The 485,869-nt window shown below is 46.2% G+C and overlaps 18 protein-coding genes and 1 long non-coding RNA gene across 51 annotated transcripts; 8 read left to right on the top strand and 11 right to left on the bottom strand.

Annotated features, from left to right (window-relative positions):
• Positions 1–17,010: 17,010 nt before the first annotated feature.
• Positions 17,011–17,607, bottom strand: RPS29 (ribosomal protein S29). The gene is made up of 3 exons (XM_054201366.1): positions 17,453–17,607; positions 17,200–17,299; positions 17,011–17,121 (listed from the first exon to the last, which is right to left on the bottom strand). Exons 1-3 carry the CDS (start codon positions 17,512–17,514, stop codon positions 17,113–17,115), a joined length of 171 nt encoding a protein of 56 aa, XP_054057341.1. The 5' UTR covers positions 17,515–17,607; the 3' UTR covers positions 17,011–17,112.
• A 2,710-nt stretch (positions 17,608–20,317) lies between these two features.
• LRR1 (leucine rich repeat protein 1) lies at positions 20,318–29,010 on the top strand. The gene is made up of 4 exons (XM_054200452.1): positions 20,318–20,553; positions 20,651–20,749; positions 24,614–25,341; positions 28,046–29,010. Exons 1-4 carry the CDS (start codon positions 20,374–20,376, stop codon positions 28,296–28,298), a joined length of 1,260 nt encoding a protein of 419 aa, XP_054056427.1. The 5' UTR covers positions 20,318–20,373; the 3' UTR covers positions 28,299–29,010.
• A 4,025-nt stretch (positions 29,011–33,035) lies between these two features.
• On the top strand, positions 33,036–35,031 carry MGAT2 (alpha-1,6-mannosyl-glycoprotein 2-beta-N-acetylglucosaminyltransferase). The gene has a single exon (XM_054200079.1). It carries the CDS (start codon positions 33,092–33,094, stop codon positions 34,424–34,426), a length of 1,335 nt encoding a protein of 444 aa, XP_054056054.1. The 5' UTR covers positions 33,036–33,091; the 3' UTR covers positions 34,427–35,031.
• Positions 35,032–36,047: 1,016 nt separating this feature from the next.
• Positions 36,048–51,591, bottom strand: DNAAF2 (dynein axonemal assembly factor 2). Its single transcript, XM_054200070.1, has 3 exons — positions 49,943–51,591; positions 39,637–39,783; positions 36,048–37,457 (listed from the first exon to the last, which is right to left on the bottom strand). Exons 1-3 carry the CDS (start codon positions 51,512–51,514, stop codon positions 36,891–36,893), a joined length of 2,286 nt encoding a protein of 761 aa, XP_054056045.1. The 5' UTR covers positions 51,515–51,591; the 3' UTR covers positions 36,048–36,890.
• Positions 50,665–59,842, top strand: LOC128908997 (uncharacterized). 4 transcript variants are annotated; one of them, XR_008466174.1, is made up of 4 exons: positions 50,665–50,801; positions 54,341–54,609; positions 55,936–56,090; positions 57,676–58,512. It is a non-coding gene; the product is annotated as an uncharacterized LOC128908997 (long non-coding RNA). The 4 variants fall into 4 exon arrangements; XR_008466175.1 differs by lacking the exon at positions 50,665–50,801 and adding an exon at positions 58,621–59,842 and having other exon boundaries at positions 53,375–54,609; positions 57,676–57,745; XR_008466176.1 differs by lacking the exon at positions 50,665–50,801 and having other exon boundaries at positions 53,375–54,609; positions 57,676–57,745; positions 58,341–58,512.
• Positions 52,217–73,714, bottom strand: POLE2 (DNA polymerase epsilon 2, accessory subunit). Of its 2 annotated transcripts, none has more exons than XM_054200071.1 (19): positions 73,600–73,714; positions 71,666–71,766; positions 69,274–69,349; positions 67,844–67,921; positions 66,526–66,619; positions 64,046–64,120; positions 62,764–62,847; positions 62,099–62,155; positions 61,654–61,702; positions 60,579–60,651; positions 59,838–60,010; positions 57,637–57,726; positions 57,368–57,422; positions 55,791–55,850; positions 55,628–55,705; positions 55,155–55,263; positions 53,205–53,381; positions 53,018–53,085; positions 52,217–52,352 (listed from the first exon to the last, which is right to left on the bottom strand). In XM_054200071.1, exons 1-19 carry the CDS (start codon positions 73,665–73,667, stop codon positions 52,334–52,336), a joined length of 1,584 nt encoding a protein of 527 aa, XP_054056046.1. In that variant the 5' UTR covers positions 73,668–73,714; the 3' UTR covers positions 52,217–52,333. The 2 variants fall into 2 exon arrangements, with proteins under 2 accessions (XP_054056046.1, XP_054056047.1); XM_054200072.1 differs by lacking the exon at positions 73,600–73,714 and adding an exon at positions 73,094–73,584.
• Positions 73,715–76,840: 3,126 nt separating this feature from the next.
• Positions 76,841–102,882, top strand: KLHDC1 (kelch domain containing 1). Its single transcript, XM_054200080.1, has 13 exons — positions 76,841–77,144; positions 80,369–80,439; positions 82,344–82,461; positions 83,447–83,565; positions 85,290–85,368; positions 86,286–86,369; positions 87,839–87,922; positions 93,987–94,045; positions 96,687–96,799; positions 97,546–97,618; positions 101,322–101,406; positions 101,727–101,779; positions 101,921–102,882. The coding sequence occupies exons 1-13, from the start codon at positions 77,043–77,045 to the stop codon at positions 102,093–102,095; spliced, it is 1,215 nt and encodes a 404-aa protein (XP_054056055.1). The 5' UTR covers positions 76,841–77,042; the 3' UTR covers positions 102,096–102,882.
• Positions 102,883–103,295: 413 nt separating this feature from the next.
• On the top strand, positions 103,296–118,163 carry KLHDC2 (kelch domain containing 2). 5 transcript variants are annotated; one of them, XR_008466172.1, is made up of 15 exons: positions 103,315–103,394; positions 105,008–105,175; positions 106,006–106,085; positions 107,075–107,192; positions 108,568–108,683; positions 111,155–111,236; positions 111,325–111,408; positions 113,417–113,497; positions 113,576–113,634; positions 113,978–114,087; positions 114,556–114,628; positions 115,697–115,784; positions 116,764–116,816; positions 117,108–117,289; positions 117,905–118,163. XR_008466172.1 is itself a non-coding variant. In XM_054200077.1 (14 exons), exons 2-14 carry the CDS (start codon positions 105,020–105,022, stop codon positions 117,229–117,231), a joined length of 1,224 nt encoding a protein of 407 aa, XP_054056052.1. In that variant the 5' UTR covers positions 103,296–103,394; positions 104,977–105,019; the 3' UTR covers positions 117,232–117,446. The 5 variants fall into 5 exon arrangements, 4 of the variants coding, with proteins under 4 accessions (XP_054056052.1, XP_054056048.1, XP_054056049.1 ...); XM_054200077.1 differs by lacking the exon at positions 117,905–118,163 and having other exon boundaries at positions 103,296–103,394; positions 104,977–105,175; positions 117,108–117,446; XM_054200073.1 differs by lacking the exon at positions 117,905–118,163 and having other exon boundaries at positions 117,108–117,446.
• A 639-nt stretch (positions 118,164–118,802) lies between these two features.
• NEMF (nuclear export mediator factor) lies at positions 118,803–143,187 on the bottom strand. 3 transcript variants are annotated; one of them, XM_054200069.1, is made up of 33 exons: positions 143,059–143,187; positions 142,045–142,113; positions 141,261–141,363; positions 140,223–140,348; positions 139,989–140,137; positions 139,708–139,775; positions 135,512–135,598; positions 134,477–134,553; positions 133,888–133,958; positions 133,722–133,797; positions 132,597–132,659; positions 132,195–132,272; positions 131,607–131,815; positions 129,956–130,141; positions 129,390–129,453; positions 128,794–128,882; positions 128,031–128,134; positions 127,536–127,598; positions 126,425–126,537; positions 125,721–125,778; positions 125,295–125,353; positions 124,679–124,799; positions 124,275–124,548; positions 123,354–123,396; positions 123,219–123,268; positions 122,699–122,846; positions 122,298–122,375; positions 122,028–122,216; positions 121,365–121,397; positions 120,424–120,530; positions 120,283–120,326; positions 120,094–120,173; positions 118,803–119,104 (listed from the first exon to the last, which is right to left on the bottom strand). In XM_054200069.1, exons 1-33 carry the CDS (start codon positions 143,115–143,117, stop codon positions 119,027–119,029), a joined length of 3,216 nt encoding a protein of 1,071 aa, XP_054056044.1. In that variant the 5' UTR covers positions 143,118–143,187; the 3' UTR covers positions 118,803–119,026. The 3 variants fall into 3 exon arrangements, 1 of the variants encoding a protein (XP_054056044.1); XR_008466170.1 differs by lacking the exon at positions 120,283–120,326; XR_008466171.1 differs by lacking the exons at positions 118,803–119,104; positions 120,094–120,173; positions 120,283–120,326 and having other exon boundaries at positions 120,423–120,530; positions 121,250–121,397.
• A 9,935-nt stretch (positions 143,188–153,122) lies between these two features.
• On the top strand, positions 153,123–157,237 carry ARF6 (ADP ribosylation factor 6). Its single transcript, XM_054200672.1, has 2 exons — positions 153,123–153,280; positions 153,371–157,237. Exon 2 carries the CDS (start codon positions 153,743–153,745, stop codon positions 154,268–154,270), a length of 528 nt encoding a protein of 175 aa, XP_054056647.1. The 5' UTR covers positions 153,123–153,280; positions 153,371–153,742; the 3' UTR covers positions 154,271–157,237.
• A 22,244-nt stretch (positions 157,238–179,481) lies between these two features.
• On the bottom strand, positions 179,482–183,717 carry VCPKMT (valosin containing protein lysine methyltransferase). Its single transcript, XM_054201208.1, has 7 exons — positions 183,469–183,717; positions 183,169–183,279; positions 182,884–182,956; positions 181,804–181,923; positions 180,545–180,649; positions 179,932–179,981; positions 179,482–179,848 (listed from the first exon to the last, which is right to left on the bottom strand). Exons 1-6 carry the CDS (start codon positions 183,678–183,680, stop codon positions 179,967–179,969), a joined length of 636 nt encoding a protein of 211 aa, XP_054057183.1. The 5' UTR covers positions 183,681–183,717; the 3' UTR covers positions 179,482–179,848; positions 179,932–179,966.
• A 3,619-nt stretch (positions 183,718–187,336) lies between these two features.
• Positions 187,337–242,839, bottom strand: SOS2 (SOS Ras/Rho guanine nucleotide exchange factor 2). The gene is made up of 23 exons (XM_054199275.1): positions 242,456–242,839; positions 229,538–229,663; positions 226,331–226,462; positions 224,326–224,490; positions 223,444–223,647; positions 221,781–221,924; positions 216,830–216,940; positions 214,829–214,927; positions 208,738–208,865; positions 207,695–208,350; positions 204,190–204,271; positions 203,377–203,499; positions 199,837–199,940; positions 198,378–198,597; positions 197,279–197,398; positions 196,368–196,530; positions 195,213–195,330; positions 194,517–194,689; positions 193,495–193,611; positions 191,702–191,963; positions 190,735–190,776; positions 189,515–189,624; positions 187,337–189,136 (listed from the first exon to the last, which is right to left on the bottom strand). The coding sequence occupies exons 1-23, from the start codon at positions 242,540–242,542 to the stop codon at positions 188,627–188,629; spliced, it is 3,996 nt and encodes a 1,331-aa protein (XP_054055250.1). The 5' UTR covers positions 242,543–242,839; the 3' UTR covers positions 187,337–188,626.
• Positions 242,840–243,621: 782 nt separating this feature from the next.
• L2HGDH (L-2-hydroxyglutarate dehydrogenase) lies at positions 243,622–260,029 on the bottom strand. Its single transcript, XM_054199954.1, has 10 exons — positions 259,899–260,029; positions 259,620–259,735; positions 257,294–257,445; positions 254,488–254,619; positions 252,145–252,307; positions 251,565–251,599; positions 250,718–250,885; positions 248,683–248,840; positions 247,322–247,453; positions 243,622–246,359 (listed from the first exon to the last, which is right to left on the bottom strand). The coding sequence occupies exons 1-10, from the start codon at positions 259,979–259,981 to the stop codon at positions 246,164–246,166; spliced, it is 1,335 nt and encodes a 444-aa protein (XP_054055929.1). The 5' UTR covers positions 259,982–260,029; the 3' UTR covers positions 243,622–246,163.
• Positions 260,030–260,292: 263 nt separating this feature from the next.
• On the top strand, positions 260,293–264,339 carry DMAC2L (distal membrane arm assembly component 2 like). The gene is made up of 4 exons (XM_054199958.1): positions 260,293–260,419; positions 261,532–261,740; positions 262,751–262,922; positions 263,752–264,339. The coding sequence occupies exons 1-4, from the start codon at positions 260,313–260,315 to the stop codon at positions 263,864–263,866; spliced, it is 603 nt and encodes a 200-aa protein (XP_054055933.1). The 5' UTR covers positions 260,293–260,312; the 3' UTR covers positions 263,867–264,339.
• Positions 264,340–264,576: 237 nt separating this feature from the next.
• Positions 264,577–278,990, bottom strand: CDKL1 (cyclin dependent kinase like 1). Of its 2 annotated transcripts, XM_054199955.1 has the most exons (9): positions 278,715–278,990; positions 275,045–275,166; positions 273,021–273,093; positions 270,607–270,697; positions 269,645–269,845; positions 267,858–267,940; positions 267,263–267,319; positions 266,471–266,626; positions 264,577–265,587 (listed from the first exon to the last, which is right to left on the bottom strand). In XM_054199955.1, the coding sequence occupies exons 1-9, from the start codon at positions 278,880–278,882 to the stop codon at positions 265,480–265,482; spliced, it is 1,059 nt and encodes a 352-aa protein (XP_054055930.1). In that variant the 5' UTR covers positions 278,883–278,990; the 3' UTR covers positions 264,577–265,479. The 2 variants fall into 2 exon arrangements, with proteins under 2 accessions (XP_054055930.1, XP_054055931.1); XM_054199956.1 differs by lacking the exon at positions 264,577–265,587 and having other exon boundaries at positions 266,558–266,626; positions 267,189–267,319.
• Positions 278,991–281,257: 2,267 nt separating this feature from the next.
• Positions 281,258–351,933, bottom strand: MAP4K5 (mitogen-activated protein kinase kinase kinase kinase 5). Of its 7 annotated transcripts, none has more exons than XM_054198426.1 (33): positions 351,734–351,932; positions 351,228–351,431; positions 329,654–329,711; positions 316,369–316,459; positions 315,161–315,225; positions 314,262–314,317; positions 312,977–313,024; positions 312,840–312,882; positions 310,990–311,062; positions 309,924–310,055; positions 309,378–309,440; positions 307,989–308,070; positions 307,232–307,345; positions 306,817–306,895; positions 305,720–305,778; positions 304,623–304,687; positions 302,001–302,045; positions 301,061–301,103; positions 300,395–300,605; positions 299,423–299,520; positions 299,280–299,321; positions 298,568–298,652; positions 298,398–298,477; positions 294,968–295,028; positions 293,820–293,934; positions 293,626–293,684; positions 292,132–292,235; positions 291,557–291,734; positions 290,519–290,587; positions 289,760–289,852; positions 287,851–288,011; positions 287,056–287,111; positions 281,258–284,584 (listed from the first exon to the last, which is right to left on the bottom strand). In XM_054198426.1, the coding sequence occupies exons 2-33, from the start codon at positions 351,333–351,335 to the stop codon at positions 284,497–284,499; spliced, it is 2,724 nt and encodes a 907-aa protein (XP_054054401.1). In that variant the 5' UTR covers positions 351,336–351,431; positions 351,734–351,932; the 3' UTR covers positions 281,258–284,496. The 7 variants fall into 7 exon arrangements, with proteins under 7 accessions (XP_054054401.1, XP_054054403.1, XP_054054402.1 ...); XM_054198428.1 differs by having other exon boundaries at positions 287,851–287,921; positions 351,734–351,931; XM_054198427.1 differs by lacking the exon at positions 302,001–302,045 and having other exon boundaries at positions 351,734–351,933.
• A 9,625-nt stretch (positions 351,934–361,558) lies between these two features.
• On the top strand, positions 361,559–393,089 carry ATL1 (atlastin GTPase 1). 9 transcript variants are annotated; one of them, XM_054197986.1, is made up of 14 exons: positions 368,558–368,757; positions 372,838–373,085; positions 373,432–373,566; positions 374,413–374,517; positions 375,246–375,296; positions 377,161–377,217; positions 381,308–381,400; positions 382,334–382,472; positions 384,424–384,551; positions 385,232–385,288; positions 386,072–386,143; positions 387,179–387,610; positions 389,981–389,995; positions 392,068–393,089. In XM_054197986.1, exons 1-14 carry the CDS (start codon positions 368,685–368,687, stop codon positions 392,176–392,178), a joined length of 1,716 nt encoding a protein of 571 aa, XP_054053961.1. In that variant the 5' UTR covers positions 368,558–368,684; the 3' UTR covers positions 392,179–393,089. The 9 variants fall into 9 exon arrangements, 8 of the variants coding, with proteins under 8 accessions (XP_054053959.1, XP_054053958.1, XP_054053961.1 ...); XR_008465886.1 differs by having other exon boundaries at positions 368,559–368,757; positions 388,515–389,995; positions 392,068–392,199; XM_054197989.1 differs by lacking the exon at positions 392,068–393,089 and adding an exon at positions 388,515–388,570 and having other exon boundaries at positions 368,559–368,757; positions 388,723–390,121.
• Positions 393,090–393,098: 9 nt separating this feature from the next.
• Positions 393,099–415,036, bottom strand: SAV1 (salvador family WW domain containing protein 1). Of its 2 annotated transcripts, XM_054197993.1 has the most exons (6): positions 414,885–415,036; positions 412,413–412,859; positions 402,616–402,886; positions 401,507–401,650; positions 399,638–399,694; positions 394,208–394,334 (listed from the first exon to the last, which is right to left on the bottom strand). In XM_054197993.1, the coding sequence occupies exons 1-5, from the start codon at positions 414,976–414,978 to the stop codon at positions 399,682–399,684; spliced, it is 969 nt and encodes a 322-aa protein (XP_054053968.1). In that variant the 5' UTR covers positions 414,979–415,036; the 3' UTR covers positions 394,208–394,334; positions 399,638–399,681. The 2 variants fall into 2 exon arrangements, with proteins under 2 accessions (XP_054053967.1, XP_054053968.1); XM_054197992.1 differs by lacking the exon at positions 399,638–399,694 and having other exon boundaries at positions 393,099–394,334.
• An 889-nt stretch (positions 415,037–415,925) lies between these two features.
• Positions 415,926–482,849, bottom strand: NIN (ninein). 7 transcript variants are annotated; one of them, XM_054200770.1, is made up of 30 exons: positions 482,766–482,849; positions 475,562–475,765; positions 469,180–469,261; positions 461,322–461,491; positions 455,564–455,603; positions 453,889–454,079; positions 452,540–452,686; positions 451,206–451,373; positions 449,745–449,881; positions 448,173–448,313; positions 447,823–447,997; positions 446,724–446,834; positions 445,848–445,937; positions 444,316–444,469; positions 443,888–444,009; positions 442,058–442,584; positions 439,268–441,316; positions 437,932–438,057; positions 437,225–437,294; positions 436,043–436,258; positions 435,540–435,653; positions 434,333–434,455; positions 433,634–433,747; positions 432,751–432,897; positions 431,279–431,458; positions 430,584–430,733; positions 429,950–430,048; positions 426,309–426,500; positions 420,907–421,020; positions 415,926–419,919 (listed from the first exon to the last, which is right to left on the bottom strand). In XM_054200770.1, the coding sequence occupies exons 2-30, from the start codon at positions 475,742–475,744 to the stop codon at positions 419,710–419,712; spliced, it is 6,342 nt and encodes a 2,113-aa protein (XP_054056745.1). In that variant the 5' UTR covers positions 475,745–475,765; positions 482,766–482,849; the 3' UTR covers positions 415,926–419,709. The 7 variants fall into 7 exon arrangements, 6 of the variants coding, with proteins under 6 accessions (XP_054056745.1, XP_054056744.1, XP_054056746.1 ...); XM_054200769.1 differs by lacking the exon at positions 482,766–482,849 and adding an exon at positions 482,553–482,629; XM_054200771.1 differs by lacking the exon at positions 482,766–482,849 and adding an exon at positions 479,281–479,394.
• Positions 482,850–485,869: the final 3,020 nt, after the last annotated feature.

Below are 485,869 nucleotides of genomic sequence, written 5' to 3' on the forward strand. Positions count from 1 at the left end.
CATCCCTTGCACAGCTTCAAATTGCAAAACATTAAAAAACTGCTATTTTCTCTGTTTGTGGTGGCCCTTGCTCTTCTGTGCAGTTTCTCTGTCTAATAAGGGCTTTGCACACACTTCATCCTTTGCCGTGGAGGAGTGTTATTAAAAGGTCTCTCTCCTCTGCTCAGCCAGCTGTCCTCATAAAATGTCGAAATTTAATGCCTCTGATGAGCTCCGCTCTTCTGTCAAATAGGGGAGGAATCGGCCAGGAAGTTAGAGAATTAAGTAAAAACTCAGCAATTGCATTTGTTTCATTTCCTTAGGAATCCAAGCTAGAAAACACTGTCCAACTTACTAAAGAGAGAGTGAATGTCTGTCCTCGCAGTCAGCTCCTGGAGCTGGGAGGACAAGAAGACAGACCGAAGTGCCGTCCCATGCATACATATTTTGTGGGTGACCATGTCAAATGAGGCTGAGACACCCAAAAGCACCACGGACCCCTGTGCATGTGTTTGCAAAGAGCTTGTGCCTTTGAGCTTACAAATTTTCATGTCCTTTTTGGTTTTGCATGGAAATCGCTGGTCTTGCAAAACGAGCGTAGATCCCATGTGGCTTTAATCCACCGGCCAAAGCTCTGCTCTGACATTCAGAGTTTTACACAATTTGCACTAGAAAATAAAATTATTCCCATCCTAAACCAGTTGAAAAGAAAGGCATGATCACTGGCAAAGCCCCTCCTGGTCTCTGGTGGTTGATAGCACAAGTGCTAAGCCAGCCAAAAGCATATCCATATGAAATCCATCACCCAATTCCTAATTTTGAGGGTTCAGCTCCAAAGCCAACCCCAAACTGTGGCAAGTTTAATGCCAGCTCACAGCCACACTTGGAAGCAGCCCCAATACATCAGCTGTGAAGGAAAGGCATGATTTTCCCTCTGCCAAAGAACTTTGAACAGAAATAGAGGTAAACGAGTCCTCAGTGAGCACTGAAAACGACTTTGGTTCCAGAAGCATCCAGCTCACAGATGGACCACCTTAAAAAAAGAGCATTACCACCGAGGTATAATGAAAAACGGTGCCGTTTTATTTGGTATATCATGAGCCGCATCTCCCCGCTGTACCCGCTGTAAGTGGAGTGCCGGCTGTAGCAGGTACAGCCGTATCTGTAAAATCTTCAAACGTTGCCTCCAGGCAAGCAGTTAATCTTCTTTCCCTTTGTTGATAATATTTTTTCTGTAGGTTATATCTGTTAAAATGCAATTTGCACTCCCCAAATCGGAGGACAGGCTTCGTGACAAGGAAAAGCCTCGCGCCGAGATGCTGATGGGCTTTTTCCATCTCCCAGCCCAGCGACAGCGGCCGCCAGTACCACGTATTACATCTCTAAACACAATAAAGTTTCATTGTTCATTAGGACGGCTGCAACGAGGCGTTGGCAGAGCAATCAAATAATTGTTTCTAAAACATAACGTCGTTATGATGCCTTAACGTGATGCTTTAAAGCATTGTTGGGAAATGAATTGAGTGCAGGGAGCAGGGGATTTCAGCCTTGCGAACAGCATTATGCTATAAATGTTGGAAAAACACTAGAGAGATCCATAGGGCTGAAGGTGATCAACAAGTTACTGAGCTCATCCACTTCCCCGGCCACAAACAACTTCATCGAGTCATTCCCACGAGATCTTTGTCTGACCTGTCTTAAAAACCTTCTGTGACAAAGAGGTCACCATCTCCCTGGCCATCTACCCCGGGCGCTTCTTTCTTTCTCTCTTTCTTTCATTAGTACAAATGCATAAATAAAACCAGTACTGCTGAGCAAACTCAAAGACTTAATTTCTGTTTCTACAACCAGCACCACGTGTGGGTCTTCCACAGGAGCCTGGCAGAGGTGACCCACACCCACTAGGGGACTCCCCCCAAGCCCTCTGCTTGTTCAGAAAGAAGAAAAAAATGGCATGTGATTTGTCACAGGTGATCAGCAATGCATGTTCGTGGCCACTGCTGTAGAACAAGTGCTAGTTACCTTGGCCAAAAGATCACAGCACCGGGGCCATCTTGGTTTGGTTTAGAAGGCACCACTGTCTGCTCAAGGAGTCTGAGCAGTAAACCCTCTCAGACACAGCTGTCCTGGGAGCAGCTCAAAGCAGAGGTATGTCAGGGAAGGGGCGGATCTCGTAGCCTGTCATCCACAACCAAGAAGAGTTTTCAATACCACCCCCACGGAAGAGCTCCATTTTAAAACCAACCACCAGGCTTTAAATCCAAGGCATGTTCTTTTGGATTATTATCAGTCTCCAAATACTGCCAGGGAATCTGTGTGTTGCACATACCCAACTTCAACATTTAGCTTGGAAGATGGCTTCTGCTCAGCTTGGGTTATTTTGGACGCCGCATTTTGGGCAACAAGCTTCGCTGCGTTCTCTTTGCTCACGACGGGGATGAGATCACCCAACCATGCAGCCAACACAGACATACACCAGCATCACACATGAGCAAGCCTTGACATCTCCCTGCAAGGGACAGTGTCCTATTGTCATGAGTTCTCGTTTTGGTATTCACAGAAGCGTCCATCTCAGGTCTGTGTGTGCTTCCCACAGCAGGAGATAGGAAGACTTAACATCTTTTCTCCGAGAGCCTGCCACCTGAGAGCATGGGAAAAGGAAAAAGCAGCCAGCTCAAGGTCCAACAAAATAACCAGCTAGAGAGACAATTCAGCGGACAACTTTAAGATGTATAAATTAACATCGCTTGCCTCAGTATATTTAAAAAAAAAATCAATCTTTATAGCTGGAAAATGACAGTAGCTTATTTAATTTATGACAAAAGCAAAGACAAGAGGAGAACAGCATCGAAGATTACACTTGCCGAGTGCGATGCTCTCCTGTAATGTAATGAAATGAGTTAAGAGCAAAGTGAATTAGTGCTACAGGCTGACCTCATCCCACTAATCCCGGAGAGCAATAAGAAATGGAAGGTTGCATTCGCCAGCTTGGTTTTCAAGGTCAGTGAGGACCAAAGTGGCCAGTCTCCTCTCCCTGTGATTTTAGCATTAACTGAGTAGCTGGCTGTGGTCCTCATAATTTATTCCAGCAAGGAGAATGGAATTTGTGCCTTTGGCAGGTGGGTAACTCCTTTGTGAGCAAGGAGAGCATGAGAATGGGGGCTGCAGGTATCAAACCAGCTCCCATGCTCAGGTACCTGGTCCTCTCTTGGTATTTGGTATTTTGCAGCAAGAAGATTGATAGAACTGCAGCAAGTGGTGGCTCACACCAGCACATCCTGGCTGCGTTGCTCCGGGACTGATCCTGAGGTGGTCACCATCCACCCCTGCTCTTGGCTCCTAAACAATTCCTATCTCCCTCTTGTGCCTTTGCTCAAAAAAGTTATGGATGCTTTAAAATGAGTTTTGTTTCAAAACTGCATTTCTCATTCCCTGACAAGAACTTACCCTGAGCAAACTGCATATAAAACTTTGATGGTGGTTATTAGCCACCTGCCGAGCTGGATGTTTCCACAGGTAAGATCATCCTCCGCAGGGAGAAATGGCTCGAGACCCTGGTACGAGACACCGGCCGCTGAAGTATTTTGCAGATTTATGTACTCCAGCTGCAGCTCCTGCTCTGGCTGGGGGCTGAATTTCACGGTGTGCAGATGGCTGTACGCCAGCGATCCACCACCCTGCCTGGGGACGAGCAGGGAGAGGTTACACCGGGAGAGCTGCTCCTCCCGCACATGGCACCATGACATTGCCCCGTAATCGGGAGCTAAAGGCAGACAGAGATGGGGGTCGGGCAGGAGGGTTTGTTCAGGGAAGGTCCTGCTGGACCATGCCTAGTCTTCTGCCTTACCCAACAGACAGAGAAGAAAGGTGCATGAGGATGGGCACTGCAGCTCGTTTGGGAACCAATAAATTTACTGGAGCAGACTGCCATCGGGTTTGATGGAGCCGGTGTCAGAGCAGCTTTCTTGCCGAGAAAGGCTGAAGTACGCGGCGTTATCTCTTTGGGAAGATGGACACCTGGGCTGGAAGCTGAGCTGCAGGAAATAGAGCAAATACAGCATTTCTCTCTGTGATGCACACAGAGGATCCATCCTTCTCTCATTTTCATGACCGTAACTATTGATCTCATTGAGTTATGCCTGAGTTGTGATTGAAGAGGAAGGGAAAAAGGGGGAGGTCATTTCAAAGTCAGTGAGAACACCGCTTTTGAGAGGCAAAATCACCAGACCCACCAAGCAGAGCTGTGTCTCTGTATGCAATAGGCTGAGGTCCAAAATAGGAAAAGGCAGGATAAATCACGGATAGATGTTTTCCCGTTTACAGCTGGGACGGATCAGGCACAGATGACTCTATGCAGCACTGTATGAGGAGCAAAACCATTGCAAACAACCAGGGAAGCTGCAAATATACCTGCAGGAGCTCAGAGCCTGCAAAGCAAGTCTCATCATGCTGGTGTTTAAGCACACAAGTTTTCACTTGTACTCATGCTTCCTTTGCTGGCATGTCCAAAAGCAGTGGTGACCCACCTCAAGGGGCACCCATATCACCTTGTACATGTGACATTGTCAGAAACAGCAGAAAGCAAGCATTTCTGGCTGTCCTCAAACCCCGGCTTCTGAGCACTCTCCATTCAACCCATAGATTCAAAGTAAGGTCCACCATTCGGCTGGTATCACTGCAAAAACCCGATGGGAGCAGAGTCCAGGACAAGCATTCTTGCAAGACAAGAGCATCTCACTCTCAGAGCCTGCATCCGAGAGACTTTTACACAGCACACAGGGTCAGATTTGGGCAGGAGCCTTGTCACAGCTGCCAGCACGCTGGCCCGAAGGAAGGCCACCAAAGTCCTCAGACACAGGTGCAGGCACTGGGTTTGGGGGCCCTTGAGGAAGGCCATGGGTGGCGGGCCAAATTCCGAGTAGGAAACATGGCTTCAGTGCAGCTAAGATTTAATTTAATTGCAAAACTGATTATGTGCAGGAGCCTAGAGTCTTGGGTAGCCATCATATTAAATATGAAGTGCAAATAAATTTTACCACCAGGGGTTTGGCTTGGTTTGGGTGAACACTCAAGCCCATATACCTTTTGGAAACTCCTTAAATGCCCAGATCACCACAGCTAATCCTGTGAGATCACCAGCATGACTCTTCCAAGCCTGAGGCAACGGGAACAATTAATGCCTGAGCATCCCTGGAGAAATCTGGAGGCTTCACTGGGAGGCCTCACACAGAGCTCAACCAGTCTGTACCCATCTCCCTTCAGTGGGTCCAAAAGATGTGGAGATTTGCACTCGGACTTCCTGGCATATTTGCACCATTGCAAGAGTTCAGGCCATGGAAGGAGGTTAATTTGGCATCGCTGCTTTGTGTGTGCACCTCCCAGGCCACAGGGAAACATCCAGAGATGCCTTGTATCGTGAAGAGCAAGGGCAATGCAATGTCAAACCACACTGGGCAAAGCATGGTTTTCATTCCAGCTGGAGACAAGGCAGAGAAGTGCAGATGCAATTTTCCCCTAAAATAAAAGGTTTTGAGCTTGATCTTCACCATACAATAGACAAGCAGGAAGCAGGTTTTGGAAAACACCTGGGGGGGCATCAACAGGGTGGGAAGCAGCCCCATCAACATCACCCCGCAGAGCCGTTTTAAGGCATTTTCCACCAGAATGACAATTAATGCAGCAGTAAGGCAGGGAAGCAGCCTGGTGGGACGACACGGCTGCCAACACGGCTTTTAACACATTCGGCCCTGACTGGGCTAGTCCTGGAGGAACACGGACAGGCTTTTGCGCCCAAAACACTGCTTTTCTGGTGCCGCTGTTCACTACCTGCCCAGGCGTCTCCGACCTGTGATTTCGCGCTGCAGCACTAGAAATGTCACTGCTGCTTCTCATTTATGTGTTTCTATTAATCATTTTCTCCTTTCACACGCAGCCTAATCAATGGGGACAAGCACACAGTCCCTCTAACTGATTCCTATTATTCCTCATTACACCCTTTGTTCCAACCCTCTGCTTCCCCATCTGGCATTAAACCCTGAGACCCCCCATCGAAGCTGTCCTTTGACTGTCTCTATAGGGACAACTATGCTTTAGTTGTGTAATCAATTAGCCGGGAACCGGACCACTGGCTCGGATACCTTCTTAGAGCAGCCTTAATTTTGATTAATATCTCTTCATGACTTTAAAACCATATAGGCATGATTCCCTACCCAGCCATGCTTGTTAAATTCATAAATCAATCTATTCCATTCCCAGTAGACGCACCGAGACCTTTCCAGTTGCAGACATCCAGCTACCGCTGCTGTGGAGCATTATTTACTGGGTTTGCTTCATCCCTCTGCAGAGAAGAAATCCGCTCACTGAAGCCAAAAAAGCCAGAAATACATGTTTATTTTAAAGTAATTAAAAGTTACCTCCTGCAAACAGTACGCTTTTGAACAGCTCTATCCATGCCAAAGAGGCTGGGAGCAACCACAAAGCCCCGCTGAATTTCTCCGCTTTGCTGCTCACCCAAAGGGTCACCCCGGCCACTGTCACCTGAAGATTTTGCCCATCATCACGTCCTTAGCACCTGCCTAGACGGGAGATGGAGGAAAAATACACACATATGCATGTGCTCACATACCTATATACAAAAAACATGTCTCAGCTTTAGACACCAGCCAGTTTAGGTCCTCAAAAGCCACCTGTCACAGTTCAAGGTCCCATTTCAGAGCCCCATACCAGCACATTTTATGCCTTCTTGATGCTCAAGGCCCTTCCCATCCCAATTACAGCCCATCCACTCAGCCCTCTGGGAGGAAAACATCAGAGAAATAATGTTTCCTTTCACATTTTCTGCGTCTTATTCCCTTTTCTGTCCCAGGCATAGGGTTTGGGATCTGGTCCTCACAGGGCGACCCCAGGCAGGGGAAAGCAAATGGGGGACCCCGCATGCGGCCATGCTACAGAAGTGTTCTGCCAGGCTTTCAGATCCACAGTCCCCCAGAAGGAGAGGGGACACCCATTGAGGCGGAAAACTGCAAGTGGGAGAGACACGTCATCTTTTTGATATATATTTTGAAATATGGCACTGGCAGGGATAAGATAAAACGATGCTGCTCCGCAATAAAAGATTCAAGGGTTATTTTTCAGTTCTCCATTCTTTATGCCAGAAACTGAGGTTTCAGCCAACCCTTTGATCAGTTCTCAAGCCTGAAAAGGTAATTTTTTTGTGTTGCAGCAGGACGGAATTACACAGCCTGAGCCAGCCCTCCAGGGAGGGAGGCATTGCTCCGTCCCTTCCACCCACCCCCCTGGTACTTTTGGGACAGCCTCTCTGCCAACCTACTGCTCACTTAAAGTATCTTTTCCCCTTGGTGGCAAAGATATAACTGGCAAAGATATAAATATCAAATTGCAAAGACACTTCAGGGCTGGTGTGGGTGCAGCAGAGACCATGACTGAGTTCTGGGGCTAGCATGGGTGGATGGAGGACCTCAGCTGGGGTTGGTCCCAAAATATCCCAAGGAGGACAGAGGACAGAGCAAGGTGCTAATTTCAGTTTTTAAGCCCATATCCATCCAGTAATCTGATTTATAGCCTGGCTGCAGCAACTGTGCCAGGGGCCAGTGAAATGCAATGTGCCCCTGAGGAACCCTGAGGCAAACTGAGACAGGAGCTTTCTCTGAAGCACCTGGACCACGATGCTGGAGCTGGTGTCTGCAGGTGGAAAAACACCCAAAGCACCAGCAAAACTATTGCATCTTCCAGTTGTCCTCCAGGGAGGGGAAGTCTCTGCAGCATAGGGATGGCAAAAGGCAGCACCAGCGGGAAAGTCTGCTGAGGCTCCTCCAGAGAGGACTACATCTGGGTAGCTGAAAGAAAAAACACTGCAAACCCACCTGGCTTTGCAGAAATACAAGGGGTTAACCATCAACTGAGAACAAGGTCTGAGCCTCTTGCCAGGGACAAGTGACCCAGCAGAAAGTGCCTTAAGGTTCCTATGAGAAATGGTCCATTTTTGCACCATCCTCTTGAGGATCCCACATCCCAAGTCTGCTTAAAACAAATCCCTGTGGTTTTTGCCACGGCAGAAGGGACACATGGGACCAGCCGCCTGGCAGCGCAAGATGGGACTTTGTGAGCCACATAAAACTGTGTGCTAAGACTCCTCTGCAGTCATTTGTTTTAAATGCCAGAATATGCTTCAGGAGCTCTGACATTTGGGGAATAAAAGCAAGCGGTGACCAACTCCCCTCTCTTCATTAGCTCCTGTAATTGGCGTTACCAGCAGAAGGAAGCATGGCTGTCGTGCAGGGATCAGACCCTGCAAGCGCTGTGTGAGACGAGGTCCACTGGGGATCGGTTCAGTCGCTGATGGGTGCAGCACCTCACCCCGCTCTCCATCCCCTCCAGCAACAGCAACCCCTTGCTTCTCCCATGGGAGGCCCTGCCTGCGGTGTGCCAACGTATTTATTACAAACCTCCCCTTTCAGCCGTCAGATAGTAATACATGAATGTGCTTTACCGCTTTCAAATACGGCTTTACGCCTAGTAATCAAAGGAGAGGAACCATTTGACATGACCTGCACCATTTTAGCTGGTGTCTCAACAAGCGCCACGTCGCTACGGAGGGATAACTGATCTTCAACCAAATTTTCAACCACCTGTTTGCACTAATTGGCCAAGGTGGGCTTCAAACCCCACCTGGAGGTGTTCAAGGCCAGGTTGGACAGGGCTTGGAGCAACCTGGTCTGGTGGGAGGTGTCCCTGCCCGGGGCAGGGGGGTTGGAACGAGATGATCTTTAAAGGTCCCTTCCAGCCCAAACCATTCTGTGATTCTATGCTGGGATGAATGCCTGGGAGAACCGAGCTGGGCATCGATTTTGTGCCACCAGCTGCTGTGACACCTTACATCAAACACTGGGAAAAAGCAGGGGAAACGTAACGGAGTTTTACAGCTCGTGTGAGCACACTGGTGTCACAGACGAGATGCCATAAACTCGGGGCATAACTCTGGAGGATTTTCTGCTCTTCTAAGCCACAGACCATTTATTTGCCAGGGTTTGTATAGTGCTTACCCAGGATATATGCAATCAAAATGGTGATAAACTATGCCTGCACACACACCAAAAAGTATATCTTCAAGAAAATCAGCTAAACACAAAGTGGTCCTGAGCAAAGCTAAGCCCCCGGGCAGGGGCTGGCTGCTGGGTTTCATCGGCTGTTCTGAGCAAGGTAATGTTTTTCCCATCGTTGCAGGGGAGTTAACGGAGAAGCAAAAAGTAATTAAGCCATCAGAAGGCACTGCAGACATGTTAGGATCCCAGGTGTTTGGTTAGGAGGGGATTTCTACAGCATATGTGAAATCCTAGTTAGAATTCTCACATTTTCTGTACAAAATCCCAATTCCGCAGTTACTGCAGGCACAGGAGGATGGAGAAGAGCACAGCAAGGAGACCATGATGAACAAGCAAAGCCCCCACTGCAAAGCGTGAAGCTTTAACCGGAGGCAGGACTTCAGCTACGCTCTTTGTCAGATCACATCCAAAAATCCCTGGCTTTGGCACCGATTTCCCCTTGCAGAGCTTCCCCGGGAGCCCCTCCTGGTAGAGCGCCTGGGGGAAGCATCACACCACTGGGTTTGGAGCTGTTTTATTCACCAATGCAAGTACGAGCTCTCGGTGCAGCAAAAAGGGCCCCTCACTCCCATGTGCCTTTACTCTGATGAAATATTAACTTTAAGCCACCATCGCCACCCGACAAGCCTCTTCCAATCTGGCGCCAGAAGAAAATGATAAAAATCCAGAGGCTGCGAAGGCAGCGACTTGACACGGCAGTGGGATAAAGCCAGGCAGGGGAAACTGCACAGAGGGAGAGGACGAGCAGCTTCAGCCTCTCAAGTGATGCAAAATAAGGAATAGCTCATTTTGTATCCCGGTGGCCGCTGCCTCCATCCCAGGAGGACACAGCTCTGAGTGAGCAACCACCTCTTTCTCCCCTGTCCCTGCAGGACCCCTCATCACAGCAGGGAAGTGGCCCAAGTTATTTTTCCCCATGAGAGAGCCCCAGGTGGTCACCCCTGCACCCCTCAGTATTTCAGCTCCCCTTTCTGCCCCCCACAGAGCCTTTTTTCGGGTTTAATTTGCTTTTTTTCCCAAAAAAATCACAGGCTTGAGATGGGTGCAATTCGTCTGCAAACGCAGCAGACCCAATTTCATACAATTATAGAATGGTCTAGGTTGGAAGGGACCTTTAAAGTCCATCTAGTCCAACTCCCTGCCATGAGCAGGGACGTCTTCAGTTAGATCAGGTTGCTCCAAGCCCCTTCCAGCCTGACCTGGAATGCTTCCAGGGATGGGGCATCTCCCACCTCTCTGGGCAACCTGGGCCAGGGGCTCACCACCCTCACAGCAAAGAATTTCTTCCTCACATCTCACCCAAATCTCCCCTCTTTCAGTTTATAACCATTCCGCCTTATCCTATGGTTCCACTCCCTGATCCAGAGTCCCTCCCCAGCTTTCCTGGAGCCCCTTTAGGGACTGGAAGGGGCTGGAAGGTCTCTGCGGAGCCTTCTCTTCTCCAGGCTGAACCCCCCCAACTCTCTCAGCCTGTCCTCACAGCAGAGGTACACTTCTTGAGCCTGTCCAGGTCCCTCTGGATGGCATCCCATCCCTTAGGAGTGTCAACCGCACCACTCAGCTTGGTATCATCTGCAAACTTGCTGAGGGTGCCCTTGATACCGCTGTCCGCGTCATTGATGAAGATACTGAGCAGTACTGGTCCCAGTACGGACCCCCTGAGGGTCACCAATCTCCATCTGGACATTTCTATCCCTGCCACCACCTACCTCCCCTGCTGCTCAAAAAAGCAAGGAGAAACACGATGCGCATCCCAAAACAGCCCCAGCAGGTCCCAACAAGGGTTTCGCAGCCTGCCAAGAGCTTGCCTGGAAAGTCACAGGTGGGGATACACAGATAGATGCAAGTGCAGGGCGACACTCTGCCTCTGGCCAATTTTCAGCCACCGTGTGATGAACTGCATGACGTGCCACAGTGGCTGTAGTTCATCAACTGACCCCAGTGACACCTGTCCCATGGGAAGTACACACGGAAAACATACAGGTTTCCCTTCAACGCATATAAAATCGTCTGCTTCACAAGCTGCAAATACAACGTGCTTGCTCAAAGTATAAATACATTTTCCAAACTCCCACCTTTCCAGCCTCCTCCTAATTACAAGAGTCTCCTGGCCTCCACTATCAACAACGAGGCAGCAACCTGGAGTTCACTCAACACAATATTATTTAAAACTTAATGATGAACATTTGGTGCAATAAAGTGCTGTTCTAACCGATCTGACCTGATAAGACCAAGATGTTTGGGAAGGACAGCAGCTCTGTTGCAAGTCTAGTCAGCATTCTGAGCATCAGTGCCATTACAGGGTATAAATACACAGAGGCTATTGGAGCTGAAATTAGAATAAAATATTATACATTGCCCAGCAAGCTGATGTCTAGAATACAGTGGAAATCCTGCAAATGGGGAAGACATCAATTTGATTTTTAAGTTTGTTTAAAGCAGTTTTAACATTAAACAAGTAAACATTTATAACTGAATAAATAGTTTTCAGTTTAGTCAAGGAGCATTCAGTGGATGTTGGCATAAATATTCAGTTATGGAAATTATTTGATTGAAATAGATTTTTACATGCCATAAATAAACATTGTCTGCGATGAACACACACTCCCAACAAGCGGCGCGAATTAGAGAGCCACTGATGCCTAATGCCAGCCTTTGAAAATGTTTTATTTAGAAGCACTTCTGCTCACCGTGCAGCCAGCCAAATCCCATCTGCCTGGGGTTTTCTAAACCTTCATCTCACCACGGTATTAAATGCCCGGAGCAGAAGCCCGGCTGCAGGGGCAGCGCGGTGGGTGCTGCATCCCTGTGCCCAGGGATGGGGCAGGTTTAACAGAGGACTGTGCCAAGGGAGCAAATAAAATGATAAACCAGGAGCCCGCGGTATGTCAGCATCGCTGCGGAGCCAGTCTGTTTGGCCTTGGTGGAAATCAGGGGCAAGAAATCTGTGTGTTTTACCAAAATCCGTTGTGGCTTCGGGGCTAGCAGAACTATGGCTGGATGCGGGCACAGGAGCGATGCTCTCCCCAGGCAGAGAGCATCGTCCTAGCACTCAGGGTAGCTTTTAGCCACATGAAGTGACACATAGGTGACAAGTTAGGCTTTTTCTAAATATATTTATGAATAAATGCCCTCAAGTTCAGGAGTATTTGTGGTGCCGGCCTGGATGGGGGTGGCTCTGCACAACCTTGTAAAGAAGCAGATGAGCTCAGCATCAAGCTGGAGAAAGTCAGGGATGACCTGAGCAGGGATAAAATTAAAAATAAAAAAAAAAAATTAAAAAAACACCAAAAAAAAAGGAAAGGCGAGAATTGGAATTTCGATTCTGCTGTCACACCTGTGACATCACCACGGTCACACAGGACCTGAGCGGTAGCAAGGAAAGGGGCAGAGCTGTGGGCTGGGCCCCGACCCCGCCATCCAGCGCCGGTGCAGTAGCAAGGATCCAAAACACAGAGATTTCTCGAAAGAAAGCAAGCACAGGGCACCTGCAGGATAAAATCCCTGAGAGCTACAGCTTACCAAGAAAAAGCCACATATTTCTGGACACTGCAGCCTGAGCCCTCACGACGGCAGCGAAATCGCGGGCGGACTGTGCCATCTAGCTTCTACACTCAGACACAGATTGCTACACTGTGTTTTCAGCCCTACACACTGAAGCCACCCGTGTCCAAGGACAGCAAAAACCCTCGCAGCCTTGGAGCTGGAAGTGTGTGCCATGCTGCCAACTGGCACAGGGATTGGGGGAGGATGGGTGGATGGAGAGTCTGTGTCAGAACCTGCCCAGAGTCACTCTTGGAGAAAGGCTGCCCAGCACTACACCTGGGCATCGCTGTTATGGTTTGAGGAACCCCTAACAGTTTATTTTGGTTTAGACAATTATTCTCTCACCTGATGACCCCTCCCCTCCCCAGCTTGGGTCAAGCGCCCAGGTCTCGCTCCTCCTCATCCCTGCACCTGGTGAGCTCGAAAACACTGAGACCTTGAAACCCACATCCAATAGCTGGGTATAAAAGTAAATATTTTCACCATTCAGTCTTCTAAAAGTACAGTTTTCCCAAGTATTAGAATAGGCTTTACCAAAAAGTAAAATTACTGAAAGAGAAATCAGTCCTGTCTCACTCAAAGCAGGACAACCACCAAGTGCCATTGTCGGTGATCTCCAGAGCCAGCGTGGGTGACCCACCAGCATAGCACAGAGGAACACATCCACAGCACCCTCACATAGGCAGTAAGTGGACTTCGTCTCACACCTGGACCAGCCACCCTGCACCTCTTCTGGCTGACCCTCGTGCCACCCCAGCGATGTCTGGCAGACACGAGAGCCCAGGGCACTCAAATCCGCACTTGGAGCAGCAGCTCCCACCCTGCACCTGCTCAAAGCAACCAGGGACAAACTCCCTGTTTCTTCCCAAAACTCCTAGGTCCCTTTCTCTCGGCTCAGAGCTGGAGTAATGAACAGCTTTAAGCTCAGCAAACTCCGTTCCAAGCATCGCCTGCAGCTGACACGCGTTGGAGCAGCCTCCAAGCCAGCCCAGGTGGAGCTTGCTCCTTGCAGGAATTCAGTAATGTCAATATTGGGAATATCTGCATCCCTGGACAAGCTGCTATCCCTGTCCCAGCACACTTCACGGTACAGACTGTTATCCCAGTTTCCCAGCTGCAGAACTGAACCCCGTGGCAGAGGAGCAGCTTGCAGAAGGACAAGGAACTCTATTCTGACCCAGGTGATGGGATTCCACCTTGCTGGGCCTGGCACTCACCCTGAGAGTGGGGAAAGCAGCCTGAAGATCCGCCCCAGCCTGCTCCCACAAAGACGCCCCCCTCCAATAAAGCAGACCTTAGAGCGTCAGAGACCAGCTCTGCATGCAAGGGGTCACACACGGCACAGGATTTCACCACAGCCTTCCTGCCACAGCTCACCAGGAGGTATTACACTGTTTTTCCTACCTAAGCATGTCAGACAGCTTCAGTTTTATAGCATAAGGATGAGTTTAAAAGCCAGTGTTTTACCCAAAGCCTTGCAAATTCCTCCTGGAGCCTCTGACAGTCGTAGATGTTATCTGGTGCATAATCCAATGCAATTTAGCATTTTTTTCAACAGTCCAAATCCCCTATAAACTCTATTCCAGCAATTAGAGGTTCATCTCTCTGAAAGCTAAGGCATCACTACCTTTTACTTGGTTCCAAGGAGGCAATGTTATTTCCCTACAGGAAAACATGTATTAGTTGTTTGCCATCAGTGCAAAGTCCTTGAAGAATATTTTGATTTTACCTGTTCTTTGGGGGAATCAGCAGCTCTTTATAAATCACTTCGCTTCCAAATAAGTTTGAGCTTCACATCTGTGCCTCTTCAGAGTCTGTAACCGTCAGCTTTAGGAAGAAACAAAAATGCAATTTTCACTGTGAGCTCAGGAAATTCAAGGTCTTGGCACCTAGTCTTTGGTGTATATTGGGCAATAAATACCTAGTTAGGGCAGCAATTAGGTAAAAAGGCACTACAGTTTGTACTACACCACCTTCCCGCTAGACTTAAAAGATGGGAGCAATAGAATAGGGAAAAGGCAAGGACATTTAAAGCATTTGCAAAATTGCAAGGTGGCAATTCAGGTACTGTAATGTGTGCGAAGTAATTCAAAAACATATTTTAGTTTTGTTGTCAAGTCAGCTTTTGTTGTCAGCTGCTTTTCAATGGCTATCCCTAGCTATTTGGTACAGAGGGTGTTTTTTTATTTGTCAGTTCTTAAGAGGTATATGAAAAGAGCGTGGAATAAAAACCACATCCACTCCATACATTTCACTCCTCTACCCAGTTATCCTTGTCCATGGGGTCCAATCCCAGGCTGGCAGGGGTTGGAAGGGACCTCTGGAGATCATCTCGTCCAACCCCCTGCCAAAGCAGGGTCACCCAGAGCAGATTGGACAGGAACGAGTCCAGGCGGGTTTGGAATGTCTCCAGAGCAGGATACTCCACAGCCTCTCTGGGCAGCCTCTTCCAGGGCTCTGCCACCCCCAAAGGAAAGTTTTTCCTCATGTTGAGATGGAATTTCCCGTGTTCCAGTCTGTGCCCATTGCCCCTTGTCCTGTCACTGGGCACCACTGAGAAGAGTCTGACCCCATCCTCTTGCCACCCACCCTGTAGATATTGCTCAGCATTGATGGGATCCCCTCTCATCTTCTCTTCTCCAGGCTGAACAGCCCCAGGGCTCTCAGCCTGTCCTCAGCACAGAGATGCTCCAGTCCCTGACCATCTTTGTAGCCTCCACTGGACTCTCTCCAGTAGTTCCCTGTCCTTGACCTGGGGAGCCCACCACTGGCACCAGCACTGCAGATGTGGCCTCCCCAGGGCAGAGCAGACAGGGAAGATAACCTCCCTCCACCTGCTGGCCACGCTCTTTTTAGTGTGCCCCAGGAGACCATTGGCCTTGGCCACAAGGGCACATGGCCGGCTCAAGGAACAAGCAACAGCTTAACCAAGTGCCACCAGCTCCTCTGTGGCTCCCCAGCAGCGCTCACAGGGACTCACACCAGCTGCTGAGACCAGCTTGGCGCTGAAGCTCCCCGCTCTCTGCTGGGGGTCAGGAACAGATTGTAACACAGGTTAAAATAATGCTTAAGAACAAATGACTTACTCTTCCCCAGTGAGAACCATAGAAACGTAAGAAATTGAGTAATTGGTTAGAAAAGCAATTTGTGTTTCTGGTTTTTCAGAATCGCACTGAAACAAAAAGCACACACCCCATAGGATTCAACTCTGTAGATCAGCAGATATTGGAAAACAAATAATCAATCACCAAACAATTTTTTTTTTTTCATTTATTTAGCATAGTTCACCTTTACACTGCAGTTTCCGCCTGGGAACCAGGGGTTTGGCCATTTCTCATTCAGAGACTGACAGGCCCAACAGTGCCTCCACCTGCAGCAAGGCTGACCCTTCCCCAGCCCAGCACCGAACCTGGACCAGCACCAGCCAGAGCTTCCCAGGTGCCCCCAAACCCACACCCCTGCGTGCCACACGGGGCTGCCTCTGGGGGCAGCCAGGGGAGCTGCTCGCTCCCCGCCATCCTCCTGGGCTGCGGCAGGCACACCACAGCAGCTCAGCATCATCACACACACCAGTCCACGTGGGACTTTGAGAACTGGTGCATGGTAAGAACATAGAAACCCTTCCAGAAACCTGCTCAGTCTGATGTCACCACCTCCAGGCAAAGGGAAGATCCTAGGATGACAGCATTTTCCCACAGATGATGAAATGGTTTGGGTAGGAATGGACCTTTAAAGGCCATCTAGTCTAACCCCCTGCCATGAGCAGGGACATCTTCAACTAGATCAGGTTACTCAGAGGCCTGTCCAGCCTGGCCTGAAACACTTCCAGGGATGGGGCATCACCCACCTCTGGGCAACCTGGGCCAGCATCTCACCACCCTCAGTGTAGAACATTTCTTCCTTGTATCTAGTCTGAATACACCCTCTCTTTGTTTAAAAAAATCCTCCTTTTCTGGCCCACATACCTGTAAAGGTAAAGTTTGAGGTACAGCTCCGCACCACAGATATGCTCTAACACCCCCATTTTCTACCTCAGCAAGAGCAGAGTTTGCCAGTACCTAACCCAAGCCAGCCTGGCATTACTGGCAGCAGCACTCCAGCAAACTGCCCAGCCATTCACCTACCCGCCATCTTAAGCAAGCCATTCCACTGCTCCACTTGCAAACCTGAGGGCTCTGAGGCATCACGCCAGCATCAGCACTCCCAGGCCCACATGGTTTTTGGGCAGAAAGCTAACGACTTCAAGGCAGACTCTCTGCCTGCCCCCAGTGCAGCACCCACCCCTCTCAGAGGACTACTGTTGAGAGGATGAAAGTCCTGCAGCCACTGGAACCTTTACAAAAGGCAAATGCACACACATCAGTAGGGCAGGGAGACTATTTATTGAGTATAGCTGTGCCGAGATGTTGTCGATGTGTCAGGGAACCCCCGGGAGCTTCTGGCGACAGCCTCATCCTCCCGGCGCTCAGTCCAGCTGCAAGAGAGCGAGAAAAGCGAGAGGCGTCAGCGGGAAGCGGCACACCCACCCCTCCCGCACGGCCCCGGCCCTCACCTTAATGAAGCCGATGTCCTTGGCGTACTGCCGGAAGCACTGCCGGCACATGTTCAGGCCGTACTTGCGGATGAGGCCGTGGCGGTTAGAGCACACGCGGCTACAAGTGAGAGAAGTGAGAGAGCAAGGCCGGTGAGGGGGGGTAATGGCGGCGCGGGGCAGAGGGATGGGCAGAGAAGGGACAGAGCGAGGCGGCTGCTACAGCTGGGAGAACCCAGCAGCCAGCAGGGGAGCCCCCGGGGCGCGTACTGACCAGGAGCGGGAGCCCTGGCCGAACTTCCTGGGGTGGCTCCAGTAGAGCTGCTGGTGGCCCATGCTGCCTGCTTGCCCGCCGAGCTGCAAGAGAAAGATGGCGGCCGGTGCGTGCGCTGATCACCCCCTGCGTGCTCCCGCCCTGCGGCGCGGCCCCGCCCCCCGCCGTGACGTCAGCGGCGGCAGGGCAGTAGAGGCGGCGGCGCGAGCAATGTAAACGCCGGGCGTGGTGGCGCGTGCCTGTAGTCCCAGCTACTCGGGAGGCTGAGCCCGCCGGATCGCTTGAGCCCAGGAGTTCTGGGCTGCAGTGCGCTATGCCGAGCGGGCGTCCGCGCTAAGGCCGGCATCAATATGGTGAGCCCCGGGGAGCCGGGGGACACCAGGTTGACTAAGGAGGGGTGAACCGGCCCAGGTCGGAGACGGAGCAGGTCAAAGCTCCCGTGCCGGTCAGTAGCGGGATCGCGCCTGTGAATAGCCACTGCAGCGTAGCCTGGGCAACACAGAGAGACGCGGGCTCCTTTTGCGGCCGCGCGCCGCTCCCGCCTTTTTCTCCTGCCCTCCTCGCGTGCATACCGCCTCCTGCCGGCCGCCCGCCGCCGCGGGGGCAGTGCGCGCCGCGGCGCCCCCTGCTGGCCTGAAGCTGACACTGCGGGCCGAGCCGCCGCAGGGCAGCCATGTCTGCCGGCCCGGCCTGAGCCACGCAGGACCCATTTCTCTTCCAGTAATCTCACTTTTTGGTAAAGTCTCTTCTAATACTTAGGAAAACTGCACTTTTAGAAAACTCTAGCGTCCAAATTGGTGAAAATATTTACTTTATGGTCAGCTGTGGGATGTGGGTCTCAAGGTTTCAGTGTTTTCAAGTTTAGCCAGGTGCAGGGATGAGGAGGAGCGAGACCCGGGCGCTTGACCCAAGCTGACAATAAGGTTATTTCATACCAAAAACGGCACATTCAATAGGAATTACAAAGTTTGCTGTGGAGTTTTTTTTCCCTCCCTTGATGTCTGGGATCCTGAGCACTCCTCTCCCCGGTGCCGGAGCCCTGAGCCCTTCCCTTCCTCCCGAAGCCGCAGCGCTCGCAGTGTCCCACATTGGCTGTCCCTGCTGGGTGTGCACAGCGTCCTGTGATAGAATGGGCTGGGTATAGTCCTTGTCTATTTTACAATGGTATTGGGATCAATATGGGTTCTTTAAGTGTTATTAATGTTAATTATTTGGTCTTATCCTATTAAATCTGTTTGTATTTCAACCCTCGAGTTTCCTTGTTTTTCCCAATTCCCCTTCCCAGGAGGGGAGGGTTCATCGGGTGAGAGAATAATTGTCTAAATGAGAATAAATTATTGTGGGTTGCTCCAACCATAACGCCTGCATCCCCGCAGCGAGCAGCCCGGGCTCACACAGTGCTGGCTTCACCCATCTTCCACCCCCAAGCCAGGAATTCTGTTAAATTCAGTGGTATTATTTCAATTTCTAAGTGGTATTATTCCAATATCTACTGCAGCCAGGTTTTTGTGATTCTGCAATTAAAGCGACTCTTCCCAGGTGCTGAAATTTCACTGTAGAATGGAGATTCCCAACCTGCCCTATCTCTACCATCATGAATTCTTTAATTTTTCAAATTTTTCACTTTATGTAATTTCTCCCGGTTATTTTGGGAATGAGTCTTTCATGAGGCCTCACGTTCTCCTGTCGTTTAGACAGTCTGAGCCACCTCTGCCTCCAGAGCAGATAACGTGTGATGCTGGCAGCTAAATCAACCAAATGGCGACTGCACAGACAAACACGACTTTTCCCCAAGCTCGGTTTCTGAACATTTCTCTTATTTCTGGTGGTGTTACACCCAAACCCACCCTTCAGCGAGCCAGCCCCACCAGGGACAGGCAGCCACCCCTGAGGTGATGTTCTATCACTTACTGGTAGTGGTTTCTGTTGTCGCTGCGCTGGGCAGAACATCAGTGCTGGTATTTGCTGGTACCTTTGCAAATGAACACACAGAAGGATTTACTGTAAACCCTGTATTCCTCCATTACACGCTGCAATCGTAGAAATTGCCCTAAAAATTTGCCTGTGGTGTTGGACCTGTGGCAGACCCACTCGCCCCCATAAGTGGCCGCATCCCAGGGGCCATCAGGGACCAGCAAGCCCAGAGGGGTCCTCACACCCCCCGACCCCTCAGCTCCTCCATAGACCCTCACACCCACCCCCCCCTCAGCTCCTCCATGGCTGCTCAGCTCCCCCATGGACCCTCACACCCGCCACCCCCTCAGCTCTTCCATGGACCCTCACACCCGCCACCCCCTCAGCTCTTCCATGGAACCTCACACCCACCGCCCCCTCAGCTCTTCCATGGAACCTCACACCCACCGCCCCCTCAGCTCCTCCATGGCCGCTCAGCTCCCCCATGGACCCTCACACCCTCCACCCCCTCAGCTCTTCCATGGACCCTCACACCCGCCACCCCCTCAGCTCCTCCATGGACCCTCACATCCCCCATCCCTTTAGCTCCCCTGTGTCCCCTCACACCTTCAGTCCCCTCAGCTCCTCCACGGCCCCTCACGCCCGCCGTTCCCTCAGCTTCTCCGAGGCGCCTCGCACGTGCTACCGTCTCTTCCCGCCCAGCCCAGCCCAGCCAACCGCCTCCTGCAGGGGGCGCCGGCGCGCAGACCTGCGCTGAGGGGCCCTCGCTCGGGCTGCCCGGAGCTGCCGGTAGTGTCGGTACCGCCCGCACCGCCGCCGTCCCCGCCCGCCCTGAGAGCCCTTCCACTGGGCGGCCCCGCGGCCCCTGCCCGGCGGTGGCGGCGGTCGGCCGGGCCCACGGCAGCCCGGCATCGCGGCGGGCGCCTGCGCGCGGGGAGCGCGGGAGGCCCCCGGGCGGTGCCGCCCGCCCCGGATCGGACGGTTGTCCGGCGGCGGGGCGGGCGGCGATGCGGCTGCAGTGCGAGGTGGAGGTGATCAGCCGGCTCCTGCCCACCTGCGGGCTGCGGGGCCGCGGCCGCGGCACCAGGGCCCTCCTCTCGCTGGGCCGCCCGCCCGGACGGGCCTGGGGCGGCGGGGTTTACCTCATGGTGTGCACGGCGAGGGACCGGGTCGGTACGCGCTACAAGGTGGGGACCGGAGCGGGGCGAGGGTGGGGGAGCCGGGCCCGGCTGGGGGGGTCCCCTCGTCCCGCCGCGGCTGATGATGTCCCGCTGTGCCCCGCAGGTGCAGGAGAACATCGAGCGGTTCTTCACCCGGTTCGTGGAGGAGGGCAAGGCCACCGTGCGCCTCCGGGAGCCCGCCGTGGACGTCTGCCTCAGCAAGGTGGGTGCCGGGCCGGGGCACCCCTGAGGAATCGGTGCTCCCACTCGAAAGCCAGCGGCCTGCGGGGGCGGCAGGGCGGCTCGCCGGGGTGCTGGACGGGCCCCAGTGGTCCCCGGGCTTGGGGTCCATCCAGCAAATGCCACACAGCGACTAAGTCCTGTCTTAACAGTCTCTTTTGGCCTCCTACAACTTTGGCATAGGAGGTGTAAGGGAGGCGGCGTGGAGGAGCTTGGCTTTGTATGTGCTCAGCAGGCTACAGCAAAAAGGGAGGTATAAAGAAACCCGCTCATTTTGTGCCAGGAAGGCTGAGTCCAGCTTCTTTGTTGGGCTGCGTTCTGGTTCTCCCTCCTTCTGCTCCCTCCGGAGAGACAGCAGGAGCAGAAAAGTCCATTTCACCTATAGTTCTTTGTCTTCTATTTAGAAAGCAACAACTCTTTTCATCTCTGTGATGCAACGTCTTGCCCTTTGGCCATGAGTTCTATCAAACAGGTCATTGCTTATAGTTTTTCTAACTAAAAACTGAGAAATATTCATGTCCAAGTGGGTAAGCAGCGTGCCCACTGTGGTTTTCAGAGCTCGAAACGCACGGTATGGATCAGCAGTAGAGGCACCATCTCACCTTAATGCTTAGCTGACAGTAGGACTCACCAATGTATTTGTTTACAGTGCATAGGATATTTGGAAGCTGTTAAAATGCTTTTAATAATGCTAAATTCACCAAAAAAATTTACACATTAACGGTCAGTTTTTACACCGTTCATTTTTTTTTCTGTGCCTGTTCTAGTAATCTTTTGTAGCCTTGTAGAAAAGGACAGCAGGATGGCTTTTCTAACTTAGAGTTAGGATGTGTTAATAAAAGCAACTAACAGTGATTTTTTGTTTGGAAAATCACTTTGACTTCCCATTGCAACTGTGATTCTTTGGCCCAAAGGAGATCCTTTAATAATTTCAGTGATGTCAGACCGAGCAGCTGTAATCATGAGTGCTGAAGTTTACTCCTTCAGAAGCAAAATGTTTTCTCAAAGGGCCTGGCTAAGGAGAAATGCACGAGGTGTGTTTAAACTCCAGCTGCAACAGGCACCAACAACAATTTTGCCAGAGCACAGTGGGGCTCAGGGCAGGCTGCGAGGTCTGCTTAAGAAACAATGTGAATTAATCTGTACTCAGGATGGTCACATACTGAAAAGAAAACAAATACGACCCAGCAAGAAAGAAAAAGTGATTATTTTATTGGGAGTAAGGCCAATAACTGAATATAAGCCTGAATATAGTTGTGGTAGCCTAAGGTTTTGCAGAATATGGTGCAGGACTACGGTGATTAGGAAGTACCTTGTCTGTGCAAGAGTGAAGACTATGGTGGTAAGGAAGGCAGCCTTAATTTGATGAAGAGAGCAGTTCGCCTTAGCAGGGTTAAACAGAAAAGAAGCAGTGTGTGTCCAAATCCAATTGAATTGTTTTTCTTGTCGTAAGCAAATGTGCTCTTATGCAAAAAAGAAAACTCATTCATGTTGCGTTAGATCCAGAATAACTTCTTGTTCTACATCCTTTACTCTGAGTATTTCTGCTGAAGTGTGAGAAGTCAAAAAGCTTTATCGTGGAACAAAGGTGCAAAAGCAGGCCTGTTGTGATAATACATATTCCTCTTAAATGCTCCAAATCCAGAAAACCAATTTAAGATTATTGATAATTTTTCCATAGTGTTTCTGCTATTTCATAATTTCATTACAGAAAGGCTTTTTAACTCTCAAAGATGGACAAAAGCTTTGTAGAAAAGAGATTTCCAGGTATGTCTATGCTCATTGCGTGCAGCGACCATGCAAAACTCCACTCTTTGTACTCTGCCAGGCGGTGCCATTTGCTGCATTCAGCCACATCAGAAATTAAGCTGAGAAACATCCGTCCAGAGCATTCAACCCTGGAGCAAAAATCATAAAATCACTGTGGTTTGGTTTGGTTTTTTCCTTCAGCAAGCCTGTGCCTGCTACATCGCACGCAAAGTCTGAAATCCATGTAATCTCTGATTGCCCTGTCATCATTCATTTAGTTCTGAAACAAGGGACTCGTAAGGCATTAACGCATATTAACCTCTTTTCCCAACATCTTTTCTGTGGTGCAGACTTCAGACTTGTGGCAGAAAACTGTATCCTGAGCGCTTCCAACTAATTCTTTGCCTTTTTCCTTAGATGTATCTTATTATTTTTCTCAAGATATTCAAGGTTTCTCAACAACAAGGTTTACAGGTACTACACTACCTTTACGAAGGTATTGTGGAGGAAATTATGTGTCTCAAAGATTCAGAATACAAAGTACTCTTACTTTCAATTCACATGAACAGTGCAAACTTACTCTTAATATCCTAGAGCTTTTGGCTACAAGAAACTGGTATCTGTTGTGTCTCATGCTTTGAGATCAAAGAAATATTGCCTGTAATTCAAGTCTAATGTATAGTTAGTTATTTTACTTGGTGTTTACAGATATGAAGGACTTTTTTCTTCTTGCTTCCAAGTTTAGTTAGCTAATTATTGCCCTTGGAAACATGACGAATCTGCCTGTAGTTAGGGAGAGTCCCATAGCTAGATGTTTTTGTTAAATTCGTTGAGATAATGAACACTGGTGGTCTTGGATAACAAAGGTATTTGATGTGCAACTTGCTTATCTCTGGAGGATACCGCATCAGGACATAAGAGAACAGATGTGCACAGGGTGATTGAGGAGATCGGTCATTAGGTTAGCAATGCAGTCAAATATGTTTGACCATTATTGTCTTTATATCACAGTAGCATCCAGAAGTTTCCAAGATCATTGCTCTGTTGTGCTCAGTACTTGTAGCGTATTATGTAAGCTAGTTCTGGACACTCTAGAATCTGGTATAAACAAATACATTTAGGAGCAAAATTGTCTTTTGGGTGCAGAAATGGGTGTCACTAGGCTTGGGGAAGTTACAGCTGGGAACAGTGCAAACCTCTCAACTCCACGCCATCCCAAAACTCCAAGTTTGTTCTTTCCTGCAATGAGAGGTGACTTTTCCTTGTATGGATGCATCGTGCTTTTTGTTTTAGAATTCACTTTATAGGTTAGTGTCTGTCAGCTGCACTTCAGGTTGAGTAGAGACGTGCTAGAAAATGTAGAAGAGAAATAGTTGGTCACCTTCTTATTCATAAAAGTTGATTATATCAGTACAACAAATGTATCACGGCTTTCTTGACCTTTATTTAAAATACAGGTCATTAATTTCATGCTCTGTCCTTACTGCCATTGTATTATATCCCATCTAAAGCAAAATTGGTCAGTTGTTTGCAGGACTGCAAATAATTATCCTCTTGTTTGAGGCTGGCACAACCAAAAAGAGCTGTGTGTGACCAGAAGCACCTATTTAACCTGCCTTGAAGCTTTCCACCTTCCTTTGTGTTTAGATTTAACCTGAGTTTCCACGCTTATTGTTCCCAGCAACTTTCAGAAATGATTGTGTCAAGTTTTAGATTTCCGATTTGCGCGTGTGTGTTTTTATAAACTGTCCCTTTATCATGCTGGAGGTTAGGAAGATCACAGTGCATCAGGTGGTTTTTTTCCTGTACTTTATTTTCAGCTGTGAATTCAGTGCTTTGTTCTTTTTCTGAGTAATGCCATGCAGTTTGTTTGATCTAGATTATTCAGAGAGGTTGTAACTTCTCATTGAAATTGCATGCTATTTGTTCTTAAATACTCTAAACAGCACATCAACCTGGTAGACCCGAGTTGTTTCCCATTTCATTGCCCTGCTGAGTTGGTAGCTCCTGATACATGTACAAAATAGTTCAGAAAGTGTTAGCACAAATGAGCACAAGGATAATGAACTTTTAATTCCACATTTGTGTTTTTCTGTAGGCAAATGCCAGCAATTTAAAGAATTTCCTTTCAGCTGTGAGACTGGCTCACCAAGGGACTGACATAGGAGCTCTCCCGCTCTCTGCTTTGGTACCAGCAAAGACGTCAGAAGTTGAAAAACCTAAGACCAAAATGATCATAACTTCCAGAAGGGACTACCCTCTCACCAAAAACTTTCCTTACTCCCTTGAACATCTCCAAGCCTCATACTGCAAACTTGCTCGGATCGACATGCGTGTCCTTTGTTTGAAGAAACTCCAAAAACTAGACCTAAGTCATAATCATATCAAGCAGCTGCCAGCTACTATTGGTGACCTGATCTGTCTTCAGGAGCTTAATTTGCACGACAATCACCTGGAGTCCTTCAGTGGGGCTCTGTGCAACTCCACCCTGCAGAAGTCTCTTCAGTTCTTGGACCTCAGCCAAAATAAAATTAAAGCACTTCCAATTCAGTTTTGCCAGCTGCGTGAACTCGTTAACCTAAAGCTCGATGACAATGAGTTGATTAGGTTGCCATTCAAGATTGGCCAGTTAGATCATCTGCGCTTTCTGTCGGCAGCTCGAAACAAACTTCCGTTCTTGCCCAGTGATTTTAGGAAACTCTGTCTTGAGAACTTGGATCTCTTTGGAAATCCTTTTGAACAGCCTAATCCGCTTGTTCCCAACATACAACTGAAAATACCATTGACTTTATTAGAGTGCGCAGCAAGAGCAACTATAAATTACAGGTAAGAGTAGCAGGATGGGTAGACATTACACCTAATCCCTTTCAAATTTGTCAAGTCTAAACTTTCCTGACTTGATTTTTTTTTTTCCTGTCAGTGGCAATTGCTCTTCACCTACTAAAATCATGAGGTTAAAGTTGCTTCTAATTCCACTTGTAAAATTATCCCTTTGTTATACAGGATAACACCGTAATCAGTGACTTGGAAGCATTTAGAGAAAGCCATAGGTTGAAATGTTTTTATCCACAAAATGGGGGCACCGTAACAGAATATTCTTTCCCAAGCAAGAATCAGTTCTACAACCCTGAACCAATTCTGGTATTTTGTGTTGAGGAGCTTACATTGCAGTGGATTGTGTGGCACAGATCATATTTTATGTTGGGCTCTAGCTTGGAAAATGCTTTCAGACCTGGTTGCCCTTCATCCTGTGCTCACATTAAAGTACGCTAAAACCGTGTGTAATACCCGTGAGCCCATCACTGTCCTTTCCTGTGTGAGAACAGCGTGTTGGCAAAAGGTTACCTTCACGGTTACAGACATGGATCTGTCTGCTTCTGCTCGAAGTGGGACCTTGCACAAGCCGAGTAGTGTTAGAAAGGTAGCGCAAGGTCGCCTCTCAGAGGGCGAATGTGACACCGGAGTTGGCATTGCCCACTGTGGGCTTCTCCCTACCTTAGGTATTCCTTCAGCTGTTAATTTCCTTTGGTGGTGCAGTGAGGGTTTTCCGTCTTAGGCGGAGAAGCCCAGTTCTAAGGTAATTTAAAAATTATTATTTCACCAAGTACACACGAGCCTGGCCAGGCTGCTGTTTGTTACCAGTTTTCTCTCCTTCCTTCACACTGCTGACATAGCTCTGCCTGCGTGCCGCTGCCTGTGATCCTTCCAGCACCAGGTGCTGCTACTCCCACCCCGTTCTGGGTGGAAAGGGAGCAAGAAGATGCAAAAGAGTCACGGGTACAGAAAGGGGGTGAGAGACAGACTGGAAATGTTCCTAATCTCCATTCTGTGCCCGTTCCTGCCTTGGGGGTGGGGAGCGCCCCATAAACGTGGGTTAATTGCTCAGAAGTCTGTGCTAAAGGTGTCCACAGGCACGCAGGGCACACCCTGGAAATGAGCAGAGCAGCCAAATGTTCTGCTTCAAAACCCACTTCTGACCTTGCTGATTTTATTACAGCAGTTAAACTCCACGTGTCTCCTTTCCCAACTTTATAGAAATTGCAGTGGTTTTGATACAACTATTATTAGGGCTTGGGTTTTTTTCCCAGAAAATGTAATCCCTCAACACTGGTGAGATTTTGGTGCTCAGTTACCGGAGTACCTAAGGATACCTGGTTGTTAGCGCAGCCCCTGGCCCCCATGCAGCAGGCTTTAAGAAAATGGCACCACGCAGAACAAAAAAGGCTCTTCTGTTCCAGGAGCCTCAGTGAGACGAGGGTGCCCACGGGTCTGTAATTATTAGGAGACAGCATTGGTCAGAGTGCTGATTATCCAATTATTATTATTGGGCCTTTGAGCAACCTGGTCTAGTGGGAGGTGTCCCTGCTCAGGGCAGGGGGTTGGAACGAGATGGTCTTTAAGGTCTCTTCCAACCTAAACCCTTCTATGAAATGGAAAAGAAAAAGAAAAAAAAGTCTAACAAGTGGGCAGCAGACATCCTGTCTGCCATTCATTGGATGTGAGAATTAACAAAGAATGAGAAACAGAGTGATGATGGGCTGTAAAAACCTCGAGAAAGGAAGAAAACAGAAGGAGGGAAGATGCGAAAGAAAATGTTTGGAAATCAATCTTCATAGTGACATTCTGAGCAAGTGCCAGAGCTGTGAAGATGCTCTTCCTGACCGGAAAAAAAAAAAGATGTCCTGAAATTGAGGTGGTGGAAAAAAAACCCACAGGAGTCTTAGCTATGTGAATGATGGTATGTAGAAAGAATTGGGAATATGTAGGTGTAGTCGGGCTGTGAGTCAGTGAGACCCAGTCTGTGAGTGTCGAGTGACAGCTGGCACTGGCGATACCCACGCTTTGAAGTTAACTCGAGAGAGTACTTCAGGGAAACTATTTATTTTGTACCCCAAACACAATGCCCCCCTGCTGCGAATTTAAAAGAAGCAATTCTTTTTCCTGTCTCTGGATGTCATCATTGACACGATGGACAAAAAGAGCAGTATATTAAGAGAACCTTAATTTATTGCCCACAATGTAGTACTACTGGGAAAAATCTCATTTTATCTCTTGTTTCCTCTGGATGCAGCGTTTTTACGCTCCTACCACTTCTTCATATTAGAGAGTGAGGAGTAAATTATGGGTGCTTTGTCAGGCCAGGATGAAATACAGTGATTTTCCTGGCTAATGTGAGGGAAGAGCAGGTGTGCGCCCAGTTCTCTCATTCTTAATCTTCTTTTTAATTCTCTAATTCTCTGTGGCTGTGGTACAGGTTATGATTTATGTGAAACCCCTGGTTCCCATTGCAGTGTCTTCGAGAGTTCAGGTCCTTGGTACTTAGGGGTCAGTAACATGGTTGTATGTTTTCAGGGACTGTCTTGGAGAGTGGCATTTAATTCCAATATTGCAAGTGGCAAAATTTAAAATTTGCCTTGTCTATGATCCTGGAAAGGTGTTTTTTCCAACTGGTGCATATGGCATGTCACTGTGTTTGAGTGACGTTGGTTAATTTTGTAGTGAATTCACACTTGCTCCTCTTGTTCAACAGAATCCCTTATGGTTGTCATCTCCTTCCTTCTCACCTCTGCGAAGATCTGGAAGTGGCTAAAACATGCCAGTGCGGCAGGGCCTGTCTGAGCAGCTTCATTCAGATCACAGTGACCATGAATCTCCATCATGTAGCTCACACCGTGGTCCTCGTGGATAACATGGGAGGTACGGAAGCACCCATCATCTGCTACTTCTGTTCTCTAGACTGCTATTCCCAGTTCCTGGACAGGTACCTGCAGAGTAACGGGTGACCATTATCGGGCGCAAGAGCTCTGCCTGAAGTTCTGTCCAGTGATGGAGGAGCCTGAAATTGTTTTCTGCTTGTTAATGTCAGTCTTGCAGTGAGGGGGCACTGTCAGCCTGATCCTGTGGCCTGACTGTTCCTCCACCACTAGAGTCTCTCTTCGGTTGGAATAAAGAGCGATGCTTAGCTTGAATGAATCTTTCTTAGAACATATTTTGCTTTCTTTTTCCTATTACTGTGACTTTGTTCGGAGTATCATGGCAGTTGTCTTTGCTTTGTGGCGTAAGTGGTTTCTTCTTGCTAGGAGAAGGGAGGTGAACGTGTATCAAACTGCTTTGCTTACACTTAAGGCTCTGAACTCTGCCGACAGAAGATGACTGCGTCGGCTTTATCCCTGGACTGGGCTCTTCCCGACTTGTTTACTTGTAGAGCAACTTGTTAGGCTGCTACGAGAAGAAATTACGGTGTGAGCAGTGTAAAACTGGTCATGCAATTCCAGGTGCTTTTTAAAAAGTTCTGTTCAAGCGTTCTCGCTTCAAGCAGGGACCAGCGTTGCTGGTTTTTTTACCCGAGCAGATGTTTATGGGTTTATCTCTTTGTGATACAAGAAGTGTCTTTTTCTAAATATGTGACCTAAACTTTGTTTCTTAACTCTCATGTTTTTAAGGTTCTTGAATTGTTCACTGTGTCACAGCTTATTAAATTTTGAAACCCTTCTATGTATATGTGAATTGTGTTTTCTCTAATGAGTTTTTCATCCAGTGTATTCTAGGGATTAGCTCCTGCCCTTTTTCCTGGTGAAGGTACCAAAATACTGGAGAGTATCCACACACCCTTACTTCATTTCTTGTCAGCTGGTCCGTGGCTGGGGTATTGAAACGGCACAGAACAAGAGTCCCTTGAAATGTCTGGAGGCATCCCATGCCCCGGGACACGTGATGGCTTGGAGGGAGGATGTTACGCTGTTATTTTTGAAGCGGTATTGACTGCCCAGGAGTGACTTGCGCATTCTGCATCTCTTTGGGTCGTAGGTAAATGCGCCGCTGTGTAGTTTCAATAGGAAAACAAGACATTTGTAGTTAGCAAGTGCAGAACCAATCTAGACGGGGCTTCAGAAGACAGCCTGATGCAATGTGTATCGGGAGGAGCGGCCTGAAAGGTGGCAGCGGGCTTTGGAAGAAGGTACTGGCTTCATCCACATTTTCAAAATCATCAGTTTCAAACCATTGAAATCCAATGGCTAATCCAAGCCATTGACAGCAGAAGCAAGTATTGAAGCACGCCTACTGAAGGGCTTTGCTCTGACAAGGCTAGGGGATGCGTTTCCCTGAGGAAGAGGAACCTTTATTCTAGAAATATTGAGCGTCATTAAAACTTTCTGCAAATGTCAAAGTACCGTGGACTGTGATGTCTTTATACAGTATTTGTAAAACAGTAACTTTTAAGCAAATACAGGAAGATTTGGATGAATCGTCTCTTATGTTGCTCTTCAGCTACAGAGAACTTGTGAAGGAGGAGGCCAAGTGTGCCTGTTTACCTCAACAACCATCTCCGAAAAGCACCGCAGAGGTAACCCTGGGAGCTTTTAAATAGTCATATGCTAATGCTGCTGTAAAGGGAGCCAGAGCTCGTCCTGATTGCAGCAGCCTGGAGATTACTCATTTGCAAAAATACCTTTTAGGTGGAGTGCGTGATTAAGAGGAGGGAAGTGGAGGAGACAGAGAAATTGGGCCTCCTGTGGGACTCCAGGAATTTTTGATGCAGCTGCAGATGTGTGGGTGGCCGCAGCCTCCCGGAAAGCCAGATGTGCAGGGTGGTGGAGGAGCCCCACCTGCCTGGCCTGGAGGCGAGCAGCTGGCTGGTGTGGGCTCAGCTGGGAAGTCCTTTCCAAGCCCTGCTGCACTGGGAGAAGGGACCAGCTGGGGGTTAAAGGCTGATGTGAAAAGGAGCGTGGCCTCTCTTGGCATGAGAGGCAGGCAGTGAACTGTGGGAAAAGGCTTTTTCTCTGGGAATATCTTGCTGTACTGATGGTTTTTAAATCCTCTGTGTGTACGCTGGCGTGCCGTTAACTCTGAAGCGAATGAATGTCATCCCCAAAATTGACTTGGCTTCCCTTAATCCTCTGAAACTACAGTAGCTGACACTGTTCGAGGAGGGCGGCAGGGTGCTGGAGCCCCTTTCTGGAGAGGTTCCTCCCCATCCATCCCTGCATTAGTACTAGAGCACCTTCTAGCAACGCAGCGACATCCCCAGCATGCTGTGATCTCGTTCTCTCCATGGAAGTCAAACACGCGGAGGAGACTTCTAAACTCCCTGCTTTCCCACCTTCCAACAAAAGATGAAGAAAAGGGAAATATAGGAAGGAAGCCTTTCAGGAGCATCCTCTCCAGTGGTTTGCCTTGCCCGCCAGTAGGACAGCTGTGGTGTCTGGTAGATCCACTCCAGCTCGCTTCTCATCATTGCGCTGGGCTCGTTTGCGGGGGAAAGGCCGACGAGCAGGTGCGGACTCTGGTGTAGATGACAAAAGACGGGCACGGTTCTGTTGTCTGATATTGCAAAGGCAGGAGAGTGCGTGACCCAACTGTTGTATCTGGGGCTTTTCGTAGAGAAAATGGGACCGACCGGGCAAAAATTATTCTCAAAAGAAACTATTCTGCCTCATTTATTGTGCTTGTGGGGAGCTCTGTAGGGCCATTTATGTGGCGTTTCCTATTTGTAGCAACACAATCTGATTGAATCAAACCGACTGTCGCAGAGCCCAGCCCCTCTCTTTTTTAATGCCTCGCTTGAAAACCACCTGTTGTGCCCAGGCGATGAGGAGAAACTTGCTGAGTTACGCAAAGCTCAGTTTTGGTCAGCAAGGGTCAAGCCGTGAAACTCATTAAAAACGTGTCCTAAACAGAGGAGCATCGCTCTGGTCCCTTCTGTTAAATGTTGTGCCCAAGAAGTTTGGTGTTTGCCTTGGAAGGTGTAGAGCCGGGGACTATGGGGCTCGGTCTCATCGGATTAAAGCAGCCGGAGGCTCTCGCCCACAGTTTAAGGATGCTGCCTAATGTGAGACGCTTTGAAATGCAACTGAAACCTGCACTTAGGCATCTCGTCTGGGGGAAAGAGCCCTGATGGCAGATTCGCTTTGATACTCCTGAGCGCTGCTGCAAGCTGGGCTAGCGGCAGATTGGATCGTTTGTTAATTGGCCTGATTTTGCTGTGCTGAAGCCACTTTGCATTATCCAAGCACTTTGTGATCTGTAGGGTGTTTATCTGTATGCTGCCCATGTGATGGGGAAACTCCATTACCCCAACTGGATGGCGTTTCAGTTGCCAGTTTTACCCGCGGCTGTGCAAGATGTTAAATCTGGCTCTGTGGAGGCTGCCTTCTTGGGGCAGGAAATACTTAAAATTATGGAAATGAGTAGTAAAGTTAACCCAGACTGAAAAATAAACCCTCAAACCTGCGTGTATCAGTGCCGCCCTGCGCAGGAGGAGGAAGTGGCAGCAGCCTTCTGGAAACAGCATTTTAGCGCTGAAAGGGATGAGGTGCAGTGGAGACCCTCATAAATGTAGCAAAACCCGGGGCAAGGCACGCGTCAAACATGGGACCACAGATGGCGACAGAAATTCCTGTTGGATACAGCTGGAATGTGCCCCCTCGCACTAGGGAACAAATCCTCTGAGGAGCGGCTGAGGGAGCTGGGGGCGTTCATCCTGGAGAAGAGGAGGCTGAGGGGAGACCTTCTCGCTCTCTACAGCTCCCTGAAAGGAGGGGGTAGCCGGGGGGGGTCGGTCTCTTCTCCCAAGGAACAGGCAATGGGACAAGAGGAAACGGCCTCAAGCTGCACCAGGGGAGGTGTAGATTGGATATTAGGGAAAGTTCCTTCACCAAAATATTTTTGTTATTTTGCAGTTATTTTTTTATGTATTATTCCTGCAATTCCAGAATTATTTTCTTACCTCATTCTTGCAATTCTAGAGTGATTCTCTTCTCATGTATTATTCTTGCAATTCTAGAATGAATTTGTTCTTGTGGTTCTAGAATGACTTTATTTTATAAATCTAGAATGATTTTATCACGTATCATTCTGGCAATCCTGTATCTTATTCTTGCAAATCTAGGACGGTTTTATCTTCTTCTTGCCATTCCATAATGAATTCCTTATTCTTGCCATTCTAGAATGATTTTATCTCATTCTTGCCATCCTGTGAGTATTTTCTTATATTATTCTTGCACATCTAGAATTATTTTATTGTATATCATCCCTGCAAACCTAGAATTATTTTATTGTATATCACTCTTGCAGAGCTAGGCTGATTTATCTTATTTTTGCAATTCCACTATTATTTTACGCAATTCTTGCAAAGCTAGAAGGATTTCATTTCCGTATCTTACTCCCCCATCTCCAGAAGGATTTTCCTCTGCCGTCCTTGCGGTTCCGCAGCGATTTGCCCCATTACAGCCGCCTCCCCCCGCTCTGCCTAATCACCGACCCCCAATTACCGCTGTCCAATCAGGCTGCCGCTTTCCCGGCCGTCCGGCGGGGAGCGGGCCCGGGGCCGCGCGCCCTCCCCTCAGCGCCTCCCGCCTCGGGCCCCGGCGGAAGCGGGAAGCGGCCCTGAGTGACGGCGCGGGCGGCCAATAGGATGGCGGGGGCGGGGCGGGCGGCGCCCTATGAGGTACGGCGACGTGTGCGCGTGGGGCGGAGGCGGCGCGCGCGCGCTGCCTGCGGGAGCGGCGGCGGCGGCGGCGGCGGCGGCGGCGGCGGGAGGGCGGCGGGCGAGCGGCGGCCGCCGCCGCCGGGAAGGATGCGGCTGCGGATCTACAAGCGGAAGGTGTTGCTGCTGGCGCTGGCGCTGGCCCTCTGCGCGCTGGCGCTGTGGGGAAGCGGCGGCGGAGGAGGCGGCGGCGGGCGGAGGCGGCAGCAGCAGCAGCGGGGCGGTACCGGTACCACCGGGGAGACGCCGAGGGTCAGCGAGCCGCCGCCGCCGCGCCGCCCCGCTGCCAACGCCTCGGCCGCATCGCCGGCACCGCCGCTTCTCAGCGAGAACGGGACGCTGAGTTACCGCTCGCTCGTTTACCGGCTGAACTTCGACCAGCCGGTGCGGAACGCCGGGCGCTTCCCGGCGCGGGCCGCCGCCGCCGACGTGGTGCTGGTGGTGCAGGTGCACGACCGAGCCGAGCACCTGCGGCTGCTGCTGGAGTCGCTGCGGCGGGCGGCGGGAGTGGAGAACGTGCTGCTGGTGCTGAGCCACGACCTGTGGGCCGAGGAGCTCAACCGGCTGGCGGCGGGCGTGGACTTCTGCCCCGTCCTGCAGGTCTTCTTCCCCTTCAGCATCCAGCTCTACCCCCGCGAGTTCCCCGGCCACGACCCCCGCGACTGCCCCCGCGACGTGGGCAAGGCGGCGGCCCTGCGCATGGGCTGCATCAACGCCGAGTACCCCGACTCCTTCGGGCACTACCGGGAAGCTCGTTTCTCCCAGACCAAGCACCACTGGTGGTGGAAGCTGCATTTCGTCTGGGAGCGGGTGCGGGCGTTGCGGGAACACACTGGGCCCGTCCTCTTCCTGGAGGAGGACCACTACCTGGCACCCGACTTCTACCACGTCCTCAAAAAGCTCTGGGCCCTGCGCGAGCAGGAGTGCCCCGAGTGCCAGATCGTCTCCTTGGGCACCTACAGCCCCGTCCGCGGCGGCTTCGCCGGCCGCGCCGATAAGGTGGAGATGAAGACGTGGAAGTCCACGGAGCACAACATGGGCATGGCCTTCAGCAGAGACACCTACCAGAAGCTCATCGAGTGCACGGATGCCTTCTGCACCTACGACGACTACAACTGGGACTGGACTCTGCAGCACTTGACTGTCTCTTGTCTTCCAAAGTTCTGGAAAGTGCTGGTTCCCGAAATCCCCAGGATTTTTCACACGGGGGACTGTGGCATGCACCACAAGAAATCCTGCAGACCGTCCACCCAGAGTGCCAAAATTGACTCTCTCTTGAACAGCAACCATCAGTACCTGTTTCCCGAAACGATGAGTGTCAGTAAAAGGTACTCCATGGCACCCCTGTCCCCTCATGTGAAAAATGGAGGGTGGGGAGATATTAGGGACCATGAACTCTGTAAAAGTTACCGCAGACTTCAGTGAGGATCGGTCTCGCAGCCTTTTTTTTTTTTTTTTGAGTTGTTCCGTACTGTCTTTTACAGGCACACGTGTATAAAAAGCATTTATGAGTTGGTTTCTGCTTTAATATGAATAAACATTCTTGTAAAAGGTGTCCCAAAATAGTAATCTTTCGTGTTCGGCAACCACGTTTTGGAAACGGGTCACTTGCTGCTGCCAGGCCGCTCAGAGCATCGCCGCGGCCCGTGCGCAAAAAGTGCTGTTTCCTCAGAGGAGGAGAAAATGTGTTGAAGTGCATCTTTTCTGGTGCTCGTGGCGCTCTGGTGCGGGGTTTTCCCCGTTGGGGGCAGAGCAGTGCTGCCCGCGGCGGGGGGTGGCGAAAAGCGAGCGATGGGACCGAGCCCCGTGGGAGCCAGGCTTTGCATGTCAACTCCGCCAGCGCCGTCCCACCATCCGTCCCGCCCGCGGTCACCTCATGCCCCGTACCCATGTCCCGGTTTGGTTGCGATGTGTTGATGAATATATGAAGGAAAAAAAAAAAAATCTTAAAAAAGCATTGTTTTTACTACAATGTAGATAAATATACGATTTTTTTAGTTCTGCCGAAATAAAATTCAGTTGTTTTGTAATACCAGAGAAGTTCTTGATTCTCACAAAACAGATGATGTCATCTTGTGTTACTAGAAAGTCAGGGCCGGGGCGGGTGGGGGGTGTCTTTTCTTTAATCCAGAGGGCTGAACACATGCCATCACTCGTTCTAGTAGTGTGCATTTAACTTCATTAAATTTTTAATGACGCTCGCTAATTGAGGCAGAATAGAGTAACAAACGCGTGGCATGACACCTCTTTTGTTTGGATCCAAAAAAAAAAAGTTCGCTTTCAAATTAGTTGGCGGTATAAAGCGACCAGTAAAAAAATACTGCTGTGTAATGGGAACACACTGAGCTGGAGCGGGGAGAGCAGAGCCGTTCGTTAACATCCAACACTTCCTTGCCCATTTTAAGTCTAGTGGTTCGGCTGCTTTAATGGCACGGCACTTTGAAGCGCCACTGATAGGACATAAGAAGCTTTTTGTAGAACAGAGAAGGAAAATGCTGCACTAAGGTGACAGACGTGAAATATTTAGAGGTAGATTTTATGCTGTGAGATTTGGAGGGAAAAAACGCTTCAGTTATTTAATTAGAAAAAGTGGGGTTGGTGCTCTTAGGACTCCGGCTACAGCAATGACTTTGCCTGGAAGGGCGTGTAGCAGGGTTTTCCTTCTATCACCATTTGTCACCTGCTTTATGGGTTGCGAATCCAGCCGTTAAACCTTCGCTTGAGAGCGTGCCAAGTTTTGTGAAGTCCCCCAAGTACCGTGCAGATGTTCATTTTGACCGCAATGCTCTTCTGTTTTCCAGGGGTAATTGAACGGCTGTGATTTTGTACCAGCTTTGGTCCGAGCTCCATGTTCACAGTTGCAGAGAGTCAGGGCTGAGGCTGAAGCGCTGCCTCCCCCCAGGGTGGGAAACGTAACCCAGCAAACACCCACCTCCTCCAGCTGGGGCTTCCACTACCTACCCCCACTGCCAGCCCTCCCCTTTAACAGACGACTGCAACGTTTCAGCTGTGAAACAAGTCAAATTCCTCTAAAGCACATTTGTGTCCTGTACAACCCGAAAGAAAACAGAAGTTATTTCAGAAACAGCAAGAAAAGGAACTGAAAGTTTATTATTGTTAGATACGTTCTTTTGGTTATCGCACTTTAGGGAGATGAGCCGGCAACCAGGGTGCTGAAGCTCCTGGGGAACTGTTTGTGAAAAGTAAATCTGATCTGGATAAAGTGAATCCATTTTACAAATGGTAAATACTTAGTAGCAGACACGCAACAAGAGAGGATGTTTTTTATTGTGCAATTGAATTTGTTCAGTTGACAGATTGGGGTATGGTTGGGCACTGTGTTCTGAAGTGATGTACTAGGATGGAATACATGGTATACATGTTGATTATTTCTAGGAAACTAATTAGAACTTCTCCCTGTAATTAGAAATTTCGTTTGATTGCTGAAAATCAGCGCAAGCCTAATCCTGCAGTTATCACAAAATGAAAGGTTTGAAAAATGATGAATGCTGCTCATTTCTAGGTGGACTAAACACAGCAATTCCTGAAGGAGCCATTGGAAAAAGGATATATACAAATACTCCCTTTAATGGAGCAAGAGACTAACAAAGTTATGGAAACAGTGAAGATGCATTTTCTTCCACCAGCTCAGATTCACCTTCAACTGCATCTTCCTTGTAAGTAAAACTGCTTGAGCCCACACATGGGATCAGAAAACTCAGACCTGCTAACTTCAAAAATTAATTAACAACGTAAGTATTCTAAGTTGGCGTGTAAACAAAATAGTTTCAGTAGGAACCCGTGTCCTACTCTTAGCCCTGAACCACAAACCAGCATGTGGAAGTCACAGTAACCATCAAAAACAGAAGGAAATCCTAAAATAATTAAACTAGTCCAATTCATACAGCAAAGAATTCTGAAACGTGACCGGGCAGTGTGTTATGTGATCCCTGACGATCCGCACGCTCCCGTCCTGGCTGTTGACTTCTTGGAGAAGCGGGGAGGCTGGTCTGCTGTGCCGGCCACCCTGGCTCCCCAGTGCCGGCCCTGCGAGCGCAGCCGCTTCCCCCGCTCCCGCCTGCCCCTCCGGCAGAAGGGCTGCTCCCTTTTCAGAGTCTGCGGCCGCGGCCCTCTTGCCTACTGTGACAGCGCTTTCTAAATCCGGTTCCTTTCTCCTACATTCACCAGGAATCGCTGAAGTGGTGTCAGAAGGTTCATGCTGCAAACAATGGTGTGAACTACAACCTACTTTTCCTATTGTTTCAGCCGTTGCAAAATATGTGGAAGTTTTGTTGGTTTCTGTAGCACGTTCTCCTTCAGCTGTGTCAGCCACAGTACCGTTAGTTTCGGCCTTCGTTTGGGGGTAGTCGCCATTTGTCTTTTCAGTGAGATCTCCTCCTGAGCTGCTAAGCGTTTCTTCTTTTCCGTCACGTTCTAAATGGGCCGCTTCCTGCGACTGTTGAGAAAATAAATGTATTGTTTTACAGTTGGAATGGACTGGGCATACAAAACTGCTGTAAAGACACTTGTTTCTCCAACCTATGCTTCAGAAAGCCGCGTCAGTCCAGCACTGAGGTTTTCCTGCCCCCGGAGTGCGCGTGGGAATGAGTGGCAGGAGGCTGTTGGCCTTCCCGGGGTTTCCTCTGCAATAGGAAACGCTCCTGGGCAGCTGCCAAACGGCCACAGCCTCTGTCACAATTAACAGCGGGAAAGACCGGGCAATTCACCACACCCAGGCTCTTGTTTTCCAGAAACTCAGGGGCCACAAAAATCAGCCAAGGCGTCTAAATTCTCACTGCAAGGAGTTTGTTTTAACCTTGCAATTAGGGAAATTACCCTCCTGTTGGATGTGGAAGGTGTAACTGGTGAGTGAGCCATCTTTCTCAATCGGCCTACATGAGTTAATCCAGGAATTGCTGCGGTTGGCCCCAGGAGAGTATGAACTGTGAGACCCAGTGAATCTAAACAGCCGTTACCCAGTGTCACCGTTAGCTATTGACTGCTTTAGTGAAAAACGGCTGGAAACTCCCATGTCCCTGTCAGTGGGCAGTCGGGATCAGGCGGCATCTGCACCCATGGACTCGGAGACTGAGTCGCTCTCACGCACCCAGCCCTCTCTGACCCCAAAGCCACTGCTCGCTCCAGAAAGATGTGGAAGAAACGCCTGTAAGTCCTTCTCAGCACTGGATGATTCTCCCCCATGAACACAGGAGTGATTTAAGGATCTTAGCTTTCCTGTCTCAGGTACCAAAACATCCACGTTTGCTCTCCAACAACCTGAATTTTAAACGTTTATGTGCAATCCCCACTAGTGCCAGCAGTTAAGCCAAGTAATGCTGGAGCCACTATCTTTAGGGTAACTCCTCAGTCCTCCAGCACGGTTCCAGAGGTCACATGCTTCATCTGAACTTGCTTTCCAAGAGGCTGTCTATATATTAACTACATCTGCCGTCTCCAGTTTACAGAAGTAGCCTGATTGTCCCTGCATATTACCTTCCCGTGCTTCCTTTAAGAAAAATTTTAAATAAATTTCTGATGCAGTGTCTACCAAGAAATCCCAGTTGATTTGGGGGTTTTTACCTCACATTTTCCCCTTTACAAAACAAAAGTTTTGTTTTCTTTGTCTGTCCCTCTCCTATTTTGCAAAGGGAGGATATTTTAACCCTGTGGCAGACCTCAGACACAGACCACCTTGCATCCCGAGACAGACAGGGGGACGGAGGAAGAAGGGGAGCCTGAATGAGGCCTTAAACATGACAAACAGTGAACCTGGGACCAATGGTTAAGATGAATAGTCCCATGTTTAATTATCTAAACAACAGGAAACCACCAAGTATTCAAATGCTTGAACCAAATAAATATGACGAGACCCGAATCTTCAACAAGTCCTCAAGGTTTTCTCTGGCTGCGCGACAAGGCAGAGAGTGGAGCAGTGGCCGTGACTGAGCACCCTCTGGCCACCTTCGGGAGCCCTTTTGGCTCCCCGCTGCCAGGTTCTTTGCCTCTCCACTCCTTCCTGACCCCACGGCCCTCCGGGTAAGGTCACTTCTGGTGACCAGACACCCAGAAAGGCGTCCACGCAAAAGACAGCGTGCTTTAACCGTGAGCTCCATACATGAGCCCAAACTCTTGGGTATTTGAAGGACGCGGATTATTCACTTCTTTAGTCCCATTTTAAGAACATTCTGGTTTTTATTCTAATGACATTTGCCGTGATTTGTTTGCAGCACGTTGTCATCAGCTCTGACCTGGAAGCATTTGGGGTCTATCTGGATGAGGGATACTGGGTAGTTACTTAGTATTTTTTTCATTTTAATACCAGTGAGAGATTTAGCATGTGTGTGCCATGCCATATTCCCGTAAGGAGAAAGCACTGTCTGTAATGATTGTATTACAGTTGTTCTTCCCAATGAAATACAGGAGGTTTCAATCCCTTGGTCACAATAAATGGCACAAAAGGGAATCTCTGCTTCTAAAAACTGACATTTGTACTTGGCAAATACACCCTACTCCACGGTCTTCCCTGCTATATCAAGACAAAACAGGAACAAAGCTGCTTCAGTCAGGTTTGATACGATCTTGCTGAAGTACATAAATCAGTCAGCAATACATACTACTGCCAGAGAGATCCTTACCTTCAACCTGATTTGAATTCTGTCCTCAGTAACATCGAGCACTTCAATTAATGGCTGACTTTCCAGTGCTGATTGGGAGCAAAAGGAAGGGCATAAAACAGTGCCTAGAAATCCATCAACGTTTTCTTCACTGACAAACAATCTTTCCTAAAGAAAAGAAAAGAGCGAGCAGGTTAGGTTCTTTTCGTACTATACTCCAGCGATATTGGAGCAAGAAACCCACTCCAAACAAAGCCAGGACACGGATTCACAACATGTCTTTCGCCGCATGCTCACATCTCAACAGATTCTACATCAGACATTCAGAAGTAACGAGGTGAAATGAATTGAAGACCAGTGCTTAGCTCATTTCGATTTAAAGTACGGATCTGCATCATACGCAAAGGTAAAAGAAACATGTTTTCTTCTTTTGATACATGACTAATAGATAGAACTGGATTGAGCAATTTAAAAGTATGACCTAAAGTAGAAGGTTTGCAACTTTTCCCTGCTATTTCCAGTTAAACAGTTCATTGTTAAACAGAGTTAGATTCCCGCTGAGGAATGATTCGCGTCATCCACCATCCTCACCTGTCTTTACATCAGGAAGGCGTTACGCTTTTATGGATTTGTTTCAGCATCTTACTTTAGGAAACGCAAACACCTCCTTGGACTGTCACTGCAGGATCTTTGAGCCCTCAGGCTTCAAGATCAGACCTTCTAAAGCAAAAGCTATGAAACGTGCATGACTAGATCCATTTCACATCCATCCACGGAGCCTTCTCAGATCTCCATTTAGGCAAGCGTAAACACTGGTTGGAAGAAACGGAGAGGCATCCACCGTTAAAGATGACAGTCTGGGACGTGTTTTGAGGCTGTTAATATGCTGCTCACAAACAATGTCAAACCTGTAGCAACATGTTTCAAGATTTAAATCAGTTACAGGTAATTAAAGGTCCTAAAGTATATCCTGGAGGGACTGTTTCATAAGAACTACAGAGCTTTCCCTGTCCTCATAGTCTTCCTAAATCATCTGCTGTAGGCTGCAGGTAAGGACACACATTGGCACCATAAAAATGGTCTAACCTAGAGGACTATTCTTATGTTCTGTGAATTACCTTTCCTGTTTAACAATGAACTGTTTGCTTGGAAATGGCAGGGGAAAGTTGCAAACCTTCTACTTTAAGTCATACTTTTAAATTTCTCGACCCAGTCCTACCCTCTTGTCAACCCAAGGAAAGTTAGATTCAATTATCACTGACATCTTGCGGACTGAGAAGCAAAAAGGCAATTCTGCACATTTTTGGCCCCCTGTGGATGTAGCCTTATGCACAGCCAGATGCCGTGCTGTGCCTAAGGTATGAAATTTAATTGCCATCCTAAAAAAATAATTCTGTATGGGAAAAATAAACCAGCGTCCTATTTTTTCACTATTTAAATTAGAAATCACAATATGGAAAGTCATAACATACGTATTGCTGGTTTTCAAAAAGAGAGGATTGAATTAATTTTCTATCCAGAAAGATTACAATCCAGGCAAACATCCAACATCGGATGCTGAGACAGTCTGTGAAAAGATTAAACTACAGCAGGGCTGCTCTGACAGAAACCCCTGCAGGAACACACCTACTTCTTGCAGTTTTGTATACAAACCCTGAAGTACTTATTGCCTCGTATTGCATCCTTTCTTGCCTGCCAGAGAGGGACCCTGATAGTGCTTTGGGCTTGTAGAAACATTCTGCGGAGTTCAAGAGAAAGTGTCGGAGTAAAGAAAAAAGGCAGAGAGTACACGCGCAAAATCTGTGCAGCACCGAAACTCCCACAAGCTCATGAACTAGATCCCTGGCCTTGGGCAGTACAGGAGATACATTTCCACCTCCGCCGGTATCGCTTTGCCCACGCATCACAGACAGAACAGCTCAGCTTCCCTTCCGCGGGGTTTTCAGCACGCTGCCGAGCACGATGCCGGTTCAGCCAGCATTTGCTTCCAAGGGCAAGTGCAGCAAAGCACCCTCTGCTCCAGCACCACGACTCTCCTCACCCAGCTGAGAAATCTAGAGTCACCTGCCAGTAATTCACCTTTAGCTGACACCTCCACTCCTTTGCACCCCACATTTTCGTCTTAAAGCAAGAAAATTTTCCTAAAAGCTGGAGAAAGACCAGTGTTCGTTACTATTTTTCCTCCAAAACAACTGCTACAAGATTTCCACATCTAAACACCCCTTTGGGAAAAGAACCACCATGGGGTTTGGGTCTCAGCAATCTTCCTTTGATTCTCTGCTTTCTCCCAGAGTGCTGTGACTCTCTGCCTCCATTTTTTCCTATATAAAATGGGGAAAACAATGTTTTTTTCCCTCTGAACCTGCATTTATTTTGTCTAGTTAGAGCCTAAACCCTTTGTGAAAGGCTCGCTTACTGCGTGTTTGTGCTCTTAACAAAGTTGGTACCTGACCTTGCTCGTGTCCATAAACAGCATAACAATACGAACCAAGCACGGGTATGGGAACCGGAAGAGGAGATGCTTGAAAAATCAACAGGTAACGCAAAGCTCTCTTTAGATCTAAATATTGCAAATCGCATCCTTAGATCACTTTGTCTGAAACAACTTCAACCCCAGGTCACTTGCAGACACTGCAGAGCCATCGCCTCCGAAATTGGCACCGTGGAGAAGGAGCAGCAGTGGCCACGGGAGCACTCTGCGGCCCAGGAAATGCAGGAACGTCTTCGTGGCAGCACTTCCGAAATAGCAGGAGACGGTTTACACGCACCAAAGCGGAGTGAAGAAAACTGGGAGGATCCTTAGGAGCTCCATATAGAAACTGCCTCCCCTGGTCAGGGGTGCAGGTGCCAGCACTGCCCATGAACCACAATTCCCAGCAGAGAGCGACAGCCGTTCATCCTCAATGCAAATACCACTTTGCGTTTTGGCAACAAATCCAATAGATCTTTTTGAAGTTGTTTTTTTTCCCCTAATTAAAAGCAAAATAATTTCTTTTCTTCACAGAAAATACTGTTAAAAAAGAAAAACTGAATGGAAGGTCTATTGATCCGTACTTTACATGAGGATAAAAAATAACTGCTCGCGATGATGTTCCTATCATTCTGATTAATTACTATAAACCAATTTTGCCAGGTTTCATACCAGTTCGACGCCATATTCCCAGAGCACTACACTTACATTTCAAGTAAGTATTTAAAATTTTACCACAGCACTACCCAGTGGCCTGCCATAAATCACGGTACCTTGTGCTGTACGCACAAGCAAAGCTGTTATCAATATAATCATTATCATTAGCCTGTTCAGACAGCCAGCGACTGTAATTCAGACTTTGCATTCACGGTGAGTATAAGCCGAGGCGTTTATATTACTGCAGATGTTATCAAAGCACAGACCTTGAAAAAATGATTCAGGAATTTATTTTAAAGCCTGTTTGCTCTGGCTTGGAAGAGCAGTGGAGGACAACCATCTGCAGATGATTTCAATGACCCTGTAAAATAATTCTTCACTTTGAACAGTTTATTTTCTGATATTTATGATACTCTTAGCAACTTAAATTTGTTTTTCTCTGCACATACTGTCATCTGCTGTTTGGTACACATTCGTTTTTCCCTGTGACTAAACTGAGACCAAATTAACATAAATGTTAGCAGGAATGACTTTGATTTCTAGAACACTTCATCATTCGAAACCGTCCCCGCATCGCACGGTACTGACAGCACACAGCAGCAGCGATACTGGCAGAGCCAGCGCAGAGCCAGTCCCCCACGGCTGCCCTTAGCACTCAAATAGTTCGTTCTGCATTATTTTATCCAAAACTCGGAGCCAGTTACCAGCAAGTTACCTCCCACACAGGCTGCAACTGCTTTAAAAGCAGGACAGATTTCAGGCTTAAATTATTTGCATGTCTTCTGTAATGGGAAGCTGATGCCGATACGCAAAGGGGTTTGGATCTAGGGATCTCCTGGCCTCTCGGTGTGTAGGGTCCCGTTGCAAACCAACTCGACATGAGAATTTTAAGCTTAAAGTTTTGATGAATTAAAGTATCCAGACAGGGGGTGAAAAACTTTTATAAGGCATTCATGACTGCAAAGATTAAACAGCTCAAAAGAAGCTTTCATGAGTTTACTCAGTAGGTTAATAATGTTTCCAGACATAAATGTTTTGTGTATGTACGTTATTCCCACAATGCACCTAGCAATTAAAGGCTATTCAGAAATTAGTTTGTTTTATAGCAGAAGCAAACTAATTACGTTTCTTAATGTAGTTTGGGAAAGAGATTGCTTTGAAAAAAATCAAACAATAAGTTTGTTCTGTTCTCCTTTTCTGTCCTCCTCTGACCTCCCAAAAAACTTGCCAAGAGTCCTGAAACACTGAGCACAGAATTAACTGCATCAAAAATAAACCGTTGTAGGATTAAGTACAACAGTCCTAGTTTCTAGCATTGTCTTCTAAGAAGTGACTCCTAAATATTATATTAACTCTTTATAGTAGCTTGGAAGTTGAAAAATATAACCCTGACTTTCAAAGAAAGCATGTAACACACCTCAAAATAGCTTGGAAATAAGGGCAAAACCCAGATGCAGCAGTAGAGCAGGCCGGGCTGCCCCAAGCCAGCTGAGACCCAGCTCCTCTGGTTGGATTTCTGAGCTTATCACAGCCTCCGTCCAGCGCTCTGGTACAGATTTCTCTCTGAAAAGTGGCATAGGCTTAAAACACCAATGTATCTTACAGCTCGCTCCAGGTTTCACGCTTGGTTGACTCTTATACCGAAATACATTTATCCACAAGAGCCCTAATTCTGAGATCCCTGAGCAGAAGGACAGCCCCAGCACGGCCCCAGGCAGCGCGCCCAGAGGAGCACATCTAGCCCACGGGCTTTTCCACCCACTCTCAGTGGCGGGAGTGTGGTAGCTCTGCCACCCACAGATTACTTCTTTTCCGGGGAATCTGTGGCCTCTCGGCAGCCCCACGCCAGGCACATGTCCAGCGTGGCTGGAGAGCACAGGATCTGCCTGGGCGCAACAGACCCGAAGCACATAACAAAACAAATACTGTGTTCAATGAAAGAACGAGAGGGCTAATTAAAAAGACTGACAGTCCCTCTGTTGTAAAGAGAACTAAAAATAACACTGTTCCCATGGGGGGTTTTGTGCAAACAGGTCCTAGCGGGTGTTTGTCCTGGAGCTGCCCCCCAGCGTACCTGTTGCCAAAGCAGAAGACAGAAGTCCAGGGGTTAGAAAACAACGCATGACAGTCAGTGCGTGCAGCGAGCAGAGGTCACAGGGCTTCAGCGGTATTTACCGGCAGCTTTCTGAAGGAAAAAGCAACCAGAGCTTCGAAAGGATCTCCTTCACAAGGCGCTGGTGGCTGTGCCAAGCAGCAAAATCACACCTCTTTTTTTTTTATGCTCAGCAATGCACCTGTCTAAACCATTCGCCATGAAGGCATCAACATTCACATAGAAGTAAAAGCTTTCCTATCGCTATGGAATTCCCTTTTAGATACCTATGTCAACTAATCCTCACAAACAGCGTAACTCAAGCTTAGTTCAAACCATGAACTAACCAGGAATGTTTAGGATATTATTTTTCATACTGTAAATGTTAAAAAAAAAAACATAATCTCAATGCATAGTAAAGCAGAGGAAACTGCTCCCTGCTGTTCTCTGGAGCCCCGTGGGGGTTTACGCGAGTTAAATCTTGATATTCTCCATAAGAGAACATGGGGTTTTATTACAAAAGGGATGAGCTGACTGCAGCAATTCCCTCCCTGGCAAGGGAGACCCCAGGAGGGAAGCACTGACCAGGAGAGCGAGCACACCTCCTCTGCACAAACGCATTTCAGTCCACGGAGAAGGGCAGAAAGGGTGTGCAGCAGCATGAAAGGGAATTATTACTTTCACCAATCTTTTTCAGATCACATGAAAATGAGCACACACGACCCAAAAACTGCAGGCAGAATTAATTATCTCCCAAACAGGTTTCACATGCTAGTATAGCTGAGCCTCCAAGTCTCAGTAGTTCAGATACACCCACCAGAAAACTGGGGTTTATTTCTGTTAAGAATTGAGCATTCAACCCCAGGAGACCAAACATTTAAAGACGGTGCTTTACGAAGGCATCATTTCAGTAATTGCCCAACTCCAGCTCTGCTGTAAACCAGGACATTCTGGGACATGCTGTTCTCGGAAACCTTGCCTGGCAGGCTTACAAATTTTATTAATGGGTATTTAACTCTCAACCATTCGTTTTTCATCATTTACTCCCCAGGCTCTGTTGTCTTAAAATCAAAGGGCACTCTCCAATGCAGGAGTTTCCTAGGCCTGAGCTCCCAGGATTTAAACAAATGGAAGGAAACAATGTCAAAGGCATCAGTGGATGAACTGCGATAAAGAGTAACGGAGGGAGCACGGCCCACAGCTGGTCCTTCAGGGCAAAGAACAAATGGTGAAGGCAACTTCCTCAGGTCACACGTCTCTATTCCCCTGGAAAAACAGGGCCTGGAGTGAGCCCTGCAAGAAGATCAAAGCTGTGTGGTCTCCAGTACAGTGACTGAGCACAAGGGCAGTGACAAAAGATAACTCTAAAACCCCTGAGGTATGTGACCCTGTTCCACGAAGTCCAAAGTTACAGGATCTTTATTTTTGTAGGATTTCTGCTCACCTGAAATTTCTGCTCACTCAGCCAAGGAGCAAAACTATTCAGGGAGAAAGAGAAGCAATGGCTGCAACTGCTGATTAGAAGTTAGAGCTCAGAGTCAGCAGAGAGCTGACTATCTATTGTACAGGAAAGCGGCAAAATCAAAGCAACACCAAGAGCTACCAAACAAAGCAATACTCGCAATGACACAGTCAAAGTCCGGGGAGGGCTGTTGCACTGTAAAGATGTGCTGAAAATAAGCACTCGCTGGGGTGGGAATTCAGACTGCTAAGCATCTATGGAAACTGAGCTCTAAATATATCGTCTTTCAGCACAGGGATTCAAAGTATCTGACTTTACAAAAGAAAAACCAGTCCTTGAAATTCTGTTTCAAGAACAGTGTCCCACAGACAAGCTCAACTCATTCTTCTACCAATATCCGTATCAGACCAATTTCCAACAAGAAAAGAGGGCAGTGCGATAACAGGAACATCACAGGCACGCAAGGCAGGGCCGTGCAATTACCGGCAGCGATATCGTACATGTTGATCTGGGCAGAAGCGCACAGGCAATCAAAATGAAATGATACGCACTGCACTACATCATAGCGCAGGGAGGAGGCTGCCGATGAGATGCATTCTGCTCATGCGGTGAACAATTATTGTAACACATTTTCCTGGCTGTTTGGCAAGTTAATGGGAGACAATTACACAGGCAGCCTAACAGGGAACTGTGCACAAGCCATCAACAAGTTGGGCAGATTTCTCAAGTAACTAAACCAGCGAGGTATCTGGAATAGCGGTCTTACAGTCCCTAAAAGGGGCTCCAGGAGAGCTGGGGAGGGACTCTGGATCAGGGAGGGGAGCAATAGGACGAGGGGGAACGGTTTTACACTGTCAGAGGGCAGATTTGGATGAGATCTGAGGAAGAAATTCTTGGCTGTGAGGGTGGTGAGCCCCTGGCCCAGGTTGCCCAGAGAAGCTGTGGCTGCCCCATCCCTGGAGGGGTTCAAGGCCAGGTTGGACGGGGCTTGAAGCAACCTGGTCTGGTGGGAGGTGTCCCTGCCCCGGGCAGGGGGTGGCACTGGGTGGTCTTTAAGGTCCCTTTCCACACAAACCATTCTGTTTTTCTATGTCTGCTCCCTGAAACAACACAGAAACCCTCAGTCTCCAGTAAGAAACAACTTCCCAGGAGACAGTGGAATAGGAATTTCATATCTGTAAAAAAACGCCAGCCTCATCTTTCGCCGGGCAGTATCCTCTGGCAATGCTACTGCGGGGGGAACAGACTACAAACAAGCAGACATCAACGTGCCTGGGAGGTGCAGGATAAAATTCCTGCTCGTCTTGGCCACCGAAAGCTCCCTGAAGTGATTAAACAAGGCACTGCTATCGCGTGTGTTCCTAAAACACTCTTCTGTGACTGATGTAACTCCTTGCAGATCTCAACGCAAGAACCAAAGCTCTGATTTATAGAAAGAGATTCAAAGCAGAAAACCACCAGAGATGACAGCAGACAAGTTGAGGAAATCAACGAAAGTAGAAGAGAAGCTACCACGAGCAAATAGTTAATGGACAGAAGACAGCATATAATAGTAACTCTAATTAAATATTAATTTTTCTCACTTCACTCTGAGCGAATGCAGTTATCAGCGCTGGCACAGGCACTTTGGGGAAATAGCACAGTTAAAAAAAAGTAAACAGAACAAATTACTTCAGAGTGTTTCAGCTGCTTCAATTTGCAGGTCCGGTACCCAAAAGTACCCCAGCAGAAATCAATCTTTTTTAGCCTGCTACATGAATGAATGGCTGGGAGGCCTATGACTAATGCCAAATCTCCTACTACTACTACTCCACACAAAACATTTTGCAATATATAATAAATTCAGCACATTCAAAGATTTTTTAACTCACAAAAATGTGATATTGACCAAAACCCCATTGCTGCACGCCCTTTTAACAACTTACAATCAAAAAATGTTCCCCCAATCATAATAAGGAATGCACATACCAAACACTTTCAATCATTAGACTGAGATCAAGGAATGCAGAAATGTCCAGTCACAGTAGTAAAGAGATACTGCAGCAAAATTTCCTGTTCCCAAACTGAATTTCCAGCTATATCCCCACGTAGAGTCACAGAAAGCTGTTGTTTTCCCTTAAAACCTGCATTTAGGCCTGCACACCATAAAACAAGCAAGCACACAAACACACACCACAGTGCATAATGAAAGAGGTGGATATTCAGACTATCTGAAAAAGCGGATAAAATGCCCGTAGTCCCTACCCCGTGCCTATACAGAACATAAGCAGTAGGCTGCATGATGGCTTATTTGATGTCTCATTAGCACCCAGTACTTGATCACCCCAATTAACAGTAGTGCTAAATGTTTCCTGTCCCCACTTGCACAGACTTGCAGGCTTCTGATCCAGTAAAAGTGAAGGAAATGCACCACAAACAGTCCATTGTAGGTGGTTCTCAATAAATCCATCATCTTCAATACTTACCCAAAATGATCAGCTCCTCCTTCAGAGGAGTTGCTGTCACAGAGAAGTCATGCAGCCTGCTAAATGGAAAATAAAACATGTGCAGCTGCACAAATACTACTTGGATAAATACCTTTCAGAATCCTGCAGTATTTTCTAATTGTAGGGATGGAGCAATTAAGATATCCCAAGCCACCATCCCAGTGGATATACTTTAAACCTGCCAGTTTTATGGACTTGCAGTCCCATGGTACATGATCCAACCTGCAAAGGATTTTATTGTTCTAAAATAAAAACAAACTCCATATCACATGGCTGAAAGATTACACAAGAATTGTGCAGCCTTAATCCCTGCTCATGATAAATTTGAAACTCTGAGCTTACAGAATAACGTAGTTCTCGACAAATCTGGTGTGAGTGCTTCTTGACAGCAAGGGTGCCACAAGGTGAGCACTCCTTTGCAGGGACACTGCCAGTTCTCAGCAGGCATGCCAACCTCCTCCAGCCACAGGGAGCATCGCTGCCTAACCCATAAAATAATAAAATATCTCAATTGGAATCACATTCAGGCCAGTAAGAAGAGATGAAGAACAAGCCCAGCAAAATGGCAACAGTTCACAGCTGCTGTTTCCTGTACTACTCTGGTTGAACTAAAAGGGCATTCCTGAGGCTGTAAATGGGAGTTTGGTCCTGAAATACAGACACAGGTACACGCTACTCACACATCTGCGTTTCATGACACTGTATGCATGTGTGTGTATGTCTGCTGTATTATAAACATATCCTTTCTTCACATGAATAGGCTGCATGAGCAATTTACATGGCCATAAATGCTAATGCTAAGGGCATAGAGCAGGCTCTGTTCTCACTTATCATCAGAACTGCCCTTAGATAAAAGTCAGCACAGGAGGCAAAAGTCATTTCAATTCCAAGGACGAAGGTGTCAGCTCAGTGACGTGACCTTCGTACTGCTCATACAAGCCTAGCGCTAATTAGGTCATTCCACTTACATCCGGTAACAGCCCTCTGAGGGAAGGAGTTTCCGTCACTACTGACTTCCTCTGAACTCAGGCCGATAACCTAACACCCTCCCTGAGACATCACTCATAAACGAATCCAAACAGCAGAAGTCACACACCACGGCGAAGCGGTGGCACTCTGGGGAGCGTGACACTGCAACCCTGCCATGTTGAAGCTGTTACCTGCAGAGCGGAGGCATCAAGGCCGAAGCAGAACTTCTCCCAGGGCCCGGTGCAGCCGGGGGCCTTGGCAAGCCCAACGGCAGCGTTGTGGGCAGACACGCTAACGCTGGTCTCAGGGGACGCCAGCCTGTTGGCAGGAGGAAACTGTAAGAAGAGGGCATAGGCGCCAGTGTCACTGGAGAAGCGGAGGCTGTAGTGGTTCGTGCCCACGGCCCCGCTCAGGCTCTGGGGCAGGATGCCGGGCACATGGAGGAGCAGGGTGAGAGAGGCCTCATCCTGCCGGCACTGGAAGGGAGGGCACACGGCGGCCTCGGGGCTGCCGGAGCCCCGGGGAACCGCCATCTCGCCGGGGCTGCTGTCTGCCACCCGCGGGGGAGGGCACGGAGGGGCGGCCCCGCCGAGGCCGCCGGGCACGGAGGGCTCGGGGCCGGCGCTCGGAGCGGGGGAAGCGGCCCCACCGCCCGCCTCAGCCGCCGGCGGCTGGTCCAGCCCCTCCGTGCCGGGCTCGGCCTCCTCCAGCTGCTCCCCGGCCGGGCCCGGCGGTTCCCGCGGGGCGGGCGGCGGCACCACGGGCAGCGTGACCAGGAGCTGCCGCTGGGCCTTGTTGAAGGCGGCCCGCCCGCCGTTCTCGTCCACGTCGTAGGGGAGGCGGAGGCGCAGGCGGTAGGCGGGGCGCTGCGAGTCCAGGCGCAGCTCCCGGCCGCGGACCTCCAGCGCGGCCTGGGCGGCGGAGCTCAGCAGCGGCAGTTCCACCGTCACCACCAGCTCCCGCGGCACCGGGCTGGGCGCCGAGTCGCGGCAGCACCGGTAGTCCTGCAGGTCCACGTAGGAGCGGTGGCGGATGCTCCAGCGCGGAATGGTGGGGCCGGCGGGTCGGGCCGCCGGGGGGGCGGCGGGAGGCGGCGGCGGGGCGGCGGGCGGGAAGGGGAAGGGCGGCAGCGGGGAGTCGCCGTCGTCGTCGGGCGGCGGCGGGGGACCGCCGGGCAGCGGGGTGCGGATAACGGGGGCCTGCGGGACGCCCTTGTACTTGGTGCCGCGGAGGACGGTGGCGTTGGCGCGGTCGAGCTGGACGGCGCAATGGCGCTCCACCGCCTCCAGCGCCGTGTCGCTGAGCAGGCGGCGGAAGCGGGCGCTGCGGGCGGCCAGGCGGAGGGCCGCCGGGTGGAAAACCACATCGTAGACCAGGCGGCGGCGGCCGCCACGGCCCAGCTCTTCCCGGCCCGGCGCCAGGCTGTAAGGCAGGGCCCAGCGGTGGCCGCCGGGCTCCGGGCGGGCCTGCGGGGCCCCGACCTGCGGGTTGCTGCAGACGTTGAGGTAGCAGCGGCGGGAGCCGGCCTGGCTGGTGCGCAGGACGTAGCCCGCCTCGGGGTGGACGAAGCGCACCTCCACGCCGCGTTCCCGCTCCAGGGCCGCCACCTCCTCCTCGTACAACTTTCGCTGCTCCGGGTCGGCCAGCTCCGCCGCGTATTCGGCGAACAGCGCCCGGAATTGCTCGTCACGGAAGGCGCGTTGGAGCCGCTCCGCCTCCTCGGCGCTGAGCTCCAGCTCCTCCAGCCGCCCCGCGCCCGCCATGGCTCCGGCCCGGCAGCTCTCGTTGCTGTGGAGACGCCAAACAAGATGGCGGCTGCGGCTCGGCCGTGCTAGTTGCTATGGTGCTCGTAAACAAGATGGCGGCGGCGGACCCCTCCGGCCAGTTGCTATGGAGACGCCAAACAAGATGGCGGGTCCTCCCCTGGTTGTTCTTCCTCAGAGTGGATTCCTCTCCACTTGTGAGCGCCCCCCGTCCCCTCATTCCGCCTCAGTGGCTTCGTGCTCCCGCCTTGTCCCACATCTCTGAGCTGGCACTGCCTTCCTCTCCTGGCCGAGGGTCTTCTGGCGCAGTCTCTCCTGCGGTTTGGGTTTAGACCCTCGGCACCTCAGCTCCCACCTCATACCCGGCTTCCATCCACACCCCGAGGGCCCCGCTGTCCTCCTGCCCCTGAGCCATGCTGGTGTCCATGCCAGCGCAGCGGGCAGGGGGCTGTGAAACAAAATAAGTGGTGCATTTCCAGTATCTCCTGTAGATAATGAGCTATGGTGAAAGCCGAGGTTCTCCCTATCTTAAACTTCTTTTTTTAAAAGATACATATTTCCTGTTTGATGTAAGCGCATCTGGTTTCTCCAGCTCCCTTCTTTCATTATGCTTTGCCGGTTAATCTTCACTGTGGCTCTACACGTTATCTAAACCAGTATCTTTTCCTGTAAAAGTTTCTTTGTGAACAAAACGCACCATTTTTGGCTTTGACGTTTATTATAAACAGTCTGTAATACATCATAAAATCAATCCGTCTAAAATGAGTGGTACAGTGGGCTTTCCAACAGCTCGCTCCCTTTTTGCGGTCTCGCAGGAATTCAGAGACCCTGAAGCTTGCTGAAAATATCAAGCAAAAACGGTATTTAGGTGGGGTTTTTTTTAAAGATACTTCACAATACTATTCTATTTCTTGATTTATGATCAGACAAGGTAACTTTGCCCTTTCCCCGCTGGGTTATACCCTCGTTATTTCAAACAGGGACATTTTCATCACAGCTGTAAGGCCTTCAATATTTTTTAATACTTTTTGGTGTCGCAGCTGGCCTTTTTTCCAGTTATTGGAAGACCGCAGTTGGAAAGAGTAAGTACAGATTCAAAATACAGGAAATCAATGGATGAAAGTGGTTTCTGAGCTTAACGATCACAAAATTAATTGTTCTTAAGTGTAATTAACCTATGTAACAAGCATCATCTCCAGAAATGAATCTGTTTCCCAACTGTGTGTCAATTATTGAAAATCATATAGTACAGTCTGTCTTTCCTTTTACTTTTGTATCATGCTTCTTGTCCTTGTTATTTGACTAATTTCTGAATTTATTATTTTAGTTCTAGGCATTTGGGTTTCTTACGCTGCCTAAGTACGAGGCGTAAGTTAACGTTAACTGCTGTGACATTGACATTCACTCTGTTGATATAATCGACTTTCTGTGTTCCTCCTGAGAACTGGAAAATCAGCAAGTAGGAAGATGCTTCCTTTTAAATGAGAAACTGAATATATTTACCTGTCTTCAACTGTCTTGTTGGAGGGGTAGAATACCTTGAATGAAAATCCACTTCTTGGAAATGAACCCTGTAAAGAAAAATGTATATAGCTCACTGTGTAAGTCAAATATTGTACAAACTGTAAGAGACACACGTGAATGTGACTGCACCCCCTTCTGATTTTGTTAAAGCATAAGGACACCTTACGGGATTTATGCAAAGGCAGTCGGTGTTGGTGATGGTGAATGGGTCGTATTTATCAGCAACGACGAGCACATCTGGCAGGGGATATACCCTCAGGGCATAGTCGTAGGCCCAGTACACAGGGCTGACGTACAGCGGAAGTGGCGTCAGATGCCCTTGGGATAATATAGTCTTTACAAACTGCAAGATAAACACAAATAGTCACCATTTTTGACAGGTCAAACTCACTCCTGCAGATGCTAAAGCCATTAATAAAGAAGCTTTGAACCTGGAAATGTTGTTTTGTGTATCTCGCTCCCCCTGATAATTAACCATTTCTAGAGAAAAGCAGCAACTCCCCTAAAACAGTCAGCTGCTGTTTAGTTTGTTGCGTTGTGGGGTTTTTTTAATATGCAAAGTCCTTTCTAAAGCATATCAGCTAATACTTGAGGATGTCAAAGCTATTTCGTTGACCATTCTCCAACAGAGAGAATCCACTTACCTGTTCCTCTAACCCAGGAAGTGCCAACACTGCCATAACTTTCCTTTTGTGTTTTTTTTTTTTCCTCCTGGCTTTCCTTGTGGTACCAGTTAACCACAAGACCCACGCTTAAACACAGTCTTTTCCCTGAACTGAGGAAATAATTCGATTCCCAAATTATTTTGATTCCTTTGGCTGTTCTGGGAATTTCCCTGTTCCAGACACAAGTTGCCCCCTGAAATTCCCTTTTTCACCTGGCAGATTCCAGCCAGGATATTTCAGTTCCTGAAACTCTCTCCTCAAGCCCCTTGAAAGCTTTTATTAGCACTTATCAATCACGTAGCTGCCACTAGGCTCCATTTTCCCCACAGGGACAAAATCATTACAGTGTCTTGGTGGAAGGGTCTGCTGTTGGAAGAAAATAATATACCAAGCATCGGCCCAGTTATTCCACTAATACTGTACAAAGCTAAAAGTCACTATTCATTCAATCTCATGTTAGTAACAAAATTTCCCTCTCTCATTTATCTTTTTACACTGATGGCTGAACTAAAAAACTAACGACAGGCAGAAAAGGCAGAGAAAAACCGAAGTACGCAAAAGCAACCCAATACTCTTATCTGCAGGAAGTGTTGCAATACATAATTCTACGTTTTCTTCATGATTCCTTCCTTTCCAGGCATCAGAAAATCCTGCAGGAGTACAGGAAAGCGATGGTTTGCGGCGTACACATACACGCGTGCAAATGTGCACACCAAAAACAAGGTGCATCAGTGCCGGCAGTGGGTTCCCTGTGTTCACAAAGAAACCGAGCACTGTCATGACCAAGTGAAAGAAGATTCTAAGTCAATCGAACAAACCAACCCCCCACAAAATAAATAGAAATAGACTCCATCCATCACTGCCCTGAGCCAGTGCTGCCTGGATCGTTCTCATTCAATTCTATCAGTAAGTCCCATCAACTCCTGCTGCGCATTCATTAACTGGAATCATAACTCAGTGCTGTGGCGATGTATCAGAAACAGGATTAAGGCTTCAACCGAGAAGGCAGAAAACGCAGATGACCTTTTGGAAAAGCGACATGCTGCTTTATTGCAAATGTCACAGTTAATTGATCAAATCTTAAAAAAAAAAAAAAGGTAATTTGTATTAAACTTTGCCTTTAGGAATCAATGTTTCTTGGTACGACACCCATCGCTGGTGCACATACACCAAGGGTCAGCTGCTACCGAGTTCTGCATTCAGGGGCACCTGCAGTGGGACAATGAGAATGACTCAATGCCGTCAATCACTATCATGGTTTCCGTTATTTTACTGTCAAAATGGAAATTAAAGTTAGTAATACTAAATGTACAGATCCTTCCTACAATCCCTCTTGGTTACTCTTGCAACGTGTCGTGAGAATGCAGATCAGATCGCCCTAAACACAGACCTGCCGATAAAAAAGAAATCGAGGAGAGCTCAGCAAGACGTGCCGACCTCAACTCACTCACATGGTTGGGAATGTCCATGTTGCTGCTCGGGAAGCGGACACAGTTTCTGCACATTTTGTTTACCAAATCTTCACGAAAGATAATTATTTCTTGGGTGCAATATTGAACCCTAAATGGAAAACATTAATGAAATGAAATCAATTGAGATAAAACTAAAAAATAGGGAGAAAAACCATATTTGAATTAAAACAATACTTTCCCATTTTCCCTTCATTCCCTCCAGATTCAGAAAAAAAATGATGCTTTCGAGCAGGATTTTTATACTCGCTATCAAACTTTTAGCACTACTTTCTTTCATCACTAATTTGTTCATGTCTTAATGTATTTAAAACTAGTTACAATTAATGTGATTAATTCAAAAAATTACGACTAATTTTTCCACAATTTCCGAAATTTTTGAAAATTAGATCTGCACATAAATTAGTCATTCAGTAAAAAACCCCATGAAAAATAGCTATAAATTACACAGTTACCTGCAAGGATTTGTGGTGAAAACGGAAAATGGTACCAGCTGTCTGAATTCCTCAGTAATATTTTCAGCCAGAGGAGGTCTAAAATAGCAACAGATGTATCAACAAAGACTTCTTTAACTATTTAACTCTACATTCCAAAATTTGAAAAAGGCAGCAAACTGACCTTGGTAAAATAGAACCAGGACCAGGGTCTTCAGGGCCAGGGACAAACACAAATCGGCTACTGTAAAAAGTTCAACGTATCACTTTTATACAAAATGATCCTAGAAACATCTGAACATTGGTTATATACTGCCCTTACTCCACAGATGCACAGAAATAACCTATTCTGGGGTGGAGATGACAGCTCTTCCTGGCCTTATGGACCACAGAAGTCACAGCTAAGGCACAAGATATGCATCCACTGCTCACCTAAGCGGAAGAAACCTGAAGAACTGTTCACCGTAACAGGGGGACAGACCAGGTGTGTAGCCTGGCTCGGAACATGGTGGTAATCATAGAATCATGGAATGGTTTGGGTGGAGAGGGACCTTTAAAGGCCATCTAGTCCAACACCCTGCCATGAGCAGGGACATCTTCCACTAGATCAGGTTGCTCAAAGCCCCGTCCAGCCTGACCTGGAATGTTTCCAGGGATGGGGCATCTCCCACCTCTCTGGGCAACCTGGGCCAGTGTCTCACCACCCTCGGCATAAAACATTCTTCCTTAAATCTAGTATAAATCTTCCCTCTTTTAGTTTAAAGTCATTATCCCTTGTCCTATCGCAACAGGCCCTGCTGAAGTCTGCCCACATCTTTCCCGCAGCCCCTTTAGGTACTGGAAGGGGCTATAAGGTTTCCCCAGGGTAATGGGCTCCAGGATCTCACACAGGGACCCCAGCTAACCCAGCAGCAGCACACCAGAACCCCACCATGACACAGCAGGGAGGACCATCCCAGGAGATAACGCTTACAGCTCACACCAACCTCAAGAACCACAGGCTGTGGCAGTTCCTGCCTTTGGGGCCCATCCTAGGAACTAGCTTTACTTTGTGGCTACTGCTACAAATTCAAAGATCAGAAGCCAGAAAGAATAAGCTTGTCTGTCTCCCTGTTTTATTTTCTGTTGTATATTCCAATCTCTGTAGAAGGGATTTAGTTCTCCAGTCCTGGAATGGGGCTCCCACAGAACACGGACACAAGGGATAAATAAAATATTCCTTTGTGGGATTGCATTGCTTTGGTCAGTTCTCAAACTAACAGCTGTGGAGAACTGGGTATGCAAGAATGGAAAAGACAGAAATGAGCTGCCTCCATGTAGGCAGCAGTCAGTGTTTCAGAGGACACTTTCTGGGGCCTGTAGGTGCTCGTAGAGCACCAAGGCTTCAACATCAGTTTATAAAGCAGCACTGCTCGGGCAGAACCATGCTGATTTCAAGGGAATTGCAGAGAAAAAATGGGCTCACCAAAACAGCACTTGTGGGGAAAATCATGGGCCATGTTTAGTCCATGTGGACGATGTTCCAGGGTGAGGCAGTTTCACCTCCGCTCACTCAACAGCACCTTCCACGACCAAGCTATTTTAGATAAACTCAAAACCTTACACCACTCCCAAAACAAAACTTCCAGGCCTGTTACAAGACCAACTTGCTATCTGGTCATAGCTGGCGCACAATAACGAGAAAACAGTTTCTTAAAGCAATTAAAGCAAAGGTTTCACAAAATAAACAGATTTCCATTTTCATAGCACTTAGCTGTGTACCTTTTATGAATGCTGGGATATTCACATATAATATCTGCAAGAGCCTTCAAAGAACCTAGAGTAAGGAAAAAAAAATCTATGATACAACACCTGGTTAGACTAAATAAACACTCATTATATGAATCACCACTATACTTCAGTACATTAAAAAATGTGTCACTTACTTAGAAAATAAGGGGGTTTTTTCTGCTCTCTTAATTTGTTTTGTCATCATTAATTTAATTTTTAATTTAATGTACATGTCTGACTGTATACAAAGACTTCCCCACCTTTCAGTGACTGAATTTGATTTTTTCCATATGGTGCAGATGAAAAATTTCCACAAAAGAAAAAGCAGGTTGGAGGTGCTGGGGAATAACCTGGGAAAACAGAGTGTCTGTGAGTATAAGATCCATTCACTTCAGCATCTGTCAGCATTCAGCCTCCAGCCCATCCTATCAGAGGCAGAAACTGAAACAGCACTTCAAGCTCTGCTGCTGTTAATACACCTGAACTATTTTCTTGATACAGGCTTTTGTTAGTTTAAAAAGAACGATGGCAGTGTACAAACATCACTTCAAGGGAGCCCTCTGTTATTTAGAGGCCCAGTTCCAACAACATTGTTTGTGTGCATCCAAAAACTACTGGCCCAGTCATATAATTATGCAAAGTACAATTATAATAAATAATATAATTTAAAAACGCACTCTTCTTAAAGAGAAAAATAGCGAGTAGGTAGCAATAGATTACTATTAACCTTCATGCATCATTCCAATTCAAGGGCTCCACCAACATTTAATTCACTCTTTGGCATTATAAAGCAACAATAACTGGAACTGCCTGAGCATTTTAAGAATCTGATGAATTCTTACAATATCTATCACTAATCACCCAGAAACGCATGCTTTATAGCAAAGAGTGAAAAAAGAAACATGATTCCCCTCCCTAAAAGAAAAATACAAACATCTACTCAGGCATTCATCTCACGTTCCAGGTTACTCTCCATTTCCTAACATGCGGCACCAGACTTGGATTTACTTCACTATTTTTCAATCCAGTTGGTAAATGGGACAGAATTGTTTATACCAGAGAAATGGCTCATCTGTGTTTTTTCCTTGCTGTTCCACTCAGCTATTATTTTTAGTCTATAATTATGAAGCTTATTACTTGCCTATTAATAAAAAAGTCTCAAAATAGTAAACGCAATGTATACATCTTTGCCAGCTGACTTCAGTACATTAACCTCACTGACCAAAGTCCCTTTATTACTTCAGCACGCGCAGTCTTAGGTCACGTTCAGTTCGCTTCAAGGATCTTGCCAACTTTGATCAAGATAGCAAACTGGTTTTGTAACTTCTGGATGACTGTGGTAATTTGTGCCCAATTTTCTTTAGGTGAGTAGCAGTTTCCCACCCTTAATTTTATGTTGCTTATTTTTAAAGCAGCCACCCTCTCACACTTCCATTCTACCTAAGACAGATGGGACAAGCTGTTCCAAAGCTGCTCTGGAATACAAAGAAGCAATTCACAGATCTCGCAGATGCTTGCTATCCAAATGTTGTCAACATTACTAATGTAATGATGAGTGGAAGAAACAGATCATATTTTAAAAGCAAGTGATATTTTTTCATGGGTAGAAGCAGAAAGCATTCGAGGGACTGCTGACCTCCGATGAAGTAAGAAGTTTTCTTTAAAGTAAGCCTAGGAAGAACTTTCACGAGCAAGGGAAACATTCTTGTCACAGCACATGAAATGGCTACTGTCCAAAACAATATTAGTACTAAGTGATTTATGAAATGGAAGTATCAGCTTGCAAACACATAATACAATCCAATTTTTAAAACTGTTAGAGAAAGATCCAAAAGAAATGCAATCGCAACCATGAAATGCAAATAGCTGCCACTAAAATTAGAGGGAGACTTTGCTAGCTTTGGGCTTGGGTTCAGTGTGATCATACCAAAAAAATGCAACAGTTGTGCTTATTCTAGCTTTCTCAAAATGGAAGTTCACCAAAAAATCACAATGCAGCAATAACAGGACTCTTGAAAATCGTTGCCTGACTTTCTCAATTAAAAGTATATATTTAAAAAAAAGGCACACAAACCACTATTTCACAAAAGAGCACACTTAGCTCACAGTTTGACAATAAAGTTGGCCCAACACTTGGCAGATCAGTTGGACGCCGTCTAGCTTCCCCTGCCTGGACAGGGATGCTCATGTGAGCGACCACACAGTGAGGAGCTCACAAAACTAAACCAGCATAAAACTAATTCCCCAACAAAGGCAATTAGTTTTCTGCTGGGGTATTCCCTGAATGAGCTCACCATGGGGTCAGACTTCCCAGCCCACGCCGAGGAGGGGACACGGCAGGGGACCAAGGACTAGTTAGCCATCAGACCACCTTGCTGCACTCGTCAGCGCTGCTAAGGACGAAGGAAAATGGTAAAAATTCTCTAAAACAAGGCTCAGAGTCAAAGCACCTCTCACCTACCCGAAAACATTGTGTGAAGCTTTTCCAGTACTTCTGCTTGGTCCAGCCATACATCAGAAAGAAACACAAACATAGCATCTTCATTTTCATCCTCCAGCTGCTTTAGTTTTGCAGAAGCCTTTACTGAAGCTGAAGAGGGCCCTCCAAAGAAGTTTATGTTCCCATAGAAGGCTCTACATCATTAAAATATTCAAGTTAGTTCTGTTTTCTTCCCAAATCGTTAGTAGTTTTGATTATGACTCAATTAAACCATTTTAATTATTATGATGGGTAGCTCAGATGGTATCAATAATAATCTAGTACTTCATGGAGAAACCATAGAAGAGAAATGGCAGTCACCTGGATATAATGCAGGCGTGCTGCCCTGCCATAATTTAACAGGTCATTTCAGGGTAATATTTATCCTCGCTTCTCTCCCCCACCCATTCCTTGAGCAACAAGAAATTTCTTATTCCCATGTAATAGTTATCTAGTCTTGCAATAGAGAAGGGCTTAGATCACAGTTGTTACTAATATGCAGAACCCAACAGCCTTTGGAAGGGAATTTTTGCTAACTCTACAGGCTTTAGTAGACTTAGCAAGTCGCAGAATTGCTTCCTTAAAATTGTATTTATTTTGAAGCATTTGGGGAGGGGGAAGAATAGCACACTTTAATGTCACAGAAATTATAAAATAATAATGCTCTTACTTAGAAACCCATAACAAAATACGGAGTGAGGCTGCCGAAAGTCAGTTTTATACCTAGTAGTAGCAGAAGGCTCAGTAGGCGGAAATCCAAAAGCGTTCACATGAAAAACTTCATCTTCATACCAACCTAAGAGATTTTTGAACAACAAAATAACCTTTAGTTTTTCTAACAACATCATGTCCTAGACATTAGTCAGAGAGCTGGCAGCTGTGCTGCATAGCTAGTCCCAGCCTCCATCAATCCCTCTCTTGTGATAGTACCAGTCCCTGTGCTGTGTAGCGGTGAACCAGACCAGGCAACTATCTGGCTGAGAAACAGGCTGAGCAAGAAACCAACTACTTTTTTACCCCAGACACTTCTCGGAATGGGTTTTGCTGTACAGCCACGTAAACAACCTTCTCAACCCAACCGAGTAAGAATGTCGGGGAACAGGAATCACTTTTGCTGGCCCTGCCCCAGAAGGGTCTCCATCAAACCGCACCTTTTCTTGAGAACTGTCCCACCTGTTAGAGGAACAGAAGTAACAGGGTGATACTTGTCCCCACTATCATTCTCGCTCTTGACTGCTATTTAGTTTATTTTACAAATTTTAAACATAAAATGCATTATTAGAAAATAGACTGGTATCATGTATATTGCACAGAGTAATACCCTACAAACAGAAATGTCTATCATTTTGCTAAAACACTTCCAAGGCTTCAAAACTGTAAGTGCTTCCATCATCTTGATGAGAAGGTTCACCAAAGCCTCTGAAGGACCAAAGCTTTGCCAACAGAAAGAAGCATTTTCAGATTTTTAGATCATACCGTTTCACTATTCTAGTCCGTCTTCCTAATCTAGTCATATCTCCTCCAAGCACGTTGGAGCCAGGCTAACTAAGGCCAATCCTCAAAGCTGCTACAGATGCTCATACACCGACATGGCTGAAAACCACAAATTTCACAGAGCTCTGTTCTCTGCCTCCAGAGCCCACAGGGTGACAGGAAAGGCTTATGGCCAAAAATCTCAGTCACAGACTCAGCTTATGGTCAAGCCTCCTCACCATGAGACTTGTCTGTTCAGCCGCATCTGGCAGACAGCCGTTAACAGAACAACTTATTACAAGCTAAGAAAAACAGTCTGCTTTACCTTCTGCCAAAACAAAGGATGATTCAGTGTATAAACCACTGTGGAACTGGTGCAAAAAGGTTAAGAAATATATTTTTCTTAGATCAGGACTCTTAAACTAGTTCTTTAAGCCAAAGTTCGCTTTCCAGCTGGTGTAATCCATTTGGACGCTATTGAAAGTTCATAGGCTGCCTTAAGAGCCCGTCAATCACGCGGAAGGCTCATAAACAGCCTGCAAACAGGAACGCGCTCTGCTTCCACTAGGAGGAATGCTAACCTTGTCCTAACAGCCCCTGAGAAAGGGCGCTGAGCTGCAGCAGCCAGGGAATTTAAAAAGAAGGAAAAAGACAGAGCTGCAGTTCTCAACAGGTAATTTTTAATGGTCAGCGTTGATTTATTGTTCAGTTGAAAATTCTCCAGGTCTACAGGAAATTTCTTCAACTCTTACATCACAGAAAAAGGATATGGCTTTACTAAGGTCTAGCTGGACAACACCTGTAGGGTCTTCTAGGAAAAATTTCCCCTAAAAAACAGGATTAGTATATAATATTTTATATATATATCATATATATACACCAATATACCCAAAATATACCCAAACACGTAAATGTTTCAATCGGATGAGTCTATCAGTCAGCATTCAGAAATAATTTATCAGTTTTTAATATTGTAAGCTTAGAATACGCTGGCAGAACTGAAAACAATGTAGTTTACAGTAAGTGTATCTTAGCACCTTCCCTCTGAGCAGCTGCAGCTTGGATTGCGGGCACATCCCTCCCCTACCATCCCAGTCCAATGCAATGGCAAGTCCAAACACAGTCATCGGAAGCCCCAGCATTTCAAGAAGAGGCATGTCTAGAAAACGTAACTGGTTCTGGTTGCTGACATAAAGCATTACAAAATTCTGTAGTGAGAAGAGAAAGACATTTTCCCTCACACACTAGCATCGACTGCTTGTGGAAAAGTCTCTTCTTAGGGCGTGGAACTTGCACCACCAATATTGATGGGAGTTCTGCCACTAACTTAGAGGATGGGATAAAGTGGTGAAATATTTAAGCGTTCCCATTTTCTAATATATTGTAACGCTGAATGAATGGTGACCTAGATATTCCACAATAAAAAGCAACCTACCTCCTTGAGCTGAGTTATCATCCCAAGCACAATCACTTCTCCCACTTTAGTTGTATTTCCCAATAGAGTTTCTATTGTTTTAAGCTGGAACCAAAGACAAAGAATCAAATAAGAATTAAATAAAACTCTCCACATATCTATTCTTAAGCATGCAAGACAAAGCACCACACAGCACATGTTTTTACATAAATACACAAATGGGCTATGAGAGAATACAGGCTCATTAGAAAAATCAGGAACACATTTCTGAATGTCAAATGTAGCACAGTTTAGGGAAAGATTTCCAATAATGGCTGCTAGTGTAAAGAACTGCTTAGTGAGTAAATATTTATTGTGATTATTTTGCTTACAACCAGATTAAAACTGAAAAGAACAAGTTGCCATTTCTGCTCTTGCCTGAGAATGTCAATTGTAATATCTGGATCCTCAGCAGGACCCAATCTGAACCACAGAGCCAGCCTGCACCCCTACAGTAACACTAATTGCTTTTATCGAGGAACCTTAGATGGATGACAGAGAACACTCCAGAGTGATGCAGGTGACATCGCATAGCACGCTGTTGGCAGCGTCTGGACAAACTTATTTTGGTCAGTCAAGCTGCAGTTAGGAGAGACAATCCCCCTCCAATGCCAGCACAAGCAATGCATTTGCTACGGCTGACAGGGAGGACAGGAAGCAGTCAGGGAAGAAAGATGCCGATACAGCCTGGATGGAGGCGCAGACTCAACTCAGCTAAGCTCACCTGCGTTTTTCTATGTGATGCATGCTCAAAACAAGGAAAAACAGGGAAGCTGAGCAAAGCAAAAGCTGTTCTTTGGTGCACAGTGATACACACACATGTTCATCTTTTTAAAAAAATACGTAATAACTATGTAAGTTAGGGAGAGCATTTAATATGAGAAAGCTGAGATGGGAACAGAATAGGCTAAAGTTATGACTTTATTCAATTTTAGGTTTGTGAATTTAGTGCTCATGAAAGAAAGAAGCAGGGAAAATATCCCCAAGCAGAGGGAAGCAAAGTGTAGTAAGCTGAACAGCTAATGCCCTTCCACCTCAGGAAGCCACGTTCTCTTGCGCTTCATAGTTGCTTTCGAGTGGCTTGGTCATCATGCTGATCTGAGCCAAATAACTGTGTGTTTGATACACAGGCTAAAAAACCTCATTTCCATTGAGTACCCATGTGGGATGTAAAACTAAGATATCACTGGACAACTATTACAGCTTTAAAGTGTAACACAAGCACAGTTCCCTTTGCAACAAAAAAATAAATTATTTTTTTTACCTGGAATTTGCTCCCGCTGTCATCAGGATGAGCAACGACTGGTGAAGGAGAAAACAACTCATGTCTGTGAGTCCTCTGCAGAAGCCAAAATTGAAGTAATCCAGTTTAAAAACAAATGAGGACTGTCAAAAAGCCAGTTCATTACAACCTTTATACAAAATACTTCTTAAAGTTTATCCAGCAACGTTTAATTTGTTCAGCGTCATCCATTCTTTTGAAATGAATTTGTTTCTAAGAAACGGACAATCTATAGAAATAGATGATCTGTGATACTGGGCAGTAAATCTTAGCCCAAAAACTAAGAGCAAATCTGTAATGCCTTTTAAAAGAAGTTATTTTTGACTACCTGGAAGGAAGCGGTGAGAGAGCAAGGGAAGGTAAACTGTATTAAATGCTAAATATGTGGAAAAGAGCAGGTTTCTCTTCAGGGCAGGGCCTATTGAAAGTAAGCACTTTTTTTTTTTTTTTTTTAATAACAGGAGAAAGCCACAGATCAACTGCAGAGAGCATGAAGAAAACACATTGTAGAAATTTTCACTTCTTTCACTATTTTTCATGCAGTTTGAAAGCTTCCCCTTGGAACAAACACACTGCTACCAGCCCACATAACACATACAGTAATTCCTATCAGCAGCCCTCACCCATATAGTGCCCCAACCTGCACTTTTCTGGGCGTGGGAAAGGAGCCATACACCAACCAAACACAAACCCTGTACAACAGAGGGTCTATGGGAAGCCCTCAGGCAGAGAGGTGCAATAGCACAATGGAGTCTAGGATGAGGAGGCTTCAGGATGTACCCTACGGACACCCCTGCTGCTGTTTTGTGCGTGTGCATGCCAGTTCCAGCAGATTTCACTAATCCTGATCGCTTCTTCAGCTAATGCTTAACTGGTTTTCCAGGGCAGAGGTTCCCAAATTGCAGTATGCATTCTCCTAGTGGCAGCAAATCCCTGGTAGACAGATAGTCGTTGCTGCTTCAGGATATCCAAACCTGTGCATGCAACCACCACGGAGTCCGGAGGACAAGCAGCTCAGGCAGGCAGTGGGGCGCTTCCCAGCTCGCTGTTGGCTTGTGTCCAGGCAGCTGGACACGAGGGGCTGAGGCCAAGCACTGGGTCTTGCACTTGGGTGACAACAAGCCCATGCAGCGCTAGAGGCTTGGGGAAGAGTGGCTGGAGAGCTGCCCAGAAGAAAAGAACCTGGGAGTGTTGAGCTGAATATGAGCCAGCAGTGTGCACAGGTGGCCAAGGAGGACAACAGCATCCTTGCCTGCATCAGCAATAGCGTGGCCAGCAGGACTAGGGAAGTGATTGTCCCCCTGTGCTTGGCACTGGTGAGGCCCCACCTCGAGCGCTGTGTCCAGTTTTGGGCCCTTCACTACAGGAAAGACATTGAGGTGCTGGAGCGCATCCAGAGAAGGGCAACAGAGCTGGTGAGGGGTCTGGAGCACAAGTCTTGTGAGGAGCGGCTGAGGGAGCTGGGGGTGTTCAGCCTGGAGAAAAGGAGGCTGAGGGGAGACCTTCTTGCTCTCTACAGCTCCCTGAAAGGAGGAGGTAGCCAGGGGGCGTCAGTCTCTTCTCCCAAGGAACAGGCGACAGGACAAGAGGAAGAAGCCTGAAGTTGTGCCAGGGGAGGTTTAGGATGGATATTAGGAAAAATTTCTCCACAGAAAGGGTTATCAAACAATGGAACGGGCTGCCCAGGGAAGCGGTGGAGTCACCATCCCTGGAGGTATTTAAAAGCCAGGCAGACATGGTGCTGACGGACGTGGGTCAGTGGTGGTTTTGGCAGTGTTAGGTTGATGGTTGGACTCAATGATTTAAAGGTCCCTCCCAACCTAGACTATTCTACGATTCTATGATTCTTTCTGGCTGCGTGCACAGCCTGGTCCAGAGTCATGACCTCCAGCTGCTGTCAGCACCTGCAGCTACTGTCACGGTGGTGCAGAGCAAGTCACGTCGGCAGATCCTGTTCTGAAGTTGCTCCCAATACAAGATGCCTGTGCCGCCACCAAGAGATGACAAGGGGTGGCTGGCTCTCACCGGGCATTTTGTAAACTGGAAAAAGAATGAGTGAACTAAACCAGGAGAGAATTTCAATGCTTCAAGGACGGCCTGAATGAGAGCATCCTGGGGCTTAGGGTTTGCATTACCTCAACAAGCACTACCTACAATGACATGTTAATCAAACCTAGCACAGAGCCAGACCACAGGAGGGAAAAGAGCAAGACACATGTAAAAATACATAATCCCCTCTTACGACATGATGCTAAAATGCAGAAACACATGAATCCATCATGCTGTATGGTGACAGTTGAGAAGACTGCTAAACCTCAGTATAGATCCTGTCCTTATTCATCTTTATTTAAACTGTGCCTCACAAAAGCACCTCAACACAAAACACTGTTGTATATGTAAGAATATAAAACCCAGCACTTTGTTTGTGTATTTTGTTAAACAAAGCAAAACTCTTTTCTGACCTGTTGTAAGATGGAGTAGCGTTCACGGAACAGCTCCGCTTTGTCTCTGGCAGTTCCAAATAAATTCGGTACAGGAAAGTTGGTCATTGACAGACTGCAAGAAGTTTAACACAATCAAGATTAAAACACGTACATTCCACATTCAAAAATGACTTATTGATCTAAAAGTTGCAGAAGGCTGCAAAAACTTTAACACTACTCCAAAATTTATTTACTCATTGAGGAAGATTTCTGCTAGAGATCCTGTGTTTCTGCATTTTGAAGGTTACATCCATTTAATTTCCCTCTAACTCACAGGCCTTGAGATTTATCTTTTAACCTGAGTGGGATTCTGCAGAACTCAATTTTTTAAAAAGCAGTTATGTCTTTTACATGGCCATGAACAAGAGTATTTTCTTCCTCTTGGTTAGCAGATTGTCTTCAATGAGTTCTCTGCTTCCAATAGCCCGGAAAGCTAGAAAGTGGCACTGGAAAAAAACTCCTACTGCAAACACACCGATTGCTTTTGCTGGACCGGCAGAATCATGGACCAACGCTAGAAAATGAATTGTACATCACATGAAGGTTGCTGCAAGCCCTCGCAATGAACACCACTATCCATTCCTCAGCTAACACCGCTTCAAGCTTTTTAAAAGCTCATCTTCTTTTTGACTCAGCAGTCTGGCTGCTTGCTGTTAAAGGTAAATTCTTTAGCTAGCAAAACATTTACAACCAATTCCTACAATTACTATGTCCTTTCTCCAACCTCCTAATTTTTTTTTTAGGCTTTGTAGCTCTCCTTAGAAATCCTACAGGGCTTCAGGGAGTTGCAAGCTACAGTCTAAGAAACAAATACATGCAACAGACAGACCAAATTTATTAAAAAAAAATATTAAACAGCCAAATGTGAAAAAAACCACCAAACCAACAAACTATATTTAGTGATGTATGCCCTTAGCCTTACTGTCTCTTCTATTCATTAGATGGCATAAATATGGTTGGAAATTTTACTATCTGATAAACACCAAAGTTTCAGAGCCAGTAACATCATTGGCAGCACAGAATCCACTGTCACAGGAGATACGGGTCCCCACTTTAGCTTCATTTTACTGGACCAGGAAGAAGCCAATGGCCCATGTATTTATGAGCCAGCATTTATCATAGAGTCTGACTGGCTCTTTAGAGACTACGAAACAAAATTGTCTCACTTTCTCACTCAAGCTTGAAATGAGCAGACTCAAGAGGGAAAGATTAGAAAACAGAATTTTAACTATATAGAAATAGAGGATTTTTTTCTTAAAACAAGAAGTGTTTGAAACTTAAAATATGAAAGACTTACGGTAGAAACTTCTTTCTTTCTGAATTATAAATATAACGTGGAATATCGAAGGCTCCAATAATGTTGAAAACATTTTCTCTGAAATAAGAATACATTTACAACATTATCTGAAGAGGATGAAACAAACAGTAACAAAACATGTTGAGTAAAATTATATTCATTTTGTTCACTCTCATCCTGCATTATCAGTATTTCTCCCACATCACTTTACCTATTGGATACTACTGCACCTTCTAATTCAAAAAAAGGAAACTCTTCAGAAGTTCATTTAGAAATGAGAGAGGGATACATCTCATCTCCTTCCCTTGCCATCCTCTGCTACCTTTTTTGACAACAGAACTTGGCATGGTTAACGTGAATAGGTTTAAACAATGGGCATGCGCAACTCTTCAGACTATTAATCGAGCTGATACATCCTATTATATTTACTGGTTCAGCTCTCTGATGTCTCACATTTCCCTCTTGCTGTAAATGGATCGAATTTATCAGAGTAGATAAAATTATCCCATGAACCTTCACTAACACTTACAAGCACAGGACAACCATCATTGCCTTATCAGACACTGACGTCTTAGGCTTCAGAGTGCATTCCTTACAGAACTTTGCCTTCACGCTCTCTGTGACACAATGCAAGAGAGTTGTACAGGCTGGCCCTGGAATCTGCAGAGCTTTCTCCCTTCAGAGAATCTGTGCATACAGATTTCTCTTCACTTCTGGAGTGAAAAACACATGAAGTATATAAAGCAAGACAAAGAAAAGTCAGATTCAAACCATCTGCATCATAAAGGTTCCAATGACAAGGAGAAAAGTAAAAAGTAAATTTGCTTTATATTGAGAAACTGTGGGATCACAGTATCTAACTGATATGCTCAGCAAAGCATTTATTTTCATGCTTTGCATTACGATGTCAATACACAACGTAAAGACTAAAGGAAACACATTCATCACAATCACAAACAAACTTCTCAGAAAGTCAAGTAATTGCTCTCCGCTTTGTTATCAGAGAGTGAAAAATCAATCACAGTTTTCGAAAAATAGCCCTGCTATACAAAAAAGCAGAAACAAGCACTGCGAAGAAAAACTTTTTCAAGAAATGAACAGAAGTAACAAGTTCTCTCTGCCTTGTAACTACTGGTTTATTTTATTGGTTAATATTCAACCTGTATCACATGTAACACATAACCATAGCATTTTAATTCCAGAATGTCAGCATTATATTTAGAATCCCCTGGAGGCCTACCCATGAGAACAAATTTTCTAAGAAGGAACATTACTAACCTTCAAAGACAGTACCAGGAAGACAAAAGCACAACGCAATTACTGCATGTGTAGCACTGCAGAAAATGCCTGACATTTATTTCCCAAGAAGAAATAAGGGAACGCATACCAACTCCCAAAAACCTCAAATAAAAAAAATAATGTCACCGTACATAGTTTCATCTGATGCCTGGCTACACTCTTGAACGGCTGTTTCCACTGTGGATTGTTCAACCATATTAGATGACACTGAAAAGAAAATTTCGAAGGATTAAAACTGCAGCCTATGGAAAGTACTAAGTAAGAAAGTAGGTCTCAAATACTTTACAAAAAATGGTTCAGTCTTCTCAGAGGAATATATTATACAAATAAGCATATTTTCAGTAAGCTACTGACACATGCTGTTTTCTCTTTACAAATGGATCACTTAATATTCTTACCAGAAGGATACATCTCTAACGAAAAAATAACCCACACACTTACTGTGCCCACCATTAATTCACTAAACATGGAGAACAAGACAATTATAGTTTATGCAAAGCTGCCAAATATACTACGAATGTGTTAGATCTGAGCTTTCACATTCTGGAAGTTAATTTTGTTCCAGAACATTATCACACAGATTGCTGTCATAAATAAGTATTCAAACAGTTTAACACAGTTTTAGAGATAGGCACATTGTTGTCTTCATGGATTTAAGCTGATAATTGAAATGAAAAAATATTTCTAAACACTAATGTTTTGCTGAATTTGAAGGGATGACCAATCAATGCAGATTCACAAAAGCATTTGGTCAGCATTGCCAAGCTCCTGGAACAGAAGAAGTTGGGCTCCTGAAACAGAAATCAGTACATGAAAAGCTGCCCTTGAGCTCCCTGTTCGGGTCATGGGACTTAAAATCACAATTCCTGTAGACAGTGATGAATAGCAGAGCAAAAGGGGCACTAAGGGAGCTAGCAGGAATCACAGCAGAGACCAGTGTGTCTGAATTGCATCTCTACCCCAACCTCAAACAACCCAGGGATGTTAACTGGACAATACGGGAATTCATAGCACAAAATTCTGCCCTGGACAAAGCCCAGTGTTGCCGAGTACACTGACTGCACATACATTGGTCCTAGCATGTCTTGCACGGACTCAAATTTGTTCAAAAATGCGTATGCATTAATTTGTACCAGTAGGCTTTATGCTAGATCAGGACTGGTCCTTCAAACTGCTTTTACTCCCTGTTTGATCAGCTATGACCTGTTAGGCCATGGCTAGGGTAAGAATATAAAACCATAACTTCTGTAGTCTGTGCTCTAGTAAAACTACAACGCAAGCATGTGCCCACTCTTGATTTAATTCAGTTTAAATAGGATAGGCCGGGAAGGTTTCCTGAACTCATCCAAGGCCTAATATTTATTTTAGATTACATTTATATGGATTTGAATCTCCTCAGCCAAAAACTGGAATTGAGCCCAAGTTTCCTAGTTCTCATGAGCTCTGATAATTAAACACACATATATGCCAGGCATCAGTGCCACCTCAGTCACATTCTTTAACTAAAGGTGTCACAACTCCTATGTTTTGTGCTGTCAAGCCACTACCCCATGCCTTTCATGGCACTTAGGAGCAGGCACACTGGATCAGTGTACCTCAGGACATAGTGTCCCAATGAAGCAGGAGGTAGTCCCCAGACAAAATGCCCCTGCCAAGATGATGGGAGTTTCAGGCATGCTCAGAACCAAAAGTCACAAGAACTTTACCATCAAAAGCTCAGCTCTTTGAGTGTCTCATATTTTCATGGGATTTTCCAGGAGTTTTCTGGATTGCACTTCTGGACTTCATAATTTATGGAATTTGATGTACTTTCACAGGCCAAGCAGGTACAGCTTCTCCAGCGCTACAGTGCTCCCAGCTCTTATCAGCACCTTCTGCCCATTGTTACTATCACGAGATCAGGTTGGCATAACAGAACATCAGCATCTGCCTTGCTGCTTCAGAGAGCATCCAGGTGATGGTTAAACTCCATCCACAGCTCGTTTAAGTCAATATGCTGGACCATTACACTGGTACACTTGCATCTCCCACCCCGCTTGGATGCGAGGGCAGTGATCTCTGAGGGCAACTGCTCCCTTCCTGTGGTCACAGCTGGGCTCCTATGATTATAGCCCTCAACAACCCTAACACTTTGCTGGACCTGGACTAACAAATAACAAGTGAATTCATTTCTCATTATTTCTTTGGTTTATTTTAATATTTAAAATGATAGTTTCAGATGCAAAGATGTCCATACAAACTCAGCCAGGTGCTTTTGGCAACTGACGTTGAAAAATTTCACTACTCTTGGAAAAGTCAGGAGGTACCAGGCTGCCAACTTTTTAAATGGCAAAATTTTGCTGACTTTATAAACTTCAGTATTTAGCAAAACAAAACGTCAACAAATACATTTATCTTGATTAGCCCGCTAGACTAGAATGACACCTTAGTGCATATGCTGACACTAACTCTGTCTTTGTCTAAATAACATTATAAGCGCAAGATAAACATAGCAAGCTTAAGAAAAATAAATTGTTTACTTACAAGGCTGCTTTTCAACGGCATCAATGACATTTTCAATTACATTGTCAAGTTCTACTTCATTGATGGACTGAAGAGTTTCAGTAAGATACTTTAGAGCATCCCTAATTCCAATGAAGAAAGTCAGCTCAAAAAGCAATTAATATTCAATACAGTTTATATTAAATATGCACATAATCACTAAACGGCTTATGATTAAAAAAGTAAAAGTAATTAGTACTGCATAATACTGCACTAATTTAAGTCAAAGAAAAAAAAAAACATCAGGACTGAAAACACTGAGGATAAGAAGGACATACAGAGAACATCATCTTCATACAGCCATAGAAAGACTCATGTCAGAAGGGACCTCTGAGGTCTCCCGGTCCAGTTTTCTGCTCTAACAGGCCAGTCACGTTGCTCACAGCGCTGTTCAGTCAAATTCTGAGCATCTCCAAGGATGGAGATCTCACAACCTCTGTCGGCCCTGTCCTGATGTTTAAGTACTCTCCCTGTGAAAAACTTTTCATACAATTATGGAAAAGTCCACATTAGAGGGGACCTCTGGAGACCATCTGGTCCAACCGTCTACTCCCTAAAGCAGGGTACCTCTGTCTTCTCTATAACCATCTTTTATGAAGGCTGGGATTAGATCCTCCTGAGCGTTCCCTTCCTGAGGCTGAATAAACCCAAAACCTTCGTATTTTTTCCACGTCAAGTTCTCCAACGCTCTAACCATCTTGGTGGCCCTCTGCTAGACCCTCTCCATTTCTTTAATGTCTCTCTTGAACTGAGGGGACTAGAACTAGACAAGTGGGATTTCTTCTGTTGCAATACATTCGTGCTGCCTCTCACCTCTCTCTCTGCACTGGCTCCTTCTAGCTAAGTCCCCGTTTGGATCATCTTCACCCTCTTTTCCACAGACTGAGCAAACCCAGCTCTCCCTGCTTCCCTTACACTTCATAAGCTCCAGCCCATGACCAACTTAACAGCCCCCTGCAGGAACAGCTCCAGTTATCAGTGTCTCTGAGATTGGAATTATTTTCATTCCAAATAACATAGAATTAGACATGCACTTCTCCCCTCACCCTTAGACTACAGTCTTGCAGTTAAAGATAGCAATTTCCTTATTAATGTCATTTGTCGGCAAATCAAAACTGGCATTGTGGTTAACAGCCTGGCCTTCAAAACATCTCAGTCCATTTAACTATGGGAGTCAGGAGCTCTGAACTTGGCCTCCACGCTAATAAAACTGCCAGGACATTGACCAAAGTAATCACATCCCATCCACGCCAGAAACAAAATGGAACTAATATTAACACACAATCTTGAAAGGGAAAATATGACCACCAGAGCCCCAGGCACTCGTATAAATCATGACACCTTCCACTGCAAGCAGAAATCACTTTTTCTTGACCTTGCAATCTATAACTACTACACGTTATTATTCACCTTTGGAAAGACCATTTCTTCCTCTAGGAAGAGATGCTGAAGACAGAACTGTCAAGCACAACTCGGGAATGAGATCACGGAGTTGTCAGGGTCACCAGCAGACACAAAAAAAACCAAGAAACCACCCCACACCACCATCGGGAGGACACCAAGGGGAGACCCAGGGCAGCCTTTGCTGCCACCCAAACCCAGGGCGGGTGCGGCAGCGGGCCGGGTCGTGGGTGGAGGCGGATGGCAAAGGCCCAGAGCTGCAGGAGAGGGCTTCGGAGGAGGGCAGTGGGTGAGGAAGAGGCGGGAAAGGCGTTACCACATCCCCGAGGAGGCGATGCGGGGGGTGTCCCTGACGGAGTCCCACGAGGCGAGACCCGAGAGCAGGAGCTGGGATTGAGGGAAGGATGAGAAGCGCCCCGCCCCCCCGGCGCAGCGGGTACCGAACCGGGTACCGGATCGGGTAGCTCGTCCCGGCGGCCTGATCCGCCGCTCGCCCCCGCCCCGGCGCTACTCACGCCCGCAGCAGGAGCCCGCGCAGCCGGAACGCGGAGCCCAGGCGGCGCCGCAGCCGCTCCGGCTCCATGGCAGGAGTTTGGCGCCAAACGCCGCCGCGCCGCCCCCGATGGTCCGGGCCTGGCCCTGCCCCGGGGCGGGCAGAAGCTGCGGGACGGCCCCGCCGGGCTCCGCCTGCGGAGTGGGGAACCGTGGCGATGAGGGAACCCCACTCGGGAGGGCGCCCGCGGGAGGCAGGGGGATCTGGCGGTGTCGGTGCCTCCCGTTTTCCGACGTGCTGGAGGAAGGGATGGCAGCCGCAACATAGAGTCGTGGGATGGTTTGGGCTGGAAGGGACCTTAACGACCATTCAGTTCCACGCCCCCTGCCCTGGGCAGGGACACCTCCCACTAGACCAGGTCACTCAAAGCCCCGTCCAACCTGGCCTTGAACACCTCCAGGGATGGGGCAGCCACAGCTGGATCCCTTCCAGCTGGTTCCATCTTGGCCAACAAGTACACGACGGTCTCCATGGCTGTTTTTACACATAACCAGCGAACCACTGTTGTACGCAATTTTTCCTTTGGCCCTGAGTAGCTGAAGTCTGTTGCAACATACAGAGTCCCAGTGTACAGCATGATAAATAAATACCCTGCGCCTCATACTGCTCCAGTCTTGTGGGGCAGCTGCCTTCCCTCCAGGTGTAAAGTGATGGATATTTCATGCAAACGCTGAACCCTGTCACTCAAGTACAGCTTTACTCCACAGAAGGCTCACAAAGCAACTCTGAAAGAAAGTTCCTTGATCAAAAGACTTGCAGGGATATAGAGACAGATAAAAAATGTCAGCCTATTTTCTATATTCCATTCTCAACTGCATAATTTATAATCACTCCTCCTCATCTGGGAGCAGGCTCATGGGTGAAGCTGCATCTACTCTCTTCTTTACACGAAAAGCTACCATCTGACAGGTCTCAGCTATTTTGGCAGGAAATGTGATCCATTTTTCATGTCAGGCAAGCAGCTAGGTGCAAATTATGAACCCAATCCTTACATAAGTTCTTCTATTTGCTAAGATTACCACTTATTCTCCTTTAAAGAAAATCTGATTTTGATGTTCAGCTTATGTCTCACCTGAAAAAGGAAGGTACATCTGGAAAAGGAACGTAGCCCTCACCTAAAAAGAAACTAATTTTCTTTTAAGATATGACCAAACCGGGAGTATAAAACACATCCCTGCAGCATCCTGCTGTATTTGGGGTTCTGTTAGGTTGCCCGGAGCCTCCCACCAGAGATATAAAAGTATTCCAGCATGAGCTGTAGACTTCTGTGTCACTGAGCCATCTGTCTGGAGCTCTGGAAGCCATGCCCAGCTCTTCATCTCTGCCGCCCGCCATGGCTTTGCTGGACACCACAGCGCTGCAGTCTCCACATGTGTGGCTTGAGAGAGGGAGCCAGCTGAGAGACAGCCGAATGGCTCGTGATCAGACAGCACATCTACCTCATGCCAAAGGGGAATCGATGGAATTGTTTTGTTACACCAAACACGACCAATATCTCATTGTCATGTCTGTCACAGCTCCACTGGCAAAACCACGAGCTGCTGACACTGCACTGTTCCTAAACTTCTGAGACATCACATTGTAGCTCTACCTGACCTATAGACCTATAGATAGTTTGCCTGTTACCCATTTTTTTCTTAACTCTTACAAGTGCTTATTCCTGCGTTTTAACCATCATCCCAATGCATCACCGTTACAGTTCTTCATTTTAATATTAGCAGTTATCGACAGGAATAGTTAACGTCCTCCCTCCTAGATCCAACAGAGGAAGCGCATGTCCCACTTTCACAAGAAAATCTTTACAATTACTTTTTGGTGTCCTTTTACAAGATGCTGAAGTGCTTGTTTCTCAAAAGCTCTATTCTACTACTCTTTTGGAAGAGCTGTACCTGTTTTATTTTGAATTCCACTCATACTGGCTGGATCCAGAGTTCAGCTGGAACTCACCATTATTGATCTAACAGTATGAGAGCTGGAAGGGCAGCATAAGAGGCTACTGCTTTTCCCAGCCTGCTGTTTAAGGGCAGGACAGCATATAGGAAAGACTATATAGTGGTGGGGATAATAGGGATATTATTCTCAAATGAGAAGTGTGTAGTTTAGGATATGATGGGGGATGACCCACTGAAATCCCAACATCAGCTTTATTCTGTTAGTTACCCCTAGCTCAGCACTGTCCCCAACACACAGGTCCTGTGCAGCACCTCTGGTGATCTCCTCACATACTCCACCATACCACAGCATGTAGCTTCTTGCTTCATCTGCTTCTAGGCTGCAGGTTAGAGGACAACATTCACTGGATGTTCCTCTCTGCGGTCAACAGTTTGAACTCCTATACAATTGTGTAGGAGCGTGTCCAGAGAAGGGCAATGGAGCTGGTGAGGGGTCTGGAGCACAAGTCTTGTGAGGAGCGGCTGAGGGACCTGGGGGTGTTCATCCTGGAGAAGAGGAGGCTGAGGGGAGACCTTCTTGCTCTCTACAATTCCCTGAAAGGAGGGGGTAGCCAGGGGGGGTCGGTCTCTTCTCCCAAGGAACAGGCAACAGGACAAGAGGAAAAAGCCTGAAGTTGTGTCAGGGGCGGTTTAGATTGGATATTAGGAAAAATTTCTCCACAGAAAGGGTTATCGAGCATTGGAAGAGGCTGCCCAGGGAAGTGGTGGAGTCACCGTCCCTGGAGGTATTTAAAAGCCGGGCAGACGTGGTGCTGAGGGACACGGGGTAGTGGTGGGTTTGGCGGTGTTGGGTTGATGGTTGGACTCGATGCTCTTAAAGGTCCCTTCCAACCCAGACGAGTCTATGATTGTTTTAATTAATATCAGCTAGTATTTCATAGCTGCTATTACTGGCAGGAGTCTAACTTGTCTCACATTCAGAGAGACAGCAAGTTCTGCTGTGGTTGTCTTAAACCACCTCCCATGTTGAGACCCAGCTCTTCCTTTCATTCTTGTGCTGGGTTTGTGTTTAGGTGTCCTGTTCTCGGGGCTTTTTTCCTCCTCTCATACTCTTTATTCACAGGCTTCTGCAGAGTTTATTAGGCCTTAAATCTCACACTGTAACATTCAGCATGCCCCGCTGGGCAGGAGCCTATACCCGCACTGACAAGGAACCTTCCCGGAGCAGGGCAAAGACCAATCCAGCCAACTGCCTCCACACGGCCACCTCCGTGCCCACCCCCGGCCGCAGCGGGACGCCGGCGGGCACCGCGCCCGCCTCAACCCCCGGCCCCGCACGGGGTGGCGGGACTGAGGGGAGGGTGACGCCCCACACTTTGGACCCTCCTCGCTTCCTGTCCGCCTGAGGGGAGCGACCGGCGGAGAGCCAGCCGCAGCCTCTCCCGGAGGAGGCGGTGGCGGGACGCAGAATACCGAGGCAGGCAAACTGCTTCCTCCTCCTCCTCCTCCTAAGATGGCGGCAGACTCCGCGGAGCAGTTCTGCGTGGCCGAGGAGCGGAGCGGCCACTGCGCCGTGGTGGACGGGAACTTTCTCTACGTGTGGGGGGGATACGTGGTAAGGCGGGAGGAGGCGGCCGGAGGGCGCTGGGGGCGAGGACGAGCGGGGGAGGCAGGCCGGGGGGGAGCGCGGGAAGGCGGGCGGCGGGCCGCGCGGTGGGGAGCCGGGCTGAGGAGCCCTGGGGTGGGGTGGAGCGGAACGAGGGGGGGCGCGCGCCCCCTGCGCCCCGCGTCCCCCCACAACCGCCCCTCTCGGCGGGCCGGACCCCGGCGCTGTTTACCTCAGCGCCGGCGCTGATTGGTTGGCGGGACCGCGCGCCGCGCGGGGGCGGGCGTTTTAAATGGCGGCGGCTCCTCTGAGGAGAAAGGCGAGGAGGATCCACTTTCCTCCTTGTTTTTCTCATCTGTTTGCCCCCTTCTTGAAGCGCGGGCGTACATGGCTGCCTTATGCTCCCTTTTCGGCTGCCTGCGTCGCGGAGCGCGTGTCGGGGAAGGGATGGTGGAGCCGTTTTGCTTCCCCTGCGCTCTGGGAGCGCTTCTCTCGTCTCCCTTTCTCTGTGGGGTGATGGCTGTAATTTGTAGCCGTGTTTTTTTCCAGTGCGTAATTCGCGTTCTTGTTCCTGAGTCCCTGCATTTTTTACTTATTAGTAGCTGTGTGTTACCTACAGAGTGTTTTCCTCCCTCAGAAAGCAGTTCCATCACTTCAAAAACAAGCTGGTGGCAGACTAAAGCCACATCTGCTTTTTTTCCATTGAAAGATTAGTACCAGTTCTGGCGTAAATAAATCCTCGTAACTCTTAGCTCTGGATGAATTAAGTCCAAAGGAGAGCTATGAATGATACTGTGTTATACATAGCCAGTTCATTTTATCCAGAGCATCTGTGCACATTGGCCCTAAAATGTGAAAGTAGCTGTACTTGGTATTATTCCTGGCCTTCATCAGGTTGAAAATATGTTTCTGTTAGCATATTCCATATTCTTCTACCTTTATTTTTCACGGGCTAAGGTAAACTTTCAAATATGAAAAGCTTGTCCTGTACTCAAGCAAAGAATTCTAGTTGGGGGCTTTTGTAGTGTCAAGAAGTTGGCCATCTTTAGAATAAGCATATATTTAAATAATGTGAGTCATCTGTGATGTACAGGAAGATTTAATGGCATTTTCTGGCCTTAAACTCCATAATACTCTGTATAACTATGCAACACCTAAATCACTAGTAATACCTGGTAATACTCTGCAACACCTAAATTGCTGCTAATACTCTATGCTTTGGTCTCTAGAAACTGAGGTAGGACTGGCTAGTGCAGTGTTTTCAAAGGTTTTCGAATAAGGATTCCGAGTTCATGGCACAGTCAAAACAGACAAAGTGTGTTAAGTTTACCAGATAAACTTTGTTAACGTAGTTTTATATATTTATTTGTGGAGAGTACTATGAAAATCATTGTTGCTCTTTAAGCAGCACTTAAAGAGGTAAATCATTTTACATTTTCACATTTTACATGTTGATGGTGAACAACTGCCCAGCTAACTTATTTTTGGCATGAGTGTTTTTGCTCAGAGCTGGTTCTGTAGCAGATGCTCAGCCTCTGACCACTGACGTGTCTAGATTAAATTGGGTAGATTTCGGCCCTCTGTGAAAGCTGCAAGCTGCGTGTAACAGCAGAGCCTACCTTATGAAAGGTACCTGGCAGGATAAACTGTACCAAATGTAGTGCATAATGCCTGATTGGCACCTTTCAAATTGAGAGGGTAATAATAAAGTATTATTTAAAGGCAAGTAATCAATATCAGTAACTGAATAATTAAATTTCAGTTTTGTATTTAACAGCTTCTCACATTCATTTAATTTTTAGCTACTTTTAAAATATTTTTATTTACTGACTCTTACTGTTTATTCCCTCCCAGTCTTTCATTTTTTCCTAAAGCTGAAACAATAATTAATGGTGTAATTGTGACCCAGCCTAAGTGCTGCAATTGCATTCTTTTGGGCTTCCTTCTCCGGTTTGTTATTCTTCCTCATCATTATTTCCCAAATTATTTTTCTTTCTTACATGGCCTCTGTTTGTGAGTCTTCATAGATCTGTTTTCCACAGAGGAATTAATTCTCTCCTTCATCTTATGGCATAGGTTAAGCTCTTTTATATTTAACATTTTGCTCTTTCAAGTTCCTTCCTTCAGTCACTGCAAGTAACTGCTCTTTTTGTGCTTTTCAGTTACACTTTTCACTGTATTTTTCCATTATGCCAAGAATTGCCTCCTAATTAAAAGTATCTCCCAAAACAAAAGATAATGAGTTTTACTACAGGAGTTTCAAATCTGGTCTGGTTTATGTTGTTACACATCTTTCTTGGCAAAACGCTAAGTTGGTGCATCTGTGCCTTTAATAAGTGGGCCCAAGGAATTAAGTTCCTTATTTTTAAAATGAGTACTTTTTTCTAACTTCCTGCTTGGTTGTTGAGTTCTTTGCCCGTCTACACAACCTGTCAAAGTCTCAGCTTCTGGCAAAGATAAAAGGGATCGTGGGAAAAAAAAATCCTTCAGGTGAAGGAGAACTCTTTTTTTCCTTAAAGAGGCAAAAAGCCCTAAAGAACAGCATTAATATACTTTGATGTATTTAGAGGTATGAAGGCTAACAGTACAGCAAAATTTGCTCAGTGATCACACACAAAACATACTTCCTTTTGTAACAGCATTTTAATAGAGGAGGGAAGCATCTTTGACAGTCTCTTAAGATTTTTGGTTTTTTTTTAAATCCACGGTTATGTTATGGGATTGTTGTGCTACTTTTTAGCAGCAGTTGTGTATGTTTCCTAATGACTAACTGTTCGCCTGTGCTATTTTCTTATTTTCACAAATTGGCTATTGTATTATATTCATATTGCTTTTTGAGTATTAAAGCACTTCTCTCCCTAGCTCTGATGCACCAAACTTATTTTTTTATAATCTTCACACCTTAAAATGAGTGATTAAAGATGCTATTAACAATCAACAAAGCTCAATGACATCAGGAAACACCTAGCACAGTATTTTTAATAGCTTCAAAAAATGAAAGACATCTTTTTTTGAACTTCTAGTATAAAATGTAAAATATTAGCATTATTGAGCTGCCTGTTTAAAATTGTAGTGATCAGCGCAATAATGCTGGGGTATGACTTAAGCTCCAGTTGATTATCTCCTTAAGATTATTCTGTGTTGCTAAGTAACATGATTTGGTATTTCATTTTAAAACGTATGGTGTGTAATGCATAATTGATTTAACATTTGCAAATTCTTTTTTGTTTTAGTCAATTGAAGAAAATGAAGTTTATCTGCCTAATGATGAGCTCTGGATCTATGAAATAGATAGCGGATTATGGTAAGTTGCATAATTTATATTTAATTAAAATATAATCTTTGCATAGATTACCGTTAGCTGCGGTGAAAAGACTTCAGTTACATGAGTTATTGGTCACGTTCCCTGGAGTTTAAATAGATGTTTCATATAAAGACTGAAGAACAGACCTGTCTACTTGCAAATTGACTTTAGGAAACACATTAATTCCTTAAATATAATTGTTTTTTTCAAGAGAATGTTTGAAATGGTTGGCTTAACGCTCCGTTGTTAAAACAGGGGCATTTTATTTTGCTATTTATTTTGGCTTACTTCTCCGTATATTAACTTTTTGTTAAAAGGAATATTTAAACACTGAATCTTCGGGGTTTTGATCTCATTATATATTTTTTGTTATTGCTTAATTGTGTTCTGAGTGTATTTGCATAAATAACTCATAACTAACCAGATCTTGCACATCACTAGCAATTTAATCATTACATTTTATATTTATTGTGTTTATATATCATATGAGGGGAGAGATAACAATGCCTCTTTTTAAAGTTTTCCAGCGGTTTCTATTACAATGATTGCATTTGGTCTGGTAAAGTAGTATCTGTTTGGGCTCATATGTGTTTTCTGCCAGCTGTCTTTCTAGTCTCCCACCTGTTTATATATTTCACTGTATTTCACTATTCAAGAGATTCATTGCATACCCATATTCAAAGCAACGATTTGGAGGGAAAAGGGGAGGAGGGCGAGATCAGGAAGGTATCTTAGAGTGTGTATGAAATTCCACAGCTGTGCGGTCAAGTCACTGACTTTGAAAACAACAGTTCGCATGCAGTTACCTGTGAAGTTCTAGCAAGCCTTTCTGCCTTTTTTTTTTTGTTGTTTTTGTTTTTTAAGCTTGTACCCTCACTGAGAGCGTGGTTTGCTGTCTGTTTCATTTGCTGAAAGGGTTGGCTAAAGCATCCTCCTACTCCCCCTTGGTTTTCACCCCTGATGTCACTTTATCAGTTGTACCAGTACAGCTGTTTATATGGTCACATGGGAAATTGAATCAGGAAAGTGATCTGCGTTAAATATAACTTCTTTTTTCGGGGTTATTTTTAACCTGGATCTGTTGTTGTTCTCGTTGAGTTTACAGCACAAACAGTTATAAGCAGTTGTGAGTGGGTGCCATTTTCCGTAGGGACGGGTTACACACGTGTCATTCACATCTGGTGATTTAGTGCCTAAAAAGTTTTTCCTTTTAATGGCTGCCCCCAATTCTTCTGGGGTTGAGGTGAGGTCAAGCATCAGAACTCAAAGCTGTAAGAATCCTTTTCTTCTGTATAGCCACCAGTGACAGAAGATGAAGGCGTCTGGTCTAGACATGGATGTTACTGGTTTCTGAGTGAGAATAGCACGGAAAAGGCTAGGAACTTGTGCTGAAGAACAGAGAACTCATTGCTAAAATTGGCATTACTGAAGATTTTTTATGATGCTATATACAGTGCAAAATGCACTTTTAGGAGTGGCATACTGGATAATAAAATTAGTGAGTACTTCTGACCTTTATTTCTGATTCTGCCTCAGTTTTTCCTTGGTAAAATAACAGCAATACCATGTTCTCATGTCAGGAGTTTTTGGAGTTAATAGTATTTACAGGTTTTGAATAATTAATATCTTGGCTCTACTAATGCTCTTTTAATATGGGCTTCACCTTCAGAAAAAAGGAAATACTTCGTAAACATATACACAATATTCACAGGAAAATCCTCCTACCCCACAGGAGCCTGACTTCCTGCGTCAGCTACAGTTCCTAGTGCTAGTTATGGCCAAAACATTGCAGCTGTATTTTTAGGTTTAAGTACAAAAATTATTAATACATCTGTTTTGGGTTTGTTAACTTTAGCAGATTTGAAAGCAGCATTATAAGACATAATGTATGTGCTAAATTGCAGGACAATGCACCTAATGGAAGGAGAGTTACCCACCTCCATGTCAGGAAGCTGTGGAGCAAGCATTAATGGGAAGCTGTACATTTTTGGTGGATTTGATGATAAAGGATACAGTAATCGGGTATTGTATTTTTTTTTCATAACATACTGTATTTGAATGAATAATAATGCTGACCTTACTGTTTTATCTGCTGTACTTTGCATTTGGATTAAGGAGAAATTTGAGGAAAAGCTTAATTTTGGTAGGAAAAGTATACTTTTAAACTGACAAAAAATTGTTTTTGTTGTAATATTCAACTCCATACGTTTTTCTGGGATTTTTCACTGAGTCGTAGCTTCGGAATGAGAAACTTTACGCGAAACTTTCTGTATTTATTTCTGAAAACTGACAGTGCTTTCCCAATTGCTTTTTTTTTTTGTTTTTAAATATGTTGGCAGCCATAATTGAAACTGATCTCAGAATATCACTTTTAATTTTGCTTTTTGATAGTGATTGCCCTTCTTATATAATCAGGTAGTAATTAAAGTTAAAATATAGCTGCCAGTTTTCCTTGTAACTGAAGGCTGGAGTAGCAAAGTAGAGGAAATGAGCTGGTTTATCATTTAGTGTAAATGAGTTCAGTCCTCACTAGAAAATAGCTGAAATGGAGACTGTAATCAGATGTCAGTTTAGCACTCACTTCACAAACCATGTTGATTTTTGTGCAGTTACCTAGTTAGGTTAGGCAGAACTAGTGACAGTTCTGCCAGGAGAATTGAACCAAGAGCTGTTTGTCTTGCAGAAGCTTTTTGCAAGGCTTCAGTTGACTCTGGAAGGAGCCAGGTATTGTTGTTCTGGTCTGGGTGAGCGAAGGCAAGGAAATGCGCTGCCGATTGTCACGCTTTTTGTATTCTCCTTGTGTATCACATTCTTCCTATATTCCTATATGTTGCTACATATTGTAAATTTCACTGTCAGTTCCTTTTTTTTTTTTTTTTTTTTTTTTAAAAAAAAAAAAAAGGAAGTAGTGTATTCCTGGGTGGTGGGATGTTCTTTTTGCTGGTGATTTGTGCTGGATTTTTCGACATCATTTATACTGAAAATGTTGTAATTTTTTTCTTTTAAGCTGTATTATGTTAATTTGCGAACAAAAAACGGAACCTATAGGTGGAAAAAAATTACAAATTTTAAAGGTCAACCTCCTACACCACGTGACAAGCTTTCCTGCTGGGTGTATAAGGACAGGTAACACATTAAGAATATTTAATACGTGTTAATTGCAGAGAGGAAGTACTATAAAGTGAAGAGAACACAGGTTTGGGATTCATGAAACGCTAATTCTTAGCTTGACTTGCTATGGGATTTTGTGTAACTCTTCTAACAACTACCAGAGTTTTCTCACATGTGAGCTGAATTGATGGTAAGTATAAACCTGCTTTAGGAGAGGGTTGGGAAATTTAGTGAAAGTTTCTAGAATGCTTTGAGACTTCAGATAAAGATCATTATGCGTCTATTACTTATGGGTTTAATTTTAACACAAGTTTAAAAATCAGTATAAAAATAATATTGGTTTTTTATTACATTATGTAAGCATTGAATTATTGCCTGCAAAAAATATATTTAGTATACTTTCATGGGTTTTAATAACGTACAATGCTGACAGTTGCAAAGGCATTTCAGTGAGTATCTTTATTTTCTAAGAACTAAGTCGGCCTAGATATCTGTGTTGTAAAAGTTACTGACTGTATATAGAAAAAATATTTAGCTAAAGATAAATACTTCAGATTTTGTGTTTATTATGGAAAGCCTCTGGATATTGTGACATATGTGGTCAGAAGAAAGTGACCTGTCAGTGATTTGTTATAAAAGTTACTGTAAACAAGTAAGAATACCATATACAGTGAACACTAACAAATGTAGATGATTTATCTGTTTCTGGATTCCACATCTAAAGATAAACTGTATAATGCCTCTCAGTACTATATCTTGGTTTTGTAATTCTAATTTAACTGCGAGACACGTGAAATTACATAGATTTGAACAAAAACTAAATTAATCTATTCAGAGTATCATGTAATCCGAAAGAAAAATTACCTGTTTTAGGTGGCAGAGTGTAACCGTTTCATTTACCAAAAGTATTTGGGGACAAGCTATGCACCTTGTCAGAAGTTTACCTTAAAATTTCACAGGATGTGAATTTGCAGGTCAGGATGTATGGTGTATTGCACAATGCTTTCAGTAACTCTGTTTCCCTAGGAATGTCAGTCTGGAATGACCTTCACCATCCCATCATTTCCTAAATTGCCTTCTCCCAAGATCACTAACAACTATACCAAATATCCTCAAATGTTGAAGTTAAACAAAACTTTAGGAACCATTACTTATGGATGGCCATTTCATGGGTGGAATATTAGGCTGGGAGGTGTGTAATACTTGCGGTATGTTCAGTAGTGCTTAGTTGAAATAATCTCTTTTTAAGCTAGAGAAAGACTTTGTGGGTCACAGGCAGCGTGTGGGCTGAACCTTGGGAACATTTGTTGTGACAAGATGTATAAGGAAGGCTCACAAATATAGCATAGGGATTTCAGTAGAAAAGGGTAGGAATTCTAGCAGAAGCACAGGCATTTTCCTGTCTCCTGTGTCATGTGTCATTTTGAGACTCGTGTCTGAAAATGTGACTGTGATAAATAAGCTTGTGGATGGAGGAGTAGTGAATAGAGACTTTGAGGTATCTTGAACCTCCTTCCTTGCTTATGTGGATTTCTGTCAGGCTTGTTGATGAGTGTAACTATTAACCTTCATCTCGGTTAAGGTTCGCTGTGTAATTAGATGCAATATGAAATATTTTAAATGGTTTATATTATTAATAGTACAGTAGGTAAACCAAAATTTGAAATTAATTATTGCAGCTTGTTTGTTTGAATGTTATTTACAAAACAGCTAAGCAAGCATATTTTTTGTTGTTCTAGGCTAATATATTTTGGTGGCTATGGCTGTAGGAAGCATAATGAACTGAGTGATTGCTTTGATGTCCATGATGCATTTTGGGTAAGAGATTTGTCACAATTCTGAGTGATTTGTCCTTCCTGACTGTCAAAACGTTTCTTTTATACTATCTCAGCAAGAATGAAAATCTGTCTGATTTTTCTTTTATTTGTAGCATCAGCAGAAATGCAAATTAGAATCTTCTACTTAGATTTGAAATTTCAGATATTGCACATTGGGAGTGGTGGGTGTTCAGCGTATTGCAAGTACGCAGTGCTAGGCTTTGAGTGCAATGAAACAAAATGCTGTCAAAGCAGGAACAAAGGCAGTAGTTTAAATCTGAAGACATATTTTAAATGTGAAACTCACAGAAAATTTTATAATTTATTTCCTTCAAGTAACGGTAGGGAATTTATAGCTTCACAAGTCTAACCGACAAATACTTTCAGTTAATTTCTTTAATTTGTTATCTGGAGTAAATGCCATTACTTTAAAATGCCTGGATTAGCTAGTTTCCTGTAATGATTTCTTACAGTTAATAGAAAGGAGACTGATTAAAGTATTTAGTGACAGGAATTAGTAAGAAATAGATATGCGTTCAAGGGAGTATAGATCCTTACATCAAATAGTATATATTGACTTACAGAAACTTATTACTTTGTACAATCTATTTATTTCTCAGTATATTACACTAAAAATTAGAAGGTAGAATTTGTCTACTGCAGTGACTGATGTGGAGCCCAAAGCCCATTTTCAAAAGTGTCATCAGCCCTAACATTTCTGGATGCTGTTGACCTTCAACTAGACCTTAGCTGCTGCATCATTATTGAAAATGTTAACATATGTTTCTTTTAATAAAATGCTGTATTTTAGTTTATTTTCTGTTTTGATAGATCACTTCTGGGTTTGTATCCTTTAATAAGCACAAATATTTTGAAATGGAATAAACTTGTTTTTAATTTTTTAACTTCTTTTTTTAGGAAGGACAAATATTCTGGGGATGGCATAATGATGTTCATGTTTTTGATACAACCACACAAACTTGGTCTCAACCAGCAATTAGAGTGAGTGTTTTTTCAGTCTTGTCTTTTGCCACAATTGTGATTTTACTGCATTTTGAATAGTTACTGTGCTCTAGAAACTGATGTTGGGAAAAGTAATTTTAATGTGCTTGGTATTGCTCAGGCTTATAACATGGAACAGGAGGCCACTCCATGCCTCTGAAATGTGGAAAATTCAGAACTGATAGGAATTTTTTTTCCCACAGGATGCTATTAGACTGGTGTTTTTTTATAATGTGTCTCTGATGCAAAAAATATCATAAGCTACAGAGAAGTACTGGAAATCTGAATACATTAGAAGATGATACGGTATTCTGTATCTAGGGGATAGTTTTGAGATAAAGCTTTGTATTCAAGCTTTAAACAACTGTTGGGAATATAAAATTACTGTCAGCGCCCCGTTGCTGTAAAGACAAGGCACTGGAATACTCCAGAAAAGCATTTAGTAGGGTTACCAGAGTGGGACTGAGGAACAGGGTATGGAGGTGTTTCAGCCCACAAGATTGGGTCTCTCTTGGTTCACCACTCAGCTTTCACAGACTTAGAGAAGGCAAGGGGAGAGATAATAAACCCACTGTACTGCTAGTTTAAGCCTTCAGTTCTTCTTTGTGAAGTAAAGATACATGTTTAGTATGCGAGGGTTATACGCTCATTATTTTGAGTGCTGTAATTCCCTTCAAGAGTTAATGGTAGAATAAACAGATCAGTTATTCTTCAGCAAATACGCTATTTTAATAGTCTTCCAAAGGAACATATATACTCACTTTCCCGGTAAAATAGTAATGCGCACATTGCTATTTATTGATATTAATATGATAGTGTACTATAAAGGTTCATAAAATCCTGGTGAGTTTACGTAAGGACTCAGTAGAAGAAATGTAATGAGTGTCTGACACTATTTTATGGTTTTTATAGGATGTTCTAAAATTCCTATAAAACTAAATGCAAAAAATGAAATTACCATTGGAAAGTAAAAGCCAATTTTGCTATCTTTATTTCTGATTTACACAGGGAATACTTTTTGGCATGTAGCTATTGGATGTAGCATCAGATTTTAAAATCTGATTTCCAGAGATTTTTTTTGTACCAGTTCCTGATGGTTTGCACTTTGAAAAAATAAAGCTGCACAGGACATATCAGCAATAACTGATGTGTTGCTGTAATTTTATACTTAGGAATTAAAGTAAATTAATTGAATTTCATTTAAGCAATGATAAATCAGACCAAGAGGGAATATATTAAACATTAGCTACTGAGTGAGCTCAATTAACACTGTCCTTGGCAAATACGTATATCTTCTAATGTCTGTGGAGTCTTGGACTTGACTACAAGTAATTTCCTTTTAAAGTTGCAGTTCTGTCAGCATATTGATGCATGTTGGCCTTACTTTTGCAGTCTGTTATGCTGACTTGCCACTGTCCTTGGCTGGCACTTTGGTCATGTTCTGAAGGATCTTGTTTTGGTTCTTTCAGGGTGGAGACCCACCTCAGCCTCGAGCAGCTCATACATGCGCTGTGCTGGGAAATAAAGGTTACATCTTTGGAGGACGAGTGCTGGTTAGTGTTTAATTAAAACATTTTAGTTGCAGTAATATTATTTGCTTGGCAGCTGGTTTTTTTTATAACAAATTATTTTTGTAGTAGAAAAAAATACAAAATGTCTTCAGCCTAACCTGTATGTTAGGGGTATTGAATCCAGGATGCTTCTTTTCATCCCCCTCTACCTTGCAAAAAGAAGAGTCTGTCTTTCTGTCTGTAGAAATGCAAATGTTTATAAATCAACAAAAAATGGTTGATGTGTGTGTAACCTCTGTAGGAGATGGTTCTCTGAGAGTGGAGCAAAGGCAAGCCTGATGATAGACCGGCTTTAAATAAATTATGAGATGCAGCATTCTGTGCTTGCTACAGCCTAACAAATTTATACATCAAACCTGCTGGCTTTTTTCCCCCATTTCACTTAATGAAACGCCAGCAAGTAGTAAATATAACTGGGATTTTAGCTTGTGCTTCCCCCTCCTCCCCCCCCGCTAAAGAAAGAGGAAATGTGTAAAAACAGTCAGTTATTCACGCACACATCTTGCATACCCTGATGTTTACCCTCTGGGAAAGTGAAGTTCAGAATAGCTGTTGGGATGCAGGATTTTATATTTAGAATTGCAACATGTGGTTCTGAAAGGTAGGAAATAACACATTTCAGTTGGCTTTATAATTTAAACTTGTTCTTTTTTGCACATAAGTGACTGAAATACAGGTGTCTGCAAAGGGCAGCTTGTGATTACAATGGCTGGGTACAAAGCTATTAGTCTTCGTATGTTCAAGCCGGTACAGGATGCTGCAGTGTGTTCTCTTGTAGCACATGCTGCTGCAGGCACAGGTCATTCCAGTCTTGTGAAGCCTGTCCTCTGCCCTCTGAATGTCAATCTTAGTCTCAGTCTTTACCTTTAGCATGCTCAGTGCCCCGGCACAGAATATGTGCAGCATACCATAGAGATTGCTGTTAACAGCTTTATTCTGTGCATCCAATATAAGCTCTTCACCACAAGAGTAAGGCTTGTATTTGTTTTATTGATAGTTGATCCAAGACAGTACCGCTTAATACACTGTGGGAGGATCTTAAATCTGTTGTCCCTGAGGTAATAGTCAAAGCCAGCGTAGGAGCTGTCTGTATAGGATGCAATCAGTGCATTTCTAAATCAAGGCGAGATTCTTGCTATATAATCTTAACTCTTCCTAGCTCTTTTTAACTTAAAAGGCATCATGTCCCTGGTTGTCTGTACCTGTACAAGCAAACTGGAAGCCACTGGGAAGCAAGGAGATACTAAAACCTCTCAGCAACGCACTTAATTTTTCTAGTACTAGTCAAAGGAGGTTTTCTTTTAAGTTGTTCTTTGCTGAAGCATTAATATAAGTATTTAAGCCTGAGGCAGCAATCCAGTACAAAAAACATATTCCTGTCTTATGTCTGAAAATAAGGATGGCAGTAGGTAATCTTAACTAATGCAGGCTGCCCTATCGTTTTTAAACTTTTTGCAAAGATAGTTTCTTTACAGGATGGGAAGTGTACCACCTCTTTTTAGAACTGTTGCAAAAGCATAGGGAAGGTAGTATTTTTAAAGGTCTGTGTATGAGCTGGAGTTTATCAGGAATGTGAGAAACAGATTCTAAGGCAAGTAAAAAAACCTCCTAATTTAAGTTACTGTGTATTCTTCCATATTTTTTTTTAATTTAAATTTTTAGCTCTTTTTAACAACAGCTAATTTAGAGTCTTTAATCATATTCAACTAGAGGGTAAGACTTGGTGCTTTCTATTTCTACTACTATGAAAAGTAACACTGAAGAAGCTTTTGAAAGCCCTCAGTGCTGTGTTTCTATGGTTTCATTATATGAAAGAGACGGAATTAACTGTTGGTTGGAAATGCCCTACGATGAATGTATGCCAACTTCATCTTGGAAAGCTGCCATAACCGAAACCCTGTATTCTCAAGTACTTAAACATGAAACTGTAAAATTGCACTTTGTTCCCTATCCCCTGTTTTTCATGCTGTAAAAGCTGTACTGTAAAGCAGTGTTCTTCTCAGGGAAAGTCTACAGCTCTGTTACAAAATGGCTTACTCCTGCTCGCTCAGACAGAAACCAGACATACAGATCAAGGCAGGTTCAGAATGGCCACACAGTGTCCAGACAGCTTTTCAGTTTAAATCACCTCCCACACCTGCAGGAAAAGTTTTTACCTAAGTCCCTCTTCCAGGCAATCAGAAAAGAAAGTAACCACAATTGATCCTGTTTATTCTTATCGTTCTGCATTACGTGTCATGTGGCCTTTCATACAGGCTCACAATCTCTGGAATTGTAGGTAAAGGCCCACCTCTGCCTAAGAGAGGTGCACGCAGTAGCTTCCAGAGCTATAGGTTTGGACAAACTTGATTTGCAAATAACTAAGGGAATAAAGGGATATTAGAAGAGACTGAAAAAATATCTAGTCTTACTTGAATCTTGTGTGTCAGGGTCAGCCATGCCGGGCTAAGTGAGCCCTGGGCCTCTGCTATGGACTTGCTTTGTTATGTCTGCTGTATAAATGAACTCTTGCTAACCACAGCTGAACTGAATCCTGCTCCTCGTATAGCAAGCCTGCAGATATAAGAGGGAAAGAAACCTAGATGTGAAGAAGTAAACATGCAGCTCAGGACCTTCTGGCCTCCCGTTTATTTCTGAACATTTCCTCAGCCTTCGAAGCCTTGCTCCCTCTGGCTTTTTGTGAGCAAGAGCTTTCCCTGTGTGGCGCAGAGATCTTCACACCAGGAACAGAATAGCACAGAGTGTCATGTCCAGGCTAGTTAGGGTTGCTGCACTGTGCCTGTTGCAACTGAACTGCTTTGTAACTCAAGCTAGGATTCTCATGCAGCCTCTGCAAGTGAAGTTATTGGTAAACTGGAGCTCACCTGTCATTTGTCCACTGTGCTGGTGCGTGATTAGATATGCCCTTAGAGGCTTCTATTTAACTCTGACTATTTGACTACAGGATTCAGAAATACAAGAAGGCTCTGATCTGAAAAGGTTTTTCTCTTCCTTAATAACCATTTGCTAAATTTCAGTGAAACCGCTTGGGAGCAATGTCAGAGAAGAGTGAAATTTTTGAAAGCTATATTTAATTTTATAGGAGAGGAGCAACAACTGTAATTTTCGCCTGAGTGATACTCTGTTATTGATTGACTTTCTATCCTAGAAATAAATGGAAGGAACTTTACAAAGGTTAGGGAACATTTCAGTGGGACTTGAGGAATTAATGTAAGTCATGAAACAGGAAAGGAAAGCTAAAGACGTCAGAAAAACTCTATGTTTCCTGACAACAGGATTAACTCCTCCCCAAAGGATGAAATCTTGCTTATCTCCATAAATTAAGGAGCAAATACGGGGTTGCTCTGCTCCTCCTTCTCCTTCTAGTTCACCATAATACAAATCTTCCCAGGGAAAAGGCTCTACAAGGAACCAGAAAGGGCCAGGAAGTGTCATGAGGCTTCTCCTATTCATCTTTCTGGGAGGAAAGGGCACCTTTTTCCAAACTTGGAGCTAGAACTGGTAAAAGAAGATGGTGATGATCAAAATCAATTGTACCAGGAATCATTTGAAAACAGGCTCAGAAGTATTATGTGGACTCTGTTCGTCCAGGTAAGCCCCTGCAAAAACAGAAATGGGAGAAAGTGGGAAGGAAGGAGAGTTAGTCCAAAAGTTGATGCAAGTCTCGTGTTTGATTTAAGTGGAAAGTTTTTGTGTAAAGAATGATGAAGTAATAAATCCAAGTCTTGCCAGCAGCTCTTCGCACATCTGGTGCCTTAATGCATGCATGTTGATATTTCCTGTTATCCTTTCTGTCCCTGAAGATCAGAAGAGACATTGAATTGCAGTCCTTTTCTCGCAAAGATTTCAGCTGTAATAGCTGTTTGATTGTAAATCTCAGAATGGAGAGCTGCACAGAATTTACTGTGACAGCAGTGAGATGTGAATATGCCACCCTTAATGCCTTTCATCGTGCCAGAAAGCTAATCCTGAGACAAAGCAGATCCTGGTTAATGTTTACTGTGCTGCAAATAAATGAGCATGCCATAGATAAGTAGGATGTCTAAGGAGTCCTTGTAGCTCAAAGGGAAACGCAAACCCTCTTATGAGGCTTGATGCTTTTAAGCTAATTAAGAATCATTTTAGGATTATCAGCTAAATGATTAAATATAGTAGGCAGCATTTAGAAATACATGAAAAACTGCAAGAAAACTTTGCATATAGCAAGTGATGGTACTAGAACCTGACTGTGCTTTAGAGTTTCCCAAATAAGGGTGGGGTAGAAAGGCATTTTCATTTGTTAAAGCTATGTTAAAGGACTGAATCTTAGACATAAATGTCCAACTGATGCGGTGTTTTGCATTCAAAATTAGGTTGATGTAATTATGCATCTGTCAATCTGTTGAATCATGAGAATGTAAAGATTATAATACATTGATTTCCCAGGGACCAAGAAACTGAAAACTACTTCATCTTCTGCCTAATGCCTAGGAAAGGAAAGTCAGTGAGGAGGTCTTGAACAGCATCTTCTTGAAACCTTCATTTCCAACATAACAGCAACTTTCTTTCTTCCCTTTCTTTAATAGATGTCCTCCATATCGAGCTGTGTTATTCCAAGATGATTAAATATTTTTAGTTCTAGAGGCCAGCATGTTGCTTTTTCCCCACCCTACCCCCAAGTGGCTAGCTGTGTACAGGTACAGCAGAAGATGCTCAGTAATTGTGTTTTGCTTTCTGCTTGTATAATTTGTTCCTCATTGCCTTCAAAGCCATCTGCAGGAGCAGGAAACCGAATAGACTTGTCAAGGAAGACAGATCTGTTCCACTAGCTGTCAGTTGGACCACACTTTATTGTTATATTCGCCCTCTTGCAGGGATAAAGTTTCTCAGGCAATGCACAAAAGCCCTCACATTCTGCTTTTCTTTAGCCTTTTGGCCTCTCTGAAGGCACTTCCAAAATGCTAGTTAAGAGTCTCTTCCCTTGCACAGAAAAGGGCTAGCACATAGTTGATCAGAGGAGCCCATAGCTATCCTGAAAACCTTGCTGTTTCCTGAAATACCCTGAGAGACTTCCCGTAACTCTGATGGACAGCTTTGGAAGTCTCTCAAACTCCCTAACTGGCTGAGTTCTCAGGGGTAAAACTACTCCTGTTCTGACTTAAATGACAAGTCTAGTTTCTGCCTCAAAGGATCTGCAAGCTGGAGAAAGGCTTATTCTAATAGATCTATGGACTACCCTAGGAGAAAAGAAATTGTAAGGTAAGGCAAGATACATTTCCCTACTTCTCAGATACTGTTTTGTAGTACCTAGGAGAATCACAAATAGCAGTCAGGTGTATTGGGAGCCATTGAAAATAGCAAAGAAATTTTTCTTATATTCCCCCCACCTTTATGTTTCTAAGACAATTAGTTTCTTCATCTCAAAACAGAGGCAGATATGCAAGTGTATTGTTTTCCCATTGTTTTATTGACACATTTTCGTATTTTTATAGCAAATGCTAAAGGGTCATAAAACCTTATTGTTGCTAGTAGTAACTTTGTGAAAGGGCTCACCTTCCGGAAAAGAGACAAAAACATAGATGTGATGAACTTTTTCCGGGATGTCATGTACCGAGTACAGTAGCAACCAGAATATTTCAAGGAATAAGTGACCAGGCAGGAGGATGCATAGTTCTGATCAGAACACAAAGAAAAATAATGAGAGGAAACTATATGTAGATCATTACCCCTTTTGCAGTTATCTACCATGAATTCTACGGATGACAATTGAATACGTTTGCAGGAACTGAGTATCACATAGTTCTTCACTATTAAACTGCTATTAAAAACTAAAATTGGCCCCATGCTGCCATTGTATTACTGTAAATATTCCTGACAAGTAGTTTCCTGAGAGTTGCATGGGCTTTTTGAGAAGAACTGCTTTTCATCTGGCACATTATACAGAGTTGTTTTAAGCCACATGGGTACGGTTCTCTTGGAATATTCTGTCCTGAGATGGCCTCGCTGAAATATTTTGCTCATTGTTTGCTGAATATAACACAACTGGGATTTTATTTATTTGTTTTAGCAAACTAGAATGAATGATTTGCACTGCCTGAATTTAGACACTTGGACTTGGTCTGGAAGGTAGGTTTTTCTCTATGACACTTAAAGTAGAATGCAGCAGATTGAAACATATTGTTAAATAGTTCCAGTGCTAATTTTGTGGCTTTTCTAAGAGGAGAATGGGAGTTTGGGGACTATTTTAACAGCTGTTATATTGTGATTTCAATTTAGTTTAATTTGATAGTGGTTACGAAGCTTTTTCTGTTCTGCACCAAAGCATTGATGATGCTATTTTAAGCACAGCATGTAGTGATTTAACATCATCATTTTCAAGATGAGTACATTTATCCATATAGAATTTTATTTTTCTTGTCTTTTTGAATACTGTTTTTACTAGCTATATTTGTCTCATTATGGTACAGAATGAGGAAAGATCTTCCCTCCCCCCCCCAAGATAAGCATCTTAACCATTTTTTAAAAAATCAAGTAAAAAGCATCACATAAATATTTAAATTTTAAACTAAATCCAGTATTATTATACTTCCTAAGACTTGTTTGTTTGCAGGCAGCATTTATGATAGTGCTTACTGCACGTGTAGAATCAGTGAATCAGTGGGTATACTGTTAGCTGACAGACAAACCAGGAGATAAGCAGTAACTGGTGGGTGATAACCACTGTTCTGTTCCTATTCTGGAGGTAACCTAATAGTAATTTCATAAAAGACCCTGAAACACCCCTTTCCTGAGTATGTGTCAGTACTGATCCCGCTCCAGGGCTTTATGTGCTTCATGCACCTGTGATGGGCATCGCCAATCACCTGTGACTGCTGACCTGATCCTGCACCCAGTGTGTTCCTCTGAGCTGAGAGCAAAACAAGGGAGTAGACACCATCCTCCATAAAGATTAAAAACTTTGGCTGGCTGAATACTGCTAACCAAGCCAAGTTGAATGCAGGTGTTTGAAGTTCTTCTGTAAAGTACAGATCCTCCCAGTGAGGAGGACTTGGTTTGTACAGTCCTACCTTCAAACTCACTTATTGGACGTCCTCTCCTGAAAGAAAAATTCCAAATGTAATGGTGATTTTGTATTATTTTTTATCAGTAGCGTGAAATATTGAAATGTTATCACCCATCAGTATCTGGTATATATTTTTCTGAACATCAAAGCCTGTTGTATCTCAGCACAGTTTGCCTTTTTTGCCAATTTTAGAAGCATCTTATACAAGAGTTGTGCAAAGCAGGCACTCAGACATTGTGACTTGGCTCCAACTTCGGTGCCAAATTTAGTAGGACAGTTTTGCAATCACTGTTTAATTAGCTATGATTCTTCAGCCTTTGCTTCCAGATGGAGAACTGCTTAGCAGTCACCAGTATTGAAATTCCTCTAACTGAGCTGCAGATGCCTCTATTACTCACCCCTAGGCTTCCTCTGGGCTCAGTTAAGAGAAACAGGGTATGCTTGGGCATGAAACAACTGCTACTAAGGTAGACATCTAAAATAAATCACCAGTTATGCTTTTCAAGGTCCTGTTTCTCTTCATTGGTTATAAAGGAAATGTAGATGACTTGTCACTATCTGCACTGTTCATATGGTAGATTGAGGACACACCTGTGTATATTACACTCACCTCACTTTAGCAAAGTGGAGGGAAAAAATAAAAGTAAACTGCTTATTTAAGATACAGTCTACCTGGATTGAACGTTGCCTTCCTACCCACTCTGGACAGTGTCCGACTAAGATTCTGATCCCTCAAGAGAGCTTATAGGTGTTGGCATCTGCTTTTTCCATCACCTTTCCAAAATGAGGACACACTGAGTGTGCAGTGGCCTAGATTCTTTGTGTCTAACTTTAGGTACTTTACAACAGAAGTTGCCTCTCTGCTTAGTATGGAGATAGTAGGTGGGCTGATGCCCTCTGGAGGTCCTTACTCTTCTCTGCTGTCTCTGTTGGGATCCTCCTGAGACAACTGTACACCTAAGTGCCTAAACTAAGGTGATGTGAATCCAGGCCACCCACTGTAGGGAATCCCTTATGTTCAGGTTCTTTACTGTTCAGATTCTCACCTCGAGTGTAGATAACCCTGCAGCTAAAAAAAGATCAGCATCAAATCTGTATTTTTATAACATCAGCAGATTTTTGAAATACTAAGCATACATCTGTTTCGTACTTTGGAATTCCACTTTTTCAGTTTGGGTGACCCACCATTGTGTTAAAAGGCACAATGGTTGAAGAGTAGTAGCTTTTGGATAAAAAGTAAAGCCATAATCCTTATATCATTTATAAGATCATTTTCCTAGGAGTAGAAAGACTGTAGCCACTCAGGATTCATTAAAGTTTATCTCAAATAATTGAGTCTGTTTACCTACAGTTTATTTGAATATATAGTCCTTTCTTGGCTGTCCAAAGTGCCTTCAGTTGTACATTAAGTAGTGGCTCTAGTGATCTTAAGAAAACAAACAAAATAACAATCAATGCTTTTGTCCTTACATTTGATATTTATATAACTGATTGTTCAGAGAACAGTCGCTACAAAAAATTACTTAGTTTAGTTTTTAACACCACCCTTCTGAAGAGTATATTCAGATTGCATAAGTGCAGCTTTTTCACTGGGAAAATATCCAAGCTTGTTCTAGGACAAACTAAATTAACTTTTAAATCTTCTAGCAGGTTTATTTTCAGCATTTTTTTGAAAATTTGATTTTGTTCATTTGTTTCACCAAGAATTAATATCAGTGGAGAGAAACCAAAAGATCGATCCTGGCACACACTGACGCCAATAGGAGATGACAGACTTTTTCTTTTTGGTGGACTAAGTTCTGATAACGTTCCTTTAAGTAAGTAATTTAGAGATTATAATTCTATTGTACACTTTTAGTACTAACCTCATGTGGTGTGCACATTTGTTGTGTTTCTCAAACTACTAAGACCTAAATCTTGTTACAGAATTTTTGTGGCGCTTAAGTATTTCTCTAGCTGTCCTATTATTTTTATAGCAATATAGAAGCACATTGTGTAGGACAAAGAGAACGTATGATAATAAATCTTTCATCAAACTGTCTGTCATCTAAAAGAATAAAGGCAAGAGTCTCACATGGTTTGATATGAACAAGGGCTAACTTTTTGGTATCAATAGCAATTGCAGGAAGACAATACAAATAATGTTAACATAATGTGGATTTTTTTGATGAATAACAAATCACAGCTACACAATGTTAAATAGGAGTAGGATAGTCTTATACTGAGTTCCTTTTCTAGAAAGTGCAACTTATTTTCAGAAAAATGTGAAATTAGTTAAAACAGTTTTGAGTGTCATGGATATATTCCATTGGGAGGGGGTGATTTTCTCAATATATACAGAAGAAAAAAGTAATTGTATTTTAATTCCAGCTTTCAGTGCAGTGAGCTTTTTGTGACTGAACAGTTAAGTTAAATTACAAAGACTGAAAAGATGCAAGTTAATGTGATGATGTTACTGTTATCTTAATATAATGTGCTCTTAGAACAGAGAGCTTTTTGTATAAAGAAAAAAGGTAATACTTTGTCCCAAGAAAAAGTACTAATATATGTTCTTATATTGTAGGTGATGGCTGGATTCACAGCATTACAACAAATGGATGGAAACAACTCACCCATTTGCCTAAGAGTAGGCCTAGGTATATAAAAATAAATAATGCTTGCTGAAATGTAGGTGTTTTAAAAAATTAAGTAATTTTAAATTAGTGAACAGTATTTTTAAACTACATTATAAGAATATTTTAGAAAATTAATACAGTATGATTGAATATTTGCTTTACTAACTTATGTTCCTTCATACCTGATACAGCATTATTATTTTCTGTATTTGTTGATGCTTATTTGCATTATGATGTTTACTTTTGCATTAAAAGATTTTTTTGTGATGAAGGATCTGGGTGTCCAACTAACCTGGTGTCCTATAGCCAAATTACTTTTATTTAAAAAAACATGTATCACATAACTTTTGAGGAATTAATAACCTATGAGAATAATAGAAGTTGATTAATGTTGATACATTATTAGAAACACAGGGGAGACGGCCATGGAAATGTTGATGCACCTTTCAGGGTTCAAAAGTATTATAAAATAACCTGGTTTGTTTGGGGTATTTTCCCTGAGCAGAAGCAGCTAATTATGATTACAGTTTTGCAAAACTGAATTTAGTACTAAACAGCACGCTAAATGACTGGAGTTTCGTTCTTTCAAGGACTTAACTGCCAACCAAAAAGGGTCTAGTTCCAGAAAGTGCATTGTTCATACTGGCAACAGCACTGTCTCTTCCACACCACGTTCCCCTTCTCTCTCTAGTTTAAGACTACAGAAAAAAACAGATTCTTTCTGACTAAAAGCAAGTTTCATGTTCTGACCCAGAAGCTGCCATTGAAAACAGGTGCTTGCTGTATCAGAGCACAACCTTTTTTGTTTTTTTAACGCAGTGTTTGAAGCATTTTCTATATTTATAATGTAAATACTATTGAATTGGCTTGCTGTAAACAGTAAATACTCAGTTTTTCATGGAATTCATTCTGTACATTCACCCAGGTACTCTCAGCACAATTTTAGATCATTCTTTTAGCATAGTGTATGATTCGGGTCTGGCATTTGCATGCTTCCTGCCTTACGTTCTGTTTCTATTACTGAAATACCTTTACCTCAATTAATTTTGTTCCTGTTTTATCTTATTCTAGGGTGTCTTTTAAATACAACAGCACTGTTAGACCAAGTTTTCTGCTCTCTTATACTTCAAACTCTTTCAAGCCCAAATAAATGGATACCTTAGCCTCATAGAGTATTTTTTTCTGTCTTTTTACAATTAGTGACCTAACACATGAAGGGACTGATGACTGCCTTAAATAACGAAGCACATCGTTAGCAGTCAGGGATCTTGTCTGTCTTTGTGTTCAGTTCTTTACGTGGATGGTCTCATAAAAGTTAATTGCTGATGTGCAATTCATAATTAAACTTCATTAAAAAAAAAAAAAACCAACAAAACCAATAAACTTCAATAACCTTTTTCAGGAATTCCTGAAAATATGGATAAAAGGAGCCATAGCAAAACCTCTCTATATGTTGAACTAGTTTGTGTGTGAAGTACTTACTTGTACCATAATTGTATCCCTGTTTTTACACAGGATTACTGCAGCAGGATCTCCGCAGCTGAAAAAGGTTTAAGTCTATTGGTCGTATGATTTTATAGCAGGACTTAAAATGCACCAGCAATAATACATATATGTGTACTTCTTTTATCGATTTTTATTATTTTATATTAATACACCATATATCACACATGCATTAGTGTATTTTAGTGATGCTTCTGCAAAATTAATTGCCTCCTTAAATTCTGTAAAAATCATTTCCTTCAACCTTCCTTTTTAGTAATTTCTAAAAAATGGTCTTTCAGGTTCTAGATCTGTCATTTTGTATTGGTAGAAAATACTTTTCTTCTTTCTGTCCATCACTTGTACTTCAGTTAACATTCTGCGTGCCAGGTTAAAACAGAGAACAAATTGTATGTTTAATGTAGATTCCCAGTGTTTTCCTTACAATGTAATTCTGTTATTCTGGATAGAAGAGCTGTGTAAAAAGGTTACATCGATGCAGCATCTGTGTAATTTAAGTAACGTGCTTTATTAGAATGTTTAGGTGATAAGTTAGAGCAGCTGTGAGAGAACATAAACTCTGTCAGTCTGTAGAAAAAGCCTCAGGTTGCGAGCTAGGATGTCAACAGAGTCCAGGCAGGAAAGGCTTCCCAGTCTTCTTCGGTGACGAAGTCCAGGCCCGAGTTTTCGTAATGCAGATTAAGGCAGAGACAGATCTATCTACAGGTATGAGGAAGAGAAAAGGTGGGATACAGTTTAGCCGAAGGAGAACGGTGAATAATTACTGATATGAATGGAGTAAGAAAGTGAGAACGTTTACTTGCGTGTGAAAGTTCTAGCGGTTAAATAGACTTAAAGGGCCAGAGCTCTGTGGTGATAATCATCTTGTGGTATTTACTTCAGTGGTGGTACACCAATAGAAAAATCATAGATTTTGATCTGCTAATAATAAAAAATAAATCTAGCAAGGTGTAGCTACTGAAGTAGCAGAATCGTTGTTAAAGCAAGATTGTACAAGTCAGGGTTTGGTTTAGTTTTTTATTTTATACCTTGTGCTTTTACATGCACAACATGAAACTTGCTTGTGGGCGTGATGTAACTGACACACAGAAGATGATCCCCAGGAATCTTTGGGGGAAGCGTAAAACTGAAAGAGGATAACTTGTGTTCTGAAGCTCTCATCCTGGCGTGCAGGGATAAGAGTCAGGACTGAAAACCCCACAATCTCAAAGCCGTTAAGAGTTGTAGTTACGAATTAAAGAAATAGTGGAAAATTTAAGAAGAAAGGAAAAAAAAGAAGGAAAAGAAAAGCTGTTCTTGGCAAAAGCTTGTTTCGTATAGTTACTTTGCTTTCTGGAAATTTTCCACTGTAATGTTTTGTTGAAGTAGTGATAAATAAGAGAATGTATATGTAACTAGAGTGCAGAAAAGTCAAATAATGACAAAAATAGATTGGTCTGTATGAAATTCAGCAAAATTCTCATGAGATGGATAGTCACATTGCTCTCTCCTTTTATATTGTTAAAGATATGAGTAATACCGTATTTTAAGGGATTATTTTTCCCTCTGAAGACTTTTGAAAGAATGTCTTTCTCTTGGTTTTCTAAGGAGCACGAGTTCCATTACCACGCTCTGTGCGTGCGTCTCCTGGCTGCCTCTCCCTCCCGTATATGTTACAGATCAATTGACACAGTTCAGTAATATTTGAGAAAAAAATAGGAAGCTCAGAGACACTAAGTCCCAACATACTCTGTGCTGAGAAATGGCCAAACAGAAAAGAGAGATGCTGGTCATCGCTTCGCTCCGGTGCTTATTCTCCATTCTTCCAGACGAAAGGGCTGCCGTGAGACACGGGCTGATAAAGAACAGGCTTTATATTGTTTGTGTTTCCGGCTCACAGAGCAAACGTGTAAAATACTTTATTTAAAATGGTAAAATTCTTCTGTGTAAGTAATGAGGCCAGTAAGGCTCTGTGCATGAGTAGAATCACAGGATTAGAAAAGTGACCTTTCCACTTTTAATTGAAAGGAATTTATATCCTTATAGCAAAAAAGTCTTCTGAAAAGAAACTTGGATATGAAGAATGGAGGAGAGTCGAGTGAGGTGAAGAGGTTAATGTGCCAGTAAGCTTACTGCTTCTCTGAAACCCTTAAAAACATTTAGTTTTTAGATTTGTTTTTGCTGATAACACAACTGCTTGTTGTTACTCGGTCACTAATTCTATTTATAATTTTATGTCTAGATTGTGGCATACGGCCTGCCTCGGAAAAGAAGGAGAAGTGATGGTATTTGGTGGAAGCAAAGATGACTTGCATTTCATGGACACAGTCAGTAAATTGCATAATGAAATCCTAACACTATAGGAATTAAAACTGATATAAAATAAATATACTTGGGTTCATTTATCATGTGACGTTGTGAGATGTGACCTTAGCTGTTCTTGGAAAGTAATTTATGAGGGATTTTTCCTGCCCTTGTTAGGTGATAAAAAGGAATTTGTTATTCAGATTCTTTAAAAATAATTATTTAAGTATCCTCAGTTTTAAATTATGCATGTGGTAATAAATGTTACGTTAATCTAGAAAGCAGCAGTATTTCTGAGAAAAGATGTTTGTCATTTTAATGGTTCTTTGTTTCTCTTGATCAGGGTCACTGCAGCGACTTGTTGATATTTCAGACTCAACCTTATTCACTCCTCAGGTGAGTTGAGGTTATGTGGCACAGAGCCTGGTGTAAACCCTTATGGCACAGTGCTTTTATACACAGCTCTTCAGATTATAGACCATTTACTTAAATCTTTCTCTTTTTTCTTTATTTTTTTTTCCTCTTCTCCTTTTTCAGGTTGTGTCTTGACTGCATTGGTAAAAACGCAGCTCTCTTGAAGACTCAGATTCCGTGTTTGCCATCCAAACTTCTGCAGCAGGTGCTGAAAAAAATCACCTTCTGGGCTGCAGTTAGCCACCGGCAGGAGAAAAAAGCTGAAACCGAAAGACAAAGTCAACTAAATACCACATGAGCAACGGCAACCAAACCAGCGAACGCTTTGGTTTATTTCCAGCCTACAAGCAAAGTCTTTTGTTAGTGAACTTGACTAATGCTACGGAACAACTGTTATGTTAAGCTGAGTTTCTAAGTGAAGTTTGAGAACAAAGAAAGCCTTTTTATGGAAGTCTCTTTTGTTTTCTGCATTCTAGAAAACTGATAAAAACTTAATTTGTATATATTGTTAACTTCTGCTGTTGTGGTCTTAATGAGACAGTCCATACAACTTGTTCTTTTTGAAGGTGAGAGATGATACGAAATGTTCTCAGTTGGATAAAATACAGCTTAAGTCTAAAATCTTCCTCCAGCCTTATCCCATTGGCCTTTCTGGAAAGAGAAAAGTAGTTCAACATGGTATTTTTGGAAGATTGACACTTCAAGAAAGGTAACTGATTTGCTACCACCACCGAATCCAATTGATTCCACCATCTCACCATCCCGTTGAACGACTCCGAGTGGGAAAGTCGATGTGATTCCGGTGGGAATTGGGGAAATCCTGCCAGGAGCAGTGTTACCGTTTGTATAGGAAGAGCTTACACCCTGTTCATAAGATGGTTTTACTATGGTTCTGTTATCAATGAGTCCTTTTTGAAATAGGTTGTATATTGTATTTTGGACGTGTAAAGTTTATATTTAATTCTTGTTTAAAGAAAATGCTTATTTATTGTTTAAAAAGAGCATATGTAGTACTTGCTATTTTTCTGTTTCAAAAATTTAGTTAACAGGAGCACAGTCATTAAAATTTTATAGAGTTGAATTGAGACCAATTTTGACTGGTTCTTGATGTTTTTACAGTCTGCGAAACTAACTTCATTGGGGGAAGGAGTGAAATTATATTGTAAAGGGAAGTTTTCTGATGGGGTATTGCAGCAGAGCCCTAATTTTATATTCAAGGAAACATTTAGTATGTTTTGTGGCTCTTTTTAACCAAGAAGTTGTCTGTCGGTTAACACGGGCTTCTCGAGGAGGAAACACCCCCACTCCGCCGGCCCCTACCGTTTTTGTCGGGGGCGGGAGGTTGCGGTACCGGCCCGCAGACGGGCCTCTCTCCCGGGGGGAAGCTGCCGGCGAGGCGCTGCGGCTCCGTCGGCAACCGGAGCGGGCGGCCCCGCTCCTCCCACGAGGCCGCGGCACTGGCATGGGGCCCGGCCCGCGGCGGGACGCGCCTGCGCCGCGCTGCCGGAAGCGGCCGCCCGCGGCGGATGTTGACGCCGCGCGTCCCGCTGAGGAGAGGAGGGAGGGAAGGAGCGGGCGGCCCGCAGCCCCCGCCGCGGTAGGGCCCCGGGGAGGCGACGCGGGGGGGGGACGAAGCCGGGAGCGGGCGGTGAGGGGGGATTAGGCCTTGGCGGGGGGCCGGTCGGCGCGGGGACGGCGCGTCGCTCGGCGGAGTGCGGCTGGTGCGTTGCGGGCCCGTGTTACGGTATGTCGCGACAGGTAACACCTATCGCGGGGGTCCTAGCGCGGCAGAGCCCATGGCTGGGCAGTCAGGGCGGCCTGAGGGGCACAGCCACCGGGAGCCGGGGATTGCAGTGACTTGTCAGAAGTGTTTCAGTACGGGGCCAAAACACTGCTGAAGGGGGAGAGAATTTGTGCAGCGTGCCTTAATTTGTTAAAAAAAAATAATAATGCAGATCCCTGAGGAGAGCTCTGTAAAAATCTGGTTAACTTGGATTCGTTGAGATGTGGGTAAGGCTTATCTAATTTAAAGCATAATTAAAGCTCAAAAATAAACTGCGGAGGGTGGTGTAGTGTCTCCATCATTGGAGCCATTCAGATCGAACACGCATCTGACAGGAGTGCGGTGTATGGTGTAGGCGTCGGGGATTCTGTGCGAGTGCAGGGCTTGGTGGTCTCAGCGAGGTCTTTCTCACCTTTGCCTGGTTGCCCAAAGCCATTGCTGGGACTGTCCACCTTCTCCCGCCGTTGGATCTGTGTCTGTTTTGTGGAGGTTTTTTTTAGTGTGAGTAACATACCCGGCATTTAACAGCTGTGGGACAGTTTCTTGGAATTATAGAATGGTTTGGGCTGTAGATGGAAAGACCATCCAGTGCCACCCGCTGCCCTGGGCAGGGACACCTCCCACCAGACCAGGTTGCTCCAAGCCCCGTCCAACCTGGCCTTGAACACCTCCAGGGATGGGGCAGCCACAGCTTCTCTGGGCAACCCGGGCCAGGGGCTCACCACCCTCACAGCCAAGGATTTCTTCCTCAGATCTCATCTAAATCTCCCCTCTTTCAGTTTAAAACCGTTCCCCCTCTTCCCATGGCTCCCCTCCCTGATCCAGAGTCCCTCCCCAGCTTTCCTGGAGCCCCTTTAGGGACTGGAAGGGGCTCCAAGGTCTCCCGGGAGCCTTCTCTTCTCCAGGCTGAACCCCCCCAGCTCTCTCAGCCTGTCCTCCCAGCAGAGGGGCTCCAGCCCTCCCAGCATCTCCGGGGCCTCCCCTGGCCCTGCTCCAACAGCTCCGTGTCCTGCTGTTGGTGCACCAGATCCAGAAGCAGCGGTTTGTGTGGGGAGACTTGTCTTAGGCAGCCCAAAGGGACTTTGCCTGAAAAGCTGCAGGAGTTTTCACTTCTGTGACAACCATATTGTAGGAAGAGCTTTCAAATTTATTCCATAGTGGGTTGGTTTTTCGGTCATCCATTAACGTATTTATAGATAAGTGTGATTTTATTACAAAAGATAGAGACCTTGGCTTAAATTGGCAACTGAAACCATTACAAATTGCTCACAGCTGAGGAATCCCCATCTGAAACTTTCTTGACTGACGAGATAACTCTTCCACTGAAACATTGTCGTCAAAGAAACACCAGTGTGTGGTTTCTCTGTTTTTTTTTCCCCTCTGCTGGTTTTCAAAGCTTCGTGCTCTGCGTTGCTCTGTGCACATAGCACTGTACCGAAATGGCCGATGATAACGAAGACCTGCAGGCAGATGAAGAGCTCCCGGCTCCGGCTGAGGACAGCTTTGAGCAGCTGGAGAACGACAGCCCTGCCGAGCGCAGCGGGCACGTGGCAGTCACTGACGGACGCTGCATGTATGTCTGGGGAGGATATAAGGTACGCCGCGCTCCTTGTTAAGTAAGCCCTTCTGCCACCCATGGTGCTGGTAATTAGGTCCCATTAGTTTGTGAGCGACTCTGTAAAATTATCCCTCCCCTGGAAAAGAAAAGCTCCAGTTAACAAATTCGAATGTGACATTTCAGAGTTTGGAAATATTGAAATAAATCGTGAGCGTGGAACGCAGATCTTGGCAAACAGTAACTTTTGTGGGACACAGGGTGTATTTGCCTTTGTCAGCTCCTGTGTCTGTTGGAAGAGAAGGAAGCAGCATCTGATTGGAAACGCACAGCGTGTGCTTTTATTTATGGCGCTATCAGCACAGCTATCTGTTGCGTGTTAATGATCACAGGTTGGTTATTTATCACGCTGGGGTGTGTGTGCAGTGCAGGCAGAACCAGGTCATTTTACAACTTTGACAGGAATGAAGACGAATTCTCAGTGAACTTGGTAAATAAGTTGGGAGTTCAAGACAAAGCTTTGACGTATTGTTCTGGTGGTGTCATGCAGGTGGTGGGGGAATTAGAAAGGACATTTTGGCTCATTTATGCACCCTAATTACCCTGCTTGGGCTATGAAAAGGAGGTTTAACTACTGTTTTCCCCAGTCTCTGGCTCTGCTGGGAGCTTGTCTGGTCTCCAGCAAAAGCTAAAATAGGTTAATACCTGCTCTCCAAGGGCTGCTGAGCAGGGGAGAGGCTCTCCCAAGGGCTGCTGCCTTCTGCTCCGCGATTCGATCTCTGACGGGGTGCAAACATTCACCAGAGTCTGTAGTTCAATATGTCAAGCATCCTTCTGATGTTGCTTTTTCTTTTCTGACCTGTTGTGCAGAATGCCCAAGTTCGGGGATTTTACGACTTCTATCTGCCCAGGGATGAAATATGGATCTACAACATGGAAACTGGAAGATGGTACAGTAAATAATTAACTTAATTGTTGGTTTAGGTGAAAAAAAGGATAAATTCTTAAACTGGTATAGAAAGCATGTTCGGGGGCTGTAAACAGAGAGAGAGTTCCCTGATCTCTGTATTCCCACTTATCAAACTGTTGTGTAAATGTATAAAATTATTTCCAGAATGTAGGGGTTTTTTTTCTGTGAAAACAGCAAATACATTTTCACCGGGTGAAGTAGAAAGGGCAGCCCGTACAGGGAGTATGTGATCAACGGTGTGAAGTGTTTTGGGATGCCTGGCATAGAATACAGCATCTAAAAATTCTCATTACAGTGGTACTGAGTTTTTTTATTTGTTGTCTTTTTAAGAAGTTGTTTTTAAATGTTGATACAGCCAAAGAAGCTACTGTGTCATCTTAGACCATTGGGAGCCTGGAAGTTGTGTTAAAACCTGTATGCCTGAATTCCCAGTAGGGAATCTGGTGCTCTGGCTCTGTAGCTGGCTCAGGCCTTGTGCTGCAAAGCCAAATCCCCTCAACGCTCTGCAGAAATTGCAATTTCAGCAGTGCTTCCAGTTGTCATGGTGGTTAGGGAGAGCCTGGGCCACGGGCTGGAAGCTCATCTTTGTGATTATAATGTTTACAAACACTAAAAAATCCAGTGGCAGAATAGAAACCTCCAGTTTAGACAGGTGCGTCCTCTTTGCCCGAGGATCGTTCTGGGGATTTTGAACGTGAAAGGTGAACCAAACTCCTGAACTGGGCAGACGGGATTCCTCCCCGACAAAACATGTATTAATTAAATTGGCTTTTCCCCATCCCCCTCCGTTGTCCCAGGTTAGCGTTGTAAATTGTTAACCCTGCAAGGGTGTGAGGAACGCATTACTGAATGGTCCACGGTGACCTGTCGGAATTAAAGACATACTGGTAACGTTAATAAAATTCCTCTCCGGGTAAAATCATTATTGTTAATTTTTAGCAGCTAAAATATTTTACACCGTGCTTCTAGGAAGAAGAGTAAAACAGAGGGAGACGTTCCACCTTCCATGTCTGGAAGTTGTGCTGTGTGTGTAGACAGAGTGGTGTACCTCTTCGGAGGACACCATGCGCGTGGCAATACAAACAAGGTTAGTAATTTAAAGGTAAAACCCTTCTCACAAATAAGTTTCTCCTCGTTAGCTTTTGTTCCCGTTTTTTATAAACTTGAGGCGGCCTTTTCAGTTAATTAAAATCCATCCAAAGCAAGAAATGTATAATCTTAACAAATCACGGACACATTTTCTTCTGAATGACGGGACAGGTTGGATCTTGTTTCAGAGATTAAGCATTAGTGCCAGGGAACGCTGAACGTGCATCCAGTCACCGTGTCCTCCGTGGCTGCTGCAGCACCTATCTTCATCCGCTGGCTCTATCTCCGGTTCTTGGAAGCAGATAACCAGCGTTCTCATCCCGTCAGCAGCTTCCCCAGATGCAAACTAATTGGGGCCGCGTTCTTTTTGCACTTGCCTGAGAGGTTTTTAACTAACAAAACACAGATCTTTTTTTCCATGCAGGTGTTTAGCTGGCCGACTTTTCCCAGTTCGCTGTATTAATTTCTCTGCAGCGGGTCAGATAACGTGACGTTTTTAAAGGGGGTCAGCCTTCAGCTTGGCATCGTTTCACGTGGCGATTGTACTCTGGTATCTTTACACTGCTGAAGAAACACCATGACCTGTTAACTTGTTTTGGTCGCAGTTGTTCTTGAGCAATTCACCCTATAAATTATTATTGCATTGGTGCTTTTGTGTTTGCTTCTTTTGAAAGACGGGAATTTCCCGAGGTTGCTGAAATAATACCAGGAGGTGATTTGTAACTGCTTTGTGGTTGTTTGAAATGTTATTCTTCTCTGAAGTCTCTGATAATATTTTCTGATGTTCTCGAAGCGTGGTTTTAAATTAAGTAATTTTTTTTGGCCTCAATCTTAATATAAAGGGAAAGTAGCTTGATGCAATGCTTCGAACGGTCTGAAGCAAACTACATTTGTAAAGTGTGACTTGCTTCCTTCCTGCTGTGGTATTTGTACCTTTCAGCTAGTTTATGTATGTATATCTCTGTAATCTGTATATATTTCTATCTGTGTAAATAAGAAACACAGAGAAAGGATGATACTGTAAAAAACACTTTTTTTTTTTTTCTTAAACCAGATTTTTTTTTTTATTGTAAGGCAATTGCTACTTTGTACGCACCTTCATTGTATCCTGTTTCAGCTTTTGGATGGTAAAACTCAATGTCCATAGTCCTGTTAATTTTGTAAAAAAGCGTTTGGGGCTTGTGTCTGCAATAAGATAAGGATCTTTGGATCCGTATTTTGTTCCAAACATTGTCAGCTCTGTGCAGCTGGGAAAAGAACTTTTAAAGTATTTCTGTACCAATACACGCTAACCTGTTAATATTTTAACATTAGTCAGACTTAAGCTTTAAGCTAACTGTGTGGGTAAAAAGAAATCTTTTTATTTTCTACAGTTCTACATGTTAAATTCCAGATCCACGGACAAAGTGCTGCAGTGGGTCAGAGTAGAGTGTCAGGGGGTGCCCCCTTCATCAAAGGACAAACTTGGCGTTTGGGTTTACAAGAACAAGTAAGACTCCAGCAACCAAGTCAGCACAGTTGTCCTTGCGCGTGTGTTTGCTTTTAATCTTGCCATTGTTGTGTCTTTTTGTTTGAACAAGAGCCACAGGAGGACTTCTTGCCTGCAGCACCTACGTGCTTCGGGGAGATGCTGGATGTGTTCCCCAGCCAGCCTTTTAAAACCGCTCCCTCCTTTAACCATTGATAAGCCAAAAACCACACTCCCAGTTTGGGTCTATGCAAGCTGCAAAGTAATTTCTGTGAGTCACAATCCAAAGTGTAGGCTCGTGACAGGCCAGTCTTCCACCGTGTGTTCTCAGTACATTGCTCTAAGGGCACCGCATCGTGGTTGTTTGTATCAGCATCGTTCCTCTTGGCAGTTGCCTTGGGAATGATTCTTCACAGAACAATCCTGTGAAAGGTTCCTGGTGTCACGCAAAATGCAATCTTTTGGTCACGTCTTGTGGGACAGTTTGCATTTCTTTGGTAGTTGAAGAGCAGGAAGACAATCTTAAAATTGCGTGTGGCTTTTTCAGTCATGCACGTGCTTAATTTGGTATGTTTCGTGCTGGTTGCAGAAAACAAGGAATGTGTTAGTTGAACTGCCATTGATGTTATCTGATTTCATGTGTTGGGATAGTGTCCCAGAGGTGCCATTAGGCTTTTTGGCACTGCAAACCTTGGAAAAGATGAGGAAGACAAGGAGAAGGTGTTGAAGCCAGATGAGCTGGTGTGCCAAACATTGCTGTTGCCTTGCTCCCTGCTCCCCCGTTCAGTTCGTGTAGTGCTAGTCCCTTAAGCTGTGTGACGAGATCGTTTCAGCCTTGTGGCACTGGAGGATAGACGAGGAAAGCCCCTGTTGTCAGTAGATAGTCTCCTGCTTCCACAAGCTTGCTGTATCCCAGCTGCTTGGGAGGTTGGGGGTGGAAGTGTCTTATCTCAGGGGAGGGCAGGGACTTTTGGCTCTGTTCTTGGAGCTCTGCCCAGGGCTGGTTTCTCAGAAGGTTCCTGGCTTCCAGAGAACAGGACTCCAAAATGCTCTGGCACAGGTGACAGCTCAGATGGCCAGGATTGTCCCCTTGCAGGAGAAGCTGGAAGGGCTGATCCCCGCAGAGCAGGGCTCTCTCCGCAGGCTGTGGGCCAGGCGTTGGCGTGGGCAGTGCTGCTGGGGTACGTGATGCTGAGGGGAGTATCAGTGCCACCTCCTCAGGGGCTGAGGAGGTCCCATGCGAACGTGAGCTAATGGTCAGGGGCCTCTGGTTCTTCTTTGGTCACAACTGGCAAGGTTTACAGGTCCTTACTGTCTTGTCATGGCAGGGTTGGGGTTTACGCTGTGCCCTACAAAACCTTCCCTGGGGAGCACAGGCATCTCCTGCCCGTCAGCACAGCTGGTCTTGGCTGTATCTGCGGCCCTACTGAGGCCCAGGAAATCAGGGATGCCCTATGTCCCTGTGTTTGAGCTGCGTATGGTGGTTTTGGTGTATAATAATACTAGAGATGGCTGCTGCTTTGTCTGTTACATGGAGAGAAAGCTCACTGTTACGATATTTGCTGCAGAGACTCATGAAAGATAGGAAATCGCCCGTGGTGCTAGTTTTCAGGCTCTTGATGTGGAGAGAAAGCTTATTGCTATGACACTTGATGTGGTCAGTTTAGATGTAAATCTGTGTGAGGCTGGAGTTGTGGCTGGTTAGTTAGGTGGTGTACGTTGTTTTCTGTTACTTCATAATTAAATAAGGATTTCTGGCAAAACCGTGCCATTAGTTTCTAATATGTGCTTAAAAACCCAGACATAAAGGTAAATGACATTTTAGAAACCAAAAGGAACAGTAAAACCAGATGAGATAGTAACTGTTCTTCAGGCTTTGAAACAAAATGCAGCAAGTACAAAGGAAAATGTCCTTCTCCCCCTAAAAAAACCTAAAAACTGGGGAAAAACTTCCCAGGCGGCTTCATTGGTAGCAGGTCTGCTGCATGTAGGGTCCCTTGGGCCCCTCTTGCCCTGCCCTGCCCTGCCCTGCCAAGCACACAGCCCCACGGCGGCTGTGCCCAGCTTGTAATGCTTTGCTTTTGCTTCTTACAAACATTTTGGGCTCAGGGAAAACAGGCAGAGGGATTGGAAAGGGTGGAGTTGGGAAACCTCAGGAATAAGCGCCTGTAGCTGCTGTGCGGGAGCCCTGGGTAGCAAAGGAGGCAGGAGGCCTGGCAGCCTCACGTGTTTGGAACCAGAGCAAAGCTGGGAAGCCTGAGGCCTGGGAAACAGCGACAGAGGGATTTCACGTGGGTGGTGGGGTCGATTAGGCAAGAAATGGGGCCCCACACCTGGAAAATTTGCGTTGTAGACATATTGGAAGTAATGAAGCCAAAGGAGCTTCCCTGGTTTTCCTGTCTTCTGTTTGAGCACAGCCTTTGCAGAACTTTAATTTGTAGCAACAGATGCGATAGCATTTCTAACAGATCTTGATGCGTGTTTTCTTTCAGGCTAATATTTTTTGGAGGCTATGGTTATTTTCCCGAAGGGAAGCAACGGGGAACTTTTGAATTTGATGAAACCTCTTTTTGGGTAAGTAAACCTGGAAGTAATTTCTATTTAAACTTTAGTATTTAATTAGTGCTTGTTAAAACTTGTTGCTTGTTTAATATTTTTAAAGAATTCAGGTCTTCCTAGAGGGTGGAATGACCATGTGCACGTTCTGGACACTGAAACTTTTACTTGGAGCCAGCCTATAACTACGGTAATTATGTGTTTTATGTCAGTTAATTAAGTTAGAGCTCTTAAGGAATATGTGCACTGTGTGCCATATCTCCTGTAGCATCCTATGAAAATCAGCGTGACTCTTGCTAGGCCCGGGTTCACTGCTTTAATTGGTGTCGAGTTCGAGGCGGGTGCTGATGAAACGGCCTCCCTGTGTAGCTGTGTGGGGACAGCGGTGGCCTGTCCCAGCAGCGGTGGCTTTGGGCCCCAGATATTTGGAGGGCTGGGACAACTTGCAGTGTGAAGCTGTCTGAGCCTGTTTGTGTCTCATACGGGGCCCTGTCTCTAGTCTGTATCTCCCCGGCATTATTTTAGAAGATGCGGTTAACCATTTGCGAGCAAGGAGCATGGAAATTCACCCAAAATACATTTTCCTGCTTTCCTGCTCCATCCTTGCTTACACGTCACCAGTCTTTAACTGCTGTTTAGTTGTCAGGTGCTCTGTGGTCCTGCCTTTTTCAGGGTATAAATCAGTCCCTAAATGCCAGGAGTTAGAAAAGAGCTCTCTGAAACACCTCGTGCTCGCTAGCAGGAGGACATCAGAAATGCCCATCAGGGTCGTGGGACTGAGACTCCCCAAATGGACCTGTGGAGTGGTGGGGGTCATGTCTTCTTGTCTCAGTGGTGCTCGCCCAGTGTGTTGTCTCCACGGGGTGAATCCCAGGCCGCTGGCTCTCGCTGTGGCTGGCGGGAAGCACCGTGTCTGCAACTCTGCTGGTTCCTGCTCTTCTGGCTTCCTCCTGGGACATGCTGGGTCTGTCTGGTCCCGCCAGGGACCAGAAGCTCAAGGACGCTGTGCCAGGGCTCTCCTCCCTCTTGGAGCTGTCCTCATTCCCTCTACCCTGCTCTCTTGCCACCAAAGTGTGACTGTTAATTTCTCTCCTGTATCCGGACTGTGTGAGGTCTCATTAGTGCGTGTGTTTGCAGTCTTACCTACAACATGCTTGTAGGGGAAGGACTGTTGGTAGAACAAGCCTTGGAAACATCCCCTCAAAATAATTACCTGATGCCTCTTCAGTAGCATTCTTGAGGCCACTTAAACTGAATTTAAACCATTCATTTGCCTAAGTCCTCTCTGCTCTCCAAAAATGGGAAACTTGCCTTTTATTTTGCTGTCTTTTTCTCTTAATCTCTTTTTTTTTTTTCCCGTTGACTTGCTTGCTTTCATGCTTCAGTGGCGTTGTGCTCACGGGGAGCTCAGGGAAATGCAATGTAGGGTTTCCTGTCATTCTCGCTGTAGCGTGGCAGTTTGGTACGTTCCGCTTGGGTGCTGAATTGCGCTCAAAACAAAACGCTCAGTAATAGCAAATGTACACCATTTGAAGTGTCACAGAAGTATTCAGGAACAGGGAAATGGAGGGATACTGCCACAGAATTGGAGGAAATTAAATTTGAGATAAGTAATTCCTTAGTCAGATTACCAAAGAATTGCTTTGTCTTGCTACATACAGATCCCAAATATTTCAGAAGCAACTCAAGAAAAATACTGTTTAATGATTTCTTATGTCACCATCTCATTTATAGTCTGAGGTCTTCTGTGACTGTCTGAACCCTCTTCTAAAAGCAAAATTTATACCTTGGTATTTAAAGAGGGGAAAAAAATATATCCCATTTTTAATGAGTTTTCTGATCTCCCATCCATCAAAAAAAGGAAGTTTCTGCACACAGAATGACTTACTGGATGTTTTTTCACTCTCTGTTCCTTGTTGGCCTTAAATCTGACTGTAGTTCAACCTTTCGTCTCCTCGGGTGCCTGGTTTGTGGCAGTTGCTTTGCCTTGAGTGCCGTGTCGGGGTGAGCTCTCCCGGGAGGAGCCCGGTCCCTGCTGTTGCCTCCCGGGGTCCCTGGCGTGGCCGCAGCTGCGTGTGCGTGATGGGCATCTTCAGCCCAGCTCCACTTCACCTGCTGCAGGTTTCTGGCAAAGCAGCATTGTCTTGTTAATGTAACAAATAAACTTACCACCTTATTTCACGTTTTCTTTTTCCCAGGGTAAAACTCCGTCACCGCGAGCAGCTCACGCCTGTGCTACGGTTGGGAACAGAGGCTACGTGTTTGGTGGCAGATACAGAGTAAGCCCCAGCCCACTTTAACGAGGTGTTACCAAAACCTAAACAAAACCATTTCAACCATGGTCTGCTTTATTGTAGGAGTCCAGAATGAATGATCTTTACTATCTGAATCTGGATACGTGGGAGTGGAATGAAATGTAAGTACCAAAATTCGAGTTCTTTTGTTTGTAAAGCAATATGAAGATTTATTCACTTCTAATAATTCTAGCGAAAATTGGTAAACTCCAGCAAGTACGTACGCTCAAGTAGAACTGATCCTCCTGAGCAGTTGCTGACTCTTGCCGTCTGGCTTTTTAAAATATTGGTAGGAGTAAAATTCTTTTGCTGTGTCTAAAGAAATTAAACTTGCTGTTGGCTCATGAGCTATGTGCAGTGTGAATCTGCGTGCTTCAAATATCTGAAAAATAATCCGAGCGGAAAAGAGCAGCAGTGTTTTATTGTTGCGCACGTGTAATTTGCGGTGCTTTTATTGAAATACAGAATCACGCAAGGCATGTGCCCAGTTGGCCGATCGTGGCATTCTTTAACACCAATTTCCTCTGATCACCTCTTTCTCTTCGGAGGATTCACCACCGACAAGCAGCCATTAAGTAAGTCATTCCAAAAGGATTTCGTGTAGTCTTTGTGTTCTTAAAACAGCTGTGCACGGAAGCTTGAATTACTGCCTCGTCACCTCAAATTCTTTCTAAATTCCTTCCATGCACTTGTGATCCAGCTCCTCATGGTCAACGTCTCATTTCACAGAGCAGGAGTCACTGAGTGTGTTGAGACACTATTATTTATATAAATTAATCTGCTCTAAAAATGTTTCTAATGCAAATTGCAATTAGTAAGAGCTTTGCAATTCTCCATCTTTCCCTTCTGACTTCGCTCCCATAAACTATTATGAAACGCCTGTTTTCAAATAGGCAGCCCAAAGTTTTGTAGAGTATTCCCTAAAAAAATTGATTTTTTGAAGAACAAAAACGGACTTGGTGAACCGGAGTAGCTGGGTATTGCAGCAAACGTGAAAAAACTAAGAGAATACTGTTTGTATTTGGGGTTTTGCTTGTTTTCAGGTGATGCTTGGATTTATTGTATCAGCAAGAACGAGTGGATACAGTTTGAGCACAACTATTCGGAAAAACCAAGGTAGGGCAGACGCTTTCCTGGGAACTTATCAAAAAGAGTGAGGAAGCTTTTCGTGTTGGCACTCAGAGAGGGGACACGTGCTCCCCTTCACAGCACTCGTTTTTCTTAACAATACAGAACTAATGCTTGCTCCTGCCCCAGAAACACAGGTGTACGGAATGTACGCACAAAATGGGAGATGAATACAAACCGCGGTGGGACCGGGCTGGAGGCAGCGTGTAGCTCAGGGGTGGTGAAACAGGAGGAAAGGCAGGGGTTTGGGGTTTGCTCTGAGCTGCGAGTGCCAGCGCCAGCGCTAACTGGAACCTGTGCGTTCTTGCTCTGCCGGCAAACTGGATGCAGGCAGGTGTCACCGTTTGGCGCGTCCTCGCGGGTGGCTAATCCTGTGCACACCCAGCATAGTTTTGTCTTCCTGCCGAGTAAATTGGAGATGATGACCTGCAATTTAAAAGCATCAAAACTGCTTTGATGCATGTATATGGCATTGAAAACACTCATGTCATGTGAGTTACCGTGATCCATCTTGTCTGGGGAAGTGTTCTGGGCCGAGGGTAAATGAGTTAAAGCAGCGATGCTTCATGGCCTGCCCTTTGGTGGGGGTGAGCAGGGGTCTGTATCCTGGGGCAGTAACAGGCTGCGTTGCTGCCCCCCACCCACTTTTCCCCCCCTTTGGAGCAGCAGGACGGTGCCGTGTTGTTGCTGAACGCACGCGTGACATCCGTTGTTTCCCCAAGTCTTAGGAGAGCAATACCAAATCCAACTGACAGTGTTCCTTCAAGTCTTTTGACTCAAGTGGGACATGAAAATAAAGTTTGCGGGTTTCACAGATGCCTGCACTCACAGGCAGCGTGCGCTCAGCCCCGCTCCAACTGGGACACCATACACAGCCCATGGGTTTGGTGACCCGTTTTCCTTCTCTGGACACAAACTCCTGTTGAATTAGTCACGTCTACAGCATACTGGTGGAAGGGCAAACTTCCATGTGTTAACTTTAAATACAAATCCTAAACGTACATTATTGGGCGGGGTGGTTTTTTGCTTTAACGCAGTGCTGACTTCTGTTTCTAGGCTGTGGCATACTGCTTGTGCAAGCGAAGAGGGAGAGGTGATCGTCTTTGGGGGCTGTGCCAACAACTTACTTGCCCATTCTAAAGCTGTAAGTTTATTTCAAGCTTTCCCTTCCTGCGCAGCCCGGCCCTTCCTGCAGGGGCCGTGGTGCCTCATCACTCTGACGGGTGTGAAACGCTTGTGTGATCTCGTGAGGGCCGGCAAAGGTGCATAAACAAAGCTTGGAGGGGAAATACCTTGCTGCTTTTCTGGAAACCAGGTCATTATTCATTATTTAAACAAACAAACTCCCTCACACACATGTTTCACTTGAAGCCTGTTTGTATCTCCCAACTATTTCTTTAGCTTTGCCCTGTGCCTTCTCATCAGTGTTTTTTGGGGAGCCTCTCCCAGAGTAATTTCTTCACTGCGCTGCCTGCAGGGCGTCCCGGTGAGAACAGGCTGAGCTGAGAGGGGCTCTTCAGCCGGGACGGGGGTAAAAACACCAGTTGGCTGGAAAGGGAGACCGGGAACAAGCACCTTCTAGTGTAAGAACCAGTGGGCGTCAGCTGGAGCGAGTATTGGCAAACAAGAGTGGTGTAACGCTGCTTCATGCACCGGCAGCTCGGCTCGAGCAGATAATACGTTCACGTGCATTCAAGGAGCAGGCATAACCATTTAAAAATACATAAGAAACATTGATTGCTGTTAAATACCTCCAGGGATGGTGACTCCACCCCTTCCCTGGGCAGCCTGTTCCAATGTTTGACAACCCTTTTAGCGATCTTTTTTCCTAATATCCATCCTAAACCTCCCCTGGCGCAACTCGAGGCCATTCCCCGGTGGCTGTCTGAACAGTAGTTCCCTGAGTGCCCGTAACTTCCCCTGTTGTAGGATTGCGTGAGCGATTCTGCATTCGGCTTGTCTGCTGCCTTTGTGATGAAGTTCATTTTGCTCCCCTCCAGAGCTGTGCCGATGGCCTTCCTTTCCAGGGGCTGTTTGCGTGACCGTGGCTAGTTTGGCTTCTGCTGTAATAATGTGAATCCATGTAACCAAACTGCTTTTCTCTCTCTCTCCCTCCCCACCAGGCTCACAGCAACGAAATACTTGTGTTTTCTCTACAACCAAGGTCTCTCGTAAGGTAAGAAAGCAAGACTTTGCCATTAAATTCTCGTGGCTCCATCTAAGGTAGTACAGGGTTACCGCCAGATCTGTTTCTTATGTTCTTAAAACACTTGAAACCATCTCTTCCCCTAAAGACTGTTGAAAGAACAGCAGCCAATTTTGAGAGGACAGAGTGAGATTCCTTTCAGAAATGCATTTGGCACTGACAATGAGAACAAGCCCTCACTGAAGAGCTGTAAAGAATGAGCTTACCTTGCAAGCCCTCCTTCATCCTCGTGCTAATTCCGGCCGTTTCCCTCTCCCCAAGGCTGTGCCTGGAAGCCGTCATTTGCTTTAAGGAGATGTTGGCCAGTTCCTGGAATTGTCTCCCCAAGCACTTGCTGCACAGCGTCAATCAGCGCTTCGGAAGCAACAACACCTCGGGCTCCTGAGCCCTGCCCTCCGCAGCCATCTCCCACCGAGCCGTGCGTGGATGAGCAGTTCCAAGATGTAATAATCTTACCAAGTGTGGCAAACATCCAACTTGTATAGGTTAAATATCTGTATCGTCGTAGGTAGTTGCTTCTTGCCTTTAAGTTGCATGTGAATGGCCTAGAGAGAACCTATTTTTGTGTAAAGATGTTTGCAATAAATGTATTTAATGCAAGTGGAGATGTATCCTCTGCTTAAGCTAAAACTAGGTCTGGGGTTTGTCCACCTTGAGGTAGGCGTGCGGGCCGGCTCCAAGCGGGCGGTTGGGGGCGGGGGACGCGTGGAAATCCTTGTGGAGGCCCCAGGCAAGAACCTGAGGACTCCAGTGGCTGTACAGGAAAACAGAGGCACACCGTGACTGTTGAAGAGGAGAGTGCTTTAGCCTAGGCTGAAGACTGCTGCGAGGGGTGAGCAGTCCTGTGTTAAGTCTACAGCGTTAGGAAATCGCTTAATGTTTTGCCACAAATGCTTAAGGGCAGAGAAACGGGATTTGGAAAAAAACTGTACGTTGTCAGAGTTGATAAAACTGTCGTAAAATTCGTCAGCCGTTAAAGCACCACTGCTCTCTGCTTGGTTGTAGTTTTGTTTTTTTGGAACTCTTCTATGTTGTGTAACTTCAATTGTGAACCTTAGGTAGCAGATATTCTGCCCTGAGAAGTGTAAGTGAAAGTGCTTGAGCCTGTTACCAGCCCTGTCGGTAACCTGCGGAGCTACAGCTGGAGCAGCCCGAAGGACTTCGGCGTGGTGGAGGTACAGCAGAGGGGCGGTGGGATGGGGCAGTGCCTGCCTTCGCTGACTCGGCTCCATCCGTCAGCAGCCCCAGCAGGTGACATCGGGGACAAGGAACAAGCTGTGCTGCTTGGGGGGGGGGAAAGGGGTGAAATCATGTTTAAGCTGTCCTCAAAAAAAAAAAAAATTAAAAACTTTGACTTCTAGAAGAAAATAATTCCTGTATTGTAATTCCTGCGTGAGCTTTAGCTACAGGTTTAGTAAGTGCTCGGGGCGGCGCAGACAGTCAGAGCGGAACTGTGGTTTCACACGGAACGGTTCGGGTTGGAAGGGACCTTAGAGATCATCTAGTTCCAAGCCCCTGCCCTGGGCAGGGACACCTCCCACTAGACAAGGTGCTGATACAGCACATGGGGGCTTATTCTGACCCTCCAGCACCTTCCTTGCCTGTTCCTCGCCTCCGCAGGGCTAATAATTCCACGGCACAGTGTGACCGCGCTGGTGGGAGCGGGCGCTCTGGAGTGCTGGGACTGCACCTTCCAGCTCCTGGCAGCCCATGGCACAGTTTGGGAAAGATCAAATTCTACTTTTTCTCAAATGAAGCGTTTTCCACTGAAACTCCCCTACCAGAAACTCCAGTCCCCTTCAGAGGAAAGCGGCAGAAACCAACACCACAGAGTTTTGCTGCAGCAAATGCAGGCAGGCCCTGGCCCAGCAGCGCGGGGACAGAGCGCTCGGCTCCGGCATTCAAAGCATTAGAGACGGAACAGCCAGAGATCACAGCACTGACAAACGCCAGCGATTTACTTGCATGTTTTCATGTTATTTGTATCAAGTTGTTAAGAGTCCATCTAAGCCATGATGCAGGAACTGGTCCTGGTCTGCCAGCTACCACGGAAGCTAAATTCAGTCACGTCAAGGGCTGTCAGGGTAGGTCCGTCCATCCGTCTGTCTGCCCGCCCCGGCTGCAGGTGCTGGACTCTGTGCAGCAGCGGCAGTTCGGTGGTGAGAAACCCAAGTACGGAATCACTTCTTTTTCCTGTTCAGGAGATGAGGTGCAGACACTTTCACTTTACCGGGAATATTTCTTGACAAATCGGTGTCCTACGAAACATTAAAGATGAGAAATTGAATGCAGCAGAAAAGTATTTAGGACTATTTTCCTCACACCCCCCCACTACTGCCGCTGCGTCTGCTGGCAGGAGCTGATGTGCCTGTCTTTGCCAGCTTTCCCCCAAAGTAAGTAAGGCTGATGTCAGGCTCTCGCGCCATGTTTTATTAACGAAAGACTTAATGGTTTTCTGTGTAGCTTCCACACATCAGCTCCATTCAGCTGGGCCAGCAATTCCCTGGGCGCTACCTGTTCCTTTCAAGTTTATTAACCATTAATTGCACTTTCCTAGCAGTGCCACGAAAAGTCAACGTTAAGTCTGTTGCTGTTCAGTGTTTCTGATCAAGGAACTATTACAGGCCAAGCGAGCAGCTGTCCCAGCAGCCTGGGCTGCCCGATAAACTGACCTGAAATGGGAAATACCACCTGAGGACTGAAAGTCACAGCGGGCAGGGCGGGAGGAGCGAGGGGACTGCGGTGCAAACGGCCGAGCCAGCCACGAGCACAGCACGGAACCAGCCCCTCTCCCTGGAGGCAGGTCTGGGACTGCACAGACTGACGGTGCCGATTTGAGGAGGAAAGGGCAAGAAAAGTAGAAGAAAACTGCACGGGGTGGGCTAAGTCCTGCCTGAGCAGAAAGATTACACATTTACCCAGTGCGAATTTCCCCTCCCAAAAGCAGAGGACTTTTTGGGAGATGTTATTTTTGCCTGATATGCTATTTTAGATCAAGAGCAACACCATACAGAAACCTAAGGCCCAATGCTACAGGTGAGGCTCCATTTCTAATGATTCTTCCCAGCCTAAGCAGTGCATCTTCCCCAGCTGTACGGAGAAACACAACACTGCTAAAAAAAAGAAAAAAAAAAAAAGCGATAGCACACTTAGTTTTGGACGTATTTACCCCCAAAATGGCATTAGTGGGCATTTTGCCACTGCTGTTTTGTTTACACAAGAGAAGTTATATAGAAAAACTAGTCACCTTTACACTGCGGAACAGGTCTTTTTCTCTTGCACTAGCTTCTTTGGATTGCATAAAATTATGCAAGGCAATCTTTGCAGCTGTAAAAAAAAAAACCAACAAACAGGAAAAGCGTAAACAATATGTAAAAACATGCTGGCTTCAATTAAGTAGAGCATTGAAAAGGATTCAGGTGCTTTAACACAGTACCTTTTCCCTTCTTTTGGGTGCCTGGGGTAAGCTTGACTTTATACCTTGCAAAAGAAAAGGTTTCTGTAAGTAATACGCAGGCTCCCCTCAGCCGGCACGGGCGGCAGCCGAACCCTTCCCACTGACAGTGCTGCGACTTACTTATAGTTGGTCATGGCCGTGTAGGGAGCGCAGATGGGAACGGCAAAGAGCAGAATGTCCTCGGGGTGGGGCTGGCCCGTCAGGGAGTCCAGCAACGCTTCGCCTTCCTGAGGGGGCAACGGAGCTCCGCTGTGAAACCAGGCAGCCTCTCCCCAAGCCCCTTCCGCCCGGGTTCCCTGGGGCAGCGGCCGGAGGGTCTCCCCTTCCAGCTGAACTGACACAGGAGCCGCAATCCCACACAGGTACCCTGCGTCACATCTCGCGGCGGGGTTACCGAAACATAGGGAATTCAGCTTTATCACTCACTTCACTGGCACTGAATTAACCAAGCCATGGCTCATTACTGTCCATCTTTGATTACTAACATCACGTTATTCAAAACAGGATGGATTTAGTTTTGAATGACCCAAACAGGACACCCCCAAATGCAGTTCCGACTTCCCAGGCTCACCAAAAGCTTCCCCCGCTCCAGCCAACCGTTACCCTCCTTCATTAAATTTAAAGAAATCTACCTATACCAGCCTTGGGCAACACCCACAGCCTGTAATTACAGAAAACTTTGAAGCAATTTTATATGTAAATAAACTTGTAGACTAAAGAGCAATTTGCACTGCGTTGCGCCATCCTCCAGCCCAGCGCCACCGTTACCGGGGGGTGCAAAGGCAAGGGACAAACTTCAGTGTAGCCACCCCTAGTTTCTACAGGGGATGTACGGAATAAGTGGGGCAAGAAGATAAAAGAGGTTATGGTTTTTTAAAAAAATACAAGAAAGTTGGGTTTTAATAGTCATGGGCAAGAAGGGGACTGTAAAAGCAGAGCCGAACACCTGGGCATCTGGTCCTGCTCCCAGGGAGCTGCTGCTGCAGCAGGGCCTGCCAGCCTCCAGCAGGAATAAAGCCGCCTCCTCAGCACTTATCAGAGCTTCAAAGATGAGCATTTACCTCAACTCCCGGCGGATCTTGGTCTTGTTCCTCCTGTACACACAAACAAAGGAGACATCAGAGCTGAAATGAGCACACAACTGCTTTTTTTCTCCCCCAGCCCCTGGAGAAAATAAGTTCTTTTATCAGCGGCACTCAGAAAGCCACATTCTAACTGCAAAGCGAATTTAACTTATTTTAAAGCAAAGGTAAAAAGAGCACTTTCATGTGGGTGAGGGGAGGAATATTTCTCTCAAAACTCTCATTCGCCTGGCAGATGCCAAGCTGGGAGGAGAGAGACGGGCTGTGGTTCAGTGATACTGCCTCACAACAAGAGACCTGCAGAGCGCTCGCTTACGTTTCGGCTGCACCGAGTGGGAGGTACTGACTTCACTGGATCCTCGGCAGCCCGGCGAGGCTCAGTGCTCCACCGAGCTCTCATTCCAGCGGTGCTGGGAATGCAGCGTGCAGAGATTGCTGCAGGGTTTTTTGGCTGCTTCTTGAAACCAACGGACTCCCAGAGTCACGACATTAGGCATGGCGTTCTCCACAGTGCCCCAAAACCAGGAAGAGCCGCTCAGCCTCCCTGGCGGAACAGAGCTACGCAGTGCCAGGAGAGCCAGGGTGGAGGGTGAGCAGGGACAGACACGTGGACAGGAGAGGAGAGGCAGGGGTGCTGCTCACCTTCTCATCCTGCTGCTCATCCAGGGCTGCGTCCTGCGACTCGTGCAGCAGGACTCCTGCTGGGAACGTCTCCTTGCCCCCTCCATGACGCACAGCCTTGGGTTTCTGCTGTTGCTTCTTTGCTGGCTCTTCTTTCGCCTTACCCTTCTTCCCTTTTTTCCCTTTCTCCTCCTTGTTCGACCCTGCAGACTGTGGTTACGCACAGAGGTGGTCAGAGCCAGTGACCCAAGCGACCGCACCACAGGGGAAGGCAGAACTCCTCTCACTCACCCCCAGCAGCTTCATGATGAGCTCTCGGTCCTCCTCGTCCTGGTCCTTGTACTTCTCCTTCATCTTCTTCATTTTACTCTGCAGAAGAAAACACACAACGGCTTCATAAACGACGACTTTGGTAGAGTTTTGCATCCACAAGCGAACACCTAGATGCTGACCCCACGTGCATTTTCTCTCCAGGTCTCCTGAACCTCTTTCAGAGCAATTTAGCAGTAACCAAGAGACTGGTTTCAGTGAGGAAAGCACAGCGTGCTCAATGCTAACAGACCGGAACCATCACCCTGACGCCATCAAGAGCGGCACCAAGAGTTTTAAAACTACCAGGCAGCCACAGACATCTGACAGAAACGTGGTATTTCTGTCCACACTTCCCATGGGTAAACCTGGTCCCTGCCTACCTTCTGGCCCCGCTTGATGGGCTGAGGGGCCGGCACACCCTTATTGGTGTTGGGAGCAGGGGGAGGCTGCGTCCCTGTCTCTCTCTGCTTCTCTTCAGGCAGCTCCAAGTTCTCAGAGTCATTTTGCTGCTTCTTTTTCTTCATTTCTCTAAGGAAAATGATCACATGATACACTGCCTCCTGCTGCAACAAGAGAGGCTGCTGCTCTCCTGCCAGCGTTACCACCCTGATTCCCTGCCACAAGGCTACAGGGAAACCTGAGGCACTCACAATGGAAATAACCCCTCCTCAGTAAAACCTCTCGAGCCCACCAGTACACCAGAAACTGTTCACAACCAGCACTCCTGAGGGACAGGAGCAGCTGCCAACCCACAGGCAGGACCCACACTGGAAATGCAGGATGGGCAATGGGCATGGACCAGCCCAGACCGGGAGGTGCAAGACATTCCCTGCGCCCAGGTCCTGGAGGGGGACTGGGGAGGAGGCGTTCACCTCACAGCAAACACAAAGAGGCTCTCACCTCCGCTCCTTGGCAGACAGATGCCTTCGCCCCTGGGACTTGCTGTCACTCTAAGAAGTGAAACGCAGTTAGAGCACACCATGTCCAGCAGCAGTTCACACTGCTCTTTGCCAAACATCTGAGCTGGAACCTTACCAGGTTGGGTTCTTCCTCTCTGGGGATGATTTTCTGCAAGGATCTGTAGGGAGATCAAAATGGAGCTCATCAACAGATGTTGAGCAACTCCACCATGGACCCATCACCACAGGCCAGACACTGGCTAACTTGGTTGCACCGTGTTCAGCTTTCTAGTTCTTGAAAACCCCAGCTTTGGTGAAAGGAAAAGGCCAGCAATACCAGGATTCAGTTTACAAAACAAGTCCGCGGATCTCTGCCAGCCTGTCTCATGCAGACACACAAAAGAGCAACAAAGGCTGGGTACAGCATGCACTAAAGGAACCCCTGATGTTCAGCTTCCCATGCACACAGCCCCGCTCAGCCGTGGTATTCCCTGCAGAGCCGTCTCTTTCCACCCACTCCATCCCGTCTCCTTGCACCCTGCAAGGAGTGCCATTTCCAGGGACAGCAGGGAGATGAGCTCATCTCACAGCCAAACACGGAGTAGTAGCTCAGCACCAGCTTGGCAGAGCAGAAACAACTCATGACTCTAGTTCCTCAAGTCTGAACAGCTCTGAAAAGAAAATGAGGGCAGCCATCTCCTGAGGAGCAAAACCAGGGCGTGGTGCTCAAGGGAAGCTTAGGTCCAAACAGGGAACAGCAGCAATGAAAGAGCCAGCTGCCCCTCTGGACACGTGTGTGTGTACTTCAGGAGGGGAGGCCAAAGCAAGCGGCCCACAAGGAAGAGCCACGCAGGGAAGCGGCAGGGAATGGTATGCAGCATGGCAGTACTTCCCCAGTACACGCTTGCTGCCTGCACTCTGCCAGCCTGCAGAGACAAGCACTGAAAGAAGTGATGGCAACTCATCACAGCCCTTGTCGTGGCAGCGTTTTAACAGAATGGAGATCCTCAGAAGTGCCCACATCATTGCTGATAAGCGCAGCTGCTTCTTCACTTACCTTTGAGACTGAAGATGCGACAGGTCGATTGTTGTATCTGGGTAATTTACCTCTTCCTCCTTCACTTCACTCTTTGACTCCGGATGTTCCACTTCATCTTCAGATTCTCCATCATCCTCTTCGGAGTCACCCTCTGGTGCAGGAGATGTGTTTACTCTGCCCTGGTCAAGATCAGCAACGCCCTTGTCACGATTACTCTCAGACGTGGCTTCCACATCCTCCGGTGCTTCCTGACGCTCCGCTTTTTCCTCTTCGCTGCTGCTGTCTCCTCCTTCTGGAGCACACAGGTGGGGAAAATACAGTTCACATGAGAAACACCAAACTGACCCATAACACAGCACAGGGAACTAAATGCCAAACCCCGAACAGTCCTGTCTGTCAGCACCCAGCCACATCCGCTGTACCTAATAGCTCCACTTCTTCAGCCACCAGTTCACTGGCACTGCTGGAAACCGTTTCCAGATCCTCATCCTGTATTTTGATCTTCCTTTCTTCTCGGTGTCTCCAAACACAGCTTTCATCCACCTAACAACAGAGGCACCTTTATGTCAGGCCAGTACCAGCTCCAGTGATGTTCGCTGGCCTATTCAGAGAACACCTGACTCAGCTTTATTCTTTCCCTTTGAACACTTTTTGCCATTCAAAAGGCAAGAAAACTAAACCAGCGCATTTAATCACAAGTCTGACAAAGCAGAAAGTACAGCTAGTGAGGAGACACACGTAACTGCACAACCAGCAGACTCCCCAAACACGCGTATGCTTCAAACAGAGCTGGTGTAAAAATCTAGCAGGGGTAGTAATGTTCACACGGTCTGTTTGTTTGAAATGAAGACAGTGCAAGCTGGGGAAAAATGGAAATGAAAGCAGAGTAATTTTCAGCGAGTAGCATTTTATGGAATTCATCCCAGTGGGAAAAGAAGTAATTGGGAATATACTGATAAGCGAGAACCAGAAAATAAGCCTCCTACGGCTCAAACCAAATTACAAAAGCCAGCAGGAGCTGCACAGAGAAAGCAGTACCTTAAACAAGAAGCTGAAGCCCATCATCAGATATGAAGGTGGAAGAAAATTCTTCTTCCCTGAAAAACAAAGGCAGATTCTCAGAGGAGGATTAACAGCTATGTTACACGATGTATTTTCAAAATTCATTTTTATTAGAGGCTTTAGGCTACCGACAAATTACAGTGGAGCTTGTTCTGTCTCTTGGATGACAACAGGAGAAACTCAAAAGCGGTTTAGCTAACGATCTTCTGCCCAGCGCCTCAGCTAGAAATGCTGTTGCAGCTGCCTGAGTCTAAACAGCTCAGAACAGATTTTCGGGAGAAGAAGGGTATCTGTCGGCTGTCACGGTGAGGGGGCAGCTCAGGTGGCTGCCACTGCAGGACAGCACAGCGTCTTCGGGAAAAATGCCTAACATCAAATTCACACTATTCCTTTGTGTCTCACCTCGGATCATGAAGCTTCCAGTAGTGAGGTATTCTCCTGTAGGCGCAGTTTTAGAAACCTAAAGAAATGATGATACACTATAAAGAGTACCCATACAGAAGGCCTGTAGTGTGTAATAACAGCACAAACAAAAGCAACATTCAAACAAGATGCATTTTTAACTTATGGGAACAGTTTGTGGAAGGACTCCGTTTGCGAGGGGTTCTTCCTGTCCTTCGTGAAGTATTTTCCTAAATGTTTCAATTCAGTCACACACTACTGGCACGACATTTTAGAAGTCCTGGGAAGTAACTGGGTTGTTCAGGAAATAAGAACACTAAAGGCACCGCGACCTTCAGTTTCATGTAATCTCTCCACCTTTACACTTGAGTTGATGGGAAGCACAGCAAGACTGCCGTTAATACACAAGCTAGAAGCCCAACTGAAAAAAATGAAACTTCATTTTCAGTAAAACTTCTTCCGCTCTGTTAATAAGAAGCCAAGCCTGCAGCACTTCCTCTGTCATGTGAATGTCATGTGAGAGGTTGCCCCTCCACGCTTGGCCCTAAATGCAGCAGAGCCAGGGAGAACCCATGAGGAACGGTATCAGAGAGCAAAAGTTTCACCCGCATCCATCAGTTCCCACACAGAGACGCTTCGTCTGCAGTCGCACACCAGCTCCTTCAGATGTTCTGTCTGCAAAGCTCACGCACGAGTGTCCTTACCTGGTTGTGGGAGACCCACCAAGCACTGGTGACCACACGGGCATCCCAGGCAGCGCTGTAACACAAGGCCATCGTGCCTGCCTCAGTCAGGGTTCGTGGAGGGATCGGTTCACCTACAAAGTAACACCCAACACATTGTGCACAACAGACGAAATTCTCCAACTTTCACACGCGCCCTAATCGTGTCTCAGCTTTTCGGGGCCCCTGGGCAGAGACAACATGGCCTGGCTAAGCTGGAAGGCAAGGCAGACAGAGCAGAAGCAGCAGCTGTTCTTCACAGCCCCCGAACAGAGGCAGAAGCTGTGCTGCTGCTCCTTCCTCAGCTCAGCTCCTCAAGGGAGCAGTAACTGTGCTCCTCACGACACAAGGCCAACTTCCACCACCTCCCAGGAACAGGAGGTCTCCCATGAGATCCGTCCCGTTGCATTAACACTTCTCTGATGAGATCAGCACCCTCCCTCAGCACCCAAACTGCTCACAGAAGCTTAGAATCGTTGAGGTTGGAACGGACCTTTAAGATCACCGAGTCCAACCATCAACATAACACTGCCAAGTCCCACTAATCCATGTCCCTCAGCATCACGTCTGCCCAGCTTTTAAATACCTCCAGGGATGGCGACTCCACCACTTCCCTGGGCAGCCTGTTCCAATGCTTGACAACCCTTTCAGTGAAGAAATTTTCCTAATATCCATCCTAAACCTCCCCTGGCACAACTTGAGGCCACTTCCTCTTGTCCTGTATTTTTTGTGTATGCCACCGCTCAAAGTCTCAGAACTCCAGTCCTTGTGGCCAGCAGCAAGCACTTGTCCCACCGCCTCTGCCAGTGACTAACACTTGTCTCTGTGAGCACATCTGCATTGCTCCTTCCCACCGGGAGCTGAACTGAGCAATTGCGAGCAGCCAGTCACGGCTGGGAAGTGGCAGCAGTAGGTGACAATGTGATCTTGGGAGGTCTCTTGCATCCTAAGGGAAATGTCTGCTGGAGCTGGGTATCACTGCAAAGGGGGAAAGCAGCTCGCCAGGGTGGGCTCAGACAAGCAATGCAGAGACTGCCAGTTCGCAGTGCCCCCAGGCTTCTACACGTCCCTGCATCAGCCCCACACAAGGTACCTGATGGGTTCTTGATCACACAGCTTGTGGCTCCGTGGAGATCAGCATGCACGTATATGTCGCCTGGAAAAGAGGAGACTTGGATCAGTCACATGTGTGGTAACTACACAGATCACTCAAGCTAAGGTGAAGGTTTCTAACATTAGCTGGAAACAGCTGTTTTGGCAGCAAGGAGCAGGATGGGAAGAGGATACAGAAGCCTTTTAGGCCATCACAGTTGCCCCAGGGAGAACCATCTCTTTTGCTCGTGACAGGAGCCCATCCAACCTACTCTTACCCCACAGTGCTGGAAGGTCCAGTCTCCCACAGCAGACCCACCAGCAATCCATGGACAACATACATGCAGTCATGTGTGTGTGGTGGACTCACCAAAGTCCCCTTTTACCCAAGACCTAACTTAAGAACAAACCAGACAGACCTTCCCACGTCATTCTTCTACATTTACAAAACCGGGAAATAGAGAAACCAACATACTCCACTTAATCAGACTCTCACCTGGTTTAAGATACCGCTTTACAATCAGCTCATTCTGCTGCTGATCTCTTCCAGCAATAATAAGGTAATTCTCAGAACTAATGAACCACAGGAACTTCTCAAACCTGCCAAATTACATCAATCCATTGTGTGAAAAACACCTGGAACTAACAGAACATTACAAAGGTATTTTTTTATACCAAACTCTAAGAATATCAACCTTAGCATCTACTCCTTACGAAAGACACTGCGAACGGTTTCACATCCAACCATACTCCTGGGGCACAAAAAGAAGGCATGGTACAAATATAACATCACTGCCAACGATATTTTGAGATGAAATGACAAGTACCACCACCACAAAGTCCAGCCGCCTCCTAATTTTAATAATTCAGTTATTAGACTGTAAAAAACTTTGGGGTTTTGTTTGGTTTTTTTTGTTCTTGCTTCATTTTTTTTTAAACCTACTGTTACTATTTCACAGAGCTGCCAGAAAGTAACAGTAAAGTTCCCTATTTTTATTAAGCCCATATTCCTAGTCATGTTAAAAGCAAAAAACTTCAAGTCCATGTCCACCGAAAGGAACTTTCCCAGGCAAAGGCACTACCAGGATCGGGCCAGCACCTTCAAGGAGCAACTGTAAGAAGACTCAATACAAAGTGTACTGCTTAGAAAACATAATTAGCTCCATTTCGAAGCTAGTGAAAACTCAGCCTGACACAGTCATTCTAAATTTGTGCACATTCACAATGCATTAGGGTAACAACAGTGAAACTGTACTTGCCAATAGACCTTTCTCGCTTTCTGGATGGTGGTAACTGTCTGAACTTCCCTCAATGTCTGCTTCGTCTTCTTCTCAGCCGATTTAAATGCCTATTTAGACAGAAAGCACGATCGCAATCCACCAGCACAGGAATTGCAAAGCTGGTAACTGAACAGTAGGAAAGTTGGCTGGAAACGTCTCTGAAGTTTTTGATGGTGCAAGTTCCACATATTGCCATTCAGAGGCCTGCATTCCCCTCAGGCACATATAAAACACCCATCCTAAAATCTTCATAAATCTCTGCCCTGGATTGCTGCTCTTTGATCATAAGGATTTCCACCAGTTTTCCCTTCCTGCCTCCATAAGCAGTGGTCTGTCAATATCTCCACCAAGCACCTGCCTTACGTGTTCACAATGCTACTGGTAGAAACCAGATGACACAGCACGGATCTCCAATCCGCTGTTCAGTCAGCTTAAAAGCTCAAAAATAAAACAATCCTGGTTGGTTTTTACCTTTCATGTCTCATTAGAACTACCTAGATCAAGTTAGGAATTTCCACTGATCAGCAACAAGGACTTTGCTTTTAAATATCATCCAAAAACAAAGAAAAAAATACCTTTTCTGCAGCTTCTACCGTCTTCTGAGTTTTCTTAGCTGCATGTCTTTTGTGATCGTAATACCTGTGGAACACAAGCTTGTTTGTATCTGAAATCCCAGCAGATTCACTCATTTTTAGAATGTACTTATCACAGTCCTCTACATTTGCCATTAGCATTCAGTTTTGAGTAGATTTTTTTTTTTAGCCCAAATCTTCGGCTTGGTCATTACCTAAGAAGAGCAGCCAAATGAAGCAAGTCCCTGCACAGAGCGAACACCGTGTTTGGGTTCATGCGTGGCAAAAGTAGCCATTTTGTTCCATGTGTCACTGTGCAGAATTGTACTCCAAATTAAATTAATGTGATAGCTAGAGATTAGCTGCTACACAACAGCGAGATACCGCTTCTGGACCAAGAAAATGCACGTCCTAGAGCTCAGGGCAAGCTGTCCATTTCAATTTTTAACTTTTATTTTTACAAAGATATACACAGAACCCTTCTTACCGTTAGGAATAGCGTTATCATTAACAACTGCAAGCATACAGAAACTTCTACTACCAAAGCACACATTTACTGCAAACCTTACTTTTTGGCATTGGCATATGCAGACAAACTGAGATCAACGTCAACTAATGACGGTTTGTTTTTCTGAGGTTTCTTCAACTGTTTGTTTTTATTCTTTTTCTTTTTTCCCTTTGGTTCTTCTGTTTCTTCTTTCTCTAAATCAGCATCCTCCTCCTCCTCTTCCTCTTCAGATAACACATATGGGTTCCTAAAAACACATGACATCATATGATTGAGATAAGAGAACTGGTTATTTTTTACCGAGTGCAATGCACTCTTACTTCTACTCTCTCATGAAGACTGGAAATAGCCTGAGGAACCCTTAAACCCCTTTCACTGTGCAGCCGCAGCAAGGCCCCACGATGCCTTACACACAAGCCCATTTATGTCCTGAAGTCGGCCAAAGTTTGGGGGAAAAAGAAAACAAAAGCAGAAGATAAAGAGCTCAAATTTTCCAATACAAGGAAGTGACATTTTCCAAGGTAATTTCTTCTATCAAGAGACACATATCCATACTATCAACCTAGAGGAAAATCTAGACTTAAAATGAAGAACGGTTCCGAAGATGTACTTTCATCAAGGAAAAGAAACACAAGACGTTCTATGTGTGATCTCCGCATGAAAAGAGAACAGCTACATCATTATACTGACTCATTGAAGATGACAGCAATGTGCCAATTTAAAGCCTCAAAAAATATCTGCTCCACTGTCTTCAAAGAGGTATGCTGAGCACACACTAGCTAGACTTGTATTTGCTTCTCTCCAGGACATTAAATCCTGCTTGATACAGCTGGACTGTGCAGTGAAAGGTGGTGGAGCAGCATAAAATAAAGTTCTTCATAAAGCAAAATATTTCTCCACAGTCCTCTGCACTAAGGATGCATGCTTCAGCACGTGGTGGACTGATTGAGTGTCTTTGATGAGCGAAGTGATCACTACTCACTACTAAAACAGACAGAGAGCCTGATGACACAGTTGCCAACACAGAACTCATTACTGAAAATAAGTTTATTCTATACACTAATATTTCTGAAAATTAGGTAACTAAAAATTCATAGATTAACTTTGCCACATTACAGCTTTCATAGCAAAAGTTCGAGCTATATAAAATAAATTCTCACTTTTTCACCTCTAGCATCCCAATACAGTGTCAGATAAGGTTTTTAAAGACGCTCCAAAGACTGCCTCACTGCCAGTTCTCTCATCACAACTTCTACAGGAACCAGCATCAAACTTGCAGCTCAACAGCTGCAATCTGGAACCATCAGCCTCTCACTGCAACTGCCGTTAGCTGTCAACAGTATCGGAAGAGGCAGGATCTCATGTGAATTTTAGATCAAAGCAGCATAAACCAGAGAGTTAACTGCTGACTAACAGACTGGAGCTTTGGATCTATACTGCTTTAGGACACCTTCCAGTGGTTCAGAATATAGTCTGACAGGCTCTAAAAACACTAAACCAAAAGCTATTACAGTAACCAAATTCCTATTATTTTTGAAAGCAAAAAAGAAGGCATCCCTCTTTGCTCATAGAACTATGTTCTCTCCACGCTGCTGTAAGAAAAACTGAACAGTTTAAATACTAATGCACAAGCTAAAAAGATATCTGTCTCCTATGCAGCTTGCTCAGTCAGTCCTACTTGCATTTGGCACGGTGATCTGCAATGTACTTACCTCAGCAGCATTGTGATATGATTTGTCTGAAGCTTTAATTCTTTGATTGCACTTGCAACGGGGTCTCCCTGCGCTTGAGCTTCTTTAACAATCACTCCGATCTCTGTCCAGTCTATCTGGTTGGCTAACGCACTACGGACCACCTGGATGGCTCGGTCCACAATCTCCAAGTTCATTTCTATAAGTTCTCCTTTTATCTTATCAGCTTCCTTAAGGAAAGAAGAAAAGTTTATACCCATTGAAGCTAAACATACACACTCAGCAATAATTAAAAAAAAATAAAAGTAGTAATTAATACTGAGAAGAAATCCAAGAATAGCATTGAAGTGATCCAAGGATAACGGCCAACTTGACTCCTCCAAGCGGAGCAGCACAAGCAAATTTTGGCAAGAGAGGTCAAAGCGCTTGTAAGGCAGCAGAGCCCCACAGGGCAGGTCCAGGCTCCCCGAGGAGCTGCAGGGTGCTCAGTGACAACGGAAGGCTTCATTTTGGGATCTTACGCTGACCGTGGCAATGCACGTCAGCAGGTACAACTCTTCAAGAAACACGATGCATATTCTTAGTTAAAAAAAATAATCGCAGTCTTACCTGAGCTTGCTGAAGAGCTTCTAGTCTGTGCTCATGATCCCTACGGACATTTTCCAGTTTCTTCAATGCTTGTTTTTCCTTTCAAAAATAAGAAAGATGGAAAAATATATATATATATAATCACCTAATCACTGCAAGACATTCAATAAGAGTTGCAGCACAGAAAAATACAGCAGTGTAAGATGCGGAGTCTCCAAAATATTGTTGTTAATGCAGAACTTGTATTCCAAGCAGAACCAACTGCTACATTATACACCTCGAAATCTTGATCACCACCAACTGAGTGTTTCCACAGCAAAAATAAGGAATGACGCCTCCCTCACCCCAGGCTACAAGAACTAAATGAAGCATTTGAAGGTCAGAGAGCCACCTCAGCTGCGCCACTCTTGCATAAGAGCATACCTGCTGCAATGCTTTCAGATCAATTTTCTGTCCCTCTAGCTTGGAGTAGAACTCGTCTGCCGCCTGCAAGAGAAAACCAGTTTTAAGAATCTCCAGGTCGCACTAACTTAGACCAGCAACAAGCAGGCAGAGGAGGTTCCGCTCAAGAGAGGTGGCTGCAAAGCACTAAAAGAGGAGACAGATGCTAAAACAGGGTTCAGTAAATTCCTCCACTTTGCCTTTGCCTGAGATAAGTTCAGCAACACACTCAAGGGCATGTACCACTGCAAACCAGGGGCTGTGCACAAGTAAGGGGCCAAACTGTGGCCCACATTTCTTGCTAAGAAATGATGAAAAGGAAGCTGCTGTTTGACACAGTGTGCTCGTCAGATTAAATGACTGCAATGATAGGCCTGTCTGCCCTAAATTCCTGCTACTTCAGTACGACAGTTAAAAAAACCCACCAAAATACAAAAAACCTAGAAAGCATGCCTAAGAACTGCTGCTGGTGTTCCAGTTGCCAGACATTCCACTTAAAACAAAAGAAGAGGAAGATTTTAGGCTGCTTAGATCATCAGAGCTGTGAAGGAGATGACACAAATTCAGTCAGGAAGCAGGGCAGGAAAGTGAAATAGGAATTCTGGAGATCAAGGTCAGGAACAACACGCAGTTAATGATTTCAGATGTTAATGACTCAAGGACCAGGAAGGACAACACTCAAGGAAATACTAAATCAGGTGCCCGAAGCTTTCAAAGTAGTAACCGGAAAAATATAAATGTGATGAGTGTGACGACTGTTTGCCTCCAGCGATAACTCAGCATCTGAACTCTCCACTAACAAATGTTTGACCAGGACTGATAACAGCCACCCTCCTCGCAGTCCAATACACACACACCTCTGCTCAGTGCCACATGCCGCATCTCCGTTACAGGATCTAACTGAGTTAACAAAGACAACACTGCTCTGCAGTAGCCTAAAGGCCCTGGTTTAGTTGGCCTTTTCTGCATAAAACATTTTTCTATAAAATTAATCCTGTCTTCCAAGGTTTATGGTTTCATTAACAACTTCTGCACTATATTTTAATTACTTTTTTTAGCATCAGTCAATTAAAGCACTTAAGTACAGTATCAGCAAAAGCACTGTACCTTATTGAATGAGTCAAATTCCAAGTACGGACATTTTGAATGTTGAGAAAACAAGAAAGGATGAAATTCCTCATATCTGTAAAATACACATTTGATATTATCACCTGAAAACTAATTTACGTTATGCAGACTAGTAGAAAAAGAAATAAATACTTCGAATATTTACGTGTAGATATCTTCTGCTGGTTTATCTGGTTCCAGACTTGGCTTTTTCTCCCTTTTTTGGATAATATAACCCTAAAAGAATATATAAATACATCATCAGCATTTGTCTTGGAAAAGGATCCCCCTTATCTTGGCAAGGCACCAACTTTTGGGTGCTAACCTACTGACCAGCATGAGACAGTAAATCATTCTAGCAGGGAGACTTTGTGGCAGAAGCAATGTGAGAAAAGCCCTGACCGCCTGCTTGTCTTAACTCCAACTTCTTTCAGAAAAAACAGTGAACTTCTCTCACAAAGCTCAGGACTATCCTACAGCTTATCACACAAATGCACAGTTTACATGCAGAACAGCGTTACCTGCTATTAAAGCACAAGCACAATTCTCATAGGACCTACAGAATCTACTTGTAAATTATTTAATTGCTGCACATCCAGTGCAAGGAAGAGATTTTTACCTGGAGCCCAAGCTCATGGAATAAAATCTGCAGCTGCTTACACCAGGAACAAGCACGTGCTGAACAATACCTGCCTACCAGTTTAATTCTGCAATTCCTGCATAACCGATAACCACGTCGCCCAGCTGAGACCCACCTTTCCACTGAAGTTGTCAGTTAGTGTCATATATTCTTCTGCTTTCTCTAAAGCAGCAAGCACTTTTTCAATATTTTCTAAAGAGAGAGGGGAGAGGAGAGGAATACTTGAAAACACCTATAACAGAACGATATGTTTATATAAACATAGCACAACAGCAAATCAACAAAAGGCCCCGGGCAATGCTCTTCCAATTTAGTGCCTGAAGCAACCTGTCCAACCTAACCACATTAAGTAGGATTCTGGCGTGTCTCAAAAATAAAAGAGCAGATATCCTTTACCCCTGGTGCTTCACTACAGCAAATACTGTTCGTTTTAAACAGGAGCCTCAGTACGCATTCGATATTTGGAGAATTTTTAATAAAACATCTTTATAGGTACTTCTAAGACATAATTATTCAAGCTTCATGAAAAAAAAGAGACCGCACAAATTACAGCACTTTATAAAAATAAATCTGCAGAGGCAAAGCATAAACCTGTAGCTGTGAGAAGTTATTTGTTTGTTACAGAGTTGATTTATTAGAGTACCGTAACGCAGCAGGAAGCAAAAAATCCTTTTGATTTATGGAAAATATAAAGCACAAAAGAAAAAAAAAAGACTACGGAAACATCTATTCTTACTTTACTACACAAATCTGTAATTTTCTAATAAATGTAAAGCTGCTACATTATCAAATCCCCACTGTGTTTGCTATAGATAAAGGAAGACTTTGATGCCGATTTTTCTACACAGGATTCTTGTAAAACATCCCTTTACATAGCCAGAATTCACCTGATGTGTAAAATGGTATCTCATTATAAAAAACATTTAGACTATAGGAGGAGTCTCATGTTTTATCCAAAATATATGCCCAATTCAAGAGTTTTAATGTGAACAAGGTTGGTCCCCAACCTATAAACATTAAAACATATAACCATGTGGTGAGAACTACAGGTTTATGGATTAGTCAGATCTCTCTGGAAAAAAACACTACATAAACATAAGAGTTACCATATACATACAGTACAGTCTTTAAAATGTTATTTCCTACTTACCTTTACTTTCCATATGCTGATCTATTTTGACATAGCCAGAAAATCCAGCTTCTATAAGGCAATGCTCAATGAGAGTGGCTCCATAAGCTGGAAAAAAAAAAAAAAAAAAAAAAAAATCATCTGTAGAAAACATTCACAATGAAATTTGTATTCACACTGAAATTATGAGAAGCGTTTAAACAAACCAGGGCTATGAAACCACAGCCAGTCCTCAGAGAGGCTGGGGAGAGGGACGGAGCTGTAGTCCCAAATTCAGGAGGCAGAGCCCAGGGAGGGCAGAGGACCAGGACTCCTGCAGTGGCCCTCTCCAAAATGCTCACTGGCTGGGCAGAGCAGCTGGGTCTCAGCTCACGGCTGATGTGTTCTTACAAACTTCAGGATGCTTAGGTTCATCTAGAACTGGGAAAGGTCGAGGACGGAGTGAGGATATACAGGAAGGATGGGCTTCATGTTGGCCAAAATGGAATGAAACCTTTATATTTAAAAGGCGGTAGGAAAGTTTCTGGAGAGCGTAGGAAACCCAACAACGGTGGCAAACTGCCTGGCTTGGGATAAGGTATGATCATGGGTGAAGCCATACAAATTCTGTAGCTTCATATAAAGAACTAGGAAAAAGCTGGCAAAGCCAAGTGTGAAACATGAGTGACAAAAGAAACAGATGCAGCCCCATTTAAAGAAGGTGCAGAGAAGGAGCAAATTAATACAGATATATAAGCTCCTACAAAGATTCTTAAAGACTAAGAAGCAAGATGGGGCCGTGGAACACCAGATTTAACTTAGAACACTGACAACAAGCAAAGCAGGAACATGAAGGAAGGAAGACAACCACTGGGACAGCGCAGCATCAAGCTTAGAATTATGTAGGTGACCACAGAGTAGGCGAACGGAATGTTAGGGTCCAAACAAATTAATAAAATAACCACTTGAAAATAAACCAGCACAATCCCATGGGAATGAAAACCCAGGCCTACATCTGGGACATGAGGGATGAACCTACAGTCTGAACTGCCTGAGCAGAGCTGCTGATCACCCCAATGCGCAGAGGGACAGCCATGAGATTGTGAAAGCAGGACACAGAACAGCTAAATCAGGTTTTAATCATCCCAGCCTGGCTGGGTAGATGTCATGTCACGGTACAAGGCTGACACTAAAATTTACCTGGATCCATGCTAGCGCAACAGAAGCCCAAGAAGACTCCTACAGGCATTCACAGCTCCAAAGGGAAGATTACATAAAGCAAGGAAGCTTCTTAGAAGGAAAGAAGTTGAGACAATCGATAAATGGCAATGTCTGCAAACAGCCTGCGGGCTATTTCAAGGTGCTATTTCGGTGGTTCAGAACAAATGCTTATCACTTATTGAACAGTGTTTCAGAAAAATCCAAGGAAGGCTGGCATGACTAAATATCGGGTTAACAGAAACTGTTGAAAGCAAAGAGTTATCTGAAGTTGTGTTCCTTGTGGAAAATGGGAGACCAAACTCTGTCAGGTGAATGTAACACAGCAACACTGGTCAAAATTAATGCTGAGAAAATCTGTGAAAAAAATCCCATCGAGACAAGATTAATCATAAAGCCTTTTCCAGACATATCGTAAGCAGGAAGCCTGCTAGAATCAGTAGGTTCAAGAAATGATCAAGGTGCAAAAGGAACACTCGGATATGACAAGAGCAGAAAAATTAAATTAATGTTTTGAGTTTCATTCATAGCATAGGGGCACCGGGAAGCTCTAGCTGGAACGTTTCTCTGCAGGCAGTACATCAGACAATCTGCCTCAAATCCAGTTGTCAGAAGAGGTGATGGATCCAACAGACCAAACAAGTAGCGGTAAATCCTCAGGATCATGTGGTTCTCAGCCAGGCATTTAAAAGAACTCAAGGGTGGGGATGCCAAACTCTTAACTGCAGCTTGCAATGTCTCTCTTGCCTTAACAGCAGAGGCACAAGGACGTTTATGCGCCGGCAATGTTAAAAAGGAACTAGAAAACTATCAACTCTTTTTAGGTGTTGTGATTTAACCCCAAGCGGTAACTAGGACCACGCAACCATTTGTTCACTCCCCCGGCCCCAGTGGCACAGGGGAGGAGAATGGAAAAGAAAGGAAACCTCGTGGGTTGAGATAAAGACAGTTTAGTTGTTATTATCTTCTCTTCCATTAGTGTTCAACAATAATGGTAAAAGAATATACAAAATGAGTGATGCTATACAATTGCTCACCACCTGATGATCGATTGCCCAGCCCAGCCCGAGCAGCGATCAGAGATTCCTGCTCCCCCTGGTCAATCCCCACTTATATACTGAGCATCACGCCTATGGTATGGAATGTTCCTTGGTCCAGCTTGTCCTGTCTATGCTCCCTCTCAGCTTCTATGGGAAGCTGAAAAAAATCCGTGACTTAATGTAAGCATCACCGAGCAACAACTACAACAACGTGTGTTATCAACATTATTCTCACACTAAATCCAAAACACAAGAAGCAATAGCAAGTGATTAAAGAACTGAAACAAACTCACTGCAAAACAATATAAAATGATCTACACGAGGAAAGACTATCCTACTTATGCATATGCCCAACTGATGATTTCTATTTGGGAACAAGACCTAATAACAGATGGTCCTGTGGAAAGATAAGTCAGTGAACACAAAAGAGTCAAGTTGTGTCTTGGGAATTATTAAGGAAGGAATAGTGAACAGAAGAAGGGAAATCATGCCACAGTATAAATACATGGTGCACTTCCACTGTGAATGTTATGTACACCTTTACTTCCCCCATTTCAAAACACATAGAGCTAGAAAAGGCACAGAGAAGGGCAACAAAGATCATCACAGGCTTGGAATAGATTCTGTACAAGGAAAGACCACGCAGGCTATGCAGTAGGCTAGGGCAATCCAGTACTAGGGCACCAAGTAAAACTGGTGAGATGAGTTTCAGAACAAAAAAAAAGGAGGTAACTTTTCTTGTGACATGGAAGCAAGTGGAGCTCACCACCATAAAAACACTACGGATGCCAGAGGTTCATGCAGGTTCAAAAAGAGATTTGGTAACTACATGGAAAAAAATCCAATCCAAGCTACTAAACACAAAGATGCCTACCAATCCTCCACGGGAAGGCTCTAAAACATAAAACTGCTGGGACTGAGACTCTTCTTGGAAAATATCAGTGTGCCTGTTCAGGCTGCAGGCTCGTGACAGGGCTGGTGAGCAGGTGCTGGCCTGAGGTTAAGCCATCTGAACAGGATGTGAGGAACTACAGGACGCAACGTGAGAAACTGCTGGACACAACGGTTACCAGCGCGAGAAGTGGCAAAAACCAGAGAAGCGGCAGGAGGGATGGCCAGGTTTCACAGGTGGTTAAGGAGGAGTGGGATGAGAAACAGCCAAACTCTCACGGTAACTGAAGGGAAGAATTGTGGACCTTTTAAGAAAGTGGAGCTTTGCCAGGCCAGCTGTGCCTGGGCAATCACATCAGTAACACTATATAAGGCCAAGGTTACCCAGATAACGATATCAGAAATACCAAATTTGGGTATGGATATAGCAAAACCAGGACCGATGAAGGAAAGTAATTAGCAGCGGGTTGTTTATTTAGGAGGAGATTGGAGTGGAGAAAGAGAGGGACAAGAGTGGTGAAAAAGAGAATCAAGAAATGGGGAAAGTAATACTTAAGTTTGTGATCTGAGCTGTTCAGGGGTCAAATTTGCTTCTGTGGTCAGGAAAAATGAGGCACAGAGTGCTTTGCCCAGCAACGAGAGAACACACAGATGGACACATCAAGCATCCTGTTATTACCACATTGGTACTTGTTCCAGGACTGGCAGCACTGGCATACTCCAACCACTTCCTAACAACATCCTTGCCCTAACTGTACACTTACATCTCCTATTTGGTAGCACCAAAGACAAGACATTGAATAAAATACATCAAGCCGGAGCTCCCGCAGAGCTACTCTCAGGCCCTCATCACTGCAGGATCACAGCAAGGCTCATCTCTTTGTGCAGTTGGCTTGGAATCAAAAAAATCTACTCTGTTTTCAAGGGCTTAAGGTTTCTGTTGTTTTTCAAACATACATAATAGCAGACTGTCATGAACAACATCCAAAAAAAAAAAATGACTGCTTGAGGTTGTTCGGATTTTCAGCATCATCTGAACACAACGTGTATTGACCCCATTTCATTTTCTAATGAAACACAATTACTTACGAAGATGCGGGTTAAGAACCCTCTTCAGTTGTTCCCCTTTGGGTGCATTTGATATTATTTCAGTTAACCTACAAAAGATAAGGGAGAGTTGTCATTCCAAAGAACACTGGGTTTCAAGATGACACTGTAGTGCTTAGAAGCTACAAAATATTCTCAGTTTTAAAAAAAGAAGTGCCAAATGGCCTGTAATATGTGAAAAGATTACCCAAAGACATGCTGCCTTTCATAGTTCCAAGTAATTTGGGTTTATTCCAACACATATGCCATCCAAAAGCAATTACCTTTCCAAGGTTGGCAGAGGTGCAGGCGCTTTCGCACTGTCGACTGGGTATCGCTCCCGAACCGCGAATCTGACATCATCCGCTTCATCCGTGCGAAACCTCAGAATGTTTAAAATGACGTATTCATAGTCTGTCAGGACAACATTACCCTGCAAGCACATGACAGAGGACGATCAGCAAAGGCCGTGCTCATGTGCTTGCTGACAGAGGACACGCTCGGAGCTTTGCACTCACCCTGTCATACAGCTCAATGATCAGGTGATAAGCAGCTTCATCGCTTCCAAACTGGAAGTCCACAATTCTGTCTATACCCAGCTGTTTTACACTGACAAGTCTTCTGGTCTTTAAATGCTTACGGCACTGCAAACAATAGAGAAGATATCTGTGAGATGATGCAAACAGACCTGCTCGTGACATTTTATAATGAAATACATTCTTAGCTATAGATCCCTCCTGTGACACTGACCACCTCTTACTTAATACAAATATCATAAGGATAAAAATGCCGATCTTGGTAATACAGAGACAAGACAGCTCTTAGCAAAATAATACCTTGATGTTTATAGTTAATACAATTGTTCCAGCTTCTTCACGTTGAGCCATTTTTGCCATTAAAAACTGCTATTTGTTTAGCTAAACAAGTGAGAAGCTGGTTAAAATTAAAAGGGTTTGTTTTACAAAGACAACCAGGATTACGCCTGCATCCATATATGACTTGGAAAGCCACCCTGGAGAATCTCTGCTGAGTTACTTTGATGAGGCCGCGTCCAGAGATGGTGGGCTAAGCAGATCCATGTGATTCATCACTCAGGTTGCATCCCTGCAGACCTACCTGCAGGAACACAACCTAACAGCTTGCAGCAAGATCTGCACCCTTGAAGTCCAGCAGACCGAACAGCGGGACTCTATTAACATAGGGTGCTGTGTCCAGGGCCTAAAAATTTGGACAATCCAACTGGAATGACAAGGACTTTGCTGGAGTAAAATTCCAAAAAGTCTGTGTGTCCCGTCAAATGTCCAGCAGATCAATACTAGTCTTCATAAATTTGAATTTTCATTATTTCAGGCACTGAACATCAAAAATGTCGCTGCACATTTGCTCTTCCCTTGTCTTCAATCACTCTTTGATCAAGATCCACCAGGCAAATCCTTCCACTATTTTCCTCTGTCTCAAATCATTCCACTATTTTCTTGTGACTCCAAGGACAGAACAGTAACATTGCTTTTTAATATCCAGCCACCTTATTAAAAAGAAATTGTACGTTACTTTACCTTCATTGCAAAGCTAGATGGCATCATGTTTTTCGGCCACTCGAACTCCGTCGTGTGAATGCGTATACCAGATTCAAGCAGCAGCGTGGCCTTGCAGTCTGGTCTGTGAACAAAATAAAGACTCAGAACTTGGCATGTGCGCAGCCACCCCTCGTCTCACGCCAGTTTGCACTGGAATGAGACCAAAGCACGGCAAAACAGCAGCACGCTTATCTACAAAAAAAAGACTGTTGCTAAAACTAAGTAAAGTCCCTAGTGCCACGGCCAGGCTGACAGCAAAAAGGACATCCACGTTTTAAGTCTATGGATAACTTGGCCAAGCAAAATGCTTGGCAAGTGATGGAGTTAAAAATTCTCCAACACAACTGGAGGCACGTAGATGAGTAAGAGTCCATCTTGGACACCACAGGAGTGGACAGGGTAGTGACATGACACGAGCCCTACCTCCCATTTGGTCTGGGCACCACGATCACTTACTGAGTGTTGCTCTTCATTCCTCCCAACTCCTCTCTTCCCCCGCCACAAAAAAAACCAACAATGATAATTGTGTGGTTTTACACTAAGACTTTTGGCCTTTTGTATATTTTCTGCAGTATTTCACGCTTCATGTGCTATATCCCAAGAACTTCCTGTGTAAAAATTACTGCATTTTATCAAAGAACAATAGAATTTCACTGAAAACTAGCCATAAAAGCCACAAACCTGACAACAGAAACTACATACATACAAAAAAATCTAGTTTGCATATGTACAGTAATGGCATAAAGAAATTTAAAGTTCTTACTTTTGAAGGCGAATAAGATACGTCTTATTATCCACATCATAAACATTGTTTACTCTCATTCCCAATAAGCTGTCAAAAAAAAAATACATGCTTTGGAAAATATGGTACACAAACCACGAGGGAAGAAATCTCAGTGACAATGGAAATATACCGAAGTGAAAGTTACGATAAATTACCAAGCAGTAACCTAAGAGGCTGCAAAGGAAGATTAATGCAATGAGCTGGAAACTGAGCAACCAAAAGATAGAGAAATTGCTGTTAACGGACTAAGTGCAAAAAGCTAAGCAAGTCAAAGCAAGGGCAGCCGCTGCAGACACCCCAGGTGCAACCAAACAGCTTGTGGATCTCCTCTTTATGGCAAGGGTGCAAAATTTACTGGTTATACTGGAGCACTTCACTCCTCTAGGCTAACTTCTGCATCATCTGGGGAGCCCTTTGCCAGCATGGGGCACCAGTATTCCCAGTACGAGCACAGAAATGGCCTGGGTGGTCAGTCTCACCATCATTTCATTCAGCGTGGGGCTGAATACACCCATTGCCCTGGACATCCAGGAGAGCATCAGAGCTCCAGGGGGCACGGATGTGAGGAGCATTAGAGCTTCTCGGGTGGGAGAGTAGATAACAGGCCACAGCACCCTCCCCGTGCAAAGAGGAAAGGAAGAGCACTCAACTGCTCCCCAGGAAAAGGCTGGGGGACAGGAGCAGGACAGAAGGACCAGGCCTTCCCTGACGGTGTGACAGGGCAGGCAGAGAAGACTCTGCGGGGGCAGGTGCGCTGGGGGCCGCTCAGGCAGCCCCAGACAAGCCCTACGCTGCCCCAGCACAGGCCCGAGAGGCTCCTCACAGCCGGGCCGCCGGCGGGAGGCACAGCCATCCCTCACGGCCCCGGTGCCACGGCAGGGCCACGGCAGGGCCACGGCAGGGCCGGGGCCCGCCGGGCGGCGAGAGGCGCTACCGAGCGGGCCGGGCCCCGCTCCTCAGGGGTGGCAGCGGGCAGGGGAGGGAGAGCGGTACCTCAGCCGCAGCTCGGCGAGCACCGCGCGGATATCGACGGTGCTGAAGCGGGACTTCATGGCGCCGCCGCCGCCATGAACCAACCGAGCGCCTGCGCCGGGCTCGCTCCGCCTCCCGCTCCGCTCCGCGCATGCGCCAGCGGGTCGGGAAGAGGTGGTAGCGTTGGGGGCAAAAAGAGTGCGGTCTCACCGCCCCGAGAAAAGAGGAGCCCGCGTCTCGCTGGGTCACCCTGACTGAGGCTGCAGCCGCCACTAGCAGGCGCTATCCCGCCAGCCACCGGCACGGGAGCCGCGACCCTCTCCGACTGCTTATGGAGTAATCGCGAATTCCATGGGGGACCAATTCCACACACCTCTTAAACCTACTCCGCATCGGGGGTCTGCCCGGCTACCCCTTAGCACATCCCGCGGCTTGCCCTTCATCTGCCGAAGGCGCCCACTGCCGCCGTGATGCCGGCTGTAGCAGGGACACCCGCTTAGTATGACTGACTGCAGCTCAGAACCCGGGGCCCAGCGATCCGGCGGGCTCAGCCTCCCAACGTACTGGGACTACAGGCGTGCGCCACCACGCCCGGCGGCTATAGGAGTCGTCTGCGGCCTCCACATCCCTCACACCACCTGGAGGCTGGGCCCCTCCTTCTACATCATCACTTTCCTTTCTGTCCCTCGCTCCTCCCCTGGAGAAACCCCGCTGCGAGGTGGGGCCGCTGCTCCTCGGCCCTGGCTGGGACCCCTCGCTGTGCCACCGCTGACCAGGCGTTCACAGATCCCCACAAAAGGAAAACTGGGTTCGGCTCTCTCGCCCAGGCTGTGCTACAGGGACTGTTCACAGGCGCCATCCCGCTACTGACCAGCACGGGAGTTTTGACCTGCTCCGTCTCCGACCTGGGCCGGTTCACCCCTCCTTAGGCGACCTGGTGGCCCTCGGCTACCCCAAGACCACCATATCGATGCTGGCCTCAGCACGGACGCCCGCTCAGCGCAGCTTGCTGCAGCCCAGAACCCCCAGGCTCAAGCCATCCACCAGTTTCAGCCTCCCTGGCGCTTGGATTACAGGCACAAGCCACTGTGCCCGGCTGTTTTTTTCAGGCTTTCTGCAGATTCCTCCACATCCACCTTGTGCGAGCTCTGCCTGCCCATGCAGTGGCAGTGGGGAACTGGAAGACCTTCCTTGGGCTGCCTGTAAAAATGTTTAAAAATGGGTGGATGGAGAAACAGGAAAGACAAATGTCTGAGCAGAAGGTGGTTTTAAGCAGCTGAGAAAGCCCAGACTTCTCATTTTGAGCCAAAACAGACATATCATGATGCTCTGTTTTCATTTTAAGCCCAGTGAGGCACATCAGGGAGCTCTATCTCCAGGATAGCTCAGTACGCTTCACTTACTGAACAGCAGACAAGAGATGTCCGGCTCCCCGCTTTGAAATACTCCTTGTAAGAAGGGCTTCTTGATTCACCAGTGTTTTCCTAAGGGTGTAAAGCTCAGAGCTGAGGACACAAATGAGCGGTGACAGTAAATACCCGATGGAGCAGACTAATGAGGCACTCCTGAGAGCCGGAGCCCCAGCTCACGCTGCCGAAGCCGGCAGTGTGTGAGGGATGCTCAAGTGACTCGTGGGTGCGCAGGGTCTCTGAGCCAGAAACACAATGGGAAATTCCACTGCCCGTGATTTCCCATTCCAGCCATTACATCTCTTGGGATCCCAAAGGTCTGGCTGGGTCCTGCCCTGTGGCCTTTCACCACTGCAAGAAATCACAACACCAAAACATGAGCACAACCGTAGCGAGTGAGGCTGGGGCAGCATCTTCAGGTCGAACACCTGCGGGAGACACTTTTCCCTTTCCCCAGTATTACATGACCCTTTTGTGATTGCTCCCCGGCCCAGACTGTTGATGTGGGGGGAAAGATGCCAAAAGAGACTGGGTCCCGCTCTCTTGCCCGGGCTGTGCTACAGGGACTGTTCACAGGCGCCATCCCGCTACTGACCAGCACGGGAGCTTTGACCTGCTCCGTCTCCGACCTGGGCCGGTTCACCCCTCCTTAAGCGACCTGGTAGCCCCAGGCTCCCGAGGGACCACCATATCGATGCCGGCCTTAGCGCGGACACCCGCTCGGCACAGCTCGCTGCAGCCCAGAACCCCCAGGCTCAAGCCGTCCGCCAGCCTCAGCCTCCCCGGCGCTTGGATTACAGGCACAAGCCACTGTGCCCGGCTGGACGCAGCTCCCGCTGCCTCCGCTCTCCAGCGCTCAGGGACCAGCTCCTGCCTCCAGCCTTGCCGTGGCAGCCGGGAGCTCAGGCAGCAGGATGCATTAACACTTCAAGCAACACAGTGGGAACACAGAGGGGAAGGAGCATCAAATACAGGAAGGAAAATTTAGCTCCTCAAGTGAGGATTCAACACAATACCTTGCTTTAGAAAGGCCAGGTTAAGCTGTTGTAGGCCAAAAAATTAAATTCATAGTCCAGCTCTAGGATGTACCCAGGAAGAGCTCAGAAGAGAGTCTGAGAAAACCTACTTGCCTCAGTGAATACTTGCAGATGTAATGAACCATTTCAATTCTCAGAGAAGGATATAAAAGTAACAAAAATGCAATGCAAGGAATAAAATACAGGAGCTTTACCCATTAGCTGCTGCAATAGACGGCTGTCTAGAAATACTTTTCACAGAGTACTTGAGATCTTCACTGTGTGTTTTGCGTCTCTCGGAGGTCTGTCCAAGAGATCTCCCCCAGACTTCCCCTGAGAGTGACTCTGCAGCTGGCTGGGGCTGGAGATACTGCAGGACCCTCACCTCTCTCTGGCTCCTCGGAGACCTGAGGCTGTGAGGAAAGCTTGAAGCCAAGGTGCTCAGAGCCCAGAGGCGGCCTTTGGTCTAACCCAGAGGCGTAGGCTGCACTGCCCCTTTCCTAGCAGAGCGAGCCAAAGCTGAACCCAAACCATGCACTGCCATTGCCAAAATGGCCTTTTTATTTCTTTTTTACCCTCTCCAGATACATGTTATTTCTTCAGACACACTGAGCACTATCCTGGGGGATCTCTGGTGGCTGCAAACATGCACAGCAGGAGCAGGGGTGCTCAGACAGTCATGTCTATCCACGAAACCCATGCAGACCACCTCCAAGGGCAGCAACCATCCCTGACTCCATGCCAGCCAGGAGGAGAGCGGAACCAGCTGCCGAGATCGCAAACACTGCTGAAGAGCAGCAGCAGCCCAGCCAGAGCATCTTGCTGCTGCCTCCACCTCCACGGACCCCCTCCAGACTCCCCCCATCAATGATGCTGTACATGGAGCCAGCCTGCAGCTGCCTTAGCCCCAACCAAAGGGCTAAAGACACCAAAGGACAGTCTCTTTTCATTGCATTTCTTAAGTGCAGAGGTCAAGGCACGGGTGTACCTCCTGTCCAAGCACAGACCTGCCTCAGCTCCAGGCATGGACATACCTCCTCCTCAAGGCACACTTGCACTGCCTGCCCAAGGCCAGACCCACCGGCAGCCACTCAGGAGGTATCTCAGCATTTCTTCCAGGCTGCCTGACCCAAGTTAGTGGAGCAAAGTCGAGGGCTAAAGTACACACACGGCAATCCCACCTCAGAAAAGACAAACAAGATCTTCCCCAGCGCCGCACAAGCCTTAAGGGTGTCAGGGCTGCATGGGAGAGAGAGACATCTTGCTCTGGGCTCCTATTATCTACTTAAGGAAGAGCTGTCAGTGACAGCTGGAGTTTTGGTTAAAGGCATTAGGATAATGACTTTGGGGTCATGGGCATGAGGAGATGTAGGCCTGACATCCACAAATGGGGGAGAAAGGCAAGCCATCTACTGAGAAATAACAGCGCAGAGCTGGGCATCCCAATCCCGTCCCCTCCTCCTACCAGTAACATGGTGACTGTTTCTTCCTGCCACAAATATGCAAATTTTTCATCACATGAAAATAACGTAGCAGGAGTGAATCAAGAGTGTGAAACAACCTGTCTTGTTTGAGAAAATCTGATGGGAATGAGCTTAGCAGACAGAGGAGAGACATGGCGCAGCCAGGACACAGATAAGAGTCCTGAGAGCAGTGCCAGCCCGCTAGCAGGGAAGTGTGCCCTGGTGTGGCTCCTGACCACCAAAGCAACGCCTGAAATAAGAAAATGAGGCCACACAGAGCTGGGGAAACCTTAGCTCTGAGCTCAGGGGGAGCATCCGACAGCTGGTTGCTGCATCTTGCCCAGCAGGACCAGCTGCTCGAGGCTCCTGCTGAGCTTGGCTTTGTGCAAAGCGTTACGGGTAAGCTGGGCTCCAGCCGCCCAAAGAACCAGCTTTGGGGTCTCACTGAGCTCCAAACCTCCACCCATTGCAATGCTTGGACGCTGTCTGGAACCAGAGGCCCTTTGAATGACAACTAAAACACATCTTACAGGAAAAAAGCCCTTGGGAACTGCCTGCAAAATCCCTTCTGCATTAAGAGCGTGGATGCAGAATACAGCAGATTTCTGCTGGCCCGCAGCGCTGACTGCAAAGCATCCCCACCCTGAGCTTCTCAGGCATCCCCGTGTCACTGCCATGCTTTGCAAGACACCACGATGTCTCAGAACACCTGGGCATCAGCAATGGCCTGGCTTGGGGTCCAAAAACCTCGGGGTACAGGTCTCCATGGGGTAAGCCACCACATCCAGCTGAGTCCTGGAGGCCACTGGTGTATCTCCTGCTTTGTTGCTGCTGGGAAATATCGGCTGTGAAAACGGAAAAAATCAGAGAGGGAAGGAAAAGCCTCACAAATTATTTTTGCTCTTGTTAAGGCTTCATGGTTCTTCAGGCTGACACTGTCATGGTGGTGATTCAGGATTTTGGCATATGGAAATTTGGTCCAGCAGCATCCCCCACCTACGTTTCCTCTATCTGGTCCTGAAAATAACCTGTGAAAGGAGAAGCCAGCTTGTTTGCCAATAGCAACTGCAAAGGGATTTCGATGTAGTCTGAGATACAAAACAAACCCAAACAGCCTGGAGGGCAAGCTGTTTTTCCTGCTGGGAGGCCACTTTGGAAGAACCCTTCTCCACTCCCACAGGAGGCTGGAGGAGTTCCAGGGGGACCAGGACAGGGCTTTCTCCTGAGGAGAAATGTGGAATTTCCAGCGATTCTTCAGTGTCCTCATTACACCATTTCAGCACACACAGAGGCTACCAGAAATCTGCTGCAGTCAGAATACTCTACAACACCCCCTTCCCATGTCCACTCCTTCCCTACCGCTGTTAACCTCATGGGAAGAGCCCAAGGATCTGTTTAATGCCACGCTGCCGGTGTTTAAAGCACACACCGCTGGAGACTGCAGGTTTAGTTTCCTGGCCAAGCCCAGCTGCGGTTGCACAGACACAGGCATCGCAGAATCACAGGAAATAGGGCTGAGACGCCCATGGGGGACCATCTCCGCCACTCCCCGCCTCCAGGCAGGAGTGACCACAGCTCATGGAAAGTGCTTTGCTAACCTGGCTCACCCCACCAAAGGACGCTTGGCCCATTGTATCAGATATCTCACTGATAAGAAACCTACCAGTGGAATGCAATTGTAATATCAAGGATATAATTTGTTTTCACAAGAGAAGAATTTATCTAACATAGATACTAAACCCAAAGCATTATTATATTCCCCTTTCCTTCCTTGGAAAGCCACAAAGGATCACTGCAACAGAGTTTTTTCCCATCTCCCTCTGCTTTGGCAGGAGAAAAGTAAGCAAGATGAGCTACAGCATATTAAAACAGGTTTGGCCTGATAATCCAAACTGATTGGGAAGGTAGTTATAGTCAAAGAGATAAAAACAAAAGGGGGTATCAATCCATTTCCTTGAGGTTTGCTTATTACGATGTCATGGCTATCACGTAAAGTTGAAGGTGTATCATTTTTGATCACCACTTCATTGTGACAGCGCGTGAATTGCTGGTGGAGAACAAACCATGCAAACACAGCCTCACAAAACCGTGAAAATCAATAGATGCAAACTTTGGTACCTGCACCACCCCTGAGTTCCTTACGGAGAAAGAAAAGATAAGGAACGGGCTGCCCTGCAGCCAGGCCAGGGTGAGTTATCAAAAGGTCTTACAGATACTTGCTATCTTTCTCCCCAGGCTGTAACCCCTAATCACTTTATAACCATAATTGCTTTTTACTCCCTGGGCTGTAAATCCATACTGGCACGCATCAGGCTCTCCATCCAGTGACACATTCTCAGTCAGTGCTCACTTTTAAAATATTTAACTTCTGCAGGCTACCCAGTAACCCGCTGGGTGTTGCCAAGGACCTGAGAAGGTTTTTAATTCTTAAGCAGGTATGTGAAACTGAACCTGTTGTAGGAGGTCATGTTTTTCAGGTAATCTAGAACACGTTCAGGTATTGTAAATGTTTTTCTTGGGTATTTGACCTTGAAAATCAACCAGCAACATAAGAACCTAGGCTATATTGAGTATATATAGTGCCTAACCTGTACTTCTTTCCCTAGGGGTGGTTACAGGGTGAAGATTTGTTGCAACTCTCTGCAGGCTGAGTGCTGAGATTGAGTCTGTTTTGCTCAGACCATCACACTTCATCTTCGATGACACATCTCCATCCCACAGTTACTTAAGTCGCTATCTTAAAAATAAGAACCCGCCTTTCAAAAACATCTCACATTGGGACAAATTCACATTTTAAAGGCTCGTAAGACAGGCTGTGCTATCTCCTGGCTCTCCAAGGTAAGGTGCAGTAACTCTGCAGGGACACGGCAGTGGGGTTCCTCAGACAATGAAGCCTTTATTTGCTTTACTGAGTTATGCCATTTATATTCTGCTTCCTGTTTACCGCCCTTTCTGTTCGTTTACGGAAACTAATATGACTGTACATAAAAATGTTTCAAAAGTAGGTGGTGCTCTCTCACCAGCTTCTCACCCATTCTCTGCGGGATTGGTAAACGTGAGCTACAAGGACTGACGTGCACAGAGTTTATTAGTCACTAATTTGAGATCTTAACTATTGAAAGTGCTGAGTTCTCAAATGTCTTTTTGCTATATATCATCCTAAAGAGCAGTAATGATTACTTTAAAAACACATGCCAAACCATGTAAAATCTTGTTCTGGTGCACAGACCATATGGACAGAAAGCTTTCCTGAAGGGCAGGGAGGATCCTCACAAATAAAGCCCGAGCAGGTGAAAAAGCATTTGCCTGAGTGGATCCTGTTTCTCTTCTACAGCACGTGGCCATGTCCCCAGACCTCAATTAAGTTTTGGATTTCCTGTGTGAAGTAGTGCAGCATATTGCTTTTCTTTGTCAGGTTTTTTAAATTTGGATGATGGCAAGATCAACTTCGGATGCTTTCAGCAGGTCACACAGTGGCAGCTGAGGAATACAGCACCAGCTCAGGGCTGGTCCAGGCTGAAAAGCGCTGATCAGCAGCAGAGGGAGAGCTCAGGGAGCTGTCGGGATGCCCAGCCTGTCCCTGTTCCAGTTGCTAAAGGACAGGACACACAGCTGCTAAAGGCTGAGGGTGTTGGTTGATGAGAAGCTCAACACGAGCTGGCAACGTGCACTGGCAGCCCAGAAAGCCCCCCGCACCCTGGGCTGCATCCCCAGCAGCGTGGGCAGCAGGGCCAGGGGGGGATTCTGCCCCTCTGGGGAGACCCCCCTGCAGTGCTGCATCCAGCGCTGGGCCACCAACAGCAGAAGGACACGGAGCTGTTGGAGCGGGGCCAGAGGAGGCCCCGGAGATGCTGGGAGGGCTGGAGCCCCTCTGCTGTGAGGACAGGCTGAGAGAGCTGGGGGGGTTCAGCCTGGAGAAGAGGAGGCTCCGGGGAGACCTTCCAGCCCCTTCCAGTCCCTAAAGGGGCTCCAGGAAAGCTGGGGAGGGGCTTTTTACACATGTATGTAGTGATAGGACAAGGGGTAATGGCTTCAAACTGGAAGAGGGCAGATTTAGATGAGATCTGAGGAACAAATTGTTTGCTGTGAGGGTGGTGAGCCCCTGGCCCAGGTTGCCCAGAGAAGCTGTGGCTGCCCCATCCCTGGAGGGGTTCAAGGCCAGGCTGGACGGGGCTTGGAGCAACCTGGTCTGGTGGGAGGTGTCCCTGCCCAGGGCAGGGGGTGGCACTAGATGATCTTTAAGGTGCCTTCCAACCCAAACCATTCTATGATTCTATGATGCGTGGGGAAAAGCCAGGTGAGCAGAAGCTGCCAATCACAGCCTGGAGCAGCATGGCTCATCTCAGCCACAGGCCCACCCAGGGCAGGCAGGACACGCACCAGGAAAGGAGTGGGCCGATGCTGGCAAAGGGATAATACAAAGTGGAGCACCTTCTTGTTTGCCGATATCAAGCAGGGGCAGGCAGGAACCCTGCGGGGAGAGGAGCAGCTCAGGAAGCGGCACTGCCGCTGAGTCAGCGGAAGGCCCCATTGCGTGGAGATCGGCTCCTCAACGGCTCCAGTGCAAGAGCAGCTGCCACCACCCCAAAAGCAACTCCCCGCCTTGGCATGCACGCAAGTATTTCCCAGGTCCTATCACTTCCAGCTTACCAGGAGGGAAAGGAGAGAAGGAGCTCAGGAAAAACAGAAGAGCCCAGCTATTTGCCAGGTGAAATGGGCAAAGCCGAAGCTGGCCAAGCCCCATCTGCAGGCAGTCTCCAAGGATGAGGGACAACACAGTCACCAACAAACCTAAAAACCCCGTGATTCAAGAGGAGAGACCCAAGGAACAGTATGTCTGGGTCCAAAACAGAGGGAGAATGTGACAGAAAAGGCACTTCCCCACTCTGCAGTGACTCATTTCAGTTTGTGCCTGGTGGTACCCACCAGTGGGTGACACAGTGCTACAGCAGAGCCATCCCCTCTGGCAGCCCAGACAGCCCAGCATCCCAGATACTGTTTGGTGTTGCACTGTCTGTGCCGCTGCCGGGCGCCACGTGGAATCATAGAACCACGGTAACGTTTGGATTGGAAGGAAACTTAAAGATCACACAGTGACACCCCCTGCCCTGGGCAGGGACACCTCCCACCAGCCCAGGTTGCTCCAAGCCCCGTCCAGCCTGGCCTTGAACCCCTCCAGGGATGGGGCAGCCACAGCTTCTCTGGGCAACCTGGGCCAGGGGCTCACCGCCCTCACAGCCAAGAATTTCTTCCTCAGATCTCGTCTAAATCTCCCCTCTTCCAGTTTAGTACTATTCCCCCTCGTCCCATGGCTCCCCTCCCTGATCCAGAGTCCCTCCCCAGCTTTCCTGGAGCCCCTTTAGGGACTGGAAGGGGCTGGAAGGTCTCCCCGGAGCCTTCTCTTCTCCAGGCTGAACCCCCCCAGCTCTCTCAGCCTGTCCTCACGGCAGAGGGGCTCCAGCCCTCCCAGCATCTCCGGGGCCTCCTCTGGCCCCGCTCCAACAGCTCCGTGTCCTTCTGCTGTTGGTGCCCCAGCGCTGGATGCAGAACTGCAGGGGGGTCTCCCCAGAGGGGCAGAACCCCCCCCCTCGCCCTGCTGGCGGTGATGCTTAATGCTTGAGATACTTCACGCTAGAGATCCACCCGTCCCCAGCGGCGGATGCCAGGAGAAAGCCCCTAACTCTCAACTATTTAAGAGAAACCTCGTGCACCGGCTCCTGCTCCCCAACACAGACACCGGTGCCAAGACGAAACCCACCACCGCCCACCTCCTGCCGGTTAATTTTAGCCCTGCTCGTCAAAAAAAACCCAAAAACAAACTCCCCCCAAAAAAACTGGACTTTTGATAAATTTCCCGCGCTCCTGAGAGGGAACTAGCCGCGACATCACCGGGGCGGCGCCTGCCCCTTTAAGGCGCGCCCCTCGCGCCCTCCCGCGTCTTTCCGCTGACGTCCGATGGCGCGGCGCCTCTCCCCACCCTTGCCCCGCCCACGCGCCCCCCCCGCCCCCGTCGGCGCACGCGCTCCTTGACAGGCGGGAGGGGCGGGGCGGGGCTCGGGGGGGGCCGCGCAGGCGCACTACTGCGCCTGCGCGGCCCCCGAGCCCCGCCCCGCCCCTCCCGCGGGAAGCGGGCGGGCGCGCACACCACACCCCACACACTTCCCCCCCGGCGCCGCTCATGCGCAGGAGGCGGGCGGCGCCGCCGAGCGGGGCGGGGCGGTTGCGCGCATGCGCGCTGGCGGCGGAGGGGGAAGTGAGGCGGGCTCGCGCGGGCGCCTTTTCCGGCGGTGCTTGGCTGAGGGAGCGGCGCGGAGCGGAGCCGGCCCCCTCCGACCCTCCGCGGGCGGCCCTTGAGGTAAATCCCGGCCCTGAGGTAAATCCCGCCGTGCTCCTTTTCCCTTGCAGCCGCCCCCGTCTCACGCGCTCTCTCTCCGTCCCTTTACAGGCAGGACGCGGGAGCCGCCGCCCCTCCTGAGCCGGCATCCATGAGCTGAGGCGCCGGGGCGGGAGCCAAGGCAGGAGCCGGGCGGAGCCGCCGCCTCAAGGCCCGGCGGAGCGCGGCGCGGCCCCTCTTCCCGCCCCGCCAGGCCTCACCTCACCACCTCCCCCCCCCTCCCCCGCCACCACACACTCCGCTTCTTCCGCAGCCGCCCCATGCGCGGCCGGCGCTGAGCCCCGCCTGCCCTTGCCCTGACACCCGGCCCCGCTCCGGCCTTCCCCCCCCCCTTCCCCCTTTCCCCCGCCCCGCGTGGGCCGCTCGCCCTCCGCTCCCCCTCACCCCACCCCGGAGGCGCCGGGCCCCTTGGATGCCGCCGAGATGGGCAAGGTGCTGTCCAAGATCTTCGGCAACAAGGAGATGCGGATCCTGATGCTGGGTCTGGACGCGGCTGGTAAAACCACCATCCTGTACAAACTGAAGCTGGGCCAGTCCGTCACCACCATCCCCACCGTGGGCTTCAACGTGGAGACGGTTACTTACAAAAACGTCAAGTTCAACGTGTGGGATGTCGGGGGCCAGGACAAGATCCGTCCCCTCTGGAGGCACTACTACACGGGCACGCAAGGGTTGATCTTTGTGGTGGACTGCGCCGATCGCGACCGCATCGACGAGGCCCGCCAGGAGCTCCACCGCATCATCAACGACAGGGAGATGCGGGACGCCATCATCCTCATCTTCGCCAACAAGCAGGACCTGCCTGATGCCATGAAACCCCATGAAATCCAGGAGAAACTGGGCCTGACCCGAATTAGGGATAGGAATTGGTACGTGCAGCCCTCCTGTGCTACTACAGGGGATGGACTCTATGAAGGGCTGACATGGTTAACATCCAATTATAAATCCTAATGAGAGAATAACTATTTAGTCTACAAAGAATTAAAGAAAAAAAAAAATAACCCACATGGCTTTCCGGAAGAATGATTCTCTACTGAAAAGTAAAACAAAAGCATCCATAGGATTATGATCACCTTTCTCCAGTTACCACCCTTTCCTTCTGCACACTTGACTGGATTCCTGTTTTAACTCTTCTTGCTTGGCGTTAGGATGCTCTAATCTCCGAATGTGACACGAACACAAGCACTAGATGCTATGGCAGACTTCCAGCAAACAGGGGAAAGACACATTGTAGACTTGCTAAGTAACTTCTTTTTTTTTTTTTTCTTCTCTTGATAGCCCTTAAGATGGTTTGATTATTTTGGGGGATGGTTGGGGGAGGGTTACCATTTTCAGTGTATGCTTTCTGGTTCTACTTTTTTGATTATATATATATATTTTTTTTCTTCTATCACTTGCTGTAGATTGCTACTTTTTTGCATTCATGCAGAATATGTTGATAGGTCTACTTCATCTAGTAAACTGAAAATTATTGCTTAAAATCAAACTGCAGTCTGTCTTTTTATATTAAGGACTTTTTTTAAAGTTCTGTTAATCTGTAACTAAATAGTGACTCTCAGTCTGTCTTCATATCTCAGACTAATAGTGAAACGAATTCTTGCCTACAGTGGCAGATAGTGAGAATACCATTGTAACATGTTCAAAGTGCATATCAGGCATAATGTTAACTAGGTAATGTAAGAACTGCTTTGAAATGTCAGCTGTGAAGTTCTGAACCATACATCATGCATGAGAAGGGATGCAAATGAGTTCCCCATACTACATAGCAACCATATAGCAAATAAAGACATGAATGATGTAATAGTTCCAGGGTAGATGCTGTTCAGTTTTTGTCTTGCATTGCAAACTTAAATGATGTTTAGCTGCAGTTTTTACTACTCATGTCAGTCTCCGATTCAATGCAAGATAGGTTCCTTCCAGAAAATGCAGCAATAACGTGTAAGCATTGCAACAAGTCTTATTTTCAATCACAGAGGTTTCTCAAAAATCTAGCACCGACTTGCCTGTCTTGCAATCGAGACAAATTGCTTTCATCTCAAGGCAGTTGCAGACATCTAAATCTTAAAAGGATTTCTGATTCTTTCCAACATGCGTGTAGTGGAGAAAGAAAAAAATTTATTTTTTTCCATTTTGTAGACTTCTGAAGTGGCAAGTTCCGTGCTAACCTGTAGTTGAGCTCGGTAATTCTGACATCTGAATAATAGCCATTTTGAGGAAATCACTCATTGCTTTAGTTTTCCAAGACTGACTGAACTCAAGCAAGTAGTTGCAGTCCTCGCCATCCGTCTCGGTAGCTGGTTGTTGCTGTAGTCCTGTAGGAAGGGAACTATGTTGGATGTCTGAAGCCCATTGAGTAACTACTAATGAGAGCGGGGAGGAGAGAGAGAGAATACGACTATGAATGTAAACTTCCATAATTAGTTCTTAAAGGGCAAGCAGCTCATTTGCCATATCACAGCTTGCAGATGTGACTGGCAAAATAAAAAACCCCACCCAGAACAAGTATTAGTATAAAAACTCAATCAAGTATTAATGCTGGGTGCAAAAAAACGTTAAAGCAGCTGGTTCTTATTCAGCCTTAAGGATTAACTTCAGATTTCCTCAAGGAGTTAAACTCAATTGGGGAATTCTAGGAATGTATGCTACAAAACCAGAAGAAAATGGGTAAATGGTTTTTTTTTCTTTTTTCTTTTTTTTTTTTTTTTTTAAGGATATGACTTTTACATAAAATTGGGGGCATTACACTACATTTCTGCAGTGTTGACTCTGCATGCTAAGTACATTGTATATGGAGCTCTTACCAAAGATGTATGGGAAGATAAAAATACCGAATTCACTTCTGAAATTGAATGCTTTGGACAACTTAAAAGTTCCTTTAGAATATGGTTCCAAAAGACTTGATCTCGCTGTGGGTTGCAAATGGGACTGAATGGGATCTTGATGCCAGAAGATAGAGCATTGATTGACTGTACGCCTTCCTAAGTTAAAGAGAGTCTGCAAAATGTAGGATAACTCTTAAATCTCAGCTCTAAAGAAGAGGAGGTGAGTTTTCTTTTCCACTCAAGGCTTTTTGCCATTGGAATATCACTGCTCTATTTTCTAGCTTTTTTTTTTTTTCCTCTGTTGATGTAACTTAACAAATAGTGTGGTGGTATAAAGACTAAAAATACAAGAATATGGTTACTGTTTTCTTCTGGAGCATAAATAAAATAGCCAAGCACAAAGTAAATGCCTAAACTGGAAAACTTGAAGCTCTATTAATGGTTCTTGAACTTTCTTAAATCTATTCTCAGTCAACATGAAAACTTCAATAACTTCATTTTTCGTCTAAGTTGATTTACTGTGTTTTCTCTTCAAGTGCTGGGGCAGACTTCTTTGCTAGACTTTGCATTAAGTTGAATTCACAATTTTGTATTTCCTTAGTAACTTTGTTATTCTGTTTTTGTAGGTGAAAGGAAACTGATTATGCTTCTGAATTTTTTTTAATGTCTTTTGGGGGCGGGGGAGGGGGGGGGGGAGAAAAAGTTACCGAAACATGTGGCAGAGACTTCAAAAATAAATGGCCATTGCTACTGAACAAAATACAAAGGTTTCACTTTCAACATGTCCTTTATAGGTTGTAGCTGAACCTCACCACGAACTAGTGGCTATCAGGCAGTAAACATAGCCTGTAGGACAAAGTGGCAATCTGTAAGAAATCCTATGATTTAAAAACTAATCTGGAGTTTAAGTGCATCAATTTGTGTTCATGTGAATTTATGGAGTAAGTTTTGAATGGCGTTAATCGTGTCTGATAAGTGAATGAGTTTGTAGACTGTGATCTCCCTGACTAAAGTAAACAGGAATTTTGTGTTCTCAATATGGCTGTAGTGTTGGTAAAGAACTAATAAGCAGAAAATAAAGCAATTATACAGCGGAGCTCTCCTGGTATGTTACTTATATTTAATTATGAGAGAAACAGAAAGGGGCAATATGGTGCTGGAGTAGAGCGTTCTGCCGACTTAAAGAGGTCTCTGTTCTGCATTTCACAGTTTTGAAAGCCTGTCTGTAATTCCTTTGAGACTTAGATTAGCGACTATTTTTATAAGTGGAAAGGATGATACGTCTTTAATACTCCCGCTTGCAGTTAACAATCTTTAGCGAACTTTAGTGTCAAATTTATACTGCCTTGGTGCCGGTTCCCTGTAACTTGGGAAGGTGACCAGGTCTGTGAGAGGCCACAGAGGGACCGTCGCTGGGCCGGGTGGTGCCGTGTTTCATGGAAGAGATGACTTGGTCGGAAAGGGACGATGTTTGGCCGGTGTAGAAGGTGCAGTTGTGGCCGAAAAGGTGGATGAGTGGCTAGGGGGTGCTTGTGGAGTGACAGACATGAAGCTGGGATGTCTTTGGTGCCTGAGTAGGATGCGAGCGAGCGGATGAAAGGACTTGGGCAGGTGCAGCGTGGGGGGGGCTGGGGCAGGCTGTGGTGCCCGCAGCCCCTGCTGTTCCTGTGGGCCCGCAGAGGGGCAGTCATGGCACAGGAGCCCCCCACGCACCCCAGCCTGAGCCGGGCTATTGGGCAGGGGCTGCGCTGAGAGACGGCGCAGGTTTTGATGTTTTGAGGCAGCTTCCAGCAGCTGCAGGTGTGAGGCCCGGCGTCAACTGTTCAGAACCGTCTCCTTGTGGCAAAGCTTCCGGGAATCGCCAGGAAAGATGACTCAGGCAGGCGGGAATAAGTGGGTGCGGGGGGCGGTGGGCCCCGCCACAGCTGCAATCCTCCCAGAGTCTTTTTCTTCCAGGGTGTCGAGGCCGGGCTCTGTCTTACCTGAATGTCAGTTCAGGGTGTGGCTGTGTAAATGAACTTACCCTGACTTAATTAAGCTCCTCGGAGTTTGGAGACAAGGCTCCAGAAGAGTAAACTCATGTCTCTTTCATTGTAGTAGTTAGTCATTTTTCAGAATGTCAGCGCTTATCGTTACAAATCGGACTTTTGTTACAGCAGCAGTTAGCGTGACTCCCAAGAGCACCCTTCCCAAGCCGCGCCGTGACTCACGCTTCGGCAGGGCGCTTTTCCCAGTCACAGGGCTGCGGTCCTCATGGACAGGGCTCGGAAAAAATGGGCCTGCCATCCCTAATTGGAAATTAACCCTGCCCATACGATAGTCCTCCCAAAGGAACCTGCCTCAGTTTAAAAAAATTAGTTGCATCGTCAAAACAGCTGCCCGCGAGATTTGCGATGGCCAGTCGCTTCGCTGGTGGACCTGGGTGTTATTTCCCTCGTCACTGGGAACCGTGAATGGGAGAAGCAACCTCCGGGAGTGCAGAACTCGCTCTGGAGCGTGGAAGCAACCATGGTGTGGGCACCGTGACTCAGGCTTCCCACTACCGCATGGTTGTGCTTTTTATCTTGGATTTGTTTCTAATATTTGTTTCTAATATCTGTCCAGCCTGAAGGGCTCCGTATGCGTAATCTGAAATCGCTTTGGTGCTTTCTAGCGGGGGGGAAAAGCTTTCCCCTCATCTTGGGGTGGACCATCAGCTTTCCAGGATGAGTTAGTGGCATCTCCACTTACAAACTTGGTCCCTCTTCTGGCGTCCTTGGCACGACTCTGGCACCGACGCTGCTGGAGCCTGTAAGTTTCAGGATGATGCCCAAGCAGGCGCTTGGGGGACTTCAGGCCGAGGTGGATGACTTGAGCACCGCAAGTCCTCTCACTTTCAAAATGTGGAGCACAGGCAAGAGCAGGGTAATTTTAGTCCCGCCGTCAGTTCCGAAGGGGTGACGCGGGTGAGTCACAGCCCCGTGGTGCTGGCAGCGAGGGCCGCGTCCCCGCAAAGTGCCCGGAGCTTCTGCAAAAGGTGGCTTTTTATAGGCGGCAAACTGGGTATGCGGCGTATCGTCCAGGAAGTCGCTCGTCTCTTGCTTCAGAACAGGTATCTCTGGCCTCCTTAAAAAAAAAAAAGAGAGGAGGGGAAAAAAGAAAAAACAAACCTAAAGATATGAGTCATCTGCAGAGTTCTCACAGCAGTTTAACAGGCTCAGGCCCTTGCTTCGCCTCAAGAGAAATGTTTTGCCTTCCAGAGGATGCACTTCACTCCGCTGGTGCTGGTTTCTCTAGCTGCATCTGTTAGCGTTACTGGTTTCTTTAGCTGTATCTTTTAGGACGGCATTAGTTAGAAAAAAAATACTTAAGCAGGATTTAACGGGTGTCTGTTTTGTGAGAGGTGGACATTGATAACGCTTGAAAATTGATAACGTTTGAAACGTGGGGTTTTTTTTTTTTCCATAGGAGTATTGAGATGAGCGCAGCCCCGAGGGGAACCACCAGCGGCTCCTGGCTCCGCGTAGGTGCCCCTGGTGCCCTTCAGACCTGGGGAAAACTCAGGCAGTGGTCACAAAGAGGAGGAAGGCGAGGTGTAGATAACAAGCTGCACTCCTGAACCTGTTCCCATGCCTGCGCCTAGAATGGATTCCTTGTTTGAAATATAATGGGGGTAACGCTGCCATTTGGCTGTTTTATGGGAATGCGCTCTTGTTTCACGTTTTTTTGGGTGGGGGTGAAGTGAAAGACCTGGAGACAGGTCACGCTGCACAGCCACAGCCTCTGCAGTCGCGGGGGAGCAGGACGGAGGGGGCGGGCGGGCTCACAGACCTCAGTAGCGAGGGAAGCATTTTCCCCAGGCTTAATGAGGAACATTTGAGAAGAATCTATTGCTCTTCGTGCACCTGAGCTGCAGCGATGCTTGTCCCCAAGCCTGCGAGGGTCCTTCAGAGGAAGGTACATCATGGGGAAAGGGGCAGGAGGCCCCAACCTGCCTGGATCGTTGCTGCTGGGGACATGGACGAGTGGAGGAAAGCATCCAGGGCCGACACCAGCCCCGAAATACCTCTGGCCTTCATCTGAAGCTGGTATTCGAAGAACAAACTCATTTGATGAAGGGCAGGAGTTATCTGGGTTTGCTGCGCTGGGGCAAGGCTGCGGGGTGGAACTGACACCGGTCCCGGCGCCTGGTGCTGACAGCTTCTACCTTGGAAGTCACGTTTGCTTGGCATACTTTCTCAGAAGGAGACTTTGCACTTTGTGCGACAGGAACCTGGGATTGCGTAGTCCTCATGCTGTTAATATTTGCTGTTTTTGCCCTGAGGAGCTTTCTACATTTTCCTTTCGAAAACGGGGGGGCTGCTGCGGAGCAGGCGCTGACCCCCTGGCTCTTAACTTTCAGCTGCCGCCCGTCGGCGGACGGAGGTGCGCTCGTGCAGTTATCCCATTAGCTTAACATCTGCCAGAACGCCCTTTCCCCACGGGGGCTGGATTAGTCTGGAACTGACCCAGCTCTCTGGGAAGCTTTTTCCTATCACGTACTTGCGGCTTTCAATCTGCTGCCTTAACTGTAACCAAACCCGCTGCCCGTCTCGCGCCGCGGAGCAGGAAGATTTGCAAGCAAAGCAGTGATTTGGCTCTCACTTTCCCTCCAAAGCAAGCCTGTCTGCTTAAGTGTTCGAATTGCATCGTGTTTAAATGTTCAAGTTACATCCCGTATATCGCATAGATACTCGTCTTTCCGATCTAAAGGGTTGTTTCGGCTGTGATGAACTGCACTGGTCTGGTTTTCACATCAGCGCTGAAAACAAAAGCATTTCACGGGGGCTGGGGGGGGCGAGGGACAGCAGCAGGGCAGACGCTGCTGGATGTACTTGGTTTCATCTTGCTGCCCCTTACAAAGGTTCGGGACCAACTTCCCCAGCACCTGCTCGCTGGAAGACGAGCCAAGCCCAGCAAGGGCCGAATTGAAAGTTGCTGGCGTCCGGCGCTGCATTGTGGAAGGCGTTGAATCGCTGCCAATGAACCGTCCCTGGATCTCACTCCGGCTCATCTTACAACCTTGGACTAGTTAATGAATTCCAAGTCCTCCAGCCCTTGCCTCCAAGCATCTTGAGCATGTGGCATTGTGTGAGCCAGGGTCAGCGTCGGCCGGACTGGGATGCTGCTGCCTGGGCCCTGGAGATGCTCCTGGGCTGCTCCTGCCGGTCTCCTGCAGGCGCAAAGGCACCTTCCTGCCTCGCATCCGCTTCTGGCCACGTTACCTGCAGCTTTCTGGCCCTCTTTTAGGGAGGGATGGGAATATTTCAGACCAGGGCAGTGATACGTTCTCCCTTAAGTAATGCTGCCTGCGGCCTTGCAGCTGCAATCTCAGGATCTCAGCTCCTGCCTCACCTGTTTGCCGGATACCTAATGAAGAAAAGATCATCTGCATTTTCCCCTCAATATGAGGTTGGACTCTCAAACACAGCGCCAAAGCTTCCTGGCTTTCGTTTCCGTCGTGAACCTTATTAATGATTTGTGAAAGGGGAAGCTTTTCACCTTGTTTGAAGTTGCACACGGGTTTCCTTCAACCAACACCTCCAGGCCATGGCCCGAAACCCCTTGCTCCAACGCTACGCTTGCTCTGGCTCATGGTTACCTCTTCACTGTGCCAGTGTCCCCCCAGCCCCGCTATGCCGTGGCCATGCCGTGGAGGAGAAGGGGCCGTACAGCTTCTCCTTCCCCTCTTCCAGGCTCTCCTGTGGCTCCCAGTCCTCCCGGAAATGCTCTGAGTAGTGAAACTGGTTAATCACGTTGATGCTGGAGGAGTGCTGGCATCTGAGTGGGATCTGTGGATTAACTTGTTCCGCCCGGTGTTTGCCAACTTCTCGGCAGCTTGATGCATTATTCAGTGGCCGGGCTGCTTTCGGGCCTTTGGAAAAACTGGAGCTTCCCATCACTTGAGGGTTTTATGATTTGACGTCTCTCCTCCGAAGCTCGCAGCTTCCTCCTCTCTTGGATTGCTAATGAACCGCAGGCTGCTTAATGCCGAGACCTGGAATATTTCGCTGCCGGTTCCCGTAGTCTGGAGAGGAGGCTTATGGCAAGCAGGCTTAGACCTGAGCTCTGACCCACCTCCCCGCGCCTGCCTTTAAAAGAGAAGGTGCTATTTAAGGCATCAGATCTGCGGACGTGTTTAACACCTGCCGACTCCCCAGCATCCCCAGGTTGCCAAAAATATGCGGCGCGGCAGCGGGGAAGGCTCCGGGACAGCCGTGCTGTGGATGCGTGGGTATGAGCCAGCCCGCTCGCAAACCTGCAGTTCAAGCCGGGGCGCCTGCACATGACAGATAGGGAGGGGTGAGGTGACTAACGAAGAATAAATATCCTGTTGCGCCCTCCTCGTAGGCAGCGATGTCTCAACGCACCGATGGCAGATATGGGGAGGAGGCAGGGAGGCGCAGCCGACTCCATCAGCCCCGGTTTTTCTTTCGCCTCCAGGTGTAGGGGAAAACGGGGAAAGGCGGAAGCTGTCATGGCTGGGATGCTCCTGGGGGAGACAGGGGTTGGGGGAGAGGATGGGGGCTGCGGGAGGGTGAGAGGTACCAGGCAGAGTGGCAGAGCAGTGCCCGGGGGGAGGCTCGCTCTAAATAAACGCATTTATTTCCATTGGTTTCAACAGCAAAACCTGGATTGCTGCATCCTTTCCCATACTGCATGGAGACCTTTGAGTTAATGCCAGCGGAAAGCATTTTGCAGGGCCGTCAGGTCCGAGATGACGATTTTCCATCTTCTCTGATGTTTCAAGGTACTGCAGAGTTGTTGTTGTCAAAGCCTGTTCCCCGTTTTGGAAACATAATTGAAATTATGCAAATGCCGGTGCAGCACTGGTTGAGTGAGTGATGCGCTCCCGGCCCCGGCGCGGCACCGCTGCGAGGTGAAGCTGTTGTAGCAGGAAAGCCGGGTGCCAGATGGGGGGAGGCTGGGGGGCTCAGCCCCGCTCCTGCTGCCACTCCTGGTCCCCCCGGCACCCTGCGGCTGGTCCTGCTTCGATGATGCTCAGAGCGAAGCGTGGAGCTTGCCGCATTCATGCCGAAACACCCAGTGCTTGGAGCAGCGACGCTGTTGCTCGGCCACCCTGGTGCTGCCAAAAGCTGTGTCGGCTGCAGTCCGGGGCTGTGCTGGGGACACAGGGTGGCCATGCTGACCTGGGGTGGGGGGAGGCTGCTTGGTGGGACCAGAGAGTGGAAGCTGGAGCAGGACGCTTGAGGGAGCAGAGCAAAACTCTCCCCATGGGGCTTCTCTTTGGGTTGTATCCGTGCCACCCTCTGAAACACCCCTCTGCCCCAGCACGTGGTGGGGTACGAGTGCGGGGACAGTGCTTGGAGCCGGTTACGGTTCAGGTTCAGACCCGGGATGAGGTTTGGGCATTGCCCAGCTAACCTGGCCCCAGGAGGGAGCGAGTGCTGGTGGGGTGAGATGCTCTCAGCCACCCTGGGTGGCACCGAAGCTGCACCGGACAGGAGAAGTGAGTAATAAAATCTGGATTCATGGGAGAAACTGGCTCGGTGGCATCTTGACAGTGGTCTCAGAGCGGGATCCTGGGAGGGGCTGTGAGGCAAAGGCGAAAAGCGAGGAGCTCCGCGTGGAGCACAAAGTCCTTCTGCTGAGATTTGCGAGAGGGAGGCGGGTTTTGCCAAAATAAAAGAGCTTCCCCCACCCCACCCACCCATCGAGGTCTTTCCAACCCTGTGTCCCTCAGAGGTTCCTCTTTTAGCACTGCGTCTCCTAAAAAAAAAGAAAAAAAAAAAAAAAGAAGTGCTGCCTGCAGCTTTTCTGGAGGCTGCAGCGCTCTCGCGTCGGAGAATGCACAGCTTTTCCCTGTCCTCCTTCCCGCCGCGGTTCCTCGGCTGAACGCAATCTTTTCCGGTCTGATCGCATGGCCGAGGAATGTATGTGCACATACAGCGTGTGTCTGGAGCCGGTTAAGTGCCAACAGCGAGGCTTTGGCGAGCAGCAGGGAGGAAAAAGTGATGCCCGAGTTGCTGCTTCCCCAGTTCCCTTTGGGGTCGGGACATGGCTCCGACGGGCTGCTCCGGCCCCACCTCGCCGTCCCCGCGGGTGTGCAGCAGCGATTTCTCCCTCTCCACGGTCAATAAATTCTTTGCCAACTGGAACAAAAATATTAAATCCGGTTGGCTTGGAAGGTAATGCCGGCTAATAAATAAACGGGGTTGGAAAAAAACCCCAAAAACCCGGGTGATCCAGCCTCGCAAACAAGCGTGTGATTCAGTGCTCCCTGTGAGACACGGCGGGAGGGTGACGATAGTAATTAAGAAAGCAATTAATGCTAGACATGAAGCTGCCGCCCAAAGACACAAGGAAATCCAGACTACAGCTGTGCTGGCATCGCTTGTCCTGGCAAAGACCCTGCCCGTGCTGGAAGGGGGGTGGCACGTGGCGCCTTCGTTTGTGGGCTCCTGCTCCGTATTCCGGGAGCAGCACCAGGCTGGGGGCTTGGCATCCCCCAGTGGGTCCAAAACATCCATCGGCTTTGGTGGAAGCTCCCTCCCACCAAAATGTGGTTGGAAAATGCCAGCCGGGGCGGAGGAGGGGGAGGACCAACAGCTCTTCCCTGCTGGCAGAGCTGGGTGATCCAGCACAGCGGTGCGAGCTCCCGGAGCATCTTTCCAGGCCAGCTGCTTTGTCAGCTTGGAGCTCTTGGGGGGAAAAAAAAAAAAAAAAAAAATAAGAGAGCGGGATGATGTTTCTGTAGCAGAGCCAACAGCTAACGCACTCAGCTTGGCTGCGGGCCGGGCGTGGGGCCGTGGTCAGGCATGGGGATGGATGCGAAATGCCTTTAAACATGGATGTAAATTAGATCTAAATGTAACTCTGGGGGTGAGCTCACGCTCCTCCTGCTCCGCACGGCCGGCGGCGAAGCATCACGCTGCTGGAGACAGCCGCTGGAGCCTGGCGCAGCAGCACCAGCACTGCTTTTGCCAAGCTTGGAGGATCTCTGTGCACCCCCAACCCATCCCAGTCCCAAACTGGGGGAGAGCAGCTGGGAAAGCCCGCGACAGGGTGGCCGAGAAGGGGGGACGTGGTGGCGGAGGGACCCTTTCTGCACCCACTTCTGCCTGTGGGCATCCGTCTGGTTTTTATAGTCACATCTCCCAACCTAATGTCCCGCTGGCAGCGACACGCAAACAGGAAAGCTGCCCAAATGCTGCTTTCTGCCTTTGCACGCTGCAAGTGAAAGCGGAAAAAGCCCCAGTGACTGCTGCTAGCTTAAAGGGTTTATATATATATAAAAAGTTTATTGAAAAGGTTTATCGATGGATCCCCAGCTAAAAGCATCCCCTTCTTGTGCCGCTTAACCACTGCCGGTGTCTGCAGGGAGGCTGGTGCTGGCTGAAACCCCGGAGGAGATGGGGACGGTCGTGAGCCGAGGCTGCGGAGCCCGACCTGGTCCCTCATGGACTTCCCAATCCTGAGGCCAGTGACGCCTGTTCGGAGCCGGTGTTTTACTCTGGGGCAAAACCTTCATGCTCAAGCCACAGCATCCCCTTCTTTGCTTAAGCTGAAGGTCCTTTATGCTGCTTTATGGCTGCTGGGGGCGGGGGGTCACGTCAAGGAAAAAATGTCTCTGCCGTGGCTCCTGGGGCTGTGGGGTGTTTTTTTGGGCACCATCCTCTCTTGGTTTGTGGGAGACTCAAGGGCTGGATCTGGGCGCTTCTGCCCTCTCTTTACAGGAGTGTGAAGCCTTGGGAGCAACCCCCTCCGTCTCAGCAGCCCTGTCTTCCTGGCACCAGCCCCCATCTTCCCAAAATATCCCCTCCACAAAGCTCTCACAGCTCCGACTGCCCCGGCAGCGTTTGCAGGGCGTTGCCTGCAGGCCTTTCCACTGAATTATATATAACACTTGGGTTGGGGTTGGGTTGGGTGGTGTTTTTTTATTTTTTTTCGGAAGGAAATCTGTTGCCAAGCAATATAGCTGTGGCCCTGCTGTCTCCTCCCAAACCAAGACCTAAAAGCACGTGTACGTCTGCAAATAGCTGAGGCGTTTGAAGTGGGGGTCGCAGGAGGCTGGATCACAGGTATCTGGTGGAAAAAGCCGCTGGTGGGGTTGGGAGAAGGTTTTCCTTTCGTTTTTCCAGAGGCTGCAGAGTTGGAAGTGGAGAGTTTGATCCCAGAGGCTGCAAGAAGTTTGGGGGATCCTGAGAAATCCAAAAGGGTCGCGCGGGGACGGCAGCAGCAAGCCCTCCCCGTGGTTTTACGCAGTCTCCTGGACAGCACATCGTGTAAAAACACTGTGTTTTTTTTTCCCCAAAAGAAGGGTGCTGCGACATGTGGACCAGCCCCTGCACAGAGCCATTGCCAGGGGCGGGGGGGTGTCAAATCTCAGTGCTGCAAAGCCGGAGAGCAAACACCGGCGCCGGCAATCACATCACTCCTCAATCAATGGCGTCACTATTGACCCAAGTCCCACACCCGGGAGGCTGACCGTGCCCGGTCGCCTCCTTGGAAACCTCCAGTGGGAGTGACGGCACCGACCCCGGGATTGATTTTGTCCCTGGTGCCGATGAGCATCGTCCCCACCGCAGTCCGGGGACGGGGGGGGACACGGTCTCGCCTCAGGCCCAGCCAGGCTGACACCCCACAACAGAACCGCAGGAGGGTTCCTCCTTCCAGCAAGCCGGAGGGACACCAAGTTTTCCTGAGTTTTTCCCCAGCTGTTTGGTGTCGGAGGGAAATCACACGGGCGTGCTTTCCTCATTAACCGCCTTCATATTTTCCAGAGAGCGCCTCAGTGTGCAAAGCTGTAAATTAGAGCGATTCTCCTTCCTCGGCTGAGGTTGCTTAAGGAGCTTTGGTTTAACGGGGTGCCAGCAAGCCCCCATTTCCCACCCTGACACTGGGATGCCTCGTCCCCCAGTGCCACCTGTGTGTGTGTCCCCCCATCTTCCCTTCTTTTATCTCTTGAATGTGTCTTACACGTAACGTGCAGCTAAAACGAAAGCAGGAAGGTCGGCAGAGCCGGCAGCGCCCGCAGGACGCGGCTCTGCAAAGTCCCCGTAGCTGGGACAGGATGCCGTCGGAGGCAGAAAGACGTTGAATCCAGGAGCAAACCTCAATTTCAGCAGAAGGACGGGCCGAGGGTTTCGCCAGGCCGGGGGTGTGCGCGACGGCAGGCTGCGATTTGCATCGCCGGATCACAAGTTCCTCTTAAAGGATGTGACCTAATTAAGTTTCAGCTCTTCTCAAGATGATTTTCATACTCACACGGCTTTTTTTGACCTGTGGAACCAGCCATCCCGGCGGGGATGTTTCGGGCTTGGAAGGAGGAGAAAACATCTAAATTCCTCCTGGGAGCGGCTGCGGAGGCGAAACCCAGGCTCTCTTCAAAGCCCCTCTCTGCTCCCAAATTTCACTGCCAGTCGTGAAGCCGATGGGCTCACGGGGGTCTCCCCATCCCTGCAAAACAGCTGGCAAGGGAGCTGGCAGCAAGTGCTTTATTTCCCAAAACCTGCTAATTTGTGCAGAAGTTTGCTTTGCAATAGGGATTTTTAATTATTATTTATTATTCCACTATTCTTAGGGCCAAAAAAAGGGGGTTCTTGCCACACTGTGCTCCCTCCCCATCCCAAATACCACCTGACCTTTGGTGTCAGCCCAGTGAGGGGCTCGGTCCAAAGCTGGTTGACCAGAGGCTGCGAGAGCTGGAAAAATAAATCACATTTTGTCTCTGGGGCACCAACAGCAGAAGGGCACGGAGCTGTTGGAGCGGGGCCAGAGGAGGCCCCGGAGATGCTGGGAGGGCTGGAGCCCCTCTGCTGTGAGGACAGGCTGAGAGAGCTGGGGGGGTTCAGCCTGGAGAAGAGAAGGCTCCGCGGAGACCTTGGAGCCCCTTCCAGTCCCTAAAGGGGCTCCAGGAAAGCTGGGGAGGGACTCTGGATCAGGGAGGGGAGCCATGGGATGAGAGGGAACCGTTTTAAACTGAGAGAGGGAAGATTTAGATGGGATCTGAGGAAGAAATTCTTGGCTGTGAGGGTGGTGAGCCCCTGGCCCAGGTTGCCCAGAGAAGCTGTGGCTGCCCCATCCCTGGAGGTGTTCAAGGCCAGGCTGGATGGGGCTTGGAGCAACCTGGTCTGGTGGGAGGTGTCCCTGCCCAGGGCAGGGGGGTGGAACAGGATGGTCTTTAAGGTCCCCTCCCACTCAACCATTTGATGATTCTATGATTCTGCGCCTCCAGCCAAGACGGATCCCATGAGACCCCATGACCCCATCAGGGTTCCTAGGCACGAGGCAAAGCCAACCATCCTTGCAACCTCCCCAGAGCCTTTTAAACACCGGCAAATATTGCTTTGAGTCTTAATTTTCCCTGTAGGAATGTCCGGGGAGGGCCCGTCCGTTGGTGAAGATAATGCATGTCCCCGGGGAGGGCATCCTGGGTGTTTTTTTGGCTGGATGAGCAATATATCCTGCATTTCCCTGTTGCTATGGCAAGGGTGAGAGCTGGGATTTTTGTGCATGGGTTGGTAAATTGAGCCTGTTCTGCACGGCTGATTTGCCCTCCAATTAAGGGCATTCTTCACTTCCCCTTGCAATTAACATAAAGAAAACCAATTAACTCCTGCACGGTTGATGCCGAGCGCCGCTTTCCGTGGCGTAAAACTGTGCCGCTCGCTCTCCCGCATTTCGATACAGTCAAAAACCTGTTGACAAAAGGCGTTTGTTGGGCTGGGAGCAGACCCCGCGCTGGTACCCGCTGCACACCGGCGTGCGGCACCACAGCTGCCTGTTGCATCCCGGTCCCTATGGCAGCACCCGGCTTTGCCCCTCGGTGAATCACCCTCTTGGCTTTGCCCAACCCCGCTGCCATTGGGGTTCGGCTGCGAACTGGGGATTTGGGTGGAAAAGGAGATATCTTGAAGCTTCCCGGCCAGCCTCAGGCATCAAATGCTGCGGCGTTTGCTTTGCCGACAACCCGGAGCAAACCGACGGTGGGTACGAAGGGCTTCCCCCTGACCCCCTCTGCTGCTCAGCCTCCTGGTTTTTTATGGCTGAAACCGGCTGGGAGCTCGGCCGTGGGGTTTTACCGGTCCCGCGTTGGTGCACGCCCCGTCGGCAGCACCCGTGATCCCCGCCATGAGGTGCAGCAGGTATTACCTGTTCCCGGACCGCTCCAACCCGCCCAGCACGGCTCAGGCTGTCCCCAGTGGCTCCATGGGCCACCCCCCCCAGCCCAACATGGGGCTTGCATGGCCAGCGTGCCGGCTACTGCTTCCCCTCCTGGCTGTGCCACCCCGGGCAGTGGGACGGTGGCAGGAGGGATGAGCCATGCTCTATCTCCAGTCTCCCAAAATAAATACAGGAGGGCCTGCCTGGTGGGCTCCCAAAGGTGCCCCGCAGAGATAAGGGGTGACCAGCAACACAGTCTGACCTGGCTCCCCCGGGTTTTCTCCTGGGACTCCCCGTTGCTGCCACAACATGTGGAATTTTCCTGACGTTTCATCTCAGGGGGTGCCCCAGGTGGCCCCAGCCGGCCTCGGAGCAGGGAGGAGACTTGGTGACTTCCAGCTACCATATTACATCCCGCTCTTGGCTCCACCAGCTTCTCCTGAATTTCAGCTTTCCAGAGAAGCGGCCGTGCTCCAGCTGGTTTATCAGCTCCCGGCTCACCTGGAGCGGAGCCGGTGTCCTCCCCAAGCCCAGCATCGCCCAAAATCCCAAGTGCCGGCACCGCCATGATCCTGCTGAGGGATGTGCCCTGGGTGGGTCCAGGGTGCTGTGTGGCCCCCTGGGTTGGGTTGTCCTGACGGGCTCCCAGCAAGCTCAGCAGCAGGATGGCCAATGCCTGGAGGATTTGAGGAGCTGCCCATTCGTTTCCCACTCATTTCCATGGAAATGAGGTGTTTCAGCTGCTCTGGCAGAGCAGGAGCCCCATGGCAGGGCAGGGGCGTCAGAGGAGCCCCCCTGTGATGCCCTAGTCCCCACATGGGGCTGGAGCTGGCACCCACAGTCCCTTTAAGGGACATTTTTGGTGTTTCCCACCCCACTGGGAACCTCCGAGCTGCTCTTTGTCAGCAAGAAATGGGAGCAAAAAGCACAGCCCCTTCCCCAGAGCTGCTCACGCCTCCGCCTCGCCACGGGGTCCCCGTCTGCTTTAGAGACCCTGGGTCCCAGGAGGGGCAGGATCTGACCCTGTGGTTACGGTCAAAACCAACAGCCAAACAGGCTCAAAAAGGGCTGCGCAGAGGATATGTCCGGCTGCTACTACATACTGCAGGACATCACCGAGAAAGGATGACTCCATCGGTTGCTAGTGGCCACGGGGTGGGTTTCGGGAGCTGCTAATCCATTTGGGAGTGCATGGCAGGGGACACATCCCCTTCTCATCGCTTTGTGGCGGATGGAGCAGCCTCCTTCGTGCAAAGGTGCCCAGAGCATCACACAGTCATAGAAATATAGAATCATGGAATGGTTTGGGTTGGAAGGGACCTTTAAAGACTACCCAGTGCCACCCCCTGCCCTGGGCAGGGACACCTCCCACCAGACCAGGTTGCTCCAAGCCCCGTCCAGCCTGGCCTTGAACACCTCCAGGGATGGGGCAGCCACAGCTTCCCTGGGCAACCTGGGCCAGGGGCTCACCACCCTCACAGCCAAGAATTTCTTCCTCAGATCTCATCTCAATCTCCCCTCTGTCAGCTTAAAACCGTTCCCCCTCGTCCCATGGCTCCCCTCCCTGATCCAGAGTCCCTCCCCAGCTTTCCTGGAGCCCCTTTAGGGACTGGAAGGGGCTGGAAGGTCTCCCCGGAGCCTTCTCTTCTCCAGGCTGAACCCCCCCAGCTCTCTCAGCCTGTCCTCACAGCAGAGGGGCTCCAGCCCTCCCAGTATCTCCGGGGCCTCCTCTGGCCCCGCTCCAACAGCTCCGTGTCCTTCTGCTGTTGGTGCCCCCAAAGCTGGATGCAGTGCTCCAGGTGGGGAGTACATCCTTCATCCCCAGCACCGAGCTCTCAGCCTGAGCAGATCCCAGAGGTATGTCCATGGGGGTGGGGACCCCCTGTCCCCAGGGGCCACCCACAATGCTGCAACAAGCGATTACACCAACCGTCCTGAACCCGACATCAAACCCCGTCCGTCAACCCCCACCAATAATCCCCCGGGACAAAAGACCCCGAGAGCGGCTCCCGCCCCCGCTGGTAATTCCTCCCCTGCACCCTAATCCCCAGCCCTTCTGTCGCAGCAGCCAAATCCAATTAACCGTGCAACGATCACGCTCCACCCTCCCACCCCGGCGGGTGTTCAAACAGCGCTGGCAACGCGGCCGCCACGCGTGGGGACCCTCCGCAGGGTCCCTCGGGGACGGGTGCTGGGGGTGGCACCGCTGGGGCTGGAAAGGAGCCAGCCCTGCCCTTTTGTGGGGTTTATTCCCCTAAAAAAAGGACCTTCTGATAGCCAGGAGGTGGGTCTGGGCAAGGTGGGTGAGGGAGAGGAGGTGGTCTGGGACTTGTGGCTGTTGCTCTGCGTGGGGTGACACTTTTTTCCCATTTTCACAGTTGACTTGGCTGTGGCACCAGCTTCCAAGGTGCCACTCCAAATGTCAGCCATACAACAGCCATCACACCCACACGCGTCCAATTCAGCCTCCGAGACCCAATATGTGTTTGCCACGAGCCTCCGGTTCACATGTCTGGTGGCAGAGGAAGATGCTGTGGTCCTCCATGGAGCCAGCACAGGGGACAGCTGGGGGTAAGAAGGATGCTCTCTCACCCAGCCGCGCTCCCAAAGCCGCCGATGGCTTTTCCCACAATCTGGTTTGATAACAAAATAAAAGGCTCGTGATGGAGGTACCGCAAATGCAGGATGGCTCCAATGAACACCCACCAGGAACGGGGTGCAGCCAAATAAGCATCCGAAATGTTTGTATTTGCAGTCTTTGCTGGGGCAGTGATGCAGATGAACTCGAGCTGCAAGATCAGGAGGTAAAAATGAGATATTTTTGGGATGGATGAAGCTCATGGGGCAGAAAGAGGGAGCGGTGCAAGGGGAACTGCAGGGTGTAAAGGCAGTGCGGCGCTGGGAAAGGGGATTTGGTGGGGACCACCAGGGGTGTGCCACTGGGGAGATGTTGCCTTTCTGGGCAGAGACTGGGGGGAAAAGGTGCATAAATGATGGTTGGGCCCACAGGAGTGCCAGGCAGCACCTTAAAACAGGTGGAGAAATGGGTGGAGGTGGAGGCTGAGTCCAAGGGGACGAGGTTCAACCTGGCCAGGGGACGGCTGAGGGCGGCCGTCGGCAGCTGCTCCAAGACCTGAGCTAATGTTTAGCTTTGGACTTTGCCAAGTTGTCCAAGGGGCAAAGGAGGACGAAGGCAGGAGACCGGCGCAGGGTGGAGGGCGGCCACGGGGCCCAGGGCTCTGCCTGCCCAGCCACGTCTCTTGCACCGGCTCTGCCTCGGAGGGCTGTGATTTATGGGTGCAATTTCTACTGGTTTGGTCCTGGTTCAGCAGGACATTTGCTGACAGGGCCTTGCTGAGCTCCCCAGCTTAGCTCAGTTCTTCATATAATGCTCGGCCCTTCCTGATTTATTTTATGCCCAGCGCGCCGGGCTCCAGAAGGATTTTTGTAAGGGCTGCTCTATGGGGACATCATCATGGAAAGGGCGAGGAGCCTGGTGGCATCGCTGACAAGGCTGCAAAAGTGTCCCCAGTGCTGGCACAGGGCTGAGCACGTCCCACTAGCCTGGATAACCCGCCTCGTCTCTATTTAAACCCCCCTCCCCTGGGATGCTATTAAGGACGTGTCTATTAAATTGCTCTGTGTCACTTCGGAGCGGCTCGTCCCCATCGTCACCCACTGGGCAGCTCTCATTTGGCCGTGGCCACGTTTCCTCTCCATCCCCACCACTTTTACCCTGCAGCATCCCAGACCTTTACATTTTGAGTTTTGCCTTGACGGGCAGTTTTGCACAAGTAACATTTTCCAATCCCAGATTATTCTAATGACACCACCGGAGAGCTAAAAATAGGAGAAAGGCATTTTCTGCTTCTCCCCCACCAGCCGCTGACGGGAGCATGGGGACGGTGCCGGCAGCGGGAGCCTCCGAGGTGTTTGCGGAGAGCGTTTGGAGAGTATCACACCTCCCCTTTCCTTTCCCAGCCGTGGATCTTTAAATATCTGGCCCAAATCCACACGAGCCTGTAGCTGCTTAACTCCTTCTTTGCATTCAAACCAAAAGGAAATTGGGCACCAAAACGGGACTGGCCGAGGAAACCAAGACCTCCTGGCTCCCGTGGGGCTCATGGTGCCCACCTGCCCCATCCCACCTGGCTGCTTCTCATGCCACGACCCTCGGAGGTCCCCAGGTCCTGCCTGCGGTGGAAAAGGCCACGAGCCAAGGCAGGAGAGCAACCCCTGAACCCACACTGCTCTCCCAAAAATGGTGCAATTCCCCCAAAATCACGCACATCCCAAACAGTGATGCACAATCCAAAAACCAGCCATGTTGGGTTTAGCACCTGAACATGCTTGGCAGAGCGAAGCAGCACCCAGGGATGGCTAAGACGGGCTCTCCACTGTGGATGTCACCCTGGGGAGGGTTTCGGGGGCACATGGAAGGGGATGGGTGTGCAGGGACGTGCCACTTCCCCAAATATGGCTTTTTGGAGGTTCTTCCTCCCTGCCGCACGCCCAGCTGCCAGATTTACCTCTGCCTGATGGCGTCTCACTCGTGAGCTCGTACTCTGCCACGGTCCGGGAGCGGTGGGTGAGACAGTGTCAGTGGGAGGCAGAGCCCGAAGCCCCCAGGACATCCCACCGGGCACAAAGCCTTTCCTTCCACCTACGATTGTCTTACCAGAGCGATGCTCAGCACAGCATATGCCAAGTTATTTTTCTGTTTTATTTCTCTTTAAGGAATTTTATGAGATCCTGTGCTCACCAAGGGTGGCTGGAGCTCAGGAATCTGCAGGGACATTTGGACATCATGCCTCTGCACGGCTTTGCTGGCCCTTGGAGGCCACCCCATGGTGGCCAGGTCGAGCCTGCGCTGCCAGCCTGTGCAGAGGGAGCGAAACGCGCGGCTGCTGCCAAATCACACGCTGAAAACGGTCACTAACGACTTCAAACCGGATTCCTGGAGCCCTGCACTGGAAAAAAGTCTGTGCATCACCCTATAGGCATGAAAACAGGTCTCGGGATGCAGGCAAGGCTGTGCGCGGTGGGCTGGGGAGCAGCCAGCCTGGGGACATCTCCGACCCCACCAGGGGCGACACCGCCGGGCAGGGCAGGGCAGGTCCGGACCGGAGGCAGATTAAATCCTGCACCGAGGCCGGGAGTCAGCTGGAGGAGAGCCAGAGGAGCACCGGGCCGCGGGGGCCGGTCAGAGTGGGAGGAGTAGTGGCCGATTCCAGAGGCTGTGGAGGGGAACGGAAAGGCCAAAAGGCCAGGGAGGCAGCAGCTGCCCCTGCCACACGCCGGGGATTGCTCTGGGATTGCTCCGGAGCGGAGCAGCTCGGCCCCGGCCACGAGACGGATGAGTCAGAGATTTCAGGCACAATGGGAAGCGCGGGCTCAGCAGGGATGGGGATGTGCTGGGATGGGGACATGCCGGGATGGGGCCTTGAGTCTGCCAGGCGTCACATCACCATGAGCAAAACCTCCTGCAGGGCACAGAAGCAGCGCAGAAACATGGATTCTGCCCTCCTGGTTGCAGCGAGAGGAAGGAAATGGGTGAAGTCACGGCGGCGTGAGGAGAGGGCTGTGCCACACGTCCTCCCGACAGCCTGACCGGCCACCAGCACTCCCCAGCCGGTGCTGGCAGGGTACGGGGACCACAACGGGGACCACAGCCCAGCTCGGCAAGAGCCATCGCCGGCCCGGCTGCTTCCCCAAGGCGTCCCCACCTTCTGCCCGCCCGCTGCTGTCTTCTCCCTCACGCAGCCTTTGTCTTTTTTCTAAAAAAAAAAAAAAAAAAAGAAAAAAAAGAAGAAGCAAAGCAAACCAAAGCCAGAAGTGCAAGAGGAATAAAAACACAACCAAGCCGAAGCAGGAGCCCTGTCTCGCCACCCACTCTGAGTCACCCCGACAAGCCCTCGGCTGCCCCCACACCCGACATGGGCAGAAATAATCGGCATGCACTAATTACAGGCACAAAGATGGAGGTGATGCTCACAGGCCACGCAGCACATGGGTCCCACAGCACGCAGCGATGGGGGAAACCTCCCATGGCAAACCCGGGCTGGACTCAGCCATCCGTCCCAAGGGACTGCAGGAAGCATTCTCCAGAAGCGTCCCTGAAAGCCAAAAAACATCTGCCAGAATTGCATTCCGGCACTTTCTGCACTCATCGGCATCTTCCTTTCCCCTTCCCAGGAGATGGTGGCTGGGAGGAGAAGGGGATCCTCAGAAGAGGCCCCCAGACTTGGCCGCCAGCCTGGACCATCTGCACCGTCACCCTGCCAAGGCGCTGGGTGACTCTGCAGGGCTGGGAGCACCCTAACACTCGTACGCAGGGCTGAAAACCACGGCTGCGGTTGCCCTCCAGCGTAGGAGCAGGCACTTGGTTGGGTTTTTTTTTGTTTGTTTGTTTTTTGCAAAAAACCTCACTGTTTGCTCAGCAGCAGAAAATAAACTTTTTTTGTTTGTTTCAGGATGTGAACAGAGATAACCGCTGGCAACTGTGAGACGGCAGTCTGAGAACCACCTGCTGCATGGATAACAGGGCACTGCATTGGAGCGAGGGCCTAACGAGGCCGGCAGTCGGTCTCCGCATCCTCCCTGCAGTCATCGCCGTCACCCACTGGTGACACACCAGCCCTGCCCAGCCCTTTTGCAGAAAACAGACAAAATTGCTCAAAATTGCTAAAGTTCGGGGATTTTTTTCTTTCCAGGCAGGGCATGTGCAAAGTGGGACCTTGTGCTGATCATCTCTCCTCCAGCTGGGGACAGCCCACCTCTCTCGGGGACCTACGAGGCAGAAGGCAAGCGCGGCTGGGGACGGGACCCCCCTGTACATAACGTCCCTGTGCTGGGAGGGCGCGTCACGGCGTTGCTGCGCTGTTTGCGGCAGCGTCTCGGCTGCGGCTCAGGAAATGGCACAACGGCAGCGATCAGCCGCAGGCTCGGGGGCATCTGCTCCCTCTACATGAACCAGAAACACCGTTTAACTGAGCCATTTACCCGTTTATGAGGACCCACTGCAGTCGGTGGGAGCAGGAGCAGATCCGCCGTAATAAAGCGCCTTTTCTAACACTATCTCTTAATGCCGCAGGCAAGAAGTATCATTCTCTAAGAGGAAAATCCATTTGTCCAGGATTACACACCACAGAAAATGACTATACAGCTGCGGAGGACAGACTTTCCCAGGCGAAGCCACCAGCTCCGTGGGACGCGTGGGCTGGGTCCTGGTCGGATGCAGTCCCGGGGGATGCACAGGAATCGCTCACGGACAGCTGGATCCGGACGCCAGCGCACTCCACAACAGCTGCCCCGTGTCCCATGCTCTTCCTAGCAAGGAAAAAAAAAAAAATAATCACAGAACATCAAGGGTGGATCTTCCGAGGTCCCGCAGGTTTCTGAACTGTGTCGTGACTCGTATTGTAACAAGAAGCGATCAGCGATTTCTGCGGCTGGTGCCAAGCAGATGTGAAATGCTGTGCTCCATCCCTGACCGCATCCAGGCACCCTCGCCGTCGCTCTACGTGGAAGTGAAAAGCTACACCAGCTGCCACAGCAAAGAGTAAGGAGACCGGCAAAGCCCCAGCGGGACCACAGACCAGTGACATCGCCATCAGTGTCACTGAGCCGGGGGGACCAAGGCTGCGGTCTGACGCAAGCACAAGGCGATGCTGCCCCGGCACAGGACCATCACGGCTCTCCCATGGAAATCGCCCGTGACCTCCATACCCGCGACCCACGCAGCGCGCTTCCCCATCGTTTGGGCTGGTGTTGAAATTATTCCAGAAAATTACCCATTATTTAAGCACGACATCCAGCAAACACCCTCGTCTCCCAAACATCTCCACCTGTGACCGGCAGCACTGAACCAGCTCGGCAAGGAGGTTCGCTGCTCTCTCCTGCGAGGGTGTAAATCAAATTTTGGCAAGATGATGGGGAGGATGCGTACCCAGCTCAGGCACCACAGCTTCGGTGCCACCAGATCCCATGGCAGCCAGCTCAGAGATGGCCGTGCACCCATCGGAGCCAAGGGAGGGATGAGCTCTCCTGTGCGGAGAGCACTGGGGCAGATTTGGGCCGGTACAGTGCTGGCAGGGATGGGAGTTGTTCTCAGGAGCGGCTCCTCTGCCCCAGGGGCTGGGCAGAGCCCACACCGGCAAAGCCATGCCCGGGCACTGCCGGGCACTTTGCCATGGCCAAACCTTGCCAAAGAGACTCCGCATTTGTGGGAGCGGCACTGACACACACTCTCCCCGAGGGGACAGAATGGGGACAAAAAGCCAATGGGGATAAACGGGACAAGTGAGGGAGGGGTGAGGCTGGCAAGAAGCAGGACCAGACTCTCCCTCGCACCCCATTTTCCATGAGGGCCCCACACCTGCCCCTGGTTAAGAGCAGTAATTCCTGTGCCATGGCAGCCACCAGCCCTACGGCCACCACCCAAGGATCCTGATCCCCTTTCTAACAGCTTTCCCCCCCCCACCCCCACCCCAAAAAAAAGCAGCCTTTTCATCTGGTGGCCCCAGGGACACGGCACAGAGAGGTGGCAGCCATGGCGCACGTGACCCCGTCTCCCCGCCGCCCTGGTTAGCGGCGGTTTCCTCTTCACAACGAGCAGCGGTTGGGTTAGACATCCCCCCTCACGGCGGGTGCGGCTGGTGACGGGGAGACGGCATGGACGGTGACGGGACCCAGTGTCCCTCCCCCCAGGGCCCCCCTCGACAACGTTCACGACTTGAGCATTACACACATGAAGTTGAGGGCACGGAGGGGCAGCCGGCGGCTGCGCACAGGGAAGAGAAAAGCACAACTTCCTCCCTTTTTTCTTCTGAAAGGGAGATCTGAGCCTGTATATAAAAGGAAGTGCCGAAATCACACACCCTGTAGATAAAATACAATTATTCCCTCAGCACCAAACCCCTGAGAAACGCTGCTCCCCCCTCCTGGGGGTCTGCAGTCAGCAAAGAGGCTGCATCTGTGGGGAGACGGCACCAGAAAACAGCATGGGGCTCACACTGTCCTTACAGCACACCTTTGGACAGATCCTCCAAACAAGAGTTTCCACCGGAGAAGTCACTCTGGCACAAACACACCAGTAAATATCTTCCTGCGGGCCACCGGTTAATTAAGGAGCTCTTTTCATAACAAGCTAACAAATAATGCATGCGGTTACGACAAATTACCTTTCTCGCTTTGCCGTGCATTCGCTAATCATCGCTGCTGTGCTTTTGCAAGCCAGGGCAGTGTTTTATGGAGTGTGAAGTCTGCAAGGAACGCTCTCACTGGAGATAAAGGCAGCCCGAGCTCAGGGCAGGTCCCAGAAGCTCGCTGGTATCTGTGAACAAAGCTCTCCCAAAACCAGCAGCTGAGGTTTTGAGAAAACTCAGCAGATTTAGCTTAAATATTCAGGTTTCTGTAGTAGGGACCACTCGTGCTGGGCGCAGCGTGAGCGGGGACGCTCAGGGAACAGGCTGTTACAGTTTGTGTCGAGCAGCACCGCTGTCGCAGCAGACCTGCTGCCACAGCGCGCTCAGGGCTGCAGCACGGCGCAGGCAGCCACGGCCACTTCCACTACAGAGCGGAAGCGATTTCCTTTGAAATTAAATCTCAAAGCCATCGCTGCGCAACAGCAAGAGACAGCTTGGTGAGGAACACCAACAGCAACGAACCTGCTCAGCAGAATTGTCTGAAGGTGTCAAACTTTAGATCCTTACACCAGAAAAGCACAGGTGGAATTAAAAGAATAATTTTCACAGAATGGTTTGGGTTGGAAGGGACCTTAAAGATGACCTAGTTCCAACCCCCCTGCCCCGGGCAGGGACATCTCCCACCAGACCAGGCTGCTCAGAGCCCCGTCCAGCCTGGCCTTGAACACCTCCAGGGATGGGGCTTCCACCACCTCTCTGGGCAACTTGTTCCAGTGTCTCACCACCCTCATGGTGAAGAACTCCTTCCTAACGTCCAGTCTGAATCGACGCATCTCTAGTTTTGATCCATTCCCTCTAGTCCTACCATTACCCGACATCCCAAAAAGTCCCTCACCAGCTTTCTTGTAGGCCCCCCCCTTTTTTTTTTTGCGCAGGCGCAGGACCACCTGTGTGCTATATTTGTGCACCCACCACCACAGCAGTCCCCGCTCCGGGAACGAGACTCCCAGGACCTCTGCAACACAGGAGTGACACAGAAACCACAGGCTGAAAAGAACCCCACCATCCGAGACCCATCTCAAGTGGAGAAGTTTTATTGCCTGGCTAGCTGGGGCTGTGTGACTGAGCCCGCTCGCAGAGTTTTCTCCTCGCAGAGCCTTCTGCGGGGTGTCCTCAGATCTGCTCTGAGCGCTCAGCGAGCCGTCTGCTGCACCCAACAAGCAGAGGTAACCAGAACACGCACCCAGCACCACTCTGGGTGAAGCTCTGGTTCCGTTTTCTGCCTTCCTCCGCCTCAGCCCGTGGACATCGCCAGCTCACTTCTGTCCTCCAGGAAGGCGCTATCGGCGGATCGAGTCTGACAAGCCCACTTCTTCTGGTGCCTCATGCCAAGTCCACCACCCAGAAGCCGTTTTCTGTAGATGAGTCACAAACCACACTGGAGACAGTCCCTTTGTGGTGTTATTTTATACCCTCTCCCTCTTCTCCAGAGCCCTACCAGCTGCCAGAGGACAGTTAATGTGGTCAGAGATCTCACGATGGAAAATTCTGCAAAGAGATATAAAGAAAAAAAAAGTAAATTTTTAAGTGGCCTGGTTTTGTTTAAGCACTGGACCCGCATGTTGTGTCAGCACAATATGCAGAAGACTTTCTACACGCGTAACTGTCTGCTCTACCAATTAACCAAAAAATGATCCAGCCAACCCTGACAGGCGCTAAGTACCACCTCCAGAGACTGGTTTTGGGGAGAGGCTGTACAGCAGAGCACACAGTACTCACGGTAGCAGTGGGCGTATTATTTTTATTACTTTGGTGCCTCAAAACTCCAGTTTTGAGATCCCACTGCACTCCAGAGGGGGAAGCAGAAGAGAAAGTCAGCGTGCAGCTCAAAGATGGCCCTGCTGAAGACAAAGGCTGGCACCTGGCAGAGCGCCGGGTTTCAGGACAAAGCAGCTCCTTTGTACAACATGGTTCTGGTCTGCAGTTTCACAAGGTCCCTAATGGTATTTCACAGTCTAGAGCTTCACCCCTGGAACGCTCCCACTTTGCCAAGTTAACTGCAGCTCTGTGAATTCCTGGCAGCCTTCGCTGTGCCAGTTAAATTAACCTACCGTGCGTTTCCTGTGGATATTCACAATATGGATGTCTTCGCTGCGATACTCCTCATCGTGCTTATCCAGGGGAATTTTTTCCAGCTCAAAGTCCATCTGAAGCAGCTGGTTATCAGAGAACACACAAAACAATTCGCATGACACTGCCTGCCCTTTGAAATAAGCACGTTCTGTTAAAAAGGTCCCGCAACATTCTGCACGAGGGCAAGAAGCCTTAGGAGGCTGGAACCACCACGCTCAGACCACTAAAGGCCTCTACATATGTGCAAGCCCTCATCCCCTCCCCATGCAGCACATTTACACTCATTTTAACTCTCCAGCACCACTTCCAAGCTACAGACATCTTGCAACATTTAAGAACAATCTAAAAGCTTGTGAGAAAACATTTTGCTTCCTCCAATCTCCAAAGCGCTAAGCCAAAGCACAGCGCCTGCCTCTGTCTGCCAGCCTACTCAACTGGAGAGGAGCGGGGAGGAAAGAAAGGCTAAAAAAAACCCCCAGCATCGACTCTGCAATGTGCTCAGAAGATTAACTTGGCTGAACCCTGTCAAAGGAAGGAAATAAATTACAAGAAAGCAGAAATCATCCAGAAACACCTACACCTATTATGTTTATTGTGGGAGCGGCACCTCACCAGAGCTGATCTCAACTACAGCAACCCTCCTCACAGTCAGGTCCCCACAAGAGTTTGAGGCAAGGCTAATTATCAAAGAGGTGCTTTTATTAACACATACAGATCGCCCTGGAATTCTTGCCCTTCCCCTTTTTTGTAGAACTATTATTACGTATAATCCAGTATTCCTGCACAAGGGCTGCTTTTCAGCAGACTTCACAGGTGCAGCGTCAAATCCTGCGCTGACCACCACTCCCCCATCTAATGGAAGAGGTTACTTGCTCCTACAAAAATGATTGTTTTGACAGATACTGCCTCATGTACGGTGGCCCTTTTGCAAATCTGGAAGGTATCACGAGCCAGAGAGGCTTTTAACAAGAAAGGTTAGTCCGACCTTTTGAGGGAAGGAAAGCTCAGTAAGTATCCAGAGTGTCTCTACTGCTAAATTGGACAAGAAGCTCAAGTCACCATCCAAATTTTCTGCCCCATCTAAAGGCAAACATGCTTCTCCTGCTACAAACTCTACTTTGTGCAATCAACCTGAATTTGTATGTGTAGCACCTGCCATTGATATTCATCTGATGCAACAGAAAGACTTCCTGTATCCACCTATAGTGTTCAAAAAGCACACATTAAAAACACTTACCTCAAAGTATTTTCTCTCAATTTCAGGATTCTTTCCCATAGTCCTCTGTTCGTAACAGCACAAGACGCATGTATCAGGGCCAGTAAGGTCTTTCAGTGTCTTCAGTAGCGGTTCTAATGACTGCCCAAAAGAGGTTAAGTATTTCCCACTTAGATTTTAAGTTCATTTTATTGGTACGATACCCTCTAACTAGAGAAAATCTTCACCCAAGAGAGAAGTTTCCAGTTTTGCTTTTCAGGGAGTTATTTTTAGTACTTTATCTAGGACAAAAAGAACATGGGGGCAAGCTGGAAAGCAGAGGAGAAAGGGAGACTGCAGAGAAGGGTTTCACAGACCGGCCAAGAAAACTGAACTAGCATTAAAGCCCAAAACATCCCACACTGCTGAGTGGGCACTTCCTTGAGGCACACAACAATGACTATTTCTTGACGTGCTTCAAAAGCGAGAGTTTTCTCAGCCCGTCTTGGAACATGGCTCGGATCCAGGCCACTATGTATGGGAACTGGACCAACACGCAGGGTGCCAAGGCAAGGGGCCGGTAAGACCACTGAAAGGGCACTGGGACATGGGGTTCTTCAGGTCATTTCCCTTCTCTTGCAACTTCTTTTAGCTCCCTGCGCGCATCCTACAGAGCTCCAGCTGAGGAAGTGGGGCAGACTACAGCACCCACTTGGCTGGAGCAGGATTTCTCCTTTTGCCTTCCCAAGGGAAACTGATGAGAACCCAAACAGTGGTAAATTTCATTGCCAGGTGCATTAAACAGTTCACAACTATCAGTCAGGACGTTTTGCTACAAACTTCATGCCCAACTTAACAAAAAAAAAAAAGAAAAAGAAAAAGAAAACAGGGGGGGAACAGGCACAAATGTTGTGGGGCTTTTTAAGCATAAAAGAAGTCTCTGTCTGTATCTCAAATAGCCTCCAATCTGTTAAAAATGCCTTTTCTAGTCTTGTTCTACGTAATCCTCTAAACCCTGGGGACTTAGATACAAGCACAGCGCTTATTTGAACACTTCTCACACTGAACGCATGCTCTTCCCAAGGAAACTTTCTACTGGGGTTTTGCAAAGTCCTCATTTACCTCCTCATAGTAAATGCAATCAGCCATCAGTATATAATCGGGGGGAGGCTGAAATTCTGTTACATCTTCACCCCTAAAAAGAAGCAAAAAAAAAAAAAAAAAGGTGAAAACAAGCTTTAGTAACAGCACAACACGACTAAAGGACCGAGCATAAAGTTAACACTATGTTCTTCTATTGAGGTTGCCTTTTACAGCAGCGTTTCCAAGTTTATCTGGCAACCGAACAAAGCAAGAGCAGGAGCCCCGTTAAAGCTGAACAGAAAAACATTAAAGGCTCATACAAACCATTTCAGTACCTTGGCTCGGACTGACCCTGTCACCAGATGTTTGTTGTTCTCGATGTTGACCAGCAGCAGCTCCTGCAGCTCCTCCAGGTCGGTCACCGTCACGTTTGCCCTGAAACACACAGCGGGTTACGGCCCGGGCCCTCGCCGCGGCGCGCACGCACAAAAGACTCGTTTTTGAGAGAATTTTAAAAGATTTCATGAAGAGAAACAGGTAGCGGGGGGGCTGTCCCTTGTCGGGCGGGCGGGGACCGGAGCGGAGCGGTCCCGACCGCCCGCAGCCCCCGGCGGCATGGCTCACCCCAGCGTGGCCGCCATGATGCCGACGGCGCCGGTGCCGGCTCCCAGCTCCAGGACGTGGCGGCGGGCGAGGGGACAAGCGCCGGTGTCCAGGAACTTGGCGAGCACCAAGGCGGCATCCCACACCACGCAGCCCACGCCGCCGGCCACCCGCTGCTCCAGCCGCAGCGCCGGCCCGCCCCGCCGCTCCAGCTCCCGCACGAAGCCCGCCATGGCAGCGGCACTGAGGCGGCGCGGCCCCTCCTCCCGGCGCCGCCCCGGCCAGGGGGAAATGTCGGCTGTCGGCGGGTCCCTCGCCTCAGCGGGGCTCGGGGCTGGCCGGCCCCGCTCGGTACCGGTGCCCCTGACCCTCCAGCCGCGCGGCGGCTGCGCCCCAGCCCCAGCCGCTCCCCTAAGGTAGCGCGAATCCCCTCAGACTCCACGTTAACCGCTCCTCAACCCTTCCTGGCCAACCCTCCTGTAAGTTGGCTGTGAGTTATGTGGAGGTGTATTCTGGGCTACATTTGCGTGACAGAAAAATGTACTTTTACTTGGTTTTAGTGCTTGCTGGCAGCATAGGGGCGAATGTAAAGGTGCCACGTTGGCTGGCCGGGTTGCTCTAGGGGAGAACGTGGGCAGCCATCGCTCACCGGGGTAATGGGGCCCAGCGAGGCTTCCGTCAGAGCTGAGAAACCTCCGTTGGGAGGCCACACGCGGGAGCTGGCCTGGCACTAAGTCACACCTCCTTGATTTAGCCCATCGGACTAAAGAAGGCATTAAAAACCAGCCAGAGGAAAGGCAGCTGGGAAGAAAAGTTTTCCACGCGTGAACTGGCTGAAAATTAACACACAGGGATTCAAAACCCACTTCACAAGTTGCTCAGTGCAGCCTGTAATTGCTGTGGACGCCCAGTCCTGCTTAAAGCCACGAGATACTGCTGGAAATCACGCGTGTTGTATGCCCTCATCCAACGTTTAAACTTACAAAAAGGTTTTAAAAAAGCAGATTAATATCATAGATATTATAACCCCATATCCATTAGGTTGGAAAGGACCTTAAAGATCATCTTGTTCCAAGACCCCTGCCATGAATATGAGTTGACCGTGCATCCGCATTTTTAAGTGCAAAGACTTGATTTTTCCTCTGACATACAAAATAAAGGTTTTATTACTTTATTTCCTAGCGTTTCTTTCTGATGCTCGCTCCCTTCCCCAGGGAGGAGTTACTGCATTTGCTAGGGACTCTGGTATATTCAGACTTGTGGTGTATTTTTGAAAATTGGAGTTAATCTGGGGAAAAAAAATCACCCAAAAGATGGTTCCCATTGTCCCTTCTTGTTTTTGATCTGCTATAGCAAGATCACAGCACCCACAGAAGTTATTCCAGCTCCAGAGCAGGGGGAAATGCTAAAACTCAGGAACTCAAAATGGGATCACTGAAAACAACTAGAAAGATGTTTCTTTTGCTATTAACTGCCTTCACATTCCGTCTATTTATCTGCACTTTTCTGAGGGAACTGTCTTTTCCCACACAAGCCAACTTCAAACCCAGCAATTTCACATTTTTCCCCTCTAGCATTTTTTTTTTTGGCTCTTTTTATCTATCCCTCTAATTATGAAGTAACCGAAATGCTAATTTATTGCTATCTTGGCATTCCCTCAGACCGCACTGGTGGGAATCCGAGTGCCATCGACCACTTCCATGGCCAGACAGTTGCTTTGGGAACGTGTGTTGCTGTACCCACCATACTCGATGCTCCTGGCATCGCTGCTGCCGCCCTGCCTCGGAATGGCTCTTTGTTTTTCGTATATTTTACAGCTCCTGTTATGCGCGGAGGCCAGTTTAATTGTGTGGCAAGTTATCCATAAGCAAGGCCCCTTTTCTGAATCACACTGTGATTTATGTACTTCAGGTTAACTCCAGAACTGGCCCTGCAAAGGTGAGAGTCACGTTTCATGCATGGGAGATGCAAATAGGAACATTGTTTAGCTGCTGCCTTCGAGTATCCCGTGTTCTGACGTTATTACCCCTGTTGGGGGATCTAATGGAAGAGGTTCCTGCTCCCCTCATCCCCCCGGAGCTTTGCTGTCAATCAGTTGTGGGTGGTGATGCTTTAAGCCCAACCTGCAAAAAAACCCACAGGATTTTTTCCATCACCAGTTTAGAGCACAACCCCACACAGGTGAAGGGGCACCAGGGGAGAAGAGGGGAGTGGCTGAGGGTCGGGGATGTGCTGAACAGGACCTGCCACGGGCAAAACAGCACCATGGACTCACAGGCTCATGTCTGTCCCATTGGTCCCTGGCAGAAGACAGGTCCTGAGGGCTCCACCAGGATCCACAGTCACCTTTGCTGCCCAGAACATCCCCAGATAGCAGGAGAGGCTCTTGCAGGAATGCCTACCTCTGTCCATGTTAATCTAACAGAGAACAATAACCTTGAGACTTTTTTAACCGCATCACTGTTTTTCCTAATCAAACCATTCTGGGGCCCCACTCAAAGTTAAGCATTTCTTTTTCTCTGGCTTTCAGTGTGGAATTCAGAACTCATTCCCAATCAGGTTTAAAAGAAGGAAGATTTTGCAGCCCCCCAAGTATTTTTGTAGGCTGTCAACAGAACGTGTAAGTTGGCACCAAAGAAAGGCTGTTTGGAGAATGGGTCCCCTGCGCAGCATCATTTCAAGGTGAACTCTAATAAACCTACACTCGTGCTTCCACAAGTTTAAACTCTCCTCAAAGTCCATCACAAAGCAGAACCTTACAAAGCCCTTGATGGAGGGAAGTACTTTGATACGTATGGAAGCCATTACTAATCACCAGGTGCTCAACTTAAAATGAGTTTTGCTGAGTCAGGACCAAAATATAAAGCTATGCTGTATTTTAATATGGGATATTGACAAGGGTTCTGGGCTAAGCACTTGTACAGGAAGGTATAAAGCTGACATCTATATACTCTAAAATTTGGGGGAGTTCCCCCTGCCCCTGCAGCAAGAAGCAAAATGTAGAAGTCTGAAAAAATATTACTGATCATTTAGCTAAAGCTGCTGGTGAGGGAGGGCTTCGAAAGAGTTAATACAAGGAACTAAATACAAAATTTCACTTGTTCAGCTTATTCCACAGATCACTGGAATGGTGAAACCTGACAGCCTGCCTTTTCTATCTAGACAGCATGAGGGAAGAACTCCCGCTAAGCAGAGTTTTACCACCAGACACCCACAGAAGAGTCCTTCCCAAACCTAGAGAAAAGAGGTACAAGATGGTTTTTTTACTGCAGAAGAAAAACTGGAATCAAGGCATCGACCATTTCCTGCCTGCACTCCCAGTTCACGTATGTCAAATTTGGCCCTTCTTGAATGTTATTTTTGCAAAATGAAGCAGCTTTCCTTTATAAAGGGTGTTCTGCCCCTTGCACGAATGGCCCGCAGGGTGACACCTCGGGCAGATTCTACCCTTCTTCCTTCTTGGGAGCATCAAGGGGACAGGCAGTAGGAGACTATCCAAGAGCCAGATGGCAAGATGCATCTTCCCAGAAGAAAATCAGCACCCCTCAGCAGGCATATCACATCTCCTTTTCCAGAGGGAATGCCTGAGCCAGTGGGAGCAATACAGGCAGGCTGATGACAAGTGACTCAGAAGCCCGAGCTGCTGCAAGTCCCAGCACAGCGCTCTTCCTCCATCCAGGAGCCAGGCCGAGGCATCTGATGGGTTTGGAGGTGGAGGGGGGGGTTGCAATCCCAGGGAGCTGTTGCGTATGGGGCCCAACTGCAGACCAAAGGACGACCAAAGCTGAGAACAGCAGCATGGAAAATGTGGGGTGTTTTGCATTGCCAAAGACTTACTAAATGCAATTCGCAACCTTGTCCTTACAAGGAACACGCACTGCTCAAGCTCTTAAAAATTAAGACTGGGGTGATTTATTAATCTTGTTAAGAACTCTGATACAAAGCACAGTAAAAGGCCACAGACCAGTAAATAAAATGTGGCTTCTGGCCACTTTATAAATGCTGCTACAGTACTACCAGTAAAACAGACTCACTCTCACACCAGTTCAAACAAGTAGTTCAACTGGCAAATAAAAGTTCCATTCACTTATCAGTTTAAAAAGTTTAATAAAGCTTTAAGTGTTTGCTGGTTTAAATGCTACCAATTTCCAAAATGGATTCACGATTAAGTTAAGTGAGATCTAAAGAAAGTTATTAGGTTTGGAAGGCAAGACGGCTCCTAAGCCAGAGGAAACACTTCTGACCGTAGAAGATTGCGAGAGTAGCAGACTGTAGTATAGGCCTCAAGTCACTTAAATTTATACAGGTTATTAGCATTATCTGTAAATATACAATATAAACAATTGTACATACACGGCATATAGCTTTGTTCTCCAGAACAGTAGACAACTCTTTAGCTTAAGACATCTTCGCCCACCAAAACAAAAAGGCACATCCGAACAAGATGCATGCTAAGTACTAGGGATCCTTTCCAACACCCGAGACAGGTAGTCCTTGTTCACCCTTTCTCAAAATAGTCAAGACCAACCAAGTATTTTGGTGTTTAGATTTCAACCTATTTTTCTTTTTTTTTTTCTTTTTTTTTTTTTTTTGTCCTCAGCAGCAAATCAATGGCAATTAAGACATGGCATTAAAATACTCGAGAACAGTAGCTGTCACTCACGGACCTCCAAGCTTACACAAAGTGAGAAGGCAAGTGGCTAGAGGTTTAAAATCAGTAACAGTGTATGTCCTCGTGTTGTGTAGTCATCCCATTGTTCTTTTGTTTTTAATAAAAAAAAAAAAAAGAAAAGGCCACTAGTGCTCAAATTTGAAAAAAATTCCACAGACGCACCTTTTTTGGCTCAGTGCAATTAAATGATGTCAGTTTAAATTCATTTAGTGTAGTTTACAGTGCAAAAAGATACGTTTTTGTATACTGGCATAACTGTCGGCACTGAGGATGTGAAACAAGGCAATGCTGCTGACCACCTGAGGGTAATGCTGTCGAACAGACACAGGCCAGAGTGTGTGGAGTCTTACTTTCCAATTTAAACTTTTTTTTTTTTCTGATCAGCAGCACTTTAAGAGCATAATTTGTGAAAGTACTAAAATACACTGCCTTTTTTGAATAAATAAAAAAAAAAAAAAAGGAACTTTACAAATACTATTCCAGTGTCAATGACTACTATGGCTACGGTCATTGAGGAGTTTCTGCGTTTTCTAGCAAAGACAGTCTGTGCAAAGGAGGGTGGGAGAGCTCCCTTTTGTAAGTCTTTGGTGGCAGTTTTGGTAACTGAGGGCTCGAATTGTGCCGGGGGGGAACGGGGGGTGCAGGCGGGTGGACCAGGCTGTTGTGACTGGTGCTGATCACGCAGCAGCGACGCAGTACCCGGGGCGAGGGGGTGCTGGGAGGAGTGCCGGGAGAGCTGGGGCCTGTGCTCGCCTCCCTCAACCAGTCGGGATCTCGGTGCAAGCGTCCCACTGGTGGCGGCTGGAGGTTTAGAGGGCAGTTGATAAAGTGTTCGGGCGGCCGCAGCGGTACCGGGGGTGGAGTATCGGGAAGAGGGTCCCTGGGGGGCGGAGGAGGAGGGCTGTGCAGCGGCTGGTCGAAGGGGCTGGTGTAAGCGGGAGCGCGAGGCTGTATCTTTGGAGGGGGCGGCTGCCGGGGTGGAATCGCTGGAGGATCATCATCCGACTTTAAACTTCCCTGCAACAGTATAGAGGAGACGACATTGTAAGAAACATAGATATCTAGCTAAAGAGCCCATCTTCTGACAGATGCAGAGTTCTTTTGACGTCTGCTGTCAGAAACATGATACTGGCTCAGCCGGATCTTTGGTCTGAACACAACCACCGTGTTCCTAAAGTAGCCAGCAGAGTTTGGACACTGAGGGAACCTGAAACTTCAAAAGGGCAACAAGAGCACTGCATTTGGAAGTTTTTTGGATTAACAAAGTCCTCCTTGGCTAAGTGGTTGGACTTTATGATCTTAAAGGTCGTTTCCAACCTAAACGATTCTACCATTCTATGATTCTAGATGTTCCCTGACTTGCTATCAAAGCTATTCAATGTAGGACAGAAATACCTTAGCATTAGAAGCATCCTGATCCATCTTTTTTCGCGGAGGAAGTGGAGGAGGGTTTTGAGGCTCATCACTCAGTTTAGGAAAGCTACCCCACGAACTGAAGAAAGTCTCTGGAGAAAGAAAAAACAGGCATTTTACTGCTCGTGCAATATCTGAAGAACATATGCTAGAATATGAAACCAAACTAGAAGCAACTCAAATAAGCAGATCTTTGTGCTCAAACAGCAACATGAACCATTAACTTCGGTGGTATGAAACTCTCATTCATTTCTTTAATCAGATATGCTCCTCACAAAGTGCTCTTCTATTTCCACTACCAAAGATACGCATCAACAGTTAACAGGCAACGCTAGAGGACAGAAAAAAACAAATAAAGTGAACTCGAGCGAGGACTTAAAAAATAACCTTCTCTGTAATCCTCTCTGTGTGGCAGAAGGTACCCCCTGTTTACCACAGCGCCTGCAGTGCCTCAGTTACACTTTGGAGTGGAAGTCTGCACTCAGCCACATGGGTACACAGTCAAATTTGGAAATTTAGAGGCTTTTAACAGGTCTCCAGCACTTCTAAAGATGTTAACTCTTACAACATTTTAGGACGTTTGTAGTCCTTCCTTTTTACAGAGGGTGAGAAAACATCCTCAAAGTTAAGAAACAGCCCCCCTGTATTTGTGACTTGTGCCACACCTTTGCCTTTTCTCTCAGAAGAGCACAGAGCTCTCTATCAATCCATTAGGCACCTGTGCGCTCCAGACTGAAATTTTCATCATAGTATGAGAAAGTACATGTGTCTGTAATACGGGAGTAAAAAGAGAAGCTGAAAACACAGATGAATACAGGATATCCCTCACAGCTATGCTACAAAAAGTACCTTTTCTTTCCCAGCAACAGAACAATTATTTTCACTGAGTGGTAACACCAAATTATCAAGTTGCTTCACTTGTAGCATTATTCAAACAAAATAATAATCAAGGACATTCAAAATAGAAGTAAAATCATACCTGGGGAAAAAAACCAAACGAAACACAAACCAGAGTGTTTAAACTTTTCATTCTTTACTGGACGTTTGATCTACAACCTGTACAAAAAATCCTCCCAAGACCCATGAAAATGCAGCCCACATTTTCACCCCAGACTTCAGATTTTAATTCCTACTCAGCTCTCCTGAAACTGGGAAAAAAAGCGGGAGTTAAATGAAACATTTAATAGTGTTATGGTACTCACTCGACTGTGGCAAACTGACAGGAGCGAAGATGCTATTGTTACCTGTTAAATGAAAAAAAAGAAAAAAAAAATTGATTAAAGACTTTCCAGACAGAACAACTGCACTACAGCACATAATGTACGCTTGTGAATGACCTCAGAGATCACCACAATCTCCAAGTTATCTACTGCTAAGAATTAATTAACCTTTCCTGTGTAAAATATTCCTGAACTAGAGATTTTAAGTTATGCTGGGAATGAAACTTCCTTACTCTACTCTCTTCTGACACTACCATGTTGTTGTTCACTTCCCCTGCAGCCCAAACACCCTCAGCGTTTGCCGTATAAAAACTGTTTGTCATTTATGCCCCCCCATCAGGCCTAACCCGCCTGCCAAGTCCGCACCCCCTCAGAGCAGAGCCAAGACTTGCCACATGCTGCTTTCAAGCCTAAGGAGCTGCTCACAACTAGAAGCAAAGCTCGGGAGTGTTATCAGTGCACCCGAACTAATAGCATAATTTTTTTAATTAAGACTGTGTTTTGGAGCGAGTGCCCTGACCATCCCCACTTCTGGCACCTCGGTTCACACCTGAAAGCACACAGACTGGATTCCCTTTAATGGAAATCAAACTAGAATCACTAGAGTGTGCTCAGACCACAGGACCACTCCAGAAACACGTGCTGGTGTGGGTGGCAGGTCCTCAGCACCTCTTCCCTCTGCAGACGTGCCATACGTGGTGGATAACGTTCACCCGTAACAGATTGCCTCAGCTCCAGTAGGCAAAAAGACTGGAAATGTCACTCGTTATTTAACTACTAACAGCAGCGATTTCCAAACCACAGTACACAGAACACTGACACAAGAACTTCAGAGCCCACAACTAAATTTTGCAACTTTTAGTCTTTTAAAAGGCTGGCATACACGCCAATATGTTTTGGAAGCCTGAGGGACAGTAACGACAATTATCGAAACACATTGCACATTTACCGTAAGAACTGTTGAGATCGATGTCTAAAAACACGCTGAACTCTGAAGAAGCAGACACCGGCGGCGTAGACGGTGTGTTCGGCGAAGTTGGTGCCGATACTGTTGATTCATGCTCTGCCTCAGTGATTCTACTGAAACTTATCTTACTTGGTTCCTTTTCAAGTGGCAATGGATGACTTCTCAAGGTGCCAGAGGTGGAGCCGTGTCGGCCAGTATTGGGTCTAATCCCGGGAGATTTCAGGGGGTATGTTGTTTTTCTAGGCTGGAGAAAGTTAAGCTGGTTAGTACTGCAAACATTTCAGACAGCAAAACTGACAAGTCTCTATGAGAAATTTTTAAAAGTACTTATGAAATACACTTTAAATGGTGTTAACAGCCTTTCTACAATCGACTTGAGGTACAGCCTCATGTTATCTATACAGCCGGAGTTGACTGAAAAGTTACGGATGCAGCTTAATAAATCTTTTTCCCCAGCTTAATAATTTTAAGAATTTTTTTCACAGCTACGAAGAACGAAGAGCCAAGTTTCAGATGCACGCCGATCAGGGGCAAACACAGGGAGGAGCAAGTCACAACCCTGGGACAGAGAGAGTTATTTCAAGTGCCCCCACAGGGCTGCAGAAGAGCCTCACAACAGCACCCTCAGACATGCTCTGTGCTTATACCACCCGACGGTCCCTACACGCGTCCAAGATCAAGGACACGCTCAGACGCACGTTGTCTGCGTTCTCTGGGTTAGTCTGTACGAAATTCTTAGGCACACGCATCACTGGTGTGAATGAAACAAGCCTCGTTAGACTCAGGTGTAACACAGCACAGATCAAAGCCCATTCTCTGAAGATGAATTTTGTTCCCATCCTACGGTGGTATGCACGGCTCCACCACATTACAGTACCCAGAACTGGACTTTCCGGAAATTCCAATAAGAATGTCTAGTTTGGAAATCACAAACTGTAAAGAATTCATGCCTGGCTGACTGAGAGTGGCAGCATGGGGATCTATTTTTAGAAAGTATTTTACAGAAATTACCATAAGCAGCATTTTTGCAACAGTAATTTGTCATTTTCTTGCCATATTTGTAATATCATCTTACTCATTCCTCTAGCAGGAGATTGCTAAAATGATTTATAGCTTTCTCAAAAATTAAGAGATGTCTCCAGCTACTCAGAAGTACAATTACAACATACAAAAAACCAAGCGGTCTAGAGAGCAATCTTTCTGCTTAAAAAAGAGCTCTGGGCTCCAGTAACTATTTTCTTAAAAATAAATAAATAAATAAATAAATAAATAAATAAATAAATTTGCTACTCCTTTAAATAGAACTGTATTTTGTTCAGCAAGAAGGTTGCACCTTATTAATTCTGTGGTGTACTGCAATTTTTGGCACAACACAAAACATTTAGACAAAAGAAAAACAGAAATTAACTTCCACTTAAAGAAAACTTACAAACATCAATTATGCATAAAATCCATATTTCAAATACTTAATACTTTATAAGATCTTTGATACTGTGAAATGAAAAATGTTATCACATATTCTATCAATGACTATATGGCTAAGAAACCTAAATTTAAACTGTACTATTTTAGGTTTTGGGAAAAAAAAGTTTATTCTAAAATAAGCAAAGGTAGTATGTTTTAGTAGCAACAAATGCCTGAAATAAAAGCATTTTAAAATCATCTCATGATACAGAATTCTGAAGGAAATATATACGGCTTATTGAGTTAACTACGTATTCCTTTCCATAGTGGCTAGCAGATTTTAGCTATTTAATTTGCAGGACAAGACTTACAAATCTCGGTGGTTGCTTGCAGTTTCGAGGCTCAATTTCTAATGACTTGTTGAACAGATAATCTGTAAACTCTTTTTCTGGTATCTTCCCCATAGGATTGAGATTTTCAAAGAATTTCTAAACGAAACAAGCATCAATAATATTTAAAAACCAAGCATATACACAGAATTTTAATGAAATGCTTGTAATTCACCCATTAAAAATCCAGCTTTTCACTATTGTGAAGCTTATTTCCAGGAAAAGCAGAGCAAAACATTCCCTGAAATAAATACAGAACATTCCAATGCAAGAAATAATGCTTTGGATGTGATCAGTTAAGTAGGAAGAACAGGAAGGGCTGGAGGACAAAAGCAGGGAGGTCAGAGGTGGGGACAGAGTAGGGCACAAGGACCGGAGGGAAGGCACAGCTGGGACAGGGCTGGCATCGAGGACGTGGGGCAGGACGAAGGTCCTTGAATGTGACAGTCCTGCCTGCATTAGCTGCTCCTGCCGCAGCTGGAGCCTCTTGATGCTGAGCTACAGCATCTTCCATTCGTTCTTTTTTTTTTTTTCAGCAAAAATACTGCCACCTCTTCAACTTAATGTACTTGTTGGCTTAAGAATACTTTAAATCTCCTAAACCCTTCTCAGAGATGTCCATCAGCAATTAAACACACAACGCAAATAACATTTTAAACAGCAGTATTATTGCCCATTTAATTCTTCACGTAACCAGCTTCTTTCTTGCTTCCTGCCTGCTGCTGTTCTCTAGCTGAGACTGAGAGCGCTGGCCACACTGCTGGTGTTTGGAAAGCTTACAATTCTGCGTAATCAGGAAAACCCAGAACATGGAATCCAAGCAAGTAAATCCCATCTTCTGGCTAGTCCTTTGCTCTGGTACTTTTGTTGTCTACCAGCCACTATTCCCCCTCTTCTGTTCAGGCAAGATTATGTCTAGCATTAGAAGATTATTTGGCAGTTTTTTGTTGTGTACATTCTTTTCCCTCTCCTGTCCCCCAAACCAATGTTTAGCGTTTAATTACCCGAATTTCTGGCTCTATCCGTAAACAGTAAGGCTGGTTTTGGTACTGCTGAATTTCTCCCGTAATTTCAGCCACTTTTCTCCTCTTACTGAAGTTAATTAATTCTTTCCCTTGTCTTTTAAGGAAGTCAGGATTCCCTTCTTCTGTCTTCAAAATATTTGTTAGGTATATTCCTGATAAAAAGATAAATGTTTTTTAAAGTTCATTTTCATTCCAAGAGCTGATTTCATTTTTTCTAATGAATGATGAAGAAGTCTGAGCATAGGTAGACTTCTCGTTTTAATCCTCCACCAGTTCATTAGCTGACAAAAATTAATCAAGTCTGCATTTTTACATAGGAACAATATATTATTGAAATAAGATGTTTTATCTGCTTGATAAAACACGAGATCTTGAGTTTAGGAATGACCAGAATCAGATCACCAATATGCAGGCAGCGTTAAACCAAGTAAGGTAATATTCATACCAATATAATACCAGCAATCTGTATACTAAGCTAGAAAAATAAATTTATATAAAAGACACTAAGTCTAAAAACATTACAAACCTAGGAAGTCAAAAGTCACACGCTACATTAAAAAAATTTTAAAGCTAAACACAACACCGAATGCTCTAAGCAATATTAACACATCTGCATCAAACTCAAGTTAAGGCTGGCCAATACACACAGTATCACCCTGCCCCGCTGTTACGTACCAAAGAAAGGCACACAGGGTGGATTAATTGACTTGAGCTTAGCCAGATATTTTTTAAAATGATCTTGACTTAATTCTACTGCTTCATCCAAAACTTTTTTTTTTCTTTCTTGTAGTGCCTAAATTATCCAAAAAAAAAAAAAAAAAAAAAAAAAAGATTAGGGATGCAAATCTTCTCAATAGCACAGTTAACAAAAAACAAGGCAACTCCCTAGCTCTCTTAGCACAACTTAGAGACTGAAATTCAGACTTGAAGGAACCTCTTGTGTAAATGGTTTGCTCTGGACCACAACACTATCAGTCCGACACTTTAGCCATGTGAATCATGAGGCTACTGTAAACAGGTTTATTCTTTTGTCTGTCAACTTAAAAGCATAATCCTGGTCTTTAAATTTAGTAACAATTCATTCAACACTTAATTTTGAATTTAACTTAAAGGCCCTCTACTACCTTTTACAGACATACGAAACTCAAACCATTTTATTCATGCTGCTTCTTCTATTTTGGTCCAGGGAGGCTTTGCTGCCAAATCCTAGGCATTTCTTTTCCTTGGCAAGTGAAAAAAGAAATCAATACTTGTGTAGCAGCCTCCCTTCCTACCGTCCATGTAAACCATTTCAGCAGGTATTTGTTTCTGCCTCCGACAATCTGAATTTTCTGAGATGTTCTCATCCAAGAGAAATTCTTGTGATCAACTGAAATCCGAGTTTTAGCTATTCCCTCCCCCGCAGGCCCTTCTATCCCCATGTTTATGTTTCTTGCAAAGGTAGGAATTGCTGCTGTTGAAGTATTCCGGAGTCCAGGGTTCTCAGCCCTGGATCCTCCTCTTTCATACCCGTAAAATGCTGGACTGAAGCAACAGGTTCATTTCAGACAGGTTAATGAACAACAATCGAATGGCCACAGCATTTCCCCTTTTTGGGCTGAATACACATGAGAAAACATCTGCTGAAGAGCTCCACTTCCCATTACAGACCCTGTGAGATGCCCAGCCCATCTCCTATGTTTGCTCATAAATAACTTTGCATATTTCACGCTTGTTTCCTTCCATGAATGCAAGTGTGTTATGGCTACTACGGATTTCACTTCAGAAGTGTGTGAGATACATTTCTGGATTCTGATTAGTTTCTTCCCAACAGCAATGCCCAAGATTTACCTCAAATGTGTGATCTAGCCTGTACACTGACACAGAGTTCATTGCACTGACGATCTCCAAAACACCATTGAAATTATTCAGATCTTGAAAAACCTGCAGGATTTCTATAATCCTACTCAACACAGCCACTCGCTCTTCAAAGTTCTCGGTTTCCACTATGCACCTAATCAAAGACATAATTTGAGAAACACTGGTAAATAAAACCTGACATTTTGCTAGCTACTAAATCAAAAATTTCCAAGCAAAAACTGTACAGTACATCCAGTATGCAGAGTTTGGCTCTCCCTCAAGAATCTCAAGTACAAATTTATGTAATCACATCTTACATATGTTCAAGTTGAAAAGCCAAGAAAGGTTTTGGCATGTCCTGTAAAATAATAAAGCAAAGCCCAAGCAAGATCCAGGATAAGCTGGGTGACTCTCATGCCACTGTGTATGTGCATTGGCATTCTAAACCTGCTGGGTTAGGTACAGACACACGCTGCTACACCCTCCTGCCTGCAGTGTTGGCCGTGTCTTTAGAAGTACTTCATCATCTCTCAGGAGAAGGAGAGAGGCTAAGATAAGGGGACAGACACAAGAGCGCATTCATCGGAGATGTAGAAAAGTGTTGCTGAGTCCTGTGCTGCCTTCAACGCCTTCTGACGTACTGCAGAAATGCAAGCAGGAGCCATGCTGACCAAGCGGAAACTGGTCAAAAACTGGAAAACTGGAAAAAAGTCTTCCAGCCTCAGGAAGGAGGAGTGTATGCAACTGGCACGGCATGTGCCCTTGAACCAAAACCTGAAATTCCTGTAATACCCTGCGGCCATCTCGAGATTCAAGGCAAGAGCATTCAAATAGCAGAAAAATGTTTCTCTCTGAACTTCAGGAGGAGTTAATGCCACTACGCTGTTACCCCCCATACTTACTTTTCAAACCAAAGAGTTAGATTTGTAGTATGACGAATCATTTTCAAGAGATTTGGGGAGTTAATTTCCTTATCTTCTTTAGTCCACACACTACCGACAAGTTCAGAAGGCTGTACTGCCCTGATAATGACAAAGCAAGATGCAGAAGAACGCTCAATACAAATAATAATTGTATGTTCTGTGTTTGCATTAAAAGATTATTTCTTCCCTTAATCACGACTTGCTATTTCACAAATACAATCCAATCGAATCTACTGCAAAACAGTTACTTTAAGTAACTTTTTGACGGGTATTTGACTACAGAGGGAAATACATTTTTATCTTAATTGAAATTGGCATTTTTGAATAAGCCTTTTCAGATAAGAAAATTACAAAGGAGTAAGTTTAATTTCCTGAAAGCATAAGAAAGCATCTTAAAGACAACTACAATTTTTTTAAAAAGAGGAAGCTGACATACTTTGAGCAACCCGCTGGAAAAGTGGCTGATTTCAATAGAAAACCTGCTGTCACTGAAGCACAAAATGATGCCTCGTTTTTGAGTTCCGTAAGACCTTACAGAATTTCTACCCAGCAAAACCCAGCTCTCACATCAAGGCTAGCTCTACTTATCACAGGTAACAACAGAGCTAGCAAACAGGAGAGTACTTATGGTACCAGACCAAAAAAAAAAAACCTCTTCAGAATTAGATTAGAGGACCTTGACGAACTAGTGCTATGATTATATGCATGTAACACCTGGGCCTCTGCTATGCAGCAATATAGAAAAGGAGCAGAGACAATCATGTTCTCTTTTCATGATGCAACAAGCATTTCTTATTAATGTAACACTAGTTTGCTTTTAACGAGGAGACAATACAAGTTGGTATTATCTACTCGTAATATTTTGGTGGCCTTCCTGTACTTATGTTGTCAGAAGTCTGATACGGAGATAAAATTATTTTTGTTTCCTTGCATATTTTGATATCGAACAGATGGCAAGAAAGCCTCTTTCCATAAACTCTGAAAGTTAAGGCGATGTACTTTTGACCGATTCTACGAATTAGGCCTCTTTCTTGCTCTCAAATAATCTATAAAAGACGTGTGTTAGTTCAGTCCCTACCTATAAAGGTCAGACTCGAGAAGTGTCAGCTGTCGAGCGATTTCTATGGGATGCAGAGTCATGAGGTCCAGCGTCTCGCTGTGCCCAACGCGCCAGATGTGCCACTCGATTGGGGGAGGCGGGCTCTCAAAAGTGATGTTGTGACTAATTCCATTTGCTTGAGCTTTCTTTCTCTTGATGATTTTAGCAATCGATTCCACCCACTTCTTCATGGATTTTCCTGCAAAACAGAAACCATTAAAAAACCCATCCCTTTTTTAATACCATCTTAACTGACTTTTGATAATTTAATAAAACCGACCCCCAACAAATTTGTACATGTACTCAAAATTCTGCATTTCTGCATGCAAATCAATTAGGTTTGTAGTTCCCTATTTTTTTTTTCTTATGGGCTCTTGCACCTGTATTGGTTGGCAAATACAGACACATGTGAACAAATTTTTGGGTGCCCAGTTGCATTTAACCACATTTGCTGACAGTTTTGGAGTGGAAAAAAGTGACCCTGTATACAATTGTATTTTACTTTTTCCCCTCAGCTGCAACCATCTCCACTTTGACTGCTCGCTTCATCTACTTAGAGAAGAACTACAATAATAAACAACAAGCTTCAAGTGAGATCTTTGCAACATGCTGTACTAGTGCAGTGCAGAACAAAAAAAAAATTAAGAGAAATACGTGTTTACAGTATCAGTCCAACATTTACAGTACACAAAATAGTGGACAAGATGGGAAGCACCTTCAGCAGTTGAAGAAAAATATCTTTTAAGAGACTAACCAAAACTGAATTATTCCTCTCTGCTCAGCAATAGTTAGCATGGAGACCTCCGCAAAAGATACATTACTCTTCTCTAAATTTGTCTCAGAATCATACCGCCCAATGTATGGTCTGGCAATCTGAAAAGTAAAGTCTGGAATTGCCAGGATAATGATTACAATTGACATGCCAACACTGTTGCCCTCCACATAGGCTGACAAAAAAAAAATCTGCTAGTTCATAAGGGATTGCTTCAGAGGAAGCGATATCAAACGGGTCAAGTATCCTCTCCTAAAAGGATAATGATTTTCAGCTGCAATTTCAATAGGTGGGAGAAGAACAAGATGGAAAAACTAGATTCAGTCACCAATGTGGAAGGAATTCTCTACGAATACAACAAAGGGAGGAGGAAGGTGACAGTCTGAATTCCAGCAAGTCTACTGTAGAGTCGGGCAAGGATGAACATTACTGTCCAGAAGTAAACACACTTAATTAAATATCATAATGCTTGAAGTAATTTTTGGTAGCTGTTTAGGCTCCAGGCCAAAGCTTGCTCATGTAAAGGAGAGTCTCGTAAACAGCTCAATTAAAGGCATTAAAATTACTCATGTGTGTAAAGATATTCTCATGCCTAAAACCTGTCAGGATTAGACCAGCAGGTTGTACCAAAATGTGGAAAAACAACAGGACCACCAATTACCATACCTCGTACACTGGAAATAAATGTCTCCAATCTCTCTAGTAACTCCAGATCTCTTTCAAAATCGTAAAAATGGTGCTCTACCCAGTGGCGAAAAACATTTAATATTCTGAGGAAGGAGAGAAAAAAAAAAATATTATGTTTTAAGGACTTCCAAGACTCATCCCATGTAAACACTTAATGAAACACAAGTCTACAAAAGCTGAGTTACAGATTCATGTAGTTGACGGCTAAGAAAATACACGTGGACAAAGGGGCAGAACAAGGACTAAGGATGGCACCAATGACCACAGAAGTCCCCAGGTATTTAAAACCTAATTTTCCAGTCTTAGCATATATATAGTTTGGTGGGTTTTTCAAATCTTATATAAAGAATGCTAGTGTTGAGGCAGTTTCAGAAGAGGAAAAAAAACTTATCAAAATCAGATAAAACTGGTATTTCTAATGTAATTTTTTAATTATTTTTTTTTCCTAAAAAAGCTAATCAGGAACTCCCATTTGGTAAGAAATAAATTTGTAATTTTTTCTTTCCTATATACTTTCAGCTCATAAGTTGTTGCAAGTGTACTGCCCTACTTTTACAGCTTTTTAATTACACAAATGGCCGTATTAGATCCAGTACTTCCTTTAAGGATAACACTAAACTTTCTCTCGATTTTTCTCTATACTTTCTTAAACAGACCACTAATAAACAAGCCTCTAAAAGTGAACTACAACTGCCCTTCTGCCTTCTACTCTTAGGATGTATCAAATAAAAGTCTGTTTTGCTTCTTCTTCAGGTAAACAAGTTGAGCTCGTAACTCAAAAATCTGATTTATCAGGGTACACGATATCACCTTCCCTGAAGAACAAACAAAATTCTCCTACATCAACCAGTAGAATGGATTTTCCCTGTGCCATTCAACAGGTGGGACAGGATGACGGGGTTAACAGAGAGCCCATGGCCTCAGACTGGGAGGAGGAGGTGGTTATGGTGAGATGTGGTTATTCCTGCCCCATCGCCTTTGCAGAAGTGGCTCAGCTGCATGCAGAGTGCTGCTCAACTCCCCCCGCTCCTCGCAGCTCAGGATATTAAGGCAAACCAGCGCTAACTGTGTTATCAGACCACTGTTTGTGGTGGCTCGGCCCTGTAGATCGAGGGCAAGAATATCCAAAAGGGACTGGGCAGGCAACTGACTGTAATCTGCCAGTGTGTTGTGAGTCAGAGACCTAGAGAAGCTGGCTGGTTTAGCTTAGTCAATGAAGGCTCTGCATGAATACACAGAGAATTAAATAGTTCTCTTCCCAGTGTATAAGTTAAAGAATAAGGTTTATCACATGAAAGAACAGTTAGTCAAACAGATCATTTAGGCTGAAAAATAATGACAGCTTTTAACTGTCAAAGGAGTGATGTTTTGAAACAATTTCCCAATAACAGCAATACAGGATCTTATCTAATCAGTCTTTGCCTTTGAGATACCGTGATAGGAATACTGAAAAAGCAAGAAAGATTGCCTGGTTCTGCTGACTGCGTTTCCAGCTTTGCGCCTCCCTCTTTCTCATGAACTCACACGCCTTTAATCCAGTCAAAGGCATTACCGTTTCCATACCTGTGCATTGCACAGCATCTCTACAGCATTTTCTACGAGATGGGGAGAAAGGGCTGGGGAGGGAGGGATGAGCACCTTCACATTCTCCACCTTCTTCCCGAATCTCAGACCTTTCTGAGGTAGTGGTCAATGCTATTAACAATACTGGAATTTATAAAGTACTGGGCATATCAACCTAACAGCTCACATTCAGACACTGATTTTCAACTGTAACACAGTTAAGAGTTTCAAGCTGCTAGAAACATGTAGCGTCTCCTGAATTCAAAGATTAACTATAAGCCACAGAAGGGTGTGTATTAAATAGCAGCTTTAAACCGCATCTCTCATCGAGCAGGCACCTGTAAACGAACTCAGCTCACCAACCATAGCAGAAATTAGGCAGCAAAGAGTAGCTGTCACGATAAGAGGTATCCTAATGTCTCAAACAAGGAAAGAAACCAAAGACCCTGGAAACTTTAGAACAGGACAGAGGTTTCATATAGCTCAAACATAACATATGAAGGCAAAAGTGCTAAATTGATTTTGGAAATTAATAGCAAGAAACATGGTTAATTGCTGCCTCAAGCTTTTCGACAGGTTCCAGTTCATTGGTAACCACTTGTCCTGCTCAGCTCTGGCTGTCAGCAGTGCTGCAGGAAGATGTATTTCTACCATGCCAAGGGGGACTGCGAGGAGGTCCCCAAGGCTAGTCCGGAGGGGAGGCTATACAAAATAGCAACAAAAGCAATACAACAATATTTAAACTCTTGAGCCAGTTATGTCACCAAAGCCCATTCTGCGTGAGTTTCTATGAAGGGGCTCTATGCAGATGGATGCAGAAACAGTTACCAGGAAAGAGCAAGCTGAAATGAGGAAAAGTATGCGCTGAGAGGCAGTGCGTGAAGCTCTCCCCAGCACTGATAACTGTGGAGACCAGTAGTCCTGCTGAACCCACAGGAGCTGATAAACTGAGAACACCAAGAGCCTGATAAATCTGTACAATGCCACGGACACACACAAGTATGAAGGTCACACTGAGGCTGTTTAATTTGGACTACACCCAAGAAGGTGGCGGCGGCTATATATCCATGAACAGTTCAGCATTACATACAGACTTGGGGTTTTTTATATATATGCACACAGGTATCTGATGAAAACGGGACCTCGAAGTGACTTTCTGAACACCTACCTTGAAGGTACTGACTGGCATGTCAGATGAGCCTTCACTTTCAGTAAACTGCTGTTGCTCCAAACAAGTAACTAGGAATGACTGTGTGTGGTAAGGCAATAACTGGGTGTACTGTGCGTACAGTGATCTGCCATTAATAGTAACATCTTGATGCTACTAATAAAAACAGTTTAATGAATAAAAGTCATTCGAGAAAATATTGGTTGTGATCTGTGTCTCCTCCCGACTGTCTCCCCTATCAGGGAAACAATTAGCCTCATTCATGCTAGAAACGCTTAATTGTTTCCCAAGTTAGCTTGGTCAGCACGACCTTGAAGATTCACTGCAGCCTGCTGCAATGTGCGGTACAGACAAGAGTCTCCCTGTCTGTGTGCAAATGCATCAACGGGGCTGGGAAAGGGAGTAAAACACCAGCGGGACTGAAAAAAATGGGAACAGAGAAACTATCTTCATAGGGCCTCTTAACAAGGAATCCATTCAAAAGGCAGGCAGAAACACTTGCAGTTGTACATCTCTCACCCACACCCGCTTTACATAGCAGCCATACAGCGTTCTTGTGGGTGGCGATCACAGCTGTGAGCGGCAGAGAACCAAAGTACAGTTGCAACAACAGAAGTCAGTATGACTAATCAGAACATGGTTTGGGATATTAGTCTGGTTGCAGACAGCAGTAAGTCCCTATTTGACAGCACAGCAGTCTCCAAAAGAGATTACTGTCTCCAGGATCACCATATAATCAGTGAACTAAAACTCTGGCTTTAAGAGAACCAATTTAAAAGCAAATAAACCTGAGTTGTACTGGCTGGACATATTCCTTGCGAAATCGCTTGAGGTCTGCACTGATCGGCTGCTCCCCTTTCTCGATTGCCAGCCTGTCTGCTTCCGTAGGCTCCGGCTCTGGGATTTCAAACCTATGAATAAAAGTACCAAAAAACTGATGGCAATTAAGATAAAACACAAACCTTTTATGTAGGACACGAAGAGCAATTGCATTCAAAAAAAAAAAACAAACTCAGCGCGGTGAAACTCAAGCACTCATCTAATATCCAGTTTGCCTGGAATTCCCTCCTCCCCTGGCTATGTGCTAACACACCCAGCTCTCGCCCTGATAATTCGCTGCTTCTCCGGTCATCACAAGATGTCTAGACTAGGATATAAGGTTTTTAACTACCTGCTAGCTCGATTAAGTGAAGATTAGAAGAAAGCTTAAGAGCGGCTTTATCACACTGTATTAAAATGCTGTTTACATTAAGAGTCTGCACCTTTCAAACAAACTGCTTAGAACATTTCTTACGCGCATCGAGACTCAGCCACACTCAGATACACTCTCATCATCAAGTTAAGCAGTTAAAACATTACCAGCCCACAGCTGAGGCACACCAAGACTCCAGCTAATACTTAATTCAGGTAGTTAATTTAACAAACCGGGAAAAGGAAGCTTGTATTAAAAACTTGTATCGCTGAATCCTGTTTTAAAAGTTACTGTTTTATGAGCTTCGCTAAAACACGTGCCACACGGCACTATGAACCTGAGCAGAAAAGGAGCAGGTGAATGAATGCGAAGCCTTTCAATGCCCTCAGCAATGATGATCACTTCTTACCTTTCAATCAGTAAACTCAGCAATTCCTGGGGCTTGCAAAAGGAGCGGTACGTGGTAAGGAAGGTACGTACAAAATTAGGATCTGTAAAGATAGAATAAGAAAACGATGAAGAGGTTTTTTTATCCAACTGCAAAATATCAGAAATAAAATACATGTATACTCACAGAAAAAGTTTAACGGGCGGAAAAGACAGTGTTAAGTTAAGCACTGTAATTTGAAAAATACCAGAAATGATACTGCTTGTGAAATTTTCATGTAGTTCTTTGATGCATTTCTCCTGTAAAAGTATTCAGCTGCACATGTTATGTCACCTCGAATACTCTGTCTCAGTCTTGGCACACAGAACAGCTTACACTCCCTGAATATGCAGCTATTCCATGGTTTCATACAGACAAAGAAAACATGGTAGAACTAGGCTGCCTACTCTCTTGACATCAAAAATACCTATACCACCCTGAAAAACGTTTGTCTTACCTGTTCTTAAAAAATCTCCAGCAGTGGGGACGGCACCCCTTCCCCAGCCACCCCACTACAGCACCCGACTGCCCTCGGCAGAGCAGCCAGCAGGGACAACAGGACAAGCAGCAAAGGCCTTACAAAGCAAATACCTGCAGCAGTTACAGACGCTGCATCTCCACAAGCCAGCACACCTCCCTCCTGCTGCTCCTCACCCCTGCGGTAGGTGTGTTACCATGAGACGTGTCTATCCACAAGCTCCCACATGTTTTATTAGGCCCACTCTGTTTATTGGAAGTATTAAAGGAAAAATATTGTTCCCTTCATCTCTTAATTCCACTCTCTTGTACGGAGTTTCTTAGACCATGAATAAGCAAGCTGGTAACAAATCACTTTACTGTAAGCCATGAAGGGTCACCATCTGGTCCCAATCGCTCACAGCCCAGAAAGCCCCCCTGCATCCTGGGCTGCATCCCCAGCAGTGCTGCCTCCAGCTCTGGGGCCACCAACAGCAGAAGGACACGGAGCTGTTGGAGTGGGGCCAGAGGAGGCCCCGGAGATGCTGGGAGGGCTGGAGCCCCTCTGCTGTGAGGACAGGCTGAAAGAGCTGGGGGGGTTCAGCCTGGAGAAGAGAAAGCTCCAGGGAGACCTTCCAGCCCCTTCCAGTCCCCAAAGGGGCTCCAGGAAAGCTGGGGTGGGCCTTTTTACACATGTATGTAGTGATAGGACAAAGGGTAATGGCTTCAAACTGGAAGAGCGGAGATTTAGGTGAGATCTGAGGAAGAAATTCTTGGCTGTGAGGGTGGTGAGCCCCTGGCCCAGGTTGCCCAGAGAAGCTGTGGCTGCCCCATCCCTGGAGGGGTTCAAGGCCAGGCTGGACGGGGCTTGGAGCAACCTGGGCTGGTGGGAGGTGTCCCTGCCCAGGGCAGGGGGGTGGCACTGGATGAGCTTTAAGGTCCCTTACAACCCAAACCATTCTGTGATTCTGTGATCCCTTGTAGCAGACCCCCTCTCAAGGGTAACAGAGGCACTATGCTGCTATTGTGTGATACACAGCAGCTTCCAGAGCTGCCTGGGAGCAAATGGATGCTGAAATACAGGAAAGCCTAGAGAAGCACATGTGCATACGCTCACTCAGAAGGGTGGACTTGGGGTTGTTGGGAGCTTCTTTTTTCTTGCTGCTTTCAAAATAGTCTTGAGTCTGTCAGCATTAGGTGCAGGTAGCTCACACCAGCAGTCTCCAACATGTGGGCAGCGAGTATCTTCCAATAAGCCCAGAAAAGATTAAGACAAACACTGCTTTTAAGAAGGCTTAAATTCCCTGCAGAGCACTGCTCAACATTTTTAAGGGATCCATATATAGGAACATGCTTGCAAGCTAAGAGTAATAGCGCACTCATTCTGTGATAATGCTGCTGAGTTTGCACCCTAGTCCCGCGCTGGCCTCTTCTGCTTCCACGTCACATCTACATTCACTCTCCCGTAGTATTTATGACATTTTAAAAGTAAATTTCCCTCTTAGCACCGAACAGGCAGGTAGCATTTCTGCTCTGCAAACAAGATCTGCAATTCTCTTAAAATGGGGGCTGCTACTCTGCTCTCTAACCTCTGTAGGTTCTTTTACATTATTTTAAAAATTATTCATTTTTGTAAATGACATTCTCAATAAAATAGAAAATGCAAGCAATGTGTTACTAATAGTGGCTTGCAATTAAATTCAAGAGTTTATGAACTCTGCATCTACTACCTCCCATGGTATCCTGGTATCAACTGGGAACTCCTTTTCCATGGCAGAGCTCATTCTGGGAATGCAGAGCCTGTGTGCTGGAGCAAAGCCTGCTTCCAACCAATCCAAAATGAATGCAAGCATACAATAAACTGACAGTTTAAAAAATCGTGACCTAAATACAAAAAAAAGCACCACCGAGATCTGGTGAGAGTCCCTCCACGTGCTGTTAGTCATCAAAATGCCCTTGTGGAGGTTGAGGGAGTGGATTTTGTTAGTCTTGGCTCCAAAAACTGTTTGGGAAAAACACATGGAAACCCAAGAGGCAATGCTTTCATCCAAGATTCCCAAAGCCAAAGTGGCAAGTACCTGCGCTATAAAAACTGAAGTTACGCTGGCTACGCTGGCAAACTAATACCCAAAACCCCCAGTTCATTCAGGAAAAGAGCTACGTTTACAAGCCAACAAAACCCATCACATTTTAGAAAGGGATGACTTGGGGCTCACAGACAACACAACTACAGATTACCTGCGTACCAACTAGTTGCATCAATACTTCCATATGGGAAATAACATTTTTTTAACTTTTTTTCCTTAAAAAAGAACATAATACACAGCTCCACACTATCTAGCCTTAGTTTTACAAAAAAGGCTCACTTAAATACCAGGTGGTTTTGTAAAAAGCACAAAGGAGACCATTACCATCTGAGAAGGTTTACAAAAACCACACACTACTTCCACCAGCATCCTTCTGTCAGCTTCACTGCATCCCCTTTCAGTGCATCCTTTTCACCCCAAACCTAAGATCTAACACATCTTCGCCAACGTTAGCACTTCATGTAACTGCTCCAAGGTTTCATTTCTGCGGCTTTAAGATAGCATTTCACAGGAAAGTCTGAAGAATGCCAATTGTGATTTGCATCCTTTCCTACTGTGGGACTTCACAAAGCGGCAGGTTCAAGTATAATAAATACAACCTCCAACCCTTTTCTTCCTCCACAGTCACACAGTCTCTAACAGCACCACTGTTTCAACCATGGTAGCCTCAGGAAACACACCAGTGGCTCCTATTAGGCCACTGATACCTTTTTTTGGGGGCGGGGGGGGAAGGATTTGCATACCCAAAATTCTCTTACAGCTTTGCCAGCAAAGCCAGTTGATTTAATAACAGACACTGTTTTGGGTTTTTATCCTGCAAATCTTGCTTTACATTTAACTGTATGCAGAAAAAAACCCAACTGAACAAAAAATAAAAGGATTACTTTCATCACCCATACAAGCATGACCTTAAAAACCATATATATAAGAAATGTACAGGGTACCTGCATACATATGGTATGTTAACCTTTCGATTAATTTCACAACTGTTCCTCCTTTGATGATAGGAATGCCATTCCTGCTTTGCAAGTTGTCCTCAAAAACGATGTTATCCTCCGAGTCTTCTACTACAAAACGGTACACGTTTGGGCTGGGCAATCTCAGTGGCTGTTCATTTTCTTCCTGTAGTAACACCGAATCGAGCATCCTATCCAGAGTACTGCGGTACTGAAGGGAAATCAGAGCGGCCATCCAATTACTCTTCTCTTCAGCAGACTTGGCAGCAAACACTATACTGTTCTCATCTTTAGACACCAGTTCAAAAGCATGCTTATATTCCGATGTGTCATCTTTATCAATAATCTGTATTTTCCTCATGATTATTTTTTCCTTCAGCCTATACTCCGCATTGCTGTAACCGGGAAGCCGTGATTGACCGTGATTGGTTTTACAGCTGATCATTAGACCATCAAAGAGAAAGATGTGGCGTTCATGTTTGGCTCCTATTTTCGTCAAGCCACCTTCCATTATGAATTCATTACAGCACTGCCCGATATCTTTGCCTTCCCAGCCATCAATATTTTTCTGGATTTCATTCATTTTCTTGATGGCCAAGTGCTTGCTTCTTATTTGTCGGTTATAGAAGCGATAGACCGGCTCCCTTGAATGGATAAAAGAAAAAGTCACAACGGGCACATTGCACATTTGCTATCCCAAGAGATCAAAAAAAAAAAAATCAACTAAATTAATTGTTTGTATCATTATTTCTTTGCCATAAACATGCCCTAACCAAATTTATTGTTCCAAATAAACCACATGCACTGCTTTAGCTAGGGAAACTGTAAGATATTGACGTTATTCATAGACGTGGACCGTGAAGGTTTTGGGCTGCTACTCCATTTACAATGAAAACTGGCATAAAGACATGCCTTGAAAAGGAAAATATGCACATTATCTAAAAAGAAAAAAAAATTACAATTCCTTCCACATCATTTATGTCCCTCTCTGCCACCTTTGGGAAACCAGGGGTAGTTCTGTGGATTATTACCCAGGCCGACGTCTCGGGGAGTGTTTGCTGTAAATGCGCTCCATGCTGCACTGCAGGTTCAGAAGGGCAGTAATAGCTTGTTTTAAGCACTCCCGATCCTCTTCGTCTTCACTGCATTCCTGCAATTGCTGTGACATAACAAACATTTTTCTTTCAGATTTGTCTAATTTATAGAAGGGGAGGAAGACTGACAAATGCTCTCACACACTTACCTACAGTACTTGGGGAAGTCAGTGACTTCAAGTCAATGAAAGAGTTATTACTAGAAGCACGCTCAAAATTCGCTATGCATATAAAACCACTCACTGAAGACATTTGTCAGATATTCAGGAAAGTCAGTAGATACTCAACAGGAGAGAGCAGGAGGGAGTTTAGAAAGATAACCTTCTACCCTTTTACGGAGAGCCAATGCTAATTGTCAGACACTGTTTTTCCTGTTACCTTTTCAACAACGTCCTGTTTCACAACTGATTTTATTAAATAGTTTGGAGGTTTGAAATAGCTGAGAATTAAATGCTGCTTTATGTAACTACGTGTAGTATTCCTTCAATGAGTCAATTAATCTCAACATTTCAGAGCCAATTTGAAAGACAGAATGACCAAGATTCTCTCTTTCCTTCTTACCTAAATTCTGCCATCTTCAGCAAACTCATCTATTTCATAAAGAAATGTCAATTTTGCACAGTGCAAAAAAAAATAAAAATCTGAAATTCAAGATTTGCTACTAATAGCAAAATGTAAAGACAGTGAGAAACAGCGTATTTTCTTTTTATAAAGACTTGATCCGTCTCTACCACTAGGCAGAAACTTATTGAATTAGGAAATTCCACAGGCTTTCAGATCATCTCCTTACACTTGGCAGCAATACGCCTAGAGCAAAACCTATTCACAGAGTTCCTCTTTTTGGTTCTTGAAGATGATCCCTCCTAAAATACCCCTGATATAAATAAGAGATTTTTCTTTTTAACCCCTTCCGTGTTCAAGATCATATGAATTTTTTAAAAGAAAATTCAAGCAAATAGACTGCTGGGCAAAATCAAGACAATACGCCATGCAGTTTTGCATAAACTCTGTTTTACCTACATACTTTAAGAGAAATCTTACTTACAATCACTCAGCATGGCAGAAGCCTTCTTTTCCTTTCCCCACTACGTTCCCTCAGCAAGGATATGTAGCTTCCTCTAAAAGTAATTGAGAGAACAGGATTTGACCAGATTGGTCCACTCTCTTCATGGAATTTAAGTTACTAAAATTTTTCTTTTTCAGTGTCCAAACAACCTCCATCTTGTATATTAGAGAAACGAAAGTTTTATGGCCAAAAATTTCTGGGAAGTTTATGAGCTGAGGAACAGTACAGGGAAGGGAAAAATCTCTACCTCTCCGTAAACCCTTCTTTTCCTTACTATTGGCCACAGAAATGCACGGAACATAAAAATGGTGTGAAAAGATGACAAATGCAAAATCCTAAAGGTGGGAAAAGCTACTGAGTCTGATAAAATACTCTTTCTCTTCACATGTCCTGAGCAGAATTTCTTCCATCCCCTTTCCAAAGGGAGCTGCATTTGGCAATTAACACATCAAATGGCATGTTTTGCTTTTTTTTTTGTATTAAAAAAGAAAAAAACCCCACATTTGGACGTAATCCAATCCATTTCTACCCCTTAGTGAATAGATTCCTGAAGATCAGGTAGATTACCTGAAGCATATCTCATTCTCTGTAATCACTGGACTAACACCTGCTTTCCCAAAGGCCAGTTCTTAACAAGCATCTTTCTGATTAAGCAGCAGATGCAAAAGCATAACACGCCAGACAGAAAAAATACGTAAACCTTTAGGAAATGGGGTCCCGCTTATGCCAGATGTATTTAAAATACCACTGATTATAAACTGAGAATATTAACTATTCAACTTATTGTACAGAAAACTGTCAGAAAAGAGTAATGAAGAACGCTGTTCACTTAAAAAAATTATATTGTGGTGATCCCGTAGAATACTGACCGGGGATTCTCTGTCAGTCAATGATTCGGTAACAGCGGAAAAGATCAAAAGGCAGAATTTCATGCGTTTCGGATTGCTTGATAACAACACAGCAAGTCACATACAAGAATTAGGAATAATCTTCTGCCTGCAAGTCACATGAGAGGAGGGATACACTCTATAGTCAGCAGAGGAAAGCCTTCTCGGGCTTGAACATGGACTTGATCAGACCTCTGCTTACGTTCCGGATTTTAATGACCTCCCTAACAGGCACCTTGCTCCGGATTTGGATGACTCCTTGGGTTCTTTGCACTGGCTTCAATGAATAATGTTTTCCTGGAATGCTGGTATCAACAGACACATTTATGAAAGCATACCTGGAGCTTGAACATCTGATGAAACATTAAACTCTCCTCCACACTGCCTGCATTAAGGTGTTCATGCTTGGAAATGTCAAGCATAGTGTTTTAAACCCAAATACACTGATCATCAATTAAGGATGTCACAATCAGAATGTATTTAGGTTACCTGACTGCAAGATCTAACAACTTCTTATTGCTACCACTGTTTTGTCCTTCAAGATAGTTTCATTTCTTTAGCATGGCTTCCTTCAACCTTTGCTACCGTCATTCATTCTGACTCAAGGTACGGCAGGTCCATTTTCTGTCAGTGCTTGAACAAGCAAGCAACATTAAAGTGACATGGGGCCTGCCTCTGACTCAAGGTGTTCAAAAGCAGTTTCCTGGTGATCAACGAAAAGCTGCCAAACTGAAGAAATTCAACACGGGAGTCTCCAAACAACATCCAACCCTTTTGCCTCTTGCTGAGGCAGAGAGTCTCTGATGCAGATCCTGCATCAGGTTTTTGCACCAAGAAGAAAAATTCTGCAGCTTGGTTCTGTAAATCGTTATTTTATTTATCTCCCAATTGAATAGGAAGGGCTTAGTAACTTTATTTGGGAGTAACAGTCTCAATCGTAGCTTCTCTCCCTACTGAAGCCACGAAAATAATGAGTATTCTGTTGCTTTTCTGCTTCCATTTTCGCTAGGTCTTTTTCAACAAAGGTTCCTAGAGACAAACACAATGGTAACAGAGAAGCAGTACAACAGTTTATAATATATCAATATTGTTGAATAAATAGTTTCTTTATCCCTAAAAATACTCTGCTTTTTAAAAATCAGTGCATAAATTTAGCATGTTTTCTAAGTACAACATAAAATTAAAATTTTAAACCTGCAACTAAAGCGATCACAACAGAAGATTCTGTATTTACCATTATTCACTATAGAGTGCTATTTAAGATTTCATTTTACCATTTCTCACTATAGAGTGCTATTTAACATTTCTGCTCTGCTCAATCCTCACAAGGTTAGAAAGATTCAAGACAGCCAAGCATCAGCCTCTGCACCTGAATTCTAATTCTACTCAGAAATCTTGTATACTGTGGATAAAGGTCAAATTTAATCATTTTCACTGCTAAAATTCCCTAGTTAAAAAAGGCATTACCTAATATTATCTTTCATGCAGCAGCCTGCTGTGTTATCCAAGTTAAAAACAAATAAAAGAAACAACAAAGTGTTTCTGCACTATCTGCCAGACTTCATTCTTCAAAGATATGAGGAAATTTAAGACTGTGCATGTATAACCCGATCCTATCAATATTAACGGGAGTCAGGAGCAGACTCAGAGCCCCAAGAGACAGAAAACTCTTGCAGCATTACAGATTTAAGACAGGCCATCAAAACCAAATTGTCTTCTCTGTGCCATGGGTTAAAACATAAATAGTAACCGTCCTTTCCTGTCACTGAAGAAAAAACTACCAAGTTTGCATGCAAAGCATTTAATCTGAAGTTTTGAAAAAGCACAAAACCCTGCTCAATAAGGCATACATTTTAATGTTTCCCTAAAAAGCGGACAAACGCTACGCAGCTTGTAAAATCAGTTAAATGTTTAGATTCTCCCAAAGCTGCGGCATGTGATTTCAGTCTTTAATTTCACACTGATGCACTCCATTTCCCAGCTTTAAGACACAATGGGTCATTAATTAGCCTGACCTTCAGCATAATACAGGTCACTAATCCAATTATGTCTTCTAAACGTGAAAGAAGAACATTTTAAGAAGTTCCAGGGAATTATTGTATGCAACTGACCCTTACAGAAAGGGAATTTACACTATTTTGAGAGAGATGTATCCATGAAGCTATCAGTGCTCACTTCACAGCAAGGCTGGCAGAACCGCGCCGTATTTCTGCTGTCACCCTTCAGCTCTTTGACCAGTTTATTTTTTTTTGGAAAATGTCCTTATAGAAACGTAAGCTTTATGAAGGCAAATATTGAGACTACGGCAATGTAGTTTCTCTTCTCAATAGAGACAGTGCAGTAATCTAGAGAAAAGTTCACCGACCGTCAGGGTTGCTTTAGGTTGTTGGGTTTTTTTTAAGCTTTGTTAACTGTTTACTAAACTGAATGCTTAAATATTTGAAATTTATTGAGACCACTTGGATTTAAACCTTTCTACAAAATATTGGTAATCCATATATTGGAGATGTGTGGTTCACGAGTCAAAATTAATCATCCTTATTTTTACTTATCAAAATGAGGATATGCAAAAAATCACAGTAGACATAATGAAACCAACTTAAAAAAAAAGAAAAAAAAGGAGTATGTGTGTCAGATATTAACTACAGACCTTGTCTTAAAACAATTGCTATTTTTGGGCCTGAAAGTCTTTTGAGAAAATTTTAGATTGTATTATACATAATTTCTATGTTGCAAAGTCTCCTTTTCTTCCTTCATATAAGTAAATCCTTTGAAATACAAAGCAAGACCATATAACAGACCTGTACCACAGCGCTAGTATCACTCTTTACATTGAGAACTCAAACCCGTCATTTGTGTTGGTATTTCAAAATGTCAGCTATAGCCACAGGATATTTCACCTGTTTAATTTACATATATCCCAGTTAGTTAATAATTCACTTACCCTCATAAGCATTACAAACTCTCCCAACACTGTGGGGCAAATAGAAGCCTTTTTTTACATTATCCCCAGCTACTGAAAAAAAGCTCTGATCTAAGTATTTTTCAAGACACTGCGCCTTCTACAGCAACGTTATTTTTTCTTTTTCAAGAATGATGATTATAGATCTCAGATGTTAAATTTCTGCTGACTGCTGGCCTCTCTTCTCATAACTCACAGCAAAAACATTTGCTTGTAAGCAAATAGATACAGGCTTAGTTACTTTTTGGCTTTTAGCTTTTATACCCAAGGGAAATATCTACTGATGTGAACCACCTTCCTAGTGCACGTCAGAATAAAATATGTGCGAGCGATCTGTGGTCAAACCAATAGAGGCTGTTCTAAAATAAGTAATGCCTCAACAGGCAGAACTGCTCATGAATACAGACTAGATGCCAACCTAAACAACTTGTATGGTAAGACCCCTGAAATACGTCCTACAGTAATAAATTTTTATCATCTGAATCAGAATTCCATAAAGCCTGACATTTCATCAATGTCATTTCTTAGACAGTAGAAAATAAGGAAATAATAGTGCTTATTTTCATTCCTCAATATGGAGAAAGTGTGGTATTCTATGAAAAATGGTATTTTTTTACCATATCTCTTCCATTTAGGATTCGGGACAAACGGTTGAACATTAAGAACATTCTGACTCTGCTGAAAAGGAGATGCCTGCCCAAGCCCCAAAATAAGATCAGTTGAGCTGCAACTGGAGTGTGACTTCAGACAGGGAATACTGATCTGAATTATGCTTAGATTTTTCTGAACGGACCAAAAAATTCAGAACTGGAAGAAAGAAGAAATTAGATTTGCATATTACATTTTAAACTATATTAGAACTCAAGTTCACTAAGGGTGTGTTTAATCGAATATAGTTACTTCAAGTGTTCGTATCAGAGCAACAGAGGCTTTCGAAGATTTTCTTTTTTTACAGAATTTTACTTTTCAGACATACTAACCAGTGTCAAATTAACGTTTTCCTACCTTTTAATTCTCAGAAGCAGTAAGTAAAATCAAATCGCCTATGTAAAGCTCAGATTCTCCACATTAAGAAATGTTTTTGGCAGGAAAGAAGAATGTGGTTTCATTTACCTGTAGTAACTCAAAGTAGTGCAAACAATGATAGACTGGGATAAGCATGAGTCGTGGGAGGACGTATCGTACAGCTTCTTTAAACCCTTCAGCAGTAGACTGAAAAGGAAAAATAAACAGGATTATTTACACTGAAATACTCAAAATGGGACTGGCCAAGGCCCAAGGCCTTGAATTTAGACTGCTTTGAGCAAGATGGCTGTGCCAGACACATCCAGGGTGTCCCCTGCTGATCTACATTACTCTATGCTTACATCTAGTAGTAAGGAAGACAACAGTTTGCAAAAACATTTTTGTCTAATGAGACTCTCTATAAGACTCAGAGACGCATAAATGCTCTGACATAAAGCAAACAAAACCTGTGAACACCCTCTCCCAGGCACTGCAAGCATCCTTTTCCATCACCAGCTTCGGGTGGATTTTGATCCATACTCACCAGTGAACCCACAGCTCTGAAGACACCCCTAACCCCACAACAAATGTTGGCACAAATAGCCTCCTTAAAATGGTAACCAGTTGGACAGTCCATATTTTTGCCAGGAATAGCAAATCAAATGTAAGAAGCTAGAGGACCAGGTTACCCACAAGCCATTTTATAAACATCCTTAAATTCACGCAGAGGCACTCATATCGCAATCCCTAGCACCTTTATATTTCAGTGCTGCCTGCAGAACTCAATTAATAACATTAGTTCAAGGTGACAACACCTAAAAATAGTGCACTGTCCGTAGCTAAGCTGCACACCTTGTTCCCCAGTCAACAGCCACATCCCAGAATGCAGAAAATGCTTGAATATATTTTGAAAAAATCTCATACCCTTTTCCAAAATAACACGTTTCACCCTGGGCCACAGTTTGCTGCAGAATTTAAAGGAAACACCGGAATGTTAAAGATCAGCCAGGACTCTCATAAAACCCATTAAACTTGTCACCAGCTTCCCTCTAACGTCCTCTCGTCCCAATTATGTATTCTGTGCTTCAATTTACACCCAATACACCACAGAAATATGGAGGACTCATCAAGTACTGAAGAAGTTTGTATCTGTGTCTCCTCTCCCTCAGAAACTGAGAATCACAAGTTTGTGACATAAAGAATGAGTTAGAAATCTTTTTCCATTCCTGGCAGTTAATTAACACAATAATTCAGGTTGTAAGAGGTTTTCCAAAGGATGGTGAAATCCCTGCCATCTTCCGTATCAAGATAACTATTGAACACAAACTGAATTACCTGATCTGCCTTTCGGAAATGATCTCTCCCTCCCATGCAAGATTTCTGGCTGCATCTCTCTGCAATTGCCAGAAACAGGTCATGGCCCAGAGCTTGGACCTCCGCCTTCGCTCCATAGCTTGGAGAAGAAGCGTGAAGGAACATCCCTAGGAAAGCCCAAACCTCCCTATGGTGAGGAGAGCCAGAAAAGAGGCCAGATTCACTGTCAAATGACTCAATTATCAATTTAATCCGCAACAGGGCTTTGGGCTTTAAATTTTCTAGGGTGGCAGGTAAAGGGCCTTACTTCATTCACCAAGTAGTATTTAAGAGTGAGATGATCCAGCTTATGAAGTGCTCAGAACAGCAGTCTAATAGGTCTGCCACGCTGGCAGAAGGAAGCAATAAGAAATGGAAAAAAAACAAATCACAGATGGTCTTGCTGGATGGTCCTATTAAGAAATGACTCGAGAAAAACTGCCAGTCCCAGCCTCAATGCTGAACAAGGGGGCCTGGGATCTGTATGAAAGAAATTTAAAATATTATGCCTGGGTGCCTGTGTTTGGCATTAAAAGGCAAAACAGAAATAGCAGCAGCAAGTATGAGAAGTCACCCTCTATTCTCAAGCAAGAGAGCCTGATGTGAGGACAAAAAAAACACCGCAAAAGACTTATGGATGGGTCAGAGAGAATCTAGTGGATTTCTTCCTCAGTAGGAAGTAAAGAATTACTGACAAAATTCAAACCTTTGAAATATGAGAACTAAAGAATTCAGTTATTTCTCATTTGCACTCACCTGAAAGTGGAGAGCAACAGCAGGTTTTGCCATTAAGTTATTAAAATGCTCGTGAAATTGTGGAGAGAGAATGTCCTGGGACAAGGTTTCATATGGATCAAAGGCTTGCTCCTGAATAAAAACAGAGAATGATATACCTACATGAAGAATGCAAGACATTTCTGTCCCAGCTGGTACAATTAATTCCTTTAATAAGCTGATAGATACACAAGTGTAACTTTTCAAGAAAAGATCGATTTTGCAAAACAAATATTCAGTAAACCACAACCCGTTTTCACATCCAGATTTTAAACGCACACAGCATTTTCTCAGCGTTCCTCAGATCTCACCACACTTGTCACTAACACAAGCTTTATTTCACTGAAGTAGTGGGAAGGAAGAGAAATTCTTGCTTTCAGTCAACTGAATGGCAATTTACCTCCTTTCTGCCAATAAAAAATGGCACTTTGGAAAGAAGCGCAGGTAGAGATGAACTTCGGAGATTGTCACAAGGAGGCATTGTTGTACCACTACTATTGCAGGGTACATCACGTAAGAACGGTCGGTCATAAGCACTGGACTTCTGCACACTTTACTGGCCGTGTTGGAAAGTTGGGGAGATATCTCACACCGGGACAAAACAGCGAGTCTGAAAGTCTTGGAGGAAACTCCTCTAAGGGCTTCAGGTGCAAAAATTACTACTCTAGATGGAGTATCTGGCTGTGATTCTCTATTATAAACTACAGCAGGATGGGATGAAAACCTGACTGTACATGAATCTCTGCAGGAATAATTTATTCCTGCTCATAGATTACCTGCTCCAGAGCCCGTCAGGCTGTTCCCCAGTCTCTGCAGATTCACTGGGCTGAATCACTCATGAATCACAGGGTTATCCGGTGCTGATGGCACCATGCCCAGAAAAAGCGCATACCTCTTTTCACCTTAACCCAGTCGTGCTTGTCAGAATACAGGCTGCAGAATTCCGGAGAACCAACCACCACAAGGGCTCGCTTGAACATTCAGGGTAAAAATTTCAAGTTTTCCATCTGCAGAGGGTCCAGGGGATTTCCTACCTTACTCACGGGGCAGATGCAATTAAAGTCTTTGTGGGGAGGAGAGGCACAGAATGCACTCGCTTTTCACACGCAAATTGTAATCATCACTCTCAACTCTCCTCATCAAGTTCTAATCATCGCTGTCCATTCGAATTAGATTGTATCTGGGAGGGGGGACCAGAGGAGGGGGAAGGTTTGGCAAGTCAGGAGCAGCAGCAGCTGAATAGAAAATGATCAGAGGCTCTCACTGAACAGGATGGTTTTAAGCAGAATCTGAATCCAGTTTACAGCCTGTTTGGTTTTTTTTTTTTGTTTACTCCATGCCTGCCCACTACCTGCAAGAATACAATAAGGGGTCTTATTTTACAACATCCAAATTAAAGACAGGGAACAATAACACTGCATATACAATTTCTCTTTGCCGTAACAGCCAAGCAAAACCGAACATAAACCTCTGCAGAAGCAGTAGGTCAGCCATGGGGTGTGGGTTCAGCTCACCCAGAGATAGTAGGGACGAAGGGAGAGATGGCAGCATCCTCCACATCACGGGACACGAGCTCTCAAAACTTCACCTTGCATACAAATCTACTGGGGGAGCCAGACCAATACATATTTATTCTGTAACGTCTTTTTAAACTTTTAAGTGCATTTTAGAAGTGCTTTCAGTTTCTTCCATTCTGATTTGATCAGTATGGAGCTTTTGGTTTTGTTTTTTGAAGACAAGATTGAAACAAACCGCGTTAGCTATCTTCCCCAAGAGACTAATATAAAAAAAAGGTATTTTACACTTCATACAATGGCTAGAGTTGGAAAGGACCTTAAAGATCATCCAGTTCCAACCCCCCTGCCCTGGGCAGGGACACCTCCCACCAGACCAGGTTGCTCCAAGCCCCGTCCAACCTGGCCTTGAACACCTCCAGGGATGGGGCAGCCACAGCTTCTCTGGGCAACCTGGGCCAGGGGCTCACCACCCTCATCATAAAGAATTTCCTCCTTATATACAGTCTAAATCCACCTTCTTTTAGTTTAAAGCCACTACAACTTGTCCTATGGCTCCCCTCCCTGATCCAGAGTCCCTCCCCAGCTTTCCTGGAGCCCCTTTAGGGACTGGAAGGTCTCCCCGGAGCCTCCTCTTCTCCAGGCTGAACCCCCCCAGCTCTCTCAGCCTGTCCTCACAGCAGAGGGGCTCCAGCCCTCCCAGCATCTCCGGGGCCTCCTCTGGCCCCACTCCAACAGCTCCGTGCCCTTCTGCTGTTGGTGCCCCAGTGCTGGAGGCAGCACTGCAGGGGGGTCTCCCCAGAGCGGAGCAGAAACCCCCCCTCGCCCTGCTGCCCACGCTGCTGGGGATGCAGCCCAGGCTGTGGGGGGCTTTCTGGGCCAGCACGCATTGCAAAAGTTACTGAAATATACAGACATTAACTTGATGCCCATGTAAGTTATCTTAATGCAGTGTATAGTTCTGGATTGGTGTTTGCATGTTTCAGCCCCTTTTGCTGTAGCGCTGGTTTCCACTTTTTGCCTTGTGGATACCTAAACCTTCTCCTATGGAAACACAAATACCAGCATAACAAATTTACGATCTACTGATAATAACCTTGTTTTATTAGCTGCCTCCTGAAGGTCACTTCCAAATAGGCACAAAGACCCTCTGCCCTCGGTCCTGAGGCTCTCCCACCACTAGCTAAAGAGATTATTTAAGGCAATCAGTAAAACACACTGTAGTAGTTAAAACTGTATAAGTTACCACCAAGTAAAATTTTTTTTACCCGTGTATTAACAAATATCCATCTCCCACTCATCAAGTCTTTTAATTTCCTCCACACCAGGAAAAACAATGCTTTATTTTCCCCCTATATACTTCCTCATCTCAAAAACACTGCAATATTTATGTTAAAACCTTCCCAAGATCTGATGCAGAAAAACAGACAAAGCAGGAAGACTCCAGCTTGCAAGGGTTGTTTGTTTCTAATTATCCTTCCAAATAAGTCGAAGGACCTTTGTAATGGAAACACTAAGTGAACAAGCCTGGCAGTAAGATAGGCAGAGCAAATAAACACTTCACTTTCATATCTCTCTTTAATGATCCCTTTCGCAAATATACACAGAAAGATGATCTCAACATGCGAGATGATCAAATGAACAGCCTAGTTATTAAGCAGGTCTTGCTCCGTATTAACGGAAATATTAAATTCAAATTTACTACCTGCATAAAAAGAAGGTTTGAAGAATGATCTGCTCTTCGTCTCCTACTTGAGTTTTTCAGTTAATGAAAATCAAGTGAGATTTTTACTCATTGAAAAGGATTTGGTTCCCTTAAAGCACAGGATGTCTAAAAGTAGCTTTTTCAATAAACTGAGATACGTATGTTTTCCAGGATAGTGCTGTACTATTTCAAATTTCAAGTCTTGTTTCAGTTTTAATATAATAGCTACTTACTTTAATTAATTGTTCAAATGCTTCTCCTTATCATTATATAAGCTACTACGCTTTAACAACTCATGAGCTAAGACCTAGTCAACTGGACTTTCCTACGGATATGTCACGTGAGCGGTTTATTGAAGTAGCTCCAGGAAAACTTTATCTTTACGGTACGTTCATAAGTGAGTGGCTCATGGGCTGAAGAACCCGTATTCCTCACACCCACAAAAATGTAATCATTTTCCAAATGGTACTGGTGTGGTCATGCAATCCTCAGATTTTAAAAATTGAACATACGTAAAAGTGAAATGCAAGTTTTATTGGTTGTCATTTTCTTTACATAGAACATAATTTTAAGATAGAAACCATAAACTTCGCGTTCACCATGTGGTTCATCTGAGATATTCTCTCTCTCTGTCAATCCAAAACATCTCATTTGATACAGTCCATGTGGTTTATATGATCACCCTTACATTTTGGTTCAAAAAACTGGGCTCAATACACCTCTCAAGAAAAAGCAGACTCTATTTAAACATGTCCAAACTCAGCAAAAACTCCATGTCTACCATAGTACTTTGTTCCAAGAATTAGCTCCTCCAACAAAGGTGTGCTGTATTTCTAAGCTGAACTGTCCTGTTGCCTTTCAGATACTGCTTTTTTGCTGTGCACCTCTCTGCTGAATTCCAGAGTCATTTTGTACTCTATTTTCAGGTGTGAAGGTACCTATATACCGATCCTATTTTGACTAGACTGAGCTCTATCTCACTGTAAAGCACTTTCTCAAAAACTTTACTTTTATGACTCTCTTCTGTAGTTCTTCCTCTACTTCGATGCCCATTAAAAGAAAAAACAAACAAAAAACAAATGACAAAATAACTGTTAATAATGTTCCAGTATGAGCCACACCAAATTCATATGCAGTGTCTTCCCGTATTCCTACTCTTTAATATTGATTTTATAGGTCAATGGGTATCAATAGCACTTTTGCTACAATACTGAAGAGCTTCTGTTCAGTTGCACGTCTGTTTTGATACTTCATTCCTTCCCAGACTCACTGCTTTGCAGAAACATTTCCCATTCCAGATGTGTAACAATGCATTTGGCTGAATTAAAGAACACATTTTGACTGAATTACCTCACTGTCCAGCGTAATGCAAGTCACTCATCTTGCAGATCTACGACCAACTGCTATGAATTTTGGGTAGCCCTGAGCTTGTTACCAACGTCTACAAAAACTAAGGCACCACTTTCTTTCAGTAAGCAATCCCAGGTAGTTACTTTTCAAATCCCCATCCCTACAGGGTAGAAAACACGCTTTAGTTTACCTACTGAAGAATGGGTAGGGAAGATCTGCGTTCAGAGCTTGTTAAAAGGACATTTTACAACTGCAGATTTATCGGAGATATCAGAGTCGTGACCAAAAGTATACTAAGAAAACAAAACAATCAGTGATTTAAAAAAACCCAAAACAATCTAACAAAAAAGACAAAACACCGTACCTCTGCAAGATCTTCAAAGCAGCTGCCAGCCAGAGGATGAGGACTACTTTCATCAGTCATTTCAACAGTATCCTCAATCAATCCTAAAAGCTTCACTGTCAGCTCATGAATATCTGAAATGTTGCTGAATATGACATCGATATCCTGCAAACATAAAACGTATCTTAGTAGTGTTCAGAATAATTGATTTTGCTTATGTAAATATGGGAGCATTTTTCGTGAAGTTTGAACCAAGAGGTAAATGGAGAGGAGCCAACAAAAAGCTAGGAAGAAAGTTAAATTACGTGGTCTTCCCAGCCCTGCGGGCTTGCCTGGGCACATCCAGCCTTGCACAATTCTCACCCCAGCGAAAGCAGACACACCATCCTTCCCAGGCCGGAGCAGCGGCAGCCCTGGTACAGGCTGTTCAGGGCTTTGGAAAGAAACGCCTGGCCTTTTCAGCCACAACTCACAGCTGTTATTTTCCCCTCTGCTGATTCTTGTCTCTCAGGACGCAACAGGAAGGAGGCAATCTAAAGCAGCTCCAAGGTCAGATCCTCTAAACCACAGGTAAAACTCAAGCAGCTACTTGGCTACTTTAGCAGAATACTACCTGGGTACAGAGGAATAATCGGTAGCTTCCTTTTCCAAATGCTACTTTTAGATTTTTCAAATTCACACACCACAAACACACCCAACTAGGCAGCCCCTTCCAACGACCTGCATTCTTCTTCTGACCTCTCTGAAACACACTTCTTGGAAGCCTTCTCTGCCCCAACCTAGCACTGCGAGCTTGCTTGACCTCCTGCCAGCCCCGAGACCATGGCAGTCTCTTCGTGGGAACAAGCAATCTCAAAATTTCTCATACCCGTTCCCATACAACAAAAGAATATTCCTCAGCTCCAAACTACCGCTCCCTTCTCCTCCCATCATCTTCATGTGAATTCTGTCCTCACATTTCCACAGTTCTCCGATATCCTATCAGCTACTGAGGGGATCCTATCAGCTGTAATGGGAATGTCTCCTGCTGCCTCTCTTTTTAACCTGCTGGTATCACCTAAAAATCACAGCTCAGGTTCTGCTGCCCTGGTCCCCTTTCTCCTTCCTCCCACAGGATTCACTAATTTCTCATTATTACTTCTCTTACAAGAACTGTTTCCTTTTTAGACTCCAGCATCCTGAAAACGGAATCTGCCAGACATACAATTTCAATCGAATATTTCAATCATTTATCAAAGCATGATGCCCTTCACAGTCAGTCACGTATGCCAGAGAAACCAGAGCCAAGGGCTGTTGTACTTGTAGTTTCTGCAGACAGGGGTGCCCCAACTTCAAACATCAATTCAAGCATTCGTCTGCATTCACTGTACATGCAGGTAGATAAATGTTAATTTTTACACTAAGCAAAAGCATAACTATTACCTACACGAGAAAAGGACTCCAGCTATTGCTGGCATCCGACAGGGAATAGTGCTGCTCTCAGAGTAAAGCTTAGTGGACACGATTCATACTATTAATGGCAATTCCTCCATTGTATTTCATATACAGTCAACACTCATTATGCACTGACATACAATAAATCAAATTTAATTCTATCTCCAACGCAGTGAATGTAATATTGATATGTTATGGCTGCTAATGGAGCAACTAGCGTTACACATCAATAACCTATTAAAGGACTTACATTAGGTGTGAACAGTTTTCTGTTTGATAGGAAAGCTTCCCGAAATACTTTTATTATCAGATTCAGCTCCCGCAGATATTGCCTTTCTTCTGCAATTTCGTTTCTCACTAGGTCATAGTAGTTGAGTTCCCCAGAAGAAGAGGGCTCGTCTTCACAGAGAGAAACCAAACCAATGTCATCCTGATCAAACATATCCATCAAAACCTAGCAAAGAAATTTTAAAAATTACATGCAAGCCTGATTTACACTTGGCTCAAGCTCAGCTATTTCAATGTGTTCAGAGAAATCCTTTGAGTTTTTAATACAATACTTTCTGTGATCACTTTCACAAAGGAGTAATATTTAAACTTTGGCAGCAGAAGGCTGGATCAGTTGCCAAAGCCATTTTCCCCTTTATAAGTTAGTACGACCTAGAAAACAAGTTACAATTCATGCAGAACCAACTTTGAAAACAAGGCATCTTGCATAAGACTTTGACAAAACCCTCCTGATAAAGAGAAAATTCAACAAAAATGTTTCCCGTATTTATGAGGATGAAAACTAAATGTCTTTTCCGTATAATAAAGAAGGAAAGAGCTGTCGTGACGAAGTGACATTGGGACAACAGTAACACAGCTGAGAAATAAAGGACAACATCATTTTCTGGCCTTCCATTGTTTTGTAAGTACTACCACTGTTCCAAAACTTAACAGGCTTAACTTAAGTCTTTACTGTGACAGGTCTGGCATGAAGAAGGAGAGAAGCTTCTGCATTTCAGTAATACCAGTGTCTTTCTCTCTCTCCTATCCTACTTTGGATATATCTTCTAAAAAACCCCCCCCCGCATTTCTAGTATCTACCTTTGTAACTGTCCAAATGAGTATTTTAATCCCAACTCCTTACCTTATCAGCACACATTGATACTTTAATGTCCTGCTGGGAGATCTCAAAGTGTCGTATATTGAAAACATAGTTTCCAGCCAGCTTTAAAATATCAGCTGAGATGTATTCCAAGACAGCCACAATATACAGAGAGACATGGTAATCTACCTTATAACCTAGGACCTCCTGCAAATTGAAAACAAGGGGGAAAAAGAATGCTATTTATTCCAGCAATTCATTCAGAATGACAACTAACACATTTAGTTTTCTACTGAAATTGATCTTGTCTGTGATGATAATTCACAGTAATGTAACAGGCCAGGCAAAGGACATCAAATGGAAATTTGACCAGCTGCCTTAAAGGAAATGCTTGCAAATACTTCCTTGTGCTATTTTGTCATATACTGACAGATGAAAAGCTACAGAACTTTCAATAATCCTTCCTCTAAAAATGACGGTCCTAAAAATAGGGTTCCTTCAACGAAGGGACTTCACTGGAACCACTCTTGTACTTAAACTTTAGTCTATATTTATGCTTATTGCAGGACTCTGTCCCTAACCTGGACTCTTCAGAAAAGAGAATGCTTCATTTTGAATTGTACTTAATGGAAAAAGTTGTCTTTCGTGAAACTTCAGACTGTGTGTTCAACCTGTTATCTACTGCGATCCATTTTAGTTCATCCTTCACGGTTGGCTGAACAACTAAGCTATCTGCATCCTTGCATTACATAAAATAATTACACTTTAATAATTAAAGAAAAATAAGAAAAAAAAACCAACGAGGATAAGTGTTGCAAGTTCTTCTCGTGATACATGCTCCATGTTGTGCAGAGCATGCACCACATGGCCTCTTGTTTGTGACAGGACCATCAGGAATAAGTACAGGTTAAGTTTCTGCATTTGAATAAGGTAGTTTGTTCTTGTCATATTTTGATGCATCTTCTAAAAATCAGACTGTGTGCCTACGTGCACACACTTCTAAACCAGACTTCATAAAAGAAAGCCAGCGTTGCCTAGGAAGGTCTTATTTAATGCTGTTTTCTTTCCTAAGATCTCTTCCCCTCTCACTAACTGTCACAAGCTGAGACATTGTATAAAAGAACAGAGTTACTACACCTGAAAAAGTGCTTTAATTTCTGCTTATGCTTGAATAATGTTTTCTCAATGCAGCTGGAAACTCTGGTGCAACAATGCCACCACTGGAGAAAAGCATTTTTTAAGTCATGAATGAAAAGCAATAGAAAAAAGAAACACCATAAAAGTGCAGTGTTCGAATCAGCCGCAACCTACTGATTCAGCACTGATCTAAAAGTGATTAAACACTGATCTAAAAATGAGAGTACTGTTTTATCATTAATAAAACCAACTCTACAGGGGCAGGGTATGAATACATGCTTTCTGTGTGACACTAAAACCTGACTGCAAGCAAGGAGCTCTACACCTGTTATAAGGGACATGACATGTAAGAACTGAGATGGCCACTCTCCTCCTCAAAACCCACCCACCATAAACTCTGTATTTGGTCTCTTCTTACACCTTTGCAGATCTATTGATTTTAAAACCAAGGCATCGGTGACATTCAACAGTAACTGAGAGGACATCGATACACATCTTAGTTGACAGTATACAAGGAACAGGATCTACTTGTTCTCTCTTCTTCTATTTTGGCTTCTGCAGCATTTTGAAACAAATAAAGGCATCAAAACAGTGCTACTGAAGTAGGTAAGGTATTTGGGTTTGTTTGGGTTTTATTTATGTTAAAAACTAACTAGTCATATCTCAAAGTAGAGTGATACATTAACACACTACTGTCTAGAACGTGATGAATTTTGGTATCTACGTTTATTTACATACTACAATATATTCATCCTGTTCTATGGTGACTTTACTCTTTCAGCCAATATGAGAAACTTACCTCATTTCACACGAATTAAATTAAATAAATAAATACTTTAAAGGTTATGTTGGAGGGCTGGGGGCACGTGGTGGGCAGAAGCAGCAGTCATCAGGTTGTCAGTTTAAGTACCTTTAATAAAGGATGTATTTTGTCCACAGGTAGCAGGAGAGGGTTTCTTCTTTTTCGTTTCTCTATAGCAGACTGCGCATCAGCAATCGCCCACTTGTCTATTGGATGAGGAAATGTTTTTTGAACGCGATCCTGTCCAAACATAAAGAGTGCACTTAGATTAACCGCAGTAATCAAAGAGAAGTTTAAAGAAAATAAAACGGCAAATTACTTCCCCTGCAGTATAGACAATTATCCTCCTCCTCAGTGTTTGCAACATATTTTCCTAACTGTTCTCTCCTTTTTACCCAACTCAGCTTCACTCTTTTCAATAATCCCAAACAACCTCCCTTCCCTAAGCACGAAAAACTCCTTCAAATCTCCTAAAACAACTCCCGCTTTATGATCTTTGCATCACAAGAGCAGCAAGAAACCTCAGCTGTGGTATAAACAACATCAGGAAGTACTAAACAGTTTACAGTCTAAATGAAAAAAACAAGTCGGTATTGTTCCTAGTTCATAAATGTCCAGAGTGTAACTTGTCCTGTATGAGATCAAGTTTATGGCAGAAATGAAAAAACAAGCGCAGGATTTTCTAACTAGGAGGAGGGCTGTGATTCACGAAAAAGGCTGGCTATAACACTTTGGACTCCACAAGCCCCCACAGGAGCATCCTCCCCGCGCACCCAGTCACAGTGGCTGCAGTTTACAGCGCCCCAGTTTGTATGGTAATGCCATTTCAGGTCACTTTCATATAGATTCACATTTCGAGCGCTGCTATAGGAACAGGCGAGATGACCCCCACCACAGAATGAACTGCTCTGGGCAACAGCCCCCAGCTAAACAAGTGCAAGACCCCAGTCCTGCTTTCCATGAAGTTCTCCAGGCTGCAGCCCCTGTGAGGTGGGAATTAAAACGCTGAAAGAACGAGTCTAAACTGAACTCTGATGACTGCTTCTTAAAGTGACTTTGGAAAAACAGTTTTTTTAAGTCAGACAGCTCAGGGGGGAGTAGCGATCACCTCCTGCTGCAGCCCCACCACCGTGCCCTGGTATCGCCAGGGAGGCACAGCACGCTATGCAGTGCCATACCCAACCTCTGCTTTGGACCTGTAACCTGGCCACAATGAACGCTTACAGGAGAGATTTTATAGATGAGCTGAAGAACGAGATGAGAAAAAAGGTGAATTCTACGTGTCCCTTTGATAAAAAGATTTTTGCACGTATTCTGAAATTAAACGGGAGGCCTCAGGTCTTCTTAGAGGCAGGTTTTAAATATTTGCATGTGGCCATTTAACGCTCAACTTTCCGCATCAGCTGTCTGTGCCAGGTACACGCGCGGTGACCTTCCCTCCTGGACAGCAGCCGAAAGCTCTGGGCTGGTTCACCAAAATGAACTTTCCCTGAGATTCTACTAGATCGCCCGCAAAATGGATGTACCGTGGCATTCAGCTGTCCCTCAACTTACCAGTGCACTCCACAAGTAACTCACGCCTTTCACCCTCGGAATTTGCTGGTTCCTGGTGTTTTCTTGGGAACAATTTGAAGGGCTTTTTCTATTTATAAAACCTTTATATTTTGAGATTTTAGACCTTGATCTTGCAAATACTTCAGTATAATGCTATGCGCAAACAGTTCCATTAACTCCAGGCTGTTATGTAAATATCTGCACGATAAACTTTAGAGATCACAGCTCTCATGTTTTAGTCTCAACAGCTAAAAACAAGCTGAGGAGCAGAGCCAAAAGCCTTTCTTCGTGGATCTCAAATGCCTGCTGGCAGCGCAATCTCACCAACAACCCATAACACAAAACCGAATTCTACTTTTCCTGCTCTGCAAGAGTCTGAATTTATTCACCTACAGAAGAATAACGTTTTGGGGAACCCGTTACCACTATTTAGACCTAACTCTGTGTTTTTAAATTAAATAATTGTTATATTTCTAAGCACAACAATGTTTTATTATTCACAGCTTTAAAATGCCAGCTATATTTAAAATACAATACACAGGATTTACTGTCTGCTGTGATATTCATAACCACAATTCAGACAGTTGTGAGGTATCTCAGAAGTCTGCCCCTATGATATGCAGTTTTGCACACAGTAATTTGTGGAGCATACAGATACCTGGTGAAAAGTATTAATTCATACGTACACAGGGCAATTTTATCATCTCCTGACTCAGAAGCAGACAACTATGGAGCTGGTGTGTAGAACAATCAGTGCTATCTCAAACCGTCCTGCGCGCTGTAGGGTTTGATCAGCTGGGAACTGGAGAAAGAACATGGTATTTCTCAGCTCCACATCTAAAAGTTCAAACCCAGACTCAATGTACTAACAATTCTGAGAGCTATTAAGGGACTATTAAGTTTTGCTTTTATTTAGTCATGCTATACTCTTTACGCATCTGTATTACAAAATATATTAATCAGAAACCAAGATTAATAATTAATTAATTAACTCAATGTTGAATAAAGGGCAATTGCTGCATCTAATAAGAATCAAAAAACCCTCAGGCAATTATTTTGTAAATACATATATATTCTGTTTTTTATTTCCATGACACACACACACAATATTAGACAAGGACTTCATTTTGGTTTAGGCTGAAAACCCTAGACATATAGATTGATGTAAAATTAATACTCTACAAAACTATAATGTGCCACAGCTACATGAAAGCACTTTCTCCCTCTAGACTGTATACCGAAGCGCACTCCATTAAAGCCCTCATTTTGTAACCGATGACACAAAAGCAGACAGCTGCAATAATACAAGAGCCTCAGTGAGTTCAATAAAGTTCCAGGAACATACAACTCTATTCCCTCAGCTGCACAATCCAGGCCTAACAACAGTAACCTTTCATTCCAATATTTACTTTTTTTTCCTGTATGTTTATGTCAAAGAGTAGGAAAACTTGCAACATCCTTACGTTCTTAAGTCCAAGGTGCATTCAAGTGGCAGAAAATCCTTCAAAGTATTCTGCATTTATAAAAATAATGCTGAAAGAAAAAATTCCCACAATTTCTATTCTGAAGCCCTATACATGAAAATGAGTTTCCGATTAAGTGTGCTTTCTGAAATCTGAATACTACATAATCTTTTAGCATTAACAGGCTCTGCTCTTCAGATTCACCTCGCTTTAACTTCGACCCGTGCTGCTCAAAATATCTTAGTTCGCCTTAGCGATTCTGTAAGCAAGTATTTGGTTTTCCAGTATCTAGTCTTACCTCTACGTCTTGGACAGTCCGTGGCTGAGCAATGCATAGTTTGTTTAGCAGCTGAAGTATCAACTCTTCAATGTAATAGAGGGAATCTTCTTTTGCTGAAAGGTTTGGGTGAACCTGTTGCTGAACCTGTCCAAAAGAATTAAAAGAATTAGGTTTTTTTTCCCCATTTAAAGCTGTACAGAAGGAAGAATCAGAAAAAAGCAGAGGCCCTCTGTACTGTTGTGCTGCAAATTCACACACTTCCAGTAATTTCCCACAAGTTTTCCTATGTGGTTAAGATGGCAATTCCTGCTTCTGCAAAGCTGGCGTCTCTATTCAATTAAAAACTACGTGTTTAGCCTTTATGGCAGCGAAGAAATTTCAAGCCAAGGCAGATTTCTGCCAACGATGCAGTGAAAACAATCACTGTTGGTAATTGTGCAGTTATTCATCCACAGAAAGAGTAACATACAGTTATGTTACTAACCCTACTAATGAGTGCTGGCTGACTGTGAACAGAGAAGCAGCATGGACCCACCAGAGGAACAGACTTAATAAGCAAGGACACCAGGATAAGAGAACTAACCAGTCTGGCAGGGAACTGAATTAATGCGCTGTTAAAACCTGTGGCAATAAAAAGCCACAGCCATGACACTGGAGGAGAGCTGGAACAACTCTTTGAGATGCCTCAGAAAACTATCTAGAACACGAAACGCTGTCTGAGGCATGAGACAGAGAGATGTGAAATACTTAACACAGAGAGGGAGATCTAAAGAAAAGCACAAATCAAAACTCGGGAGCGTCAAGACTAGGAAACGTGCTGTGAGAAAAGCTGACTTCCACCTCCCTCTGACGCAAGGCAGGATAATGCCTTTTATCTCACTTCACGGAGATTAATCACAGTTTTCGTTTCCAGGGCTAAGCTAGACCAGACAACCTGAAACAGGCAACCTCAGCATGTGCCTGCACAAGCTAAAGGCCCACAACTAACTCACCCTGGTCCAACGTGGCTATTTTCCTATTAAAAATCCACCAAAACTGAACAACCCCACCTTAAAATAAAAAAAAACCCCAAAACAAAAGCACTCAAGAGTTACTCTATATACTCAGTTTTCCCTGGCAGCCTCTCAATCAGGAAAGCGCTAACTAGATCTTAAACTATAGCCAAAAGATTCCGAAGTAGTACAATCCAGGGAAATTCCCTGTTCTCCCCATACAAATTACATGTTAATCACCTCAAAAAAGTAATCTTACATACTTACATTGGCATTCCATACGTGGTTTCACACACAAGACAAACAGATTGGTAGTTTCTTGGGGGAAGACAATAACATCTTTGGATCAAATTCTGATCTTCTGAAATACAGGCTCTCCTCCCTCCAAAGACAACGGGCAAGTCCACAGACACCAGGGGACTCTGAGGGCTTCCTCCAAATTAAGTAACTAATAATTTCATAGCCATACCTTGGGGGCACTCTGTTTGCAGCCCTGCAGGCTTTTGTAAATCGTGCAAAAACAAGACCAACGAGGAAGTAAGGTGTCTGGCCGGCTTCCTTCCCTGCTGGCCACAGAGCACGGTGGGCAGAGCTGCCCGGGAGCCACAGCCACCGCAAGGAGCTGCTGCTCCACCTCCTGCTGTGCCATGGCCTGAAAGAACTGGGGGAATGGGACTCCACTTTGCCCCCACACCTCCCCATGGGAGGGGAGGAAGAGCCAGGATGACCAACAGGTAGGGAGAAAAAGAGAAGATCCATGGAGGGGACCACTAGAAGGGGCTGCTGCTGTACACCTTCAACATCCTAGAAGCAGAGATGATGACTTGGATGGAGAAGTCCACCAACGTACTGCTTAAAGACGGGGGAGCACAGACAGGGACCACATGTACCAACAACGGGAATCCGAACGTCTCAGGGGAGTGGGAAGAGGGACACCCACTGAAAATGTGAAAACATACACTGGTGCTGATTGTATTGGAGTTGATAATTAAGGTATTACACAGCAGTGATGAAGACAGGCTGCCAATCATGGGGGCTCCTATGCGATACTCAAGAAGAGATGCCCTCCCAGGTAACAACACCCACTTCTAATGCTTCATTCTGCCCTGGCATCCTTCCTCGAAAAGCAGATGTGAAGAAACACATTAATAAGGCTGTTGTACACTAAGAGAGAAGGGAATACACATTCTGCTTCTAATCCACCTGCCCAGTTTTGCTACAGAGTTTTTGTATACATCTTTATGTACTGTCTTCTGCACCTCAAGCATGAATACTTCTCAGCTTCATGTAACTGCTGCGCTGCTGATGTGTACACAAGATCGGGTACTACTGAAAGAAAGGAAAAACAAAACCAAAACAAACCCTCAAAAAAATCAAAACCAGTCCTTGAAAACTCTTACTTAAGTCTGCAGGTTTTCAACAATAGTCAGTGCATTTCATGTTCTTCCTGAACATAAGAGTTTAATTCACAAAACAATGGAGAACCAGGAAGCATCGAGTTAAGGTCCCGCCACGCTTCTCTTATACCAGCACTACTACAGCAAAAGTGTTAGCTACCTAACTAGGAAATGCGATGAAATATTTCCCCCACAGTGAATCCTTAACGATGCTCCACAGAAATGACAAGAATGGGTGCTCTAAGATGAGAAAGGGAAGCTGTGCTCCCCTTGAGAGAAGATGGGGGACTCCAATTTACGGTTTCATATCACAGCCGTTCTCCTCCTCTTGGGAGGGTCACTCGTGTTAAAAACAGACATTACTGCCACAAAGAAAATTACTTCACTCCTAACTAACTTCAGTTCACAGGTCTAAACCGCTCATGCCATAATTTCCTCCACGTTCTCAAGAGCCAGTGTATATCTAACAAGGTTGAGGACAAGCAGAGGAGCACACAGCCCTCTTCAAACACTGGCAGAGAATCTCAGCCTCCTACAATGAACACAGATATAAGTACTGGAGTCAATTTTGCTTCGAAAGGAGCAAAATCGACAACAAACCCCAACGTTTCTTGGTTGAGACAACTCTTTCCAGAGGATTTAGAAATGAGCTTCCGTCTGAAATGATAGTGCCTGCAGCATGGCAGAAAGGTCCCAGAGGTACTCATGCACTCCCTGGCTTTAAGAGAAGTTATTTTGACGTAAGTGCCATTACTGAGAAAAAACAATTTCATAGCAAGACACCGTTTTTCACAGTAAAACAAAAAGACAGTTATAAACACCGTGCACTGGCTGATCAAATCAGATGCTGCTGTACCAAGGACAGAACACTTACTTTTTACAGTATTCACCTAAATCCTGACTGAAAGGACTGCAAAAGCAAGGAGAGACTGATAAAACACGGAACGTACAGAAAAAGTGAGAGGAATTACGAAGGACGTGTTTCTTATGGAAGGTACTTTCACTGATTTCAGGTTCAGACTGAAATATTTGAGCATAACGGTATTGCTTGAAGTCACTAAAGAGGGAGACTGAGATTAGCAGGACTAACTATTTTTTACTGTGTCATTCACATAGGATTATTCCTTCAACAGGTGTTCCAAGGAATAAAGATGAAATAACAGGTTGGAGTCCCATAAGCATCGCATTTAAATGTGGTCTTTAAGGCCTTTGTGGGGGACATGCTTAAATTTTAGAGTTCCTAAATGGCTCCTTCCCTTGCTCCTCCTCTTTACTTCTTCCTACTATCCCACCCCTCCAACACGAGCATATTTGATGAAAACCCAGCGGCAGCTTCACAGGAGCATCTCCATCTTATGGCTGTAGCTTCAGGGCTCTCAGAGACCTCGGCCTCACCTGCACAAGCGGTGGCCCAAGAGAAGCCTAAAAAACCCCTTGAAGGTAAACTGAGATCTTCTCCTGTTTCCTTCCAAGAGGCCTGTCCTGCATCACGCCACAAAAGCTTCTAGAGAAAACAGGCAGCTGTAGAGATGAAGTCAAGCTGAAAATTCCTTCTCAGTGAGATTTTTATAGTCCTTACAGGCCCCTGGGAAGAAGTCTGTTAAGACAAGATGAGGCTGAAAACTCTTCAAGGAGATAAAGAGTATTAGGACTAGAAAAATCTGATCTTATTTTTTAGAACTAATATAAGGGCAAGCTTAATTTTGAACCGCAGGAGATCTGGCATAAAGTCTGAATATCAATAATATGGGGAAATTCAGAAATCCTGAGTATAAAAGCAATGGTCAAAGGGTTGTACCTGAAACTACAAAAAGCTGAGGAAAAAAATACTAGAGTCAAAACTGCAAGCAACTTCTTTTTAGCCTGTACTAATGAGACAAACCAGCAATTTGGCTACACTGCCTAAGTATATTTTTACATAATACATGTATTTTGTCAGTAAAAACACATTCAGAAAGCTCCAGTTGTTCCACAGTAAGCATATGTGCAAAACAAGGGGTTGTTCATAAAATAAAATAAAAAAAAAACAACAAAAAAACCCCAAGCCCATGACATACACAGAGACTTTAGACAGCATATACCATCACAAACCTGTAAATTCATATTCCTGAAGGACCAGATGACAATCTCCCACTCTTCTACTTATATTCAAAACTACATTTTCAGAAAAGAGAATTCCAGTATTACCTGATATTTCAGAACACGAAGTTTCTAATTTAAAAAATGCCACCACAAAATCTGTTAGCATGGTAATATAAGATTTCTAAGCCTACTATGTGAACAGGGTAGCTTAATAAATTGCATATTAGATTTGTAAACTGTTTACAACAGAAACTACTCATTCTCCTTTTCCCACAGCAACTGATTGCAACTTCAAAATGATTTATATTTTACTTGCCTCGTAAAAACACAGTTATACCAGATCAGCAGACAAGTAAAACTTTGCAAGGCTGTTTGTTTACTTGAGGAACAAAGCATATAAATTTGGGAGCAAGAAAAATAATTAGAACATGAAAGTTAAATATTTACTATCATGGGCTGGTTACGGTCTTGCCAACACTTGTCAGTATTTCCATGCACTGTGTTCAAGGTGACGAAAATAAATCACCAACAAAGAAAGCAGCACTAGGTTTGCCCCGTACCAAGATGTTGAGAGCCAGGAAGAAGAAATAAAATTAATCCAACAAACGTCTCTTTTTAGGTTGGGATTTTATTCCCTCTTATCTTTTCTCCTCTAAAGATAACGCTGCCCATTAGAAACATAAAACATCTGCTCCAGAGGCATTTTTAACCCCTCATCTGGATGATGCTCCAGAGGAAGAGGGGAACCAGGTGTAGTAACTTAAAGGCCTGTGATGCTCTTATTCAGTGAAAGGTGACAGCATCAATATTCTCCATTTCCAAGCATAATCACAGGCATTTAGAAAGAATGGCAAACATTTAAAGACTTGAAGCGACATCCCAAATAAAAATGTACTGACGACTTTTTAAAAATAACAGCGCTAATTTCTAACTTTATTTCCAGTACGGCAATTTCTAGAGGGCCCACCTTTCTGAAATCAAACTATAAATGCTGACAGAGGAACTGTATGAAGTTGTCTCTTAAGCAAACAGAACTTAATAACTTCTCTACGTACAGTATTTTAGCTTTTTCACTGCAATTCTAAACATCTGATGCATGGTTAGCAAGATAAAGTATTCTCACAACACAGCAACCGAGCTACAAAAAGCATCTCGGGTGCAGCTCATCCCTCAGCTGTCTGACCTCAACAACACCCACTGCTCTTAAGTGACTGCGTACAGGGGACATTAAACTGCCATCCTACACCACCACTTCAGCGTAAATACAACTTTTTTTCTGTCTCTAGCTATTTAACTACTATTCTCCTCTTAGCATATTCTAGTTGAGGGGAGGGTGAGTTAAAGGAGATCTGCGACGGGGGGTGCAGACAGGGATCTGCATTCTGAAATAGCACTGAAGACAGTCCAAAGATCTACTGGGAAGTCTGCTTAGGGTGGACAGAAAAAACACATTGAGAATGGCACAAATGCTGGTTGATACACTGTAAATCAAACGCAGACCATCACTGCTCCCATCTTTTTCTGCAGTAAGCTGTAGCACACAACCCACCTCGCTGGCAGGCAGCAGAAGGGACGGGGGGATGGTGGCGAGGACAGCAGCAGTGATTTCAGGCTTCTGCTGAGGACCCCACAGATGGGTTTCCTCAAAGAGGAGGTTCTCTTGCAGGCAATTCTCCTCCATGTCTCACTTCTGCCCTGTCTGCTCTCACCTACATTTCATATGCTGTTTCTCACAGCATCTTCACAGTCTCTGCTCTTCTACCCAAAAAGCCGTTCTACAGCTGATTGTGTCCTTTTATAGGGAGTAAAGGAGAAACTAAAATGTGGGTACATGTATGTACACAAACACATATATTTTAATCTTAAAAACAGGTGGAAAGTTAAGTATTTGGATTTTATCCATCCATATAAAATGCCTTGTTGAAATCGAGATAAACCCTGCATGAGCTAGGCACAGCCTCTGCCCTGTGATATGGAAAGAAAACACCGCAGCCGGTGCCTTGATTGCCGTGCACGCATCTTACTTTAACGGAACAGCTTCTAATTCTCCCCCAACCCTTCCAGACACAGCCTCCCAGAGCTGCTCTGGGCTCTGCCCCCAGCACCCAAAGGCTCCTGCTCCCCCCTTTTTACATCATGCCTTTCCCAAGAACCACTGATCGCTTAGGTAGACTGAATTGTTCAAACAGACCCGTAACTTTTCAATTAGGTCTTTAGGAGATTTAAAAATAAAAATGAACTAACAAGCCACAGAGGCCAGCGGATTTTGGAGCTGCAGTGAGCTTTGAGATTATATTCTAAGTAAATGGATGCAATACGAAACAATAAATGGTGAAAAGCAAAGATATATACCGCTTAAAAAAAAAGGCCAAACCTTAAATTTGGAGACAGTGAAGACTGTCAGAGACATTTATTTGTGAACCAGACAGTCATTGAAATGACATTAAAAGATATGGGGAAGTGTCAGGAGAACGAAGAAGCCATAAATAAGGGAAAAAGATGTCCTCGGCACGTTTTCTGACATGACTAACCTGCTGAACTCAAGGAATGGCAGCACACAGCTCATCGGAAAAACCTGGCAGAAAGGGAATTGGTGAGGTAATTATAAAAGCAAATAACAGACTCAACAGCTTCTCCCGAGAAGATTAGATAATGCTTGCACTGCGCAAAGAGGAAAAGAGAGGTGAAAACCGAGGGGGAGCAGGAGAGGTGGTGAAGAGCAGACAAAAGGACACTGCAAGAGGTAAGATGGGTCAGGGAACACGCGTGGAAGGGTGGGACAAGACGAGCAGCATGTGCTGCCCAGTTCTGCCGGCACCTGGCTCCCACCGCATGACCAGAGCAGAGGGAATAAGGGCATGGGAGGTGAATCATGGCAGCCCACGGTTCCGTTTGGTTCTTCTTCCCACGACTGGTTACCCCGGCAAGTCTTTAAGCCAACGCAAATGCTAATTTCCACATTCCATTGCAACAACACAGGTAGGAAGTGTTTCTTCTGCTCCCGCTGCCAAATGAAATTATACTGTTCCTACTACTTTTAAATGCCTCGGATTTACAACTACCTTCATTTCATGCCACTGGCTGAGAAAACTCCGCTATTACCATTGGCCAACTGCAGATTCCAGCGACAATATTTAAGCTCAACAGTCTAACAGGTGGGGGGGGGGAAGGCATGAAAAAATAGGATAAAGTACAAGGAACAGTCCCTTCAGTTCCCAATGTTATTTATGATAGTGAATATTTATGTCAGAACAAAAAAACCCAACCCAGTCTACTTACTTATAAGGGACTAAAACCAACTTATAACAATACCCAGCTGCTACTGGGAATAAAAAAAGGTCTGGAGGAATCAGTCTACTGTTTACAGAAGGCTCGGTAATGTCCACTTCACAGGGACCTGCTATTCCTTTCCACACCTCCAGCCACCTCTTGATTGCAAACACAGTTTGTGAGGCAACAACCGGATCTGTGCCTCAAACCTGTATGGGTCTACGTATTTCACAGGTAATTAAGTATCACCAGCACTTCCTTTATTCACCGTTCTCCCAAGCTGAATGTCACAGAGGCATTCACGGTTGTAGGAACTGCGAATGTGCAAAGGTCTAGAGATCAAATAAACGTATTTATTAGAAGCTAAATGACCTAACAGATGTCAAAACTAAATATCACTATTATTTTAAAACACCATAACAAGCAACTATATAGTTGAAATTATAACTCATTAAATAATAATGCACGCTAATTAAACTGGAATGCATAAATAATAATCCATCATAATGACACTATAACGCATTAAATAATTCTAACCCAAGGGGGCCTGATCCTGCAATGGAGAACGTGTGGGCAGAGTGTCCTTGAGAGAGCAGTGAAGAAAACGGGCAGCCCCTGCACTTACCCTGACCTTACGCAAGAGCTGGGTCATTATACGTTAACTCCCATGTGTTTTAAAATATAGAGAAGCACCAAATTAATGTAAACTTCAAAAACGTCCCCAAAATGGTCTTTTATATTTCTGTATGCAACATTTCCTAAGAATAAACCCTTTAGTCATGCTCTAGAAATCTGATGAGTAGTCCAGAGCAATAGTGGAATTGTTGTAGAAAATGCAAATAGTGCACAGTGCCACGATTACACCAACATGCGTAGCGCCTGCAGAAATGTGAGCATTAACTGTTTGACAGCCTCTATTTGTAGATAATGGAGAAAACCAAAACAATAATACCTATGAGATGCTTGTGAATTTCATTTAGAAAAAATCAAAAAACAAAGCAACTGAATACACAGCTCTTGTTTACAGAAATATATTTTTAATTTGCCAGTGCATTTGTAAGAGCACACACAAACAATAATACACCCTAAAAATACAGAAGATTATAAAATAAATCCATATACACATGTCCAACACCACATTTGCTCACTATTTTCAAAAATACACACTAGTTCTATGGAGTCACCTGTCTCCTCCTGAAAACTCATTCCAAGTAATTGGAATAGAAGTTTATTCCCAGTAGCAGTGTAAGATATTTGAGACATTTGAGACATTTTACATTAATGAAGTTTTCAATCACAATTCCCAAAAAGGTTTTATGCGATGCATGTCCAGCACATTAAAACATTAAAACCAGCAGTATGGCGGGAGTTACACACTCAGCTGCTACTACCGAGTTTCATGCATGATTTTCTTGCGCTCACCTGTAATCCCAGTCTAAGATTAATAGATATGACATCAAAGCACTGATATCAATCTGGAAAATCAATTCAGTTCTGGAAAGTTTCATCTGGAAGAAAGTTGACCGTCAGCAAGAACAAGCTTTGGCACCAGATCTGTGCTGGGAAACCTGGTTACAAAACTGAAATGCCAGCTTTAGAAAAGGGGTTTCATAATTTGACATCTTTCCCCACAAAGCGGCCATGGGGCCAGGAACAGCTGAAAAACAAACCCACCCAAAAAAGAGACACCTGGAGAAATTAAAAAGGGGGAGAGAGCAAACTCCCCAACACCATCTTCCCCTCCAGCACCCACCCACCAGAGGAGAAAATCCTCCACAGAGGGTTTCACGGGAGAAGGATCCGGCAGGCCGCGGAGGGGGCTGCAGCAAAGCCCCTCCAGAACAGCACGGCCCCGTCGAGCCCCAGCTCTAGCGTCGCTGCCAGTATCAACATCCCGAGGATGCAAACCCAAAGCCACCCTGCCAACGAGGCATTTGAAACGCATGTGATTCCTGCCGGAGCAGCTGCCTGCGTGCTTCCAGAACTATTCAAAGAGACATTGTGATCCTTTAATAACTAAAGTCAGCTCTCAGATTAAAAGCCTTTATAAAGCTTACAGCACAGATCTGTTTGAAGCGATTTACTTGCTACAAACAGCAGTTCAAGTAACTATAACCTAAGTGACCAGATAAAAATATTGTTTTCTTCTGATTCATTTACTTTGAGAGGACTTTTATAACGAGTTTCATTATACTCACTTCCTACTTAGGTTTCCAGAAGAGCAACAGAAGTAAAATGTCTTGGAGTAAGGGCACGCTTATAATCTACCAGCTGGAAGAATGGCAATACATCAAACCGCTATAAAATTTTCAACTTACTAGATTCCAAGGTGCCAGTGCTAAGGATACGATGATATAAATGTAGAAAAAAAATATTAAAAAAAGCGCCTAGTTTAATGATGTCTTGCTGTTTAGCTTTGTTTTTTCCTAAAAAGACTCAGGCTGGTAGGTATAATTTAGCACACTCTACTAATCTTAAAGATGTATGACCGCTTAAATGCATACAGAATATTGTTCAAAAGACAGATTCTCATCTTTTTTTCACATATAAAAGTAAGAACTGATGTATTTTACCATTTTTTCCCCACTCACGATTTGTTAAGTGTCAGCTGCATAGAATTAAAGTAAATGCAAGGGTTTAAAAGTCGTTTGATAAAAAGAAGTGACCTTAAACTTGCTGAATGCATAATGAAAGAGACAAGAGCTCTTCAAAGCATGTTAGGGACTTAAAATTCAAGAAGCGAGGAAATACTATCTGTTGTTAGTGAACCGTACTGGCTCATTATCCAGCTCCACATCTTTCTGTGTTTTAGAATTAAGATTTCTCACACCTTAACATATGCAAGGAAAACATTTTTCTACTACCTGATTCTCTTCTTCCAAGAAGTGCTCATTAAAAGGAAAAAAAGCTTTCAAGAATGGGAAATAGAATACTATCTCTGCACTTGCAGCATAAACTACTGTGCTGAAACCCCAACTCAGAAGTTCAAAAAACTCTATTCCAGGCGTTTAACTGAGAAGTTTCTGAAGCTCAGAAAAGACTTTCTTTAAAATTTTCATTGTAAAAGCAGCCTGCTTGAAAATGTCACATCTAAACTGGCTGGCAAGCAGACTTCTAAACCTCTTCAGAACAAATTGCAAACTATTTGAAAACTGTGGTAACGTTTTATAAATTCTGAAATCAACAAAAAAACCTGGTGCTTTGGTGCATACTTTGGATTCAGTGCCACACTCTTCTGCTCTCCTATAAATAACGGAAATGCTCTCATCTCAGTATCAAAGTGAAAATGCAAGATGTAAACAAAACCACCCATAAATTTTCTAAAATGTTCTGGTTCAAAAATCTCCAGTGTTTACATTAGGGCACTTGATCTTTTAAAGAATATATTAAAACTGACAGCATCTCCCTAACAGCCTGGCTGCAATAACTGGAACAATGATACAATTTTGTTTTGACTCACTGATACTGCGTGTTCGTAAAAGAAATGCACATTACAGTACGATTGCCTCATGCTAAAGGGTGGATACTACAGACAAGGAACTTTCCCAGGAAGAAAAAACCTGTCTATAGGCAACTACGAATTTTTACAGTTGCTGATATCAAGACTTTATTTCCTCTGTTTAGAAAAGTCCAAGTTCTTTTCACCAAAACCAAATGTACAGAGACAGAATTGGTAAGAGCAGCATTAATCCACCAACTTTTACACTATTTGTATGTTAGAATGATGAAAACACCTTTAAAGTTTTCTCTTTGGTCAAACTGATACAGCTATACCTCACGTTTGGGTGGATGCTGGTTGGCGTCAAGGTGCTGTTTTATGTCAAGCTCCAGTGATCGGGGAAAAGAGCAGCAAGGCATTCTCTAAGCTTTCTGAGACCCACTGGAAAGCAACTACTAGGAGGAGGAGGAGGAGATTCAAGAGTAAAGAGTAGAAAATCCAGGATTCTTCAGACAGGCGATTAGTGGTTTTTATGCCGGCCACAAGACTACTTAGCTGCCTTCAGCAGCTTTTAATACAAGTGACACGGGGACCCAAAACAAATGCAAATCATTACCCCACACCATCACTAAATCTATTATTGGGAAAAAAAAAGACAAAACACCACTCAGATGAGTGCCTGCATTACTCGTATCACAGTACTGCCCAGCAGCAGAGATCCAGACCAGCATGCAATTAGGTTAAGAACTACAGAATCATGGAATGGTTTTGGGTTGGAAGGGACCTTAAAGACCACCTAGTTCCACCCCCCTGCCCTGGGCAGGGACACCTCCCACTAGACCAGGCTGCTCCAAGCCCCGTCCAACCTGGCCCTGAACACCTCCAGGGATGGGGCAAATACATCATGGTCCTCAACCTCTGCAATGGTAACAAGCGACACACAGCAGAACACCATCACCCCCCCCGTGCCCCACCAGCCTCAATGTACCCCCTCCCTCCGCTATCAGGGGTGTCCTACCTAAGGGCGATGGGCTGGGGACCACCCTCCTATGCAAAACACACCATAAAAAAGTAAATTCCTCCCCCAAGACAGGCTAGGCGGTTTCCCCACACAGTTTATCATCTCATTTATTCTACGACCAGTAGTTTCTCTCTCTCTTAAGAAAACACAGGCTGACTTTACGCTGCCCCACAGCGGGTCAGAAGCACTTTAACGCGGTGGGCATCAACGGGAGCCTGGCTGGGGAGGAGACCGCTGGAGAGCGGCGGCGGGGAGGGGATGGAAGGCCGCCCTTCCCCAGCACACCTCGGAAGCAGAGCGCTAATACGATCGGCGGCCTTTTGGCAAGCGCCGGCAAAAGGGGGGAAGAAGGAGAAGCAGCCTCTGACAGGAGTCCGCACACCGGCACCTGGCAGCATCTCCACACAAAGAGGCACCGAGGGCACGACGGGCGCACCGGCACCCTCGGGAGGCGGGCCCGGCCAGCCTCCTGCGGGCGACCCTGCCTCAGCAGGGGGTCGCCATGAAGAACTCCGGAGGCCCCTTCCCGCCTCCGCCCCGCCGTGACGGGAGAAGAGACAGAACAGGGGGGGTCGCGCAGGGGCCAGAGGCCCCCGCTCTGCCCGAGGAGAAGGCAGTCGGGGGTAGCGGTGCGAGGTACCCGGGGAGAGGGGGCTGCGGGCGGGGAAGGGGCGCTCCCCGGGCGGCGTGAGGCGCAGGTGCTGCCCGTTTTCCCCCCGCCGCCGGCGGACTGACCTTGCGCAGGGCGGGCACGAAGAGCCCCCGCCATTTCGGGCCGTTCTCCTCGCCGAAGAACTCGTAGGGCTGCGGCGGCGGCTGCATGGCGGCTCCTCCGCATCGGGGCCGCCCGCCTCGCCGCTCCCCGCCGGCTACGGCGCCCGGGGCATGAGGGGAGGGGAGGAGGCGGAGGGGACGCTGAGGGGAAGGAGAAGCCGCTGCCGGCGCTCGTCCGGGCCGGGCCGCGCTGGGCTCTCGGCCGCCGCTGTCTGGCTCCTCACCCCCCCGCCCGGGCGGCCATCACATCCGGCGCGGGAGGGGCCGGGCTCCGGGCCGCCCGCCGGGCGCTGACGGGGCGGCGGGTGAGGCGGCCTCGGCCCCGCTCCGCTCCGCTGCGGCCCCGCTACCGCCGCCGCCCTCCGCGCGCATGCGCCGCCGCCGCCACCATGCTGCCCGCCCACCGCCGCGGCGCCCCCTGCCGGCCGCGCCCGGGCACAGCGGGCTCCCCACAGACAGCCCGGCTGCAGCTCATGAATTTACATTTTTGCATTCAAATCTCGATAACTTAAATGGAGGAAAAAAAAACAACAAAAAAAGTGCCTTTCTGCCAGCAGCCCCTTGTGATGACAGGCTTCCCGGAGGAGATGGGTGCTGGCAGAGGCCGTGGCAGCTCCTTTTGCGCCATGGTCTCGGCCTTCCTGCTGCATCAGAGCCAACAAAATACCTAATTCTGTGGGAAGACGCTTGTTCGTCAAACCCAAACTGTGAGGAAAAAGGAAGAGGGAATCCCGGGTGCAACTTCAGGGTAAGGGCAGTGAGATGGGTGAAGCCGCAGTGCGATGCCCGCTCTGGAAGCCCATGTCCCCGCTAAGGCGAGCCCTCACCTGGCGCCATGTCCCCACCGCCACAGCCCCCAAACGCCCGCGTTCCTCAGGAGGTGACGCCCTGCTCCTCTCCAGCCAGCCTGAGCCACTCCAAGGTGCTGCAGTGGTGACCGGACTCACCAAAGTGCCCTGAAGGAGCTCGTTTTCCCAAGAGCAGCCATCCAGTAAGCCATGACGCGCGGCACTACATCATTTCTGTGCGATGTTTTAAAAAAATATGCGATACGTCATACTCTTCCCAGAATTTAGGACTGACCTTACCGGACACTTTGGGGGAAATAAATTGTGTTTGTCCAAAGCTGTCCTAATGCATTTATTCATAATTTCAAGAATTACCATTCTACATGCCATTACAGGTCCAGATCAGGCTTAAGACTAGTTCTGTCCGCTGCAGACATACCTGTGTGAGAAAAAGCTGTGAAGTGTGATAAGGATAGATAAGATACAGGTATTTTAGGAAGACAAGTTTGGTCATGTGTCATCCCCTCCCCTAAATAAAGTAACTCCTATTATATAGAGCTATATCCTGCCTAATTCAGATGAGAATTAGCAAACAGCAGTGAAACTTTTCTGTAAGTCGGGAAAAATACACAGACCTTACAGCAATTAAAAAAACCCACTACCACTCTATTTTAATCATAAGAGAGAAAGGCACAGTTCTTAAGCCACTGAAGTGAATTAGACCCTTTTAGAAAATATATTCGTACATTTTCACACTTCACGGGCAACAAGATTTGTGTATGAAACTCCATTGTCGTAATTCCCTGAAGTTACTGCTTTAAAAACGGTTTATAACTATATCTGTAAAAATACAAATCTTTCACAGAATGCTACATAAGGATTCATAATTTAAAAGCCTCAGTTAAACTCTACCCCAAAATAATCGCCTCCTGAGAGTTAAAAGCACAGCAGGCTGCAGAGTTAAATGTGCTGACTTAAGATTCACCATAGTATATGACTGCTTTACATTTTAATGTTCTTTATTCTGTTAATACACGTTAGGGCCACACCTCGTGTGGGAGGAAGTTGCTTTTGCAATCCTTTTGTAGTATTTACTGTTGATAGGCAACACTTCTGGCAGGGAGTGAAGATATGATTGTTCCATTGTGAAGAGAGAACTTTTACACAGCCGTATGGCATTTTAGCATTTGGAATATCTGAATCTCTGTCTAGTGTCATTGTGGCTAAGAATAACAACTAAAGCTTTTCTTTGAAGGGCTTATAACTTGAATTTCCAGGTTGCCCTTATACGGGAGTCACTTTTCTGGTAAAGTAGATGTCACCAGGGAAAAAGAAAATGAAAAGAGAGGAAAAAAGAACAGTTTAAGCCCTTTCTCTCTTAGAAGTGGCTCAGCTCTGTACAGTAAAAATATCAGCTAGCACACCTGATCTCCTGTGCCAACACGGTCCCTCATGCATGTCAGAGGAGCACAGAAAGCAACTTTAAAAAAGAGTATGGCAAACTGCCTGGTAGCAAACTACCCACAATTATCTGTATTACCCAACATCCTGTGAACATCTGCTTTAAAAGTATTCTCAAGTACTCTGTCCCTGGGGCCACGTAATTCTTTTTGTAGCAATTATGCAGAACACACCGAGCTACTCGGTTAGCTCAGTACCAAACTTGTTTAACATCTCTCTCTAGTTTAAAACATGTTCTCCACACAGATTCTCTTCCAGGTGTACCGTTGATAAAACTTAAAATATCAACAAGGGCTCAGAAGAGGAACCAGCACTTTCCGAGCTCCCCTCTTGCCAGCCGTGTGGGAAATGGGCAGCCTTCCTGACTCACTGCTGTTTGGTCTCCAAGGGAAGCAGTATGCAACATGACTCAATAAAGACAGGTTTCTGTAGCTTCCCTCCCTTCACGTTTGCTTTTACAAAGACCATTTCCACTGGATTGCTCAACATGCTGTACGAAGAGGAGCTCCTTTTGCATTACCAGTATTCAAAGGAAAAAAATAGCCCCAAACCACCCAAGTAATTTCAGATCGGTGCTGACTTCCCAGATTTAAGTTAAATGAAAAATAAATGTTTATGTATATATTTTAATTTCAGCTCTATAAAAAAATAGAGATAGCGATCAGATAGACAGCATATCTGAACTGCCTATCTAAATTGACTTGGATTTGGTAATCCCTTGTTAGGCTTATTTTTCTCTGAAATACTCTACATTCATGTAGAAGGTTCTGAATATTCTTTTCAGCCTCTGATAAAGCCCTTAATTCCATATCAGCAGAACCCTTAATCAGGGCTTATCCTTCTATCTCCATTACTTTAATGTAAGCTAGGGGACTGCAGACTCCAATTTAAACGGAGTCAGAGAGAAAGCACACAGAGAGCCACCCCATGCTTGTGGTTTTTCACAGGATCGACCGCCTCTCCAGAGTGCGAGGAGGCGGCAACATTTAGAGCAGAGATGTGGGAAGCCCCTGTGGGCAACCCCACCACAGAGGCTCTTCCTGCTCCACCTAATGGCTCATTTTGCTTGGAGAGACCCTCACATTGTGCCTGGCACCAGCCCCTCCACAGGCTGTTTCTGCTCAGGTGGCCAAACCTTTACTGCAGACGGGGCTGTTTGCTTCTTTCTTGCAGATGACGGTACCGCACCAGGTCTTACCAGGCACCATAACTCCTTTATTCCTCAAGCTGAGAAGTTGAGGACTGGCAAAGGCAAACATTTCAAATGCTGGTTTTGCGCTGCACAGCTATACCAGCGCTGGTCTTGCAAGCAACACGTTGCCTGTTTTATCTTTGTCAATAAAGGCTGCAGAGTTCATTCAATGCAGACAAGCTGCTACACATATAAGAGGGGTAAAACTGCACTACACCCATCAATCATTCACAATTCAAATCTTCGCTTCACTTCATCTGCAATCATTTTTGCGATGGCAAGGGAGGAGGTAGCAGCAGGAGAAGGGGCGTTTCTGACATGAAGAATTCTGCTTCCAATATCTCCACTGCCTCCATCAAATACAAAGTCATCTACCAAATTTCCATCACTGTCCAATGCTTGAGCTCTCACTCCGGATGGACCCCTGCAAAATAGAGGAGCTCACCATTAGAAAGAAAATGTTTCCTGAAGTCAAAAATCAATTGCGTTCTGATCTTGTGAAGGTGCCCAGGGAAACAGTAAGGAAGGCAGACTGTGGAGTCAAAGCCCAGTCAGGCTTTTGGGGGAGCACAAGGAAAGTTTAACGCTTGTGAGGCAGAGTGGGAGATGTCTCTCAGTCGTTAGTGTAAAACAAGGGCAGGTAGCCAAGCAGAAGATCTTCTGTATCTCTCCTGGTTATGAAGTTACTCTCCTCCCCACACACACTAACATGCCCTGTCTTTTCAGAAAGGAAACCCTTTGTTTTGAAATAGCAAACCTTGTCAAACATCAGTTTCATGCCAATGGTACACTGCCTCAGCTGGATAACTCCCTTTTACCGGGCTCCAGCTTTTCTTATTCTGGATTTTCTCCCTGCAAATTGTTGGACAGTTAAACCCACCTCCATGAACTTAAAGGCCTCATCTTTCCTCACAAGTCTCTTCAGTTCCTTGGCATTTCTAAACTCCTTTGAATTAGTTTCTCTCTCCACACACTAAGAAGCTGAATAAAATTTTATTGAGATGATTAAGTCAATATTCACTCAGTAGCAACCCACAGTCTGGATTCCCCTCTGAATTTCATTAGTGTTTTGCCTTCTTTATGAACTCGGATTATGTTCAGGCTACTGAATGTGCTGCTAAGATAAAGAAACTTTTTCTTTTTGGTGAATATGTCACAACTGTGAATGTCAGCCTAGGGAGAGTAGAAAGTCACACAAATATTTATCAAACTTGCCTATACACAAGCAAACACAATACAAAAGGCCTTCCTGTAGAAAGTATCTAAATGCTTCTATGCTTCGGTAGCATATTTTGGTGGAGGAAGGGAGTAAGCTAATGCTACATTTGCTACTGTTAAAAATAAGAGATTTAACAAGCCACTGGGCTTAACAAGATTTTTCTTTACCTGAGTACATCATTGATGGTGACCTCGGGGATGAACTTCTGAAGTTGCTCTACCTGTGCACTAAGGAAACACGCTCTGTAAATTTCACTCAGGCCGTAAGACAGGTTTCTCAGCACAAGCTTCCATAACCCACTGTAGAAAGAAAAAATAATTGCAGTATAATAAATGCAGACACCTCAAACTAACGCTAAGAAGGTAGCAAGTGTAACTGCATGGCAAAAATTCCCATTCCTAACATCAGTAATCCGACCATGACTTCTACTTGGGAAATACGTGTTTGTCCTTTCCTGCTTCAACAAACCTTGTTTACAGAGCTGTAGCATTCCATTTACATTCTTTCATTGAGAATTAACTCTCAACTCATCCTTCCTATGTCCAGGATTTTTCTCTGGGCCAGTCAAATGGCAAAAGACTGAAAACCCACAAGCATGCGGGCAGACTGACATGCCGCTTGAGACTTCTTTTCACAATCATTTTGAAAAGATCGTCCCACTCCTAAACCCCTCAGCTTTCAGTCAATGAATCTTGCTGTGTCTTTGCAAATCTTGTTTGCTTGCTTTGCTTTCCTCAAGTCTTCCAGCATAAAAAACTATAGACAATGATCAAGATGCTTTCAAGTGTTGTCTTTAATAAACTGCATTAAGTTGAACTTTTTGCCAGAATTTTTTTTTCCCAATTCCCTGACCTGTTTTGCAGCCTCTCCTTGGATCCTCCCCAATATTTTCACATTCTAATGTCTAATTTCTAAAATTGAGCACTTAGTAATGGTCTGTCTAGCCCTTCATAGAGGAGCAAGAATAAGAATTCTCTCGACTTCTACAGATATTCTGTTCGTTTCTGTTTGCAATTTTAGCAATGATTTCTAATTCCTCTGACATGCTTTCTAAGAGCTTCCCAGACTGCATTTGCAGCCCTTAACGTATTTCCTTGCACTTTGACATTTTTTAAACGTATATTGATGGTCTGAGAAAGTTTAGCACGGCAATTCAGACCACTCTGTGTTCTTTCTTCCAATCATCCTCTGCAGGTATTTTAATCACACTGTCTAGGTTGATTAAAACATTACACTGCATCGGACCAAAACCAATCCTGGAAGAGCTCCACTAGTAGCAGCATGGCTCACCAGCACCTTCCGATGAGCAGCTGCATTCTCAGACCAGCTGAGACATGTCTTGGTAGTTTATGAAAATTCAAATATTAGATCACATGAAGTCAAGTGCCTTGCAGAAGTCCACCCTTATCAGCACAACTGTCTTTAAACACACCAAAAACTTGGCAAAAGCAGACATTTGACAAGAACTAGCTTCCACGGAGTCCTAAACTGACGTTTAAATAATGGCACTCAGCAGACAAAATATTACCTGTACGTTACAGCATCTAAAAAGTCTCCAGTGCTGAAGTCAAACAATCTGTAGCCCTCTCGCTTAAAGGCTAGTACTGCATTAGGACCAAGCCAAACACTGCCGTCCATTCTTGGTGTGAAATGAAATCCCAGAAAAGGGAATCGAGGATTGGGAACCTAAAGGGGGATACAACAGTTATTACAGCTGTTACAAACCAGATCAGAGAAAACAGCCACACAACCACTCCAGACAACAAACTTCTCCAGGAAACATGGAAAACTTTTGTGAGGAAGAAAGTACAGACATTTACAGGTTATTGCGTGAGAGAGTGAATAAAACAAACCAAAACACAGTAAAGGAGTTGTCCTCCCAATAAATGGAAATAACTATTTTTAAATGAAAAAAGGAATTAAATTTAGCATTTTATTTCCAATCACCACAACAAAATTCGAGTCATATAACCATACAATTGGCCCCCACGCTGGTTTTTCTGCTTGTCAATTGTGCAGTTGTAGCACATAACTAATTTAAAACACTGAAGAATGGAGCAGGGCCAAGTAAGGCTGCATCTTAGGTAAAAGCAAAACAAACAACAGGGAAAAAAAAAGTACACATGATTTCTCAGGATATAAATCAACCCACAACAAAACCAACGACACACTAATGCTATTCACCAGTAGTAATTATACTGTAATAAAATAGGTTAGGAAATATTAGGAAAACCTCACCATTCCTGTATTGCTCAAAACAACATGCAGTTAGCAAGCCTGATTAATGCGAACTATAAGTATCTGCAGTTTCTTTTTTGTTTGCGAATGGAATACAGTGTAATGTGTGCAAAGGCTGAAACAGAAATAAGCTGTCTATACACAGATACAAGTATTAAATAAGCACACCTCTACATGCGCTGGCACTTCAAGATCTTTAGCTATTTAGAAAAGATGACTACAGAGGTGACTGTTACAGTCTGAAAATAAGCAAGTATATTTCTCAAAACCCAGTATTGTTATAACTAAAAAATGCTTTAAGATATGTTCCTTTTCTGTATTCAGTGCACTGATGTTTCTGTGAAAAATATGCCTTTAATACGTTCGAAGCTTAGGGCAACCACTTCACAAACTACATTGACTTTCCAGTAACATATCACTAAGAGTCGTGCAATTTTCTAATCTTATTACCATATTTGTCCATAACAAAAAAATTCAAAGGGTACAAGCTATCCTCACACAGCCATGAAACAAGGTGAAAGGTAAATTCCAGCCAGTTGCTCCCTCCCATCCCAAGACAGGAGCCTGAGTCATTCCCAGGTGAGACGAGGTCACACAAACACCCGATGCCCAGGGTTCCACAGTTTCCCTAGGGTGACCTGCTCCAGTGTTTACCAGGCAAATCTAAGTTCATATTCAGAAAGGCGGTATTTCAATGCACTGCACAAATTAACTAAAATGCTGCCCTAAGAATTCTTTCTTCCTTGCTAACTTCACTTTCTGTCTAGTTTGCTCCTCTTCATCACGCTATTTGTCCATATTAGATGTCAGAAAACTTGTCCTTTTCCTCCCGTGTCTATTTTTTGTCATATAAAGTAAAGCTAATTCAAAGATGAGGCTGAGAGGCAAATATCTAAATCCGAGCTTTGGGTATTAGCACACAAGATTAAACCCTGCATCTAAGTAATTAATTATTTACTGTCATCCCTCACTGATTTCTGAATCTTGTCTACAGATTTATTTTATAACATGAAGAAAGAAGCCAGGCTTTTGCAGGCATGTGCCTGTAATTCTAAATGTTTCATTCTTTCCCTACTAAAAAAAAAAAAACAAAAACACAAACCAAAAAAAATCCCCCTGGAATTAATTTCTCACATGGTTGTTCTACCTGTTCCTCAAGAATTAACAAAACCAAGCTGTCCTGTTATAAAGCAACTGAATCTACATCCACATTGTGCATCACTATCTGCAGTCTAACAGAAATAACCACGTAATATTGCCCTTATTTCTGTAGTTTTTGCAGTTCTTAAGAGTACACTGTGAAAGACAAACAAGAGAGTACATACCGGATAAATATTTCCTTTAACCATATAGCACTTTTCAGGTTTTAGCACCAAATAATCTCCACGGAAGGGCACAATACGAGGTTCAGGACTGCAGCCACTGATCTCAGACAGTCGGTCTGAGTAAAGTCCTGCACAGGTCACAATGTGCCGACAGTAGATTTCCTCACCCTGTGGAAAAAAAAAAACAGAACAAAACAAAACACACAACACACAAAAATTTAACATATCTACCAAAAAAACACTTGTCACCTACAAGCGCCCCCCCCCCCCCGCCCTGCCTTCAAAGGAGAGTCCAGATATTCTCTCCTGAAGGTAGAAAGGTTACAACTAAATTTCCTGTGCAGCGTTAACTGACCTGCAGGAATGACAACAGTATATGCACCTGCTTTACTAAATTAGCTTGTGGCTTTCTGATTATAAAATGATTCTAGATACCTCCTTATCATTTTTATAGATGCTGAAGACCAAAAGCAAACATGAAAACAGGTGTTTCTCACCAAATGAGTACGTCATAAAAGGAGTGCTTGGAAACAACAAGCATAAGAATGTGCAAATAAAGAAGATAAGGGACATATACAGTCAAACATAAGTCAGGCAGCAGAAAGAGAAAGTTACACTTTCATTATTATTCCCAGTACACAGTAAAATCTGAACATGCTGATTGCTAAGAATTGATTGCAGTTGTTTTATAAAAGCAGTCCTAGATAACAGTGATTACATTACTGACGACCAGCACTTCACCCTTTTTTTAGAGAGCTGATTAATCCACCAGGTCCCAAAAAAAACATCTGAAGAAAAGGAGCAACAGCTTCCTATTAAGCAGTTAAATCTTCAACTTAGTTCTTACCTTTGAGTTCTTAACAACGACTGGGTATTTCAGTCCTGTAATAGAATTAGACAATAGAAGGACATAATGGAATATGTAACAGGAATATGTAAACTGACAGAACAAGCAACTTGTCACAATTAAGGGTTCCTCCACTGGAAGATCTCCAAGCTATGGAGCAACTACTGCTAACATAACTGATATTGTTGGACATTAACTGTATTTAGGAATTAATAGGGTTTTTTTGAATTCTTTCATATGTGTACCAGCACAGATCCAACCTGCCTTCCAGGATAAAGAAAAAGCATTATCACAAGAATACACACGCAATATTCAGCTAAATCTGATTTTAATAGGAGAGAACAACCTACTTTCTTTCTTTTACTGTCATTTTCTTCCATCAGCATTAAATGTTTCAGCTGATCGGTGACCTGCCTGAGAAAAAAAAGTGAGCTTGCTCGGTACTCTAATGTAATTTTGCCTTTTGTCTCTTCACTATGAGACAGAAAGGTTCAGGAATGTGATTTCAGTTAAAGCGAATGTGTTTTGAGCAAGATCTTTGCCAGGACTGTAGTAAATGGAGGGCAAAAAATTGCCTTACCATCTTCACTTTCTGAAGAACTTTCTTTAGCCATCTCCATGTTTGTAACCTCAAAATCAGTCAAGATCGTCCCACCTGCTTCCTGGAAGTCTTCAGCATAGGACTGGGCCACTTGCTTGTAATTCACAATGCCAGTATATGGAGAATCGAGGGCCATCAGACCCTGTAACAGTATTAAGATACAGGAGGAGAATAGTGAATGCTGTATGTGGACTTTGGTCTTCAATACAGAGAATATTTCACCTGGAATAATGTACATTGCTGTTGAGAAGGGAGTAAAGTTGTCTCTTCATGCCTGGCTGCTCGTTCCTAGTGCCTCCATGTGCCAGCTTCAGCATTCGTGTTTGCTGACAACAAATATGGCGAAAACTACTTACGGTGGATTAAGCGATCGACTAACCACAGCATAAACGTGTCTTCTTGACACAGCGCTTAATGATAAAACAGGTTACTTAACCTTGGCTTCAGCTAATATATGTACTTATTTTCCACCACGCTCTATACAGTTCCACCTTCAAATGCTCATTTGGGAGTTCTACCTGATGCGTGGCTGTTGCCAATGCCTCCTGCCAGGCTAAAAGCTGTCATCTCTACACTTACTGCACTGCACATCAAAGAGGAAAGTCTCTTGTGAGTTAGACAACAGCCTACACTTCTCCTAGCAGAAAGCAAGGTTCAAGTCCAGCATGTAGCTAGAATTGTTAAAGTTTCTCAGAGATGTTTTATGTCTTTATACCAAAAAGGCTCAGTTTCTCACATAATTTTTATCATCCTGATGGCACGACAATATTTACCTAGTTCCAGCTATAAATGAAGGGTAGTAGGACTGCTTTATCTCAGAGAGATGCTACGAGTGTAACTACAGTAAAAGACTGTCAGTCACTCAGATACTACAACAGCAGGGGCCATTTTCATGCCCAAAACAACCAGACTGGTTGGCAAAACTGTGTCTTACACAGAACCTTCCACTCCACTTGAGATACAGTGCAATGTTTTATAACGCTACTCAAGTTCCCTTCACTTAGGAGGAAAGGACTCAGCTCAGGAAATCAAAGCAACTGTAGTTAAGACCCATCTGAATCTGCTCATTTGCAGAAGGAAACGCTCAGCTGGATCTTGAACACGCGAAGAATGTTATAGGGAGCGGACACAAAATGTTTACAAGAAATAAAGATAAAAAAGATTCCTCTCCAGAAAACTTTTGTCTGTGCCTACAATCACTCGTAAGCAATGAGTCCTGTAGCTACACTAATAGCAAGCTGCCAGATGAAACAGTATGGGGAATTTACATCCAGATTTTCCTCTCAATCAAAGATACACTAAACAACAACAGATCTGGATTCCATAAACTACTCTCATTTCTCCTGCTGTGAAAATAAACAGGCTGAGAAGTGCTACATAACAATCACATGTGTAGGAAGCAACTGGATTGAAACTGGCTCCATCCAAGTCCGCACTTACAGCTGGGAAGGAATTTTCATTGCTGCACTATCAAGCTTTATTGTAAGTTAAATAACTGCAATGGGAAGGAGCAGAATCACCTCAGCATGAACTCAGATATAGCAACTCTAACTTGGGCAAAGCAAAATCTGCTTATCAACCACAAAAACATACAAGCAAGCACCTGCAAGGAGAAGGGGGAAAAAAAAAAAGATTAAAAAAAATAAATCACTCCTTGTCATTGGTGGGAGGACTGTTTTTTTGTTTTGGAGCGTATACATCAGGGAGGACACGACTGCGTAAAACTAGGAAAAGGATGAAGCTTGAACAACTTGTAGGCTCTGTCCATTTGCCTATAAATTCAGTTCTACGCAGGGACTATGGGACTCCTACTTTGACTCAAATAATTCCAATTCCTTTCGTAGGCTGCGAGTGAAACACATTACCTGCTCTCTAATTTGTGAATGACGGCCCTTACGAAACAGCCAGCACATCACTGGCAATTAGTGCGGCAGCTCTTTAGGACTTCAGCACACAGAGAGCTGACAAACTATGAACTGAGGAGCACGGGAATGAGAAAGGGTGAGCAGGAGAAACCTGAGGTGAAAGCGTCACCAAGAAAGATTCTGCAGGGTCACCTTATGTTGTGTTAGACCTGGTCTGATGTGTATGTAATGGCAAAGGCATACGAAGGAGTAGGCTGAGCTAAAAAGTTCCAGAAACAAACAGATAAATTTATTTTTGTTGGCAATTATATTTCTTCTGGGTTTTCAGTCTCTTTTGAACTTGTCAACCATGCAAATTACCTCAAGGCCAGAAACATATTTATGTTACATGAAAAAAATAATATCACCTGAGAGACTGAGGTCTTACATGCCAAATAAAAATAAGTGAATCCCTTACCCTGCAGAAGGGCTCTTTCGCTTGTATTTCTTTTGCTCCAATCAGTTTCAGACCTCGGACGTTGTTCTGCAGCCCTCTTTCATACAGAGCTTTGAGTCTTGGAATTTCATCTTGTTCCACAGCTACAATTAGCTTCAGAAAAGATAACAAGGCACACCAGTGAGCAAAACATACAAAGTCAGTTCAGGTTTGGCACCAAGCCCAAGCAAGCAGCAGGGAATGAGCGAGTAGTAAATTATAATTCAAGGTGGGAAAAAATGTGGTTTGTGCCATTAGTGGCACAAGATTCTATAAATACCTACTATTACTAAGAAAGCACTAATATATTAAGGAGAGCGAAAAACAAATGCTAAACTGTAGTTTAAGTTACTATCAATGGATAATATTTGCTAAAAGTACCATGAGACTACAAATCTGAATGTCAAAGAAGAGAATATGACTTTAAAGAGCCACTAGGATGCTTCCAACAATAAAACTGAACTTAACCCAGGATGTACAGATCTCAAACAGTCTCAATACAAGAGTAAGGAGGTGTTCTGACATGGTGTCTAAACTGAATTGCACCAGCTTCACTTCATTTCACCATGTAGTTAGCTCACAACTATCACAAGAGATCTATCCAGACTGTGAATTGTCTGTGCCAAGTTCGCATGGACCATACACCTGCAAGGCCCAGCTCAGGTCTGCCAACACAGGCATCTTTGCACTGAGAAGGCACTAACGTGTTTGAGGCACCATCCCTGGAGGTATTTAAAAGACAGGTAGACATAGTGCTTAGAGATATGGTTTAGTGACGGGTTTTGTCAGACTTAGGTTGATGGTTGGTCTCAATGATCTGAAAGGTTCCTTCCAACCTAGGCAATTCTATGGTTCTAAGGTCTCCAAGCCTGGGGCTGCTTTATGTAAAACAAGCTGTAAAGCCTCAACATCGTCTTCCCTGGAATAAACGCTGCTGGGGAAGGCGATGCAGAAGTACACAAATCCAGTGTCAACGAAGGACCAACAATGCTGCTGGGCCAGTGCTAGCCCCGCCCAAGCTCAAACTGGCTCCCACAGAGCAAGTCTGCTGGTTTGGTGCTTTGAGTTGAGAGCAGGCTTGTAACTTCAGGTATATTGCTGAGCAAATCCACAGTGCCATCTTGTGACGAGCGCTGCAGCAGAGGGAGCTCAGCACGAACACGGCGCTGTGCGCAGCCAGGCCAGGACAACCGCCACCAGCCCTGGTGCAGGGCCCATCGACACTGCCATGTCCAGGGATCTCTGCTCTGCGTCCCAGAGCTGGGAGAGATCTGCATCCAGCTCCCAGGGGGTGCTGAGCTACGGGACCTTGACGGGGCGCTTGTCACATCAGCATTGCACTTTTAAGAGAAAGGCTCAGGCTGTCCAGGAGATTTATGAGCAGCCTGGAAAGGGGCAGGGAGGTGAGAAAGTCCAATGATGGTTTAAAGTGACTCAAGGTGTTTCAGACAAGAGGTGACTGTAAAGATCGGCAGAGGGACCTTCTGAGGTGAATGAGGGACTAATAAAAAGGCAGATGAAATTCAGTGCAGGTAAATGTGGAATGATGACGACAGAAAAAGCAGTTGCAGCCTCACGTATAAAACGATGGAATCCAAGTTCAAAGTTATCACTCAGGATCAAGATCTTGGGGTTAGGATAGACAATCCTATGGAAACATCAGCTCAATGCCTAGTGACAGCTGAAAAGCCCTAAGTTGAATGTTAGGAACAACCAGGAAAAGGACACAGGGTAACAGAGAGAACTCTACTATTTCATGGCAAAAATCCAGAGTCTGACCACACCTCAAATGCTGTGCACAGTTCTCGTCCTCATCTTGTATCAAAGATGTGTTAAACTAGAAACAGCTCAAAGAACAAAGACAGGGTGGAGAAAGTAATGAAAAAGCTTCTCTAAGATGAATGTCTGAGCAGACTAAGACTCACCATCTGGAAGAGATGACTTTGGGGGAGATGGGGACATAAGATGATGTGCAACATGGAGAATGAGCACACATCAACTGTTCACCGCCTCTTCCAACAGAAGGGCTACAGACCATCAGATGAAGCTTATAGGAGCCAGTTTCAAAATGACGTGATTCTTCACGCAGTGGGTTGTTCATCTCTGCAACTGCTCATCAAAGGATGCTCTGATGCAAAAGGTTTTAATTGAAAAACACTTGGAAGAGAAATCCACTACAGACAAAACAGATCAGGCTCAGAAAACAACCTGAGCTGAAAACAGTTGGAAGCTGGGAGAATTAATAGGAGCTTGTCCTATTTTCATTCCTTCTGGGCCTCTGTTTTATAGACACTTCCAGAAACAGGATATGGGGTTGAGCAGACCCCAAGCTGAATCAGTACAGCCACTCTTCTGTCCTCAGCATTTCAGGTTGAGTTAGCTGGATGTCACATGGCATAAATGCATGTAGCCAGGTGACACCTGGAGCTGTTTTCAAGTCATGGAATCTTTCTGGAGCCCGATACGCCAAGCAGCATGGCATGCACATACTGAGAGCCTTAGCGTGTCTTGGAATTACACAAGTTCCCCTCCATGGGGCCTGGCTTCCACCATTTATCTGGGTTTAGCCCCCAGATAAGGAGAATTATTATTAATACAGAAAAGCAACTGATTTGAGTTGCTGGAAAGAAGAAAACAAAGAGACACATTCATCCTGAGGGTTGTAAGTGTTGCAGAAACTCATCTCTTGGGAGAAAGACCGCAAGTGGGCCTGTGCTATACATTGTAACATACATTATATAGTCTCAGTTTCCAAAGGTAAAGTCAGAACACAGAGCAGTTCCTGTACCTTCCCACACTGTTTATATGGTATTCCCTTCTGGTCACAGTACTCGTAGCAGAGGGCTGCACCCTGCACACACAGCTTGGCTTTCAGAGATCCGGGTTTGTAGTAAATCCCACTGTGAATCACACCGCTGTTATGTCCACTCTGGTGATGAGCTAAATAGAAAGAAAAATACATTATTAAAATACACGTTCCCGCGATTGGTTCGTACTTTAATTGCTTTGGCTGTCAGAAGAGCGAGCAATTTGAGGTCTGACCCTAAATCTGCGTTACAACAAGAGATGCTTAAATAGGGTAACTGCACAGCAAACAGAATTCCTCCCTTGGTCTCAAAAGCCTAGAAAAATACTGACATAGCAAGACCTAGTTAATAATAAACCATCACAGCTTGCAATGTGTTGAATCTACAGGGGAAAGAAAAAAAAAAAAAGTCACAAGTTTTTCCTCCAAGAGCTACAACTGGAGGCCAATCAACCAAAATTTTTTACATGGTAAAATTATTTTTAAGATACTCAATTTTTAAAATGAAAGGCATCCTTAAAGGGCTCATCTAACATAATGTCTGTGCAATCTTCCATTTCTTTGGACATGCTGGCAAGGCCTGGTAGACTTTTCGAGTATTTGTGAACTGGATCAAGTTGCTATTTCCTCCTTGTAACTAAGTAAAATAGAGGTGAAAAGTATCACAAACATTTTCATTGAAGTAATTTGTGCAGGTTCTGCCTCTTAAAATATTGACTCCCAAAGGTCATTCCTGCTTTGCACTCACACGCCTGTTAAGGACGTCATGCAGGTCTCATCTTGGGGATAAAAAGCCACTTCATATCACACATGCAACATCTCAAGAGCAATGTGTAACCTGGCTGGTGGAGCTATTTAAAGCGAGACCTTGGGCTGACAGGTCTTATTTTGAGTTATCTGCTGACGTGATCGCTTGGGGTTGCTCCTACCTCCCCTGAGTGACTGGGTATCTGCATGAGAAGACTATGATGAACCTGTGCTCGTACTTGAGGGAATCAGAAAACCTTTCAAACAATGAAGCAAGAGGGCTCGTTCTTTCTTATTTCAAAGCCCAGGTGCAGAGTGGCTCAAGATTTCCCGTGTCCTGTGTAAGCAGGCAACGCTGGGCACTGTGTCATTTTACCCTGGCTAATGCTGGGTCAGCATCTCACAATATCTTCCCAGTGATCCCTGTGTTAGCTCTTCGCCTTCAACCTGCCATGCAAATCACGGCACCTTGCACAGCGTATACAGCGATATGCAGAAACACAAGGCAAATGGCTGTGGTTTACAGTTCTGGCAATTAATTGCCAGGTATAGACTTTGCCCAGACCAGCAGCTCCCAGACATTTTCAAGCAGCTCTACTTCCCGGCCCTCCCTCTCTACCCACCAGCCATTACCATTTGCTGTTCACTCTTCTCCTCATGCCCCACCAAAAAGCCACCCTGGCACCATTTCTTAGCTGATCCTCTGCCTCCTGCTCCATGTGGCACTAAACCAGACCTGTCCTTGCCCCTCTGCAACCTGCACTGCTCCTTACTCGAGTCGTTCACCCTCCTTGTCCTTCTCCCCAAAATCCTAGCCCAGTAAGACCTGCCGCTTTCAATCAATGAAGCAGCAATGTTCAGTCTTTCTTAACTTAAAGTCCCAACCTGAAGTCCCAGCAGTGAAGCACAGGCTGTTGACAGCTCTGCTTCTCCACTGAAGGGCATGTCCTTGGGCGAAGGGAGGATGAAATCCCCTGTCAGGGCAAAACCAGGAACGAGGATGCTCTTCCCAGGGGGAATCACAGAATGGTTTGGGTTGGAAGGGACCTTAAAGACCACCCAGTGCCACCCGCTGCCCTGGGCAGGGACACCTCCCACCAGCCCAGGTTGCTCCAAGCCCCGTCCAGCCTGGCCTTGAACACCTCCAGGGATGGGGCAGCCCCAGCTTCTCTGGGCAACCTGGGCCAGGGGCTCACCGCCCTCACAGCCAAGGATTTCTCCCTCAGATCTCATCCAAGTCTCCCCTCTATCAGTTTGAAGCCATTACCCCTTGCCCTATCACTACATGCCCTTGGGAAAAGTCCCTCTCCAGCTTTCTTGTAGGCTTTAGGTACTGGAAGGGGCTCTAAGGTCTCCCTGGAGCTCTCTCTTCTCCTGCTCCAGCAACAAGGACAGATGCTCTCCCACAGCTGCCCGTCCGCCCAAAACCTGAGCTTCCCTTTACACGTAGGTTCATGAAATACTGAGGCTTTGGTGAGTATCTGTGCCAGTGAAGACTTCTGACAGACGGGCACCAGGTAACCCCAAGCACAGGGCTGAGGAAGCCGCACCGGCACCATACCTAGCTCCTTCTCCTTCTCCAGCACAGCGAAGGCGAGCGAGGGGTGCCGCCGGACGAGCTCCCGGGCCGAGGCCAGCCCCACGATTCCCGCGCCCACCACCGCCACGTCGAACGTGCTGCACAGACAGACAGACAGACAGACACGGGCCGTGAGCTCGCCCCGATCCTGAGGGCAGGGCGACGGCTCGGCTCGGCCCCCCATGGCCACCCTCCCACCGTGAGGGGGCCGGGGCCGGGGCCAGGGCCGGGCCGTCCGCCGCTCCCGGCCCGCCGCCTCACCTGCGCTGGCGGCGCTGGGCCTGCCATAGCGCCGCAGCCCCGCCGCCCGCCGCCCGCTGCCGCCGCAGCGCCGCCGCCGCCATCTTGGGGGCGGTGATTACACGGCGGGACGGGCTCCTCCTCCGCGTCCCCTACGCCGCCGCGGCGGTGAGGGCCGGGCCGGCTCCCTTCGTCTGCTCTTTGCTTGGGGGCAGCCCCGCGGGAGGCGATTCCGGGAGGGCGGCGGCGGGGCGAACCCTGAGGCGGCGCCGGAGCCTCCCCTCAGGGCGCTGATCGCCGGGGCTTCCCCTGTCAGCCCTCCCGCCTGCTGGGCTGACAGAGCGGGTTAGGCCTTGAGGGGAGGCCGGGTACGGGCCGCCCGACCTACCACTGCCGCTCCGAATAACATCGCCCTGTCTCCTTTGCTTCAAGAACATGGTGCTGTGGGGAAGGCTCGTGCATCCGGTGTGCAGCCTAAGCGAGGTGCCGCCGCCGGGCGCCCGCAGACGCTTCTGGGGATGGCTGAACGCCGTCTTCAACAAGTAAGAGTGATGGGATGTGCACAAGTCAATTAACGGGCCCCACAGACCCACGGCGCGGTTTGTGAAGCAGGGAGCGTTACGTCCCAGGGGTGGAGAGAAGGTTTTCTATTATATTTTTTATTATCAGTGCACTTCTTCCCCCCAGAGTGGATGTGGATGCTTGGCAGGGGTCATTCTTTGCCCGTTTCCAGTGACAAGGCTGTGACCTTCCAGAGGGAGGTGTGTGCTTTGCTCCCTCCCCGACACAAGCTGGCCGTGGGGATTCTCTACCTAAATGCCAGTCTTCCTTTGCCCCCCGACTGCATTTAAGCCAGCAGCCCAACCAGGCTGCCTTTATTTACTCAGAAAAGCATGTAACCAGCCCATCCTTTACAATGGGATTCAGCCACACAAGGGTTTCACGTTTACTTCTAGAAGGATAAAGCCTTTCTCTCTGAAACTCTTTCTTTGCCCATAACTTCTGCCAGTAGCTAATAGTTTTGCCTTACATCTTTCTAGCTCTGTGGTGTAGCGGCTCACTATAATGGGGCGGGAAGCTCAACCAGACACGAGTCTCTTCCAGGTCTCTGCTTCTGTCTTCAGCATTCCTCACCAGACTAAGAAAGATATCCTTGTCCTGAAGGGACCCAAGGATTTTAGCTAATTGCTGAAGTGCGTCTTTTTGAAAAGTTGTGATCGTTGAGGAAAAAAAGACTTCAGGAATGACATATGTGTGACAAGCAATTAGAGGTTTTTATATAATCGGTGTTTGGGAGTTGCTGTGAACAAACAAAATTTGAAAAAACAGATTTTCAGTTGTAGAGCTTTACTTTAGGCAGAGAAAGGTGTTTTTTATCTCTCCTTACAGCCATGGAAGGAAACAAAACAGTTAGAAGGGTTAAGTCGTCTTTCTTTTTTTACTAAAAGAATCTGCCATTTAAAATTAGTTAAAAGAAACTCACGTCAGACTGATTAAGAACCAGCACAATCCAAATAATTCCAGTAAATCCTATTCTTACTTTCCTGACATCTTATGCACCTAACGAAGTATGTGTTGGGCAGTAGTGTTATCGTAAAGACAATAAATCTGACACGTTATGGAAAGTGTGTGAATGCTGTTTCTGTCTTGGCAGGGTGGACCACGAACGTATAAAGGCTGTTGGCCCTGACAGGGCGGCTTCAGAGTGGCTGTTGCGATGCGGTGCCCTGGTGCGCTATCAAGGCTTTCAGAAGTGGCAGCAGGACTACAACGGCCTCCCAACGGGGCCCCTGGGGAAATACAAGATAGAAGCAATTAATGCCACGGACTCTTGCATCATGTACAGAGGATTTGACTATTTGGGTAACGTAGACACAGCTGTGCACAGATTATACCGAATGGTCTTAGTTCTTTCAGTTGCATCAAAATATGAATAACTGGGTCATTTTCTCATTCCTTAGTAAGATATAGAGAAATCTTTTGAAGTCTTTTTTTTTTTTTCCTTTTATTTTTTTTCACAGAATGGTTTGGGTTGGAAGGGACCCTAAAGACCATCTTGTTCCAACCCCCTGCCATGGTCAGGGACACCTTCCACTAGACCAGGTTGCTCAAAGCCCCGTCCAGCCTGGCCTTGAACACCTCTTTTTTCTTTTTTCCTTAAAGTGGCTTTAGAAATATTCAGCAGTCGATGAAGATTTTGCTGGAGGTGTGCTGTGAAGCAGAAAGAGATTGGGAACTTCATCAGCCCTTACCTGAAGTGACAGTAGTGCTGAGGAAGTGCAACAAAGATTTGCTATTTCGTTGAGTTCATAGTTAAGTAGTTGGTAGCAAGAAAGCACTACTTTAAGTATTCTTTTTCTTCTAAACCAAGTGATGGTTTTGGTGCTTGTGAAGTCATAATACTGCTTGTTCTCCAGGCATTTATGATGTTTTCAAAGAAAAAAAAAGGCAAGCTCTCAGTTTCTTGCCAAAAAAAAAAAAAGAGATTTAAAAGTGTTTCAGGTCTCCTTTGAATAACAAAAAACACAATGAGAAAGAGACCTTTTTTTTTTTTTTATTGGCAGGGGACCTGGAATTTTCTGCGTTATTGTGTTCCTAATTCACAGTCATTGTTTATCTCCCAAACTTGCAGAGTTATTTTTGTTACTTGCCCATGTCAAAGCTCTTAGAATCTCACCAAAAGGGTACAAACCCTGGAATGTTCATACACTTGAAGTAATGTAAAGGGACTTTGGAGCTTCTTTGTGCGTTACGGCCCCACTGTGTTGAGGAGCCTGTTGCTGTGTGGTTTTGGAGGCAGTTGCTAAACTGAGAACAACCAGTACAGGTTGGTCCTGGTATTCTGAAGCAAATACTCATTTTTCTCTTTCCAGATGGTCTTGAACACGTTACCGAAATCAAGCTGCAGAATTGTATTTACATACAGGACGAGTGTCTGCGGAGGCTCAGCGAGACGAAGAATCTCCAGAAGAGTCTCCTCCAGCTGCAGATCATTTCCTGTGGGAACGTCACAGACAAAGGCATCATCGCGCTTCACAAGTTGACGTACGTGAGCTGCTGAGCTCTCCTGGCTGTTACCCCCCCGCTGTTTGGGGGTTGCGTTGACTGGAGGGGCCGAAATCTGAATGTTTTGGGGCTTGGGGACCGAGCAGGGGTGGCACTACCACTGCAGAAAACGTTTCTTCAAGCGTGGTTGAAGGCGGTGTTGTGGATAGCTCTGAAAAGACGTGTGGAGTAACATTTACATATTAATCAGCCTTTTTAGGCTGGCGTCAGGGAGTCGTGCAGCTGAGGACACCAGTGTCCCCCGCTGCAGCGAATCCATAGTTGTGCTTCTGCCTGCTGAGCTGAGCACAGCATCTCCCCTTTACACTTGAGTAACTTACGCAGCGCTGATTGCTGCACCAAGTAGAGCAGGACACGTGCTTGCTGCCAACACACAACCTTTGAACGTGTGCAGCTTCCTTTCACCTTGGCACACGAGGTGGGTTTCGCTTGAGGAGAAGTAATTAACGGTCACCTTGGTTTCTCCTCCTGATCCCCCCACTGCAGTTCCGTTCCAGGGCAGGCTTTGACGGTGTGCTGTCACATTTGTTGTCCTTCTACACCTCACGCTGCTCCCATCGCTTGGTTGTCTCCTGCTCACTGTGGCCATAAAGGTCTTGGGGCAGGTCTTTTTAAGCTGTGTAGAAGGACTGAACTTATGGCTGAGCTAAAAACCTTAAGCAGCCACTTCAGAAAAAAACCCTACCTTCCATTAGAACCAGTTACCTTTTAAAATACCCAAAATAACTGTGGTGGAATGATCCATTGTCTAATTTCTGTGTCAACAGTTAAATAGTAGTTGCTGACTTTTCTTTTTAAATATTTATAGGAACCTGGAATATTTGTATCTGAGTGACCTCCCTGGAATAAGAGAGAAAGAAACTACTGTTCGCGTCCTTCAGCAGGCACTGCCAAACCTCGAGTTGGAGCTGGATTTAGAATAAGCACCGCGGCACATAGTTGAGATGCATTTGATTTCATGGTATTTATCATATGTTGCATAAATTAAGTTGTGGACGCTACTGTATTTCCAGGTATGGAAATAAGCCTGGATCTCCCCTTCCAGCTTTAAAAGCTGTATGCAATCTTTTGACAAATTATGCAATTAAGTTTTATTAAACTTAAACTATATGGTGAATCAACAACAGAGAAGGGAGGCTTCTGTGCACAGTTGTTTCCTGGTTTTATAGGAAGCTGTTAATACATCAATTAGAAGTTTTCCAATATTTTATCGCACAGAAGTTCTTGGGCAAAACGACAGCGGGAAGAGCGTCGGTGTTGTGAAACGGCAGCGCTGTGCATTTCTACTGCGTGGTGTCGATGCTGTGGGAACGAGAGCCGTTTACGCGGAGAATCTTGCCCGGTCAGTGGGTGAGGATTTAATAAAATGGCTTATGGGCCTTTTTTCTGCTCTTCACGCTTCCACTGGTGTTTGCTTGTTTCAAACGAGTGATCTACAGACATCACAACTGCTTCGTCTGTTGTTGAACACAGAACAGTACTGGGAAGAGAAAAGTTTTGCTCTAGGTTTCAAGTAGAAAGAGGATGTTCCTTGCCCAGTCGTGAAACTTTATGCAGTGAAACAGATCCGGTAAATTGGAAAAACAAGCTACATTTCTTTTATTCAAAATCAATACAATATTACATCCTGAGATTACACAAAACCCAAGAATCGTTCTAATACACATGCTTAGGTAGGATTCCTGCCTGTGTCTGGCCAATGTTATAAATTATATTCATGAATTATGTTTGATAAAAACAATTTCTGTAACATTAGGGCAAGTGACTTCACCAGTGACAGAAACAGCGAGTAAAAACAACCTCATAGTGCAAGGAAGAAACAGGCAGGAGAAACTCTGAAAAGACTAAAGAAACAACAGGTTTTACTATTAAAATGTTCTCCTGGTAACGCTGCCTCTTGGGCCCTCCATGAAGTCTAAGCCCTTACCGGTACTTTTGGTACTTTGGGGTCTATAAATGCAGTACAAAACAGACATCGCTTAAAGCAGTGCTGTTCCCACAGGTTTATAACCAACCGGAGCAGTCAGTAGCCTCTCACCAGGCTCGGCTCCACAAACAGGTACGTTGGATATACGTGTGCAGTTCCTTGCGGGCTCGGTGGCCTCGCCCCAGCCCGAAGCAGCACTGCTGTCTGGGCGCAGCGGGACTCGGAGTTATTTGGCGAGGTCGCAGTTCTTCTGCCAAGTCTGAAATACAGGTGATGGACGGGCAAGAGTTTTTCAATGCACACTGTAAACACTGGGTTGCAGCAATGCTGAACCAGTATACGATCACAAACCAGTGTACAATCACAAACTGGTACACAATCACAAATTAAAGCAAAACAAATATATTTTCCTTTGTACACAGAACACTAACACGAGCTTGGAGTTCTCTCTGTGCATCACGTTCCTTCCATCAGTGACCCAGAATACACTACCGACCACTTTTGTGTATGTCATAACATGTATTAATTTAGTTTTCCACCACGTATCCTCCTTTTATAAATTCTGAATGTCTTGAACTTTGAATAAATAGTTTGTAACCTGCCATCCGGTTAGATGTTAGGGAAATGGTAGTTTGACTTCTGTGTTTTGCAGCAGTACTTCTTGCTGTCCAAAGCTGGCAGAACGTTACTACTGGTTAGCTGAGGCAGGTACTGTAACTAAAGGAAAAGTTACAAAGTGGGGATTTGTTTGAAATGAGAACAAAGCATGCATTTCACATTTCAAATGGAATATAAGGGTTAAAACTGTTCATACTGTAAGCCTGTACTTTTCAAACTAAGAGTCATGGGGTTCCACAACTGGACTGCAACCAGGGCAGCTCGTTAACGGTATTCCTCCCAGTCACCCAGGGCAAGAAAAACATTACTGTTATATCCTACATCATAGAAATGGAAGAGGCGAGTCAGTTTGATCCAGGGATTTCTATGCTGTAGCCGTTCTCCATCCTACATCTCCGACATCCCTGCATGTCAGCAGCCCAGTGTTACAGCTGTCACGGGGAATGTGGCTCACAGGAAGGAAGAGCTGCAGAGTGGCCTGTGCCACGAGGCTGGACTGGCAGCCGGCGGGCGGCTGCCCAGAGTGAAACGGCAGGGAGACATGCGCTTCGCAACTCCAGTTGCAGAGACTCCCAGTGCACTGTGTAATGTCTGGAACTGAGTGAGGGACCACATCCCATCAGCAGTTACAAATGGAACTGGGCATTTTGGCCATCTCCATAATTTGGGATTAGAAAGCACCGAAAAGATCCACGAGATTCCCTGAATTAAAGCAGCCATGCAAGCCCATCCGGTTTGTCCAGCCACCCTGCTAGTCTTTGTCAGGAATGCGCATCCCTGGATAAACCCAACTGCTTCTCCCCAGTGACTCCTTAGCCAGGCGGTGCGTTTTCTCCTCGGCCTAAAATTAAGCTCGGTCCAAGGCAGGAGGTCTCTCACTGTTAACCTGCCAGCGTGAGCCCACCTCCTGGCAGCCAACAGAGGCCCAGCCCCCTCCTTACCGAACGTTACTGAACATTAAATACTACAATGAAAAGGTTACCCCTGCCACGTGCTTCCGAGTCAGCCGGCCTGGTTTCCGAGCCATTTTTTCATGTTCTTTCCCCAGATCCGCTGCCTCCCTCATGCTGTCAAAATAGGGATGCTGCAGCAGCTGCTCACACGTCTGCCTCTCGGCAGGGTCCATCCGAAGGCAACCCTTGGAAAAGATGAAGTAAAGGATCACACAAAACACTCGCTGAACAGGTCAGCACAATTCCAGCCACCCACCACAGCCAACAAGTACTCGCACAGATACGTGTGTTAATCTTTTTTTTTAATGAATTGTAGAGTCTGGCTTTTCAGAGTCAGCAGGAAGCTTGCAAAGCAGCTAACACTGAACAATTGCCACAAGGCGGTAATAGAAATTGTGGTTAAAGGGGCAGTTACAAGTGCACGGTGTAGCAAACCAGCAAGCCTCCAAAACCAGTTACGCCCGTAACTTTCATTTGAACAACTTTTTAAACAGAGGAATCCAGAATGGCACTAGCTGTGCTGTTCCAGTGTCCAGCGCAGCCAATACTGTTCACAGCTTCTTTTTAATGTCTCCATCCTCACCGTTTCCATTCCCTGCATCTTAATATGGGAACAATGTTTTCCACCTCCATGGTAAAGATGAGTAGATTAGAGAAGAGTGGATTAAAAATCCTCTCCAAATCCCCTCCAGTTCTATTTTTCAATGAATCTCTGATAATTCAGTAGCCAACTCTCAAAGCATTTACCAGCTGAGAAGCAAAACAGGCTGCATTTGCTAGGTCTCAGTGCAGAGCTCCTCCACTGGCTGTGGTTTTCTTACCTTCATGAGAGCTAAAGCAGAGTATGAAATACCAGGGAATTTCATTTCTAACAGCTCCTGGAGGGGAAAAAAAAAAAAAAGTGTGTTTCCTCATATTAGCAAGCTTGTTATTCATCAGGGTACAGAGAACCAGCTTTCCCCAGCAACACAACCTGTACCTTGCAAAATGCATCTGTCACTTTGCGTGCTCAGAGGGGAGCTGCCTGGCACTACCGAGGAGGGGTAGGTTGGCTGCTGTGCCACCAGAAGCGGGGAGAAGGAGCAGAGATTCAGCATTTGTTTGACAGCTTTTACACAGGGTATCGGTTAAAACGTCATGAGAGGGGTTCATCCACCTCCAAGTAACGTTCTAGTGTACATTGGCAAAGTAGAGGGCAAAGCTTTTGGATAGGGAAGAAACGCTGCACAGCACAGGACTGGTCAAGCTGAGCAAGCGAGGCTTTTCCAGCTGTAATTCCAAAGCAGCCAGTGCATGTGCTCTGGGTGAAAAGAAGCAGGAACATTTCTCTGTGCAAACACCCTGTCTCCTTAGTGCTGCAGACAGACGGCTAGTTAGCCTGTGGCTCGGGGAAGCGTGTCTGGAGGGAGCTCTTACCATGCTCTCCGGGTCAGGAATTCTCACCCCGCTGAAGAACTGGTTGGTGCTGAACACTTGCTGGTGCCTGGGAATAAGATCCCCTTTCACCAAGAATAAAAAAAAAAAAAAAAAGGTAGGATTAATTTGCTGTTTCTACAGCTCCTGCATTAAACAAGCTTGTATCCTCAAACACGGCTGACACCATCTGAGAGAACACCGAAAGAGATGGAGTACCACCAAGGGAGCCGACGAAATGTTCTTTGGTGAAAACTAACATCCATCTAGGACACCAGTGGTCCCACAGCCGCGTGACTGTGCCACACAGCTCCAGCTGCCCGCAGTCACAACTGCCCAGGGCCTCATGCTGTAAATAGCTCAAAGAAATTCAGCCAGTGGGAGCAGTTTTTGGAGCAGGAGTACCCAGCTGTGGTGCCTCTTCCAGCCTCTTCTGTGCAGCAGAACAGCTTTTATGAACGGGGACCACTATAGCTGGGGGCCTTGAAAAATACCTATTTCTATATACCTCCCTGTGCCAAATGCCTAGATGCTATCACTGCGTTATTTGGGTAACTGCACATTTGGATTGGCACTAGTAAAAAGACCCCTTTGCAGAAGACCAGGGAATGAGGTGGGCAAGGCACGAAGGTGCACAAACTCGTCTGCCCTGTGCCAGCACCTGCACCTCCCCTGGGCGCTGGGAGAACTCAAGAGCAGCGTGTGGGTGAGTGGGGGCACGTGTCCCAGCACCATACTGGAGGGTGCTGTGCAAACACCTACCAGCACCCGAAACTCCAGCCCTGCCCCAGCACCCAGCTTCAGCCAGGGACCCTTCCCAATGTGTTAAGACGGGATCAGCAGCTGACTCCCCTGCTTACACCGGACACGCTGGACAAACAGACAAACTTTGGAACAGACAAACTTCAATGTTCACACTCTTTCTCAAGTGCACAGCCAAGGCACCGGCAATGTTTACGAGACCTCCAAAGCCGTGATGAACTAGATCCAACTATTTGTTATCTAGAGGCAAGGATCACTTTGCTTGAAACCAAACCCTGAGAAATACCTGGATCTTTCAGACTTTTACACAAAGCATTCCCAGTCCTTTCTGATACAGGCACCTCATCCTTGTGTCTGTGTGGAGATGGCTGAAGATGTGGAGAGGACAGCAGCACAGGTGAGTGTTTCTGTGTCTCCTGCAGGGCTGGCCCTGTGCTCCCCACACCCCAGTAGTCACCAAGCCACCCCAAAGGACCAGGAGGGGCATCCAGTAGTCACTTAACACATCCCACATCTTTCTTAAACTGCCCAGCACCTGACCCAGCTTCCCAGAGGCCACCACTGCTCAAGAGAGCGGAAGGACGGTTTCAGGCAGTTTGCCTGATCCTGCTTACCTGGCCCTGTCCATTGGGAGCCTTTTAGCCGCAGCCTGGCACTGCTGGCTCGTACAAGCTGAAACCAATTCTGCCCCACGGATCGTTTTCTGAAGAACAGTCACCACCCACATGGATGCCAACTTTGTTTCCCCAGATCCTGCCAGGACCTGAAGCAGCATCTGTTACTCAAACTACGCGATCTCCTAACAAGATGTCCCTGTCTAAGTCACGCCAGGAAAACCCATCTCCCTTTTAAGAAGAGTAACACCTCAAATAAGCCAGCACCTACTAAAGGGAGGGATCCACGGGGTAAATTCACCTCCTGGCTAATCCCGATTCCCACCACAGAGGAAACTCCTGCTGGGCAAGCTCTAGTCCTGCCAAAGGCATGGGGAAGGCCAGGGCTCTGACCAGAACAGAGGGGACACTTACCCAGGGTTCTCCGGATGAGGTACAGCTGGTCGACATCAGACTTGCCAGGCCACAGGGGGACCCCGGAGAGCAGCTCTGCAAAGACACAGCCTATCGCCCACACGTCCACGGGAGGGCCATACTGGGTGTCTCCCACAAGTAACTCCGGAGAGCGGTACCACCTGGTAGCCACATAGTCTGTGTAATAGTCACTCGGACCAGCTAGGTTGGGGTCAGGAAGGAGAGAAACAAAGAGGAATGTGGGATCAGAAAGATGCAAATGAGCTACCATCAGTTGTTACGCATGTTGGGGCACCTCCTGGGCAGGCAATAGCTACAGGAACAGGATGAGTCACTGGCCACTAGCAGAACCCAACTTTTGAAACACTTAATATTTGGCAAAAATCAAGAACACATTTTTCTCAAAATTAAAATATGCAAAGCTCCACAGCAGGGCCCTGCATCAGCCAGTGGTCAGTTCTCAAAGCCCACGTGATTTGTCTGAACAAGAGCTAAAAAAAAACAGATCGGGGGTTTATTTACAATGGAAAATGTGAAGCCATTGTTTGCAGAGACAGTGCTTTCTGCCAGAGGGGCTCCTCCTGCCAGGGAACTCCAGCTGTGTCTCCAGCATTGCATAAGCAAGGACTGGCAGCTCCAAGATGCCCAAGGCCAACTTCCATCTACCAGCGCCAGCACCACCAGCAGCGCAACTGCACCAGCAGGGAGCTCAGATGGAGTTTGTTTACAGAGGCACTTGGCATCACGGAGTCTGGGTCATCTCCCTATAAGCTGGTTTGGGGATCTCTACCCTGCCTTTAGCAGAGCTTCACTGTGAAAACACGCCAGTCTTTACACAGGATGATTTACAAGTGCATCAGACAAAGACAATGAGTCTTTACTGGTGTTTGAAAGCCTGATCCTACACTTCATTTGAGCTTTCACATATTAACAATCCATGTAAGTAACAAGTCGGCACTCACTCAGTATGCGAGCAAATCCAAAGTCACAAAGTTTGATGACGGAGTGCTTTGTTATCAGGATGTTTTCTGGCTTTACATCTCGGTGGATGCACTGGACACAGAAAAAACCAAGGTTAGAGGCAAGACTTTAACCTGGCCCTCAGATAAAGGACCTCTTACTTCAGTCACATACCCCTTGCACATTGTGCCATGAATGTTAAGCAGGCAATCATTCCTGCTGAAAGAGAAGATGAAAGGATTTCTTAGCAGCAGCCAAAGCCACATCCTGCTGCGCAGGATGGTTTCCCTGCCTATACCCCACCTTCGGGATGAGACACTGTGCAGGTGCCCAGCTTCAGCTGCATAGCTCTGTGTCACTTGGACAACACCGAGCCAGCCCCCCAGCACCAGTTGGGAATCAGCCGGCAGGAGGAGCGAGGTTTGCACAGCAAGGATTGTTGTTAACCTGGCGCTCTGCAAATGCAACTCACTTGATACAGCTGTGTGTTACACATTCCTAATAAGGGCCTGCGTTTTATGAATATGTGGGAAGATCCCAATGAGAGGTGCTTTTGTGCCCAGGGCCCCCTGGGATCAGTTCTTAGACCAAGTCCATGTACTGTATTTACTGGCAATCTAGTGGACAAGCAAATGATTTTGCTGGCAAAGCTCACAGATGAGACGAAGGCTCATGGTTTAGATGTGGGACTTTATCTACCCTTGTAGATGCCAGAGTATGCCTGGCATTCCCTCTAATCAGCACAGGTGTGACACGCGCAGAGCGCTGTGTCCAGCTTTGGGATCCTCAGGAGAAGGAAGATGGGCTCATACTGGAGTGACTCCAGTGAAGTGCCACTAAAATGATTAAGGGAGTCGGGTATCTGACATCCAAGGAGAGGATGAGGGAGCTGTGACCATCATTCAACCTGGAGAAGAGAAGGCTCAGGGAGGATCTTATCGATCTGCATAAATACCAGATGGGAAGAAGTAAAGAAGACTGAGCGAGGCTCTGCTCCATGGTGTCCAGTGAAAGGACCAGAGGCAATGGGCACAAACTGAACACACAGGAAATTCCATTTAAACGGAAACAATTTTCTTTTTTTTTTTTACTGTGTGGGTGGCCAAACACCTGAACAGGCTGTCCAAAGAGTCTGTGGAGCCTCCATCCTCGGAGAGATTCAAACCCTGACTGGAAAAGCTTCTGAGTGACCTGCTCTAGCTGACCCAGATTGAGTGGGAGGGCTGGTTAGATGATCTCCAGAGGTCTCTTCCAATATCAGCAATTCTGTGATTCTCGGGACGTCACCTTGCTTGCTGAAGATTCACACCAATTGAATTTGGGCTTGGCTAAGAGTTTCTGCTGACCAAACTAGCAGAGACCTTCACTTCTTCTGCCTATATATGGAAGGTGTGCTCTACTGAAATCACCAGGGTCTGGCTCACATTGTCCCTTCCCTACCATCGCCTCAGCACAAACACCTCGGACTTTTCCTAGCTAGGCTGGTGGTAAATTATTGTGTCTCCTCCTGAGGACTGAAATGCTGCTTGTTAAACCAGTGTCATGGAGTTCCAAAAAGGGCAGCTGCATAAAACTTCATTACCTGTGATCTACAGCAGGTCAAACTGCAGCATCTCATTGTTCCCTCTGCTTTAAAAATCCATTAAATCTTTCAGACTGAGAAGGGGAACAGAAAAAAGAAGCAAAACAACAAATCCTGGAAGCAGGACAGCCCTATGGCCAAGTTCCTGTGGCTCAGCTGGACATAATTCTCCCAGCAAAGACAAAACACCCATTCCAGAGCAATCTCCTGCCTCACTCTTAAATCTCACACATTGGCAGATAAACAATTACAGCTAAGTCTGCCTAAAGAACTTCTCCAAAAGGCTCCTTTCCTTCCCTGCTTCTTAACACATCCCCACTGCTTTCTACAAAATACCTATCATGCACACAACTCACACCTCCCTCCAGAAAGCAGAGAAGGGGTTGTAAAACTGGTTTATTGTATCTAATTTTTGAAACCTTTTAACTGGTGTCATGATTCAATGCCTATGATTATCAACAGAAGGACTTTCTGTGAAATCAGCAGCAGTTTGCTCAGCTCTCAGCTGATTAGATGTTAAGCCAGTTTTCTAAGCGTCAGTTGTAATGCATGGCACAGGGAACACACAAGGATATATTCCTGTTCAGCCTGGAAGCTTGTCTAAGGTCATTGGTGCAAATCATTCCTTGACAGAAAACCCAAGGGACCTGTGTGATAGTAAATGCAGCCGTTATGGGTATACACTAATATTTCAGATATATGTTTCCCTTGAAAACAGGAAATTTCATCTGACTTCATCCCATGAAAGCTCTGTAATCAGGAAAATGGCAACAGAATCTCCTTCTCCTCCAAGGCCATGTTACTGCGATCGTTAGTGCTGTTTAGGGGACTTACATTGTGTTTATGGCAGAAGTTCACAGCTTGGAGGGTCTGCCATGTTATGCTCTTCACTAGATGCTCCGGTACCCTGTTTTAAAAAAGCACATTTTTATTTTGGTCATTAAAAAGAACTTCACTATTACAGGAAAAAGGAAGAGGATGCCTTTGAGTGCTAACATTGTACAGCGATATGTGAGCAAAACTGTCACGAACCAAGTCAGAAAACTCAGAGAAAAAACACTAGGTGTGTTTTCTTGCTATAAGTAAGTTAGAAGAAATACATAATAACCCTCGGTTTGTTGATCTTCCACTGCAGGGAACCGGTCATGCTGCGCTGCTAATGGTGGTGGCTGTTTGTACCTCTTCCCATGTTTCAGAGCTGAGGCTGAGCCTGCACCTCCCTGGAATCCTCTCCTGTGAGGTTACCCTCCAAGCATCACAGGAGTATCAAAGGGAACATCAACACCACTTCCAAATCCAGTCAATGCAACAAGATACAAGAATTTATGGCAGTTAAGAGCACGCCAGAGCGGCCGGTACCACTCACTCACAGCCAGCATGAGGGCTGCAAATTGGTGACCGCACATCGGTGCGTGCAAGTCCGTGTCAAATCCCATCTTGTGGCTGTGTTTAGCATCCATGCTTCCTGGCAATCCTCCTGAGACGTCAGCAGGCATTTCTGCCTCTGCAACTGCTCAGGGAGCTGGAGGTGGTGGAGTATCCGTGGTATAGGTGCATGCTCCGAGTTGTAATGCTGTCATGTTATTGATTGTCCAGAGTGGAGAGGTGACCAAAATGGGACAGGGAAGGATGTTCCTACAAGAGTATAAAGCACTACTTTGGTTTGCATCTCCTCTCCTTCCCTCCAATGGCTGGCAAACACTTCAGAGAAAGAAAACCTGTTAAAGATCCAGCCTCCTCTCCTCTCTTTCCCACCTATCTTAATCCTGACCACAAAAGACCTGACCATCTGCCGTAGCAAAGATCAAAATCAAAGTACGCAACCAGGCGTTACATGTTTGTTCACACTGGAGTTGTTCTGATGAATGGGAAGCAAATATGAAGTATTTTCTTCAGAGGGTTATTCATCCTTTCTTCAGATTCCAGGTGAACGGGTTCAAACTAGGGTGAAAGCTGCTCACCAGCTCACAAAGCCATTTGCTATCAGCATGCTCCATTCTCCTTCTAGAGCTCCACATCAGAGAGAAAAAAGAATAACAGGCTCTTGTTTACTCAACTCCCAATTAGTCTCCTGCAGGCAATTCATTTAGCTCCAGGCCTGTAAAATGATTTATGAACTTCTGCTTAGCATTTCCACAGCACCAAGTCACTGTGAATAATTAGGGACAATGTATTTAGTGGGAGTGTCATTTGTAATGTGCCAAAAGAACAAACACTTTCCTGGACAATGTTCCTTCTGCCCGTGTAGCTCACACTTTGTGCAAGCGCCTGTTTAAAGAAGAGGGTATCTGACCAGAGAGGTGCAGGCATAGCTCCTGGTGACTCCTGCCAGCCAACACAAGGCTACAAGTCATTGGTCTATCATACAAGTCATCAGTGACCTCACTACAGACTGCATGTATGTTCTGGGTGCTCAATGACATTGCCCCAGTGCCTGGGTCTGCGCAGCCTTCCACAGTGACGTGCAACACACCTGGGGAGCAGCAGGAAGGAGGGCTGTGTGCCCCCAGCCCACTTGCCCACCTCCCCCAGCAGCCCTAACCTCTTCACAGCAAGACGCAAGTCGCTCCCAAGCCACTCGGGTTTGCTGCTGAGCCAGCCAGAGATCACGCAAACGCTCAGGATCAGCGCTCCAGTCTCCTTGGTGAGCAGCACTGTGCAGGAGCGCACGCAGGCTCATACGCAATTCTTTTGGACGTCATTGCTAAACCACAGTAACGGAGCAAGTCCTGGGCACTGGGCTGAGAAACTTCTCCTGTAATTAATGAAATTCCTCTGAAAACTCTGCAGAGCAGCAATGACATGGACACCCCCTGACTCCTTTGCTCAAAACTCCCAGTTAGAGGCAGACCACTCACCCCCGGGGGTGCTTGTCCAGCTCATGGAGAACTGTGTGGTCACAGTATTCGAAGACCAGATGCAGCCTCCGCTTCCTCCTGAACACTTCCAGCAGGTTCACCAGGTTGGGGTGTTTCAGTTGCTGTAACACAACAGATGGACTGGTTAGTTTCTGCCGGGGGAGTGGGGTAAAGGTCAGGGGGGCGGTGTTTTTACCCACAAGGGTCTCAATTCCTTGAGCTGAAAACTTTTATACAAGAAGCAGCGGCTCAGCTGCAGCTCAGCCTGTGGTGCAGTTATTTTAGGAACTGACCGTGGGCAACAAGTCAGCTTGGCTTCAACAAGTGCCTCTTAGAAAAGATGCTCATAGATAAAGAATTCATCATGGAGCCCACAGCTATCCGGCAGTGCCTTTCATTGTATGCATCCAACTTTTGACTGGACCACAATGAAAAGCAGCTCTCCCTGGAGAACAGCTTGGGAAATCACAGACGCTAAGAGCCTGTAGCAGGCACACATACATTTAGGAGAAACAAAGACCTCCTCTGATAAGCGTAAGTAAAGCACACGGTCTCAGCTTCACCAGCTGATTGTCAGAATCTGGATGGTTAATTATGAGAATTTTTATTGCTGCTTCTCCCTCTTCCTCTCAATCCGCTTCATGTGCTCATACCACGGCTTCCTCTCCCGGGCAGCTCAGACAGCTTCTTACCACACGTGAAGCCTCAGCGCAGTGGGGTTATTCAAATGCACCCTGCAAAAGGTCAGGGTGGATGTTACTGCAGCTTCTCATTTCCTATTCTTTTGCCCACATTTTGGAGGAGGGCTGGGAGAAGGTTGGGGAGACAACATCCTTCTGGAAACAGCAGGCACTGAGGGCTCTACACACGGACTCACTCTGTTTTCACATTATTTCCAGCCTTTCCTATAGAATCGGGACCACGCAGGGTGTTTCAAGACTCTGCCTACCGCCCTGCTCTCCAACCCCACCTCCCATGGCTCCTGGCCATAAAAAGCCCTTTGTCTACAAGGTATTTGTGTGTAGAATAATAATTTATCGGGCCCTACATTTTTTACTGATGAAACACAATCTCACTACATCTTTGACAAACACTTAGTTGTTGCCTAAGCCAGGAAATACCTCAAACAAACAAACAAACAACCTGTTACTATTTACAGAGAAAAAGTTGAAAAGAGAGTCAAGCAGGTCTGCACTTGTTAAAATCAACAGCGCCGCGACACAGATCCTGCCGTGGCTCTAGCTGCAGTGGTGTTGGCATTGGACCCTTCAGGATGATGCATTTACATTACAAGGGACTTCTACGATGATTTATTTTCCTTTTCAGATCTTTAATATCATCTAAATCTTAATGCATCTCCAGCATTGGTTACTAAAACGATACAGCTATGTGTCACCTGTTTGCATCAGACAGGAGAAAAACTTAGGCTGCTTCTCCTCAAAATCTAACTGAAAAATAAACATGCTTTTTTCCTAGCTGATGGCTCCTCTAGGATGGCATCCAGGCTTATTTTGCCTCTTTTCGCAGCAGGTAGCGAATCAGGCCTTCACATTCCTTTGACAATAACATTTAGACCACTTACTTTATATAAATGCTCAATAAACTACAAGCCGAGAGCACAAAGAGATTTTGGGAAAAGAAATACCAGAAATCCTGTAACCTGCTGAAATCTTGCACTTTGTTGCAAATCTGAGAGTTACTCGGTTCCTAGCAAGCAAATTAAGGTAACTCCATGGAAATGAACACGGAGTGCAACAAGTCTCAACTGCTGCTATGCAAATACCAACAGGCAGTAAAGTCTGGGAATGTCTTGCAGAAATCAGACTATGAATTTGTGAAAGAAGTTTTAAATAAAACAAAAGATCTTTCTCTGCAGATTTCTGTAGGGTTCTGTTAACTCCAAAATCCCAAATCATTGACTGTCTACAAGAATGTATTGTGTCTAGTCTGAATGACATGTTTTTTGTTAAAAGGAGTCCTATTGGAAGCCATTATTTAAAAATTTATAATAAACCAACATGCTGTTAACATGGTTCTTTAATCAGTTCAATGTTTTAAAGCTATAGCTCTTCTGCAAGGAAAAGAGAAAGCTGAAGATGGGGAGATGATGGAGGTGTAAAAAATTGTGAGCATCCTGGGGAAACTGAAAAGGGAACAACTCTCTCCACTTCTCAGAACACACAACTGAGGGTACGGTATGCCATTACCCAGCAGCAAGTTTATAACAAATAAAAGGAAATATTTTTTCACACAATACATTCCTAAAGCTGTGGCACTCGCTGCCTCAGGAAGCTATGGAGACCAAATGAATACACCAGTTCAAAAAGAGATGGGACAAGCTCCCAACATAGTACGAGTGTCTGCTAAGCATGAAGCAATGGGTACAACCTCTGGCCCTAGAAACTTTGCCCAGAAGCTGGGTGTGTGAAAGGAAACCTTACCCCATCCTCTCCTCCTTTCTCCTGGGTTTCTCCTCATTTCTGCATGCTTAATGGACCTCGGCTGTGACTCACTGCAAATGTTCCCGTGCTTTTATTTCATCAGGAAAATAAAAACAGAGGCTGAATGAGTGACTCATTTCTATGTGAGGATGAGCTCTCAGACAGAAGTCAAGAAAGGATCAGCAAAGACAAGGTGCTGCCACGGTTCACAGGGGCTGGTGAACCATTTGCACTTCCACATGCAAACACCTCTGAGCCTATGCAGCCCCGGCATTCAATACATGGCTGGATCCCGCCTGCATGTCAAGCTCCGATGCTGCAGATCCCCCAAACCAGGGGGCTCAGAAAGGGCATTTCAAGGAGGAACTGGGGCAGATTTATGAAGCAGGGAGCTAGGAGAACTGCACCCCATGGCTGTCCCCCACCTCGTGCTATTTTTTTGCTCGTGAGCTTTACACCAGCTCCAACAGTCCTCCTCTCCGGAGGGAATCCCCTGGACACAGAGGCAGCTGCTGCAACAAGCGGTGCTGACCATGTACTATGGGCAGAGCTGTGCCTGTGCCAGGCAGGACGCTGCTGACTCCATGGGGGGACAGAGAATGGATCAATCCCTCTCCAGAGGGCACAGGGATGACTTGGTTGATGCTCCTCCACCACCCACAGGGAAGACGGCAGGCACCCAGCACCTTAGCTCCCACCTGCACCAGAGTCTCTGAAGCGTGACAGCATCACCTCTGTCCTGAGGCATGTCCATCCCCTCCCAAACGGGTCAGACTTTCACTGGCACTGGCTTCCTCCCAGAGAAACTGACTGATTTTGGCTCTTTATGTACCGCTCCCCCACGCCCCATCTCGTGATGGCTGCCCCCACGCCCCATCTCCCCACAGCTGCCCTCATGCCCCATGTCCTCGCCTCCCGCCTCACGACACCCCATCTCCTCATGGCTGCCCTCATGCCCCATGTCCTCGCTTCCTCCCTCACGACACCCCATCTCCCCACAGCTGCCCTTGTGCCCCATGTCCTCGCTTCCCCCCTCATGACACCCCGTCTCCGCATGGCTGCCCTCACGCCCCGTCTCCTCACGACGCCCCCTCCCCTGACAGCCCCCTCCGGCCTCTCCAGCCCCCCCGGCCGCGGCACCGGGCTCGCAATGGCGGGGCAGAGCCCGCAGGCGCCACAGCGGCCGCAGAGAGGGGCGCGGGGAGCCAGCGGGGCCGCCCGCCGCCCACCTTCAGCATGCGGATCTCCCGCAGGGCGATCTTCCTGATCACCGGGTCCTCCTCGGACTCCAGGAACTTCTTAATGGCCACGATCTGGCCGGTGTCCTTGTTGCGGCACTTGAAGACGACGCCGTAGGAGCCCTCCCCGACCTTGCCCAGCTTCTCGTACCGCTCCATGGCGCGGGGCCGCCCCGCAGCAGCTCCCTCGCCTCAGCGCCTGGCCCCGGCCCCGGCTCCGGCGGGGCCGGGGCGGGCCCTCGGGGGGGTCTCCCCGGCGGGGGACGGCCTTTGCCAGGCTCTGTCGCCGGGAGGCTGAGGGGAGCGCCCTCCCTAGGGCGGAGGAGGAGGAACCGCCCCCGGGGACCCCAAAACCAGCCGGGGCGGGCCCCAGAGAGGGAGGGGGGGGACCCATGGCCTCTCGCGGGGCCACACGCAGCTGGCCCCGGGGCTTGGTGTCCGCCAGCACTGTTTTGTCTCTACCCCTTTCCAGGGCCCTGCTTCTCCATGGCGGGGGTCTCTGTTTTTCCCACCTGGAACCTGCTGCATTTCATACAATCACAGAATGGTTTGGGTTGGAAGGGACCTTAAAGACCATCCAGTGCCACCCCCTGCCCGGGGCAGGGACACCTCCCACCAGACCAGGTTGCTCCAAGCCCCATCCAACCTGGCCTTGAACCCCTCCAGGGATGGGGCAGCCCCAGCTTCTCTGGGCAACCTGGGCCAGGGGCTCACCACCCTCACAGCCAAGAATTTCTTCCTCAGATCTCACCTAAATCTCCCCTCTTCCAGTTTAATACTATTCCCCCTCGTCCCATGGCTCCCCTCCCTGATCCAGAGTCCCTCCCCAGCTTTCCTGGAGCCCCTTTAGGGACTGGAAGGGGCTGGAAGGTCTCCGCGGAGCCTTCTCTTCTCCTGGCTGATCCCCCCCAGCTCTCTCAGCCTGTCCTCACAGCAGAGGGGCTCCAGCCCTCCCAGCATCTCCGGGGCCTCCTCTGGCCCCGCTCCAACAGCTCCGTGTCCTTCTGCTGTTGGTGCCCCAGCGCTGGAGGCAGCACTGCAGGGGGGTCTCCCCAGAGCAGAGCAGATGGGTAGAATCCTGCCCCTCGCCTTGCTGCCCACGCTGCTGGGGATGCAGCTTAGATTTCCCTTGAATGTCTCCCCCTTGTACAGTTCAAGCACCTGAAGCGTCTGCCACCTGATGAGCTTCCACCAGAAGCTAGACCTTTTGAGTGAGCGTTTCCATCTCTTACCTTCGCATACCCTTGCCTTGTGCACTTGTTTAGGTCCTTGGCTCCTCAGACATTTCTTCATCCCCTGACGAAGATGGCCTTTTATGGTGGCAATTGCTTCCACTTGTAAATTTGGAGATCTGTGTAGACACCTTACTCCATCTTATGCCTCCTCCCTCCCCAGTCCTTTCCTGGGCTGCTTCCTGAATTCTACTCAGGACAAAAGATCCAGTATTTTTTTTCTTCCTAAGCCACATCCATCGTGGAGTAGTCGTCTCCTCACATTCTAGCTGCCACATACGCTGTCTCTTTTTGATTCGTTCTCTGCATACTTAAAAAATTGAGAAGGTGAAGACTATTCTTACAAAAAATGTGGGTTTTTTGTAGAACTGTCCTGTGGCTGAGAGCTCTATCAAGACTCACAATGAAAGTACCCAACAAACACCGTGAGCCAACTCAACTCTCAACAGCGTTTCTGAGGAAGGCTTCGGATGCAGCTGGCCCCGGGACCTGCAGAGCTGCCTCAGAGAGGTCCAAGGACTATGCCACTGAGGAAGCTCCTCAGATGAGAAGTCAAGCAGCAGGTCAGTCCCCAACCCAAATTGCTTTCCCAGATAACGCATACAGGCCAACGCCAAGATTCACCCACAGGGGGAACAATTTTCTGCAGAGGAATATTTATCTGTATTCATTTATCAGTAACTGACAGTTTTTTGTGTTGTCCAAAGGCACATTCACAACCTCTTTTCTTTCTACCTCAGCACATCCCTGAAGATCCGGGGTGCAGATGGACCAAGGGCTGAACCACCTGCAGTGCAGAGGTGGCCAACGTGCAAGGGCAAGGCTTGTATAAACTGCTCTAGATCCTGCTGAGAGTGAGCCATGGCCAGGGGTGGCCAAAGGCTCACGTTCACATTTTCTTATTTTAAGCAACCCTCCTTCCGAGCCCACCAGTCCCCTTGCTATCTATCTGCCTGATTAACGAGGAAGCCTCTGGTTTTCAAGCCAGACAACTCACACGTGGTTCCATGGAGACTCCAGACGACTGGCAGCAGGGCTGTGCTGGAGCAGCATGAGGCTGGGAAGAGTTTGCCATTGCTAGTCTGATTTCTCATTCCTGCGCTACCCCCAGACCTCCCTTTCCTCCAGTCGATCCACCGTACGTGGAAGACATCGTGTGGCTCCCAGGCAGGCTGTAGGATTGAGAAGAGCGGCCAGCCCTGGATCAGGCCCTTCCCAATGACTGCCATAAAACCTGGAGACCGGTTTACTTCTTTCGAGAAGGTGTTGTTCCCCCGGCAAGTCTACCACACCACATCGAGGTATCAAATAAAGCATAGTTTATTTGGCATAGACTGAAATGAACTGCAACAGGAATTTACATAGAACAAAGCCTAGTTACACAAACTGGAACAAGTGCAGTTAGAGTCTCAGTTAAAATCTAATGACTAAACAAGGTAAAAAGTACATTTCAGAGAGTCCCCCAGTCTTGTCCTTTTCATTCAGAGATACAGTGGCTCACCGATGCGTTGTACCTTTCATCTTTTAAAGAGATGTCATCACAATTACAGTTGTATTTTTTTTAGTTACAATGAATTTGGGTACGAAATCAAAAGAGACTAATCCACAGGCTGCTCTTCAAAGAGCACTGGGAGCCTGTTTTAAGGCTTTCAAGTTGAATATATGAACCTTGTGCATCAAATAACTAATACTTTGGTATCTGTCAAAAGAGTAATGAGGGGGTGAGCAAGCTTTTGCTTTATGAACTCCAAAACCACACACTAGGCTTTCTCAACCCTGGTTGAAACGTCACAAAAACATACAGAGAGATACAGACAATACCAGACTAACTTAAACAGTCTAACAAATACAAATTATAATACTCAGAGTCACCGAGACTGGCCGGTTCAGCTATAAAACATGCAAATCCGTTGTGCCATACTCCGCTAAGAGTAACGAGTGAGGTTTTACACTAGGAAACAGTATCTTGCAGATCATGCGAAAAATGTCACTGTCTATAAAACCAGACCAGACTAAGCATTTCAGAATATGCCATTAGAAATGCTTTAACAGCTAAAAAAAGTTTGATTAAATGAGGACTCTCCTAGATTCACTTTTTAAGATTCAGCAAATCACCAGTCATTCATGTCATTCAAAGGAAAAAATACTTTCAGTTCATTACTTCTGCATGGCAGTGTCATGACCTAACAGTTATTTACTCCAGTTATTCCCCATAAATATTCATATTTTATTTACAGATTTCTCCACTCTTGAAGAGATCTTCTTTAAATGTTTTCAAAGACGATGCCAAAATTATGTTTGCAGTGGATGAGGTAAATTAAGTGGAAGCATTTGCTCTACGACATCTACACCTGGTGCTTCACTTGTCTTCCATTTTTAAGTCTTTGGAGATTAGGAGTTACACCATTTGAGGGTTAATCACCGATCACTGTTACCTATGAAGAAGTAATTTCAGTTCTAGAGAACCTGATTTCTTTAAAACACAAAAATTACACATGCCTTTTTTAACACTGCTGATCCAATTACAGCTGACGTGAACAATTTTTAATTTTTACCTGTACACTTACTATTTATTAAACTTTGATACAGTTTCAGAACTGAAAAGCTTGGCTTGATTTAAATATCAAGTCAAGAACCAGAATTAGTTTTGAATGACAATGCTAAGTGGATAAAATGCTAAATTGCGCACAGGTCTATTTTACCTTCCAGACCTTCAGAACGAGATAAAACTCTGGCTGTACCTAGTAACACAGAGACGTTACTGAGTCATCACGTGTGCCGAGTTAATTCCCTCAATGTTAAATTATGAATCGCGTAGTCTGATGCCTAAAGCAGACAAACCCAGCGCCCCATTCCTCGGGTTGCGAGTTAAGATCAAACCACGCTGGCTCTCCATCAGACAGGCCAGGCCGTTGTGCCACACTTACCTTTAACCGCTTCACTCAAAGGGCGTGTGAAGCTTCTAACCTGTCTTTCCTAGGGGAGGAGATCACAGAAATTGAATAGGCAGCAGTAACCTGTAGGATTTAATTTCAAAACCCCTTAATTCAAATGCTAATGCACTGCTACTGTATCTGCCCACGGACTGCGTTAACTCACAACAAAGCTAGCAGGTTAATGTGAGGTAGTAAAACCAGATGCTATCCTGTAGTCAGTCTGTATTTATATTTAATGGTACCTCAAGAATTTTAATTAATGAGGAAGACAAAAGGAACCAATGTGACTCTTTAATGGAGAAATAAAAAGAAAAATGCAGGTGACAAAATAGGGAAAGGGAAAAAAAGTGATCGAAAGCTTTTAATATAGGATACTGGTTCTTATCATATTTATTTATACTACACAGCTGGGGAAATAACCATGTCAATAACCATTTCCAAACGACTGTCTGACTGACACCAGTTGGATGGCTGTACAAACGCAAAAGCTCGTTAAGCTCAATTAGCGCAATGGGCTCCCCTCTGGAATAGTATAAATAAACTACACGTCATGGGCAGTTTGATACATGATACTTTCATTCATTAAGGATGACGACCAGGTACAATTTCCATTTCACGTCACAAGGCTTATCCCTAATTTATGAAAATAAAGCATATATATTTTGTACATTTTTATATATATATAAATATATATATATATAAAAAAAATACACACTGCCGGTCAAGTTAACCCACATGCGCACATGCACACACACACACGTATATTGTACACACCCACCCAGTAGCAACATGTCTGATATCAATATTATATTTTGTGTACACACACCCTACATCTAGTAAATAAGAAAATCCCTTTTATGGCAATTCTGCAGGCAGAAAAATTAATACAAAATACTTTGTTGTACAAAACTGCATTTTTACAAGATCAACCAACGTTGTAACATACCCCTCAATAATGCACTACATCCCTACAAGGAAAAAAAGAATAATCAAATCTTTATACAACTGTAAAAAAAAAAAAAAAAAAAAAAAGTAAGCTGCTCTGCAACCTTCCTTCGCTAAAAGTTAGATACATTACACCATTCTAGCAGCAGATTAATAAATAAGGATTAAATAGTCTATTATACAAAGCCATACTGAATGGCAGACTTAAAACCAAAAAGCTTTGCAGATACTTTCACTTCCTACACAAATCTTTTTTATTAAGAATAAGACTCAGTATAAAACAGGGAAACAGCCAGTACTATATCTACATCTACGGAATATAAGGAAAACCCAAGGGAAGTAAAATATTTAACAGTTTATGGCACCTTTACTGCAAAACATTTTTTTAAAGGCTCTGTTTCCCTATAACTAATGAGTAAAGGGCTATTTATCTCATAGCTTTTATTAAGCAAACTCGATATAACTAACCACACAGTGGCAAGAGACAGAACCAGCTGTTCCCAGCTGCAAAAATGTATTGATTTCCACTTGAAAACAACATCTTTTAGGTGTCAAGAAAAGAAACAGTAAGTCACAGTCCTGCTTGTACGGAGTTTCCTAATGCTTCTTCACTCCTCGTGTGGCAAATTGACTCTGTTATTTGCGTTAGGTTACTGTTGCTTAGTAACTATTTTCATGTCCAGCCAAGATGTAGAGATTGCTGTGTGCGGTCGGGTTTTCCGTCGGCCTGCTTTCTAACACTACCACTCTGCAATCAAACACAAACAGAATCCAAAATGGTTAGCGGCAAAACGCGAAACACGTGGTATAACTACTGAGGAGGCACAAGCCTGTTGCTCACAGGTTTCTACACGTTGGAGGGATGTAGGTTCTCCTAAATATCTGTGGTATTTTATTCTTTAAATCAGTTACCTCATTTTCCAGCGCCACTTCCGATAAAAACCCTGAAGTGGAATATACAAGGAACAGAGGACTAGAAGCAGCTTCTTGAACCAGAATCTGCCCCTCTCGACCACAGGCACGTGCAATGTGTTGCAAACCTCTTCCCAACTGACTTCCTCCACCTTGAAATAAGCTACATCCTCTGCTTTTACTGGAAGTTTTCTCAGAGCCAGTCTTGTGAGGAGACGCAACCCTCCTATCTGCAGCCTGAATATATTTATACCTCCTACGTCTTGCGATAAGCATCAGCCACTAACCTAAACAGTTCTCCTCCCTTCTAAATATTTATCAGCCGCTGGGTTCGTAAGGAACACTCGACCCCATCTCAGCCTTTCTCCTGATGGATCATGTTCCTGTAGCTCCTCCAGGAAACCTATCCCTCCTGTCCTGGCATGCTGACCACTGTCTTCTACACATCTGTCCCATGCTGAACCCTGATAATCATCTCACAGCTGATACTGTTGGGCCTTTGACCTCCCCTCTCCCTTCCAACTGCGCAGCTCCTGCATTTCCCTGCACCAGTTCCTAGGACAGTATCCAGTAATTTTTAAGATTAAACTTCACTCTGCTTTTTGTTTTCTACCTCTGTATCAAATAAGCCAAGTGTGCCACATGAATTCTGAGATTTCTCAAAGGGAGCCTGTTTCAGGGTTACTATTGCACGCCCTCTCCTCCCATGTCAAAGAGTTTTCAAATGAAATTTCAGTCTCTGTCCCTGATCTTCACTTCTGCACCTCAGCAGTTCTTAAGTAATCCAACCCAAAAAGGTGCTACCACACCTCATTCACTTGAATGGCAGAAAAGACATGTACCAATGGCTCCATTGGTACAGAGACGGAAAAATACAAAACAAAGGATCTGGCAGTTCAGTGAGATCAAAATGGAAGACAATGGCTTCTCTGCAAAAGCACATGCAGCAGAAGAACTTCAACCTTATCTCCAACCCCAAAAAGGGCTTTGTACTAACTTGTTATTCAGATATGTGTGTCTTCTATAAGCAAGCTGAAGTGAGATGCTGCTTCTCATCCCTCTGTGTGTCTAGGATGCTTCTGTATTCACCAGCCCAATACAGAAATACAAACCATTTAAAGGTACCAATTCCCGTACGCATGAAAGATTCGGTGATGGTGGCACAGCACCTACCTGGACTAACACATACGGCATCTGTACCGCAGTGGACCTTAGCAAAAGCTCATTCTTGCAATAAAATGCCTCCTGCTCTGCTGGAAGTAACAGGTAAGGAAAAATCCCACTGCCTGTCTACACAAGGGGGATAACATTGAAGAGGCAGAGTATGCATTGCCAGAGGTTGCACTGTGTTTATATTTTTGAGATCCTGGAGTCAGCAGTGGCAAGGATCCTCAATTCCAATGGCAGTGCCCAAGTACAGAGGGTCCTTGGTGACTCAGGTGCAAAGCAAAGGCTTCAGCTGTTTCTTGTACAGGCTACCCCAACTCTTCAAAAGAGCCAGCACGCTCCCGCCCTCTGTCCGGACTGGGGATCCAAGAATGTGAGTACATGAAATTACGGATTACTTACAGAAAGCGAGGCAGAGCCAGGCTTCCCAAAGGCCAAATGAGGGAGCAGAAGATCAGGGATTAGAACCGATTTCTTGACTTATTGTTATCTACTTCTACATTTAGGACTCTGGCTATCTGAGAAACCACATGTACACATGTCCAAATCCAGAGACCGGGGCAGCTTCTGCTAAGGATTCAAACCTGGAGGCAGCTGCCCCTCTCCCCAGCCCCTGTAGCTGAAATGAATCAGCTCAAAGTTATGGGCAATGGGTGACTTCAGACACGGTGCATTAAAACCTGTATGTGATCTAGTTTGCTCTAGGTTTCCAGACCTCAAGGTCCAGATTAACAAAGATTATTTTTAAGTAACTAGCTGCCAAGATAATTCACCGCTTCACCAGGAAAACCCAAGCCAGAAGCAGGCTTTTCCAGAAGTGCACTGGGCACCCTGCCTACCACGAGCCAAAGGCAGGTCCCATCTCTCCCTATCACTTATCTCCTCACCCGGTTTCTCTGTACGCTCATGTTTGTGTTCACACTTCTTAAGTGGGGGAGGTCACAGGGGCTCTTACTAATCATTTTGCATGCAGATGTAGTCACTAATTAAATTTTGGCTATTGCAGGCAGAAACAGTGTTACCGCCTCCCCCAGGACTGCCTACAGACAGATCAGTGGTGGGCTGGAAGCCAGTTCCAGCTGGAAGCTAGAAAGCTGGTTTAAATAAAATAAAAGGTTAATATTTCTTCAAGGCGATTACCTGTCTGATCCCAGTAAGCGGAAAACCCTGGTTTCATCTGATATCTCTTGGGTAACCTGTAGAAAAATGGAGACATTTAGGTTGATTTCAGTGGCAAAGTGATACTCACTGGTCTGAGTTAGAAGGAAAAAAGATCAGTCTCTTCAAAAATTCAAATACAGTTTAGTGCAAACTGTAGGACTGAATCAGATAAATTGATGCCAAGCAAAAAAGTTTTGAATTTCATAAAATACAACTTATTTTAAATAATTTTTGTATTGTAGACTATCTGGATGATTTGGTGGCACAGATGGAGTATGTTGATCAAATCTTTGTCAGCAGAGACTGAGTAGCTTTCCCTGCATTTTCACAGAGGATGCCATCAAAAAGGGCAGTGTTCTTTTTGAAACAAGGACACTACTTCAAAAGGGACACAAAAAAAAAAGAGAGAAAAGAAAGGAAAGGAAAAAGTGTATCTTTTTTTTTTTTTTAAGGGATGCTGCCAACTCGAGCTTTTCATCCAAGACCCAAGAAACCCAAATGCTGCTTCCACCAGATGTGTACCGGCTCTGTGCAGAACCAGTTTAGGAGTTTCTGACTGATGTTCTTGGAAACAGAGCTGGCTAAAAGCATGCGTGCGCCTTACCAAGAGCAACACAAGAGGGGAAGTTAGAGGAAAGCAAGCAGCAAGCTGAAGCAATGACAACACGGAGCACAAGTGTTATCGCTAGGGAAGCGGCTAGAGGGGCCAAAGGATCAAGTGGTAAATAAGGAACAGGAAGAAATTAAAGCTGGAGAGACGAAGAGATTACTTACTTCATCTGACTTAAAGCTTTTGCCCTGCATGCCGTGTTTCCAGAAGGCCAGCACACTGTCTTGAAGGCACACTGCCAAGGAGAAACACAAAATCAGACCAGAATGGGGTTTATCTGAACCAGAGAAACCTGGGTTTCTCACCAGCAGCGATAATGGGAAGCCTGTGGCGAAAGTACGTGGTGAGACTTGGACTCCTGGCAGAAGAACCGAACTCCAAAATCACTGCAGAAAAACTGGATTGAAATGACTATTTGGATCTGAGTTGCACATTACTTTCCAAAGTGCAATTCAAAACATACCACTCAGACATTCCCTCTTTGCCAAGACAAGATAGGCATCTCTGGTTTTTCCTTTTCTCCCTCTCACTTCTATTCTCTGGATCTTTGTTTTCCTAATGCTCCTGGAGAAAACACCAGGAAGTGTATAGACATGCTGCCAACCAAAACACCGCGGGCTGCTGGAAATTATAGATCATGTGAGCTATTATATTTACTTCAAAATAGACGAATGAAAAATGGGAGGAGTCTTCCATTCAGGGCCAAAGAGAGAACACAGAAAGCTACCAGCTATGAATGATTTAATTACCAGACTGCTGAAAATAACGGATGAAGAGCCTGGTGTTCTTTTAGCAGTGTCACAGAAACATATCTTACATAGTGTTTTATTTTCCGAAATCCTACTTGTCTTCCTTTACTATTCCTTTGAGTCACGCTTTGTATCTGCTCAGTATTAGCTATGTTCTAAACACACAGAACACAGGCATCCAGCAGAATCTTAGGAGCAACGTTTGTCACAACAGCCTTAGACTAATCTTCACCTGCTACTCCCCTCTCCACCCTGCAATCAGAGAACGGAGTTGTTTAATACCCTGAATTCCCAAGAGACCACTCGCAGTGTAAAGAACCCCTCACATTATTCAATGCCAGCTGGTAAGCGCAAGACTTCAGGATAAATACTTCTGTCTATGAATTCCTTCAGAGTTCAAGGAAAAGGCAACGGTCGAGTCACGTTCTGCGTGTGTCAGCAGGAGACACTGTATGGTACAAGTACAGCAGTTAATCAGAACATGTCAGAATTTAGGGAAGAATCACAGGCCTGATTAAAAATATCTTCCTTCAGGACGGGTCTGACATATCTAACTAGAGCTGTTGTATAAAAGAATGCGCAGTGCTTTACCAACTGCTGTTAAGATACAAAATAGCTATGTCAAGAGTCTTCTAAAGGGAAGATGCCTGAAAAACCCAGAAGTGCAAGTTGTACAGAAGCTAACAAAAGCAAGTTGTGTCTTTACTGATTTTGATTCCAGAAAGAAGTTCAGTTTCGGAGATATGGAATTATTAAACTTAAGTTAATTAGATACTTCTGAGAGCTTATTACAGCAGAAATACTTGCTTGACAATTACAATTCAAGTTCTGGAAGCAAGGCTGCTGTCCCCTAGTAGTCTAACAGCAGCCTGTCCGCTACGAATTAGAATCACATACTATTACTCTGTTAAAAAAATGCATGTGCTATCACTTCAAAGAAAATCTTAGCTTTTAGAAGACTAACACAAATTTATATATTTCTAAAACATTTTTTCCTCCCCAAAGGTTTTTCTCAGTGCTATGGAAATGACCAGAAACTAGGCAGCCCTTTTTTCAACTAAATCATGATACATCTTACTTACAAATCAGAAATGACGTCAGATGGAAACATGCGCAGACTGGAGCCACTATCTGGCAACTGCCTTACTTTCTTCAGCGCGTCAGTGGAGACAAAGAAACAGCTCACAGTATCCCGACACACGCAATTTTTAAGTGTCAGGCCCACTGGGTGCGCTAGACCAGTCTAGATTATTAAAAACCCTTCGACACTCATCCCTCTAAGTTCTTAAGTCCTTGAGAGACAACAGAGAAGCAAATCACTTACCCACTGACTCAATGCAGAAATCAAAGCTCAGCTCGGAGGCCAGTTTCTTGCTTGATTTCAATTTCCCTTGTAAATTCACAATTTTCACAAATTCTCAAGAAAAACAGAAAAACAAGTATTAAAACCCACTGCTGATTACTGACAGCTTTACATGTGAAATACTAATTTCATCTTTCAGGCACAAAGAAACCTAGTATCTACAGTACTTGGCTAAAACGAATCCAAGAGCACCCTTCTGTCAAAAGAAATATAGAAAACCTTCTTAGAGACTTCATATGTTTTTAGTTTCTACCGGCAGCCTTCCTGCAAATAACAAACAGGGCAGAAATGCCAATTCAACATAAAGGTTGGAAATTTCGGCAGATTAAGTCATTGCAATGTTCCCATTGAGGTATTAACCTCTGACGCGTGAGAGTTATCGTTACAATTACTGTGCATAATGGAGTGTTAGCTATTTGTCCTGATAGCTTATACAACAGGCAAATGTCACTTTTTTCCAGTAAATTTTGAAAATTTCTGATGGGCATATATTTGAATTCTGATCCGTAATGCCGCATTACATTTCATTTTGAAAAGAAACAAGAATGATACACACACGAAGAGGGAAAGTGGAATCACAAGAGGCAAAATTAAAAACTACTTACCTGAAGCGCGTCGGGAAATATTACAACACAAATTAGTAACGAAGGGAGAAAAATTAACTTGTGGTACAATTAACATCAACAGTGTAGTAAGTTGTGCAATAGATGTGTTACTTACTGTCCAGGCAGACTAGGACAGTGTCCCTTTCCAGCTGCGTCACATGAATGGCATCTAACTGCTGATTGCCTTGTGGGAAAGAAAACAGATTATTTTATATCCCATCATAAGACTGAGCTCAGCCTCCCCTCAACCTCTCATCAATTGCTACGGTCTTTTCAGTATGCTACGAGCCTTTTGCAATCTAAAACATTTGCTACTCTTAAATTTTTTTAAGGCTATATGATCCCAGAATGTTCTGTGAGGAGTACAGGGCCTAAGAACAAACCCATCAGTTTAAAGCGTGTATTTAATATGAAAGCACTACTGTTTATTGCCATAAAATACACTTTATGTTATAGTTCAGCACAGCTTCCTTCACGAAGAGGCACAATAATGAACAAAAGGAATCATCAAGGGAATCTTCACTCCTAAAAAAAAATGTTCTTTTCCCATAAAACCACATCTGGAAAGATTATTGTGCTAATATTAAGCTAGGTTTGATAGTTTCTCTAGTTTTTTATTAATGAAGTTCTTGGTACAGCTGCTAAAAAGCAGTATCTAAATTTGAAAAAGTATATCCACAAAGCCAGCAGAGAAAAGCATCTGCAAGATATCAACTAGCTTTTTGAAGATAAAACAAAATCTTCTGCTTATTAATAGCCAGCTGAAGATGACAAACCTCCCCCAAGGGCTGCAGGGCAGACAAGAAGGGATTTATGTGAGTCTTTACACAGGAAAGAAGGGGAAAGAGGAGTAAGACTGACGCCGGGGAAAAGTATGCAACCACAAATGAGAACCCAATCAGCAGGGTCTGCATTAGTACTTAAGGACATTTATAAAATAAAAGACGTGCCTAAAAATGAAGTCTTTTAAGAAAGATAGTTTATACTGAAGTTGGCGGGTCACCCCAAGAATGGGATCAGCTTCAATATACTTTAGGTAGAAAAGCCACATCGTTTTGCCTGTCCCTAAAGGGTTTCCAAATGACTTTTGAGGAAGGGATATCTAACAGTCACCAGGCAATAAAACGTCTGCGAGACGGACCGACAGTCTTACCTGCACCAATTTCTGTAAACCACGAAGAAGCAGAGTTCAAGTTGATTGTCTCAAACTGAACTACCTGATTTGGTTCGTTACCCTTACTGATAGCGACACAGACCATCGGGTACTCCTGCTCTGGGATCACCAGCATTTCAAACACATTCAAAGGGCTTGGCAAAGGAAAATCAAAGTGCTGGAAAAAACATAACAAGGCATTTGTAAAATTTCCTTTTACCTTGGAAAGACGCAGCCTAAAATAACATGCACAAAGTATAGAAGATATAGAAGAATTTTTCACTGCTACTACGAGTGCTTTTTTAAGACAGCATGAGCTTTTTTAAGATGACATTATGTTGCCCAGAGGTATACGCTAGTCTGTTACGGCTAGTGCTGGGCTTGATCCAGCACTTGACTGACTCCGGTCACAAGATTTTCTTAGTCAAAATGTGTCAAGCCAGATTTTCAAGCGCTCAGAACTCACAAATGGGACTGGACTGGGATGTACTTTCCATTACAAATTCTGGAAAGGCTATTTCAACAACTGTATAATGATTAAGATTAAATGTTCTAAACTAATATGAAATACTTACCTTTATTAACATGAATTTCTGCATTGGCTCATACCACTGTAGTAGGACAATTCCAGACTGCAATGCACCACACAGGTATTTATGTCCCGTGTATGGATTTCGTACTATATAAAATAAACAAAACCGGGAAAAAAAAAAAAAACTTTTTAAGTCCAGGAAGTTCTATGCATACTTGAAAAAAAACCCTGCAGCTATCTTTACAAATAATTTAAGAAATAGCATCAGTTTCACACTGCTAATTGCCTTCTGGCTTGCCATTTAAATATCCACAGTGATTAATATTGTGCTACATTCCAGCCAAATTCAATTATACTTATAATTAATAGCCACTGTCATTCTTTGAGTCCCAGTAAAGAAGCCACATGCTGAGTGGCCAGAAAAGCTGCAACACCTTCTTCTTGGGGCTGCGTGGGAAGGGGAGCGAAAGGTCCAGGTCAAGTTATGATTTAAATAAAAAACAATTCCCAGGCAGTCAAGACGGCCCGTAACTTCTTGTGAGCTTTGACAGCTACAGCAATACTACGATGAAGGGTTTGGGCTTTGTTTTTTTTAATGCAATAATATGAGGAAAGGTTTGGAGTCTGTGTTTTTTAAGCTCAGTGGGACACAAGACCAGCCTGACTTCAGGAATCATTTGTAAATATGCCCACTGTAGACACTTCTTATGAGCTAAATAGCACATCCAAGTTTGCAACGAGGTACTTTATACTCCGTGTAAGCATTTTTAAGAGAGTAAAGGTAGAATTTCACACAGCACTAGGGCCAGTTTTTAAAAGGACATGTTTTCTGTAGAAAGCCCAAGCCCTTCTGCAAGTCAGTGACGCCAAAGATGAATCTGTAACTTTGCAAGCTTTAACTCTTTTGTGTGCACTTAGAACTTGAGCGATGGCTTCACTCCTCCCCAGCCTGACGTAATTTTTACTCATGTCCAGCCTTTTCTTTGTGGAAAATATTCTTTTCAAGTCACCCTTACTAAAAATTGGATCTAGGTCAAAGCTTGAGCCAAAGTGACAAAGCAGAAAAGGAGTTTGTGAATGTGCAACAGGCCTGGGACTCTGTAACGAGCGTTACGCTGGCAAGAAGGATCACAGCTGGTGCAAGTAGCCTGAAGCCAGCAGTCCCCAACATCGATTTATTCACCAAAAGCTCCAGTCTGGGCATCGGCAGCTCTCAAAGGGAGCGTGTGACACCCGTCAGCTGCATGCTGGTGGCATTGCCAGGGTTTCCCTGTGCAGCGTGCTCTAGGCCATAGCGTTTCTAGGTTAAGAGCTTATATAAAAAAAATGCTTTTTCTCTGATTAACATAAAGACCCCCACATTAATTAAAAGAAAAGCTATGCACCAGTTAGGTACAGCATTAAGAAATAATGCATTCATACTGTTTTCTGAACAATGAACTAACTACTAAGTTTATTAAAAAGAAATGAGTTTAAGACATGCCATGCCCAACGACAAAGGCCAGGAAAAAAATTGCCAAGCGGAACGCCCACTCACCTATACAGCATTTGTGGCATCCTTTTGTGTCAGGGATTTTTGTCGTTAAGGCAAACTTCCTGGAATAACAATTATAAATAAAGGAATCAACAAGAGATGCTGAAAGGCCCTTCATGCTACCAATTCAACAGCACAAACTGTATTTATGGGAATTTTCACTTGTTAATAACTGGCTGTAAGTGAAAGATTTGTACCTTGGTAATATTTTGTCAGGAAACCTATGGGTCTGAATATGAGCAGCTAATCCTGTTTTTTTGGCTTGTTCAAACAAAGCTATTAAATTATGGGAGTAGAGCTGGAATGTTTTCCCTGTAAGAGAGAAAAGCACAATTGACATCGCACCCATGCCTCCAGCAGAGAACTGCACATTTTAGAAAAATGTACATATGGAAAATTACCTTCTAGAGAAACGGAGCACGTGCGTCAGATATTTCAAGTCCAGTTATGAAGAAAAATAAAATAAGACAACAATAATAATGCATATAGAGAAAACACGGCATTCAACTCAAAGTTCATTGCAGTAACACTAAAGCAGCTCTGAAATTAGTTTTATGTAAACATTTTTAGAAGGCTGTAATTATACAACAACAATTAACTATATCGGGACATTATCTATAAATCAACAGAGTGGTGTTACACAAACCCCTGTATGCTTAAAGGCACGGTCCTACAATTAGCCTGCATGCCACAGTGCCTCTGTTTCCTACCTAGAATGTCCTATTTCAGGACAATTTGATGAAAAAACTTTTTTTTTTTTTTTTTAAATTAGTCTGCTGCATCAGCAGTGGTGTGCAGCTACCTCATTCTCCTTCAAATTGAAAGTGCTTTTGTTTAAGGGTGGATTTATTTTCTAAATCTGGTTCACGTGAGATTGATGCCAGGCTATGATACACCGAGAGTGATCAAACACTGCAGCCACATTTTGATAATGCACCTGTGATAATCCTCTCCTAATTTTGTTCCGACACATGAAAGCTGTCCTTATTCCACCTCTCCAAGCTCAGGACCAAAGAAGAGGACACTCTCTAGATTCTCTACACACTTTCAGTCAAATCGCAGCCTTGGCAGAGGCAACTCTTGTTTGACGAATACCAAGTTTTACCAAACTAACTAAAAATAAATAAATAAATTAAAAATATGGCAGGACACTGCAGACAAGCGGCTCTACTATTTGTAATTGGCCAGTTTTCTCTTTGAAAGTCTTTCACATCAGAACACTCTTGAAGCAAAGCTTCCTATACAAACACAATATACAGTTTTCTACTTTGGTACAATCAAAATACATGTACTGAATTATGACTTTATTTATAATTTTATAAGTTTTCCCTCTATTTATACATACCTGACAAGGACATTAAGGTGTTATTGATAACATACAGCCAGGTGCACTTTCGGGGAAATAACTGAAAAAAGAAAACATTGCCATTAATAGAAACACGCAGGAATTTCCAAGCATGGTTTTCTCTGCCCGCTCCACCTCCACCACCATTCCTGCAGGGATCAACACTGGAGAAAGTCACAGCTGCAACTACAGTTTCCCTTTAATTCATTTTCTCTAGTTGAAATAGCTTTCATTCCTTCCCTCTTCTACCCCTGAAACTTTAAAAATTCAATTTTTCTTTCTTTTTTAATTAGCAGCACAGACCCAAAGTGGCAAGACTGGAATACCATGTAAAGATATAGCTTGCTCAGGAATGCCAGCCAGAGAAAGAAAGAGAAACATTATTACAGAAACCTATTAAACCCCACAAAAGTCAGAAGAGAGGGGAAAAAAGGCATTAGTATTTTCTGAGCAACTTGAATTACCACTAAATCCTGTATTTTGTGGGACTTACCTGCCTGGCTATTTGTCTTAGCACACTGCTTTGCGCACAGACTGTTCATGGAAGGCTTTGGGACTTATTTTTGTTTCAGAGAACAGGGAAGAAGTTACTCATGGGGCACCTAGTCTAGATTTGAGAAGATTTTAAAGAAGAACTTCTTGACAACCTGAAGTGAATTTTGATAAATGCGACGGCAAATAACAGCATTCAGAAGCCTTAACAAAGGAAAGGGTAAGGACAACAGAATAAGGATGATTTTGTTAAAAAAAAAAAAAAAAAGACAAGACTAAATATATTGAAAAATCTCCATAGGTAAGGTCCTCCCTCAAGAAAAAATTTCAAATAAGAAAAAAAAGGAGTTCAAAGGATTAAACTGTTTATAAAGGAAACTATTAATAAAAGACAACAACAGACTGGTTCACTGAGGGAAGTTGTTGTAAAACCCAGCAGAAGATGCTTGACACAAGGCTCTACAAAAGAATGACTGTACTAGTTCTTGCAAATGTCCATCTAACTTAATAGATGTTTCCAACAGTCACCATAAAGTGACATAATTTCTCCTAAAAGTGGTGAAAACATGGAAAAAAATGCGTATAATACTGCCCCTAATACTCTGCCAGGCACCAAGTCCTTGAGCTCAGAAACCCGCTGAATCAGATACGGGCTTTATGCATTTAGTGAGCTTCAATGGATTTGTCCTCCATAAATTTGTCCAGTCTCCCCTCTGAACTCAGGTAACTCTTAGCATTTGCAGCTCCCCATAGCAAAAAGTCCCAAAGCCAGTTATCCGCTGTTTATTTTTAATTTGGCTCCCACTAGCTTCATTTAATGGCCCCATAGAAGAGAAGGGGAACAGCACAGTTAATAGCATTGGGGTAGAAACTTGTGCTAGAATCAGAAAAAGAACTCACTACACACTCTTTTAACTAGATATACTCGTGTCAGCAGGTCCCCATAAAGTTTACTTTACAGTAAGTAAGAACTGGTCCAAACCCAAAGGTCTCAGTAATGACTATCTTCAAGAACTGATGGAAGACGAACAAGAAGGACAAACACAGTACCTATGCCAAATAAAAAGCGTGGTGGGAATTGCAAAATAGTCTGCCTGACTGGATATCCAGAGCAGCACAGGAACAAGCCATGTACTTTTTAATTACCAAGGGATACCAAGAGCAGCCATCGCAGACTTTTGCAGAACAGGCTGTATTTGAACATCTGAATTTCCTTCTTTAACAGAATAACTGCCCTGCTGGGGGCAGTGAAACAGTAAGATGTGAAACACGTGTGAAGGACCTTGTCCTGCCTGCCATTTCCGTGTGCAAAATAAGAAAATATGGGGTAGAAAAAATTTCAGAAAGAAACCATACAGCTGTCTGGACATAAAACCAGAGTATCTATCAGCGATTTGCTATTTAACAGAAGGAAAAACCAGTCTGTAGATATAATCTATATACAGATATAGTGTCTTTGCGTCTGGTTCTATTTAGTATTTTCACTGAAAAGCTAACAATGGAATAAAAGTATACTTCTGAAATTGGGAGACACTGACCTTGGAGAGACCGCAAGCACTTTGGAAGATGCGATCCGAATTAGAAGTTGGAGAAACAGTTAAAAATGTGCATTTGGTGGGGAGAAATCATTAAATGAATAAAAATGAATAAGGAAACAAGTGGTGCGGCAGATGCACAGTGGTAAATCCTCTGGGGTTTGAAGTGGGTCACACCTGACCTCTGCCAACTGAGAACACTCTCACAGAAAGGGAAACTTTCATTTGGGGTGCACTGAATATTCCCTCTACCTAGCGCTGGCATATCTGACCTTTCAATAGGATAGAAAAAAGCATGTGGAGGAATCCAGAGAAGACTGTTACGTGAAATAATTTAGGAAAATATACAAGGAATGAGATTACTTTCACTAACGGAGTAAAGAGAAAATTGAGGTAAGGCGGCCAGAGGGTCTCCAACAGCCACCACAATTTTTAGAAATTTATTAGAAAAGTGTTTGTTCCCCCTGTCTGCTGAGGCTACAAAGAGATAAGCAACTTCATATTCAACGCTCTCCTGTTGCATTCTAGTGCACCCTCAGCTCTCTTAACTTGAAAGGATCTTCTTGCTGTATTGAATTCAAAATTCACAATTCTTACCATCAAGCCCTTTATAATCTTCTCTCGCTTTTGCCCATGCCAGACTACCCCCCTCCGTGACTTGCTGAACTGCTTCCCATTTTCTTTTGCCCCTCAAGTTTTGTCCTCTAGCACGATGCTCCCAGAAAGAGAGGACTTCCTCCTCTTGAGCACAGATCTCTGTGCAATGCCCTTGCTGTGAAATCATCTATCTCTTGCTATTACTCACAGATACACGCACGTTGCCACCTCCGCTTTCTGACCTGTGCTGTGTCTTAACTGAATTCAATGCTTTTTACATGCCTGAAGTGCCTTTGTGAACTGCTTCAGAAACCTACAGGTATACATCTGCCAACACTTTACTTCCAAGAATACTCTGCCACTCCTGACTCTAAAAAAGCAAATGTAACAATACCACGATTGCAGGAAGCAGCTTTGGAAAGGGTTGGAGAGCCCAAGAAAATACCCAAGAAGGTGGTAACAATGCCAGCCAAATTAAATGGCTGAGGGCTTTGGTAGCATGCAGTGGAGAAGCAATATGCCATCTAGTGGAGATAAAACGGAGAGGGAAAGGGCACGTAATTCACTGTCTCGGACAAGAAAGATGTTTTAGTGGAGAACTCCCCTGAAAGCAATGCTACAGCAGCAGCAACCAAAAGTTCAGGTAGGCAGGGGAACTATTAATTTTCAGACTTCCATTGCTGGCTTTGATGTGAATCAGATTACGCCCCAAAGCCTGGTATCCTATCTGGCCCCTCTAATATCACACTTTCTTGCTTCATAATATCCCCATATCTATTCTGTGTGTTCAATACACCAAAAATCACCTGTTCCATTGTTGCTTCGTGAAGTTCATTCAAATTCAAAGTATAGATACCTTCTTCCGTGCCAAAGATAATGTACTGATCTAAAAATTTAAGAGAAATTGATTATTTCACAAGCTCATTACCACTTTGGCAACAGGCAGGCTTAAAATACACACCTAAAATAACGTTACCTTTAGTATCTGGATGTATCCACGATGTTGCACAATTAATCTTCAAAGGACAACCATCAAAGACTTTGGAAAAACATGCTCCCATCTAAAAAACACCAAAACTGCAACCTGAAACAAGTTTACAGTATAAAGTGTTCATCTTCCGGCACTTGGCCACTTTAGTGCACACCACCGTTGCTCTCTCTTTTCAGACACAAAGTTACTCTAGTATGCCTTGATGCAAAACGTTTCTATCTTCCCCAAAAGCTACACTGCAGCCTTCTAAACCTTACTGTAGACTTCATATGCAATAATAAGTAACACAAAGAGGGATCAGAACGATATGAACAATTTTAAGTACCTCCTGGATAAGAACAATATGAAGTGCTTAAATAAATGGCATATGAAGGGAAAACAAGCAGAAATGTTGAAGTAATAACCCTTTCTCGCACCACTACCCCCTTTCCCCCTTTCTCTTTATGAAGCAGGGACGACCATTGGAGATCACAACTCACAGAGCCAGTGAAGTCTCCAACCCATCACATCCCAACTGAACGGTGAAAGGAAGTTTTTAAGAAAAGGAAACGAATACTGCGGATTCAGTACACAGTAAGTAACTGGCTATGAGATGCAGAAAGTCATCCCAGTTTATTCTAGCATAAACCCTCTGACACTAGAGAGATGTCATGACACCAGGCTTCCAATAACTCCTACTGCAAATGAGATTTCTTACCAGCACCTTCGGCGTTGGTGGTAAACCATTGATTGCCGGCTTCTGTGGGAAGAAAGAAAGATCATAAAATACCTCCCACGCACTGATATAAAACCAGATAGCTAACATGACAGCGAAATCAGACTGAGACTCACAATACTTACAGGAAAATCTCTTTTCTCTTTTTTACGTGGCAGTTGAGGGATTTGTCCAGACCCTTCTGCATTTTCTTCAATGAGTTTCAGCATGCCATCCCCATTTCCTGAAAAGAAGCCCAGATGCATTTTGTAGCTCACTTGACACAGTGAAATAGAAAATATTTTGTTATCCTGTTCTCTCATCTTCCTTCCACCTAGCAGGAGCGCATTAGTGAGCTCTGAAAATTCCATATACACATCTCAGGTAGCTGAACCCTTCCAAGGACAGCTGGCCACTCTTCTGCATGCTAAGCTATGTGGTTTTAATAAAGGCTTTTCATTATCCAAACAGTCCCTTGGCCAAACATAACTGAGAAAAAAGCTGTGGCAAGGTCCTCGCAGATGATCCTCCCCGCACATTCGTTGTTTTTACACTATTCAGCAGGCTTTCAGTACCTAAAGGGGGTCTAATAGGAGAGATGGGGAGGGACTCTGGATCAGGGAGGGGAGCCATAGGATGAGGGGTAATCCTCTCATCCTTTCAGTTTTAAACTGAAACAGGGGAGATTTAGATGAGATATTAGGAGGAAATTCTTGGCTGTGAGGGTGAGCCCCTGGCCCAGGTTGCCCAGAGAAGCTGGGGCTGCCCCATCCCTGGAGGTGTTCAAGGCCAGGCTGGACGGGGCTTGGAGCAACCTGGTCTGGTGGGAGGTGTCCCTGCCCAGGGCAGGGGGGTGGAATGAGATGACCTTTAAGGTCCCTTCCCACCCAAACCATTCTACGATTCCTGCAAGCAACACAGGAACGGTATTGACTGTCTGAGTGTCCTTGTTTTAGGAACCACCACGGGTCACGGCTCTAATAAGAACCAGCGCACATGGAGAAAGGACAGCTGCACCCCGTGATCAGCTTGTATTAAAAAAATTACCTACCGAAAACAGCTGACTAGAACAAATTTAATTTTACATGATAAAAGTCACCTTTAGGAAATTTATTTACCTAAGTCACTGTATCTAGCCGTGAGCAATCCAGGGCTACTGATGCTGCTGGTCATACCAACGGGGGAGGAATCAGCCTGAGGCCCACAAACAGGGATACTTTGTCTCCTGTGAGCTGGTGGGGCTCTGTTCTGCGAGTCTGGGAAATGTTTTATCGTCTGACATTTCTCATCATCTGGGAGGTTTTCCTCAGGATAACTGTTTATTCTTGGCTGCAACAAACCAAAGAGGTGAAGGTTACCTGGGAAATGGCGACTTCAGACAAGTTTAATTCAAGTCAGACTGCTTCTATGTAAAAAATAATAAAATCAGCTTTTGAAAAAAGACATTTGACAGCAGAATAATTTAAGAGGTATTCCTTCTCTGATGGAAAAATCACAGCAGCAGACAGAATGCTGCACAAGAGGACATCCCACGCAGCACGCTCTCTTTAAAGGGAAAATCCCGACAAGTCACTTTGTCCAGGGCAGCGTACGAGGCCAGGAGTCCCCAGAGGCTGGGACCGTACAGACTGCAAGTCAGCATAAAATACGAAGCTGCCCGAAGTCTGCAAGCAAATGGTATTTATCAGAATTTATAACCTGCTGAGAGCATCAGACAGAAGCGCTGCAGAAGCTGCACAAGTGGGGTTTGCTGCCTAAAACTCTTAAAAACCACCATCTCTTACCTTTGGAGGTAGCGGAGGTGGCCCTGCTCGCTTTAGTGTTGATCTGCAATGAAAAGGCGCAGTAGCCGTCTTAGTTAAACCAACATAAAGCGACTTACTTGACAACACAGACAATAAATAAGACGAGCTGACCGGATAGAAAAGACAGATCACAGCTTTGCATGAACAGGGTTAAACTAGAAGTCCAAGAGTGGGGAAAAAAGCACGTTAATCTTGTTAGAAGTGTTGTTTTTTGATCAGCTCATATTCTTTCACAAATGCTAGTGTTATAGAGCATTCTGTGGTGAAGGGTATTTGAAATTAGCTAATAAATATATGCTTAGGGACTAGTTCTTTGAAGGTGCCCCTTCACTGCTTGCATTTTACTTTTGCGCTTGGTTTTTTTTTTTCCTAGAAAACTCTTCCCGACAGTGAAAATGCTGCATTTCTGGATCATCCAGTAGATCATGTCACAGAGCAATGTCCTCCCATCATTCTTCACAACTGCAGCTGAACTTTGGGACAACCAACAAAGAGGTTCACCTCCCTTCGCTACAGTTTCCAGCTTTTGCTCTGGACCAGACAAACGTTTGGGCACCAGAGGAGCTGCACAAACCCCACCAGAGCTTTGCAGGAATATCTGCACCGGGCCTGGCTCGTGATCGATGGATTAATCAACACCAAATCTGCTTTAAAGCATTAGACACTTCCATATGCACTCTGAGATAACCTCAGGAAGGAGAGGAAAGGAAGAAAGCATTGCTTTGCAGACGTTCTCCTGATGATCACATAAACAGTTCAAGCGTGCATTAGACCTTTGAGCGCAACCAGCCCTCACTTATTTATGAGCGGCAAAGCTGCCTGCAGCATTTTAAAGGAAAGAGGTTTTGCCAGAACGCTGCTTGCTTTAGCGAGAGCCGCATGGAGTAAACACAACTGTACACGAAGGAGGTCCACTCACTCTTCAACATCTTCACTCCCATCGCCAAATTTTGTAAGCAGTCCCCTAGGTAAAATGTTTATAAAATTAAGAGTTCTGCTCTAAGGTCGACACGTGCAACTAAAATGATCGTTGACGTCATTTAGTTTCATAAGAAGCATCCCCCAACCCTTTTCCAAACAAAGTACTTCTCTCTTAAGCACTGCATTAAGTCCTTTTTCTTTTATTACGGTCCTTTCCTTCCCCTCACCTCCCAACAATCATTGAAGCTCTCTTCCATACCAGATACCATCAACTCATCTTTCATTTCCCTACCTGGTATTTTAAATATTGTTGAAATGCCTAGTAACAGTATAATATAAAAGAAGGGGGGGGGGGAAGAGATGAGAATAGAGGAAGTTACTGGGGACAAATGGAGAAAAGCCTTTACAAAGGGAAGTTTCCTCCTTTAGCACACTAAAGATACAGACTGTTTCCCACCACAGTGGGAATTTTTGTTTCAAAGCCACCCCAGGGTCAAAAAAGAAATTGTGACTAGGAGATCAAAGCAGGACTGAAAATATCACCCTCAAACAAACAAACAAAACCTGATAAAATTTTGCTAAATGGCAATTTTCAAGCTCCGTCTTTAAAAAAAAAAAAAAAAAAAAAAAAAAAAATCTATCTGCATTAAATAAACAAAAAGAATATCTGAACCACAAATCTAAACCCATTAAAATGCACATGACACACCATGTCATCCCCTGAGGAACGACCACGGGAGTAACGAACAGGAAAAGAAAAGCATATCATACAAGAACTAATCCAGCCAAATTTGGATTACTATAAAATTTCCCTGCAAGTTACTGCTGAAGGAAAAGTGGCAGACAGTTGCCAACAGGAACTATTCAAAAATTTTAAAAAGTCCAACCATCAACAAAAAACCCCACCTCCATAATAAAGAAAATGTGTAAAAAAGTAATTTTTAAATGCCACAATAGGCATAAGAAAAACCAAGAAATAAGTTCAACCGTCAGGTACACATTCTGGTATTCCCCTTTCCAGGCAAGTAATTCCTGAGTCAGAGACATCAATCGCCATTCACTCTGATAAAAGCCAAAGGGCATGAAAAGCAAGGACCCCCCCCGCACACATCCTCTCTCTACGTCCCTGGTATTACTCAGAATTCCTGGGACAGAGGAGTTATGCGTTTCCTGTTTATCTTTTCAAACTGGAAGTGGTTTCCAAGTAAGCAGCACGGATTTACCATCCAGAAACCTTATGCCTGTCCTCCTTTCAATACTAAATCTGTATCTATTTACCCACTTATAGCCCTAGTAGGATTTGCTACGGCTACATTCGTTCTGCTTTTAATACAGCCTGGTACAGACAAGCTTAATAATGCTACAGGAACAGAAAGGAATCAGTAAGTCACTCTGCCGGGAGGAGCTTCCCTCCCTCCCTGTCTCCTCGACCCCGCAGATTCCAGCTGTCGGCAGAAAAGCCAGCGCTCACGAGAAAGGCTTTCAATCCACGGCTCATGGGGGTCACACAAACAAACCCAGAGAGGAAGGAAAGCGGTCGCTGTCGTTACTGGACGGGGAGAGGCCAGGCCTAAAAAGCCACCCCGAACTTTTACTACAATGAGAGTGAGAACAGAAAACCAGGTTGAACTTAAAAAGACCCAAAAACTGGCAATCTCCGTGACACGGCCAGCTTTCCAGGGGGCTGGAATGTCAGCTGACAGCTTATGCAAGACTTTATCTGCAAAAAAGCCAAAGAAATTAATTGTCTGCTACTCAGTTCCAAATAAAGATGGGCAACAGGCTCTTTTAGCTGAGCAATTATTTCAAGCAAAATACCATCTTTCCCTACATATGCGCATCTGTCAGTATTACTAAATTTCCATATTCTTTGCTGCAAATTCAAAGATTGCCTTTAAAGGCAGAATCCAGTAGTTTGCAGCAAAAGGAAGCCACATACCTATTAAATTCACTCCTAACCTGGACAGAGTTGCGCTCCCTTACTTCAGGCCTGCTTTATCCCAGGAGAAATCAGTTATAGCCATATCTTTACCTAAAACATTTCACCCCAGAACACTACAGGACTGTGTTATAGATTACACTGATCAGACACCACGGCAGAAGCAGTCATGCTGTCCTACTGAACTTGGTAAAACTAAATCTTCAGAATTGGTTTCTCCTTCCCGTTCTTGCAAGGACCCGACTTCAGGGCCACGAAACGCTTTGCCACAGGATGTCACAACCCCAGCCGCGGCTCAGAGGAGACGTGCACGGTCGGTGCAGGACCCTGCATGCAGCCCTTGCACAGTTACCAGCTCTGCTTCAGAAAACTGACTTTTGGCTGTGTATTTCGGTGTGCCAGCCATACATTTACACTTCATTTTCTATCTACCAACAGGGAGTTACAACAAATTTAAAGCAAACTACTGCTTGTGGTTAAAAGCAATTAAAACCCATTCCCCAAGAGAATGACCAACAACGGCAGAAAGAGGACTGCACATTGGGTAAAATCTCCTTTAACTTTACGAATATTAAAGTGGATTAAGGCTTTTGGTTTGATTTTCCACCACAGTTCAATTTTTATTTCAGTGTATTTTCATACTAAGCCACAGAAATAAAAGTTTTTAAGTTCTGTACTTACTTGCTGCTTCCACCGTCAACAAAAGGATTCCAATGCGAAGCAAAGTCAGTGCCAGCTGCCACGACCTGAAGATGCAGAAATTTTCATTTTCTTTCCCTGCTCTCAAACTGAAGTACCTTATCGACAGCACATAAAGAGGCCTGGGAGACTCCCAAGCCCAGCAGAATGACCCATAAAATAAAATTCCAAAGTTAAATAATTTACAATCTAATTATAAAGCAGGTATTGAAAAGCTATCTTCCTCTTTTTAGGCTCAGACTTAAAAGCAGCATCTAGAAATGGTATAACACCAGTACAAAGTGGCAATAAGTAACACGAAGGCAATAATTTATGGTGAAAACTCATATTTTCCATTCAGGGCACTTCCAAGACATTTTTCCAGCAAGAGAATATACTGCACCCACCTCCAAACTCATCTGAGATGCCATCAGCAGAGGCTGGGAACGTTCCTGTCACTAGACATGGCACTGAGGGGACCTCACTGGTACCAACACGTACAGATCTCATCAGTCACGTTCAAAAAAAGTGAACCCGTACCTACCTGGTGAACTGGAGCACAGCTGGAAAAAACAGGAATGGGATTTTTCTGCCGTGCTGAGCACTAACGTCTCCAAATCCAAATTAACGGCAGCTGTTGCTGTTCACAACACTTATTAAAAAATGGAGCCCTTGTGTACACAGGCACATACTAATCCCAAAGAACGTTAATTAGCTGATCTGCAGTAAACTGCTGAGGGCTGGAACAAACAGCAGCAGCTCACAGGGGGCAAAACCGGCTGCGCGCGAGCTGGACGCCTTCCAAGGAACAAGCAGCAAACAAACCCCGATGATGGGAAGATCAGGGGCTCAAATGCAGAACGGCCTCTTCACATTATCAAATTAATTGGCACATGTTGTTTTCTTCGTCTGAGCATGACTCTCTGCACAAGGCATGGGGGAGCAATTCATTTTCTTAAAAATGTGGCAATTGTCTGGGGGACCAAGAGTGGTCTTCTCAGGACTTTATATTTCAGACACATGTTACTTAGAGTTGAACCACAAAACAATGAAGACACTATGATTTTAATAAATGAAGGAAAAAACAAACTTGTCCCTACCATTTCATCCCGGGCTTCTGTTTCTTTCCTTAGAGGGGGCTCAAACTGCAGCTTATCGACTACAAAACATATAATTTTCAAATTTAATACACACAACATTACACTAGTCCTCTTTCAGTGCTTGCTACAGCAACATGCATGTTGTAACAGATCTAAATATCATGTACTCCACACTTAATTTACCTACAGAATATGACTGTCACTTAAATATCAGTGTTACTGTCTAAATGCTTGAATTTGCAAATGTGAAGCCCACAACAAAGAAACCGACCAGAAGTAAATACCAAGTCATCATATGAAAGCACACTAAAACATAACTAGGTAACCACATGTTACTTTTAATGCATGTGAAACAGAAGCAAGAGGCTTTTTAACAGTAAGCTTCCGAATAGTGTGATGTATGTGACACAGAAGAGCGGCAAGCATTTACACTACAAAAGGCATTTGTCCAAATCTGGAGAAAGGCCGTTTTTACCCTCAAAATTTGAACTTAGATCCAACTGAGTAGTGTATTAATATTGGTTTTAAAAGGAAAGAAAAGGTTATACTAAAAGAAAATGCATTCTGTTGACACGCAGCCTGGTCAGGAGAGCTACTGCAATCCCAAGCACTCCATCAGGGTCAAGAAAACCTTTCACTTATGAATTGAAACAATGTGCAGACAAACACAAAATGCTGTTTTTCACACCCTGACACTGAACATACTCATGTGAAAAGATGCCCTTCCAGTTATCAACTTGCTCTTGTTTTTTTACCTTTGCAGGTTATTAGTGGTTTTGCTGTTTTAAGTACGGCTGCATGGTCTGACAGAAACCAGAGAGCTGAAAGGCTGTTGCTGGTCACGCAAGGTTTCCACATAAACATTACGATGCAGCAATGAGAAGGAATGAAACAGCAGAAAAATATGCAAGTTTTAATTTTGGTTTTGGAAAAATATTATTGAAGATTCATGTGCATGTCCTGTTTCTTCTGTTTCTTAACTGTGCCAACAGCAGAAGAGACTTTCCAGAGTACACAACAAAAGAACGACACCGACACCCTCCGTTGGTCGAAGCAAACCAACACCACAAAATGGGCAAAGCATATTGGGAACTTACAGTTTATCTCCGATGCTGTTCGTTCTGCCCTAATGTTCCTGTTCGTAGAACGAATCGTATGGCGGATAACGGCGTGAGGCTGCAAGGGTTATAAAGGGAAAAGCTGAGCAAGGTCCCGTGGCTTTCTGTCGGATCTCAATCAACAATCAAACCAACGGGGAGAAGGAATAGCTGTTGCAGTCACACACTGTGACGTGCAGCGCCTCATCCTAGCCTTGCGCAGGATCCTTCTATACAGCGACGGCGTAAGGGTGACAAGCACTGTGGCAATATTTCCTGGCTTCTCCTGCATGGTAGCTCTAAAAATGGAACTCTAAAACATTGGGGCAGTGCCCCTGTCAAGCTGCAATCTCACGTTCTCAAAGCAAAGTAGGGTATTTAAACCATAATTTACCTAAATAAAAGATGCTCTCACCTCGAAATCATCGTCATCAACTTCATAGTGCGTATGGTTGTCAGGATTATTAACTTTGTCCAACAGCTCAACTGCTAAAGATCTTGAAAGACCAGGCTGCCCTACAAAGCTATGCTAGAACCACAAAAAAGAACAAGTTATAATATGCAACTGACACCAACTTCCATTAATAAACATCCAATATTGAACGTTACTGGATTTTGCCTGCTTTCTAGGGGCTTGAGTATTTCTTTAATGACTTCTTAATGGCTAGATATTATAACCCCTCCATAAGCATGGAAACGCCACACTTTCGGCCAGTTGTAAATTGGAAATTAAACTCGAAGTCAAACAAACAGTTACACCGTAACTTCATTTTTTAACATGAGTAGTTCAGTCAAGTTTAGGAAGGCAGAAATAGAAACACGAACAACTGTTAAACGCATCCATTTCCTATTTGGGTGACAGGAAGGGTCCACATCTCTGCAGCTATGCCCAAGAGGCTAAGACACCCACGGCCAGAAAGCACAAGGCTGAAGACAGAGCACGAGGCCAATTTCTGCAATTTTTCCTACCAAAAATTGTATAAAAATCTTGATACTGAGCAAAATCTTGCTACTTTCTGCAGATGACCAGTGTCTCTTCACTTCAGATTTCACCACCCGTGTTGTAAGATCAGAGAAAGAAAATTGTTCCTGTTTGGTTTCCTATTGATCTGTTGCTCACTTGGAAGCAAGAGATCTCTTATTGATGTCATTAAATGTCCCAAGTCACTTACAGAAAGGAGTCTGTCTGCTGTCGGCCTCTTCTTTGGATTTTTTGTAAGTGCTATTTTGACAAAATTATGGAATGTTGATGACCTTGAAGAAATAAAAGGGTTTATGTTTAATTTTTCAAGAAGGTTGGTTTTTTTTATTTTAACACAGTTACTAAACAGATTACAAAAGAGCGTGCTAAATTAGCATGTTGTCCTAGTACCTAATCTCAGGTTTGAATAATTGCATTACCAAGTTAACAAGACAGGGAAAAACCCATTTGATTCATAGAACTTGCATGGAAAACATTTTGGTATGGAACATAACTAAACACATAAGGTGCTATTTCAACTTTTTCTGGTTTCAATTGTTGTGGAATTAGGCACCAGCAAAAAAAACCCTGTGAATTATGTACCCAGTAAGCCCCCAAGATCCGGGCAAATGTACCAATTCCACTGCTCTTGGCTACAGGGAGGAAAATAAAATACAAAGTTCTAGACGCAGACTCAACTTACTCTTTAAAATACTTTGTTGTTATTTTCAAAACAACTTAGGTGATTGTGTTATACAACCTCTTTTTAGATCTGAATTACGACTTGATGTCACGGACCTACAATTTTTCAAGCATTTTTCTGCCGAGTGCGTTTGTGTTAGTATGCCTCTCTGGGGACAGCACCAGCCCAAGGCCGCTTGCCTTCAAATCACGTTAGAAAACACATTTCCTCTTCTAGTCATAGCATCTGAGAAGGCGGCATTGGAGAAATGAAGCGCATTGGCTGGGGTTACACTGAGCTTAGTGTTTTCTCCCTTCCTTTAGCACACATCTGCCCAATCAAACACCTCACGGTAAAAGGATTTTACAGCAGCATCGTGAGCAAAAAATCCCGCATCTCGGAATTGTTTTGAGTCTCAGAAATAAAATAAGTAAATAAATAAGCGTGGTACAAAATGCTGCAGGCACTAGGAAGGTATCACACAGGGTAAAGAAATCAGGAAAGGCTTGAACAATTACCTGTCCCACTGACAGTGGCAAATACCCTATAATAGGAATTAAGGGGAAAGGATAAAAATAATTTTTCTTCCTAGAAGATACAAAAAGAGGACTGAAGAACGGAGATTAGATTTCCCTCTGGATCACTGGCAGGGATCAACACACACAGGCAGGGCTGTCCTGGCCCATACTGCTGTTTTTTTGTCATGTCAGATGATGTCTGCTGCTGGACCTTAACTCTCAAGTTTGCTTTCAGACACCTATAAAAAACAACTAGTCGTTTCTCAGCGAAACCGCCTCTCAGGTTCCTGAGTTTAAAACCAGCACATGCCATTTTTCACTACCTCCCTTCTTCAATAATGACAAATAGCTTTTTCACATTATCTACAAAATATTTAACAAAGGAAAGAGTTTAACCTACCATTTTGCTTTTTCCTTTAGCTTTGGCGGTTGAAAATTGCTTTTTGACATTAAAAACAAAGCCCTAAAGGTAAAGGAAGAATAATATTATTATATAGTAAAAACCCCAGTTCATTTCATTTCAATATCTAAACACTTTAAATTAATACTTTACAGTAAGAAATATACTGATGAAACTGGATTACAGTCTGTACCGCGTTAGAAGACAGACACAGTAAACCTGTCGATTTTCTTATCTTTAAATAAAATCTTTTTATCGTCATGTATAATCCTGTTAAAGATGAGGCTACGGCTTCTCTAGTGCTTTACTACAGCTTTTCTTAATCACACTGTTGACACCACAGAGCGGTTTTTTAAAAAATTAAAAATGTCGATGATAATTTCAATTCTGAATGTAAGTCTGGAGCTTCAGACTGATGTCTTAAAAAGAGACACAGGTAGGTGTTTGATGAAAGAACCCTAGTGTGAGTGTCTAAGGTTTGAGCTATGGAGAAGTTAAACTGTATCTGGTGGGACTGAAGACGGGCGAGCTCCCCAGCCAGCAGACCTCATCGGGTGAAGATCAAACATGGGCGGCTGAAGCTCTGCAAGTTCAATCGCTGTTATGCCAACGGCCCAGATATCGCAGAGCTGGTTATATCCACCGTTCTTTTCCACCGCTGCAACTTCTGGCGCCATCCTTTAAAAGCAAAGGCATCGTTCAATGAGAGCATCAGCCGCTTCTGAATCGGTGCCTGCACGCGGGAGGCACAAAGCACTTCACATAACCCTAGAGCAGAACCCTCCCAAAGAGCATAACTCTGGGAACAGCCTGACGTCCCCCTCCCAAAATCAGGACACCCGGCACTAGGGGAGCAGAGCAGCACACGGGGTACGCGTTCTGCCTGAGGTCATGGGCAACGCTAGGAATAGAACCAGTCTCATGATTCCTGGTGAAATGCTTTAATGACCAGATAATCTTCCTGCCCTCAGTTCTCCTCCTCCAACAGGATAAAGAGGGCAGCGAACAATTAAAAGCCATTGTCTGGATTAAGCTGTACGTACGCGGTCAGTCTCTACCAAGAATACTGCCCTGGGCATCTCAACTGCATCACAGTAATGCCAGAAACCAACAGCAGTTAAATTTGCATCCATAACCCACCTTAAGTTTTACAATGATACATTTGCATATTAAGTGCTGTCTTGTACAGACATTAATCAGTAGAGATGATTAAAAGATAGGTTAAAATCTGTTTTCCTTCACAATTCTTTCTGCACAGAAATCGCAAAGACGTTGTTTAGTTTATTCGCTAAAAGCATAAGAAGCTACTGAGAAACTGAAGGACCACTAGGTATCCAGCAAAAAGGGAGAATGTTCTGCATTAACAAACTTGGGAAAAACAGCAATCCTGCCTCAAATATCAGGTAGCTTTTGTTACAGCAACAGATCAGTTACAATCAGTGCTGCCCAGACTTATACCCTTTGGGTATTTTACTTGGAAGAAAGAGAATTTATGCATTTGCCATATATTTAAAAATATGTGTGTATACTTCAGCGTGTGTATTTCAGAATTCTTGGCATAAATGCAGACCTAGCTTTGCAAACAATCACAGCAATCAAAGTAGTTTATTACCAGTAAGGGGTACCAATAAATGATTTCCTCTTCGCAATGGTGGCTGTTATTTTTGCTGCTACACCAAAGTCAGCTGGAAAATTAAATTATCACAGACTTAGACATTTCATTTTAAGACCTGAGTTCTACTCTAGGAAGTATCGTATTATGAAGGAACAATGACATTTCTCATCCAAATTGAAAATTAATTCAGCTTCAACAGTTAAAGATTAATAATGAGATCAGATGATGTCTTCACTTCAATTTTCAAATTGAAAAGATGAGTTCCTGCTAACAGCGCACTCACGATCCTGTTCCTCTCCTAGCTATTTTTCCATCTCACAATACAGCAACCTCCTGACAAAATTTAGTGGATATTCAATTTAATATTCAAGAGGAAAAACAGCATCATGCTTTGGAAACGGTACTATTTCTGTGTTGCTTATGGAGGAACTGCAGGGGACCATCTGTTCTCATTTCTGGAGACTCTATCTAGAGGACAATAATCCCTTGCTCCCTGAGCTGCAGATAATCGGGTGGTCTTGCAGAGCCAAAAATCGTTTAAGTCCTTTTTATTTTTATTGCATTGGTAGTATGATAGCTGGAGGATAACTGTGGGCAAATCTAACTAGCTTAGCAGGCAAAAGGAATGTATCAGTGCATAACCCAAGTTTAATGCATTTAGTGAAAGCTCCTATGAGTTTCAAGGTTTTACTCTTCCCCCCCCCACCGCTTCTTCTTTAAAAAGCCGTACTTTCCTAGCACAGCACTCCTGGTTCACCACAGGGGAGTAAACATGTTGAACCACACAGTTTTTCTGCAGAGCAGTGATGCAGCTAACGCACAGCTGCCCCGGTTCCAACAGCGGACACAGTAAGATGACTGAGCATCCCATTCCTTCTCCCGGGATGTCTGCTCCCTGCTTCCTGCAGAGCCCTAACTACACATGGACTTCTGTGAAGTCAGGCAGCAGATCAGGGTTTTGAAGGCAAAACACTCGGATAACAAGAGATTCAGCCTGTTTGTGCTGCCCTAAATGCAAAGCGTCACTGGCGGAAGCCAGTAATACAGATCTCTCCTGAGCTTTCATCTGTAGACCTCAGAGTGCTTGCAAAAGGAGGAGAATTTCCTCTTCTGGGCGTTGCCATGTTGGGCATGGAAATGCCCAACATCATACGCTAAGCTAGAGGTACAGCCAGGATCAGACCCCGCATTTCCACAGGCTGCCAGGCTCAGAACGCTGTCTCGCACAGTGGATCCCTGGAGGCTCCGAGGGAGAACAGCCATTCTGGCCAGGAACAAACATGTTGATAGCCAGGTAACCCCGACCTGACAAATTCCAGGGAAACCTGGGAGGCTTCAAGCCTTGTTGGTTGAAAATAAGAAATTATCTGTAACTTCTCGATAGAACGCAAAACTCGTTTCATACACACACAAGCCCATGGATAAACACTTTCTATCATCAACTATGGCCCCAAATAAGAACGAGAACATCCTACATTGCATCCTACATGCCACTGAGAACGGAATCTAATAAGACTGCAACAATACAGGACATCTGCTGTATTATACTTTATCTTTTGTAGCAAGCTTAATCTTTGCTACGCTGCATGTACTGCTGAGCATGTACTGCTCAATACAAAACAAAGCCTTACAAAAGCTGAATATTCTTCTTGGGAGGCCCCGTCTCTACATTCCGGTTTTGGGTTTGTTTTTTTTTTCCTGTTTTAATGGAATGATAAAAGTAAAAGGCAACTTGCTAAATCAAAGTCTCACAGCTGGTACTGTAGTTTTTGACTACAAATAAATAAGTTTTGACAAATAAAAACATTTCTGTTTGCTTTCTGTCTTATTAAATTCATGTAACTTACCTAATTTGACATCTCCGTGGTCTGTTAGTAGAATATTTGCACCCTAAAACATAATAAATAGAAAGTTAAAATGCTTTATCAGGAATATTTTTTTGCACCAGAAAGTTTAAGGTAAGTTTCTCAAAGTTCCAAGTTACCTTTATATCTCTATGCATTTTGCCCTTCATATGCAAATAAGCAAGACCCTGGAAATAAGAGAGACACAAATGTGTCATTTTCCATTTGTTAACATACTACAAAGCCCGTCCCATTCAATAAATTTAAATTACTCCATGTATTTTATTTGAAAGTGGAGAAATTTGAGATTTGCAGATAAGAGGTATGCTGGATTCTGTTCCTCATGTCTCCCAGCTCCACTCAATACACGCGAAGACTTGCTGAAGCCAGCCCTGGCGTAACATTTTACATAGATGCGTGTGTATTTTCAAAACAAACCTCAAGATACCTTTTCCCTCTACTAAAATTAACTCTGTTTTTGAAGTCCCGAAGGTTTCAACAAGCAGGTGTTTAGCCTTCAAGCTGCCCTTCCAGCAATACGAGTCCCCGCAGTAAGAAGAGATCAGGAACAGAACTGCCAAGCAGTTGATGGGTCTACACCCCCGCCTCCAGCACCGACCAGTTCAGCCACCACTTCAGGGAAAGGTGTGCAGGCCCGTGAGTCTCTCATGTAATTATTCATGGACACACAGAGCGGGGAAAGAAAAGTTCCTTTAAGAAACACGCTGCCTGCGTCGCCTCACCTTGCATTTTGACAGTTATTAGCAATCACAAAATGAAAGAGAATTTCAGTCATCTGCTTGCAGTATTTTTTTCCTCTACAAATTATTAGGATTTACTGCCACAGATCAAGCAGGCAGTTTAAAGTGTGCCTTTTTTTTTTTCTTCCCTCTATCACTCAGCTACTTACCCTCGCTTACTAGGTATTAGCTGGTTTCTGTGATGAGATTCAAAAGTTTGTCCTAATCGACTGCTGCACTGAATCACTGTTACAACAATGGATGAAACCAGCCCAGGCAACACTGTGGTCACAACCTGTGCAGATCGGTCTGCCACAGTGTCCCTGAAACCCAGAGGTTCACCGAAGAAACGGGAGCGGCACTGAGGTTCCGTATTTTGGTCCCACGGTGGGATCCACAGACATGCCCACTCTTATGCAAACTCCTTTGCAAATCACAGCACAGAAGCAGCGCTGCTCTGACGATGATTTTAAGCAAATATTTGCACTGCATGACTGGAGTTTCTCGCTAATTTTTATTTCCAATCTGGAAACTAACAGATTAACCCTGGTTAATTGGTTTCGCTAGATTCCCAGTGCTTACAAGTATAAGTGGTGGTACTGCAGCGCTTTCTGAAATCACCTTCCGTATCTACTTTCTATACATGGAGCAAACACTTTATCATATACCCGCAGGAGTACAGTACCTGTAAAGTTTCTCTGCATACATATGCAATTTGTAACTCTGACAGAGGTCCTGTTACTGAAAACAAAGATTAAAAAGTGTGTCAGTCTACAATATACAACACATAAGTAACACTGGGAAGCAGCCAAAAAGTGGTATCCTCCATGCAAAAGTTAAAGACCAGTTTTACATGAGCCGTATTTTACATTGAGCTGAGAAGAGGGTTCTGTTTGCTTGTTTTACAGCAAGGCTTTCAGGAAAGAAGAACCAGCACAATAACAGAAGACAACACTCACAGCGAGAAGAAAACCTGTTTTCACAGAAATCTAATTACCATTTTACAAGTGACTTTGTAGTAACGTAATATCCTATACTGTGAGGAAGGTAAAACACAATAAAAGTGACTTCTGCTATTTTTTTTAATATTAGAAATGGCAATGTTCTATACTAGGGGCCTATGGGTCTTAGAATTGTTTTAAAGCTATTGGTACCAACCGGCTGAAAAATAAAGCAGAAAAAGCTCTGATATTCAAAAAAATCCATGTTATCATTGAAAGGCGGAGCAAGTCCCCAGACTGCCCTTCCAACAACTCCAAAAAATCCTTCTACAGAATCCACAACTCTAGATGAAACCCCACAGGGGAAAATAATAATAAAGGAGTGGTACGGTACCACACAGAAGTAGGAATAAAAGTATTTTTTGACAGGGTATTAGCCCAAAAGTGACGGTCATCATATTTGAGAAGTGCTCTCAACAAAACCTGTTGACTGTAGTTAAAACCCACTATTTATGCCCTACGAAAAAACATGTGCATTGCCCAGCCAGTACCAACCCTTCCCTTTTAGTTTGCTTATTATTTATTTTTCTTCTTTGCAGAAAGCTTCCCAAAGGTACGAATGTTAAAATAAGTTTCAAAGTACCGTGGTAAATGTCTTGGAGGGATCCCCCACCGCAGTATTCCATGCATATCCACAGCTTTTCACGGCTATCAAAAGAAAATTAAAACACAGGCATCAGAAGCTGGTTGATTTGTATACACAACAGAGTTAATCGTGATTATTTATATTATTTTCTATTGGTCTTGATCACCCTTTCTTAAAAATACACGCGCTGAAATGTGATTAGCAGTTATTCATACTCTCAATATAAACTCTTATCAAAATGAAAATTTTATGCCAAAGTGACTGAACAAGTCTTTAAATGTTATCAGCCCTAAAAGATGTCATGTTAACCTTCGAACTGCAATAAAGAACTTGTAGAAGAAACACCTGAGGTTTACCTGCTATCAGCAAGATGACACTACAAACCACACTAAACTCAGTTTCAATCTTAAATTGAAATTGCCTAGTTATATCTAAAAAACTCTTTGGCCTCCAAAAGGGGTACTGGAGATTTAGAAATTCAGCGGTTTTTTTCCAGTTGAAGTCCTTTTATTACTTAAAAAATACATCCCTCCAAGAAATCTAACAATGAAGCCTTCTAGAAAAAGACCACGCAGGCAAAGTGGTGATAAATGATCCCACAGAGGCAACTGATAAATGACAGAGTTCCAGAGAAACGGAAAATATTCCCCAGCTTTCTGTACAACGTTTAAGGTGTGCACCTGAAGATGCAGCCAGCTGGCATCACCTCCTTGCTGCCTCTCAGTACGTTGCGTCTGTGACACCAGAATTATGAAAAACGTTGCTACCAGCAGCTCAGATTTGGTGTTTTGCTCTTACAACTCACTGGCCACGCTTCCACAGCACACAAGACTACCATTAAATAAAATATCTCAAGGCAATTCTGCTTTAGATAGATAATGAGCTGGTTTTACATTAGAACCAATAAACGTTTAAAATCTGCCCTGCAAGTGAGTAGGATTGGATGTGTTGCAAGAGTTCTGTAGGGGAAAAGTTTCTTTCTGTTCCTAGTGATAAAAATATTCCAGCCTTTTGGCCAGCAGAGAAAACAAAGTATTAGTCACTTTTCTTTTTTTTTTTTTTTTTAATTTTTTTTTTTTAAAGCTGACTGGGAACTGAAGGGAATTCAACATAGAGAAGAATACTGAGAGGACATAAGCACCAAACCAGACTGAGCACTGTCTTGCGAAAGAACCAGAAACGCACGTATAAAAAGTGGAGTTTACCTGAGATAGCTCCCAAAATAGGCGACGATGTTGCAATGTTTGCATTCTTTAACCATATATATTTCTTGCTGTATCAATGAAAAGTCGTCTCCTGAAAAAGAGGAAGCAGCCATGGTTATATCTGGTCAGTTTGCATTCTTTATTACGTGCTTTGGGTGAGGCACAAATACTTCTTGAAGACCAAGGGGAGCAGGAGCAAACTCCGGAGCAGCCCTGGACTGCCATGGGACCGCCCCAGCTGGAGCAGGTCCAGCTTTACTGGGACACGCTGCTCATAGAACAAGGATCCCAGCAACAGAAGGGGGAAAAAAAAAAAAGAAAAAAATCACTGTAAGCTAATTCCAGAGTCTGAAATAAGAAGAGATCACATACCGTAGGCTCTTTATTAAAAGTATTTCGTTTCAAACTGGCTCTGATGGAGCATATGGCCTTGCACACCCACTCAGCCACTGCTGACTCAGAAGAGAAGCAGAGAGTCCTCAACACATGTTTTGAGGGCATTTCTGGATGAGGACAGCTACAGAGGCACATTTGCACATCCTAAACATCCTTTGCAAAAAATAAAAAAATTCTACTGAAAAACATATTACGACCAGACCAACAGGCTAGTACATTTCTGCCACTTTAATTTAAAAGGGTAAAAGCTGTCGTAAATTAAAAAAATAATAATTTTACAGATGCAATGAAGCAAACTAAAATATCCAAGAGCTGGGAAAATCACTGGTATGCTTTTATTAAATCCCACTGAGAGAATTTCCAAAGGGAGGGTGTTCTCCCTGGAATCCAGAGCTCAGACACCGCAGTTCTGGGTCCCTGGAGCTCGGGGCAGCTGATGCCCAGCCCAGCGCTGGGGCTGCTACAGAGGCAGGAGCAACCCGAACCCCAGCAACGATATATCAAATAACACCAGCACAGCCCGACAGCTTTCCTCTGAAGGGCAGCATCACAAAAATCAGACTATTAGGCCATCCTAGACGCGTGCCTGCTTTGTGATCATGCATACATACACATTACTACCTTTATTCTTCCTGTGGCATGAGCAAAACCTCTGTAACAGCTTGCAAGAGATGAAAGACTCAAATTTAGATAAAGGTTTTAGATAAAATGCTGCTCCAGACAATGTGGCAGCTACCACGTTCTCTCAAGGAAAAAAATCGCATTCTATGTTTACTTTTCTTGAAGTTTCATTAGTAAAAGTCGTCTCATACAATCAAAGTCAGGGATGTGCAACCCAGGAAAAATGGACTGCTTTGTACTGCTCTCCTTAATTCCTATGATTTTGACAAGTCCAAGAGGTCTCAAGCACTGTCGTAAATCCTCTTTGGATTCTCCACGCGTTTATTTAACGAGTAACAGCGTAGCTAATATTTTTAATAACCTCTCTAAAAACCCGATGCTTTTATTTGCTGTGTTTTGAAGCAACTTCCCTGAGCGAGGATGTCACCGTGGCCGGCAGGACCTGCAGCAGCCAGTACTGATGTACTGGTCCCATGGCATTTCCCAGCCCTCTGGAAACCCTGGCTCCCCATACACACACCGGTACGTAGCTGCCGTTTACAGATATAGCCAAAAAAGGGCCAATTTGGTGTAACAACTTCCAAACGATCATAACCTTTATGTCCCGATGATTACCAGTCTCGTACTTAAGAAAATAACTACAAAATACAAAGACAGAAGGGAACACACGCTTGTATGAGCACATCCCTGACTGATTTCAGTAAATCCTCAAGGGCTTCTTGAAGTTGAATTGTACAGAGAAACACTTCATTGGGGCAGGAAAACATTAGGGGAAGAGTTTGAAATGTCAAGAGTCTTCTTTTAAACATTAGTATTTTTTTTTTAATCATGAAAAAAGGAAAGGGCAACGCGATTTCCATAAATTTAGGACAGATTTCACACTGTGCTTGATTTATGGGTTACCTTTCAGCTACAGCTTTGCTTAAATTCATGCACCCTGCCTATAAATGATTACTATGAACAAAGGATTTCTGAGTTTGAATTGGATGGATTCATTCCTCCCATCGACAAACTTCCTAAGGGGAACTGTTGAATGCTCACAGATAACTGCAGCATTTTAAAACTACAGAAGTTTTTTCAAAGTCAAGTCTAAGCAAGTTTGAAGGCAAAAGCCTCCCGCCCCACACCGAAGAAGGTACTGTCTGTCGCTAACGCTACTAGCTCTCCATGAGTTCAGGGGACCGAATGCCAAATAAAACACCCTCTTCTTAAACAGACATCTTCAAATCAAGAAATCTTTGGAATGACAGAGGCAGCATTTCAGAACAGCTGGATACTGTCACGTGTGAAAATGGTGATCAAGAACCACCCCCGTAACAGCAAAAACTCACAGGCAGCAGCCGGAATTGCCCGTCGGTAGCACGTCAATTGGGCTGCTTAGTTGGAGCAACAGCAATGTCTGTTCTAGAAACCCTGACTAATGGGAAAAAATTGACGGAAATACGGCGATTTGGGCTAGAAAAAGACTGATGGGAGAAAAGATAACAAGCTCCATGCACATAAAAGATATCAGGGAAGGGGGGAGAAGGGATAATCCATTCCCCAGTTTTATGATAGGACAATTAGCAATGGGCTTAAAGAGCCTTAACCTACATTCCCTGTACAGATGAAACGCTTTTCCTACCAGAGTAACATCGCAGCACCGAACTTGAAGGGATGGGATGCTGTGAAATTTCCCACCAGTGGAAAAAAAAAAATGAAGAAAACACTGAACAAGTACCCATCAGGAGTGACTTAGGCTCATCTTGCCTGTAGTAGAGGGAGACAGAAAAGATGACTTCTTAATTTGCAATTAATAAATGAAAAATCTATGCAAGAAATGGGGTTACCTACAGAAAAAGGAAAAAAAACGAAAGGATTTGAAAGAGGAAAGGGGGGTGCAGGCTGAATACAGCCAGGGAGCTGGTAGAAAAGTAGCAGGAGGAGAAGTATCCATGAGAAAAGTTTGGCTAAAATATGTAGAAAATGATTCTGAAAGATCAGACACAGAGATAGGAGAGAAGATGTATAGTCGTTCGAAGACGACAAGAATGAATTCAAAACAAAGGAATTCAGAGTTTCCAGGCAGCTGGAGTATTAATCTTGGCAAGAGATGCTGGAATAGGGCAAAAATTAAATATCCTTGGATAGCATGAAAAAAAAAAAAAGACGACAGTAAGACACAGAATTTGTAGAAAATACTTCATTGAGAGGGAGACAGCAAGAAAGAAAAGAATTAGATCAAAGGTGACAATATATCCATACAAAGAGATTTTCATCTGTTTCAGTCATCAGAGATTGCTTGATGCTAAATAACACGGAATTGGAAAAATGTACTTTTTGTCTACTCACATGTTTGCAATTATGGGTTATGTGGCATGCTGAGCAAAAACATCGCTGAGGGAGCTGCTGTAAATCAGCGGAGCAGCGTGGTGACTCACTGCAGCTTGCTACTATTATCTAATTTTACCTCTGCAGCGAGACGCACAGGACAGAAGGGAGCGGTACAATGGAATATTCTCCTCCGATGGCAGCCCGCGGCCGAGGCCGCTCCGCTTGGCACAACCAGCTGCTTGTTCTCCAGCGCAGCTGGCAGGGAGGAGACTGCTGACACTCGCACCCATATCATTGTGTGATGCAATCGCATCAGATTTCAGAAGCTAAGCAAAGTAAGGCCTGGTAAATTCAAAATAAATCCATATTTAAGCAGGAGATCATTCAGAAAACCGATGGCCCATTAACACTAGTGAATTATTGCAGACACTCCTCCTCACCTACGTGGAACTGGCACGTATGGATGTCCTGCCGAGTTGTCCTAGATGAAGAGCATGGGTATGCTGGATCCACACCCCCAACTCTGCAGCATGGGAAGGATCCAACGGCTCTAGCGCCTACCACACAGCGTTACTAGGTCTCCTGAGCATGCCTGACCTTGATGGTTTTTAAGCAAGTTTACTCCTGGTCATATTTTCATGTGCTCCACCAACTGCTTTGAGTGGTCCCATCCTGCAAAAAGATGCAGGGTCACTTCTCACAACTCCTCCTGGATCAGCTGTGAAGCCCTTTGTTGTCCAGAGGGCTCCCCTGGGAAGAAATTCATAGTTGCTGTTTTAAATTGGTTTATTCTGCATTACTTCAGTGCTGTATCACGGGGCTGATGCTGTGCGGGAACAGAGGGAGGGACAGGCAGGCAGCGTCCAGGGCTCGCACGCAACAGGGAGGAGGGAACTGACGGCATTTGGAGATATGCACGGTGTCACCAAAGGGTGGGACACAAGCACTTATTAAGAGGCCAGATCTTCAAGGTGCCAGCCAGCAATCCTGCCCCAAGCTAGTGCCCTCAACACGCAGTCCTCACGGGCTCCAACACGTCAGGCTGCCTGGAGGAGGTGTGACGTGCACTCCAAAGCCTACCTGCCAAGCCAGGCAGCTTCACTGTAGACACTCTGCAGACCTGGGATTTTTAACACTATAATTAACATTTGTTATTTAGAAGTGAGATGAAGTTTAGCAACGGGACCGGGTGGATACTGCTGTATGGGATGCTGAAGGATGGCATGACCCTGCTCTCCATCACCGCTGAGCAGGAACACTCTCACCGTATTCATACAACTCGTACAACCAAGAGACGTCCACCTTCAGAGTTAGCAGAAGCAAACATCGCCTCTGCTGGGACCATTCCTCAATTGTTTTTTATTTCAACAACCTGAGTTTCAGAACAAGGAGAGAGCGCCCCACAGGAGCGACAACTTTGCAGAAACCATTTGCCGCAGTTTACAATCTCCACAGCTGAGAAATATTCACAGGTCATCAGCTCCCCTGCGTTGATTTCCAGACATCCCCATGCTCCCCAGTTCTCAATCACTCACTCCAAAACACTTTGCTGAACCTCACGAGGGTTCAATCTCTGCTGACGAAAGGGATGGTTTTCCCAATATACAGCCTTTTGTTTAGATTGGAGTTTGCTGCCAGTCTTTCACCTCCACCCTTGTTAATTTTAACTCCTGAAACATTTTTCCAATCCCCATTTAGATACCTTGACGTGCAACACACCTGAACAACAGCCCCAAAATACTTTTGGGAGAGTGGAGAGGGTACAAGGCATACAAAACCGCTTTCTTCACCACCCTGAAGACCTGCACTGCTCTTTACTGACCATCTTTAAAAATGGAGAACAATCCTTTTAAAGTTTCACATCTTTAAGAAGGAGAATAATTTAAACCGCACTCAAGCATCTGAGCTGTTTTAGCCATACCTCTTTTCTTGGGATTCAAGGAAACCTGCAGTCCGACAGAAAGAATTTAAATTCCCCAAACGTGAAGCTCAGAAACTTGATTCCAAGCAGGAAACAGTTATTTGGAAACAATGATGTTTCCACCAGCAAATTTTCCTGCCAGGCATCTAGCTGCCAACTGCTAACCACTGATGGTACTGATTATCTCTCCACTGATATAAAATATTACTGATGGTGATGTGCTGCCACAGCAGCTCCAGCCCTGCATTAAGTAGCACACAAGTGTTTGGAGTGACTGGTTGAACACCAGAAACGATTCCCCGTGTGTGTTCTCTTCTGTCCTGCTTGGATCCTCTTTATGAGCAGCCGTGTCAACATACAATCCACATTCCTTTTCCTTAAGAGTTTCGTCTCTTTTCCTCTCTCCTATTTAATTACTGTCGTACATCTCAGCCTTTCACAATCCCATTTCTACTCTCCCTTCTCACCACTGCCACCTCACTATTGCTGGTTTTCCTCATGGACTTTGTCAAATGATGTGTCCTCCTAATTCACCCTGTCATAACCTGCCTTCACCCCAAACGTCACGCTCTGCATTACCTTCCAACTAAAATGTGTGATCGCTCACCTTCTTTCCTGCTCCTAATACCTCCTTCCCCCACCACAACCCCTTCTGCTGACCTTCTTCACCCAAAAAACTCTGTGTTGTAAGTGAAAGCTTACACTACATGGAAACATGAGCTCACTCACTCTGGATGCAGACATTTCGGCAAGAAGAACAGCAGATTATAAATGCATTATAAGCATGCAAAGTAAAATTAGACCAGATTTCAATAAGTTAAATAGAATTAAAACACTGGGCAATGTACATTAGAAGACCATGCTGTCTGTGTTTCACTTTGTATATGCTCCACAGGCAGGCTGAGCAGCTGTGCCAGCCCGCGGCAGTACCACTAAGGACATGGCACGGCACAAGGCGATGTCCAGGCTTTAAGGGCTCCGTCACACTTGGAAACTCAGGCGGTCAGCCCTTGGTAACTCCTAGACAGATGCAGTGATGGTGTAACAAGCCGCACACCCACCTCCCCCAAAACACCGGCATTGGTGTCCCCCAGGCTATGGTGATGCCAGTCTGATGCCACGGGAGGTGGCAGCCAGCAAAGCAGCACAGAAATCAGAACCAAGGGCTTCTGGCAGTGACTGACCAGCTGCTGCTCAGTGCACAAAGTCTGCGTCTATTTAAACTGTCACGCACAAAGGACACGATCCCAAGCCCGACCAGGTTACGCACCACAAGGCAGTGAAGGTGTAAGCAGTACCGAGAAGTTATTTTCATATTTCTTCAACCCCAGGCACTGCCAACAACAGTTCAACCCCTGCAGGTTTAGTTTAAATAAGCCTCAGGCTTGTTCTTCTCCATAGCTCATAGTATCCCCAGGGAATTTAGTATACAGAGAATAAGGCTGCATTGCCAAAATACCCTTCTTCAGACCCAAAATGCCCTGGACCCTCCTGTGCTGTGGTCGTGGTCCAGAGAGGACAAACCTCCGTCACAGCCTGACAGCCCTGTGGCTGTGTTCCTATGTGGAATATCAACCTCCACATCTGAACCCTGAGATACGAAACAAACATAATGAACCAGACCTGGCTCTGAATGTACTGAGCACTGTACTACTCACCTCTGGATGACTATTTCCCCTCGTACAAAATCCCTTGAACAGTTCCAACTCCAGTTTAAGACCCAACCTGAAATAGGTAACTGGCTACTTCTGGCCTTTCCAGGTATCTCAGATGGAAAACACAAACATTGCACCAAACTAAAACCAGCAATGAGATTCTTCTGTAACCTTGCAAAAGATACAGGGCACCACAGATTACCCCCAGCCCTCTGAGCTTCAAAGGTGTCCAAAGGCATTATTTATCATTACAGCAGTATTTACAACAGACGTTAATATATTTTAAAATACTTTGTTTATTACACTTTCCCAGGAAGAAAGGTCTGGGGCAGAAAACTACACTGGCAAATAGTTACCTCTTTGTATTGACTCCCCTCTCAATTCATCTGCTAAACCCATAGAAGGAAGTGGCTTTAGTGTTTCAGATGGTTTTGGCTTCTATGCTGCTGAGTACAGTTGGATTAGTTTCTGAAATAGAATTGGCTCCCAAATTATTTGAAGCATTTGTACTCAGTGAATGCTGGGAAATGTCATTAGCGTGCCATAATACTTTTGCCTAATGCTCTCCAAAGTCTATGCCAAAAAAAAAGTGAAAAACACTGTCTATTTTGATTTTAGCAGCACAGCTTAACTAACTGTGGTAGCAGATCTAGTGTGCTGCCCAAAAATTCAAATAAATTAATGACAGTAACCTTCTAAGCAGAGAGTTTATTTCCTTTGTCTGGAAAACCGACAAAGGAAGGTAAGAGCAGATGAAATAATATATGTATCTATGTTGGGGTCTCGGCTGCAAGTCGGAGTCTCTTTGCCTCCGAACTCACTCACTACCTGCGGCAGACGAGGGAGTCACACGAACAAACCACAATTCATCCCCGCCCGCCATTTCAGCAGTTTTGCTCGGTCTCCCAAAATACTGCCATCTTATTGTGTGCAGTTTCTTGCAGCTTTAATTCAACGCATTCCTCACCTCCTCTGGGGCACTCTTTGCTTCAGAGCCTTTTGTCTTCTGCTCCCAATTTCCCCGTCCATGTATTAATCAAGTGTCGAGTTTGGAGCTCTTATTTTTCCATCTGCTAATTAATTCCCATCTATGAGCCACCTCCTCCTCCCCTCCAGAAGATGGTGTATATAAATCACAGGCTTATTTCTCTGGTGACTAAGTTACGAAATTTATTACAAGTCTTTTTCTAGTTGTGCCCTGTGGTCTGACAGGAGCTCGTGCTGGTGCTCGGAGGGGCTGCACTCCATGGGGGACCACCACGGCTGCAACAGCTTCTGACACTGGCCTGGTCCAGGAATTGATGGTGCTCTGCAGGTACAGTCCTACAAAGCTATTCAAAACCCTTCAAATTAGCCAGAACATTGAAGGGGGGAGCAGATGAATTATTATTTTTTTTAATCTGGAAGATTTTCAACAGCGATGTCTTCCTGCAAAGACAGCTACGGTCCAGCCACCCTGCAGAGGCAGTGGACATCCCAGAGAACTAAAAATAAATAAATGAATAAACAAATGCTGTGAGCTCTCCTTAAAAACAAAACAAGCGCCCTACAAGATCTCTGCCAAGAGGCCGTGGGTGTACATGCTATGGATGGAGATCAGGCTGGCAACATTGAAAAGAAGATGTATATTTAAGAAAAAACAAACAAACCAACCCTGGAAGGAGTCACTTCCCTGTGGCAAGTTGGACCAACAACATAATGAAACATGCAAGACATGGTCATCAGTGCTAATTAAAATGGGGTTCTCAGTAGTGCTGACTTTGGGCCAGAGTCTTGTAGTGTTTAAGCAGCACCAAGCAAAGGCAGGGGCTGCTCGGCCTCTGACGGCTCCTGCTCTTCCCTCGGCTCTAAGGGCAGAGGATTCGGCTTCTCTTCAGTTCAGTTGTCAAAGCAGCTCTTCAAATTCACAATAAAACCAGACCTACTTCATATGGATCAGGTGCAGCGACACGATCGCTCGAGGAAGTCTCTCTCTACATTAGGAGCAAAGTAATACTGTCCTTTTTTCTGTCCTTAAAGAATTGCCCTGCCCCATCGTAGACCTGCTGGGAGTTAAACCTAGCTGTGGTTTTCTGCCCCCGGCACCACTGCCCCAAACACTGGCCACAACCTTTCACACGCTGCCGAGCAAGGACCGAGGGATCCCCGCTGTGGTTTCTACTGCATTTAACTTTGCCTCATTAGTCTTATCGTTGCAATCCACATACATATTAAAACCAGCCTTGGTTTGCTAAGGAAAGGTTAGTAGTCACAGTTGCCCAAAGACAGCAGTTTTAGCTTCTCCCCTGAGCCTCCCCATGCTTTTACCTTCAACCTTCAAAAACATCTCTTTGGCTGCACAGTGAATTGGATCGCAGAACCAAAGAGAATTAAAAATTAACCCTGCCCTGAGTCAGGTACGGGGCTCTTCAGTCCTGCATCCCATCTCCAACAGAGGACGGCCAGGAAGTATTTGAGAATAGACCACACAGGGATGCTTCCCCCAACCACCCTCCCCACCTCCAGAGATTTACAGCTCAGAAAAACGTCTCAGTCATAGATGGGATCTTTGTATTTAATAATCTTTCATGTATTTTTCTCTGACATAACTTTGTACAGTTGCTTTTTGCACCTATGTAAACACAACTTAATACAACAAGGAGCTTCACAGATCTTGCAGAGAAAACCACATTTCCTTGTTGCTTGGAGCCTGCCATCTGCTCGCTGCACCCACTGCCTCCAAACCCGCCCCCGGCTCAGTCCTCTCATCTGCTGTCACCTACATTAAATTCTATGATTCTAAATGAATTCACCAAAATGAAATTCTATGAGTCTTTGAAATGCACACTCAAGTCCAAGGGACGCGGTAGCATGGGGATGGGATGAAGCCAGCAGGGCCAAGAGAACTATTCTGCTCCGTTGCCATGTGCTGCCTTTCAGTTGATAAAAGCAACCCCCAAACAAGAGGAAAACCAAATAATCACAGAGTAATAAGACAGTTCGCTCTGAAGGGTTTACCACCTAATGAGATCAAACAGCTGAGGACTGAAAGGACCGCCTGAAGGAGTGGAGATGGCTTGCAGAGGTCATGCTGGTGGGAGTTAAGGCCATGCCCGAGGTTTTGCCCATTGACCATCGCTCTCTAGGTCATACGATCACTAATTCTGCTGTGAGTAGGCAGGTTCAGAAATTCAGGACATTTACGTAATAGGGACTGAGCCAAAGCCACTGACATCTGAACTGTGTTGTGTGCACGAAGTTGGCTTTGCAGAAGACCTTGCTGACCCTAGAAGATGAGAGCTCCAAGGGAAGCGGTGGCAGCACCAGCATGGCCTGCCTTGTTTACCTGCACTGGTATGCTTCAGTGGAAACTTCCAAGAAAGAAGGAAAAGAAGGAAAGAAGGAAAAGCTAAAGCATCAAGCCAAGCCTTTCTTTTAATTTATTCACTGGATTTTTTCAAATTTTTCCAACTGAAAAAGATGTTCAGATTTCAGGAATTTTTAACTGTTTGGAAAAAAAAAAAAAAGAGATAATCACTTGGGAATGAGGAGCTAGGCTCATGGGAAATCTTACATCAAGCAGTTCAGAGGATAAAATACTTTTCTTGCTTGTGGGAAACCCCAAATTCATTTTTCCGTGATCAGTTTACAAAAGAGACTAGCATCACCCTGAACACCAGACAAGTCACTCTCACATGCTGTCTAAATCAATTCATGTTTAATTTATACTAGAAGCAAAAAAGTGTATGAAAAGTTTCAGCGGAAATCCTTCAAACCACCTTGGAACGCCTTACAGGTCAGTAGGGAAACCAACACCCCACAGGGAGAGAGAGCAACTGCTGGTCTTCATTGTAAATAAGACAAAGATGGACCTGAGCGCCTCTTCTCCTATATTCTCTAACCACGCGATAGATGGGGACTCCCGCTCTCTTCCTCTCCGACTTCACAACCGGCACTTCAGTCTCCCTGATAACCTACTCAAGAGGAAGAAAACATGGGTGGGGTGAAGCCATCAAGCGTTCCATTTTAGAGATGTTCCCAGCCCTTTTCCCCTCATCCCATTTTTATTTTGATGAGTTAACCCAAATTCATGCATAGTTGCTTGACCATTTCAAAATGGCTGAAACTGCCAAAAAAAAAAAAATATTGAGAGATTCCATGCAAGATTGTTACCTTTTAACAAACGTTAAGGAATTTTTGGAAGACAAAAATCCTCAACCATAAAGACATTATCATTCTTCCCTCAAAGTTTTCAGCTGGGATTTCACAACCAAGAAATATGGGGTGAGACGTACGCACTAAGCACTGATCCTCCTGTCAAAGGTTTGAAAATTATTATTCAAAGGTAACAGACATGTTGGAAAAATTTAGCTGGCCGAAAAGTTTAGTATTTACCAGCTGACTTCTATGAAAAATGAATATATTTACTGCTATTTAAAAAAGTCTTCTCCGAAACTTTATTCCTATGGCTAAAATAAATACTTAAAAGCATTTGGTTTCTAAGACTGACAATGCGATCACTATATATACCACTGGTCATGGGGTCCTCAATGGGAAAGGTACAGGTGCTTAAGGTGGTCAGCTGTCTTGGGTAAACATTGTAAAATTTGAGAAATTCTGCTAGCCCAGATTTAACAGAAAGCTGGAGGAACTACAAAATATAACAGCAGGATGGACAGAGCCGTCTCTCAGAGCCCAGATCCTGAGGGATGCACATTTGGAGAGACCAGGAGGAGAGAGAGCAGCCTTTCTGCTTATCAAGGACATACAGACATCAGCAAACCCTTTGTGTTTAAGAATCCATGACGCCTCTCAACCGGAGTGACTGAACAGAAACCAGTGACGACAAGCAAATGAGACAAGAAAGGAAGAAAGAGGAAGATAGCACATCCACCTCACTTGCTAGCAATGTACTGACGCTACGAGCTCCCCATCAAAACTAGAGTTTTTTTAACACATGCAGTCAGCAGCTGGTGTTCAGGGACTGGAGACATTTCAGTGCTGGTCATCAAAACCTCAAATCACAGAAGACAGGCTGATAGGGACATCCAGAGGTCTCTGGACCAGCCTTCTGGTCCAAGCCGGGACAACTGCAGAGTCAAGTGACATTGCTCAAGGCCTTGCCCAGCCATCTGCAGAAAATCTTCAAAGACGGAGATCCCACCACCTTCCTGGGCCCTACCTCAGAGCACAAACACCCTCCTTGTGAGGAATTTTCCCTGCATCCAACTGGACTCTTCCTTGGTACAGACTACACCGGCCAGCTCTCACCACTTCCCTGGGCACTCCTGATGACAGTCTGGCTCCAGCTCCTCTCCCAGTCCACCATGGAGATCCCTCTTCAGCCTCCTTGTCCCCAGACTAAAAACCACTCAGTTCTGCCAGCCTCTCCTACATCATGGGTCTTTCCAGATTTTCCTCCATTTTTCCTGCCTAAAGAGTCTCTGCAGCACTCCAGCCATGGAATACAACTGATTGTGCCTCCATAAATCCTAGTACTTTCTTAATTGTCCCTTAATTGCCTCATGGGCTACAGGTGGCAGTCCACGAGCACTGGCCAAACCCACGTTCACAGGACCCTGAACAGGCACAGCACAGCAGCTCAGGGAAACCACAACCACAGAGAGACTAACGTGGCAAAGAGGCACCAAAGAGGACTTTGCTAAGGAGGGATACAAAAGGTATGCCAGTGACCAAGTAGCGAGAGATTACTTTTTCGAACAAATACAAGATCCTCAAGTGGGACTGAGTTATGACTGAGGAGATAAACAGCTCCTCTCTTTTCCACTCAGGACACAATTTCTGATTTTAACTTCCTGTGCGGGACTCAGATTAGGCTTCAGCTCAGCAAGTCTCTTGGGCAGCAAGTGAGCCTCTCCTGCCTCTCCTGCTTTTAGGAGGAGTGGCAGAAAATGCATGGGGAAATGACAGTATGAGCCACGCTCTTTCCTCAGCACACATTAGAAAAAAAAAAAAAAAAAAGACAGCACATTAAAAAGCAGAGGGCTCTTATTTTTCCCAGTGCACCTTTGGTGAGCATAGCTTCACTGCCTGTTCCCTTCCCCCTTTCAACTCACACAGCCTTCTAGCTCCCTACTGCCTCACAGCTCACAATTTACCATCAGTCCTTAACCTTCTCTTTGCACTAACACCACACTGTAACTGCGACGTCTTTTTATACAACGATCGATAAGGCAGATAAGAACAAAGAAGGAAACAGTGAGCAGGACACAGCCAAAAGTAATGGTACATCCTGCAGTGCTTCCTGTCATCTAACCGCTGAAACTACAAAAAAAATCCAAACACTTCTTTTGTCTGGGGCTTCACAGCCGTGTGAAAATAAACATATGGAAAAAATGAAAATGCAATTCAAAAATACAGAAAAGAATGTAAAACTTACCAGGCTCTAACTTGATTATTTTTACAGCAGCCAGTTCTCCTGTATGAAGATTTCTAGCCTGCAATAAAAGAGTTAAGACATTTTTAATTATACTGCAAAGGCATCTCACGGAGTCTTACAAACTGTGAAAAGATATGCTATGGTTTCACGTGTTACAAATTCGGCACAGTGCAACTAGCTGAGAGCAACCTGGGTGAGGACTATCTGGTTTTGGTATTAGCACAGCATCAACCTAGTTGGAGTTGTGAAGTGTTACTGGCAGTTCCTTTCGAGACTTCAAAAAACCCCAGCTATCTGCCAGCAAATGAGAGTTCATGGACTCTCAAACACCGTTTTTAAGGGTTGTTGAAACTAAGAAGTTTCTGCCATCCGCGCTTGCTGGGCTGGTACAAAAGCATCATGCTGCAAGGCGGATTGTGGGAGCATGGAGCGTGCAGTGCTCAACCACCCGTCTCACGGTGCTAAACCTCAGCATGCTCCGACAGCGGGACTGATGAGACACAGCTCCCCGCGAACAACTTAACTCTGAAAATAAACTCCTTCCAGAAGACCCTGACAGAAACAAGTGCTCCCCACGACCCTCAAGACGACGACGGAGTAGGGAGCTCCAATTAAGTTGTAAACCTCACACTGAGAATTCAGTGCTGGAGGGAAACGTTACAGGAACCTCAGATATAGAAAGTTTTAAGACGGGATTTCATTAACAGTGTTAACTCTAGGAAAATGAGCTCTAAATCACTCAGGCACCATCACCAGAGCTAAGCTATATTATTTTTGACATACAACCTGATCCAATTAGGTACTGTGTCATTCTACTTTTGCTGATCAACCCGACTGTTTCATTCTTATCCTAGCAAACTTGCAGAGTCTTCTGAATATACAAAATCTGGTTAAAAGGTAGATTATAGAAAAATCGAGGGAAAACTGGCTTAGGTGGGCAGATTCGGGCAGTTACTTAAGATGAGGATGCAAAGCAAATTTGCCCCTGGGGACCGACCTGAAGGAAGCCACTGCAGAACAAAACACTCCTTCTCTTGCTTAGGGACAAGAAGTTGTCTTAACTTAAGAACAGGTAAAGCAAGAACTTGAAAGATGAACCCCTCAGTTTTGTCAACGCTTAGTCAAGCTTCCAAATCAGGAAAGACTTTCCAGCCAGGGAAAAAACCCCAATCAACAATAATTAGCCTTTCAAAGTCCTGTAGTGCTTGGCCAAGAGACGGGTGTAAAAATGCAGGCCGAGGACACAAATATGACTCAAGTGATGTCAAAGAGAACCTGTACAGCTGTACAACAGAACCAAACATCTGAAGCCAACAGACCAAATCACTGAACACAGAAAGAGATAGTTATCTGCTAACCACAAAGGAAACCTTTACCACTTCTTAAAGTACCTTCCTACCAGAGGTGTTTTTAGACCACGGGAAAATCACTGGTATCCTTCAACATCCAGAAGGAGCATGCATCCAAGCATGGACAAAGGATTAGGACCTCTCTGGTACTCTTACACCTAATAATACCATCACGAAACACAGATGTTCCCGTAGGAGACCAAGCACGCATCCTGGTGAAGACAGGAAGCCTGCACTATCCATACTTCTATGCACAAGCGGCGAAGCTCTTCAGATAAAGGAGACTGCATGGTTTCCAGAAGATCAGCTTAATTTCTAAAGTACAAAAAAGATCATATTCCTTACCGATATTCCTTTTCCATATAAGCAATAACTGCCACTGCTACTGTTACGCTGAAGCCTGAAGGAATGGAGGTAGTCTGCCAAAGGTCTTTGGTACGCAGACTGCTTGGCAGGGACTCGAAGACTGAGGCCAGAGGAGATCACTGCAATTACTGGCTCTCAGCTGTCACACACGATAGGCCACAGAGCTTCACAAAATTGTGCCCTGCTGCTATCCAATATTACCATTAAGTTTTTGCATATAATCTACAGCCTGGACAGGGACTATTTCGGGTTTCAACCATCAAACCTTGTCTCCTGGAACGCGAAGCTCTCCACCGGGTTGGTATTTATGAACTAAACACAGCAAGTTATCCGAGCCACTCACCCCAAGACCTGTTTTCTGGTTCTACAGTTTAATCTTCCAACCAAACACATTCTCGAGTTGATGACACCAGGACGACGCACGCTACATAACTCCTATTGTGCCAACACCAACGGCAAAAATGCTGAGTATTACCTGATCCTCAATATCCTTGTTTGGATGCTCACAGATACAGGAACCATGTTGGATCTTCAGTCTAGACAATCATATCAAAAGCATGCAGCAAATTACCCAAACTGCTTCCCAAGAGATGTCACCCACCCGCAAATGCAACTGATGGCTTTTGTTCCTTCATCTTGGATTGCAACAGCTTTACACGGGGGGACACATCTCTCTCTGCTGTCACTCTTGTTTTTTAATCTTTTCCCTTCCACACCTTTCTGTCAGCTGAAAACTTCATCAATAATGAATTACTGTTACCTTGCACATCATGAAAAATGTAAGAAGGCGAGGGCTAAAAACTGGTTCTCCATGGTACACGCCTAGATAGGAAAACTGTCAAATAAGGATTCCTCAAATCATTTTGAGACATGTTAGTTAAAGAAATTCTCAGCTCATTTCCTATGGGTGACTGCAGTTTGCATCGTTCCACCTCTTAAAAAAGGATTGTGTAATATCAAGGAAGTCATAAAGGAATGCACTACATTAACGTTGCTGGCTTTGTGAATCAAACCTCAAATTCTACTACAAATTATATTTCACAAAAATATCATTTCTCCATAATTTCCCTGATGTGAAGAACTAGCTAATAAGCTATCAATTTGTCTTATTGATATACTTCTTCACTGGAGAGGGGGAAACTGAAGTAGGTCTAAGAAACTATAGTTCTCCTAGTGATCTTATTTACATTTTTAAAACCTAACAACAAAATACCTGCCTCCCTTCTGTCCCCTGAAATTTCCTCAGTATTTCAAGTCTTAATTCAAAATTCGCTGAAACCAAGCAGAGGCCAGGGGAGCTGCTGTCCCCTGCATGGCCAGAAATCCAGACCTGCCAACTGACAAGTAGAGCTGCTGTTCAGCATCTCATGAGCTATTATTGACATAGCAAGTTATCATTTATATGCATTTATCACATAAAGATGACATATCTATCATGAACTTTGATGATCTCTTCTGAATTCTAATAGTTCTAATATTTCATTCTAATGGAAGATGGATGTTAGATTATCATGATGTTAGATTTCTTATTGTCCTTAATTCTGCTGGCCTTGATTCATTCAATATGTAAGGAAGTCTCCTAAGAACTCATCTTGACACTAAAAGTTAAAAGACTCAAGCTCAGCGTCTACACAGCTCCCTCCTGCGCTGGAGCCCTCGTCCCCACCAGCAACGTGATCCGGTTCCCACGTGACAGAAGTGGAGCCGGACTTCCCCGACACACCAGGAAAACTGCTATAAGACTTTCCCCAAGAGGAAGACAGAGCTTTTGCTATCTGTTGGTATTGATGTCAATTTTATTTGATAAGACTCAGAACTGAAAATTATGTTCCGCATCACTCAGAATGAAAATTAAAATGATAGGATTTTGGCAGAAGGACTACAAAGTTCTGACAGAAAACTTGACCTACACAAGAATGGGACCAGAACAAGGGTATAATTGAATGAGGTGAGCCACACAGTCAAATTTATTTTGCTCAATGTCATATACAGAGTATAATTACTGAGAACGAAGAGCTAGGTAGTAGTCTTTTGGTCATCTCTTCTTCAGCTGTCCTACAGAAGACTACAGGACGAGTGACAGCATCCCACTGAGCACAGCTCTTCCAGAGTATTTTAGTAGCTAAATATCAATGCTACAGAACATCACACAGCATCTGTGTTCAAAACAAAACAAAACACAAGTACTCCTCTTTTTTTGAGTATCCCGTTGCATAGTTGTAGCAACCTATGAGGTTAGATGTCACTAGTTTAATGTGACAATAATCATTACACTTTTTTCCCCAGTGTATGACAACACCAACCAACGCAACCCAGACTCCCCCAAGCATACACATAGCTGTACCAGAGCAGACTAAGGGCTCCTTTAAATCCATGGTCCTGTCTCAAACAACAGATGCTTCAGAGAGTGGTTAAAAGCTGAGCAAGAAAATGGTGACACTTCTTTGATGCGCTCTCCCAGCAACCGAATCAGGCTCTACACGGTGCCTGCTGCAACAAGGACCAGCTGCAGACGGAGCCTGCATTAGGATGTCAATCCAGGAGCAACACACCTTCTTCCAACCTAGGCACAACATCAGTGGTGTGTCCCAACGCCACGCTCGAAAAGGATAGGTGCGCTATTAGTAGGACTGGGGTTCTGGGGAGTTGGGAGAGTTTTGTGATACTGCACACAAAAAATCATCAGGTTTTCCCAGTGAGATTTAACTTTCTTCTCAGAGCTGCATCAAAAAGCTGTTGTGGGACAGTGGAACCCAACGTGACACCCCTGGCAATCCCTGTGTACAATGTTTCCCACTGCACACCCAAACAATGTACATGAGAAAACACATTTTGGGTAGGACACTTTCTGTAGCTAATGACCAGAAATAACACAGAGAACTGGTTTCAGAACCAGTTACGCACTCTGCAGTTTTGTTTTATTTATTTTTGAGAGTGCAAACCAAACAATTTGCTCCAGGGGGTCCACAGTACTAAGCCGTGTGAAACGGTCAAAAAATTGAAGAATCATTTCAATTGGATATCTGAATGCGACTTTATGTGCTCGGTCTCCTTGTCTGGCCACTTTCTCCTTCAACACTGAGGAAGAGAAGGGGAAGATTCAGACAGTAATATCACTCTCACAGCCTCTAAATGAGTATTTTCAGTTTCCATGGCAAAATCCCCTCCTCACCCCAATGTCGCTGTCTGATCTCCAGCCTTGGATCAACAGCCCAATTCACCAGAAGAGCCATTTGTTTGACCGTGTCTTCATTTAATTTAATCATAATTGCAGCTCCTGCAGCAACCCTCCCGTGCATCCCCATCTTATTCAGCCCTTGCCAAGCTTCACTCATCAGCGACCGTGACATTTTGCTGTCTCAAATGCTGCCTGCTTCTCCTCAGTTACTGTATGTATCTTCAAAAGGTACCCTGACCTCCTGCCCAGCGACTGAAATCGAAGTTTCTCATCTGCTTTCTAGTTTCTGACCTCTTACACTTTATAACTTTTAACCTGCTCTATGTGGTTTTGAAATTCCCATTACACTGCATCATTCTTTCCACAACTCACAGTATCAACACACAGACCCTTGAGTTCACCTACCTACGTCTCTGAACTCACATTTACCACTACTTAGAGCTCTCAGCCAACTAAGGTGACCCAAAAAAAGGTCTCTCACCTGGGCTGCTCTAAATCCATGAAAACAGATTCCTTTCTTACATGCAGGAGGCACAGTATTTTAGTTGTGATCAAAAAAGAGAATCCAAAACATTATGGGCATTAGGGGAATAAAGAAAGTTATCTGATACAGAAGACCTGATACAAACAAAGGCTACTGCATATACGTACCAGAAGGCAGGAACACAGAAACCTTGAAACAGAGGACGGGGTCTTGAAGATACCACCACAACCAGCCTGGTAAAACTTCAGCAAGCAACTGCCACAGCTTGGCACAACCACCAGACCCTTCAGCAGCACTTCATCTGGGAGCTTTGCTACATGAGGATTTGGGTTTCACTACTTGTCGTATCCCTCTCCGGGATGAACGGTCCTATGAACATGCCACATTCCTGTACATAACCCCATGTCAATATTTTTATCTTACACTCAAACTGGTCAAACATAGAGACGAGACATTTCTGCGAAGGAAGGACTTATTTCCCAAGATGAGGCCCTCGATTCCTTGCTGCTGTTCCCAGCACACAAGGAGAAACCCTCAAGACCAACTCTGGGGTCCTGAGGTCTCCCATTACACTGCGGCCTCAACAGGGACCTGTCGTGAAGGCCAGCAAGTCCTCAAGGGGCCTCGGTAACTCGAACACAACAATAACTTCAGGGAGTTTCATCACTTGCTTTGGGTTTTTTTGTGAACACACAAACAAACATCCATAAAAATCAGCACCCAAGAGGCAATATTAAGAAATCCAAGCGGAACTGCCAGACTGGATTAGGTTTCTGATCTGACCGGTTTACCATTTATCCCTCAAGTCGGCGGCAACTGATGTGTTGGAGAAAAATTCCCTCTCGGTGGATGGCGACCTGCTGGTCTGTAACAGAATTTGAATTATGTCCTAATGCAGAAGTTCAAACAACCATTCCTAGTGTTTATCATAATTAACTGTACAATTTTTCTTACTCTTATGATTTACATAAATCAGTCTGTCAGCTTTAAAAAATGCTCTGCAAATACAGCTGTAAAACTACCAGGCAGCTAAAGCAAGAACAGCAACACTGGACATGCTTTTAATGAATGGAAGGAGAGGCTTGTACTTGTGAAACACCACCTCTTTACCAGCTGAGTTGAACACCCAGACTGTAGAGCTGGGTATTCCAGTTTTGGGCCCCCCACTACAAGAAAGACATTGAGGTGCTGGAGCGCATCCAGAGAAGGGCAACGGAGCTGGTGAGGGGTCTGGAGCACAAGTCTTGTGAGGAGCGGCTGAGGGAGCTGGGGGTGTTCAGCCTGGAGAAAAGGAGGCTGAGGGGAGACCTTCTCGCTCTCTACAGCTCCCTGAAAGGAGGGGGTAGCCAGAGGGGGTCGGTCTCTTCTCTCAAGGAACGGGCGATAGGACAAGACGAAACAGCCTCAAGTTGCGCCAGGGGAGGTTTAGGATGGATATTAGGAAAAAATTCTCCACCAAAAGGGTTGTCAAACACTGGAACAGCCTGCCCAGGGAAGTGGTGGACTCGCCATCCCTGGAGGTATTTAAAGCCGGGCAGACGTGGTGCTGAGGGACACGGGTTAGTGGTTTTGTCAGAGTTAGGTTGGTGGTTGGACTCGATGATCTGAAAGGTCCCTTCCAACCCAGACAATTCTATGATTCTATTCTATGATTCTAAAAGTCAATACATAACCAGAAAGCTTCTCAGAAAACCCAGCTCAAACGTAACAAGAGTTAATCTCCACTATACGAGCCTAGAATTGCCAGCCTTAACAAGAGAAGGATACCACTACCTTTTGCGGTCCTGTACGGGAGAATCTCTGCAGAGCTCGATTCTGGAGCTGCACTCCAGCCAAAAATCATAGCTCCCATTGAGTGCATTCCAGTTTTAGAGTGAGTAGGGAGCATGCTGGTTCTTGCCCCACCACCGGGCAGCACACCCTATAAGCACCCTCTGAAAACTCACAGAAATAGTATATGATCCATGTATTTTTTTTCCTGCATTCCCCTGTATCTTACCTCCTAGATGGGTGCATGTACCAAACCCACGCAGGTGTAATTACTGCAGTTCTGTGGGGCTCCCCCCCACACTTTTCTTTTATATAAAACAAAACAAGCAAAAACAACCCAAAATGCCCCACGGCCCCATCCTGAGAAAACCTAAATGGAGAACTGGACTGAATAAAGTGCTCAGTGCTGAGAGCATCTCCCTAACAGACGCTGGACACATTTTTCTCCTTCACACAGGAAGGTTGATGGATGGATTAAAAATGTAGGAGAAGGAACAAAAGATGAAAGCTTTAAAAAAAAAAAAAAAAAAAGCAGGCCGATTCTGTGAAATATTAATGCAAATCTTACTGAATGGGCTGAGATTTGTGCCAGACAGAAACAACTGTCTCTCCCTTCTCCAACAACCACCTCCTGAGGTGTGCCAGGAGCAGATGTCCAGCTAGTCTTTGCTGCTGGAAAAAGACATCTAATTTCTGATTTTCAGGGCTCTTGCTCTTTTAGGAGGCAGAAACACCCAGAGGCAATTGTTCACCCCGCAGTCTTCCAGCTGGATTTCCGAGACGGAGAGCAGGACGAGGCTCCTTTAGAGAGAAAGGCTTTCAGAAACCATGTCCTTAAGAGAGACTTTACAGAGTTATTACACTAAAAGAGAACAATCTCTTACAACCACCACCATTACTACTTTTCAGAATAAACGAAAAATAATGATTCACATGCTAATTTTACTTTTTGTATTTCTGAATTTCCTGTGTCAGCTAGTTTACACTGCAGCAGCACTCCCAAGAGAGCCATCACTTTGGATATCAGAGCTGACTACTGTACAAAGACAAACATTGATTTTGTGGGTGCTCTCCAGATGGACACTGCCACTCCTCCTTCAAGCCAGGAACGGGCATCGGTACAAAGCGGGAGGCAAATTTCACAGCTGTCACTCCCCATTTCCACATTTACAGCACTTGCAGTTTCCCTTATTGAAAGGGCAGAACCCGGAACACACTAAAGTACCAGGGTTTAAAAAAAATCCACATTAAAACCTGAAACCCAGTGCAGTAAGACCTGCGGCTGGCACTCCTAAGCACAGCTATAATGCAAATAAGGCTTAAACGTATTTACTTTTACTGGCAGTTGGTGAAATTTAGATAGTGTATCTCTTGCAGAAAAAATTGGGAGGAGGGGAACCTACCTTTCACTCACAGACTTCAGACACGTTCTTACTCAAGGCCAATTAACTCAAGCAATAAGGGATTAAAAGCTCATTAAAGATATTAGGCCAACTCCTTTTATTCCAGCACAGAAAACCAGACTAAGGATTTGTATAAGCGAAGTGGCTTTAGAGATCTCAGCAGCCACTGAATCTCATTCATAGCAGTAACTACTGAAGGACAAAGACCTACAGCAATAAGGGTAAGAATAATAACAAAGCAAAGATCAGCACACGTCTTAACAACATTTATTTAAGAAAAAAAAATAACAAAAGAAGTCAGCTATATGCTTCCAAGCAGAGGTTGGTTATTCTGCTATGAAATTTTCTTGGCAGGTCATCATTTGCAAAATATTTGGCATGATCCTTCTGAAATTGAAAAGATAAAGCTAGAAACTGACCATGACCACAAAAGTACTATTTAGCAACTAATGCAGCATAAGAGAGACAAACAAATACCAGGAGAGAAAAAAAAAAAAGCCCAATTTTGACTCATTTGGAGCAGATCACTGGCAAGAACCGAAACAGAAAAGAATCTCTTCAAGTTACAACTACATGCATTAGATTGTTTTGAAAGGCTATTAGAAATAGCTAACTTTCCTGAGGAATAATATACATTTTTTAATGTAAGATCACACAACTCAAAGAATGCCAATGAAGCTGCTAATATACTTAAGACTGAGTAGATGCCAAACAGCTTTACTGGCCAGGCTATAAAATAGGGGCAGGGAGGAACCCAAACCAACAACAACAAAAAAAAAACCAACCTAAAAAACCTTCAAACATATTATTTAACTACAAAAAGAGAAGGATTTTAAAAGGGTTAATTCACCAAAACATACAAAGAATAAATGAACAGTTTTATTTTATTCTCATGCTGAATTCATTGATCACAACACAGGAAAACACCCCACAGAATTATGCACTACAAATTCAAGTAACATTAAAAAATTACATATTTTATCAGCTGCAGGGGAATTTATTTATTCATTAGAGATGAAAGAACTATGAGATGCATCAACCAAAATACCTGACAAGTACCTACGTCTCTTCTTTTCACTGAAAATAAAATATATCAGTGCGAGTTGATCAGATACAGCACTCAGTCTCCGAACATCCCTACCAAGTCCAGACAGCACTATTAACCCCACTTCATGCAAAAGGAAGACACCAACATTTTTAATTTCAGGGAAGCTATGACAAACTTATGATTAGTTGTACATAACAAGGATGGAACCACTAAGCAACACGTCATAGTCACGCAGGAAATCCATGGCTGGGGTCCAAAGCACTGGACTGCGCTTTCCCATCACAACAAGGAATATGGCTTTCTAGGCAGGCAGGAAAAAGTTTCTAAAGGAAAAGGCAAGGGCTTTTTTTTTTTTTTTTTTTTTTTTTTAAATTAAGCCACCTGTGCTGCATTAAAGAATTTTAAGACCATCATTTTACTTTTTTGACAACGAAGCAATTTTTTACTGCTTTGCGTTGTAACCATGAGTTAACTGACAGTAAGATGTGTCCCCTCTGAAAGGGGGAGCTAAGGAATCGCTGCTGGTATTTTAAAGAGGAGAAGAAACTTCAATTCTGAGATTGCATCTCTTACACCATCGCTATCTGCATGCAACTTCCTAAAACACCAGAAATACTTTCAGACCTACTTTCAGACTAGTCAGACTGAAATATCCAAGTGTATGCATTTTGCTGGGGGTTTTGTTTGTTTTATTGGAGTTATTTTGCCTAGAATTGCAGCCCTCCGTGCTGTAACTGAGCCGTGTCTGCAAGCTCTTTTTGAGCTATGGAATTTTTTTGGCAAACCCCTCTATCTTTCCACATCACACACAAGCTCTTCTGCAGTACCAAGCCTTCCAAACCCAGGATACAAACCTATATCCACTCCTTATTGTAATTTATTTGAGAGAACTCTGAGAGGTGCAGGTGAAAAATGTCGCTTTCAGTAGAAAAATCTAACTCCAACAAAGCTGTTCAGCAATTGCCTCCTTAAAATTTCAATTCCTCAGAGATGAACTCAGTTACAAAACCAAAAGGAACAAGCCATGACGTTGTCTTCATGAATAAAATAGGTCTGGGTGCTTTGTTCTTTGTTGTTGTTATTGTTAAATAAAACAGCGACCAGAATAGAAAGAATGAATAAAAAAGCAGCCGTGTAAATCAAAGAAGTTAAAAGAAAACTAGTTAAAAATAGGAGCAGGGAGATTCTTCTTCTGTAAACTTTGTTTTGCACCTGTACTGTATCAATCGTTACCTTCTTGGGATGGAAGATGGTCAAGACATAATGATTTCCCCTCCATTTCATTTGTGTATGTGTGTATACATACCGCAGTCTGCCTGACATCTGACTACTGGGACAGTACCACTGTTCAGCTGTTTCTATGTTTCTACTAGAATAACACCCAACATTTATTTACAACCTTAATTTTATATCTTATGGTGATGAAATGGAGATCAGTAGTATTTCTAATTCAGTAAGCAATTCTAAACCACAGCCTGGAATTCTGTTGAAATAAACAGAAATTGCATTTTGGTAATTTTTTTAATGAGGAAAATTTGAACTTTTAAATGGGCTAGATAAATGAGCAAGGTTAAGTATAAAGTATGTTTTGCACTTACACTGATTAAGTAAAAGAGGAAATATGCTGCCATTTCATTACAGATGATATCTTTCACTATTTTACAGCTCTTATCCTCTCACACCCTACTTTTAACCAGAATGGAGGAGAGAAAAGAACCTTTTTTTCTTTTTAATTTTTTTTCTCAATTTTGGCTGATCCACATATTTAAATGATGTAACTTGAAAAGAAGAAAAAAAAAGTTTTTCTCCAGCTTAATCTACAGTTGTCAAACACCAGTTTCACTTCAGTTTCAAGCCCTTGGCCTGTGACTTCCCCACTTTACTGGTTCAACTTTCTTTAAAACATGGACTGAAAACATGTTGCTCAAACAATATTCATGCTACAGAAATTGTAGCATTACAGTAAATTAGGCCTGATGATTTAACTGACATTTTAATGATACAGGTTTGGGTTTTTTTCTTTTTGATTTTAATATACTAGAGAACATCTTCCATCTTCTCTTATTCCTCTGTTGAGGATAACATGGACAAGATTTCCTTAATATATACAAGATTTCCTCTTAGCATGAATTTATAACACCTGAGGGCTAATTCAGTTGCCCCATGCATTCAGTCCTCAGCATCCCGGTTGTCCTAAGAACTGCTATATTGGGAGGTTTGATGATCTGCACACCCACTTAGCAGAAAGGAGCAAGTGATAGGATCTTCCAGAAGTAAAACACTGACCTGTGGGGTTTTTTTTCTGATGTAAGACAGCAGCCAAAATCCAGGAAAGGAATGCAAAAGTAGTCCTGTAAATCAAAATAGATTCTAGCCACATCCTTAAGTAGAAACCCTAAGCTGTCACACTTAGGGTCACCCTAAGCTTCCACCCTAAGCTGTAGAAACCCTAAGCAGTACATATTACATGTACAATAAGGTCTCTGCAAGTATATTCCACCTGCAGGAAGATTAAGATCCCATCGTTGCCCTTCCCTGCACACAAACAGCAGAGACTGAATTCACATAACCAAAGGGCAACCGCACAGGGATCACGTGCAAATTCCACTTCAAGCTTCGGAATGCTTCCTGTAGCTAAAGAAAACGATATGCAGGGATGAAGTAATGAAAGCAGAAACCATGAGAGAGTAGGAGGGCCAAGGCTGTAACGTCAAATGAACTCAACGTCCAGAGACCTCAAATAAAGCTGATAAGGGAAATAGCCTGGCACCACGCCTCTCAGGGCAAACCCAGCGCTGCTGCCTGGTTGGAAGGCTGTATCTCACTTTCCACACACTGCCTGAAGCACCAAGGCTCCGAGACACAGAGGCAACACCTGCTTCACCTCTTACAGAATTTCATCATATCATACTTCCATGGAGAAAAGCCACGGCCTGCCTGTCCTCCTCCTCCACCCCTACAGGACCTGACTGCTGCTCAAGCCAGCACAGTCAGTCCATGCTCAAGGCATCCCACTGCAGGATTTAGACAAACCTCAACACCCACAGAATGAGAAAAAGGAAAAATTTATGTTCTTGTATCCTAAACAGGCGGTCGGTTGTGACTGCTGAAGAGATGGCAGATCATAAAATGTTCTCAAGATCTCCCTACCCACCTTCCTAAGTCCCTTTGTTCCACGCTGCACACACACCCCACCCCCCCACCCCCCGCCGAGTTTGATATCATGAGCCAAATTTAAAAACAAACTCTCTAGACAGGAACTGTTTGGCAAAGTTTTAAAGGCACTATGTTAATCAAAAAGCTACTCTTGCCTCTTCACAGTTAACCAAGAAGCAGGGGCTCAGAACTCAAGCAGCGCTTTAAATTTAAACAGAGACACGCCTGACAAAAGGAAACAGCGCTATCAGAAAATGCTTATCCTGTCCAAATATTGACCCAGACACCTCCTAAATGTCATGCGGGAGAAGGTATTTTGACCACGCAGATAAATGCCGTCCAGCCTCAGAAACGCTTGCCCCTCGGGCAACGCAAACGATGCCCACGCAGCTGAGCCAGCGCGGTTCCCTCCTGCCACATGTCCTACCGACAATGTCCTCCCCTGCAGAAGAAATCCTCGTATCGAGGCAGGGGGCATTTAAAATGGCAACGCTTCTTTCACAAAACCAGTTGTAAATGAAAAGAGATCTCAGCCGTTTAAAGGAATCGATCATTATATTTAAATTAACAGCTCCCCTCTGACAGACAATACAAATGTGAACACCTGCAAGGAATACATCAAATACTCTCCCTTTACCCCACTGTGGACCGAGGGCATCAAAAGCCATTTCAGCTGCTGTTTTTAAACTCCTCGTAAATATAACACAAATACTCAAAACTGTGAATCACTGAAGAGCAATGAACAGTCATCAGGCATTGCTTCCTGTCAAATTTTAATTCTTTAAGTTTTATCAAGTCAAAGTACATCTATAAAAGATGGTATGGCCCCACCTTTATTCTTTCTACCAACCATGTTTACATTTCCGTGCCTGTGCAAGAGACTTTACCCCTTATCTTCCCTTAAGATTAATGACTAAATCTCCCAAACATTTTTGGTAGTCTGATAATTATAATTCAACTATTATCTTGCATGTCTGTACATTAAACAGCAAGTTAAGGCAAATGTAACACAACTCTATATTGCTTCAATAGCAATGATCAGCAAACAGCCACACACACAGCTGCTAAAAAAAACAAGAATACAGCTTCTTGGGGTGGACCATCACGTTAAACGTAAGAAGAAATGATGCCTTTATTGCTGCCCAGGAAAGAGCTACATAAAGAAAGCTCAAGACCAATTTATTACCAATAAACTCACAGAATCCCCCTGCAATGACCTCTTCACTCTCTGAAGAGAAACAGCACTTGCCTTTCTGGACCGTCTCAAAACTCACATTTCAATGGGCTATAAATCCAGCTGTTCACACTAACCTGAAAATATGTTTCATTCAGCTTTCTGGACACGTCCAGTCAAATCTTCCTCATCTCTATGAAAACACGAACCTTCTACACACCATATTCATGCATAAGACACAAAATGCATTCATGCAGAAGACACAAAAATAAGGCTTGGGAGAAGAGTAACGCCAACATGCCAAGATATCAAATACGGCATTAAAGTTCAGTAAATGCAGCAGTTCTGGCCACCAGGACTGCGGGTCAGCTCAAAGCTTGGAGGGATATCCCTGACTGCATCTTGCAGGATCTTTTCACTATCTTCAGGAGCAGAGAAGTCAGCAGAAACACATATAGCAACACACAGGACAGCAGACTAGGGAAAAGTACTGGAAGAGGCTAAGGCTTTGGAACAAAAGCCTTGGCACTTCTTATTCTCCCTCTTTTCCAACAAATTTCAGATTTTTTACTGCCTGCTCTTGATGTACTGACCAGCGTCTGCTCAAACCATATCCAATTTTTCAGCCAAGCCACTCTTGAACAGATTCCCTAAATGAGAAAAGGGAAAGGGGGTGGGAGATGCACGACAAATAATGCTGTCTGGTGCTGCCTGTGTGAACATGCTCTCCTGTCCAGCAAACCACAGCCTGGAGAAAAACGTGGTGGTACATAATATCTAAACCCCTTCATTATAATTATTCAGATTGAGTTAACCCGTCAGAAAGATTACTCTAATTGGTGAGGCCAAATGGGAAGTTCAGATAAACTATCTCTGGCATGTCTCTTCCATAGGTATACTTGGCAAGGAGATTTGGGGAAGGTCTGGTGGAATAAAGTGTCTTCTGCTATTTTTCAACTACTGCCAGCGTCAGGTCTACCTTATTTACCTACTCCCATTAAAAGCAAGGTAGCATCTGTTTCTATAGATGACAAACGCAAAATCTTGAACAAAATACCCTGCCATTCTCATGGACTTTTTATTAGAATCCCAGAATGCACTCGGGAACTCCAAAATTGCCATAAAGCACAAAACAGAGGTTGCTGCATCCACCAAACCTTGCCAAGTGCTCTTATTGCTAGGAAGCCTTCAGAAATCAGGGAAGAACTATTCCAACTTCTTCAAGAAATATAAAATCTGAAATCCTAACAAATGGCCAAGTATGAGAAGGTGGTCTTGGCAATCTAAATTGCAAGTCATCGGGGTTGCCTGGAGTTGAAGAACAACTTTTACGAATATGGAGACCTACCCATTTTGCATTGTTCTCAAATGGAATCACCTTGGGTTGATGCTGCCATTTCCAGCCGTAACCCAGAAGCCAGGTGCCAAACACAAATAAAGGTAGCAAGCATATTTGTTTTTCCAGCTGCAGAGCGGATGGACAGTTGCTGGTGTCAGCAAAATAAGCTGGCCAACTCAGTTACGGCCTTGCTAACAGGAAGAGCTATTCTCTCTGACGTGGATGATATGCGCACTTCTACCATGCACCTCAGCCAATGGAACTGGGAATCACTCAGGCACCTCATGCTATAAATCTTGGACGCATTCAACGTTACACAAATGCATTGGAAATGAAAATGATCACTGCATCTTCTGGTGACAAAGATGAAGTAGATACCGGTATGCAAATGTTCTGATCTTCGATCTGTTCTTCCTTCTCAGAGATTTCCTCTGCTGCTGGGGGGGTGGCTGGTGTGTGTGTTTCAAAGGGGATGCACAAACTGCACTATCCACTCCTCTGAATGGATATCTCGCGTTGAAACAGAACTCTGGGGTGGAAGGCAGAAAAGACATGGCTCATGTAAAGCACCTCTCGTGTTAGAGACTGGTCTCCAAAAACGTGTGTAACATGCAGGGAACAAAAGAACACGCTCTGGTTAACTCCTTCCTGTGCAAGTCTGCAGGATGCCTCAGCCTCCCTCACTGATTGTACCACAGATAAATGAGAAATAACAAAACCATCTACCCAGCAGAATGTCTCCTGAAGGACGAGTACTAGACAGTATACCACAGCTGAGGACTATGTCAGAGACAAGGCTGGTACCAATAGGACATTAAACTCAACAGGCTCTTGGTTCCTCCTTGGCTTGAGAGACCCTGGCTCCAGCCTTGGTATTTGCTGATGGCAGCACACTGAGAAGTTGCTACCACTCTTTTCTTGGGCTCCTCCGAGGACCTAATCCACGAGGACAACTCTCTTCAAAAGAGCTGGAAAAGAAATCAGACTTTATTTTTAAGATTTCAGAGACTACCTGCTTTTGAAAGTAAGTGACAGGGAGAAACAGACATAGGGAGAAACATTCTATTCCCACCACATAACCTACCATTAACAGAAAACATGAGCAAAGGAGGTAATATTTAATGCCAAACAGCTTTGAATGTTCTGCGACAAAGACCAAACGCTTAATAAGAAAAAAAAGATTACAAATGGAAAAGCAAGGGCTGCCCCCCAACTCCTGAATACCCTAACAGAAAGTGTCAATAAGCTGCTGAGTATCTTAGTTCTCAGAAATAAATATATATATATATATCCTACTGACTGCATCCTTCAAGAAAAGCGTGCAATTTCCCAGAAGAGAAACTCAACAGCAACAAGAAGAAGCTCAACAGCGCTGGTTCGATGCCATTCTAAACACCCTTCGTATGGAAAACCAAGAGTACGCAGAGTTCAGGCATGGCTACAGCAAACACTTCTAACCAGAAGGCTTTGATCTGGAGAGGAAGAGTGGAATCCCCCAATGTGGCAGATGTTTTATGGTAATTTATATGCGTAAGCAACGTATATTCACCAGGGACAGAAGTGCTGAATCAGGGATGGCCAATCCAATTGGCGTGCAGCTGCCAAAACATATTTGTATGAAGTTGAGAGTACGTGATTAAAAACTGTCATAGCCATAATTGTACTCTGTCTGGTATTAAAACAAAGCCTCAATACTCCATTCTTAACCTGTTGACTTTAAGTAGTTGAATGCTTTAACCAGTAAATTCTCATGATCTGCGAAATTAAGACTGACGTTAAGAATTATTTTCCAAATATCAAATGCAGGTTCTCAACGGCTTTTGACTGCACCAGGAATTCTACTCCAGAGCTCTGAGAACAAGGCACTGGCCACACATGCAGGGCTGAAACCTGACTCAAGCTGGACAGAGTCCCACTTTTATGGCAACCTTTAAAAAAAAAAAAAATTTTTTTTAAAACCATATTTGAGTAACACAGTCTGTCTGCCACGATCCAATTTCATTGCTCACTATTCTCCTGCAGCAGTGATCAGTGTCAAACCAGTACAGGTTTCTTCTAAGTTAATGCCTTTACCTGGTACAGAAGATGAAAAAAAATCCAAAGAGAATAAGAAAGACTGAGCAGGTGACTCAAGAAGGAATGTCATTTCCATGATATTTAATAAAAATCCATTTCTTGTTTACAGATAGTTTCTGCTATTAATTTGGTACATTTCTCTCCCCCTATGCTTACTTCTACAGAAAGCTACTGTAGCACTGTTCACAATCCTGCTTGGAAAATCCCAAACAAGACGGCTTTAGAATTGCTGCACAAGATCATATTTGATCATCGCTGCACAGTGAGGACAGACATCCAGCTATTCATCCCGCAAAGGCAGCCTGCAGGGGGGTGCTGGGCTGAGAAAATACATGATCTTTCAGCTCAGCTGCCAAACAAGAGCATTCAAAAAGACAGTCTGCATAAGCCATCCTTTTGTTCCCCTTCTCCAAAATCGAAGATTAGTTAAAACTCTGTTTGGGACGCTTGCATTAAAAAACACAAGCCCTGTACAGCTGGGGGAGAAGGAGACAGAGGAGGTAGTACTGAGGGGAAGTCTTTTGCTCCCCTGTAGTTAACAGGCTGATGGTGAAAGCACTCCCACATGTAGGCTTTAAATTCCTTTTTATGTGCAAAGGGTGGTGACCCCATATCTCTCACCATGACACAGGGTGTTATTTCCCCTAAACCTCTCCACCAAACCTATTTTGAGTCATTAATAAATACTCAAATAAAAAGTCCATGCAAGAAATCCCAGTAAGATACAGCTGAAGTAAATTATCACCCTAATACACTACTTGTTTTCTAAGTCCCTTCAGGACACCGACATCTACAAATACGTATCACCTAACGACTTGATGTTCTGATGCAACCAAACCGCTCAAGCTAACCAAAACAGGCTAGTCTTACACTATCCCAAGCACTTCCGGAAAATACCATCGACTGCAGAAACACGTACTTACACAGCTGACGATGTGAACTTGGTATCAAAACTGCCTTATACAAATGAGACTACAAGGCCTTACAGAAAAGCTGCAGGTTCACCGACAGGTCACGCTGGCATGAAAACCCATCCTGGGAAACATCTAACCACGCTATGGGAGTTTACCTGGGATGGGATCTGATGGGCCACTTCCTAGTGCTGGAGATTACATTCCACTTACAGTTTCTAGCAGCTTTTTGAATTTTCTGCCCTAAGACACTGGTCAACTGGATGTTTCTGCATTAACATACCCCCCCCAATGTCTATTTCAGCTTGACCCCGCAGATGCATGCACAAACCTATATCATTTTAAAATACTGCTTTGAGACTTTCATGTATATGAACAAGGAGGGCAAACAGAAATCTTGCCAGAAAAGCCAAATTAAAACCTCACTCCTGTATACCTCACCTTGGCATTGTTAAGGGATACAATGCCGAGGATGCTAACCAGTTGACAGAGAGTGGGGACAAAAAAAACCAACATACTGTCAGCAAATTATTAAGTTCCAGTGAGTACCCAATCTTCATTATTACAGCCTCTTTCAAAACTCAGTAATTTAAGATAGCTTGATACGATGCTTTGAGAAATAAATTATTCCAATTAGAATAGAATTGGCTTAACTGTCATATCCTCTGTTAAGAAGAAAAAAAGCTTTCCCAACACAGATGAGACAACTAATGCGTTAGGACTGTAATGGAAATTGTACTTCCAAGACTGGTAGACCCAAACTTGGACCTACTTTGACATGCTGTGAATAGGTAAGAGAATCATTTATTTATGGATGGTTTCTCCCCCACCCTGAAATGCACTTTGGGGGAAAAATAATTATTAAAACAACATCAACAATCCAGTACTTACGAGCAACCCTACAATCAACCATTGTGTGCCATGTGACAGACGAGAAAAAGCCCCACAAACACTAAGAAAACACATTTCAGTTTTAAGCTTCCATAGTAGTAATGAAAAGCAAAGTGGGTAGATTTTTAGAAAGGCCTTAAATATTCTTCTGTAACCTAATAGTGAACACAAATATTTGCTTAACCTCCGCCTTCAACATCCAAAAAAGAACCAATTACTCTAAAAGCTACCAAATGCCCCAAGAAGAATTTGAGGCATGAACCACTGCCACCAAAAAGCATCTGAGGAAGAGGCAGATCTCCCACAGTCAGAAAGGCTGCCTCATTTAGACATCCTAAAAACAACTGTGCTGGAGACGCTGGTGACTCATTATTAGCGATGGAGCAGAGAAACCACTTGAAGAGGTGAGAGGAAAATTCCATTTTAATTTAAGAGCGCTCTCTAGCAAACCTTGCCCGAGCTCTGCAATGTTACAACAATCGGATATTCACTAAGAAATGCATTTTATAAACACTACTGACAGTCCTCAGCAAGCACAAGATGTGCCATGTGTGCTAAGAAGAGATTTACCATGGACCAAGAAAAATAAAAGCACAATGTTTATACATTAAGTCCTTTAAAGAAAAAAGGTTTACCTTAGTCACTTTTAAAATTAATGTCAATTACTTTAAAAAATAAGTTTGCTTTGCATATTTGTCATAACAGCCAGTGCCATCCAACTCAGTATTGCCTCAATACAGTTCCTCCCTGTTGCAGGGCTTTATAAAAACAAAGAGCAAACCAATGACCTAGAAACAAATGTAGGCTCTCAAACTACTTTAAACTCATTAACTTTATACTTGCTTTAGACTCATAACAATGTCTAAAAAGACTGCCAAAGACTTTGATTTAAATTCACCAAGTTACACTACGAGAAGGTTTGGGTTTATTCCTATCTGAAATGGTTTCAGGAACAGAAGGCACATTTTTCATAACCCAAAGAATGGAGGGAGGAGGGCAGGGCTGTGAGGTTGGTTTTTTTTTTTTTTTTTTTTTTAAAGGGGATATGTTTACATGGCAGAGAGCAGAGCCATGCATTCAAACCAGCTCCGGAACCGGAAGCTGTATGACATGTCAGCACAGCTCTCCGCTAATTACCAGGATAACGAGAAGCAGAATATTTCTTTTTCCACAGAGAGCAAAGGGATGACACAAAAATACTCCTCTGCAATGCAACTAGTTATTTCTCATTGTGCTGCCCTCCCTGTACTATGCAGGCATACTCAGACAAAGTAGCTCAAGGTGTGTTGAGTTCCTGATTTATGAAACCTGAAAGGTCCTTTTAAAGGATTTAGCGCTAGATTCCCTAGCAAAGAAGTGGAGTGATCTGTGCACAGCACTCTAGGAGAGGTAAAAAAAAAAAAAGAAAATAAAAAGGACAGTAAATATGCACCAAGAAAACTTTTAAAAATAACTCCCCCAGGCCATAAGTAACCATTTCAAAGGGGTGGTGGGAATAGGATCCATCTACAAAACTTCAATTTGAACATTAGCGAAGAGCCCTCCCCCAGCGTGAGCAATTACTGCCGCCTTTCATGTGGCAGAGTAACACACCTTTTCTTGTAAGGTTGGCTGCGTCAGGTCTATTTTAAACACAACAGCATTACAAAGTAAAATATCACAGCCACTCTCCCCATGCAGCTGAAAATGCAGACTGCCAAACGCAAGCCAAAAACTTTAAGGCTTCTTTTATAAGCAACCCAAGCCTTCAAACTGCTGAGCATCCCCGACACTTGGGGAAGGGGCTCCCAGAGAAGCACACAGAGAGGAATGCGCTATGCCTGTGGTGCTGAGGGACACGGTTTAGTGGTGGACTTGGCAGAGCTAAGTTGATGGCTGGACTCGATGATCTTAAAGGTCTTTTCCAACCTAAACGATTCTATGATTCCATGCTCATACCATCCTGTTTCCCATGGCCGTGGCTCTGGTGATGTGAGCACCGTTTCAAGAGCATCTACCGGACTTGCAGCACTAACTGTACCGCGAGCTATAACTCCGTTCCAGCTTCTGAAGAGCTTTAATCTGCTTCTGCCTTTTGCAAGCTATTATTAACCTCACGGATAAACTTGCACCCTTTTAATCAGGTGCTTTAACTGATGCGTTCTGGAAACAGGTACATCAAACAGACATCCTCTGCCTTCTCCAGCAGTAACACGGGAAGTATCATTCACCAGTTCAAACCTCTAAGAAATCAGTGAGGGGACTGGTAAAACGGACCCTTCGCCCACACTGCAAGCCAATTCATTTTAAATAGAAGTGTTAGACGGGGAGGGGAACCTCACGCCTTGCCAGGGCTGCCCCCAGGTTTGCAGGAGCCACCGTCTCCCAGCCCGTCCCTTGTCGCCCCGAGCCCGGCCCCGCCGTGAGGGGACCCCCGGAGCGGCGCTCACCTTGTAGACATCGCCGTAGGTGCCGCTGCCCACCCGCTGGATCAGCTCGTAGTCCTGCTGCGGGTTCCGCCTCAGGATATCCCCGCTCGGCCGCGCCGCCGGCTCCATCTCCGGCCACCCGCCGAGGGAAGGGCAGCAGCGGCCGCTTTCCTCCTCGCCCCGCCGGCCGGGGATGCTCCTAACGCGGCAGCCGGCCCATGGCTCCTGCAGCGGAAAGCGCCTGCTGAGGGGGGGTAGCTCCCGGGGCGGCCTCCGGGCCGCGGCCGCCGAGACAAAGGCGGGTAGCCGGCGGTTGCCACGGCAGTTGGCGGCCCGGCGGCGGTGGGCAGCGCCCGGGGCAACGGGGAAAGGACGAACCCGGCGGGGAGCAACGGCCCCGAGCGCTGTGGGGAGGGAGGTCCCGTCCCGCCGGCGCTGAGGAGGCGCCGCGGCCCGCCCGCCGCCGGCCGGGGCAGCCGCCGGCCCGCCCGCAGCCAGGCCCGCAGCAAGGCCGGGCCGGCTCCTACCTGCGCGCCCACAGCCCTTTGTCCCGCCGCAGAGGGAGAGCCGCCGCCGCCGCCTCCTCCCACCGCGGCCCCGCGCTCCTCCCCGGCTCCGCCGCGGCCCCGGCCCCCCACGCACGCACCGCCCGGCCAAGCCGGGACGGGTCGGGTCGGGACGGGACGGGACGGGTCGGGACGGGACGGCAGCGGGGCCTCCGCGACGCCGCAGCGCCACAGCGCGGCCAACAGCACCAGCACCGCCGCGGCCCTTCCTCCCCTCTTCCCTCTCCTCCCCTCCTCTCCCTCCTGCCCGCCCGCTTCCCTCCCTCCGCCCCTCAGCAGCCGGCAGCACGGCCCGAGCCCGCAGGCCGCTCTCCCCCGGCGGCGGGGGGGGTCTCCGTGCCCGGTAGGGACAGAAGCAGGGGTGCGGCTGGGCCGCGGTGGGGCTGGAGGCCTCACTGCCCGGCCTGGAGGTGCCCACCGTGAGCCTCCACTGACAGGGAGCCTGGGGCTGCCACATCGTGGACCTCATAGAATGGTATCATGGAATGGTTTTGGGTTGGAAGGGACCTTAAAGATCATCTGGTTCCAGCCCCCTGCCCTGGGCAGGGACACCTCCCACCAGACCAGGTTGCTCCAAGCCCCGTCCAGCCTGGCCTTGAACACCTCCAGGGATGGGGCAGCCACAGCTTCTCTGGGCAACCTGGGCCAGGGGCTCACCACCCTCACAGCCAAGATTTTCTCCCTCATATCTGATCTAAATCTCAGTTTAAAACTGTCCCCCCTTGTCCCATGGCTCCCCTCCCTGATCCAGAGTCCCTCCCCAGCTTTCCTGGAGCCCCTTTAGGGACTGGAAGGGGCTGGAAGGTCTCCCCGGAGCCTCCTCTTCTCCAGGCTGAACCCCCCCAGCTCTCTCAGCCTGTCCTCCCAGCAGAGGGGCTCCAGCCCTCCCAGCATCTCGATGGCCCCCCCTGGCCCAGCTCCAAGAGGGACATGTCTTGGCTGTGGAGAGACAGGTGTGGGGGCAGGCATGGCTTTTGGGCTGTTGCTCTTGTTTTGAGGCAGGAGGACAGCCCCCAGCTTGCCTACACCACATATATTTATATCCATATGTATGCTTCTGCCAAACACCAGGTTGAGCTTTCCACCTTTGACACCAGAACTGTTCCTGTACGTGCTGGTAGGGGTTATCACAGCTGCTATGGCAGAACCCCAGAGAGGCTCTGAGGTATGAGAGGAGGAGGAGGATGGGGGGAACAGGGACACAGACTGCGTAGGACTCCCTGGGTCAGTGAGTCTCATCCTGTGGAATCTGGACTGCAACCTTGCAACTGCATCACGTAATCCTTTTTGTGGGCTAATCAAGCACAGCGGTATTTAGCTTTGTGGGCAGTCAGTGCAACGATAGTCACACAAGAAAGAACTGGGACTTGTTGGGACTTGTCTCCTTGGACTCCTAAAGTCAAAAAAGCTCCTGTGAAACTGCAAGATGGAAAGTATTCTGTATCTGCCTTTCCCTCTTTGGAGAACAATTATTTTCAGCAAGGCAGCTGAAATTCTGAGCAAAACTCACCTATGGTCTCTCAAATGAGTGCTAAACAATTTAAGAAACCCAAAGGTGGGCATACGGAGTAGAGGAATGCTGGAAATTAGCAGTAGTATTTGCTGCACGTAAAATCATTCAGGAGGTGTGATTTTCTAGGCGCAAAAAATACCACATACTTGGTGCAGGAAATACGTTTGCAAAAGTTAGGTAGAAAAAAATGAAATGGATGCCAGATGTACAAGTCTCTTTGGTGCTCAGGACTCCGGATTGGTTATTTAAGAACAGATTCTGCCTCTTTGGCAGTGAGACAGCCCACGCAGGTCCAATATAGTCTATTGACAAAGTAGCTGGGTACTGATTCGCAGTGTAAAATGGAGTCTGGGTTTTAAGCTTACTCCAGCACATTTAGAAATCCTACACGCAAGTAGTACCTGAAACAGCGCTGCTGATTGCATAAGCTTTTCCTTCAGAACACAGGCTGTGAAGCACAACTCATTAGCATCGGCGTGTTGCTTTAGGTTAAACTCAAAGGCAATGCATGCAGACTCCCGGGAATCGCATAGTGGCATATGATTTTATTGGGTTTTTATTTACGGGCTCGTTTGAAACGGTGTGTGTCAGAAGCAGGCTGCAAAATGTAAACTGTCCCGCTTCCAGAGAGACAGGGCAGCACGGGACTGCTCACCTAAAGAGATTTGCATTTAATTTCCCCTTGTACTCTGAAAGCCTTCTACATCCTGTATATTCTCTCCAACATAAATACGTAAGTTTTCCTGAACACCCAGCAAATAAGAAACTATTTACCCTTTAGGGAGCTGTATTTCCTCAAGCGATTTTTAACAAAGCAATTACCTCTCCCCCCATAAATTAGCTTCCTGCACTCCTGATAGCGAGCTGTTTGTGTCCTTTTTCTTTTCTCTTCCTCGGCTGGGGGTTCCAACGCCGCTTTTCACTCTACTGATTTGCTGCTCCTGACAAGCCATCAGACAACAGCCCAGGAAAGAAGCCATTTCATTTTCCAGTAGCAGATGGTGCATTAAGACTTGGCCTCCTAGAATGTCTTAGGACCCAAGGGCCATCCGACGACTGCGATTTAATGCAAAAACTCCTGTATTGACCACTGTTTTCTGCTTGCTGGGTTAATCTTCACTTCCCAGCTGGAGGTGCCGTTGCCCAGGTTGCCAGTGGTGAAGGGTGAGCTCTCAGAGCCCACCTGGTGATCCCAGCTTTAGTCCGCCTTCCCCAGCTGGGTCTCAGTCCCGGCTGGAAGCACTACTGGAAAATGTACATAAATAACAGCAGCACCAGGACTGTATTACTAGTGCCATTTCACGATGAGAAAAATGAAGTTGTGCAAGGCATACGGTGCAAGACATGGCCGGAATCTATACACTGCCAGGCATATACTCTTGAGCACACGCCAACTCCCACTCTGTATTTTCCAGCCTAGACCACGTTGCTTTTCTGGTCAAGCGTGTTAAGGAATGTGCTTTTATGCAGCATCTTTCGTCTGGATGGGTCCCAGCCTTAAAAAGAATGTTAAGTGGTTTTACATAAGGCATTACGTAGGATTAGAGAATGTGATCTGTTTGCATTGTAGTCTTAAGAGGAAGAACAGCCAAGGTTATTTTAATGAGACATTGAGATTTATCTGGTAACGGTAGATGCAAAACTGTAGAAATTTCTAACTGAACAATATAAACAAGGTGGTTTTAAAAGCAGCGGAATGTGCCGTGTGTGTGAATGCATGTTCATTGTCAAATAAGAAACTCCGAGCTATGAAACAGCAGCATGAAGCAAAAATACTTCAGCCCTAGTTTTCATCAGGCTGCTAAAACGCCTTTAATTTCACATAGTCTAACAACCTCACACAGAAGGTATTCAAAGCTATTCTGTGGGCTTGCTTCATGTTTGTGGGGTGTTTGAATAATAAAATAGTTCAGCTGCACGGCAATGCCGAGGCCGAAGACTCACGAATCAACCCGAGGGCCTGCAGTGTTTCCTGCTCATTGATTCCTGCAATACACTGTATTTTACATCAAACTTCATTGTTGCAGACACCAAACAGGCTCTCAAGAAATGCTGCAGCATCTTCCCTATGATTTGAGATGCTGCTTTTTTTTTCCTAAGTTTGTGGTTTGGACTTTTCAGGCTGATTTTTTCCTCACTGAGGCATTGAGCAGCCTGGTCTAATGGGAGGTGTCCCTGCCCAGGGCAGGGGGCTGGAACTAGATGATCTTTAAGGTCCCTTCTGACCCAAACCATTCTGTGATTCTATGAAACACATGTTGTTGCTACACCCCGTCTCCCCGTGGCCATGAGTAAGGGCCCTGCAGAGGAGCTATTTCCAGGCTTCTCACCTATTTCCATCTTCCCACCACGAAATCCAGTTCTGCCTGTGACAGGCGGAATGCTGAACCCACTCAAGCTTCTCGGTGTCACCTCGGCAGCTCTCAGTGCTGGTAATTCTGATAACTACAGAAGATGCCTGGGAAAAAATAAAGAGTAAGGGGTAAGGGAACTCCGAAGGGAACATGCTATTTCTGTTGCAGGAGAAGAAAGAGCGAGAGGTCTTGGCAAGGTGGATGTGAGGTACGCAGCCAGGGGAGTAGCTTTGGGCAAGAGAAGAAGGAGGAGATGGCATCCAGGCCTGTTAGATGCTTCTTATGTCCAGTGTGGGAATGTATTTGCTCAAGAATTTCACCTCTGCTATGAGGACAGGCTGAGAGAGTTGGGGGGTTCAGCCTGCAGAAGAGAAGGCTCTGCGGAGACCTTGGAGCCCCTTGCAGTCCCTAAAGGGGCTCCAGGAAAGCTGGGGAGGGACTCTGGATCAGGGAGGGGAACCATAGGACGAGGGGGAACCGTTTTAAACTGGAAGAGGGGAGATTTAGACTAGAGAGAAGGAAGACATTTTTTACACTGAGGGTGGTGAGACACTGGCTCAGGTTGCCCAGAGAGGTGGGAGATGCCCCATCCCTGGAAACATTCCAGGCCAGGTTGGACGGGGCTCTGAGCAACCTGATCTAGTCGAAGATGTCCCTGCTCATGGCAGGGGGTTGGACTAGATGGGCTTTAAAGGTCCCTTCCCACCCAAACCATTCTGTGATTCTATGAAGAAAGCATCAGTCTCCCGTAGACTGAGGATCTCTCTGGGGGTTGTTGCTGAGATGCTCTGGGAAGAGAGAAAAGACAGTAAGGGAGCACAAAGCCTTTGCAAGCTGTCAGGAGGCTTGTGTCCCTTGCAGGAGCAGGAGAATCAAGTAAGACATAGCTCAGACCCTCACACCAGCTCTAACGGAGGCCCTTGTGCAAGGATTTGTTTTTCACGGAAGGAACGGGAGAGCTAGCAGCTATACATTATTTTTGTGTCACCCTGTTTACGTAGATGTATCTCGGGGGACTTTGCAGCTGATTGTGCTGTTTGCATTCAAAGGAAGGAAACCAGCTGGATGCCCTTCCCTCCCACGTGCACACGCGGGAGGGCAGAGGTGAAGCAGCTCCGCCGACAGTTACTGCTCAGCATGAGGATGCGAGAAAACGTGACCATTAAATTAAAAACAGCATTAACAAGAGGACTTCAGAGCACCGCCTGGAAACCCGGTGGCTCCCCCTGTTTCCAGGTGCCCGAACCTGGATGGAACATATTGCAAATATCTTGCTGAATCATGCAGGCAGGTGGATTCGGTTGTTTCTGCCAAGATGCAAGAGGAGCTGGAACCCTTTCCCTGGACAAAGTGTGTCTTCAGGGGGAAATCCTAGAAACAAACTTGGCGTGCACAGATTTTTGGCTTGGACTTACTAAAGCCACATTGCAAAAAACAAAAGAGACTGGCGAGGAAGGATGTTTTGCATATAGCGTCCATCTGCCTGTCAGTGCAGGAGAGCAAGAACAGATCAAAAACAATATTGGAAAGAGGTGGGAAGCTGGGCTTAGAAGAGATCTTCCTGACCTCTGAAGGGAACTAAGAGGAAGTGTCTGTGACAGAAAGGAATAACCTGGGTCTGTGAGGCAGTGAGGCTCCAGAGAAAGCTCCAGGCACACACAGATGGGTCTACAGTATTATGAACCCGCAGCTGAGAGTGGGATATTTTATTCAAATCCAGCAAAACCTTGCAAGAGGCCTGAGGATGTTGTTTAGGGTGAGGAACCTACTGGAAACCGGCCTGATAGTCTCATTCAGGTTAGAAAAGTTGCGTTTCTTTATTGCTGGACTTCTGCGATATGTCGTCGTTTCGGTGCAAAGGCAGCACCTGAGGTAAAAACCAGACCTGTCTCAGAATGGATGCTGGGCTTGGCCTGGTTGATGTATTGGGCTGATGTCCCTTTATCCACGTGGCTTTTTGTATTTTTAGGTAGTTCTTTCAGTTTACAGAGCGTCTTCCAGAAGGAAGGACGTTCGCACAGACTGATTAAACAAGTCATTTAATTAACCGCTGAAATTCTGCCTCCTCTATGAGTGAAATACGATGGCTGTGTTACAGCCATAGCATGCAATCATGTTTACAGAAGAAGCAAAGCTAATTATTCTGGTTGCAAACCCCGTGTAAATGTAGGCGGTCATAACACTACTCGGGGTGAGAAATAGGAACAGCAGGAATAGAAGGATTTCCTAAGCAACAAAGATCTGCTTCACTTAAAAATATTTCAGTAAGAAAAAAACCAGAAAGATGTTAGGAAGGCTTCAGCTTTCAAGAAAAGCAGGGAAAAAGCTGCTTCTGTTTTATCACTTTTTGATATTTGCTAAGAATTGTGGCCCCTTAACCCAAGAAAAAGGGTACAGAAATTAAAGTAGTGATGACAAATCACCGCCACAGAGTGTAACTGCTTGGGAGAAGTCCCTTGCAATGCTCTTCAAACACAGTTGAGATCTATATTCCTTTTACTTTGCCATGCAATTAAGCAGAAGCAGTGAAAGAGTGAAGACGGAGAAGGCAGAAGTGATAATAATAACTGCAGGGAAGAAGCGAACATATTCAAGAACCTTGTATAACCACCGTTAAGAACAGATCTGTCACTTGGGGTTAAGACAGCGCCTTCTCTGTGTTGTGGCAAAGAAAATTCGTGGGAATGGCACGGCTTCCCTCAACAGCAAGCCCCGGCAAGTATTTGGTGGCACCTGAGAAAGAGCAGAGATTTTGCAGCGTCCCTTCCCCACCTCTTACATCAGTATCGCACAACGCGGCCGGTTTCTGTTTGCTCAGGGCTGGGGACATGAAAAGCAACTGTAAATGCTGCCTGGGTAAAGTGGGCCAGTCGAATCAAGGTGAATTATGAAACTGCCCCCGCCAGCTTTGTGAGCGGTACACATCATGGATTTAAATCCAGGTTCTCTCCTAATTTTGGGTTTTTTTCAGCTCTCTGTCTCCTGGCGTGGGGGACCCCCAGCTGCGGTTTCTCTCTGCGGAGTATTTTCTCTTTTTGCCTTTCCCCCAGTTAGCATAATTATTCCTCGAGAATCCTTCCATGGCGTGCCTGTTCAGCACGTCTGCTGTGAAATTAGCTCTTTGGGGTCTGGCAACTCGGGCAGCAAGAACATAAGGGTACTTCCTAGGAAGGGCTGTTTGCAACTGGAAAAATAAAGGAAGGATGAATCAATCGGTGGAGCGAAGGGATGGACGGTGGGTGAAAATGAACAAATGCTGAGTCACCCCCTGGAAACAAAATCATCTGCAAAACCATGACTTGGGATCATAGGAAACAATGCTGGAAAAGGCCCTGGGAGTTCATGCAGACAATCTCCCCGGCACAGCACATGATCAAACCTCTCTGCTCCCCTTTCCTTTTGATACCATGTGCCATAATGGAGAGAGAAAGCGAAAAAGTGCCAGTAAATGGGGCAGTACGAGCTTGACCTAAGCAGCAATTATAAAATGGAATGAGGAAAACAGGACCTGAGCCCATCTCAGTTTAATTAGACTTTCAAATTAACAGATCTCCTTTTCCATCCTCCTTTTTTTTTCTCCCCTCTCCGTTTCCCAGCTGCTTTTCTTTTAATCTCCTCTTTCAATCTATTTGAACCCCTCTGACACTCTCTAGCATGAGAAATACTCCCTCACAATGCCGGTCGCTTCTCTGCGGCTTCGAAGAAGCAACAGGCACGTGCGACTTCAGGGATTATTTATAAAAATCATAAGGCAGCTTCTGCCAAGACCAGGAGCGGCTGAGCTCCTTGCGGCCGCGGTGCCGGGCCATTGTGGGCAGGAGGATTCAGCTGCCTGCCACGTGAGCTGGCACTTCAGTGAGCTGAAATTATATGTTTCGCCTCCGATGCTGTAAACACGGGGAGGAAGCCAACGGGAGGCAGTCGCCGAGTATTGGAGAAGGCACTTAAAAATTAAGTATCAGCATATCAATGGAAGTGCAGCAACACATGGCTTTGGTGCCGATGAGCTGCCTGGAATGGAAGATCGGTCCACTTTTGAATTTTTTTCCCGCTTTCAGAAATGGAAGAGCAGATCATGCTGGTTCTTGTGCATCCAACAAAGCTGGACGGCCATCGGTTTTCCCTGACCACTGCAGGCCAGCGTGCAGAAACAAGCAGCATTCTCCCAAAATCTCCTCTTGCAGACACAGTCTGGTGGTCAGTTCCCTTCTCACCCTTCCAGATTTCGGCCTGTACAATCCTCTAGTGGCTGCCACATTTCCAGTTTAGAGATCATGCCTCAAGCGCTGTGCTGAGCTTCGTCCAAAGAGAGCACAGGGCTGTGGCTTCAGAGATGGGTGAACCAGCAGCTTGTTGGCATCAAAAGTGTGGGCAAGCATTAGCCCATTGAGGATGGGTATGCTCACCTACACGGTGGTCTATGGCGCGCGGGTGGGAGTGGGCGAGCTCTCTGCAGTCGGCATTGCATGGACTTCAATGCTCTTCCTGGGTTTGCACAATAAACACAGGCCTGGGATGCCGCAGCTGGCAAGAGAGCAAGGGAAGGCAAAGAAAAAGAGATCAGCATGTGCTCCCTGCGTCCCTCCAGCTGGGATATCTCCACTGAGGGCACAAGGGGCACCTCAGGGCAGTTGGGGAGTGGGACCAGTGTTCCTGCTCCCCTGCCGAAGCGTTATGCCTAGGCGTTCCCATGCACTCAGGTTGAGTCATGGTCTCACGTTGCAGAATGCTGAATCGATCCCAAATACCAGGGGGCAAGCGCTTGCTGGGAGACGGAAATGTGGAGGGAGGATGCATGTTATCAGTTGCGCTGCAGCTAAATTTTCCCCTGAGGTGCCCAGCCTCAGGTTCTTGAGCTGCATCTTTCATGCTGCATCTGCATATGTACAACATGTATCTCCTGCTGCCCGCAGATGCTTCTGGCACAGGCAGAATCGGGGCAGCAGGAGCTTGTTGACCCCTACTCTGGGGCAGGATCCCTCTGGTGATTTCTCAGCCCACGCTTGCCTGTGTGCTCGCTGTGTCCCCCAGCCTGTCCCATGCAGGGCAGGCTGCGCAGGGACCTCTGTGCCCAGTACCCCCATGCAGGTATGTGCTCATGGGGGTGCCCCAGATGAGGCTGGTGCCCCAGGTGTGGATGCCTCCCCAGGTGTGGGTGCCCATGAGTGTGCTTAGTGCACCCACACACCCATGTGATGGATGGAGCCCCTCTGCTGTGAGGACAGGCTGAGAGAGTTGGGGGGGATCAGCCTGGAGAAGAGAAGGCTCCGGGGAGACCTTCCAGCCCCTTCCAGTCCCTAAAGGGGCTCCAGGAAAGCTGGGGAGGGACTCTGGATCAGGGAGGGGAGCCATGGGACGAGGGGGGACAGTTTTAAACTGAAAGAGGGGAGATTTAGATGAGATCTGAGGAAGAAATTATTTATGATGAGGGTGGTGAGCCCCTGGCCCAGGTTGCCCAGGGAAGCTGTGGCTGCCCCATCCCTGGAGGTGTTCAAGGCCAGGTTGGACGGGGTGTGGAGCAACCTGGTCTGGTGGGAGGTGTCCCTGCCCAGGGCAGGGGGGTGGAATGAGGTGGTCTTTAAGGTCCCTTCCCACCCAAACCACTGTGATCCTATGACATTATGTGGGTACCCCTCATGAGCCCAGTGCCCTGGTCAGACTGACCCGGCTGTGGGTGCATCCTGGCTCTGCTGGGTCGCTCTCCCGTGGGTGGGTGCCCGCGGGGGTGCCATGTGCCCTGGCTGTGGTTGCCCCGGCGGTGGATGCCCCCCCGTGCCGGATCCAGGGGTGTCGGTGCCCGATGCCCCACGCCTGGGTGCCCCGGTGCTGCTGCCGCCCGTGGGCGGGTGCGGCGTGGGCGGGTGCCCCGGGGCCCGCCGTGCCGTGCCGTGCCGTGCCGTGCCACGCCGTAGCGGCGGGCGGGGATGCTGCTGCTGCCGCCGCCGCCGGCTCCCCCGCCCGCCCCGCGCCACCGCCGCAGCCGTGCCAGACGCAGCGCGGCTCGGAGCGCGGACGGAGCCTCCCGCAGCCGCCATGGCCCGGAACCGCCGGGAGAGGAGCAGCTGGGGTAGGCGGCTGGGGGCGGCGGAGGTGGAAGGGAGAGGGGGGTTGGATCGAGCCCGGGCGGGGCGGCGGCGAACAATGCCGGGCCTGCGGCGGCCCGCGGCCCGCTCCACGCCGGGGCGGGGCGGGGAGGGGGGAGGCCGCGGAGGGCTCGGCCGCCCGGGGAGGGGGCTGAGGGGCCTGTGGGGGCGGAGGGCCGCCTTCACCCTAGTCCCTCCGTGGGGCCACAGCGGCTTCTTTTACCCCCCTCATCCCTTCTGGGGGTCTGGAGGCGGTGGCGGGGGTGTCCAGCTGCCCCCCCCGGGAGGGGGGTTTGGGGTGGGGGTGCCGGCGGGGCCCTGCGCCCCACTCCGGGCCGGCCACCCCCGTCAGCCACCTCCGTGGGGAGCCCCCCGGCTCTCCTCCAGCCCGCCATGTCGCCCCTCGCCCCATCGCCGCTGTCCCCACGGCACCAGCCCTCAGTCCTGCTGCTGGCAGGGGATGTCACCTCAGCCACCACCCCAGATGGTCACCTCAGCCACCACCCCGGGGGTGTCACGTCTGCCACCACCCCACTTCAGCCGGGGAGCAGGAGTACTGCTCACCCCACCTTCTCCTTCAGACAGGAGCCATCAGCCTTCCCTGGCAGGTCGCTCCTACAGAGGGTTTTTCCACATTTGTGGAGGCTGTGGGGCTGTGTTGATGTGTCGGACCCTCAGAGAGGGGCCATTTTAAATCCGTCCCTTTGCAAACCCCGCCTGAGCCCGGGGGAGCTCGTAGCAGCGTGGCCAGGCAGCGGAGTGGGGAGGAGGAAGTTCTGTGGCGTCTTCCTTCAAGGTTTGCCTTCTCCTCCAGAGCCTGCAGTGGGCCTGGACCCACCAGCAACTGCTGCCAACCCACCGGAGCCAAAGCTGATCCCACGGGAGCCAAAGCTGGTACCGTGGGTGGGCTGCACCCCCCATGGGAGCCAAAGCTGGTGCCGTGGGTGGGCTGCACCGAGCAAGCAAAGGGGCTCCTGGTGCCTTTTAAGCCACGTACAGACAGGGCTGTGGCCGAGCCTTCTGTGTCCAGCGCTCAGCGATGTACCGACTTCCACTGACTCTCTGTCGGTTTTGTGGAAAATCAGGTTTTATACAGCCATTTGCTGTTATTTGGGGCGGCTGAGGAGCATAATTTGTGATTTCCCCTGAGTTGTATTCCATGTGAACTCATCAGTGCTCGCGGTATCTTGTCTCATCAGGCAGAGCAGGTGAGCTGAGCTGTGATGTTTAGATACACAAATTATACTCTAATTTGTATAGATGAGTGTAGTATTTCCCATGGTAATGATTAGCAGTTGAGGGACATGTTTGCGGAAGCATTCGGATAACGGGAGTGTGTTATTTGAGTAAATGGAGCGGATGGTGGTCTTTTTGCAAGAGAGCAGGGAGAAAATGAGCAACGCTCATTTGAACGGTGCCATTTTTAACCGTGGCTCTTGACGAAGGTCGTTAGACCCTTGGGTAAACTGGAGGGAAAACTTCCCAGTGAACATGCTGACGTTCTCAGCTTTGTCTCACAGAGCTGTCAGTCCCGTCTCTCTGTGTGTTGAGTATTGCACACACGTACAGGCGCTGGTGCTTTCCCGTCAGATCTTGATAGCACGAGAAGAAAATGCAAATGATGCCGAAACAGATATAAATGGATAAAACGTCATCTTGGAAAGTATAGCCTTGGTCCAGCAAGACAATTAGGCAGATCCCTCATTCTGAACGCGCTGCTAAGCCATACGCGAATGAAATGTGATGTGTCACTGATTTGCTGAACTCTTCCTTAGATTCTCTGTAAGTTTTGCAAGAATCTGGAACCATCCATGGATCCAAGTGGATGTTGGTGGGATCAGCAGCCTTCTGTTGCAACCCATCCACAGGTCAAAACCATACCCTGTATCTTCCACAGAGGTTTACCTGTTCAAAGAATTATTTCCTGGTGCTTTGCCAGGCTGGTTGACAGTGCAGGTAATGAATTAAAGTGCAAGATGCCTGTATTTTTTACTGGAAAAAACCAACCACCCTTTAATAAAAGTGTGCATTTATACAACAGAACCTCGTTGCCCTGAAAGATGTGTTCACATCCAGTGACTGCAGCATTGTCTGGTGACATCAGTCCGTGGGGTGACTTATTCCACTGCTACGTTTTTCAGCCTAGCTGGTGAAGGAGGAGTCTCAGGCTCTTACTGAAACTAAGGCAGAAAGTAGAAAGTCCTTGCTGTGTTCCAAAACTGGGCTTATGGGTCATTAAAAATATTACGCTATTTTGAAATGGATCAAACTTTGTCCTAGTTGCTCACTGATTAGTCAGGCCTGAAAGCAGGCACCTGCTTAGTGCAACCTTTCTCCTTTGTTTCATAAAAATGATGTGCTTTTTTAAAGATCACAGGGCGAATTAGGGTGAGTGATGTATGGTACCCAGAAGAAACTGCCTCCGGTCAGCTATCGAAGCTGGGTTACTGTCACATACGTACATCCCCGGGAGCTCGTGCAGGGGCGTGTAATGCATCAAGCGTAGGATTTAGCCCTGGGCAGAAGGTCAGCATAAGGCTATGCATCATTTAAGGCTCTGTTACCGAACGTGCTAAGTGGTGCATAGACCTCACAACTGCTGCGAGTTGCTGGATGAATGGCTGAGGGAGCTGCAGATGAAAAAGTCATATATAATTTTTGGTAAGAGTAACGGACCCTGTTTTTCTCAAAATAAGGATTATTAGTCTAAATCCTGATCGGTGCGGTGAAGTCCAGCCAACTTGATGAAGGCTTCCAGTAGGTTACATCGATGTTTTCCTGAAATTCTTTGTGCTTGGCAGTTGCGGATGCTCAGCAGCCTGCTCCCTCGTTAGAGTAAAGCCATTAGAGACTTCTGCTCCCAGTCAATCATTTAAATAGGATAGACTGGAACAAATTGTGTGAAATCTCTCATGTTTTCCGTCATGGCCCATGTTGTAATTGGAATGACCCACTCGCCAAGAATTCGGTTTCAAAACCATAGAAGGGATTACAGAGGTTATGTATACTTCTTGGTCAGGATTTTCAAACTGGACGTGAGATTCGTGAGTGGTCTTAAAGGGGCCTGATTGCCAGGAAGGGCTGAGCAACTGTTTTGGGGAGAAGGAGCTCCTCCAGCACAGGCCAGGGTGAGGTCATCAATGCCACACTTTCAGACTGCACAGCAATGGGTTAAACTGAGAAGAAAAGGATAATAGTGGTAGTCCTTTGTGTTTTTTTTAACTAATAGTGCTAACATTCTTTCTGTTTGTCATTTGTTTTCTGACCTATTATGGTGGATTTTCAGATTCCACTTCCTGGCATTTCTTTGTGAGTCTGAATGCTGGGAACCTCCTGAAAAGTGAGAGCTGAGGTGTTTCAGACAGGCAGGCCTTTACACAAAAAGCCACTAGATAGGAGAAGATTCACAACCAAATTACTAGCTTGTAAACGAGAAAAGAAAATGAAGTGTTAGGAATTGAAAGAAGAGACATGACAACAGTGCAAGCTGGAGACCCACATTGCTCTACGTGATGCTTGGCCTTTGTGCCTTTGGTTTTGAGGCAGCAGCATTGTATGAAGAATTTGAATAGCATGCTCCTGCAAGATGAGCAGGAGCAAGATCAGCCTGCCTTTCCCCTTTTGGGGGAAGAACCGAGATGCCCTGAGCCTGCCTCGCAGGGCATGGTGCCCTTGCCATGCTTCATGTCATGTCCATGCCGTGAGAGGCTTTGGTGTTGGCTGCCTGCCTGATCAATGGCAGGGGAAAGCCGCATAGGGAGTTGGTTTATCTCGCTGTATTTTCTCCGTTAAGCCCATGGGTGAGAAACAGCATACATAAATATTGTTTAGGGCCTAGGTGATGTTCACAGACAGCAGGCCTTATATTGACTCCTGCATCATTGACCAGAACCTTCTCCAGCAGCTGAGTGCAGGTATCAACACGCTCTGGGAGGTTTGTGATGTCCTGTGGATCGCCTCCGAAAGTCACTTCAGACTAGAGGGATCCCAATTCCTTTGGTCCTGGCAGAAACACTCACATTTGCTATCGCTTGAAGGAAGCTTAAGTGTTACAACAGTAAAGTAACTCAACACAAATTTCCCAAATGATGTACATGCTCCAGAGAAGGCACTGAACTCTGCCAAGCCAGTAAAACATATTTAAAGCTCTCTATATACATAAACATTTTCTCCAGAGTGTAACTGCCTTTTATCTCTATCCTAGGATTTCGTGGCACATTTACCAACCTTTATTTTCAGGCAATCGTAACAACGAAAGGGTAAAAATAATTTCATGTTAGAAATGACTAAATCAAATACTGGTGGTGGAGGAAGGCTGGCTGCTGACAAACAGAGTGGATGAAGGACCATGTAGAAAATGCCTGCTGGGGGTGAAGTGAGTTTTGGAGATGTATTCTTGCAAGATGCATTTCAGTCGTCGTGTCACACCTGAGTCTGGCTGGGCTTAATGTGGGTAAGTGAGCAGGCCCAGGATTTGTACCTGACAAATAGATGATGGCCTTTTGGTAGCGCTCCCTTACAACAGTCTTTTGACAAACACAGGTAGGAATAAGATTCCTTCTGAGGGTTGCCCACCTAGCTTTTGAATCAGCCCGTCCTGGCACATGAACTGGCATGGACATAGCCATGTGACCTCTAACTTCCACGTGGACCTCAAACTTCCTGAAAAACTTGTAGAAAATCCTCTGTTTGATCTGCTTTCTTCCCAAGGTAGTTGTGTGCCTGTGTCTCTGAAGCATGCTAATAAACTCAGCCAGGGAATTTCAGAGCCACCTAAGGGACTGTAGCTTCATGTAAGTGGTAGTAGGTGTCGTCTTTAAAAAGTTTCACATTGGATTTTGGCATTTGAGATGTGTCTGTTGTAAACAGATAGGTTTGGTGGCCAGTAATCATCCAAGCTCTTGTTTCTGTCAGCAGTCTTTTATGCAGGAAGGTCCCAAACCACTGGTGTTATCAGCATAATCATTCATCTCCTTGTTTCGGCTGCCAAAGGGAAAAGGGACTGAGTTGGCCACGCTCTAGCTGAAGCTGCTGTGCTGCCAGCTGGATGACTAAGGGCTGGCGGGAAGAAGGTGCTCTCTACATTTTACCACCGCTCCAAAAAAAGCAAAGGATGAGTACCAAGCCTGGCAGCAGTAGCCACCCTACTCGGCTCCCTGCTGCGAGCATCCTGGGGTGCGGAGAAGTGGGGTGCTCGCCAGGAGCACATGGGAGTGCAGATTGCATGGGGCAGAGGTGTTAACGCTGCTGTGCGGCTGGGGTAGAAGCGTTCACCCCAACTTCGGAGAGGGTAGCTTGGGATCTCAAAACAAGACCCCAAATGACTACCAAGTGTGATCTTTTACCTGCCATATTTGCTTGCCAAAGGACAGGGCTAATTTTTTACATGACAGTTTTCTTCACCTGTTTCTAAGCAGTGCCCTGCAGCTCCCTGGGTGGAGGTTTTCATCGTGGGCTGTGTCATTTACCCATCGTTTCCACAGGTATTGAGAGCCTGCCTTGCACCTTGGTTCATGGCAGAGCTGTAATTGCATCTGTACATCCAGTTTGGGGACGTGCAAGTGATTTCCCATTTGGGCACGAGAAGGTCTGGCTCTGCCTTCCCTTTCACTGTGCATTTGCCACACTACCAGCCCCAGGCGTGAGGAGGCAGCGAGCCGGACTGGGGCCTGAGGGAGGTACACGTGGACGCGTGACACTTCAGCGGGGCTCCGTGGCTCTCCGCAGTGATGGCTAGTGCCTGGTGTTACCCCTCCCCGGGTGTGGGGTCCTCCGACTCCATGTGGCTGCTAAAATCCCAGAAGAGGTGTGAGCAGGGTGGAGGGAGGGCTGTGTGGTCAGCTGGGCCCTGGGTGTAGGAGGCACAGGTAGGATGTAGAAAGGGGCGGTGAATGTGTGTGTGTTGTTAAACCCAACTCAGGAGGCCTTCTGACCTGCTGGCTAGGAACCCTCTGGGAGCGCGGCGCAGGCAAGACCACAGAGCAGCGATGGGCGTAAGAGAGGGCTTTACCCAGCCAGGCTTCCCTGCCTCATCTTCTCAAAGACACTGTCTCCCAGGAGCACCTCAGTCTAGACACCTTATGGCAGCTCTGAGATGAGGGAATTTGCTAACTCATAGGTGACCAGGCCAGGCTGCCCCGGCAGTCTCAGCGCTTCAGGATGCAGCTGTGCCCTGCTGTGCATCCTTTGTGCAGGATCTCATCTGATCCTTTGCGCAGGATCGATACAGGTTATTGCCCTACCACATCCCCTCTGCCCTGGCTGTGCGGTATATGTGCTTTGCTTCAATGCTTTAATTCTTGTTTTGTCCCTCATTAGCTGGATAAGATGCAGAGCTCTGCGCAAGCCCGTCTTGGAGAGAAGGAGAGGATGTCTGGTGCATGCTCAAAGCGATGCTGCCTTTCCCAGCCTCCTCAGAGCCTTGCTGATGATTGTTGGCTGGTTGTGTGGCGGAGGTAGTTCAGCATGAATAGAGTGAGCAGAACTCCTGTCACAGCAGCAGCCGTGCTGGATGTGATATGCGCAAGGGAGACTGCAGCTTGGAGAGAGATGTCTTTCTTTGCCAGCACCGTTTGCGGAGGGCAGATAAGCTTCCTGGAAGCTGAAGCTCTCTGGAGAATGTGCAGAGGGATCAAGCCTGACTGTAAGGGCTGTTCAGCGCTTGGCTCATGGTATCGTCAGCAGCACTGTGATATGTTTGTAATGTAAACAGCTGGGGTGAACACAGCTTCAGAAAGGATCCACACAGCTTCAGAAAGGATCCACACAGCTATCTCTGCTGATCGAATTAATCCCTAGAGGACTGCTGATAAGCAACCCAACGCGGTCGGTACAGGGATGCTCTGTTCCAGGGAAATAAGTTAAAGCTTGCCATCAAACCTCTGTTTTCTCTCTTTGGTAGTTTCTGTTTTCCCATGCAGTAAAGCAACCTGGTTCCAAGACCCTCAGAATAGCCGCACCGCATGACATCTGTGTATTTTAACGGGGGGATCGGGGCCCAGGCTGCGGTCTCTGCTTTTCATGGGCAGTGCTTGTGTAGGTAAGGCTTCTGGGGTCCAAGAGAGCACAAGAGCAGGGCTGACACATTGGCTTTCTCGGGGTCTGGTTAGGCAGCCTGTGTTTGCACAGGTGAAGGGTCATGGCTGCGTTTTGTTCTCTGGAATGAAATGTATTTATTGTGCAAACTCATTTAAGGAAAAAGCTGACTTTATTAGTTGGTCTCTGGAATGCAGTCAGCATTTCTGTGACCTGTTCTTCCATAGCTAAAGGAAGAACAGGCTTAAGCAAGCACTCGCCAAAGGTACATTGCATAATTAGTGACATGTAATTTATCTAATTTATTCTTCTGTAGGACCTTAAATACATTAGACATCAGCAGTCAGTCCGTACACAGGCACGATGTGAAATATGCTGGTTTAATTTATTTAATTCTAACCAAAAATAAGTCCTAGAGCAGTTGAGGAATGCTTTATTTTTTCCTTAGATTCTGACATAAAGTGAGCAGTATGTCCTGTACTATGGGGCTGTCTGCGTGAATTGGGCCATTTCCTTGCTGCTGTCTGACAGCCCAGTACGTATGAATGCAAATTCTGATCTCCTTTCACCTTTCCACTTTGAATCACCATATGGAAAAGAGACGTGGATTCCACCCTGCTTTAGAGTCATGGAAATGAGCTGTTATGAAATGGGGAAAAGGAACTGTATCCTGGCAGTTTCTGAATGAGCAGCTTGAGAATTGACGTAATTGCAAGGCGCCGGGAGAGAGCCGACAGAAAGGAGGAGTCAAGTTAGAAAATGAGTAAAAACAAAAGTGCGTTTAGGAAAGCTGAGGTCTCCTTCCTTTCTTTTTTGGCCAGATGATGTTTTGTCATTGCCAGGTACAACTTCCTTCAAAGCAGATAACTAATTTGTGACGGAAAGGCCAGTTAAAATAATTGATTTCCAGTAATGCGCAGCCATCTTATAAAATAATCTCTGGCTCTCCAATGTGGCAGATAATCTAATAAACAGAACATGGAAATTTCATCACATGGAAATAAATATGAAAGATAGAGTTGTGTCTGCAGATGGTATACATGAAAGAAGCGGAGATAAAAGGGCTGAAATTAGTTCAGAGACCTGCTTAATATAATGCCTTTTCTCCTGATATCTCCAATGAACTGGGAAATCAACATATCCTGCTCATAATAATTTGTATTTTGCCCTTGTGTTGTGCAAACAGGCTGGCTTTCCTGGTGTTCGGGTGATGGAAGCAAGGATGTCCCCTAGGAGACCATGGCTGCTTTGGAGTGCTACTTGGGTCTGGAGATGTTGTCCCAAAATCTGTCAATATCTGCTAAAAAAAAATATGCTCCTTACAGATTCTGATGTTTTGAAGGAACAACACAATCTTTTCTCCTCTGCAGTGGTTGTCGCTCTTTCCAGCAGCTGAACCGGAGGGAGAGGAAGACCTGGGAGATCCTGTCCAGGCACCAGCAGCAGCAGGAGGGGGAATCTGGCACTGACTGTCCCTTTGGTAGCAGGACAGGAGGGACTCTCCTCATTCCCCTGACACGGTGCTCGGATCCTTGCCCAGGACTGGCAGTACATTCAGCTGTCTGAGCTGGGGGAATCCATGCTGCCTTTTTCTGTGCTTGAAGCAGGGTTTGTGCCCGTCTTGGTACCCAGCTGGGCCCTCTGACTGCAGCTCCCATTACTGCTAGTGTGGGACAAGTAAAATGCTGGTCCCCCTCGCCCTCTGTCTGCATCCCTGGAGGTGGGACTCATCCAGTCCTTGGAGGTGGCACAGCTATTTCACCTGCACCCCTGATGGCTTGGCTAGAGTCAGAAATGCTCAGATATAATTTAATTTACAAATTTTTTCCTGCCTCTGCCATGACTCACATCCTATACAAGGATCTCTCCACTATCCTTTCTGTGTAGTTGTAAAAAGAAAAAAAAAATTGGACTCGGTTAGCTGAGCAGGGTGTTGGGAAACGCTGCAGGAGAGGAGGTATTTCCTACCGTAGACTTTATATGGCACTTGCAGCATGGCAGTGCTTAAAAAGAGCACGTGAGCTTATGGGCCTTTGGCATCTGTCCATTTGTATGTGATCTTAATGCTGGAAACGGTATTTGTTGTGTGCAGCAAGAGGACTGGATGCTTTCAGAGGCCTTCATTTTTCAAGTCATTTGGCGATGTGTGCCTGGATCCCGGGAAGGTGTATTTGAAATGGGAAGGTTTTTTTTTTGCTGGAGGCCCCTCAGCAGTGACGTGGGGCAGGGGCTGGTGTTGGAAGGGAGTTGGGTGCTGCTGGGCCCTGGCTGCTGCAGTTTGGTGGAGAATCTAGCTTTTCAGAGTGTTTGGGACTTTTGTTTTGCTAAAAAAACCTCCAAGCATCGGGAAGAAAAGATCTTTGTCTTTCAACTGTGAGCAAAGAAAGCTTGTAGTATATGTCCGAGAGCCACCAGAAATCCCCTAGCAACCAGGCTTAATGATCCCGATATTTCGTTGCAGGATCATAGGAAATCACAAACTCATACAAAAGCATGCTGTTATTTAAAATACGAAGTTGCTGCTGGAGGCTTCTTTATAAAGAGGCCCAGAACGGGCAAACCCTGTTCCTCTTGGTATTTATAGCTTGCCTTTTAGCATGTGCACACATAGTCCTTGTGCTTTGAAACAACTGGGACTGGCTGAAAACTGGATTTCCGAGGTCAGGGTCTGAAACAGAGACCGAGGAGTTTTAACTTAAGGCTACCGTGTTTGGAAAGTTGCAGCCAGAGCCAACAAACTGGAAAGTTTTTGAGAAAATGCCGAGGAACTTTCCATCACACGCTCCCTTCCTGGCTGGTGAGGAGATTTCACGTGGCTGTAGGTGAGGTGACTGGCATGATTAATCACCTTTGGCATCTCTTTCCTGTGCTGGGAAGTTTGGAGACAATGAAAGGAAAATTACTGGAGCTGGCCTGTTGTTTGCAAACCCCAGGGCTGCCGTCTCTGTGGATGGCAGGTCTTAAAATGCATCTGTCTCCTGTATTGTGGCAGGTACACAAAGCAGCCCAAACGGGCCATGAGGCCATTAAAAGCTGCAGTCATCTCAGCTGCGTTGGCCTGGAGCATCACGCAGGCGATACGTATCTGTCTGGCACCCTGCCATTGCCCAGCGTGGATGCAGTGACCGAACGCTGAGTCCCTCCCCATCCCCTCCAAAGGCTCCTGCTGCAGCGTTGTGCTTGTCGCTTCTCCCCTGTCCCCACGGGGAGGTGAGACCTTCTTGTAAGGCTGCATGAACACTACGCGGCCTGGGCAGCACTCGCCTCTGTGCCGGGAGCAGCTCCACAGGGAACCTTGCCATTTCGAAATGGGAAAATGAGCACTGCCTGCGCTTTGCATATGTTTTCTGCTTGGGAGTGAAGAAGTGGCTTTTATCAGGATGGGCATGTGTCTTCGTGGCCTGGTTCCTGCTGGGGCTGTCTCGGGGGAGGCCGTTGATGGGGTCGATGGCAGAAGCAGCAGATTACACTTGGAGCATTAGTGCAGACTGCAGATGGAGTGGGACTCTGCTGTTGCCACAGAAACAGCAGTTGCACAAGATGCATAAAGGCAGAGTCCTTTGACAGAGACATGAGGTACTTAGACACCTCAGCTTGAATGCTGCTGCCATTTTTGAGACAGCCTTCAGGAAGGACCTGGTGGGGAGTGTCCAGAGGAGAGCAGTCAGATGCCTAGATGACATGGTAGCAAGGGGTGATTGCGGGGCTTTGGACTTCTCTTTTCTATCAGCGGATAAGCTAAGGGAGGTGTTATGGCAGTCTTTGTGTATGTAAGAAGTTGTTGCAGACAAGAGAGCGATCTGTTGTCCATGTCAACTCTTGGGTGTGTTTTGTCAAAGGAGATTCCATCGGGGAACTCTCTGCCTGCAGGGAAAACGTGGACAGATGGCCTCAAAGTGGCATGGAGTCTCCACTGAGATGTCTGAGAACAGGTTTGACAGACATCTGCTCTGAATGATGCCGTTTTGGAATGGATATTTGGGCTAACTAGCCTGTTACCACCGTGTCCAGCCCTGCTGTCTGTGACTGCACATTGCAGAAGAAGGAACCTAACAGCTCTTGTTTTACTTGTTTATGCAGGTAGTTTTGCAGAGAAGACTTACGAGTGGAGCTCAGAGGAGGAGGAATCCGTGAGGAAGGCAGGACCAGTGCAAGTCCTCATTGTCAAAGATGACCATTCCTTCGAACTGGATGAAGCTGCACTGAACCGCATCCTCCTCTCAGAGGCTGTCAGAGATAAAGAGGTGGTGGCTGTGTCCGTTGCTGGAGCTTTTAGAAAAGGAAAATCATTCCTGATGGACTTCATGCTGCGGTACATGTACAATAAGGTATGGCTCCAGCTCAGGTGGCTCTTCCCAGGGGTATGGTGCTGCTGCTCATTGCTCCCACGTACCGCCCAGGGATGAGCTGGACAGGACATTTGGTGCTCTAGGAATGCTCAAGCCTCTCATTACCATGGGCTTCACAAAATAAAATAGAGCAGATCCTTCCACAGCCCTGGGCACCAGTGTACTCTTGACTTTGGAGCAGAGATGTTCACATTTGCTGCCCTGTAGGAAACCTCTCTTATAGGGGCTGCCCTCCTCCAGCACTGGAGTGAAAGCAGCACAGAGGGAAAGTGTAGAACCAAAGTGAGATGAGAACTATAGCAACTTCTTGTGTTCCTGCCTGCAGGAAGCAGTGGACTGGGTTGGAGATTACAATGAGCCTCTGACTGGTTTCTCCTGGCGGGGAGGATCTGAGCGGGAGACAACCGGCATTCAGATATGGAGCGAGGTTTTCCTGGTGGACAAACCCGATGGTAAAAAGGTGAGTGCTTCTCTGTTGCATAGCAGTGTGTCACTAGTCAACTCATTTTTCTCTTCCAGACTCTTCTGCCTTGTCTTAGGTGGCCTGTGCAAGTTTAGAGAAGGTCTTCAACACCGTATCCCTAATCTAGCAGGAATGGGTTTAATGCAATGAATTGATATGATGTCTGGGTGTCCCTGATGTGCTGTCTGGGTGTCCCTTCAACACTGGACGTCCCAGAGTTTATTTCTCTGCTGCTACCAGGGATGTTGAATCTGTGGTCCTTGCAAACTACTCCCCTTTCCTAGAGCAGTAGCTGTAAAATGGAGCGTTCTTCATTCAGGGTGGTGAAATACAATGCAAACTGGATTTGGGGGCATCCTGCAAATTCAAGTTATAGCCAGGAATATTTGTATTCATCTCCTCTTTAACGAAGAGCCCAACACCCAAGTGACACTGAATTATTCATGGTGTGATCTCTAATACTGGCTGAATGTATTTTGGGTTAAGGAGGTGTGATATGCTGCTGTGTTTGGCTTCTGTGACGTGAAGCTAATGAAGACTCAGGAAAAGACCCATCCATAGTGACAGCAGGTATTTGAGGAGCAAAGCAGTTCCCTTCTCTGCATTGCATAGCATTTATTTCGCTGCCTGATGGAGTCGTCACGCTGTCAAGAGTGACTGGGCTGTTCTTTTCTTTTGTTCTCCACCAGTTATTAGTCTGAGGCAGAAGCAGCGAGATTCCCACTGCAATAATGCAGCTGACATTCACCCACACACACACTTTTGGCATTTGAGAGTGATTTTGCTTGGATGCAGATGCTGAATGGGTGCACCCAAGCTGACATGGAGCTTTCTGCCTCTCAGGTTGCAGTGTTGCTGATGGACACACAGGGGACCTTTGACAGCCAGTCCACCCTGCGGGATTCGGCCACTGTATTTGCCCTTAGCACAATGATCAGCTCAATACAGGTAAGAAGGGGGATGTCTCCAGGAATCATTTCCTAAAAGGCAGTGGCAAAAACCCAGTAACACTGCAGCTAGCCAGGGCCTTTGGTGGGAGAGAGAAAGGCCATCATGTTGGCTGCACCGAGTGCAGCATTCACACGTGACTCCATCATCACAGGGAACAGTCTCATCTCACCCCAAGAGCAGGGCCAGCAGCAGGTGCATCCCTTTGCTTCCAGCTACCAAAGAGGAAAGGACCTTGGTCTGGGGAACTGGGTGTGCTTTTTGTCTCAGTGCTGCTGGAGAAGCCTCTGGGCTGGAGGTGTTCACGCACCAGTAACCACATAGCCTGTTAGGGCTTCCCTTCCTGCCATCTGGCCTTTGCACTTGGAGGACAGTGTGAAGGAGCTGGAAGCTGCATCCTGGTACAGAGCTCAGCACATCATAAAAATGTAGATAAAGGAACATTACATGGACCCGACGGCTTTGAGGCTGGGGCAAGACTGGTCCTGATGCTCCCATACTGGAGTGTTTTGCTGCACAGGGAGCAGCAATGTCTGTCTGTCTGACAGTGTGAGTCTGTCCAGCGGTACAGCTGTGCTTGGGGCCTGCCTTGTACTGGCACCATGGGCCAGCTGGGACTTTGGCTGTGTCCCCATTGGTAATGTCATAGGCTTTAACTACACTGACCCACGCATTGGCCCAAAGAACAACCATTGCGAGTGCTCTGAAGTTTTTGTTTTCAAATGCAGGTTTATAACTTGTCCCAGAACGTGCAGGAGGATGATCTGCAGCACTTGCAGGTAAGACCCTTGTCCCTGCTGCTCTGCAGCACCAGGGTACCTGGATTACGCTCCACACTTGCAAACTGTTTTGCTCTGGAAAGGCACTTTTGCATTCGGACCCACAAAAGGGTTTTTCAGTTTCCCAACTCTCATATTGTTTCATGGGCATAGAGGAACAGTCATTTGGGTTGAAACCATCTTGCCTATGCTCTCGTAGCATGGCTTCTTGGGGGCCTGGGTCCTCTGGCAGGGCAGTCAGAGAGACACTGCCAGGAGGGACCATTCCTGTCTCTGGGATGCTTGCATTCCTCAAGGCTGATCACCTGTGGAGCTCGAAATGGCCCATGGCTTTGCTTTGTGCTGCAGCGGGAGGCTGGAGGGCGCAGAGAGGCTGAAAGAACCAAGCTGTTAAGTCCAGAAAAAAGTAGCCGAGAGGGGAGGTGGTGACATCTTCAGCTGTGTATGACGCCGCTGCAAAGTGGAGGGCAGTATCTCTTCCTATGTCCACAGCGCAGCCAGAGAGGGTTAAGGTGACTTTCTAATGGTGAGGTTAGAGGAGCATCAAACAGACTGTGTAGGGTAGAGTACCCGTCACAGAGCATCTCGGTGCGGAGTACCCATCACAGGTCTGCCAGGAACAGTTTGTATACAGCCGACACTGGCCTGTATGTCCTTCCATGGGATTATACGGGGTTCCCTCGGAGAGCAGAGCCCCATCAGAGGCCAGGACTGACCCATGGCGCTGGAAACACACAATGACTTGCAGAAGGGGCTAAAGTGACTAGTAATAGGGAGGCATCCAGGGTAGTTAACCATGTATTGGCTGTACTCCTGCTGCTGTTACCGTCCGTCCGCTGCTCCATGAGTAGGGGCAGCAAAAGTGCTCATTTGACTTAAGTGATGGGGAAGCTGAAGGTAGAAGTTGCACTGTTCGTGCTGTAGGACGGGATCCTTGGCTTGTTAGGAGAAGCCCAAAGAAATTGGGTAGCTGTTTATAAGCCTGACCATTGACATCTGGTACTGGCTCAGTACAGGTGACCCCGAAGGGTAATTACAGCCCTGACTGTTAGAGAGAAGCAGCTAATTGGATTTTTGTGGCACAGGTGTCCTGCCCATTTCGTGATATTACCTCTAGCTTTTTCTTCTGTTTAGATGGTTGATTTGTTAGGTAGGTTTTTCCAGGAGGTTAAGAAAAAGGAAAGTCCATCTGGAAAAATCAGCATTTGAAGAATTCCATATCATTTCAGTCAGTAAATATTTATAACAATAATGTCTTTTTAACATTGAGCTCATCCAGTGTTACTCTGATCTTCCAGTTTGGGTTTTAAGCCATTATTGTTTAACATGTTGACCCATTTTAAGGCATCTGTGAAATACGTTATTGTGCCTTTGGTTAGAAATTACAGTCCAGAGAGACTGGAGAGCCTTCAAATCTTGCTGGTAGGCTGATCTTACAGTCTTTGCACAGCAGGGGTTTGCAGGGAAAGTACTTATTTCTGAATTCATTTCCGCTTCTTCTTGGAGTGTTTAAAGAGAGCGGGGCTCCAGCAGTCCCCTGCAGCACGTGAAGTTTCTGGTTGGTAGGAAAGCAAGAGCAAGCAGCTGATTTGAGCCGTTTTTCACAGATTTGGCAGCCAAAAATTCCGGGCTGAGATCTTTCGTGCGAGGGCTCAGAACGGTGATTGCCTGTAACAGCTCTGTGTGCCTTTCAGGTGTGAACCGAAAGCACAGCCAGCCAGTTTCTATTCCAGCTCTGCAAATGGTGCTGTTAGCCCTGAGACAACAACCGTCCCTTGCCACTGTGCCTGTGGCCTACAGCCGTCTGTGTGTCCATGAGGACCGGCAAACTAACAGTCCTGTTGTTCTTTGCTTCTCCTTCCAGCTTTTCACCGAGTATGGCCGGCTGGCCATGGAGGAGACATTCTTGAAACCTTTCCAGGTGAGTCCAAGGGTCCTGGCCAGCATACGTCCCCTCTGCCAGAGGTGGCTTGGCCCTGAGCTGATTGGCTTCACCACGAGGTGTCACTGCAGTTTGCAGGACGGGGAGGAGATGGGGATGCCTGGGGACTGGCTCAGCTCTGAGAAGGAAAGGCTTTGTGCTTCCTTGCCCCTGAAGAGGCTTCCAGATACATCCAACATCGCTCTTTCATTCCTCTCTGAACCCTTGCCATCCCGAGAGCTCTGCCCTCTCCTGCCAGACGTCCTGCCAGGCTTGGAAAGCAGTCAGGTTTTGCAGCAGGTTTGTCACACCGTCTTCTCAGGGACTTGGCCCAGCCTTCACTCTGAGAGGTTTGAACCCTCCTGCCCTGGGAATCCCTGCTCCTGGCAAAATGAAAGGATGAGGATTAGCTCAGAGCTCTCGCAAGTGACAGCAGAGCTGTGGGAAGGCTCTGTTTAAGTGGGGTTTTAACTTCAAATAAGGGACATCTGTTCACCCTGCTGCTTCCCAACCCGTGAAAAGCTGGCGTTCAAAAAAAGGAGAGCGTTGGGCAGGCAAGAGCTTGCTCTGGACACCAGAGCTGTGAGCAGCTGGGAGGATGGAGGGCTGGGACAGCCCCTTCTAGTAGGAAAGCGAACATGAACAAAAAGAGACAAAGCAGAAGGCAGCGGGGCAGAAGGAACCTGTGACATGGCTGAGGCAGCTCACTAAACCTCCTTTAGCAGATCAAGAAATGATTTCATATGGCTTTGATTATGGCTACACCGAATCCTGTGCACCTGGGAAGGTGGTGGAACAGTTTTTAAAGCTTTCGGGGGTCTGTGGTACCAGGTGTGGGGCAGGGAGCGGGGCCTGAGGGGATGGAGGGAGCAATGCTGCGAGGTCCCCAAGTGTCCTCAAGCCGCAGTGGAGATGGAGGACTCATTGCATGATCAGGGTGGTAAACAGAAGGAGAACACCTTCTGTGGGGCTCTGGCCTTATCCTGTACAAGTTGTTCCTTTAACCAGACGCTCTTTGGCAGTCCCAATGGCTTGGTCCAGCTTCCAGCTGGCATCCATGGGAGGGTTGGTGGCAGCTGGATGGGGGTTTGTGAGCTTCACAAAGTGGAAAACAGCAGAGAACAAAACATGCTGTAAAAACGCACATAGTAATTGGGAATGGATTACAGTTGTTTTACTTTTTCCTTCCAATACAAAAAGAGAATTGCCATCCTCACCACCATCCTGGAAGGCCTAAGGGGTTTATAGAGTGTGTGTGCTCAGGAAGTGGAAATAAAATTGAAAGGTTAAAAAATACAACAAATGGACAAATTGAAATTTCGGGGAGCTTCAAGGGTATATTGGATGCTGGCACGGGCACATGACTGATAAACGATATGAAAGCTACCAGTAAAAATATATGACTTGTAGTAGCAAGAGCTAGGAGAAAAAGTTGTAACATGGTACAGAAAAAAGCCAGACATTAAATAAATATTCCTGTTCCTTATTTAAAAACTATCAGGATAATGTAGACAAATATTTCAGTGAAAGTGAAATACTTCTTACTCCGTCAGTAAAAAGGAGGCTGTAAAGGGAAACTTTTAAGTATGCTTAAGTCATTAGGACTGGATAATAGGCTCTGATTTTACCAAAGACCATAATTGCTGTCAAGTCACCCAGTTTTGTTCCTAGCAAGTCTTGTCAAACAATCCCATTATCAATTTTTAAAAGACCATGAGTTCGGTTGATAAAGGTTACTATCACCATGATATGTTGCCTTCTGTAAGCCTTATCTCCCTACGATGCTGATTAAAAGCAAGTGAACAACATACCGAGTCAGCATTGTCTGTTTTAATCCATTGTAAACGGATTAAAAACTCATTAACTGATAGATGACAGAGCACGCCGAACTAATTTTAATAGGGAATCATCATCCTTCAGAAGTGTTTCCTTGGGGCTACCCCCAGGGTCTCTCTGATTCACTGTCATCTTCATTAATGATCTGGGGGAAAATATCAAACGACTGGTGGAAACCCTTGCAGATGTGATAAAATTTGGTAGAAGGAGCAATGGTGATGTGGCGGGTGAGCAATGGAGACCTCCTGCCCACATCGCAAGGTGGGCTTGTTTCTGCAAAGCACATTTTTAAAGACGTTTGGATTAGGAAGCAGGAGCAGGGCGATGGTAAATAAACTGCTTTTCCAGTGGGGAGGATGAGGCAGCGTGCAGCTCAGTGTCTGCAGCTGGGGCTGGACAAAGTCAGAGGAGCAACGAGGAGCATGCTGTTAATGAGGGGGCAGTTTAATGGTTAGGGTGGCTTAACGAGAGACGCAGGGGCTTCTGTAGCTGCAGGCTTTAAACCGAGACAGCTCTCTTTGCAGAAGAGAGTCTACAGCTTGAGTTTCTTGGGTGAGATTCTAGGCCCGTAAGTCAAACACGCTGAAACTCTTTTGTCCTTAAAATATACAAATCTGTAAGGGAGGCTTTGGAAAACAGCTCCTATAGGAAAACGCTGCCAAGCAGGGAGTGCAGAGAAGGTGTTGATAGCGAGGCAGTTGCATGGATCCTGCTGGGAAGGAAGGAATACTTGGCAGTGAAAAATTAACGTTGCCCTTCGGCTCCCTCCTCTCCACGGTGTGTCCTCGCTTTTGTGCTGAAGCGGAACCACCCATTCTGCCCCGTGCGCCCTCACCGGACACCAGTCCCGTTCATGATGCCTTCGCAAAGGCTGGCAGTGTGCTGGGCTGGAGGGGCTGAGGTTGGGTAGGAGGCATGGTAAAGACAGCCCGTCTGGAACAATTTTGCTTAAGAAAAAAAGAAAATCATTCCAGAGTCAAACAGTGCAAGGCACGCGTAATGTGTTTGTGGAAAAGTCCTAAACATGGACATGTCTCTTAAGCATCTCATGGTCTAAGAAAGAACAGCGTGTCCTGAAACAGCTAACTGGGTGCAGTCGCTGTGGCTTGTCAGGCAGTTAGGAATGGCCAACTGACTGTTCTCTCTCTTTTTTTAACCTTTCCTGATGTTTTATGGAAGAGAAGTAAGGAGGGGAAATATTTTCCCTCCCTCCACTAAATCTTTGTTCTAAACATAGACAATTTTTAGGGAAATTCCAGTGAAATGGATTCCACTTGCTGACCTGCTTACTCATGTGCACGAGAGGAACCCTGGCACCCCTGCCAGGCCCTCCTGGGCTTCGGCGGTCAGGGCTTCCCCCTCCAAACTGTGTGTTCGTTACACGGCACATAGGTCCCTTGCACAGACGAGACACTGGGGACAGGATTTTTTTCTGAAAACATTTTTTTTTTTTTTTTTAAAGATTAAAAGTTGACCGTACTGGTATTTATTTATTTATTGCATAGGAACTTTAGTTCTTCAATAAAGATTACAAAAGCCAGTGATTTCTTATTCACCCTCGTTATCCTGCATCTGCTTCTCATTAAAAGTCTGTCTGGAAGGCTGCCCAGTGAAAAAGGCTGAAAAAATGAGCCTGTAAAATTCCCATAGGATGGAACTAAATGTAGCTGGAATTAAAAATCTCGCTGCCTTTTGTCCTGGTTAGCTAAAATCTCTTTCTTGTTTTGCAAGTTTAAATGATTGACGCTATTTTTCAGGCTAGGGAATCAAACTGCTGCCCTGCAAACCTGTACAGCAGTCCTGGGTTTGCTCCCCCCTTCCCCTTGTGGGACACAGCCACACATGCCGCGGGTCTGCATGGTCTCAGCGCCATGGTGGGATGGCCCTGCACACAGGGGTATTTCCACCAGTAAAGGCGTGAGATGCTGCTGGAGCTGGGCAGAGACTGGGGGCCACGTCTTGTTGTGGCACAAGGGTGGGGACGAGGATACTGGGGGGGGTCCTGCCACCATAGTGGGCTCCAACGTCTGCTACGAGTGGTGGTGGCAGGATGGGAGGCCCTGAAATCCTTTGTGATCCCCCTTTTGATAACGTCCAGCAGAATTGGAGGTGTCATGTAGCCAGTCCTGGTCCTACAACTAGCAACACCCTTGAAAAATGAGTTTTTCTGAGCTGGCTCTGGAGCAGCTGGTAACTTTGACTCAGTGGGTGCTGTGTGGCACTGACCCTGTTGTGTTTCTGTCTCTTTTTCTAGTCCCTTATATTCCTTGTTCGTGACTGGAGCTTCCCTTATGAATTTTCCTATGGATCTGATGGTGGTGCAAGATTTCTGGAGAAGCGACTGAAGGTGTGTTCTTTCTGATCTGGGTTCATCTAATGAGCAATGCAAGTCCGGGGGTACACTCATGAGTGGTGGAGAGTGAGGAGGCAAATCTGGCTGGTGACCCAGGGATGATACACTGCCATCCCCTGCCTGGATGGAGAGTGCACAGGGCGTGAGGGTGAGACCCTGATTTTGGGGACAGCCGGCACTGGCAAGCGTAGTCCTGGGCAGGGAGCAGGGAATGGGGTGCAGAGCACCGGCACCAGAGAGGGTTCACCTGGGGGCGGGCCACAGTGCGAGCTGTTAGGTGTGAACTGTGGTGTACAGAGATGCTTGTGACAGTCACACCCAGTGCCTTAAGATCACAGAAGAGGCATTTTAGGAGGCTGAATTCCCTTGCCACGTTCAGTGGAGGGCTGGGGCCGCCTGTGCTAGGCTTCTGCCCAAGCCCGGGCTCCCTGGGGCTCACTTGCTGGGAGCAGCTGGGAGAGGCGTTAGAGATGGGAGTCAGCAGATTCCCCAGAGATCAGGAGCGATGCTTTAGTAATAGGCAGTTGTACAGTAAAACTGATGGGCGAGGGCTCCGCTGGGATTAATCAGGAAATGCATGGGTGATTTGGTAGTGCAGAGACCTAATTAAAGGGGAGACAAGGAAGGCCCTAGTGGGAAATCTCAAATGTTTTTATATTCCAGTCATACACAGACATACACATTTTCCAAACGATAATAACATGCCCCAGGGCACGCGGTCAGAGACACTCTAGTTCCTTGGTTGCTGGAAGAGCCTTGTCTTTGTCCTTGTATGCCATGCCCCCATGGGATGTCCTTCTGTGTTGCTTTTTCCCGCTGTGAGCAGCCACAGCGCGGAGTACCCTGCTCCTGCCAGCACCGCTGCCCCAGTGTTACCAGTGTCCCCATCAGAAGGAAAGCCCCTGATCCCAAACTGGTGTCTCACAGGTCTCGGGAAATCAACATGAGGAGCTGCAGAACGTCAGAAAGCACATCCATTCCTGCTTCACCAAAATCTCCTGCTTCCTCTTACCTCATCCGGGCCTGAAAGTCGCCACCAACCCTAATTTCGATGGAAAACTGAAAGGTAGGAAGGCAAAGGTCTGGTTTTTAAGCGGATACCTTAGATGCCCTCCTAGTTCCTGAAACCTCTCTAGGTATTTTCCATGAAAAACTTCTGGGAGAGGAATTGGATCCTCTTCCCAATGAGGTACACACACTTGGCTCATTCTTCCAAGTCCAGCAGCTGCCTGTTGCCAGTTGCTTTTAACCTAAGAAAGAGGTGGAGGCCGAACAGATGGGAAAGCTGAAAAGGTGTGGGACGCCGAAAAGGTCTCGGAGCTGCTGGCAATAAGCACTATCGGGACAGATGGCTGATAGGCAACCGGGAAAGGGCAGGGCTGAGATAGGAAGTTTATGGACTCGGTGTTAAGCCTGCAATTAACTCCTGTGCCTCATTTGCAGTTCGGCGCAGACGCAGAGTGGTGCAGACTGGTGGCTGCAAGGCAGGCTGGTGCTTGCAGAGGATGGAAGGCCAGTTACACATGCTCTCAGGGGAACGTTATTTCACTTTGAAAAGCTTTCCAAGGAATATTTAATCGTCCTGACTTATCTGATCAGTGGTTTCCCTACAGGGCAGAGTTAGTTCAACAGGTACCGAAAAAAAAAAAAGAGAAAGGAAAAAAAGCCGTGGTAACATTCTCCACCCTGAAAGGAGCCATGTGCTGTGGATTCTTTTAGTCGTTTGTAGTGAACGAACTGCTTACCAGCATCGCTGCTTGCAATCTTAGCAATAGAGAAAGTGGCCCATTAGTCACTTAAAATAAATCAGCAGACAGAAAGAAGTTACTTTTTCCCTGGTTTTGTCTGGCTGGTGATCAGACTTGTTCTTCTGGCAAACTCTGTGCTAACCAGCAAGCAGGAGAGCGATGCCGCAGAGGGAGGTGTGCTGGTGGAAATGGAGCTGATCTCTGTTAGCTCCCTCCTTAATTTCAGGTGCTGAGTAGTATTGAACAAGTGGTGTGCGCTGAACTGGCACAGGAGTTGGCAGCGGCTTCTTGACACCGTTTTCCTTGTTCCCTCAGAGCTGTACACAGCTTTTTGTGCCCTGATGGAAGAAATGGGCACATTCCCCTCTCTCCTTACCTTCCAAGTGTGTTGTTTTTTCTGTCTCTGGCCTTGTACAAGTTTAATTTAAATGGCAATAAATGGATGTCAGACACTAAGAAGGCATAAGAATGACTGTTAGGAGATGAGTCTCTCTGTTGAAGTGACACAAGCAGCCTGTGGACCCCTCAAACAGTGCCCTGTGCCAGCTCTGTGCTTTGCCAAAGGGGAGAGGCTGGTAGGAGCAGAGATTGTGCCTGTTCCTGGTACCTTCACCAAGGGGTGCCCGATGGTGCGATGTAAGCGCACAGGAGTCCTTAGTGTATGTGTACCAAAATGTCTAATGGTTTGCAAAAGCTTTAAAATGCTTTGCAGTGAGAATTTCACATATGGGTTCATAGAGGACCAAGAACTCAGCACAGAAGATCTTACCTGCTGGCACGGGAGGTGGGGGGGTGAGAGCCAGAGAGCCTAAGCCCTGGCAGCGGATTTCTACTACGGGTGCCATAGAGCAATGCAAAGGGAAGGCACAGCACGTGTCTGTGCCCCGTACGCTAAAGGTCGTGATTTGCAGAGTGTATGTGTCTAGGCAAGAAGATGATGCTCTCTGGCTGTCAGCGTTGCGTGCACTTTACCCGTGTCATCGGCAAAAGCAGAGCTGTTTTTTTCCCCCTGCGGTCACGTTTGTGTTTGCACAAGTATTTTTGAGACTGTGAAGCGAGTTTGTGGGTATATGCACAGCTCTACATTCTGTCCGGGGGTTAACTAACAACTTAAATGGGGCCACGATCATTTATGCTTGCTCGCATCACTAAGTTGTAGGGTGTCTGAGTCTCTGGCTTTGACTCTCCTGCTCCTGTTTCATGTGAGTGCACACTGAAGCACAAGTCTGACGGAACGCTGGTACTGATAACGTTGGGTTTTGTTTTCAGAAATAGACGATGAGTTCATCAAGAACTTGAAGATTTTGATTCCTTGGCTTCTTAGTCCCGAGAGCCTGGACGTTAAGGAGATCAATGGAAACCATATCACCTGTCGAGGCCTTGTGGAGTATTTTAAGGTATTGGCTTATTTGAGAGAAATTTGGCTTATTAATCTGTGGCACACTTTCACTTTTGCTGTAATTAAAGGGGAAAGCAGCAGCAGGCAGAGGAAACGTTCTTGGTCTAGCTAATAGTCCTGGCTCCCATTGCTGCAGAGAGCAAACACCTTGCAGTCGCATGTTTGGCCGTGCAGTAAGCACAAGAAGAGGGCAGGGTTGTTTCTCCCCCTTCCCTGGAGAAATGAGGACCAGGGGGAGGTGGGCTGAGGGCCGTATTCCCATTGCCTTTGGAAAAAAGCTTATTTTTGTTGTCATGACTACTGGGACATTTTAATGCAAGACATCAGTGAGTAAGTCTCACCGCCTACTCTCCAGGGCTACCTGACTCTGGCTTCTTCTCCTTCAGTGAAGGACAGAGGTAGGTGCAAATTTGATGGTAGAGATACTCAGCCTAAGTGATGGAATGAGAGCCTTGAGTGACCGACCCAGGCCACCCAAGGAGTCGACCTCGCGCCATGCTACGTAGCATTTTCTGACAGAGCATCCCCTGCTGAAGCCATCTTGTGCCAGGAACGTCCTCCTCTTCTGTGCTTTTAACATCCTGTTAAAGCTGTGCCTGGAACTGGGTGGGGGTGTTTGCGTGTTGCTCGTGAATGCCGTATTCAATGTGTTTTCATTTTCTGTGCGCTGTTTTGCAGGCATACATAAAGATCTACCAAGGGGAAGAATTACCACACCCAAAGTCAATGCTGCAGGTACGTGAGTGTGAGCTGGTGGGCATCCAGGCACTGTAATTGCCGTTGATTTGCACTTAACTGTCAGAGGTGGCCAGCTAGTGCAGCACATTGGGTCTTCTGTGAACTTAGTTCAAACGCCTTAGTGTAACAACCCAAGAAATGGCCCTTTTGGAAGTATTTGGCAGTCAGGAGGCTGATACGGCTTAGCAATCGCAGCAGCACAGCTCAGGCACCTCGGCCGGAGTGTGGTGTCTCGCTGTCTGTGCACACAGCAGCCAGCTGAGCCGAATTTATTCCCCTGTAGGTGAACAGCATCGTTTTTGGCTGCGGTGGGGCCGCACATGGAGGTGACGCGGCCCCACACACGGGCAGCGGCTGCCGGGCTGCAGCTCTGCTCTCCGAGCCAGACGGCTTTGCGGGAGGTTGCAGCTGTAGCTGTTTACATACGGCTGAGCCTTTTATCTGTTCTCTTGCTGTTTCCCACAGCCAAAGCCAAAGTTTTCGTTGCTCTGGCTTGGACGATAGGAATCCTCTCTTCATGCAGCCTTTTGCCTGGGGGGACATGGAAATACGGGGTGATCTTTTTTGGCACCGGTCAGAGGCTGGGGAGAGTACACTTGGCTAAAACAAGGGAGCTGTTTAATTCTGTACATGTGCACCAGGGCACCGTGCACGTCCTGGCCGCGTACACGTGTGGCCCATGGGTACCCAGGCAGCCAGTGGCTGCTGCTCTCTGCAATTACACTTCTTAACCCTGTCTTTCTGCAGCTGAACTTTGTACCCCTTTTGTCCTTCGTGCAGGCCACAGCAGAAGCCAACAATTTAGCAGCGGTTGCCACTGCCAAAGATACCTACAGCAGGAGAATGGAAGAGGTAGGTGGTGCTGAGCACGTCGTTTCACAGCGCTCACATCTCCTGGCTCTCCTGTCCTCATGGGGAAGCCTCCCTGCCTGGGTTCTTGGGAGAAAACGTCCTGCATGGACTTGTCCAGGAGCGGTTACATGTCCAGTCCCAGTGTTCATTGGTCCCAAAAAGGGTCTCTCCTATGTTTATGGTGGAAAAGGGGCTTTCTCACAGGGTGGAGCAATGCCTGGTCAGGGTGTCATGACAGGACAAGGGAGGGTGGTTGACAAAGGGTCGCTGTTTCATCCGATGGCAGCTTTTTGCAGACCACGTGGCCTCTGCTGAATTTGCATCCTCTTCCCAGTGTTCCCCAGCACGGGTAGATGGAACCCAAAAATGTGATGTATTGGGGTGGCAACGCTGCTTGACCGTGCAACCCGTGCTATGGCTGGTGCTAATTAGGAGATAAAGTCATTATAACTGGCTTTTCACCTGTGCCCTGCCCTGTCAGCCCATCTCTTTGCTCTGGTGACCCCCAGATGTTGTGATGTTTTAAGTCAAGCTCAGATCCCAGCCTGTCTCCAGCCGCTTCCAGGCCCCCTCTCTGTTCACCAGTATGGGAGATTGCTGCCTATTGGCAGGAGAGGGGTGTGGACCGCCCGTGGACTGCTCTGGGCCTTTAAAACTAATGTGTCCGTACTCTGAAGCAGAAGGAAAATGCTGCGGAGTTTCCAGCACTGGAAGATGCTGGGGTTCAGGGTCCTGCCGGTCAGCGTGGCTCAGCCATCGGTGTTGCCCGAGATTCTGGCTAAGGGTATGAGTGAATGGAGTAGGGGAGCTGTGGGACGCAGCTTCACAGTGCAGACACCTGCCGCCCCGTTTTCACCTGCACCTTGCAGAGCTGTCCCAGATGGACAGCATCAATATGGAGGTCTTCCTGCAGGATCTAGCGGTCCGTGCCAAACGGGAGCCTGTGGAGCCCTAATTCCAGTGGTTTGCATGGCAGAGCACAAGAGCTGTGGGTGCTGAGGTTTCTGGAGTGATTGGACTGTGTTTTCCACGCAGGTCTGTGGTGGGGACAAGCCCTTCCTTGCACCTAGTGACCTCCAGACCAAACACATGGAGCTGAAGGAGGAGGCCGTGAAGCTGTTTCGCGGGGTGAAGAAGATGGGTGGGGAGGAGTTCAGCCGTCGCTACCTCCAGCAGCTGGAGAACGAGATAGATGAGCTCTACATCCAGTACATCAAGCACAACGACAGCAAGAACATCTTCCACGCCGCCCGCACCCCCGCCACGCTCTTTGTGGTCATCTTCATCACTTACGTGATAGCTGGAGTGACCGGTTTCATTGGCTTGGACATCATAGCCAGTCTGTGCAACATGATCATGGGCTTGACACTTATCACACTGTGTACCTGGGCATATATCAGATACTCTGGGGAGTACAGAGAACTGGGCGCAGTAATAGACCAAGTGGCCGCAGCGTTATGGGACCAGGTAGGATAAAGAGCTTTTGATTTAAAACAAAAAAAAAAACCACACACCCCTCCCCCTACAAGTTCTGAAGTGTTTGCGTTTCCTGGGACTTTTCCTCCCCTTTGAAATGGCTTTTGCATTTGTATTTAGGGTTGTTAGATGCTCCCTCCTGGCCTGCCTGGGCAGATCCAGCTGCTTGAGCTGGTTGTGGTGTGATCAGAGAGGGGAGACCTGTGCCCTGTCTTCTTCAGGCAGCAGGACGATGAGTTTTAGGCCATTCCTTAGACCTTCTAGATGGGGAAAGCAGGGAGAGAGGAAATCTTCTCAGATCAGTTTGTGGAGCTGATTGTAAGAGGGAGGTGTCGTAGGGACTGGAGATGGGCCTGGGTGGGACTGCGCTGTGGTTGTAGCGCAGGTAGGCAGGAGGAGATGGGTTGGAGAGTAGGAGTGACCAGCAAGGCTGGAGCTGCGTACCAGCCCACCCTGTCCCCTGCTCTGAATCCTGCCCAGCGTGAAAGACAAGCCGTGTAGATCCGGGCTGGGGATGAGAAAACTCACAGCAAGCTATTTTGTTTTGCCTTTTTTTTTTTTAATTCTTGCCTCCCCCATCACCAAATGCCGATCTGTGGAGCCTTAGACCTTGCGGGAACGGGGCAGCTTTGCCTGGGGTCCCACAGGAGCCGGGGCGTGTGGGTTTTGTGTGCACGCCTGTGTATGTCAAACAGAAAGAGCCGTATCGCTGTCCTGGTTCAGGGCAGGGATTTTGGCTCTCCCCGGGTCTGCTGGAGACTGAGGCCAGGTCTCAGCTCTGCCTGTTTTGGCGCTGGGCCCCGCTTTCCCTTTGCAGCCGCACTGCGCTGGCTCAGTTGGTCTCACCCCCTCTATTTTGATTGATTCATTTTTTTTTTCCAAACAACATGGGAAGGTCTTGGTTGGACCCTGATGTCCAGAAACACCTCTAAAATCTTAAAAATGGTCAGAGTGAGTAAGCGTGTGTCCCCCCCGCACCCCCTGTATTGCTCTGCCGGTGTTCTGAACAGTGCCGTTGCAGCGGCCGGCCCTGGCAGGGTTATCTCACAGCCCACGGCCGCGGTATTTTTAACGCTCGGTCCTTCCTGTTTCCCTTTCTGCAGCAGCACTTTCCTCTCCCCATTGCCGAGCTGCTGGGGAAAGCCCAGACCCTGCAGGTTCCTGCTGATCCCCTTCACCCCGGCCAGGGGAGCAGCCCACCCGAACGCAGCTGCCGCCGTGGGCCCGTGTGCCAAAATAACATTTAAAGGGCTGCGATGACATCCTGTCCTTCCCGTGGCACAGCCGCGCTGGGCTCGTTGTTCGTTCAGCCCTCAGAAGCCACCAGCCGCAGTCGTGGGTTTTATTTCTGTAGTGCCTCAAAGGGGAAAGGGCCGTTCTCAACAGCCTTACCTGCCCCTCCCCTGATTTTTATCCACCAGCGACGTTTTTGGCGAAGAGTGACCACGTTTGCCTGGTTCCCGTCGCTGTGCGGAGAGCTGCAGCTGGGGCTAAACACGCAGCTTTGGGCGGGGGGGGGAGGTCAAAAAATAACGAAGCGTTTATTGTTCAGTTCCTTCACCCCAGAGCTGGGTAGCGGTGTTGCTCAGCCGCGCTGCCTTTAAAATAAGGCGGCTTGAGAGCAAGAGCGGCCCCTTGCCTGCGTCCCGGGTGGGTTCATCCTGCCGACCCTGTCCTCAGCATCCACAGAAAGCCCTGCTGCGGTGCCGGCAGTGCCCATGCCGCAGCCTTTTGCTCGGGGATTCTCCCCCGGGGGCGGTGGGGGGGAGGCTGGTGTGTTTAAGCCCAGCGTTTGCCCATCCCTGGGCAGGACCCAGCCCGGGGGGGGGTTAAGCGAGGACAGGAGGTGGCCAGCAGGAAGCCAGAGATGCTGCCCACTTGCAACCTGCCCAACTGGTTAGAAAAATAAAGAGGTTAAAGTGCCCGCAGCTGCTCGCCGGCCCCCGCGGGCTGTGCGGCACGGCTTTCCAACTGCAGGGAAAGGTCTCCCCAGACGGAGCTGTGCGGCCGGGCAGTGCTGGCCCCCCTGCAGCCACCGGGGCTCGGGCAGCGGGACTCTGCTCGCCACAATGCACAGGGCTGGGTGGCCCAGTGCCCCGGGTGGGTTCAAAGCCCCCGTGGCTCTGTCCTGTGCGAGCGTTCGGTGTCCCGTTATGGTGGGACCGACTGCAGGAGGGGTGGACGGAGCCCTGAGGGGTCCCGCAAGGGCTGGGCGAGGACACAGCCATGTTGGCCCCAGTAAGTGGCTCTGGCCGGAGGCGTGAGCACTGTGCGCTCCCGCGGGCGTGCATGATACACAGAGATGCTTCTTTTTTTTTTTTTCTTTTTCTTTCTCCTCTTTTTCTCAATGCCTCTCCCCAGGGAAGCACGAATGAGGTAAGTGGCTCTCGTTCCCCCCATCTCCTTGGCATGCCATTCCCCTCAGCCCCCCACGGCCGTGGGCTCCTGGGGGAAAGTGTCTCAGCCCCAGCTGCACGTTTCGGCCACATCGCTGCCTTTGGGCTTGTGGAGGCCGGGGGTGGGGCTACGAGGGCTCTAGGGAGTGTCTGGCATCCTGGCCCTGTACCAGAGGATGAGCTCTGGTTGTTCCCTGTGATCCAGATGCCCAGGGAAGGGGGTTAAATGTGGGCACTGGGCTCCAGGCGGTGCTGGGAGCCAAGCTGGGGCGGGGGGGGGGAGATTTGGGCGGGGGGGGGGATGTGTGCGTGTGTGTGTTTGTTTGTTATGATGGGGATCTTCATCTGTCTCCCATCAGTTCTGCTCGGGGATTTTCCCGTTGTGCTGAGAGGTCAAACCGAGCCACCAGCTTGTTTTGCAGCACCAACGCTGCAGGCGCTGGCGCAGGCAGAGCAGGCAGAGGCCTCTCTATGCTGCTGCGCGTTGTGTTTTGGGCAAAAACACCCCGTACCAGATTGAGTAAGCCGATGGCAGAGCCCGGGAGACATATTTCATCTCCCCAGGCTCTGGCCGGGGCAGCAGGCCGAGTACGGCCCTCGTACGCCGGGCTGGCCTCCGCTCGCCCAGGGGCACAATGCCGGGCTGCTGGCCAGGCCTGCGCCGAGGGCAACGGGAACCTCATTTAGGTAAAGCCTCCTCAGCAGCTAATTAAACCGGTGAGAGCATCCCAGTCTGTATTCCTGCACACATACGTTAATCCTGCGTTGCAGCCGGGTGCCACCCCAGTCTGGCAGAGGCGCGGGACAAAAGACAGCTCTGTCTTTTAGTGTGTCACCAAAGCCCGACAGCTCCATCAGCCACTGAGTTTTGTGGGCAGTTCCTCTGAAAAGAAAGTTGGAGCAGCTCGCACAGGTCCAAAAGGCCATTTAAAAAAAAAAAAAAAAAAAAAAAGAAAGGTAGTTAAAAATCAACCTCTTCCTTCCCCCATGGCCGGTTTGGTACTTGCTGTGCCACAAATGCTGAGCAGGTACAAGGACGCCGGCCTCGGGGTCCAGGGGCTTTGCTCTGCCTTGTGCAGCAGCGAGAGGCAGAACTCGGGCTCGTCAAGTAAAAATCAGCTCTTTGAGACTGGTTTGGCATGGGGGAAAAAAAAAAAAAAAAAAAAAGCCTAAACGAGCACAATATGCTGCAAGGTCGCTTATGTGGGATTTGAAGGTGTATTTTCAAGAAAGAAACCCAGAGAAGCTGCGTGAAGTCTCCTCCATTGGTCCACTGCATTCCCAAACAATCCCGAAACACTCGCAGGCAAAGCCCCACCTGCGGTTTCCTGCCTCTTTCCTGCCACCCTGTCCCCAGCTGATCCTGGCTCACCGCCACTCTGCAGGTCCCCGTGGGTGTTCGGGTGGTTTTTATTTCCCAGTGACAATTTCATTTGAAGTGGAAATGTCAGAGCCGGTCACGGCAGGTCCTCTGCAGCCAGACCCGGATCTTGGCATCTCCTGTGCCATTGGCACTCAGTTTTATACCTGCCGAGGGTGGGGGATGGGGAGGGTTTGCCTTGTTAGACGAGCAAAGGCCAGGCTTTTCTGTCAGACCGGGGAATGTGCACCTGGGTACAAATGGGAAATGGTAAAATTCGAAGAAAAAGAAAAAAAATCAATCGGCATTCATGCGGAGAAAAAATCATCCAGCCAAGGCAGGTACCTGTCACACAGCAAAGCCGCCGGTGTGGAAAACACGGCGGTGTAAAACAAAATGCTGGCGATGGAGAAATTTAAACTCTGTGTCTGAAACCCGTAAGAAAAACCCAACCCCCCGTAAGTCCCTTATTTGTCCTCCAGGTGGTCCTTGATTGAATACAACTCCAGGGGGCTCCTCCTCAGCTGAGTCGTTTGAAAAATTAGCAAACTATTGATCATTCTTTTCCCCGTTGGACACTTCAAGAGTCGGTGCCCAAAAACAAGCAGCGGCTGGTTTGAAGCACAGCCCGTGGGTGGCACCCGAGTGGGGCCGGGGCCGTCACCGTCCTCTCTCTCTCTCTTTTTCCCCAGGCTTTGTACAAACTGTACAGCGCGGCGGCGACCCACAGACACTTGTACCATCACGCCTTCCCCGCACAGAGCGCGGAGCCTGCCCCGGGCGCCGAGAGGAAGAAGGTGTAAAGCGGGCACGTTCCCGGCGCCGCAGGAGCGCCCCCCCCCCGGGTTCCTCGCTCCAGTCCTTGCACCCATCGCAAGCTCCTGCTGCTGCCCGGGGAGGGCGAGTCGTCCCCGAGGCCCTTCGGTGTGCAACGGGAAGACGTGGGCACGGTTTTCCTTGTGTTCATATGTACATATTGGTACCGCTGCAACTACAAAGTGCTTTTAATTTGTAATAGCCAGCGTACTTCCCAGCTCGGTTACGAAGCCTTATGTTTCCCTTCTCAATTAGTCACGAATTCACTGAAGAAATCATAATTTACATACGATACTGCAACTAAAAATCTTCCAGACCTTAGCGTTATTCAAAAGCCAACTTCTTTTCAGATACTTGAACGAGTACAATGTAACCAAGTTTTTTCTTCAATTAACTGTTTAATTACATAATTAAAAAAATGTATTAACTTGCTTTATCAGAAACTGTAAGGGCACTTCAGCTGTGGTATGTGAATGATCTCGTAGGGAAAGCGTCCTTCTCTGTCCGTGCCTGATGCACCAGGTGTCACTGTACATGTGTTGGAGAAAGCGTCACTGTATTTCTGTACATATATCCATTATAGTGCATAGAACGCGTGGTCAACGGTTTATTCTTTTATCGTCAGAACTATTAAAGTTTGCTTTCGGTTCCTAAGAAGCTGGTTATACAGGAAGCAATTATTGACTAACGAGGCGAGAGCTTCCCCGCTTGGGTCCTTTACCTTCTTCCTTACCTTCAAAGGGTTCCCTTTGCCCGCCCGGACAGTGCTTTGCTTTTAGCTTGATACTCCAAAACCACCAATTTCCACCACCCCGATCAGATCTTTTTACTGATTATAAGAATATTTTATTTGACATTCTAAAAGGCAAAAAAAAAAAAAAAAAAAAATCAGCAGGGCAACTTCTGGTTCATTAAACAAAAGGATTTTTATTGAATTAATAGGATTTACAGGAAATGTTTGTTGGTTTTTTTGCCTGCAACAGTGTTTATTGCACTAAAAAGAATCCATAAATAACATTCCAGGACAATCAATGAACCAAATGAAAAATATCGGAGAGGATAACTGTACAATGAAAAATTTTGTCCAAGTAAGGAAGCTTTAATACAAGCCAAAAGCTCGTTTAAAAAACAAAACAAACCAGAATTCATCGTTGTTAGATCCCTGAAGGTTTTGCACGGCGCGGCCCAGGCGGCTGCTGGGCTGGAGCTGTCAGACAGGGCTGTCACCTTCCCGCCCGGCTGGGACACGGTTTCTGAACCTGTGACAGTTTGCTCAGAGAGCTTGGTCTTTAAGAAGGCAGAAGTGTTTCCCCTCTGACCGGTTTCTGTGAAAACGAGTAGTAAAACTAAAGCAGTTAATGTGTTAACAGTAAGAAATAAGGCAACTCAGGCTTCACTTGCACGAAGCGCTTGGTTTAGACTGGTGAAATCCGCTTCTGTCCGCTTACAGCACTGGGAGTTACGGAAAAATCAGTGTTCTGTACATTAAAGCTGTAAACAAAGAGCAGCTCACTCCAGAGAGAGGGATACGGAGTCCCGAGGGAAATACACTGAAATATTCATTTGGATTTTAACAACGTTTTGGATCCAGGCTGTTTCATACAGTTGTATCTATTGCCCTTAAAAAAATATACAGTCAGCTTGTTAATAATGCAGCTGACTGCTAGAAAAAGATACCAGAATCAAGTCTCTGATTAAACTCCACGCTGGTTCTCAGAATAATAAACTAGAAAAAGATTAACAAACATTTTTTTTTTCATTTTTATAAACAATACATAATACATGTAGAAAAATATTCAAGAGGATAATAACAAAGGTGCAATGTCAACAAAAATAAGCTGCCTTTTCAACAAAAGCACTTTTTCATAGTTTTTAAGTGTGGAAAAACCTTTTAAAGCTCTTCTGAGTGTCCTCGTACAAGTCCGTTAAAGGGTTGTTAGCTTAAAAATTCTTGCCGTGCTGCTGGGCGTACCACTGCTGCCGCTGCTTGCGATGCTCCAGCTCGGTGAGGAGAGCCTGCCTGTACGCCTCGTACAGCTTCACGATCCGTTCCAGTTCCTTCATGAAGAGCAGCTTCAGCATCCCCTGGTACGTGTCCAGGTCCGCCAGCTGGAAGAGCTCCCACTTCAGAATGTGGTCGTATCTGGTTGGGATAGAAAAGATGATCATCCGCAAGCCGACATCGTGGCATTTTAGGCATTTTTCTTAACAACCGGCCTCATAGCCACCAATCAGGTTTCTAACAATCGGCATTAGCGTGTTTTACGTGAAGATACAAGGTAATTAACACCAAAATTGAGCCGTGTCTCTGTGAGCTGGAGACACATCGCTTAAAGCCGAACTGCAGAATCACTCGTAACACGCCGAGATAAACTCTAGAAGTACTAAAGATTCTATTAACTGATTATAATAAACCAGTGCAGAAAAATGCGTTTTGGAAGCATTAAAACAGCAATTCCATTCACAACCCTTGAAGATTTAGCAGCAAAACACCTTTTTAAATTTAGAGTAATACACAAAAAAAAAAAAAAATATTAATTATTGCAAGAGCTTATCCCACCCGCCCCCAGCAGGTACCTCCCGGAGGCAGAATCCTGCACGTCTTCCCTCCCAACACCCTTCCGCTCCCAAAGCATTCTTGCTCCAGCCTTAGCAAGCGCTCTTGGACACTGTCCCCCTCTTGATTAATTAGCAGCAATAATCTAAGTCAGCGCGTCTCGAACAGCAGGTCACGAACCCACAGGACCACAGAGGCGGGTACTGGAGCCCCAACGAGGACTGAGGGAGGGGGGAAATCCCATTAGGCCGTAATTAACGACTGGGAGCACTCACACTGGCAAGGGCCGTCCACGCCCCCCGCGGCTCTGGGCAGTGACCTCCCTGCCAGCGGGGGAGCGGGGTGGGTGCAAAGCGGCGATTCAAGCACCAACAGCTACAAATCCTACACGTTCTCACTCCCCATGCTGGAAAAAATGAGCTGCTGTGGACCTGGGAGGTCCCCTGGAGACATGTGCCAAGAGCCTGAAGCACACTGGTGCCACCACGAGCCCCTCGAGGAATATCTGACCTAGCTTCCCACTCGAGATGGGAACAAGCTCAGCTGTGAAGTCGACCAAATAATGCTCTATTTCTTCCCACTTCCACCAGTTACAAGAGCTGCTGGTTGAGCAAGACAAAATACAGCAGCCTGGGTCATCACCGTGCCATCCCACCGTCCACACGGTTTCCTTGAGGTGGGAAGCGGACACCACTCAGCAGTGCAGAGTGTGAAAGCCCATGAAGAAAATACCAAGGGGTGCAAGAAGGGGGCTACAGACAGACCAGCCTTGTTAGAAGCCACAGAACCCCAGACTGGCAGGGGTTGGAAGGGACCTCTGGAGATCGTCTCGTCCAACCCCCTGCCAGAGCAGGGTCACCCAGAGCAGGTTGGACAGGAACGCGTCCAGGTGGGTTTGGAATGTCTCCAGAGCAGGAGACTCCCACAGCCTCTCTGGACAGCCTGTGCCAGGGCTCTGGCACTGTCAAAAGAAAGAAGTTTTTCCTCACATTGAGATGGAGTTTCCCATTCCAGTCTGTGCCCGTTGCCCCTTGTCCTGTCACTGGGCACCAAGAAGAGTCCTGCCCCATCCTCTTGCCCCCCACCCTGTAGATATTGCTGAGCACTGATGAGATCCCCCCTCAGTCTGCTCTTCTCCAGGCGGAACAGCCCCAGGGCTCTCAGCCTGTCCTCAGCACAGAGATGCTCCAGTCCCTGACCACCTTTGTAGCCTCCGCTGGACTCTCTCCAGTAATTCCCTGACCTGGGGAGCCCACCACTGGCCCCAGCACTGCAGATGTGCCCTCCCCAGGGCAGAGCAGAGGGGGAGGATGAGCTCCCTCCACCTCCTGGCCACGCTCTTCTTAATGTGCCCCAGGAGCCCATTGGCCTTCTTGTCCGCAAGGGCACATTGTCTGGCTCGTGGGCAACCTGTGGTCCACCAGGACTCCCAGGCCCCTCTCCGCACACATCACTCATCGCTCTCCACGACGGAGAGTGGAGTACATTAAAACAAGTTACAAAGAAAGCAGAAGCACAACATCAATCCATAAGGCAGGAGAAGTGACGTAGAAGGAAAGCTGCCGAGTGTCACTAAGCACTGCAGCACCCCCGGGTCAGAGAGCCTATAAACATGCCCCCACGCTCAGCCTTTTGGGATATCAAAGCTGCTGCCACTGGATGGGTACAAACAAGGTCAGATGAGCCTCTTCAAGCCTCCGCTGTCTCACCAGCAGAGCTGAAGAAGCTTCCCGAAAGCTGCACATTATGTTGTAACTGCCAAACCCCTCTTGTGACTAATCAAGGCTATGCCATTTCTCCGGCAAGGAATTTTCCATGATCAGAACTGGCACTCCAAGGGCTGCCAGGGAGCTAGATGGCCGCTCAAACAAAGTCCAGTTTCGTAAGGGAGGTCTGCTCAACCCTGCCTCAATCAGTGACTCACTTTCATGCCACAAATTCTTCAAAGCTAGCACTGACATCCTTTTATACCAAACACATGGTTCAACATTTCCCAAATTTAACGTCTATAGTATTTACCTTTATATATAAGCTATGCAAACTATTCCACGGAAGCAAGCATGTTTCTTCATGACTTTTGTGCCATGAAGTAGGGGAAGTGTTCCAAGATCCTGGTAAAAAAACCAGTATTTCTAACAAAGTTTTTCAACAAGATCATGGTAATTCTGGAGAGCCAGGACTACAGGACTCTGGCTCATGGCCAGATGGCCAGTGCCACCACCACACCTTGTGGGGGAATAGCTGCAGGGTGACATCAAGCAGGAGACACTGGCATTCAGGATGTTCCTCGAGGAGCTGATAATTGAAATAATTCAGGCAAAACCCAAGACCCTGAGCCAAGAGTGTGACAACTGCTTTGGTGAGCAACTTACAGGACATGAGCCCAGGCTCCGAAGTCCACATGGACAAACGACTGCCGGCTCGGATCTGGCTCATGTCGCTCAGTCGAGAATTAACAGCCCCCAGTGAGACCTACCCGCACAGGCTGAAATGAAGTAGTACAATGACTTCAGAGAGCTAGAGAGATACCAAAGCTTAAAATAAACAAGCTGTTCTCTTTGATGGTCTCCTTCCACCTTGGTGTGATGACTGGAGACGTCTGGCAGGGGGACAGGAGCTAGCAGCCATGGAGAGACCAGCCAGGTTCCCAAGGCTCAGAGGGAACAAGGGACACAGAAAGAATGTGTGACAGAGCTGTAACCAGAGTTCTCCTTAGTGGGGACAGCTGCGCTAGCCTGAGCCCACCTAAACTTGGACGGGTTTGTGTGAGAGAACTTCAGGAATATCACCCCAAAACGAGCAGGGTGCTAATGCTGTCCCTGGAACGGGGATCTGAGCAGCACGGAGCGTCCTGGCCAGCTCCGAAACAGGACAAGCCACAGAACTTCCAAAGCAAGGCGAGGGAACAGCAATCCCTCAACCCAGTTTTAATCTTGATTTTGTCTGATCTGAGTCTTGCTCTGCAATAGGCATTTTAATGCTACTTTATTTTGATTAAAGAAAGCCTTGATGTCCAATACCCCTCATTTCCGGCTTTCTCCCAGTGCTCTAAACATAGGCAATTAATTTGCAATCTAATTTTCTTAACTTGGAAATAGGCAGCTGACTACTATAGTTATCAAAAGAATAGAAGAAACTCATGGAATAAACAGAGTTATTTGATCCATCTGAATTTCATGAGAAAATACATTCACTTGAGTGGAGGCTGAAGCCAAAATATCAGGACGTTTATGGAAATAAACTACATTAGATATTGAAAATATATATTCAGAAGGCTGTATGCATCAGAGAAGCACCAAGACATGCAGACGACTACCAAAGATGCTTTTGAGGAATTTTAAGAACTTAAATAACCACTGCTTCTATAAACTCCCTAAATATCAGCTTCTATATTAAAGTTATCCCAAGTCTTGACAGGGCTGCACTCCTAAAATCACTTTTCCCCAAAAGCAAGAAAAACAAGATTGCAGTTGTTTGTCAATATGGACATCAGACTCGGAAGAGAGGCAGATGGGAAGCTGCTGCTCTGGAAGGTTTTCCAAGCACAACGATCTTTGTAAGCACTCAATTATTGAGTTTACGCGAACAGCACCTTTCCACCTCTGCTCCTTTTGCACCCATCATGAACTGAAGTGGGCTGCCGCAGGATTTCCCCTGGCTTGCCCTGCATGGATGTATCCTTGTTCAAATGTTCTGGGCCAACAGCATCGTTAAAACATACTCCGCAGCAAGGCCGATTCTCAATGGAAGGACTGTTTCTCATTAAAGCGGCGATACAAGCAGGAAAGAAAACAAATCTCCATCCCATGCAGTGATGTGTCTGCAGGTTTTCTGGGGCCTGCAGCTTTTTTTTTTTTTTTAAGCATCATCACAGATTGCTAAACCCTCCGTGGTTCTTTAGCTCTTTGAAGCTGTCACTGCTGATAGTTTCTCAAGAAAAGCAGCACATCAGGATTGCTTTGCAATGTGAGGGTTTCGCTTCATCTGCCAAGAGGAGTGCTGAATGAGGGAAGACATCTAATTAAAGATAGAGCCGTATCAGCAGTGCCTCAATGGCAACGGGCTCGTTCAAATCCAAAAGATCATAGGTCTAGGAACGCTCACCGCACAGATGCCGCGTGGAACAGGACACAGAGTACCTGACCTAAACTCCCCAGGCATTTTTTAGAAGGACAACTAGTCACAGAGCCAGAAACCGATGGGAAAAGGCACAGTAGTACAAAATTCCTGCAAAGCACAAAGCCTTCCCTCCTGGGTGAGAAAGCAGGGGCTTACCAGACAGAACACACAGCCAGAATACCCTCTCTCCAGGGCTTTTCCCAGTAGATAACAAATCTTTAATATAAAATAGGACACTTTCAACACAAGAGACCCTGACCTGCCCTGAATATTTACAGCCTGTTGGTTAGGGCTGGAAGAAGAAAGTCCTGGGTTCAGATCCTTGCTCCAAAAGAGGTGGGGGAAGAATTTGTACCATGATCTCATACAAGGGGGGCGGTTTTGGTCTCCTCACCCTCCCAGTCCCACACATACAGCCTGGCATGCTGTGGGAACCTCCACCAGACTGGTCTACCCAACTGGGAGGTGGAGAAACATCCCGTTTTAGAGTCTAGCAAAGGGTTAAATGCAAGCCAGGAGTCTTGATTCCACTGTGCTAAGATTCTGATAGCTGACTTAGGCTCTCAAAACAAACCTTGAGTGGTGGCAGGAGAGAGGGGAAAAGGACGCTTTGAGGTATCAAAAATACCTTGATATTGAAATTTGTTACCTCAAGTTATAGCTAGACATCAAAGCCTCTTCGCCGTCTAGTGAGCCAAGTACCTTCTTGTTTATCTTAACGGCTTGACCATTTTTCACTGAAACAAGGAAGCATTATGGCTAACACCTACCAAACTCTCCATTAGGCTTTTCCTGTGGCCGGAATTCTTATCCTTTACAGAAACTTGCTGAAACAAAAGCTAACATTATCGATTTTTGCTATCATTATCTACTTTGCTACAGTGTCAGGTGTAACAAATCATAATGAAATATACCACAATGATTTCAGTGCAAAACTGTACTGATAATCAACAGATTTTTACAGTAAATTTAAAATAGAAGATTGCAAAAGATATTCCCCTACTACTAGTATGAAAGCATTTTGCCCATTTATGTCCATTTTTGCACCAGAACACAGAGTACGTATACAGTTCTCATACTAAACCTTTGGACAATGCTACTGAAGAACTTACAAGCATTACTGGATGTTTTTCTCAAGCTTTAAGCCAGTTGCTTTGGCAACAGAGAAGAGGTTCATTATGAAAATTACACTGAAAACATATAAGTGATCTTGATTTTAAGAAGTGTGAAAATTATTTATCAATTGTTCCTTAAGAAGCCCTCAAGATGAGGTGACATTAAGCCAGCTGCTACCACTCCTCCTCACTTTCCCAATATAGTATTAGCATAAACCTGAATTTACCTCTTCACAGAAGTGTTTGAGAATTATGGCAATATTCCTATAACCACCAGCACTACTTTAACAGAAGGCTAAAAGGATACTGGAAAATACATGATTTTTGATTCCTCTGAACAAATGTAAATTCTATTCAAACAGCTCGGATGAATTAAATGTTGAGGAGTTTGTGCTGGTTTGGTTTTTTTCCTGATAATCTTAAATTGTTTAAATTGTCTTAATTTTGTTTCTCACATTTCAAGAGAAGTACCAACAAGAGTCCTCGCAACACAGGCTGAAATATTTAAAACTACATTGTCTGGATGTGCCAGAGACCTAAATAAAGAAATGCAGCTGCAGCCAAAACCTAAAAGTATTTCTAGGAAACAAGTCCTCCCATAGGTTACGGGAACTTAGCTTGTCCCTGGTGCATAAATGTACTAGTGGATTTTAGGTCAATTTAAATCCTTCTGGGCTGCTGGCAAGCCCAGGAGCCACAAGAAGTAATAAAACCCATTCAAATCATAGTTACTAGAAGCAGCTAAAAGAGGAGGATTTTTTTTTTAGCTGGAAGTCACTGAACATCATACGCAATCTGAATTTGCAACTACAGGATGAGCTGCTCACTGCTGTAAAACTTAGTTTCTCCATATTCTCCTTATGAAAAAGTACATGATTTCATAATTATTAAAACATATTGTATTTTTAAAGTGCTTTTCTATTTAGCGTTAATCTTCTGCAGAGCTGTATACATTAGAAAATGTAATTTCTCTCATTATGCTGACCCAAATCTTTTCTTGGAGATCGCCTGTTCCTAGAGCATTGTTTCTTTGAAAAATGACTTTTCGCTACTGCTTTGTTTTTATTTAAAAGTTCTTGAAAAGAAACACAGATTTCAGTCTGTATTCAAAATTCTGAACTGTGAAGCAGCATTTGTATGTCTTTTTTAAAAAGGAGTAAGACATACAGTAAGAAGTTAACACCCTAAAAATATTTCACATATTTTATAAACCATGTGATACCATTCTCAATAAGACACTGAAATAAATCACATCCTCAGCTCTCTAATATATCATTCTGCAAGTCATGTGAGCTGCAAGAAGTAGTGTGATGATTTCAAGTAAACGCCTAATACAAAGCAAACCAATGTGACGAACATCTGGTACAACTTCCTCGTGTGCTGTCAGCAATAGTTCTCATGTGATTAAGAAACAGATACCAGCTTGAGTCCTACTTTCAGTCATTCAAATTAATTTGTTTTCCTTCCAAGCTAGGCATGCAGAGGAAAAAAAAAGAAAAAACAGACAAAAAAAACCCATCTCACTTTACAGGAGCCCTGGCATAGACCTGCAGCCAGTCTGGAATCTCTGCTGTGTGGTAGGGGTTTGCAGGGACGAGGAGAGGTTGGCTTCTCTCAGCTTGTTGTGGCTGGTAAGTCACTGGGGGAGGCTGGTCGTAACGGGGAACGCTGTACAAAGGAAGACAGACAAAGCCTGTAACCTCCAAGCAATAATTTAGACATACTGATATCATTAAGTTGTTAACATTAATACACAGATTAATACATGTAAAGGCTGATGATGCAACCACAGACGGAATGTTGCCTCAGCGGGCCTATACTGAAAGCAACTTTCTGTTGCTATTTTTGTGCTTCCCTCCAATCACAAGCACAAGTGTTGCTACTATCTGTTAGCACGCTGTAAAAGTCACCTTAGACCTACGCACCTAGTGCCTGCTACCTGGATACTAAAGCAGAACAAAAAGCAATACCTGTTTTTAAAAGATTAAAAAGGCAAGTATTGCTGCAGCCAAGTAATCCACCACTTAATATGTTAGAACAAATGTATTCAAGGCATCAGCTAATAAGAGTTATTCCATCTATAGCAAAGGACATCCCCGTATGTTTATCTTTTGTGCCACATGTTAAAAAAAAATTCTCTTCCTGGGTAACGGCAAAATAGATTGGGTATCAGAAATTAACTGGTAGATTTGGTGCATACTAACTTTATTTTACCTTTAAATTATGAGTAGCTAAAATATTGATTTTCATTCTAGACAAGACTTAATTCATGTTTCAGATGATACGTGCTATTTGTTCAGACAGCCTCCTGGAACATCAATCAGATCAAGTTTCTGTTCAGTCTACAAGTCAATTCTGTTCTCAGCAACTTTGTCGTTTTACCAACAGTTGAAGAGAATAGCTGCTTTGTTTTAGTGAGTTAAATTTAGAAACAGGATATTGTTCCTAAGACAGTAACAGATGAGACAAAAACCTAAGAATTACAACTTCTAAAGATCTTAGTCAAGAACTAGTAAAGCTTACTTCTAAAAATAAAAAGGTTTTTGCACATTACATATGAGACAAGCCCAGTTCCACTTTCTTAACTGGATTAAGGAAAAAAACTATCAGAGAAGAGAAGGCAGATGTCTTACCTGGGAGCACAAGGATGTTTATATTGAGCTCTTTTATTGATGTGATCTACGTAATACACTCCAAATTCTGCTGACTCAACTCTCTCCCATCCCGGAGGCAGCCCCTCACGCTCAAGTGGATGGCTCCAGTGAGTTGTATTGGTGTTATGATCTATATAGTACTTCCTTCCTCTAATAGTCCAGTCCACCGACCAGCCCGGAGGAAGAGGTAAATCTTCAGAACTATGATTTGTTAAGTTTCCTAGAGATGTAGCAGCAACTCTACCGATGCCTAAAAAAAAAGAGAAAGCAATGTTTAGCTAAATTGGCAATACCCAAACCCAACAATATGTACAAAGTCAACTCCCCCCCGCCAAGGCACTCTGTGAACTCTGAATAATATTTACGGCGTATGCGCTTGTACATCAGTAAAAAAGCGCAATCAAGTCAAAATAGCTATTCCGTTTTAACTCTCACTTGTTCCACTCTCCTCCAACTCCAGCTTCACTAGACAGCTTTGTTCAGAGACAGTTACGGCATCCTTGCTTTTTCAATTAGAGACATATATTAGCATACATAACAGGGATGATGCTGCTGTTATTGTCTCAATTTGTTGAGCAGAGAGCTGACATAAGATTACAAATGTTAAAGCTTTCCATAAATGACAGTTTCTGTTAATATGCTATTACAGCTGCATCAAAGCTATCTATCTACCAAAAACCCACAGTTTTCCTAGTTACAGTCAGAAATTACAAATACCTAGAAAAAAAATCACTGAATACCAATAAAGTTTTTCAGATGAACCAGTCAAGAACAGTAACAGGACCAGGTAAACCAAGAAAGGAGGGACAAGTAAGGTTAGCATTATACTGTGATGACCATTATTACTGAAGCGCGTGCAATCACGGCCAAAAAGTGTCATCAGTAACCAGAGAAAAGCTGGATCCAAGCAGGATCCTGCACAAGCCCTTTGCTGAACAGTCATCCTGTGCACACTGAAGCTGATGTTGCCACATCTTCTTTGCTAGAACCCTCCACGCTTGCTGGATTGCTGGGTGGGATGGTCAGGCCTTCTGACTGCAATCCAATGAGACCGAGAGACCTTCTGTTCAGAGCGAGTCACAAAATCTCCTGGTCTCCTAGTCCAGTAGGCTGTACGTCTGCTTCCCTACATCTCGGCCTTCTCTAGAACTGAGCACCTACACTTCATAACACTAGAGGCACACGAAAAGGAGTAATTTCCAGCTTTTCTTGGTGGTGCGGGCTGCACAAGGAGAAGGGCTTCTTCAGCAAGAGAACTAAAGGCTAGGTTACGTGTATTTGGGGTAGGAGAGCTGACAGGAAGCAACAGTTGATTAAGTTCCCACCTCTGCCCTAGCAACACAGCACATTTAGGATTTATCACTAAATAGCTGATTTAAGAGGCTGTTTGTTAGCATTTTAAAATACTAGATTTTTTGTAACATACACAGTTTTTGTGTTTTAAAAATGAGCGTGCTGGATGCTGAAAGATGTACTGGAGAAACACAATTCCAATGTCATCTTTTCCTTCCGTCTATATACTACGGATACTTGGGAAGCTAGCTGAAATAAAAGCCATAATAATAACAACAGAAAACTTAAAAAAAAAACCAACCCAAAAAACCCCAACCACAAAACTGAAGTGACATAATCAAGAATTTTGCAGGTTTCTTTCCATTCTTTGGAAGCCTACTACCTACTGGCCATGCTGGCCCAAGTTCAATTCTCTCTTTTAAATCCTTTTAAGTAGTTACCCTCAGTACCCATCGTTCTACAGTTAAACAGCCTCTGGCTTTAAAGGAATTCCAATTATCTTTTCATCCTAATCTAGTCAATCACTGTATGTGATTGCATGTTACTATTTCCCAAGGTCAGAAGAAAGGGTATGGGAGCCACTTTTTCTGCTTAAGTCAGAAAGTGACTCCATCACAAGCACCATGTTTACTGACTGAGGAATACACCCCTTTCCTTCTGTTTTTCAGAAATAACATTTTTGTGCAATTATTTTTGAGAGAATGGAAGGGAAAGGCAGAGTCTATCTCATCTAAAGCATACTGTTAAAAAGGCCTTTCACGTGTGGTCATTAACTCAAAAAGACAACAGGAATACTGAAGTAGCAGCAACACTGTAGTATTTCTCAGGCAGTTTCATACTCTTATTTGCTGACAAAGGCAAAAGTCCTTTCCACCAGAACATACAGAATATAGCATTCTAGCCAAGGGACGTCATCTATTTTAAGCATTAGCTTACATATTAAATGACATAGACTGAAAACTGGATGGGCTCTCATTCTAATACAAGACAGCAGTCGTCAACAATAAAGTAATGGGAAGACTTCAAAGCAATGGAATAAATTAAAAAAAAAAACAAACTCACAAACTTCCTCCTGAGTGCTGTTCCTTAAAACATTTGTGCTCATCTACAAATCTTTTTCTAGCCTTGTCATGTTCTGAACTATTTGGCCTTATTTGGCCATATTTCCTCTTGTTATAGTACTTACCTATTTATTCGCTTTACAAAAGAAAGCTGATGGCTGTGTTCATGTGATAGATCCCACCTCTCATTACGATTAGGCAACCTAGACCTTTATTCCCAGTGAGAAGAAGCATCCTGGAGGCTTCCTGACCTTTAGCAGTACTGGGGCAGGGAAACTATTTCAGGCCCTAGCTACAGTTATGTTGCTAGTTTTGTTTTCATTCCAGTGACAAAATACAAACATTTAAGCTTCTAGAAAATACTGCACTTTGGATAAACAAATTCAGTGTTTTCTCCAATTAACTGGACCACCGTGTTGTAATTTCACGTACGTATAAACAGTGACTATTAAATCATCACTACCAGAGGATCTGAACGCACAAACTTGACTGGGGGAAAGAACTTTCACAAAGGCATAAATACATTTTTCTGTTTATTGTTAAAACCAGCACACGTCTGTGTTTTTGTTACAGTTCCTCCTACTTAAATTCTAGCATGATTCCAGCAGCAAATACATATATATTTATTCCTTGGGGTAAAGGTTAATGCTTTCTAACATTTGGAAGTTGGTATTAAAAGTTGCACAAGCTATCCTCGGCACCAGAAGTTCTCTTGACACGTCTATATCCCTTCGTACAAAAGCCTGAGAAGACTGAGAGATGGACTCAGGAAGTGAGAAAAATCAAAATCTCATGATGTAGAGAAATCACCTAGAAAGTAGACTAAAAAGCAATGCTGCACCCAATGGAAAGGCAACACTGGCAGTTCTGTGTTCGCACAATCATTAAATTCTGGCTATATAGTTTCTCCCAATGCCTCGTTATTATTTTTTAATTTTCAAGATGAAAATAATTAGAAAAAGAAAAATAAAAAAAATATTAGAAAAATAAAAAGAACAAAAATAATTAGACCACAAATACATCATACATTCCTTTTGCCATTTTCCCTTCATATACAAAGAAACAGAGCCATATTGTTTAGATAAACTTACATAGCTGTATCAGTTACCAGTTTTGAACAGTGTTACAAGCAGCTACAACTAGCAAGCTCTAATTATGAAATCAAAGGCCAGATTTATAAACAGAAGGTTGCAAATATTATAGGTTGTAGACCATAACTTACAGTCTTAATGTGCATTTTCCCCCCTTAAAATCACAGATCATATTGAAATATTCCGTGTGCTGGAAGTTTTAAGACATCAGGTAATATTCATAGTGTCTTACAAACATCAACCCACTTTGGCATTCAAATCGGCAATTAGTACAATTTAGGCATTTTATTATATATAACTGGAGTTACTAGAAATCAAAAGAAATTGTATATTGGGTTTCCTTATAAAACTCAGCAGATGCTTCCTCCAAGGGAGAATGGATATACAAGTAAGAGAAATAGCTCCCGCTATGATTTTGAACAACAAGAGAAGATGAAAATTGACTTTCATATATATATACACATACCTGTAATTATCAATAGTAAGACTGAACAGCACTTGGAAGAGTAAATTCGTACGTGATATTTTCCAAAGTATAAACCAAAGAAGAAAGTTACACAACAGCCTAAAACCATCTACTGTGAGCACTACCTTTTCTGGGTCATACTGCCAAAGTATAATACTCTTCTGTGTTTAAATTTCAGGTAAGGTCTTAGCCCTAAAGCATTTTCATAGCTTTGTGTAGAATTTTACTACAGATTTTACTGCACACACCAAGGATATTCCCTGACTCATGGACTGGTACCACATTTAAATACCACAATGCAAAATATCTACAGCAAAAAAGCCAAACTTACAACTTGAACCATTTTTATCAAAACACCTAGGGTAAAACCTCTGATTTTCCTCTTGATGGTGGATATAATCTCTACCATAGGATAATCAAAAACAGGCTTATTGAAACTACCCAGGCTTTTCTTGCTCACACACTGTTTTATCTATGACAAGGCAAAAATTCTCATTTTTGGCGCTTTCCCAAGCTTTTTCCAAATGTTAAAAGTCTCCTTTCCTCTGTTTAAGGACGAGCACTGCTCTTTAAAAACTCCCCTGCGTGGCACTGTCAAATCTCAAGAATGGTCAACAATGAATTTTAAACCCTTTTCAAGTTGCCTCTTTGGAACTCATCTAGCCTCATTTATTAATTCTGTTTTCTAATGGTATATAGAATTATAGAACCGTAGGGTTGGAAGGGACCTCTGGAGATCATCTAGTCCAACCCCCTGCCAGAGCAGGGTCACCTTAGAGCACGTTGCACAGGAACGCGTCCAGGTGGGTTTGGAATGTCTCCAGAGACGGAGACTCCACCACCTTTCTGGGCAGCCTGTGCCAGGGCTCTGCCACCCTCAAAGGAAAGAAGTTCCTCCTCATGTTTAGGTGGAACTTCCTATGCTCAAGTTTGTGCCCATTACCTCTTGTCCTGTCTCCGGGCACCACTGAAAAGAGCCTGGCCCCATCCTCCTGACACCCACCCTTTAAGTATTTATAAGTGTTTGGGGTATATGTTTGGGGTATTTTTTGGTTCAGCTGTTGCTTTTAAAGAACATTAATACTGAACATTATTTGCGGCTTTGCTTTTTCCTTCCCTTGTAAATATAGTCTCTTCAGTTTAAGGTCTCGAATTAACTGTCAACCAGGCCAAAAGACATTATATGCTTTTCCAAAGCAAAAGAAAATCCTGTTCAATGCGGTTTTCTTGCTTAGCAGTATCACTGTCTATGTTCTCAACACTTTGAAAAAAGAAAGTGCAAAGGAATAGCAACCACTTATTACTACTATTAACAAGATTTATGTAAGGCCAGTCCCTATATTCAGTCTTATTCTCAACATCTTCAACAATAGGGTGTTCTACTATCAGAACCCAAACTTTTGAGCACCACATTCTAGTGCACTGTAAGATATCAATGCAGAGTTCCTTCATTTAATAAAGTATCTTAAGCTAATTTCACAGATGTGAAAAATACGTAGTATCTTCTTCAATCAAGGAAGTTCTGATTGGTTTGTTCCACTAGTAGGGAACAAAGAAAACTCTAAGTGATATGCGTTAATGTTTTCACAGCCCAAAGAAGGGGTTTTATCATAAAAGCAGAAAGTTGTCCAAGTTCTTAAGAGGAAAGGTTTCCAGTTCAGCAAAGGACAGTTCTTTAGTCTACCTTGTAGAAAGCACAGGAGAAAAATTATACCACCGGAGCAGTCCAGCATAAAGGGAAAAGATCAAAATCACTGACGAGAAAGACTCACTTTGTTTATTAGATACAGTGCTCATGTAGGCAGAGAAGTTTTAGAGTTTATGAACTCCCACAACTAGCTTCAACCAAATTTCAAAGTGTTGAAGAACAAATCTAGCCAAACAAAAGTCCTTTATATTTGTTTTTAATTAGGTAAACTGTCTCGAGAGCCTTTTTCCCCATTACCTCAGGATGTCAAAATCCTCTCCCGTCCCCTCATCAAACCAGTAGCAAAAAGAATTTCCAATAGCTATCCTGTTTGAATAGGTCTGCAGATTCTAGGCCTTCCTAACCCATTCCGAAGCATCTGAAGGTACTTCCTAAGCACAAGTACCTCGTTTGTCAGAGGGAATGAGGCGTTCCAAGTAAGCATAAATTCACAAATAGGAAATGACAGGAAGTACTTTGAAAGCTTCGAAAAGTATGCTACAAAGAAATTACTGCAAAATCAGCACAAAAGAAGAAAAGGGCAGGAACTGCCATTTGTTCAAAAAAAAAAAAAAAAAAGAGTGAAGTGTACACACCTAGAAAGAAAAGCCCTGCTACCTTAGCTCTAAATAGGTTTAATTTAATAATTTGTATTTCTTTATTTTGCTCTTACATTAAACATGAGTACCAGTGTGCAATTTTTAAGGGGTAAAATTTAACACGAGATGAACCTGCTTTCACTAAAGCACACTGCATTCTCTGTTTATAGGATTAATCGTTTTTCTCCTCTGACATCACAGTCAACTGCCTACAATCCACCATCAGAAAGTCCCTTTACACTGTGACTTTAATCTCAGCAATTTTCACATACACATAAGAATTTTTTAGCTTACCGCTCAAACAGGGACAAATAACTCTGAGGTCTTGGTTACAAGTTAGTTCCAATCTATACTGCAGATATAACTTCAACCACAGACCTCCCCAAACCTTTAACCTAGAAGAGAGGAAAGAGATGTCGAGGAAAGACAAGTAAAGTCTCTTAAATTTGAAACGGACACCACAAAAAATTTTAAAGAAGTGCGACAGAGGTAGCTAAACATACAAAACTAGGAAATACCTCAACTGAAGACATTTTTCAGGAAAACCAGCAGCACTAGATTGCTAATGAAAAACAAATATAATGAAAATAAGAAAAGGAGGATATGGTAGAATCGAATCATACTGAGAGAGAAAACATGACTTCAAGGAGAAATGCCTATGAAAGAACACATCAAAGCTGTCAACATCTACCGTTGAAAAAATCACGTGACTTTCTTAAATACTTAGCTGAATACTTTTGAGTATGAAGATCTCAATAAGAACATGCTTTCAGCTTATCTCCAAATTACGAAGAGGAGAACCTTTATTTTAAATGAAAGCTGAAATTCACATGCACCTCTCCACTTCCAGACCACTGCTTCTCCAAAGTCATCTCAGTTGTAACCAACACTAAATGAAATATCGCTGACCACTAGCAAGAACACCTTGTGTTCATCAGGCAACATTTACGTTTCAATCAACCCAAACTGTAACTGAACGGACTGAGGGGACCTTCTGAGGGAAGGCGGGAGCAGAGGAAAAGGGTTGAAGGCAGCATTTACGGATTTTGGCTAATAAACATACTTGAACATTGAAACTTGAGGTACTGGGCAATTTTGTCATCAGTAATCTTGCTGAAGAATTTTGATTAGGTGAAACATTTAGAAACAACACTGGAGATGTGTAAGGAAAAAGTAATTCAGACAAAGACAACAAAAGTAAAAGACCTGCCTCAGTATTCTAGATATGCAAGAAAAAAGGAACTAGAAACTACAGAAATGTTAGTGTAGCTCAAGGAGAACACTGATGGTTTGAAGACAATGGATGGTTCAAATAAAAAGAAGCTTAATGGTGAGATGAAAGAAGTGAAAAAATCTAAAGTTTTCTTATTTTTGACCACATAATTCTTTTACTGAGAAAAAGTAACAGCAATTCTTGAAAATATGTACAAAAGTTAAGGACACAGGTCAATGTTCTTACTGCGGTGAAACTGAAAAAGGAATTTAAGAATTCATATTCCATGCTGAGATCAAAGCAAAAAAAATTAGAGGAAAAAGGAAACATTTTTGCAGACAAAAGACTCATCTTTCTTTGTCTCTCCCTATAAATGCATGGGATTGAACACTCACCTGTTACAAAATATGTGTAGAATTTGTTCAAACTATTACATGTAAAAATATGAGAGTGAATGGCAAAGACCAAACAAACATGAGCAACTCCTTTATGATTTCTAGTGGCTAAGGGGACATGTAGACAAACGGTGGGGGGACCGGGGGGGGGGGAGTCTTTTTAGGAAGAAATCCAGGTTGCTACAAATATGGCTGTAAAGCCCTACTTTTAGCTTGTTTTAAAAATTTGCTGAATTAAACTCCACTTTCAAACCAATAGCTAGGCTAGAGCTCCATTTCCACTTAACGTTATTTCAACTCTACACAGCAGCAGTACCATTTTTTGAAGTCTTCCTCAGCACATGCGGTTACTATAGTAGTTCTGAATGTTAAATTGATGGATTCGTTTATGAAAACCTCCCCTCCTGCCTCTCCTCCCTACAACATCCCAGCACACACTAAGAGGTGCTATCTGGACCAGATAAACGTTTAATGACTGCCGACTGAAAAAACAACTGATGGAGAGCTTTCATGCAAAATCTAGGTAGATCAGATCATAGAATCACTGAATGGTTTAGGCTGAAAGGGACCTTAAAGACTACCTCGTTCCAACTCCCCTTCTCTGGGAAGGGACACCTCCCACTAGACCAGGTCGCTCAAAGCCCCGTCCAGCCGGGCCTTGAACACCTTCAGGGATGGGGCACCCACACAGCTTCTCTAGGCAACATATCAGTATTTAGCAAAATAAATGAGGATTAACGTAGTGAGTCTTAAACCTTAGTATTTCAGAATTTGCTGTCTGACAGCAGTAACACCAGCATTACTCTTTTGTCACTTGTCATTTAAATGTTTCTGGAGTGAAAAACCCCACAAAGCATTGTCAGGTTATAATTCCATGCACAAGGTCAGCAGTCTTAAATGTTGACAGTCTTCCTAGCAGATTTGTTTTTCCAGGCAGGATGTTTATTTTACTGGAGACTATTTACTATTTTGTTTACAGATTACATGTAACGATGAACTAACAACTTATTTCACACGGAAGGTACATTATTTACAGGTTTGAATATTTCTATTAAATGTTTGTTTCAAACTCCTCCTTGAACATAGTTTCTGTAGTACATACAGTGCTCGAAGACAGCCCAATTTACTACTTTCAAGGTCACCTTTCTATGGGTAATATTGTAATCCCAGAATTTTTATTCCACCAACAGATTCACAACAGCACGCTGCACCAAAGAATTATTCTTCAGTGTTATCACAGATATAAACAAATATTTCAGAAAGTAATAAATTCTTCTTTCTTATGCTGTTCTTCTGTTAGAAAACAAAGACAAGTTCCAAGTTTCAATTTGAGGGGGAAACAGGCATATTTACAAACAACACTACAAGCTAAAAGAAAAAAATAAAAATATCAAGAACTAGGAAGTCAATTTCAAGACTAACTATATGCCAATTTTCTAATTACACTAAGCAGTCATTCCTCCCTTTGACCATTTATAACAAATTATTTTAATTACTGAGGTCAAATTAACACAATAAAACTAAATAACACCACAATGATAGTTAAAATATAATAAACCAGCAATGCTATAATTTAGAGCTGTTGGTTATTCTCTACGCCACTACAACAGTAGATATCCCCTAGTGAATAAAATTCCTTGCCAGTTAGCAACTGAATCAACTTCGTCATGAGGAGTGGCAGATATGCTTGGCATTAAAAACAACTTGCTCAACTTTACCCCATTATTTAATAAATAAATAAATCATGGTTTAAGTATATTTTTTTCCTTTCTGGATATATGCAATCAAATTTTTAACTCTAAGAAATGCGAACATGTAGTGTACTCAGATCACAGCAGTGTTACTAAAAAGAAGCACTGTCCTACACGGCGTAATTCCTAAAAACATGACCCTGGTGATCCAGATATACCTCTGCGCCTAAAGTCTTATTAAAAACATATTTTAAAAAAACAGCAGTTAATCAGTACTTACCTGAAGTGTGCCTCCCGTGATTCTGTGACATCCTCTGGAAAAGGTCACTGTTGTGTTCATAATACCTGTAGTCCTCATGTACGCGATCATTTAACGGACGTCTCCTCTGGGCATCATAAAAATGATCGTAATAATAACAACGGGCACCAGCATCTCCATTTTCCAAAACAGAATTGGCTTCTGTTAAAAAGGACTGAGAGGAAGAGCCATATTCTCTAGGGACATCAGCTAAACTTCTGGCAAGATAGGAAGGCGCAGACAGTCTGTTGCTTTCACGTCTCATTATTTCATGAGGTGGTCTCTGCACTGGAGTTCGAAGGAAACTCTGGTTTCTGGAAACAATTCCATCTCCACCAGAAGCATACGCAGAAGATGTTGAGTCAGGAGGACAAATATCAGTTCGTCTTGGAATGGTTGGACCGTGACGGATAAATGAAGGCATCAGATCTGATATATAGCATGAAAGCGAAATAAGAACTTTGGCTGTACTTACACATAAAGCATTTGGCTAGCCACAGTGCTGATTTACACCATGAAATTGAGGAAATTCAAATGCTAGAACCCCTTTAAGGCACCTCTAATGCATATGCAAGCGCAACGGTAATGCTGCAGTTCGTATCGGTGCAACAGAAACCATCACACCTTCCACCAGCAACAAACTATTGCCAAAAGGCTGCAGTTTTGCCACTATAATTGCATCCACAAAAAAAAAAAAAAAAAAACACACAGCAGACCCAAAACGCATCAAAAAACACACCAAAAGAACCCCCCCCACTATACTGTGGCTACATCAGCCAGGCCTCATACCTCTCTACTAGAAGAGTCAAGACAATCCAAGGATCCTGGCTATCACCGTACCACTTAATCAGGACCACTGTCCTTATCAACTCAGAATAACTCAGGATGTTAACGCCTACATGCTCACAGGAATCCATGGCAGAATCAGGAACAGAATTCATACTTTCTCCACTAATCACAACGTTTAGCCAGCAAAATGCTGTCATCCTGCACACGTTAAGTTCTCAAATTACCATGAAGATATTTCTCTTTCTCCTTTACCTAAAGGGGTTTTGCATACCAACAGTGACATCTATGCAAACAATTTCACTGCCTCCCTCCAGTAAATGATACATTACTCCTCTCCCTACTATTACTTTCAATGTGATATAAGTATTTTCCCTCCAGGTGAGCTAATACAAATTATGACTTTCATTTAGAAAAAAGTTATGCCTATTATTAATTACTTTTTATTAATAAACTCTTATAACTTAGGGTAAAAATTCAGTGCGTCCCAGAACGTGTCATCAGTAAATTTATAATCATTAGAAAGCAGTCATGTAACAGCTAGTCATTACATCATGGCAAATAGCACATGCAAAAGGTGTTGACCTCTTAGACACACCTACAGCTAAATATGAAAAAACTTTGTGGGCTCTTTTTTTTTTTAAGACTAAGTCAATGTAATCAGACTAATAAATGATTTTGCCTGTTGACTGGGAAACCAGCTGTTCATGCAGCAAAAACACCCACAAATACTGAGTGCCTGCTCCTGCCAGCAAATCAGTTGTTGCCAGTTGTGATCTCCAAGCTAATCCTGCAATTATAGCACAACACACTTCAGTCTAGGGTTGTTTTCAAAGAGTAACAAAACGAAACCTAAGTGCACTTTCAATGTGTATTTGCTAGTGTTTTGTACAGTCCTAGCAAAACCAGGACTGGGGCATTAGTGTCAGGTTAACCACACAAAGATCAGTTCAACCGAGGTACATAGTGGTGACCTCATCAAGTTGATTCATAGCTTAGAACTGGAGCGCTTGCTTCCGCAGGGATTTTATGCAACTGTCTCGTACAGTTATCTCATTTTCAAAGCACACACCTTTTGGCAGTGCACCTAGCCTAGATCGGGAAAACAACCACCGATGAGATGATCTGTTCCATTCATCTGAAAGATGTCCATCTGGAGATTGTCTTAACCCCTACCTGTTGAAAACTGAACAACCATGGCTAAGAAAAATCACAGAACGGTTGGAATTAGAAGGAACCTTAAAGATCATCTAGTTCCAACCCCCTCGCACGGGTGGGACACCTCCCACTAACCAGGCTGCTCAGAGCCCCGTCCAACCTGGCCTTGAACACCTCCAGGGATGGGGCAGCCACAGCTTCTCTGGACAACCTGGGCCAGGGGCTCACCACCCTCACAGGCAAGAATTTCAGTCGGTATTTTATAATATAAGAAAAACTAAATACGAGTTTGTTTATTGTGAGCACCTGGTAGTCCAGTAGGTGTAGGGTTCCCTTTTACTTTCACCTCCCTTTCGGGCTTAACGTTCCTCCCTCCCTCAGTCCCCAGGTCTCCCCACAGAAGCCCCCTCCCCGCCCCAGGGCCTCCTGGGCCCGCTTCACCCCCCATTCGCACCACACAAAGGACGCCAGGCCTCAGACTGGTCCTCCCGGCCCATCCCCGACACTCACTGCGCAGCAGAGGGCTGGTCTCCTTCTTCACGTACTTGCCCTGCACCTCGCCCGGCTTGGAGAGCTCCGTCCGCGTCTTCTTCCGCGACAGCATCCCACCTCCCGCCCCGCTACCACCCCCCGCATGCCCGGCGCCTCTCCCCCGCTCCGCAGAGGCACTGTCCGGCCGCCCCGGCCCCCTCAGGCGCGGCGGCTGCTCCGCGTCCTCATGGCCGCGCACCGGACCGGGGATGAGGGCGCGGGGGGGGGGGGGGGGGGGGGGGGGGGGGAGAGATTCAGCGCTGAGGGGAGGTGGCGGGGCCACGCGCGGGGGCTTGTGGGTAGAGCGGCCTCCGCCCTCCGGGGGAAGGCCGCGGGGCAGGGGCGGGCGGGCGCGCGCCGCCACAGCGCCCCCGTGCGGCGGGGAGGGCGCAGGCCCGCGGCGTGTGGCGGGAGGGGACGCACCCCCCACCCCCCCCCCCAACCCCGTCATGGCCGGCCGGGGGCTCCCCACGCACGCAAACACCGCCCCGTGGGCACCCCGCGGCCGCCCCACACCGTCTCGCCTCCCTGCCGGCAGCGGGGACCCCCCCACACCCGGCGGGGGAGAGCCGAGGGGGGCAGCGCGGCCTCGCTGGCGGGAGAAGCGTAGGCCCCGCGGGGGCTCGGTGACCAAGGGACACAGCAGGTGCCTCTCACAGCGGTGGCAAAAAGAGTTAAGTTTTAGAAGGTTAAACAGGAAAGGCACACAATAAGAAGCACTCCGTATTTTCCATATAAAGGCGAGGAACAGGTGCACAACTTGAGGGCAGAGTGTGCTCGAAAATAAGCTAAGAGGTGTGTTTGATACCCGTCACTTTTTTATACTTTACTCAATTTTATACTTTCGTAGTGGAAGAAACTACTTTTATTAGCTGCCAAACTGTACTTTTTATTATTACAACTTTGTGTATGCATTTGATGAATTTTCAGATACCACGTGAAGTACCTACAAATTCCATGGGAAGACACTGACATATTTTCATCTTGGCTAAAACCAAAAAAAGCCACAAGTATGGATCATACAGTAATTTATTTATATTTGTTTTTTACATTCATTATAAATAACGTGTAAGTTGGTTCATCTTTCAGTTTTACATGATGTTGTAAGGACAATATATTACACCAGAACAAAACAAACTCAATAGAAAAAAAAATACACAATTGTTTTCATTTATACAGAAGTCATTTGTCATGAAATGACAGCATTTGACACTGAACAGGAGACTTAACAGGTAAATGATGGAAAACCTGAGAGACAGCAATGTCATTTGCTGAAAGTAAACAAAAGTATTTTACTCTTGATAGATCCAGACCGTCCCCTGCTCTACCTTACGTATAATCTGGCTAAAATAAAGTATGTTACAAGCTTTTTTTTTTTTTCAATCAGAATTCAAATAATTCATTTTTCCTTATATTTAAAGTAGTAATTGGAGAATGTGCGACAATGTATACTTTTAAATCATTCTAAACTGACAAGTAGCACTTCAGCTGTGTGAATTCAGTACACATAAATTTAACTTGGGGGGCCTCTCCTCTTCCAAGACTCCCGACCCGAGATACCTGTGTGCCTTTATTTTCACAGTGATTCATAAAGCAAGAGTTGAAACACCTTCTGGTAATAAAGTAGTTAATACCTTAATTGGCAAGACTTGTGTGAACGAGGCCTAGAAATTCAGTGACTTTTGACTGGTACAATACCATTAAATACTTTGGTATCTTTAAAATGCCTATACTGCATAGGAGACACATTCATGCACAAAAGACCGCTAATGCTTAATAACTTACATGTTTATATGCTTATTTTCAGTAGCCTGGGCTTTGTAAAACCAGCTGCTTTATCTTTTGAGCTGACACAATGAACCAATTAGCAATGTGACACTCATTTGTAAGCAGCGCTACCTTTCTCTCTGTTCCCTCCATTTGGGAAGGGATTGTCCTGAATTGTCCTGTAGCCACAAAAACAGTACAGTACAGAAAGACTCCAGAATATGTAATTACAAAAGGCACTTCTGAGAATTAATTCATGCAAGTATTCCAGTGAAATTGGAGTTTGGTCTAAAGAATATTTTCCTCCTCCGCCTCCTCCTTCTTTCTTCTGTGGCTGGGTTAATTTTTTGAAGCAAAGTGAAAGAAAAGTAGAGGAAGGTAGAATAGGGCGAGAAAGGGAGAAGTCAAAGTCCCTTTTCTCCGTTTCTCCCTTTTATTCCATCATCTGGGCTCCCTTTTTGGTACTGTGCTCTAGAAATGTCTGTACGTTTTGTTTATAAAAACCTGGTAACTACCAGGAGATTAAAAGAATTAGTTAAGTAGTCTAGCCTTTAAAATGGAGTAATGTGAAATTAATTCCCCAATAGTTTAAGTGCTCATTCCCTCTGTTCAGCATTCAGACTTTGGTCACAGACTGAGCATTAGAAGTAAACCTAGGTCAAGATATGAAGTAGTGTTAAAATGTGCTAGCTAATGATATTTTTCCAAATACCGTTCTGAACCTGATTTACATTGTTTCCTGGAAGTATTTTGAAACTTTGCTCATTTCTGCAGCATAGGCATGGTTTTAGGATGTGCTCAATTACAATATTGCTAACACGCAGTCCTGGTACCCATATATAGAGACTTATTATAACTGATACCACTTACTGATTAATATTAAAAGAAACAAGATATTACTACTTCAGATTTTTAAAACCTCTGATTTATATCACTGCAATTTGTCAATTTGATGCATTTCAAATTGTTGAAAAAATTGTTGCAGCCTCTGAAAAATGGGATATGTAAATCCTTGAATTTGAGATTACTTAGAGAAATACCCAGTACAGCCATTGAGAATAGCATAGCAGTGAAAGAATTTATAAGGACTCTGTGATAACTCCGACATGTTGTTCTTACGTGATTGTATTTCCATTTCCACTATATTGCCTGCAAAAAGCAACAGAGGAGGAGGAGGAGGTCATACCCTCTATGTCTAGTTCAGTCCCTCAACCCTCCAAAATTGGTAAGTAACCATGTGGACATAGATATAGCATCCCCTACAGCCACACGCTAACCAGTACTTGAGGGAAAGTCACTTTCCATAGGTTACTTCACAGCTTGTAGGCAGTATTATCCCGGTTTCTGGGGGACTTTTGGCTCATTACAAATGCTGTCAGAATTGTGACCTTGCTAGCGGTCTCAGAGACAAAACATCTCGCTCTCTTCCTCTGCATTCTCAATTCATGCATATTTAAAGAGGTCCAGTTTCAAGTATTGCCTGTATGGCCCCTTTCACCAGTTTTATTTACATTGTTTAGATGTGTCTTACTGGTCTGAGGGAGGCAAGGCATTTAGACTATTTGCAGCAATAGGTTATATACAAGCATTTGAGCATGGAAGCTCTTACTCAGCCGCTTCTGTCAGACCTGTCTCAGTCCTGAAGGCGTTCCCAGAAAACTTGCATTTCTTTAGCCGCATTGACTGATGAAATAGGAGGCGTTACCTGTCCTTACAAAACTTGATGCTCTTTGACCTTCATGACTGTAGCACTTCTGTATGTTGGTCTAGGAGCACTAAGGTAATAATCATCCAAATACAATTTGGTTTATCCTGCTTTTCCTAATGCATATTTATCTTCACCTATTGACATTAATATCCACACTTATAATGTTGAAGGAAGCTAATTTAGACTGTTATTCCCTGAGTTCTTCATATTCACATTGAATATGTTTCTTCACAATTACAAACTTAGATTCTGTACTAGGACCTACTACAAAAGACAGACCTTTCCAAATTATCACTTGGGTCGAGCGATAATTTTGTTTTGAAATTTTTGAAATGAACACTAAATAGCGCTCATTTAGGATCATACCACTTTGTGGCAAAGGTCCACATCTGTGAGGCCTAGTGACAGGATTTCACTGAAGAAATCATTCAAGTCCCCCTCTTCATTCTTTTGCCAATTGTTTAATAAACATACCCCACTGCTTTACTGAATTTACAAATTATATAAACAAAACTCACATCTTAACTTCTCTTTAGTGGCTCTTCCTTTGTTTAGCATAACTTATTTCCACATACAAAAAAATTAAGGCCTCTACAATTTTTAAGTTGTCTGGCAGCACAGCTTGAAAAAACCCCAAAAACGTAGTAGTCTCTATTTGCCAGCGGGGAAATTTCTTCAGATGAAATATTGTTACGCTTAGTTGGAGGCAGTAGTCAATTTACATTTTTTTAAGAAAATTTTTTTCTGAGCTCTGCTCAGAAACAGCCATGATGAATAACCCAAAAGCCTACTGCATAACGTGAAACGTCAGTTTGCAGGGGACAGGCCATATCAAGAAAGTCTTGCTTTCAACAGCAATTATACTGACAGTGTTGAAGACTGACCTATTGCTATTAGTAAGTTCGGACCATGAAGTATCCTAGAAAGCCAAAAGTAGTTTAAAGTTTTGAATTCGGTAATGTAAGTTTGCATTAGACCTCGGCTTCAATCAAGATAGGAGTAATGAATTCAGTACAGTAAACTCAGAATTTATAATTTAAATTAAAACCAAAGTATCAAAATAAGTTAACCTAGAAAAACATATGTCTTTTTTTTTTTTTTTTTTTTTACATAGTGAAGATTGCTTTTAGGCAAAACTTAGCAAAAAAACAGTTTGGGAATAAACAAAAGTTCTCTTTTGGCAGTGTCCGGTTTGGGATTTAGCTCTGTCCTCTCCTTGGAGGAATCTGTTAACTAAAATTCATCCATACAAAAAGGCAACACAGTGAAAAGCTGAAATATTAACATTTCAGTAAAGTGCATGGGACTGTGGCAGACTTAATGGCTTTGCTATGACCTTATCTCAGCTGCTGAATTAAACGATGGGGATGCCAGGTTCTTTACTATTCTATTGAGGTTGGCAATTTTTTCTTCTAGTAAGTAATTTTTCCTTTCAGCAGTTTTCTGCCGCTGTTCCGTCATCTCCAAAGCCTTCAGCAGTTGTGCGTTCTCAACATAGAGATCCTTGACCATCGCATCTGCTTTAGTGTTCTTGGAAAGCTGAATTGTGAATAGAACATAATTACTCAGCGAATTAAAAGCAAAATAAAAACTAATTAAAAGCAAGAACAGTGCTGGGAAATTGGGTGAATGTGTTTATTGTAATTTAAATATCAAAGAAGGACAACCCACCCATTCATCTTATTTTCCTTTGTTAAAAACCTGTACGTTTGTGCAGTCTTTATAGATATGATGAATATTTTGAAACTGGGGAGACTTTGTAAGGAGATCAGGCAGATGACAGAGGGCTTCAAATGAATGTTGTCAGATAACTACTGCCTTACAGCATTTGTCCTCTAAGGATAAGTCTAGTTCATGAGAGGATCCACCAGCCCAGTGGTCCCACAGAGATACTTCCTCCGAGGTTTGAACCATCAGCTCCTCCTATAAAACTGGGGAGGAGCAGCCTAGCGCTTCTCTGCGTGGTTTTGGGAACAGCCCTTTGGCAGGAAACTTAGCATGAGAGGAGACCGTATCTCAGCAGAAAACAGATATCGTTACCATGTCACACCTAAGTGTTCAAAAGCCAACTTTTCCTGCGCTGTTAGGACTTCTGAAGAAGGCAGACCAGGGCAAGAACAAAATCCCCAAAACCATGTCAAGCAAAGGGTGTGTTGGGGCAGGGGGCGTTGAGAAATCAGTAATTGTACAGAAATCCTGTCTGTGCTCTTCAGGAAATTCTTTTTCCTCCTTTTCTAAGGAGCTTTTCCAGTTAGGATACTTGGCCAGAATTTGATGTTTGTTTCCGGACTTTAAGTGCATCAGCATACCAAACAAGCATAGCTTTTAGGAAATTAATGAGTGGTGGATTCAGTCCCCAATTTAGAATTTTAGGAAGCTTTCGGGCAAATATGCTGTGCTTTAGCTCAGAAGCATTGAAAGAAAAACCTTTAACTTTATTCTAAGCAAGAATAGCTTGGCAGCTTTTGCCCACTTAGTTTACAGAAGTAATGGGGATGATTTGAGGAAAAGAGTAAGAATGCTTACTTGTTCTTTCAGCTGATTTACTTTATCTTGGAGAAGCCTCTTCACAAGTCTTAGTTTCTGTTCAACATCCATCATACGTTCTTCCATCATTTTTAGAAGCTGCTCATGACCCCCCTGGAAAGCAACATTTATGTGAAAATCAGTTAACAAAAATCAGTTCACATTCACCAGTCTCCGTTTTTCAGTTTACACTTAAGGAAATAGCTGGCAAGCCACATTTGAGTCTATTTTAAACAGCTGACTAAATTAATAAACCATTCATGGAAGCACAACGTTATGGCAACATTTAAAGGACACTCACAGCATAGAACTAGTTTTCTAAGTCTAAGTTACTCTTGATATGACCAGGTCTAAGAAAAATTGATATAAAATTCTAGTTCTATCTTGACTGTGATAGTCAGATCTGGATAGTTTCCTTTTCTTGTTCTTAGGTGCTACCATATTTCTGTTGAATATTGGAAACAAAATACCAATCAAAATCTTAACAATTTTAGAAAAAAAAATTAAGGTGAAGTCATAAGGGCACGTTAGTTTGACAGTATAACTCTCCTATGCCAAAGCCCCCTTGAAATTGAGGAATATCCTAAAGTATGATGCCATTATCCCAAACCTGAATTTTTAAATTTTTTTTAGATTAGTTGTTCAAAATTAATGTTTCCAAATAGTAACTCTTAAATGCTTTTGCTCTTTTTCTTCAGTGAGGTAACAGACAGTCTTACTAAGAGTATAGTAACTCAGTGTCATGAGAGTGCCCGTTACACCAATGGTTGAGTGAAATTTTCCCAAATAAATTAGAAAGACCAGGAGCTAAAACAAAGCTCGTTTGTATTTGTGAACTTTAGACACTGACTGCAGGAAAAGGGATTCTTTGTTTTAATGCTGCCTTGTTACTCTAATTCTAGGAAGTCATCTGAGAAGATTAACTTTGAGAAAGCACTAACCTTCTCCCCAAAACAAAATACCTTCAAAACTGAAGTACCTACACACATGTGGGGGAGTATAAATGAAAAAGCAAGGGAGGAGTGTTTCAGGTAGGTAGTTGCTCACCTAAACACCTATATAAAGATCCCCTGGGGATCAACATTTTATTTGTTGTAACACCAGATACTCCTTAAGTCTATGTATAGGGCTGTAGAATCACTTAGCTTGTGAAAAAATATTGAAAAAAGTTACATTAATTATATAGAAAGCAGTTTTACAGTGTTGCTGGACTGGATGTTTTTCTGGATTGAAAGAATACTACTAAGCAGAACTTGCAGGGAAGTTTTTAGCCAAATTATCTTGAGCTATCTTTTGTAATTTGATTGGAATTCAAAAACATACCTGACTATTACACTTCATATGGGTTGCAGGAGGCCTTGCGTGAGTAGTTAAGTGGAAACTAAGAATTATAGTGGTCTCAATACCTGTGATCTTGTTTTTTTGGCTTAAAGGTGATTTGGGAATGTTCTAACTTCAAATTATCTCATGTTTAATGGGAGAAGTCAGCTCAAGCATTAGCTTTAAGGTCATTAGAAAGATGGGAGCAAAAAGATTTTTGAAAGCCAGCAGGAGAAATCGTTCATGGCTCCCAACTAGAAAAATCATTGGCCTTAAAGAGGTGTTTTGCTGACTTTTTAAAGTGTTAGAAATCTAATTTAATCTAGTAATTTGAGACAAAACAAAAACCTAAGGAATGTTATCCAAGAAACAAGCGTGTTAATAATTTTCCCTTTTCTGGCACTGCCTTTTTACTTTATGGCCACAGCAGTAGAATATGCCCATGTACTACACAAATTCTTTTCTTAAATATGCAGGTAGATCTACTAAAAAGAAGCTGAATATCTGTATTTAAGTACATCCTCTATTGCAAATCTTTCCCAGAAGTCCTGATACGACAATCCTCAGCAAGGACGAATATTTTGTCTAAAATTTGTTATTTTTTCTTCATAAAGCTGAAACCGTAAACTATTGGTACTATTAAGACAAGAGACATTATGTTTAAAAAAAAATTTTATTTTTCATTTACATCAAAAATGTCATCTTTCCCTGTTAAAAAGTTTATACATCTTATACAAAAATGCAGTATAAATACCCCAGATTTTCTTCAGATCTCATATAAAATTAGTACCATTTGAGAAAAATAGTCTCTTTCCACATTGAACAACTCCACATTTTAAATAACATAAATAAAAAGTATCTGTAACAAATTAAAAAAGACAGCTTATGAACTTTAAACAAAATAGCTTCTAGACAAATAAATAGGAAATAATACTGTGGAGACTTTTTTTTTTTTCCTTTTTAGAAAAAGCACAAAATAATTTGATCCTCAAGTTTCTCAGCTTATGCCAGTTCGTGTGTTTGTGTGTGTTTATCATGGTAAGGAATGAGATCATAAGCAGCCAAGCTGTCAGAGGTGCCCGATCCTCCGGTAGGAATCTGCATGCACTGCTCGCTGCTCCGGTAGCAAGGCCTAGAGAAAGAAGGCAAGTGGGATACTTCACCCTGATATCCAGATTTTCTTTTAAATACGTATGTATAAAGTAAACCACCAATACAAGCGAAGCAAGCAACGCAAGACAAAAAAAACCACACACAAAAGAAAACATGCAGAGTATCACGTCTTATATTTCTCTAAATACTAGTATTAGCACTACACATATGCAATTGAGGAGCTATTTGGGATGCATTTTCTAGATGTAAGGACTCTTCAGATGGCTCATCCACATTTTTGGGGGGATTTAAAAAGATCAGTGGCTTTTTTTTTTTTTGCAATTAGCAAAGCAGTTAAGTTTCTTAGATGAAATTATCTGCCATTATATATATAATCTCACAGATTGCCAAATGGTATTGAAAGAACTTATTTGCGTTTCTATTTTAAACCTAGTTATAAGTCTTTTCCTGAGACAGGTGAACAAGCTGTTGGTCAGAGGTGATTTGAATTTTCAAATAAAGAGCTGAAGAAGGGGGAAGCTGAGCAACTGTAAATATTCTGAACAAAAATACCAGTTAGCAGAGGTTCTAAGTGAACTTAGGAAAAGATCATTTAACAGGCTCCCAAATCTAGTTATTGAGCAAGGAATACGAGAACAAGTGCAGCGATTGCTACTGTGCAGCAGGTAAGAATCACAGCACTAGACACAGCAGACACAGTCATTTGGAATTCAGAAGAGTCCAGACAGGTTAACACAGTAGAAAAGGCTCAGGAGTTTTAATTTAGTGAAATCTGAATGTACGACAGTAGCCTTTGGAGGACAATCGCTCAAGACTGACTGTAAAATGAATGAGAACATAGGCCACCGTAACAACGATCAAAAAGCAATGAAAATTGCAAAGCATGATGAACACAAAAAAAATAATTCCAAAAAGGAGGGGGATAACTTTGGATACCTTATTACACAGAAGGACTCGGGATCTAAGAAAGCTGCAAAGTGCAAAGCAGCAGCAGCAAAACTAGGTGATTAAATTTACACAGAAAGCATGGAGATAACCTGACGTTGTACTCACTGGTGAAAAGATGATGAAGAGGGACTAGGATGCAATTTTTCAAGGTGCTAAAGGGGACATTGAAATGGACATAAGCTCAACTAAATGTTAACACTAGAAGTCAGGATGACAAAGAAAAATCAACAGTGAGAAAGCAAGATGTGCTTACAGAAATGTCAAAGTTGAGACAAACTAAAACAAGTTTGGCCTTGTTTATAGTTGTAGAATGCATGTGCTTAATAAAGATTTTAGTAAGTTATCTAGTAATGCCCATGAAAAAAGCTGTAGGAGATGTTATAAACCAGAATATCCATTCACTTTAAGCAAAAAAAAAAAAAACCAAACCAAAACCAACCCAAACCCAACAACAAAGCAACGATAGAAAAAAATTAAAAGGATTAAGTGCATTAATGCATTGACAGAAAAGTGCAAAGCCTCTCTGAAAGTATTTTTAAATTCATGAAGCCATCCAGAATAAAAGCTTTTACAGGAAACGTAAAAGTGATTTATCTGTAGAACTACAAGTTCCAGGATGTGACTGGTTTGCAAATTGTTTCTCAGGCTTTCAAAAGCAAAATTACAAAGTCATCACTCCGAATGCAATACAGAGCACATTCATTTGCAGATGCTACTGCTGTTATATGGCTTTTAATGATTTCAAAATTAAACTGCACACTCTACTTTCCATTTTATGTGACCAAGTACATTAGCCTGTGGTAATGCACTTCTCTCAGGACTCAGCTGAAAAGGAGAGCACCTTACAATTGATTTATTTTTACTTATCCTATATTATTTGCCATTAAGTTATTTTTTTGTGTGGAACTTCTAAGTGTTATACCTGTCTTAAAAAAGACTTCTTACTCCAAGTTTTGGAAATTTTAGAAACTGTTACTGCGTGTACTCCGTAATACCTTTTTTCCAGAATACCCTATTAACACGCTCAGAGATTGTTAAGCTTCAAAGTCTTGACCTTATTGTTTTGTGTTTGGTTGGTTTTTGTTTGTTTGTTGTTTTGGGGGTTGTTTTTTTAAGCGTAACAGCAATCTGAGTTTAAAGCTTTTTCCTGCTAACAGATTAATAAAAGTGTTAGTATTTTATCTAAGTTATTCAGAGCTTTATCTTTTCTCATAAGATAAAGACCTATGGCCTGAGCAAAGCTTTAGAGATTTAGAGGTTCGGTTACTTGTTGAAGAAGAGAGTCATTTAGCAAGCCTAGTCCCCAAGCTTAGTTATATACGGGAGGATACAAACTTTTCTACCTATTGCCTATATTTCAGTTTTATATGTTAAAAACCCCAAACACTAAAGATGACTCTACCCATTATGTGCAGTAGATGTAATTTTCCTTGGAATTAGATTGTTTTTCCTTAGAAGTGCCGATGTTGAAGTTCCTGTATAATGGTAACAGCGTTCTCCAAACAACATCTCCTCTTATGGCCAAATAACAAAGATAGGCTGACCTTATAAAAAGGATTAATTTGTTTGTATTCTGCTCTACTACAGCTGACAGAACTCCATGTGACAGCAACAGCCCAAACTAGTATTTTATGTGTGAGGGGTATGTGCTTGTGCAATATGTGGTGTAGTGTACTTTTTAAAAAACAAATGGTTCCAGACATGGATATTAGGTAAAGAAAACAACACAAAACCTATAAACGCTTACTGCACATTGATCAGAAGGAGAAAAGCCAGTTGAGTGTTTTTTTATTTTGAACAGATTAAGAGGTCTTCAGAATTAAGCTATGGCTCAAGCTAAATATACTAAATAGCAAAGGTTTGCTTTGATATCTTTGATAGATTGAATTTTCATTTTTGAACTGGCATAAACAGAGAACGGATCTCATCAGAATTGAAAAAAAAAAAAAAACAAAACAAAAGAAGAAAACTAACCAGATATTCTTTTAAAGTGGTAACCTGCAGAGTAATGAGAGCTTTACCTGTTGCATGTTTGTTTCAGAGGGTCTGCTTTCAAGCTCTTCCTGAAGACGTTGACTCCTCCTCTCTGCTTGTAGTAGCTGGTGTTGGAGCTGCAGGAACTGTTCCTTGGGCACCATAGCACAGCCTTGCTGCGGGAGCTCCCGGGAGTGCGGGGACTGGCTAAGCATCACACTGCCGCTCGAGTGGAGCATCTGAAGAGCAAAGTAAATCAGCCATCAGGGGAAAACAGCAGTGCCGTTCATACAACTTATCTTTTAGTGATGCTCTAGACATCAGGTTAGTCTTGAACAACTTCTCATATGCAAGAGAAACAAGCCTGAACTCAGTAACAGAAGCTAAATAGACCGTCTTTCGCTTTCCAATGAAAGAAGATGCTTCTTTATGCGGAGTTCTGAAGTCTAAAGGAATCTGAGCTTTGATTCATAAGCTCATACCCGAGCTATAAATTCACTGAATTTCTGATGAAATCCTGTCAAAGTTAAATGGGCCTGTGGTCAGCTTTAACTTAATAGTCCTTTTTAATTTTAACCTTGACCTCAGCAGCTCTTCTAAAAAATAGTATCCGCTTACAAATAAAAGCACTATCAGGAGGCTGAAGAAGTTGTCCACCAGTGCTGATTATTTCTAGTCTTTAATCTAGGATGGAGAGATAACATTCTCAAAAGCAAAACAAGTTTTCAGTGTAATGTATGACGACTTAAGTAATTTGATGCCAGCTGCTATATTACATTCAGAATTCAGTATTTAGAATCCCATATATCTGTCCTTATGTTCACTACTAACTGTAGAAGTTTAACACGTTTTATAATTCTTATTTTGAGATGTGCCACAAGCAGAGTTTGATAGCAAGTCTGGAGACCTCCTGAGTGTCTGTGCTGCATAAGCAAAAGTATACTCAGAGGGGCCCCTGAGATATGGACGTGTGTAGTAATCTGAAGTAGTTTAATTCCAAATTCAAGTCTTGCTTTCACTAAAAAAAGACTACTCAATGCATCAGCCAGTCTATGTAATGTAAAGGTCCCAAATGGTTTAGCTTCCCCACATCGTTTACTCAAGTGCTGCTCCCAAGCAATGCTATGACAGGTACTGGATGAAGGTGGCTAAGAAGAGAGGCATTTCTGGCATTAACTTACTACAGCAGCATCGCAACCACGAGAACATCGCAACCACCAACTTAGATAAACTGGCCCAGCATCAGATGAACTTTCAGACAATATTAAGGGCTAAAATTGTTTCATGTGACTATTTAGCATTTTTCTAGACTGAAGTAAAATCCAGGCATAACTATCTCACAGTTGTAATAGTTTAAAATACTAAAAAAAGACCAGAACTGTACAGTAAAAACCCCTGATGTTGGATTTGCATAAGATTAATACTTTCTTCCCATAAAGTTCAGTTGACCACATCATAAAATTCTCACCTGTTATCTCAAAACCATTACTCTGTTCCCTTCGGGAAAGGCATATAAGATTATGGTAGTGGTTTTAATTTTCCTTTCACAGGTGGTAGAATTAAGGCCTTAAATTCGTAATCATATTTCAATTATTGAGTTTGTCCATAATGTAAACAACTATAAGCATTTTTCATGATGGTGCAGCTCTTCTGGGCATCTGTACATCTCTGTTGGCCCAGGTAAACAGAAAATAGGTTTGTAAGTATTTTTAAATAAAACTATTTGGTTCTTTTCTTTTTTTTTAAGCTATCAGGAGATTCTCTTGAATCAACCTGTCAGCAAAGGAGCTATTCTTTTACTGACAATATAAACAGTGAAAATAATGAGCTTTTGGTGGAATTTGTTTAGGTTTTCCTGTACTGTTGTGAAGCACACGAGTACCCGATGAAAGAGCTGAAGAAACAGTCAATTAATGTTAAGGGCATCTTAAAAAATGAATACCAATTGCGTGGCTAATGAAAACTGTATAGTCTTGCTGTATTCATCTGTGGAAGAAAGAGGAATAATAATGAACTTGCTAAACTATTATTAGGGACGACACTGAGTGTGATCACATATCAGTTAATATTAAGACAACTTTTGAGAAAAAGCATGCAGATATCAGAGGTAAATAAAAAAGCAACTTCAAGCCTCGCAGTCAATGGGTTAGAAGGAAGGGGTTGAGCCACTTTTCATTTTCTTATGATTGATTTAATTTTTTTGAAGGCAATTGGTTATTTCTCTCCATTTTCATGGCAGTGCCTTGGAAGCACGCAACTTCTTGGCCTACAGAATTAAATTGCACACTACAGTTAGCGCAGCTGTCAAAGTAAAAATTTTACATTAAAATGAATAGTGGCCTCTTTACTTAGAAGATGCATGGAATAAAAAAAAATAAAAAAAAATCCGTAAAAGAAATGTTTTCTCCATGCTATGGGTAGTACATTGAAAATGATTGCTCTACCTTCGCACACTATTTCAGAAAGAGAACTGCACCCTTCTCTGCTAGTTCCAACCACTGAGTTCTAGACAGGTTAGCCACGAACAAAACGAGAACAGGCACAAAAGAGAAAGTTAGAAGTCATAAAGTGCTAAGTGAATGTTATACACACCTGCTGGGAAAACGTTATTAGGAGTAACACAAGTCCTGCATGTTTGAAATACAAATTCTAGGAGAAAACGCAATTCCATGCCTGGTGTTTATACTAAAGGGTTTAACAGTGTTCGGAGTTTTTCCAAAAAATAATTAAGACTATATAAGTAAAAGCGTGGGGCATATAAACAGTCTTTCAGTAACTTGTCAAAATCTCATCGTTTCTAATCAAGTTTTTACAGTTTTACTAGTTACATAGTATATTCAGCATAACATGTTTCCCATTTGCTTACTTGAGGAAAAACATGAAGTCTTTTAATAAAGAGTGTTGTAAAAGCCTCCTCTAGAAGATGCTTTGATTTATGGAACAAGTCAAAATTGTGGTGGTTGTATTTTTTTTTTTAATATTATATTTTGAACTCAAATTCAGGCCATCAAGTTTAGGCAAGACTCCTGACAGACAACTCTGAGGTCTAGCCTGACCTTAAGGGATACACTGATTTAACATCGTTAATCCTGTTAGCAAGGGCCCCTAAGAATTACTCGGCTTTCATAACATCCAGCATGATGTGTCTCCAGCAGCACTGAACAAACATCCACGTTTACAGCAGGCTTCGGAAGAATCTCAAGTGAAGTTTTCACTCATGCCTTTAGATTAACAGCAAATTGTGTAAATTGTTAATCTGTCACGAACCAGATAAAATAGCAAGGCTTAAACTCAGCCAATTATTCCCATAGTAAATAAGAACAGGTTTCTACATTAAGAGCAGCGTTACGCAAACATTAGTTAGGAAACTTGAGGTTACATGTTTTAGGAAGGAAGAGGAAAGTGTTAGCCTCGCCTCAAGCACAGAAACAAATTTCTTCGCTATTTGATTTTATATTGGAAGCCTTACAATAAACCACAACATGCTTCAGAGAAACATATTGGTCACACTAACATCTTGATCATGAAAGATGAGATTAGGCACTAGGAGAGATTAATTCTTCCCATTTCAATTAGTTTCCTCTGTTCCTACACATCTAGAAGTTGTTTTTAAATAAAGCCACAGATTCAGAGAGACAGTGATAAAGCCCCACGCTACTCAGTACAGTCAACACTTATTGAAAAGTACCTCCATCAACTGATCATCCAGTTTGACTTGCTTTTTTCTTAGCCCTTCATTTTCTGAGCTGGTTTCCAGTTCACGTTCAAGAGAATTCATCTGACTGATCTATTAAAGACAAGAGATTTCCTTAGAAAGGTAGTAGCTTCTTATTTTATCTGCCTTGTTTTCCCAATATGCAAGTCGTGAGTCATTGCATGTCAAGACAATTCAAGATCAAATGACGTAAGTATTTGGACAAGTGCAATGCTTTGCTAAAAGTGATGTCTAAGGCAATGTTATACAGCATCTCTGACACAAGTTTCCAAGAATACGCAGGGTTTAATCTAAAAGCAGTAACGCTGGCATATGAGCGCTGAGCGGAGCACTGGAGCAGGCTGCGTGTTGTTTACGGTTCCCATGTTCTACCTGTTCTACCCCTGAGCTGTTGGTACCGACTAGAAGCCCCACAGCACGTCGGCACGGACTTCCACCCCGCCTGCTCCGCACGAGCGCAGAAATCAGTCAGCTCCCCGCGACAGGGATTCGTAAGAGACACAGAGCGCAAAGCTCGGAGTGTAAGAAGAAAATTACAGCTTTCCGTCTCGAAGAGCTAATTTGGCCAGTACTGCATTGAGTCACGTATTTACCATCGAAAACTAACCTTCCTGTTCGCAGATGACAACTCCTTCTGAAGCTGTTCGCACTCTCTCTTCAAGCTTAATTTCTCTTGCTCTATGGCTTTGACGATGCCTGACTGGCTTTGATGCTTTTGGTGCTTCAGGGAAAGGACAGTAGATTCCAGCTGTCTGATCTAAAGGGATCAGAGATAAACAAATGTGGAAAAACATTCCAGGCCATTAAAGAAAATAAAAAAAAATATATACACCAAATTGCACCTACTTAATCTAAAATACGGAATACCAATCGATTTTGGACTCATAGCAGATTCTGGTGTATTTTTGACATTTTAGCTTTGAGCAACAAAAACTCTTTCCCTTCCTCTTCCCCATGATCTGCCTAATGCTGTGGACTAAGAAATCGGACATGAAGAATGCTTGGAATATTAGGAAATTTTTATGAAAGAAAACAATTGAAAGGTGTTAACTGGAAGTTGCACCAGAATCTTAGACAAGCGTTATCAGGATTTTCTTTAAAAAAAAAAAATTGTTTGAAACATCGTAAAAGCGTCTGTGTAGTCAGTGCGGATAGAAAGGAAAACTATTCCATGATCCATTCTTTCTGCAAACGTTTCTATCCAAAGCTAACGAGCGCCATTCTTCTCCTGTATTACCCACTGCAAAACACAAATCGTGAAGCCTTGCGTAGCCCCCCGATCCGTCCGCTTGCTGAGGTTACCTTCTCCCTGGCGTGCGTCAGGTCTGTTTTACTGCTCTGGACTTCTCTCTGCAGCCTCTCGTTCTCCTGCCTCAGCAGCTGCTGCTCCTGCTTCAGCAGCTGCTCCAGTTCACCCCAGTGGAGTTGCCTCTGTTGGTCCTGCAGCCCTGAGGAAGGCACAGCCAGTTCTAGAACCCGATTCTTAAGACAGACAGAAGTGCAGGGTTAGGCCTTAAACAAAGCAGCAGACATTTTCTTGATGCAGGTGGGTTTCGAGCAGGCTTTCGGTAACTGCAGACTCTGAAGTCGCAGGATTCCCGACTTCCTCCCAGCCTACGCTCCGCTCGCCACCGAGAAACCCAACACGCTCATCACAGCGCAAACCCAAAGCGCTTCCCTCTACTCCACGAAAATCACGGATAATAGCCGCGCGCCAGAACGCTCCATACACATGCACAGAGTTCAACACCACACACAAAAAGAAGGCAATTTGCACTCCATTTCACAGCCTCATCAAGCAAATAGGGCTCAGCATTATATATTATTCAGTAATAGCTGTAATTTAGTTCCTGTTGTACGATTCTGAAACAGCCTCTTTTCCATGTGGACATTAAATATTCCTTAATTACATGGCAAACAAGCCAAATTAGTAACTGAGTTCATAATACCAGTCCCAAAAACGCTGTCTACAGCCTCCTTCAGTTACAGCTCCTCATCAGTTGTGAGACTGATACAATACTGTGCCCCTCAAAACCGAGTTTGACCAAAAATTAGATCCCCCGTCAGTTACTAGTTTGGCTGTTTACGTGTTTATGGTCTTGCTAAGCGTAAACTCATACATCGTCCACAGATTATTCGAAATTTTTTCGGTGAAAGATTGAGATTTATGTCGGGGAAGAACAGAGACTCGGGAGATGGACTGATCATTGCCTGTCCTCCCGTTCAAAATTTAAAATAAGGGCTTTTTTAAAAAAAAAAAGTTTATAATCTGCATATTATATACAATCCAACAAGACTGATTATAGTTATACTAAAATGGAAAACTACTAAATACAGAAAGCATCATTAAAATAGGGCTTTTTTGTACCTGCCTTCTTTCAGCTTTTTTTTTTCTTTAATTATTAGCTTTATACCACTTGTTTAAAAAAAAAATAAAAATCAATAGTTGCTTAGGTCAGAGTCTACTTGCTCAGGTCTGCAGTGCTATTTGTGTCCTTTCAGTGGACAAGGCAACGTAAAGAATCGAGGAATGGTTTGGGTTGGAAGGGAACTTAAAGGCCAACCAGTTCCACCCCCTGCCCTGGGCAGGGACACCTCCCACCAGACCAGGTTGCTCCAAGCCCTGTCCAGCCTGGCCTTGAACCCCTCAAGGGATGGGGCAGCCACAGCTTCTCTGGGCAGAAGAAATGAGTTGGCTACAGAAGAGCGGAGCTGGTGTCCGTAACGCCCGGCATGCAAAGTTGACTGATTCGGAGGCACCTGAAGCCCGTTACCTTTTCATTGGCATTCTGCAGTTGCTTGTGTAAAGACATCACTTCTTGCTTAAGGGTTTCCTTCTCCTGTTGTGTCACCCGTAAATCCGATTTGAGTCGGGACATTTGCAGGGTGGTATTTTGCAGCGTTTCATCCAGACTCTGCACCTGTAAGGAGCAGGAACGCAGCTTGGTGTCTGCTGGACCAAGGTTTCTTGTAACCTTGGTCTGCTGGGATGTGTAAGCGCCACGTCTCACACCAATTTAGGATCTCCAACGGATGGAGTGAAGAAGTTCGAATGCTGACAGCCCCCCTTAAAAATTGCTAAATGATTTTCTGTCCTTCTATTCCAAATTAGCAGCCATCCCCTTTGAATACAGCCACAATACTGCATTCAGCAACGACACAGCTTCCACCCCTCCACATTTATTGTGATATGCCGGGAAGAGAAGACTTCTCTTGAATTATTTATTCTTCCTGGCAGCCCATGGCCAACAATAAACCCCAGGCGTAATTAGCCAAGCCAATAGCCATTTGTTCCCCGGCCCTGTGAGAGATGAGCCACCGCCAGAAGAGCGGGGAGCAACAGCAGAGTCTCCGCAGTATTTTAGGAATAACGGGGCAGAATGGATTGGCAGAAGGATCTTGGCTGTGGATGCAAACCAACGTAGCTTATTCTCGGGGTGGGGGGAAAGTCTCATGGCATTTCACAAGCTTCCTCTTGTCCTTTGAGAACGTCACTTTGAAAGCCCATCAAAGCAGCCATTCTTAGCTGCATGACATCTTTGCGCATGTTACGAGGGGGCTGGTTTTTATGAAAAAAAAAAAAAAAAAAAAGCACTAGAAAGGGATTTAAAAAAAATTTTTTTTGATCCAGGGCTGGAACAAACCCCGCTGTTCTACCTTCTCCTGCGAAACGGTGAGCTGCGTTTTCAGTGTCTGACTCTGCTGTTCCCAGGACTTCTGCTCCTGCTTCAAGCTGCTGATCGCGCTCTCTAAGCGGCTTACTTGAGCTACCTGCAATAAGATTACATCGGTAAGCCCGAATCAGCCAGGATTTTCTTTAACTCAATTTGACTTTGGGAGTTAAGCTAGAGGGAGTTGCAGCTACGCAAAGAAAACGCAGGAGAGCAAAAAAAAAAAAAAAAAAAAAAACCAAAAAAACCCAACAAAACAAAACACCAACCAAAACCTAAACCCCTCAGCTCCCAGCCCAAATCTCCACACAATGGGATCATTAGAGCGTGCGTATAAGTTACGCCGCTCGAGTTCAGAGTTAAAATATGTCAGAGTTGGAAGAAAAGTGCAAGAACACTGTCTTCCTTGTCCTGCTGCAATAGTTATATCCGGCCCCGTTCCTTGCAATGTTTGGAATTTTCCACATCATGAAATTACAGTCAAGCTGGGCTCCAGAATTTAAGCTTTCTCTTTAAAACCAGCTGGGGGGGAAGAAAGTGACAACTAAGCCTTTATCTGCCTTGAAGGTAAGACAAAAATAAGTCTATAGTTTTACAGCATAGGGTGATACAGGTAATGGTGTAAGAATTTCAACAGCCTGTTAAGGCATGTAGGTGGTGATGTGGATTCGCAGGTCTTTCTTACCTTATCAATACATCTGTTTAATTCCTCACTCAGGGCTTCTTTTTCTTTCTGCAGCTTCTCATTTTTAGCAATTAAGCTCGAGACTTCATTTTGGAGGTCAGCGAGATCAGGACACCGGGGCAGCTGCGGAAAACAAACCCCCTTTACAGTTGTATTTCTGGGCCGTTTCAGAATTTTGCATGCACGTGGCTAGGCAAAGCTTTCCCTCCTCCTCCGGACCAAGCATCCCAGCTCCAGATGGAGCGGGAGAGAGAGGAGCATTCTCCAATTTGGTAGGAATGACCATACGAGTATCATTGATATGACCCAGGGCATCCTTCCTGCCACACAGGGCAATAAGGATTCCTAATCACCCTGCAATCCCTCGCATTTGCTTTAGGGCTGGTCTTTCTCTTCTGTCAAAGGGCAAAAAAAAAAAAAAAAAATACCGTACTGTGACTTCTGATGCTTTTTCCGTTTGACACTGTGCTTTAGCTTAACGCCCTGCCTTCTTCTCTGCGGGTCTGTCTTTGCTCGCTCAATCTTCTCTCTTTAATTACACTCGAGACACAATCCATTCTTTGCTGAATGGGCTTCATCTGCTTTTGCTTTTTAAAACCCTTATCTATCCTAAGCTTTGGGCACATCAAGCGAGTGCTTTGGCGCTGTAAAGAAAATTACTTTGTGAAGCCCTAATCAGGAGGGGTGACTCATTTGTAGCCTTCATTATCTATGTTTATTAGCATATATTTACAGCCAATTGAACCATGCTCATACAGGCGATAACCAAGCCCTCCAGGAAATTATCCTCGGAAGCTGTGAGACGTGGGAGTCTCCAGATGGGTTCAGCACTAGGAATTCTCTCCGAGACGACGTGCCGGAAGAGACCAGTGCTTAAATGGAGCTATATGGGTATCACAGGGAAACGTTCCCCCCTCTGCCTATCCCGTCTGCCCAAATTAGAAAAGCCCTTGATTAGAGCTTTCAATCTCTGTCTTCATGGTCAAAGCCTGTCTTTGTAGATCCACCGCCCTGGAAGACCTTTTGGCAAAGGTGAAGTGGAACCAACCTTATTCGAACAGTTGTGCATTGTACCTGGAGACTGTTTCCAGAGGATTTATATTCCCCTACTGTTATGCCCTTACTTTAAAGAAATTAACTATTTCCAGTTCGGGCTCCTTAAGAGAGAGGCGGCATTACCTGACGGCACTCAAATAGGACGCCATACCTGTTTTGTCTTCTCGAGTTCCTGCTTGAGGATGTGGTTCTCCTGCTCCAATAAATGAGCTTGAACCTTCATTTTTGAGAGCTCCATCTCCAAGGAAGACACCACATTTGATGACTGCAAAAAAAGTAAGAAGCTCAGATTTCAGCTCAGGAGACAGGCAGGGCAGCAAAGGTTCACCAGAGGGTGCTGCAGCCAGCGGCACGGGTTAGAGCTGGGATAGCGCTGGAGTGAACAGAACGGGCGGGCCGGAAAAACGCAGGTAAATATTTTGGCATCGCTAAGCTCCATTTGCAAGACCAACTTGTACAATTCTACTGCCCAGCTTTTGGCTGCTGCCGTGCTTTCCTTCCACCCTCGCACGCACGTACATTTGCGGCTACTACTTAGGAAAATTCAGCTTTGAAAGACCACACGCAGCTCAAGAAAGGGATGATGCTAATTCCACCTGTGCATTCCTGAAAGGTCAGTTGTTTGATACCATTAAAGACAGCGTAATCCCATACCTTTATTTTGGAGTTTTCCAGTTCCTCCTTCAGTATCAGTCGCTCCTTTTCCCATTCTTCCAGGGTGCACTTCCCCGCTTCCGTCTCCTTTTGCTTCAGCACCCTTGCCAGCTGTTGATTGAGATCCTGCACATCTGCTTGATTTTTGGAGTTCCTCTGGCTAAGTTCGGTGTTTTCAGAGTCCAGCTGCTGGTTTCGGGTCTTCAGATCTGCTACCTGAATCGGGACAGCAGTGTCAGTTATGACCGTTTTTATATTGGGGAAGAGATCATTTTAAACATTTCCTTTCTATTAAGATGATTAAAAAAAACCTGACAAGGGTCACTCCAATTCAGTGGTGACTCTGAACGGTGGGGGCACAGCCGTTAACTGTTCTCTACGGAACAGCCTTGACCCCAGTAGCACTGCTTGCTTTATTTCCCTACAGCTGTTTAACTTGCTCCGTGCCCTAATCTGAGGCCAAATCAAGTAGAGCCATATTTAGGAATCCTCCTGATGGCCTGTTGCATGCACGGTCAGCCTCACAAACCGTTAATTTCTCATAATTAGCCTCAATTATATCAGTTACGATATCAGTCATCTGGCACACCACTGTTCCTCCTTCCCTTTGCCAGGTATGTTTTGAGGGTTATGCCACTGAGCGAGTAGATTATTCTGAGCAAGTAGAGTTTTACTAAGCTATACTAAGAGGGACGTGAATGTATGAGCTACTTAAACCTTCTACTTTGCCGAGCATAACAAACCACCCTTGAAATAAAAGCAGCAGTCGCAGGGATACGAGCAAAGGGTCACGGCTGGCAGCGTTCCTAGACCCAGCGAGCTGGGAAGTAAGTAGAGGCTGAGTCACGTAACCTCTGCTTCCCCCGGGCTTCTGCAGAGCCATTACCCACAAAGATTACAAAAGATACGCTTTTAACTTTATATTTCTATTAAATAAACTTTCCAAGTTGACTATGGAAAGAGCTCTCAAGTCTGTAAGCCAGACAGTCAGAGTAGCGTTGCGGTTGTCTTTGACCAGGTCAAGAAAAGCCTCTTATCGATCCCAAAGAGTTAGTGAGAACAGTTATCAAAAAGTTGAAATTTATACAACGGTCATTTTCCACAGCCTTTGTGACCATCTAAGGAACAGCTTTCATACAGTGATGATTTCTACGGAGAAGGTTATGGGCGCCGTGCATATACCTGCTTTTTCAGGTTGTCAACCATCTTCTGTACAGCCACTTTCTCCCTTCTCACAGCCTCTATCTTTTGCCTAAGGAAAAAAAACAAAAACAAAAACAAACAAAAACTCGTTAATGTTAGGGTTACTTGTTAATATACACACCGACAAGAACGGGCTGGTTTGTTCACATCACCAGAAATGGTAATGCTGGATATTTATCGCTTAGCATCGCTGTTTTGTGTGATTGGCGAGCGGTCAACTCCTCAAGGTACCCCATGGATTACTTCTGCAGAATACTCCCCGGATCACGGAGGGTCATCTACTTGCAAAAGACCAAATCACTGAAATACTGTCACTCTGGCCTTTTTCCTGCCTTTTCTAAGGCTACGCCAGCCCAACAAGCTCTGCCTTGGCCGAAGCAAGAATAATTGCACCAGATCGGCTCATAAGTAGGTCCCTGTGTTTGTACGTGTTACTGGATCACCTGAACTCCTGCGGTTGCGCCCCAGTTGTGGCTCTAGGAACGGGCAGGACAAGCTGGGGCAGGTAAAAAAGGCTGAGGAATAGACTGTCAACCTTCTGTATTTCCAACGGCACCATGGAATAAGCCTGTTTCAAGTTTTGTAGAAGGTTTAAGGCATGAAGGAGCTTTGAGAGAAGGGGTGTAACCATTGTGCCTGCCCTACCGCGAGAGCCGGACGTGGCACGTGCCCCATTGAATTCTTACCGCATTTCTTCTCGGGATCCATTTAGCTCCCTCAGTTTCAGGCTGGAAGCGCTACCTTCCTCGTTTAGTAAAGTCACTTCGTTTTTCAGAATAGCATTTTCCTCTCTCAGCTTCTCGGCTTCACACCTGCGGCAGAGAGACGAGACGAGTGAAAACTCTTTCCACGTATCAGCTCAGCCCACAGGGAGAAAAACCTACTAAAAGCCTAAACTACTCGTAATATTTCAAAACAAAGCTGCAATGCGCTTATTTTATGTATGAACTGTCCACAGGTTTTACATTTCATTTGGTAAGAGTGCTTCCCACATCACTGGAAAAAGGGGCTTTTCGTGCGTGTTTTTGTGCAGCTGAAGTTAGTTAAAAACCGAAGATACCTAGTAAGAGTGTCACGCTACTGTTGTACTAAACTTTTCAGTCCTTAAGTTAAAAATAACTTTGAACAGCTTAACACCACAATATGGAGATTTCTAGGAGAGCGAGCTGTTTCCCCAGCTTCTAGAGTCCGGTGTGCTGGGAACAGCGGGTGTTGGAAAGTGCCTTTTCTGTCCTGAGGCCACTGTAGGAAAATAACTTAGCCCTGGGTTAGTACCCAAAAAAAAACCAAGTTCCTGCAGGAAGCTGGTGCTGAACAATAATTAAGCCACTCATAGCCACATTACGACCTCCAAAAAAAATATAAAATAATCCTTGCTGAAACACAGCGGTTAAAAACAAGTAGGTAACCTATTATGTTCTCTGTGTTATAATGGTATTTACCGTATCAACACACCTGATGGATTCCTAACACTAAGTGCTCCCGCTGTGGGAAAAAAAAAAAGTTACCATAATCCTCTAGTATTAACTTAAATATTGAGAAAAACAGAAGCACGTTTAGCATTCCAAATAACATTCAGTACTAGAAGGGAACGAACCGAGTGAAGAGGTGATATTAGTAAAAAGCTAAAAGCATTCTGGAAGTGTTACCATGGTATTTTGGACATAAAAATACGGGGGGTTTTGATGGACCATCAGCTACACACTGCGAAGGCGACTACATCCACAGACACAACAGCCGGCAGGTCGCTCCTGTTCCACCATTCACGTTAGGCCACGCTCAGAGAGGAGTTAGGTCACACACATTTATTTCAACCGTCGTTATCCACGATTAATCAGCCTGCTTGCTAGTCATTAGAGTCCAAGGCAGTGTTTTCTAACCAAAGTTAAACTAGAGTGGTTAACAGCAGGCAGGCGCAGCTAGGAAGCCGTGAGCGGGATGCTAGGTTAGTTTCTAAGCGGCACATTCGATTACTGGGGGGCCAGCATGGTTCCCCACCAAAGTTTTGCGAGTGTACGTTACCTCAAAAGATCAACTTTTTGCTGCAGCTCAGTGCACGTGCTCTGCAAGCCGTGCGTCACTGCATCCCTCTCCTCCTGGAGATGCGTGTCATCTGGGTTAACCGCAGCAGCAACCTTCTCCTGCAGCTTTCCCTTGGGTTCTTGCGGCTCCCTCTTTTCCCAGGACACCCTGCTGTCCCTTTGGGCAGCCTGGTCCTGCTGAGCTGTAAACGCAGCAGCATGTTCTTCCAGCTTCCCAGGCTGTCTTAACCCGTCATTGTGTGCCGCTGTGTTTCCTTGAGCATCTTGTTCTTGGTCATCGTCCAGTTCTTGAACTTTTTGGAGGAGCTGCGCCTTTTCCTCTCTAAGCTTACTACTTCCCAGTTGACTTTCTTCTAGTCTGCCGTGAAGGCTTCTCAGCTTACGCAGGTTGTCTTCTAGCACTTTATTTTTTTCAGCTAACTTCATCATTTCGGATTTCAGATCTTCGTTTTCTACCTGAATTTCTTCTTGCAGCGACAGCAGCTCGGCCTGTGCCATTAATCTGTCTTCTAACTCTTCTGCCCTTTTCCAAAGCTGAGCTATTACACTTTTCAGGTCACCACTCGTTGACCCAGGAACATGACCAAGCTGGAGAGAGGCTTCACTCAGTTCTTCAGCCTTCTCAAGCTCAACCTGAAGCTTCACAGCGTCAGGAACAAACCCTTTAGTTTGGGGAGTTATTCTGTGATTTAGCAGATGAACCTTCTGCTGTTTAACGTTGTCATGTAGCACTTTTGGTCTGGGTCGTCTCTCGGGAGTTTTCTCTAGATCTCTCTTGTTTTGCAGCAGAGGCACCCGAGAAAGCAGCTCTTGGTTCTTGTCCCAGTCCTGATGGCCATCAGCTCCCAGTGCTGCTTTGCTTCCTTGGATCTGACACCCCTGCACCTTGAGCGTGTGCCCGGCTGCTCTGGCTTTAACACACGCATTCTCTGAATCGGAATCCATCTCAGTCATTTCTTCCAGGTCTGTAGCATCAGCCTCCAAAAACACAAGGACGTTCAAATCTGTTCCTTTCTCTGCGTCTTTACAATCGCTGGGCAACCCTTCAAAAAGGGGATCTATTTCGTCTGGCAGCTGAGATTGTTCTGAGCCAGACTCGGAGCAGCCAGGACTGGGAGGTGGCATGGGCTCCCGCTCTGTGGCTTCCAGCCTGCGCTGCAGCCTGACGATCTCAGCAGCCATTCTGACATTTTCCTTCACGGCTTGCTCGTGCACTTTCTGTAGATTGAGGAGAACGTCTGCCTCATCTCCCAGAAGCGCCATGCCACAGGAAGCCGCAATTTTGCTCTTTGCTTTTGCGTACTCATTTTCCAGGACCCTATAGTGATTTTGTAGCACGGAAAAACTACGGGTCTCCCACTGCAGTTTCTGTATTTTCTCTTGAAGGCTTGAGATTTCCAAACTCATCTCAGCCTTTTCTGATTCTGCTCTTACACAAATGTCTTTGTTTAAACTCTCCAAATCAAGAAGTTTGGAGTTGAGTTCTTCTTTCTCTTGCTTATATTCCTTGTCAAGCCTCTCCAGCTTTTGCCTCGCCAGCTTCCCGTTTTCCTCCACCATGGATATATGCTCTTCCCTGTTCTTTAGCTCTTGCTCGTGGTCATTTTGGAGTTGCGCTATTTTATCATTCAGCTTTTTCTCTTGCTTCTCGGCAGCGTTCCTCAGGTCTCGCAGCTCCTTCTGAAGCTGCTCTCTCTCGCACACGAGCTTGTTCACTTCTTCCTTGAAGTTCTTCTCCAGGAGATCTTTCTCCAGGGTCAGGGCAGAAGAAACGGCCTTTTCGTTTGCCAGACTTTCCTTCAGTTGCTCGTGAGCTTCGGCGACCTCCTGAGCAATCTCATCCTTCTCAAACTCCCACTGAGATTTCTCCTCTCTCTGCTGTTCGGCAAGTTCCTGCAACTCCCGCTGGTAGCGTCCTTCCAGGTTTTGGATTGTTTCTTCATATTTATTCACAAGTGTTTGTGTGTCGGCAGAAAACTGAGTTTCTGCATGAGATGCTCTTCTCTTATAGTCACTTTCCATTTTTGTCCTAAACATGGTTAACATAATACATTACTAAACACTGGGCTAACTCAGAAGGAGATTCAAATGGCTTTTTAGGCTGAATAAAACAAGCTGAAAAATTACTTTTTCACTGAGTTTTAGAAGAAGTACTATTTGATGGGTGCTTCTGAGAGCCCAAGTTAAATTTGAGGCAATTTTCTGAAGCTTCAAAAATAAAAATCTAATTGCCTTGGAAAAGTATAACTCACAAAAAGTCCTCAGAAGAGTTTTAATGTACAATATAGGCCCTTCTAATTCTTGTGATCAGATTTGTAGGGGCAGATGTTCTTACCCCATCATCTCTCCCTGTCACCCCAGGACAATTTCAGGTTTTTTTGACACTTGATCCTGGATAAAAGCCATCCCTTTACTTCTTTAGGAAAGGAGAACTCTGAAAACCCAAATGCCTTAAAAGTACAAAGCAGGGATTTGTAAAACACAGGGATCCTGAACAGAACTCAAATTAATCACGTCTGGTTATGCTTCAACACTGTTGTTGCCTTCAGGTGAGCTAAAAAAAAAAATCAAACCAACAGAAATATCTGCTTGAGGAAGGTCAGAAGTAAAAGCCCCTGGGAAGCAGCCCAGTGTTCTGGAGTACAACAGGTACCAGCGCTGTACAGTTAGTACGCTCGAATTAAGTGTGGGGAGCCATTTCTGCACTAGGTTCACCTTGGCCACCAGGCCAGCGCACAGCGCTCCTGTCCCCGCCGACGGTGGCACTCACCTTTCCTCCTCCAGGTCCTGCTGGTGCTTCCTCAGCAGCTCTTGACGGAGCTCTTCCTTCTCCAGGGCATGCACCTCCGCCAGCCTCTTCAGCTGCTCGTGAAAGCTGCGTTCCAGCTCTCCCTTCTCTTCCTGCAGCCTCTGCACTAAAACTCTCATCTTTTCTTCCACCCAGGCACCATTTTGAATCAGTTCTTCCCGTTCTTGGCTAAACTTCTCGTTTACCTGCTCCAGCCTGGCTCTAACGTCTTCTTCGTGCTCCTGCCTCAACAGTTCTTGCAGATTGGCTTTTTCCTCATCGAAACTCATTTTTAATTTGGTTTTCTCATCGTTGTATTTACAGTCGAGCTTTTCTTGCTGTTCTCTGAGCACTGCGGCCTCTCCTTGCAGTTCTGCAATTTGATTTTTGAGGCCAGTTATTTGCTTTTCCATGACGTGCATCTCCTCAGTGTACTTCTTCCTCATATCCTCTTGCTCCTTTTCACAGTGGATTTTTGTCTCATCTAGCTGCTTTTCGTAATGGCTCACCTACAAAAAGGAAAACAGATCGGATGGGTTCCTTTTCTACAGAATGTTCTACAGAGACGCTTTTGCAACAATTTGCTGTTATATATCTCCATACGTTCTACAGAATATTTTGATTTACACGTTGGCATCTTACATTGATTTCCCTTGTAAAGGACGCTAAAGTGCTCAGCTTAACTTCTTACTGGGATAAAGATGATTATTATCTAGAAGACAGGGAAATTAATGCTTTTCCATTAAGCAAATTTATGAAAAGAGAAGCCACTAACAACTTTTAAGTCCCAGGTCAGTTTTGCAAATTGCAATTTTTTTTTTTTTTTTTTTTTTTAATTTCACCGATTACTTTTTCAAAGCCTTCCCTAAATTAAGAGGCAGGTGAGGCCTTTCCTTTTAAAAAGGCTGGGGTGGCTTTGGCTTGGGTTTTTTAATTTGGTTGAGGTTTTTTGACCGGTGTTTGGGTTTGGTGTTTTGTTCTGCTTTGAAGCACAACTGAGATGGAACCCTTAAGGGAAGGTCAATGATTTTTGGGCAGTATTTTACCAGTCCCCTTTTCCCACTCCCATCCCAGCTTTGTCACAACGCAGTTTCAGTGCACCTGTGTTATCCCATACATGAAGTGAACAGATTATAGTTCTATAACAATTATAACGATACAGCCACCTCTCATCTGGAGGTGGGCACTGGTCTGATGGATGCAGTAGAAGCCTGATAGGACCCCGGACGTCTGGTCCTGAACCAGCTCTTGGAGAAGAGAGCCACGGCCATCTCCACACCAGTGCACCTCAAGATCAATCTGCAGATGGACACCCAAAAGATGGGGAGCTGACGGCCCATTTTCCGTAGCACAGGTATCGCAACAAGCGGAGTTTCCGTACTCCCACAGTGCAGATCACATTTCGACACCACCAAGGACATGGTGTGTGTCCTTGCACAAGGACAGCATTTAGCAACACAGACTCCCGCCAGCAGCCTTTCTAACCCACAATTATCCCATGGCAGCGCGAATGAAGTGGCTAATTTGGATGCAGCAGGCTTTCAAGACGGGAAACGCGATACTGCCTCGGAGAGGCTCGACTGCTCTCTTGTGAGCTGGTAGGCGGCGTGAGGATCTACTGCAGCGTTCATTCAGCCCTCTCCAGCACCTCTCCATCGCACGGCAACGTGCGGAAGGAACAGGGAAGGCAGAGGCTCAGATTCACAGAAAAGTTATCATTTGACCAGGAATTAAAAAGTCCTTCTTCAAGACCATTCCCACCTGTATGAAGAGGCTGGAAGAGTTGTGAAGGTTTAACTTAAAGTAGCTTACCGTGTCTTCAAGCTCCTGTTTGAGGTGATGTAGATCCCTGTGATGCTGCTCCTTCATTTGTTCAATAGCCATTTCTGCCTCTATGCTCATATTTAATGGATTGCAGTCTTCTGAACCGAGCCCTTTAAAAACAGTAATTATATACATATTCTGGAAGCCCAGGGAGATACATTCTCAACAAAATTATTGCATCAATTTATATTTTAGGCAGCTACTTGCAGCTCTCAGATTCCCATCGCACAGAGAGACATGAAACTGCGAACATTAATTTCGGTTTTGAATATCCACTTAATGGTAAAGAGCAAAACGGAGGTGGTGTCCGAGTCTCACTGTGAAGGTCTGGGAAAGTTTTTTACGTTAATTGCCTCCACGATGTTACCATCAATACCTACAGCACAGAAGCTGGTCATACAGGAGATGCACTTTACCTTGGTCAGGCTCAATGCCACTGTTGCCGTGGCTTTTCATATCGATGTCGAACTCTTCCGACAGCGAATTTTTCAGCGAAGGCCTGAGCACTTTGCCTTGGGCACGGTACTCCTCCAGCTCCGACTGCAGCTCATCTATCTGGTCTTGCAGCTCCTGAGAAGTCAGGGGGTGGGGGAGGACACGACAAAGAAGCCTGAGTGAAAGCAACCAAGGCAACTGAGCATCTGTACATCAACACAGACCCACAGTGAGACATTTAGGAGGGAATTACAGTAGGTAAAGACTCGTTGATAACCCTGCCGTCATGCCACAGTCATCCTATCCGCAAAACAACGCTCTTCTCCAGGTTCTAACCTGTGCAAACAACAGAGGTGTTTCTCACTAAGAGAGCAGAACCTTCTTCAGACCGACAGCCTGTACATATTCTGCCTCTAAAGCACGTCATGCTCCAGGACCTTTCACTTTATTCCTTCTTCCTACGAAATTTTTTAAACGGCAGCTTAGGCACGTTTTCAAACGGTCAAATACCTCTTCAAACACCATCTACTTGGAAAAAAATAAATCATCAAATCAGAAGCAAAGGATCAAATTAGGAAAGAGATATCCTCATTACTGCGTTTGCCATCTGGTACTTTCTGCTCCCTTGCCAGCGGAATATCCCGTGTGTTTGTGCCAAACGCCATGCGCCCCGCTCAGTGAACAGCGTTTATTGAGGAAAACGAATCCCTGAATGTGTAAACATGCAATTCTGCAGATTTCAGTGGTTCAGAAAGTGAACCTTGAATACTGATTCATATCAGACAGTACCAGAAAAAAAAAGCCACCGATTGCATATTCAAGCAACTTATTATCAAGACGTACCCATTCAGCAACTATTTCTAGAAAATCTTTGCTTTTAAAAGGCAACTTCCTAAGAGAGCTACCCTGCTGTTTCAGATTAGACTGACTTTTGCCGCGGTAGTCCTTTATTGAATGAAAAGGATGATACAGAGCAGATGAATCGAATGCCCGTAACCATAGTAGTCGTCAGAAAGTCAGTATGTAAATAGACACTTGTGGGCCCACCTTGAAGAAGTATTTCAGCCATACAAGATTTGGGGAGGAGAAGACAAGCTTCAGATTTTCAGTTTTATTTTAAGAAAACGCTACTGGTTTTGGAAACCACTAAAAACTCGGGTACATCCTATTTCTGCTGTTCTGAACTCAAATTAGGGCAAAGTTTATTTCGTGAATCAAAAACCCGCTAGTGTAGGAGTTGAGCCTGATGTCCAGCTGGGGGATGAAGGATGCTCCATAGACCCTACCCAAGCCCACCCTCGTGGCACCTCCTCCCTCATAGCTTGGCCAATTGCCTTTGTGGCAAGAGTTTCCGTCCTGCAAGAACTTGGGTTAATGGAAAAAAACCATTACACAGGAAAAAAAAAACCAACAACAACAACAAAAAAACCCCAGCAGCATTATATCGCTGCTCTGGGCTGCTGTTTGCAGTGAGGGTGTTCTCAGCACAGACGGGTGCTGGGTCTCCACTTACTCTGCACTGCCGCTCGTATTCGCTTCTCATCTGTGCCAGCCTCTCCTCCTGCAGGAAAAACTCCGCGCTGCTGGGATCCAGGTCACCAAACTGAAACGGCATGAATGGGATGATCCAGTTAACTCTTCCACCAAACGGCCCGGCTCATCACAGCCTGGGTGCCATTGGCAAGCAGCCTCTGTTTTCGCTTATTTTAAATACAGAAGCTCTGTTTCCATGCTGGTTAGGGGGCAATGAGCAACCTCCCTGACAAATACTATCTGCTATCTCGCCGTAGCTCTCGTGCTAACTTTAGATTTCAGAGCACAGCTTCCTAGTTTTAGCAGACGCACGTCTCAGTTGGATAAATAATCCCAGCTTTAAAGAAGTCTGGAAAACAGATGCTGGGTGAGAATCCCAGTAGAGGAGGCTTTGTCTATGGATGCAGACACACTGAAATGCCTTTGGAGAAGCTGACGTTGATGAGTTTATTACAATACGACCATCATCAGCTGTTCACCTCGATTTTTGCCTAAGTCCAGCAGAGATGCCAGGTAACACCTAACACCTCGTGTGTCATCTACCCTAGAAAGGACCAGCACGGTGGCTCTATCAAAAACTACGTGCTGGGGAAAAAACGATCCCTGCAGATCTGTGGGATGATTATTTCACCATGAGGCTCCCCCCTATCAATTAGTGTAAAACTACAGCTAAGGTGGAATATCTTTAGTTTCCTTAACTGGAAGTCAGGCAGGCAGCTCATGCCAACAAGGCAGGCTTGGTCACATCTGGGTAGGGACCCCAAGAGCCTCCGGCTATTACTTAAATTGGCAGCTCGAGTGTAGTAACTGAAAAGCCATTTAATTCTGGAAGCATACCGGGAAAAGGAATATTTACCTTCTCAGCCAGGACGTTTTCCAAGTTCCTCTGCAGTTTGCTTGCCAAACTTTCGTACTCGGCCAGTTTTTCTCCCGTTTCCAACAACTCGCTTTCCAGGCGGCTGTTTTCCTGGACCAAACAAAAATCCCCAACAGCCTCAGCATTTGGAGAAGGAAAACATTAACACATGGTAACTCCTTAGAAAAGGCTAATCTCCCAGTCACATCAGAGCACAACGCTGTTACAAGCTTCACCCGAAGAGGAGAATGATGAATCCACGCACACGTAACCCCTCTTCCCGCAGCAAAACAGCGAGTGTGAACTCCAGACCCGCAGCCGGCTCAGACCCCGCGCTCCTCTGCTCCTCTCACCCTCCAGACAGCTGCTTCAGGAGGAATATTTTACGATTTTCCTGATGGTCACAGGACAGCCACCCCCTTCAAAAGCCGCTTGCCTGAACATCTGCAAGGGTATATTAGCTCCCTCGGACTGGCAGCGCTTTTGATGTCGTTTGTAAGATAATGCTACCATTTATTTATTTATTTATTTTAAACTGAGCAAAAGTTAGTTGTATGGTAAGGCAGTGGTCAGATAAAAAGAGTTTCAACTTAAATGTTTTCTAATTAAAAAAAAATCTAGAAAAAGGATGTGAATCTGTGAGGTCACGGTTGGGTGACACCATTGCATTAGGCAGCGGATAAATCATCGAAAGGCGTAACAGCAAGCTTGCTTTAGAGGTGTTTTTTTTTTTTATTATTTGTTTTTAAAGTAGTATTTTAAACTTTGTCAAGACTTATTATCTCCTGTCTGGGCAGCCAAAGAGCCAGCAAGGCAGACGGCCCAGCCGGTAGCCGTACACAACGTACACTCTGCACTTGATGGCAGCAGAGATTTGAACTGGAGCCTTATGAATCCAAGGAGTGACCTATCGAGGTGACCCAAAAAACAGTTCTCAGGGATACGCCTCTGTCTGGCTGCTGAAGTGACTTTGAGCGAGCTCCATGTGCACTGTGACACATCCTCTCACCAAGGACTACGCTGCGAGCCTCGCTCCCCGCTTCTGGGCACCCTTGACCTTTGGGGGGGAAAAATGCCGGCTCCGTTGAGTCCCCGTTACCTTCAGGGAAAGGGCCAGGCGGTCCCGGATGTAGTTCTCATCTGTTTTCAGCTTTTCTATCTCCTGCTCCAGCTCCAGCCGCTGTTTGTTTGCCTGCTGCAGGATTTGCTCCTGCTCCCTCTGGAGCTCGTTCTTCAGAGCTGCAGTTCGTTCCTTGTACTCCTCATCCAGCTTCCTATGAAGGCACCGGAGATAAGAAGAGCTCATAAGAAGCAGCAGGCGGCAGACACCGCTGCGAGCGATTCGGTGACAGTCGGCCAGCACCAAGCCACTACGTCTGTCACCGCGTCCCCGCAATGCCGTGGCAGTGACACCACAGAGGAGCGGGGGGATGAACCGGGACGCCATACCTGAGGTTGTACTCATTCCGGCGCTCAATTGCCGCGTGGTGGTCATCCACTTCGGAGGCCATCAGGGATTTCAGCTTTTCGGCTTTTTCCAAGTCCGAGCGCAGCTTCTCTTTCTCTCTGGCCACTTGGTCAACCCTCTCCCTAGGGTAAAACACAGCCCTCCTGGATTAGGTCACCCCTCCTGGCTCCCCCAGAGAAGGTACTTGCAAGGGGCTTATCAGAAAAGAACAGCTCAGAAAGCTCTCCAAGGGCCTCATCAACTGCATTTAGTCACTAGATATGAACTTGCACACATAGCTCTGGACATGTCTTGATACGCACATAGGTCCCAAGACCTCAACGCTTGAACTCCTCAGCTGTGGTCTAGCCCCCCAAATTGCAGCTCTGTGCCATTTTGCCAGGCCACTTTCTGCCCTATTTACTTGTTCTCATCATTTTCTTACCTTTACCACTTCATCCTTACACTATGTCCAATCTACTAAGATCTGTTACATTGAGCAGCTTCCTTGATGGGAACTTAATAACAAATCTTTCCACTGGGTGAGTGTAAAAATGTATTTAGACATGTAGACACAAACCATGGGAAGCCTCATCTTGCAGCCATGCAAGTGGAACAGGCAGCTTGCACGTACAAGTGATAAGCCGACAGGTAACAGGACATGTGCAGGACCAGCAAGAGTCACCTACGGTACTGCATGGAGGTGGACGCAGAAGCTGATAAATAATCTAAACTATTCAAAGATTGCAAATCTGTACAATCCAGACACCGCCATCGACTGGAGCTTGTGCTCGTGGCAGATGGATGCAACAGTTACCCAACAGCAATGAACCAACGCAGAACTGAGGGTGCGACGCTCGGAGCGGGGGTCTCCAGAGGGGTTGGACAAGATGATCCATTGGTGCATGGAAACAAAGCATTTGAGCTCCAGTAGTACATGTATATAATTTATAAATTAACAAATATACATTCAGGGAGGTGTTTCCCATCTCCCACACTCTCTCAGTAGAGGAGCTGGTGCTGTGCCAAGTCAAACTATGTTGACTTTCAAATGAAAAAAAAAAAAAAAAAGGGGGGGGGGCGGGACACCTGGTGGTTTTGTCCCTCACCCACGCCTCTACCACATGGCAAAACCTACGGAACGCTACTGCAAGAAATCAGTTGGGATTAAAGGTCCTGCTTACCAAATGGCACTAGCCTTAAGTTTCACGTTCCTTGGCCATCAACACCCGCTGCAGGTTGCGGTGCCCGTTTCCAGACTGCAGAGTGGGGCTGGAAACAGCCTGCCGCTTTGCCTTTTTTTTTTTTTTTAATTATTTTATTATTTATTTTTATATTTTAAAGTATATTTTTCTGCGATGCTTGGGCTTGAGCGGTTCGCCGACGCAAAATGAGAGAGTTGAAAGTTTCCGACTGAGCTAACGGAGAACCTAACCTTGCGGCAGAGTGGCAGCACCGCACCGATACCCCTCGGAGAGATGCTATGAACCCGCATTAATCGGCTGCTACTTCAGCTCCCGCTCGGCGAAACGGAGAGCGAGGAAGCGGCAGAGCCGGTGATCCTGGTGACTTACAGCAAGTGTCTGATCTCCGTTTTGAAGCTGGCCAGGGCTGCCTGGTGGACTCCATTCTTGGTTATTAAAAGCTCATTTTCTAGCGCCAGCGTCAGCTCCGTCAGGTTCACCTTCCCATCCAAGTTGAAATCCAAAGCCTGCAAAACAGTGCGGCGTCAGAGCAGAACGAGGTTCCCTGCCCTGCAGGAGCCCGGAGACATTTCTACGTGGAGTGACAGAATAAAATGAGGAGGCTCAGAAGAGATCTTTGCTTGCTGATTAATCTGTCACAAATGCCTTTGGGGCAATAAACCAGACATCTCTGCCACCTTCCTACGTGGAAGAGCTGCTGCCAGCTGCGGGGATGGAAAAAATGTCCTGGTTGTGCTGCAAGAGCAACAGGAAATTAAGCTCACGCCTGATTAAAAGTGTTAATTCTCTACGGGACCTAACTACACCGGCCTTTTTACGTATTCAAATGCTGCAAGAAAGTGGTCGGAGACAAACAAAACCAGCTCTTGCAACGGAGAGAGCACAGAAGCAGCCTTGTAGGAGGTATGCGGTAGCAAGGATCCCACCTCTTAGAAATTAAGTTATCGTCAGCAACGGCTTGTCGTTTCCTTCAGCCTAACTCTGCCAGAGCACAAAGCGGAGCGCAGCGGGGCTAGCGGTGGGGCTGAAACACCGGAAAAACCACCCCAGGGCCACCGGTAAAAGCGAGCTATGAGCTAAGGAAAACAACAAGCAGCAGAGGAGGCAAAGACGTACCACGTGAGCCCAGTAAAAGCAGGACCAGGTTATCAAGCTGGTCTGCACGAGCCCAGCCTACAAGTGGGTTTTATTGCCCGAGATCAACAGCAGAGCTTCGGATCAAGCATTTACGACAACCTGGATTGTTCAAAATCCGCAATTAGATGCCAAGAGAAATCTGCCACCGCTGCTGCAGGGAGCCCAGCGACGCTCTCAGAATACATGTGAAATTCTCTTCTCCCACCCATGGCTTGTAGCGAGAGGGACGGGGATGGGGTTTACTTCAGGTATCTGATTTGCCACCCCCCTTACCCTTTTACTCCGTATAATAAAATGCTAACTGCGGGGCAGGATTTCAAGTGCCGTCCTCCCACCTCGGCGCGAGCAATAATTCAGCTCATCCCCGTGCTAAAAGGTTTGCAGGTGCAGCTTTTCAGGGAGGTAAAGGAATTAAATTGCTTTCTACAAATATAGGTGACCTCTTCAAGCCGAGCTGGAAGTCACGCTACATTTTTTTTTTTTTTTTTATCATTAACTTCTAGCTCTCTGGGACGCACCAGTAAGGGAAATGATCAGAAGTTTCCCAGAACGGTCAGACTCAGCACTTAGCACTGGGAAGTTTAAAGAGGGGGGAAAAAAAAAATAAAAATAATTCAGCTACAGTCCAGCATCCCACACAGAGGATTAAAAAAATAAGGTAAATAAAAGGGGTGAGGTGGAGGTGTTGGTTACCTTGAGGATCTCCTGGCTGTTCTCTATGCCCTCCTGGTGCCAGCAGTCGAGGACCCCCTCCACGCAGCCGTAGCCCATCCCATCGTCCAGGCTGGAGAAGAGGCAGAAGCCGACGGTGCTGGGCATGGCCGAGGGGGTGGTCGTGCGCCGCCCGCTCTCGTCGAAGGACTGCGGGGAGAGGGGAGAGGGTGAGACGGGGCACGGGTAGAGCCGGGCATCTGGCCACCCCGCGACGGGAAAGGCTTATAAATGTAATTTCGCTAACAGTAGTCTGGAGATTAAGGATTAAGGTCTGCGTTTCCCCACTGCCAAGCAAATAGGCGGCAGGAGCCTTGCTGCTGACCTCACGGCACCACAGCGCAACCAGGCGCTTCAGATTTAAAATAAATCCCGAGGAGGAACAGCCTCAGAGCTGTCCTCAATGCTCCAAAAGTGTTTTGCGCTATCCGTTCTTGGTTTCAAGCGTCACCTCCCCTAAAAAGCCTGCAGGGAGCGTATGCACTGGCGCTTTTGCTACAGCCCTCAGCCTCCAGGCAAAGATGTCAAACTCTTTCTCTCTCTCCAAAAAAAAAATATTAGAGCAGAAAAAAGAAAAATTAGAGGGACTTTTTACAAGGGCATGTAGTGATAGGACACGGGCTAACGGCTTCAAACTGGAAGAGGGTAGATATAGGTTAGATATTAGGAAGAGATTCTTGGCTGTGAGGGTGGTGAGCCCCTGGCCCAGGTTGCCCAGAGAAGCTGTGGCTGCCCCATCCCTGGAGGTGTTCAAGGCCAGGCTGGACGGGGCTTGGAGCAACCTGGGCTGGTGGGAGGTGTCCCTGCCCAGGGCAGGGGTGGGACGAGATGACCTTTAAGGTCCCTTCCAGCCCAAACCATTCTGTGATTCTATGTGGGACCTGCATGCCCACAGCATCCATCCTACCCCCAGCCACCGCTTCCCCCTGCACCCAGTTTATACCATTTACTTACTGCACTTCACAGCTTGCAAGAGCCATCTCCACGCCACGGCAAAGGGAAGCCATCTCCCCTTTACCAGGGGCATGTTTTCTGCTTTATCCCCCCCCACACCCCGAGAAAGCCTGCAGCAGCTTCACCCCATCGCTCTCAGTCAGGGCAGAGGCAGATGCCCACGGTGCTGCTGTGCTCACCGGAGCATCCCCGGCTCTGCTCCAATCCCCGAGCTCTGCCACCATCTCCAAGGGGACCTCCGATTTGTCCCCACCACAGGGACAAAGAGGGGAGGAAGAGGAGGAGGCAGGTAAGGTGGAATTTTCCCAGCACTTCTCCCCCCTCCTCCTGCTTTTACTCCAAGATCCACCTTGATTTCTCACCTGCATGGAGAGGTGTCGTTTCAGCTGTCTGTACGGAGTAGACGCCGAGGGCGTCAGCGACTTTCCGTTTCTAAACAAGCCGTAGAAGAAGTCCTCTATGCTCATGGTGCCATCTTGCTCCAGGTTATGGAGCACCTCTTCAAGGACCTGCAAGCGGCAGAGGACAGAAATCGCACCTGCTATTGCCAAAAGCCCCGCGGTAACGATTTGGCACAATAGAAAACATCCTTTTCCCAAGGCTCTACAAAAAAAAAAAAAAAGGCAAAGCAAAAGCTGCCTGGCACATTGCATCAGCCTAACGCTGGGGCACGGCAATCTTTGGATGGAAAACTGCAGAGCCACGTACACTATGAAAATCCTGCCTGTCAACGCGTGTAAGCTCCTGGTCATCTCAGCTTGGAGCCTCCACCTTGCGAGGCGGCACAAAAACCCCTTGTGCCATTCTGCTCCCGAGACGGGGTGACCGCAGGGATTCAGCGCAAGGTAGAGAGAGAGATGCCAAAACCCCAGCAGCTTGAAGCGACCAGGCGAAAACAAACCAAAAACACAGTAAGACACTGCAAGGTTATAATAAATGTCGTTTATGCTCCAGGGCAGTCTGCTTTCTGAAAAGCGAGACGAACCTCGTAAGGACCGGAGATATTAAGATGAATCCCTCGCCATTTCTCTGTCTACGGTTTATTTTTGCATTTTCTGCCTTAATATCCTGAAAACATTTTCTTGCAAAGGAATACCTGCTCAGAAACACGCTTTTATGAAGGAAATGATTACAAGCCATGTTATTTTAAGATGCAAAACAGTCTGGGGTTGTTTTTTTTTTTGTTTTGGTTTTTTTGTTTTGGTTGTTTTTTTTTTTTTTTACAAAACTGAATCCTAAATTGATGAGAGACTTTTTGCAAGAGAAATAATTTTCCCGTGGACTCTTCCTACAGGACAGGAACAGCCCGCAGGCCTTCACAAAGTCAAAAGCAACCATCTATGAATATTTTAACCCATACTTGCTGTCTAGCTAAAAGATTTCTGGGATTAAGGAGACATGCTTGGAATCCGGGATATGTTTTGAAATTCCAGTTTACTCCACGATGGCATGAGAGGACACGCATGCTACGGTGTCAGCAAGGCTGGCAGCTGCCTTCTGCCAGAACAGCCTCCCACGTCCGATGGATTGACACTAACAAAATCGCTGGAAAGCCACCGGTTGGAGGTGAAAACCGCCTTCCAAGTAGCAACCTGTTAACCAGCACTTGTGCTTCAGGCTTGGGGTCAACCGCAGGACAGGCTTTGTGGGGGCCACAGCTAAAACCCAGGCTTGTGTGCTGGTGCGTGTGGCTCCGTAGGTGGCCACTCACCTCCCCGGCCGCCGTTCGGAGCCCATACTGCTCACAAATGGAGACGAGCTTTTTCCGGTTCAGGTGGCCGTCCCTGGTGATGCCGAGGTGCTCGCAGACCTCCTGCAGCTTCTCCTCTATCCAGTCTGGGGTAGGCAGCGAGGTGCTGGGGGAGGCATTCAGGTCATCTGGGTTCCAGAAGCGCAGCTGCCCTGGAAATGGGGAAAACTGCTCTGGTTTCTGCCCAACCACTGCATGCAAGTGACCACCAGAAGACCTGGGGGCTCTGCATGTCACAGGGGACTCACTGCTACAGCAGGCAGAGCCTCCCTCCTTGCGCATCAGACCCCAAGTGTGCCTTACCTCATCCTGCACACTTGTAATTTTGGGGTACCAGCACGGCTATCGGACTCTCCCAGAGGGAGCAGATCCTGCTCAACATTCAACTCGTGTGGGCCACCACAGGCGAGGGAAACTCATATCCACAGAATCACAGAATGATAGGGGTTGGAAGGGACCTCTAAGAGAGGAGATCATCTAAGTCCAACCCCCGTGCCCGAGCAGGTTCACCTAGAGCAGGTAGATGCAGGCGCAGGGTGAGCTGCAGCCAGGAGGATCTCTGGGGACATGGATGAGTCCAATGGCCAACATGGGCTGGTGACCAGGGGAAGCACAGCCCTGCCACCTTGGCTGCTGGCATGGATGGAGAAGGGACCCCTCCTCTTCTGGGCAGTTACAGGATCAAGGGAAAGGACTGTGCGAGTTTCATATCCACATATACCTTGACCAGGTCGAGAACTTCAGTGGTTGCCCGTCTCCATAAACGTCACCCCCCAGGTGGAGCTGCCTAAACTTCCACCCCCTTTGAATGTAAACTGTAGTGTATGTTTTAATCTAATAACTTCCAAACAGCCCTTCAGGGGAAGGAGAAAACGCAACAGCCTTCAGCTGAACACATTTCCTCTACCCCCAGCAAATGCCTGGAGTGCAGTCTCACCCAGCTGGGAACACTCACTAGACACCAACCAGTAAGAGCTTCCTCAGCTGCCAGGCCACCTCCTTCCACCCGCTACCACTCCCTGGAATAGCAGCTTTTGGAGCAAAAATGAGGTCCCCATGGATGGGGTAGGGGTTAGAGAATGGCTGGAAGAAGGACGAGGTGTTGAAGCAGTTATAAGTTGCATGGCTTAGTTATAAACATATCTTTGCGTGCTGCAGGTCCGGCTGAGGGTTAGCGCCAAAGCCCCACAGTCACCCCGGGGGGAGGGGGGGGTCTTACAGGACAATTAGGACACATTTAATGACTGGTCCGTGCTGACATCTAGTGCCCACCGTGCCCCACTACAGCCAGCAGCCCCCGGGGCAGGAGTGGGGACCAGGACCGGCCCCGGCTGCTGCTCTGGGGGTGCTGGGGCCAGGGACACCGGGGATACCTGCAGCAGGGCAGCCCCCGCGCCAGGCAGGAGGAAGAAAAGAGAGCAGAAAGGGTAAGACACAAGACTGTGCCCTCCAAGGAGCCCTGCTTTAGCTTTCGTGCCCAACTCGGGGCTTGCTTGCCCCACGTGCCCCTTGTCAAGCCAGGCTGGGACCGCTCAGTGCGCCCAGCTGGCCTGAGACCATCCCAAAGTGCTCCTCTCATTCACCTTCAAAGCTAAAGAGACAATTAGCACACACAAGCGCTGCTGTTTGCTCTTACCCTCGGCCTCATACTCCTCGCTGTCTCGCGTCTTCCAGCGCTGGGGAGAAAACGAAAGGTTCCCGAGTTATTACTATTGCAAGACATCACCCGTATGAAAGAGACTCTGCAATCAGCATCAAACAAGCTACACGGCTCCAGCAACGCCGCCAGGCTTTCATCTCCCCGCTCCCTGCGGGCTGGGCTGGCAATCCACGGCTCTTTGATGCTGCCTTTTGCTGGCACACAAGGTTTTTCGGCGGGGACAAACCCCAGCTGCAGCAAGAGACGCCTAATGCCCTGCAAACGACCCACGAGAGGTGACAGATCCGAGTCCAGCAGGTTGATGGGAGAGCGAGGGATTTGCCCTCCAAGCAAGCCATGCTGCTTGTCTTAGAGGTATCGATGGTCAAGATGAGGAGACGGGGAAGATCATGGGCTGCATGAGCGCCTGCGGTTGGGTTATCCTCTCCTTCCAGCACCCTCTTTTCCCATTGCAGAAAAGCTACCCCCAGCCCACGTGGATCTCCAGCCTGCAAGCCGGGAGCACAGCATATTTCGAGTCTCGAGCATCCCCATCATGAGTAGCCGTCGGCAGAAACTTGCATGGAATACCACCATCCCTCATCCCGGTTCCCCTCCGTGGACGACCACGTCACCCACGCCAGCCGCAGAGCCCGGGTGTCCCAGGCACCGGGGTGGGGGGACACGCACATCCGTGGCAGGTTAATTAAGTTGCAATGAGCCCACGACTGCGATGGGGACATCTGCTTCCAGAGCACATGCGATGCAGGGAAATGAAGCTTTCGCTGCTTTGTGCTTTCCCCTTTGACAAGGGGCACCCATCTGCCTGCGGAGCTCGAGGGCCAGCAGCCCAAGCTCCGCTCCAAAACGCCTCTGCTAACTGTGGGTCAGGAGACAGAGCCGTGCTGCCAACAAGCTCTATGCTGAGCTAGTTAGAGGGGGGAACAGAAAAAAAAAAAGAAACCCCCCCAAAAAACCCCAAACCCACACTCTTTGCTAGTCTTAAGCCATCCTGCTTCCTCAGTGGCGATACCACATCAGCTCAGGCGGCACCGGCAGCAGGGCAGAAGTACGTGATTTAAAATGATTTCCCCGGGTATTACATGTTGTCTTGTCTCTGCCACCCTGGTACCATCTGAGGGTATTTACTCACAGGCGATGCTCAGCAATATTAACTCCTGGTTTAGCAGCAGCAGCGGCAGATGTTGCCTCGCCGCCGCTACAAGTGGATACTCCTGCCTGCACGTGACTGATGGATTTGAAGTCAAAGTCACCCAGGACATAAAGAGGCTCTAAATCATCATATAAAACTTCAATACATCTCATTCAGATTACAGCTAAAAGCCATTAATCTACAACGTTGCCATGGAAACTGGATTAGGTCACCGGACTTTTTTTTTTTTTTTTTAGCTCTTCTGCTTGCTCCCATTTCATCTGCTGGACCGTCCGAGGGCCACACAATCCTGCAGCATCTCGATACCCCTCTGCTTTTGGGGAGGGCCTTGGATGGAGAAGTTTGCGTGTGGGGGGGCTTAACCTTTGCTTTCCCCAGCAGAAATCAGCCTGGCAGAGGCAGGTCACAGGCAGGGATGGAACCTGCGGCTCTGCCGGATGTTCCAGACAAAGCCAAGAACACAATATGTAATATTGCACTAGAAAGCTGCAGATTTTTGTCCTGCTAGCACCACCGTCGAGGCGCTGGGGTGGCAGGTTGCTGCTTTGCCGGATAAACCATCAGGACAAGCACACAAAAAGCAGGAGCCGAGGCAACAGGTGCCGTCAAATTACTGCCTGCAAAGGCAGACAACAGCCCATAAACACAAACGTTCCCAACAACGCAAGAGCTGACACCATCCCAGCCCATAAGGGCCTCTACGTATGCCAGTTCGGTGCTGGGAGAAGGTACCTTTGGGTACCAGGCAGAGCTACCACCCTGCAGCCGCTCATCCTTGGGGCCGTGCATCCCGGGGGTGGGGTGGTGGGGGCGCACTGAGGTGAATCCAGGCAGCGATGCTCAGAAACAGGGGGCCACTGCCGTCTCCAAGCCTTTTTCCATAAGCAACATATATATATATTTGATTCCAGAAGCAGATCTAAAGCATTTAGCACCAGCCCCCCTTGCTTCAAGGGCCCGCCTCCAAACCAAGAGCCCCCAAACCACAGCACATGGTAACTCCATAAATACCAAAAGAGGCTGTTGGGGGGTGGTGGTAACCCACTGCCACCCCCCGCCAGGGAGCTCGTGTGACCTCCCTCCCCGTGCCGGGGAGGGCTCGGGGGTCCCTTTGTGTGGCTGGGGCTCGGGGTCGGCCACCGCCAGTGGGAGGACAAAGCCAAGGGTGGTGGTGGGGGTGGCTGGCTCATCCCCATGTCATTGTTCCCCCGGCCCCGGCGGTGCTACAGCTGGATGCGGGTCACACACATCGGCGGGCCGGGAGGGACGATCCCAGGAATGCGTTGTTATTATGATTATTATTTGGGCAGGCGCGTGCTTGGCCGGGCTTGAGGAGCAGATGGCCACGGCTTTCAATGCTCGCCGCCCTCCAGCTCGGGGCCCGGGCGAGCATCTGCAGCCTCTGCCGTTTGCTCGCCCCGGCCTCTCCCCATAATAAGGCAAGAACCAACCCCCCCACCCCTGCCCCCCCCGCCATCTGCTTTAGCGAGACAGACCTTTGTTCTCCGCCAGAATATATTGCTAATTAAAATGACGATCAGGAGCGCCCGCTGAGCCTGGGCTGCTCTGTGGGCAGCAAGGTGAGCCTTCGCATCGACGCTGATGGCCCCCCATTCTCCCTCTCTGCTTGACCAGACACCAGCTCCTTGGTCCCAGCAGCCAGGGCAGAGACCCCCGAGAAATGGCAAATCTCCACAACCCACCAAAAAAGCACCAGAATCACATCAATAAATGCACTTTTCGGGGGGGTGTTCGCACGATCCTGAGCTGTTATTTGCAGATCCTGGCTTTACAGGACAGCTGTGCTTCAGGGGCCTCACACTTGTACATCGAGAACCAGAAGACAGAGTTTCAGCCTGACCCTCCCAGAAGGTCAGGGAGGCGATGCTGGAAACCACTCTATGCAGGAGCAAACACATGGATGTCTGGGGAGCAAGTGGCTCCGTTGGGCACCAAAGGGACAGAGCTGGGACATGACATCGGTTTCTACAACCTGCAAGTAGGTGGGACCTTTCCCGAAGCAGAGCCAGCAGCTGGGCAAGGGGTGATGACAGATGCCCTACGCTGAGGTTTGGAAGTCAACATGGCCTTAAGACTGGCCACCTCTGTGTACCCAGGACTGCACTGCTTGGGGACCCATGAGCCAAAGGGTGCTGCTGCCCCACCACCAGCTTGGGGTTGGTACCCCACGGCCACCAAACCTGCTCCCCATCCCAACCCTGCACCACCACCATTGAGCAGAGCATCATCAACAAGGCAAAAAGGAAACGAAAACAAGGTCACAGCACTTCCCAAGGCCACCAAGACCCACCACCTTTATCGAGAGTTTAGGACAAACAAGCTCGAGTGGCAGCCGGGGCCGGAAACGCAGAGCTTGAACCATCACAAGCTTTCACATTGCATTTCTGGGTGCGTTCATGGCTGCAGCTCCCTTAGCGCCACATCCATAGAGCTGCCAGAGCCACTCGTTTCTTGTCACCCATCAGCCTAATAGCATCCGTGGGGACAAACTCGTGCAGGCCAGAGGGAACCTCAGGATCCCTACAACCACCCTCTGCTCACAGCAAGGTCAACCCTGAATTCAGACCCAGCTGCTCATGACTTCCTCCGGTGGCACCTGGAAAGCCACCAGGGATGGAGGTGGCAGAGCCTCTCTGGGCAACCGATCCCACGCCCAGACCAGCCCTCCGGGCCTCTCCTCTCTTGTTGACAGAGAACGAGAAGGGGACGGAAGCCTCTCAGACAGAGCCTGAGCCCTTTTAATTGGCATGGCTTGAAAGAAAGCACCAATTAAGCCACACTGCCCCAGTTCTCAGGCCAGCACAACACCCTGGGCTGGAGGCAGGCTTGGGGAGCGCAGGCAGCAGCGTGTTTATACACGCAGCAGGAGAAACCCGGGCAAAGGCTGCTAGTTGTACTGAGCCCCAAATAGTCAATGCTTCAGAAATCTCCATCACCACCCAGCACCCCCGGGACCTCCAATGCCTTCAAGCAACTCATTTCTATGCATACTGAAAGGATCTTCTTTTAGAGACAGGAGAGCAACGCTGATAAAGACGGAAAGCGGGGATTTTACAAATTTAGCCTGGGTTTTGCTCAAGTTGCAAGAGAATTAACCATCCCACCATCTTGCAACCCCATCAAGTTGCAAGAGAATTAACCAAAAGGCGTAAGAAGACATCCCACCAGGAGACTGATGCAGCCACCGGGGAGCACAGCGTGGTTACATCCCAGTTGAGTTAATTGACTGACCTTGTTATATAGACTAGCTTTTTACACCTCCTTGACAGCTAAAACAGAGGAGTAAGATTAGAGTGGCCTCTCCCATCGAGGGCATCGCCTCCCTGGGGGGTTGTGGGCAGATTAACATTGATTTCAAGGTCAGGGCAGCCCATATGGCCAGCACCAGGAGATGGATGAGCATCCCCATAGCGGTGAGCAGAGGTTACCGAGAACAGGGTAAAGAAGCTGGCTCTGGTGGAAAAGCTTTTATTTGAGTTTTTTCTTTTTTAAAATATCATTTTTAAGCTCTTCTGCATAACACTGGAAACGGGACATTCCTCCTTTGCTTCCCCAGGCAGGGTTGGGCAGCCCCCAATGCAGGTGGCTGCAGAGCCACCCCCCGCCAGCTCTAGGACGGCACAAGTAAAGCCAGGAGACAGGGGAGGGGGGGAAAGCCAGCAGCACTTCTCCTTCCCACTGGAAAACTCCCACCGCGTGCTCCTGAACACTGAATCAACAATACTTGGCAAACGGGGGCAAGGCTGGAACGAGCCCAGCTCCAGGGAAATGCTGCTGCGGCCGTATGCTAACGCAGGCCACCGAACCCGGCCGCCCTTCACCTTTTGCTTTTCTGTTCTGAAGGAGCAAGAGGAGATTCTGGGGTTGAAAGCACTAGCACAGAGCCACTAATTCTGATCACAAAACCGGGGAGGGGGGGAATAATATACTGATTTTTGAGCAAGTATATGAGCAGGCACACGTGGGGCCATGCAGCTCCGGGGTGGCCAGCCTTTTCCTATGGTGCAGGAGCATGACAGCTTTTTCCTGGGAAAATAAGATGACTGGAAGGAGAAGGGGGTGGCTCTGGATTTAGGGCATCGTTCCAAGGAGCTCTGCCACTCACCACCCCTCTTCCCCATCCCCTCTCCCGGAAAGCGCTGCCGGAGCGCCGGCCCAACTTCTTGCAGATGAGCGCTAATGGATGAGGACGTGCCCCGTCTGCTCGCTGAGCTCCCAAGCCCACACTTCGTTAGCCACGGAGGCAGCGGTACAGCCCTCGCTTAATTGCTGGCCCGCGCCGCAGCCAGGAGCGTGGGGAGGCCAGCGGTGCCAGCACACGTCACCGTGCCACCACGTGAGCCCATCTCATCCCGGCTTCCCATAGCAGCCTGCTTGCGGAGCGGGAATTCGAGGCTGGAGCGAGGGAGGTGCCACCTGGCCCGGCTGGGGACAGGCGAGGAGGGTGACCATTGCCTTCACTGGGATGACCCCCATGGGCATCCAAACCACCTTAGGGTGGTGTGGGGAGCAGTGACATTTGCCGGGGGACAGCCCACCCCCTGGCCCCTTCCCGCTCACCTCCTGGCAGCCGCTGGAGGCGATGTGCGGGGGATGCGCTTCCTCGCTCAGCGGCTCGATGACGGTCACCTCGGCAAAGTCCTCCACCGACTCCTGGAACTCCGGCAGGGAACGCCGGCCGTAGCGTTTGCCACCTTTGATGTACTTGGGCTGGGCTTCTGGGGAAGAATCTGGGAAATTCAAGAACAAAAGCACATCGGTAACGTGATTTTTGCAGATCCAGCTCTCGGGTCATCGCAATGCATAAGGGCAGGTTTGGCTGAAAGGTTTCGAGCACCAAATTGCCACTACCATCCCCCTGGGCAGGAACCGGCTCCTTTCCAGGACCACTACCCTCACCGTGGCATTGGGCCTGACGGGTTGGAATCGGTCCTGCTCCAAAAAGAAAAGAAAAAGAGAGAGAGGCTGGTGCAAAGTGGAATCAGGGCTTCATCTTCCTCACCCTTCCCCAGTTCCCAAATCAAGTTTGCTCTGATAACAAGATGGGGAAAAACCCCCTCAACCTTGCAAAGGCAGCCTTGGATGGGAAGTCAATTAGGTCTCTCCTCCTCGCACTAATCTTCATTACCGGCGACGGGCAGGTTTAATTAGGGACAGCGCAGCACTTGAGCAGCTCAAGCCTCCAGATTATGCAGACACCTGGGCGACCGCCACTGCTTTGGGTGGATTGAAAAATCACAGCTCCATTAAAAGCGTGAAAACAACCAGGAGAGTGGAAAAAAAAAAAATGGGCAAGTTTGGAGGCGAACGTCTCTCCGGGGGCCAACGGGAGCAGCTGATGCGGGCGACGGCGGGGCAGGTCCCGGCTTGCGCCGGGCAACTACCACCAACTGCAAGATCTAAATAACCCTTTGGAGTCATCGTCATCTAATTACAGGGGGCTCCGCGGCTGCTCCACTTGCATTCCCCGGCTCCGGCTCCCCGCAGCAACCTCCTGCCTTCGGGGACTGAATTATCCGGGAGCGCTCACGGACAGGCATCAAAACCGAGAAATAAATAAGCACGTTTTAGGGCTGTTTTCAGCAAGAGTCATCCGATGTCTGGAGCAGGGGGGCAAATTAAACGGAGGACCAAATTAACCAGGGATTCAATTAGGGAAAGGCTCTCCACCACGCTTTGTTTCAGTGTTTGCTAACCTTACCATCGAAACCTCCCCCAGGACTCGATCATCTTTATTTTCCGCCACTTGCAGCGCGCCGAGGCAGCGGCAAGAGCAGCAGCTTTTTAAAATTTTATTTGCAGAGGGCTCTGGTACAAAATAAATGCAAAAGCGCAATACTAATAAGGAGCAGGGAAGCCGCTCCATCATTGACAAACGGTACACAGAAAGCAGCAGGTCTCTAAACCCTCCCCCCCACCCAAATGCCTCCTTGGGTAATATTCCTTTAGATACGGAAGGCGGCTTCAAGCTTGTTAGAGGAAAAATATTCCGCAACTTAGCTATGCAATGAATTATAAAATACACAGGACTAGGAGTCCTTTGATTCCTCCAGCCTCGCGCTCCATCCATCCATATTGCAGCTCTAGGGAACAAACCCGGCGCCCGTGTTTGAACAAGGCCATTTTAACAAGATTTGCTGCAGCTGGGACTCGCACATGAAAGTTGGGTGATGAAGTGCGCCGATAGAAAAATCGCAACGAGACAGGCTGATTAAGTAAGAGCCCGAGAACAAAAGCAAACCTTATCACTCCTATTAAAGCCTGCCCGGTGGTGAACAATCTCCATCCAGCAGCTCTCTCTGAAATGCTAATATTTGTGGCTACTCATTCACCCATTTATTTTCTCCCCGCCATTTCCCCCGCCCTCGCAGAAGAGGGCTGGGGGGCTTTGTTTTGTTTGGGTTTGGTTTTGTTTTGGGTTTTTTTTTTTTTTGAGAAATAATTTTCCTTCCTCTAAGCCAGAAACGCACCTCTGCGCCCATCTGTCTTTAGAAAGATGTGGGGGGAAGAGAAGGGGTGATTTAGCAACAATGAAGCGATGGCTTAATTTCCTTCTGGATTTCCCAATGCGCAGAAGAGCCCTGTTTCCACCTCCCCCCTGCAACAGTGTGTTTAAGCACCACTGCGATGAAAATCCAGCTGTATATGGAAACACAGGTGCCTTCACCCCGCGCCACCCTCTCAGTGCTTTAACAGCAAGCAGGGAAAGAGGAACATCTCCCCGTTTTTGTGTTTTAAGCATTTGGAGGCCGGCAGCTGATTTCTCTCTCTCCTCTGGCCTGAGGTGCTTGTTTTTCCTTTGCCATTAAAAAATTGCGAAGCCCGAAAACCACCCTGGGAGGGAAAGGTGACCCTTCACATGTTGGGAGGAGCAGAAAGTTCGCTCCTGCCTGGCAAAGCTCCGGCTGCGAAATAGGCTGTGCCCGAGCCCAGCTGCCGAGGGGATCCCAGCTCAGGCACCCTGAAATCCCGTTTCCAGAGCCAGGCTGCTCTCCTTAACGCTGGCAGGGGGGTTGGACTAGATGATCTCCAAAGGTCCCTTCCAACCCTACGATTCTGTGAGACAGAGCTTTTCCCCTGCAAGCCCCCGTGGCACCGTCATGCTGTTGGCTGCCAGGTGCACGGTGCAGAAGAAAACCCTCGTGCCACAGGGCGACAGGCACCGCACCACCATCAGGGACCGCATCCTGCAGCCCCATCCTTGGCAGCACTAAAAGGACCCATCGCCTTTACAGAAAGCCTCACGGACCACCATCTCTGGACCATCTCATGGGTGTGCATAGATACCTCCAGACGCGCAGCATCCTCTAAGCCCCTCTGCCCTCCCAAACCCCCAGCACGGCAGCCGGTGCCCTCGGTGCTCCCACTATCCTCAGTATTTCAGGAAAGCTGAGCACACGCGCCACCAAAAAACTAGCAACCCGTGCTCCCCGAGCGCAGAAAGCTCGCTGACGAGCCGAACCACGTTTCTCATTTCCAGCCAAAAACGGAGGAGGAAGGATGGATGGAAAGAGCTACTTGCTCCATACATGCTTTCAGAGATGCGTGAAGAAGACAGGAAGGAAATGTCAAAAAAAAAAATCGATGCTTCCCGTGAGACAGAGGCGCACGAGACAGCCCTGTCTGCTATTTACCCCAAACGCTGTAAAATATACCCCGGTATTGAGCACCGAGGGGAGGCTGCTCTGGCTCCAGTCTGACCTCTGGTACCCAGTTCGGTACCCAGCAGCGAGGTGAGATGCTGCTCCTCCCAGACCCTCACTGCGGGGTGGGGTGGGGGGAAAGAGAGAGAAAAAGAAAATAGGTCAAACCCTCCCTGCTTCCTACAGCCCTCGGCAACGTGCGGGCTTAGTAAAACACACACTCCAGAGCCGGCACCTAATTAGACACTGGGGTCTCATCTGGCCCCCCTGAACCACCCCCAGGCTTGGGATGGGGAGAGCAGGAAGAGAGCAAGCCTCTCGTCCAGCTGCCCCTGGCGGGGGGGGGTGGTTTGTGGCCCCCAAAGTGCCCTGCTAAAAAAAAAAAAAAAAAGAAAACAACCAAAATCAAAACCCCACACCCTAAATCTGCATTTCACAAGACACCCCCACCCCCGATTCCAGTGCTGCAGACAGAAACCATCAATTCCCCAGCTCGCTTCCCCCCGCCCCCCCCTCCATCTCGGTGGTTAAACGTCTGCATGGTTAGAGATTTACACTTGATTTTCTGCCTTTCTGCGCTAGATAAGTCATTTCAAAATCCTGCTCTGCCCTCAGAGGCAGGGGGGGCTCCCCTTGATGGCGAGCAGCATTTTCCTGGGCCCAGCATCAAAGCCGCCGAGCGCAGACAAAAGGGGGTTTAGAGGAGGAAGACCCTCGCCCCACGTTTAGAGGCAAAATTAATTTATTTGCTGCTTAAGATGCGGACAGGAGGGATCCTCCTGGCAGCAAAGCCCATTGCAGCAAGGATCTGCTAAATCCCAACCCCCGGGACACCAGGAACTGGGATAAACTCCTCCCAGTCCCTATTTCACACTTCAGGCTCAGCAGCGGAGGTGGAGAGGAGCGGCGGCTGGGTCAGCACAGCCCAAAAATCAACATATTTCAGCCCAAAGGCATTGCCTGTACCTAAATCATCCCCGTCGGGACAGTTTTATACCTGTCCCCTCCCATCGCTGCTTGCGGAGCCGGAGCTTCGCAGCCACGCGAGCAGCCTTTCCCCCACGGGTGGGATTCCTGCAAGAGCATCATCCCCACCAGCTCCTCTTCGGGAAGGCATCTCTGTCGTCTCCATGTGATGGGAAGAAGAAAAAAAAAAATAAATAAATAAAAACCCCCAACAGCCCCTCATGACCACAAGGAGGAGGAGGAGGATGGCGTCAAACTGCTCTTTAATTTGTCCTGGGTGTTCCCGTAATCCTGCGCTCCACCCCAGTAATCCCTCCCTATCCGGGCTTCTGACACACAGACCTGACTTTTTATTCACAATAACGGGGAGGAAAAAAGCCTGATTTTATTTTTTTTTTTTTTTAACCCCTTAATCACCTACATACTGATTTTTACTTTTTTTTTCCCCACCTCCTTAAACCTATTTTCTTGCCCCCCCGGCCCTTCCTCACTGCTACAGAGACCCAGGGACAAAGAGCATCAGTGGCAGCAGCGCCCAGCCCGGGAGTCCCAGGCTCAGCCCCCGGCCCCACAGCAGCATCTCTCCAGAGCATCAAACCCTGGTAATTCGGGCTACAATTTATCCACACACACCACCTTGGTCAGGCAGCTCCGCAAACCCCGAGGTGCTGCTGCTGGGGGTGACGGGTCCCCCCAACAGTCACACTCCTGCTTGCAGGAGCTCAAATAACCCTTATTTTAAGACACGTTCAAGCCTTTTTCTGCTTTTCCTGTTCCTCTGCCCAGCCACGCCACTTCCCGACAGAGCTGGGGTTTTCCCGGCAGGGTGATGCTCCGGTTCGCGGCCGGGTCTGTGTCCCCACACCAACGTCCTGGAGGGGACAGAGCTGACAGCCGCGGCGCCGGGAGCTCTGCCCGCCTCGCTTTTCAGGGCTGCTTCCCGGGCAAAGTGCCCACAGCACGCCAGGACCATCCTCCGTGCCAGTCTTCCCTTCGGAAAGGGAATTTAGCTTCTTTGCTGAGAAATTAAATAAATATATCAGCTGCTCCCTGCAAGCCTGAGTGCCTCTCCCACCTGCTGCTTCCCCCCCAAAATGGGGAAACCCCCACCAGCCACTGCTTCTGCGGGAACTGCTTTTGTTCCTTCTCCCCCCAGCCCCTGGGTCCCGCTGTGACCCTGGGGGGGGGCGGGGGGGTGCTGCCCTGTCACCCCCGGGGCTCCTTGTGCCAAGCCATCCTCCCTGAGCTCAGGCTGCGCTGCGCCCTTGGGGACAACGGTGCCGTCCCCTGCCGGGTCCCCTTGGCCACGTAGCATGGGCTGTCTGGGGGCTGCTGGGGAGCAGCTGGTTCCGAGAACGAAGCCACAAGCCCTCCAGCTGCTCGCAGACCCAGGGGACCTTCCCATCACCCAAGTCCCCGGGTAAAACCACAGCGTCAAGGCACACGGCCGCTTCCTCACAGAGAAAACTCTCCAGATGCAGCAAACAGCCTTAAAAACTGCGTTGTTTTTTTTTTCCCTCCCCCCCCCCCCCCACTAAATTAAATTTTCATTTAAATGATATGATTTGGAGCTCTTAACTCAATTTTTCCCAAGCCTGGGGCGGGCTGTAACACCAGCACTTCCACAGCCCCTGACAGTTCAACACCAACAGCGCAAAGCAGCTTGTTCTCCCAATCGCGAGTTTGATCTAAATTAAAAGCAGCAAAGACTTTGGCGTTAACCGGCCTGTCAAAACGCATTAAAAAAAAAATAAAAATAAATGCCTCCCAGGGCTGCCGGGTGTCAGGCTCCCTACCTGCACCCCGTGCCCTTTGATTACCTGCCACGCAAACCCCAGCTGACAAACGCGTCCCCAAGGAGGGTTCTCCAGCTCCGACGCAGCCTCTTGCCGGCTGCATTTGTAATTTCCCCTGCGATAACCCCGAATTTAGCCCTTTTCTAGAAGATTTATTTATATTTAAATCAAGCCGGAGCTTCTCAGCCGTATAGGTTTTCCCCAATAAACGTGGAGCGCCGGATTAGTTCTGGTTGGCCGGGGCTGCGTCCAGCTCCGTGCCAGCTCCGATCCGAGGTGGGTGGAAGGGATGGCTGAACAAACAACCCCTCACCAGGCACCGTCCAGGCTCCCCCCTTTGCTCCCGAGCACCCACTGACCTGTGGGAAAACTACATTGAGGGACGCTGGGTGCAAGAAGTGTCATCGCCCATCTCCCTCTAAGCATTAAGAGCTTTGGAAACGAGGGGTGGCGGGGAATAACCACCCCATCAATTGCGTCTCTTGCAGTTTTTGCGGCCTATTTAAGGGGGAAAAGTTGGAATTTTGCAGACTTGCTGCGCTCTCCGGCGTGGGATGCTCCAGCTGAGGCTGATGCTCCCGGAGAGGAAATCTGGAGTTTCCCCCTCTTCCCCCCTTGCTAAGCTGTTTTCTCCTTGGGGGATTTTGTGGCCCCACTGCTGCTCCCGAGGCAGGATTAGGGATTTACATACAGGTGTGACCCAGGCAGACCTCAGCACCCCCTCCCCCCCGGCTCCAGCTGGAGCCCTCCCCCAGCTCCACACCTCCCCAGTGCTCCCAGCACCACCAGCCCCTTCTGCACAGGGAGGGGGGGGCCACACCAAAGCTGTGACCCTATTCCCTGCCGAGGGTCTAAAAAGCCACATCTTAAAGGCTCGCCGAAACAAAGGGAAGGAGAAAACAGGACAGCGAGGACTCGCAGCACCCGCTGCTTCCCTCTGACCAGCCCCAGGTTGATTTGTCAGAGGGCTTGTCTTCTTCGGAAGCGTCTTTGGGCCAGACTGACTGTCCCCTGGGAGAAACAGAATCACCTTTAAGAAAAATTTCTACACCCAAAAGGGTTGTCGAGCACTGGAACAGGCTGCCCAGGGCAGTGGTGGAGTCGCCATCCCTGGAGGTATTTAAAAGCCGGGCAGATGCGGTGCTGAGGGACGTGGTTTAGTGGTGGGTTGGGCAGTGTTGGGGTTGATGGTTGGACTCGATGATCTGAAAGGTGCTTTCCAACCCAGACGATTCTATGATTCTACCTCCAAGTAGCTTCTGACAGGACCAAGCTCACCCCACTCATCCCAGACACAAGGAAAGAGAATGGACTTTAAAAAAAAAAAATACTAATAAATCAAAACCAGTGCTAGACAGGAGGAGTGTTTCTGCCTCCAGCAGCCCATCTCCAGGAGGAGCTCTTGCAGAGAGCTTCCCCTTCTAACCTTCACAAACGCACAGCAGCATCCACAGCCAGCACGGGTTTTCTGTAAGGCACTGCTGTCCCTCCGGGACAAATCCCACTGCCGGCCCCTTCAGCAGCACCAGCCACCAGCTCAGCCCAGAACGAAGGCTCCCCCCGAGGCAGAGCTCACAAACCCAGCTGGGATGAAGCAGCAGCACTAAAGCAGCCATTTGATCGCCCACCCGTAGCTATCTGCTGCAGCTGGAGACCTCCTAAAGCATCCCTTGGCCACCAGAAGCCTTGTGGGATAGAGAGACCTCAGCCCATTTAGCGGCCTTTGGGCATTCCGAGCATCTAAAGCGCTGTTAGTTGTCTACATGCAGACATCACGTGCCTTTCCGGGCATTTAGATCATGGTAATGGGATATAAATATCTAATAGCTCAGAAAACGCTTTTATACAAGGCCCCACAACAGACCTTAACTCTCCCTTCTCCCTAGGCATCCAAGCAGAAGAGCTTATCTCAGCACCTAAAAAGCGCTTTCTCTTCTAAGATCCTCTGCAAGATCCACCCAAATCCACTTTGCCAAAGAAAACGTACTATTTTTGAGGATTTTCAGTATTTACCTGGTTCTTGGAAGTGCTCTTCATTTGACAGGGTTCTGGATAGGATGAGGATAAGTGCTTCTTTAAATTGGTCAAAGTGGACCTGTGGGAGGGGGGGGGGGAAAAAAAGGAAGAAAGGAAGAAATTAAGTGATACAGATAATTAAAAATTGGGCCAATAATCCAGCAGGAAGATGGGCAGCAACGCAAACCTCCCAGATTACCACACTGTGCCCGCCAAGAGCCTCGGCGAGGGGCACAAGTGAACCTCATCGTTCAGTTTTGGGGCCTGGAAACAGGACAGCAAGCAACCTAAAGACACAGTTCGTGTCTTTGAACATGTAAAAAAAAAAAAAAGATTGTTACCACAATGACCTAAAACTGCTGCTTTAGTGCATTAGTTGGGTTTTTTCCATCAAGAAAGAAGCCGAAATAACGTGTCCAGAGGACCAGGGAGCATCTCCATCGCTTGAGGTGACCTCCCCAAGGTTGATGGCTCCTACAGCGAGATACCAGTCCCGACCAGTGATGAGAGGCTCGCTTGTGGAAATGCTCCACTGCCCTAATTAAGCTTCAGAAAACACTTTCCAAAGTGGATGGCAGAAAGTCGCACCCTTTCCAGGCCAGTCCCAGCTCCCACCAGCCGCAGCTCCGCGAGGGCTGGACTGGAAATACCAGGTCGATGGGAAAAACAAGGATCCTACCACTGGGGTTTTGGGTCTGGTTTCCCCCCCCGCCCCCGGCTTTTCCATCTGCGTGTTCCTGGAAAGCCTCCTGTCTCACCGCCACAGACAGTTGCTAAGGGGCTAGAGCACCCTTCGCAGCCGTGCCGGGGAATGCCAGCAATTCCAGCCGCGGGGGACAGAAACCCGGGGACAGCTGGGGAAGCTATTTGACATGGGTGAGCGGCGAGGCAGAGCTGGCTGCTGCGATTTCTCCCGGCTAAATAAATGTTAGGAGAATTTTTAGCACTGAACAAGATCCTTCGTATTTAAAGGACCCACCGAGGTTGCTCTTGCAGGTCCGGTCATTGCGAATCTGGCACAAAGGGCAGGAGCCGCAGTCAGAGGGGATTTTTAACACTGCTGGGGGAGGTCTGAAGTTTGCCAGCTTGTTTTTGGGGTCAAACCAGACCAAAAAAGAGAAACGTGCTCCCCAACAGGCTTGGGGACGACAGCGGAGCTGGAGGCTCAGCCACAAGCCCCCCCCATGCAGGGATGAGCCCTGATCCCCAGCTCGGGCGATACAAATCGCCGCCGTGGTTTTAAACGCAGGCTCCCTGAGTAATTAAACAGTTAGAAATACATCCAGCAAAGAAACTTGTCAGGGATGCCTTCATCTGAATACTAATTGCTGCTGCCATTCGTTTCCAAGGGCTGGTGTACTTCAAAAGGACAGTTTACAGAGATAGGAGAATTTGCCTGATTAAAAAAACAAAAAAAGAACAAAAAAAACCTTGACATTTAGACTAAATGAGGATGAATAAAAGATGAGGGTGTTCGAATAACAGGTCCCCTTTCCCCATGGGATCTCTCGGCAAGGGAACGGTGACAACAGCCACGGGGACAGAGAGAGCCGGTCCCTCCGATGGGTGCTGGGGACAGGTTTGGACAGATCTCACAGCAGCAAGAAAATAAAATAAAAAAAAAGAAAAGAAAAAACACAAAACAAAACCCACTTTGCATCACTCTTGCAAACACGTTGAATGAGAAGGTGGAGTAAAACCACCCGGGCAGGTGCGGGGAGCACCACTGCCCTGGACCCTGCCCTGCCTAACGAGCCCCGGAACTTGTGATTGCCAAGAAGCACTAACGAAGGGGAGGAAGGGAGCAGGGGGCTGAGCCCTCGCTGCCGCAGCTGTGCGGGGGGACAGATGGCCCGGGCGCCGCAGCCACCCGGCGATTTTACCATGACCACCACGTCCAAAGGAACCCGGGGAAGATTAGGCTGTGGGGCAGGGGGAGGCCATCCTCCAGCCTCCCCCCTCCCCATGCCAGCGCAGCAGGATTTCGACATTTAAAATGCAAATCAGCAGCACAGAGACACACGGCGAGCGCTGGCACAGGCTCAGAAGGGTCCTGAAACGCTTCGGAGCAGCAGTTTGTACTCTACAGGTGTAGCCCAAGCTGGCAGAGGGAGGGATATTTCTTTTCAGGGAAACCTCTGGCCCATCCCGACACCAGACAACCAGGAAAACCAGCATCTGTTCGTGGTGCGCATTTGACATCGGATGCCGCATGCCTGTATGCGGCATGTCTGTACACCAAAGAGTACTTGGAGAAATGCAACTGTTCAAAGCGGAGCTGTGCTCAGGTCCAAGCCCGGCAGGCAGCCTGCAGGACAGCAAAGCCACAAATCCCGTAATATCTCGCATTTTAAAGAAAGCAATCCTTCAGCACCGCTCCCCAGCAGTGCCCCCGCTCTGTATCTCCATCCGGTTTAAATGCCAGTGGGCATGCAGGGGGGATGTTCACCCCCAGGAGATATTGAGCAAATGATGCTCACGGCATCCAGCACCCGCCATGTCCATCCTCAGTATCCAGACGCCCCCAGCACCCATCTGCTGTGATAGAAGGGCACGGTCCTGCCAGGAAAGCCCATGCCATGGAGGCTGTGGGCTCCCCGCAAGCACGAGGGGCACTTCCAGGGATGCGACTGCCCATGTGGGCAGGTACAAGTCTGCAGCAACAGCCTTTGGCTTTCGCTTAGAGAACATTCCCAGCAAAAGAATGGGCTCAAAGCACCGTCCGCTTCTGGGAAGCGGCCTCAGACACTGAAGCCAACCCAAGAAATTCTTTATGATGAGGGTGGTGAGCCCCTGGCCCAGGTTGCCCAGAGAAGCTGTGGCTGCCCCATCCCTGGAGGTGTTCAAGGCCAGGCTGGACGGGGCTTGGAGCAACCTGGGCTGGTGGGAGGTGTCCCTGCCCGGGGCAGGGGGGTGGAACGAGATGATCTTTAAAGGTCCCTTCCAACCCAAACCCATTCTGTGATTCTATGATAAAAACAGTGTTGGGGTGTTTAAAGTTTAACGCTCTTTTCAATGGGGTCGATTAATTTTGGAAGCACCAACTTGTGCATCCGCTCACAGGATTCTCAAACAGCAACCCGAGGGCTGATCCAAACCATCCCGAACACGCAGAGTTTGGGAGGCAGCGGCGGGGCGCACGCTCGTGTCCCACCCCCCCCGCCCCAGATCAGGGACAGGACACGCATCCTTGCAAACCCCACAGGGAGACCAGGGCCCTGCGCACCACTGGGGGCACGTTAAGCCCCCGGTGAGGAGAGTTTTCCCAGAACGAGTAAATCAGAGGCAAACAAGACTAACATGCCGCACAGACGCAGCCAGCCCAGCCTCCCCACAGTAACCAGGGACCAACCAAGCTGCCGGCTGCTGAGCAACCCCAGCGCCTTTGAGAAATCTCGATGCCGGCTTTAAAGCAAGTTTCCTATGAAGCAGTGACTTATTAGCACTAGAAAGAGAGCACGCATGTGCCAAGCTACCTGCTGCTTTGTGCTGTTTGTCCCTGCAATGCAAAGCAGGAGCCTGAAAATCCCCGTCTCTCTGGGGCAGACCAACATCGGTGGCTCCTTCCACCTCCCTTCGCCTTGATCTTGGAGCGGAGTCCTGTTCCCAAAGCCCTGGCCTGCCTGCAAACTCCTTCCAGCAGCAGCCAGAAGGTTGCAGAGGGAAATAATCAAGGTGGGGAAGACATAGGGCAACTTTGCAACCAAGTCTCCTCCTGGGATGTAAAAAGCCACCGGGCATTAAGGGGAGCAGCGTCACAGGGGGCTCGGAGGGGGTATATTTGCAAGAGGTGACCAACCAAAGCAGGGAAAGAAGCTGATGAGCGAAACCCCACGCTGCAGTGTGCTCGCTGCAGGATTGCTAATGCCATAGCAAGGTGAAACCTGAACTCCCCGTCCTTGCTCAAGGACAGCCACCAAGGACAGTCCTTGCGCAGGGTCCGGAGGTGCCCGACTTACCCCCAACCCTGCAAATCGTCTAACCATAGCCCCCGTGTGCTGCTGCCATGGTGTCCCCAGGATAGCTAATTAAACTGCCTCTTGGAGGCCGGGCGAGAAAGGCATGCATCCTCTCAAGTGCGAGAGGGCCCGGGGGAACAGCCTTCCCAAGGAATCCCAGGAATTGCTGTGAGCATCGCCTCCGCACGCAATCGCGTGAGAAGAGCGGTTTCTGGGATGGTTTGGCTCTGCTGGGGCAGGATTTCCACCCCCCTGAGCCAGACCCCGGAGATAACGTGTACCCATTAATCCCCAAAGCATTGCACGGAGGGAGGCAGCACGCGTGGCCCCTGGCAGGGACGTCAGCTCAGCTCCCGCTCCAACCCAGCATCCCCATCTCGCCACATTCATCCCCCCAGAGCACAGCCCCTGGCACAAAAGCCAAGCACGTGGCCCCACTGAGGAATCACCCCTCGGCAGACAAAACGCGTCCCCCCCCTCCCTGCCCCTTCCCCGGTGCCCTCCCATAAATCCCGGCCCCTGGAAGCGCAGGGAACAAAGGCTGCTCCCGCCGCCCGGAGGGACCATCTGCGGCAAGGAGCCGACGGGGCAGGTGCAAGAAGCCGGCGCTCGGGGAGCAACGTGTTTGCTGCTATTCTCCCGACGAGCTCCCTTGGAAACCCAGAGGATTCGAGAGCTATTAAATCAGGCTCGCGCTTAGACATGGGCCATTGCCGCTGCTAACGAGCACAAATGCCGGGGAGACGGGAGGAAACGCAGGAGACAAAGATCATCCTGACATTCGAGTCGCAGGTTGGAAGCGAGAACCGTCCCCGAAGACAAAGGGAGGCAAGGAAATAAAAATGCTCCTCGGGATGCCTCCTGCCCTGGGCTGGAGCTCCTGGCTGGAACATAGCATTGTCTAGGTTGGAAGGGACCTTTCAGATTGAGTCCAACCGTCACCAAGGTTGGACAGGAACAGGGCGAGCATGACCCGGCACTCGGGATGCTTTAGCAGGGAATTTTTGGTGCCACCGGGCTGAGCGTTACTGCCTTGAACTTGGCTTTTCAGCCACTCTGAGCAGGCCACAGGGTTGAGCTCTGCTGCTTTAGCCTTGGCCACCTGTGACCACCACACCTTTAGTCCTCCTCTTCCTTTCCCTCTATCCCACCACCCTGCGAGTGGCAAAAGCCAGATAAGAGCATCCGAGCAGCGGGAGCTCAAGACGGACGAGCAGCACGGAGTCTCCGGTGCTGGAGCAAATGCCACACTGCAATTCCCAAAGGTCAGAAACCTCCGGCTGGATCCGTCCGTCTGCTGTCAGCAGAAGAGCTATGGCCCAGGGGGAGGTGAGGAAGAGGAGGCTTTGCTCATTAAAGGAATTATTTCATTACGTGAAAACTGCAGCCTGATAGGAAATTGGAGTCGGGACGGCTGCTTAGCTCATGTCTACGGAGAGCCCTGGCCGCCCTGCTCTGTGTTTTCTGATTTTAATGAGCAGTGATGGGATTTCAGGGTGATTTTAAGGAAGCATCTGATGCAATCCGAGCACAGCGTGCTGGGAAGGAGGTAACGCAGGAGCACAAGGACATCCATGCTGAACACAGAGGTCTCCCAAAGGGCGAGCAGCTTTTGCTCAACACCCTGGCATTTAACGCTAGAAACGTACAACCACAACTGGAAAAATCTCTTTGGAAAACGCGGTGTGCTCACCCACCACAGCTCCCCTCCACAGGGACGCTGCAGCCCCGCAGAAGGAATGGGACATTTGTCCCCAAAAACCTATTCCGGGTGGGTCTGTGAGAAGATCAGCAGCATGTGGACACTGACACCAGGTAACGTGGACGAAGGCGGCACAGCCAGCGACGGCTGGAGTCGGACAATATTCTCTACTTTAGAGAAGCGTGCAGGGCTGCATGTGGCCCCACCAGTTTAACTACAGCTTAAGCCAAGGTAAATCACAGGCTCGAGCCCTGGCTTTAGGTCCCCATCGCACCCCAAGCACCCGGGGAGCTGGTTTGGGGGAACGCGACCCAGGCCATAGGTGGCACTACCAGGTGCTGAGGGACACGTGTGCTGTGTGAGCCAGCGTGGGCTCAGCCGAGCATCGGTGTGAGGGCATCCTGGATGCTAGGAAAACATGCCCGGCATCAGCGCAGTGCCAGCTGAGGGTGAAGTGGCGGTTTCTGAGAGTTTCGGGCTGCCTCCAGTCAGGGAGGACACAGCGAGAAGCAGTTTCCTTCCCCGTTATCACTCTTAAAACCCGCCCTGCGCCCACTCTGAACAGAACAACAGACCTCGCCAGTCCCGCAGCCCCAGGGATGTTGGATACTCACAAATGACAGACATCCAGCCTCTTTCCGTCACCCTCCCGCACACACAGCCCAGCACTGCCTTGCTCCCAAGCCCTGGACCAACCCCGCCATCGCCCCAGCCTTACCCTGCCTAGGAGGTTGCCTTGGAGGAGGGTCTGCTGCAGCGCCGGGGCCACCTCCTCCAGGTGCAGCATGTGGCAGAGGTCGGTGAGCTCCTCCTGCCCCAGGGACCCTGTGCCCGTGCTGTCGAAGCTGTCGAAGAGCTCCTTGAGGCGAGCTTCATACTGGTCCTGCTCAGCTTCATCCATCCCATAGCCTGCCACGCTCACCTGCGGGGAGAGACGGGGACAGTAAGCATCAACCGCAGCAGGGCACGCCGAGGCGGAAAAACCCCAAGGGCTGGGGGTGCAGGGACAGCCCGCCAGGCTCTTTGGTGCGGTTTTTGTTCACATGAAGTAAGCCTGGTTGCTCTGCCACCCCCTCCCTCCAGCCTCTCGCGTCCCACTTGGTGAAGCCACAAGTCACACAGCAGAAAGACCAAGCGAAAAAAAAAAAAGCTGCAGAGCCAAACCTTCAGGGTTGGGAAAGCCCAGGCAGGGACAGCTCCAGGTGGCACGTCCCTACCTGCCACCTTGTACTGGCTCCACGAGCAGCTCACTCGGCTCAGCTGGAGCAGCTGAGGTGCTGCAGGGGAAAATTGTTCCCTTGAGCTCTGCTGGTTCCCAGGTGTTGCAGGTGATGCTTTGCCCACCCTTAGCAAGAACACAAACAACCCCTTATGAAATTCAATGAGGGCAAGTGTAGGGTGCTGCACCTGGGGAGGAATAACCCCCTGCACCAGGACAGGTTGGGGGTGACCTGCTGGAAAGAGACCTGGGAGTCCTGGTGGACAACAGGATGACCATGAGCCAGCAGTGTGCCCTCGTGGCCAAGAAGGCCAATGGCATCCTGGGGGGCATCAAGAAGAGTGTGGCCAGCAGGTGGAGGGTCATCCTCTCCCTCTGCTCTGCCCTGGTGAGGCCACACCTGGAGTGCTGTGTCCAGTTCTGGGCTCTCCAGTTCAAGAGGGACAGGGAACTGCTGGAGAGAGTGCAACAAAGGGCTACCAAGATGCTGAGGGAACTGGAACACCTCCCTTTTGGAGAAAGACTGAGGGATTTGGGTCTCTTCAGTCTGGAAAAAAGACGGCTGAGGGGGGACCTTATCAACACTTATAAATACTTAAAGGGTGGGTGTCAGGAGGATGGGGCCAGGCTCTTCCCAGTGGTGCCTGGAGACAGGACAAGAGGTAATGGGCACAAACTTGAGCATAGGAAGTTCCACCTAAACATGAGGAGAAACTTCTTTCCTTTGAGGGTGGCAGAGCCCTGGCACAGGCTGCCCAGAGAGGTGGTGGAGTCTCCAACTCTGGAGACATTCCAAACCCGCCTGGACACATTCCTGTGCAACCTGCTCTGGGTGACCCTGCTGTGGCAGGGGGTTGGACTAGATGATCTCCAGAGGTCCCTTCCAACCCTATGATTCTATAAACCACCTCGGCAGCAACAGCCCACCAGCAGCAGGGAGCAAAGCGTGGGGCTCTGCCTGCACTGGGGAGGGCAGGAGACCCCAACCGCTGCCTCTCCCCCCACCCAGCCACCGCGCACACCCCCCTTCATGAACCAAACCCACACCCCTCTGCCAAATATGCTCCTTTTGATGCTGGCCTGGCTGCAGGGAGACCCAGGTACCACCAGCCCTGTTGATGCCGGCGTGCAGCATCTCTGCTTTCCTCCACAGCCCTGGCACAAAGCCACACGGTGCCCTGTGCCTGGGGATGACACGTCCCCGCTGGGTCACTGCCCTCCTTTAGGTACTTCAGGTCAAACCCCCTCTGAAGGCAGACGCGTTTGGCAGGGGACATCGCTAAGGTGGCAGCAAACCCAGCGCTGGCGCAGAGCTGACCCCAGCAAAGAAAGCCCAGGTGGTTTCCCCACCACTTGCCCGAGGGATTCATCTTCCTCTCCAGGCCAACAATTTTTCATCTCTCCCATCCCAGCGCTATTCAGAGCATTGCAGCCCCCGGAATTGTTTCGGCAGGGGAGCAGGGAGGCAAATTTCTTGTCTGAAATGAAGGATTTGGCTGGCAGCCTGGCTGCAGGGCTCCCCGCCATCTCAGGGCCACAGCAGCATAACCCAGTGCAATGACACCACAGGGGGACATGCCACCACAGCCGTCATCGCCAGGATGCGCCAAATGGCAATGGCATTGTAGGGACCTGATGCCCCAAGGACACAATCCCAGGATGCTCAGTCAGCCTCAGAGCATCCCCCATCTCCATGTGAATTTTGTTGTCCCCACACCACTGCAGGTTGTCTCAGCCAGATTTCCCAAGGTGTGTGTGTGGGGCGTCCTATCCAAACCCCCTCGCCATCCAGCCCTGCTACGGAGCAGCCACCTCCCCTCCTGGCTCTCGGCATCGCCGCCTGCGGACAGAACAGGCGGAGCTGCCCCAAATGCACGGTGCACCCCGATCTCAGCCCGCTGCCCACCACCGCGGCCTCAAGGACCACTCTGATCTCCAAGAGCCATCACGAGCCACCACACCAGCTCGCGCAAGCGCCCCGTGGCAGAGGGACCATCAGAAAAGCCTGTCCCACCAACGCAGCTGGGTAACTGGGAAAGCTCCGGCCGGGGCAGACACTGCAGCAGCCGTGTCCTTGATTTCTCTGGCCGCAGGATGCAGATGCCAACGCGGAGCAGCATCGGGCTCCTGCACCTGCCGAGGGATGCGGGGCCGGTGCCAAGCTGGGTCCACGGGACAGAAATAGCCCAGCCCGGCCGTCCTTCCTCCCGCGCTGACACTGACAAGGACATCGCCAGACCTCTCGAGAGAACGGACGCAATCCCTCCCCATCCCCACATCGCTCTACCTGAGTTTCATATCCTCAGTGTCCCCTGGGTTGTTTTTCCCATCCCCCCAGACGCTTCTTGAGCTGCTTTAGCAAAGAATGAAGCGCTGCTGCGGGGAGGAGCGAGGGTGCAGAAGCGTTCGCCTTCAACCCCGGGTGCAACGGAGGAGTCAGCACCCGAAAACTCAGGTGCCTGCAAGCAGAAGGAAGGCAGCGAACTAGTTCCCTGGTTCTCACGCCAAAAACCCCCATTTCCCACCCGCGCCCCCAGTCCAGCACACACAGATGGTGGCTGGTGCCGGGTACCAGCATGGGGAGAGCCCTGCACACCCCGGCAGCCCCAAAACTCACAGCCAAGCCCACAGCAAATGCGACTCCGACCCGTGGGAGCTCCCCAGGCATCTTTGAGCTTCTTATCTTCAGGGTCAGCCACCTCCTGCCCCCTCCTCCCCTTCCCCCCGAGACCTCTCCAGCACCCGACCTTCCTTCCACACCACCAGAACCAGTTCCCCCAGTCAGACAGCACAGAGAGCTAAATGCCACCTCCCAACGTGTCCCCCAGCACCCGGAGTATTGGGGTCAAACCCCCCCTCTCAGTGCCATACCACCAGGCAGCCCCAAAAACTTACCCCCGATGAGTCTGGATGGGCTGAGGGAGGAGGCACCGGGGAGCCCATAAAACCAGCAAGAAAAATATGATCCCCAAAGGAGAGGAGCGTCGGGTGCGCGGGTCCCTGCCCGGGGCCAGCCCTGCCCTACAGCCCGGGGGAGGTTTTGGTGAGGGACCATAGCTCTGGTGGCCTCACATGTCCCCACAGCGAGGGATGGTGGGGGCTCACTGGGCTCCGCACCAGCTCAGTGAGACCCAGCCACCCCCACGCAGCCCAGGGAGGGGATTTCGTGCTTTCCAGCATAAAAAGCACCAGAAATAAAGAAAGAAGGGCAACGCTACCTGCAAGTCAGTCAACGATGGCGAGCTGCCGGCAGCGAGGCGATCCCGCACGCATCCTGCACAACCTCCATCTTAGGAAGCCAGCTCCGGCACGCAGCCGGCTGCGCAAGGTGACCCAAGATGCCTACTCCCGGCTGAATTATTCAGCAAGCGCTTAGAGAGAAGAGGGGGGGCCGGGGGGGGGGAAACAAAACCAAAAAAAAAAACAAAAACCCACACAACAACAAAACAAACCCTCCTACCTGACGAGCTCGCCAGGCTGCCTGGCATCACCCAGCAGTCAAAATAATGAGGTCAGTGGCATCAGGGACCCGGGGCGCAGAGCCACCCTCGGCAGCCGGGGTTGGGGATGGGAGACTGACAGCAGAGAAAGGGAGAAGAGGGGAGGAGGAGGAGGAGGAGAGAGAAAACACAAGAGGCACACAAAGCCCAAATTAAACCCCAGCCTTTCATCTCCGCTCCAGATGGGCCAGCAGCTGAGATGCAGGAGGGCGGCCCGGAGCTGGCAGGATAATGATGGGGGGGGGGGGAAAACGGGCGGGCGGCAGCTGAGCAGGGGCTCCCCTGTCCCCTGTGAGGAGGAGAGGGGCCATTCCCCGCATCGGGCACCACTGTGTTCAGATTTATAGCCATCCTTCTGTGTCAAGTCCCCCAGAATGACCGGCTTGAGCTGAGAGCGCAGAAAAGCATGGGTTCAGAACAACTTGGAGAGTCGCCACCACATTAGTCTGATTTCTCTTCTCCCTACAACAAGCCCTGGGAAGCAAAGCACTCCGGGATGATGAGAAGAGGAAGTTTTCACCGGCGTTTCTTTCCTTCCTTTAAATCCACCCCCGCTTGAGAGCCAGATAACCTTCACAGCGCACAATGTAGAGGCCTGATATGACTAAATTCTCAGCTAAATTTAACTCAAACAATATAGGCTTAAATAGTAATTACCGCTTTGCATATTAATTGCCTGGAATCAATATTAACCTCCAAGCTTTAGCCTCAAACTAATGAAGACATAGATTACCTGGTCAATCAATGGCACCATCAAGTAAAAACACTATAATTAGCACAATGCCTTTTTTTTTGGGGGGGTGCAAAACAGTATAAATGCAAACAGGGCGTTTGCTGCTGCGCAGCGGCACAAGGTGGAGGTTTCGGGGATGCTCTGCCCGGATGCCCCCATGGGGTGCATCACCAGCCTCCCCTCTTCAGGGCTATGGGCTACGCCGCCTCCGTCCCAACCTCCGCAGAAGGTTGGTGGTGACCTCCAGCAAGTCATCGCCTTCGAGGGACAGCAAGGAGAATGTTGCTTTCAATGCTGCTCTTGATTGCCTCAACCCAAAGGAGGGCCAGGCAATTAGCAACATGTAAGCATCATGTGGCCATCGCCAAAACACGAGCACCCGCTCCTTGAGAGGTAGGGTCCACCCCACGCTGAAGGGCAAGGCCACGCATGGGCAGGTTAAAAGCAACATGCCCTTCCCTCCATGCTTGGGACAACCAGGACTATGTGAATACAGCCAGCAAAAACCACCAGGACCCTGGTTTTTAATGGCAGGGTTTATAACGAGATGCTCAGCAGCCACTGAAACCAGCCCCTCGAGCCCTGGCTGCAAAGCCAGAGCTGGGGTTGTCTCATCTAACTCGTTATCTCCTTTCCCTAATGAACCACCTCATCCATGGCAGCTGTGGCTAAGCTGCCACAATTCGCTGCAGACACCCCCAAACCCCCACGCCACTCCCCGTGTCAGGGCGATTTCTGAGCTCAGCCCACCCCAGAACACCTTTGGGCCTCAAGGGGTCCCACCGAGAAACCAAAGGGAAGGGGTTGAGGGGGAACCCATAAGGACAATGAAGCACCCAAATATCAGTAAATCACTTGACAGCACGCCCGGCTCTTCAAGGGTCACCACCAAAGTCAGCTTTACAGCTGGCGGTTCCTCCTCCCCATTGAGCACGGTCATAATTTCTGCAGCCCAGCTGCTTTGCACCTCAATGCCACCTCTCCCCGTGTTCCCCAAAACACCGCCAAACCCTCCCAAATTGGCAGAGAAAGAGAGATCCTGTTAACCAAGCTCCGCTCCAGCTTAGCCAAGCAGCGATGGCATATAAAGCGCTATAAATTTATGTAAAGTGCTTCAAAAGCAGCGCAGCGTTTTGAATATTCACGCCACCCCGGTATTTGCATTGTAATAGGGCTTTTCAACCCGCAGCCTTCCCCTCAATAAGGAAAAACAAAGCGCCCATCTGTTTTGATTTTGCAAATCGGGCAGGAGTCGGGCTGCAATGACTCGGGGAGCCCTGGGTGCGATAAAGCCCAAGGTAGAGGCACAAAGCTGATTATTTCAGAAGTAAACAAAGCGAGGCAGCAATTTATCCAGCGACGCCTTGCGCGCCGGGAAAGAAGGGATGCGGTAATTCCCGCGGAGCTCGGCCCTGCGCCGGCACCGATAAACGCTGGCCGTGCTGAATCACGGCGATAACGCCACGCATCCATCGCGCCGCGGGGACCCTCTTGCCGTCACCCCCGCTTCGAGGAGCGAGTGAGGACGACGGGCAGGATACAGGCACCCACCCAAACTGACACCCACTTGCACGGCAAACCCCCCAGTGCACCCAGCTCCGGTGGCTGAGCCTCCAGGGCTGCAGATTCGGGTTTTCCTGGCTCATCCCGGATGCACCAGACCGAGGTGACGGGCCCACGGTCTGCAACCAGACAGCAGATGCTGTCTGCCACCCTGGTGACAGCAAGGACTTCACCAATGACAAAACAACTGCTGTTATTAATTCCTCCAGCCCCAGCCTGCTGCTTCTTCAACTCGGCTGCTCCAGAACCTGCTCCAGCCCCGACATTTGGAGTATCTCACTGGGGATGGGACAGGGATGGGGTTGCCCTTGGCAGGGGGGCAAGCAGCACCCAGCAGCACTCGCCCTGCCAGCCCGCTGCCACCAGCGGACACTTTTTTACAGGCTGCCCCCTCCCCATGCAGACACCCCTCAGCACCCCAAAACCCTCACTGCACCCTCTGGCTACAAGATTCCCCCCCCCACACCCCAGCATCCCACTTCCTCCAGCATCCTCCCGCTTCTTCCAGCGCCCTCTTCCTCCTCTCCAGCATCTCCTGCTTCCTCCAGCACCCTCTTCCTCCTCTCCAGCATCTTCCCCTTCATCCAGCATCACCCTCCTCCTCCTCTCTAGCACCCCCCCCAGCACCCCCTTTCCTCCAGCATCCCGCTCCTCCTCTCCAGCCCCCCCCCCCCAGCTTCCTCCGCGCACCCACCTCTCCGGCTGCGCCCCGTCCCTGCCGCCCCGCACACGCGGCCGCCCGCACCGGGAAGGGGCGGGCTGCGCCCGGGCACCGCCCGCGGAGGAGGGACCGGCGGCGGCCTCAGCCTCTCCACCCCCACCCCCGTCCTCCCCGGTAATTCCTCCCCGCCCCCTCTCCCTCCCCGCGGTGCTCGGCGCTGCATCCCCGTTCCCCTGCCGGGCTCACCCGGCGCGGCTGCCGGTGCGGCGGAGCGTCGCGTCGCGGAGCGTTGCGGGACCGGGGGAGGCGCCGCGTTCAAATGCGGCGGCGTTTATTGGGCCGCGGCTCGGGGGCGGCCCCGGGGGTGCGGGGGCGGCCCCGGGGCGGGGGCGACCGGAGGCCTTTGTGCGGCGGGGCCCCGCTGGCACCGCCCGGGACCGCCCCCCGACCGGCGGCGGCAGCAGCGGCCTGCACAGCTGCGTGGGGACCGCCACGCTGTCCCGCACCCCCGGTGGCACCACAGTGGTCCCCGCCATCCTGCACCCCAGAGTGGCATCACCCCGGCTCCCCACCGTCCCTCACCCCAGGGTGGCATCACCCCGGCTTCCCACCATCCTGCATCCCACGGTGGCATCACCCTGGCTTCCCACCATCCTGCACCCCAGGGTGGCATCACTCTGGTCCCCAGCTGTCCTGTCCCCCGGGTGGCATCACCTTGGTTCCCACCATCCCACACCCCAGGGTGGCATCACCCCAGCTCCCTGCTGTCCTGTCCCCTTGGTGGCACCACCGTGGTTCTCATCATCCCGTACCCAGGGTGGCATCACCCCGGCTCCACACTGTCCTGCACCCCAAGGTGGCATCACCCCAGCTCCCCACTGTCCTGCGCCCCAGGTGGCATCACCTTGGTTTTCACCACCCTGCACCCCAGGGTGGCATCACTCTGGCTACCCACTGTCCTGTCCTCTCTGTGGCATCACCTTGGTTCCCACCCTCCTGCATCCCAGGGTGGTATCACCCCAGCTCCCCACTGTCCTGCACCCCTAGGGACATGGCCCTGCAGCGCCTCATCGTCCCAAAAAAACAATGGCACATCACCTGGGCTGCCTCATGCTGGAAGGTCATGGCACCATGTCACCTCACTGTTCCCCGCCCTGGGGACATGACACCTTGTCTCCCTGCCATGCCAGGGCCTGCAGGGTCGGCATCCCCCCGGGGTCTCCTTGTGTCACCCATGCTGTGCCCTGTGGCACCCAGCCCCTCCACCCGCCCCTCCATCCATGGTGGTTCAGCACACTGACCCGCCTGTGCCCCCCACTTGCTTGGGGGGGGACACAAGCGGGGACAACCCTGTGCCCCATGAGCCGTCCCGCAGTGGGGCTCCGGGGCGCTGACGCAGCGACCACGGGCCTCAGCAAAACTCAAACCCTCACTTAAACCTCGTCAGCCCTCATTAGAGGCTGGAGCTCAGCACCAGCAGGCGTGGGCTGAGCAGCAGGGAGCCGGCTGTCCCTGAGGGTTGTGGCTTGTGGATTCTCTGGTGGCTAATAAAGGGTTCAGCTCACACTGCAATCTGCTTTCACACAATTGCATGGGCTTATTTTGCTTCTTTTTGCAAAAACACTGGGGACATCATAACTTTTAAGCCTTCTTCCCTTTTTTAAGGCAACTCAAATTGCCCTGCAGGTTCAAAGTATTTATGCGGAAGGAGCAAGGGAAACACGAAAGCGGCGCAGCACGGACTCGCAGCGGGTTGTGTAAGCCTTGCTTTGAGAGGAAACCGGGCTTAAAACCCCACGAGCTCCTGCAGCGGGGACACAGGGCGGTTTGCCACGGGGTCCCACCGGCTGTGAAGGGGACACCCGGGACACCACACAGGAGCTAAAAAGCGTAATAAAATATTTATCCCGCTGCAGCAGCTGGGGTAGCTGCGCTGCCCGAGTGCACCGGCTTGGCGTGTCACTGCCGGCTGCCACGGTGCCAGCACCAGGGACATGGGACATGGCAGAGCAGGTCCCCCAGTGCCAAGCAAAGCCCCGTCCAGGGACAGGGCCATGTCCCTGTAATGACGGAGACGAGGAAAGGTGACTTTAAAGGGAAGGGGGCCTTAGCGAGAGGCTTTGCTGGACAGATGTTACAGCCACGGCTTTGTGCCGGGGAGGGCTTTTTGTTTGGGTTTTTAACATTTGCCATTTTTCTCTGCCGCTTTCTTCTGTTCTGACACTTGCTGAGGGTTTTTCTTTCTTTTCTTTCTCTCTCTCTCTCTCTTTCCGCCTTTGCCGTTTCAGCCCTGGTTCAAACACTTTTTCACCGCGCATTATGCCGAAGTCGAAACCATCTGGTGCTTTGTTTTGTTGCGAGCCCAGCGAGTGCCAGGACCTTTATCCCTCCTCACCCTCCTCCTCGCCGCTGCCTTGCTAATCCAAGCGACAGCCCCCAAAAAATCTCCGCCGTCACCCAACAAAGCCACCCTGGCGTGTGTTTGCATGCGTGCAGGCAGACGGGCGACGGGGACAGGCAGCACGCCGGGTGTCCCCGTGTCCCCAGCCAGCCCAGGGGGGACGCACAGACCCCCGTCAGTGCCAGGCTGTACCACCGCCATGCCAATTCCTGACTCATTTTTAGGACCGGCTGTTAGCACAGGCATCCTGATTTTATTTTTTCCCCCCTTTTTTCCTCCCCCCGCAGGAGGAAAACATATTTCTAGGAGCCGCGGAGCCCCGCCAGACAGGGAGCCTGTCAGCCTATTTTCGGAGCCCCCTTCCACAAGCAGCTGTGTTTTGAGGCCGGCATTTGCAGCGAGCGCCTTGAGAGCCACCTCAGGGGAAAGAAACCTTTGCTCGCCCCACACCGTCACGTGCGACACACGCCACACGAAAAAAAATAATAAATAAGGGGCATGTGGGAAAAAAAAAAATCCGTGACGGCTGGACGTGAGCTGCCTCCCCCGGCCCGGACGGACCCAGAGCCACGGGGGCTGGCACGGAGCCACCCGAAAAAGGGGGTCAGCAGCCGCGGGCGCCTGCGCAGGAGGTGGGTGACCCCTCTGCGAGGCCATGGGTGCCCCCACCCTGAAGAAACACCCTCCCGGCCCGGCTCTCGCTGCCCCGTCACGCTTTCCTTCCCATTTTCCCCGCACAATGGGGTGCTTTGTTCTGCCAGGGCGAGGGAAGGTCCGGCCACGGCCCTGGGAGCCCGCGGAGGGGGGGAGCCAAGAGCTGCTCCTGCCCTCCAGGGGTCCCTTCCCACCTCGCTGTGCTGGGTGAGACACCCTTCGCCCCAGCCTCCTGCCGGGCCAGGGGACAGCAAAAAAAAAAAAAAAAAAAAAAAAAAATTCCAAAAAAATTAGC

The sequence above is a fragment of the Rissa tridactyla genome, chromosome 4 (assembly GCF_028500815.1).
Source record: "Rissa tridactyla isolate bRisTri1 chromosome 4, bRisTri1.patW.cur.20221130, whole genome shotgun sequence".
Taxonomy (NCBI): Eukaryota; Metazoa; Chordata; class Aves; order Charadriiformes; family Laridae; genus Rissa; species Rissa tridactyla.

Bases quoted from the DNA above. Each gene is read 5' to 3' on its own strand.
- POLE2 (XM_054200071.1), bottom strand. From the start codon at position 73,667: ATGGAGCCGGAGCGGCTGCGGCGCCGCCTGGGCTCCGCGTTCCGGCTG. The intron at 55,851-57,367 runs GTACACAGCTAA...AACTTTTTACAG, and splicing joins TATCCCAGCATTCATAAAAG to TAGCCGATTTGTGTTTGTCC. The intron at 55,264-55,627 runs GTAACTGTGTAA...TTTTCCATTTAG, and splicing joins TTCACCACAAATCCTTGCAG to GGTTCAATATTGCACCCAAG.
- VCPKMT (XM_054201208.1), bottom strand. From the start codon at position 183,680: ATGGCGGGCTTCGTGCGGGAGCTGGAGCGGCGGGGCGGGCCGGCGCTG. The intron at 181,924-182,883 runs GTAAATGAGGAC...TCTTTTGGGCAG, and splicing joins ATTGCATTTACTATGAGGAG to TCATTAGAACCGCTACTGAA. The intron at 180,650-181,803 runs GTAAGTGTTTTT...TCTGATAACCAG, and splicing joins TTGAGAGAAAATACTTTGAG to CTGCTTCAGATGGACTTTGA.
- SAV1 (XM_054197992.1), bottom strand. From the start codon at position 414,978: ATGCTGTCGCGGAAGAAGACGCGGACGGAGCTCTCCAAGCCGGGCGAG. The intron at 402,887-412,412 runs GTAAGTACTGAT...CTTTTTTTTTAG, and splicing joins TCACGGGAGGCACACTTCAG to GCATCGGTAGAGTTGCTGCT. The intron at 394,335-401,506 runs GTGAGATGGGTT...TATCCCAACCAG, and splicing joins TATGCCAGGGCTCCTGTAAA to ATACGACCACATTCTGAAGT.
- LRR1 (XM_054200452.1), top strand. From the start codon at position 20,374: ATGCGGCTGCAGTGCGAGGTGGAGGTGATCAGCCGGCTCCTGCCCACC. The intron at 20,554-20,650 runs GTGGGGACCGGA...TGTGCCCCGCAG, and splicing joins GGGTCGGTACGCGCTACAAG to GTGCAGGAGAACATCGAGCG. The intron at 25,342-28,045 runs GTAAGAGTAGCA...CTTGTTCAACAG, and splicing joins AGAGCAACTATAAATTACAG to AATCCCTTATGGTTGTCATC.
- L2HGDH (XM_054199954.1), bottom strand. From the start codon at position 259,981: ATGGCGGCGGCGGCGCTGCGGCGGCAGCGGGCGGCGGGCGGCGGGGCT. The intron at 259,736-259,898 runs GTGAGGCGGCGG...CTGTCTGTGCAG, and splicing joins GCCCAGCGCCGCCAGCGCAG to CACGTTCGACGTGGCGGTGG. The intron at 250,886-251,564 runs GTAAGAACTAAG...TTTTTTCCACAG, and splicing joins TCGTTGTTAAGAACTCAAAG to GGTGAGGAAATCTACTGTCG.
- KLHDC2 (XM_054200077.1), top strand. From the start codon at position 105,020: ATGGCCGATGATAACGAAGACCTGCAGGCAGATGAAGAGCTCCCGGCT. The intron at 111,237-111,324 runs GTAAGTAAACCT...ATATTTTTAAAG, and splicing joins TTGATGAAACCTCTTTTTGG to AATTCAGGTCTTCCTAGAGG. The intron at 111,409-113,416 runs GTAATTATGTGT...TCTTTTTCCCAG, and splicing joins GGAGCCAGCCTATAACTACG to GGTAAAACTCCGTCACCGCG.
- NEMF (XM_054200069.1), bottom strand. From the start codon at position 143,117: ATGAAGTCCCGCTTCAGCACCGTCGATATCCGCGCGGTGCTCGCCGAG. The intron at 125,354-125,720 runs GTGAGACACAAA...TTTGTTTTTCAG, and splicing joins TGGAAGCTTCATGATCCGAG to GGAAGAAGAATTTTCTTCCA. The intron at 120,531-121,364 runs GTAAATGCTCAT...TTGCCCCCTCAG, and splicing joins AAGATCCGCCGGGAGTTGAG to GAAGGCGAAGCGTTGCTGGA.
- DNAAF2 (XM_054200070.1), bottom strand. From the start codon at position 51,514: ATGGCGGGCGCGGGGCGGCTGGAGGAGCTGGAGCTCAGCGCCGAGGAG. The intron at 39,784-49,942 runs GTAACAGCTTCA...TCTTTTCTTTAG, and splicing joins TTGATGCCTCCGCTCTGCAG to GAAAGATTGTTTGTCAGTGA. The intron at 37,458-39,636 runs GTAAGGATCTCT...TTTTCTCAACAG, and splicing joins GAATTCAAATCAGGTTGAAG to TCGCAGGAAGCGGCCCATTT.
- ARF6 (XM_054200672.1), top strand. From the start codon at position 153,743: ATGGGCAAGGTGCTGTCCAAGATCTTCGGCAACAAGGAGATGCGGATC.
- CDKL1 (XM_054199955.1), bottom strand. From the start codon at position 278,882: ATGGAGCGGTACGAGAAGCTGGGCAAGGTCGGGGAGGGCTCCTACGGC. The intron at 266,627-267,262 runs GTAAGAAAACCA...ATCTTTTCCAAG, and splicing joins CTGCTTTAGCTCTCATGAAG to GGTTGCCTTCGGATGGACCC. The intron at 265,588-266,470 runs GTAACCTTTTCA...CTTTTCCTTTAG, and splicing joins CTCGGAAGCACGTGGCAGGG to TTACAGTACCTGCCTCAGCT.
- RPS29 (XM_054201366.1), bottom strand. From the start codon at position 17,514: ATGGGCCACCAGCAGCTCTACTGGAGCCACCCCAGGAAGTTCGGCCAG. The intron at 17,300-17,452 runs GTCAGTACGCGC...TCTCACTTGTAG, and splicing joins GGCCAGGGCTCCCGCTCCTG to CCGCGTGTGCTCTAACCGCC.
- SOS2 (XM_054199275.1), bottom strand. From the start codon at position 242,542: ATGCAGCCGCCGCCGCAGCCCTACGAGTTCTTCGGCGAGGAGAACGGC. The intron at 203,500-204,189 runs GTAAGAAGTGAT...TTTTATTCATAG, and splicing joins CTGAGTTTACTGATTGAAAG to GTTTGAAATCCCAGAGCCGG. The intron at 190,777-191,701 runs GTAAATGTGCAA...TTCATTTAACAG, and splicing joins CGATCTCAACAGTTCTTACG to GTAACAATAGCATCTTCGCT.
- ATL1 (XM_054197983.1), top strand. From the start codon at position 368,685: ATGACATCTGTGTATTTTAACGGGGGGATCGGGGCCCAGGCTGCGGTC. The intron at 368,758-372,837 runs GTAGGTAAGGCT...TTGTTTATGCAG, and splicing joins TTTTCATGGGCAGTGCTTGT to GTAGTTTTGCAGAGAAGACT. The intron at 381,401-382,333 runs GTGTGTTCTTTC...GGTGTCTCACAG, and splicing joins TTCTGGAGAAGCGACTGAAG to GTCTCGGGAAATCAACATGA.
- NIN (XM_054200770.1), bottom strand. From the start codon at position 475,744: ATGGATGAAGCTGAGCAGGACCAGTATGAAGCTCGCCTCAAGGAGCTC. The intron at 454,080-455,563 runs GTAAGAGCAAAC...CCCCATTTCCAG, and splicing joins CGAGGAGTATGAGGCCGAGG to GGCAGCTGCGCTTCTGGAAC. The intron at 431,459-432,750 runs GTAACGGGCTTC...GTCTGTCTTAAG, and splicing joins TGCAGAATGCCAATGAAAAG to AATCGGGTTCTAGAACTGGC.
- MGAT2 (XM_054200079.1), top strand. From the start codon at position 33,092: ATGCGGCTGCGGATCTACAAGCGGAAGGTGTTGCTGCTGGCGCTGGCG.
- DMAC2L (XM_054199958.1), top strand. From the start codon at position 260,313: ATGGTGCTGTGGGGAAGGCTCGTGCATCCGGTGTGCAGCCTAAGCGAG. The intron at 260,420-261,531 runs GTAAGAGTGATG...CTGTCTTGGCAG, and splicing joins CTGAACGCCGTCTTCAACAA to GGTGGACCACGAACGTATAA. The intron at 261,741-262,750 runs GTAACGTAGACA...TTCTCTTTCCAG, and splicing joins CAGAGGATTTGACTATTTGG to ATGGTCTTGAACACGTTACC.
- KLHDC1 (XM_054200080.1), top strand. From the start codon at position 77,043: ATGGCGGCAGACTCCGCGGAGCAGTTCTGCGTGGCCGAGGAGCGGAGC. The intron at 82,462-83,446 runs GTATTGTATTTT...TTTTCTTTTAAG, and splicing joins ATAAAGGATACAGTAATCGG to CTGTATTATGTTAATTTGCG. The intron at 94,046-96,686 runs GTAGGTTTTTCT...TGTTTCACCAAG, and splicing joins ACTTGGACTTGGTCTGGAAG to AATTAATATCAGTGGAGAGA.
- MAP4K5 (XM_054198426.1), bottom strand. From the start codon at position 351,335: ATGGAGCCGGCGGCGCGGCCGAGCGGGGATATCCTGAGGCGGAACCCG. The intron at 329,712-351,227 runs GTGAGCGCCGCT...CTTTTATTGCAG, and splicing joins CCTACGGCGATGTCTACAAG to GCTAGAAATCTTCATACAGG. The intron at 316,460-329,653 runs GTAAGTTTTACA...CCTCTTTTTCAG, and splicing joins AATAATCAAGTTAGAGCCTG to GAGACGACTTTTCATTGATA.